This window comes from Schistocerca serialis, chromosome 3, assembly GCF_023864345.2.
Source record: "Schistocerca serialis cubense isolate TAMUIC-IGC-003099 chromosome 3, iqSchSeri2.2, whole genome shotgun sequence".
Lineage (NCBI taxonomy): Eukaryota > Metazoa > Arthropoda > Insecta > Orthoptera > Acrididae > Schistocerca > Schistocerca serialis.
Genome location: NC_064640.1, coordinates 546,932,385 through 547,509,100, shown reverse-complemented (window position 1 = coordinate 547,509,100; position 576,716 = coordinate 546,932,385).

Here is a 576,716-nt window from a genome sequence, read left to right as displayed (position 1 = left end):
TGTGTTCTAAGGATGTGTAAATATGAACGTCATTTTTAACTATTATCAATGATCGTATCTCATTGTGTGGAAGTGTATAAAGTGTTAACTATGCGTAGCTTTTTACGACGGGAATATGAGTTTCGTCGAGAAGTCTGACTAATGTGGCAGTTTTCGCCATTTTGAATGAGCAATGGATTTCATTTTGAGCAACATATGTGGCTCACTGCGTTTAAGCACGTAAAGTAGTAGACATGAGTAGCCGCTCAAGCGGAGAAGTTAAGTTATTGTGTTAGGTTAGAATCAGATTAAGTGTTCTTGTCGTTGTACTATTTTGGTCTCCTCGTTTGTTGTTTGCATAATTAGTGGGGGACAACCCGGCGGAAAAGTTGCAAATTTCTGCAGCCTGGACCAGATGTGGAGGGAAGTGCATGTGCCTATGATTTTTGTGTCTTGCAGAGAGCAACTGCCGACAGTAATTTTGTTGTAGACACTTATGAGGTGACACAGAGAGCTATGTTTTGGTCACTGAAATGGTACAAACACATTTTGAATTTTCGAAGGCCGCAGATTCGGCACCATCTCTGACGGCACTGCCTCCTCAGAACGTGGGAGGAGAAGAAACAGGAAATGTGTTTGTAAGGTTTATGTTCGGGCAGACAAGGCTTGTGCCAGTGGATCTGGAGATTGACAGAAGTGACAACACTTGCAGTGTATTTTGTGTTGCAGACGAAGGCTGCTGTGCAATCCCAGGGCTAGACTTTGTCATCAACCATCATCCCGAAGCTGACTTCCGATGACGAGCGGTGGAACGCAGGGGGATCATGTTCAAGCTGGGGCATACTGACACCTGTGAAATACTGTTGTAAGGTTCGTTTATCATGATAGGACCAATGTGGGAATACCACTAAGCCTTAATTTACATGATATAGTGCCACAAGGCACTGGGAAGTTGCCTTATGTGACCGAAGGTGTTGCCAACTTATACGATTCTTGACTTCGCCTCTGGGTAGGAAATCGTCGTTGAGTACGCAGCGCTCAGTGATTGAGAGCACTTCTCCTGTCAATACTCACGTTGAGACGTTATCTGAATTCCGTCCTTGTGGCTGGGAGTTCGCATTTCTTATCTGTAGAATACAGAGAGAGGAAGGTAGTACTAGATTGTACTAGAAAGAGGACCGCCTTCTGCCGTCCTAGCGTTCAATGAGTTTTTTTATTTTGTGGCTGGAGATCTTTTATCGTCGCAGACGTGTACGAGAACCGTCACTCCGACGCACCGGACGCAGTACATTCGGAGCTATTGGTAATTGCTTCGGGTTATTAGAATAATAAAGCTGAACAACTGTGATAATGTAAGTTTCATTTCCACTGAGGTTCCACACCACTGTAGATCATCTTTGAAAGTATTGTCTTCTAGTGTTTGGGACGTAGATGATTTCAGTCATCTCGCTTTATTTATTTTAGATCGCGTAGCCATAAAAAGGGGCAGATTTGGGCAGTTGATCAATAATATTAGTCCGTAAATTCATTTTTATATCTTTATGTCCATTGCACATCGACATATAAACATTTGTAATATATAAAGGGGTTTTAATCTACAATAAACGTATAAGCAGAGAAAACATTAATATTTAGTAATTACCAGTTCCCTTAATCATTCATCATTTGTATGTTGTAATTTATATCTTAAAGAGCGAGAAGGAGAAAATAATATCACCGTTAAGATATCTTAAGATCTGCTTCAGGTGGTATTCAGACAGGGCCAAATCTTTACTTTCGCTATCGATTTTTTCCCTAGTGCACATTCGTTTTTACACCCGCCTTTAGCAGCATCTCGGAAACTATACAAATACTTTCCAGTAATACTTCCTAACATATAAATTTATATTCGAAATCCCTCATTCTCATTAATACTTTCTTGCTATAGTCAGTCTTCATTTTATATCCTGTTGTGCGTAAAAGACAACAAAAATGAACGAAATAAGTCTATCTTTGTGTTGGTCGTATATTACGCCCCTCTTTGTAGTACAAGTTATTTAAAATCCGTTGGTACTGCTAGGTAAAATTCGAATACGTTCCATTACCTTTGATTTAGTTCCATTGGAGGATATCTTATAATTCCTTTCCAGGGCACTATCTGTTCCATTCAACTGTTATTCCAAGTTCTTTGCTGCCTCTGATTGAATTGCAGTGCACCGGTAAACTTAAAAATGTTTATTGCTTCTCCCTAATATTTAATTCTGTTTACAAATTTATCCTTGTATCCTGCTTGTTCGGTGTAGATGTCGAATAACATCGAGTGCAGGCTTCCTGAATGTCTGACTCCCATCTTCCCATTGCACAAATAGAAATCCACTGGATGGAGTAGCAGATTGTATGTGCTTCAACAAGATTAGTTTTTTGATGAAGTTGGGCAGTGAAATACAAGCCCAATCTCATTACTCCTCTCTTCTTACCTGTGGACAGCAAAATTCATATTACAGTACATACACGGCAAAAATTCAAGCTTTAATTTAGGACAACATGGATTCCCAAGGATCCACATGTTACCAGTCGAGGAGGAACATGTAGAAATGAGCGTGTCGCCTATTTCAGAACATTAAATGTTATTTTTGTAACTTACAGAAGAGCAGAGTACAACGAGATAGCTATTTCTAGATCGAAAGGTAAGCCACTTCCGTTCGAACATACTAGTGAGAACAAATAGAAAGATAGTTGGAGATGCAGTAAAGGAAAATGACGATAGAGTGTATTCTGGGATTGGAGAAGTATGAGGAAGGAAAAGTATTGTATCCTGTCATGACTTTACGCCTCTTATCTTCAGATATCATCTTTAAACGACAAATGGTCGCCAGAGGAAGGCTGCTACATCACAGTATCTCTGGACAAATAGCTTTACATCTAAGAATAATTTGAGGCGTTAATGTAAAAGTCCGATTTCAGAAACTTCTCTGTACTAGAAGGCCTGACTCAAATGCTTTAACATTGTCATTGTCCATGTCAACAGGAGGTGCAGTGTAGGTGACTCCCCCAGTTCTAATTCCTTGGACGCCGGTTTGAAGACCTACAAAAACCCTTATGTTTTAAAAGGTATAAAAGAAACGATAGCGTATAAGAATTACAGTAATCCAATAGCATACATAACGTAAAAAGTTTTTTCATGAGCGTATTATCAGTGCCTTCATTTTGGGCTATTTCCCCCTTCTCAGAGAGCTTCTTGCACAATGACATTCTAACATTTTCAGCTGCTTATTCGATGGAGTATCGATAGACTGGCTCAGTGATCTACCAAGAGCGGGAAGGTTGAAGGAAGATAGAGAATGTAAAGAAAATTGTCGTGATCACCTACCACCTACCAGCAGATAGTCAGCACAGTATTGTCAATTGAAATGAACTGAGCATTGCTTGTTGATTCCTGTTGTGATTTCCTGTTACTCCAGGTTTCTGTTCGAGAGAAACGCAAACTTACAGATGTGGCTTCAATGTTATTTTCATAAGGCAAGTCCATAACGCGGCGGTCTATCAAATTATGCTGTATAGTTAATTGAGTATCGGACTTCGTTTGATAATGACTGTATGTTCTTTGGTGCACCATAAAAGATATGATAAATTACTAATCAGTATTTGGATCACACCAATGGCGGACGGGTTCCACGTCAGCAGTTTTAAATTGGTTCAAATGGTTCTGAGCACTATGGGACTTAACATTTGATGTTATCAGTCCCCTAGAACTTAGAACTACTGAAACCTAACTAACCTAAGGACATCACACACATCCATGCCCGAGGTAGGATTCGAACTAGCGTCCATAGCAGTCGCGCGGTCCCGGACTTAAGCGCCTAGAACCGCTCGGCCACCACGGTCGGCCTCAGCAGTTTTGCATTTCTTTCACAAATAGCTGTATACAAAGCTGATAAAGACATTAACACAAACAGATATGTTTAGTTTGGTAAATTAATACATCTGAAAGGTATTAATTTAAATATACTTGAATACAAGGGGCGTTTGAAAAGTCTGTGCAAAGTCCGAAGATGCCACCACCGGCGCCTATTGAGGTCGTGTTTAACTAGTAGCATCTTTGGAAAGAACGCACACCAAGTTTCAGTCATATTGGTCTATTTCTATGTGTATGGCATTCCTGTTAATGAAGGAAGTTGAGTGATTGTCAAAAAATGGGCGAAAAAGAATTCCGTTTGGTGACTAAACATTACTTTATGAATGGCAGAACGCCCCAGGGGACTAAAGAGAAGCTTGATAAACATTATAGTGACTCTGAGCCTTCGCTTAGAACAGTTTATAAGTGATTTCACAATTTTAGGAGTGGCCACATGGGCACTAGAGATACTGAACTTTCTGGACACCCTGTGGAGGTTACGACTCCAGAAATCATTCATAAAATGCCTGATATGATTATGGAAGACAGAAGAGTTAAGGTGCGAGAGATTGCTAGTTCTGTGGGCATCTCTAATGAACGGGTACATAATATTTTGCATAAACATTTGGACACGAGAAAGCTATCCGCAAGTTGCGTTAGGCGATTGCTCACGCTTGACCAAAAACGGAATTGTGCGAAGTGTTGCAAGGATGGTTTGCAGCTGTTCAGAAGAATCCGCAGGAGTTTGAGCGTCGTTTCGCCACTGTGGATGAAACATGGATACATTACTATACTCCTGAGACCAAACAACAATCTAATCAATGGGGTACCAAGGGAGAATCTGTACCAAAAAAGGCGAAGACCATTCCTTCGGCCAGAAAGGTTATGACGGCTATCTTTTGGGGGATCGCAAGGGATAATCCTCATCGACTATCTAAAAAAGGGTAAAACTATTACACGTGAATATTATTCATTGTTATAGGACCGTCCTTTTCCATCATGACAATGACCAGCACAAACCTAAGCAGTTCTGTTGGCAAAATTAGTGGAAATAGGATTCCAGCTCGTTTCCCATACCCCATTATTCTCCAGACTTGGCTCCCTCGAACTACTATTTGTTCCTCAATTTGAAGAAATGTCTGACGAGACAAAGATTTTATTCTAATGGGGACGTGATTGCAGCAACAATTAGCAATATTGCAGACTTAGACAGTTCCTATTATTCGGAAGGGATCAACAAATTAGAACAGCGTTGGACGAAGTGTATAAATCTAAAAAGTGACTACCTTGAAAAATAAAAAAGTTTACCCAAAATATCTATGCAGTTTTTATTTTTGCACGGACTTTTCAAACGCCCCTCGTATATTCTGGTACTTAAGAGCTAACAAGATGGATGCATACATAGCGAAAGCTGAAGAACAAAGGACGATACGAAACAGGAAGGCATCTCCTAGCCAATCGCAGAACAAATGTGGAGGCTTGTCTGTTCTTAATTGTTGTAGAATGTATTACATGTACTTATTAACATTTGTGGACTTTCTGGTACACAGATATTTCATAAACATAAGGAAAGAAAAATTTTCTTGGTGTCATACATTTTCCTGCGATATATTTGACTACAATACTGGCTGTAACATGAGTAGTCATTCAAGTCATGTACAACATGGTTAAGTCAGTTCAGGGATGTGTCTGCCTGTAGGAATTGATGCAGCCACTGCTGGAGTGACGTCGTAGTTGAATTGTATGAAGTCAATCGGACGGTGACAACCGGCTGAGAGTGACCTCTGGTTGTGCAGTTTCCAACAGAGGTGGGCATCGAATCGCAGCCCGTCCACGATTGTAGCCATCACAGCCGTGCTAGCCTTGCCTAGTGCAGCCGGTTCATCTGGGGCAGTCGCATGGAGGTCCGACGCGCCGCACGGTGCAGAGTCATGTGGCCGCACTGGGCTACAGCAGTCTCCGGCCGAGCGAGTCCCTGACGTCACCCCAAGGGCCGAGCAGTGCTGTTGCGAAACAACTTGTATGCCACGGGCTAAGCAGTGTCGCATATGGAGACGCAGCCCACGGGCCATGGCCTCACTGCTCCGCACTGAACGAGGCTGTGGCGTCACTGCATCACTGACGTGCGCAAGCAATGGCGTGGTGTGGCCTACGTGTTGTTGGTAGCACTGACCGCAGCTGAACCAGACTGAAGCGTCCAGAACTGCTCAGCCACTCCGGTCGGCATGTGCTGTATGTCTTGCAAAGTAGAAATGTGGATAGCAAGAGACATTAATCGCCTAAACAATTCTCTTAGAGTATTACCGACCGTTTGTGGTTCATCTGGAAACTGGGTTGTAAACAACACGAGATCTGAGAGGCCAGTCAATGAAACAGGAGACAGTACATGTCAGCTAATGGTTTCTTCTCTCGCTGGACGTCCACATGTCTGTAGTTGCTGAGTATTCACCTTCTGTTACATGAGCAATTACCTCAGGCATAATTGTATGTCGTAGGCTTTTAACACTTTCTGCCATGTACGACCACACAGTTGTGGGGTGAGATATAATGGCCTTTACGGTGTCAACTAGAGTCTGATCAAGATCCCTAAGACCTTTCTCATAGTTCCATACGACCTTACGTCTCGTGGACACATAGCAACGCAATTGTCGACAGTTATCTCCTGAGCTGGTTTAGGTACTCGTTTCTAGTTTACATAAGACCTTTGTTTATTAGACACGCATGGATGGCGAGAAATGTACGACGTGCCACTTGACCCTTCAGCATGAGAGTAAATTTCACAGTACGGCGAACAGCAAAGAAAATGAACGCTTTTCCTAACGCCATCCACAATAGACTTTAACAAGGTCCCAAGTGTACTTTTAAAATTTGCTCCAGGCTGAGTGGTTCCCTACTCACCAGTGATTAGTTTTTGTTTTACTTCCCTTTTTCCTCACATGTGTTCCTTGTTCTGCAAACCACGTTTAGTTTGCCGCTCTCATATTGTGTGCTACGAAAAAAATGAAGAGATCCCATCACTCCAATAAACACTTCTCTACTCACCGCTCGTAGCCCGAAACTTGCAACTGCGGTCAGTGCTACCAACAGTTCGTAGGTAGCACACCAGTGCCAGTTCACCGCACTGGTGCATTGATGTCACGGGCTCGCTCAGTGCGGAGCAGTGAGGTCGCGGCCTGTGGGCTGCGTCTCCCTGCGCAACTCTGCTGAGCCCGTGACATACAGGTGCTTTCGCAACAGCACTGATCGGCCCTTGGGGAGACGTCAGGGACTCGCTCAGCGCGATACTGCTGTAGCTCAGTGCGGCCGGGGCTCGTGGGCCCAGCCTCTACACAGGACTCTCCCGGCGGACTTCGATGCGGCTGCCCCGCCCAAACCGGCAGAGCGAGGCAAAACTCGCACTGCTGTCATGGCCACGGTGCTGGATGGGCCGCGCTTCGATGATCACCTCTGCTGCAAACTGCACAACCAGAGCCCACACTCAACCAGTTGTCACCGACCGATCGACATCATAAAAGCCGACTGCGAAGTCACTCCAGCAGTGACTGCATCGATTACCACGGGCAGACACGTCCCTGAACTGACTTAACCTCTTATCCTCAGGACATTGATACCCTTTAAATTTTAAGTCAGAGTATCTTTTACAAATATCTCACGTGCTAATCTAAATGATTCGTCAAATTGTTTATTTAAAACATATCAAATGATGTATTGCTTTTCTTGTATACACCATTCTTGTAATTTTGTTGTACACGACTTGAATGAGCACTCTTGTAACAGCCAGTATCGTAGCCAAATGTATCGTAGACAAACGTAAGACACCAAGAAAATTTTTTTTTCACTATGTTTATGAAATATGTGTCTACCAGAGAGTCCACAAGTCGTAAAAAGTACATGTATTACTCTCTATGATGATAAAGAACAGAGAAGCCTTCAAATTTTTTCTGCGATCAGCTAGAGGATGCCTTCCTGTTTCGTATCGTCCTTTGTTCTTCCGCTTCCGCTGTGTAAGCATGTACACCACAGGCCATTAAAATTATTACACCACGAACGTGCTACAGACGCGAAATTTAAACGACAGGAAGAATATGCTGTCATATGGAAACGATTACCTTTCCAGAGCTTTCATGCAAGGTTGCCGCCGGAGGCGACACCTACAAAGTGCTGACATGAGGAAAGTTTCCAACCATTTTCTCATACACAAACAGCAGCTGATCGGCGTTGCCTGGTGTAACGTTGTTGTGATGCCTCGTGTAAGGAGGAGAAATGCGTACCATCACGTTTCCGACTTCGATAAAGGTAGGATTGTAGCCTATTGCGATTGCGGTTTATCGTATCGCGACATTGCTGCTCGCGTTGGTCGAGATCCAATGACTGTAAGCAGAATATGGAATCAGTGGGTTCAGGAGGGTAATACGCAACGCCGTGCTGGATTACAACGGCCTCGACGGCCTCGTATCCCTAGCAGTCGAGATGACAGGCATCTTATCCACTTCGCTGTAACCGATCAAGCAGCCACGTCTCGATCCCTGAGTCAACAGATGGGGACGTTTGCGAGACAACAACCATCTGCACGAACAGTTCGAAGGCGTTCGCAGCAGCATGGACTATCAGCTCGGAGACCATGGCTGCAGTTTCCCTTGACGCTGCATCACAGACAGTAGCGCCTGCCATGCTGTACTCAACGACGAACCTGAGTGCACGAATGGCAAAACATCATTTTTCGGACGAATCCAGGTTCTGTTTACAGCATCGTGATGGTCGCATCTGTGTTTGGCGACATCGCAGTGAACGCACATTGGACGTGTGTATTCGTCATCGCCATACTGGCGTATCACCCGGCGTAATGGTATGGGATGCCATTGGTTACACATCTCGGTCACCACATGTTCGCACTTCGAACAATGGACTTTACATTTCAGAAGTGTTAAGACCCGTGGCTCTACCCTTCTTTCGATCTCTGCAAAACCTTACATTCCAGCAGGATAATGCACGACCGCATGTTGCAGGACCTGTATGGGCCGTTCTGGATACAGAAAATGTTCGACTGCTGCCCTGGCCAGCACATCATGCTGATCTCTCACCAACTGAAAGCGTCTGGGCAGTGGTGGCCGAGCATCAAGTGGCTCATCACAATATGCTTGTCACTACACTTGATTAACTGTGGTATCGTGTTGAAGCTGCATGGGCAGCTGTACCTGTACACGCTATCCAAGCTCTGCTTGACTCAAAACCCAGGCGTAACTTGGCCGTAATTACGGCCAGAGGTGGTTGTTCCGGGTACTGATTTCTCAGGATCTATATACCCAAATTGCCTGAATATGTGATCACATGTCAGGTCGAGTATAATATGTTTGTCCAATGAAACTCGTTTATCTTCTGCATTTCTTCTTGGTGCAGCAATATTAATGGCCAGTAGTGTATCTTGTTAGCTCTTAAGAACCATGAATATATTTAAGTGTAATTAAATTAACAACTTCCAGATGTATAAACTTAACAAACAAAACATATCTCTTTGTATAATGTCTTTATCAGCTTTGAGTTCAGAAATTCGTGAATGAAATGCAAAACTGCTGACGTGGAACCCCTACGCCATTGGTGTGATCCAAATACTGATTAGCAATTTATCAGATGTTTTATGGTGCCTCAACGAAACTGCAGTCTTTCAGAAACGAAGTCCGATAGTCCATTAACTGTACACCATAATGCAACTGACCGATCGCGTTATGCTCTTGCCTTATGAAATACACATTGGAGGCAAATCTGTAACTTTGCGTTTCTCTCGAACTCAAACCAGGAGTAATAGGTAATCACAACAGGAATCAATAAGCACTGCTCGGTTAATTTCGATTGACATTACTGAGCTGAATTCCTGCTGCTAAGTGGTAGGTGATCAGAACTATTTTCTTTACTTTCTCTATCATCCTTACACCTTCACAAGCAGGCAGGGTAACAGTTACAGTTCAAAGCTTCCACTAGCTCATACACCTACCAGAGAGGTTGTTGCTGTTGTTGGATGGGGACCACTTATAATGTGGTCACTCCGTGTGGTTGCAGATTAACATCATACCAGAGACATTTCTGTTTACAACAACAAAACATACTACAACCGCTACTTCAGTTCGCTGCATCGGCGAATAGTTAGCTTATTTCATACGCGAATTAGCAGTACCGTTAATTTAGAGTAATATAGAAACGTCTATTGCCATGTCAACAGCCGAGGGTGCTGAATCACAAGAGATCTACCTTACTCATGAGTTCTCCCAGGAAAGAACTTGGAAAGTTATGGAACAGAAACCTACCTTTCCCTCCCATCTCGTTGCCCAATGTTGTTGCTGTGGTCTTCAGTCTGATGACTGGTTTGATGCAGCTGCCCAAACTAGTCTACTCTGTGCAAACCTCTTCAGCGCTGCACAGCTAACGCAATGTGCATCAGTATGAACCTGCTAACTGTATTCAAGACTTCGTCACCCTCTACAATTTTAACACCCCCCCCCCCTCCCCAACACCCACACATACACACATCCCTCCATTACCAAGCTGACAAGTCCTTGATGCCTTAGGATTTGCTAATGAGACGAAGTTGTGCCATAAAATTCTTGTTTTTCTCAGTTCGAATCAGTATCTTCTTATCAGTTATTCGATCTGCAGTGCCACCGCTATTTTTCGGCGCTACTGAGTAAAATTGTAACATTGCCATGGCTGTTGCAAAACACCTTTAGAGTAGGCCAGCTCAGCGCCGACCAAACACCATTACGTCAGATGCAGCAATGCCACTGGCAGATTCCCACATTGTGCTCCAGGAAAATGGCTGGCACCGCCATAACGACGACACAGCAGAAAGGCGTTGGTAGGCCTGTAACTGCACATCCAATCAGCAGACGTCTTATCGTCTACATGGTTGCAAGCTGTAATTTGCAAAGCAAGAACGCTCTGTCCCAACATAAATTACCATTCTTTTCAGTCAAAGGTGTCTCAACCTGGTACCTACTATTTAAGAGGAGAGGTGTTGCAGCTGCACGAGGCGTTATGAGGCTAGAAGCTGCCACCATGGGATTTGGCATCCACTAACTATGGGCCCCTGTTGCTGGTATTAAGATCTGTGCTGTGAGTTTAGCATCTTACAGCCTGTGGGCCAACTACGAAGTGCATCCAGCCTTCGTCCATTGAAAACAGTCGTATGAGGCCATGAAAACCTATTGCGTCAGTTCATTAACACTCGCTGTCTTCAGCACACGCTATGGAGGACGTTGCACCACAGAAAGTTCTAGTTTGTTCTTCAGTAAAATGTATGACTAATAGTAAAATTTTTATGAGCAGCCATGGATCATCATCCCGCCAACAATCCACCACCTCAACTCAAACCTCCACATGTAGAGGTCATCCATACTGGACCTCCACATTTTCATGTCGGAAGTGTGTGTTATGTCTAAATTTCAGTGACAGGTGAACCTTACCAGCAACTCTCCCTGGAGACGATGACTCTCGACTACCTCAGGGTTGCAGTTTCGTCGACACACAACTGCGTCGAGTCGGTGCACCAATAAGCAGCTTTTCAGTTCTGTTTCCATGCGTGACATGTGTCAGGTAAACTCAAACTGTGTTCTGAGGATGTGTAAATATGAACGTTATTTTTGCCTATCATAAATTAGTGTGGCTCATTGACTGGAAGTGCATAAGGTGTTAACTATGCGTAGATTCTTAGAAGAGGAAGATTAGTTTTGTCGAGAAGTCGTCGTTTTTGGTTGTTTTCGCCGTTTTTAATGGGCTATCTATTTCATTTTGAGCAATAAATATGGCTCACAGTGTTTAACGGCGTAAAGTAGTAGTCATGAGCTGCTCCTGAAATGGGATGTTAAGTTACAGTAAGTGTTACGATGGAATTAGATTAAGTGTCCTTGTAGTCATACTGTTTTGTTGTCCTCGTTATTTGTTTGCATAATTAGCGGGGGATACCCTGGCGGAGAGGTTGCGAATTTTTGCAACCTTGACCAGATATGCAGGGAAGTGCATGTGCCGATGATTTTTGTGTCTTGCAGAGAGCAACTGCCGACAGTAATTTTGTTGTAGATACTTAGGGGGTGACACAGAAAGCTATCAATAAGACTGCTGTGCAATCCCAGGGCTAGACTCATCAAGCATCATGCCGAAGCTGACTTTCGATGGCGTGCCGTGAAACTCATGGGGATAATGTTCAAGCTTGCAGAAGTTGTCACCAGTGAAATATTGTGGCTAGGTTCGTATGTCATGATAGGACAAATACGGGCATAATCACTAAGCCTTAATTTGCATGATATAGTGCCACAACGCACTGGGATTTTGCTTTAGGTGCCCGAAGGTGTTGCTAACTTATACGATTCTGGACTTCGCCTCCTGGTAGAGAATCGTCGTTTAGTACGCAGCGTTCAGTGATTGAGAGCACTTCTCCTGTCTATACTCACGTTGAGACGGTATCTGAATTCCATCCTTGTGGCTGGGAGGTCGCATTTCTTGTCTGTGGAATACAGAGAGGAGAAGCTAGTATTAGATTATTCTATTCAGAGGACCGACTTCTGCCGTCCTAGTGTTTAATGAGTTGTTTATTTTGTGGCTGGAGTTCTTCCATCGTCGCAGACGTGTACTTGCTTCAGCTTATTTGGCCTATAAAGCTGAACAGCTGAGATCACGTAAGTTTCATTTCCGCTAAGGTTGCACACCACTGTAGATCATCTTTTAAAGTAGTGTCTCCTTGTGTTTTGGACGTAGATGATATCAGTCCCCTCGTGTTATTTACATTAGATCGCGTAGCCACAAAATCGGCCCATTTGTGCAGTGGATCAATAATATTAGTCAGGAAATTCATTTGTATCTCTTTATGTCCATTGCACATCGAAATATAAACATTTGTAAAATTAAAAGGGGTTTTAATCTCCAATAAATCTATAAGCAGAAACAACATTGTAATTGATATGTTAAAGAGCAAGAAGGAGGAAATAATATCACCATTAATAGATCCTAAGATCTGCTTCAGCGGGGAGTCAGACAGGGCCAAATCTTTATATTTGCGTTCAGTATTTTCCACTGCGCACATTCATTTTTACACCCGCCTGACGGAGTATCTTGGAAACGATACAAATACCTTCCAGAAATACTTCCTAACACTTAAATTAATATTAGAAGTTAGGAAATCCCTCTTATTCATTAATACTTTTCTTGCTATAGTCGCCGGCCGGAGTGGCCGTGCGGTTCTACGCGCTGCAGTCTGGAGCCGAGCGACCACTACAGTCGCAGGTTCGAATCCTGCCTCGGGCATAGATGTGTGTGATGTTCTTAGGTTAGTTAGGTTTAATTAGTTCTAAGTTCTTGGCGACTGATGACCTCAGAAGTTAAGTCGCATAGTACTCAGAGCCATTTGAACCATTTTTGCTATAGTCAGTCATCATTTTGTATCCTCTCTACTTCGGCCATCATCAGTTAATCCGCTGGTACTGCTAGGTTCAATTCGAATAGGTTACATTACCTTTCATTTAGTTCCATTGAGGGTTATCTTATAATCCCTTTCCATTCAACTGTTTTTCCAAGTTCTTTGCTGTTTCTGACAGAATTCCAGTCCCACTGGTAAACTTCAAAATGTTTATTGCATCTCCCTCATATTTAATTCTGTCTACAAATATATCCTTGTATGTTTTACTGCCTGTTCTATGTAGATGTTGAATGATATCGAGTGTAGCGTACCGGAATGTCTCACTCCCATCTTCAATTTGCACAACTGGAAATCCAGGAGATGGCGTAGCAGAATTTATGTGCTTCAAACATGATTTGTTCTTTGATGGGGTAGGGCTATGAAATACATGTCCCACCTCATTACTCCTCTCTTCTTTTTACCTGGGGATTGCAAAATTTACCTTTCAGTGCATATACGGCTAAAATTCAAACTTTTATTTAGGATAACATGGGTTCTGAAGGATTCACATGTTACCAGTTGCGGAGTAACATGTAGGATTGAGCGTCTCTCCTATTTCCGAACATTAAATGCTGTTTTTGTAACTTCCTGATGTGCAGAGTACGTCTGAACCCACTAGCGAGAACAAAGACAAAAGACTGTTGGAGATGCAGTAGTAGGAAATGTCGTTAGAGTGTATCGTGGAATTGGAGAAGTATGAAGAAAGATAACTATTGTATCCTTTTCATGACTTGACGCCTTCAGATATCATTTTTAAATGACGAATGGTGGCCAGTGGAAAGTTGATACCTCACAGCATCTCTGGACAATAGCTTTTCATCTAAGTATAATTTGAGGCGTTCATATAAAAGTTCAAATTCAGAAGCCTCTCTGTCCTGGGGCGCCTGACTCAAATCCTTTAACATTGTCATTGTCCATTTCAAAAGAAGGTGCAGTGCACGTGATTTCCCCAGTTTTAGTTCCTTGGACGCCGCTTTGAAGAGCTACAAAAATCCTTATGTTCTAAAATCTATAAAATAAACTATTGTCTATAAGAATTACAGTAATAGAATTGCATACATACCGTGAAATATTCATATATCAGCGTGATACCAGTTCCTTCATTTCGGGGTATTTCTCCCTTCTCAGAGAGGTTTTCGCACAAAAACGTTCTAACACTGTCAGCTACTTATTCCAGCGACTATCATAAGACTGGCTCATTTATCTAAGAAGACCATTAAGAAACCACATTTCTTTACGTAAGTGATGCGTTATTTCGCACCAAAAGACCATGAACTTATGGACAATTCACGCATATATACTCCGCATTAAAATTATTTCTTAGCCCTGTATTTAGCATAAGGCAGGAACAACTCAATGGCGAATATATCGCGCAGTGCAACGGAAGTGTTGGTACCTGGATCAGTCGTGTGCTGCATGTCTTTCAAAGTAGAGTGGTGGATACCAAGAGACATAAATCGTCTAAACAATTCTCTTAGACAGTTATCGCCCGCTTTCGGTTGATCTGGAAACAGAGATGTAAAAAAATGCGAAATCTGAGAGTCCAGTCAATGAAACAGGAGACAGTTGATATCAGATATTTGTTGCTTCTCGCACTGGATATCCACATGTCTGTAGCTGCTGAGTATTTACCTTCTGTTATATGAACAATTATCTCCGGCATAATTATATGTCATAGGCTTTTAGCACTTTCTGCTGTGTACTGCGATACATTTGTGGGGTGAGATATAATGGCCTTTGCAGTGTCAACTAACGTCTGAACACCTTCATCTCATATAGTTCTGTATGATCTTACGTCTCGTGCACACATAGCTACACTTTTATCGACAGTTATCTCTTGAGCAAGTTTAGGAAGTCGTTTCTCGTCCACACAAGACCCATTTTTGTTAGACACGCATGGATGGGGAGAAATGTGCGAAGTGTCACTTGACCCTTCAGCAGGAGAGTAAATTTGTCCGCACAGCGAACAGCAAACAAAACGAACATTTTTCCTAACGCCATACACAATACGCTTTAACACGGTCCAAAGTGAACTTCAAAGATTCACTTCAGGATGTGTAGTTCTCTACTCATCAGTCATTAGTTTTTCTTTTACTTCCCTCTTTTTCGACATGCGCTCCTTCTTCTGCAATCCACATTAGTTTCCTCGCTCATTTTGTCTGTTACGACAAAAATGAGGAAATGCCACCACCCGACTAAACGCTGCTCTACTCACCGCTCGGAGCCCATAGCTCGCAACTGCGGTCAGTACTACCAAGAGCGCGTAGGCCACTGCACGCCAGTGCTTGCGCATGGCACTGTTGCAGTGACGTCACGGGCTCGGTCAGTGTGGAGCAGTGAGGCCGCGGCCCGTGGGCTGGGTCTCCATGCGCAGCTCTGCTGAGGCCGTGGCATACAGGTTCTTTCGCAACAGCACTGCTCGGCCCTTGGCGTGACGTCAGGGACTCGCTCGGCTCGAGACTGCTGCAGTACAGTGCAGTCTCAGTAGGCGGGACGGGCCTCTGTGCACGACTCTACACTGTGCGTCTCGTCGGTCCTCGATGCAGCTGAACCGGCAGCGCTAGGCAAGGCTCACACAGATGTCATTATGTCATGGCTACGCTCCTGCATGGGCCACCCCTCGATGCTCACCTCTGCTGCAAGCTGCACAACCAGAGCTTGCTCTCAGCCGGTTGCCACCGACCGATTGACTTCATACAAGCCAACTGCGACCTCACTCCAGAAGTGGCTGCATCAATTCCCATGGGCACACACGTCACTGAACTGCCTTACCCTCCTATCCTCAGAGCAATGATACCTCTCAAATTTTAAGTTATTGTATCTTTTATAAATATCCCCCGTGCAACCACTTTTGTAAGTGTCGTAATCAAATGTATCATAGGCAAATATAAGACAACAAGAAAATTTTTCTTTCTTTATGTTTATGAAATGTGTGTGTACCAGAGGGTCCACAAATGATAATAAGTACATGTAATACTTTCTATGACAATAAAGAACAGAGAAGCCTTCACATTTTTTCAGTGATCTGCTAGGAGATGTCTTCCTGTTTTTTTATTGTCCATTGTTCTTCAGCTTTCGCTGTGTGAGCATCTGTCTTGTTAGCTCTTAAGAACCATGAATATATTTAAATCTATTTAAATGAATACCTTTCAGATGCAGTAATTTAATGAACTATACATATCTCTTTGTATTAATGTCTTTATCAGCTTTGTGTACAGCTAATCGTGAAAGAAATGCAAAATTGCTAACGTGGAGCCTGTCTGCCATTGGTGTGATCCAAATACTGATTAGCAATAATCAGTTATTTTATGGTGCACCAATGAACCTGCAGTCTTTCAGAAACGAAGTCCGATTGTCAATTAACTACACAGCATAATGCGATTGACCGATAACGTTATGCACTTGCCTTATGAAAAATACGTTGGAGCCACATCTGAAACTTTACGTTTCTCTCGAACACCAACCTGGAGTAATAAGAAATCACAAAACGAATCAACAAGCACTGCTCGGTAAATTTCAAATGACATTACTGAGCTGACTACCTGCTGGTAAGTGGTAGGTGATCTCGACTATTTTCTGCAGATTCTCTTTCTTCCTCCACCTTCCAAGCAGGCAAGGTAACAGTTACAGTTCAGAACTTCCACTCGCTCATCCACCTTCCAGAGGGGTTGCTGGTATTGTTGCTTATACGGTTGTCGCACCACGTGTGGTTACAGTTTAACGTCATACCAAAGACATTTCTGTTTACAGCAACAAAATAATACAAGAACCGCTACCTCAGTTCGTTGAATCGGCCAATAGCGTTAGATAAATAGCTTTTCTCATACAAAAATGAGCAGCGCCGTTAATTTAGAGCAATACAGTATCGTCTTTTGCCATGTCAACAGCCGAGGGTGCTGAATCACACGAGATCTACCTTACTCATGAGTTCTCCCAATAAAGAACTTGCAAAATTGTGGACCAGAAGCCTAGTTCCCCTCTCACCCCCTTCCTCAGTGTTGTTGTTGTGGTTTTCAGTCTGAAGACTGGTTTCAAGCTAGTGTATTCTGTGCAAACCTCTTCAGCGTTTCACAGCTAATGCAATGTGCATCAGTTTGAACGTGCTACCTGTGTTCAGGACTTTGTCTCCCTCTACAATTTTAATACCCCCCTCTCCAACACCCACATATACAGACTTCTCTTCATAACCAAATTGACAATTCCTTGGTGTTTCAGGATGTGCCCTGTGAATCGAAGTCTTGTTTTCCCCAGTTGACTCAGTATCTTCTTACCATTTATTCGATCTGCAGCGCCACCACTAATTTTCGGCGCTACTGAGTAAAATGGTGATTATGGTATCGATAGCTACGATGCCACGGCGTACGTGGAAGTTCTTAAGTTGGCACTACGAAAGACACCCACCCCACCTCCCTCTAGCCAGTGCTGTGGAGGTCTACGAGCTCCGCGACAGATTCTGCCCATTTTGAACAAGAGTAGACTGCCAGGACACCTCGCTTGCTATTGAGACAATGTACGACATACGACGGGTCTAAGGCTTCCCACCTCAGTGCAAAGTTAGGTATTCAGTTAATATTGTGATATAGTCAAACCATCTCTAAGGGCAGTGCCGAGAGATTTTCTCCTTTTTCTGCTCCTACTCACTTCCTTCATTCGACCAAACTTTCAGTTTACAGGAGCAGACCCACCCACCGCCTTACAGGCGGGATACAAAACTTGGCGACAAACTGTGATTAAAGTTTTTTTCCCCTCTCCTCTCGTTTCCTTTTTTCCTCGGTACTGCTTTAGCTTTTTTGTGATGTCCCCGTGTGGCTGAGTGACTGTTTTTACGTGTTTTCCACCATTCGCGTTAAGACTTTCATTTGCGTAAGCCATGGCTTCGCCACTGGAACAGGCTTCGCTGTCCGATCTTGTACGTTTTTAGGCTCAGCAAATGACGCAGCTGCTTGCTGCCATAAATGGACTGGTCACACTACAAACTGCAGCTACTTCGGCGCCTCCGACGCCACCGCCTGTACCGACGCCGTGGCCAACGGCGCCGCTATTCCGTGCCTTCAATCCTGACGTTGAACGCTGGCCGGAATACATCCCACAACTCGAGGCACACTGCGCAGCTTGCAACATACCAGGTACAGAGCGGCTTGCTTTTTTACTGTCATCGCGGGTGTTTTGTTGTACCATGTGCTCGTGAAATTGTTTCCCACCATTCACCCAGAAACTAAAACTTACGACGAAGTAATTGATGCTTTGAATTCCCACTTTCGTGATTGTGTAAATGTGGTAGCTGCACCCTACGACTTCTTTCGCCTGCGGCGTGGCTCTACTCAGTCGAATAAGGCTTGGTTAGCGGACATTCAGGGACTAACTTCTGATTGCGACTTTAATTACTGCTGTGGACGCTCATATGTGGATGTAATGATTAGAGGCGCTATTGCGCAGAATGTGGCGGATCACCACATCCCCGAACAAATCCTCAGATTTAAAAACCCGTCTTTGCAGGAAGTGGACTTGCTAGACAGACCAGATACTCGTACATTAGACATCGCTACTTCCGCGTTCGACGTGACCCAGGGTGTGTGTACTGTTAGCGCGGCACAACACGTGCCCTCCCGCCCGCCAGCACGGCCAGCAACGCCGCGTCGGTCGCGCGCAAGTAAACAAATTTCACACCAGGTACCCAATAAGAAACTGAAATCATGCCCGACCTGCTTTCGTGCCAACCCACGGGACGGTTGCCCATCCCGCGAAGCACTGTGTTATTTTTGTAATAAGAAAGGACATGCAAGCTGTGTGTAATAAGAGAAACTCTAATTTACCAATTGTCTCCCGTTCGCGGGACTCACGTAGGCGTCACCGCAACGGCAACCGCCATGAACATGATACACATCACCCTGTGGATGTTAATGCCATTTATTCAAAGCCTTCTGCTTCACGTACTTCGACAGCTCGTCGTGAGAATCAAGTTTTGCCAGACACTTCCTCCCGCATTCAGCGCGATGCGAGGAAACTTTTGGTGACTTTGCTCATTTGTGTTCGTTCTGTTCGCATGCAGCTGGACACTGGTGCGTCAGTTTCTTTACTGAACAAATCGACGTATGACTTGCTTTATTCACTCCCGCTTCATCGTTCACATTCCAGCTGACTGCATTTACTGGGCAGGAAATCTCAGTGCTTGGCGAGTGTAGCTTGTTAGCCACTCATGATGCCACGAGCCGTACAGTGTCTTTCCATGTGCTTTGCTGTAATGATACTACGAATATTTTTGGCATGGACGCATTTGAACTTTCTGGCCTCACAATTCAGGACAATGTACTATGCATTAACGCTATTGACCATGCAGACAGTGTTGCCACATTATGCGATGATTTTGCTGAGCTCTTTTCTGATGGCCTTGGTTGTGCCACAGACATTGTAGCGCATGTTGTAGTTGAAGACAATGCCATGCCCATTTTCCGGCGTGAACGCCCGGTACTGCACGCACTGCGTGACGCCGTAGGTTCTGAACTTAAGCATTTGCAAGACATTGGTGTCATTGAACCTGTTTTTGCTTCGCCATGGACTTCGCCTATAGTGTGTGTGAAGAAACCAAACGGTCGTCTCCGTATTTGTGCTGACTTTAAGTCTACAGTAAATCCCCAGACAGTGGTAGCTACATTTCCTTTACTGCGTCCTGAAGACATTTTTGATAAGCTTGATGCGGGAAAATTCTTTTCCACGATTGACTTGCGGGACACATACTTTCATATTCCGCTCGACGAACAGTCGTAGCCCTATTTTGTGATCAACACCCACAGTGGATTGTTCAAGTTTCGCCGCCTTCCGTTCGGTTGTGCTTCGGCTCCTGCTATTTTTCAGTCTTATTTGCAGCAGTTGTGGGCCACTGTCCTGGTTGCTCAAATTATCTGGACGATATAGTGGTATAAGGTCGCACACCTGACGAACATTTGCAGAATTTGCGTGCCTTATTTATTGTACTTTTGCAGGCAGGACTAAAGCGTAACAGAGGCAAGTGCAAATTTTTTCAAACTGAGATTCAGTATTTAGGACATATGATTAACGAACAGGGTATCCACCCGTCGCCGTCACATCTCAGTGCAATTAGAGACTTGCCAGCACAAAGGAACTTGAAAGAACTTCCGTCTGTGTTGGGCAAAATTTCATATTATATTCGGTTTATACGAAATGCAGCGGTGATTGCAGCGCCTTTGCATCGCCTTCGGCGTAAGAATGTTATTTTGTTTGGTCTTCGGAATGTGAAGCTACTTTCCACAGGCTCAAATCTGCGTTGTTGAGTGATCGCTGTTTGATTCCTTTCGATACCTCCAAACCAGTTGTTTTGGCTGTCGATGCATCTTTTCACAGCATCGTAGCAGTTCTCTTACACCGCATCAAATCTGTCGATCGCCCGATAGCTTTTGCGCCTAAGTTGCTCAATTCTGCCTAGCAAAACTATTCTCAAATCGAGAAAGAAGCTTTAGTTATTGTATATGGTGTGACAAAGTTTCATGATATTTTGTGCGGTCCCAAGTTCTATTTGGTCACCGACCATAAGCCTTTGACGTCGTTGTTCCACCTGTCAAAGCCAGTTCCGGCCCGTACTGCACAAAAGTTGCAACGTTGGTCTTTATTTTTCTCTAACTACAATTATGAAATTTTGTTTCGGCCCACAGCCGAGCATGGCGATTCTGATGCTTTGTCTCGTTTGCCTATCGGTCGTGACAAAATGTTTGATTCTTCCGAATTGTCATGCATGTTTATTGATTCACAAGATAAGGAATTAGCTGATGGTTTTGCAGTGGATTTTCGTCGCATTGCTTCATCGACAGCCGCCGATGCTTCTTTGCAGACTCTTTTGCATTATATTCGTACTCAATGGCCTCCATCTGCTACGCAGATTCGTGATCCACTTGTTCGACGTTACTTTGGATAACGTCACAATTTGTCTGTGCACCACAGTGTTATCTTGTTATGAACTGACGATGATCAGTCTTGTGTGGTTGTACCTCGTTCGTAGTAGTCGGAAATCCTCCGCTTGCTGCACGCTGGTCATTGGGGTATAGTGCGGATGAAGCAATTAGTGCGTCGTCACTGCACTTGGATCGGCATTGATAAACTTATTGAGAATTTTCTTGCTAACTGTCGCTCTTGCGTGGAGCATCAATCTGCTCGCCGCCAGCGCTTCTTTGCGTTGCCGACTTCTACTGCGCCTAGGCAGCGCGTTCCTATTGATTTTGCGGGTCCTTTCTGGGACACCCAATGGTTGGTAGTCAATGATGCATACAGCAAATTTGCTTTTGTTGTACCTATGTCTTCTACTACATCTGCCAGTACTATTCGGGCTTTGACGTCTGTTTCCTGCATTGAGGGCTTTCATGAAGTTATTGTCTCCGACAGTGGCCCCCAGTTCGTGTCCTCAGAGTTTGAAGCGTTCTGTGCTGCTAATGGCATTCGCCATTTGACCTCAGCCCCATTCCACTCCCAGTCAAACGGCGGGGCTGAACGCTTTGTGCGTGCGTTTAAGTCACTGATGAGCAAGTTGCACGCCACAGACTCTCACGAGCCCACGCTCTGGACTTTCTTGCTTCATATTGCTCGCAGCCGCTTGGCACCTGTTCCGCAGTGTAATTGCTACATGCCCGCGCCCATCGGTCGCTCCTGCAGCTATGCACCTGCCGACGCGCGCTCCCGCTGCTTCGCCTCGTTGTGGGTTGGCGCCGCATGATTTAGTTTTCTATCGCATTTTCTTTGGCAGGTAGCGCTGAGAGCAGGGACGCATTCTTCGCCAGCTTGGCGGCGCCTTGTTTGTCATTTCTGGTCCCTTCAGCACTGACAAGCGACACCGGAACCAGATCCGTTTGTGCAGTGCTCGGTTTTCTGCTGTTAGTTATTTTCCGGTAGAATTGGAGGCTACCAGGATTCCGCCGCCTCAGCCCACGACTACACCGACGGCGCCCCTGCTGGTCGCGCCCACGCTACGGGCGCGCCTGCCTTCGCCGCCGCCGCCGCATTCCTCTGCAGTGCCGGAACCGATGGACGCTGAGGCTGGCCGTCACCGCCGTCGCCCATAGAAGTCATGGCTCTGCCTCCTCATCCGAGCATACGCAGTGGCGGTGCGCGGCCTGGGCAGGTTTTCCACGGTGCGATTTCCTCTCCCCCTCGCGAGCAATTCGGGGTCGCGGGTGGACAGCACACCCCGGCAGTTTCGCTGTCTGCTGCACCCCCATGGGTCCCTCCACCCATCATCGGAAGCCATACACAGCGACGGTGTGTAGTTTCAGGGGGGCGAGATGTGGTATCGATAGCTACGATGCCACGGCGTAGGTCAAAGTTCTTAAGTTGGTACTACAGCAGACACAGGCGACAGCGCCCTCTCGCTGGTGTTGTGCAGGTCTATGAGCTCCGTGAGAGATTCTGCTAATTTTGATCAAGAGCAGACAGCCGGAAGACTTTGCTTGTTATTCAGACTATGTACTACTTATGATGGGTCTAAGGCTTCGCATCTCAGTGGAATGTTATGTATTAAGTTAATACTGTGATATAGTAAAACCATTTTTAAGAGCAGTACCGAGAGATTTTTCACCTTTTCCTGCTCCTACTCAATTCCTTCATTCGGCCAACCTTTCACCTTACAGGTGCAGACCCACATGCTGCCTTCCAGGCGGCACAAAAGTCATATTGCCATGGCTGTTGCAAAATACTTTGTTAGTGGGCCAGCTCAGAGCCGACCGAACACCATTACGTCAGATGCAGCAATGCCACTGGCAGATTCCCACATTGTGCTCCTAGAAAGATGCTGGCACTGCCATAACGAAGACACAGCAGAAAGGAGTCTGTAGGCCACTTACTTCTTATGGTCTACATGACTGCGAGCTGTGATATGCAAAGTAAGAACGCTCTCTCCCAACATAAATTACAGTTATTTTCAGTCAAAGGTGCTTCAGTCTGGTAGCTACACGAGGAGAGATGTATGCACTTCCTCGAGGCGACATGATGCTACAAGCAGCCACCATGGTGTTTGGTGTCCGCTAACTGTGGGCCCCTGCTTCTGGTTTTAAGATCAATGCTGTGGCTTAGCATCTTCCAGCCAGTGGACCACCTTCGGGCCAACTACCAGATGCAAACAGCCTTGCGCCATAGAAGGCAGTCGCTTGTGATCATGGTCATGTGTTGCATCAGTTCCTTAACACTCGCTGTCTTCAGCACACGTTATGGAGGATGTTGCACCACAGAATGTTCTAGTTTGTTCTTCAGCAAAAAGTATGACTAGTGGTGAAGTTTTTACGAGCAGCCACCTATCATCATCCCGACAACAGTCCCATCCTCAACTCAGACCTCCACATGTACATCTACATCTACATGGATACTCTGCAAATCACATTTAAGTGCCTGGCGGAGGGTTGATCGAACCACCTTCACAATTCCCCATTATTTCAATTTCGTATAGTGCACGGAAAGAATGAACACCTATATTTTTCCGTACGAGCTATGATTTACCTTATTTTATGGAGGTGATCTTTCCTCCCTATGTAGGTCGGTGTGAACAATATATTTTCTCATTCGGAGTAGAAGTTTGGTGATTGGAACTTTGTGAGAAAATTCCATCGCAACGAAAAACGCCTTTCTGTTAATAATTTCCAGCCCAAATCCTGTATCATTTCTGTGACACTCTCTCCCATATTTCGTGATAAGACAAAACTTGCGGCCTATATTTGAACTCTTTCGTGGTACTCCGTCACTCCTATCTGGTAAGGATCCAACACTGCTCAGCAGTATTCAGAAAGAGGACGGACAAGCATAGTATCCTCTTGTAGCGTTGTCCTCCTTAGTACGTTTGTTACATTTTCTAAGTGTTGTGCCAATAAAACGCAGCCTTTCTTAAGCCTTCTCCACAACATTTTCTATGTGCTCTTTCCAATTTAAGTTGTTCGTAATTGTTAATACCTAGGTATTTATTTGAATATACGCCTTGTAGATTAGACTGATTTATAGTGCAATCGAAGTTTAAAGAGTTTCTTTTAGCACTCATGTGAATGACCTAACACTTTTCGTTATTTAGCGTCAACTGCCACTTTTCGAACAGTTCAGATATTTTTTCTAAATCGTTTTGGATTTTCTTTTGATCCTCTGATTACTTTATTAGTCGATAAACGACAGCGTCATTTGCAAACAACCGAAGACGGCTGCTCGGATTGCCTCCCAAATCGTTTATATAGATAAGGAACAGCGAAGGGCTTATAACAGCAAAGGGCCTGTAACACCACCTTGGGGAACGACTGAAATCACTTCTGAATTATTCGATGACTTTCCATTAACTACTACGAACAGTGACTTCTCTGACAGGAAATCGCAAATCCAGTCACATAACTCAGACGATATTCCATAAGCACGCAATTTCGCTACGAGCAGCTTGTGTGGTACGGTGTCAAAAGCCTTCCGAAAATCCAGGAATACGGAATCGATCTGAAATCCCGTGTCTATAGCACTCAGCACTTCATGTGAATAAAGAGCTAGTTGTGTTACACAGGAACGATGTTTTCTAACCCATGTTGACTGTGTGTCAATAGACCCTTTTCCTCGAGGTAATTCATAATGTTCGAACACAATATATGTTCTAAAATCCTGCTGCATATCGACGTTAACGATATAGGCCTGTAATTTAGTGGATTACTCTTACTAACTTTCTTGAATATTGGTGTGACCTGTGCAACTTTCCAGTCTTTGGGTACGGATCTTTCGTCAAGCGAACAGTTGTATATGATTGTTAAGTATGGAGCTAATGCATCAGCATACTCGGAAAGGAACCTAATTGGTATACAGTCTGGACCAGAAGACTTGCTGTTATTAAGTGATTTGAGTTGCTTCACTACTTCGACGATATTTACATCTACGTTACCCATGTTGGCAGCTGTTCTCGATTCGAATTCTGGGATATTTACTTAGTCTTCTTTTGTGAAGGCATTTCGGAAGGCTGTGTTTAGTAACTCTGCTTCGGCAGCACTGTCTTCGATAGTATCTCCATTGTTATGGCGCAGAGAAGGCATTCTTCGTTTCTTGCCGCTAACGTACTTCACATACGACCAGAATCTTTTTGGATTTTCGGCCAGGTTTCGAGGGAAAGTTCCGTTGTGGAAACTGTTATAGGCGACTCGCATAGAACTCCACTCTATATTTCGAGCTCGTGTAAAGGATCGCCAGTCTTGGGGATTTCGCGTCTATTTAAACTTGGCATGTTTGTTTCGTTGTTCCTGCAACAGTGTTCTAACCTGTTTTGTGTACCAAGGAGGATCAGCTCTGTTGTTTGTTTGTTTGTTTATTTGGTATAAATCTCTCAATTGCTGCCGATCCTATTTCTTTGAATTTAAGCCACATTTGGTGTACACCTATATTATTAATTTGTAATGAGTGTAGACTGTCTCTCAGGAAGGCGTCAAGTGAATTTTTATCTGCTTTTTTAAATAGGTATATTTTTCGCTCAATTTTCGAGAATTTGGAGATTACAATATTCACTCTCACTACGACAACCCAGTGTTCACTAATCTCTATACCGGTTTCGGTGCTCGTTATTAACTCAGGATTATTGGTTGCTAAGAGGTAAACTGTGTTTTCACAACCGTTTACTATTCGCCTGGGCTCATGAACTGCTCGAAATAATATTCAAAGAATGCGTTTGGCAAAATTTCGGATGATATTTTATGCGTACTTCCGGAATTAAACATGTACTTTCGCCAACATATCGAGGGTAAATTAAAGTCACCACCAACTATTATCGTAAGAGTCGGGTACGTGTTTGAAATCAAACTCAAGTTTTCTTTGAACATTTCAGCAACTGTATCACCTGAACTGGGAGGGCTGTAAAAGGATCCCATTATTATTTTATTCCGGTTGCCAACAATGATCTCTGCCCATACTAACTCACAGGAAGTATCTACTTCAATTACGCGACAAGATGAACTACTTCTGACAGTAACAACGACGCCACCGCCAACTTTTCGGAACACCGTTAGTTTAAAAAATGGCTCTGAGCACTATGGGGCTTAACATCAGAAGACATCAGTCCCCTGGAACTTAAAGCTACTTAAACCTCACCAACCTAAAGACATCACACACATCAATGCCCGAGGCAGGATTCGAACCTGCGACCATAGCAGTTTCGCAGTTCCGGTCTGAAATGCCTAATACCGCTCGGCCACCGGGTCCGGCACACCGTTGGGTTCTTCTAAAAAATTTCGGCTGAGCTTATATCCGATTTTAGCCAGCTTTCATTGCCTATAACGGTTTGAGCATCAGTGCTTTCTATTAGTGGTTGGAGCTCTGGTTCGTTCCCAACACAGCTACGACATTTTACAACTGTTATACCAATGATTCCTGCATCTACGTTCTTCCTGTGTTCAGCTTGCACCCTTTGTCACTGAAGCGCTTCTTGTGTTTTCACGAGACCCTCTAACCTAAACAACCGTCTAATCCACGCCACACACCCCTTCCACCCGTGTAGCCGCCTCCTTCGTATAGTGGACACCTGACCTATTCAGTGGAGCCCGAAACCCAACCACCCGTTGGCGCAAGTCGAGGAATCTACAGCCTACACGTTCGCAGAACCGTTTGAGCCTCTGATTCAGACCCACCACTCGCCTCTGTACCAGAGGTCCGCAATCGGTCCTGTCGACGATGCTGCAAATGGTCAGCTCTGCTATCATCTTGCAAGCAAGACTCCACCCGGTATGCACACAGAGTGCACATTGGATTCCTTACCGTTCTTGTCAGCCAAGTCGCCAAGGGGCCCCATAACACGCCTAACGTTGGAACTCCCAACTACCAATAATCCCACCCTCTGCGATTGCCCGGATCTTGCAGGCTGAGTGGTTTCCTCTGAAACAGGACAGCCGACAACATCCGGCTCAGCGACAGTGTCAGCCACAGGCAGCACCTGGAACCCGTTTGTCAGACAAACCGGGGAGGACTTACGTGCGGCCGCCTGGGAAGTCTTCTGCCGCCTGCTTCACCCTGGGGCAACCTCTACATTTTGATGTCAGAAGTGTGTGTCACCACCAAATTTCAGTGACAGAGGAACGTTACCAGCCACCCTCCCTGGAGACGATGACTCTCGGCTACCTGAGAGTTGCAGTTTCGTCGACAGACAGCATCAGTATGCAGTGGGTGATTGCACTGACTGTTCTCCTTTTTCCCCTGCGAGTGTCACGTCGAGTCAGTCCACATTTTACCAGCTTTTCAGTTCTGTTTTCATGTGTGACATGTGGCATGTAAACTCAGACTGGGTTCTGAGGATGTGTAGATATGAACGCTATTTTTCTCTGTCATCAATGGATGTGGCTCATTGTCTGGAATGGTATGAGTTGTTAACCATGTGAAGCTTCTTAGGAGTGGAAGATGAGTTTTATTTAGAAGTCGGAGTTTTGTGGTAGTTTACGCCGTTTTGAATGGGGAATGTATTTGATTTCGAGCAATAGATGTGGCTTGCTACGTTTAAGAACGTAAGATAGTAGTCACGAGTAGCCGCTCAAGCGCAGAAGCTAAGTTGCGGTAAGCGTTAGGATAGAATTAGATTAAGTGTTGTAAGGTGGCATGATTTTAAGCCACATTACAACTACCACTCCGGAAAGAAGACCCTTTAATAGTATAAACATCGAGACAGGAAACCATTAACGATACTGACATCGGCTAGGGATCTTAATTTGTAGCAGAATATCTGCACGTTGGGCGATAGTGAAGCGGACAGAGAACGGGAAAGTCACAAGCGAGGCAGGCAATCCTGAGAGCTGTAGACAACATCGAAAGTAAGCTCCAGGAAACCCCAGGCGGGTGGAACGCGGCTTAGAGGGAGCCACGTGGCCGAGGACAAGGAGAAGACACAGGGGCTCGCTCACAAAACGCGTGGCGGCGTGTAGGTGGTTTTCCGAACGAACCTAGCAGAAGCATGATTGCAAATCTGAGATTGGTCGGCGCTCGGAAACGAATGCCGTCCAGCAACATGAATGGCCACACACATTAAAGAGGGGAAGAAAAGAGAACAGGAGGTACGAAAAAGCGTTGCGATTGTGAAACACTGGTTCCTGGGGCGTCGAGGAGAGAGGTTGGTCATGGCGAGGTGTGCGAACACGTTACATGGACAGAGTACTTGTAGCGAGAGCCTGAGGATCGTTTGGTGTTCCACGGCAGCCGTGGACGTGCCTACGGAAGCTTTTGGTGAGGTAGAATTTATGTTATCTCGCTGAGGCGAGAACCTTTGCAGCGATAAGCGTTGGATCACTGTAGTGGTCATGCATTCGCAACGGCGGTTAGGGAAGTAAAGTAAATTGCAGATCACGTGTCTTTTTCGTTGTATGCTGAGGCTTCACGTTGCTAGTCGTGAGTGTAGTTCTAAATGTAAATGCTAGTGCCATAGCTGATGTCAGTATTCCGCGTTGAATTAACAACAGCGAATATATCAAATGACAGACGATTACCAAATGTGAATAGGCAGAACTAAAATGTTGCTCGTACTGTGTAATCTTGTATAGGGTAAATTGCGGAAGAGTAAAGAACTTAACACTACTGAGTGTATCATTTCATAGCTAGTACTTTCGTTTGTCATTTTATTATCTCCTTATTTTGTATTTCATGTTTGCAACCACCTGGTGGAGGCAGTGTTAGTAGGTCAGCACATGTGAACATTCTAGGATATATTGAGGATATGGTTAGAAACCAACCACATTTTCATGCGACTACTTGATGTCACATGTAGAGCAAAGGAGAAGCTTACCCTTCTGGACAGCGTATAAGTTTCAGGGCGACTGATTAGCGTTATAAAATCCGCTGTGCAAAATTATTCACTTATACGTTCGGCTCGCAGGCTTACCCATCAGCAGAAAAGAGCAAAACAGAAGCGGTAGCAAAATGGTTCAAATGGCTCTGAGCACTATGGGAATTAACATCGGAGGTCATCAGCATCCTAGAACGCATGCCCATGCCCGGGGCAGGATTCGAACCTGCGACCGTAGCGGTCGCACGGATGCAGACTGAAGCGCCTAGAACCGCTCGGCCACTCTGGCCGGCAGAAGCGGTAGCATACAGTGTCCTTGTCGTTGTACTGTTTTGTTCTCCTCGTTTGTTGTTTGCGTAATTAGTGAGGTATACCCTGGCGGAGAGGTTGCGAATTCCTGCAGCCTGGAACAGATGTGGAGGGAAGTGCATGTGCCGATTATTTTTGTGTCTTGCAGAGTGCAACTGCCGACAGTAATTTTGTTGTAGATATTTAGGAGGTTGCACAGAAAGCTATCAATAACGTTGATTGTATTGCAGATGTTTTGCGTACTAAAATGGTACAGACGCATTTAGTATTTCCGAAGGACGCAGATTCTGCACCATCTGTGACGAAACTGCCTCCTCAGAACGTGGGAGGGGAACAAAGAGGAAATGTGTTTGTAAGGTTTATGATCAGGCCGACAAGGCTTGTGCGAGTGGGTCAGGAGATTGACAATAGAGACAACACTTGCAGTGTAATGCGTGATGCAGGCGAAGGCTGCTGTGCAATCCCTGGGCTAGACTACCTTATCAAGTAGCATGCCGAATCTGACTTTCGATGACGAGCCGTGGAACTCAGGGTGATAATTTTTAAGCTGGGTGGAGCTGTCACCAGTGAAATACACTCACAAGGTTCGTTTGTCATGAACGACAAATGCGGGCAAAATCAATAAGGCTTAATTTGCATGATATAGTGCCACAAGGCACTGGGAAGTTGCTTTAGGTGACAGAAGGTGTTTCTAACTTATACTATTCTGGACTTCGCCTCCGGGTAGGGAGTCATCATTGAGTACTCAGCGTTCTGTGATTGAGAGCACTTCTTGTGTTCATACTCACGTTGAGACGTTATCCGATTTCCGTCCTTGTGGAATTCGTGTTTCTTGTCTGTAAAATACAGAGAGGGGAAGATAGTATTAGATTACACTAGTCAAAGTACCGCTTTCTGCCGTCCTAGTGTTTGAACGAGTTTTGTATTTTGTGGTTGGAGTTCTTACATCGTCGCAGAGGTGTACGTGAATCATCACTCCGACGCACGGGACGCAGTACATTCGGTGATATTGGTAATTGCTTCGGCTGATGATGGCTATAAAGCTGAACAGCTCTGATCACGGGAGTTTCATTTGCACTGAGGTTGCACACCACTGTAGACCATCTTTGAAAGTAGTGTCTTCTAGTGTGTATCATTTTATGTCCATTGCACATCTACATATAAACATTTGTAATAAATAAAGGAGTTTTAATCTACAATAAATGTATAAGCAGAAACATTAATGTTTAGTAGTTACTAGTTCCCTTAAACATTCATTTATTTTTATGTTGTAATTTATATGTTAAAAAGTAAGAAGGAAGAAATAATAGCACCGTTAAGAGATCCGAAGATCTTCTTCAGAGGGTAGTCAGAGAGGGCCGAATCTTTATATTTGCGTTCAGTATTTTCCATTGCGGACATTCATATATACACCCGCCTGGAGCAGCATCTTGGAAACCATACAAATACCTTCAAGAAATACTTACTAACACTTAAATTTATATTCGATGTTAGCAAAACTCTCTTTTTCATTAATACTTTTCTTGCTGTAGTCAGTCTTCATTTTATATCCTCTCTACTTCAGCCATCATTAATAATTTTGCTGCCCAATAGTCCTTTTAGTGTCTCATTTCGTAACCTGATTCCCTTAACACTACCTGACTTAACCCTCGCAATACAAAGGTAGAGTACTACCGTTTCAGAATACTGTAATCTAGTCATGTGCATATTATTTTAAAATTTTGAAAAAAATATATTTGTAATTTTCAGTGATTTCTTCTACCAGATTCCGTAGCTGTTTTAAATTTTAGAGTAAAACTTAACGCAAAAATTAAACTATTGTCAATGGATGTGAGTTTTCAGAGCAGGTGTCATATTCATATTTCCAAGTTTAGGACCCTTGTTACTTATAAATATATCTACTGTATAAGAAGTATGTTGCGCGTAAGAGACAACGAAAAGTAACGAAATCCGTATATCTTTGTATTGGTCATATATTACGCCACACGTTATAGAAAATCCGTTGGTACTGCTAGGTTTAATTCCAATACGTTCCATTATCAATCATTTAGTTCCATTGAGGGATATCTTATAATCTGTTTTCAGGACACTATCAATTCCGTTCAACTGTTATTCCAAGTTCTTTGCTGTCTCTCACAGAATTGCAGTGTCACTGGTAAACTTCAAAATGTTTATTGCTTCTCCCTGATATTTAATTCTGTTTACAAATTTATCCTTGTGTGCTTTACTGCTTGTTCAGTGTAGATGTTGAATGAGATCGACTGGAGGCTACCCGAATGTGTCACTCCCATCTTCAAATTGCACAACTAGAAATCCAGCAGATGGAGTAGCAGAATTTATGTGCTTCAACAAGATTTGGTCTTTGATGGGGTGGGGTTGTGAAATACATGTAGAGCCTCATTACTCCTCTCTTCTTTTTACCTGAGGACAGCAGCATTCATATTTCAGTGCATATACTGCAAAAATTAAGGCTCTGATATAGGACAATATGGATTCCCAAGGATTCACATGATACCAGTTGTGGAGGAACATGTACGAATCGGCGTCTCTCCTATTTCCGAACATAAAATGTTATTTTACTAGCTTCCGCAAGGGAAAATTACATTGAGATAAGTATTTATAGATCGAAATGTAAGCCAGTTCCGTTCGAACCCACTAGCGAGAACAAAGAGAAAGGACGGTTGGAGATGCAGTAAATGGAAATGACGTTAGGGTGTGTTGTGGGATTGGAGAAGTATTAACAAGGAAAACTCTTGTATCATTTTTATGACTTTACGCCTCTTATCTTCAGATATCATTTTTAAATAACGAATGGTGGCCAAAAGAAAGTTTCCACTTCACAGTATCTCTGGACAAATAGCTTTCAATCTAAGTACAATTTGAGACGTTAATGTAAAAGTCCGATTCCAGAAGTTTCTCTGTCCTGGGGCGCCTGATTCAAATGCTTTAACATTGTCATCGTCCAAGTCAATAGAAGGTGCAGTGCAGGTCATTTCCCAACTTCTAATTCCTTGAACGCCACTTTGAAGAGCTAGAAAAACCCTTACGTTTTAAAATCTATAAAATAAACTATTGTGTATAAGAATTACAATAATAGAATAGCATACATACCGTGAAATGTTCTTACATGAGCGTGATATCAGTTCCTTCATTTCGGGCTATTTCTCCCTTCTCAAAGAGCTTTTCGCTCAAAGACATTCTAACATTGTCACCTGCTTATTCCTGCGAGTATCGTTAGACGGGCTCAGTTATCTATCAAGAGCATTAAGAAGACCGGGTTTCTTTACGTAAGTGACGCGTTATTTCGCCACAGTCAAACGACCATGAGCTTATGGGCAATTGACGCATATATACTCCGCATTAAATTTATTTCGTATCCCTGTATTTAGCATATGGCAGGAACAACTCAATCCTGAATTATCCTGCAGTGCAACGACAATGACAAACTTGATCAGCCGTGGGCAGCACGTTTTTCATAGTAGAGTGTTGGATACCAGGAGACATAAGTCGTCTAAACAATTTATTTTATTTATTTAATTTTATTTATTTATTGTTCCGTGGGACCAAATTAAGGAGAAGTCTCCATGGTCATGGAACGAGTCAATACATAAAATTATAACACGATATTAGAAACAGATAAAATGAAATATAAAAAAAAAACATATTCAGGTGACAAGTCGTAAGTTTAAATAAAGAAAATCAACAATGTAGAATTGGAATTTGCTTAATTTTTTAGCTCTTCCAGGAGCTCCACGACAGAATAGGAGTGAGCCATGAGGAAACTCTTCATTTTGCACTTAAAAGAGTTTGGGCTACTGCTAAGATTTTTGAGTTCTTGTGGTAGCTTATTGAAAATGGATGCAGCAGAATACCGCACTCCTTTCTGCACAAGAGTCAAGGATGTGCATTGCACATGCAGATTGGATTTCTGCCTAGTATTAACTGAGTGAAAGCTGCTAACTCTTGGGAATAGACTAATATTGCTAACAACAAACGACATTAAAGAAAATATATACTGTGAGGGCAATGTCAGAATTCCCAGACTATTGAATGGGGGTCGACAAGAGGTTCTCGAACTTCCACCACATCTAGCTCGAGAAGCCCGGTTTCGAGCCAAAAATACCCTTTTGGAATCTGAAGAATTACCCCAAAAAATAATACCATACGACATAAGCGTATGAAAATATGCGAAGTAGACTACTTTTCGTGTTGAACTGTCACTTATTTCAGATACTGTTCTAATGGTAAATAAAGCAAAATTTAGTTTCTGAACATTATCCTGGACATGGGCTTTCCACAACAGCTTACTATCTATCCGAACGCCTAGGAACTTGAACTGTTCCGTCTCGCTTATAATATGCCCATTCTGTCTGATCAAAATATCGGTTCTTGTTGAATGGTGAGTTATAAACTGTAAAAACCGAGTCTTACTATGATTTAGTATCAAATTATTTTCCAAAAGCCACGAACTAATTTCACGAACTACATTATTTGATACTGTTTCAATATTACGCACAAGATCCTTCACTATCAAGCTGGTGTCATCACCAAACAGAAATATTTTTGAATCACCTGTAATACTAGAAGGCATATCATTTATATAAATAAGAAACAGCAGTGGGGAATGCCCCACTTAACAGTGCCCCATTGGGACTGAACATCACTGCCACTCTCAATATTGCGGAGAATTACCTTCTGCTTTCTGTTCTTAAAGTAAGAGGCGAACCAATTGTAAGCTACTCCCCTTACTCCATAATGGTCCAACTTCTTCAGTAATATTTTGTGGTCAACACAGTCAAAAGCCTTCGTTAAATCAAAGAAAACACCTAACGTTCGCAACCTTTTATTTAATCCGTCCAAAACCTCACAGAGAAAAGAGAATATAGCATTTTCAGTTGTTAAACCATTTCTAAAACCAAACTGTACATTTGACAGCAAATTATGTGAATTTAAATGCTCCAGTAACCTTGTATATACAACCTTCTCGATAACTTTAGCAAACACCGATGGCACAGAAATAGGTCTAAAATTGTCAACATTATCAATGTCTCCCTTTTTATAAAGTGGCTTCACTACCGAGTACTTTAATCGGTCAGGAAACCCACCACTCCTAAAGGAAAAGTTGCAGATATGGCTAAGTATTGGGCTAACGTACACACAACAATACTTCAGTATTCTGCTAGATACCCCGTCATATCCATGAGAGTTCTTGGTCTTTAGTGATTTAAATATTAACTCAATCTCCCTCTTGTCAGTATCATGGAGGAGCATTTCAGGTGACAGTCACAGAACACATTTTTCTAAGAGCGCTATATGATTCGCTGTTGGGACTAGGTTTCTATTTAGTTCACCTGCTATATTCAGAAACGGATTATTAAATACTGTACATATATGTGACTTATCAGTAACACGGACATTCCCACTACGCACTGATTCTATATCCTCGACCTGTCTCTGCAGACCAGCCACTTCCTTTATGACTGACCATATGGTTTTAATTTTATCCTGAGACTTAGCTATTCTATCTGCATACCACATACTTTTTGCCTTCCTAATAACATTTTTAAGCACCTTACAATACTGTTTGAAATGGGCTACTGCATTTAGATTTTGACTGATTCTAACGTTTTGATGTAATTGCCACTTTGTTCTACAAGAAATTCTTATCCCTCTAGTCAGCCACCCAGGATGCCTGTTTGTGCTAGTACCCTGTTTTGAACGTTCTAACGGAAAGCAACTTTCAAAGAGCACGAGAAAAGTCTTGAGAAAAGCATTATATTCATCATCTACTGTATCATCGCTATAAACATCTTGCCACTCTTGTTCCTCGATAAGGTTTACAAAGGTCTCTACAGCAACTGGATCAGCTTTCCTAAACAGATGATGACTATATTTAACACGTATTGGAGCACAAAAATCTTTTAGAGTTAAAATTTGTGCATCATGATCTGAAAGGCCATTCACCTTTTTGCTAACAGAATGCCCTTCTAGTAATGAGGAATGAACAAAAATGTTGTCAATGGTTGTTCCACTGTTCCCTTGCGCTCTCGTTGGAAAGAATACGGTTTGCATAATATTATATGAATTAAGGAGGTCTACCAGCATCCTCTTCATTGCACAGTCACTTATACAATTAATACTGAAGTCAAATTCTCTTAGAATGTTACCGCCCATTTTTGCTTCATCTGCAAACTGAGTTATAAATAAAATGCGAGATCTGAGAGTCAAGTCAATGAAACAGGAGACAGTACATGTCAGATAATTGCTTTTTGTCGAGCTGATTGTCCAGATATCTGTAGTTGCTGAGTATTCACCTTCTGTTATATGAGCAATTACCTCAGGCATAAATATATGTCGTAGGCTTTAAGCACTTTCTGCCATGTACCGCGTTCCAGTTGTGGGGTGAGACATAATGCCTTTGCAGTGTCGATTAACGTCTGACCAAGATCCATAAGACCTTCACATCTCATAGCTACGTATGACCTCACGTCTCGTGCACACTTAGGCACGCATTTATCAAGTTGTCTCGTCAGCTGGTTGAGAAAGTCGTTTCTCGTCCACATAAGACCCTTATTTATTAGACATGCATGGATGACGAGAAATGTACAAAGTGCCACTTGACCCTTCAGCATGAGAGTTAATTTGACAGTACAGCGAACAGCAAAGAAAATGAACACTCTTCCTAATGCTATCCACAATACACTACAACAAGGTCCAAAGTGTACTTTTAAAATTTGCTCCATGCTGTGTGGTTCTCTACTCACCACTGATTTGTTTTTCTTTTGCTTCCATTTTCCTTGACATGTGCTCCTTCGTCCGCAAACCACGTTTAGCTTCCCGCTCTCATTTTGCGTGTTCGGAAAGAAACGAAGAAATCCCATCACACCACTAAACACTGCTCTACTCACCGCTCGTAGCCCGTAGCTCGCAACTGCAGTCAGTGCTACCAACAGCCCATAGGCAGCAGCACACCAGTGCTTGCGCAAGGCACTGGTGCAGTGACGTAATGGGCTCGCTCGGTGTGGAGCAGTGAGGCCGCGGCCCGTGGCCTGCGTCCCCATGCGCAACTCTGCTGAGACCATGGCATACAGGTTCTTTCGCAACAGCAGTGCTTGGCCCTTGGGATGAAGTCAGGGACTCGCTCGGCCCGAGACTGCTGCAGTCCAGTGCGGCCGCAGCTCGCGGGCCGAGCCTCTTCGCACGACTCTCCCAGGGGACATCGATGCGCCTGCCCCGCCTGAACCGGCAGCGCTAGGCAAGGCACGCACGGCTGTCATGGCCACGGGACTGGACGGGCCGCATTTCGATGATCACCTCTGCTGCAAACTGCACAACCAGACCTCACACTCAGGTGGTTGTCACCGACCGATTGACATCATACAAGCCAACTGCGAAGTTACTCCAGCAGTGGCTGCATCAATTACCACGGGCAGACACGTCCCTGAACTGACTTAAACCATTATCCTCAGAACATTGATACCTCTCAAATTTAAGTTAGTGTATGTTGTTCAAATATCTCACGTGCCATTCTAAATGATTTGTCAAACTGTTTATGTAAAACATGTCAAATAGTGTATTGTTTTTCTTGTATACACCAACCTTGTAATTTTGTTGTACACGACTTGAATGAGTACTCATGTATCAGCCAGTATCGTAGTCAAATGTATCGTAGACAAACGTAAGACACCAAGAAGTTTTGCTTTCTTTATGTTTATAATATATTTGTTTACCAGAGAGTCCATAAGTGTTAAAAAGTACATGTAATACTTTCTGTGATGATAAAGAACAGAGAAGCCTTCACATTTTTTCTGCGTTCAGCTAGGGGATGCCTTCCTGTTTCGTATCGTCCTTTGTTCTTCCGCTTCCGCTCTGTAAGCATCTACACCACAGGCCATTAAAATTATTACACCACGAACGTGCTACAGTCGCGAAATTTAAACGACAGGAAGAATATGCTGTCATATGCAAATGATTACCTTTCCAGAGCATTCACGCAAGGTTGCCGCAGGTGGCGACACCTACAACGTGCTGACATGAGGAAAGTTTCCAACCGTTTTCTCATACACAAACAGCAGTTGACCGGCGTTGCCGGGTGAAACGTGGTTGTGATGTCTCGTGTAAGGAGGAGAAATGCGTACCATCACGTTTCCGGCTTCGATAAAGGTAGGATTGTAGCCTACTGCGATTGCGGTTTATCGTATCGCGACATTGCTGCTCGCGTTGGTCGAGAACCCATGATTGTTAGCATAATATGGAATCGGTGGGTTCAGGAGGGTAATACGGAACGCCGTGCTGGATCCCAACGGCCTTGTATCACTAGCAGTCGAGATGAGAGACATCTTATCCTCTTGGCTGTAACAGATCGTGCAGCCACGTCTCGATCCCTGAGTCAACAGATGGGGACGTCTGCAAGACAACAACCTTCTTCACGAACAGTTGGACGACGTTTGCAACAGCATGGACCATCAGCTCGGAGATAATGGCTGCAGTTACCCTTGACGCTGGATCACAGACAGGAGCGCCTGCGGTGGTGTACTCAACGACGAACCTGGGTGCACGAATGGCAGAACGTCATTTTTTCGGATGAATCCAGGTTCTGCTTACAGCGTCATAATGGTCGCATCTGTGTTTGGCGACATCGTGGTGAACGCACATTGGAAGCGTGTATTCGTCATCTCCATACTGGCGTATCACCCGGCGTGATGGTATGGGGTGCCATTGGTTACACGTCTCGATCACCTCTTGTTCGCACTTCGAACAGTGGACTTTACATTTCAGATCCGTTACGACCCGTGGCTCTACCCTTCATTCGATCCCTGCGAAACCCTACATTTCAGCAGGATAATGCACGACTGCATGTTGCAGGACCTGTACGGGCCGTTCTAGATACAGAAAAATTTCGATTTGCTGCCCTGGCCAGCACATCATACAGATCTCTGACCAACTGAATGGTCAATGGTGGCTGAGCAACTGGCTCGTCACAATACGCTGTCACTACCCTTGATTAACTGTGGTATCGTGTTGAAGCTGCATGGGCAGCTGTACCTGTACATGCCGTTCAAGCTCTGTTTGACTCAATGCTGAGGCGTATCAAGGCCGTAATTTCGGCCAAAAGTGGTCGTTCTGGGTACTGATTTCTCAGGATATATATACCCAAATTGCCTGAAAATGTAATCGCATGTCAGTTCTAGTATAATATAATTGTCCAATGAAACACGTTTATCACCCGCATTTCTTCTTGGTGCAGCTCTTAAGAACCATGAATATATTTAAGTTAGTTTATATTATTAACTTCCCGATGTATTAACTTAACCCACTAAACATATCTCTTTGTATAATGTCTTTATCAGCTTTTTCAGCTATTCGTGAAAGAAATGCAAAACTGCTGACGAGGAGCCCGTCCACCATTGGTGTGATCCAAATACTGATTAGCAATTTATCAGATCTTTTATGGTGCACCAAAGAACCTACAGTCTTTCAGAAACTAAGTCCAATACTCAATTAACTATATAGCATAATTCGATGACCGATCACGTTGCGCTCTTGACTTATGAAAATTAGATCAAGCCACATATGCAACTTTGCGTTTCTCTCGAACACCAACCTGGAGTGATAGGAAATCACAACAGGAATCAACAAACACTGCTCGGTTAATTTCGATTGACATTACTGAGCTGACTACCTGGTGGTAAGTGGTAGTTGATTATGACTATTTCCTTTACATTGTCTATCATCCTTCCACCTACGCAAGCAGGTAACGTAACAGTTACAGCTCAGAACTTCCAGTCGCTCATCCACCTACCAGAGGGGTTGTTGCTGTTGGTGGATCGGGACCACTTATACTGTGGTCACTCCATGTGTGGTTGCTGATTAACGTCATACCAGAGACATTTCTGTTCACAACAACAAAATATACAAGAACCGCTAATTCTGTTCGCAGCACCGCCGAATAGTGTGAGCTAAATAGCTTTCCTCATACGGGAATGAGCAGCACCATTAATTTAAAGTAATTTAGAAACGTCTTTTGCCATGTCTCAGCCGAGGGTGCTGAATCACACGAGATCTGCCTTGCTCATGAGTTCTCCCACGAAACAACTTGCAAATAATGGACCAGAAACCTACCTTTCCCTCCCATCTTTCCCATGTTGTTGGGGTCTTCAGTCTGAAGACTGGTTTGATGCAGCTGCCCAAGCTAGTCTATTCTGTGCAAGCCTCTCCAACACTGCACAGCTAACGCAATGTACATCAGTTGGAACCTGCTAACTGTATTCAAGACTTTGTCTCCCTCTACCATTGTAACACCCCCCCCCCCCCCGCTCTCCAACACCCACATATACACATATGTCTCCATTACCAAACTGACAAGTCCGTGATGCCTTAGGATATACTCTATGAAACGAAGTTGTGCCAAAAAATTTCTTGTTTTCCTCAGTTTGATTCAGTATCTTCTTATCAATTATTCGATCTGCAGCGCCACCACTGTTTTTCGGCGCTACTGAGTAAAATTGTGGCATTGCCATGGCGGTTGCAAAAGATCAGCGCTGACCAAACACCATTACGTCAGATGCAGCAATGCCACTGGCAGATTCCCACATTGTGCCCCAGGAATATGGCTGGCACCGCCATAAGGACGACACAGCAGAAAGGTGTTGGTAGGCCAGTAACGACACATGCAATCAGCAGACGTCATATCCTCTACATGGTTGCAAGCTGTGATTTGCAAAGCAACTGCGCTCTGTCCCAACATAAATTACCATTATTTTCAGTCAAAGGTGTCTCAGTCTGGTAGGTACTATTTAGGAGGAGAGGTATTGCCGCTCTACGAGGTGACATGAGGCTAGAAGCAGCCACCATGTTACTTGGCATCCACAAACCGTGAGCCCCTGCTGCTGGTTTTAAGATCAGTGCTGTGAGCTTAGCATCTTCCAGCCTGTGGGCCAACTATCATCTGCAACCAGCCTTCGGCCATAGAAGGCAGTCTTTTGAGGCCATGCCCACCTGTTGAGTCCGTCCTTAAAACTCACTGTCTTCAGCACACACTATGGAGGACGTTGCACCACAAAATGTTCTAGTTTGTTCTTCAGTAAAATGTATGACTATTAGTGAAGTTTTAATGAGCAGCCACCGAACATCATCCCGACAACAATCCACCACCTCAACTCAGAAATGCACGTGAAGAGGTCGTCCATCCTGAACCTCCACATTTCGATGTCAGAAGTGTGTGTCACGTCTAAATTTCAATGACAGAGGAACCTTACCAGCCACTCTCCCTGGTGACGATTACTTTTAACTACCTCAGGGTTGCAGTTTCGTCGACACACAGCATCAGTGTGCAGTGGGTGAGTGGACTGACTGTTCTATTTTTTCCCCTGCGACTATCACGTCGAGTCATTGCACCTTTTAGCAGCTTTTCAGTTCTGTTTTCATGTGTGACATGTGGCGAGTAAATTGAGACTGTGTTCTGAGGATGTGTAAATATGAACGTTGTTTCTGACTATCATCCATGATTGTGGCTCTTTGTCTTTAAGTGTATAGGGTGTTAACCATGGGTAACTTCTTAGGAGGGGAAGATGAGTTTTGTCGAGAAGTCGGATTTTTGTGGTAGATTTCGCCGTTTTTAATATGCAATGTATTTCATTTTAAGCAATAAATGTGGCTCACTACGTGTAATCACGTAAAGTAGTAGTCATGAGTAGCTGCTCAATGGAAGAAGTTAAGTTACAGTAAGTGTTAGGGTAGAATTAGATTAAGTGTCCTTGTCGTCATACTGTTTTGTTCTCCTTGTTCTTTGTTTGCATAATTAGTAAGGTATACCCATGCGCAGAGGTTGCGAATTTCGGCAGCCTGAACCAGATGAGGAGATAAGTGCATGTGCCGATGATCTTTGTGTCTTGCAGAGTGCAACTGCAGACAGTAATTTTGTTGTAGATACTTAGGAGGTGACACAGAAAGCTATGAATATCGCTGATTGTATAGCAGATGTTTTGGGTACTGAAATGGTACAGACGCCTTTAGTATTTAAGAAAGCGGCAGATTTGGCACCATCAGTGACGGCACCGCGTCCTCAGAACGAGAGAGGAGAAGAAAGAGGAAATGTGTTTGTAAGGTTTATGATCTGGCCGACAAGGCTTCTGCCAGTGGATCAGGAGATTGACGAAAGTGAGAACACTTGTAGTGTAATGCGTGATGCAGGCTAAGGCTGCTGTGCAATCCCAAGGCTAGGTTATCCCATCAAGCATCATGCCGAAATTGACTTTCGATGACGCGCGGTGGAACTCACGGGGATAATGTTCTAGCTGGGGGAAGCTGTCACCAGTGAAATACTGTCACAAGGTTTGTTTATCATGATAGGACAAATACGGGCAAAATCATTAAGCCTTAATTTGCATGATATAGTGCCACAAGACACTAGGAAGTTGCTTTAGGTAACCGAAGGTGTTGCTAACTTATACTATTCTGGACTTCGCCTCCGTGTGGGGAATTGTCGTTAAGTACGCAGCGTTCAGTGATTGAGAGCACTTCTCCTGTCTGTACTCACGCTGAGTTTTTTTATTTTGTGGTTAGAGTTCTTCCATCGTCGCAGCCGTGTACGAGGAACATCACTCCGATGCATGGGACGCAGTACATTCTCTGATATTGCTAATTCCTTCGGCTTATTGGGGCTATAAAGCTGAACAGCTGTGATAGTGTAAGTTTCATTTCCACTGAGGTGTCACACCACTGTAGATCATCTTTGAAAGTAGTGTCTTCTAGTGTTTGGGACGTAGATGATATCAGTCATCTCGTGTTATTTATATTAGATCACGTGGCCATAGAAAGCGGCACATTTGGGCAGTTTATTAATAATGTTAGTCAGGAAATTCATTTGTATCTCTTTATGTCCATTGCACATCGACATATAAACGTTTTTAATATATAAAGGGGTTTTAATCAACAATAAATGTATAAGCAAAAACAAAATCAATATTTAGTAGTTACTAATTCCCTAAATTGATTTCTATGTTGCAATTTATATGTTAAAGAGAATGACGGAGGAAATAATATCAGCATTAAGAAATCCTAAGATCTGATTCAGGGGGTAGTCAGACAGAGCCGAATCTTTATATTTGCGTTCAGTATTTTCCATTGCTCACATTCGTTTTAACACCAGCCAGGATCAGCATCTTGGAAACCATACAAATACCTTCCAGTAACAGTTCCTAACACTGAAATTTATATTCGATGTTAGTAAATCCCTCTTTTTCATTAATAATATTTTTGCTATGATCCGTCTTCATTGTATATCCTCTCTACTTCGGTCATCATCAGTTATTTTGCTGCCCAATAATCATTTTACTGTCTTATTTCGTAATCTGATTCCCTAAACAGTACCTGATTTAACCCTCGCCGTACCAAGGGTCAGGGAAGGATTTCTTTATGCCTACCTTCTCAGAATACTGTAATCTACCCATTTACATTATATTTTAAAATTTTAAAAAGAATATATTTGTGATTTTTAATGATTTATTCTACCAGACTACGTAGTTGTTTTTAATTTTTCACTAAGACTTAACGTAAAATTTAGGTCTTGTCAGTGGATATGAATTTTCAGAACAGGTGTCATATTCATATTTCCAGGTTTAGGACTCTTCTTAAATACAAATATATCTTTAAAAATTATGTTGTGCGTAAAAGACCACGAAATTTAACGAAATCCGTATTTCTCTGTGTTGGTCATATATTACGTCCGCTTCTATAGTACACGTTATGGAAAATCCGTTGGTACTGCTAGGTTTAATTCAAATAGGTTACATTACCTTTCATTTAGTTCCATTGAGTGTTATGTTATAATCCCTTTAAAGGGCACAATCTGTTCCATTCAACTGTTATTCCTAGTGCTTTGCTGTCTCTGAAAGAATTGCGGTGTCACCAGTAAACTTCATAATGTTTATTGCTTCTCCCTCATATTTAATTCTGTTTACAAATTTATCCTTGTGTGCTTTACTGCTTGTTCGGTGTAGATGTTGAATGACATCGAGTGTAGGCTACCTGTATGTCTCACTCCCATCTTCAAGTTGCACAGCTAGAAATCCAGCAGATGGAGTGCAGAATTTATTTGCTTCCACACGTTTTGGTCTTTGATGGGATGAGGCTGTAAAATACATGTAGAGCCTCATTACTCCTCTCTTCTTTCTAACTGACGACAGCAAAATTCATATTTCAGTGCATATACGGCAAAAATTCAAACTTTCACTTAGGACAACAAGGATTGCTAACTCCCCAACTCCCCACCTGTGGAGGAACATGTAGGAATGTGTGTCCCTCCTATTTCCGAACATTCAATCTGTTTTGTAAGTTCCAGAAGAGTAAGGTACATTGAGATAACTATTTCTACATCGAAAGGTAAGCCAGTTCCGTTCTAACCCACTAGCGAGAACAAATACAAAAGACGGTTGGAGGTGCAGTAATGAGGAAATGTCGTTAGATTGTATTGTGGGATTGGAGAAGTATGAACAAGGGAAACTCTTGTATCATTTTTATGACTTTACGCCTCTTATCTTCAGATATTATTTTTAAATGACGAATGGTGGCCAAGGGAAAGTTGCTACCTCACAGTATCTCTGAACAAATAGCATTTCATCTAAGTATAATCTGAGGCGTAAATGTAAAAGTCCGATATCAGAAACTTCTCTGTCCGGGGGCGCCTGACTCAAATTCTTTAACATTGTCATTGTCCAAGTCCACAGAAGGTGCAGTGCTGGTGATTTCTTTAGTTCTAATTGGTTGGACGCCGCTTTCTAGAGCTACAAATACCTTTATTTTTTTTAAAGCTATAAAACAAACGGTTGCGTATAAGAATTACAGTAATGGAATAGCAAACGTACCGTGAAAAGGTTTTTCAACAGCGTGTTATCAGTTCGTGCATTTCGAGCTATTTCTCCCTTCTCAGAGAGCTACTCGCACAAAGACATTCTAACACTGTCAGCTGCTTACTCCAGCGACTATCGTTAGACTGGCTCATATACCTAACAAGAGCAGTAAGAAGACCCCTTTTCTTTACGTAGGGGAAGCATTCTTTCGCCGCAATCAAAAGACCATGAACTTAAGAACAATTGACGCATGTATACTCCGCTTTAAAATTATTTCGTATCCATGTATTTGAAATATGGCACGAACAATTCAATCGTGAATATATCGCGCGTTGCTACGACAATGTTGGTAACTTGATCAATCGTGTGCTGCATATCTTTGAAAGTAATGTGGTGCATACTAATTGACATAAATCGTCTAAATAATTCTTTTAGAATGTTACCGCCCGTTTTTGGTTCATCTGGAAATTGAGTTGCAAACAAAATGCGAGATCTGAGAGACTAGTCAATGAAACAGGAGACAGTACATGTCAGATAATTGTTGCTTCTCGCAGTGGATGTCGATATGTCTGTAGTTGCTGAGTGTTCACCTTCTGTTATATGAGCAATTACCTCAGTCATAATTATATGTCGTAGGCATTTAGCACTTTTTGCCATGTACCTCTACACAGTTTTGGGGTGAGATATAATGGCCTTTGCAGTATCAACTAACGTCTGAACAAGATCCCTAAAACCTTCATCTCTCATAGTTTCATACGTGCACACATAGCCACGCATTTATCGACAGTTATCAGTTACCTCCTGGGCAGGTTTAGGAAGTCGTTTCTGCTCCACTTAAGACCCTTGTTTATTATACACGCATGAATGGCGAGAAATGTGCGAAGTGCCACTTGGGCCTTCAGCATGAGAGTAAATTCCATCTAACACTGAACAGCAAACAAAATGAACGCTTTTCCTAACGCCATCCACAATAGGCCTTAACACGGTCCCAACTGAACTTTTAAGGTTCGCTTTACTGTGTGTGGTTCTCTGCTCACCACTTATTAGTCTTTCTTTTCCATCCCTTTTTCTTGACATGTGCTTCTTCTTCTGCAAACCACCCTCATTTTTGCATTACGAAAAAAATGAAGAAATCACACCACTCCACTAGACACTGCTTTACCCTCCACTCGTAGCCCGTAGCTGACCACTGCGGTCAGTGCTACCAACAGCCCGTAGGCGGCAGCACAGCAGTGCATTGGCAAGGCACTTGTGCAGTGACGTCACGGTATCGCTCAGTGCGGGACAGTGAGGCCGCGGCCCGTGGGCTGCATCACCACGCGCAACTCTTCTGAGCCCGTTGTGTACAAGTGCTCTCGCAACAGTACTGCTCGGCCCTTGGGGTGACGTCAGGAACTCACTCAGCCCGATACTGCTGTTGTGGAGTGTGGTCGCACGACTCTGCACTGTGCGGACCGTCGGTCCTCTATGCGGCTGCCCCGGCTGAACCGGCAGCGCGAGGCAAGGCTCGCACGGCTGTCATCGCTACGGTCCTGGACGGGCTGTGCCTCGATGCCCACTTCTGATACAAAGTGCACAACCAGAGCTCACACTCGGCCTGTTGTCACCAACCGACTGACATCATACAAACCAACTCCAGCAGTGGCATCATTAATTCCCACGGGCAGACACGTCACTGAACTGTCTTAAACACTTATCCCCAGAACATTGAAACCCTTTAAATTTTTAGTTAGTGTATCTTGTACAAATATCTCCCATGCCAATAAAAATGATTTGTCAAACTGTTTATTTAAAACATGTCAAATAGCGTATTGTTTTATCTTGTAAACATCATTCTTATAAATTTGTTGTACACAACTTGAATGACTACTCATGTAACAGCGAGTATCATAGTCAAATGATCCGTAGGCACATGTAAGACACCAAGAAAATTTTTCTTTCTTTATATTTATGAAATATGTGAGTACCAGTGAGACCAAAAATGGTAATAAGTACATGTAATACTTTCCATGAAGATAAAGAACAGAGAAGCCTTCACATTTTTTCTGTGATTAGCTAGGAGATGCCTTCCTGTTTCGTATCGTCCCTTCTTCTTCAGATTTCGCTTTGTAAGCATCTACCTTGTTAGCTCATAAGAACCATGAATATATTTAAATTTATTTAAATTAATACCTTTCATATGTATTGATTTAATAAACTAAACATATCTCATTGTATTAACGTCTTTATCAGCTTTGTGTCGGCTATTCGCGAAACAAGTGCAAAACTGCTGACATGGAGCCTGTCAGCCATGGGTGTGATCCAAATATTGATTAGCAATTTGCCAGATCTTTTATGGTGCACCAACGAAACTGCAGTCTTTCAGAAACGAAGTCCGATACTCAATTAACGATACAGCATTATTCGATTGACCGATCGCGTTATGCACTTGCCTTAGGAAAATTACATTGGAGCAACACCAGTAACTTCGTGTTTCTCTCGAACACCAACATGGAGTAATAGGAAATCACAACAGGAATCAACAAGCACTGCTCGGTTAATTTCAATTGACATTACTGAGCTGATTACCTGATGGTAAGAGGTAGGTGAAGACGACTATTTCTTTACATTCTCTATCTTCCTTCCACCTTCGCAAGCAGGCAAGGTAACAGTTACAACTAACAACTTCCACTCTCTCATCGACCCACCAGAGAGATTATTGCTATTGTTAGATAGGGACAACTTATACTGTAGTCACTCTATGTGTGGTTGCAGTTTAACGTAATACCAGAGACACTTCTGTTTACAGCAACAAAATAATAACAGAACCGCTACATCAGTTTGTTGCATCAGCCAGTAGTGTGTGATAAATAGCTTTTCTCATAGGAGAATGGGCAGCGCCGTTAATTTAGAACAATTTAGAAACGTGAGCACGCTGAATCGCACGAGATCTGCCTTTCTCAGGAGTTCTCCCAGTAAAGAACTTGCAAAACTGTGATCCAGAAGCCTACCTCTCCCTCCCGCCCCTTCCCCAATTTTGTTGTTGTGGTCTTCAGTCAGAAGATTGGTTTGATGCAGCTGCCCAAGATAGTCTATTCACTGCAAATCTCTTCAGGCTGCTCAGTTAATGCAATTTACATCAGCTTGAACCTGCTACCTGTATTCAAGACTTTGTCTCCCTCTACAACTTTAACACCCTCCCCCACACTCACATATACACACATCTCTCCATTACTCCATTACCAAACTGAAAACTCCTTGATGCCTCAGGACATGACCTTTGAAACTAAGTTGTGCCATAAATTTATGATTTTTCCCAGTTCGACTTAGTATCTTCTTATCAGTTATTCGATGTGCAGTGCCACCACCATTTTTCGGCGCTACTGAGTGAAATTGTGATGTTGCCATGGCTGTTGTAAAAGACCTTGGGAATGAGCCAGCTCAGAGCCGACCAAACACCATTATGTTAGCTGCAGAAATGCCACAGGCAGATTCCCACATTGTGCTCCAGGAAACGGGCTGTCAACGCCATAACGACGACACAGCAGAAAGGCGTTGGTAGGCCAGTTGCTACACATCCAATCAACAGACGTCTTATGGTCTACATGGTTACAAGCTGTGATTTGCGAAGCAAGAATGCTCTGTCCGATCATAAATTGCCATTATTTTCAGTCTAAGGTGTCTCAGTCTGGTACCTACTATCGTCGAGGAGAGGTGTATGACAGTCCTCGAAGCGACATGATGCCTCAAGTAAGCACCACGATATTTGGCCTCCACTACCTGTGGGCCCCTGCTTCTGGTTTTAAGATCAGTGCTGTGGACTATGCATCTTCCAGCCAGTGCACCAACTACCATGTGCATTGTAAGGTTTATGATCGGGCCGAGAAGGCTTGTGCCAGTGGATCAGGAGACTGACAAATGTGACAACACTTGCAGTGTAATGCGTGATGCAGGCGATGGCTGCTGCGCAGTCCAAGGACTAGACTTTCTGATCAAGCATCATGACGAAACTGAGTTTCGATAACGAGCGCTGGAACTCAGGGGGATAACTTTCAAGCTGGTGGAAGGTGTCACCGTTGAAATACTGTTGTAAGGTTCGTTTATCATGATATAGTGCCACAATGCATTGGGAAGTTGGTTTGGGTGACTGAAGGTGTTGCTAACCTATACGATTCTGGACTTCCCCTTCGGGTAGGGAATCGTCGTTGAGTACGCAATGTTCCCTGATTGTGAGCGCTTCTCCTGTCAATACTCACGTTGAGACGTTATCTGAATTCCGTCCTTGTTGCTGGGAGTTCACATTTCTTGTCTGTAGCATACAGAGAGGAGAAGATAGTGTTAGATTATAGTAGTCAGAGGACCGCCTTCTGCCGTCCATGTGTTTAATGAGTTTTTTTTATTTTGTGGCTGGAGTTCATCAATCGTCGCAGACGTGTACGAGAACCATCACAACGACGCACCGGATGCAGTACATTCGGTGATATTACCAATAGCTTCGGCTATTAGGGCTATAAAGCTAAATAGCTGTGATCACGTACGTTTCAGTTCCACTGAGGTTGCACACCTCTGTAGATCATCTTTGTAACTAGTGTCTTCTAAAGTTTGGGATGTATACGATATCAGTCACCTCGTGTTATTTATATTAGATCGCGTAGCCAGAAAAAGGGGCACATTTGGCCAGTTGATCAATAATATTACTCAGGAAATTCATTTGTATCTCTTTATGTCCATGGCACATCGACATATAAATATTTGTAATCTATAAAATAGTTTGTATCTACAATAAATGTATATGGAGGAACAACATTTATTATTTAGTAGTTACTAGTTCCCTTAGTCATTCATTTATTTTTATGTTGTAATTTATATGTCGAAGAGCAAGAAGGAGGAAATAATATTACCGATAAGAGATGCTAAGATCTGCTTCAAGTGTTAGACAGACAGGGCCAAATCTTCACTTTCGCGTTCAGTATTTTCCATTGCGTACATTCATTTGCGCACCCGCCTGGAGTAGCATCTTGGAAACCATACAAATACCTTCAAGAAATACTTCCTAACACTTAAATTTATATTCTATGTTAGCAAAACTACCTTTTTCATTAATACTTTTCTTGCTGTAGTCAGTCTTCATTTTATATCCTCTCTACTTCGGCGATCATCAGTTATTTTGCTGCCCAATAGTCCTTTTAATGTCTCATTTCGAAATCAGATTCCCTTAACACCACCTGATTTAACCCTCGCAATACCAAGGAAGAGAGAAGGGGTTCTTTATGACTACCTTTTCAGAATACTGTAACCTAGTCATATACATTATATCTTAAATTTAAAAAAAATATATATTTGTGATTTTTAATGGTTTCTTCTTCCAGATTCCGTACTTGTTTTAAATATTTCAGTAAAACTTAACGCCAAATTTAGGTCTTGTCAGTGGTATAGCACTTTCAAAACAGGTATTATATTCATATTTTCATGTTTAGGACCCTGCTTACACATAAATATATCTTTAAAAGGTATGTTGTGCGTAAAAGACAACGAAAATTAACGAAATCCGTATATCTTTGTCTTGTTCTTATATTACGCTTCCCTTTTGCAGTACACGTTATGGAAAATCCGTTGGTACTGCTAGGTTCATTTGGATTACGTTCCAAGATTTCAAACTTTCATTTAGAGCAACATGGATTCCCAAAAATTCACGTGTTACTAGTTGTGGAGGAAAATGTAGGACTGAGCGTCTCTCCTATTTCAGAACATTAACTGTCATTGTTGTAACTTCCAGAAGAGCAGAGTACAGTGAGATAACTATTTCTAGATCGAAAGGTAAGCCAGTTCCTTTCGAGCCCACTAGCGAGAACAAAGAGAAAAGACGGTTGGGGATACAGTAATGGGTAATGTCTTTAGAGTGTATTGTGAGATTGGAGAAGTATGAGGAAGGAAAACTATTGTCTCCTTTTCATGACTTTACGCCTCTTATCTTCAGATGTCATTTTTAAATGACGAATGGTGGCCAGAGGAAAGTTGCTACCTCACAGCATCTCTGGACAATAGCTTTTCAACTAAGTATAATTTGAGTCCTATTTCAGAAGCTTCTCTGTCGTGGGACGCTGACTCAAATGCTTTAAGATTGTCATTGTCCATGACAACATAAGGTGCAGTGCAGGTGTTTTCTCCAGTTCTAATTCCTTGGACGCCGTTTTGTAGAGCTACAAAAACCCTTGTATTTTTAAAGCTATAAAATAAACGATTGCGTATAAGACTACAGTAATCGAATAGTATACATAGCGTAAAAAGTTCTTTCATCAGCGTATTATGTGTTCCTTCATTGTGGGCTATTTCTCCCTTCTCAGAGAGGTTCTCGCACGAAGACATTCTAACATTGTCAGCTGCTTATTCCAGCGACTATCCGGTATCTATCAAGAGCATTAAGAAGATTACTTTTCTTTACGTAAGTGACGCCTTCTTTCGCCACAGTCAAAAGACCGTAAGGTTATGGACAATTGACGCATATATACTCCGCATTAAATTAACGTCATAGCCCTGTATTTAGCAGGAACAATTCAATCGTGAATACACCGCGCAGTGCAACGACAATGTTGGTACCTTGATCAGTTGTGTGCTGTATGGTTCAAATGACTCTGAGCACAATGGGACTTAACTTCTGAGGTCATCAGCCCTTAGAACTTAGAACTACTTAAACCTAACTAACCTAAGGACATCACACACACCCATGTCCGAGGCAGGATTCGAACCTTCCAGACTGAAGCTCATAGAACCGCTCGGCCAATCTGGCCGGCGTTTGCTGTATGACTTTCAAAGTAGAGTCGTCGATACATTAATCGTCTAAATAATTCTCTTAGGATATTACAGACCGTTAATGGTTCATCTGGAAACTGGGCTGTAAACAAAATGCAAGATCTAAGAGTCAAGTCAATAAAACAGGTGACAGAACGCGTCACCTAATGATTTCTTGTCGTGCTAGATGTCCACAAGTCCATAGTTGCTGAGTATTCACCTTCTGTTATATGAGCAATTACATTAGGCATAATTATATGTCGTAGGCTTTTAACACGTCCTGCCATGGGCCGCGACACAGCTGTCGGGTGAGATATACTGGCCTTTGCAGTGTTGATTAACGTCTGAATAAGATGCATAAGACCTTCACATCTTATAGCTCTGTATGATCTTACGTCTCGTGCACATATAGCCACACGTATATCGACAGTTATGTCCTGAGTAGGTTTAGGAAGTCGTTTCTGGTCAACACAAGACCCTTTTTTATTAGACATGCATAGATGGCGAGAAATGTGCGAAGTGCCACTAGACCCTTCTGCATAACAGCAAATTTCACTGCACAGCGAACAGCAAACAAAACGCCATCAACAATAGGGTTTCCGCGCTGGATTAGCCGAGCGATCTAGGGCGCTGCAGTCCTGGACTGTGCGGCTGGTCCTGGTGGAGATTCGAGTCCTCCCTCGGGCATGGGTGTGTGTGCGTTTGTCCTTAGCATAATTTAGGTTAAGTAGTGTGTAAGCTTAGGGACTGATGACCTTAGCAGTTAAGTCCCATAAGATTTCACACACATTTGAACATTTTTTTTGAACAATAGGGTTTAACATTCTCCAAACTGAACATTTAAGATGGGCTCCAGGATGTGTGGTTCCTCACTCAACACTGATTAGTATTTCTTTCACTTCCCATTTTAACTGACATGCGCTCCTTCTTCTGCTGACCACATTAGTTTCCTCGCTCATTTTGTGTGTTACGACAAAAATTAAGAAATCCCACCATCCCACTAAACACTGCTCTACTCACCGCTCGTAGTCCGTAGCTTGCAACTGTGGTCAGTACTATCAACAGCCCGTAGGCTGCAGCACGCCAGTGTTTGCGCACGCACTGGTGCAGTGACGTCACGGGCTCACTCAGTGGAGCATTGAGGCCGTGGCCCGTGGGCTGCGTCTCCATGCGCAGCTCTGCTGAGCCCGTGGCATACAGGTTCTTTCGCAACTGCACTGCTCGGCCCTTGAGGTGACGTCAGGGACTCGCTCGGCCCGAGAATACTGGAGTCCAGTGCGGCCGCAGCTCCCGGGCCGGGCCTCTGCGCACGACCCAGCACCGTGCAGCCTGTCGGATCACGATGCAGCTGCCCCAGCTGAACCTGCACTGCGAGGCAAGGCTCGCACCTCTGTCATGGCTACGTTCCTGGACGGGTCGCGCCTCGATGCCCATTTCTGCTACAAAGTGCACAACCAGAGCTAACACTCATCCGGTCGTCACCAACCGCTTCACATCATATAAGCTAACTGCGACGTCAGTCCAGCAGTGGCTACATCAATTCGCACGGGCAGTCACGTACCTGAACTGACTTAACCTCTCAAATTTTAATTTAATCTATCCTGTACACTTATCTCCCGTGCCAATGAAAATGATTTCTGAAACTGTTTATTTAAAACATGTCAAACTGTGCATTGTTTTTTCTTGTATACACCAATCTTGTAATTTCATTGTACTAACGACGTGAATGACTACTCATGTAACAACCAGTATCGTTGTCAAATGTATTGTAGGAAAATGTAAGACACCAAGAAAATTTTTCTTTCTTTATGTTTATGAAATATGTGTGTACCAGAAAGTACACAAATATTAATAAGTACATGTAATACTTTCTACGATAATGAGGAACAGAGAAGCCTTCACATTTTTTCTGTTATCAGCTAGGAGCTGGCTTCCTGTTTTGTATCGTCTTTTGTTCTTCAGCTTTCGGTATGTATGCATCCATCTTGTTAGCTCTTGTTTTTGTTGTTGTGGTCTTCAGTCCAGAGACTGGTTTGATGCTACTCTATCCTGTGCAAACTTCTTCATCTCCCAGTACATACTGCAACCTACATCCTTCTGAATCATTTTCGTGTATTCATCTCTTGCTCTCCATCTACGATTTTTACCCTCCACACTGCCCTCGAATACTTATTTGGTGATCCCTTGATGCCTCAGAATATGCCCTACTGCCTCTTGCAGTCAAGTTGTGCCACAAATTTTTCTTCTCTCTAATTCTGTTTAATACCTCTTCATTAGTTATGTGATGTACCCATCTAATCTTCAGCATTCTTCTGTAGCACCACATTTGGAAAGCTTCTATTCTCATATTGTCCAAATTATTTATCGTGCACTTTCACTTCCTTACATGGCTACACTCCATACAAATACTTTCAGAAACGACTTTCTGACACTTAAATCGATACTCGATGTTAACAAATTTCTCTTCTTCAGAAACGCTTTCCTTGCCATTGCCAGTCTACATTTTATATCCTCTCTACTTTGACCATCATCACTTATTTTGCTCCCCAAATATCAAAACTCATTTACTACTTTAAACCTCTCATTTCCTAATCTAACTCTCACAGCACCTCCCGTTCCCTATTTAATTCGACTACATTCCATTATCCTCGTTTTGCTTCTGTTGATGTTCATCTTATGTCCTCCTTTCAAGACACTTTCCATTCCGTTCAGCTGCTCTTCCAGGTCCTTTGCTGTCTCTGACAGAATTACAATGGCATTGGCGAACCTTAAATTTTTTATTTCTTCTCCATGGACTTTAATTCCTACTCTGTATTTTTCGTTTGTTTCCTTTACTGCTTGCTCTATATACAGATTGAATAACATCTGGGCTAGGCTACAACCCTGTCTCACTCCCTTCCCAACCACTGCTTCCCTTTCATGCCCATCGACTCTTATAACTGCCATCTGGTTTCTGTACAAACTGTAAATAGCCTTTCGCTCCCTGTGTTTTATCCCTGCCACATTCAGAATTTGAAAGAGAGTATTCCAGTCAACATTATCGAAAGCTTTCTCTAAGTCTACAAATGCTAGAAACGTAGGTTTGCCTTTCCTAAATCTATTTTGTAAGATAAGTCGTAGGGTCAGAGTTGTCTCACGTGTTCCAACATTTCTATGGAATCCAAACTGCCCTTCCCCGAGGTCGGCTCTACCAGTTTTTCCATTCGTCTGTAAAGAATTTGTGTTAGTATTTTGCAGCTGTGTCTTATTAAACTAATAGTTCGGTAATTTTCACATTTGTCAACACCTGCTTTCTTTGGGATTGGAATTATTATATTCTTCTTGAGGTCTGAGGGTATTTCGCTTGTCTCATACATCTTGCTCACTAGATGGTAGAGTTTTTTTAGCCCTGGCCCTCCCAAGGCTGTCATTAGTTCTAATGTGATGTTGTCTACTCCTGGGGCCTTGTTTCGACATAGGTCTTTCAGTGCTCTGTCTAATTCTTCACGCAGTATCATATCTCGTATTTCATCTTCATCTACATTCTCTTCCATTTCTATAATATTGTCCTCAAGATCGTCGCCCTTGTATAGACCCTCTATATCAGGCTCATCCAAGAATTGCGCCCGGCGGGAGCAGCGGGTGCAAGACAGTATAGTTCAGCGCCCCGTACACGACCATGTGTCGCTAGTGTCAGCATAAAGAGAGAGAGAGAGAGAGAGAGATAGCTGCGGAGCGAGTGAGACCGCTTAGCACTGCTCTGCGTTGGACTTTCATGCGGTCTGATCCAACGTAAACAAAACATTCTATTTTAGAAATAGTTTTTACAAGTAAATATTTTTTTATACTTCGTGCTACAGCTTTTTGTATCACTTTTCAGAGTTTAGAAATCGGATCTTTAGTTTGGTGTTTTGTACATAATAATTCTAACTGACCAAGTTTGAAAACTAATTAAAAATTGATTTAAGGTTATAAAGCTCTTAATTCTTACAGTCAACATTGTTAAAAACGACAATTAACATTTTACACGTTTTCTTTTTCGAGGAAACGATTTTGTCTAGGTTTGGTACAATATTCCGTGAGACTGCTAACCTCAAAGACTTCGTCAAATTTTTATCGCCAAGTAATGAACGGTTCTTAGTTTTAGCGAGCTTTAAAAGAGAGAAAAAGCACTCACAAATATACGTAGAACCAAACATTGAGAGAAATTTGGCCACGTGCTTGTGCAAAAGAGGATATTTCTCTCGTGGAAGACATCTGTAAAAGTCATCCTAAGTTTTACACATAACAAAGGGGCTCATCAAGCCGATATCGCACTGCAGGTCAATCAGCTCTCGTTGAAGCACTTGTGAGACGTTCTCTGCCAGAAGGAAAAACGGGCGAACAAATATATGTATATAAGGCCGGTTGAAGCTCACTTATCTCCAAAAATTTGTTTTCAAACTTTTCTTGTAATTCGCAAATGATTTGAAAATAATCTGAAAAATCCACATCTTCTTTAACACTGTCTAGTGCAGAAAAGTGTCCACAATTCTTCTCGCGCAACTGTTTTCCCCACAAAATAACTTTTTTTTTTTTTTAGTGCTTGAATCGTCTGCACTAAATCAGCAACAGAGCATTTTCGCCTTGGAGTGAAATGTTCAAAGTATTTAAATGACCATTAAGGTCACTCAAAAAAGCCAAATTCGCCACCCACTTACAATCACAAAGTAATTCTACTGGCGTCCTTTCATTTGAAAAAGATATTTATTTCACCCCTCAAGGAGAAAAACCGATGAAGCACCTTTCCTCTGCTCAGCCATCTTACTTCGGTGTGGTAGGGGATGTCCGGGAATTCCGCTTCGATATCAGCCAGAAATTCTTTAAATTGGAGATGTGTGAGTCCATGCAATCCAAGATAACTAGTCGTTCGAAGAACTGTGTCCATAACATTTTTTATGTTGACAACCTCCGCACAGAGTGCCTCCTGGTATATCAGACAATGGACTGCCGCGAATAAGGGACAGCCGACTTCAGCCATTTTTGACCTGACGTAACCCAGGAATCCAGTGCGTATCCCTCGTAGCGCAGAGGCTCAATCCGTTGTTACACTGGTCAGGCGTTCCCGTTTTAAACCCATTGACTCTAATACGTTTTCCACGGCTAGAAAAATATCCAAACCCGTGGTCGTGTCTTATAATGGTGTAAGGTCGAGTGGCGCGGTCGGGCGGTCCGCACGGCCAGCTAAGCGACACGACTCGGCCACTGTAGCAACATACGAATTTTCCTTAGGCGATGGCCTCGGGCGATCGCGGGCGCTAGAGCCCCAGGGGCACAGTTTGGATGAGACTCCGTCCACCTTTCTGCTTTCCCTTCTTTGCTTATTACTGGATTTCCATCTGACCTCTTGATATTCATGCAAGTCGTTCTCTTTTCTCCAAAGACCTCTTCAATTTTCCTGTAGGCAGCATCTATCTTACCCCTAGTGATATGCTCCTCTACATCCTTAGATTTGTCCTCTAACCATTCCTGCTTAGCCATTTTGTGCTTCCTGTCGATCTCATTTTTGACCCGTTTGTATTCTTTTTCGCCTGCTTCATTGACTGCATTTTTGTATTTTCTCCATTCATCAATTAAATAATATACGAGGTGCGTTTGAAAAGTCTGTGCAAAAAAAAAAAAAAAAAAAAAAAAAAAAAAAAAAAAAAAAAAAAAGATAAAAGAAAAAACCGCTTACATGTTTGGGGTAATTTCTTTTATTTTTCAGCATAGTCTCCTTTTAAATTTATACTCTTTGTCCAATGCTGTTCGAATTTGTTGAACCCTTCCGAATAATAGGAATTGTCTAAGTCTGCAAAATAGCTAATAGTTGCTGAAATCACCTCCTCGTTTGAATAAAATCTTTGTCCCACCAACAATTTCTTCAAATTGGGGAACATATAGTAGTTCGAAGGAGCCAAGTCTGGAGAATAGGGGAGGGGTGGATGTGAAATGAGTTGGATTCCTTTTTCCATAAATTTTGCGACCACAAATGCTGATGTGTGTGATGGTGCATTGTCATGATCGAAAAGGACGGTCCAATAAAGATGAATAATATTCACCTGTAATAGTTTTACCCTTTTCCAGATAGTCGATGGGGATTATTCCTTGCGAATCCCAAAAGACAGCCGCCATATCCGTTCCGGCCAAAGGAATGGTCTTCGCCTTTTTTGGTGAAGATTCTCCCTTGGTAACCCATTGTTCAGAATGTTCTTTGCTCTCAGGAGTATAGTAATGTATCCATGTTTCATCCACAGTGACGAAACGACGCTTAATGTACTCTTAAAGTCCTGCGGATTCTGCCTGAACAGCAGCAAACCATCTTTGCAACACTTCACACGATTCCGTTTTTGTTCATGCATGAGCAAACGCGGAACGAATCTTGCGGATGGCTTTCTCAAGTCCAAATGTTCATGCAAAATATTATGTACCTGTTAATTCGAGATGCCCACAGCACTAGCAATCTCACACACTTCAACTCTTCTGTCATCCATCACCATATTATGGATTTTATCAATGATTTCTGGAGTGGTAACCTCAACAGGGCGTCCAGAAAGTTCAGCAACACTTGTGCCCAAATGGTCACTCCTAAAATATAAAATCGCTTATAAACTGTTCTAATCGAAGACGCAGAACAACATGACTGAAACTTCGTGTGCGTTCTTTCCAAAGATGCTACTAACTAAACATTACCTCGATCGGCGCCGGCGGTGGCATCTCTCGGACTTTGCACGGTCTTTTCATACACCTCTCGTATTTGAGTATATTTAAATTAATACCTTCGAGATATATTAATTTAGCAAAATAAACATATCTCTTTGTGTTAATGTCTCTAACAGGTTTGTGTACAGCTATTCGTGAAAGAAATGCAAAACTCCCTACGTGGAGCCCGTCCGCCATTGGTGTGATCCAAATACTGATTAGCAATTTATCAGATCTTTTATGGTGCACCAAAGAACCTACAGTCTTTCAGAAACGAAGCCCGGAACTCAATTAACTGTATAGCATAATTCGATGACCGATCACGTTAAGCACTTAACTTATGAAAATTACCTTAAGCCACATCTGTAACTTTGCGTTTCTCTCTTACACCAACTTGGAGTAATAGGAAATCGCAAACAGGAATCAACAAGCACTGGTCGGTTAATTTTAGCTGACATTACTGAGCTGACTATCTGCTGGTAAGTGGTAGGTGATCACGACTATTTTCTTTATCTTCTCTATCTTCCTTCCATCTTCCCAAGCAGGCGAGGTAACACTTACAGCTCACAGCTTCCACTCGCCCATCCACCTTCGAGAGAGGATGTTGCTATTGCTGGCTGGGGAGTAATTATACTGTGGTCACTCCATGTATGGTTGCAGTTTAATGTCATACCAGAGACACTTATGTTTACAACAACAAAATAATAACAGAACCGCTGCATCAGTTGGTAGCATCGGCCAACAGTGTGAGATAAATAGCTTTTCTCATACGAGAAGGAGCAACGCCGTTAATTTAGACCAATATAGAAACGTCTTTTGCCATGTCTACATCCGAGAGCGCTGAATCACACGAGATCTACCTTAGTCATGAGTTCTCCTGGTAAATAACTTGGAAATTTGTGGACCAAGAACCTACCTCTCCCTCCGGTTACCCCCCCCCTCCCCCATCAATGTTGTTGTTGTCGTCTTCAATCTGAAGACTGGTTTGATGCAGCTGCCCGAGCTAGTCTATTCTGTGCAAGCCCCTTCAGCGCCGCATAGCTAATGCAATGTGCATCAGTTTGAACCTGCTCACTGTATTCAAGACTTTGTCTCCCTCTACATTTTTAACATCCCCCCCCTCCCGGCGAACAACACCCACATATACAGACTTTTCTCCATTACCAAACTGAGAAGTCCTTGACGTCATAGGATATGCTCTATGAAAAGAACTTGTGCCATATATTTGTTTTCCCCAGTTCGACTCAGTATCTTCTTATCAGTTATACGATCTGCAGCGCCACCACTATTTTTCGGCGCTGCTGAGTAAAATTGTGATGTTGCCATAGCTGATGCAAAAGATCTTGGGAGTGAGGCAGCTCAGAGCCGACCAAACATCATTACGTCAGATGCAGCAATGCCACTGGCAGATTCCCACATTATGCACCAGGAAAGGGGCTGGCACCACCATTACGACGATACAGCACGAAGCCGTTGTCAGGCCGATTACTACACATCCAATCAACAGACTTCATATAGTCCACATGGTTGCAAGCTGTGATTTGCGAAGCAATAACGCTCTGTCCCAACATAAATTTCCATTATTTTCAGTCAAAGGTGTCTCGGTCTGGTAGCTACTATTTACGAAAAGAAGTGTATGCTACTCCTCGAGGCGACATAATACTTCAAGCAATTACCACGAGATTTGCCCTCCACTACCTGTGGGCCCCTGCTGCTGGTTTTAAGATCACTGCTGAGGGCTTAGCATCTTCCAGTCTGGGGGCCAACTACCTGGTGCAACCAGCCTTCCCCCATAGAGTGCAGTCGATTGAGACCATGGCCACCTGTTGCCTCAGTTACTATACACTCGCTGTCTTCAGCACACGCTATGGAGGATGTTGCACCATAGAATGTTCTAGTTTGTTCTTCAATAAAATGTATAACCAATAGTGAAGTTCTTATGAACAGCCATCGATCATCATCCCGACAATAATCCACCACCTCAACTCAGATCTCTGTGTGTTTAGGTCATCCATCCTGAATCTCTACATTTCGATGTCAAAAGAGTGTGTCACCACTAAATTACAGTGACAGAGGAAAATTGGCAGCCACCCTACCTGGAGACGATGACTCTCGACTTCCTCAGGGTTGCAGTTTCGTCGACACACAGCATCAATATGCAGTGAGGAGTGCACTCCCCTGCGTGTATCACGTCGAGTCAGTGCACCAATAAGCAGCCTTTCAGTTCTGTTTCGATGTGTGACGTGTGTCAAGTAAACTGTCTGTGTCAGCCGGAGTGGCCGAGCGGTTCTAGGTGCTTCAGTCTGGAACCGCGCGACAGCAACGGCCGCAGGTTCGAATCCCGCTTCGGGCATGGATGTGTGTGATGTCCTTAGGTTAGTTAGGTTTAAGTAGTTCTAAGTTCTAGGGGACTGATGACCTAAGAAGTTAAGTCCCATAGTGCTCAGAGCCAGCCAAACTCAGTCTGTAATCTGAGGATGTGTAAACATGAACTTTATTTATGTCAATGATGAATGGGTGTGGCTCATCATCTGGAAGTGTATAAGATGTTAACCATGCGTAGCTTCTTAGGAGGGAAGATGAGTTTTGTCGAGAAGCTGGAGTTTTGTGGTTGTTTTCGCCGCTTTTAATGGGCAGTGTGTACCATTTTGAGCAATAAATGTGGCTCACTGCGTTTAAGCGCATAGAGTAGTAGTCATGAGTAGCCGCTCAAATGGAGAAGTTAAGTTACAGTAACTGTTGGGATCGAATTAGATTAAGTGTCCTTGTTGCCGTACTGTTTTGTTCTCCTCGTTTGTTGTTTGCATAATTTGTGAGGTATACCCTGGCTGAGAGGTTGCGAATTTCTGCAGCCTGGACCAGATGTGGAGGGAAGTGCATGTGCCGATAATTTTGGTGTCTTGCAGAATGCAACTGCTGACCATAATTTTGTTGTAGACACTTAGGAAGTGACACAGAAAGCTATCAATAAGGTTGATTGAATTGCAGATGTTTTGGGTACTGAGACGGTACAGACGCCTATCGTATTTCCGAAGGCCGCAGATTCAGCACCATCTGTGACGGCACTGCCTCCTCAGAACGTGGGATGAAGAAAGGGGAAATGTGTTTTTAAGGTTTATGATCGAGCCGACAAGGCTTGTGCCAGTGGATCAGGAGATTGACGAAAGTGACAACACTTGCAGTGTAATGCGTGATGCAGGCTAAGGCTGCTGTGCAATCCCAGGGTTAGACTTTCTCATCAAGCATCACGCCTAAACTGACGTTCGATGAAGCGCAATGGAACTCAGGGTGATAATTTTCAAGCTGGGGGAAGCTGCCACCAGTGAAATACACTCACAAGGTTCGTTTGTCAAGAGGGACAAAAGCAGGCAAAATCACTAAGGCTTAGTTGGCATGATAAAGTGCTACACTGGGAAATTGCTTTAGATGACCGAAGTGTTCCTAACTTATAGTATTCTAGACTTCGCCTCCGGGGAGGGAGCCATCGTTTAGTACGCAGTGTTCAGTGATTGAGAGCACTTCTCCCGTCTATACTCACGTTGTGAAGTAATCTGCATTCCGTTCTTGTGGCTGGGAGTTGGGCGTTTCTTGTTTGTAGAATAAAGAGAGGAGATGATAGTATTAGATTATACTAGTCAGAGGACCGCCTCCTGCCGTCCTAGTGTTTAATTAGTTTTTTATTTTGTGGCTGGAGTTCTTCCATCGGCACAGAAGTGTACGAGAACCATCACTTCGACTTACGGGACGCAGTAAAATTGGTGATATTGCTAATTGCTTCGGCTTATTAGGGCTATACAGCTGAACTGCTGTGATAACGTAAGCTTCAATTCCACTGAGGTTGCACACCACTGTAGATCATCTTTGAAACCAGTGTCTTCTAGTGTTCTAGTGTATGGGACGTACATGATAACAGTCATCTCTTGTTATTAATATTATATCACGTTTCTATAAAAAGGAGCAGATGTGGGCAGTTGATCAGTAATATTAGACAGGAAATTCATTTGTATCTCTTTATGTCCATTGCACATGGACATATAAGCATTTGTAATGTATAAAGAAATTTTAATCTACAATAAATGTATAAGCAGAAACAACATTAATATTAAGTAGTTCCTAGTTCCCTTAATCATTCATTAATTTTTATGTTGTAATTTATATGGTAAAGTGCAAGAAGGATGAAGTAATATCACCGTTAAGAGAATTTAGGGTCTACTTCAGGGTTTAGTCAGACTGGGCAAAATCTTCATTTTCGCATTCAGTATTTTCCATTGCGCACATTCATTTTTGCACCCGTCTAGAGTAGCATTTAGGAAACCATACAAATCCCTTCGAGAAATACTTCATAATATTTAAATATACATTCTATGTTAGAAAATCCGTCTTTTTGTTAATACTTTTCATACTATAGTCAGTCTTCATTTGATATCCTTTCTACTTTGGCCATCATCATTTATTCTGCTGCCCAATAGTCCTTTTAGTGTCTCATTTCGTAACCTGATTCCCTTAACACTACCTGATTTAACCCCCGCACCACCAAGGGAAAGGGAAGGGGTACTTTATGCCTATCTTTTCAGAATACTGTAATCTAGTCATGTTCATTATATTTTAAAATTTTGAAATACACATATTTGTGATTTTTAATGGTTTCTTCTTCCACATGCCGTAATTGTTTTAAATATTCCTGTAAAACTTAACGCAAAAATTTAGTGTTCTCAGTGGTATAGAATTTTCAGAACAGGTGTTACATTAATATTTTCAGGTTTAGCACCCTTCTTACACATAAATATATCTTTAAAAGGTATGTTGTGCGTAAAAGACAACGAAAATTAACGAAATCCGTATATCTTTGTCTTGGTCATATATTACGCCCCCCTTTTGTAGTACACGTTATGGGAAACTCGTTGGTACTGCTACGTTTATTTCGAATACGTTCCAAAATTTCAAACTTTCATTGAGGACAACATGGATTCCCATGGATTCACGTGTTACTAGTTGTGGAGGAAAATGTAGGACTGAGCGTCTCTCCTATTTCCGAACTTCTTATGGTCCACATGGTTGGAAGCTGTGATCTGCTAAGCGATAACGCTCTGTCCCAACGTAAATTACCATTATTTTCAGTCAAAGGTGAAATTTGCCCCTGCTTCTGGTTTTAAGATCAGTGCTGTGGCCTAGCATCTTCCATCCAGTGGGCCACCTTCAGGCCAACTACCAGCTGCGAAGAGCCCTCTGCCATAGAAGGGAGTCGCTTGAGACCATGGCCACCTGTTGCATCAGTTCCTTAATACTCACTGTCTTCAGCACACGTTATGGAGGATGTTGCACGACAGACTGTTCTAGTTTGTTCTTCAGTAAAATGTATGACTAATAGTGAAGTTTTTATGAGCAGCTATCTATCATCACCCCGACAACATTGCACCACCTCAACTCAGACCTCCACATGTTCATCTGCATCTACATGGATACTCTGCAAATCACATTTAAGTGCCTGGCAGAGGGTGCATCGAACCACCTTCACAATTCTCTATTATTCCAATGTCGTATAGCGCGCGGAAAGAATGGACACCTATATCTTTCCGTACTAGCTCTGATTTCTTTATTTTATCGTGATGATCGTTCCTCCCTATGTAGGTCGGTGTCTACAAAATATTTTCGCATCGCAACGAAAAACGCCTTTCTTTTAATGATTTCCAGCCCAAATCCTGTATCATTTCTGTGATACTTTCTCCCATATTTCGTAACAATACAAAACGTGCTGCCTTTCCTTGAACTTTTTCGATGTACTCCGTCAGTCCTATCTGGTAAGGATCCCACACTGCGCAGCAGTATTCTAAAAGGGGAAAGACAAGCCTAGTATCTTCTTGTAGCGTAGTGTCCTCCTTAGTAGGTTTGTTACATTTTCTAAGTGTCCTGCCAATAAAACGCAGCCTTTCTTTAGCCTTCCTCACAACTGTTTCTATGTGCTCTTTCCTATTTAAGTTGTTCGTAATTGTAATACCTAGGTATTTAGGTGAATTGGCGGCTTTTAAATTAGACTGATTTAACGTGTAACCGAAGTTTATCCAGTACATTTTAGCACTCGTGTGGATGACCTCCCACTTTTTGCTATTTAGGGTCAACTGCCACTTTTCGCACCAGTCAGATAATTTTTCTTAATCGTTTGGATTTTGTTTTGATCTTCTGATGACTTTATTAGTCGATAAACGACAGTGTCATCTGCAAAAACCGAAGACGGCTGCTCAAATTGTCTTCCAAATCGTTTATATAGATAAGGAACAGCAAAGGGCCTATAACACTACCTTGGGGAACGCCTCATACCACTTCTGTATTACTCGATCAACTCTCCGTCAGTTACTACGAACTGTGACCTCTCTGACAAGAAATCGCAAATCCAGTCACATAACTGAGGCGATATTCCACAAGCACGAAACTTCCTTACGAGCAGGTTGTGTGGTACGGTGTCAAAAGCTTTCCGGATATCCAGGAATACGGAATCGATCTGAAATCCCTTGTCAATAGCACTCAGAGTTCGTGTGAATAAAGAGCTAGTTGCGATTCACAGGAACGATGTTTTCAAAACCCGTGTTGACTGTGTGGCAATAGACCGTTTCCTTCGAGGTAACTCACAACTTTCGAACACTATATATTTTCTAAAATCCTACCGCATATCGACGTTAGAGATATGGGCCTGTAATTTAGTGGATTACTCCTACTAACTTTCTTGAATATTGGTGTGACCTGTGCAACTTTCCAGTCTTTGGGTACGGATATTTCTTGGAGCGAACGGTTGTATATGATTGTTAAGTGTGGAACCAAGGCATCAGCATACTCGGAAAGGAATCTAATTGGGATACAGTCTGGACCAAAAGACTTGTTTTTAGTAAGTGATTTGAATTGCTGCACTACTTCCAGGATATTTACTTCTACGTTACTCATGTTGGCAGCTGTTCTCCATTCGAATTCTGGGATATTTACTTCGTCTTCTTTTGTGAAGGCATTTCGGAAGGCTGTGTTTAGTAACTCTGCTTTGGCAGCACTGTCTTTGATAGTAACTCCATTGTTATCGCGCAGAGAAGGCATTGATTGTTTCTTGCCGCTAACGTACTTCACATACGACCAGAATCTATTTGAATTTTCTGCCAGGTTTCGAGACAAAGTTTCGTTATGGAAACTGTTATAGGCGTCTCGCATTGAACTCCGCGGTAAATATCGAGCTCCTGTAAAGGATCGCCAATCTTGGGGAATTTGCGTCCTTTAAATTTGGTACGTTTGTTTCGTTGTTTCTGCAACAGTGTTCAAGTCCGTTCTGTGTACCAAAGAGGATCCACTGCGTTGTTTGTTTGTTTATTTGGTGTAAATCTCTGAATTGCTGCCGATACTATTTCTTTGAATTTAAGCCACGTCTGGTCTACACTTTATATTATTAATTTGTAATGAGTGGAGATAGTCTCTCACGTAGGCGTCAAGTGAATTTTTATTTGCTTTTTTGAATAGGTATATTTTTCGCTCGTTTTTCGAGAATTTGGTGATTACAATATTCACTCTCACTACGACAACCCTGTGTTCACTAATCCATATATCGGGTTTGCTGCTCGTTATTAACTCAGGATTATTTGTTGCTAAGAGGTAAACTGTGTTTTCACAACCGTTTACTATTCGTGTGGGGTCATGATCTAACTGCTCGAAATAATTTTCAGAGAATGCGTTTGACAAAATTTCGGCTGATATTTTATGCGTACTTCCGGAATTAAACATGTATTTTCGCCAACGTATCGAGGGTAAATTAAAGTCACCACCAACTATTATCGTATGAGTCAGGTACGTGTTTGAAATCAAACTCAAGTTTTCTTTGAACATTTCAGCAACTGTATCACCTAAACTGGGAGGGCAGTTAAAGGGTCCCATTATTATTTTATTCCGTTTGCCAACAATGACCTCTGCCCATACTAACTCACAGGAAGTGTCTACTTCAATTTCGCGACAAGTTAAACTACTTCTGACAGCAACAAACACGCCACCGGCAACGGTGTTCAGCCTATCTTCTCGGAACACCGTTAGTTTAAAAAACGGCCCTGAGCACTTTGGGACTTAACATCAGAGGTCATCAGTCCCCTAGAACTACTTAAACCTAACCAACGTAAGGATATCACACACATCCATGCCCGAGGCAGGGTTCGACCCTGCGCCCGTAGCAGTCTCGTAGCTCGGGACTGAAATACCTAAAACCGTCGGCCACCGGGGCCGGCACACCGTTAGGTTCTTCACAAAAATTTCGGCTCAGCTTATATCCTACTTTAGCCAGCTTTCAGTGCCTATAAAGATTTGAGCATCAGTGCTTTCTATTAGCGCTTGGAGCTCTGGTAGATTCCCAACACAGCTACAACAATTTACGACTGTTATACCAATGGTTCCTGTATCTACGTTCTTCCTGTATTCAGCTTACACCCTTTGTGACTGCAGCCCTTCTTGTGTTTTCTCGAGACCCTCTAACCTAAACAACCGTCCAATCGACGCCACACATCCCTTCCACCCGTGTAGCCGCCTCCTGCGTATAGTGGACACCAGACCTATTCAGTGGAACCCGAATCCCAACCACCTGTTGGCGCGAGTTGAGGAATCTGCATCCTACACGCTCGCAGAACCGTCTGAGCCTTTGATTCAGACCCACCACTCTGCTCTGTACCAGGGGTCCGCATTCGGTCCTGTCGACTATGCTGCAAATGGTCAGCTCTGCTTTCATCTTGCAAGCAAGACTGGCAGCCTTCACCACATCTGTTAGCCGCTCGAAACCAGAGAGAATCTCTTCTGATCGAAAGTGACACATATCACTGGTACCGACATGAGCAACCACCTGCTGTTAGCTGCACCCTGTGCTCTTCATGGCATCGGGGAGTATCCTTTCCACATCTGGAATGACTCCACCCGGTATGCACACGGAATGCACATTGGTTTTCTTACCCTTCTTGTCAGTAAGGCCCTAAGGGGCCCCATAACGCGCCCAACGTTGGAGCTCCCAACTACCAATAATCCCACCCTCTGCGATTCTCCAGATCTAGCACGCTGAGTGGTTTCCTCTGAAACAGGACAGGCGACAGCATCTGGCTCAGCGACAGCGTCAGCCGCAGACAGTGCCTGGAACCTGTTTGTCAGACAAACCGGCGAGGCCTTGTGTGCTCACGCTTGGGAAGTCATTTGCCGCCAGGTTCGCCCTGGGGCGACCTCTACATTTTGATGCCAGAAGTGTGTGTCACCACTAAATTTCAGTGACAGAGGAACCTTACCAGCCACCCTCCCTGGAGACGATGTCTCTCGGCTACATGAGAGTTGCAGTTTCGTCGACAAAAAAGGTTCAAATGGCTCTGAGCACTATGGGACTCAACTTCTGAGGTCATTAGTCCACTAGAACTTAGAACTACTTAAACCTAACTAACCTAAGGACATCATACACATTCATGCCAGAGGCAGGATTCGAACCTGCAACCGTGGCGGTTTCGCAGTTCCAGACTGCAGCGCCTAGCACTCCACGGCCACTTCGGCCTGCGTTCGTCGACAGACAGCATCATTATGCAGTGGGTGATTGCACTGACTATTCTTTCTTTTCCCCTGTGAGTGTCACGTCGAGTCAGTCCACCTTTTAGCAGCGATTCAGTTCTGTTTTCATGTGTGACATGTGGCACGTAAACGCAGACTGGGTTCTGAGGATGTGTAAATATGAACGTAATTTTTCTCTGTCATCAATGGGAGTGGCTCATTGTCTGGAATGGTATAAGGTGCTAAACATGTGAAGCTTCTTGGGAGGAGAAGATGAGTTTTGTTTAGAAATCGCAGTTATGTGGTAGTTTACGCAGTTTTCGCCGTTCTGAATGGGGAATGTATTTCATTTCGAGTAATAAATGTCGCTCACTAGTTTAAGAACGTAAAGTAGTAGACATGAGTAGCCGCTCAAGCGGAGAAGTTAAGTTACAGTAAGTGTTAGGATAGGATTAGATTAAGTGTTGTAAGGTGGCATGATTTTGAGCCATATTACAACCACCACTCCGGAAAGAAGGACCTTTAATAGTATAAACATCGAGACAGGAAACCATTAACGATACTGACATCGGCTAGGGATCTTAATTTGTAGCAGAAAATCTGCACGTTGGGCGATAGTGAAGCGGACGGAGACGGGAGGCTGGCAGGAGAACGGAAAAGACACAAGCGGGGCAGGCAGGCCTGAGAGCTGTAGACAGCATCGAACGTAAGCTCCTGGAAACCCCTGGCGGGTGGACCGCGGCTTAGCGGGAGCCACGTGGCCGAGGACAAGGAGAAGACACAGGGGCTCGATCACAACACGCGTTGCGGCGTGTAGGTGGTTTTCCGAACGGCCGGAGCGGAAGCTTCTGGAACAGTCTGGAACCTTCTAGAAGCTTCGGTCGATTGCAAAACTGAGATTGGACGGCGCTCGGAAACGAAAGCCATCCAGTAACATGATTGGCCACACACTTTAAAGGGGGGAAGGAAAAAGAACAGGAGCTACGAAAAAGCGTTGCGCCTGTGAAACACTTGTTCCTGGGGCGTCGAGGAGAGAGGTTGGTTCTGGCAATGTGTGTGACCTCGTTACTGGGACAGAGTACTTGTAGCGAGAGCCTGAGGATCGTTTGGTGTTCCACGGCAGCCGTGGAGGTGCCTACGGAAGCTTTTGGGAGGCAGAATTTATGTTATCTTGCTGAGGCGTGAACCTCTGCAGCGATAAGCATTGATCACTGTACTGGTCGTGCATTCGCAACGGTGGTTAGGGAAGTAAATTAAATTGCTGAGCTGGCCGATGGGGCCAAGCGGTTCTTGGAGCTTTAGGCTGGATCCGATCGACCGCTACGGTCGCAGGTTTGAATCATGCCTCGGGCATTGATGCGTGTGCTGTCCTTAGGTTAGTTAGGTTTAAGTAGTTCTAAGTTCTAGGGGACTGATGGCTTCAGATGTTAAGTCACATAGTGCTCTGAGCCATTTGAACCATAAATTGCTGATTACGTGTCATTTTCGTTCTATCCTGAGGCTTCACGTTGCTAGTCGCGAGTGTAGTTCTAAATGTATTTGCAATTGCCATAGCTGATGTCAGTATTCCACGTTGAATTAACAACCGCGAATATATCACAGGACAGACGATTACCAAATGTGAATAGGCAGAACTAAAATGTTGCTCGTACTGTGTAATCTTGTATAGGGTAAATTGCAGAAGAGTAAAGAATTTAACACTACTAAGTGTATAATTTCACACTTTCGTTTGTCATGTTATTGTCTCCTTATTTGTGTATCTCATGTTTGCAACCAGCTGGTGGAGGCAGTGTTAGTAGGTCAGCACATCTGAACATTCTGGGATATATTGAGGATATGGTTAGAAACCAACCAGATTTTCATACGACTAGTTGATGTCACATGTATAGCAAAGGTAAGCTTACCCTTCTGGAGAGCGTATAAGTGTCAAGGCGACTAATTAACGTCATAAAATTTTTCACTTATACGTTCGCAGGCTTACTCATCAGCAGAAAAGAGCAAAACAGAAGCGGCAGCCAAATGGTTCAAATGGCTCTGAGCACTATGGGACTTAATATCAGAGGTCATCAGTCCCCTAGAACTGAGAACTACTTAAACCTAACTAACCTAAAGACAGCACACACATCCATGCCCGAGGCAGGATTCGAACCGGCGACCGTAGTGGTCGCTCGGTTCCGGACTGAAGTGCCTAGATCCGCTCGGCCACTCCGGCCGGCAGAAGCGGTAGCATACAGTTTCCTTGTTGTCGTAGCGTTTTGATATCCTCGTTTGTTGTTTGCGTAATTGGTGAGGCATACCCTGGCGGAAAGGTTGCGAATTTCTGCAGCCTGAACCAGATGTGAAGGGAAGTTCATGTGCCGATGATTTTTGTGTCTTGCAGAGTGCAACTGCCGACAGTAATTTTCTTGTAGATACTTAGGAGGTTGCACAGAAAGCTATCAAAAAGGCTGATTGAATTGCAGATGTTTTGGGTACTGAAATGGTACAGACGAAATTAGTATTTCTGAAGGACGAAGATTCTGCACCATCTGTGATGGCACTGCCTCCTCAGAACGTTTGTAAGGTCAATGATCGGGCCGACAAGGTTTGTACCAATGGATCAGGAGACTGACAAAACTGACAACACTTGCAGTGTAATGCGTGATGCAGGCGAAGGCTGCTGTGCAATCTCAGGGCTAGACTTCCTCTTCAAGCATCATGCCGAAACTGACTTTCGATGACGTGCGGTGGAACTCAGGGGGATAATGTTCAAGCTGGGTGGAGCTGTCACCAGTGAAATACACTCGCAAGCTTCGTTTGTCATGAAGAACAAATGCGGGCAAAATCTCTAAGGCCTAATTTGTATGATATAGTGCCACAAGGCACTGGGAACCCACTTTAGGTGACAGAAGGTGTTGCTAACTTATAAGATTCTGGATTTTGCCTCCGGGTAGGGAGTCATCGTTGAGTACGCAGCGTTGAGTGATTGAGAGCACTTCTTCTGTTCATACCCACGTTGAGCCTACTAAATTCTGTCCTTGTGACTAGGAGTTCGCAGTTCTTGCCTGTAGAATACAGAGAGGAGAAGCTAGTATTAGATTATACTAGTTAGAGATCCGCCATCTGCCGTCCTTGTGTTTGAATGAGTTTTTTATTTTGTGGCTGAAGTTCTTCCATCGTCGCAGACGTGTACGAGAACCATCACTCCGACGCACCGGATGAAGTACATTCGGTGATATTACCAAAAGCTTCGGCTTTTAGAGCTATAAGGCTAAACAGCAGTGATCAAGTATGTTTCATATCTACTGAGGTTGCCCACCACTGTTGATCATCTTTGAAAATACTGCCTTCTAGTGTTTGGGACGTAGATGATATCAGACATCTGGCGTTATTTATATTAGACCGCGTAGCCATAAAAAGGTGCCGAATTGGGCAGTTGATCAATAATATTAGTCAGGAAATTCATTTCAATCTCTTTATGTCCGTTTCAAATCGACATATAAACATTTGTAATGTATGAAGAAGTTTTAATCTACAGTAAATGTATAAACAGAAAAAACCTTAATACACTCCTGGAAATGGAAAAAAGAACACATTGACACCGGTGTGTCAGACCCACCATACTTGCTCCGGACACTGCGAGAGGGCTGTACAAGCAATGATCACACGCACGGCACAGCGGACACACCAGGAACCGCGGTGTTGGCCGTCGAATGGCGCTAGCTGCGCAGCATTTGTGCACCGCCGCCGTCAGTGTCAGCCAGTTTGCCGTGGCATACGGAGCTCCAGCGCAGTCTTTAACACTGGTAGCATGCCGCGACAGCGTGGACGTGAACCGTATGTGCAGTTGACGGACTTTGAGCGAGGGCGTATAGTGGGCATGCGGGAGGCCGGGTGGACGTACCGCCGAATTGCTCAACACGTGGGGCGTGAGGTCTCCACAGTACATCGATGTAGTCGCCAGTGGTCGGCGGAAGGTGCACGTGCCCGTCGACCTGGGACCGGACCGCAGCGACGCACGGATGCACGCCAAGACCGTAGGATCCTACGCAGTGCCGTAGGGGACCGCACCGCCACTTCCCAGCAGATTAGGGACACTGTTGCTCCTGGGGTATCGGCGAGAACCATTCTCAACCGTCTCCATGAAGCTGGGCTACGGTCCCGCACACCGTTAGGCCGTCTTCCGCTCACGCCCCAACATCGTGCAGCCCGCCTCCAGTGGTGTCGCGACAGGCGTGAATGGAGGGACGAATGGAGACGTGTCGTCTTCAGCGATGAGAGTCGCTTCTGCCTTGGTGCCAATGATGGTCGTATGCGTGTTTGGCGCCGTGCAGGTGAGCGCCACAATCAGGACTGCATACGACCGAGGCGCACAGGGCCAACACCCGGCATCATGGTGTGGGGAGCGATCTCCTACACTGGCCGTACACCACTGGTGATCGTCGAGGGGACACTGAATAGTGCACGGTACATCCAAACCGTCATCGAACCCATCGTTCTCCCATTCCTAGACCGGCAAGGGAACTTGCTGTTCCAACAGGACAATGCACGTCCGCATGTATCCCGTGCCACCCAACGTGCTCTAGAAGGTGTAAGTCAACTACCCTGGCCAGCAAGATCTCCGGATCTGTCCCCCATTGAGCATGTTTGGGACTGGATGAAGCGTCGTCTCACGCGGTCTGCACGTCCAGCACGAACGCTGGTCCAGCTGAGGCGCCAGGTGGAAATGGCATGGCAAGCCGTTCCACAGGACTACATCCAGCATCTCTACGATCGTCTCCATGGGAGAATAGCAGCCTGCATTGCTGCGAAAGGTGGATATACACTGTACTAGTGCCGACATTGTGCATGCTCTGTTGCCTGTGTCTATGTGCCTGTGGTTCTGTCAGTGTGATCATGTGATGTATCTGACCCCAGGAATGTGTCAATAAAGTTTCCCCTTCCGGGGACAATGAATTCACGGTGTTCTTATTTCAATTTCCAGGAGTGTATTTAATAGTTACTAGTTCCCTTAATCATTCATTTATATTTATGTTGAAATTTATATGTTAAGGAGCAAGAAGGAGGAAATAATATCACCGTTGAGAGATCCTAAGATCTGCTTCAACGGGTAGGCAGACAGGGTCAAATCTTTAATTTCACGTTCTGTATTTTCCATTGCGGACATTCGTTTTCGCACCCGCCTGGAGCAGCAGCTTGGAAACCATACAAATAACTTCAAGAAATACCTCCTAACACTGAAATTTATATTCGATGTTAGCAAATACCTCTTTTTCATTAATACTCTTGTTGCTATAGTCAGTCTTCATTTCATATCCTCCCTACTTCTGCCATCGTCAGTTATTTTGCTGCCCAATAGTTCTTTTAGTGTCTCATTTCGTAATCAGATTCCCTTAACACTACCTGATTTAACCCTCGCAATACCAAGGAAGAGGGAAGGGGTATTTTATGCCTACCTTTTCATAATACTGTAATATAGTCATGTGCATATTATTTTAAAATTTTGAAAAATATATAGTTGTGATTTTTAATGATTTCTTCTACCAGATTCAGTAGTTGTTTTAAATTTTTAAGTAAAACTTAACGCAAAAACTTAGGTCTTGTCAGTGGATGTGAATTTTCATAACAGGTGTCATATTCATATTTTCAGTTTTAGGGCCCTTATTACACATAAATACATCTTAAAAACGTATGTTGTGCGTTAAAGACCACGAAAATTAACGAAATCCGTATATCATTGTGTTGGTCACATATTACGCCTCCCTTTTGTAGTACATGTTATGGAAAGTCGGTTGGTACTGCTAGGTTTCATTCGAATACGTTCCATAACCTTTCATTTTGTTCCATTGAGGGTTATCTCATAATCCCTTTCCTGGGCACTGTCTATTCCATTCAAGTGTTATTCCAAGTTCTCTACTGTCTCTGACAGAATTGTAGTGTCACCGGTAAACTTCAAAATCTTTATCACTTCTCCCTAATATTTAATTCTGTTTAAAAAATTATCCTTGTATGCTTTACTGCTTGTTCGGTGTAGATGTTGAATGACATCGAGTGTAGGGTACCCAAATGTCTCACTCCCATCTTCCCATTGCACAACTAGAAATCCAGCAGATGGAGTAGCAGAAGTTATGTGCTTCATCAAGATTTGTTCTTTGATGTGGTGGGGCTGTGAAGTACATGTCCAGCTCCTATGCTCCTCATTTCTTTTTACCGGAGGACTGCAGAATTCATATTTCAGTGCATATACGGCAAAAATTAAAGGTTCATTTAGGACAACATGGATTCCCAAGGATCCACATGTTACCAGTCGTGGAGGAACATGTAGGGATTAGCGTGTCGTCTATTTCAGGACATTAAATGTCATTTTTCTAACTTACAGACGAGCAGAGTACAACGAGATAGCTGTTTCTAGATCGAAAGGTAAGCCAGTTCCGTTCGAACCCACTAGCGAGAACAAATATACAGACGGTTGGAGATGCAGTAATGGGAAATGTCGCGAGTGTATTGCAGAATTGGAGAAGTATGAAGAAGGAAAACAATTGTATCCATTTCATGACTTTACGCCTCTTACCTTCAGAAATCATTATTAAATGACCAATGGTGGCCAGTGGAAAGTTGCTACCTCACATTATCTCTGGACAAATAGCTTTTCATCTAATTAAAATTCGAGGCGTTTATGTAAAAGTTCGATTACAGAAACTAATCTGTTCTGGGGCGCCTGACTCAAATGCTTTAACATTGTCATCGTCCATGTCAACAGAAGGTGCAGTGTAGGTGATGTCTGCCGGCCGCGGTGGCCGTGCGGTTCTAAGCGCTCCAGTCCGGAGCCGCGCTGCTGCTACGGTCGCAGGTTCGAATCCTGCCTCGGGCATGGATGTGTGTGATGTCCTTAGGTTAGGTAGGTTTAATTAGTTCTAAGTTCTAGGGGACTGATGACCACAGCAGTTGAGTCCCATAGTGCTCAGAGCCATTTGAACCATTTTGTAGGTGATGTCTCCAGTTATAATTCCTTGGACGCCACTTTGAAGAGCTACAAAACCCCTTATGTTTTAAAAGCTACAAAATAAACGATTGCGTATAAGAATTACAGTAATAGAATAGCAAACATACCGTGCAAAGATCTTTCATCAGCGTGATATCAGTTCCTTCATTTCGGGCTATTTCTCCCTTCTCAGAGAGCGTCTCGCACATAGACGTTCTAACATTATCAGTTGCTTATTCCAGCGACTATCGTTAGACTGGCTCAATTATCTAACAAGATCATTAAGAAGACCACTTTTCTTTACGTAAGTGACGCGTGCTTTCGCCGCAATCGAAAGACCATGAACGTATGGACAATTGACGCATATATACTCTGCATTAAAATTATTTCGTACCCCTGTATTTGACAAATGGCAGGAACAATTCAATCGTTAATATATCGCGCAGTGCAGCGACAATCTTGGTACCTTTATCAGTCATGTGCTGCATGTCTTTCAAAGTACTGTGGTGGATACCAGGAGACATAAATCGTCCAAACAATTCTCTTAGAATGTTGCCGTCCGTTTTTGGTTCATCTGAAAACTGAGTTGTAAACAAAATGCGAGATCTGAGAGTGCAGTTAATAAAACAGGTGACAGTACATGTCAAATAATTGTTTCTTCTCGCGCTGGATGTCCACATTTCTGTAGTTGCTGAGTATTTACCTTCTGTTATATCAGCAATTACCTCAGGCATAATTATATGTCCTAGGCTTTTAGCACTTTTTGCCATGTACCTCAACACAGTTGTGGGGTGAGATATAATGGCCTTTGCAGTGTCAACTAACGTCTGAACGAGATCCCTAAGACCTTCATCTCTCGTAGTTCCATACGACCTTACATCTCTTGCACACATAGCCATGCATTATCGACATTTATCTCCAGGGCAGGTTTAGGAAGTCGTTCCTCCTCCACATAAGACCCTTGTTTATTATACACAAATGGATTGGGAGAAATGTACGAAGTTCCATTTAGCCCTTCAGCATGAGAGTAAATTCCATCGAACTGCGAATAGCAAACAAAATGAACGCTTTTCCTAACGCCATCCACAATAGGCTTTAAATCGGTCCAAACTGAAATGTTAAGATTGGCTTCAGGCTGTGTGGTTCTCTGCTCACCACTTGTTAGTTTTCCTTTTACATCCCTTTTGCTTGATGTACTCCTTCTTCTGGAAACCATATTAGTTTCCTCGCTCATTTTGTGCGTTAAGGCAAAAATGAAGAAACCCCACCACTCCTCTAAACACTGCTCTACTCAGCGCTCCTTGTCCATAGATTGCAACTGTGGTCAGTACTACCAACAGCCCGTAGGCCGCAGCACGCCAGTGCTTGCTCACGTCACTGGTGCAGTGACCTCACGGGCTCGTTCATTGTGGAGCAGTGAGGCCGCGGCGCGTGGGCTGTGTCTCCATGCACAAGTCTGCTGAGCCCATGGCATACAGGTGCTTTCGCAACAGCACTGCTCACCCTTGGGGTGACGTCAGAGACTCGCTGGGCCGAGACTGCTGCAGTCCAGTGCGTCTCGCGAACCAGGCCTCTGTGCACGACTCTACATCCTGTGGCCCGTCGGACTTCGATACCGCTCCCCCGGTTAAACCGCCAGCGCGAGGCAAGGCACGCACGACTGACATGGCTGCGCTCCTGGACGGGCCGCGCCTCGATGCCCACCTTCGGTGCAACTTGCACAACCAGAGCTCGCTCTCAGTCTGTTGTCAACGACCGACTGACACCATACAAGCCAACTGCGATGTCACTGTAGCAATGGCTGCATCAATTCCCACTGGCAGACCCTTTCCTTAACTGACTTACCCTCTTATCCACCGAACAATGATACCTCTCAATTTTAATGTTACTGTATTTTGTACAAATATCTCCAGTGCCAATGAAAATGATTTGTCAAACTGTTTATTTAAAACATGTCAAATTGTGTATTGTATTTTCTTGTGAGCACTAATCTTTTTAGTTTTATTGTATTTACGATTTGAATGACTACTTTTGTAACGGCCAGTGTCGTAATCTATTGAATCGTAGGCAAGTGTAAAACAATAAAGAACAGAGTAGCCTTCACATTTTTTCTGCAGTCATCTCAGAGATGCCTTCCTGTTTCGTATCGTCCTTTCTTCTCCAGCTTTCGCTATGTAAGCATCTATCTTGTTAGCTCGTAAGATCCATGGATATATTTAATTCTATTTAAATTAATACCTTTCAGATGTATTAATTTAAAAACTAACGATATCTCTTTGTATTAATGTCTTTATCAGCTTTGTGTACAGCTATTCGTGAAAGAAATGCAAAACTGCTGACGTGGAGTCAGTCTGCCATTGGTGTGATCCAAATACTGATTAACGATTTATCAGATCTTTTATGGTGCACCTACGAACCTGCAGTTTTTCAGAAACGATGTCCGATACTCAATTAACTATACAGCATAATGCGAGTGACCAATCGCGTTATGCAATTGCCTTATGAAAGTTACATTGGAGCCAAATCTGTAACTTTGCGTTCCCCTCGAACACCAACCTAGAGTAATAAGAAATCACAACAGGAATCAAAAAGCACTGCTCGGTTAATTTCAATTGACATTACTGAGCTGACTACCTGCTGGTAAGTGGTAGGTGATCACGACTATTTTCTTTACCTTCTCTATCTTCCTTTCACTTTCGCAAGCAGGCAAGTTAAGTTACAGCTCACAACTTCCACTCGCTCATCCACCTTCCAGAGAGGTTGCTGCTATTGTTGCTTATACAGTGGTCACTCCACGTGTGGTTACAGTTTAACTTCATACCAGAGACATTTCTGTTTACAACAACAAAAGAATACAAGAACTGCTACCTCAGTTCGTTACATTGGCCAATAGTGTGAGATAAATGGCTTTTCACATAGGAGAATGAGCAGCGCCGTTAATTTAGAGCAATATAGAAACGTCTTTTGTCATGTCAACAGCCGAAGGTGCTGAATCACACGAGACCAACCTTTCTCATGAGTTTTCGCAGGAAAGAAATTGAAAATTGTGGACCAGAAGTCTACTTCTCCCTCCCGTCGCCTTCCCCAGTGTTGTTATTGTGGTGTTCAGTCTGAAGACTGATGCCCCTGTCCAAGCTAGTCTATTCTGTAAAAGCCTCTTGAGCACTGCACAGCTAATGCAATGTGCATCAGTTTGTACCTGCTGCCTGTATTCGAGACTTTGTCTCCCTCTACAATTTTAACACCCCCCTCCCTCTCCAATATCCACATATTCACATCTCTCTCACATTTTCCTCTGTTCGACTCAATATCTTCTAATCAGTTATTCGATCTGCATCGCCACCACTAATTTTCGGCGCTACTGACTAAAATTGTGATTGTGGTATCAATAGCTGCGATGCCACGGAGTAGGTGGAACTTAGGTTTAAGTAGTTCTAAGTTCTAGGGGACTGATGACCACAGCAGTTAAGTCCCATAGTGCTCAGAGCCATTTGAGCCACAACACATAACTCCGTCGCAAGAACACCTAAGGGGTGAGTACGACAGATGAATCAGCAGTATAAGTGGAACGAATGCATTCATTACAAACGAGCATGACGTCTGGACGTCGCTCGTGCTTCCTTTAAATTCGCCAGCTTTGATAGCAACAAGGCACTCGCAGTTAGACTTGCAGTTAGATGTTACTGGGTCATTGCTTAGTGCTCAGCTCAGTGATCGACATGTTAATATTTATTAAGGAGATGTTGCAGTAAGGGCGGCCCATCCAGCAGCAGACGTGAGGGGACTGTACCAGCTCTGGTCCTCTCTGCTGCCACTGTCAATCATTTACCCAGGATTAGCAGACATCGCGGTAGACTTGCTCGCTGCCAATGCTGACCACATCAGTGAGCCATCGTCGAAATCGTGCGGTGTCTAGGCCCTGTGCATCTGCTGTCACAACTGCGTGAGCCGACGATGCTGGGGGACTGCAGCCGGTTCTGCCCGTCCACAGCAGACGAGCCACCAGGTGGAGCAGGGAAGATGACGTGGTGGGAGAGAGTACACTCTGCACTACGAGGACGCCTCTCGTGCCGACAGCGCCAGGACTCCAACCCGGAGCCCCCTACGTGCAGCATGTTGCTGTCCACAGCCGAGTCGGTCAGCCAGCTGGGCGCCACCAGCCACGCGTGGCCGAAGTACGAAGTAGGTACATTCCTTCGCAACGTCGCAGCATGCGGCGCTGTGCTAGCAAGACTGTGCGGCCCGGAGCTGGTGACATTGCTACGAGTCAGCGAGGACTCGGGAAGGTCGTTGATATCACCAAGCCACATTGTACTCGGCAGGAATAAAGGTGTTATAAATTAATAATGTTTCTTTGGCGTTTCTGACGCGTCCACAGTCATTTCCTAGTATCCTGACAACTGGAGGGGTCACCACTCGGCCATCCACTCCAACGTTGGCGACCGGGACCACTGGGGCACCTACAGATTTGGTGTCAGGAGTGGTGTCGGAAGTCCTCGCGTCCACTGCCTACAGATTTGGTGTCAAAAATCCTTGCACCCACCGCCTACAGATTTGGTGTAGTGGTATGTGCACAAGGCGATTTTTGTTAATAACTATGGATGCACGTTCTTTGTTGGCAGTACACTTTGTGAGACCTGCGGAAACAGCAGATTTATCTGAGTTTAAGGGCCACAGTTGGGAAACGTACTTGGTACCAGTCAGATGTACTGTGTGTAATTTAACGGGGCATGTGGAGCCATGCACGAAGTTTGTACCAGTAGAATGTTCAATTTGTAAACGGTTTGGTCACACAGCGCACAAATGTAGACAGTGTTGCTGGGCAATAACAAGGTGGAAGGATTAATTTTGTTTAGTTGTGCATTGTGAGTCTTGTTTGTATTCTTGTGTGTAGTGCTCAACTGTGACAAAGGAGGTGAGTAGCTGGTGTTGTTATTGTTCTGAGGAGTAAATTCAGTATAGAGTAAGTTGTTGGTAATTTGCACAAATCATGCCGGAAACAAGATCCGTTAGTACTGATGGGAGTATAGCTGCTGTGACGGAGCAAGTCTCAAAATTCTTAGAAGAGAATGAGCAGCATAAGTTACGTCATGTAGAATTAATGACGCAAATGGAGACCTTGCGTTCGGCGCAAGAGTCGCAAACGGGTTCAAGTGAGTGCAAGTCAGTAGCTATGTCCAACCTTGCAATATATCCTTCAGTAGCTAACCTGATCACGCCTTTCTCGGGTAAAACAACAGAGGATGTCACAGCGTTCATTCATGATGTTTTGGCAACAGCTGCAATGAACAAGTGGTCGGACGTAACTACGTTACGTATATCAAATTTGCGACTTGCATGGGAAGCCAAGACGTTCGTTATGTACCATGAGACGCAGACGCTTAGTAAGGCGAGCGCGTTTGAAGAATTGGCAGATGGGTTACGACAAAGATATCGTAAGCAGAATAGTGCAAGATTTTTTAGGGAGACGTTAGGTAATTTGACACAGAAGATCAATGAGACAGTGGAGTCTTTTTCAGATAGGATACGGAAAATTAATTCGCAGACCTATGAATTATCGGGTAATCCTGATGCGGATCATGTATTACTATGAGAGGCAGATAACAGAGCCCTCGATGTATTCCTCAGGGGAATTCCTGCAGGATTTTCTTGTAGGGTTAGCATGGAGAATCCTGGGGATTTAGCTGCAGCACTGCGTATTGCAACGCATCTACAGGAGAGAGACATTGCAACAAGGGTTCGCAATGATAAACGCATCTTTGCGTCGGAGAGGAATTGTTACCGTTGTGGGATGAAAGGTCACATGAGGGCTCAATGCACACAGCCGCAGTGCTATGTTTGTAAACGCTACTGTCAGAAGGCGAATGAGTGTCGTAGTAAGCAGAATGGTAACGGAATAAACAGGAAAAAGCGTTAAACGGGAATGGGAATGTTTCTAAGCGTTAAACGGGAACGGGAATGTTTCGTCCGTCGGAAGACATTCCCGGTAAGCAGAAGTACGGTGAAAACTAGTACAAAAAATGGCTCTGAGCACTATGGGACTCAACTGCTGAGGTCATTAGTCCCCTAGGACTTAGAACTAATTAAACCTAACTAACTTAAGGACATCACAAACATCCATGCCCGAGGCAGGATTAGAACCTGCGACCATAGCGGTCTTGCGGTTCCAGACAGCAGCGCCTTTAACAGCACGGCCACTTCGGTCGGCCCGAAAACTAGTACAGAGACGGATTGTTGCTTGGTGGTTGTTGTAAGGAATAAAAGATGTAAGTTTTTGATTGATACAGGGGCACATGTATCTGTTGCTAGTCTAGACCTCGTGGGTAGTAGAAGACTAGATACTCCTAGGTATAGATTACGTGGAGTAGGGAATAATGAGTTGCAATCGTTGGGTACAACACAGCTCGTCTCTAAGATTGGAACTGTAGAGTTCGGAGAGCAAATCGAAGTGTTGCCAACTGTGGGACAAGGGTATTCTGTGATTCTCGGACTGGACTTCCTCGATAAACACTATGCCTAATTTAATCTTTCACAGCGTACAGTTGAACGTAGTGGAAACTTGATTTCAATGGGTACAACAGCTGTAAATGTTTCTACGTCGCGAGGTGCATCCGTTGATAAGATATCACCAATTGAACCGCGTACAAGGGCATTAAAGAAGATAGCGCATGTCAAAGTGCCTTCGGGAACAGGGAAGTTAGTTTGGTTGTCAGTAGGTACCGATGTACCACAGGAGAGACTATGTGTGGTGGAGTCACTGCAGAGCAATGAAGCATTGGATAAAATGCATTGTTTTATTAGGAGGAGCGTTGCGCACGTAACGGATATAAATGAGGAACTGATGATTCCGGTCAGTGTAGATAATTTTGGGGCAGATGAAGTGGATCTCCCAAAGGGTTTAGTGGTAGCAAGTTTGGAAATACTCGACGATGAGGATATAGGTGAATCCCAAGGTGATTATAACGTCAAGCAAACCGTCAAGGCATCTGTACTACGTGATAAGATTCGTCATTTGGAGAATGGTGATCGGAAAGCTATGGAAGCTTTGTTATTAGAGTATTTAGATTTGTTTAATTCAGAAGGTCCATTACCAGCAACTCCTATTACACAGCAGCATACACCGACTGGCGATAGTCCGCCGGTCTATAGAAAACCATACAGGTTTTACCCCTGGTTTGTGAATTAACTCGTAGTCAAATTTACTTAGTTTCAGTGCCCTTCTCGTTAAACGACTTGAAGAATCCTTCAACCCCAACAACCACTTCAACTCTTAGGTTAGTTAGGTTTAATTAGTTCTAAGTCCAAGGGGACTAATGACCTCAGTGGAAGAATTAATTAATCAACAGCTAAGGGACGGTATTATAGAGAACAGTGAAAGCCCGTGGTCTGCCAACATAGTGGTAGTTCCAAAAAAGTCACTGGACGGTACTAAGAAGTATAGGTCTTGTTGTGACTATCGTTTTTTGAACGCATGAACTGTAACAGATGCGTATCCAATACCGAACATCACGGAAACATTGGACAACCTAGGTCGGCGTAAATACTTTTCGACGCTAGATCTAAAGAGTGGGTACCCTCAGATAGAAGTAAGTCCCGAGGATTGACCGAAGACGACCTTTACAACAAGCCTTGGTTACTTTCAGTGTCACATAATGCCATTTGGGTTGAAAAACGCTCCTGCTACATTCCAGCGTCTGTTAGATGGTGTGCTTCGGGGACTGAAACCGAAGATTGCTATGGTATACCTCGATGATATTGTTACTTTTTCGCGTAATATAGAAGAGCATGTGGAACGACTGAACGAAGTATTTAGTAGGCTAAGAGAGGCAAATCTTACGCTTAATGTAAAGAAATGTCAGTTTTTTCCAGACGCAAGTGACTTATCTTGGGCATATTATCAGTCAGGATGGGGTAAGAACGGATCCTCGTCTAACGCCGGCTGCGCGTGGTTTCCCAGTACCACAGACCATTAGACAAGTTCAGCAATATGTCGGTTTATGTAATTACTACAGACGATATGTAAATGGGTTCGCGGAAATTGCACATCCATTAACGAGATTGTTAAAGAAAGGTGTTAAGTTTAATTGGAGAGCACAGTGTCAGGAGGCATACGAAAAACTCAAATACTAATGGCAGACCCAGTGCTGATACTTCCTGATTTCGAACAAGAGTTCATACTATCTTGTGATGCCAGTAATATTCCTGTAGGTTTTATTCTTTCTCAGAAGGTTAATGGACAGGATCATCCAGTGGCTTATGCTTCCAGGCAACTGAATAAGGCAGAGAAGAATTATTCAACTACAGAGAAAGAAATGTTAGCAGTTATTTACGTTATCTCGTATTTTCGCTGTTATTTATATGGGTGTAAGTTCAAGGCGATTACAGATCACGCAGCATTGAAATGGTTGTTGGGGCTGAAGGATTCTTCAAGTCGTTTAACGAGATGGGCACTGAAACTAAGTAAATTTGACTACGAGTTAATTCACAAACCAGGGGTAAAACATACGAATGCAGATGCACTTAGTAGAAAAACAGCAGCTGTAAAAGTTGTGGGCAAGAGTGAGAAGGAGTGGATAAAGGCGCAAGCCACTGACAGAGAGTGTCAATTGTTCGAACGCAACCGCAGTTTGAAATGCAGGATGGGTTGCTTTGCAGGAAGACAAAGTGCGGACTACGCGTCGTAGTACCGGAGTCGCTGGGGAAAGAAGTGTTGAAACAAGGGTACGACCATGTATTATCGGGTCATGGTGGTAAAAGAGCGACTGATAGACGGGTAGCTGAAAGGTTTTGGTGGAAGACACGTCGCAATGATGTAGAGCAGTGTGTGCAAAATTGTATACCGTTTGCGCAGAGAGCAGATTTAAGTCATCGGAAAATTCAGTCACAGAGACTACCTGAAGCGGATCGTCCGTTAGCAGTCATTGGATTAAACGTAATCGGAGCATTTAACAAGACCCAAGCGGGTAATCGATACGTATTAACAATATTAGGTCATTTTTACCGATACCTGGTAATGGTAGCTATTCCAGATCAGAAGGCAAGCACTGTTGCGGAAGCCTTAGTATATAACTGGTTGGTGAAGTATGGTGTGCCTGATACTGTAATTACAGATCAGGGTAGTAACTTTATGTCGGAGCTGATGAAGCAGTTATGCCGTTTATTGAAAGTTAAAGAATTTCTGTCAAGCCCATTTCATCCTCAGTCGAATGGACAAACAGAATGGGTTCATAGGACGTTAGTTAAGATGATTAGTCATTACGTAAATTCAGAACACACGGATTGGGACGTGTATTTAAATCTGTTGACAGGCGCATACAACGCGAAAGTTCATACAGGAACGGGGCTCTCTCCGTATGAGGTAATTTATAGTCGGAAAATGCCATCACCATTTGATGTGCTCAAACCTTAGGTAGGTTCACAGGAGAGTCAGTGAAGAATTTCGCCAAGAAATGGAGAAAGATTTGGCAAAGAGTACGGCGTGCTAATACTAAAGCTTTGGAGAGAGAGTATTGGACAAAGAGCACGTAAACTGCCGCAATACAGAATTGGTCAATGGGTATTGTTGGCTAATCCTTACGTTCCGAAGGGTAAAACGAAGAAGTTTTTGAGGAAATATTCTGGACCCTATCAGGTATATGAAATAGTGTCTCCCATGAACGTAAATTTGCAGTTACCAACCAAGTCGTCAGTAGTTCATGTGAGTAGGATTAAGCCGTTTAAGGGCGCAGTGGATGCGTTACCGCAGATTCCTCCAGCAGTAACAAAGGCTGTGAGGGTACCGAAGCTAAAAGAACAGCAGAGGAACGTTCCTTACGCACTTAGGTCTAGTGATAAGTAGATTAAGTGTCCTCCAGCAGGAACATGTCGAATATATTGTTATTAGGTAATAGGGTATGTGTAGTTTTTACTTGTCATTTGTGCGTTTTAGACGTGGTAAGGAAGGGAGCGATTGGTTCAAATGGTTCAAATGGCTCTGAGCACTATGGGACTTAACATCTGTGGTCATCAGTCCCCTAGAACTTAGAACTACTTAAACCTAACTAACCTAAGGACATCACACACATCCATGCCCGAGGCAGGATTCGAACCTGCGACCGTAGCAGTTGCGCGGTTCCGGACTGCGCGCCTAGAACCGCTGGGCCACTGCGGCTGGCGGGAGCGATTGACATGGCCTCCTTTTCCTTCAGGTGCCGTGCCAGGATGTGGCCCGGGAAACTTTTCGTCAGTCTGGTACTGCGACACTGTTGCAGAGGAGAGGTGGTGCAGGTGCAACCACTGGACAAGGGAATTTTGTTTGCAAGACAATTAGATGTGGTATTGTCAAGCCGCAGGTGGACAATTGTGTTCACGTATAATATATGGGGAGTGAGAAATGATGTATGGACACTACAGGAGAGGTTTACGGCACTACAGGTGGCCACGGAGAAAGAGGGGTTGTTTCAAGACATACGGAACGAGTATCAGGAATTGAAGCTCTTATACGAAAAGCTGAGAAGGCAGTTGCAACAAGTAACAGAAGTGGTCCCACAAACGCTCGTTCGCCGGAAACGAGCGTGGTTGGATGCAGGGGGAAAATTGCTGAAAACAGTGTTTGGAACCACGGAAGATGAAGATATAAGGAGCTTAAATAGTATGGTGGGGAGGTGCAGGAGTTGGCGGAGGAGACAAATTCGAAAGTGGATTGGCACACGACACGTATAGGTAACATGCAGCAGGGGATATTGAATGTCACTAGAACAGTGCGGGAGTTGACGTCAGACCTGGAACGGTATGCAGCAAATACCAGGAAAGTGTTGAATGGGGATATAGAGGCTATACAGACGAGATTGATCCGAATAGACGGGAAAATACAAGTAGCACCTTTATTGAGGGCATTGGCAGACAGGGTGGATGATGCACGTGTCGAATTGGAAGCGTTATATGAAACTATGTATCACGCAGTGCATGGCAATTGAGTGCCACTTTGTTAGGTCCAGATCACATGCTGAAGGTGTTGCTGAAAGTGCAGAAAGAATTCTCGGAAGGAGTGCGTCACGTCGTGCCTCCGGCGAAGCGGAATTTACCGTTACTCTATCGCATGTCTAAACTGAGAGTAATTACAGATCAGACGAGTATACACGTAGAAGTGGAAATACCAGGGATGGGTATCAATTCGCAGTACCAGTGTTATACAGTACACCCGTATCCAATTAGATGGGGTGCATTCGGGAAGTGGGTGCAAGTGCAAACTCGGGAAGTATTGTTAGTATCAAGACGGAGGAGTGCTCATGTGGTAATGTCTACGGAAGATTTGACAGACTGTTTCAGGGGAAGTGTTTTTATTTGTCCAGCAAAGGAAGTGGCAACCCACAATCATTCGTGTGAGATGCAGTTGTTCTTGGGGAATATGGGAACCTTAGAATGCGAAAAGAAGGTGATACTTCCGAGACCGAAATTTCAGAAAGTTGGGGAACATTGGATTTACTCTGTGTTCGAACTAGAGACCGTAATTGCCACTTGTTACAGAAATGGTAGATTTATAGATATATCAAAGCTTGAATTGCAGGGTAGAGGGTTTTTGATTAATGGCACTGGATGTAAAATAGTGGGGAAGCATTTTCACCTACCAGCTACTTTCATGGGTACAACAATGATTAACGTGACACAGCCTATCTTGAAATATCCAGAGGAACCGCCACACATATTGCCTCGCCAGAATCTAACGTTTATTAAGAGTCCTTGAATCCAACATTACTACAATCTTTAGATAGCCTGATTATCTCAGAAAAAGAGCAGATCTCAGTTAATCAACTACTGCAGCACGTGCAGCAATATCGGGAGAAACGTAAGCAAAACACAATCATATTTGGTGTCTCAATGACTAGCATAATATTAGTTCTAGCGCTTATTTGTGCAACTTACTTTTGTATACGGAAAAAGATGTCTCGTTCTGCAATAACAACTGTACATCAAATACCAATGGGATGGATTGGGAATAGTGGAACGTAATATAAACAGATAAGCAATGATAAGATTGGAATCAGTATTACGTGTAAATAGATTATTAGCGGGTAAGAAAAGTTTGACAGTGTTGAAGGTGTAGTTGTAAGATACCTGTAGTGTATAAGGAGGTATGGCGTGCACAACCAGTAAGTCCACAATTATAAAATTTGGGACGAATTTTCTTAAAAGAGGGGGATGTGTAGTGTCACGGAATAGTAAAGAGTTGGAAACGTGGAATATTGTCAAAGTTTCGTTGCCTATGCCGAGAGCCAGAGGCAGTAAGTTAGCCAAGAGGTAAGAGGATTGCACATATATCGGAATGTGTCGTCACTCAGGGGCAGTGGCCGGTTACACACAAGAGGCGAGAGAGAATGCGGGTTTGTGTAAGACGGAGACTATTGTAGAGTGCCAGACAGAGGTATAGCGTCAGCTGTACTGTATTTCACAACGTCGTGTAAGTCTGCCGTAACAACGTGTAACTCTGTCGCAAGAAAACCTAAGGGGCGAGTGCGACAGATGAATCAGCACCATAAGTGGAAAAAATGTGTTCATTACAAACGAGCATGACGTCAGGACGTCGCTTGTGCTTCCTTTAAATACGCCAGCTTATATAACAACAAGGCACTCGCAGTTGCTTCCCACGCCCGGGTTCCCGGGTTCGATTCCCGGCGGGGTCAGGGATTTTCTCTGCCTCGTGATGGCTGGGTGTTGTGTGCTGTCCTTAGGTTAGTTAGGTTTAAGTAGTTCTAAGTTCTAGGGGACTGATGACCATAGATGTTAAGTCCCATAGTGCTCAGAGCCATTTGAACCATTTTTGAGCCACTCGAAGTTAGGCTTGCATTTAGATGTGTACTGGGTCGCTGCGTAGCGCTCAGCTCGGTGATCGACATGTATTAAGGAGATGTTGCAGTAAGGGTGGCCCAACCAGCAGCAGACGTGAGGGGACAGTACCGGCTCTGGTCCTCTCTGCGGCCGCTGTCAATCATCAACCCAGGATTAGCAGACATCACGGCAGACTGGCTCGCAGCCAATGCTGACCACGTCAGTGAGCCGTCGTCGAGATCGTGCGGGGCGTAGACCCTGGGGATCCACCTTCACAACCGGGTGAGCGAAGACGCTGGGGGACTGCAGCCCGTTCCGCCTGTCCACCGTGGACGAACCACCAGGAGGAGCAGGGAGGAAGACGGGGTGGGATAGAGTACACTCTGCACTACGAGAACGCCTCTCGTGCGAACAGTGCCGGGACTCCAACCCAGAGCCTCCTATGTGCAGCAGCTTGATGTCCGCAGCCGAGCCGGCCGGCCAGCCGGGTGCCACCAGCCACGCCTGGCCAAAGTACGAAATAAGGACATTCCTTCGCAACATCACAGCACGCGGCGCTGCGCTAGCAAGACTGTGCGGCCCAAGCTGGTGTCATTGCTATGAATCGGTGAGGACTCGGGAAGGTCGTTGATATCACCAAGCTACATTGTACTTGGCAGGAATAGAGGTGTTATGAACTAATAATGTTTCTTTGGCGTTTCTGACGCGTCCACAGTCATTTCCCAGCATTATGACTGTGGTGTCACCGCAAGACACCACACTTGCTAGGTGGTAGCCTTTAAATCGGCCGCGGTCCGTTAGTATACGTCGGACCCGCGTGTCGCCACAATCAATGATTGCAGACTGAGCGCCGCCACACGGCAGGTCTAGAGAGACTTCCTAGCACTCGCCCCAGTTGTACAACCGACTTTGCTAGCGATGGTTCACTGACAAAACACACACTCATTTGCCGAGACGATAGTTTAGCATAGCCTTCAGCTACGTCATTTGCTACGACCTAGCAAGGCGCCATTGTCATTTACTATTAGTATTGTGAATCATGTACTGTCCAGACCGACGTTCCCCATTAATGGATTAAACTGAAGTATTCCACCAGCTACGTCCTTTTTTCTAAATTCTAATTTCTTTGTCCTGTTCCAGACCTCACGCCAGCCTGCGTGAGCTAAAACGCGTGCCTTTCGGTCTCCTCTAGTAACCCGGTGATGGCTCTCCTGCCAACCAAAACACTGACAACTGGAGGGGTCACCGCTCGGCCATCCAGTGCACAATAGGGGACTTGGACCACCGGGGCGCCTACAGTATTCAGTTAATATTGTGATATAGTAAAACCATTTCGAAGAGCAATACCGAGAGATTTTCAACTTTTCCTGCTCCTACTCACTTCCTTCATTCGGCCAACCTTTCACTTCACAGGAGCAGACCCACTTGCCGCCTTCAGGGCGGGATACAAAACTTGGCGACGAACTGCGATTAAAAATTTTTTTTTCCTCTCCTCTCATTTCGTTTCTTCCTCGGTATTGCTTTAGCCTTTTTGTGATATCCCCGTCTGGCAGAGTGACTGTATGTAAGTGTTCCCACCATTCGCTATAAGAATTTCATTTGTGTAAACCACGGCTTCGCAACAGGAACAGGCTTCACTATCCCATCTTGTACGTTTTCAGGCTCAGCAAATTATGCAGCTGCTAGCTGCCATAAATGGCCTGATCACACCACAAACTGCAGCTACTTCGGTGCCTCTGACGCCACCGCCTGTACCGACGCCATCACCGACGGCGCCGCTTTTTCGTGCCTTCAACCCTGTCGTTGAAAGTGGGCCAGAATACATCACACAACTCGAGGCACATTTCGCAGCTTACAACAAACCAGGTACAGAGCGGCTTAGTTTTTTCAATGTCAACGCGGGTTTTGTATTGTGCTGTGTGCTCGTGAAATTGTTTCCCACCACCCCCCCACTTTCGTGATAGTGTAAATGTGGTAGCTGCACGCTACTAATTCTTTCGCCTCCAGCGTGGCTCTACTCGGTCGAATAAAGCTTGGATAGCGGGCCTTCAGAGACTAACTTCTGATTGTGTCTTCCATGCCTCATGTGGACGCTCATATGCGGATGAAATTAATAGAGGCGCTATTGCACAGAATGTAGCGGATCACATTGCAGGAAGTAGACTTATATACAGACAAGATACATTAGACATGGCTACTTCCACGTTCCCCCGGGTGTGTGTACTCTTAGCGCGGCACAACACGTGCCCTCCCACCCGCCAGCACGGCCAGCCACGCCGCGTCACTCGCGCGTTAAGTAAACAAATTTCAAACCAGGCACCCACTAAGAAACTGAAATCATGTCCGAACTGCTTTCGTGCCCACCCACGGGACAGTTGCCAATCCCGCCAAGCACTGTGTTACTTTTGTAATAAGAAAGGACATGTGCAAGCTGTGTGTAGTAAGAGAAACTCTAATTCACCAACTGTCTCCCGTTCGCGTGACTCACGTGGGCGTCACCGCAACGGCAACCGCCATAATCATGATTCACATCAGCCTATGGATGTTAATGCCATTTATTCAAAGCCTTCTGCTTCACATGCTTCGACAGATCGTCGTGTGAATCTAGTTTTGCCAGACACTTCCTCTCGCATTCAGCGCGATGAGAGGAAACTTTTTGTTGCTGCTCATTAGTGTTCGTTCTGTTCGCATGCAACTGGACACTGGTGCGTCAGTTTCTCCACTGAACAAATCGACGTATGAGATACATTACTCACTCCCGCTTCATCGTTCATATTCCACGGTGGCGGCACTTACTGGACAGGAAATCTCAGTGCTTGGCGTGTGTAGTTTGCTAGTCACATATGGTGCCACGACTCGTACAGTGTCTTTCCGTGTGCTCTGCTCTAGTGATGCTACGAACATTTTTGGCATGCACGCATTTGAACTTTGAGGCCTCGCTATTCAGGAAAATGTACTTTGCATCAACGCTATTGACCATGCAGACAATGTTGCCGCACTATACGATGATTTTGCTGAACTCTTTTCTGATGGTCTACGTTTTGCCACAGATTTTTCAGCCCATGTTGCAGTTAAAGGCAATGAAATGCCTGTTTTCCGGGATGGACGCCCGGTACTGCACGCCCTGCGCGACGCCGTAGCTTCTGAACTTAAGCATTTGCAAGACATTGGTCTCATTGAACCTGTTTCTGCTTCGCCATGGGCTACGCCTATAGTGTGTCTGAAGAAACCAAACGGTCGTCTCCGTATTTGTGCTGTCTTTAAGTCTACAGTAAACCTCCAGACAGTGGTATCTACGTTTCCCTTACTGTGTGCTGAAGACATTTTTGATAAGCTTGATGCGGGAAAATTCTTTCCCACGAATGACTTGCGGGACACAAACTTTCATATTCCGCTCGACGAACAGTCGCAGCGCTATTTTGAGAACAACACCCACAGTGGATTGTTCAAGTTTCGCCGCCATACGTTCGGTTGTGCTTCAGCTCCAGCTATTTTTCGGTCTTATTTGCAGCAGTTGTGGACCACTGTCCCTGGTTGCTCAAATTATCTGGACCATATAGTGGTATGAGGTCGCATCCCTGACGAACATTTGCAGAATTTGCGTGCCTTATTTATTGTACTTTTTCAGGCTGGACTAAAGTGTAACAGGGGTAAGTGCAGTTGTTTTCAAGCTCAGATTCAGTATTTAAAACATACGATTAACGAACAGGGTATCCATCCCTCGCCCTCACATCTCAGTGCAATTAGAGACTTGCCAGCACCCAGGAACTTGAAAGAACTTCAGTCTGTGCTGGGCAAAATTTCATATTATATTCGGTTTATACCAAATGCAGCGGAGATTGCAGTGCCTTTGCATCGCCTTCGGCGTAGGAACGTTCCTTTTGTTTGGTCTTCGGAATGTGACGCTGTTTTCCACAAGCTCAAATCTGCTTTGTTGAGTGACCGCTATTTGATTCCTTTCGATCCCTCCAAACCAGTTGTTTTGGCTGTCGATGCATCTTGTCACACCATCAGAGCAGTTCTCACACACCGCATTAAATTTGTCGAACGCCCGATAGCTTTTGCGTCTAAGTTTCTCAATTGTGCCAAGCAAAACTATTCTCAAATCGAGAAAGAAGCTTTAGCTATTGTCTATGGTGTGAGAAAGTTTCATGATTTTTTTGTACGGTCCCAAGTTCTATTTGGTCACCGACCATAAGCCTTTGACGTTGTTGCTCCACCCGTCAAAGCCAGTTCTGGCCCGTACTGCACAAAAGTTGCTACGTAGGTCTTTGTTTTTCTCTAACTACAATTACGAAATTTTGTTTCAGCCCACAGCCCAGCATGGCAATGCTGATGCTTTGTCTCATCTGCCTATCGGTCTTGACGAAGTGTTTGATTCTTCCGAATTGTCATGCATGTTTATTGATTCACAAGATAAGGAATTAGCTGATGGTTTTGCAGTGGATTTTCGTCGCATTGCTTCCGCGCCAGCCACCTATGCTTCTTTGCAGATTCTTCTGCAGTATGTTCATACTCAATGGCCTCCATCTGCTATGCAGGTTCGTGATCCACTTTGTAAGTAGGCTGTTTAGGTTTTCTTATTGGTAACGCCACGTAGCGCTCTGTATGAAAAATCACTGGCTGTGCTGTGTGCAGTCTGTGGCTAGTTTGCATTGTTGTCTGCCATTGTAGTGTTGGGCAGATGGATGTGAACAGCGCGTAGCGTTGAGCAGTTGGAGGTGAACTGCCAGCAGTGGTGGATGTGGGGAGAGAGATGGCGGAGTTTTGAAATTTGCAAGACTGAATGTCATGAACTATAGTTTGCAGTTCCTTTATGGCTGCTTCGTGATTCTGTAATGCATTTTCATGACGCGAAAAAATAGGTTGGAAATGCTCCCAAATTTGTGTTTTTACGTCGTTAAAGACTTTTTGACATTTCGATTCAATGTTATGTAACTCAGTAGTTAAATCTTCACGTGTTTGTTCAAGTGTGGTGTCTAACTTCCGAAGATTTTGTTCCATTGTGTCTAAATGTTGCTGTGTTTGTCTCTGGTGTTGTTCAATTGTGTCTAACTTTTGAAGATTTTGTCCCATTTGTTTCTCATTTTGTTCAAGCGTTGTGTCTAACCTTTGTAGCCTTTGTCCCATTTGTTGCATTAACTGTAATAACAGTGCACTGGTGTCTGAAACATGTTCCTCAGTGCTATTCGGCAGTACATTTGAACCGGCAATATTCGCGTTTTTTAAAGCAGAAAATGTGTCTTGATTTATTTGAGAAAACGGTGAGGACGCAAAACCTGAATCTACAGTATTTGCAAGATTGTGTCCTGTCATTTCGGAATCCTGAAGCGAGCTGTTGCCGACCGATCGATCGATAATGCTTTCCTGTTCACTAATTGTTTCACTGCCTACACCATTATTTGCAGCCCGCTCCATTTCCCTATGCACAATTACCAAATTACTACTTTGAACATTAGTTAATTCATTACATTGTGGCGCAAACACACTGCTTTCGTCTTCACTGTCATTTCTCAGTTTACTTTGGAGCCTAGTATTACGTTTTTCACACGCCATTATTGTCACAATATTTCACACGACAACACAGAAAAACACAATTTGAAGAGCAAAAATAAGAGAACACATTAACATAGCACTGAAAATAATATCTAGTTAATTGCAAGCGCAGCTGCGAAATACTTGGTGCAAATTTACATCCGTGCCACACCTGTTTTACTGTACAACAATGAAAGACTGCAATTACAAAGGAGATTCTCTCTACAATTACGCGCTAGCAATAAACAAAATCTACACTAAGAACACAAACTACAAGAAAAAATCAGAAGGTTCCAGTGAGGTATCCTCGGCTAAGGGTCGACATATGAAACGTCCCCTAAAAAAAATTATACATGACTTTGATTAAACTGACACACAATATTTTTAGCGCAACGCAATCTGACTTTCAAAAATCCCTACAAAAGAATGGCCCTGACTAACATTAACCTATACCTTTCACAAATCACTTGCCTCACCAAAAATCTTCGTTACTCGAACTACTGCAATACAGCGAGCGCCACTACTGCCAGTTAATAAAAGATTCGAACTACTGAAGGCACTAACTACTAATAGGCATAGTTAGCAAATGAAAGATTCTGATGGAGAACAAACAATGTATTTACCTTACTAGTGTTCAAAAGTCATAATATATATAGCAGTTCGTGACATCCAGTCTTACAAATTTCAAAACTCCGCCATCTCTCTCCCCACATCCACCACTGCTGGTGGCTCACCTGCAACTGCTCAACGCTACGCGCTGTTCACATCCATCTGCCCAACACTACAATGGCAGACAACAATGCAAACTAGCCACAAACCGCCCACAGCACAGCCAGTGATTTTTCATACAGAGCGCTACGTGGCGTTACCAATAAGAAAACCTAAACAGCCTACTTACAACTTGTTCGACGTTACTTTGCGCAAAGTCACAAATTGTCTATACGCCACGGCATTATCTTGTTACGAACTGACAATGATCTGTCTTGTGTAGTTGTACCTCATTCGTTGCAGTCGGAAATTCTCCACTTGCTGCACGCTGGTCATTGAGGTATAGTGCGGATGAGGCAATTAGCGCGTCGTCACTGCACTTGGGTTGGGATTGATAAACATATTGAGAATTTGATTGCTAACTATCGCTCTTGCGTGGATCATCAATCTGCTCACCGCCAGCGCTTCTTTGAGTGGCCGACTCCTACTGCGCCTAGGCAGCGCGTTCATATTGGTTTTGCGGTGTCATTTCTGGGACACCGGCTGGTTGATAGTTATTGATGCGTACAGCAAGTTTCCTTTTGTTGTACCTGTATCGTCTACTACATCTGCCAGTAGTATTCGGGCTTTGACGTCTATTTTCTGCACTGAGGGCTTTCCTGAAGTTATTGTCTCCGTCGTCAGAGTTTGAAGCGTCCTGGGCTGCTAATGGCATTCGCCATCTGACCTCAGCCCTGTTCCACCCCCAGTCAAATGGCAAGGCTGATCGCTTAGTGCGTATGTTTAGGTCGCAGATAAGCAAGTTGCGCGCCACACACTGTCACAAGCGCACGCTCTGGACTTTCCTTGCTTCATATTGCTCGCAGCCGCTCGGCACCCGTTCCGCAGCGGAATTGCTACACGGCCACGCCCATCAGTCGCTCCTGCAGCTATTGCACCCGCTGCCGCGCGCTCCCGCTGCTTCTCCTCGTTGTGGCTTGGCGTCGCATGGATCAGTGTTCTATCGCATTTTCTCTGGCAGGCAGCGCTGGGAGCAGGGACGCATCCTTCGAAAGTTTGGCGGCGCCTTATTTGTCATTTCTGGTCCCTACAGCACAGACAAGCGACACCGCAATCAGATCCGTTTGTGCCGTCCTCGGTTTTCTGCTGTTGGTTGTTTTCTGGCAGAATTGGAGGCTTCACGGATTCCGCCGCCTCAGCCCACTACTCCACCGACGGCGCCTCCACTGCTCGCGCCGCCGCCGCGTTCGCACCTGCCGTCGTCGCCGTCGCCGCTGTCTGTCCAGTCACCTGCACCGGACGGACGCCTCTCGCCGTCGCCACGTCAACACCCCCGGCCGTCTCTGTCGCCACCGCCGCCGCCGCCGCCGCCGCGTACCTCCACCCTGTCGGAACCGATGGACACTGAGGCTGCTGACACGCCGCCGCCGTGGCCCATTAAGGTCGTTGCTCTTCCTCCTCATCCGAGCATACCCTGTGGTGGTGCGCGGTCTAGGCAGGTTTTCCACGGGACGTTTTCCTCGCCCCCTCGTGAGCAATTCGGGGTCACGGGTGGACAGCACGCCCCCGCAGTTCCGCTGTCTGCTGCGCCCCCCTGTTTCCCTCCACCCGTCGTCGGAAGACCTACTCAACGACGAAGTGTCGTTTCAGGGGGGAGGGATGTAGCGTCGATAGCTACGATACCACGGCGTAGGTGAAAGTTCTGAAGTTGGTATTACAACAGGCACCGACGACAGCGCCCTCTAGCTAGTTCTGTAGAGGTCTATAAGCTCCGTGACAGATTCTGCCCGTTTTGATCAAGAGCAGACGGCCAGAAAACTTTGATTGCTATTGAGACTATGTACAACTTACGATGGGTCTAAGGCATCACATCTCAGTGAAAAGTTATGTAATAAGTTAATATTGTGATATACAAAAATCATTTGTAAGAACAGTACCGAGAGATTTTCATCTTTCCCAGCTCCTACTCACTTCCTTCATCTGACATATCACTTTACAGGAGCATACCCACGTGCTGCCTTCCAGGTGGGACACAAAAGTGATATTGGCATAGCTGTTGCAAAAGACTTTGTTAGTGAGCCAGCTCGGAACCGATCAAACACCTTTACGTCAGATGCAGCAATGCCACTGGCAGATTGTGCCCCAGGAAAGGGGCTGGCACTGCCATAACGAAGACAAAAATGGTTCAAATGGCACTGAGCACTATAGCACTAATCTTCTGAGGTCATCAGTCCCCTAGAACTTAGAACTACTTAAACCTAACTGACCTAAGGACATCACACACATCCATGCCCGAGACATGATTCGAACCTGTGACCGTAGCGGTCGCGCGGTTCTAGACTGAAGCGCCTAGAACCGCTCGGCCATTCTGGCCAGCCATAACGAAGACACAGCAGAAAGGCGTTTGTAGGCCAATTACTACACATCCTATCAACAGACTTCTTATGGTCTACATGGCTCCGAGATGTGATTTGCAGAGCAAGAACGCTCTGTCCCAACATTAATTACAATTATATTCAGTCAAAGGTGTCTCAGTCTGGTAGCTACTATTTACGAGGAGAGGTGTAAACCGCTCCTCGAGGCGACATGATGCTACAAGCAGCCACCACGAGATTTGGCCTCCACCAACTGTGGGCCCCTGCTTCTGGTTTTAAGATCAGTGCTGTGGCTTAGCGTCTTCCAGCCAGTGGACCACCTTCAGGCAGACTACCAGGTGCAAAGAGCCCTCTGCCATAGAAGGCAGTCGCTTGAGACCATGGCCACCTGTTGCGGCAGTTCCTTAACACTCCTGTCTTCAGCACACGTTATGGAGGATGTTGCACCACAGAATGTTCGAGTTTGTTCTTCAGTAAAATGTATGACTAATAGTGAAGTATTTATGAGCAGCCATCTATTATCATCCTGACAACAGTCCACCACCTCAGCTCAGACCTCCACACGTACATCTACATCTACATGGATACTCTGCAAATCACATTTAAGTGCCTGGCAGAGGGTTCATCGAATCACCTTCACAATCCTCTATTATTCCAATCTCGTATAGCGCGTGGAAAGAATGAACACCTATATCTTTCCGTACGAGCTCTGATTTCCCTTATATTATCGTGGTGTCTTTTTTCCCTATGTTGGTTGGTGTCAAGAAAATGTTGGTAATTGAAATTTCGTGAGAAGATTGCATCACAACGAAAAACGCCTTTCTTTTAATGATTTCCAGCCCAAACCCTGTATCATTTCTGTGACACTCTCCCCCATATTTCTTGATAATTCAAAACGTGCTGCTTTCTTTGAACTTTTTCAATGTACTCCGTCAGTCCTATCTGGTAAGGCTCCCACACTGTGGAGCGGTATTCTAAAAGTGGACAGACAAGCGTAGTATCCTCTCGTAGGGTAGTGTCCTCCTTAGTAGCTTTGTTACATTTTTTAAGTGTCCTGCCAATAAAACGCAGCCTTTCCTTAGCCTTCCCCACAACAATTTCTATGTGGTCTTTCCGATTAAAGTTGTTCGTAATTGTAATACCTAGGTATTTATTTCAATATACGGCTTTTAGATTAGACTGATTTATAGTGTAACCGAAGTTTAAAAGAGTTCCTTTTAGCACTCATGTGAATGACCTCACACTTTTCGTTGTTTAGGGTCAACTGCCACAATTCGCACCATTCAGATATTTTTTCTAAATCGTTTTGGATTTTGTTTTGATGTTCTGATAGCTTTATTAGTCTATAAACTACAGTGTCATCTGCAAAAAACCGAGGACGGCTGCTCCGATTGTCTCCCAAATCGTTTATATAGATAAGGAACAGCAAAGGGCCTATAACACTACATTGGGGAACGCCTCAAATCACTTCTGTATTACTCGATGACTCTCCGTCAGTTACTACGAACTGCGACCTCTCTGACAGGAAATCGCCAACCCAGTCACATAAGTGGCGATATTCCACAAGCACACAACTTCCTTAAGAGCAGCTTATGTGGTACGGTGTCAAAAGCTTTCCGGATATCCAGGAATGCGGAATCGATCTGAAATCCCTTGTCAATATCACTCAGCACTTCGTGTGAATAAAGAGCTAGTTGTGTTTCACAGGAACTATGTTTCCAAAACCAGTGTTGACGGTGTGTCAATAAACCGTTTCCTTCGAGGTAATTCACAATTTTCTAACACAATATATATTCTAAAATCATGCTGCATATCGACGTTAACGATATGGGCCTGTAGTTTAGTGCATTACTCATACTACCTTTCTTGAATATTGGTTGCTTTTATTAAGTGATTTGAGTTGCTTCACTACTTAGAGGATATTTTCTTCTACGTTACTCATGATGGCAGCTGTTCTTGATTCGAAATTTGGGATATTTACTTCGTCTTCTTTTGTGAAGGCATTTCGGAAGGCTGTGTTTAGTAACTCTGCTTTGGCAGCACTGTCTTCGATAGTAACTCCATTCTTATCGCGCAGAGAAGGCATTGATTGTTTCTTGCCGCTAACTTACTTCACATACGACCAGAATCTTTTTGGATTTTCTGCCAGGTTTCGAGACAAAGTTTCGTGGTCGAAACTGTTATAGGCTTCTCGCACTGAACTCCGCGCTTAATATCGAGCTCCTGTTAAGGATCGCCAATTGTGGGGATTTTGCGTCTGTTTAAATTTGGCATGTTTGTTTGGTTGTTCGTGCAACAGTGTTCTAACCCGTTTTGTATACCAAGGAGGATCAGCTCCGTTGTTTGTTTGTTTATTTGGTATAAATCTCTCAATTACTGACGATACTATTTCTTTGAATTTAAGCCACATCTGGCCTTCACTTATATTATTAATTTAGAATGCGTGGAGATTGCCTCTCAGGTAGGCATCAAGTGAATTTCAATCTGCTTTTTTGAATAGGTATATTTTTCGATCTTTTTCCACGATTTGGGGATTACAATATTCAGTCTCACTACGACCACCCTGTGTTCAGTAATCCTTATATCGGTATTGATGCTCGTTATTAACTCAATATTATTTGTTGCTAAGTGGTAAAGTGTGTTTTCACAACCGTTTACTATTCGCGTGGGCTCATGAACTAACTGCTCCAAATAATTTTCGAGAATGCGTTTAGCAAAATTTCGGATGATATTTAATGCGTACTTCCGGAATTAAACATGTATTTTCGCCAACATATCGAGGGTAAATTAGTCACCACCAACTATTATCGTATTAATCGGGTACGTGTTTGAAATCAAACTCAAGTTTTCTTTGAACCTTTCAGCAACTGTGTCATCTGAACTGGGAGGCCAGTAAAAGGATCCCATTACTATTTTATTCCGGTTGCCAACAATGACCTCTGCCCAGACTAACTCACAGGAAGTATCTACTTCAATTTCGCGACAAGTTAAACTACTTCTGAGAATCTTTTCGGAACACCGTTAGGTTCAAAAACGGCTCTGAGATCTATGGGACTTAACATCAGAGGTTATCAGTCCCCTAGAACTTAGAACTACATAAACCTAACTAACCTTAGGACATCACACACACACACATGCCCGAGGCAGAATTTGAACCTGCGACAGTAGTGATCTCACAGTTCCAGACTGATATGCCTAGAACGACTCGGCCACCGCGGGCAGCACACCGTTAGGTCCTTCGCAAAAATTTCGGCTGAGCTTATATACGACTTTAGCCAGATTTTAGTGCTATAACGATTTGAGAATCAGTGCTTTCTATTAGCGCTTGAAGCTGTGGTACTTTCCCAACACAGCTACGACAATTTACAACTGTTATACCAATGGTTCCTGTATAATGTTCTTCCAATGTTCAGCTCTGTACCAGAGGTCCGCAATCGGTCCTGTCGACTATACTGCAAGTGGTGAGCTCTGCTTTCATCTTGCAAGCAAGACTGGCAGCCTTTACCACTTCTGTTAGCTGCTAGAAACCAGAGAGAATCTCTTCTGATCGCAAGTGACACGCATCATTGGTACCGACGTGAGCAACCACCTGCAGTTGGCTCCACCCTGTGCTCTTCGTGGCATCCGGGACGACATTTTTCATATCTGGAATGACTCCACCCGGTATGCACACGGAATGCACATTGGTTTTCTTACCCTCCTTGTCAGCAAGGCCTTAAGGGGCCCTTTAATGCGCCCAACGTTGGAGTTTCCAACTACCAATAATCCCACTTACTGCGATTTCCCGGATCTTGCAGGCTGAGTGGTATCCTCTGAAACAGGATAGGCGACAGCATCCGGCTCAGCAACAGCGTCAGCCACAGACAGCACCTGGAACCTGTTAGCCAGACAAACCGGGGAGGCCTTACGTGTGGCCTCTTTGGAAGTCTTCTGCCGCATGCTTCGCCCTGGGGCGACCTCTACATTTTAATGTTAGAAGTGTGTGTCACCACTAAATTTCAGTGACAGAGGAACATTACCAGCCACCCTACCTGGAGACGATGACTCTCGACTACCTCAGGGTTGCAGTTTCGTCGACACACAGCATCAGTATGCAGTGGGCCGGCCGAGTGGCCGAGCGCTCTAGGCGCTTCAGTCTGGAGCCGCGCGACCGCTATGGTCGCAGTTTCGAATCCTGCCTCGGGCGTGGGTGTGTGTGATGTCCGTAGGTTAGTTAGGTTTAAGTAGTTCTAAGTTCTAGGGGACTGATGACCTCAGAAGTTAAGTCCCACAGTGCTCAGAGCCATTTGAACCATTTTTTTCTTGCAGAGTGCAACTGCCAACAGTAATTGTAGATACTTTGGAGGTTGCACAGAAAGCTATCAGTAAGGCTGATTGTAACGCAGATGTTGCGGGTATTGAAATGGTATAGACGCATTTAGTATTTCCGAAGGCAGCAGATTCGGCGACATCTGTGACGGCCCTGCCTCCTCAGAACGTGGGAGGAGAAGAAAGAGGAATTGTGTTTGTAAGCTTAATGATCGGACCGACAAGGCTTGTGCCAGTGGAACATTAGATTGACGAAAGTGACAACACTTGCAGTGTAATGCGTGATGCAGTCGAAGGCTGCTGAGGAATCCAAGGGCTAGACTTTCTCATAATGCATCATGCCGAAACTGACTTTCGATGACACGCGGTGGAACTCAGGGGTATAATGTTCAAGCTGGGGGAAGCTGTCACCAGTGAAATACTGCTGCAAGGTCCGTTTATCATGATAGGACAAATGAGGGCTAAATCACTAATGCTTAATTTGCATGATATAGTGCGGCAAAGCACTGGGAAGCTGCTTTAGGTGACCGAAGGTGCTGCTAACTTATATGATTCTGGACTTCGCCTATGGGTAGGGAATCGTTGTTGGCTACGCAGTGTTCAGTGATTGAGAGCACTTCTCCTGTCAATACTCACGTTGAGACGTTATCTGAATTCCGTCCTTGTGGCTGGGAGTTTGCGTTTCTTGTCTGTAGAATACAGAGAGGGGAAGATAGTATTAGATTATACTAGTCAGAGGTCCACATTCTGTCGTTCTAGAGTTTGAATAAGTTTTTTATTTTGTGGCTAGAGTTCTTCCATCGTCGCAGACGTATACGAGAACCATCACTCCGACGTACGGGACGCAGTTTATTCGGTGATATTGCTAATTGCTTCGGCTTATTACGGCTATAAAGCTGAACAGCTGTTATCACATAAGTTTCATTTCTACTGAGGCACACAACTGTCGATCATCTTTGAAAGTTGTGTCTTCTCGTGTTTGGGACGTAGATGATATCAGTCATCCCGCGTTAGTTATTTTAGATCGCGTAGCCATAAAAAGGGGCAGATTTGGGCAGTTGATCAATAATATTAGTCAGAAATACTTCATTTGTATATTTTTATATCCATTGCACGTCGGCACAAAAATATTTGTAATATATAAAGGGGTTTTAATCTACAATAATTTTGTAAGCAGAAAAAACATTAATAATTAGGAGTTACCAGTTCCCTTAATTATTCATTTATTTTTATGTTGTAATTTATATGTTAATGAGAAAGAAGCAGAAGATAATATCACCGTTAACACATCCTAAGATCTGCTTCAGGTGGTAGTCAGACAGGGCCAAATCTTTACTTTCGCGATCAGTATTTTCCATTGTGCACATTCGGTTTTACATCTGCCTGGAGCAGCATCTCGGAAACCATACAAATACCTTCCAGTAATACTTCCTAACACTTAAGTTTATATTCGATATTACGAAATCCCTCTTTCTCATTAACACTTTTCTTGCTATAGTCATTCTTCATTTTATATCCTGTTGGGCGTAAAAGACAACGAAAATAAACGAAATAAGTATATTTTTGTGTTGGTCATATATTACACCCCTCTTTGTAGTACACGTTATTTAAAACCCGTTGGTACTGCTAGGTTTAATTCGAATACGTTCCATTGCCTTTCATTTAGTTCCATTGGGGGTTATCTTATAATTCCTTTCCAGGGCACTATCTATTCTATTCAACTGTTATTCCAAGTTCTTTGCTGTCTCTGACAGAATTGCAGTGGCACCGGTAAACTTCAAAATGTCTATTGCTTCTCCATAATAATTAATTCTGTTTACAAACTTATCCTTGTATACTTTACTGCTTGTTCGGTGTAGATGTTGAATTACATCGAGTGTAGGCTACCTGAATGTCTCACTCCCATCTTCCCATTGCACAACTAGAAATCCACCGGATGTAGTGGCAGAATTTATGTGCTTCAAAAAGATATTTTTTTTTTTTGATGGGGTGGGGCTCTGAAATACATGTCCAGTCTGTTCATTTTATCGCAGGACAGAAAAATTTATAGTTCAGCACATTTACGGTAAAAATTCAAACTTTAATTTAGGATAACTTGGATTTCCAAGAATTTACAAGTTACCAGTTGTGGAGGAACATGTAGGAATAAGCATCTCTCCTACTTCAGAAAATTTAATGTAACTTTTTAACTTCCAGAACAGCAGAGTACATTGAGATAACTATTTCTAGATCGAAAGGTTAGCCACCTCCATTCGAACCCACTAGCGAGAACAAAGAGAAAAGACGGTTGGAGACGCAGTAAAGAGAAATGTCGTTAGAGTGTATTCTGGGATTGGAGAAGTATGAGGAAACAAAACTGTTGTATCCTATTCATGACTTTACGCCTCTTATCTTCAGATATCATTTTTAAATGACGAATGGTCGCCAGAGGAAAGTTGCTACCTCATAGCATCTCTGAGCAAATAGCTTTACATCTAAGAACAATTTGAGGCGTTAATGTAAAAGTCCGATTTCAGAAACTTCTCTCTCCTGGGGGCCTGACTCAAACGCTTTAACATTGTCATTGTCCATGTCAACAGAAGGTGCAGTGTATGTGATTTCCCTAGTTTTAATTCCTTGGACGCCGCTTTGAAGAGCTACAAAAACCCTTATGTTTTAAGAGCTATAAAAGAAACGATTGCGTATAAGAATTACAGTAATCGAATAGCATACATACCGTGAAAAGTTCATTCATCAGCGTGATATCAGTACCTTCATTTCGAGCTATTTCTCCCTTCTCAGACAGCTTTTTCCACAAAGACATTCTAACATTGTCAGCTGCTTATTCCAGGGAGTATCGTTAGAGTGGCTCAGTGATGTATCAAGAGCAGGAAGGTTGAAGGAAGGTAGAGAGTGTAAAGAAAATAGTGATCACCTACCACATACCAGCAGGTAGTCAGCTCAGTATTGTCAATTGAAATAAGCTGAGCAATGCTTGTTGATTGCTGTTGTGATTTCCTGTTACTCCAGGTTTGTGTTCGAGAGAAACGCAAAGTTATAGATGTGGCACCAATGTTATTTTCATAAGGCAAGTGCATAACGACGTCGGTCTATCGAATTATGCTGCATAGTCGGACTTCGTTTCATAAAGACTGTAGGTTCTTTGGTGCACCATAAAAGATCTGATAAATTACTAATCAGTATTTGGATCACACCAATGTCGGACGGGCTACACGTCAGCAGTTTTAAATTGGTTCAAATGGCTCTGAGCACTATGGGACTTAACATCTGAGATCATCAGGCCCCTAGAACTCAGAACTAATTAAACCTAACAAATCTAAGGACATCACACATACATGCCCGAGGCAGGATTCGAACTTGCGACCGTAGCAATCGCGCGGTCCGGGACTGAAGCGCCTAGAACCGCTCGGCCACCGCGGCCGGCCTTAGCATTTCTTTCACGAATAGGTATATACAAAGCTGATAAAGACATTAATACAAAGAGATATGTTTAGTTACTTAAATTAATACATCTGAAAGGTATTAATTTAAATATACTAAAATAGGAGGGGCGTTTGAAAAGTCTGTGCAAAGTCCGAGAGATGCCACCACTGTCGCCTATCGAGGTCACGTTTAGTTAGTAGCATCTTTGGAAAGATCGCACAACACGTTTCGGTCATATTGGTCTATATCTTTGTGTTTGGCATTCGTGTCAGTCAAGGAAGTCGAGTGACTGTCAAAAAATGGACGAAAAAGAATTTCGTGTGGTGATTAAACATTAATTTATGATAGGCAAAACGCCTTATGAGACTAATGAGAGGCTTGATAAACATTATATTGTTTCTGTACCTTCTCTTAGAACAGTTTATAAGTGATTTCACAATTTTAGGAGTGGCCATTTTGGCACAAGTGATACTGATCGTTCTGGATGCTCTGTGGAGTTTACGACTCCACAAGTTATTGATAAAATCCATGATATATTGATGTATGACCGAAGACTTAAGGTGCGTGAGATTGCTAGTGCCATGGGCGTCTCGAATGTACGGGTATAAAATATTTTGCATGGACATTTGCACAGGACAAAGCTATCTGCAAGATGCGTTCCGCGATTGCTAACGCTTGACCAAAAACGGAATTGTGTGTAGTGTTGCAAGGATGGTTTGCAGCTGTTCAGAAGGATCCGCAGGACTTTGAGCGTCGTTTCGTTACTGTGGATGAAACATGGATACGTTACTATACTCCTGAGACCAAACAACTATGTAAACAATAGGTTACCAAGGGAGAATCTGCACGAAAAAAGGCGAAGACCATTCCTTCGCTCTGAAAGGTTATGGCGACTGTTTTTCGGGATTCGCAAGGGATAATCCTCATCGACTATTTGGAAAAGGGGAAACTATTACAGGTGCATATTATTCATTTTTATAGGACCGTCCTTTCCCATCATGACAATGCACCAGGACAAACCTAAGCAGTTCTGGTGGAAAAATTAATGGGAATATGATTCCAGCTCGTTTCCCATACCACACTATTCTCCAGACATGGCTCCCTTGGACTACTATTTGTTCCCCAATTTGAAGAAATTTCTGGCGAGACAAAGATTTTATTCAAACGAGGAGGTGATTGCAGCAACGATTAGCTATATTGCAGACTTAGACAATTCCTATTATTCGGAAGGGATCAACAAATAAGAACAGCTCTGGGCGAAGTGCATAAGTCTAAAAGGAGACTATGTTGAAAAATAAAAGGTTTGCCCCAAATATGTAAGCAGTTTTTATTTTTTCACGAACTTTTCAAACGCCCCTCGTATATTCATGGTACTTAAGAGCTAACAAGATGGATGCATACACAGCGAAAGCTGAAGAACATAGGACGATACAAAACAGAAAGGCATCTCCTAGCCGATCGCAGATACAATGAGAAGGGTTCTCTGTTCTTCATTGTCGTAGAAAGTATTACATGTACTTATTAACATTTGTGGACTTTCTGGGACACAAATATTTCATAAATGTAAAGAAAGAAAAATTGTCTTGGTGTCTTACATTTTCCTGCGATATATTTGACTACGATACTGGCTGTTACATGAGTAGTTATTCATGTCGTGCACAACAAGGTTAAGTCAGTTCAGGGATGTGTCTGTCTGTGGGAATTGATAAAGCCACTGCTGGAGTGACGTCGTAGTTGGCTTGTATGATGTCAATCGGACGGTGAAAACCGGCAGAGAATGAGCTCTGGTTGTGCACTTTGCAGCAGATACGGGCATCGAAGCGCGTCCCGTCCAGGAGTGTAGCCATCACAGCCGTGCGAGCCTTGCCTGGCGCAGCTGCTTCAGCTGGGGCAGTCGCATGGAGGTCCAACGGGTCGAGCGGCCGCACTGGGCTACAGCAGTCTCTCGGCGGGCGAGTCCCTGACGTCACCACACGGGCCGAGCAGTGCTGTTCCGAAACAATTTGTATGTCACGGGCTATGCAGAGACGTGTATGGAGACGCAGCCCACGGGCCGCGACCTCACTGCTCCGCACTGAGCGAGGCTGTGACGTCACTGCATCAGTGACGTGCGCAAGCGCTGGCGTGTTGCGGCCTTAGTGCTGTTGGTAGCGCTGACGGCAGCTATGAGCTAGAGCTGTGAGCTGTGGGTAGAGCAGAGTTTAGTTCAAATGTTCAAATGTGTGTGAAATCTTATGGGGCCTAACTACTAAGGTCATCAGTCCAAACACCATTTCGTCCGATGCAGATTCCCACATTGTGCTCCAGGAAAGTGGGTGACACCGCCATAACGACGACACAGCAGAACGGCGTTATTAAGCCAATTACCACACATCCAATCAACAGACTTCTTTTGGTCTACATGGTCGCAAGCTGTGATTTGCGAAGCAAGAGCGCTCTGTCTAAACATGAATTACCATTACTTTCAGTCACAGGTGTCTCAGTCTGGTAGCTACTATTTACGAGAAGACGTGTATTCCACTCCTCGAGGCGACGTGATGCTCAAGAAACCACCACGAGATTGGGTCTCTACGACCTGTGGGCCGCTGCTGCTGGTTTTAAGATTAGTTGTGGGGGCCTAGCATCTTCCAGCCAGTGGGGCAACTACCAGGTGCAACCAGCTTTCCGCTATAGAGGGCAGTCGTTTGAGACCACGGCCACCTGTTGCGTCAGTTCCTTAACACTCACTGTCTTCAGCACACACTATGGAGGACGTTGCACCACAAAATGTTCTAGTTTGTTCATCAGCAAAATGTATGACCAACAGTGAAGTTTTTATGAACAGCCACAGATCATCACCCCGACAACAATCCACCACCTCAACTCAGACCTCCACATGTAGAGGTCACCCATCCTGACCTCTACATTTTGATGTCAGAAGTATGTGTCACCTGTAAATTTCAGTGAAAGAGGAACCTTACCAGCCAACCTACGTGGAGACGATAACTCCCGATTTCCTCATAGTTGCAGTTTCATCGACACACAGCATCAGTGTGCAGCGGGTGACTGCACTGACTGTTTTATTTATTTATTTATTTTTTTTTCCTGCGAGTATCACGTCACGTCATTGCACCTTTTAGCAACTTTTCAGATCTGTTTTCATGTGTGACATGTGTCAAGTAAACTCAGACTATGTTTTGAGGATGTGTAAATATGAGCGTTATTTTTGCCTATCTCATAGTCTTCAAGTGTATAATGTGTTAACCATGCATAGCTTCTTAGGAGGGGAAGGTGATTTTTGTCGAGAAGTTGGAGTTTTCGTCGTTTTTAATGGACAATGTATTTCATTTTGAGCAATAAATGTGGCTCACTACGATTAAGCACATGATGTAGTAGTCATGAGTAGCCGCTCAAGAGGAGAAGTTATGTAACTGTAAGTGTTAGGATAGAAATAGATTAAGTGTCCTTGTAGTCATACTGTTTTGCTCTCCTCGTTTGCTGTTTGCATGATTGGTGGCGGGATCCCCTGGTGGAGAAGTTTCGAATTTCTGCAGCCTGGACCAGATGTGCAGGGAAGTGCATGTGCCGATGATTTTGGTGTCATGCAGAGGGCAACTGCCGACAGTAATTTTGTTGTAGATATTTAGGAGGTGACAAAGAAAGCTATCAATAAGGCTGATAGTATTGAAGATGTTTTTGGTACTGAAATGTGAGTGTAGAAATGAATGTGCGCAATGGAAAATACTGAAAGCTAATATAAAGATTTTGCCCTGTCTGGCTACCCTGTGAAGCTGATCTAAGGATCTCTTAACGGTGATATTATTTCCTCCTTCTTGCTCTTCAACGTATCAATTACAACATAAAAATAAATGAATGATTAAGGGAACTAGTAACTACTAAATTATAAATGTGGTTTCTGCTTATACATTTATTGTAGATTAAAACACCTTTATTTATTACAAATATTTATATGTCGATGTGCAATTGACATTAAGGGATACAAACTCCAGCCACAAAATAAATACTCATTAAACACTAGGACGGCAAAAGGCGGTCCTTTGACTAGTATAATCCAATACTACCTTCTTCTTTCTGTATTCTACAGACAAGAAATGCGAACTCCCACCCACAAGGACGGAATTCAGATAACGACTCAGCATTAGTACAGACAGGAGAAGTGCTCTCAATCACTGAACGCTGCGTACTCAACGACGATTTCCTATCCGGAGACGAAGTCCAGAGTCGTATAAGTTAGCAACACCTTCGGTCACCTAAAGCAACTTTCCAGTGCCTTCTGCACTGTATCATGCAAATTAAGCATTAGTGATTTTGCCCGCATTTGTCCTATCATGATAAACGAACCCTGCGACAGTATATCACTGCTGACAGCTTCCCCCAGCTTCAATATTATCCTCCTGGGTTCCACCGCTCGTCATCGAAAGTCAGTTTTGGCATGGTGCTTGATGAAAAAGTCTAGCCCTGGGATTGCGCAGCAGCCTTCGCCTGCATCACGCATTACACTGCAAGTGTTGTCACTTTTGTAAATCTCCTGATCCACTGGCACAAGCCTTGTTGGCCCGATCATAAACCTCACAAACACATTTCTTCCTACATTCTGAGGAGGTAGTGCCGTCAAATATGGTGCCGAATCTGCGGACTTCGTAAATACTAATTGCGTGTGTACCATTTCAGTACCCAAAACATCTGCAATAAAATCAGCCTTATTGATAGCTTTCTGTGACACCTCCTAAGTATCTACAACTATATTACTGTCGGCAGTTGCACTCTGCAAGACACAAAGATCATCGGCACATGCACCTTTCTCTACATCTGGTCCAGGCTTCAGAAATTCGCAACCTCTCCGCCAGGGTATACCTCACTAATTATGCAAACAACAGACGAGGAGAACAAAACAGTACGACTATAACACTACCGTCTGCTACTGCTATACCATAACCTTCAAGTAGGAGGCAGGTCGTGAAATATAACTATCTAGTTAAAACAATTATGGTATAAAGCAACAGAGCAGTGTTACCCTCTGAGAGGAATTTTGTTGTGTTGACCGAGTTGCACCTAACGGGGGTGGCTTATCGGAAATGAAAGTCAGAATTACGTAAATATTTGAACAGCAGCAAACAAAATTTTTGTTTATCTGCACTGTTTAACGGATAGAGAAAACGGTTGCCAGCCTAATTAGGCAAGCGAATGATTAACAGTCTTGTTCAAGAAAACAGTTATTGGTAACTTTAACGGATAAACACAACCTATACTTTGTCACACGTGAGTGCAATGAACTCTGACCCATACATATGTTTACGGTAAGAATGAAGCTAACAGCTAGAGCAGCACAAACTATAACAGATACCGAAACACACTATTACTTTCAGGGCTTGTTCAAACTGAATAGTCTTTATAACATTACTATTAACATTCACTGCAGCATCATAAATTGGACATAGGTTAAGTCTCTCTCAGTTAAATACTTTACTATTTAAAATTAAAGTTAATTGGAATCCACTAACAGGTTGCTTCTCCACTATCTTTTGATTAAAGAAATTATGGTTTTGATAAATAGTGGTCTTACCGTTACTTGTTACCTAGCATTAGCACAATAGACAAACTGTGGATCCTGTTATACTATTAATATGCACATTTAATACACAAGAGAGACTAACACTTAGCAATCATGAACAAATAATTTTCTACTATTGCAGTTTTCCACTTTTACTACAGTGAAACACAATGTTGACAAATTTGCAAGAAACTGACTCACCTTTTATAATTTGCTACATGTAGCACTATGATAATTAACTAAGCAAAATTTTATAAGCCTTAATTCTGAGAACTTTAACTTATAAAAGAAACAGCAAATTGTCTTTATTGCCACAGTTTTCTACTTTCAAGTAAACGATTAAATAGGTGACTTTGAAACTTCAGAAAACTACATTTACTGCCTACCACAATTTCACTAAATCCACAATAAATCTGAATATTCCCTTTTCATCAAAGACCAAAGAACATTATGTAATTAACTGTCTAACTTTGTGGCTTTCATTTTTTCCACAAAATAGGACAATCGGTAGTCATAGTTCAAATGGAGAGGAACCTGAGAGGTGTTGTGATAGGGAAAAAATCAAGGTAGGTACATAAATTCAGTTATATTTGTGCACACTAAATCACCCAATAAGCTGATCCTTCATTGTACATTATTATAGCATTCCGTTACAGTGATTGCGCAATGTGGTGTGGATTGCAGGCAGAACTGCTGGACTCTGTCCCTTCTTGGTGGCGATGATGGATACCAATTCCAGAATCGTTCCAGCTATTTATCCATCCATCCGAGGCATTGGTAAGCGGCCGGAAAAGCCTCTCTCGGAACCAGCACAATATACAACTCTTACACAGGCAGTGAGCAGTTTGGTACCTCGCCCCCGACTGACTCTTGGCTCCACCTTTTCTACCTAGGCAAACAACATTTTGCGCGCGCTACACAGTTCCGTTCCCGAAGGGAACCACAAGACGTTTTACATACAAAATGACTAAGAACCCTAAGTGAGGATCAGCAGTTTACATAGCAGTAACCAAACATATTAATTAAAACAGGACATTTGCACATATAGGTAGTTCTAAACAATATTATTTAAACAAATTCCAATTATATACAGTAAGTTTTATTCCCTCCAAATGAAACAAAGAATTTAAATGACAGATAAACTACATTGCACAGAATCAAACCATGACATCAAAGTTTTTACAAAGAAAGGAGTATACAGTTTTGTGTTATCTATTCAATGAAACACATTTACAGATACTCAATGTTATAACATTAAACCAAAGCAAAAGGCAAAATAAATCCATACAGATTAAGAACTATGATGTTACACGACGACAAGGACACTTAATCTAATTCTATCCTAACACTTACTGTAACTTCTCCACCTGAGCGGCTAGTCATGCTTAAACGGAGTGAGCCACACTTCTTGCTCAAAATGAAATACACTGCCCATTAAAAACGACGAAAACTACCACAAAACTCCGACTTCTCGACAAAACTCATCTTCCCCTCTTAAGAAGTTACGCATGGTTAACACCTTATACACTTCCAGACAAGGAGCCACACTCATTGACAATAGGATGAATTAACGCTCATATTTACACATACTCAGAACACAATCTGAGTATACTTGACAGATGAAACAAATTAAAACAGAACTGAAAATCTGCTGAAAGGTGCACTGACTCGGCGTGATACTCGCAGGGGAAAAAAATAGAACAGACAGTGCACTCACCTACACCACACTGATGCTGTGTGTCGACGAAACTGCAACCCTGAGGTAGTTGAGAGTTATCGTCTCCAGGAAGAGTGGCTGGTAAGGTTCTCCTGTCACTGAAATTTAGACGTGACACACACTTCTGACATCAAAATGTGGAGGTCCAGGATGGAAGGCCTCTACACGTGGAGGTCTGAGTTGAGGTGGTGGATTGTTGTCGGGGTGCTGATCGATGGCTGCTTATGAAAACTTCACTGTTAGTCATACATTCTACTGAAGAACAAACCAGAACATTCTGTGGTGTTAAGGAACTGATGCAAAAGGTGATCATGATCTCAAACGACTTCCTTCTATGGCTGAAGGCTGGTTGCACCTCGTAGTTGGCCCACAGTCTGGAAGATGCTAAACTCACAGAACTGATCTTAAAACCAGCAGCAGGGGCCCACAGTTAGTGGAGGCCAAATCCCATGGTGGCTGCTTGTAGCCTCATGTCGCCTTCTGGAGCGGCATACTCCTCTCCTCTTAAATAGTAGCTACCAGACTGAGACACCTTTGACTGAAAATAATGGTGATTTATGTTGGGACAGAGCGTTCTTGCTTTGCAAATCATAGCTTGTAACCATGTAGACCATAAATAGTCTGTTTATTGGATGTGTATTTACTGGCTTACCAACGCCTTTCTGCTGCGTCGTCGTTATGGCCTTTCATTTAACACATTGTGGGAATCTGCCAGTGGCATTGCTGCATCTGACGTAATGGTGTTTGGTCGGCTCTGAGCTGGCCCACTCCCAAGATGTTTTGCAACAGCGATGACAACATCACAATTTTACTCAGTAGCGCCGAAAAGTAGTGGTGGCACTGCAGATCGCATAACAGATAAGAAGATACTGAGTCGAACTGTGGAAGACAAGAAATTTGTGGCACAACTTCGTTTAATAGGGCACATACTGAGGCATCAAGGACTCCTCAGTTTGGTATATGATTTAATTGATGACAGGAGAAAATAAAGAAACGCATTACAGGAAGCAGGCAAAAAAGAATTCATACGTCTAAAGAATGAGATCGACTGGTAGTGCAAAATGACTAAGCAGAGATGGCTAGAGGGCGAATGTAATTAGTAGAGGCGCATATCACTAGGGGTAAGTTAGATACTGCCGACAGGAAAATTAAAGGGATCTTTGGAGAAAAGAGAACGACTTGCATGAATATCAAAACCTCAGATGGAAATCCAGTAATAAGCAAAGAAGGGAAAGCAGAAAGGTGGAAGGAGTATATAGAGGATCTATATAAGGGCGATGTTCTTGAGGACAATATTATAGAAATGGAAGAGGATGTACATGAAGATGAAATAATAGATATGATACAGCGTGAAGAGTGTAACAGAGCACTGAAAGACCAAAGTCGAAACAAGGTCCCAGGAGTAGACAACATCCCATTAGAACTAATGTTAGCCTTGGGAGAACCAAGCCTAACAAAACTCTACCATCTAGTGAGCAAGATGTATGAGACAGCCGAAATACCCTCAGACTTCCAGAAAAATATAATAATTCCAATCCCAAAAGAAAGCAGGTGTTGACAGATGTGAAAATTAACGAGCTATCAGTTTAATAAACCACGGCTGCAAAATACTATCACGAATACTTTACAGACGAATGGAAAAACTGTTAGAAGCCGACCTCGGGGAAGTTCAGTTTGGATTCCGTAGAATTGTTGCAACACGTGAGGTAATACTGACCCTACGACTTACCTTAGAATAAAAATTAAGCAAAGGCAAACTTACGTTTCTAGCATTTGTAGACTTAGAGAAAGCTATTAACAGTGTTGACTGGAATAGTCTCTTTCAAATTCTGAAGGTAACAGAGGAAAAATACAGGGAGCGAAAGGCTATTTACAATTTGTACAAAAACCAGATAGCAGTTATAAGAGTCGAGGGGCATGAAAGGGAAGCAGTGGTTGGGAAGGAGTGAGACAGGGTTTTAGCCTATCCCCGATGTTATTCAATCTGTATATGGAGAAGAAATAAAAACTTTGAGGTTCGCCGATGACATTGTAATTCTGTCAGAGACAGAAAAGTACCTGGAACAGCAGCTGAACGGAATGGACAGTTACTTGAAAGGAAGATACACTCCTGGAAATGGAAAAAAGAACACATTGACACCGGTGTGTCAGACCCACAATACTTGCTCCGGACACTGCGAGAGGGCTGTACAAGCAATGATCACACGCACGGCACAGCGGACACACCAGGAACCGCGGTGTTGGCCGTCGAATGGCGCTAGCTGCGCAGCATTTGTGCACCGCCGCCGTCAGTGTCAGCCAGTTTGCCGTGGCATACGGAGCTCCATCGCAGTCTTTAACACTGGTAGCATGCCGCGACAGCGTGGACGTGAACCGTATGTGCAGTTGACGGACTTTGAGCGAGGGCGTATAGTGGGCATGCGGGAGGCCGGGTGAACGTACCGCCGAATTGCTCAACACGTGGGCGTGAGGTCTCCACAGTACATCGATGTTGTCGCCAGTGGTCGGCGGAAGGTGCACGTGCCCGTCGACCTGGGACCGGACCGCAGCGACGCACGGATGCACGCCAAGACCGTAGGATCCTACGCAGTGCCGTAGGGGACCACACCGCCACTTACCAGCAAATTAGGGACACTGTTGCTCCTGGGGTATCGGCGAGGACCATTCGCAACCGTCTCCATGAAGCTGGGCTACGGTCCCGCACACCGTTAGGCCGTCTTCCGCTCACGCCCCAACATCGTGCAGCCCGCCTCCAGTGGTGTCGCGACAGGCGTGAATGGAGGGACGAATGGAGACGTGTCGTCTTCAGCGATGAGAGTCGCTTCTGCCTTGGTGCCAATGATGGTCGTATGCGTGTTTGGCGCCGTGCAGGTGAGCGCCACAATCAGGACTGCATACGACCGAGGCACACAGGGCCAACACCCGGCATCATGGTGTGGGGAGCGATCTCCTACACTGGCCGTACACCACAGGTGATCGTCGAGGGGACACTGAATAGTGCACGGTACATCCAAACCGTCATCGAACCCATCGTTCTACCATTCCTAGACCGGCAAGGGAACTTGCTGTTCCAACAGGACAATGCACGTCCGCATGTATCCCGTGCCACCCAGCGTGCTCTAGAAGGTGTAAGTCAACTACCCTGGCCAGCAAGATCTCCGGATCTGTCCCCCATTGAGCATGTTTGGGACTGGATGAAGCGTCGTCTCACGCGGTCTGCACGTCCAGCACGAACGCTGGTCCAACTGAGGCGCCAGGTGGAAATGGCATGGCAAGCCGTTTCACAGGACTACATCCAGCATCTCTGCGATCGTTTCCATGGGAGAATAGCAGCCTGCATTGCTGCGAAAGGTAGATATACACTGTACTAGTGCCGACATTGTGCATGCTCTGTTGCCTGTGTCTATGTGCCTATGGTTCTGTCAGTGTGATCATGTGATGTATCTGACCCCAGGAATGTGTCAATAAAGTTTCCCCTTCCTGGGACAATGAATTCACGGTGTTCTTATTTCAATTTCCAGGAGTGTATAAGATGAACATCAACAGAAGCAAAACGAGGATAACGGAATGCAGTCCAATTAAATCGGGTGATTTTGCGGGAATTAGATTAGGAAATGAGAGACTTAAAGTTGTAAAGGAGTTTTGCTATTCGGGGAGCAAAATAACTGATGATGGTCGAAGTAGAGAGGATATAAAACGCAGACTGTCTGTGGTAAGGAAAGCGTTTATGAAGAAGAGAAATTTGTTAACATCGAGTATAGATTTAAGTGTCAGGAAGTCGTTTTTGAAAGTATTTGTATGGAGTGTAGTCATGAATGGAAGTGAAACGTGGACGATAAATAGTTTAGACAAGAAGAGAATAGAAGCTTTCGAAATGTGGTGCTAAAGAATAATGCTGAAGATTAGATGGGTAGATCACATAACTAACGAGGAGGAACTGAATAGAATGTAAGAGGAGAGAAAATTTGTGGCACAACTTGACTAGAGGAAGGGATCGGTTGGTAGGGCATATTCTGAGGCATCAAGGGATCGCCAATTTAGTTTTGGAGGGCAGCGTGGAGGATAAATATCGTAGAGGGAGACCAAGAGATGAATACACCAAACAGATTCAGAAGGATGTAGCTTGCAATAGGTGCTGGGAGATGAGGAAGCCTGCACAGGATGGAGTAGCATGAAGAGCTGCAGCAAACCAGTTTCTGGACTGAAGGGCAAAACAACGACAAAAGAGCTAACAAAATAGGTCCATACATAGCGAAAGCTGAAGAACAAAGGGCAATACGAAACAGGAAGGCATCTCCTAGCTGATCGCAGAAAAAATGTGAAGGCTTCTCTGTTCTTCATTACTGTAGAAAGTATTACATGTACTTATTAACATTTTTGAACTTTCTGGTACGCACATATTTCATAAACATAAAGAAAGATAAATTTTCTTGGTGTCTTACATTTTCCTACGACACATTTGACTACAATACTGGCTGTTACATGTGTAGTCATTCAAATAGTCTGTACAACAAAATTACAAGTTTGGTGTATACAAGAAAAAAACAGTACACAATTTGACATGTTTTAAATAAACAGTTTACAAATCATTTACATTGACATGGGAGAAATTTCTAAAAGATACACTAACTTAGTGTTTGAGACGTATCAATGTTCTGAGGATAAGAGGTTAAGTCATTTCAGTGACATGTCTGCCCGTGGGAATTGATGCAGCCACTGGTGGAGTGACTTCGCAGTTGGCATGTATGATGTCAATCGGTCGGTGACGACTGGCTAAGTGCGAGATCTGGTTGTGCACTTCGTAGCAGAGATGGGCATTGACACGATGCCTGTCCAGGACCGTATTCATGTGAGCCGTGCAAGACTTGCCTTGCGCTGCCGGTTCAACCGGGGCAGCCACTTCGAGGTCCGACGCGCCGCACGGTGCAGAGTAGTGCGCCTGCACTGGACTACAGCAGTCTCGGACCGAGCGAGTCCCTAACGTCACACCAAGGGCCGAGCAGTGCTGTTGCGAAAGCACCTGTATGCCAGCGGCTCATCAGAGTTCCGCATAGGAACTGATATTATCTACGTCCCAAACACTAGAAGACACTACTTTCAAAGATGATATACAGTGGTGTGCAACCTCAGTGGAAGTGAAACTTACGTGATCACAGCTGCTCAGCTTTATAGCCTTAATATGCCGAAACAATCTCTATCAACGAATGTGATAGTCAACGTCGGCGTAATGGCTCACGTACATGTCTGTGACGATGTTCGCGTTTCTTGTCTGTAGAACACAGAGAGGAGAACATATTATTAGATTATACTAGTCAGAGGACAGCCCTCTGCCGTCCTAGCGTTCCAATGAGTTTTTCATTTTGTGGCTGGAGTTCCTCCATCGTTGCAGACGTGAACGCGAACCATCAATCCGACGCACCGGACGCAGTACATTCGGTGATATTGATTGCTTCAGCATATTAGGGCTATAAAGCTGAACACCTGTGATCACTTAAGTTTCACTTCCACTGAGGTTGCACACCACTGTAGATCATCTTTGTAAATAGTGTCTTCTAGTGTCATCTTAGATGATGTCAGTCATCTCGCGTTATTTGTATTAGATCGAGTATCCATAAAAAGGGGCAGATTTGGTCAGTTGATCAATAACATTAGTCAGGAAATTCATTTGTATCTCTTTATGGCCATTGAAAATCGACATATAAACATTTGTAATAAGTAAAGATGTTTTAATCTACAGTAAATGTATAAGGAGAAACATTAATATTTAGTAGTTACTAGTTCCCTTACGCATTCATTTATTTTTATGTTGTAATTAATATGTTAAAGAGCAAGAAGGAGGTAATAATATCACCGTTAAGAGATCCTATGATCTGCTTCAGGGGGTAGTCAGACAGGGCCAAATCTTCATTTGCTTGTTCAGTATTTTCCAGTCCGCACATTCTTTTTTACTTCCGCCTGGAGCAGCATCTTGGAAACCATACAAATACCTTCCAGAAATACTTCCTAACACTTAAATTCATATTCGATGTTAGAAAATCCCTCTTCTTCATTAATAATTTTCTAGCTATAATCAGTCTTCATTTTGTATCCTCTCTACTTCGGCCATCATCAGTTATTTTGCTGCCCAATAGTCCTTTTAGGGTCTCATTTTGTAATCAGATTCCCTTAACACTACCTGGGTTAAACCTCGCAATACCAAGGGAGAGGGAAGGGGTACTTTATGCCTACCTTTCCAGAAAACAGTAATCTAGTCAGGTACATTATATTTTAAAATTCTGAAAAAAAATATATTTGTGCTTTTTAATGAATTCTTCTACCAGATTCAGTAATTGTTTAAAATTTTTCAGTAAAACTTAACGAAAAATTTAGGTCTTGTCAGTGAATTTTCAGAACATGTGTCATATTCATATTTTCAGGTTTACGACACTTCTTACACATAAATATATCATTAAAATAGAGGGTTATCTTATAATCCCTTTTCAGGGCTCTATCTATTCCATTCAGCTGTTATTCCAAGTTCTTTGCTGCCACTGACAGAACTGCAGTGTCACCGGTTAACTTTAAAATTTTTATTGCTTCTCCCTGATATTTAGTTTTGTTCACAAATTTGTCCTTGCATGCTTTAAAGCTTGTAAAGTGCTGATGTTGAATAACTTCCCTCGGGCATGGATGTGTGTGCTGTCCTCTTCGGTTAGTTAGGTTTAAGTAGTTCTAAGTTCTAGGGGACTGATGACCTCAGAAGTTAAGTCCCATAGTGCTCAGAGCCATTTGAACAATTTTTGAATAACTTCGAGAGTAGGCTACCAAAATGTCTCACACCCATCATTCCATTGCACAACTAGAAATCCGGGAGATGGATTAGCACAATTTATGTGTTTCAGCTAGATTTGTTCTTTGATGCGGTGGGGCTATGAATTCCATGTTCAGTCTCTTTACTCCTCTCTTCTTTTTACCGGTCAACAGCAAAATTCATATTTCAGTGTATATACGGCCAAAATTCAAACTCTGATTTAGGACAACATGAATTCCCAAGGATTGACATGTTACCAGTAATGGAGAAACATTTACGAATGAGCGTCTTTTCAATCTCAGAACATTAAATGTTATTTATGTAACTCCAAGAAGAGCAGAGTACATTGAGACAACTATTTCTAGATCGAAAGGTTAGCCACTTCCGTTCGAACCCACTAGCGAGAAAAAACAGAAAAGACGGTTGGAGTTGCAGTAAAGAGAAATGTCGTTAGAGTGTATTGTGGGATAGCAGAAGTATGAGGAAAAGAAACTACTGTATCCTTTTCATGACTTTACGCCTCTTATCTTCAGATATCATTTTTAAATGACGAATGGTGGCCAGACGGAAAGTTGCTACCTCACAGTATCTCTGGATTAATACCTTTTCATATAAGGCGTTTATTTAAAAGTCCAATTTCAGAAGTTTCGCTGTACTGGGGCGCCTGACTCAAATGCTTTAACATTGTCAACGTCCATGTCAAGAGAAGGTGCAGTGTAGGTGATTTCTTCAGTTCTGATTGCTTGGACGCCGTTTTGAAGTGCTACAAAACTTATTATGTTTTAAAAACTATAAAATAAACGATTGCGTATAAGAATTACAGCAGTAGAATATCACACATACCGTAAAAAGTTCTTTCGTCAGTGTGATATCAGTTCCTTTAGTTCGGGCTATTTCTCCCTTCTCAGAGAGCTTTTCGCTACAAGACATTGTAACATTGCCAGCTGCTTATTCCAGCGACTATCTTAAGACTGGCTCAGTGATCGATCAGGAGCATCAGGAAGACCAACTTTCTTTAAGTAAATGATGTGTTCTTTCGCCGCAATCAAAAGACCATGAACGTATAGACAGTTAACGCATATATACTCCGTATCGAAATTATTTCGTAGACCTATATTTAGCATATGGCAGGAACAATTCAGTCGTGAATAATCGCGCAGTGCAACGACAATGTTGCTACGTTGATCAGTCGTGTGCTGTATGGTTCAAATGGCTCTGAGGACTATGGGACTTAATTTGTGAGGTCATCAGTCCCCTAGAACTTAAAACTACTTAAACCTAACTAACCTAAGGACGTCACACACATCCATGTCTGAGGCAGGATTCGAACCTGCGACCATAGCGGTAGCGCGGTTCCAGACTGAAGCATCCAGAACCGCTCGGCCACTACGTCCGGCATGTGCTGTATGTCTTTCAAAGTAGAATCGTCTATACCAAGAGACATTAATCGTCTAAACAATTCTCTTAGAATATTGCTGACCGTTTGTGGTTAATTTGGAAACTGGGTTGTAAACAAAATGCGAGATCTGAGAGTCCAGTCAATGAAACAGGAGACAGTACATGGCAGCTAACGGTTTCATCTCGCGCTGGACGTGCCCATATCTGTAATTGCTGTGTATTCACCTTCTGTTACATGAGCAATTACCTCAGACATAATTATATGTCGTAGGCTTTTAACACTTCCTGCCATGTACTGCAACACAGTTGTGGGGTGAGATATATATGGCCTTTGCGGTGACAACTAAAGTCTGAAAAAGATCCATAAGACCTTCACCTCTTATAGTTCCGTAGACCTTACGTCTCGTGCACACATAGCAACGCAGTTATCGACAGTTATCTCCTGGGCTGGTTTAGGAAGTCGTTTCTCGTCCACATGAGACTTTTGTTTATTAGATACGCATGGATATCGAGAAACGTAAGAAGTGCCACTTGACCCTTCAGCATGAGAGTAAATTTCACAGCACAACGAACAGCAAAGAAAAAGAACGCTTTTCCTAACGCCATCCACAATAGACTTTAACAAGGCCAAAACTGAACTCCAGGCTGTGTGGTTCTCTACTCACCACTGACTAGTTTTTCTTTTACTTCCCTTTTTCTTGATATGTGCTCCTTCTTCTGCAAACCACGTTTACTTTCCCGCTCTCATTTTGTTTGTTACGAAAAAAGTGAAGGAATCTCATCACTCCACTAAACACTTCTCCTCTCACCGCTCGTAGCCCGTAGCTCGCAACTGCGGTCAGTGCTACCAACAGTTCGTATGTGCAGCACACCAGTGCTTGCGCACGGCACTGGTGCAGTGACGTCACGGACTCGCTCAGTGCGGAGCAGTGAGGTCTCAACGCCAACTCTGCTGACGCCGTGGCATACAGGTGCTTTCGCAGCAGCACTGCTCGGCTTGTGGGATGACGTCAGGGTCTCGCTCAGCCAGTTACTGCTGTAGTCCAGTGCGGCCGCAGCTCGCGGGCCGATCCTCTTCGCACGACTCTGCAGGCGGACCTCAATGCGGCTGCCCTGCCCGAAACGGAAGCGCGAGGCAAGGCTCGGACGGCTGTCATGGCTACGGTCTTGCACGGGCCGCGCATCGATGACCACCTCTGCTGCAAACTGCACAACCAGAGCTCACACTCAGCTGGTTGTCACCGACCGATTGACATCATAAAAGCCAACTGCAAAGTCACTCCAGCAGTGGCTGCATCAGTTACCATGGGCAGACACGTCCCTGAACTGAATTAACCTCATATCCTCAGAACATTGATACCTTTCAAATTTTAAGTTGGTGTATCTTGTACAAATATCTCACGTGCCAATATAATTGATTTGTCAAACTGTTTATTTAAAACATGTGAAATTGTCTATTGTTTTTCCTTGTATGTACCAATCTTGTGGTTCTGTTGTACTTACGACTTGTATGACTACTTTTGTAACGGCCAGTGTCGTAGTCAAATATATCGTAGACAAACGAAAGACACCAAGAAAATTTATCTTTCTTTATGTTTATGAAATATATGTTTACCAAAGAGTGCACAAGTGTTAAATAGTACATGTAATACTTTCTATGAGGATAAAGAAAAGAGAAGCGTTCACATTTTTTCTGCGATCAGCTAGGGGAAGCCTTCATGTTTCGTATCGTCCTTTGTTCTTCCGCTTTCGCTGTGTAAGCATCTACATTACAGGCCATAAAAATTATTACACTACAAAGATGATGTGCTACAGATTTAAATGACAGGAAGAAGGCGCTGTGAAATGCAAATGATTACCTTTTCAGGGCATTCACGCAAGATCCGCCGGTGGCGACACCATAACATTCTGACATAAGGAAAGTTTCCAACCGAATTCTCATACACAAACAGCAGTTGACCGGCGTTGCCTGGTGGAACGTTGTTGTGATGCCTCGTGTAAGGAGGAGAAATGCGTACCATTACGTATCCGACTTTGATAAAGGTAGTATTGTAGCCTATTGCAATTGCGGTTTATCGTATCGCGACATTGCTTCTCGCGTTGGTCGAGATTCAATGACTGTAGGCAGAATATGGGATCGGTGGTTTCGGGAGGGTAATACGGAAGGCCGTGCTGGGTCCCAACGGCCTCGTATCACTAGCAGTCGAGATGACAGGCATCTTATCCAGTTGGCTGTAACGGATCGTGCAGCCATGTCCCGATCCCTGAGTCAGCAGATGGGGACGTTTTTAAGTCAACAACCATCTGCATGAACAGTTCGACAACGTTTGCAGCAGCATGGACCATCAGCTCGGAGACCATGGCTGCAGTTACACTTGACGCTGAATCACAGACAGTAGCTCCTGCTATGGTGTACTCAACGACGAACCTGGGTACACGAATGGCAACACGTCATTTTTTCGGATGAATCCTGGTTCTGTTTACATCATCAAGATGGTCGCATCTGTGGTTGGCGACATAGCGGTGAACGCACATTGAAGGCGTGTATTCGTCATCACCATACTGGCGTATCACTGGGCGTGATGGTATGGGGTACCATTGGTTACACGTCTCGGTCAACTCTTGTTCGCACAGTGGACGTTCCATTTCAGATGCGTTACGACCTGTGGCTCTACCCACCATTTGATCCTTGCGAAACCTTACATTTCAGCAGGATAATGCACGACTGCATGTTGCACGACCTGTATGGGCCGTTCTGGATACAGAAAATGTTCGACTGCTGCCCTGGCCAGCATATTCTACAGATCTCTCACCAATTGAAAACGTCTGGTTAATGGTGGCCGAGCAACTGGCTCGTCACAATACGCTAGTCACCACTCTTGATTAACTGTGGTATCGTGTTGAAGCTGCAAGGCCAGTTGTACCTGTATACGTCAACCAAGCTCAGTTTGACACAATGCCAAGCCGTATCAAGGCCGTCATTACGGCTAGAGGTGGTTGTTCTGGGTACTGATTTCTGAAGATCCATATACACAAATTGCCTGAAAATGTAATCACATGTCAGTTCTAGTATAATATATTTGTCCAATGAAACACGTTTATCATCTGCATTTCTTCTTGGTGCAGCAATTTTAATGGCCAGTAGTGTATCTTGTTAGCTCTTAAGAACCATGAATATATTTAAGTGCATTTAAATTAATAACTTTCAGATGTATTAACTTAACAAACTAAACTCTTTGTATAATGTCTTTATCAGCTCTGTGTTCAGCTTTCGTGAAAGATATGCAAAACTGCTGACTTGGAGTCCGTCCGCCATTGGTGTGATCCAAATACTGATTAGCAAATTTATCAGATGTTTTATGGTGCCCCAACGAAACTGCAGTCTTTCAGAAACGAAGTCCGATACTCAACTAACAATACAGCATGATGCGATTGACCGATCGCGTTATGGACTTGCCTAATGAAATTAACATTGGAGGCACATCTGTAACATTGTGTTTCTCTCGAACACCAACCTGGAGTAATAGGAAATCACAACACGAATCAAGAAGCACTGCTCTGTTAATTTGTATAACCATTACTGAGCTGTCTACCTGCTTGTAAGTGGTAGGCGAACATGACTATTATCTTTACATTCTCTATCATCCTTCCACCTTCGCAAGCAGCCAAGGTAACAGTTACAGCTCAGAACTTCCACTCGCTCATACACCTACCAGAGAGGTGCTTGCTGTTGTTGGATGGGGACCACTTATATTGTAGTCACACCATGGTAGTTACTAGTTTTCTTAATCATTCATTTATTTTTATGTTGTAATTTATATGTTAAAGAGCAAGAAGGAGGAAATTATATCTCCGTTAAGACATCCTAAGATATGCATCTGGGGTTTAGTCAGACAGGACCAAATATTCACTTTTGCGTTCAGTATTTTCCATTGCGTACATTCATCTTTACACTTGCCAGGAGCAGCATCTTGGAAACCATACAAATACCTTCCAGAAATGCTTCCTAACAGTTAAATTTATATTCGAATTTTGCAAATCCCTCGTTTTCATTAATACTTTTCTTGCTATAGTCAGCCCATATTTTGTATCCTCTTTACTTCGGCCATCATTAGTTATTTCGCTGTCCAATGGCCCTTTTAGTGTCTCATTTCGTAATCAGATTCCCTTAACACTACCTGATTTTACCGTCGCAATACCATGGGATAGGGAAGGGGTACTTTATCCCTACCTTTTCAGAATACTGCTATCTAGTTATGTATATTATATTTTAAAATTTTGAAAAAAATATATTTCTGATGTTTTGATTACTTCTACCAGATTCCTTAATTATTTCAAATTTTTCAGTAAAACTTAACGCCAAAATTTAGGTCTTGTCAGTTGATGTGAATTTTTAGAACATGTGTCATATTCATATTTTCCGGTTTACGACGATTCTTACACATAAATATGTCATTAAAATGTATGCTGTGCGTAAAAGGCAATGAAAATTTACGAAATCCGTATATATTTGTGTTGGTCATAAATTACAACCCCCTTTTGTAGTGCACGTGATGGAAAATCCGTTGGTACTGCTAGGTTCAATTCGAATAGATTACATTACCTTTCATTTAGTTGCACTGATTGTTATCTTATAATCCCTTTCCAGGGCCCTATCTATGCCATTGAACTGTTATTCTAAGGTCTTTGCTGTCTCTGACAGAATTGCAGTGTCACCACAAAACTTCAAAATGTTTATTGCATCTCCCTGATATTTAATTCTGTTTACAAATTCATCCTTGCATGATTTACTGCTTGTATGATGCAGACGTTGAATGACATCGAGTGTAGGCTACCAGAATGTGTCACTCCCATCTACAAATTGCACAACTAGAAATCCAGGAGATGGAGTAGCAGTATTCATGTGCTTCAACAAGATTTGTTCTTTGGTGTGGTGGGGCTGTGAAATACATGTCCAGCCTCATTACTCCTCTCTTCTTTGTACCTGAGGGCAGCAAAATTCATATTTCAGTGCATAAACGACAAAAATTCAAACTTTCATTTAGAACAACATGGATTCCCAAGGATTCACATTTTACCAGTTGTGGAGGAACATATAGGACTGAGCGTCTCTCCTATTTCCGAACATTAATTGTTATTTTTTTAACTTCCAGAAGAGCAGAGTACATTGAGTTAGCTATTTTTAGATCGAAAGGTAAGCCAGTTCCGTTCGAACCCACTAGCGAGAACAAATGGGAACATGGATGGAGTTGCAGTAATGGGAAATGTCGTTAGAGTGTATTGTGGGAATGGAGAAATATAAAGAAGGAAAGCTATTGTATCCATTTCATGACTTTACGCCTCTTATCTTCAGATATGGTTTGTAAATGACGAATGGCGACCAGAGGAAAGTTGCTACCTCACAGTATCTCTGGAAAAATAGCTTTTCATCTAAGTGTAATTTGAGGCATATATGTAAAAGTCCGATTTCAGAAACTTCTCTGTCCTTGGGGGGCCTGACTCAAATGCTTTAACATTGTCATCGTCCATGTCAACAGAAGGTGTAGTGCAGGTGATTTCTGCAATTCGAATTTCTTGGACGCCGCTTTGAAGAGCTACGAAGACCCTTATATTTTAAAAGCTATAAAATAATCGATTGCATATAAGAATTCCAGTAATAGAATAGTAAACATACCGTGAAATGTTCTTTCATCAGCGTGATATCAGTTCCTTCATTTCGGGCTATTTCTCAGTTCTCAGAGAGCTCCTCGCACAAAGACATTCTAACATTGTCAGCTGCTTATTCCAGCGAGTATCGTTAGACTGGTTCAGTGATATATCAAGATCATCAAGAAGACCACTTTTCTTTACGGAAATAACGCGTTCTTTCGCCGCAATCAAATGACCATGAACTTATAGACAATTGACGCATATATACTCAGCATTAAAATAAATTTGTAGCCCTGTATTTAGCATTCGACAGGAACAAGTCAATCGTGAATATATCCCGCAGTGCAACTACAATGTTGGTATCTGCATCAGTGGTGGATACCAAGAGAAACAAATAATCTAAACAGTTCTCTTAGAATGTTACCGCCCGTTTTTGGTTCATATGGAAACTGAGTTGTAAACAAAAGGCAAAATCTGAGAGTCGAGTCAATGAAACAGGGACAGTACAAGTCAGGTAATTGTTTCTTCTCGCACTGGATGTCTACATATCTGTAGTTGCTGACCATTCACCTTCTGTTATATGAGCGATTACCTCAGGTCTAATTATATGTTGTAGGGTTTTAGCTCTTTGTGCCTTTGCAGTGTCAATTAACATCTGAACAGGATCCATAAGACCTTTACCTTTTATAGTTCCGTTCGACCTCACGTCTCGTGCACACATAGTCACGCATTTATCGACAGTTATCTCCTGGGGAGGTTTACGAAGTCATCTCTCGTCCCCATAAGACTCTTGTTTATTAAACGCGCATGGATGGCGAGAAATGTGTAAAGTGCCACTTGACCCTTCAGCATGAGAGTAAATTTCACAGCACAGGAACAGCAAACAAAATGAACGTTTTTCCTAACGCCATCCAATATAGGCTTTAACACGGTCTGAACTGAACTTTTTAGATTCGCTTCAAGCTGTGCAGTTCTCTACTCATCACCGATTAATTTTTATTTTACTACCCTTTTTCTTGAAATGTGCTCCTACCTCTGCAGACCACGTTTATTTTCCGAGCTCATTTTTGGCGTTACGACAAAAATGAAGAATTCCCACCACTCCACTGTACACTGCTCTACTCACCGCTCGTAGCCCGTAGCTCTCAACAGTGGTCAGTACTACCAACAGCACGTAGTGCGCAACACGCCATTGCTTGCGCATGGCACTGGCGCAGTAACGTCCGGGTCTCGCTCAGTGCGGAGCAGTGAGAGCGCGGCCCGTGGGCTGCGTCTAAATGCGCAACTCTGCTGAGAATGTGGCATACGGGTTCTTACGCAACAGCACTGTTCGGCCCTTGGGGTGACGTCAGGGACACGGTCGACAAGAGACTGCTGCAGTCCAGTGCGGCCGCAGCACGTGGGCCGGGCCTCCATTCACGACTCTGCACTGGGCTACTTGTCGGACCTCGATGCGGCTGTCCCAGCTGAACCGGCAGCGTGAGGCAAGGCTCACACGGCTGACATGGGTGCGTTCCTGGACGGACCGCGCCTTGATGCCCACCTCTGCTACAAAGTGCACAACCAGAGCTCGCGCTCAGCCGGTCGTCACCGACCGATTGACATCATACAAGCCAATTGCGACGTCACTTCAGCAGTGGCTGCATCAATTCCCTCAGGCAGACACGTCCCTGAACTGACTTAACCTCTTATCCTCAGAACAATAATTCCTCTGAAATTTTAAGTTACTCTAATATTTACAAATATCTTCTGTGCCAATCAAAATGATTTGTCAAACTGTTTGCTTAAAACATGTCAAATTGTGTATTGTTTTTTCTTGTATACACCAATCTTGTAGTTTTGTTGTACAGACGACTTAAATGACTAAGTATGTAACAGCCAGTATCGTAGTCAAATATATCGTAGGAAATTGTAAGACAACAAGAAAATTTTTTTTTATTGATGTTTATGAAATATGTGTGTACCAGAATGTCCACAAATGTTAATAAGTACATGAAATACTTTCTACGACAATGAAGAACAGAGATGCCGTCACGTTTTTTCTGCGATCAGCTAGGAGATGACCCCCTATTACGTATCATCCTTTGTTCTTCAGTTCTCGCTATGTATGCATCTATCTTGTTAGCACTTAAGAACTTTGAATATATGACGGGCGTTTGAAAAGTCCGTTCAAAAATAGAAATTGCTTACATGTTTGCGGTAAATATTTTTGTTTTTCAGCATAGTCTCCTTTTAGAATTATACACTTCGTCCAATGCTGTTCTAATTTGTTGATCTCTTCAGAATAATAGGAATTGTCTAAGCCTGCAAAATAGCTAATAATTGCTGAAATAACATCATCGTTTGAATAAAATCTTTGTCCCGCCAGCCATTTCTTCAAATTGGGAAACAAATAGTACTTCGAGCGGGCCAAGTCTGGAGAATTGTTGAAGGTGGGAGGGATGTGAAACGAGTTGGACTCAAATTTCCATTAACTTTGCGACCACAATTGCTGAGGTGAATGCTCCTGCATTGTCGTGATAGAAAAGGACGGTCCAATAACGATGAATAATATTCACCTGTAATAGTTTTACCCTTTCCCAGATAGTCGATGAGGATTGTCCCTTGCGAATCCCAAAAGACAGTCGCCATAACCTTTCCTTCCAAAGGAATTGTCTTCGCCTGTTTTCGTGCAGATTCTCCCTTGGTAGCCCATTGTTTAGAATGTTGTGTGGACTGAGGAATATAGTAATGTATCCATGTTTCATCTATAGTGACGAAACGAAGCTTAAAGTGGTGCGGATACTTCTGAACAGCTGCAGATCATCCTTGTAACACTTCACACGATTCCATTTTTGGTCAAGCGTGAGCAATCGCGGAACACATCTTGTGGATAGCTTTCTCATGTCCAAACCTTCACGCAAAATATTATGTATCCGCTCATTCGAGATGCCCACAGAACTAGCAGTCTCACGCACGTCAACTCTTCTGTCATCCATTACCATATTATGGATTTTATCAATGATTTCTAGAGTGGTAGCCTCCTCAGGGCGTCCAGAAGATTCAGCATCACTGGTGCCCATATGGCCACGCCTAAAATTTTTAAATCACTTGTAACCTATTTTAATCGAAGGCGCAGAGTCACCGTAAACTTTATGAAGCTTCTCTTTAGTATCCTGACGTGTTTTGCCTATCATAAAGTAATGTTTAATCACCACACGAAATTCTTTTTCGTCCATTTTTTGACAATCAGTCTACTTCCTTGATTTACACGAATGCCAAACACAAACAAATAGACCAAATTGACTGAAACTTGGTGTGCGTCCTTTCCAAAGATGCTACAAAATAAACACGACCTCTAAAGGCGCCGGTGGTGGCATCTGTCAGACTTGGCATGGAATTATCAAATGTCTCTCGTATTTGAGTATATTTAACTTAACGTCTTTCAGTTGTATTAATTTAACAAACTAAACATATTTCTTTGTATTAATGTCTTTATCAGCTTTGTATACAGCTATTCGTGAAAGAAATGCAAAACTGCTGACGTGCTGCCCGTCCGCCATTGGGGTGACCCAAATACTGATTAGCAATTTATCAGATCTTTTATGGTGCACCAAAGAACGTACTGTCTTTCAGAAACGAAATCTGATACTCAATTAACTCCAAAGCGTAATTCGATTGACCGATTGCGTTATGAACTTGACTTATGAAAATTACATTGAAGCCAAATCTGTATCTATGCGTTTCTCTCGAACACCACGCTGGAGAAATGGGAAATCATAACAGGAATCAGCAAGCACTGATCGGTTATTTTCAATTGACATTACTGAACTGACTACCTGCTGGTAAGTGATAGGTGATCACGACAATTTTCTTTGCGTTCTCTGTCTTCCGTCCACCTTCGCAAGCAGGCGAGGTAACAGTTACAGCTCACAACTTCCACTGGCTCATCTACCTTCGAGAGCGGTTGTTGCTATTGTTGGATAGGGAACATCAGTGTGAGATAAATAGCTTTCCTCGTACAAGAATGAGCGGCGCCGTTAATTTAAAGCGATATGGAAACGTCTTTTGCTGTGTCAACAGTCGAGGGCGCTGAATCACAAGAGATCTACCTTACTCATGAGTTCTCCCAGTAAAGAATTTGCAAAATTGTGGACCACAAGTCTACCTCTCCCTCCCGCCCCCTTCCTCAATGTTGTTGTTGTGGTCTTCAGTCTGAAAACTGGTTTGATGCAGCTGCCCAAGCTAGTCTATTCTGTGCAAGCCTCTTCAGCGCTACACAGCTAATGCAATGTGCGTCAGTTTGAACCTGCTCACTGTATTCAAGACTCTGTCTCCCTCTACAATTTTAACACCCCCCCCCCAAATCCCTCCCCAATACCCACATATACACACTTATCTCCATTACCAAACTGACAAGTCCTTGGTGCCTTAGGATATGCCATAGGAAACGAAGTTGTGCCATAAATTTCTTGTTTTCCCCAGTTCGACTCAACAATATTTTCTTATCAGTTATTTTATCTGCAGTGCCACCACTACTTTTCGGCGCTACTGAGTAAAATTGTGAAGTTGCCATCGCTGTTGCAAAAGATCTTGGGAGTGGGCCAGCTCAGAGGCGACCAAACACCATTATGTCAGATGCAGCTATGCCACAGGCAGATTCCCACATTTTGCTCCAGGAAAGGGGCTGGCACCGCCATAACGACTACACAGCACGAAAGCGTTGGTAGGCCAGTTACTACACATCCAATCAACAGACTTCTTATGGTTTACATGGTTACAAGCTGTGATTTTCAAAGTAAGAACGCTCTGACGTAACATAAATTACCATTATTTTCAGTCAAAGCTGTCACAGTCTGATAGCTACTGGAGGAGAGGTGTATGCTGCTTGACGAGGCGACATGAGACTACAATCAACCATCATGGAATTTGGTCTGCACTAAATGTGAGCCACTGCTGCTGGTTTAAAGATCAGCGATGTGAGCTTAGCATGTTGCTGCCTGTGGGCCAACTATCAGGTGCAAGCAGCCTTCTGCCATAGAAGGCAGTCGTTTGAGACCATGTCCACCTGTTGCATCAGTTCCTTAACACTCGCTGTCTTCAGCACACACTGTGGAGGTCGATGCACCACAGAACGTTCTAGTTTGTTCTTCAGTAAAATGTATGACTAACAGTGAAGGTTTTATGGGCAGCCATGGATCATCATCCCAACAACAATCCACCACCTCAACTCAGACCTCCACGTGTAGAGGTCATCCATCCAGGACCTCCACATTTTGATGTCACAAATGTATGTCACCTCTAAGTGTCAGTGACAGGGGAACCTTACAAGCCACCCTGCCTGGAGACGATGTCTCTCGACTACCTCAGGGTTGCATTTTCGTTGACACACAGCATCAGTGTGCAGTGGGTGAGTGCACTGCCTGTTTTTTTTTTTTCACCTGCGAGTATCACGTCGAGTCATTGCACCTTTTAGCAGCTTTTCAGTTCTGTTTTCATGTGTGACATGTGTCAAGTAAACTCAGACTGAGATCTGAGGATGTGTAAATATGAGTAGTAGAGCTAAGTTCATTCCACCCCACTTTCTTCTGTTGCCAAATTTATTAAAGATGGCGGGGATGACGTCATCCAAGATGGCGGCATGAAGACTTGGCAACAGCGCATGACGTAATTCAGGATGGCCGATTTTGGGGGGAAAATAGGCCAATTGTGCAATGTCCAGTAACCTAACCTCCAGAAGAAATGGCGGGAATTTTGCATTTTGACGGAAAAATGGCCTATTGGGCAACATCCACTAACCTAATTGTCCAGATGAAATTGGCGTCAAATCCAAATTCCAACATGACAATGCATGCAAAACCTTACTTTTCTCTATTATTATTCCATATCATTTATTAACATTGATTATCATTTATTATAATTCATTATCAATCATTATCATTTATTATAATTTATTATTACTCTCCTACATCTACGAAAAAATTCATGCCAAATGCAAATTCCAAAACGATATTGGCTGCAAATCAATATTTGTCTGTATTATTATTCATTATCATTCATCATTTATTACAATTTATTATTTATTATTATTTATTATCATTTTTTATTATTTGATGTTGTAGGCCTACCTCCACTACCATAGAAAATCGCGCAATGTTCAAATTCAAACTCCATAATCTCTTCACATCCGTACTTCTATTTATTATTATTATTATCATTTACTATTATTTATTAGCATTTAAATTGATTTATTATAATTTATTCAAGATGGTTTATATTTGCAGCAAGAAAGTGTATTCCCTTACATAAAAAAAAATCTCTCACACATTCAATTTCAAACACGATAATCTGTCACACCTACGTAAAAAAAAGAGACCAATTGGGCTATGTGCACTAACCTAAGTTCACCTCATCCTACGAAGTTTGAATTTTTCGCCCTCACTTATTGTTTCACTCCTAAGCTATCAAAATCGCGGCAAATAGTAATAAAGTGCACTTTTACTAACGTAAGTCACCTCCTTTGAATTCGTGGGAAAAGGACTGAAGTCTTTATTTCAAACAGTACCGTCGTCACTTGTTCTCCAACAGAGTTAGCACACATCTTATAGATCGCCGTCCAGTCGCCACAAGGCCTCCAGTCCAACTGAATTAGTTCATATTGTCGCCACTGACCCGATCCAGACCGCGCGCCACCGGCAAGCGAGCGATTGCCTCACGTGACGGCCGTCGGATACGTCCGCGTCTGCTACCCGTCCAGCGGCCGTTCGCGTCACAGCCCATTGGCGCCGACTCGCGTCGCAGGCCTGCGCTGGTCCAGCGATGTAAACATGTTTTCGTGAACAGTGGATTTCGCCCCCACCGACCAGTTGGCGCCATATCTATTCGCTGGACAGGTTGGAACCAGCAGACTTCATAACGATAGGTCAGTTGATCCAGCATCTGGTTGAGAAAGAACGCCCTGCCACACGTTTGGCGTCAAAGTTCGCTCCAGAGTGGATCCCGCAATGACGTCACAAAAGGTTGCCCAGCACATGTGCTCGCCACGACGTCCCTCGCTAAGTTAATTGATCACCCAACTCTCATATTCAATCCACATTCTGCGTTTACCTAATTCAAGATCGTAGCGAAAACACACGTCCTTACACATGAGCCATCGCTCGCGCCTAAATTAGTACCTCTGCAAGTGAATGTAACAAAGTTCGCATTACTACTAAATTAAATTGATCAATTAATTATCCTCTCTGATGCAGAAAAGTGCCACGTCCACCTAGAAATGGAATCAATTTTCGCCATTGCCACGCCCACCTGGGCTTGAAGTGAAAACACAAGAAAATTGTGGCAAACGAAGCCCCTAACCTAAGTCATCTGTGATGACTCAAAATCGTCTGCTTTGCCTCTCTCACACACCACGAGCGCGAGTCCGCCCATGTCGCAACCTGGACAACCTGGACCTTTATACTCGCGTCGGACATACTCTTCTGTAAATATTCAAGCTGAACTATGTCCCGAATACTATTGTTCAATCCACACGGTCTAGGACACGGCCACAGCACACCACCAGTACCTAAGCGGAGAACACCGCTCACCCCACCTGTATTTAACCGCTGAGAGACGGAGATATGCTGCAATCACATCCCTCGCGCTCTCGTAGCTACTTGCCTCAGCAATTCCATCTAACAAAACCTCCAAGTAGAAGAAATAAGAACCAACTCGAACTCTCTCATATTCTATATCGTCCCACAAATAATTAACGTACATTTTCTTTAGACATCGAGTACATCTATCACTCTCATACAAAAAAACACTCGCCCTGATGTTCCTGGTGTCATGTTGCACAGTCGGCAGACACGCAAACAGCTCCTAACTTCAGTGCACAATATCAGACTGCTCCTAAAAAATGCAGTACACTTAACTGTAAATACCATCAGTACTCGTAATCTGTCCAAATAACACATAGCAAAATAACTCAACAGATGCGTTCAATCAACCTGTCCCACTCTAAGTCACACGTCCGACAGCTCTCAATTTGCTCAAAGGTCTCTGTTCGCCCCCTCAAACATGACTTGATGACAGCCGCATTCACACCTAACACCTGAGATATTCATATCACCTACACGGCGAACATGAGTATCCAAGACAGAAAAAAAAGAGCCCAGTCAACATCTCCGAAATTGTATAGTGCCCCCAGAAATAGTTAACGCTCACTTTCGTGTTTTCTCAGCTTATTTGTAAATTCAAATTCTTACCCAGACGGAACTTGCTCACGAAAATAATACTGAATGCGCTCCTAATCTCCTACCTTTCCAGCTCTTAACATACACAAATGTTCTCAATCCTCCTATATCCCAGCACAACGGATTAATCATTCTTATTTCTTATCCAATTTTATTGGCCTAATTTCCTAAGCACCCGTTATCGAAGTACCATCCTGATTTTCTTTCTGAGGCTTTCTGTGCTTACTTTTACAGAGATCGCTAAATTACCTCCACAGTCCCGTTAATCTACACACACACACACACACACACACACACGGTCATCCTCTCGTCATCCCATAACATAAGCAATAGTAACTTTACACTCCTTTATATACAAACCCTACACAATGTAAGCCACAGTAACTTTACAATAACGACTACATGCCCCAATTGTCTCCAATCCTAAGGAAGCACTGTGAACCTGCTCTTTCTTTGTACACACACGACACTCAGCGGTAATCAGTCCTTCTACATCAATGGACGGAAGTCCCTCTCAGAACTGTACCGCAAATTCAGCGATCGCTTCCCCCCAACACAAATGCGTTACTTTCTCTTCTTATTCCTTGCCTGCTAGCTTTTTTGCTACAAACATCTCCAGACTAATAGACTACAAGAATACACTAAAATTTTTCTAAGTACAGCTTCCTGTAAACCACTGAGTAACTAGAAACAAAGAGATCAAAAATTGATATTTGCACTCTCGAATACCGAAATCGTTGATGTCATTATACCTACAGTTAATTCTTACGATCGCGGTCTCAATTGATTGGCATTCCACAATGAGCTAAGTATCGGAAATACACTCTCTTGACCGCTGTTACTCTGGAAATATCTCTACCATCTTTACGGCTTCCTCTCTACTCATCACATAACATCAACAATATTAACTTTACAATGCAATATATACAAACGCTACACAATGTAAGCCACAGTAACTTTACAATACAGTATATACACATTTGACACAAAACAGTGCACTTATCCAGTATATCTCTACAGCATGCGAAAAAAATACCCTATTCCTACAGCCTCTATATACCGCAATGCTCCCCAATCCTAGGAAAGCACCGTCAACCTACTCTTACTCTCTACAGACCTGACCTCTGAGCTAATCTTCCCTCTTACATGAGTGGACCTAAGTCACCCTCAGAACTCTTTTTACAAATTCGGTATCGTCCCTCCTCACCACAAACGCCTTACTGTCTCTCCCTCCGTATCTGTTTGCCTCAGACTCATAGACTGCAAGAACACATGTACTTTCTCCATAATATTACACCATTTTAGATGTACTTCTCAATATCATGCACTAGGCTACACTCTACCGATCAATAGTTCATCATAATTCCCAAGATAAATACTTCAGATTAATTCTCTATAAACGCCAAAATTATCTATGTGCAACGTGCTGTAAACCACTATCTAACTAGAAACAGACATATGCAAAATGGTATTTCCACTCTCGAATATCGCTCTCAGTCATGTAACATATTCGAGATCTTGGCTATAATTTACACGTCAACTAACATCTGTCCCAAGTCTAGAGAACAGACAAACGTGTATCCAACACACCACAATCAATCTTCACTCAACTAAATAAAGGAAGCAAATGTGCAGAAGTAGTGAACCGAACAATCTTCATCCCATCGAACACTCCGACACAAATCAATCATCTTCTCAAATTCTGACTTGATCACCAAAGCCGCCCAACACATATTATTACTTCGCTATTCGGTCGTCTAGAGGACATCAAAGTTAACTCTTACAGATCGATACACTCCAACAGGTCTCTGCAATCGTACAGCTGCTCCAGTTATTTATTATTATTTATTATCATTTCTGATCATTTAATATTATTTATTGTAATTTTTTATTTATGTAATGCTTGTGAGTTCGCTACGAGGTCCGGAGTCCAACTGGGTTTTTACACTTCGCCACCAGCAGGGGGCCTCATTCAAGATGTCCGATTTTGGTAGGGAGTTTGAATTTTGGCAGAAGATCATACAATTCGTTTACCTAACAAAAATGGGTCCAAGTTCAACTGGTTTAGATTCTATCACAGCCATCAGAGCACTCTGTCATCACGTCAGTTGATTATGCAATTACCATTATTCAAGATGGCTGCACCCAGTGCGATACGTGTCACCTTTAACGAACCTGCATGCTACAGTCTAATTCCAACTTGGCTTTATTCACACACTACACATCGTTCAACTGATCCCATTTCCAGATCTTTGGGTATATGATATCTACAATTTAAGTCGGAGAAAGACATATCCATTACCTTCTGCAGCCTGTCTAGAAACAAAACGACCTCAATTAGTGCAACAGGACCTTGTCTTGACCATTCGCCGGAAATGCGAGCGCCGCCGGCGGCATGTCAAAGTCACATATCTGTCCATCTAAACAGTCGTCTTCTCAGCCCCAGGACGAGGGTGCCGAAGTGGGCTCTCTCTATACCTGCTCTCCAGCTATTGTCTAATGACATACAATGCACAAATGGATTCCTGAATAGCGCAAATCTCTATCCTCCCCTGCATCTCCAACTCGACATGTAAACATTGTCTCCCCCAGCCAGCAAACCCGACGTCATTCATGCCACGCTGACAATTTCCACTCACAAATCTAAATTACTCAAATATATAATAGCCTATTCACCCCTATCAAAACTTACTTAATAATAAAAAAGCATTCTCCCTTTCCAAACATAGATGAGTATGCATTTAGAACAAATAGACAGACATAATTCCAAGCAGAAGTCATACATATGATTAAAAAGAAAAAAAAGACCTCAATTTAGATTAACCGACATTTATTTACATGTCCTATTGATACTGTCGTAGATGAGTTATGTCATCCACTCGCTCGCTCCTTCAACACACACTTTCACAGAACTTGTTCTACTTACATGCCACCGACCCTGTTATAATAATAATTTTCTACAAGCATTTACGCCCCCACATACAACCCAGCTCAATAGAACATAATAATTCCTTTTTCCACAGATAGTCATATTCGATGAACAATTAAACGTACTAAATTACGCATACATGTAGTCAAATAAGCAAATACTTTTACCGTCATAGACACTCCTCTGAATGAGGATAGGGTAGTTAACATTATATACTTAAGCAAAGACGAATGATAACAATATTCCGATGCGCACCTTGTCATTTTAATAAAAATAGAATTCATTTACCTATAGCATACAAAATCACCATTGTACATCAGGGCACTCTCAGTCGACCAAAGTCGCTCTCAGAACAGTTCAGCTAATTCGAGAGCCGTTTCCCCTTCGCAGACACCCGTCAGACTTTCTGATCAGAGCCTGTTCCTGTTTCTACAGACATCTCCAGACTCACATATTAGGAGACCAAAAATATTTTTAATATAATATTATAAAATTCACCTCATACTCGTCTATATTAAGCACAGTCCTAGTACTTTAGCGTGTCATAGACCTCTGACTAACTAGAATACTATGGGCGAGGTCTTAGAAATATGTATATCGTTGTCTGGTATGCTTTGATCGTTTTTATGTGTTCGAGAATTAAGTGAGAATGGACGAACTGAGCAGTCATCTACCAATGCTCACAACGATACTTGCAAAGTAGAGGAGGTATGGTTTAGCTATGATACTGAAAGTAGGAAAACATGCTGTCACATGATTGGCCAGTGTTGGACTTACTGTAAAATTTTTCGCGATATCAGCTGTGATGGATAATATTACAGTAGATCGGTGGTGTCTTATCCATCGCATCCAAGCATTGGGTACCACGTAATGACTGAGTGACAAGGCTTGTCGAGTTGGGGGAGACATTTTGGTTGATGGACCGCTAGTTGGGTTGCTAGCACCGAAAATTGTGATCTCGTGCTTGTGTGCAAAATGAACAATCACTAGAAATGGAACGCAGAGTTAACAACTATTGCGTCATTGTGACATATGAGTGTAAATGTAGAGGCCGTCAATCACTTTTGGGGGGTAGTTTGGAAAGTCGTCACAACACCACCAGGCACTTCTAGTTTTCTTATGTTGTGGCTGTCCTTCATTTAAAATCATTCAATGTTTTGCTATCGACTGTAAGAATATGATTTTCAAGGTGCAAGCTATAGTTTCCTGTGAGAGGCCGTACATCAGTCTGTGTTAATATCTGTGCAAGGCAGGAATTAGTCAGAGGCCTATGACACGCTAAAGTACTAGGACTGTGCATGATATAGACGAGTATGAGGTGAATTTTATAATATTATATTAAAAATTTTTTGGTCTTCTAATATGTAAGTCTGGAGATGTCTGTAGAAACAGTCTGTGTTAATGTCTGTGCAAGGCAGGAATTCTAGTTAGTCAGAGGCTATGACACGCTAAAGTACTAGGACTGTGCTTAATATAGACGAGAATGAGGTGAATTTTATAATATTATATTAAAAATATTTTTGGTTTTCTAATATGTGAGTCTGGAGATGTCTGTAGAAACTGGAACAGGCTCTGATCAGAAAGACTGACGGGTCTCTGCGAAGGGCAAACGGCTCTCGAATTAGCTGAACTGTTCTGAGAGCGACTTTGGTCGACTGAGGGTGCTCTGATGTATAATGGTGATTTTGTAAGCTTTAGGTAAATGAAGTCTATCTTTATTAAAACGAAAAGCTGCGCATCGGAATATTGTTATCATTCGTCTTTGCTTAAGTTTATAATGTTAACTACCCCATCCTCATTGAGAGGAGTGTCTATGTCGGTAAAAGTATTTGCTTATTTGACTACATGTATGCGTAATTTAGTAGTTTAATTGTTCATCGAATATGACTATCTGTGGAAAAAGGAATTATTATGTTCTATTGAGCTGGATTATATGTGGGGGCGTAAATGCCTGTACAAAATTATTATTATAACGGGGTCGGTGGCATATATGTAGCACAAGTTCTGTGAAAGCGTGTGTTGAAGAAGCGAGCGAGTGGATGACATAACTCATCTACGACAGTATCAATAGGACATGTAAATAAATGTCGGTTAATCTAAATTGAGGTCTTTTTTTTCTTTTTAATCATATGTATGACTTCTGCTTGGAATTATGTCTGTCTATTTGTTCTAAATGCATACTCATCTATGTTTGGAAAGGGAGAATGCTTTTTTATTATTAAGTAAGTTTTGATAGGGGTGAATAGGCTTTTATATACTTGAGTAATTAAGATTTGTGAATGGAAATTGTCAGCGCAGCATGAATGACGTAGGGTTCGCTGGCTGGGGGAGACAATGTTTACATGTCGAGTAGGAGATGCAGGGGAGGATAGAGATTTGCACTATTCAGGAATCCATTTGTGCAGTGTATGTCATTAGACAATAGCTGGAGAGCAGGTATAGAGAGAGCCCGCTTCGGCATGCTCGTCCTGGGGCTGAGCAGACGGCTGTTTAGATGGACAGATATGTGGCTTTGACATGCCACTAGCGGTGCTCGCATTTCCGGCGAATGGTCAAAACAAATTCCTGTTGCACTAACTGCGGCCGTTCTGTTTCTAGACAGGCAGCAGAAGGTAATGGATATGTCTTTCTCCGACTTAAATTGCAGATTTCGAGTGCGCAAATAGCTGGAAATGGGCTAAGCTCTACAACTTATTGAAAGAAGTTTTGACAAAGAGATTTCAGCTTTATTTAAACTTGTTCTGACATCCACAAATTTCTTATTTAACAACGAATTTTTTGAACAGACGGACGGAGTCCGCATGGGTAGTCCCTTATTCCCTCTGGTGGCCAATTTATTTATGGAGGACTTCGAGGAGAAGGCGCTTGAATCTGCTGACTTGAAACCCACAGTAAAAAATGGCTCTGAGCACTATGGGACTCAACTGCTGAGGTCATTAGTCCCTTAGAACTTAGAACTAGTTAAACCTAACTAACCTAAGGACATCACAAACATCCATGCCCGAGGCAGGATTCGAACCTGCGACCGTAGCGGTCTTGCGGTTCCAGACTGCAGCGCCTTTAACCGCACGGCCACTTCGGCCGGCTAAAAACCCACAGTATTCTAGTGGTATGTTAATGACACCTTTGTAGTTTGGCCCCATGGTGAAGACAACTTGCAAGACTTCTTAAGACATCGGAACTCCCTCCACGATCAAATAAAGTTCACAATGGAAATTGAAAAGGAGGGATGCCTTCCATTCTTGGATGTTTTAGTTCGGCGCAGGGAGGATGGCACTTTGGAACATGAAGTGTATAGGAAGCCGACGCACACCGATCTATATTTACGTGCCAATAGCTGCCACCATCCTGCCCAGACAATGAGTGTTCTCCGAACTTTGACTCACAGAGCGCATATTATTTCTGACGGAAGCAGTCTGCAAGATGAAGTTTTTCACTTACAAAGAGTGTTTGAAGAGAATGGGTACTCTCCACAACAAACACAGAGGGCACAGAAAATGAAACCGAAAGAGGCCACAAAGAAAGCAGAAGAAGATGAAGAAACCTTTAAATCTATGGCCTTCCTGCCATATGTGGGTAGCCTCTCATCAAATATAGAACGCGTTCTCAGCAGACACAAAGTAAAAGTGATTTTTCGTCCTCCACCCAAGACAGCTGCACTCGTGGTCTCCGTCAAAGATGATTTGCTGCTCCGAAAATCTGGAGTTTACAAAATTCCATGTGAATGTGGACTTTCTTAGATCGGACAAACAACTCGTACTGTCCAAAAAAGATGTACAGAACACCGGAGGTACACACGACATTTACAACCTAACAAGTCGCCAGTGGCACAGCACTGTATTAATAATGGTCACAGTATGTTGTATGACAACGTCGAAATTTTGGCTACTACATCTTCCTTTTGTGACCCGATAGTGAAGGAGGCAATTGAAATTCGCTTGACGACGAATTTAATTAATAGAGATAGTGGTTTAAATCTTGATAAATCATGGAATCCAGCACTTGCTGTAATAAACACGCAAATACGTCGTCAAAGTGCAGGTCACAATGCTATATCGATTTGCCAACACAGACCAACTGCGGAGTCATAGATACAACTCGCGCATTATGCACGTCTCTGCCGCCGACCAACGTCTCTGGCGCATTTGCATCCTTGGCCGCATGCGCAATCGCGAGGTACGACAGTATAAAGGGACGAAGCGAGCACTGGAGCGGCAGTCTTGCGGCTCACTCTGAAGATGGCTGAACGTTATACAGCCGAAATATTAAAAGAAGAAGGAGATTTCTTGCGGCTGCACACCCGAAACTTAATGGAACAGTCTTTGCGCCGACAAAACCTGAAGATTCACATTAAACGTTATTTTTGTAACTTCCAGAAGAGCAGAGTACATTGAGATAACTATTTCTAGATCGAAAGGTAAGTCAGTTCCGTTCGAACCCACTAGCGAGAACAAAGAGAAAAGACCATTGGAGATGCAGTAACAGGAAATGTGATTAGAGTGTATTCTGGGATTGAAGAAGGGAAACTATTGTATCCTTTTCATGACTTTACGCCTCTTATCTTCAGATATAATTTTTAAATGACGAATGGTGGCCAGAGAAAAGTTGCTACCTCACAGCATCTCTGGACAATAGCTTTTCCTCTCAGTATAATTTGATGCATTCATGTAAAATTCCAATTTCAGAAGCTTCTCTGTCCCATGGCGCCTGACTCAAATCCTTTAACATTGTCATTGTCCATGTCAAAAGAAGGTGCAGAGCACGTGATTTCTCCAGTTCTAATTCCTTGGACGCCGCTTTGGAGAGCTACAAAAATCCTTATGTTTTAAAAGCTATAAAATAAACGATTGCGTATAAGAATTACAGAAATAGAATAGCAAACATACCGTGAAAAGTACTTTCATCGGCGTGATATCATTTCCTTCATTTCGGGATATTTCTCCCTTCTCAGAGAGCGTCTCGCACAAAGACATTCTAACATTGTCAGCTGCTTATTTCATCGACTATCGTTAGACTGGCTCATTTATGTAACAAGAGCATTAAGAAGACCACTTTTCTTTACGTAAGTGAAATGTCCTTTCGCCGCATCAAAAGACCATTAACTTATGGACAATTGACGCATATATACTCCGCATTAAAATTATTTCCTAGCCTTGTATTTAGCATACGGCAGGAACAAATCAATCGCGAATATATCGCGCAGTGCCACGGCAATGTTGGTACTTGGATCAGTCGTGTACTGCATGTCGTTCAAAGTAGAGTGGTGGATACCAAGGGACATAAATCGTCTAAATAATGCTCTTAGAATGTTGCCGCCCGTTTTTGGTTCTTCTGAAAACTGAGTTGTAAACAAAATGCGAGATCTGAGAGTGCAGTTAATAAAACAGGTGACAGTACATGTCAGATAATTGTTTCTTCTCGCGCTGGATGTCCACATTTCTGTAGTTGCTGAGTATTCACCTTCTGTTATATCAGGAATTACCTCAGGCATAATTATATGTCCTCGGCTTTTAGCACTTTTTCCATGTACCTCAACACAGTTGTGGGGTGAGATATAATGGCCTTTGCAGTGTCAACTAACATCTGCACAAGATCTGTAACACCTTCATCTCTTATAGTTCTGTACGACCTTATGTCTCGTGCCCACATAGCCACACTTTTATCGACAGTTATCTCCTGAGCAGATTTAGGAAGTCGTTTCTCGTCCACACAAGACCCTTGTTTATTAGACATGCATGTATGGCGAGAAATGTGTGTAGTGATACTTGACCCTTCAGCATGAGAGTAAATTTCACCGCACAGCGAACAGCAAACAAAATGAACGTTTTTCCTAACGCCATACACAATAGGCTCTAACACGGTCCAATTTGAACTTTTAAGATTCGCTTCAGGATGTGTGGTTCTCTACTCACCACTCATTAGTTTTTCTTGTAGTTCCCTTTTTATTGACATGCGTTCCTTCTTCTGCAATCCATATTAGTTTCCTCACTCATTTTGTGCTTTACGGCAAAAATGAGGAAATGACACCACTCCACTAAACACTGCTCCACTCACCGCTCTTAGGCCGTAGCTAGCAACTGTGGTCAGTACTACCAACAGCCCGTGGGCTGCGTATCCATGCGCAGCTCTGCTGAGCCTGTCGCATACAGGTTCTTTCGCAACAACACTGCTCGGCCCTTGGGGTGACGTCAGGGACTCGCTCGGCCCGAGACTGCTGCAGTCCATTGCGGCCGCAGCACGCGGGCCGGGCCTCTCTGCACGACTCTACACCGTGCGCCCCGTCGGACGTCTATGCGGCTGAACTGGCAGCGCTAGGCAAGGCTCACACGGATGTCGTGGCTACGCTCCTGCATGGGCTGTGCCGCGATGTCCATCTCTACTGCAAACTGCACAACCAAAGCTCACTCTCAGCCTGTTCTCACCGACCGATTGACACCATACAAGCCAACTGCGACGTCTCTCCAGCAGTGGCAGCATCAATACCCACGGGCAGACATGTCACTGAACTGACTTACCCTCCTATCCTCAGAATAATGATACCTCTCAAATTTTAAGTTAGTGTATCTTGTACAAATATCTACCGAGCGAATGAAAATGATTTGTCAAACTGTTCATTTAAAACATTTCAATTTGTTGATTGTTTTTCCTTGTATGTACCACTCTAGTAGTTTTGTTGTGCTTACTACTTGAATGACCTTTTTTGTAATGGCGAGTGTCATAATCAAATGTATCATAGGCCAATATAAGACACCAAGAAAATTTTTCTTTCTTTATGTTTATGAAATGTGTTAATGTTTATCAAATGTGTTTGTGTAGCAGAGAGTCCACAAATGTTAATAAGTACTTGTAATACTTACTATGATGATAAAGAACAGAAAAGCCTTCACATTTTTTCTGCGATCTGCTAGGAAATATCTTCCTGTTTCTTATCGTCCATTGTTCTTCAGCTTTCGCTATGTAAACATCTATCTTATTAGCTCGTAAGAACCATGAATATATTTAAGTCTATTTAAATTAATACCTTTCAGATGTATTAATTTAACAAACTAAACATATCGCTTTGTATTAACGTCTTTATCAGCTTTGTGTGCATCTATTCATGACAGAAATGCAAAATTGCTGACTTGGAGCCAGTCTGCCATTGGTGTGATGCAAAAATTGATTAACAATTATCAGTTATTTTATGGTGCACCGCTTAACCTGCAGTCTTTCACAAACAAAGTCCGATAGTCAATTAACTACTCAGCATAATTCGATTGGCCGATCACGTTATGCACTTGCGGTATGAAAATCACATTAGATCCACATCTGTAACTTTACTTTTCTCTCGAGCACAAACCTGGAGTAATAAGAAATTACAACAGGAATCAACAAGCACTGCTCGGTTAATTTCAGTTGACAGTACTGATCTGACTACCTACTGGTAAGTGGTAGGTGATCGCAACTACTTTCTTTACATTCTCTATCTTCCTTCCACCTTAGCAAGCAGGCAAGGTAACAGTTACAGCTCACAACTTCCACTGGCTCATCCACCTTCCAGAGAGGTTGCTGCTACTGTTGCTTGTACAGTGGTCACTCCACGTGTGTATACGATTTAACGTCATATCAGAGACATTTCCGTTTACAACATCAAAAGAATACAAGAACCGCCACCTCAGTTCGTTGCATCGGGCAATAGTATGAGATAAATAGCTTTTCTCATAAGAGAATCAGCAGCGCCGTTAGTTTAGAGCAATACAGAAACGTCTTTTGCCATGTGAACATCTGAGGGTGCTGAATCACACGAGACCTACCTTTCTCATGAGTTTTCCCAGTTAAGAACTTGCAAAATTGTGGACCAGAAGCCTACTTCTCCCTCCCGCCCCCTTTTCCAGTGTTGTTGTTGTGGTGTTCAGTTTGAAGACTGGTTTGATGCAGCTGCCCAAGCTAGTCTATTCTGTGCAAGCTTCTTCAGCGCTGCACAGCTAATGCAATGTGTATCAGTTTGAACCTGCTACCTGTATTCAAGGCTTTGTCTTCCTCTACAATTTTAATACCCCACCCCCACCCCAACACCCACATATACACACTTCTCTCCATTACCAAATTGGCAATTCCTTTGTGCCTCAGGATATGCCCTATGAAACGAAGTCATGCTATACGTTTCTTGTTTTCCCCAGTTCGACTCAGTATCTTCATATCAGTTATTCGATCTGCAGTACCACCACTAATTTTCTGGGCTACTGATTAAAATTGTGATTGTGGTATCGATAGCTACGATGACACGGCGTAGGTGGAAGTTCTTAAGTTGGCACTACGACTGACACCGACGACAGCTCCCTCTAGCCGGTGCTGTGGAGGTGTACACGCTCCGCGTCAGATTCTTCCCATTTTGATCAAGAGCAGGCGGCCAGGACATTTCGCTTGCTATTGAGACTATGTACTACTTACGACTGGTCTAAGGTTTCCCACTTCAGTGCGAAGATATATATTCAGTTAATACTGTGATAAAGTGAAACCAATTCTAAAAGCAGTACCGAGAGACTTTCAGCTGATCCTGCTCCTTCTCACTTCCTTCATTCGGCCATCTTTTCAGTTTGCAGGAGCCGACCTACTCGCCGCTTTCCAGGCGGGGTACAATACTTAGAGACGAACAAGGATTACAATTTTTTTCCTCTCCTCTCATTTCCATTTTTATTCGGCACTCGTTTAGCTTTTTGTGATATGCCCGGCTTCGCTGTCCAATGTTGCACGTATTTAGGCTTAGCAACTGACGCAGCTGCTTGCTGCCATAAATGGACTGGTCACACTACAAACTGCAGCTACTTCGGCGCCTCCGACGCCACCGCCTGTACCGACGCCGTCGCCGACGGCACCGCCATTTCGTGCCTTCAATCCTGACGTTGAACGCTGGCCAGAATACATCCCACAGCTCGAGGCACACTGCGCAGCTTACAACATGCCAGGTACAGAGCGGCTTGCGTTTTTCATTGTCAACGCGGGTGTTGTGTTGTACCGTGTGCTCGTGAAATTGTTTCCCACCACCCACCCAGAAACTAAAACTTACGATGAAGTAATTGATGCTTTGAACTCCCACTTTCGTGATAGTGTAAATGTGGTAGCTGCACGCTACAAATTCTTTCGCCTGCAGCGTGGCTCTGCTTGGTCGAATAAAGCTTGGTTATCGGGCCTTCAGGGATTAACTTCTGATTGTGACTTTAAGTACCCGTGTGGACGCTCATATGCGGATGTAATTATTAGAGGCACAGTTGAGCAGAACGTGGTGTATCACTGCATCCGCGAACAAATCCTCAGATTTAAAAACCCGTCTTTGCAGGAAGTGGACTTGCTAGACAGACAAGATACATTAGACATGGCTACTTCTACGTTCCCCCGGGTGTGTGTACTGTTAGCGCGGCACAACACGTGCCCTCCCACCCGCCAGCACGGCCAGCCTCGCCGCGTCGCTCGCGCGCAAGTAAACAAATTTCACACCGGGCACCCACTAAGAAACTGAAATCATGTCCGAACTGCTTTCGTGCCCACCCACGGGACAGTTGCCCATCCCGCCAAGCACTGTGTTATTTTTGTAATAAGAAAGTACATGTGAAAGCTGTGTGTAGTAAGAGAAACTCTAATTCACGAATTGTCTCGCGTGGCCGTCTCCGCAACGGCAACCGCCATGATCATGATTCACATCACCCTTTGGATGTTAATGCCATTTATTCAAAGCCTTCAGCTTCACGTACTTAGACCGCTCGTCGTGAGAATCAAGTTTTGCCAGTCACTTCCTCTCGCATTCAGCGTGTTGCGAGGAAACTTTTTGTGACTTTGCTCATTTGTGTTCGCTCTGTTCGCATGCAGCTGGACATTGGTGCGTCAGTTTCTTTACTGAAGAAATCGACGTAAGACTTGCTTTATTCACTCCCGCTTCATCCTTCACATTCCACGCTGACTACACTTACTGGACAGGAAATCTCAGTGCTTGGCGTGTGTAGTTTGCTAGCAACGTATGGTGCCACGACACGTACAGTGTCTTTCCATGTGCTCTGCTCTAGTGATGGTACGAATATTTTTGCCATGGACAAATTTGAACTTTTTGGCCTCGCAATTCAGGACAATGTACTTTGCATCAACGCTACTGACCATGCAGGCAGAGTTACGGCACTATGCGATGATTTTGCTGAACTTTTTTCTGATGGCCTTGGTTGTGCCACAGACTGTGCTGCCCATGTTGTAATTAAAGACAATGCCATGCCAATTTTCCATCTTGCGCGCCCAGTAGTGCACGCACTGCCCGACGCCGTAGCTTTTAAACTTAAGCATTTGCTAGACATTGGTGTCATTGAACCTGTTTCTGCTTCGCCATAGGCTTCGCCTATGCGTGTGAAGAAACCAAACGGTCGTCTCCGTATATGTGATGACTTTAAGTCTACAGTAAATCCCCAGACAGTGGTAGGTACATTTCCCTTACTGTGTCCTGATAATATTTTTGATAAGCTTGATGCGAGAAAATTCTTTTCCACTATTGACTTGTGGGACGCATACTTTCAGATTCCGCTCGATGAACAGTCGCAGCGCTATTTTGTGATCAACACCCACCTTGGATTGTTCAAGTTTCGCCGCCTTCCGTTCGGTTGTGCTTCGGCTCCTGCTATTTTTCAGTCTTATTTGCAGCAGTTGTGGGCCACTGTCCCTGGTTGCTCAAATTGTCTGGACGATATAGTGGTATCAGGTCGCACCCTTGACGAACATTTGCAGAATTTGCGTGAGTTATTTATTGCACTTTTGCAGGCAGGACTAATGCGTAACAGAGGCAAGTGCAAATTTTTTCAAACTGAGATTCAGTATTTACGACATATGATTAACGAACAGGGTATCCATCCATCGCTCTCACATCTCAGTGCAATTAGAGACCTGCTAGCACCCAGGAACTTGAAAGGACTTCAGTCTGTGTTGGGCAAAATATCATATTATATTCGGTGTATACCAAATGCAGCGGAGATTGCAGCGCCTTTGCATCGCCTTCGGCATACTAACGTTCCTTTTGTTTGGTCTTCGGAATGTGACGATGCTTTCCACAAGCTCAAATCTTCTTTGTTGAGTGATCGCTGTTTCATTCCTTTCGATCCCTCCAAACCAGTTGTTTTGGCTGTCGATGCATCTTCTGACGGCATCGGAGCGGTTCTCTCACTCCGCGTTAAGTCTGTCGATAGCTCGATAGCTTTTGCCTCTAAGTTTTCAATTCTGCCCAGCAAAACTATTCTCAAATCGAGAAAGAAGCTTTAGCTATTGTATATGGTCTGACAAAGTTCAATGATTTTTTGTACGGTCGCAAGTTCTACTTGGTCACCGACCATAAGCCTTTGACGTCGTTTTTCCACCCGTCAAAGCCAGTTCCGGACGATACTGCACAAAAGTTGCAACGTTGGTTTTTGTTTTTCTCTAACAGCACTTACAAAATTTAGTTTCGGTCCACAGTCTAGCACGGCGATGCTGATGCTTTGTCTCGTCTGCCTATCGGTCCTGACGAAGTGTTTGATTCTTCCGAATTGTCATGCATGTTTATTGATTCACAAGATAAGGAATTAGCTGATGGTTTTCCAGTGGATTTTCGTCGCATTGCTTCCGTGACAGCCACCGATACTTCTTTGCAGATTCTTTTTCAGTATATTCGCACTCAGTGGCCTCCATATGCTACGCAGATTTGTGATCCACATGTTCGACCTTACTTTGCGCAATGTCACAACTTGTCTATACACCACGGTGTTATTTGTTACGAACTGACAATGATCAGCCTTGTGTGGTTTTACCTCGTTCGTTGCGGTCGGAAATTCTCCGCTTGCTGCACGCTGCTCATTGGTTTATAGTGCGGATGAAGCAATTAGCGCGTCGTCACTGCACTTGGGTCGGCATTGATAAACGTATTGAGAATTTGCTTGCCAACTGTCGCTCTTGCGTGGAGCATCAATCTGCTCACTGGCAGCGCTTCTTTGAGTGTCCGACTCCTACTGTGCCTTGGCAGCGCGTTCATATTGATTTTGCGAGTCGTTTCTGCGACAGCCGTTTGACAGACATTGACGCGTACAGCAACTTTCCGTTTGTTCTACCTATGTCTTCTACTACATCTGCCAGTACTATTCGAGGTTTGACGACTATTTTCTGCATTGAGGGCTTTCCTGAAGTTATTGTCTCTGACAATGGCCCCCAATTTGTGTCCTCAGAGTTTGAAGCGTTCTGTGCTGCTAATGGCATTCGCCATCTGACCTCAGCCCCGTTCCACCCCTAGTCAAAAGGCGAGGCTGAATGCTTTGTGCATACGTTTAAGTTGCACACACTCTCACAGACACGCGCTCTGGGTTTTCCTTGCTTCATATAGCTCGCAGCCAATCAGAATCCGATCCCCAGTGGAACTGCTACATGTCCGCACCCATCTGTCGCTCCTGCAGCTATTGCGCCCGCCGCCTTGGGTTCCCACTGCTTCGCCTCGTTTTGGCTTGGCGCCGCATGATTTCGTGTTCTCTCGCGTTTTCTCTGGCAGGCAGCGCTGGGAGCAGGGTCGCATTCTTCGCCAGCTCGGCGGCGCCTTATTTGTTATTTCAGGTCCCTCCAGCACTGACAAGCGACACCGGAACCTGAACCGTTCGTGCCGTCCTCGGTTTTCTGCCGTTGGTTGTTTTCCGGCAGGATTGGAGGCTTCACGGATTCCGCCGCCTCAGCCCACGACTGCACTGACGGCGCCTCCGCTGCTCGCGCCCCCGCCGCGGGCGCGCCTGCCGTTGTCTCCGTCGCCACTGCCGGTCAAGTCACCTGCACGGGACGGGCGCCTCTCGCCGTCGCCACGTCCCCACCTCCGGCCGTCGCCGTCGCCGCCGCCGCCGCGTCCCTCCACGGTGCCGGAACCGATGGACGCTGAGGCTGCCGTCACGCCGCTGCCGCCGTGGCCCATAGAGATCGTTGCTCTGCCTCGTCATCCGAGCATACCCTGTGGTGGTGCGCGGCCTGGGCTGGCTTCGCACGGGGCGTTTTCCTCGCCCCCTCGCGAGCAATTCGGGGTCGCGGGTGGACAGCACGCCACGGCAGTTCCGCTGTCCACTGCGCGGAAATCCTGGAATACGGAATCGATCTGAAATCCCTTGTCAATAGCATTCAGCACTCCGTGTGAATAAAGAGCTAGTTGTGTTTCCCAAGAACGATGTTTTCTAAATCCAAGTTCACTGTGTGTTAATAGATCGTTTCCTTCGAGGTAATTCATAATGTTCGAACACAATACATGTTCTTAAATCCTGCTGCATAATGACGTTAGCGATATGGGCCTGTAATTTAGTGGATTACTCCTACTACCTTTCTTGAATATTGGTGTGACCTGTGCAACTTTCCAGTCTTTGGGTACGGATCTTTCGTCGAGTGAACGGTTGTATTTGATTGTTAAGCATGGAGCTAATGCATCAGCATGCTCGGAAAGGAATCTAATTTGTATACAGTCTGGACCAGAAGACTTGCTTTTATTAAGTGATTTGAGTTGCTTCACTACTTCGAGGATATTTACTCCTATGTTACTCATGTTGGCAGCTGTTCTCGATTCGAATTCTGGGATATCTACTTAGTCTTCTCTTGTGAAGGCACTTCAGAAGGCTGTGTTGAGTAACTCTGCTTTGGCTGCACTGTTTTCGATAGTATCTCCATTGTTATGGCGCAGAGAAGGCATTTTTCGTTTCTTGCCGCTAACGTACTTCACATACGACCAGAATCTTTTTGGATTTTCTGCCAGGTTTCGAGGGAAAGTTCCGTTGTGGAAACTGTTATAGGCGACTCGCATTGAACTCCACTCTATATTTCGAGCTCGTGTAAAGGATCGCCAATCTTGGGGATTTTGCGTCTGTTTAAATTTGCCGTGTTTGTATCGTTGTTCTTGCAACAATGTTTTAACCCGTTTTGTGTACCAAGGAGGATCAGCTCCATCGATTGTTTGTTTATTTGGTATACTGGCTCTGAGCACTGTGGGAATTAACATCTGTGGTCATCAGCCCCCTAGAACTTAGGACTACTTAAACCTAACTAACCTAAGGACATCACACACATCCATGCCCGAGGCAGGATTCGAACCTGCGACCGTAGCGGTCACGCGGTTCCAGACTGACGCGCCTAGAACCGCACGGCCACACCGGCCGGAGTTTATTTGGTATACATCTCTCAATTGTTGCCGATACTGTTTCTTCGAATTTAAGCCACATCTGTTGTACACTTACATTATTAATTTGAAATGAGTGGATATTGTCTCAGGAAGGCGTGAAGTCAATGTTTTTCTGATTTTTTGAATAGGTGTATTTTTCGCTCATTTTTCGAGAATTAGGGGATTACAATATTCAGTCTCGCTACGACAACCCTGTGTTCACTAATCAGTATATCGGTTTTGATGCTCATTATTAACTCAGGATTATTTGTTGCTAAGAGGTCAAGTGTGTTTTCACAACCGTTTACTATTCGTGTGGGCTCATGAAGTAACCGCTGGAAATATTTTTCAGAGAATGCGTTTAGCAAAATTTCGGACGATATTTTATGTCGAAAGGACTCTGTTGGATTCCTTTCATGTTAATTTCTTAAATCTGTTATCATTTACATCATAAATTCCACTTCTAATTTTACTGTGGTGTTTCTGACTCTATCTGGGAGGAGACTGAGCAGTGGAACATGTTACTTTTACACGTAATCAAGAACGATGTGTCACACTACTACAATTTAAAACACAGTTTATATGTAATTCATGTCACACAGTCTCATACGGAACCCCTATCCGCTTTCTTTTATATATTGTATATGATGAGATCCTGTCATTCCCCTTCCCTTCTGTGTGAAAGAATGAATGAGCAAATGTATTTCTAGTTGCGTGTTTGATGGTAGCAGACAAGCCTCTCTGCTAGATAAGAGTAGGACCAATGTCAGAACAGGTAGCTACGCTTTCTAAAAGCAAAGCGGTTTCTATTCTTAGTATAGTCCTGTCCGTCCCTCGTCATGTTGGTATACGAAGCTGCCTCTCTGGTTACTTCCGTTTGTATCTGTGAAGCACCCTCGGTAGGGGCCCACGGCAGTCTGTCTGCGGCGAGTGTCTGAAGTGGTAAGATCTCCGGGTAAGTGCGTCTCTGCTAAGTCTGTAGGACAATGAATTTCCTAAGTTCAGCTGAATATTTAATCACCTTTATTTCAGGTTTAGGTCTAAAATATTTTATTTTACCTTAAATTGCAATGTAGCGTAATTCTAGTGTGAAGTTCAGAATATCTTCCAGTAGCTGCTTTGTCACTATTTTGTCAGTAAAGTGGAACCACATGTTGATGAGCCATAAGTCTAACTAAGATCATCAATCATAAATGCGAATGTGCGTGAGATTACAACGTCTCGTCTTGACAATATTTTTCAATATAGCAACGTTTCTTTATGTTCAACCCACGTGAGGTGTAATTTGTGAGACCAGTACCAAGTGATTATACACTTGTTTGACACATCAAGTTAATGGTAAGAAGATAGCAACCAGTTCGAGGTTTTTCTGTTGTAAATTGCGTTTCGATGTAATTTAGCTTAATTATCTAAATTATTATGGAGTTACACTCTTCGTGTAGACCAAGTTGACCACGTGAAGCATGTGGTGTAATCATCAAAGTAGCCCTCAGCTATTCTTTTCGGGAAGATTTCACAGAGAGTTAGTATGGATGTAGTATACCAGTGCGTGGATTGCGCTACTAACGTAACTTCTTTGGGTGAAAATTGAATAGGTTGGTTGTGGTTAATTTCCTCTTGCGTATGTTTCAACGATCTTCGTGTGTTCTTTTATGAATGCAGTGTTGTATGCAGTCTCCCAATCTTGGCTCCATATTTGATGTGTTCCGTAAGATTACAAACCCACAACTTCACAATCCTAAATAAGGTACCAGTTCAGTTATGAATCAAATTTAATATGCTGAAATTTTAATGGAACAAAGATTAATGTTGAAATAAATGTCCAAATATAAACTGGTTGTCGTAAGATGACTATTAAAAGATTATAATTAATGCTGGTCTGATTGGGAATTTGGTAAGCTAGACTGAATACTTGGTGAAACAGTTGCTCAGTAATGCTAGGTTAACTTCCCCAGATAGCTCGCAGCTTTTAACCCGCTTTTATTGTCATGAATATCAGCACAGCTTTCAGAACAACTTAATGCATCAACATTACAATGTGCACTTCCGGAACTAAACATGTATTTTCGCCAACATATCGACGGTAAATTAAAGTCACCACCAACTGTTATGGTATAAGTTTGGTACGTGTTTGAAATCAAACTCAAGTTTTCTTTGAACCTTTCAGCAACTGTTTCATGTGAACTGGAAGATCAGTAAAAGGATCCAATTATTATTTTATTCCGGTTACCAACAATGGCTTCTGCCCATACTAACTCACAGGAAGTATCTACTTCAATTTCGCGACAAGTTAAACTACTTCTGAGAGCTACAAACACGCCTTAGCCAACCGTGTTTAGCCTATCCTTTGGGAACACCGTTAGGTTCAAAAATGGCTCTGAGCACTATTGGACTTAACATCAGAGTTTATCAGTCCCCTAGATCTTAGAACTACTTAAACCTAACTAACCTAAGGACATCACACACAACCATGCTCGAGGCAAGATTTGAACCTGTGACCGTAGCAGTCTCGCAGTTCCAGACTGAAATACCTGGAACCACTCGGCCACCGCGGCCGTCACACCGTTCGGTTCTTCACAAAAATTTCAACTGAGCTTATATCCAAAATTAGCCTATAACGATTTGAGCATCAGTGCTTTCTATTAGCGCTTGGAGCTCTGGTACTTCCCCAACACAACTACGATATTTTACAACTGTTATAACGCTGGTTCCTGTATCTACGTTCTTCCTGTGGTCAGCTTGCACGTTTTTTGACTGAAGACCTTGTGTTTTCCCGAGGCCCTCTAACCTAAAAAACCGCCCAATCCACGCCACACAGCCCCTGCTACCCGTGTAGCCGCCTCCTGCGTCTAGTGGACACCTGTTCTATTCAGCGGAACTCGAAACCCAACCACTCGTTGGCTCAATTCTAGGAATCAGCAGCCTACACGGTCACAGAACAGTCTGAGCCTCTGATTCAGACCCACCACTCGGCTCTGTACCAGAGGTCCGCAATCGGTCCTGTCGACTATCCTGCAAATGGTCAGCTCTGCATTCATCTTGGCAGCAAGACTGGCAGCCTTTACCACTTCTGTTAACCGCTAGAAACAAGAGAGAATCCCTTCTGATCGAAAGTGACACTCATAATTGATACCGACGTGAGCAACCACCTGCAGTTTGCTGCACCCTGTGCTCTTCGTGGCATCCGGGAGGACCCTTTCCATATCTGGAATGACGCCACCAGGTATGCACACGGCATGCACATTGATTTTCTTACCCTCCTTGTCAGCAAGGCCCTAAGGGGCCCCATAACGCGCCTAACGTTGGAGCTCCCAACTGCCAATAATCCCACCCACTGCGATTGTCCGGATCTTGCAGTCTGAGTGGTTTCCTTTGAAACAGGACAGGCGACAGCATCCGCCTCAGCGACAGTGTCAGCCACAGACAGCACCTGGAACCTGATTGTCAGAAAAACCGGAGAGGCCTTATGTGCGACCGCTTGGGAAGTCTTTTGCTGCCTGCTGCGCCATGAGGTGACCTGTGCATTTTGATGTCAGAAGTGTGTGGCACCACGTAATTTCAGTGAAAGGAGGAACCTTACCACCAACCCTCCCTGCAGACGATGACTCTCGACTACCTCAGGGTTGCAGTTTTGTCGACAGACAGCATCACTATGGAGTGGGTGATTGAATTGACTGTTCGTTTTTCTACCCCTGAGAGTATCATTGGAGTCAGTCCACCTATTACCAGCGTTTCTGTTCTGTTTTCATATATGACATGTAGCAAGTAAACTCCGACTCTGTTCTGAGGATGTGTAAATATGAACGTTATTTTTACCTATCATCAATGGGTGTGGCTCATTGCCTGGAAGGATATAAGGTGTTAATCATGTGTAGCTTCTTAGGAGGGGAAGATGAGTTTTGTTTAGAAGTCGGAGTTTTGTGGTACTTACGCCGTTTTGAATGGGGGATGTATTTCATTTCGAGTAATAAATGTGGATCATTACGTTTAAGCACGTAAAGTAGTAGTCATGAGTACATGCTCAAGCGGAAAACTTAAGTTACAGTAAGTGTTACAATGGAATTAGATTAAGTGTCCTTGTCGTTGTACTGTTTTGTTCTCCTCGTTTGTTGTTTGCATAATTAGTAGGTAGACCCTACTGCAGAGGTTGCGAATTTCAGTAGCCTGGACCACATGTTCAGGGAAGCGCATGTGCCGATGATTTTTTTGTTTTGCAGAGTGCAACTGCCGACAGTAATTTTATTGTAGATACTTAGGAGGTGACACAGAAGGCTATCAATAAGGCTGATTGTATTGCAGATGTTTTGGGTACTGAAATGGTACAGACGCATTTAGTATTTCCGAAGAACGCAGATTCGGCACCATCTGTGACGTCACTGCCTCCTCAGAAGGTGGGAGGAGAAGAAACAGGAAATTTGTTTGCAAGGTTTATGATTGTGCCGACAAGGCTTGTGCCAGTGGGTTAGGAGATTGACAAAAGTGACAACACTTGCAGTGTAATGGGTGATGCAGGCGAAGCCTGCTGTGCAATCCCAGGGCTAGACTTTCTCATCAAGCATCATACCAATACTGACTTGTGATGACGAGCGGTGGAACTCAGGTGGATAATGTCTAAGCTGGGGGAAGCTGTCACCACTGAAATACTATCGCAAAGTTCGATTATCATGATAGGACAAATGCGGGCAAAATCACTAAGGCTTAATCTGCATGATATAGTGCCACAAGGCACTGGGAAGTTGCTTTAGGTGGCCGGAGGTGTTGCTAACTTATACGTCTCTGAACTTCGCCTTCGGGTAGGGAATCGTCGTTAAGTACGCAGCGTTCAGTGCCTGAGAGCACTTCTCCTGTCTATACTCACGTTGCGACGTTATCTGAATTCCGTCCTTGTGGCTGGGAATTCACGTTTCTTGTCTGTAGAATACAGAGAAAAAAATTGGCTCTGAGCACTATGGGACTCAACATCTTAGGTCATAAGTCCCCTAGAACTTAGAACTACTTAAGCCAAACTAACCTAAGGACATCACACACACCCATGCCCGAGGCAGGATTCGAACCTGCGACCGTAGCAGTCCCGCGGTTCCGGACTGCAGCGCCAGAACCGCACGGCCACCGCGGCCGGCTAGAATACAGAGAGGAGAAGATAATATTATATTATACCAGTCAAAGGACCGCCTTCTGCTGTCCTAGTGTTTAATGAGTTTATCACGTGGTCGTGCGATAGCGTTCTCGCTTCCCACGCCCGGGTTCCCGGGTTCGATTCCCGGCGGGGTCAGAGATTTTCTCTGCCTCGTGATGGCTGGGTGTTGTGTGCTGTCCTTAGGTTAGTTGGGTTTAAGTAGTTCTAAGTTCTAGGGGACTGATGACCATAGATGTTAAGTCCCATAGTGCTCAGAGCCATTTTTGTTTAATGAGTTTTTTATTTTGTGGCTGGAGTTCTTCCATCGTCGCAGCCGTGTACGAGAACCATCACTCCGACGCAAGGGACGCAGTACATTCGGTGATATTGCTAACTGATTCGGCTTATTAGGGCTATAAAGGTGAACAACTGTGATAATGTAAGTTTCATTTCTACTGAGGTTGCACACCACTGTAGATCATCTTTGATAGTAGTGTCTTCTAGTGTTTGGGACGTAGATGATGCCAGTCATCTCACATTATTTATATTAGATAGCGTAGCCATAAAAAGGGGCAGATTGGAGCAACTGACCGATAATGTTAGTCAGGAAATTAATTTGTATCTCTTTATGTCCATTGCACATCGACATATAAACATTTGTAATATATAAAGGGATTTCAATCTACAATAAATGTATAAGCAGAAACAACATTAATATTTAGCCGTTACTAGTTCCCTTAAACATTTATTTATTTTTATGTGGCAATTTATACGTTAAAGAGCAGAAAGGTGGAAAAAAATCACCGTTGAGAGATCCTAAGATCTGCTTCAGGGGGTAGTCAGACAAGACCAAATCTTTATATTTGCGTTCAGTATTTTATACTGCGCACATTCATTTTTACATCCGCGTCGAGCAGCATCTTGGAAACCATACAAATACCTTCAAGAAATGCAGGGCTATTACAAATGATTGAAGCGATTTCATAAATTCACTGTAGCTCCATTAACTGACATATGGCTTCGACACACTACAGATACGTAGAAAAACTCATAAAGCTTTGTTCGGCTGAAGCCGCACTTCAGGTTTCTGCCACCAGAGTGCTCGAGAGCGCAGTGAGACAAAATGGCGACAGGAGCCGAGAAAGCGTATGTCGTGCTTGAAATGCACTCACATCAGTCAGTCATAACAGTGTTACGACACTTCAGGACGAAGTTCAACAAAGATCCACCAACTGCTAACTCCATTCGGCGATGGTATACGCAGTTGAAAGCTTCTGGATGCCTCTGTAAGGGGAAATCAACGGGTCGGCCTGCAGTGGGCAAAGAAACGGTTGAACGCGTGCGGGCAAGTTTCACGCGTAGCCCGCGGAAGTCGACGAATAAAGCAAGCAGGGGGCTAAACGTACCTCAGCCGAAGGTTTGGTAAATCTTACGGAAAAAGCTAAAGCAGAAACCTTACCGTTTACAATTGCTACAAGCCCTGACACCCGATGACATTGTCAGCGCTTTGAATTTTCGGCGCGGTTGCAACAGCTCATGGAAGAGGATGCGTTCAGTGCGAAACTTGTTTTCAGTGATGAAGCAACATTTTTTCTTAATGGTGAAGTCAACAGGCACAATGTGCGAATCTGGGCGGTAGAGAATCCTCACGCATTCGTGCAGCAAATTCGCAATTCACCAAAAGTTAACGTGTTTTGTGCAATCTCACGGTTTAAACTTTACGGCTCCTTTTTCTTCTGCGAAAAAAACGTTACAGGACACGTGTATCTGGACATTCTGGAAAATTGGCTCATGCCACAACTGGAGACCGACAGCGCCGACTTCATCTTTCAACAGGATGGTGCTCCATCGCACTTCCATCATGATGTTCGGCATTTCTTAAACAGGAGATTGGAATACCGATGGTTCGGTCGTGGGTGGAGATCGTGATCAGCAATTCGTGTCATGGCCTCCACGCTCTCCCGACTTAACCCCATGCGATTTCTTTCTGTGGGGTTATGTGAAAGAGTCAGTGTTTAAACCTCCTCTACCAAGAATCGTGCCAGAACTGCGAGCTCGCATCAACGATGCTTTCGAACTTATTGATGGGGAAATGCTGCGCCGAGTGTGGGAGGAACTTGATTATCGGCTTGATGTCTGCCAAATCACTAAAGGGGCACATATCGAACATTTGTGAATGCCTAAAAAAACTTTTTGAGTTTTTCTATGTGTGTGCAAAGCATTGTGAAAATATCTCAAATAATAAAGATATTGTAGAGCTGTGAAATCGCTTCAATCATTTGTAATAACCCTGTACTTCCTAACACTTAAATTTATGTTAGATGTTAGCAAACCCCTCTTTTCGTTAATACTTTTCTTGCTATAGTCAGTCTTCATTTTATATCCTCTCTACTTTGGTCATCATCAGTTATTTTGCTGCCCTATAGTCCGTTTAGTGTCTCATTTCGTAATCAGATTCCTTAACACTACCTGATTTAACCCCCGCAATACCAATGGAGATGGAAGGGGTACTTTATGCCTACATTTTTAGAATACTGTAATCTACTCATGTACATTATATTTTAAAATTTTGAAAGAATATATTTGTGATTTTTAGTGATTTCTTGTACCAGATTCTGTAATTGTTTTAAAATTTTCAGTAAAACGTAGCGTTAAAATTTAGGTCTTGTCAGTGGATGTGAATTTTCAGAACGGGTGTTATATTCGTATTTTCAGGTTTAGGACCCTTCTTACAGATAAATATATCTATTAAAAGTACGTTGTGCTTAAAAGAGAACGAAAATTAACGAAAGCAGTATATCTTAGTGTTGGTCGTATATTACGACCCCCTTTTGTTGTACACATTATGGAAAATCCGTTGGTACTGCTATGTTTAATTCGAATACGTTCCATTACCTTTCATTTAGTTCCATTGAGTGGTATCTTACAATCCCTTTCCAGGACACTATCTATTCTGTTCAGCTGTAATTCCAAGTTCTTTGCTGACTCTGACAGAACTGCAGTGTCACCGGTAAACTTCAGAATGTTTATTGCACCTCCCAAGTATTTAATTCTGTTTACAAATTTATCCTTGTATGCTTTATTGCCTGTTCGGTGTAGATGTCGAATGGCATCGAGTGTAAGCTACCCAAATTTCCAGCCACATTACAACTCTCTTCTTTTTACCTGAGGGCGGCAAAATTCATATTTCAGTGCATATACGGAAAAAATTCAAACTTTCATTTAGGACAACATGGATTCACAAGGATTCACGTGTTACCAGTTGTGGAGGAACATTTAGGAATGAGCGTCTCTCCTATTTCCGAACATTAAATGTTTTTCTTGTAACTTCCAGAAGAGCAGAGGACATTGAAATATCTATTTCTAGATCGAAAGGTAATCCACTTCCGTTCGAACCCATTAGCGAGAACAAAGAGAAAAGACGGTTGGAGATGCAGTAAAGGGAAATCCTTTTCATGATTTCACGCCTCTTATCTTCAGATATCATTTTTAAATGACGAATAGTGGCCAGAGGAAAGTTGCTACCTCACAGTATCTCTGGACAAATAGCTTTTCATCTAAGTATAATTTGAGGCGTTTATGTAAAAGTCCGATCTCAGAAGCTCCTCTCCCCTGGGGCGCCCCACTCAAATACATTAACATTTGTCATTTTGCATGCCAACAGAAGGAGCAGTGAAGGTGATTCTCCAGTTCTAATTCCTTCAAGGCCGCTTTGAAGAGCTACAAAAACCATTATGTTTTAAAAGCTATAAAATAAACTATTGCGTATAAGAAATACAGTAATAGTATAGCATACATACCGTAAACAGTTCTTTCATCAGCGTGATATCAGTTCCTTCAATTTGTGCTATTTCTCCATTCTCAGATAGCTTTTCGCACAAAGACATTCTAACATTGTCAGCTGCTTATTCCAGCAAGTATCGTTAGACTGGCTCAGTGATCTATCAAGAGCATTAAGAAGACCACTTCTCTTTACGTAAGTGACGCGTTCTTTCGCCACAGCCAAAAGTCCATGAACTTATGGACAATTGACGCATATATACTACGCATCAAAATTATTTCGTAGCCCTGTATTTAGCATATGGCAGGAACAATTCAATCTTGAATAATCCCCCAGTGCGAAGACAATTTTGGTATCTTGATCATTTGTGTGCTGCATGTTTTTCAAAGTAGTGTCGTTTATACCAACAGACATGAATCGTCTACACGCAGTTCCTGCTACCCGTGTAGCCGCCTCCTGCGTATAGTGGACACCTGACCTATTCAGCGGAACCCGAAACCCAAACACCAGTTGGCGCAAGTCTAGGAATCATCAGCCTACACAGTCACAGAACTGTGTGAGCCTCTGATTCAGACCCACCACTCGGCTCTGTACCACAGGTCTGCAATCGGTCTTGTCGACTATGCGGCAAATGGTCATCTCTGCTTTCATCCTGCGAGTGTCTCGTCGAGTCAGTCCACCTTTTAATAGCTTTTCAGTTCTGTTTTCATGTGTGACATGTGGCAAGTAAGTTCACACTGGGTTCTGAGGATGTGTAAATATGAACGTTATTTTTCTCTGTCATCAATGGGTTTGGCTCATTATCTGGAATGGTATAAGGTTTTAATCATGTGAAGCTTCTTAGGAGGGGAAGATGAGTTTGTTTAGAAGTCGGAGTTTTGTGGTAGTTTACGCCGTTTTGAATGGGGAATGTATTTCATTTCGAGCAAAAGATGTGGCTCACTACGTTTAAGCACATAAAGTAGTAGTCATGAGTAGCCGCTCAAGCGGAGAAGTTATGTTACAGTAAGTGTTAGGATAGAATTACATTAAGTGTTGTAAGGTGACATGATTTTGAGCCACATTGCAACTACCACTCCGGAAAGAAGACCATTTAATAGTATGAACATCGAGACAGGAAACCATTAACGATACTGACATCGGCTAGGGATCTTAGTTTGTAGCAGAATACCTGCACGTTGGGCGGTAGTGAAGCGGACGGAGACGGGAGGCTGGCAGGAGAACGGTAAAGACACAAGCGACGCAGGCAGGCCTGAGTGATGTAGACAACATCGAACGTAAGCTCCTGGAAAACCCAGGCTGGTGGTCCGCGGCTTAGCGGGAGCCACGTGTCCGAGGACAAGGAGAAGACACAATGGCTCGCTCACAAAACGCGTGGCGGCGTGTAGGTGGTTTTCCGAACGGCCGGAGCAGAAGCTTCTGGAATAGTCTGACACTTCTAGAAGCTTTGGTCGATTGCAAAACTGAGATTGGTCGGCGATCGGAAACGATCGCCTTCCAGCAACATGATTGGCCATACCCATTAAAGGGGGGAAGGAAAAAGAACAGGAGCTACGAAAAAGCGTTGCGACTGTGAAACACTTGTTCCTGTGGTGTCGATGAGAGAGGTTGGTCCTGGCGACGTGTGCGACCTCGTTACTGGGACAGAGTACTTGTAGCGAGTGCCTGAGGATCGTTTGGTGTTCCACGGCTGCCGCAGGGGTGCCTACGTAAGCTTTTGGTGAGGTAGAATTTATGTTATCTCGCTGAGGCGAGAACCTTTGCAGCGATAAGCGTTAGATCACTGTAGCGGTCGTGCATTCGCAACGGCGGTTAGGGAAGGAAAGTAAATTGCTGATCACGTGTCTTTTCGTTCTATGCTGAGGTTTCACGTTGCTAGTTGTGAGTGTAGTTCTAAATTTAATTCCAATTGCCATAGCTGATGTCAGTATTCCGCGCTTGGATTAACAACCGCGAATATATCACAGGACCGACGATTACCAAATGTGAATAGGCAGACCTAAAATGTTGCTCGTACTGTGTAATCTTCTATAGGGTAAATTGCAGAAGAGTGAAGATTTTAACACGACTGAGAGTGCCATTTCATAGTTAGTACTTCCCTTTGTCATTTTATTATCTCCTTATTAGTGTATTTCATGTTTGCAACCACCTGGTGGAGGTAGTGTTTGTAGGTCAGCACATCTCTACATTCTAGCATATACTGAAGATATTGTTAGAAATGAACCAGATTTGCATACGACTAGTTGATGTCACATGTAGAGCAAAGGATAAGCTTACCATTCTGGAGAGCGTATGAGTGTCAGGGCAACTTATTAGCGTTATAAAATCCGTTACGCTAAATTTTTCGCTAATACGTTCGGCTCCCAGGCTTACCCATCAGCAGAAAAGAGCAAAACATAAGCGGTAGCAAAATGGTTCAAATGGCTCTGAGCACTATGGGACTTAACATCGGAGGTCATCAGTCCCCTAGAACTTAGAACTACTTAAACCTAACTTACCTAAGGACAGCTCACACATCCATGCCCGAGGCAGGATTCGAACCTGCGACCGTAGCGGTCGCGCGGTTCCAGACTGAAGCGCCTAGAACCGCTCGACCACTCCGGCCGGCAGAAGCGGTAGCATTCAGTGTCCTTGTCGTCGTACTTTTTTGTTCTCCTCGTTTATTGTTTGTGTAATTAGTGATGTATACCCTTTCAGAGATGTTGCGAATTTCTGCAGCCTGGACCAGATGTGGAGGGAAGTGCATGTGCCGATGATTTTTGGGTCTTGCAGAGTGCAACTGCCGACAGTAATTTTCTTGTAGATACTTAGGTGGTTGCACAGAAAGCTATCAATAAGGCTGATTGTATTGCAGATGTTTTGGGTACTGAAATGGTACAGACGCATTTAGTATTTCCGAAGGACGCTGTTTCTGCACCATCTGTGACGGCACTGCCTCCGCAAAACGTCGGAGGGGAAGAATGACGAAATGGGTTGAAATGTTAATGATCGGACCGACAAGGATTGTGCCAGTGGACCAGGAGATTGACAAAACAGACAACACTTGCAGTGTAATGCGTGATGCAGGCGAAGGCTGCTGTGCAATCCTAGGGCTAGATTTTCTCATACGCATCATGCCGAAACTGACTTTCGAAGACGTGCGATGGAACTCAGGGGGATAATGTTAAAGCTGGGGAAAGCTGTCACCAGTGAAATACCATCGCAATGTTCGTTTATCGTGCTAGGACAAATACGGGCAAAATCACTAATGCTTAATGTGCATGATATAGTGGCGCAAAGCACTGGGAAGTTGCTTTAGGTGACCGAAGTTGTTGCTAACTTATACGATTCTGGACTTCGCCTGTGGGTAGGGAATCGTCGTTGACTACGCAGCGCTCAGTGATTGAGAGCACTTCTCCTGTCAATACTCACATTGAGACGTTATCTAAATTCCGTCCTTGTGGGTGGGAGTTCGCGTTTCTTGTCTGTAGAATACAGAGAGGTAAAGATAGTTTTAGATTATACTTGACAGAGGACCGCCTTCTGCCGTCCTAGTGTTTAATCAGTTTTTTATTTTGTGGCTGGAGATCTTACATCGTCGCAGACGTGTACGACAACCATCACTCCAATGCACCGGACGCAGTGCATTCGATGATATTGCTAATTGCTTCGGCTTATTAGGGCTATAAAGCTGAACGGTTGTGATCACGTGAGTTTCATTTCCACTGAGGTCGCACATTACTGTATATCATCTTCGAAATCAGTGTCTTCTAGTGTTTGGGACGTAGATGATGTCAGTCATCTCTCGTTATTTATCGCGTAGCCATAAACTGGTGCAGATTTGGGGCATTTCATCAATAATATTAGTCAGGAAATTCATTTGTATCTTTTTATGTCCGTTGCACACTGAAATATAAACATTTGTAATAAATAAAGGGGTTTTAATCTACAGTAAATGTATAAGAAGAAACATTAATATTTAGTAGTTACTAGTTCCCTTAATCATTCCGTTACTTCTATGTTGTGATTTATACGTTAAAGAGCAAGATGGAGGAAATAATAACACCGTTAAGAGATCCTAAGACCTGCTTCAAAAAATGGTTCAAATGGCTCTGAGCACTATGGGACTCAACTGCTGAGGTCATTAGTCCCCTAGAACTTAGAACTAGTTAAACCTAACTAATCTAAGGACATCACAAACATCCATGCCCGAGGCAGGATTCGAACCTGCGACCGTAGCGGTCTTGCGGTTCCAGACTGCAGCGCCTTTAACTGCACGGCCACTTCGGCCGGCAGAGCTGTTTCAGGGGGTAGTCAGACAAGGCCAAATCTTTATTTTTGCGTTCTGTATTTTCCATTGCGCACATTCATTTTTACACCCGCCTGGAGTAGCATCTAGGAAACCACACAAATACCTTCAGGAAATACTTCCTAGCACTGAAATTTATATTCGATGTTAGCAAATCCCTCATTTTATTAACAGTTATTTTGGTATAGACAGTCCTTATTTTATATCCTCTCTACTTCCGCCATCATCAGTTATTTTGCTCCCCAATAGTCCTAGTGTTTCATTTCGTAGTCTGGTTCTCTCAACACTACCTCGCATTACCAAGAGGGAGGGAAGGGGTACTATATTCCTACGTTTCCAGAACACTGTAATCTAGTCATGTGCATTATATTTTAAAATTTTGAAAATAATACATCTTTATGATTTTTAATGATTCCTTCTAGACGGACGGTGTGGCCATACGGTTCTAGGCGTTTCAGTTTGGAACCGCGTGACCGCTACGGTCGCAGGTTCGAATCCTGCCTCGGGCATGGATGTGTGTGATGTCCGTAGGTTAGCTAGGTTTAAGTAGTTCTAATATCTAGGGGATTGATGACCACAGATGTTAAGTCCCATAGCGCTCAGAGCCATTTGCACCAACCATTTCATTTCTTCTGCCAGATGCCGTAATTGTTTTAAATTTTTCAGTAAAACTTAACGCAAAAATTTAAGTCTTGTCAGTGGATGTGAATTTTCAGAACAGGTGTCAAATTCATATTTTCAGGTTTAGGATCTTTCTTACACATAAATATATCTTAAAAAGTATGTTGTGTGTAAAAGACAACGAAAATTAACGAAATCCGTATGTCTATGGATTGGTCATTCACTACGCCCCCATTTTGTAGTACACGTTATGGGAAACACATTGGTACTGCTAGGTTTAATTCAAATACGTTTCATTACCTTTCATTTAGTTCCATTGAGGGTTATCTTATAATCCCTTTTCAGGGCACTATCTATTCCAATCAACTGTTATTCCAATTTCTTTGCCGTCTCTCACAGAACTTGAGTGTCACCAGTAAACTTCAAAACGTTTATTGTTTCTCCCTCATATTTAATTCTGTTCACAAATTTATAATTGTTTTCTTTACTGCTTGTTCAGTGTAGATGTTGAGTAACATTGAGTGTAGGCTACCCGAATGTCTAACTCCCATCTTCAAATTGCACAACTAGAAATCCAGCGGTTGGAGTAGCAGAATTTATGTGCTTCAACATGATTTGTTTTTTTTTTTCTTTTGGGGCGGATAGGGTGGGGGGGCGGAGTCTGAAATACATGTCCAGCCTCATTATACATCTCTTCTTTTTACCCGAGGACAGCAAAATTCATATATCAGTGCAAATATGGCAAAAATTCAAACTTTCATTTAGGACAGCATGGATTCCCAAGAATTCACGTGTTACCAGTTATGGGGGAACATGTAGGAATGAGCGTCTCTCCTATTTCAATGCATTAAATGTTATTTTTGTAACTTCCAGAGGAGCAGAGTACGTTGAGATAACTATTTCGAGATCGAAAGGTAAGCCAGATCCTTTCGAACCCACAAGCGAGAACAAAGATAAAGACGTTTGGAGATGCAGTAAAGGGAAATGTCGTTACAGTGTATTGTGGGATTGGAGAAGTATGAGGAAGGAAAAAGAATGTATCCTTTTCATGACTTTACGCCTCTTATTTTCAGATATCATTTCTAAATGACGAATGGTGGCCAGAGGAAAGTTGCTACCACACAGTATATCTGAACAAATAGCTTTTTATCTAAGTATAATTTGAGGTGTTTATGTAAAAGTCCGATTTCAGAAGCTACTATGTCCTGGGGCGTTTGACTCAAATGCTTTAACATTGTCATTGTCATTGTCCATGTCAACAGAAGGTCCAGTGTAGGTGATTCCTCCAGTTGTAATTCCTTGGACGCCGCTTTGAAGAGCTACAAAAACCCTCATGTTTTAAAAGCTTTAAAATAAACGATTGCGTATACGAATAACAGCAATAGAATAGCATAAATACCGTGAAAAGTTCCTTCATCAGCGTTATATCAGTTCCTTCATTTCGGGCTATTCTTCCCTTCTCAGAGAGTTTTTAGCACATTCTCACATTATCAGCTGCTTATTCCAGCGAGTATCGTTAGACTGGCTCAGTGATCTATCAAGAGCAACTTTTGTTTACATCCACATAAGACCCATATTTATTAGACGCGCATGGATGGCGAGTAGTGTGCGAAGTGCCACTTGATCCATTAGCATGAGAGTAAATTTCACAGCACAGCGAACTGCAAACAAAATGAACGCTTTTCCTAACGCCATCCAAAATAGGCTTTAACACGGTAAAAACTGAACTTTTGAGATACGCTTCAAGCTGTGTGGTTCTCCACTCATCACTGATTAATTTTTCTTATACTACCCTTCTTCTTGACATGCGCTCCTTCCTCTCCAGACCACGGTTAGTTTCCAACATCATTTTGTGCGTTACGACAAAAATGAAGAAATCCCACCATCCCACTAAACACTGCTCTACTCAAGGCTCGCAGTCCGTAGCTCACAGCTGCGGTCAGTGCTACCAACAGCACGTAGGCAACAGCACCCCAGCGCTTGCGCAAGGCACTAATGCAGTGACGTCACAGCCTCGCTCAGTGCGGAGCAGTGAGGCCGCGGCCCGTGGGCTGTGTCTCCATACGTGACTCTGCTTAGCCCATGGCATACAAGTTGTTTCGCAACAGCACTGCTCGGCCCTTGGGGTGACGTCAGGGACTCGCTCGGCTCGATACTGCTGTAGCCCAGTGTCGCCGCATGACTCTGCACCATGCGGTCCGTCGGACCTCGATGCGGCTTCCGCGCCTGTACAGGCAGCGCGAGGCAAGGCTCGCACGGCTGTCATTGCTACGGTCCTGGATGGGGACGCGCCTCGATGCCCACCTCCGCTACGAAGAGCTCAACCAAACTCACACTCATCCTGTTGTCACCGACCGATTGACATCATACAAGCCAACTGCAATGTCACTCCAGCAGTGGCTGCATCAATTCCCATGAGCAGAAACATCCCTGAACTGACTTAACCTCTTATCCTCAGAACAATGATTTCTCTGAAATTTTAAGTTACTCTATCTTGTAAAAATATCTCCTGTGCCAATGAAAATGATTTGTTTATTTACAACATGTGAAAATGTGTATTGTTTTTTCCTTGTATACACCAATCTTGTAATTTTGTTGTACAGATGGCTTAAATGACTACTCATGTAACAGCCATTATCGTAGTAAAATATATTGAAGGAAAATGTAAGACACCAAAAAAATTTTGTTTCTTTATGTTTATGAAATATTTGTGTACCAGAAGGACCACAGATGTTAATAAGTACATGTAATACTTTCTACGATAATGAACAACAGTGAAGCTTACACATTTTTTTCTGCCATCAGCTTCCAGTTTCGTATCGTCCTTTGTTCTTCAGTTTTCGCTATAAACGCATCTATCTTGTTAGCTCTTAAGAACAATGAATATACGAGGGGCGTTTGAAAAGGCCCTGCAAGGGTCCAACGCTGTTGTAATTTGTTGATCCCTTCCAAATAATAGGAATTGTCCAACGCTGCAGAATAGCTAATAGTTGCTGCATTCACCACCTCGTTTGAATAAAATATTTGTTACGCCAGCCATTTCTTCAAATTGGGGAACAAATAGTAGTCTGACGGAGCCAAGTCTGGAGAATAAAGGAGTATGTTAAACGAGCTGGAATCATATTCCCATTAATTTTGCCACCAGAATTGCTTAGGTTTGTCCTGGTGCACTGTCACGTTGGGAAAGGACGGTCCTATAACAATGAATGATATTCACCTGTAATACTTTTACCCTTTTCCAAATAGTCGATGAGGATTATCCCTTGCGAATCCCAAAAGACAGTCGCCATAACCTTTCCGGCCTAAGGAATGGCCTTCGCCTATTTTGGTGCAGATTCTCCCTTAGTAACCAATTGTTTAGATTGTTGTTTGGTCTCAGGAGCATAGTAAGGTATCCATGTTTCATCCACAGTGATGAAACGACGCTCAAAGTCCTGCGGATTCTTCTGAACAGCTGCAACCATCCTTGCAACACTTCGCAAAATTCCGTTTTTGGTCAAGCGGGAGCATTCGCGGAACGCATCTTGCGGATAGCTTTCTCATATCCAAATGTTCACGCAAAATATTATGTAACCGTTCCTTCGAGATGATCGTAACACTAGCAATCTAACGCACCTTAACTCTTCTGTAATCCATCACCTTATCATGGATTTTATCAATGATTTCTGAAGTCGTAACCTCCACAAGGTATCCAGAAATTTCAGCATCAAATGGCTCTGAGTACTATGCGACTTAACATCTGAGGTCAACAGTCCCCTAGAACTTAGAACTACTTAAACATAACTAACCTAAGGACATAACACACATCCATGCCCGAAGCAGGATGCTAACCTTCGACTGCAGTGGTCGCGCGGTTCAAGACTGTAGCCCTTAGAACCACTCGGCCACTCCGGCCGGCTCGTACAGCATTACTTGTGTCCATATGGCCACTCCTAAAATTTTGAAATCACTTATAAACTGTTCTAATCGAAGGCGCAGAGTCACCGTAATGTTTATCAAGCTTCTGTTTAGTCTCCTGAGGCGTTTTGCCTTTCATAAAGGAAAGTTTGATCACCACACGAGATTCTTTTTCGTCCATTTTTTGACAATCACTCTTCTTCCTTGACTCACACGAATGCATAACACAAAGAAATAGACCGACATTACTGAAACTTGGTGTGCGTTCTTTCCAAACATGCTACTAACTAAACATGACCTCGTTAGGCGCCGGTGGTGGCATCTCTCAGACTTTGCACAGACTTTTCAAATGACCCTCGTATTTACGTATATTTAAATTAATACCTTTCAGATGTATTAATTTAACAAACTATACTTATCTCTTTGTATTAATGTCTTTATCAGCTTTGTATACAGGCATTCGTTAAAGAAATGCAAAATTGCTGACTTGGAGCCCGTCCTCCGTTGGTGTGATCCAAATACTGATCAGTATTTTATCAGATCTTTTATGGTGCACCAAAGAACCTACAGTCTTTCGGAAACGAAGTTCGATACTGAATTTACTATACCGCATAATGCGATTGGCAGATCAAGTTATGCACTTCCCTTACGAAAATTACATTGGAGCCACATCTGTAACTTTGCGTTTCTCTCGAACACCAACCTGGAGTAACAGGAAATCACAAGAGAAATTAACAACCACAGCTCGGTTAATCTCAATTGACATTACTGAGCTGACTACCTGCTGGAAAGTGGTAGGTGACCACGACTATTTTCTTTACATTCTCTATCTTCCTTCCACCTTCGCAAGCAGGCAAGGCAACAGTTACAGCTCACAACTTCCACTCCTCCATCCCCCATGATGCTATTGTTGGGTAGGGACCACTTATACTGTGTTCACTCCATGTGTGGTTGCAGTTTAACGTCATACCAGACATACTTCTGTTTACAACAACAAAATTATACAAGAACCGTTACATCAGTTGGTCGCATCGGCCAACAGTGTGAGATAAATATCTATTCTCATTCGAGAATGGGCAGCGCCGTTAATTTAAAACAATTTAAATACGTATTTTGCCATTTCAACAGCCGAGGGCGCTGTATCACATTAGTTCTAACTTACTCGCTACTTGTCCCAGTAAAGAGCTCGCTAAATTGTGGACCAGAAGCCTACCTCTCTCTGCTGCCCCCTTCCGCAATGTTTTTATTGTGGTCTTCAGTCTGAAGACTGGTTTGATGCAGCTGCCCAAGCTAGTCTATTCTGTGCAAGCCTCTTCAGCGCTGCACAGCTAATGCGACGTGCATCAGTTTGAACCTGCTAACTGTATTAAAGACTTGGTCTCCCTCTACAATTTTAACACCCCCACCCCCTCCCCAACACCCACATATACACACTTCTCTCCATTACCAAACTGACATGTCCTTGAGGCCTCTGTGAAACGAAGTGGTGCCATAAATATCTTGTTTTCCCCGGTTCGACTCAGTATCTTCTTATCAGTTATTCGATCTGCAGTGCCCCAACTATTTTTCGGCGCTACTGAGTAAAATTGTGATGTTGCCATGGCTGTTGCAAAAGATCTTGGGAATGGGCCAGCTGAGCGCCAACGTAACACCATTACGTCAGATGCAGCAATGCCACTGGCAGATTCCCACATTGTGCTCCCGGAAAAATAGCTGGCACCGCCATAACGACGACACAGCAGAAACTCGTTGGTAAGCCAGTAACTACACATCCAATCAGCAAACTTCTTATCGTCTACATGTTTGCAATCTGTGATTTGCAAAGCATGTGCGCTCCATCCCAAAAGAAATTACCATTATTTTCAGTAAAAGGTAACTACTATTTAAGAGGAGAGGTGTTGCCGCTCCACGAGGCGAGATGAGGCTACCAGCAGCCATCACGGGATTTGGCCTCCACTAACTGTGGGCCAATGCTGCTGGTTTTAAGATCAGTGCTGTGAATTTGGCATCTTCCAGCCTGTCGGCCAACTACCAGGTGCAATTAGCCTTCGGCCATAAAAGGTAGTCGTTTGAGGCCATGGCCACCTGTTGCGTCAGTTCCATAACACTCGGACACAGCACGCACTAAGGAGGACGTTGCACCACGGAATGTTCTAGTTTGTTCTTCAGTAAAATGTATGACTAATAGTGAAGTTTTTATGAGCAGCCATCGATCATAATCCCAACAACAATTCACCTCCTCAACTCAGACCTCCACGTGTAGAGGCAATCCATCGCGGACCTCCAAATTATGATGTCATAAGTGTGTGTAACGTCTAAATATCAGTGACAAGGGAACCTTACCAGCCACCCTCCCTGGAGACAATGACTTTCGACTACCTCAGGGTTGCAGTTTCGTCGACACACAGCATCAGTATGCAGCGGGTGAGTACACTGCCTGTTCTAATTTTCCCCCTTTGCGAGTATCACATCGAGTCAGTGCACCTCTTAGCAGCTTTTTAGTTCTGTTTTCATGTTTGACATGTGGCAAGTAAACTCTGACTGTGTTCTGAGTATGTGTACATGTGAACATTATTTTTGCCTTTCATCAATGAGTGTAGCTCATTGTCTGGAAGTGTATAAGGTGTTAAACATGCATAGCTATGGAACCCAGGGGGATAATGTCCAAGCTCGGGGACGCTGTCACCAGTGAAATACTGTCGCAGATTTCGTTTATCATGATGGGACAAATGTGGGCAAAATCACTACAGCTTAATTTTCATGGTATATGGGCACAAGGCACTGGGAAGTTGCTTTAGGTGACCGAAGGAGTTGCTAACTTATACGATTCTGGACTTCACCTCCGGGTAGGGAATCTTCGTTGAGTACGCAGCGTTCAGTGATTGAGAGCACCTCTCCTGTCTATAGTCACGTTGAAACGTTATCTGAATTCCGTCCTTGCGGCTGGGAGTTCGCGTTTCTTGTCAGTAGAATACAGAGAGGAGAAGACAGTAATAGATTATACTAGTCAGAGGGCCGCCTTCTCCCATCCTAGTGTTAATGAGTTTTTTATTTTGTGGCTGGAGTTCTTCCATCGTCGCACACGTGCACGAGATCCATCACTGCACTACATTCGGTTATATTGCTTAGGCTTATTAGGGCTATAAAGCTGATCAGCTGTGACAGTGTAAGTTTCATTTCCACTGAGGTTGCACACCACTGTAGACCATCTTTGAAAGTAGTGTCTTCTAGTGTTTGGGACGTAGATGATATCAGTCATCTCGCGTTATTTATATTAGATCATGTAGCCATAAATAGGTGCAGATTTGTTGCAGTTTATCAATAATATTAGTCAGGAAATTCATTTGTATCTCTTTATGCCCATTGCACATCCACACATAAACATTTGTAATATATAAAGGTGTTTTAATCAAAAGTAATTGTATAAGCTGAAACAACATTTATACTTTAGTAGTTGCTAGTTCCCTTAATCATTCATTTATTTTTATGTTGTAATTTATATGTTAAGGGCAAGGAGGAGGAAATAATATCACCGTTAAGAGATCCTAAGACCTGCTTCAGGGGGTAGTCAGACAGGGCCAAATCTTTATTTTCGCGTTCAGTATTTTCCATTGCGCACATTCAATTTTACATCCGCCTGGAGTAGCATCTTGGAAACCATATAAATACCTTCAGTAAATACTTCCTAACATTAAAATTTATATTCGATGTTAGCAGATCCCTTTTTTTCAATAATACTTTTCTTGCTAGAGTCAGTCTTCATTTTATATCCTCTCTACTTCGGTCAACATCAGTTATTTTGCTGCCCAGTAGTCCGTTTAGTGTCTCATTTCGTAATCAGATTCCATAACACTTCCTGATTTAACCCACGTGATACCAAGGGAGTGGGAAGGGGTACTATTTGCCTACCTTCTCAGAATACTGTAATCTAGTCATGTACATTATATTTTAAAATAAAAAAATATATTTGTTATATTTAATTATTTCTTCTACCAGATATCGTAACTGTTTTAAATATTTCAGTAAAAATTAAAGGAAAAATTTAGGTCTTGTCAGAGGATGAGAATTTTCAGAACAGGTGTCATATTCATATTTTCAGGTTTTGGACCCTTCTTACGCATAAATACATCTTTAAAATGTACGTTGTGCGTAGAAGACAACGAAAATTAACGAAACCCGTATATCTTTGTCTTCATCATATACTACGCCCCCCGTTTGGTGAACACGTTATGGACAATCCGATGGTACTGCTAGGTTTAAGTCGAATACGTTCGATTACCTTTCATTTAGTTCCATTGAGGGTTATCTCATAATCCCTTTCCAGGGCACTGTCTATTCCACTCAAGTGTTATTCCAAGTTCTTTGCTGTCTATGACAGAATTGCAGTGTCACCCGTACACTGCAATATGTTTATTGCTTTGAGAGGCACCCATATGCCTTGCTCATACTGTGGCATCAAGCAGTCTGGCCTGCAAGGTGAGTGGTCTGCCAAGTGCGTGGATTTATTCTTATTTATCGCAAAACACCAGTGACTGATTGTGAGCTCTAGTAACCACAATTAAGCTACAAATTAATCTCCGGATAACGTACATCTGACTATTAAAAATGTATACACCTCTGATTGTTCACTTCGCATTGGCAATACCACATTTTCTTTCTCAACAAACGGATTTGATCAACACGTAGCCATCACACTGAATATGAATGGCGCACACGTTATAAATTCTGGATATCATGACTACACACTATTCGAAGAACAAGGCCACCAATCTTTTTCTTTTAACTATCTTTTTTATTCAGATAAATTCTATTATGGTTCACAGATAACCTAAACACACCATTACATTTTATACTACAATTACACATGAAAATTTCCGCCCAGAGGGCATGGCTATACATTGGTGATCCTCTGTCTTATGGTTTTGTAATTATCTAACGCTACAGTGCACTTTCCTTACAGTACCCACCACGTGGAAGTGCCCATCTCTAATTTCAAGTCCCGCACACGCCATTTCTTAAATATTTCCAAATTATAGTACACACGCCAGTAATTCAGCTTAACTTTAGCACTCGAAAGTATTTTTACTTAGTACTAGCACTCGCAAGTATTTCAACTTATTGCTACACGTGTTTTCATTGTGACCGTTCGTCACTTCCGAAGAGTACTACAATCCTCTTAATATTATCTGCCTGACATTTAACTCTCCCCACAAAAGTTCCTGAAATAGAGAAATAATTATTCCACACTAATCTTAAGTGTTTCACATGCATACCATCTCTCCACTCTTTTGTCTTTTACGGAGCACACCTAAGACAGTTCTTACCAACACAAGATCCAGCGCCAGAGTGCTGAAACATGGCCGTTCTTCAGGTCAGCTCGCACCTCCTTCAAGGTGGGGAAGCACCATGTTACCGTATTGGTCAGCCACATTTCAGGCGCTCAAATCTCTGGTAAATTTCACCTCTTTGGTGTCACCATAGGTGACCAAAGAACCGTCTCAAAGATGATCATATATTGCACATTCACTATCTGCGGTTAGCAGACGACCATACATTCATTCATTTCACAGGTCTCACCTAATTGGATGTAATGATTTATTTTGTAGGAGTGCACATGTGACCAATTAAATAAATAATTTGTCATTCTTTCCTACAGCGGTATCCGGCTTCGGTGTATTAAGTGAAATTGAGTTATTACCCACAAAAAAATGTTGTTCTGACAAGAATAACGATGAATGTTGTACCTACGAGGTGTGGCTAGAAAAAAACCGGACTGATGCTGGAAAAAACATTTATTTACAATTATTTACAATTTCATGTTATCTCCTTCAATGTACTCTCCTCCTCGGTCTCTACACCGCTCCATACGAATTTTCCACTGTTCATAGCAATGCTGCAGATCATTTTCGGTAAGTCCATACATTACTTCCGTCGCTTTTTCTTTTACTGCTTCAACAGTCTCAAATCTAGTTCCTTTCAAAGCTGACTTGACTTTAGGGAAAAGAAAAAAGTCACAGGGGGCCAAATCAGGTGAGTAGGGTGGATGATCTAAGATGGGAATGTTGTGTTTTGCCAAAAACGTCTTCACTGACAACGCACTGTGAGCTGGGGCATTGTGTTGGTGAAGGATCCATGACTTTTTTCTCCACAAATCGTTCCGTTTTCTCCGTACTCGTTCATGTAGGGTAGCCAGGACGCTAATGTAGTAATGCTGATTCACTGTTTGTCCCTCTGGTACCCAATCAATGTGCACAATCCCTTTGATGTAAAAAAAAACAATCATCATTGCCTTGAATTTCGATTTTGACATTGGCGCTTTTTTTGTCGTGGAGAACCAGGAGTTTTCCAATGCATCGATTTTGTAAGAAGGTTGTATCACTTTCAATGTTTTCCAGGATGTCAGAACAAATCATTCTTCGGCGTTCATTCTGTTCTATTGTGAGACGCTTTGAAACCATTTTTGAACACACTTTGTTCATGTTGAAACTTTCATGAAGAATCTGCCTAACACTTTCCTTGTCAACTCCTGTTAACTCAGACGCTGCTCTGATTGTTAAACGGCGATCTTGTCGAACAAGTTTACCGATTTTTTCAATGTTTGCATCAGTTTTTGCTGACAATGGTCTGCCAGTGCGAGTGTCATCACTGGTGTCTTCGCGGCCATCTTTAAATCGTTTAAACCACTCAAACACTTGTGTTCGCGATAAACAATCATCGCCGTACACTTGTTGTAACATTACAAACGTTTCACTTGCAGATTTTCCTAGTTTGAAACAAAATTTGATGTTAACACGCTGTTCTTTCTGTACACTCAACATTTTCGGACGCACAGACAAAACGTCAACTACTTAAAACAGACGCCACGGGCAGACTGAGTGCAGGAGGCAGATGAAACTCGAGCAGTAGGCGGAGCGAGAGTCACGTGACAGACCACACGACTTTCAGCCTTATTGCATTCGTTTTATTGTTTCACCAGTACTAGTCCGGTTTTTTTCTAGCGACACCTCGTATTTTCAATGTTCGGCGGTACTTTGCCCTTTCAGCTTCTCCCTAATATTCTCCCTAATATTCTGTTTACAAATTTATCCTTGTATGCATTACTGCTTGTTCGGTGTAGATGCTGAATGACATCAAGTGTACGGTACCCGAATGTCTCACCCCCATTTTCAAATTGCACAACTAGAAATCTAACAGATGGAATAGCAGAATTTATGTGCTACAACAAGATTTGTTCTTTGATCAGTGGGGCTGTGAAATACATGTCCAGCCTTATTATACCTCTCTTCTTTTTACCTGAGGACAGCAAAATTCATATTTCAGTGCATATATGGCAAAAATTCAAATTTTCATTTAGGACAACATGGAGTCCCAAGGATTCACGTGCTACCAGTTGTGGAGAAACATGTAGGAAAGAGCATCTCTCCTATTTCAGAACAATAAATGTTGTTTTTGTAACTTCCAGAAGAGCGGAGTACATTGAGATAACTATTTCTAGATCGAAAGGTAAGGCAGTTCCGTTCGAACCCACTAGCGAGAACAAAGAGAAAAGACGGTTGGAGATTCAGTAAAGGGAAATGTCGTTAGAGTGTATTGTGGTTGGTTGGTTGTTTTGGGGAAGGAGACCAGACAGCGAGGTCATCGGTCTCATCGGATTAGGGACGGATGGGGAAGGAAGTCGGCCATGCCCTTTCAAAAGAACCGTCCCGGCATTTGCCTGGAGCGATTTAGGGAAATCACGGAAAACCTAAATCAGGATGGCCGGACGCGGGATTGAACCGTCGTCCTTCCGAATGCGAGTCCAGTGTCTAACCACTACGCCACCTCGCTCGGTTCGAGTGTATTGTGGGATTGGAGAATTGTGAGGGTATCATATTGATGACTTTACGCCTCTTATCTTCAGATATCACTTTTAAATGACGAATGGAGGCCAGAGGAAAGTTGCTAACTCACAGTATGTCTGGATAAATAGTTTTTCTTCTAAGTATAATTTGAGGCGTAAATGTAAAAGTCCAATTTGAGAAGTTTCTCTGTCCTGGGGCGCCTGACGCAAATGCTTTAACATTGTCATTGCCCATGTCAAGAGCAGGTGCAGTGCAGCTGATTTCTGCAGTTCTAATTCCTTGGACGCAGCTTTGAAGCGCTACAAAAACCCATATGTTTTAAAACTATAAGATAAACGACTGCGTATAAGAATTACAGTAATAGAATAGCATAAAGATCGTGAAAAGTTCTTTCATCAGCGTGATATCAGTTCCTTTATTACGGGCTATTTCTCCCTTCTCAGAGAACTTTTCTCACAAAGACATTCTAACATTGTCAGGTGCTTATTCCAACGACTATCCTTAGAATGGCTCAGTTATCTATCAAGAGCATTAGGAAGACCTCTTTTCTTTACGTAGGGGAAGCGTTCTTTCACCGCAATCAAAAGACCATGAACTTATGGACAACTGACGCATATATACTCCGCATTAAAATTATTGGATACCAAGGGACTTAAATCGTGTAAACAATTCTCTTAGAATATTACCGCCCGTTTTTGGTTTATCTGGAAACTGTGTTGTAAAGAAAACGCGAGATCTGATAGTTCAGTCAATGAAACAGCAGACAGTGCATGTCAGATAATGGTGTCTTCTCACGCTCGCGCTGAACGTGCACATGTGCGTAGTTGCTGAGTATTCGCCTTTGGTTATATGAGCAATTACCTCAGGCATAATTATACGTCGTCGGCTTTTAACACTTTCTGCCACGTACCGCGACACAGTTGTGGTGTGAGATATAATGGCCTTTGCAGTGTCGATTAACATCTGAACTAGATCCATAAGACGCTCATCTCTTATAGTTCCATACGACCTTACGTCTCGTGCACACATAGGAACGCAATTATCGACAGTTAGCTCCTGAGCTGGTTTAGGAAGTCGATTCACTTCCACATAAGACCTTTGTTTATTAGACACGCATGGATGGCGAGAAATGAACGAAGTGCCACTTGACCCTTCAGCATGAGAGTAAATTTCACAGTACTGCGAACTGCAAAGAATAAGAACGCTTTTCCTAAATCCATCCACAATAGACTTTACCAGGGTCCAAAGTGTACTTTTAAACTGCTCCAGGCTGTGTGGTTCTCTACTCACCACTGATTAGTTTTTCTTTTACTTCCATTTTTCTTGACATGTGCTCCTTCTTCTCCAAACCACGTTTAGTTTCCCGCTCTCATTTTGTGTTTTACGAAAAAAATGAAGAAATCCCATCACTCCACTAAAAACTGCTCTCCTCACCGCTCGTAGCCCGTAGCTCGCAACTGCGGTCAGTGCTACCAACAGGTCGTAGGTGCAGCACACCAGTGCTTGCGCAAGGCACTGTTGCAGTGACGTCATGGGCTCGCTCAGTGTGGAGCAGTTGAGCCGCGGCCCGTGGGCTGCGTATCCAGGCGCAACTCTTCTGAGCCCGTGGCATACAGGTGATTTCGCAACAGCACTGCTCGGCCCTTAGGATGACGTTAGGGTCTCGCTCAGCCCGATACTGCTGTAGCCCAGTGCGGCCGCAGCTCATAGGCCGAGCCTCTTCGCACGACTCTCCCAGCGGACCTCGATGCGGATGCCCCGCCTGAAACGGCAGCGTGAGGCAAGGAACGCACGGCTGTCATGACCTCTGTCCTGGACGGGCCACACCACGATGCCCACCTCTGCTGCGAAGTGCACAACCAAAGCTCGCACTCAGCCTGTTGTCACCGACCGATTGACGTCATACAAGCCAACTGCGAACTCACTCCAGCAGTGGCTGCATCAGTTCGATCACACAGACTCGTCACTGAACTGACTTATCCTCTTATACTCAGAACATTGATACCTCTCAAATTTTAAGTTAGTGTATCTTGTACAAATATCTCACTTGCCTATGTAAACTATTTGTCAAACGGTTTATTTCAAACATGTCAAATAATGTATGGTTTTTGTTGTATACACCAATCTCGTAACTTTGTTGTACACGACTTGAATGAGTACTCATGTATCAGCCAGTATCGTAGTCAAATGTATCGTAGACAAACGTAAGACACCAAGAACATTTTTCTTTCAATATGATTATGAAATATGTGTTTACCAGAGAGCCCACAAGTGTTAAAAAGTACATGTAATACTTTCTATGATGATAAAGAACAGAGAAGCCTTCACATTTTTTCTGCAATCAGTTAGGGGAAGACTTCATGTTTCGTATCGTCCTTTGTTCTTCCGCTTTTGCAGTGTAAGCATCTACACTACAGGCCATTAAAAGTAGTACAACACGAAGACGACGTGCTACAGACACCAAATTTAAACGACAGGAAGAAGATGCTGTGATATGCAAATGATTAGCTTTTCAGAGCATTCACGCAACGTTGCCGCCGGTGGCGACACCGACAACTTTCTGACATGAGGAAAGTTTCCAACCGATTTCTCATAGACAAACAACTGTTGACCGGCGTTGCCTGGTGAAACGTTGGTGTAATGCCTCGTGTAAGGAGGAGAAATGCGTATCATCACGTTTCCGACTTTGATAAAGGTAGGATTGTAGCCTATCGCGATTGCGGTTTATCATATCGCGACGTTGCTGCTCGCGTTGTTCGAGATCTAATGACTGTTAGCAGAATATGGAATCATTGGGTTCAGGAGGGTAATACGGAACGCCGTGCTGCATCCCAACGGCCTCGTATCACTAGCAGTCGAGATGAGAGGCCTCTTATCCGCTTGGCTGTAACGGATTGTGCAGCCGCGTCTCGATCCCTGAGTCAACAGATGGGGACGTTTGCAAGACAACAACCATCTTCACGAACAGTTCGACGACGTTTGTAGCAGCAAGGACCATCAGCTCGGAGACCATGGCTGCAGTTACCCTCGACGCTGCATCACAGACCAGAGAGCCCGCAATGGTAAACTCAACGACGAATTTGGGTGCACGAATTTTTTCCGATGAATCCAGATTCTGTTTACAGCATCGTGATGGTCGCATCTGTGTTTGGCGACATCGCGGTGAACGCACATTGGAAGCATGTATTCGTCATCGCCATACTGGCGTATCACCTGGCGGGATGGTATGGGGTGTCATTGGTTACACGTCTCAGTCACCTGTTGTTCGCACTTTAAACAGTGACGTTACATGTCAGATGTGTTACGACCCGCGGCTCTACACTTCATTCGATCCCATGCATTTCAGCAGGATAATGCACGACCCCATGGTGCAGGACCCGTACAGGCCGTTCTGGATACAGAAAATGTTCGACTGCTGCCCTGGCCACCACATCATGCAGATGACTCACCAACTGAAAACGTCTGGTCAATGGTGGCCGAGCAACAGGCTCGTCACAATACGCTAGTCACTACTCTTGATTAACTGTGGTATCGCATTGAAGCTGCATGGCCAGCTGTACCTGTACACGCCGTGCAAGCTCTGTTTGACTCAATGCCCAGGCGTATCAAGGCCATAATTACAGACAGAGGTGGTTGTTCTGGGTACTGATTTCTCACGATCCATATACCCAAATTACCTGAAAATATAATCACATGTCAGTTCTAGTAGACTATAATTGTCCAGTGAAACACGTTTATCATCTGCATTTATTCTTGGGGCAGCAATTTTAATGGTCAGTAGTGTATGTTATTAGCTTTTAAGAACCATGAATATATTTAAGTGTATTTAAATTAATAACTTCCAGATGTATTAACTTAACAAACTAAACATATCTCTTAGGCTAGGCGCAAATTGAGACGCGCATAGCACGTGTGACGTGACACGACACTACAGCGCGACACGCACGTGCCGCACGAGTCGCGCGGCTGTAGCGCATATTGCGACGCGTACACCATACTTCACACGCGCCGACTGACGGCGCTCTGAGCAGACAGAACCGAAGCGCGCACAACCTGTTACCTTCCTCAAACGATTTTTCAGAAACTATTCACTGAAAATAATTAATTTTTGCCTTACTTGTAACGTTATACGTCAGCTTCGTGGCGAAGTGCCCATCATCTCGCTAATAACAATTCTTATTGCGATGTACACATTTTAGTAAGACACTACGCAAAACTCAAAAAGTTTGCTACGAAAATTAGGGGTCGCTATGATTTTGCGTTTGGTGCGTATTACATCATATGTTGCTGCGTATGAAATTTAGCTAACATGTCGAATTTTTGTTTGGACTTGGGAGGAGGTCTCTATCTGCCTCCGATCTCGAGAAAATGGATCCTATGAAGCGCTCTCACTTCCGATCTCACGCCCGCGAGAATGAAGTACTCGCAACATTTCTCATATCTCCTAAACCACTAGAGACATCGAAAAGAAAGTTTGGCGAATGATAGCACACAAGGAGGAAAGTGTTTTGTCAATTCTTTAACACAATGAACATCCTGTCTATGGCGATATATCAGTACTTAACTTACTTTTTATTTATTTCACTCCAGTGACTGTAATTTTTTAAGAGTTATCGACAGCTAGCGAAACAAGAGCTTCCTAGTATGAAAATAAACATGAAATTTCTTCTCGTACGTTACTGCAAACCGACACTATAAGGTTTTTTGTAAGCTATTGAGCTCTGTGACTGCCAATTACTTGTTTAATGAGACATTCCGTTTCAGAATTCTGTCGGAATAGCTGCTGTGAGGTGAGTTTGGCAAATTACACTGTGACAAAGGAAGTACAATTAAACCTGTACCAACAGAAATGTGGCCGTTACTCGTAAATGGTGATGCTTCCTCGAATGAGAAAAGGTTAACTGACACAAAAATAGATTGCCAATTCTGCTGGAATTTTGGTGGAATCCCCGTAACCCATCGTACTTTTAAAAGTGAGTGACTGGAATGGAAACTTACCAAAGGATTTCATTCCGTCTCCTGATCTGAGCTGTATTAAAATAATGACTAGCGTTCCTTTGGGCAGAATGATAGGCACATGCCAGATACTGGTTACTCACCTACGGTTTGCCAAACTGACAATGTGTGATCGCGAATAAATTACTTGTTATTGAGAAAAATAAACATTTGATCTGTCACACAACTCAATGGCCAGTGTAGTGTCAGCAGCGGAGGAAAATGCGCGCGACAAGAATGCAGAAGCTAGCCATGTGTGCCTTGTGAGCTGAAGTTCGAAAAGCATTGTGATGAAAGTAGGTCTGCCTTTCTCAGCAGTACATTTCAACAAATTAAATCTATCTAGTCATGATACTCCTTTAGGATATTCCTACTTTCGTTATAATACCGACCATTTTCTTCATTTGTGTAGCCTGTTGTGTAATTAGTTTATTAATGCTAATAATATGCATGCAACAATTAAAATGTTTTTTCTCATCACGGTGAACCAATTAAAACATTATTTGTGACTGTTTTTCGACTGTTTCTGGCTTGTAGCGGAAATGTGATATTCACATGCATGTAGTACAGTGTGTCGCATTACATTATTAGACCCATATCCAAGTATTCACAGTGAGACTTCTATACTTCAGATCTTCGACACTTTTTACCATATTACCCCTTTCCAAATTTTTGTAACAGATCGTACAGATACGCCAGCATACGAGGCAGCGAGAAGATAACCTTGTTTTACTTTCCTGCCTTGCTTCTTAATCACATGATTTTATATTATTCCTTGCTTCCTTATTCACTACCCTCTGTCCCTTCTACATCCACATCTACATGATTACTCTGCAATTCACATTTAAGTGCTTGGCAGAGGGTTCATGGAACCACAATCATACTATCTCTGTATCATTCCACTCCCGAACAGCGAGCAGGAAAAACGAACGCCTAAACTTCTTTGTTCGAGCTCTGATTTCTCTTATTTTATTTTGATGATCATTCCTACCTATGTCGGTTGGGCTCAACAAAATATTTTCGCATTCGGAAGAGAAAGTTGGTGACTGAAACTCTGTAAATAGTTCTCGCCGCGACGAAAAACGTCTTTGCTTTAAAGACTTCCATCCCAACTCGTGTATCATATCTGCCACACTCTCTCCCCTATTACGTGATGATACAAAACGAGCTGCCCTTTTTTGCACCCTTCGATGTCTCCTCTGTCAATCCCACCTGGTAAGGATCCCACACCGTGCAGCAATATTCTAACAGAGGACGAACGTGTGTAGTGTAAGCTGTCTCTTTAGTGGACTTGTTTCATCTTCTAAATGTCCTGCCAGTGAAACGCAACCTTTGGCTCGCCTTCCCACAATATTATCTGTGTGGTCTTTCCAACTGAAGTTAACACCCATGTAGTTAGTTGAATTGACAGCCTTGAGAATTGTACTTTTTGTCGAGTAATCGAATTCCAACGGATATCTTTTGGAACTCATGTGGATCACGTCACACTTTTCGTTATTTAGCGTCAACTGCCACCTGCCACACCATACAGCAATCTTTTCTAAATCGCTTTGCAACTGATACTGGTCTTCGGATGACCTTACTAGACGGTAAATTACAGCATCATCTGCGAACAACCTAAGAGAACTGCTCAGATTGTCACCCAGGTCATATATATAGATCAGGACCAGCAGAGGTCCCAGGGCGCTTCCCTGTTGAACACCTGATATCACTTCAGCTTTACTCGATGATTTGCCGTGTATTACTACGAACTGCGACCTTCCTGATAGGAAATCACGAATCCATTCGCACAACTGAGACGATACCACATAGGCCCGCAGCTTGATTAGAAGTCGCTTGTGAGGAACGGTGTCAAAAGCGTTCCGGAAATCTAGAAATACGGAATCAACTGGAGATCTCCTGTCGATAGCGGCCATTACTTCGTGCGAATAAAGAGCTAGCTGCGTTGCACAAGAACGATGTTTTCTGCTGATTACGTATCAATAGATCGTTCCCTTCGAGGTGATTCATAATGTTCGAATACAGTATATGCTCCAAAACCCTACTGCAAACCGACGTCAATGATATAGGTCTGTAGTTCGATGGATTACTCCTACTACCCTTCCTAAACACTGGTGCGACATGCACAGTTTTCCAATCTGTAGGTACAGATCTATCGGTGAGCGAGCGGTTGTATATGATTGCTAAGTAGGGAGCTATTGTATGACCGTAATCTGAAAGGAACCTAATTGGTATATAATCTGAACCTGAAGACTTGCCCGCATCAAGCGATTTGAGTTGCTTCGCAACCCCTAAGGTATCTACTTCTAAGAAACTCATGCTAACAGCTATTCATGTATCAAATTCGGGAATATTCCATTCGTCTTCCCTGGTGAAGGAATTTCGGAAAACGTCTTGCAAACTGAAAACATCGCGCAGGTATATGATACAATTCCAGCGGCCAATAGCTCACCAGTTACTGAAGTATGCATATTTCTTGACAGAAGAAAAAAAACTATACAGAAATAAATAACAGAAAGGCATAATGTAATAACGAAGAAAGCTGGAGCATTTAATTGGCGAAAAATGAAACACAACCCAAAGGCAATAAAATTTAGTATACAGTAAGGCAATATTTATCGTATGGGCAATACTACCACAGCTCATATGCGCCGTGCCGATGTGAGCATATGGCCGGAGTACTTTTCCGCTCCCGCCTCAAATATCCCAGGGTGCTAGTGAGGCACGCACGACGCGCGGCGCGAGAAACTGTGCCACAACCACAACGCCGCGCCACCTGGCGCAGGCGCGTATCGCGTCCCAGTCGCGTCGCGTCACAATTTGCGCGGTCCCATTTGAACCTCTGATGTTACAAAAACACGTGCTGAGCTGCGCTGCGCCACACGCGCTTTACGCGTCTCAATTTGCGCCTAGCCTTAGTATAATGTCTTTATCAGATCTGTGTTCAGCTATTCGTGAAAGAAATGCAAAACTGCTGACTTGGAGCCCGTCCACCTATGGTGTGATCCAAATACTGATTAGCAGTTTATCAGACATTTATGGTGCAGCAACGAAACTGCAGTCTTTCTGAAACGAAGTACGATACTCAATTAATTATGCAGCATAATGCGATTGAGCGATCGTGTTATGCAATTGCCTTATGAAAATTACATTGGAGCCACATCTGTAACTTTGCGTTTCTCTCGAACACCAACCTGGAGTAATACGAAGTTACAACAGGAATCAAGAAGCTATGCTCGGTTAATTTCAATTCACATTACTCAGCTGACTACCTGGTGGTAAGTGGTAGGAGATCATGACTATTTTTTTACATTCTCTATCATCCTTCCACCTACGCAAGCAGGCAAGGTAACAGTTACAGCTCAGAACTTCGACTCGCTCATCCACCTACCAGAGTGGTTGTTGCTGTCGTTGGATGGATACCACTTATACTGTGGTCACTCCATGTATGGTTGCAGATTAACGCCATAACAGAGACAATTCTGTTTACAACAACAAAATATACTACAACCGCTAATTCAGTTCGCTGCATCGGCGAATAGTGTGAGCTAAATAGTTTTCCACATACGGGAATGAGCGGCACCATTATTTTAGAGTAATATAGAGAAGTCTTTTGCCATGTCAACAGCCGAAGGTGGTGAATCACACGAGATTTACCTCACTCAGTAGTTCTCCCAGGAAAGAACTTGCAAATTTATGGACCAGAAACCTAGCTTTCCCTCCCATCTCCTTCCCCAATGTTGTTGTTGTGGTCTTCAGTCTGAAGACTGGTTTGATGCAGCTGCCCAAGCTAGTCTATTCTGTGAAAGCCTCTTCAGCACTGCACAGCTAACGCAATGTACCTCAGTTTGAACCTGCTAACTGTATTAAAGACTTCGTCTCCCTCTACAACACCCCCCCCCCCCCACCCGGCAACAACACCCACATATACACACTTTTCTCCATTACCAAACTGAAAAGTCCTTGATGCCTTAGGATATGCCAATGAAACGAAGTTGTGCCATAAATTTCTTGTTTTCCCCAGTTTGACTCAGTATCTTCTGATCAGTTATTCGATCTGCAGTGCCACCACTATTTTTTGGCGCTACTGAGTAAAATTGTGACATTGCCATGGCTGTTGCAAGAGATCAGCGCCGACCAAACACCATTACGTCAGATGCAGCAATAGCACTAGCTGATTCCCACATTGTGCTCCAGGAAAATGTCTGGCACCGCCATAACGACGACACAGCAGAAAGGAGTTGGTAGGCCAGTAACTACACATCCAATCAGCAGACTTCTTATCGTCTACATGGTTGAAAGCTGTGATTTGCAAAGCGAGTGCGCTCTGTCCCAACATGAATTACCATAATTATCAGTCAAAGATGTATCAGTCAGGTAGCTAATATTAAGAGGAGAGGTGGCGCTCTACGAGGCGACATGAGGCTACACGCAGCCACCATGTTACTTGGCCTCTACTAACTGTGGGCCCCTGCTGCTGGTTTTAAGATCAGTGCTGTCAGCTTAGCATCTTATACCCTGTGGACCAACTACCAGGTGCAACCAGCAATCGGCCACAGGAGGCAGTCGTTTGAGGCCATGCCCACCTGTTGAGTCAGTTCCTTAACACTCGCAGTCTTCAGCACAAACTATGAAGTACGTTCCACCACAGAATGTTCTGGTTTGTTCTTCAGTAAAATTAATGACTAATAGTGAAGTTTTTATAAGCAGCTATCGACCATCATCCCTACAACAATCCACCACCTCAACTCAGACCTCCACATGTAGACGTCGTCCATCCCGGACCTCCACATTTTGATGTCAGAAGTGTGTGTCACGTGTAAATTTCAGGCCGACAAGCCTTGTGCTAGTGGATCAGGAGACTGACAAAAGTGACAACATTTGTAGGGTAATGGGTGATACAGGCGAAGGCTGCTGTGCAATCCCAGGGTTAGACTTTCTCTGCAAGCATCATGCCGAAACTGACTTTCGATGACGTGCAGTGGAACTCAGGGGGATAATGTTCAATCCATGGGAAGCTGCCAACAGTGAAATACTGTCGCAAGGTTCGTGTATCATGATAGAACAAATGCGGGCAAAATCACTAAGCATTAATCAGTGTAATATCTTGCCACGAGGCACTGGGAATTTGCCTTAGGTTGTAAGTAGGCTGTTTATGTTTTCTCTATGTAAGTAGGCTGTTTATGTTTTCTTATTGGCAACGTTACGTAGCGCTCAATATGAAAATCACTGGCTGTGCTGTGTGCAGTCTGTGGCTGCTTTGCATTGTTGTAATAGTCGCCATTGTAGTGTTAGGCAGCTGGCTGTGAACAGCGCGTAGCGTTGCGCAGATGGAGGTGAGCCGCCAGCAGTGGTGGATGTGGGGAGTGAGATGGCGGAGTTTTGTAATTTTTCATGAACGGCTATATTTATATATGATGATATCAAGGTAAATACATTGTTTGTTCTCTATTAATATCTTTCATTTGCTAACTATCCCTATCAGTAGTTAGTGCCTTCCGTAGTTTGAATCTTTTATTTAGCTGGCAGTAGTGGCGCTCGCTGTGCTGCAGTAGTTCGAGTAATGAAGGTTTTTGTGAGGTAAGTCGTTCAAAGGGAACGTTTCATGTAATCTTCTGATTTTTTGTTGTAGTTTGTGTAATTAGTGTAGATTTTGTTTATTGCTAGCGCATAATTGTAGAGAAAATCTCCTTTGTAGTTGCAGACTTTCATTGTTGTACAGTAAAACAGTTGTGGCATGCATGTAGATTTGCACCAAGTATTTCGCAGCTGCAATTAACTAGATATTATTTTCAGTGCTATGTTAATGTGTTCTCTTATTTTTGATCTTCAAATTGTGTTTTTCTGTGTTGTCGTGTGAAATACTGTGACAATAATGGCGTGTGAAAAACGTAATACTAGGCTCCAAAGTAAACTGAGAAATGACAGTGAAAATGAAAGCAGTGTGTTAGCGCCACCGAGTAATGAATTAACTAATGTTCAAAGTAGTAATTGGGTAACTGTGCATAGGGAAATTGAGCGGGCTGCAAACAATGGCGTACACAGTGAAACAGGTAGTGAACAGGGAAGCATTATCGATCGATCGGTCAGCAACAGCTCGCCTCAGGAATCCGAAATGACAGGACACAATTTTGCAAATACTGTAGATTCAGGTTTTGCGTCCTCACCGTTTTCGCAAATGAGTCAAGACACATTTTCCGCTTGTCAAAATGTGAATGTTACCAGTGCAACTTCACTGCCGAAAAGCACTGAGGAACATGTTTCAGACACCAGTGCATTGTTATTACAGTTAATGCAACAAATGGGACAAAAGCTTCAAAAGTTAGACACAATGGAACAAAATCAGAGACAAACACAGCAAAAGTTAGACACAATGGAACAAAATCTTCAAAAGTTAGACACGATGGAACAGAATCAGAGACAAACACAGCATAATCTTCAAAAGTTAGACACAGTGGAACAAAATCTTAAAAAATTAGACGCAATAGAAAAAATCTTCACACCACGCTTGAACAAACACGTGAAGATTTGACTACTGAGTTACATAAAATCGAATCGAAATGTCAAAAAGTCTGTAACGACGTAAAAACACAAATTTGTGAGCATTTTCAACCTATTTTTTCGCGGCATGAAAATGCATTACAGAATCACGAAGCAGCTATAAAAGAACTGCAAATTATTGTTCATGAAAATCATGAGACCTTGCAATCTAAAATTGACTCAGTTGCATCTACCGATTCGGTTACGCAACTTGCAAAAACTCAGGAAAACATAAAGGACACAGTAGAATGACACATGGAGGAAATTAGTACATTATCAGAGAAAGTAGATGAACTTTCGGATCAGGTCACTAACTTATCTACAAAGGTAGATGATGATCTGAATGACACAAGACCCGTAGCCTTCACTGACACAGAAGAGTATGAACAAATTAGAAAATTCAAACAAAATCAAAATCAAATCAATACACAGTACAAAAGGGAAATCCGGGAAGTGCAAGATCAGCTGACACAGGTAATACAAGAATTACGTATTTCAGAGGACACTCGCGCTCCAACACGGGAAGAGGGACTTAGAAATACGGAAAAGCCGCAAAATAATAACACAGGGCATTTCGGAAGTAATGAAAGAAATTGACAATGTGCACCGAATTTTGAGATGGAACGGCCGACACGACCTAACAATGACCGACATGCGACTCGCCGACATGATGATTTTGACTATAAGCTGTTCATTACTACACGTAAATTCAAAACATTTAAGAATTCTGGCAACGACATTCATCCACAAGCGTGGCTCCATCAATTCTCTCATTGTTTTCCTCCCAACTGGTCATTGGAGCACAGGTTAGAATTTATGTGTGGCTACTTAGAGAATGAACCAGCTGAAAGAATGCGATCGGTCATTCACGATTGTCACAGTGAAGGAGATTTTTATCATGCCTTCCTCTCAGCATATTGGTCTCAAGCTACACAAGACCGAGTAAAACATAGCATCATAATGATGAAACATTTCGAACAATCTGATTTTCCAGTCTTGTGAAACATTTTGAAGACATGTTGCACAAGAATCAGTACCTCTCAAACCCATACAGCCCCTCAGAACTCATCCGCATTTGCTTCATCAAATTACCTGAACATTTACGACATATTATTTTGGGAGGACGTTGCAAAGACGACATTGAAGCTTTTCAGGGACTGTTACAAGAACTAGAAATTGACACAGACAGTCGCAGGATGCGAAACCAGGAAAACAATCACTACAGGTCACATCCGTCACAATTCCGTGACGACAGAAACAATAACTGGACACGACAAGTCTATTCTTACATCGCAAATCGTGACCAAAACAGACACCACCCGTATGACAACCGTTGGCAGAGTAGTAATAACTACCGGGAAAGATCACCTCTCCATGGTAATGACTATCACAGAGACAATAAGAGAAACAGACAATATGGGAACCAAAATAATTATTATCAAGGGAGACAGAATAACTTTAGACGCAACGGTCCAGCGCGCATTACGACTCAGGGAGAAATTCTCCACCACGTGACCGACAACGAAGAAACTACGGAATCTACCGACATGACGACAGACGATATAATCATAACGATAGACGTCAATTTCATCAGAACTGGCGGCATTCTAACGCGGCTGGGCCCTCTCGGCAAGGCGAATTTGTAGAAGTTAGGTCTCCTAATCCCAATAACGACGTGCGCCAACAAAGAGACAGACAATGACTCGCACAGCAGGCAGCCGCGTGCGCCAGGCGGCTCAGAGAAAAATAACATAGACGCTAACCTTGAGAAAAATTCCAGTATCCTATACCGACGTATACCACATGATAATTGCGTAAAGTTGAAACTCTGCATACTAGGAAGAGTAAAGGTTTACACCACATTTCACATGTAAAACCGTTTATTGAAAGATAATCTGCTTTTTAACTTTGTCATTGCCATAAAACTTTTCACTTTACATTACTAGTATGCTTGTCAGACTTAGAATCTGCTAATATGCAACAATGTTTGAAGTTAAATATCCAGTCAAGAACCAAGAGAACTTATTTAAACAGGAATTACGAATGCATTGTTATTGTGAACAGACGACACAGTGTTATTGTGTGTGTACATTCTTACTTGTTAGTTGCACGTTTACATAACAACTATAAGGCTCACATACTTAAAACATTTACCAGTACTGCTAATGAGATTTTAATGCAACATTTTGGTTTACTTGAAAATACATTCTGGATTTAAAGTACTTTCTGTGGAATTAATGATGACTTAGCATTTGGTTTCTTTGACAGCTACATGATTATATCACGACGCTACTAATGAGTGACAATTTACAATGTTGTTTTTGCGGTTTATTTGTTTTATATCCGCACAGTTTTTCTGAATTCTTCTGGAAAGCAAAACATGTTTTAGTAGTAAGCTACAATGTGAGAGCCTTTTTCGTAGCACAACAATACTTTACAGTATAGTACTTTCTTGATCACAGTAATGTACGTAATAATTACGATATCTATACACAAAGCATTTAACTTTCGTTTATGATGGGGTAAGTACATTGACTTCTGCGGAACTTAGCTTTCGGAGGACGATAATTACGACACTTCCACAGAATTATCTTACAGCAAGACGCACATTTAGCGCTACAGGACACGCATTTGAGTGATTAATTTTGTACTTAAAACATTTATTTTTAAAGATATTTGAAGTACAATGATACGAAGTTTTTCCGTGATACATTTCATTCCTTTGCTGTAATCTGTAGCACCTGAGGGTATAATTACATTAATCCTCAGGGGGGTACACGCTTACTTTGTGTACCATGTGTGTGGCAACCACAAGGAACCCTAGCTAATATGGTATTTGCTTATACAACTTTACACATCGGTACCATATTTCTCTAACACACAAATTACACAGCTATCTGATCATTTAACTGAGAGATAAACATTTTTTTACTACATCAGTGACACATATTTATGCAATACACAGTTGGGTAACTTCACACTTATGAAACTGTATTTTGTCTGTACTTTGTAAACTGTTCATATTTTTTTTGGAATCATTGTTATACTATGAGAGCTTTGGATGATGTATTTCCTAAGGGAGCATGATTTTAAAGTGCGTTTGAGGCAGATGACACTATTGAAATGAGCAGAGAATATTTTTTATGGTTTGAAATTATTGCAGAAAGCTATGACCTTTTTGAGATTTGACTGAGGTGTTATGATGTTATTATTACGACGACGATGTGTACTATGCTGTTGAGATATGTTTATGATCAATAAGATGATGCTACTATATATGAGGAATAAGAAGTATGTTGGAAACCAAGAATCGTACTTTAAGAGTTATGAAATGTGCGTAAATGCGTGACTGTATCACAATGCTGATGAATATTTTATTTGGACACTTATATTTATAGGATTTTCTTTCTACAGATTTGCAACGCTAATTCTTGACCTGTGAAATATTTTTATGTGAGACTGTCACTGTAGCGGAAACTGCTGTCGTAAATATTTCCGTAAGAAAGTTAAGTGACCACCTGCACGTGCGTCGTCGGCACACCGCTGTGTCAGACACCTGGAGAACAAGCCATTAGGGTGTGCCTTTCCGGAAGCACAGGTAGAGAAAAAAAAGGGGGAGGCCATTATCCTCGCTATTGACATTTCCTTGTTGAAAGCATATTGTGGAGCTCGTAATTTATGATATTTACTGAAATGCCTAATGAAATGACGAGAAATATTTTCACATCTGCACACCTGATTACGACAAGCGTCTTTCTACAAGAGTTGAGAGAATTTCTACTAACTTATGAAATGTCACATGACTATTGAATGATATTTGTATGCTTTGGTTTGCGTAATTGCTTGTTTCATTTGATACCTGTTTTCCAGCTGTGTTACAGCATTAGTTTTTTAAAATAAACTTAGATGCATTTCCTAATGTGAACACTTTCTGTCAACAGATCTATTAAATGATAATTTTGTAATCCACATTCTTTAAAAAAAGGAGCACTTGGAAAGGAAAGAACAATAAGAAGGGGCTAGTAACAGTAACTGGACACATAATTTTCTTTTCAAGTACATGGTAATATTTTTTTTACAATAAGTTGTTGTGGTGCACCACTTTAATTACATAGACATTAAGATGTGAATATACATTTCCCTGCATTGTTGTTTTTACTGTAATATTTTTTCTGCTTGAGCTATGTCATGTTTAGGTATAAGTTGCTGCTGTTTGCCAGGCATAGTGTTATTGAATTTGACTTTACATTATTCTGTTAAGCCAGTTTTACTAATGATTTATTTTTATTGTTTGCTGCACATTGCCTTAGATTAGTTGTAATATTACAATTGCTTTGCTAATTTCTTAATGCTGCTTGCTTCGCAAATCTGTGTTTTTTTTCATTGCTGTTTATATTAATTGTTTTATGTGCTGCTGCATTGCCTTGTCCCTTAGTTTAGCATCTGAGCTCAGTAGATTTAAGTTAGCTTAAGAGGGGCAGACTATATAAAAAAACTGACTATGGAGAATAGGTAAAGAATGCATTGCGAAGTTATATGAAAAAGATTTGGGCCCAAATGAGTATTGTACAATCAGAAATAATTATTTTGAAAGAAATATGAACAGAATACAGAAAGCAGGCTTAGACAGGACTTTTTGGGAATAATGATGAACAAAGGGAGATCTCGATGCAAAATACTGCAGTAAAACAAACCCTGTCCTTTCCCTTTTGTGTTATCCCACTATATGTTTGTGTACCCTTGTGTATTTGTTTTCTTCCTGTCTCTGTCTACTGTTTCATAGAACTTTTTTCTCTTCTAATACTAAGTTACATTCACTATGATGAGGAATACTGTTATCCTCGAATATAATTGGCATTAATAATATGTTATTTACTTTGTAAAGATGTTAGACATTATTAATTCTGTTCTATTTAATGCTCATGTGTGAAATTGATGTTTTGAAAGTTATTCTGATCTTTTATGTATGTACTTATGTCATAATTCCTGTAACTCTGATGGTTATGTTATTTCGATTATTTTGTAAAGCCTGTACTACAAATGTTATCTGTATTGTTATGTTCTTTAATGATGTATTTTGTACCTTTGTAATTTTATTTTCATGTTGTAAATTTATAATTGTATATACACCAGTTCTTCAAATTAAGTTACATTTCACTGCACACGTTTCTGTTGGTCATAGTATATGGACAATATGTGAGAAGTAGGGACTGATAGTGTTTGCACGTGTGTTAATGATTCAGCAAGGGACTGGATAACAGCATTGCTGGATCTAAGGACAATTCCAGAAACTTTGTGAGTGCACAAGTGGTGGTTTATGGACTTTCTATATTGTCCGCAAGACTCTTCTATGGTGATTGTGCACCTGCACAGTCGCAACAGATGGTTGCTGGCGTCTCTACAAGGACTACAGTGGGTCTGCATCTATGATGACCGACAAACGCCATTATTTCTACAAGGACTACAGTGGGTCTGCATCTTTGATGACCCACCAATACCATTATTTCCACAAGGACTGCAGTGGGTCTGCACCTCTGGTGGCCCACCAATACCACAATCTCTACCAGGACTCCAGTGGGTCTGCTCTGTGATGACCTACCTACCAATATTCTTCAAAACTTCGAATGACTCTGCTGTGGGTTTGCTCTGTTGTGGCCCATTACCTGTATGCATGTCAAGAGTCAGCACTGTCTTTCTGTTGGAAGGACAACACTACTTCTTCAAGACTGCATGGACATCCATCACTTCTGTGTGCATTTTCTTTTACTGCTCAGACTTTGAGAAAAACTCTGCATTTTTACTGTGATGAACAATCTGGACTGTCTTTATGGACTGTGAGAAATTTTTAGCTTTTGACCAACATTGTATGAATAAGTGTGTGCATTTGATTTCTTTGTTATTGTAATTATGAAAATTTTTTTTTCAAATCTGTATTGGCCACTGCCCAATCGAATTTGTAAAATTTTTTGTGGGGAGCATGGGGGCTATGTAAGTAGGCTGTTTATATTTTCTTATTGGCCACGTTATGTAGCGCTCTGGCTGTGCTGTGTGCAGTCTGTGGCTAGTTAGCATTGTTGTCTGCTATTGTAGTGTTGGGCAGCGGCAGCTGGATGTGAACAGCACGTAGCGTTGCGCAGTTGGAGGTGAGCCACCAGCAGTGGTGGATTTTTTAACTAACCATTATTTTCAGTGCTATGTTAATGTGTTCTCTTATTTTTGATCTTCAAATTGTGTTTTTCTGTGTTGTCGTGTGAAATACTGTGACAATAATGGCGTGTGAAAAACGTAATACTAGGCTCCAAAGTAAACTGAGAAATGGCAGTGAAAATGAAAGCAGTGTGTTAGCGCCACCGAGTAATGAATTAACTGATGTTCAAAGTAGTAATTTGGTAATTGTGCATAGGGAAATGGAGTGGGCGGAAAACAATGGCGTGGACAGTGAAACAATTAGTGAAGAGGGAAGCATTATCGATCGATCGGTCGGCAACAGCTCGCCTCAGGAATCCGAAATGACAGGACACAATTTTGCAAATACTGTAGATTCAGGTTTTGCGTCCTCACCGTTTTCTCAAATGAGTCAAGACACATTTTCCGCTTGTCAAAATGTGAATGTTGCCGGTGCAACTTCACTGCCGAAAAGCACTGAGGAACATGTTTCAGACAACAGTGCATTGTTATTACAATTAATGCAACAAATGGGACAAAAGCTTGAAAAGTTAGACACAATGGAACAACACCAGAGACAAACACAGCAACAGTTAGACACAGTGGAACAAAATCTCAAAAAGTTAGACACAGTGGAACAAAATCTCAAAAAGTTAGACACAATGGAACAAAATCTTCAAAAGTTAGACACTACACTTGAACAAACACGTGAAGATTTAACCACTGAGTTACATAACATCGAATCGAAATGTCAAAAGGTCTGTAATGACGTAAAAACACAAATTTGTGAGCATTTCCAACCTATTTTTTCGCGGCATGAAAATGTATTACAGAATCACGAAGCAGCCATAAAAGCACTGCAAACCATTGTTCATGAAAATCACGACACCTTGCAAGATAAAATTGACTCAGTTGCATCTACCGATCCGGTTACGCAACTTGCAAGAACTCAGGAAAACTTAAAGGACACAGTAGATACCCTGAAAATTGGTTCAGAAAGACACATGGAGGAAATAAGTACACAATCGGAGAAAGTAGCCGAACTTTCGGATCAGGTCACTAACATATCTACAAAGGTAGATGATGATCTGAATGACACAAGACCCGTAGCCTTCACTGACACAGAAGAGTATGAACAAATAAGAAAATTCAAACAAAATCAAAATCAAATCAATACACAGTACAAAAGAGAAATCCGGGAAGTACAAGATCAGTTGAGGCAGGTAATACAAGAATTACGTATTTCAGAGGACACTCGCGCTCCAATACGGGAAGAGGGACATAGAAATACGGAACAACCACAAAATAATAACACAGGACAATTCGGAAATTATGAAAGAAATTGGCAAGGCACATTGGATTTTGAGATGGAACCGCCGAAACGAAGTAACAATGACCGACATGCGACTCGCCGACATGACGATTTTGACTATAAGCTGTTCATTACTACACGTAAATTCAAAACATTTAAGAATTCTGGCAACGACATTCATCCACAAGCATGGCTCCATCAATTCTCTCATTGTTTTCCTAACAACTGGTCGTTAGAACACAGATTAGAATTTATGTGTGGCTACTTAGAGAAGGAACCAGCTGTAAGAATGCGATCGGTCATTCACGATTGCCACAGTGAAGGAGAATTTTACCATGCCTTCCTCCCAGCATATTGGTCTCAAGCCACACTAGACCGAGTAAAACATGGCATCATAATGATGAAACATTTCGAACAATCTGAATTTTCCAGTCTTGTGAAATAGTTTGAAGACATGATGCATAAGAATCAGTATCTTTCAAACCCATACAGCCCCTCAGAACTCATCCGCATTTGCTTACTCAAATTGCCTGAACATTTACGACATATTATTTTAGCAGGACGTTGCAAAGAAGACATTGAGGCTTTTCAGGGACTGTTACAAGAACTGGAAATTGACACAGACAGTCGCGGGATGCGAAAACAGGAAAACAATCACTACAGGTCACTTCCGTCACAATTCCGTGACGACAGAAGCAATAACTGGATACGACAAGCCTATTCTTACAACGCAAATCGTGACCAAAACAGACACCACCCATATGACTACCACTGGCAGAGTAATAATAGTTACAGAGAAAGATCGCATTTCCGTAGTAATGACTATCACAGAGACAGTCAGAGAAACAGACAATATGGGAACCAGAACAATTATTATCAAGGGAGGCAGAATAACTTCAGACGCAACAGTTCAGCGCGGAGTTACGATTCAGGGAGAAATTCTCCACCACGTGACCGACAACGAAGAAACTACGGAATCTACCGACATGACGACAGACGATATAATCATAACGACAGACGTCAATTTCATCAGAACTGGCGGGATTCTAACACGGCTGGGCCCTCTCGGCAAGGTGAATTTGTAGAAGGTAGGTCTCCTAATCCCAATAACGGCGCGCGCCAACAAAGAGACAGACAATGACTCGCACAGCAGGCAGCCGCGTGCGCCAGGTGGCTCAGAGAAAAATAACATAGACTCTAACCTTGAGAAAAATTCCAGCATCCTTTACCGACGTATACCACATGATAATTGCGTTAAAGTTGAAACTCTGCGTACTAGGAAGAGTAAAGGTTTACACCACATTTCACATGTAAAACCGTTTATTGAAAGATAATCTGCTTTTTAACATTGTCATTGCCATAAAACTTTTCACTTTACATTACTAGTATGCTTGTCAGACTTAGAATCTGCAAATATGCAACAATGTTTGAAGTTAAATATCCAGTCATGAACCAAGAGAACTTATTTAAACAGAAATTAAGAATGCATTATTATAGTGAACTGACGACACATCATTATTGTGTGTATACATTCTTGCTTGTTAGTGGCACGATTATGTAATGACCATAAGGCTCACATACTTAAAACATATACTGGTACTGCTAATGAGATTTTAAAGCAACATTTTGGTTTACTTGAAAATACATTCTGGATTTAAAGTACTTTCAGTGAGATACCAGATGACACAGTGGTTAGTTTATGTGACAGCTACACGATTTTATCACGACGCTACTAATGAGTGACAATTTACAATGTTGCTTTTGCGGTGTATCTGTTTTATATCTGCACAGTTTTTCTGAATTCTTCTGGAGAGTAAAACAGGTTTTAGTAGTAACTTTTGTAGTACAGCTACAATGAGACAGGGTTTTCCGTAGCACAACAATACGTTACAGTACAGTACTTTCTTCATCACAACAATAAGCGTAATAACTACGATATCTATACACAAAGCATTTCACTTTTGTTTATCATGAGGTAAGTACATTGACTTCTGCAGAACTTAGCTTTCAGAGGACAATAACTACGACACTTTCACAGAGATTATCTTAAAGCAAGACGCACATTTAGCGCTACAGGACATGTGTTTGAGTGATTAATTTTGTACTTAAATCATTTATTTTTAAAGATATTTGAAGGACAATGATACAATGGTTTTCCGTAATACATTTCATTCAATTGTTGTAATCTGTAACACCTGAGGGTATAATTACATTAATCCTCAGGGGGGTACACGCTTACTTTGTGTACCATGTGTGTGGCAACCACAAGGAACCCTAGCTAATATGGTATTTGCTTATACAACCTTACACATCGGTACCATATTTCTCTAACATACAAATTACACAGCTATCTGATCATTTAACTGAGAGATAAACATTTTTTTTTACTACATCAGTGACACATGTTTACGCAATACACAGTTGGGTAACTTCACACTTATGAAACTGTATTTTGTCTGTACTGTGTGAACTGTTCATATTTTTTTGGACCCATTGTGATACTATGAGAGCTTTGAATGATGTATTTGGTATGAGATCATGATTAAGTACGTTTGAGGTAGATGACACTATTTAAATGAGCAGAGAATTCTTTTTAGGTTTTGAAATTATTGGAGGAAGCTACGACGATTTTGGGATTTGACTGAGGTGTTATGATGTTATTATTATGACGACAATGTGTATTATGCTGCTGAGGTATGTTTATGATTAATAGGCTGATGCTATATGAGTTATTTGATTAAGCCACGTAGCTGTTATGATGAAATATTGAAGAAGTGTCGACGAATAAGGTAAGGAATAATGAGTAGTGTTTAGGGAGTCTGGTTTGTGAAAAAGGTTGTTGGAAACCAAGATTCGTACTTTAAGAGTTATGAAATGTGTGTAAATGCGTGAACATATCACAATGCCGGCGAAAATTTTTTGGACACTGTTATATTTATAAGGTTTTGTTTCTACACATTTGCAACGCAAATTCTCGACCCGTGAAATTTTATATATGAGACTGTCACAGTAGCGGAAACTGCTGTCGTAAATATTTCCGTAAGAAAGTTACGTGACCACCTGCACGTAATGCGTTGTGGGCACGCAGCTGTGTCAGACGCCGGGAGAACAAGTCATTAGTGAGTGCCTCGTCAGAAGCACAGGTATAAAGAAAGAAAGGGGAGGCCATTGTCCTCGCTATTGACATTTCCTTGTTGAAAGCATACTGTGGAGCTCGTAATTTATGATATTTACTAAAATGCCAAATGAAATGATTAGAAACATTTTACATCTATTGTCTTTGTAGTTAAGAGATTGCTCATTTTGTTTAATATCTGGTTTCCAGCTGTGTTGCAGCACTGGTTTTATAAAATAAACTTAAATGCATCTGCTAATGTGAACACTTTCTGTCAACAGATTTATTAAATAATTATTTTCTGATCCACATTCTTCAAAAAAGGAGCTCTTGGAATGGAGAGAACAATAAGAAGGGACTAATAACAGTAACTGCATCTATAATTTTCTTTTCAAGTACTTGGTAATTTCTTTTGTAGAATAATTTGTGGTGCACCACTTTAATTACATAGACATTAAGATGTGAATATACATTTCCCTTATCTGCATTGTTGTTTTTACTGTAATATTTTTTCTGCTTGAGCTATGTCATATTTAGATATAAGCTGCTGTTTGCCAGGCATAGTGCTACTGAGTTTTAATTTGTGTTACTCTGCTAAGCCAGATTTATTTTTCTTGTTTGCTGCGCATTGCCTCATATTAGTTGTAATGTTGCATTGCTTGGTAATTTAGATTTACTGTAGCTTGCTTTGCAATTTTCAATTTTTTTGGTCACTGCTGTTTGTGTTACTTATTTTGTGCTGCTGCATTGCCTCGTCCCTTAGTTTAGCATCTGAGCTCAGTAGATTTAAGTTAGCTTAAGAGGGGGTAGACTATATATGAGAATGAGTTGCAATGAATTGGAAGAAATGCGTTGAGAAGTTAAACGAAAAAAGTACAGAAAGCAGGTATAGATAGTACTTTTGGGAATAATGATGAACAAAGGGAGATCTCCATGCAAAATACTGCAGTAAAACAAACCCTGTCCTATCCTTTTGTATTATTCCGCTATATGTGTGTGTACTCTTGTGTATTTGTGTTTTTCCCGTCTTTATGTGTTTAGCTAATACGATTTATGTTGTAGAATTTTTCTAGTACTAAGCTATATTCACTATGAGGAGGAATACTGTTATCCTCAAATATAAGTTGCATTAATAATATGTTATATTATTTGTAATGTTGTTTACAATTCTGTTCTGTTTCAATGTTCATGTGTGAAATTAATGTTTCCAAAACTATTCTCATTATTTTATATATTTACTTATGTCACAATTCCTGTAACTCTGATGGATATGTTATTTCGATTCTTTTGTAAAGCCTGTACTACAAATGTTATCTGTATTTTTATGTTCTTTAATGATGTATTTTGTACCTTTGTAATTGTATTTTAATGTTGTAAATTTATAATTGTATAGACACCAGTTCTTCAAATTAAGTTATATTTCACTGCACACATTTCTGTTGGTCATAGTATATGGACAATATGTGAGAAGTAGGGACTGATAGTGTTTGCACGTGTGTTAATGATTCAGCAAGGGACTGGATAACAGCATTGCTGGTTCTAAGGACAATTAGAAAAAAAACTTTCTGAGTTCACGAGTGGTGGTTTATGGACTTGCTACCTTCTCTGCAAGACTCTTCGATGGTGATTGTGCACCTGCACAGTCGCAATAGATGGCTGCTGGCCGTCTATACAAGGACTATAATGGGTCTGCATCTTTGAAGGCCCACCAATACCACAATCTCTACCAGGACTACAGTGGGTCTGCTCTGTGATGACCTACCTACCAATATTCTTCAAAACTTCGAATGACTCTGTTGTGGGTTTGCTCTGTTGTGACCCATTACCTGTCTGCATGTCGAGAGTCAGCCATGTCTTTCCGTTGGAAGGACAATACTACTTCTTCAAGACTGCATGGAAATCCACCACTTCTGTGTGCAATTTCTTTTACTAATGAGACTTTGTGAAAAAAAACTGTAATTACTATTATGATGAATGATCAGGACTATCTTTATGGACTGTGAGAAAATTTGAGGTTTTGACCAACATAGTATCAATAAGTGTGTGCATTTGATATCTTTGTTATTGTAATTATGAAAAATTTTTTCAAATCTGTATTGGGCACTGCCCAAACCAATTTGTAAAATTTTTTGTGGGGAGCATGGGGGCTATGTAAGTAGGCTGTTTATGTTTTCTCTATGTAAGTAGGCTGTTTATGTTTTCTTATTGGCAACGTTATGTAGCGCTCAATATGAAAATCACTGGCTGTGCTGTGTGCAGTCTGTGGCTGCTTTGCATTGTTGTAATAGTCGCCATTGTAGTGTTAGGCAGCTGGCTGTGAACAGCGCGTAGCGTTGCGCAGTTGGAGGTGAGCCGCCAGCAGTGGTGGATGTGGGGAGAGAGATGGCAGGGTTTTGTAATTTTTCATGAACTGCTATATTTATATATGATGATATCAAGGTAAATACATAGTTTGTTCTCTATTAATATCTTTCATTTGCTAACTATCCCTATCAGTAGTTAGTGCCTTCCGTAGTTTGAATCTTTTATTTAGCTGGCAGTAGTGGCGCTCGCTGTACTGCAGTAGTTCGAGTATTGAAGGTTTTTGTGAGATAAGTGATTTCTGAAAGGTATAGGTTAATGTTAGTCAGGGCCATTCCTTTGTAGGGATTATTGAAAGTCAGATTGCGTTGCGCTAAAAAAAATATTGTATGTCAGTTTAAGGACAGTCTTGTATAAATTGTTCTAAGGGGACGTTTCAAGGTGACCGAAGGTGTTGCTAACTTACACGATTCTGGACTTCGCCTCCGGGTAGCGAATCGTCGTTGAGTACGCAGCGTTCAGTGATAGAGAGCACTTGTCCTGCCTATACTCACATTGAGACGTTATCAGAATTCCGTCCTTCCGGCTGGGAGTTCGCGTTTTTTGTCTGTAGAATACAGAGAGGAGAAGATAGTATTAGATTATACTAGTCTGAGGATCGCCTTCTGCCGTCCTAGCGTTTAAAGAGTTTTTTATTTTGTGGCTGGAGTTCTTCCATCGTCGCAGCCGTGCACGAGGAGCATCACTCCGACACACTAATGCAGTACATTCTCTGATATTGCTAATTGCTTCGGCGTATTAGGGTTATAAAGCTGAACAGCTGTGATCACGTAAGTTTCATTTCCACTGAGGTTGCAAACCGCTATAGATCATCTTTGAAAGTAGTGTCTTTTAGTGTTTGGACGTAGGTTATATCAGTCATCTCGTGTTATTTATATTAGATTGCGTAGCCGTAGGAAGGGCAGATTTGGGTAGTTTATGAATAATATTAGTCAGGAAATTCATTTGTATCTCTTTATGTCCATTGCACATCGACATATAGACATTTGTAACATATAAAGAGGTTTAAATCTACAATAAATGTAGAAACAACATTAATATTTAGTAATTACTAGTTCCCTTAATCATTCATTTATTTTTATTTTGTAATGTATATCTTAAAGAGCAAGAAGCAGGAAATAATATCAGCGTTAAGAGTTACTAAGATCTTCTTCAGGGGGTAGTCAGACAGGGCCAAATCTGTATATTTGCGTCCAGTATTTTCCACTGCGCACATTCATTTTCACACCCGCCTGGAGCAGCATCTTGGAAACCATACAAATACCTTCCAGAAATACTTCCTAACACTTAAATTTATATTCGACGTTAGCAAATCCCTCGTTTTCATTAATGCTTTTCGTGCTGTAGTCACTATTCATTTTGTAGTCTCTCTACTTCGGCCATCATCAGTTATTTTGCTGCACAATAGTGCTCTTAGTGTCTCATTCCGTAATCAGATTCCCTTAACACTACCTTATTGAACTCTCAGAATACCAAGGGAGAGGGAAGGGGTACTTTTTGCCTACCTTTTCAGAATGCTGCAATCTAGTCATGTAGATTATATTTTAAAATTTTGAAAAAAATGTATTTGTGATTTTTAATGATTGCTTCTGCCAGATTACGTTTTAAGTTTCTGAGTAAAAATTAACGCAAAAATTTAGGTCTTGTCAGTGCATGTGAATTTTCAGAACATGTGTCAAATTCATATTTTCAGGTTTATTACTCTTCTTACACATAAATATATCTTTCAAAAGTATGCTGTGCCTAAAAGACAACGAAAGTTAACTAAATCCGTATATCTTTGTGTTGGTCATATATTACACCCCCCTTTTGTAGTACACGTAATGGTAAATCCGTTGGTACTCCTAGATTCAGTTCGAATAAGTTACATTGCCTTTCATTAAGTTGCATTGAGGGTTATCTTATAATCCCTTTCCCAGCCACTGTCTATTCCATTCTACTGTTATTCCAAGTTCTTTGCTGTCTCTGACAGAATTGCAGTGTCACCGGTAAACTTCAATATGTTTATCGCTTCTCCTTGATATTTAAGTCTGTTTACAAATGCATCGTTGTATGCTTTACTGCTCGTTCCGAGTAGATGTTGAATGAGATCGATTGTTGTTATTGTTGTTGTGGTCTTCAGTCCTGAGACTGGTTTGATGCAGCTCCCCATGCTACCCTATCCTGTGCAAGCTTCTTCATCTCCCAGTACTTACTGGAACCTACATCCTTCTGAATCTGATTAGTGTATTAATATCTTAGTCTCCCTCTACGATTTTCACCCTCCACACTGCTCCCCAATGTTACATTTGTGATTTCTTGATGCCTCAGAACATGTTCTACCAACTGGTCCATTCTTGTTGTCATGTCGTGCCGCAGACTTCTCTTTTCCACAATTCTATTCAATACCTCCTCATTAGTTATGTGATCTATCCATCTAATCTTCAGCATTCTTCTGTAGCACAACATTTCGAAAGCTTCTATTCTCTTCTTGTCCAAACTATTTATCGTCCATGTTTCACTTCCATACATTCCATTATCTTCGTTTTGCTTTTGTTGATGTTCATCTTACATCCACCTTTCAAGGCATTGCCCATTCCGTTCAACTGCTCTTCCAGGTCCTTTGCTGTCTCTGACAGAATTAAAATCTCATCGGCGAACCTGAAAGTTTTTGTTTCTTCTCCATGGATTTTAATACCTACTCCGTAATTTTCTTTTGTTTCCTTTACCGCTTGCTCAATATACAGATTGAATAACATCGGGGAGAGGCTACAACCCTGTCTCACTCCCCTCCCAACCACTGCTTCAATTTCATGTCCCTCGACTCCTATAACTGCCATCTGGTTTCTGTACAAATTGTAAATAGCCTTTCGCTCCCTGCATTTAACCTCTGCCACCTTTAGAATTTGAAAGAGAGTATTCCAGTCAACATCGTCAAAAGCTTTCTCTAAGTCTTCACATGCTAGAAACGTAGATTTGCCTTTCCATAATCTTTCTTCTAAGATAAATCGTAAGGTCAGTATTGCCTCACATGTTCCAATATTTCTACGCAATCTAATCTGATCTTCCCCGAGGTCGGCTTCTACCAGTTTTTCCATTCGTCTGTAAAGATCTCGTGTTAGTATTTTGCAGCCGTGACTTATTAAACTGATAGTTCGGTAATTTGCACATCTGTCAACACCTGCTTTCTTTGGGATTGGAATTATTATATTCTTCTTGAAGTCTGAGGGTATTTTGCCTGTCTCATACATCTTACTCACCAGATGGTAGAGTTTCGTCAGGACTGGCTCTCCCAAGGCCGTCAGTAGTTCTGATAGAATTTTGTTTACTCCCAGGGCCCTGTTTCGAGTCAGGTGTATCAGTGCTCTGTCAAACTCTTCAAGCAGTATCATATACGTATTTCATCTACATCTACATTCTCTTCCATTTCCATAAAATTGTCCCCAAACACTTCGCCCTTGTATAGACCCTCTATGTACTCATTCCACCGTTCTGCTTTCCCTTCTTTGCTTAGAACTTGGTTTCCATCTGATATTCATACAAGTGGCTCTCTTTTCTCCAAAGGTCTCTTTAATTTTCTTGTAGGCAGTATCTGTCTTACCTCTAGTGAGATAAGCCTCTACATCCTTGCATTTGTCCTCTAGCCATCCCTGCTTAGTCATTTTGAACTTCCTGTAGATCTCATTTTTGAGATGTTTGTATTCCTTTTTGCCTGCTTCATTTATTGCGTTTTTATATTTTCTCCTTTCATCAAATAAATTCAATCTTTATTCTGTTACCCAAGGATTTCTACTAGCCCTCGTCTTTTTACCTACCTGATCCTCTTCTGCCTACACTACTTCATCCCTCAGAGTTACCCATTCTTCTTCTACTGTATTTCTTTCCCCCTTTCCTGTCAATTATTCTCTTATGCTCTATCTGAATCTCTGTACAACCTCTGGTTTAGTCAGTTTATCCAGGTCCAATCTCCTTACATTCCCACCTTTTTGCAGTTTCTTCAGTTTTAATCTACAGTTCATAACCAATAGATAGTGGTCAGAGTCCACATCTGCCCCTGGAAATGTATTACAGTTTAAAACCTGGTTCCAAAATCTCTGTATTACCATTATATAATCTATCTGATACCTTCTAGTACCTCCAGGATTCTTCCATGTTTACAACCTTCTATTATGATTCTTGAACCAAGTGTTAGCTATGATTAAGTTATGATCTGCGCAAAATTCTACCAGACGGATTCCTCTTTCATTTCTTACCCCAATCCATATTCAACTACTAGTTTCCTTCTCTTTCTTTTCCTACTCTCGAATTCCAGTCACCCTATGACTATTAAATTTTCGTCTCCCTTCACTACCTGAATAATTTCTTTCATCTCATCATACATTTCATCAATTTTTTCATCAACTGCACAGCTAGCTGGCATATAAACTTGTACTACTGTAGTAGGCGTGGGCTTTGTGTCTATCTTGGCCACAATAATGCGTCCACTATGCTGTTTGTAGTAGCTAACCCGCACTCCTATGTTTATGTTCATTATTAAACCGACTCCTGCATTACCTCTATTTGATTTTGTATTTAAAACCCTGTATTCACCTGACCAAAAGTCTTGTTCTTCCTGCCTCCGAACTTCACTAATTCCCACTACATCTAACTTTAACCTATCCATTTCCCTTTTCAAATGTTCTAACGTACCTGCCCGATTAAGGGATACGACATTCCACACTCAGATCCGTGGAACGCCAGTTTCCTTTCTCCTGATAACGACGTCCTCTTGAGTAGTCCCCGCATGGAGACCCGAATGGGGAACTATTTTATCTCTGGAATATTTTACCCTAGAGGACGCCATCATCATTTAACCATACAGTAAAGCTGCATGCCTTTGGGAAAAATTACGACTGTAGTTTCCCTTGCTTTCAGCAGTTCGCAGTACCAGCACAGCAAGGCCGTTTTGGTTAGGGTTACAAGGCCAAATCAGTCAATCATCCAGACTGTTGCCCCTGCAAATAATGAAAAAGCTGTTGCCCCTCTTCAGGAACCACACGTTTGTCTGGTCTCTCAACAGATACCCCTCCGTCGTGGTTGGTCCTACGGTACAGCAATCTGCATCGCTGTGGCACACAAGCCTCCCCACCAACGGTGAGGTCGATGGTTAATGAGGGGAGGACAACGAGTGTAGGTTACCCGAATGTCTCACTCCCATCTTCAATTGCACAACCAGAAATCCAGCAGATGGAGTAGCAAAATTTATATGCTTCAACATGATTTGTTCTTTGGTGGGGTGGTGCTGTGAAATACATGCCCAGCCTAATTACTCCTCTCTCCTTTTTACCTGAGGACTGCAGAATTCAAATTTCTGTGCATTACAGCAAAAATTCAAACTTTCATTCAGGACAACATGGATTCCCAAGGATTCACATGTAACCAGTTGTGGAGGAACATGTAGGAATGAGCATCTCTCCTATTTCCGAACATTAAATGTTGTTTTTGTAACTTCCACAAGAGCAGCGTACATTGAGATAACTATTTCTAGATCGAAAGGTAAGCCACTTCCGTTCGAACCCACTAGCAAGAACAAATAGAAAATACAGTTGGAGATGCAGTAATGGGAAATGTCGTTAGAGTGTATTGTGGGATTGGAGATGTATGAAGTAGGAAAACTATTGTATCCATTTCATGATTTTACGCATCTTATCTTCAGATATCATTATTAAATGACGAATGGTGACCAGAGGAAAGTTGCTACCTCACAGTACCTCTGGACAAATAGCTTTTCATCTAATTAAAATTTGAGTCGTTTATGTAGAAGTACGATTTCAGAAACTTCTCTGTTCTGGGGCGCCTGACTCAAATGCTTTAACATTGTCATTGTTCATGTACACAGATGGTGCAGTGTAGGTGATTTCCCCAGTTGTAATTCCTTGGACGCCGCATGGAAGAGCTACAAATCCCTAGTGTTTTTGAAGCTGTAAAATAAACGATTGCGTATAAGAATAACAGCAATCAAATAGCATACATAACGTAAAAAGTTCTTTCATCAGCGTATTATCAGTTACTTCATTTTGGGCTATTTCTCCCGTCCCAGAGAGCTTCTTGCACGAAGACATTCTAACATTGTCAGCTGCTTATTCCAGCGAGCATCGTTAGACTGGCTCAGTTATCTACCAAGAGCATTAATTAGAACACTTATCTTTACGTAGGTGACGTGTTCTTACGCCACAGTCAAAAGACCATGAAGTTATGGACAATTGACGCATATGCACTCCGCTTTTAAATTTCTTTCGTAGTCCCATATTTAGCATATGGCAGGAACAATTCAATCATGAATAATCATGCAGTGCAGCGACAATGTTGGTACCTTGATCAGTAGTGTGCTGCATGTCTTTTAAAATGGAGTGGTGGATACCAAGAGACATAAATCGTCTAAACAATTCTCTTAGAATGTTACCGTACGTTTTTGGTTTATGTGGACCTGGGTTGTAAATAAAATGCGAGATCTGAGAGTGCAGTAAATGATACAGGAGTTAGTATATGTCAGACAATTGTTTCTTCTCACACTGGATGTCCACAAGTCTGAAGTTGCTCAGTATTCACCTTCTCTTATATGAGCAATTACCTCAGGCATAATGATAAGTCATAGGCTTTTAGCACTTCATGCCATGTATCGCGACACATTTGGGGGTGAGACACAATGGCCTTTGCAGTGTCAACTAAAGTGTGAACAGCATCCATAGGACCTTCACCTTATATAGTTCCATAAGACCTTACATCTCGTGCACACATAGCTACGCATTTATCGGCACTTATGTCCTGACCAGGTTTAGGAAGTCGTTTCTCATCTACACAAGACCCTTGTTTATTAGACCTGCCTGGATGGGGAGAAATGTGCGAAGATCCACTTGACCCTTCAGCATGAGAGCAAAATTCACTGCACAACGAACAGCAAATAAAATGAACGGTTTTCCTAACACCATCCACGAGAGTCTTCACCACGGTCCAAACTGAACCTTTAAAATTCGCTTCAGGCTGTGTGGTTCTCCACTCACCACTCATTAGTTTTTCTTTTACTTCCCTTTTTATTGACATGTGCACCTTATTCTGCATACCAAGCTTAGTTTCCGCGCTCATTTTGCCTAATGACCTAAGCAGTTAAGTCCCATAAGATTTCACACACATTTAAACATTTGAAATAACTCTGCTCTACTCACCTCTCGCAGTCCGTAGCTCACAACTGCGGTCAGTGCTACGAACAACCGTAGGCCGCAGCGCGCCAGCACTTGCGCAAGGCACTGGCGCAGTGACGTCACGGGCTCGCTCAGTGTGTAGCAGTGAGGTCGCGTCCCGTGGGCTGCGTCTCCATAAGCGACCCTGCTGAGCCCGTGGTATACAAGTTCGTTTCGCAACAACACTGCTCGGCCCTTGGGGTGACGTCAGGGACTCGCTCGACCCGCGACTCCTGTAGCCTATTGCGGCCACACGACTCTGCACTGTGCGCCCCGTCTGACGACCATGCGGCTGCCCCGGCTGGACGGGCAGCACTACGCGGGGCTCGCACGGCTGTTATGGTTACGCTCCTGGATGCGCCGCGCCTCGATGCCCACCTCTGCTGCAAACTGCAAAATCAGTTGCCACCGACCAATTGACATCATACAAGCCAATGGCGGCGTGACTCCATCAATGGTTGCATCAATTCCCTCGGGCAGACATGTCCCTAAACTAAATTAACCTTGTTGTACATGACTTGAATGACTACTCATGTAACAGCCAGTATCGTAGGCAAATATATCGTAGGTAACTATAAGACACGAAGAAAATTTTTCTTTCTTTATGTTTATGAAATATGTGTGTACTAGAATGTCCACAAATGTTAATAAGTACATGTAATACAGGCCGATAATCAAGAACGGAGAAGCCTTCACATTTTTTCTGCGATCAGCTAGGAGATGCTTTTCTGTTTCGTATCGTCCTTTGTTCTTCAGTTTCGCTATGTAAGCATCTATGCATCTGTCCTGATAGCTCTTAAGAACCATGAATGTACGAGGTGTCATTGAAAAATCCGTGCAAAAATAAATACTGCTTACAAGTTTGGGGTAAACAATTTCTATTTTCAACATTGTCTCCAATTAGACTTACACGCTTCGTCCAACGCTGTTCTAATTTGTTGATCCCTTCCGAATAATAGGAATTGTCCAATTTTGCAAAATATCTAATAGTTGCTGCAATCATCTCCTTGTTTGAATAAAATCTTTGTCCCGCCAGCCATTTCTACAATTTGGGGAACAAATAGTAGTCCGAACGAGCCAGGTCTGGAGTACATGGGGGGTGGGGGATGTGAAACGAGTTAAAATCCTATTTCCATTAGTTTTGCGACCGCAACTGCTGAGGTGTGAGCTGGTGCATTTTCTTGATCGAAAATGACGGTCCAATAACGATGAATAATATTCACCTGTAATAGTTTTACCCTTTTCCACATACTCGATGAGGATTATCCCTTGAGATTCCCCAAAGACAGTCTCAATAACCTTTCCAGCCAAAGCAATGGTCTTCGCCCTTTTTGGTGCAGGTTCTCCCTCGGTACTCATTGTTTGGATTCTTGTTTGGTCTCAGGAGTATAGTAATGTATCCATGTCTCATCCACAGTGACGAAACGACGCACAAAGTCCTGCGGATTCTTCAGAACAGCTGTAAACCATCCTTGCAACACTTCGCACAGTTCCGTTTTGGTCAAACGTGAGAAATCGCGGAACACATCTAACGGATAGCTTTCTGATGTCCAAATGTTCATGCAAAATATTACGTACCCGTTCATTCGAGATGCCCACAGCACTAGCAATCCCACTCACCTTAACTCTTCTGTCATCCATAACCATCTCATGGATTTTATCAACGATTTCTGGAGTGGTAATCTCCACAGGGCGTCCAGAACATTCAGCATCACTTGTGCCCATATGGCCACTACTCAAATTTTGAAATCACTTATAAACTGTTCTAAGCGAAGGCGCAGAGTCACCGTTGTGTTTATCAAGCTTCTCTTTAGTCTCCTGAGGCGTTCTGCCATCCATCAAGTAATGTTTAATCACCACACGAAATTCTTTTTCGCCCAGTTTTTGACAATCACACGACTTCCTTGATTCACACGAATGCCTAACACAAAAAAATATACCAATATGACTGACACTTGGTGTGCGTTCTTTCCAAAGATGCTAATAACTAAACATGACCTAAATAGGTGCCGGTGGTGGCATCTCTCAGACTTCGCACAGACTCTTCAAACGCACCGCGTATTTAAGTATATTTAAATTAACACCTTTGAGATGTATTAATTTAACAAACTAAACATATCTCTTTGTGTTAGTGTCTTTATCAGATTTGTATACAGCTATTTGTGAAAGAAATGAGACCGTCCGTTCGAACCCACTAGCGAGAACAAAGAGAAAATACGGTTGGAGATGCAGTAAAGGGGAATATCGTTAGAGTGTATTCTGGGGTTGTAGAAGTATGAGGAAGGAAAAGTATTGCATCCTTTTCATGACTTTACTTTTCTTATCTTCAGATACCATTTTTAAATGACGAATTGTCGCTAGAGGAATGTTGCTACCTCACAGCATCTCTGGACAAATAGCTTTACATCTAAGTATAATTTGAGGAGTTTATGTAAAAGCCCAATTTCACAAACCTCTCTGTCCTGGGGGGCCTGACTCAAATGCTTTAACATAGTCATTGTCCATGCCAACAGAAGGTGCAGTGCAGGAGATTTCCCCAGTTTTGATACCCTGGACACCGCTTGGAAGAGCTACGAAAACCCTTATGTCTTGAAAGCTATAAAAGAAACGATATGGTATAAGAATTACAGTAATCGAATAGCATACATACGTAAAAAGTTCTTTCATCAGCGTATTATCAGTTTCTTCATTTTGTGCTATTTTTCCCTTCTCAGAGAGCTTGTTGCACAAAGACATTCTGAAATTGTCAACTGCTTATTCCAGGCAGTATCGTTAGACTGGCTCAGTGATCTATCAAGAGCTGGAAGGTTGAAGGAAGATAGAGAATGTAAAGAAAATTGTCGTTATTCCTACCACTTACGAGCAGGTAGTGAGCTCAGTATTGTCAATTGAAATTAACTGAGCAGTGCTTGTTGATTGCTGTTGTGATTTACTGTTACTTCAGGTTTGCTTTCGTGAGAAACGCAAACTTACAGATGTGGCTCCAATGTTATTTTCATAAGGCAAGTGCGTAACGCGGTCGGTCTATTGAATTATACTGTATAGTTAAATGAGTATCGGACTTCGTTTCATAAGGACTGTAGGTAGTTTGGTGCACCATAAAAGATCCGATAAATTACTAATCAGTATGTGGATCACTCCAATGGCTGACGGGCTCCACGTCAGCAGTTTTAAATTGGTTCAAATGGCTCTCAGCACTGTGGGACTTAACATCTGAGGTCATCAGTCCTCTAGAACTGAGAACTACTTAAACATAACTACCCTAAGGTCATCACACACATCCATGCCCGGGGCAGGATTCCAACTTGCGACCGTAGCAGTCGCGCAGTCCCGGACTAAAGCGCCTAGAACCGCTCGGCCACCACGGACGGCCTCAGCAGTTTTGCATTTCTTTCACGAATAGCTGTATACAAAGCTGATAAAGACATTAATACAAAGAGATATGTTTAGTTTGTTAAATTATTACATCTGAAAGGTATTAATTGAAATATACTTGAATACGAGGGGCGTTTGAAAAGTCTGTGCGAAGTCTGAGAGATGCCACCACCAGCACCTATTTAGGTCATGTTTAGTTAGTAGCATCTTTGGAAAGAACGCACACCAAGTTTCCATCATATTGGTCTATTTCTTTGTGTTTGGCATCCGTGTGACTCAAGGAAGTCGAGTGATTGTCAAAAAATGGACCAAAAATAATATCGTATGTTGATTAAACATTACTTTATGAAAGGTAAAACGCCTCAGGAAACTACAGAGAAGCTTAATAAAGTTTGCGGTTACTCTGCGCCTTCGATTAGAACAGTTTGTAAGTGATTTCAAACTTTTAGGTGCGGCCATATAGACACAAGTGTTGTTCAACGTTCTGGACGCCCTGTGGAGATTACCACTCTAGAAATCATTGATAAAATCCATAATATGGTAATGGATGACAGAAGGGTTGAGGTGCGTGAGACTGCTAGTTCTGTGAGCATCTCGAATGAATGGGTACATAATATATTGCGTGAACATTTGGACATGAGAAAGCTATCCACAAGATGCGTTCCGCTATTGCTCGCGCTTGACCAAAAACGGAATCGTGAGAAGTGTTGCAAAGACGGTTTGCAGCTGTCCAGAAGAATCTGCAGGACTTTGAACGTCGTTTCATCACTGTGGATGAAACATGGATGAATTACTATACTCCTGAGACCAAACAATAACCTAATCAATAGGTTACCAAGGGAGAATCTGCACCAAAAAAGGCGAAGACCATTCCTTCGGCCAGAAAGGTTATGACGACTGTCTTTAAGGATTCGCAAGGGATAATCCTCATCGACAATCTGGAAAAGAGTAAGACTATTACATGTGAATATTACTCATTATAATAGGACCGCCCTTTTCAATCATGACAATGCACCAGCACAAACCTAAGCAGTTCTGGTGGCAAAATTAATGGAAATAGGATTCCAGCTCGTTTCCCATAGCCCCCTATTCTCCAGACTTGGCTCCCTCGGACTACCATTTGTTCCCCAATTTGAAGAAATTTCTGGCGAGACAAAGATTTTATTCAAACAGGGAGGTGATTGCAGCAACTATTAGCTATATTGAAGACTTGGTCAATTCCTATTATTCGGAAGGTATCTACAAATTAGAACTGCGTTGGACGAAGTGTATAAGTCTAAATGGAGACTATGTTGAAAAAAAAAGGTTTACCACTAACATGTAAGCACTTTCTATTTTTGCACGTATTTTTCAAACGCCCCTCGTATATTCGTGGTACATAAGAGATAACAAGATGGATGCATACATAGCGAAAGCTGAAGAACATAGGACGATACGAAACAGGAAGGCATCTCCTAGCTGATTGCAGAAAAAATGTGAAGGCTTCTCTTTTCTTTATTGTCGTAGAAAGTATTACATGTACTTATTAACATTTGTGCACTTTCTGGTACACAAATATTTCATAAACATAAAGGAACAAAAATTTTCTTGGTGTCTTACCTTTTCCTGTGATATATATGACTTTGATACTGGCTGTTACCTGAGTAGTCATTCAAGTCGTGTACAACAAGGTTATGTCAGTTCAGGGATGTGTGTGCCTGTGGGAATTGATGCAGCCACTGCTTGAGTGACGTCGTTGTTGGCTTGTATGATGTCAATCGGACGGTTACAACCGGCTGAGAGTGAGCTCTTGTTGTGCTGTTTGCAACAGAGGTTGGCATCGAATCGCGGCCCGTCCAGGATTGTAGCCATCAAAGCTATGCTAGCCTTGCCTAGCGCAGCCGGTGCAGCTGCGGCTATCGCATGGAGGTCCGACGCGCCGCACGGTGCAGAGTCATGCAGCCGCACTGGGCTACAGCAGTCTCCGGCCGAGCGAGTCCCTAAAGTCACCCCCGAGCAGTGCTGTTGTGAAACAACTTGTATGCCACGGGCTAAGCAGAGTTGCGTATGGAGATGTAGCCCACGGGCTGCGGACTCACTGCTCTGCACTGCGCGAGGCTGTGACGTCACTGCATCAGTGCCTTGCGCAAGCGGTGGCGTACTGCGGCCTATGTGCTGTTGGTAGCACTGAGCTACAGGCTGCGAGTGGTGAGTTGAGTAGAATTTAGTTCAATGTTCAAATGGTTGTGAAATCTTTTGGGACTTAACTGCTAAGGTCATCAGACCAAACACCATTTCGTACAATGCAGATTCCCGCATTGTGCTCCAGGAAAGGGGGTGGCACCAATGTAACGACGACACAGCAGAAAGGCAATGTAAGGCCAGTTACTACACATCCAATCAACAGACTTCTTCTGGTCTACATTGTTGGATGCTGTGATTTGCAAAGCAAGAGCATTCTGTCCCAACATAAATTACCATTACTTTCAGAGGTGTATGCCACTCCTTGAGGCGACATGATGCTTCAAGCAACTAAGACAAGATATGGCCTCCACTACCTGTGGGCCCCTGATACTGGTTTTAAGATCAGTTGTGTGGGCTTAGCATCTTCCAGCAAGTGGGCCAACTACCAGGTGCTACCAGCCTTCCGCTATAGAGGGCCGCCGTTTCCGACCATGGCCACCTGTTGCATCAGCTCCTTAAAACCCGCTGTCTTCAGCACACACCATGGAGGACATTGCACCACAGAATGCTATAGTTCGTTCTTCAGTAAAATGTATGACAAACAGTGAAGTTTTTATGAAAAGCCATGGGTCATCATTGCGACAACAATCCACCACCTGAACTCAGACCTCCAAGTGTAGAGGTCATCTATCCTAAACCTCTACGTTTTGATGCCAGAAATGTGTGTCACGTGTATATTTCAGTGAGAGAGGAACCTTACCAGTCAACCTATGTGGAGACGATGGCTCCCGATTTCCTCATGGTTGCAGTTTCTTCGACGCATAGCATCATTGCGCAGTGGGTGAGTGCACTGACTGTTTTATTTATTTTTTTCCCTTCGAGTATCACATCGCGTCGGTGCACCTTTTATCTGCTTTTCTGTTCTGTTTTCATGTGTGACATGTGTCAAGTAAACTCAGACTGTGTTCTAAGGAAGTGTAAATATGCACGTTATTTTTGCCTATCGTCAATGAGTGGGGCTCATTGTGTGGAAGTGTATAAGTTGTTAACCATGCATAGCTTCTTAGAAGCGGAAGGTGATTTTTGTCCGGAAGTCGGAGTTTTGTGGTAGTTTTCGCCGTTTTTAATGGGCAATGTATTTCATTTGGAGCAATAAATGTGGCTCACTACATTTAAACACGTAAAGTTGTAGTCATGAGTAACCGCTCAAGTGGAGAAGTTAAGAAACAGTAAGTGTTAGGATAGAATTAGATGAAGTGTCCTTGTCGTCGTACTGTTTTGTTCTCCTCGTTTGTTGTTTGCATGATTGGCGGAGTGATTCCCTGGCAGAGAAGTCTCGAATTTCTGCAGCCTGGACCAGATGTGGAGGGAAGTGCATGTGCTGATGATTTTGGTGTCTAGCAGAGTGCAACTGCCGACTGTAATTTTGTTGTAGATACTTAGGAGGTGACGAAGAAAGCTTTCAATAAGGCTGATTGTATTGAAGATGTTTTGAGTGCTGAAATGCGGGTGTGGAAATGAATGTGCGCAATGGAAAATACTGAAAGTGAAAATAAAGATTTTGCCCTGTCTGACTACCCTGGGAAGCAGATCTTTGGATCTCTTGACGGTGAAATTGTTTCCTCCTTCTTGCTTTTTAACATGTAAATAACAACATAAAAAAATGATTGATTAAGGGAGCTAGTGACTACTAAATACTAATCTCGTTTCTGCTTATACATTTATTGTAGATTTAAACCCCTTTATATATTACAAATCTTTATATGTCGATGTGCAATGGACATAAAGAGATACAAACTCCAGCCAAAAAATAAAAAACTCATTAAACACTAGGACGGCAGAAGGCGGTCCTCTGACTAGTAAAATCTAATACTATCTTCTTCTCTCTGTATTCTACAGACAAAAAATGCGAACCTCCACACACGCTGCGTACTCAACGACGATTCCCTCACGCTGCGTACTCATCGACGATTCCCTTCTCGGACACGAAGTCAAGAATCCTGTAAGTTAGCAACACCTTCGGTCACCTAAAGCACCTTCCCAGTGCCTTGTGCCTTATAACATGATAATTAGGCATTAGTGATTTTGCCCGCATTTGTTCCATCATGATAAACGAACCCTGCGACAGTATTTCACTGGTGACAGCTTCCGCCAGCTTGAACATTATCCCCCTGGGTTCCACCGCTCGTCATCTAAAGTCAGTTTCGGCATGATGCTTGATGAAAAAGTGTAGCCCTGGGATCGCACGGCAGAGTTTGCCTGTATCACGCAGTACACTGCAAGTGTTGTCACTTTTGTAAATCTCCAGATCCACAGGCACAAGCCTTGTCAGCCCGATCATAACCCTCATAAACACATTTCCTGTTGTTCTCCTCCTTCATTCTGAGGAGGCAGTGCTGTCAAATATGGTGCCGAAACTGCGGCCTTCGGAAACACTAAATGCGTCTGTACCATTTCAGTATCCATCTGCAATACAATCAGCCTTATTGATAGCTTTCTGCGTCACCTCTCAAATATCTACAACAAAATTACTGTCCTCATTTGCACTCTCCATTACACAAAGATCATCGGCACATGCACTTCCCTCCAAATGTGGCCCAGGCTGCAGAAATTCGCAACCTCTCCGCCAGGGTATGCGTCACTAATTATGCAAACAACAAACGAGGAGAACAAAACAGTACGACGACAAGGACACATAATCTAATTCCACCCTAACGCTTACTGTAACTTAACTTCTTCACATGAGCGGCTAGTCATGCTTAAACGTACTGAGCCACACTTATTGCTCAAAATGAAATACGTTGCCCACTAAAAACTACCACAATACTCCGACCTCTCGACAAAAATTATCTTCCCTTCCTAAGAAGTTAAGCATGCTTAACACCTTACACACTTCCAGACAATGAGCCACACTCATTGATAATAGGATAAAATAGCACTCATCCTTACACATCCTCAGAACATAGTCTGAGTTTACTTGACACATGTCACACATGGAAACAGAACTGAAAAGATGCTAGAATTGCACTGACTCGGCGTGATACTCGCAGGAGAAAAAAAGAGAACAGACATTGCACTCACATACAGCACACTGATGCTGAGTGTCGACCAAACTGCAACCCTGAGGTAGTGGAGAGTTATCGTCTACAGGGAGGGTGGCTGGTAAGGCTGACATCAAAATGTGGAGGTCCAGGATTTATGACCTGTACACGTGGAGGTCTGAGTTGAGCTGGTGGAGTGTTGCCAGGATGATGATCCGTGGCTGCTCATAAAAACTTCACTGTTAGTAATACATTTTACTGAAGAACAAACTAGAACATTCTGTCGTGCAACATCCTCCATAACGTGTGCTGAAGGCAGCGAGTGTTACGGAACTGACGCAACTGGTGGCCATGGCCTCAAACGACTGCCTTCTATGGCGGAAGGCTGGTTGCACCTGGTAGTTGGCCCACACGATGGAAGATGCTAAACTCACAGCACAGACCTTAAAACCAGCAGCAGGGGCCCACAGTTAGTGGAGGCCAAATCTCGTGGTGGCTGATTGTAGCCTCATGTCGCCTCGTGGAGCGGCATACTCCTCTCCTTTTAAATAGTAACTACGAGACTGAGATACCTTTGACTGAAAATAATGGTAATTTATGTTGGGACAGAGCGTTCTTGCTTTGCAAATCATAGCTTGTAACCATGTAGACCATAAGAAGTCTGTTGATTGTTTGTGTAGTTACTAGCTTACCAACGCCTTACTGCTGCGTCGTTATTATGGCCTTTCCTTTAGCACAATGTGGGAATCTGCCAGTGGCATTGCTGCATCTGACGTAATGGTGTATGGTCGGCTCTGAGCTGGTCCACTACCAAGATTTTTTGCAACAGGGATGGAAACATCACAATTTTACTCAGTAGCGCCGAAAATTAGTGGTGGCACTGCAGATCGAATACCTGATAACAAAATACTGAGTCGAACTGGGGAAGACAAGAAATTTGTGGCACAACTTCATTTAATAGGGTATATCCTGATTCATCAAGGACTCGTCTGTTTTGTATATAATTTAATTGATGAAAGGTGAAAATACAAAAACGCATTACATGAAGCAGGCAAAAAAGTATACATACGTCTAAAGAATGAGATCGACGGGAAGTGCAAAATGGCTAAGCAGGGATCGCTAGAGGACAAATGTAAGGATGTAGAAGCGCATATCACTAGGGGTAAGTTAGATACTGCCTACTGGAAAATTAAAGAGATCTTTGGAGAAAAGAGAACGACTTGCATGAATATCGAAAGCTCAGATGGAATTCCAGTAATAAGCAAAGAAGGGAAAGCAGAAAGGTGGAAGGAGTATACAGAGGGTCCATATAAGTGCGATGTTCTTGAGGACAAAATTATAGAAATGGAAGAGAATGTACATGAAGATGAAATAGCAGATACGATACTGCGTGAAGAGTTTAACAGAGCACTGAAAGACCTAAGTGGAAACCAGGTCCCAGAAGTAGAAAACATCAAATTGGAACTAATGACAGCCTTGGGAGAGCCAGACCTACGAAAACTCTACCACCTAGAGAGCAAGATGTATGAGACAGGTGAAATGCTCTCAGACTTCAAGAAGAATATAATAACTCCAATCCCAAAGAAAGCAGGTGTTGACAGATGTGAAAATAACCGAACTATCAGTTTAATAAACCACGGCTGCAAAATACTAACACAAATTGTTTACAGACGAGTGGGTGAACTGTTTGAAGCTGACCTCGGGGAAGTTCAGTTTGGATTCCGTAGAAATATTGGAACACGTGAGCCAATACTGACCCTACGACTTATGTTAGAATAAAGATTACGGAAAGGCAAACTTACGTTTCTAGCTTTTGTTGGCTTAGAGAAAGCTTTTGACAATGTTGACTGGAATACTCTCTTTCAAATTCTAAAGGTGACAGGGGAAAAATACAGGGAGCGAATTGCTATTTACAATTTGTACAGAAACCAGATAGCAGTTATAAGAGTAGAGGGGCGCGAAATTGAAGCAGTGGTTGGGAAGGGAGTGAGACAGGGTTGCAAGCCAATCCACAATGTTATTCAATCTGTATATCGAGCAAGCAGTAAAGGAAACAAAAGAAAAATTCGGAGCAGCAATTAAAATCCATGGAGAAGAAATAAAAACTTTGAGGTTCGCCGATGACATTGTAATTCTGTCCGAGACACCAAAGGACCTGGAAGAGCAGCTGAACGGAATGGACAGTGCCAGGATGCTGCGGGAATTAGATTAGGAAATGAGACGCTTAAAGTAGTAAATGAGTTTGGCTATTAGGGGAGCAAAATGACAGATGATGGTTAAAGTAGCGGGGATATAAAATGTAGGCTGGCAATGGCAAGGAAAGCCTTTCTGAAGAAGAGAAATTTGTTAACATCGAGTATAGATTTAAGTGTCAGGAAGTCGTTTCTGAAAGTATTTGTATGGAGTGTAGTCATGTATGGAAGTGAAACGTGGACGATAAATAGTTTAGACAAGAAGAGAATAGAAGCTTTCTAAATGTGGTGCTACAGAAGAATGCCAAAGATTAGATGGGTAGACCACATAACTAATAAGGAGATGCTGAATAGAATTAAGGAGAAGAGAAATTTGTGGCACAACTTGACTAGAAGAAGGGATCGGTTGCTAGGGCATATTCTGAGGCATCAAGAGGTCGCCAATTTAGTATTGGAGGGCAGCGTGGAGGGTAGAAATCGTAGAGGGAGACCAAGAGATGAATACACTAAACTGATTTAGATGGATGTAGGTTGCAGTAGGTACTGGGAGATGAGGAAGCTTGCACAGGATAGAGTAGCATGGAGAGCTGCAGCAAACCAGTCTCTGGACTGAAGAGCACAACAACGACAACAAGAGCTAACAAGAGAGGTGCATACATAGCCTAAGCTGAAGCACAAAGGACGATACGAAACAGGAAGACATCTCCTAGCTGATCCAGAAAAAATGTGAAGGCTTCTCTGTTCTTCAATGTCATAGGAAGTATTACATATACTTATTAACATTTGTGAACTTTCTGGTACTCACATATTTCAAAAACATATAGAAAGAAAAATTTTCTTCATGTCTTACTTTTTCCTATGACACATTTGACTACAATACTGGCTGTTACATGAGGCGTCATTCAAATAGTCAGTACAACAAAATTACAAGATTGGTGTATACAAGAAAAAACAATACACAATTTGACATGTTTTAAGTAAACAGTTTGACAAATCATTTACATTGGAGTGGGAGAAATTTGTAAAAGATACACTAACTTTAGAGGTATCAGTGTTCTGAGGATAAGATGTTAAGTCATTTCAGTGACGTTTCTGCCCATGGGAATTGAAGCAGGCACTGCTGGAGTGACTTCGCAGTTGGCTTCTATGATGTCAGTCGGTCGGTGACGACTGGCTGAGTGCGAGCTCTGGATGTGCACTTCGCAGCAGACGTGGGCATCGAGGCGATGCCCGTCCAGGACTGTAGCCATGTGAGCTGTAGGAAACTTGCCTCGCGCTACCGGTTCAGCAGGGGCAGCCACATGGAGGTCTGACGCGCCGCACGGTGCAGAGACATGCTCCCGCACTGGACTACAGCAGTCTCGGGCCGAGCGAGTCCCTGACGTCACACCAAGGGCCGAGCAGTGCTGTTGCGAAAGCACCTCTATGCCAGGGTCTCAGCAGAGTTCTGCATAGAGACTCAGCCCACGGGCCGCGGCCTCGCTGCTTCACACTGAGCAAACACGTGACATCACTGCACCAGTGCCGTGTGCAAACAGTGCTGTGGAGGGGCTTAGAGGCTGTTGGTAGCGAGTTACGGGCGACGATCGGTGAGTAGAGCAGTGTTTGATGGAGTGGTGGGATTTCTACTGTTTTTTGGTCGCGCACTAAATGAGCGCGGAAAGTAAAGGTGGTTTGCAGAAGGAGTGCATGTCAAGGAAAAGGAAGGTACGTGAACCATCACTCCGACGCACTGGACGCAGTACATTCGTTGACATTGATTACTTTGGCATATTAGGGCTATAAAACTGAACAGCTGTGATCACATATGTTTCACTTCCGCTGAGGTTGCACTGTAGATCATCTTTGAAAATAGTGTCTTCAAGAGTTTGGGACTTACATGATATTAGTCATTTCACGTAATGTATATTACATCACGTATCCATAAAAAAGGACAGATTTTGGCAGTTGATCAATAATATTAGTCAGGAGCCGGCCGTTGTGGCCATGCGGTTCTAGGCGCTTCAGTCTGGAACCGGGCGACCGCTACGGTCGCAGGTTCGAATCCTGCATTGGGCATGGGGTGTCCTTAGGTTAGTTAGGTTTAAGTAGTTCTAAGTTCTAGGGGACTGATGACCTCAGATATTAAGTCCCGTAGTGCTCAGAGCCATTTGAACCATTAGTCAGGAAATTCATTTGTGTCTCTTTATGGCCCTTGCACATCGACATATAAACATTTGTAATATATTGCGAGGCATCCACATGTCTTGCTCATACTGTGGCATCAAGCAGTCAGGTCTGCAAGATGAGTGGTCTGACAACCGAGTGGACTCATCCTTATTTATCGAGTAACATGAACTCTAGTACTCACTATTAAGTTACAAGTTATTCTCCTGTTTGAGTATTATGCAACGCAAACGGATACGCACATCTGACTATTAGTAATTTACACAACTCTGACTGTTTACTACGCACTGGCAATACCACATTTTCTTTCTTAGTTAACGGCTTTGATCAACACGTGGCCATCGCACTGAATATGAATGGCACACACGTTATAAACCCTGGGTATCATGACAACATACTATTCGAAGGAAAAGGCCACCAATCTTTTTCTTTTCACTATCTTATTTATTCTGACAAATTCTATAACCTAAACACACCAATTCTATAACCTACAACAATAACACATGAGAAACTCTACCCAGTGGGCATGACTTTACATTGGTGATTCTCTATCCTATGGTGTCGTAATTATTTAACGCTACAGTGCCCTTTCTGGATAGGATGGTGTATCTTTTGCTGTATCTCACACTTCGACTCTCACACCCATCATCACGAAAATTTCCTCCAGACCGAGTGGTATAAAAAGGAACACGCAAAACCCACTGCCTCTGAAACTATCTTGTTACTCTCCCATGCCACCCACACATGCTTAAATTTCATGAAATACATCAGACATAACAACATACAATACAAAGAATAGTCACAACGTTATAATCATATCACTTTCAGCTCTCCCACTTCAATTAGTTTTTATCCCAGTTTCACACGACACTGCCTCACTTCATAACTTTTCTTTCCTACTATGAACTCTGGAGGATACCTGACATTTAATTCTCCCCACGAAAGTTCCTGAACCAGAGAAATAATTATTCCAAGCTATTCTTAAGTATTCCACATGCATACCATTCTATCCACTCTTTTATCTTTACGAAGCACACCTAAGACAGGTCCTACCAACACAAGATCCAGCGCCAGAATGCCCAAAACATGGCCGTTTTTCAGGTCAGCTCGCACCTCCGTCGATGTCGGGAAGACCATGCTACCCATTGGTCAGCCACATTTCAGGCGCTCAAAGCTCAGGTAAATTTCATCTCTTTGGTTCCACCAAAGGTGACCAATGGACCATCTCAAAGATGATCATATATTCACATTCACTATCTGCGGTTAGCAGATGACCATACATTCATTCATTTCACAGATCTCACAAAATCGGATGTAGGGATTTATTTTGTGGGAGTGCACATGTAATCAATTAAATAAATAAATTGTCATTCTTTCCTACACTGGTAACCGGCTTCACTGTCTTAATTGAAATTGAGTTGTTATTAGAAAAAAATGTTGTTATGACAGGAATAACGAAGAATGTTGTACCTATTTTCAATGTCGGGCAGTACTGTACCCTTTCACCACCGGCTACCCATGCAGAAAAATATGGCACAGTACTATCCTTGCAATGCGAGGGTAGTTCTGAACATTTTTTTAAGAAAACTGTATTCAAACAAACGTAGCAAGTCATCATAATAACCAGGAGGATACGTTAGCCCCAGGTGACCTCAAATAGACGATCAAATACTGTTACTTTACCAAATTATTGACACAGTTATTGCATTATTGTACTCTCCACAATCTGGAGTAACGTACACATCCAATTTTACAACAATTCACATGTCAAATGGAACATTTCATCATACAAATAAAAAATAATGTTGAGATAAAAATTTGCTTAGTTACCGGGATCTTTGTTATTTTTAAGAGTAATCCAAACTTCACTAATTCTATAACAAATAAAAAATAATTGTACTCATGAAAATTTAAATAGCTCACCGTCCAAACCCAGAGCAAGTAATCTGACATTCATAAATTGCAGGGTAATAATTTATACACAGCAATGTCTAAATACAAACAAGATCAACAAATGAAAAAAATTGCGTACACTAGTGACACGTAGAATGTCAGGCTCCATACCATTACTCTAAAATGTGCATCAAACCTACAGAGATATTAAACTGAGAAAAATAAACAATGAAATATACCACAAGATACATACTGCTAACGTAATATAGTCAATCTAAGACATCAAGTCATACCTCATTAACTATCATCACTTAAGCAATTGCCACCACTACTCGACTGTGAGTTAAACCTTATCCTTGTCCACCAGTAGAAATACGTGCTGCTGAGTTAGTCAGTCCATCAACTTTGATCAAAACATACAGTAAATAGTTAGCAATAAGTGCTTGGATCCACCAGTAGCTTTCGTATTTTACTCTACTGCTTATTTCTCTGTTGTTACATATTTAGACGACAGGAACTTGCATTTCGACTAGCCTCTGTTACACTTCAATGTGAAATATCACCACTGTGATAATGAAAATAAGTGGCTTCAGTCAACACAACAACAAGATTATTACTGTCCACGACATCAAAATGCACCAGGTAAATCCAATAATTGTTGTGCAATGCAAACTCTTGTCCCCTGTGAGAACCTTACTGACCAATGCAACAAGAGCCGCTACGTTAGTATTACGCCACTGGCTAATAATTAAAGCATCCTTGTACCAAATATTCTAATAAACATGCTACATGAACTTGATAACCCAGAACCAACAGAAAAACACACTAACTATTCTAAAAACATATGTTAATGAAATACAATTACACTTGCTGTCCCTTCAGGAATAAAACATTTAAAAAAATTACACATTTACAAATACAAACACATTATTCTCTATCTTGCGAGTCACATGGAATCGTTTCATTCTGTGATTTTCTTGGGGTCAAAAAGTTGCTGATAGTTTTCCTAGAAACACTGTCTCAGTGTCAAAGCTCTCCCATGGTTACCCGGACGAAAGTCTTTAGGTCACTCAAATCGGCATTTTGAACAAGCACTGAACAGTAAAGTGTATCTCACATTAAACACAAATGTCATAGTCACTCTCAGAGTATCATCCACATGAATCTGGTCGCCCAGAAATGGCCCTACAACTACTATTACCCACGGTCCTGTCCATTCAGTTCATGGTGTAATTAAAAGTCGTAAGTTCCAACAAACAGCACTTATTCCCACACCAATTAAAGAAATATCTCCTACTACAAATGCAACTGTCAATGTCCAACTTTAGTTTCTTGCGTTCATACAATAATTAGTCACCAAATGACAACTGTCCTCTTTAAGTATAACAAGCGTCCCACTTGCAATTTACAAAGCACACTTAACAATTCACTGCCAAAAGTTTATGGATCCCACCATTCAGTGGTCAAGACAAAACAAAACAATCGTCCTGTCTGCTAAAGACAAAATTTTTTCACCACTCACAACGTGGAAACACGAGTCCATCACTTTCCACCTTATTGAGACATACGAGCAGTCATCTTGTTTCACAGCTCCACAGCCCAATACTAGTTAATAGTTGCTGTTGAAAAATGCATGCCGGACTCTGCTGCGCATCGTTCATTCTGTCATTCCAGCGCCACCGCACGAGCCGTTCAGCAGAAAAAAACCACCCGCTGTTTCCTCCGTGGGATACTGTCTCCAGCCGGAAGGGTGGCGCAACTTATGAACGGCCAAGTGGTAGGTGTGTGTCGCCCCAGGCCGTTGACCTGTTGTAGCGGGAGCGTGGAGTGTACCCTGACCAACAGTGGAGTGTGGAGTGCCGTGGCTCTGTCGCCTCTCCCATGGCGATGTCAGCTTGGCCTCCTTCATTTTTATGTGGGTTCGGGCGCATTCTGCGTGGGCACCTCAGCACTACGACACTCAATCAGTCAGACCCTTCCGTGCATCTCGCAACATTACAGACAAAAGGATATTCTTAGATTATTTAAATATTCATTGATTACATGTATGAACTATTAGATACATTGGCAATAAAAGAATCTTTGTTCTAAAAACATAAAGTCATACACCCTAGTTTTCTACACATACAACATCAACATTTATCCCTTTTCTAGACAGGGTGTTACAAAAACGTACGGCCAAACTTTCAGGAAACATTCCTCACACACAAAGAAAGAAAATATGTTATGTCGACATGTGTCCGGAAACGCTTACTTGCCATGTTAGAGCTCATTTTATTGCTTCTCTTCAAATCAAATTAATCATGGAATAGAAACACACAGCAACAGATCGTACCAGCGTGACTTCAAACACTTTGTTACAGGAAATGTTCAAAATGTCCTCCATTAGCGAGGATACGTGCATTCACCCTCCGTCCCATGGAATCACTGATACGCTGATACAGCCCTGGATAATGGTGTATTGTATCAGAGCCGTCCTCAATACGAGCACGAAGAGTCTCTACATTTGCTTCCGGGCTTTCGTAGACAAGAGCTTTCAAATGACCCCATACACGAAAGTCAAGAGGGTTGAGGTCAGGAGAGCATGGAGGGCATGGAATTGGTCCGCCTCTACCAATCCATCGGTCACCGAATCTGTTGTTGAGAAGCATTCGAACACTTCGACTGAAATGTGCAGGAGCTCCATCATGCATAAACCACATGTTGTGTCGTACTTGTAAAGAGAAATGTTCTAGCAGCACAGGTAGAGTATCCCATATGAAATCATGAAAACGTGCTCCATTGAGTGTAGGTGGGAGAACATGGGGCCCAATCAAGACATCACCAATGCTGCCCAAACGTTCACAGAAAATCTGTCTTGATGACGTGATTGCACAATTGCGTGCGGATTCACGTCAGCACACACATGTTGATTGTGAAAATTTACAATTTGATGACACTGGAATGAAGCCTCATCCGTAAAGAGAACATTTGCACTGAAATGAGGATTGACACATTGTTGGATGAACCATTTGCAGAAGTGTACCCGTGGAGGCCAATCAGATGCTGATAGTGCCTGCACACACTGTACATGGCACGGAAGCAATTGGTTCTCCCGTAGTGCTCTCCATACAGTGACGTGATCAACGTTACCTTGTAAAGCAGCAACTTCTCTGACACTGGCATTAGGGTTATCGTCAACTGCACGAAGAATTGCCTCGTCCATTGCAGGTGTCATCATCGTTCTAGGTCTTCCTCAGTCGCGAGTCATAGGCTGAAATGTTCAGTGCTCCCTAAGACGCCGATCAATTGCTTCGAACGTCTTCCTGTCTGGACACCTTCGTTTTGGAAATCTGTCTCGATACAAACGCACCGCGCCACGGCTATTGCCCCGTGCTAATCCATACATCAAATGTGCGTCTGCCAACTCCGCGTTTGTAAACATTGCACTGACTGCAAAACCACATTTGTGATGAACACTAACCTTTTGATGCTACGTACTGATGTGCTTGATGCTAGCAGTGTAGGGCAATGAGTCGCATGTCAACACAAGCACCGAAGTCAACATTACCCTCCTTCAATTGGCCAACTGGCGGTGAATCGCGGAAGTACAGTACATACCGACGAAACTAAAATGAGCTCTAACATGGAAATTAAGCGTTTCTGGACACATGTCCACATAACATCTTTTCTTTATTTGTGTGTGAGGAATGTTTCCTGAAAGTCTGACTGTATCTTTTTCTAACACCCTGTATACAGCCCACACTTATGCTACTGATTGCACCTGTCGTCCCTCATACAAAACATAAAAGTGTTTAAAAAAAAGGGATAAGAAACAATCTATATAGATCATAATTACAATATCAAATAGGAGACTACTTTAACATCCTATCACAATGAATATATTGGAAACTATTGATTCTAAAAGTACAATATACAACGCACGTTTGTGCTTGTGACAGACTGAAATTAATACCCCTTGAAAGTATTCTAACAAAAAAATAAGAAACAATCTATACAGCTCACGATTACCTACCACACAATGTTAAATAGTAAACTACTTTAACATCCTAACACAATAAACATTTTAGAAACTGATGACTCTAAATCTACGACATACAATGCACCTTTATGCTTGTGACAGACAGAAATTAGTATCTCTTTACTTATTTTACCTTTTATTATATATTACAACATTTCTAGGAAATGTATGTACCATCCACATGACGTCATATCCTGACCTGCCATCGTGGTTCGTCCAAATCAAACGATAAAGGACAATAATGTTTTAGTTATGGATCGGTAGCATCCCCTTTACAGGAGTGTGCGCATTGATCACACTTCTCTACGACTCTCACTCACCAGACATCACATTTTCCTTGTCATTCATACCATTAATACACCAACAGAATAGGTCTAGAAGTCAGCTAACCTTAACACCACCACACTCACGACAACATACCATACCTTTGCTCCCTTATACTCAACCACATAACACATGGAGTTGTTTTGGAGATATCATTACAGTCTCCGAATTCGTCCTTTCACTCTGGCACCTCTCTCCATCGGCTTACCTCTGTATTCACTTTACCGATTATTCATCATGCTAAATATCAACTTAGAATTGCGACATTTCATCTAAGAACAAAAAATACACAAATTATTCATCCTGCAAAATTACTGTACACATTCTTGGTGTCGTTTTGATTAGTTATACTGGTACCAGGCTCAACAACAACACCAAAAATTGTTTTTCTCCTATAGCAAATGTCATGGTAAGAATTAGATTTACAATTATATTTCATCTTACGTCAGTATTCCACAACGTTCACTATCTGGATCTCATACTCCCTACATGTCCCTTCACGTTGTGCAGTTGTCCTCATCTCTTCATTCGTATTTCGGCTCTCCGTCCGTCCATTACTCATCATTTCCTGGTCTTCCTTCGCCATTCGCATCAATCTCGATTGCAGCATACCCAAGATTCTCTGTAACATACATCTAAGACATCTCCACATTATTAATTCTACTCACCCTCATTTACCACTGTTTCATCACGTCGAGTCTCTCTTTATTAATCACACTGCTTCACGTCGCTTCTCTCCTTAAATATCACCTTTATCCACTACTATTTATCACGTCGCTTCTCTCTCCATCTACCGTCTTTATCCACTCAAAATCATCACGTCATTTCTGCTTGATCCTTATTCATATGACAAAAAATACGTACATACACCACTCTGTCGACTCCTGTTCATGACTCATTCGACCAGTCTATTCCGTCATACTTCCTGACATCCCGCCTGAAAATTCGTATGTTCGATTTGACCCTGCACAACGTAACACACCACAGATAAATACACTGACTATCTACCATAGCTTGCCTACTTTCGATCTATCCTTAACTATTCCATAATTTGATGTTAGAAATGTGATGAAGCCCACGCGATTGTTTTCCCTTGATCGTCTCAATCAGTACAGCAATTTCATGGACAATCCGCCTCACTCTGAATGGTCCACTACACACAGTAAATAATTTGCTAGTTAGGAATCTGTGCTTACATGAAAATTAAATGTGTGCAGAGAATATTCAAGCTGGGGAAAGGTACAGCACAAGTGGTAGAAACTTTGGTGCTAGTGGCCTCTTTCCCTAACACCAGATTCCGAACAACCATATGCAGCACTTCATTATAACTGTCACCACGACAATGACATACTAGAGATCAGATGGCATCTAAATTAAAAACTTCGATCACAATACTGATGTTACCTGTAACAGCAGCATAAATGTACCCCATTCCATACAGATCACAATGTTGACTTTTTACATTACGTGTTAAGTACCTGCAATAGTCAAATCGCACTAATTAAACTGGACTCATTGGCATTATTACATAACATTTTTAGCAGCTGTTTTTTTTTTTTTTTTTTTTTTTGAGGAAACAGATCTTTTACTTTAGTGTTCTAAATCAAAATTTGCAAATTTTGCTCTGAGAGACCAGCCTAACCGATGCTATTACTGGTGTTTTTATTCTATGATCAGAAGTATGGTATTTGCGTTGCTACATATCAGTAGAGTATGTCTGCTACATAGACAAAAAAATGGTTCAAATGGCTCTGAGCACTATGGGACTTAACATCTTAGGTCATCAGTCCCCTAGAACTTAGAACTACTTAAACCTAACTAACCTAAGGACATCACACACATCCATGCCCGAGGCAGGATTCGAACCTGCGACCGTAGCAGTCCCGCCGTTCCGGACTGCAGCGCCTAGAACCGCACGGCCACCGCGGCCGGCGCTACATAGACAATTTTCAGTGCCAGCGGCATGTGTCTTAAGGCAATATGCTAAGGGCTGATATGTTGGATTAGTTTCTCCTATCCATCAATCCATTATGACAAGAATGAAATGCCAGAATTCCATGCTCTCCTGTCATTCTGATAGTTTCTGCCGTTCCTATCCTCGACTCTGGCTGACCTATGAGTCATGTCTCCATTTACTATGTTGCTCTCATTACCCAGTTCCTGTAACAAGTGCTGAAGTGACGCAGAATCGTCTAAGCCTCCTCTGCGCAATTTCACTGGCAACTTCGTTTTACAGATCCTAATGAGTTCCCCAGGTTCGTATGGCACATCCAAATAACAATTTCGTCTCAACATTTCCTGATAGCACGCCACTGGATCTCTTATACCACCTTCGTTACAATTTGGCATCATCAATATGCTTTACTTAACTTGGTCCTGCTTACTTTTCGACCAGAATTCATTTAAAAACTTGTCACAAAATATCTTGTAGCTACTACAGTCTTTAGTAACATCCTGCATTTTTGTTCTAGCCTCGTCCCTCATATGGTTAGCCACAAACTTCATTTTGAGGAGCGGTCCCCACGATGAAGGTAATGAATCTTGAAATTGAGACAGCCTTGGACTATACCCAGTTGGGTTTGCCACCTGTTTTATCCGACACAACCGTTCTTCTGAGTCTCCGAATTCGTCTTCCTCTTTCTGCCTATTTTCCTTTTTTGAATTTATCTCACTCTCCATCTGGAATCTACCTGGTGGTGTGTCACCTTCGCTACTGCACGTTATTTGCAACTGTGCTAGTTCTTCCCTATGTTTCCTATTTATTTCTAATTGTGGCTCTTTAAACTGTAATAGTGATTGTATCTCCTCCTGGTCGGCATAAACCTCTCGCTGCGTCTGTCAGAACCTGTCTCACCTCTTATACTGATCTTTTCTACATCTGTGCTAATCGTATTCATTCTGACCACCACCTCCGCAACTTCATCCCTGTGTTTATTTAGCGCCACTTCCTACCGGGTGGCTTGAGCTTCCACGCTGTCTAATGCCCTTTGTTTATCTGCAAGTAAGTCCTCCACTACCTCTTTGATTCACTCATCTGGCAACACATCCCTAGGTTTTGTAATATCACTCTCTATCGCAATTATTCGTACCTCCTAATTATTGGCTTTTTCTTTCACGGCGTCACATACTTGCTTTAACGCACCCAGATTCTCCCCCTAATCTAACCGATTATTAACTGTGGACAGACCCTCATCGATAACTGAGTGTAGCTTCTTCATTGCCTCTTTATTTCCCTTATCCATTGCCTCCAATCTTTCCTTAGTATCTTTATCCATTGCTTACAATCTTTCCTTATTATCTTTATCCATCACTTCCAATCTTTCCGTATACGCTTCCAATCTTTCCGTATACGTTTCCAATCTTTCCTTATTCTCCCTATCTCTCTCATTATCTCTATTCATCGCTTCCAATCTTTCCTTATTGTCTCTGTCCATCCTCTGTAAAAACTGCAGTAGCACATTGTCATTTGCTACGTTCGGTGGTCTCACTTCGTATGCCTGAGAAACCGTAGCTTCGCTAAGGGTAGCTATACTTTCACTGCATACCTGACCTAGTCCCGGTTCGCCCGTCGGGAAAAACCCCCGTTTGTGGACAAAGCCCGCCGCCTAACGGAACACCAAGGCGCGGGCCGCCGACCCATTCAGCCTCTTCTGAATGTTTGCCAATCTCGCTAATTAACCGAAGGTCGACATCTATTTCCTGCTCCACTATGCCACCTGCTATGTTCACCTCAGAATCACTCTCCTCCATGGTGACTACACTTTTCGAATGCGACCTAGTTACTACGGACATTGCGCGAAAAAAATTTATACAACGATCTTCCAGCCTTGGACGACGTAGCAATGAATTACATGAAACAATAAAAGATCCTCATCAATCCAGAAAGAAATTGCAAACAAAAAATTTTACTTCTCAGCGCTATCACAATGTATGTAAAAATCTTAACAAATCCCACAAATAAAAATCTTAACAGCAAACCTTAACAGCCCAATCCTGGCAGGGTCGAAATTATGAGAGGCATCCACATGCCTTGCTCATACTGTGGCATAAAGCAGTCAGGCCTGCAAGATGAGTGGTCTGACAACCGAGTGGACTCATTCTTATTTATCGAGTAACACTAGTACTCAATTAAGTTACAAGTTATTCTCCTGTTTGAATATTACGCAACGGAAACGGAAATGCACTTCTGACTATTAGTAATTTACACAACTCTGACTGTTCACTATGCACTGGCAATACCACATTTTCTTTCTTATTTAACGGATTTGATCAACACGTGGCCATCGCACTGAATATGAATGGCGCACACATTATAAATCCTGGGTATCATGACAACATACTATTCGAAGGAAAAGGCCACCAATCTTTTTCTTTTCACTATCTTATTTATTCCAATAAATTCTATAACCTAAACACACAAATTCTATAACCTACATCAATAACACATGAGACATTCCGCCCAGTGGGCATGGTTTTACATTGGTGATTCTCTATCCTATGGCGTCGTAATTATTTAACGCTACAGTGCACTTTCTGGATAGGATGGTGTATCTTTTGCTGTATCTCACACTTCGACTCTCACACCCATCATCACGAAAATTTCCTCCCGACCGAGTGGTACAAAAAGGAACATGCATAACCCACTGCCTCTGAAACTATCTTGTTAGTCTCCCATGCCAACCACACATACTTAAATTTCATGAAATACATCAGACATAACAACATACAATACAAAGAATAGTCACAACGTTATAATCATATCACTTTCAGCTTTCCCACTTCAATTAGTATTTATCCCAGTTTCACACGACACTGCCCCACTATGTAACTTTTCTTTCCCACTATGAACTCTGGAGGATATGTGCACGTCTTCCTGTGCAAAGCAAGCCAAGTGGCGTTGCTGGATAGACAGCTGACTCACCTTGCTTCTCTCTCAGAGGATTATAGTTTGAATAAAGCGTCACACGGAAACTTAACACGCAAAGTAATATTAAGAACATATTCATGACACACGCGAGTCCTAAACTGATACCATGGACGAGTACTTTTCTTTATTCTTTGTCTCACACACAGATTGAGACTCACACAGTACTCACCACATAGACCTACTCGTCTCTAATTTGAAGTCCTGCACGCACCATTTCTTAAATATTTGCAACTTATAGTACACACACTAGTAATTAAGCTTAACTTACACACTTGGAAGTATTTCATCTTATTGCTACACATGGTTTCATTGTGACCGTTGGTCACTTCCGAAGACAGGTCCTACCAACACAGGATCCAGCGCCAGAATGCCCAAAACATGGCCGTTCTTCAGGTCAGCTCGCACCTCCGTCGAGGTGGGGAAGATCATGCTACCCATTGGTCAGCCGCATTTCAGGCGCTCAAAGCTCAGGTAAATTTCATCTCTTTGGTTCCACCAAAGGTGACCAATGGACCATCTCAAAGATGATCATATATTCACATTCACTATCTGCGATTAGCAGACGACCATACATTCATTCAATTCACAGATCTCACAAAATCGGATGTAGGGATTTATTTTGTGGGAGTGCACATGTAATCAATTAAATAAATAAGTTGTCATTCTTTCCTACACTGGTATCCGGCTTCACTGTATTAATTGAAATTGAGTTATTATTAGAAAAAATATGTTGTTATGACAGGATTAACGACGACTGTTGTACCTATTTTCAATGTCGGGCGGTACTGTACCCTTTCAGTATATAGGGCGTTTAATCTACAATAAATGTATAAGCAGAAACAACATTTATTATTTAGTAATTACTAGTTCCATTAATCATTCATTTATTTTTATGTTGTAATTTATATGTTAAAGAGCGAGAAGGAGGAAATAATAACACCGTTAAGAGATTCTATGATCTGCTTTAGGGGGTAGTCAGACAAGGCCAAATCTTCATTTTCGCGTTCAGTACTTTCCAGTGCGCACATTAATTTTTCACTCGCCTGGAGCAGCAGCTTGGAAACCATATAAATACCTTCAAGAAATGCTTCTTAACACTTAAATTTATATTCGATGTTAGCAAATCCCCCTTTTTCATTAATACTTTTCTATCTATAGTCAGTCTTCATTTTGTATCCTGTCTACTTCGGCCATCATCAGTTATTTTGCTGCCCAATAGTCGTTTTAGTGTCTCATTTCGTAATCAGATGTCCTTAACGCTACCTAGTTTAACCCTCGCAATACCAAGGGAGAGGGAAGCCGTACTTTATGCCTACCTTTTCAGAATACTGTAATCTAGTCATGTACATTATATTTAAAATTTCTCAGAACAATATATTTGTGATTTTTAATGAATTCTTCTACCAGATTCCGTAATTGCTTTAAATTTTTCAGTAAAGCTTAACGCAAAAATTTAGGTTTTGTCAGTGGATGTGAATTTTCAGTATATGTGTCATATTCATATTTTCAGGTTTGGGACACTTCTTATGCATAAATATATCTCTAAAAAGTATGTTGTGCGTAAATGACAACGTAAAATAACGAAATCCGTATTTTTTTATTTTGGTCATATATTACACCCCTTTCTGTAGTGCACGTTATGGAAAATCCGTTGATACTGCTAGGTTTCAATCAAAAACGTTCCATTTCCTTTCATTTATTTCCATAGGGGGTTATCTTATAATCCCTTTTCAGGGCTCTATCTGTTCCAGTCAACCGTTATTCCAAGTTCTTTGCTGTCTCTGACAGAACTGCAGTGTCACCGTTAAACTTCAAAATGTTTATTGCTTCTCCCCGATATTTAATTCTGTTTACAAATTTATCCTTGCCTGCTTCACTGCTTGTTCAGTGCTGATGTTGAATAACATCAAATGTAGGCTACCCGAATGTCTCACTCCCTTCATTCCATTGCACAACTAGAAATCCAGGAAATGGAGCAGCAGAATTTATGTGCTTCAACAATATTTATTCTTTAATGGGGTGGGGCTATGAAATCCTTGTCCAGTCTCATTACTCCTCACTTCTTTTTACCGGAGGACAGCAAAATTCATATTTCAGTGCATATACGGTCAAAATTCAAACTCTGGTTTAGGATAACATAGATTCCCAAGGATTCACATGTTACCAGTTGTGGAGGAACATTTAGGAACGAGCCTCTCCCCTATTTCAGAACATTAAATGTTAATTTTGTAACTCCCAGATGAGCAGAGTACATTGAGAAATCTATTTCTAGATCGGAAGGTAAGTCACTTCCGTTCGAACCCACTCGCGAGAACAAACAGAAAAGACGGTTGGAGATGCAGTAAAGGGAAATGTCGTTAGAGTGTATTGTGGGATCGCAGAAGTATGAGAAAGGGAAACTATTGTATCCTTTTCATGACTTTATTCCTCTTATCTTCAGATATAATTTTTAAATGACGAATGGTGGCCAGAGGAAAGTTGCCACCTCACAGTATCTCTGGACAAATAGCTTTCATATAACTACAATTTGAGACAATTATGTAAAAGTCCAATTTCAGAAGTTTCTCTGTCCTGGGGCGCCTGAGTCAAATGCTTTAATATTGCCATCGTCCATGTCAAGAGAAGGTGCAGTGTAGGTAATTTCTCCAGTTCTAATTGCTTGGACGCCGCGTTGAAGTGCTACAAAAACCATTATGTTTTAAAAGCTATAAAATAAATGATTGCGTATAAGAATTACAGTAATAGAATAGCATACATACCGTAAAAAGTTCTTTCATCTGCATGGTATCAGGTCTTTTAGTTCGGGATATTTCTCCCTTCTCAGAGAGCTTTTCGCACAAAGTGTTTTTGAAGCTGTAAAATAAACGATTGCGTATAAGAATTACAGTAATCGAATAGCATACATAACGTAAAAATTTCTTTCATCAGCGTATTATCAGTTCCTTCATTTTGGGCTATTTCTCCCTTCTCATAGAGCTTCTTGCACGAAGACATTCTAACATTGTCAGCTTCTTATTCCAGCGAGTATCGTAAGCCTGGCTCAGAGATCTATTAAGAGCATTAAGAAGACCACTTTTCTTTTCGTAAGTGATGTGTTCTTTCGCCGCAGACAAAAGACCATGAACGTATGGACAATTAACGCACATATACTCGGCATCAAAATTATTTCATAGCCCTGTATTTAGCGTATGACAGGATCAATACAATCGTGAGTAATCGTGCAGTGCCACGACAACATTGGTACCTTGATCACTCGTGTGCTGCATGGTTCAATTGGCTCTAAGCACAATGGGACTAAACTTCTGAGGACATCAGTCCCCTAGAACTTGGAACTACTTAAACCTAACTAACCTAAGGACATCTCACACTTCCATGTCTCAGGTGGGATTCGAACCTGGGACCGTAGCGGTAGCGTGGTTCCAGAGTGAAGCGTCCAGAACCGCTCGGCCACACTGGCCGGCATGTGCTATATGTCTTTCAAAGTTGAATCGTGGATACCAAGAGACATTAATCGTCTAAGCAATTCTCTTAGAATATTAGCGACGTTTGTGGTTCATCTGGAAACTGGGTTGTAAACAAAATGCGAAATCTGAGAGTCCAGTCAATGAAACAGGAGACAGTACATGTCATCTAATGGCTTCTTCTTGCACTGGACGTGCACATGTCCGTATTTGCTGAGCATTCACCTTCTGTTACATGAGCAATTACCTCATGCATGATTATGTTTTAGCTCTTTCTGCCATGTACCGCGACACAGTTGTGTGGTGAGACATATTGGCGTTTGCGATGTCAACTAATCTCTGAAAAAGATCCATAAGTCCGCACCTCTTACAGTTCCGTATGACCTTATGTCCTGTGCACACATAGCAATGCAGTTATCGACAGATAGATCCTGAGCTGGTTTAGGAAGTCGTTTCTCGTCCACATAAGACCTTTGTTTATTAGACACGCAAGGATGGCGAGAATTGTTCGATGTGCCACTTGACCCTTCAGCATGAGAGTAAATTGGTCTGCACAGCGAACAGCAAACAAAATGAACGCTTTTCCTAACACCATTCCCGACAGGCTTCACCAGGGTTGTAACTGAACCTTTAAAATTCGCTTCAGGCTATGTGGCTCTCCACTCACCACTCATTAGTATTTGTTTTGCTTCCCTTTATATTCCCAAGAGCACCTTCTTCTGCATACCACGTTTAGTTTACGCGCTCATTTTGTGCGTTACGAAAAAATGAAGAAATCCCACCACTCCACTAAACTCTGGCGGTCTAAGGCGCACCAGTCATGGACTGTGCGGCTAGTCCCGGTGGAGGTTTGAGTCCTCACTCGGACAAAGGTTCTGTGTGTTTCTCCTTACGATAATTTAGGTCAAGCAGTGTGTACGTTTAGGGTCTGATGACCTCAGCAGTCAGTGCTACCAACAGCCTGTAGGCCACAGCACGCCAGCGCTTGCGCACGGCACTGGTGCAGTAATGTCACATGCTCGCTCAGTGCAGAGCAGTGAGGCCGCGGCGCGTGGGCTGCGTCTCCACGCGCGACTCTGCTGAGCCAATGGAATACAAGCTGTTTCGCAACAGCACTGCTCGGCCTTTGAGGTGACGTCAGGGACTCGCTCGGCCTGAGAGTGCTGTAGCCCAGTGCAGCCATACGACTCTGCACTGTGCGGCCAGTCAGACCTCCATGTGGCTGCCCTGGCTGACTCGGCAGCGCTAGGCAAGGCTCACACAGCTGCCATGGCTATGCTCCTAGACAGGCCACACCACCATGCTCACCTCTGCTGCGTACTGCACAACCAGAGCTCGCTCTCAGCCGGTTGTCACCGTCCAATTGACATCATACAAGCCAACTGCGGCATCACTCCAGCAGTGGCTGCATCAATTCCCACAGGCAGACACGTCCCTGAACTGTCTTCACCTTGTTGTAGACGACTTGCATGACTACTCATGTAACAGCCAGTATTGTAGTGAAATATATGCCTTCCTGTTTCGTATCGTCCTTTGTTCTTCAGCTTTCGCTATCTATATCCATCTATGCATCTATCCCTTTAACTCTGAAGAACCATGAATATACGAGGGGCGTTTTAAAAGTCCGTGTTTGGGGTGAACCTTTTTTATTTTTCAACATAGTGTCCTTTTACACTTATAGACTTAGTCCAACGCTGTTCTAATTTGTTGATCCCTTCCAAATAATAGGAATTGTCCAAGTCTGCAATATAGCTAATACGTGCTGCAATCATCTCCTCGTTTAAATAAAATCTTTGTCCCACCAGCCATTTCTTCAAATTGGGGAAGAAATGGTAGTCCGAGGGAACCAGGTCTGGAGAATATTGGTGCGTGGGGGATGTGAAACGAGATGGAAACCTATTTCCATTACTTTCGCGATCACTACTGCTGAGATGTGTGCTGGTGCATTGTCGTGATCGAAAACGATGGTCCCATGACGATGAATAATATTCACATAGTTTTGCCCTTTTGCTGATAGTTGATGAGAATTATCCATTGCGGATCCCAAAAGACAGTCGCCATAACCTTTCTGGCCGAAGGAATGCTCTTCGCTTTTTTGGCGCACATTGTCCCTCGGTAACCCATTGTTTGGATTGTTGTTTGGTCTAATGAGTATAGTAATTTATCCTTGTTTCATAAACAGTGGCGAAACGACGCTCAAAGTCCTGCGGATTCTTCTGAGCAGCTGCAAACCATTCTTGCAACACTTCGCACAATTCCGTTTTTGGTCAAGCATGAGCACCCGCGGAAAGCATCTTTCGGCTAGTTTTCTCATGTCCAAATGTTCATGCAAAATATTATGTACCCGTTCATTCGAGATGCCCACAGCACTAGCAATCTCACGTACCTTAACTCTTCTGTCATCCATGACCATATCATGGATTTTATCAGTGATGTCTGGAGTGGCATCCTCCACAAGGCGTCCAGAAAGTTCAGCATTACTTGTGCCCATATGGCCACTCCTAAAATTTTGAAATCACTTATAAACTGTTGTACGCGAAGGCGAAGAGTCACCGTAACTTTTATCAAGGTTCTCTTTAGTCTCCTGACGCGTTTTTCCTTTCATAAAGTAATGTTAAATCCCCACACGAAATGCTTTTTCGTCCATTTTTTGACAATCACTCGACTTCCTTGATTCCTATGAATGCCAAACACAAAGAAATAAACCAGTATGACTGAAACTTGGTGTGCGCTCTTTCCAAAGATGCTACTAACTAAACTCGATAGGCGCCAGTGGTGGCATCTTCGGACATTGCACAGACTTTTCAAACGCCCCTCGTATTTAAGTGTATTTAAATTAATGCCTTTCAGATGTATTAATTTAACAATTTAAACATATCTCTTTGTATTAATGTCTTTATCAGCTTTGTATACAGCTGTTCGTGAAAGAAATGCAAAACTGCTAACACGGAGCCTCTCTGCCTTTGCTCTGATCCAAATACTGATTAGCAATTTATCAGATCTCTTATGGTGTACCAAAGAACCTACAGCCTTTCAGAAACGAAGTACGATACTCAATTAACTGCACAGCATAATTCGATTCACTGATCACGTTATGCTCTTGCATTATGAAAACTACATTGGAGCCACATCTGTAACTTTGCGTTACTCTCGAACACAAACCTGGAGTAACATGACGTCACATCAGGAATCAGCAAGCACTGCTCAGTTAATTTCAATTGACAATACTGAGCTCACTACCTGCTATAAGTGGTAGGTGATCACGACTGTTTCCTTCACATTCTCTATCGGCCTTCCTCCTTTGGAGGCAGACAAGGTAACAGTGACACCTCACAAGTTCCACCGGCTCATCCACCTTCGAGAGAGGTTGTTGCTATTGTCGGATAGGGACCGCTTATACTGTATGGCTGCAGTTTAACGTCATAGCAGAGACACTTCTGTTTACAACAACAAAACAATACAAGAACCGCTACATCAGTCGGTTGCATCGGCCAACAGCGTGAGATAAATACCTTTTCGTAAACGAGAATGAGAAACACCGTTAATTTAGAGCAATATAGAAACGTCTTTTGCCATGTCAACTGCCGAGGGCGCTGAATCACACGTGATCTACCTTACTAATGAGTTCTCCCAGTAAACAACTTGCAAAGTTGTGACCAGAAGCCTACCTCTCCCTCCCACCCCCTTCCATAATGTTGTTGTTGTGGTCTGCAGTCTGAAGACTGGTTTGATACAGCTGCCCAAGCTAGTCTATTCTGTATTCAAGATATTGTCTCCCTCTACAATTTTAACACCCCCCGTCTCTCAACACCCACATATACAAACTGCTCCCCATTACCAAACTGACAAGTCCTTAATGCGTCAGGATATGCACTATGAAACGAAGTTATGCCATAAATCTCTTGATTTCCACAGTTCGACTCAGTATCATCTTATTAGTTATTTTATTTGCAGTGTCACCACTATTTTTCGGCGCTACTGAGTAAAATTGTGATGTTGCCATGGCTGTTGCAAAAGATCTTGGGATTGGGCCATCTCAGAGCCGACAAAACACCATTTCGTCAGATGCAGCAATGCCACTGGCAGAATCCCACATTGTGCTCCAGAGAAGGGGCTGGCACCGCCATAATAACGACGCAGCAGAAAGGCGTTGGTAGCCGAGTAACTATACATCCAATCAACAGACTTCTTATGCTCTACATGCGTACAAGCTGTGATTTGCAAAGCTCCGTCCCAACATAAATTACCATTATTATTAGTCAAAGGTGCCTCAGTCTGGTAGCTACTATTTAAGAGGAGAGGTATTTCCGCTCTACCAGGCGACATTACGCTACAAGCAGTCGCCATGGGATTTGGCCTCCACTAACTGTGGGACCCCGCTGCTGGTTATGAGATCAGTGCTGTGAACTTATCATCTTCCAGCCTGTTGGCCAACTACCAGGTGCAACAAGGCAGTCGTTTGAGATCATGGCCATCTGTTGCGTCAGTTCCTTAACACACGCTGTCTTCAGCACACACTATGGAGGACGTTGCACCACAGAATGTCCTAGTCTGTTTTTCAGTAAAATGTACGACTAACAGTGAAGTTTTTCTGAGCAACCATGTGTCATTATCCCGGCAACAATCCACCACCTCAACTCAGACATCCACGTGTAGAGGTCATCCATCCTGGACCTTCACATTTTGATGTCAGAAGTGTGGGTCACGTCTAAATTTTAGTGACTGGGGAACCTTACCAGCCACCCTCCCTGGGACGATGACTCTCTACTACCTCAGGGTTGCTGGTTCGTGGACGCACAGCATCAGTGCACAGTGACTGAGTGCACTGACTGTTCTATTGTTTCCCCTGCGAGTATCACGTCGAATCATTGCACCTTTTAGCAGCTTTTGAGTTCTGTTTCCATGTGTGACATGTGTCAATTAAACGCTGACTGTGTTCTGAGGATGTGTAAATATGAGCCCGCATCTCGTGGTCGTGCGGTAGCATTCTCGCTTCCCACGCCCGGGTACCCGGGTTCAGTTCCCGGCGGGGTCAGGGATTTTCTCTGCCTCGTGATGGCTGGGTGTTGTGTGCTGTCCTTAGGTTAGTTAGGTTTAAGTAGTTCTAAGATCTAGGGGACTGATGACCATAGATGTTAAGTCCCATAGTGCTCAGAGCTCTTTGAACTATTTTTTTTGTAAATATGAGCGTTATTTTTGCCTATCATCAATGGGTGCGGCTCACTGTCTGGAAGTGTATAAGGATTTAACCATGCACAGCTTCTTAGGAGGGAAAGATGAGTTTAGTCGAGAAGTTGGAGTTTTGTGGTAGTTTTCGCCGTTTTTATTATGCAATGTATGTCATTTTGAGCAATACATGTGGCTCACAACGTTTAATGACGTAAAGTAGTAGTCATGAGTAGCCGCTGAATGAGAGAAGTTAAGTTACGGTAAGTGTTAGGATAGAATTAGATTAAGTGTCATTGTCGTCGTACTGTTTCGTTCTCCTCGCGTGTTGTATGCATAATTAGGCAGGAGAGGTTGCGAATTTCTGCAGCCTGGACCAGATGTGGAGGGAAGTGCATGTGCCGATGATTTTTGTGTCTTGCAGAGTGAAACTGCCGACAGCAATTTTATTGTAGATACTTAGGAGGTGACGCAGAAATCTATCAATAAGGATGATTGTATCGCAGATGTTTTGGGTACTGAAATGGTACAGACGCATTTAGTATTTCTGAAGGCCGCAGATTCGGCACCATCTGTGACGGCACTGCCTCCTCAGAAGGTGGGATTACAACAAAGAGGAAATGTGTTTCTAAGGTTTATGATGGGGCCGACAAGGCTTGTGCCAGTGGATCAGGAGACTGAATAAAGTGACAACACTTGCAGTGTAATGCGTGATGCAGGTGAAGGCTGCTGTGCAACCCTAGGGCTATACTTCCTCATCAAGCATCATGCCGAAACTGACTTTCGATGACGCGCGGTGGAACCCAGGGAGATAATGTTCAAACTTGGGGAAGCTGTCACCAATGAAATACTGTCGCAGGGTTCGTTTATCATGTTAGGACAAATGTGGGCAAAATAACTAAAGCTTAATTTGCGTGATATATGGACACAAGGCACTGGGAAGTTGCTTTATGTGAGCGAAGGTGTTGCTAATTTATACGATTCTGGACTTCGCCTCCGGGTAGGGAATCGTCGTTGGGTACCCAGCGTTCAGTGATTGAGAGCACTTCTCCTGTCTATATTCACGTTGAAACGTTATCTGAATTCCGTCTTTGCGGCTGGGATTACGTGTTTCTTGTCTGTAGAATACAGAGAGGAGAAGATAGTAATAGATTGTACTAGTCAGAGGACCACTTTCTGCCATCCTAGTGTTTAATGAGTTTTTTATTTTGTGGCTGGAATTCTTCCATCGTCGCAGACGTGCACGAGAACCATCACTGCGACACACGGAACGCAGTACATTCGGTGATGTTGCTAATGGCTTCGGCTATTCAAAAATGAGGGTGGAAACTAAAAATGACTTGCAGAAGAAGGAGCACATTTCAAGAAAGAGGGATGTAAAAGAAAAACTAATCAGTGGTGAGCAGACACCCACACAGCGTAAATCGAATCTTAAAAGATAAGTTGGGACTCTGTTAAAGCCTATTGTGGATGGCGTTAGAATAAGCGTTCATTTTGTTTGCTGTTCGCTGTTCTATGGAATTTACTCTCTTACTGAAAGCCCAAGTGGCACTACGCACTTTTGTCGCCATCCATGCGTGTATAATAAACAAGGGTCTTATGTGGAGCAGAAACGACTTCCTAAACTTGCTCAGGAGATAACTGTCGATAAAAGTGTGGCTTTGTGTGCAGGAGACGTAGGTTCATATGGAACTATGAGAGATGAAGGTCTTAGGGATCTTGTTTATACGTCACTTGACATTGTAAAGGCCATTATATCTAACCCCACAACTGTGTCGCGGTACATGGCAAAAAGTGCTAAAACCCTACGACCTATATATATGCCTGAGGTAATTGCTCATATAACAGAAGGTGAATACTCAGCAACTACAGAAATGTGGACATACAGCGCGAGCAGAAACAATTATCTGACATGTACTGTCTCCTGTTTCATTGACTGGACTGTCAGACCTCGCATTTTGTTTACAACTCAGTTTCCAGATGAACCAAAAACGGGCGGTAACATTCTAAGAGAAATGTTTCGACGATTTATGTCTCTTGGTATCCACCACAGTACTTTGAAAGACATGCAGCACACGACTGATCAAGATAGCAACATTGTCGTTGCAATGCGCCATATATTGAATTGTTCCTGCCGTAAGTCAAATACAGGGCTACGAAATAATTTTAATTCGGAGTATATATGCGTCAATTGTCCATAGGTTCATGGTCTTTTGACTGCTGCGAAAGAACACGGTGCTTACGTAATGAAAAGTGGTCTTCTTAATGTTCTTGTTTGATAAATGAGCAAGTCTAACGATAGTCGCTGGAATAAGCAGCTGACAATGTTGGAATGTCTTTGTGCGAGAATCTCTCTGAGAAGGGAGAAATAACTCGAAATGAAGGAACTAATGTCACGCTGATGAAAGAACTTTTCACGGTATGTTTGCTATTCTGTTACTGTAATTCTTATACGTAATCGTTTATTTTATGCTTTAAATAAGGTAAGTGTTTTTGTAGCTCTTGCAAGCGGCGTCCAAGCAATTAGAACTGGAGAAATCAGCTACACTGCTCATTCTGTTGACATGGACAATGACAATGTTAACGCATTTGAGTCAGGCGCCCTAGGACAGAGAAGCTAATTGCTTCGGCTATTCAAAAATGAGGGTGGAAACTAAAAATGGCTTGCAGAAGAAGAAGCACATTTCAAGAAAAAGGGATGTAAAAGAAAAACTAATCAGTGGTGAGCAGACACCCACACAGTGTAAATCGAATCTTAAAAGATCAGTTCGGACTCTGTTAAAGCGTATTGTTGATGGCGTTAGGATAAGCGTTCATTTTGTTTGCTGTTCGCTGTTCAATGGAATTTACTCTCATGCTGAAGGCCCAAGTGGTACTACGCACATTTGTCGCCATCCATGCGTGTATAATAAACCAGGGTCTTATGTGGAGCAGAAACGACTTCCTAAACTTGCTCAGGAGATAACTGTCGATAAAAGTGTGGCTATGTGTGCACGAGACATAAGGTCGTATGGAACTATGAGAGATGAAGGTCTTAGGGATCTTGTTCATACGTTAGTGGACATTTTAAAGGCCATAATATCTAACCCCACAACTGTGTCGAGGTACATGGCAAAAAGTGCCAAAAGCCTACGACCTATATTTATGCCTGAGGTAATTGCTCATATAACAGAAGGTGAATACTCAGCAACTACAGAAATGTAGACATCCAGCGCGAGAAGAAACAATTATCTGACATGTACTGTCTCCTGTTTCATTGACTGGACTCTCAGATCTCGCATTTTGTTCACAACTCAGTTTCCAGATGAACCTAAAGGGGCGGTAACATTCTAAGAGAAATGTATCGACGATTTATGTCTCTTGGTATCCTCACAGTACTTTGAAAGACATGCAGCACACGACTGATCAAGATACAAACATTGTCGTTGCAATGCGCGATATATTGAATTGTTCCTGCCATAAGTCAAATACAGGGCTACGAAATAATTATAATGCGAAGTATATATGCGTCAATTGTCCATACGTTCATGGTCTTTTGATTGCGGCGAAACAACGCGGTACTTACGTAAAGAAAAGTGGTCTTCTCAATGCTCTTGTTAGATAAATGAGCAAGTCTGACGATAGTCGGTGGAATAAGCAGCTGACAATGCTAGAATATCTTTGTGCGAGAAGCTCTCTGAGAAGGGAGAAATACTTCGATATGAAGGAACTGATATCACGCTGATGAAAGAACTTTTCACGGTATGTTTGCTATTCCATTACTGTAATTCTTATACGTAATCGTTTATTTTATGCTTTAAATAAGATAAGGGTTTTTGTAGCTCTTGCAAGCGGCGTCCAAGCAATTAGAACTGGAGAAATCAGCTACACTGCTCATTCTGTTGACATGGACAATGACAATGTTAACGCATTTGAGTCAGGCGCCCTAGGACAGAGAAGCTTCTGAAATTTGACTTTTACGTGAACGCTTCAAATTATACTAAGATTAAAAGCTAATTGCCCGGAGATACTGTGAGGTAGCGACTTTCCTCTGCCCACCATTCGTCATTTAAAAATGATATCTGAAGATAAGAGGCGTAAAGTCACGAAAAGGATACAATAGTTTTCCTTCCTCATACTTCTCCAATCCCACAAAGCACTCTAACGACATTTCCCATTACTGCATCTCCAACCGTCTTTTCTATTTGTACTCGCTAGTGGGTTAGAACGGAACTCGCTTACCTTTCGATCTAGAAATAGTTAACTCAATGTACTCTACTCTTCTGGAACTTACAAAAATAACATTTAATAATCAGAAATATTAGAGACGCTCATTCCTACATATTTCTCCAATACTGGTAACGTGTGGATCCTTGGGGGTTCATGTTGTCCTAAATCAAAGTCTGAATTTTTGCCGTATATGCACTGAGGTATAAATGTTTCTTTCCTGTGGTAGATAGAAGAGAGGAGTAATGAGGCTGGACATGTATTTCACAGTCCCACTCCATTAAAGAACAAAACTTGTTGAAGCACATAATTTCTACTACTCCATCTGCTGGATTTCTAGTTGTGCAATTGGAAGATGGGAGTAACACATTCCGGTAGCCTACACTCGATATCATTCAACATCTACACCGAACAAGCAGTAAAGTATAGAAGGATAAATTTGTAAACAGGATTAAATATCTGGGAGAAGTAATAAACGTTTTGAAGTTTACCGATGACAATGCTATTCTGTCAGAAACGGAAAAGAACTTGGAATAACAGTTGAATGGAATAGATAGTGCCCTGGAAAGGGATTATAAGATAACCCTCAATGGAACTAAATGAAAAGTAATGGAACGTTTTCGAATTAAACATAGCAGTACCAACGGATTTTCCATAACGTGTACTACAAAAGGAGGGTGTAATATATGACCAACACAAAGATATAAGGATTTCGTTAATTTTCGTTGTCTTTTACGCACAACATACCTTTTAAAGATATATTTGTGTGTAAGAAGGGTCCTATACCTGGAAATATGAATATGACACCTGTTCTGAAAACTCACATCCACTGACAAGACCTAAATTTTTGCGCTAAAAATTAGTGAAAAATTAAAAACAACAACGTTATCTGGTAGAAGAAATCATTAAAAATCACAAATATATTTTTATAAAAATTTTAAAAATATTTCATTTATTTATTTAGCGTATGGCTCATAACATTACAGTAAAAATTACAGAAACAACATGATTTAAAAAAATCACATATGTATAAACAGAGCAATAAATAACAGTTTGTATATAAGGACACCGCCAATTGTAAATTTACACTCACGGAAGAGCAATCACAAAAGGACGATTTATGTCTTTTCGTATTCACCACAGTATCCACACCGTCGGATCTCGATGCAACTGCCCCGCCTGAACTGCCAGTGCGAGCAAGGCTCGCACGGCTGTCATGCTTACGGTCCTGGATGGGGCCGCGCCTCGGTGCCCATCTCTGTTGCGAAGTGCTCAACCAGAACCCACACTCAGCCTATTGTCACCGACCGACTGACATCATAGAAGCCAACTGCTACTTCACTCCAGCAGTGGCTGCATCAATTCCCACAGGCAGACACATCACTGAACTGACTTAACCTCTTATCCGCAGAACATTGATACCTCGCAAACTTTTACTTAGTCTATCTTCTACACATATCTCCCGTGCCATTGCAAATGATATGTCAAACTCTTTACTTAAAACATGTCCAATAATTTATAGTTTTTTCTTGTTTACACCAATCTTGTAATTTTGTTGTACATTAACTCATATTACAGCCATTATTGTAGTCAAATGTATCGTAGACAAACGTAAGACATCAGGAAATTTTTCTTTCTTTATGTTTATGAAATGTGTGTGTAGCAGAGAGTCCACAAATGTTAATAACTACATGTAATACCTTCTATGATGATAAAGAACAGAGAAGCCTTCACATTTTTTTCTGCCATCAACTAGGAGAAGCCTTCCTGTTTAGTATCGTTCTTTGTTCTTCAGCTTTTGCTATGTTGGAATCTATCTTGTTATCTCTTATGAATAATGAATATATTTAAGTATATTTAAAATAACACCTTTCAGTTTTGTGATCAGCTATTCATGAAAGAAATGCAAAACTGCTTACATGGTGCCCATCTGACTTTGGTGTGATCCAAATATTGATTGGCAATTTATCAGATCTTTTATTCTGGCCGGTGTGGCTATGCGATTGTAGGCGCTTCAGTCTGGAACCGCGTGACCGCTACGGTTTGAGGCCATGCCCACCTGTTGAGTCAGTTCCTTAACCTAGATGTCTTCAGCACACACTATGGAGGACTTGCACCACAGAATGTTCTAGTTGGTTCTTCTGTAAAATGTATGACTAATAGTGAAGTTTTTGTGAGCAGCCATCGTTCATCATCCCGACAACAATCCACCACCTCAACTCAGACCTCCGCGTGTAGAGGTCATCAATCCTGGGCCTCTCCATTTTGATGTCAGAAGTGTGTGTTATGTCTAAATTTCAGTGACAGGGGAACCTTACCAGCCACTCTCCCTGGAGGCGATGACTCTCGACTACCTCAGTGTTGCAGTTTCGTCGACACACAACATCAGTGTGCAGTGGGTGAGTGGAATGACTGTTCTTTTTTTTCCCATGCGACTATCTCGTCGAGTCATTGCACCTTTCAGCAGCTTTTCAGTTCTGCTTCCATGTGTGACATGTGGCAAGTAAACTCAGACTGTGTTCTAAGGATGTGTAAATATGAATGTTATTTTTGTCTATCATGAATGGGTGTGGCTCATTGTCTGGAAGTGTGTAAGGTGTTAACCATGCGTAGCTTTTCAGGAGGGGACAATGAGTTTTGTCGAGGAGTCGGAGTTTTGTGGTAGTTTTCGCAGTTTTCAATGGGCAATGCATTTCATTTTGAGCAATAAATGTGGCTCACTGCGTTTAAGCGCTTAAAGTAGCAGTAATGAGTAGCCGCTTAAGTGGAAAAGTTTAGATACAGTAAGTGTTAGGAGAGAATTAGATTAAGTATCCTTTTCGTCGTACTGTTTTGTTCTACTCGTCTGTTGTTCGCATAATTAGTGAGGTATACCCTGGCGGAGAGGTTGCGAATTTCTGCAGCCTGGTCCAGATGTTCAGGGAAGTGCGTGTGACGATGATTTTTGTATCTTGCAGAGTGCAACTGCCGGCAGTAATTTTATTGTAGATACTTAGGAGGTGACACAGAAAGATATCAATAACGCTGGTTGTATTGAAGATGTTTTCGGTACTAAAATGTTACAGACACATTTAGTATTTCCTAAGGACGCAGATTCACCACCATTGTGACAGCCCTGCCTCCACAGAAGGTAGGAGGAGAAGAAAGAGGAAATGTGTTTGTAAGGTTTATGATCAGTCCGACAAGGCTTGTGCCAGTGCATCAGGAGAGTGACAAAGGTGTAATGCGTGATGCAGGCGAAGGATGCTGTGCAATCCCAGGGCTAGACTTTCTCATCAAGCATCATGCCGAAACCGACATCCGATGACGCGCGGTGGGTTCAAATGGCTCAAATGGCTCTGAGCACTATGGGACTTAACATCTGTGGTCATCAGTCCCCTAGAACTTAGAACTATTTAAACCTAACTAACCTAAGGACATCACACACATCCATTCCCGAGGCAGGATTCGAACCTGCGACCGTAGCAGTCGCGCGGTTCCGGACTGAGTGCCTGAACCGCTCGACCACCGCGGCCGGCCGCGCGGTGGGACTCAGGGGATAATGTTCAAGCTCGGGGAAGGTGTCACCAGTGAAATACTGTCGCATGGTTCGTTTAACATGATAGGACAAATGCGGCAAAATCACTAAGCTTTAATTTGCATGATATAGTGCCGCAAGGCACTGGGAAGTTGTTTTAGTTGACCGAAGGCGTAGCTAACTTACACTATTCTGGACTTCGCCTCCGGGTACGGAGTCGTCGTTGAGTACGCAACGTTCAGTAATTGAGAGCACTTCTTCTGCCTATACTCACGTTGAGACATCTAAATTCCGTTTGTGAATGGGAGTTCGCGTTTCTTATCAGTAGAATACAGAGATGAGAAGATAGTATTAGATTAAACTAGTCAGAGGACCGCCTTCTGCCGTCCTAGTGTTTGAACGAGTTTTTTTATTATGTGGCTGGAGTTCTTCGATCATCGCAGACGTGCACGAGAACCATCACTCCGACGCACTGGAAGAAGTACATACGGTGATATTGCTAATTCCTTCGGCGTATTAGGGCTATAAAGCTAAACAGCTGTGATCATGTAAGTTTCATTTCCACTGACGTTTCACACCACTGGAGGTCATCATTGAAAGTAGTGTCTTCTAGTGTTTGGGATGTAGATGATATCAGTCATCTCGTGTTATTTATATTAGAACACGTAGCCACCAAAAGGGGCACATTTGAGCAGTTGATCAACAATATTAGTCAGGTAATTCATTTGTATCTCTTTATGTCCATTGCACATCGACATATAAACATTTGCAATGTATAAAGAACTTTTAATCTACAATAAATGTATAATCAGAAACCACATTAATATTTAGTAGTTACTAGTTCCCTTAATCTTTCATTTATTTTTATGTTGTAATTTATACGTTAAAGAGCAACAAGGGGGAAACAATATGACCGTTAAGAGATCCTAAGATCAGATTCAGCAGCCAAATCTTCATTTTCGTGTTCAGTTCTTTCCATCGCGCACATTCATTTTGATACCCTATAGCGTCCCCAGTGAAATAATATTAAAAGACTTAAAAACAGTATTTATTAAGGAGAGACATTTAAAAATTGAATAATATACATTTTATCAAAAATCCGGATTATAATAATTTCTCTGTGTATGTTTTGATGGCAAAGAAATGATCTAAGGAGACGACAAGATACGCTCTTTTGTTATCTTTTGTTAACTTTTTTGTCATCTTCACTTCTTCTCTTGTTTTGGTTGCGTGTAGATGGACATCTTGCAAGTGCTGGCAAATGTAAGCATATTAGTACTAATTAAGCAAATAACATATTGATTTAATATTATTGTTCGCTTTTAATTTGTAAGAGGTGATCCCCATTTCATGTCCATCTTCCTTAAATTAGCCTGCATTCGAGTAATTTACAGTGCAACAATTGCAGCGGCCGATGCAGCCAACGACGTCATTACGTGTCGATATTAACTAATAAAATTTTTGCGGAAGCGAAAAACTCGCCCGCTATTGAAATAATATACATTATTCTCCACAACCGACCGACGCTGCAGAAAATACGCAGCTTTAAGATTCTTATCTTCAGTACAACAGCCGAGGGCCAGAGCCAGGACTCCGACTACAATGCAATGGTTAACGGAGGCAAGAAAAAATACTGTCGTGCATGTGTGTGCCGCAATTGTGATTAATAACTAAAGATTTTGTGCTTTAAAGTGAACTGAGTAGCTGAGGAAATTAATATGAAAAGTTTATTCCACTGTTCAACTTACTTGCTCATGTTTTAAGACTCAGTGAGTTTAACGTTCATTAACGTAACAAATAATTTACACTGAAGATCAATATTGTTAAAAAAAAGAACTTCACAAAAGTATTTTATTGTAAATCAAAACAAAAAGAAATATCCTTTCTATTAACGCCCACCACGTAAGTCAACAACAATAAAATCACCAATAAATTTATGTGGTAAATAACATATTAAATTACGACGGCCGACGGACGCGAGAACCCGCCTAGAGTAGCATCTTGGAAACCATACAAATACCATCACGAAATACTTCCGAAAGTTAAATTTATATTCTATTCTAGCAAATCCCTCTTTTTCATTAATACTTTTCTTGCTATAGTCAGTCTTCATTTTATATCCTCTCTACTTCAGCTATCATCAGATATTTTGCTGCCCAATAGTCCTTTTAGTGTCTTGTTTCGTAATTAGATTCCCTTAACACTACCTGATTTAACCCTCACAATACAAAGGGGGAGGGAAGGGGAGCTGTATGCCTACCTTTTCAGAACACTGTAATCTAGTCATGTACATTATATTTTAAAATTTTTGAAAAAAAATATATTTGTGATTTTTAATGATTTCTCCTACCAGATTCCCTAATTGTTTCAAATTTTTTAGTAAAGCAGAACGTTGGGTCTTCTAAGAGATGTTAATATTCAGAACATGTGTCATATTCATATTTTCAGGTTTAGGACTCTTCTTACACATAAATATATCTTTAAACAGCATGTTGTGCGATAAAGACAACGAAAATTAGCGAAATCCGTATATCTTTGTGTTCGTCATATATTACGCCCTCATTTTGTAGTACACGTTAGTCACAATCCGTTGGTAGTGCTAGGTTTAATCTGAATACGTTTCATTACTTTTTATTTAGTTCCATTGAGGGTTATTTTATAATCCCTTTCCAAGGCATTATCTATTCCATTCAACTGTTATTCCAAGTTCTTTACTGCCTCTGACAGAATTACAGTGTCACCGGTAAACTTCAAAATGTTTATTGCTTCTCCGCGATATTTGCTTCTATTTACAAATTTATCTTCGTATGCTTTACTGCTTTTTCAGTGTAAATGTTGAACAACAAAGAGTGTAGGCTGCCCCAATGTCTCACTCTCATCTTCAAATTGCACAACTAGGAATCCAGCAGATGGAGTAGTAGAATTTATGTACTTCTACATGATCTGTTCTTTTATGGGGTGGGCCTCTGAAATACATGTCCAGTCTCCTTACTCCTCTCTTCTTTTTACGGGAGAACAGCAAAATTCGTATTTCAGTACATGTACAGCAAATATACAAACTTTCATTTAGTACAACATGAATTCCCAAGGATCCACGTGTTACCAGTTGTAGAGGAACATGTAGGAATGAGCGTTTCTTCTATTTCCGAACATAAAATGTTATTTTTGTAACTTGCAGAAGAGCAGAGTACATCGAGATAACTATTTCTAGATCGAATGGTAAGTCAGTTCCGTTCGAACCCACTAGCGAGAACAAAGAGAAAAGACGGTTGGAGATGCAGTAAAGGGAAATGTCGTTGGAGTGTATTGTGGGATTGGAGAAGTATGAGGAAGGAAAACTAATGTATCCTTTTCATGACTTTACGCCTCTTATCTGCGGCTATCATTATTAAATGACGAACGGTGGCCAGAGGAAAGTTGCTACCTCACAGCATCACTGGACAAATACCTTTTTCATCTAAGTATAATTTGAGGCGTTTATGTATAAGTCCGATTTCAGAAGCTTCTCTGTCCTGGGACGCCTCAAATGCTTTTAATACCGTCATTTTGCATGTCTAAAGAAGGTGCAGTGTAGGTGATTTCCCCAGTTCTAATTCCTGAGACCCGGCTTTGGAGAGCTACAAAAGCACTTATGTTTTAAAAGCTATAAAATAAACGATTGCGGAAAAGAGCTACGGTAATCGAATAGCATACATTACGTAAAAAGTTCCTTCATCAGCGTTTATCAGTTCCTTCATTTTGGGCTATTTCTCCCTTGTCAGAGAGCGTCTTGCACAAAGACATTCTAACGTAGTCAGCTGCTTATTCCAGCGACTATCTATTAAGAGAATTAAAAAGATGACTTTTCTTTTCGTAGGTGACGCGTTCTTTCGCCACAATCAAAAGACCATGAACTTATGGACAATTGACGCATAAATAGTCCGCATTAAATTTTCTTCGTAGCACTGTGTTTAGCATATGGCTGGAGCAATTCAATCGTGAATAATCATGCAGTGCAACGACTCAGTTGGTACCTTGATCAGTCGTATGCTGCATTTCATTCAAAGTAGAGTGGTGGATACCAAGAGACTTATATCGTCTAAACAATTCTCTTAGAATGTTACCGCCCGTTTTTGGCTCATCTGGAAACTGAGTTGTAAATAAAATGCAAGATCTGAGAGTCAAGTCAATGAAACAGGAGACAGTACATGTCAGATAATTGTTTCTTCTCGCGTTGGATGCGCACATGTCTGTAGTTCCTGAGTATTCACCTTCTGTTATATGAGCAATTACCTCAGGCATAAATATATGTCGTGGCTTTTAGCACCTTCTGCCATGTATCGCGACTCATTTGTGGGGTGAGACATAATGGCCGTTGCAGTGTCGATTAACGTCTGAATAAGAACCATAAGACCTTCACCTCTTATAGTCCCGTACGACCTTACGTCTCTTGCACACATAGCCACGCATTTATCGACAGTCATCTCCTCAGTTGGTTTAGAAAGTCCTTTCTCGTCCACATCAGACACATTTAGTAGACACGCATGGATGGCGAGAAATGTGCGAAGTGCCACTTGACCCTTCAGCAAGAGAGTAAATTTCACCGCACGCCGAACAGCAAACAAAATGAACGCATTTCGTAACGTCATCCACGACAGGCTTTAACACAGTCCAAAGTGAACCTTTAAAGTTCGCTTCAGGCTCCACTCACCACTGATTAGTTTTCCTTTTACTTCCCTTTTTATTGGTATGCGCACCTTCTTCTGCAAACCACGTTTAGTGTCCGCGCTCATTTTGTTCGTTACGAAAAAAAATGAAGAAATCCCACTACTCCAGTAAACTCTGGCGGTCTAAGTCGCTGGAGTCATGGACTGTGCGGCTGATCCCAGTGGAGGTTCGAGTCCTCCCTCAGGCATGGGTGTGTGTTTGTCCTTAGGATAATTTAGGTAAAGTAGTGCATAAGCTTAGGGTCTGATGTCCTTAGCAGTTAAGTCTCATAACATTTCACACACATGTGAACTAAGCTCTGCTCTACTCAGACTGTAACTCACAACTGCGATCAGTGCTACCAACAGCCCATAGGCTGCAGCACACCAGCCCTTGCACACGGCCTCGGTGCAGTGACGTCATGAGCTCACTCAGTGTGGAGCAGTGAGGCATCGGCGTGTGGGCTGCGTCTCCATGCGTGACTCTGCTGAGCCTCTGGCATACAAGTTGTTTCGCAACAGCACTGCTCGGCCCTTGGGGTGATGTCAGGGACACGCTCGGCCCGCGACTGCTGTAGCCCAGTGTGGCCGCACGACTCTGCACCGTGCAGCCCGTCGGACCTCCATGCGGCTGCCCCGGCTGAACCGACAGTGCTACGCAAGGTTCGCACGGCTGTAATGATTACGCTCCAGTAGTGGCTACATCAGTTCCCTCAGGCGGATACGTCCCTGAACTGACTTAACCTTGTTGTACACAACTTAAACGCCTGATCATGTAACTGCCAGTATCGTATTCAAATATATCGTAGGCAAACGTTAGGCACCAAGAAAAATTTTTTATCTTTATGTTTACGAAATATGTGTGTACCAGGAAGTCCACAAATGTTAATAAGTACACGTAATATGGACCGATAATGAAGAATAGAAAAGCCTTCACATTTTTTCTGCGATCAGCTAGAAGATGACTTCCTGTTTCGTATCGTCTTTTGTTCTTCAGCTTTCGCTATGTATACATCTACTTGTTAGCTCTTAAGAACGATGAATATACGAGGGGCGTTTGAAAAGTCCATGCAAAAATAAAACCTGCTTACATATTAGGGGTAAACCTTTTTTATTTTTCAACATAGTCTCCTTTTAGACTTATACACTTCGTCCGACGCTGTTCTAATTTATTAAACGCGTCCGAATTATAGAAATTGTCCAAGTCTGCAAAATAGCTAATACATGCTGCAATCACTTCCTCGTTTGAATAAAATCATTGTCCCAACAGCCATTTCTTCAAATTGAGGAACAAAAAGGAGTCTGAGGGAGCCTGGACTCGAGAAAATGGCGGGTGGGGGATGTGAATCGAGTTGGAATACTATTTCCAATAATTTTGTGACCACAACTGCTGAGATGTGTACTGGTGCATTTTCATGATGGAAAAGGACGGTCCAATATCGATGAATAATATTCACCTGTAATAGTTTTACCCTTTTCCGGACAGTAGATAAGGATTATCCCTTGCAAATCCCATAACCTTTCCGACCGAAGGAATGGTCATCTCCTTTTTTGGTGCAGATTCTCCCTTGATAACCTATTGTTTAGATTGTTGTTTGGTCTCAGGAGTATACTAATGTATCCATGTTTCATCCACAGTGACGAAACGACGCTCAAAGTCCTGTGGATTCTGCTGAACAGCTTCAAATCATCCTTACAACACTTCGTACAATTCCGTTTTTGGTCAAGCGTGAGCAATCGCGGAACGCAACTTGCGGATAGCTTTCTCGTGTCCAAATGTTGATGCAAAATATTATGTACCCGTTCATTCGAGATGCCCACAGCACCAGCAATCCCACACACCTTAACTCTACTGTCATCCATCACCATATCATGGATTTTATCAATGATTTCTGGAGTCGTAACCTTCACAGGGTGTCCAGAACGTTCAGCATCACTTGTGCCCATATGGCCACTCACTAATTTTGAAATCACTTATAAACTGTTCTAAGCGAAGGCGCAGAGTTACTGTAATGTTTATCAAGCTTCTCTTTAGTCTCCTGAGGCGTTTTTCTGTTCATAGAGTAGTGTTTAATCACCAAAGGAATTTTTTTCGTCAATTTTTTGACAATCACTTGTTTTCCTTGATTCACACAAATGCCTGACGCAATGAAATAGACCAATATGACTGAAACTTGGTGTGCGCTCTATCCAAAGATGCTACTAACTAAACTCGATAGGCGCCGGTGGTGGCATGTCTCGGACTTTGCACGAATTTTTCAAACGCCCCTCGTATTTAAGTATATTTAAATTAATACCTTTCAGATGAATCAGTTTAACAAATTAAACATATCCCTTTGTGATAATGTCTTTATCAGCATTTATATACTGCTATTCGTGAAAGAAATGCAAAACTGCTGACGTGGAGCCCGTACGCCATTGGTGTGATCCAAATACTGATTAACAATTTATCAGATCTTTTATGGTGCACCAAGGAACCTACAGTCTTTCAGAAACAATGTCTGATACTCAATTAACCATGCAGCATAATTCGATTGACCGATCGCGTTATGCACTTGCCTCATGAAAATTACATCGGAGCCACATCTGTAACTTTGCGATTCTCTCGAGCACAAACCTGGAGTAACAGGAAATCCCATCGGGAATCAACAAGCACTGCGCAGTTAATTTCAATTGCCAATACGTAGCTGACTACATGCTGGTAAGTGGTAGGTGATCAGGACAATTTTCATTACATTGTTTATCATCCTTCCACCTTCGCCAGCAGGCAAAGTAACGGTTACAGCTCACAACATCGACTGGCTCATCCACCTTCGAGAGAGCTTGTTGCAATTGTAGGATAGGGACCACTTATACCGTATGGTTGCAGTTTAACGTCATACCACAGACACTTTTGTTTACAACAACCGCTACATCAGTTGGTTGCATCGACCAACCTTTTCACATACGAGAATGAGCAACGCCTTTAATTTAGGGCAATATAGAAACTCTTTTGCCATGTCAAGAGCAAAGGGCACTGAATCACACGAGATCTACCTTACTCATGAGTTGTCCTAGTAAAGAACTTGCAAAATTGTGCACCAGAAGTCTACCTCTACCTCCCACCCCCTTCCTCAATGTTGTTGATGTGGTCTTCAGCCTGAAGTCTGGTTTGATGCAGTTGCCCAAGCTAGTCTATTCTGTGCAAGCCTCTTCAGCGCTGCAAAGCTAATGCCATGTGCTTCAGTTTAATCCTGCTAACTGTATTCAAGACTTTGTTCTCCCTTTACAACTTTCACACCCTCCCCTCCCCAATACCCACAGATACACACTTCTCCCCATTACCAAACAAACAAGTCCTTCATGCCTAAGGATATGCCCTATGAAACGAAGTTGTGCCATAAATTTCTAGTTTTCCCTAGTTCGACACCGTATCGTCTTATCAGTTATTCGATCTGCAGTGCCACCACTATTTTTTGCGCTATTGAGAAAATATGTGATGTTGCCATGGATGTTGCAAAAGATGTTGCTAGTGGGCCATCTCAGAGCCGACCAAACATCGTTTCGTCCGATGCAGCAATGTCACTGGCAGATTCCCACATTGAGCTCCATGAAAGGGGCTGGAAGCCCCATAACGCCAACACAGCAGAAAGGCGTTGGTACGCCAGTAACTACACATCCAAGCAACAGACTTCTTATGGTCTACATGGATACAAGCTGAGATTTGCAAAGCAAGAATGCTCACTCGCAACATAAATTACCATTATTTTCAGTCAAAGGTGTCTCAGTCTGGTAGCTACTATTCAAGGGAAGTGGTGTTGCCACTCCACGAGGCGACATGAGGCTACAAGCAGCTACCATGGAATTTGGCTCCACAAACTGTGGGCCCCTGCTGCTGGTTTTAAGATGAGTGTTGTGAGCTTAGCATCTTCCAGCCTGTGGGCCAACTACCAGTTGCATCCAGCCTTTGTCCATAGAAGGCAGTCGTTTGAGACCGCAGAATGATCTAGTTTGTAGTACAGTAAAAAGTATGACAAATAGTGAAGAGTCTATGAGCAGCCATCGATCATCATCCCACCACCCCACTAAACACAGCTCTACCCATCGCTCGCAGCCAGTATCTTGCAACTGCTGTCAATACTACCAACAGGCCGTAGGCCCCAGCACTGGTACAGTGACGTCATGGGCTCGTTCAGTGTGGAGCATTGAGGCCGCGGTCCGTGGGCTGCGTCTCCATTTGCAACTCTGCTGAGCCTGTGACATAGAGGTGCTTTAGAAACAGCACTGCTCGGCCCTTGGGGTGACGTCAGGGACTCGCTCGGGCCGACAGTGTTGGTATCCAGTGCGGCCGCAGCTCGCAGGCCAGGCCTCTGTGCACGACTCTTCACCTTGCGGCCCGTCGGACCTCAATACGGCTGTCCCGGTTGAACCGGTAGCGCGAGGCAAGGCACGCACGTCTAACATGGCTGCGCTCCTGGACGGGCCGCACCTCGATGCCCACCTGTGCTACAAAGTGCGTAACTAGAGCTCGCTCTCAGCCTGTGGTCGCCCTCTGATTGACATAATACAAGCCAACTGCGATGCCACTGCGGCAGTGGCTGCTTCAATTCCCATGGGCAGACACGTCTCGGAACTGACTTACCCTCTTATACTCAGAACAATGATAACTCTCAAATTTTAAGTAAGTGTATCTTGTACAAATATCTCCCATGCCAATGAAAATAATTTGTGAAACTGTTCATTTAAAACATGTGAAATTGTGTATTCTTTTTCCTTGTATGCCCCAATCAAATGGTTCAAATGGCTCTGAGCACTATGGGACTTAACATCTATGGTCATCAGTCCCCTAGAACTTAAAACTGCTTAAACCTAACTAACCTAAGGACAGCAAACAACATCCAGTCATCACGAGGCAGAGAAAATCCCTGACCCCGCCGGGAATCGAACCCGGGAACCCGGACGTGAGTAGCGAGAACGCTACCGCGCGACCACGAGCTGCGGACTATGCCCCAATCTTGTGGTTTTGCTGTACTTACGACTTGAATGACTACTTTTGTAACGGCCAGTGTCGTAGTCAAATGTATCGTAGAGAAATGTAAGACACCAAGAAAATTTTTCTTTCTTTATGTTTATGAAATATGTGTTTACCAGAGAGTCCACAAAAGGTTAATAAGTACATGTAATACTTTCTATGGTAATAAAGAACAGAGAAGCCTTAACATTTTGTCTGCGACAAGCTAGGAGATGCCTTTCTGTTTCGTATCGTCCTTTGTTCTTCACCTTTCGCTATGTAAGCATCTATTTAGTTTGGTCTTCAGAGCCATGAATATATTTAAGTATATTTTAATTAATACTTTTCACATGCATTAATTTAACAAACTAAACATATCTCTTTGTATTAATGTCTTTATCAGCTTTGTGTACAGCTATTTGTGAAAGAAATGCAAATGTGATGACGTGTAGCCCGTCCGCTATTAGTGTGATCCAAATTCAGATTAGCAATTTATCATATCTTTTATGGTGCTCCAACGAACCTGCAGTCTTTCAGAAACGAAGTCCGATACTCAATTAACTATACAGCATAATGCGACTGACCGATCATGTTATGCACTTCCCTTATGAAAATTACATTCGAGCAATACTTGTAACTTTGCGTTTCTCTCGATCACCAACCTGGGTTAATAGGAGATGACGTTACTGAGCTGATTACCTGCTGGAAAGTGGTTGGTGATCACGACTATTTTCTTTGCAGTCTCTATCTTCCTTCCACCTTCGCAAGCAGGCAAGGTAACAGTTACAGGTCACAACTACCATTCGCTCATCCACCTTCCCGAGACGTTGTTGCTATTGTTGGGCGGGGACCACTTATACTCTGGTAACTCCACGTGTGGTTGCAGTTAACCGTCATACCAGAGACACTTCTGTTTACAACAACAAAATAATACAAGAACCGCTACATCGGTTGGTTGTATCGGCCAACAGTGTGAGATAAGTAGCTTTTCTCATACCAGGATAAGCAGCGCCGTTAATTTAGAGAAATATGGAAACGTCTTTTGCCATGTCTACAGCCGAGGACGCTGAATCACACGAGATCTACCTTACTCGTGAGTTCTCCCAGTAAAGAACTTGCAAAATTGTGAAACAGAAGCGTACATCCCTCTCCCCTCCCTTCCCAAATGTTGTTGTGGGCTTCAGTATGAAGATTGGTTTGATGCAGCTGCCCAAGCCAGTCTATTCTGTTCAAGCCTCTTCAGCACTGCACAGCTAATGCAGTGTACATCATTGTGGACCTGCTAACTGTATTCACGACTTTGCCTCCCTCTACAATTTTAACACCCCCCCCCTTTCCCAACACCCTCATATACACACTTTTCTTCATTACCAAACTGACAATTCTTTGATGCCTCAGGATATGCCCTATGAAACGAAGTTGTGCCATAAATACCTTGTTTTCCCCAGTTCGACACAGTATCTTCTTATCAGTTATTCGATCTGCAGTGTCACCAATATTTTTCAGCGCTACTGAGTAAAATTGTGATTTTGCCTTGGCTGTTGCAAAAGATCTTAGGAGTGGGCCAGCTCAGAGCCGATCAAACACCATTCCGTCAGATGCAGCAATGCCACTGGCAGATTTCCACTTTGTGTTCCAGGAAAGAGGCTGGCACCGCCATAATGGCGACGCAGTAGAAAGGCGTTGGTAGGCCAGTGTTGTGTACATAGTTCCGCGTAGTCAGCTCGTACACAACTTTCCCACTAGAGCGCGCCTCACTAAGCACAACAGTGCAGGCGCTGCGCTCGTCCGTCTCTGCACTACGATTTGGCGCTGCCTTTGTTGCGGACCAAATTCTGGTTCCGCCAATCCGCGTATTAATGTGTAACGCAGCCAATGAGATTGCTGCTAACGTAGAAACTTTTCTCCTCGCGGATCACAGTCTCGCAGTGATACTTGATTGCATGAGGTATTATAACGAGTGTACAGACCTCCCATTAGTCAGTCTGCATTAGTCTGTACGAGTTTGCATTAGTCTGTACCAGTCTATAGCAAGTTTCAGTCTGCGCCTAATAAGATTATCATATTCCTTTACATAGCCATGAAGATAAATGTGTAGACGCTTTGTCAAGTATCAGAGATATGTGAGAATAAGATTAACGTACCAAGACCAAAGGAACTTCAGACTGTTAGTTGTAAACAGCATCCAGAATCAAGTTACATAATGTATAATCTTTTTATTATTTTAATAAATGTGTGTGAAAATTAATCAAGTTCGGTTTAAAGTTTGTTACTGTCAATCTGCTACTCTAAGTTTGCAAGTGGCATTTCTATCGTCTGACTTAACGGCAGAAGATAAACACGCCACGATAAGACCACGAGACACATTGCTGACACTCGCCTACTTCGCTAGAGCGACAAGTCAATTATTCTGATGGTGTGTGTACCGAAAGTCTTACAGTACGCACACCACAATGGCGACAAGGTGACCGTTTAGAAAGCAATGGTATTATCGAACCTGTCACATGTAGCGCCTAGGCAACACCAATCGTTGTAATAGAAAGGCCCAATAGATCCTTACGTATCTGTGGAGATTTCAAGAATACTTTCAATTCACAGTGCATTATAGATACATACCTGATTCCGAAACCGGAAGAACTGATGTATGAATTAGCATGGGGGTGTGTATTTCGCCAAACTGGATTTAAAGGAAGCATATCTGCAGATCCCTTTAGACAAAGATACACAAAAGTTTATGGTAATAAATACTCCGTTTGGATTGTACAGATACAAGCCCTTACCATTTGGTATCGCTTGCACACCAAGCGTCTTTCGACGTTACTTGGAACAATTAATTAGAAACTGTCCTAACGCAGTTAACTATCTCGATGACATAATCGTCTCGGGAAAATCTCCTCAAGATTTACTAGATAACCTGGATGAACTGTTCAAGGTTCTCAGAAAGGCCAATCTCAGGTGCAACAAGGACAAATGTATATTTTTTTGTCAAGAAAATTCAGTATTTACGACGTATATTGTCAAATAACGGAATCAGTCCGACACCACAGCATAAAGAAGAAATACAGAAATTGCCAGCTCCGAAAGACTTAAAGCAACTAATAGCTTTATTAGGCCAAATTAATTATTACCGGAAATTCATACCGAAAGCAGCTGCAATTTCCGAACCGTTGCACAGATTGCTTCGCAAAGGAGTCACGCGGAATTGGTTCAAAGAATGCCAGCACGCATTCGAGAAACTAAACCAAAGTTTAGTAGACGCCAAATGTCTTACGACATATGACCCACAAAAGTTGATCACTATTGCGGCGGACTCGTCAGATTACTGGATCGGTGCAGTCATGTCCCATAAACATCAAGTAATTGAACAACCGATTGCATACGCGTCGAAAACTTTAAACTCAAGTCAACGAAACTATAGCCAAGTAGAAAAAGAGGCTCTAGCCATTATCTTTGCTGTGAAGAAGTTTCATGACTACATACACGGAAGAATATTTATTCTGCTCACAGACCATAAGCCATTGATGACAATATTCGGACTACATAATAGTGTATCCACTAAGACAGCAAAGCGTTTACGACGTTGGGCATTGCTACTGTGTAATTACAACTACGAGATCTTATATAGATCGACGGCAAAACATTCCAACGCCGATGTACTTTCACGTCTACCGGCGGGTCAAGATTAACATTTTGACAAATCAGAGGACGTATGTTTTCAGATAGACGTAATCAGTGAGGACGTAGTGGTAAATTTCCCCGTCAATGCCACCTTAATAGCTAAGTTAGTGACCAAAGATCCATTGTTATCAAAGATAAAGCGGTATATTCATAAAGAATGGCCAACCGATAAGAACATGTTCGCTCAGCCAGAAGTGAAATCTTATTGGAACATGAGACATGCTCTCACAGTGCACAAAGGCGTCATATTAGTTCACAGTGAAACGGGAAAAACAAGAGCAGTTATACGCAAAGCTCTCAGGACTAAAGTGCTGGGTGTTGTGTGCTGTCCTTAGGTTAGTTAGGTTTAAGTAGTTCTAAGTTCTAGGGGACTGATGACTATAGATGTTAAGTCCCATAGTGCTCAGAGCCATTTGAACTAAAGTGCTAGCAATGTTACACCAATGTCATTGGGGAATAGTCCACACAAAACGCATGGCCAGAGAACATTGCTACTGGAAGAACATTGATAAAGATATTGAAATAATGCTTTCTAACTGTAAATTATGTCAGACGCATCAATCAGCTCCGCCAAGACAATATTTTCCGTGGCCAAAGGCAATAGACCCTTGGTGCAGATTGCATATTGACTATGCAGGTCCTTTTTTTGGAACTTCTTGGTTAATTGTCATTGATGCATTTTCAAAATTCCTTTTTGTACTACTAATGCGTACAGCTTCTTCAGTGACAACAATTCAAGCGTTGTCAAAGATCTTTTCCATTGAAGGATTGCCTCAAATCATAGTGACCGAGGCCGGCCTTAGTGGCCGTGCGGTTCTAGGCGCTTCAGTCCGGAACCGCAGGACTGCAACGGTCGCTGGTTCGAATCCTGCATCGGGCGTGGTTGTGTGTGATGACCTTAGGTTAGTTAGGTTTAAGTAGTTCTAAGTTCTAGGGGACTGATGACCTAAGATGTTAAGTCCCATTGTGCTCAGAGCCTTTTGAACCATTTGAACCATAGTACTGATAGCGGCACACAATTTACCTCGCAAGAATTCCAGTCATTCTGTCAGATGAACGGAATTGCACATTACAGGACAGCACCATTTCACCCTGAGGCTAATGGACTCGCCAAACGATTTGTACGAACGTTCAAGGCACACATGACAAAGTTGGTGCAACAGTACGACAATGAGACTTCCTTATTAATTTTTCTGTCACAATACAGAGCTACTCCGCACGAGGCACAGTCACCAGCAGAAAAACTGCATGGGCGACAACACAGGACTTTGATGTCCATCCTAAAACCCACAATGCATCCAGAAAATGATCAACGAACGTCGAAAGGACGACGATTCCACGTAAACGACAAAGTCCTCGTAACTGTCTACCGTCGCGGAAAGCGTACTTGGACACAAGGAATCATTGTAGAATGCAATGGAAATGTCATGTATAGAATAAAAACGAAAAGCGGCATAGTTATTCGCCATACTAATCAATTACGGCAGCAAAGACAGGAGTCACATATAGGCTCAACCCCTAGGCTGTTTAATTTTGCAGACTCAGAAGCAGATGTCAAGCCCTAGCAGCTCGCGGGTTTCCAGACGCCGTTACCTGCTACCGCCGCCGACGCCGACGCAGCACCTTCATGGGCAGCCGACTACACCAGCCGTCCACAGCCGACATCCCCAGAGAAGATGGACGTCGAAGAAGAATTAGATTTACTCTATGACCAATGTACTGATGTTGAAATGCAATTATGTAACAAAATTTCTGCGTCTCCGGTTCCCTGTTCCGCAGGGTACGAGTGGGTTTTCCTAGCGGACCGCGGGCGAATGCCACGAGGAACAACATGTGTGCACCCACAGATATACGCACGCCAGAAAGCAAGGAAGCAGAAAAGAAAGGATTTTCAAGCAAACTCCAAAGCATTTTGTCTTCTCTGGAAGGGAGGGATACTGTGTACATAGTTCCGTGTTGTCAGCGCGTACACAACTTTCCCACAAGAGCGCACCCCGCTAAGCAAAACAGCACAGGGGCAGCGCTCGACCGTCTCCGCACTATGAGATGGCGCTGCCTTAGAGACGGATCAAATTCTGCTTCCGCCGATCTGCGTATTAATATGTACCGCAGCCAATGAGATTGCTGCTAACGTAGAACCTTTTCTCCTCACGGATCACACTCGCACAGTGATACCTGAACGGGTGAGGTATTGTAACTAGTGTACAGACCTCCGATTAGTAAGTCTGCATTAGTCTGTACCAGTCTATAGTCAAGTTTCAGTCTGCACCTAATAAGATTATCATATTCCTGTAGATAGCCATGAAGATAAATGTATAGACACTTTGTTAAGTATCAGAGATATGTGAGAATAAGATTAACGTACCAAGATCAAAGGAACTTCAGACTGTCAGTTGTAAATAGCATCCAGAATCAAGTTACGTAATGTCTATGCTTTTTATTATTTTAATAAATGTGTGTGAAAATTAATCAAATTCTGTTTAAAGTTGGTCACCGTCAATCTGCTACTCTAAGCGTGCAAGTGGCATTTCTATCGTCTGACCTAACAACAGAAGATAAATATACCACGATAAAACCATGAGACATATTGCTGACACTCGCCTACTTTGTTAGAGTGACAAGTCAAATAATCTGATGGTGAGTGTACCGAAGGTCTTCAAGTACGCACACCACAGCCAGTTACTACACATCCAACCAACAGATGTCTTATGGTCTACATGGATTACATGCTGTGATTTGCAAAGCAAGAACGCTCTGTCCCAACATAAATTACTATTATTTTCAGTAAAAGGTGTCTCAGTCTGGTAGCTACGACTTAAGAGGAGAGGTGTATGCCGCTCCACGAGGCGACATGAGGCTACAGGCAGCCACCATGGGATTTGTCCTGCCCTAACTGTGGGCCCCTGCTACTGGTTTTAAGATCAGTGCTGTGAGCTTAGCATCTTCCAGCCGGTGGTATGACTACCAGGTACAGCCAGGCTTCAGCCATAGAAAACAGTCGTTTGAGACCATGGCCACCTGTTGCATCAGTTCCTTAACACTCGCTGTCTTCAGCACACACTATGGAGGAAGTTGCACCACAAAATGTTCTAGTTTGTTCATCAGTAAAACGTATCACTAACAGTGAAGTTTTTATGAGCAGCCATCGATCATGATCGCGACAACAACCCACCACCTCAACTCAGACCTCCACGTGTACAGGTGATCCATCCTGGACCTCCACATTTTGATGTCAGAACTGTGTGTCACCTTTAAATTTCAGTGACAGGGGAACCTGACCAGCCACCCTCCCTGGAGACAATGACTCTCGACTAACTCAGGGTTGCAGTTTCATCGACACGCAGCATTAGTATTCAGTGGGCCGGCCGGAGTGGTCGAGCGGTTCTAGGCGCTTCAATCTGGAGCTGCGCAATCGCTACGGTCGCAGGTTCGAATCCTGCCTCGGGCATGGATGTGTGTGATGTCCGTAGGTTAGTTAGGATTAAGTAGTTCTAAGTTCTAGGGGACTGATGACCTCAGAAGTTAAGTCCAATAGTACTCAGAGCCTTTTGAAGGAAGTGTGCAGTTAGTGAGTGCACAAACAGTTCTATTTTAGCCCCTCCGAGTACCACTTCGAGGTAGTGCACCTTGTAGCAGCTTATCAGTTCTGTTTTCATGTGTGACATGTCTCAAGTAAACTCAAACTGTGTTCTAAAGATGTGTAAATATGAACGTCATTTTTAAGTATTATCAATGATCGTATCTCATTGTCTGGAAGTGTATAAGGTGTTAACTATGCGTAGCTTCTTAGGAGGGGAATATGAGTTTCGTCGAGAAGTCTGACTAATGTGGCAGTTTTCGCTATTTTGAATGAGCAATGGATTTCATTTTCAGCAACAAATGTAGCTCACTGCGTTTAAGCACGTAAAGTAGTACACATGAGTAGCCGCTCAAGCGGAGAAGTTAAGTTATTGTAAGTGTTAGGCTAGAATTAGATTAAGTGTTCTTGTCGTTGTACTGTTTTGTTCTCCTCGTTTGTTGTTTGCATAATCAGGGGGGGGGCACCACGGCGGAAAAGTTGCAAATTTCTGCAGCCTGGACCAGATGTGGAGGGAAGTGCATGTGCCTATGATTTTTGTGTCTTGCAGAGAGCAACTGCCAACAGTAATTTTGTTGTAGACACTTAAGAGGTGACACAGAAAGCTATGTTTTGGGTACTGAAATGGTACAAACGCATTTTGAATTTCCGACGGCCGCAGATTCGGCACTGCCTCCTCAGAACGTGGGAGGAGAAGGAACAGGAAATGTGTTTGTAAGGTTTATGTTCGGGCAGACAAGGCTTGTGCCAGTGGATCTGGAGATTGACAGAAGTGACAACACTTGCAGTGTATTTTGTGATGCAGGCGAAGGCGGTTGTGCATCCCAGGGATAGACTTTGTCATCAACCATCATCCAGAAGCTGACTTCCGATGACGAGCGGTGGAACCCAGGGGAATCATGTTCAAGGTGGGGGAAACTGACACCTGTGAAATACTGCTGTAAGGTTCGTTTATCATGATAGGACAAATGTGGGAAAACCACTAAGCCTTAATTTACGTGATATAGTGCCACAAGGCACTGGGAAGTTGCTTTATGTGACCGAAGGTGTTGCTACGATTCATGACTTCGCCTCTGGGTAGGGAATCGTCGTTGAGTACGCAGCGCTCAGTGATTGAGAGCACTTCTCCTGTCAATACTCACGTCGAGACGTTATCTGAATTCCGTCCTTGTGGCTGGGAGTTCACATTTCTTATCTGTAGAATACAGAGAGAAGAAGGTATTACTAGATTATACTAGACAGAGGACCGCCTTCTACTGTCCGAGCGTTTAATGAGTTTTTTATTTTGTGACTGGAGATCTTTTATCGTCGCAGACGTGTACGACAACCATCACTCCGACGCACCGGACGCAGTACATTCGGATCTATTGGTAATTGGTTCAGGTTATTAGAATTATAAAGCTGAACAACTGTGATAATGTAAGTTTCATTTCCACTGAGGTTCCACACCACTGTAGATCATCTTTGAAAGTATTGTCTTCTAGTGTTTGGGACGTATATGATTTCAGTTATCTCGCTTTATTTATTTTAGACCGCGTAGCCATAAAAAGGGGCAGATTTGGGCAGTTGATCAATAATATTAGTCAGTAAATTCATTTGTATATCTTTATGTCCATTGCACATAGACATATAAACATTTGTAATATATGAAGGGGTTTTAATCTACAATAAACGTATAAGCAGAGAAAACATTAATATTTAGTAATTACTAGTTCCCTTAATCATTCATTATTTTTATGTTGTAATTTATATGTTAAAGAGCAAGAAGGAGAAAATAATATCACCGTTAAGATATCTTAAGACCTGCTTCAGGTGGTATTCAGACAGGGCCAAATCTTTACTTTCGCGATCGGTATTTTCCATAGAGCACATTCGTTTTTACACCCGCCTGGAGCAGCATCTCGGAAACTATACAAATATATTCCAGTAATGCTTCCTAACACTTAAATTTAAATTCGAATTCCCTCTCTCTCATCAATAATTTCTTGCAATAGTCAGTCTTCATTTTATATCCTGTTGTGCGTAAAAGACAACGAAAATGAACGAATTAAGTCTATCTTTGTGTCGGTCATATATTACGCCCCTTTTTGTAGTACACATTATTTAAAATCCGTTGGTACTGCTAGGTAAAATTCGAATACGTTCCATTACCTTTGATTTAGTTCCATTGGAGGTTATCTTATAATTCCTTTCCAGGGCACTATCTATTCCATTCAAATGTTATTCCAAGTTCTTTGCTGCCTCTGAGTGAATTGCAGTGCACCGGTAAACTTAAGAATGTTTATTGCTTCTCCCTAATATTTAATTCTGTTTACAAATTTATCCTTGTATGCTTTACTGCTTGTTCGGTGTAGATGTCGAATAACATCGAGTGCAGGCTACCTGAATGTCTGACTCCCATCTTCCCATTGCACAAATAGAAATCCACTGGATGGAGTAGCAGATTTTATGTGCTTCACCAAGATAAGTTTTTTGATGGAGTGGGGCTGTGAAATACAAGCCCAATCTCATTACTCCGCTCTTCTTACCTGTGGACGGCAAAAATTCATATTACAGTACATACACGGAAAAAATTCAAACTTTAGTTTAGGACAACATGGATTCCCAAGGATCCACATGTTACCAGTCGTGGAGGAACATGTAGGAATGATCGTGTCGCCTATTTCAGAACATTAAATGTTATTTTTGCAACTTACAGAAGAGCAGAGTACAACGAGATAGCTATTTCTAGATCGAAAGGTAAGCCACTTCCGTTCGAACATACTAGTGAGAACAAATAGAAAGATGGTTGGAGATGCAGTAAAGGGAGATGACGATAGGATGTATTCTCGTACTGGAGAAGTATGAGGAAGGAAAAGTATTGTATCCTGTTATGACTTTACGCCTCTTATCTTCAGATATCATCTTTAAATGACATATGGTCGCCAGAGGAAGGCTGCTACATCACAGTATCTCTGGACAAATAGCTTTACATCTAAGAATAATTTGAGGCGTTAATGTAAAAGTCCGATTTCAGAAACTTCTCTGTACTAGAAGGCCTGACTCAAATGCTTTAACATTGCCATTGTCCATGTCAACAGGAGGTGCAGTGTAGGTGACTCCCCCAGTTCTAATTCCTTGGACGCCGCTTTGAAGACCTACAAAAACCCTTATGTTTTAAAAGGTATAAAAGAAACGATAGCGTATAAGAATTACAGTAATCGAATAGCATACATAACGTAAAAAGTTTTTTCATGAGCGTATTATCAGTTCCATCATTTTGGGCTATTTCCCCCTTCTCGGAGAGCTTCTTGCACAATGACATTCTAACATTGTCAGCTGCTTATTCTATGGAGTATCGATAGACTGGCTCAGTGATCTACCAAGAGCGGAAAGGTTGAAGGAAGATAGTGAATGTAAAGAAAATTGTCGTGATCACCTACCACCTACCAGCAGATAGTCAGCACAGTATTGTCAATTGAAATTAACTGAGCATTGCTTGTTGATTCCTGTTGTGATTTCCTGTTACTCCAGGTTTGTGTTCGAGAGAAACGCAAACTTACAGATGTGGCTTCAATGTTATTTTCATAAGGCAAGTCCATAACGAGGCGGTCTATCAAATTATGCTGTATAGTTAATTGAGTATCGGACTTCGTTTGATAAAGACTGTATGTTCTTTGGTGCACCATAAAAGATGTGATAAATTACTAATCAATATTTGGATCACACCAATGGCGGACGGGCTCCACGTCAGCAGTTTTAAATAGGTTCAAATGGTTCTGAGCACTATGGAACTTAACATTTGATGTTATCAGTCCCCTAGAACTTAGAACTACTGAAACCTAACTAACCTAAGGACATCACACACATCCATTCCCGAGGCAGGATTCGAACTTGCGACCATAGCAGTCGCGCGGTCCCGGACTTAAGCGCCTAGAACCGCTCGGCCACCTCGGTCGGCCTCAGCAGTTTTGCATTTCTTTCACGAATAGCTGTATACAAAGCTGATAAAGACATTAACACAAAGAGATATGTTTAGTTTGGTAGATTAATACATCTGAAAGGTATTAATTTAAATATACTTGAATACGAGGGGCGTTTGAAAAGTCTGTGCAAAGCCCGAAGATGCCACCACCGGCGCCTATTGAGGTCGTGTTTAGCTAGTAGCATCTTTGGAAAGAACGCACACCAAGTTTCAGTCATATTGGTCTATTTCTATGTGTATGGCATTCGTGTGAATGAAGGAAGTCGAGTGATTGTCAAAAAATGGGCGAAAAAGAATTTCGTTTGGTGATTAAACATTACTTTATGAATGGCAGAACGCCTCAGGGGACTAAAGAGAAGCTTGATAAACATTATAGTGACTCTGCGCCTTCTCTTAGAACAGTTTATAAGTGATTTCACAATTTTAGGAGTGGCCACATGGGCACTAGAGATACTGAACTTTCTGACGCCCTGTGGAGGTTACGACTCCAGAAATCATTCATAACATCCCTGATATGATTATGGAAGACAGAAGAGTTAAGGTGCGAGAGATTGCTAGATCTGTGGGCATCTCGAATGAACGGGTACATAATATTTTGCATAAACATTTGGACACGAGAAAGCTATCCGCAAGTTGCGTTAGGCGATTGCTCACGCTTGACCAAAAACGGAATTGTGCGAAGTGTTGCAAGGATGGTTTGCAGCTGTTCAGAAGAATCCGCAGGAGTTTGAGCGTCGTTTCGCCACTGTGGATGAAACATGGATAAATTACTATACTCCTGAGACCAAACAACAATCTAATCAATGAAGTACCAAGGGAGAATCTGCACCAAAAAAGGCGAAGACCATTCCTTCGTCCAGAAAGGTTATGACGGCAATCTTTTGGGGGTTCACAAGGGATAATAATCATCGACTATCTAAAAAAGGGTTTAACTATTACAGGTGAATATTATTCATTGTTATAGGACCGTCCTTTTCCATCATGACAATGCACCAGCACAAACCTAAGCAGTTCTGGTAGCAAAATTAATGGAAATAGGATTCCAGCTCGTTTCCCATACCCCATTATTCTCCAGACTTGGCTCCCTCGAACTACTATTTGTTGCCCAATTTGAAGAAATGTCTGGCGAGACAAAGATTTTATTCAAACTGGGACATGATTGCAGCAACTATTAGCTATATTGCAGACTTAGACAGTTCCTATTATTCGGAAGGGATCAACAAATTAGAACAGCGTTGGACGAAGTGTATAAATCTAAAAAGGGACTACCTTGAAAAATGAAAAAGTTTACCTAAAATATGTATGCAGTTTTTATTTTTTCACGGACTTTTCAAACGCCTCCTGTATATTCTGGTACTTAAGAGCTAACAAGATGGATGCAAACATAGTGAAAGCTGAAGAACAAAGGATGATACGAAACAGGAAGGCATCTCCTAGGCGATCGCAGAACAAATGTGGAGGCCTGTCTGTTCTTCATTGTTGTAGAATGTATTACATGTACTTATTAACATGTGTGGACTTTCTGGTACACAGATACTTCATAAGTAAAGAAAAATTTTCTTGGTGTCTTACATTTTCCTGCAATATATTTGACTACAATACTGGCTGTAACATGAGTAGTCATTCAAGTCATGTACAACAAGGTTAAGTCAGTTCAGGGATGTGTCTGCCTGTGGGAATTGATGCAGCCACTGCTGGAGTGACGTCGTAGTTGGCTTGTATGAAGTCAATCGGACGGTGACAACCGGCTGAGAGTGATCTCTGGTTGTGCAGTTTGCAACAGAGGTGGGCATCAAATCGCAGCCCGTCCAGGATTGTAGCCGTCACAGCCGTGCTAGCCTTGCCTAGCGCAGCCGGTTCATCTGGGGCAGTCGCATGGAGGTCCGACGCGCCGCACGGTGCAGAGTCATATGGCCGCACTGGGCTACAGCAGTCTCCGGCCGAGCGAGTCCCTGACGTCACCCCAAGGGCCGAGCAGTGCTGTTGCGAAACAACTTGTATGCCACGGGCTAAGCAGAGTCGCATAAGGAGACGCAGCCCACGGGCCAAGGCCTCACTGCTCCGCACTGAACGAGGCTGTGGCGTCACTGCATCACTGACGTGCGCAAGCAATGGCGTGGTGTGGCCTACGTGCTGTTGGTAGTACTGACCGCAGCTGTGAGCTACGGGCTTTGAGTGGTGATTAGAGCAGAGTTTAGTTCAAATGTTCAAATGTGTATGAAATCTTATGGGAAATAAATCCTAAGGTCATCAGACCAAACACCATTTCGTCCGATGCCGATTCCAACATTGTGCTCCACTTAAGGGTGTGGCACCGCCGTAACGACGACACAGCAGAAAGGCGTTTGTAGGCCAGTTACTACACATCTAATCAACAGACCTCTTCTGGTATACATGGCTGCAAGCTGTGATTTGCGAAGCAAGAACGCTCTGTTCCGACATAAATTACCATTACTTTCAGTTAAAGGTGTCTCAGTCAGGTAGCTGCTATTTACGAGAAGAGGTGTACGCCACTCCTCGAGGCGAAATGATGCTTCAAGCGACCAGGGCGAGATATGGCCTCCAACACGTTTGGACCCCTGCTGCCGGTTTTTAGATCAGTTGTGTGATACTCGCAGGGGAAAAAAATACATCAGACAGTGCACTCACCTACTGCACACTGATGCTGTGTGTCGACGAAACTGGTACCCTGAGGTAGTGGAGAGTTATCGTCTCTAGGGGGGGGTGGCTGGTAAGGTTCTCCTGTCAATGAAATTTAGACGTGACGCACACTTCTGACATCAAAATGTGGAGGTCCAGGATGGGTGACAACTACACGTGGGGGTCTGAGTTGAGGTCGTGGATTGTTGTCGGGATGATGATCCATGGCTGCTCATAAAAACTTCACTGTTAGTCATATATTTTACTGAAGAACAAACTAAAACATTCTGTGGTGCAACGTCCTCCATAGTGCGTGCTGAAGACAGCGAGTGTTAAGGACCTGATGCAACAGGTGGCCATGAGCTCAAACGACTGCCTTCTTTGGCTGAAGGCTGATTTCACCTGGTAGTTGGTCCACAGGCTGGAAGATGCTAAACTCACAGCACTGACCTTAAAACCAGCATCAGGGGCCCACACTTAGTGCAGGCCAAATCCCAAGGTGGCAGCTTGTAGCCTCATGTAGCATTGTGGAGCGGCATAAACCTCTCCTCTTAAATAATAGCTGCCGACATCTCGTGGTCGTGCGGTAGCGTTCTCGCTTCCCACGCACGTGTTCCCGGGTTCGATTCCCGGCAAGGTCAGGGATTTTCTCTGCCTCGTGATGGCTGGGTGTTGTGTGCAGTCCTTAGGTTCGTTCGGTTTAAGTAGTTCTAAGTTCTAGGGGACTGATGACCGTAGATGTTAAGTCCCATAGTGCTCAGAGCCATTTTTTTTAAATAGTAGCTACCAGACTGAGACAGCTTTTACTGAAAATAATGGTAATTTATGTTGTGACAGATCGTTCTTGCTTTGCAAATCATAGCTTGTAACCATGTAGACCATAAGAAGTCTGTTGATTGGATGTGTAGTTACTGGCTTACCAAGCCTCCCTGCTGCGTCGTCATTATGGCCTTTCCTTTAGCACAATGTGGGAATCTGCCAGTAGAATTGCTGCATCTGAAATAATGGTGTTTGGTCGGCTCTGAGTTGGCCCATTCCCAAGATCTTTTGCAACAGCGATGGCATCATCACAATTTTACTCAGTAGCGCCGAAAAGTAGTGGTGGCACTGCAGATCGAATAACTGATAAGAAGATACTGATGGGAACTGGGGAAGACAAGAAACTTGTGGCACAACTTCATTTAATAGGGCATCTACTGAAGCATCAAGGACTCGTCAGTTTGGTATATCATTTAATTGATGACAGGAAAAAATACAAAAACGCATTACATGAAGCAGGCAGAAAAGAATACATACGTCTAAAGAATGAGATCGACTGGAAGAGCAAAATGGCTAAGCAGGAATGGCTAGAGGACAAATGTAAGGATGGAGAGGCGCATATCACTAGGGGGAAAGTTAGATACTGCATACAGGAAAATTAAAGAAATCTTTGGAGAAAAGAGAACGACTTGAATATCAAGAGCTCAGATGGAAATCCAATAATAAGCAAAGAAGGGAAAGCAGAAAGATGGAAGGAGTATACAGAGGGTCAATACAAGGGCGATGTTCTTGAGAACAATATTATAGAAATGGGAGAGAATGTACATGAAAATGAAATAGGAGATGTGATACTGCGTGAAGAGTTTAACAGAGCACTGAAAGACCTAAGTCGAAACAAGGTCCCAGGAGTAGACAACATCCCATTAGAACTAATGACAGCCTTGGGAGAGCCAGGCCTATCAAAACTCTATCATCTAGTGAGCAAGTTGTATGAGACTGGCGAAATACCCTTAGACTTCAAGAAGAATATAATAATTCCAATCCCAAAGAAATCAGGTGTTGGCAGATGTGAAAATTACCGAACTATCAGTTTAATAAACCACGGTTGCAAAATACTTACACGAATTTTTTAGAGACAAATGGAAAAACTGTTAGAAGCCGACCTCGTGGAAGTTCAGTTTGGATTCCGTAGAAATGTTGCATGACGTGAGGCAATACTGATCCTACCACTTATCTTAGAATAAAGATTGAGGAAAGGCAATCATACGTTTCTAGCATTTGTAGACTTAGAGAAAGCTATTGACAATATTGACTGGAATATTCTCTTTCAAATTCTGAAGGTGACAGAGGAAAAATACAGGGAGCGAAAGGCTATTTACAATTTGTACAGTAACCATATACCACTTATAAAAGTCGAGGGGCATGAAAGGGAAGCAGTGGTTGGGAAGGAAGTGAGTCAGGGTTGTAGCCCATCCTCGATGTTATCCAATCTGTATATCGAGCATGCAGTAGAGGAAACAAAAGGAAAATTCGGAGCAGGAATTAAAAATCATGGAGAAGAAAAAAAAGTCTGAGGTTCGCCGATGACATTGTAATTCTGTCAGAGACAGCAAAGGACCTGGAGAAACAGCTGAACGGAATGGACAGTGCCTTGAAGAGAAGATATAAGATGAACATCAAAAGAAGCAAAACGAGGATAATGGAATGCAGTCGAAATAAATCGGGTGATGCTGCAGAAATTAGATTAGGAAATGAGAGGCTTAAAGTAGTAAATGAGTTTTGCTATCTAGGGAGCAAAATAACTGATGATGGTCGAAGTAGAGAGGATATAAAATGTAGACTGGCAATGGCAAGGAAATCGTTTCTGAAGAAGAGAAATTTGTTAACGTCGAGTATAGATTTAAGTGTCAGGAAGTCGTTTCTGAAAGTATTTGTATGGAGTGTAGTCATGTATGGAAGTGAAACGTGGACGATAAATAGTTTAGACAAGAAGAGAATAGAAGCTTTTTAAATGTGGTACTACAGAAGAATGCCGAAGATTAGATGGGTAGACCACAAAACTAATGAGGAGGTACTGAATAGAATTAAGGAGAAGAGAAATTTGTGGCACAACTTGACTGGAAGAAGGGATCGGTTGGTAGGGCATATTCTAAGGCTTCAAGGGATCGCTAATTTAGTATTGGTGGGCAGCGTGGAGGGTGAAAATCGTAGAGGGAGACCAAGAGATGAATACACTAAACAGATTCAGAAGGATGTAGGTTGCAGTAGGTACTGGGAAATGAGGATGCTTGAACAGGATAGAGTAGCATGGAGAGCTGCAGCAAAAAAGACTCTGGAGTGAAGAGCACACCAATGACAACAAAAGCTAACAATATAGGTGCATACATAGTCAAAGCTGAAGAACAAAGGAGGATACGAAACAGGGAGGCATCTCCTAGCTGATCGCAGAAAAAATGTGAAGGCTCTTTGTTCTTCATTATCGTAGAAAATATAAGGAAATTAAAATTTTCTCGGTGTCTTACATTTTCCTACGACACATTTGACTACGATACTGGCTGTTACATGAGTCAAATAGTCAGTACAACAAAATTACAGGATTGGTGTATACAAGAGAAACAATACACAACTTGACATGTTTTAAATAAACAGTTTGACAAATCATTTTCATTGGCACAGGAGATATTTGTACAACAGTAACTTAAAATGTCAGAGGTAACATTGTTCTGAGGATAAGAGGTTAAGTCATTTCAGGGACGTGTCTGCCCATGGGAACTATGCAGCCACTGCTGAAGTGACGTCGCAGTTGGCTTGTATGATGTGAATCGGTCGGTGACGACCGGCTGATCTCGAGCTCTGGTTGTGCACTTTGTAGCAGAGGACGAGCATCGAGGTGCAGTCCGTCCAGGACCGTAGCCATGAGAGACGTGCGAGCCTTGCCTCGCGCTGCTGGTTCTGCCGGGACAGCCGCATCGAGGTGGCTGGCTCTGAGCACTATGGGACTTAACATCTATGGTCATCAGTCCCCGCATCGAGGTCTAATGGACCACAAGGTGCAGAGTCATGCACAGATGCCCCGCCCCCGAGCTTCAGCGACACTGGGCAGTTTGACCGTTTGACAAATCATTTACATTGGCAAGGGAGAAATTTGTAAAAGATACACTAACTTAAAGTAAGAGACGTACTAATATTCTGAAGATGCCCGTGGGAATTGATGCAGCCACTGCTGGAGTGACTTTGAGGTTGGCTTGTATGATGTCAATAGGTCGGTGACGACTGGCTAAGTGCGAGTTCTGGTTGTGCACTTCGCAGTTGAGGTGGGCATCGAGGCGACGCCCGTCCAGGACCGTAGCCATGTCAGCCGTGCGAGACTTGCCTCGCCCTGCCGGTTCAACCGGGGCTGCTGTACCGAGTTCCGCCGCGCCGCACGGTGCAGAGTCGAGTGCCCGCACTGGACTACAGCAGTCTCGGGCCGAGTGAGTGCCTGACGTCACACCAACACCAAGGGCCGAGAAGTGCTGTTGTGAAATCACCTGTATGCCAGGGGCTCAGCAGAGTTTCGCATAGAGACACAGCCCACGGGCCGGGGCCTCGCTGCTTCACACTGAGCGAACCCGTGACTTCACTGCACCAGTGCCGTGCGCAAACACTGCTGTGCAGCAGCCTACGGACTGTTGGTAACGAGTTACGGGGAACGAGCGGTGAGTAGAGCAGTGTTTAGTGGAGTGGTGGGATTTCTTCATTTTTTTCGTCACGCGCAAAATGATCGCCGAAAGTAAACGTGGTTTCCAGAAGAAGGAGTGCAAGTCAAGAAAAAGGAAGGTAAAAGAAAAACTAATCAGTGGTGAGTAAAGAACCACACAGCCTGAAGCGAATATCAAAATTTTGGTTTGGACCGTGTTAAGGCCTATTGTGGAGTGCGTTAGGAAAAGCGTTCATTTTGTTTGCTGTTCGCTATTCAGTGGAATTTACTCTCACACTGAAGGGTCAAGTGGCACTTCACACATCCTCGCCACCCATGCGCGCCTAATAAACAAAGGTCTTATGTGGACGAGAAACGACTTACTAAACCTGCTCAGGACGTAACTGTCGATAAATGCGGGGGTACGTGTGCACCAGACGTAAGGTCGTACGGAACTATAAGAGATGAAAGTCTTATGAATCTTGTTCAAACGTTAGTTGACACAGCAAATCCCATTACATCTCACCCCACAACTGTGTCGTCGTACATGACAGGAAGTACTAAAAGCCTACGACATATAATTATGCCTGATATAATGTGGACAAACCAGTGAGAGAAGAAACAATTATCTGACATGTACTGTCTCCTGTTTCACTGACGGCACTCTCAGATCTCGCATGTTGTTTACAACTCAGTTTCCAGATGAACCAAAAACGGGCGGTAACATTCTAAGAGAATCGTTTAGATGTTTTATGTCTCTTGATATCCACGACTGTACTTTGAAAGACATGCAGCCCAAGACTGATCAAGGTACCAACATTGTCGCTGCACAGAGCGATATATTCATGACTGAATTTTTCCCGCCATATGCTAATTACAGGAAAATGAAATAATTTTAATGCGGAGTATACATGCGTCAATTGTCTGTAAGTTCATGGTCTTTTGATTGCTGCGATAGAACGTTTCACTTACGTAAAGAAAAGTGGTCTTCTTATTGCTCTTGATAGATAAATGAGCTAGTGTAACGACACTCCCTGGAATAAGCAGCTGACAATGTTAGAACGTCTTTGTGCGAAAAGCTCTCTGAGAAGGGAAATTTAAGTGTTAGGAAGTATATCTTGAACGTATTTGTATGGTTCCCAAGATGCTGCTATAGGCGGGTGTAAAAATGAATGTGCGCAATGGAAAATACTGAACACGAAAATAAAGATTTGGCCCTGTCTGACTACCCCATGAAGCAGATCTTAGTATCTCTTAACGATGATATTATTTCCTCCTTCTTGCTCTTTAACATATAAATCACAACATATAAATAAATGAATGATTAAGGGAACTAGTAACTACTAAATATTAAAGTTTCTGATAATATATTTATTGTAGATTAAAACATGTAGACTAAAACAAATGTTTATATGTCAGTGTGCAATGGACATAAAGAGATACAAATGAATTTCCTGACTAATATAATTGATCAACTGCCCAAATCTGTAACTTTTTATGGCTACGCGATCTAATGTAAATAACACGAGATGACTGATATCATCTACCTCCGAAACACTACAAGACACTACTTTTAAAGATGATCTACAGTGCTGTGCAACCTCAGTGGAAATGAAACTTACGTGATCACAGGCTGTTCAGCTTTATAGCCCTAATAAGTCGAAGGAATCAATACCACCCAATGTACAGCGTCCCGTGCGTCGGAGTGATGGTTCACGTGCATTACTGCGATGATCTTATAATCCCTTTCCAGGCCACTATCTATTTCTTTAAACTGTTATTCCAAGTTCTTTGTTGTCTCTGAGAGAATTGCAGTGTCACTGGTAAACTTCAAAATGTTTATTGCTTCTCCCTGATATTTAATTCGGTTTACAAATTTATCCTTGCGTGCTTTCCTGCTTTTTCAGTGTAGATGTTGAATGACATCAAGTGTAGGCTACCCAAATGCCTCACTCCCATCATCCCATTGCTCAACTAGAAATCCAGGAGATGGAGTATCAGAATTTATGTGCTTCAACAAGAATTCTTCTTTGATGGGATGGGGCTATGAAATCCATGTCCAGTCTCATTACTCCTGACGTCTTTTTACCGGAGGACAGCGAAATTCATATTTCAGGGCATATACGGCAAAAATTCAAACTCTGATTTAGGACAACATGGATTCCCAAAGATTCACAAGTTACCAGTTATGGTGGAACATTTAGGAATGAGCGTCTTTCTATTTCAGAACATTAAATGTTATTTTTGTAACTCCCAGAAGAGCAGAGTTCATCGAGACAACTATTTTTAGATCGAATGGTAAGCCACTTCCGTTCGAACCCACTAGCGAGAACAATGAGAAAAGACAGTTGGAGATGCAATAAGGGGAAATGTCGTTAGAGTGTATTGTGGGATTGCAGAAGTATGAGGAAGGAAAACTACTGTATCCTTTTCATGACTTTGCGCCTTTTATCTTCAGATATCATTTTTAAAAGACGAATGGTGGCCAGAGGAATGTTGCTACCTCATAGTATCTCTGGATAAATAGCTTTCCATATAAGTACAATTTGAGGCGTTTATGTAAGTGACCGATTTCAGAAGTTTCTCTGTCCTGGTGCGCCTGATTCAAAAGCCTTAACACTGTCGTCGTCCATGTCAAGAGAAGGTGCAGTGTAGGTTATTTCTGCGGCTGTAATTGCTCGGACGCCGCTTTGAAGTGCTACAAAACCCGTTATGTTTTAAAAGCTATGAAATAAACGATTGCGTATAAGAAATACAGTAATAGAATAGCATACATACCGTAAAAAGTTCTCTCATCAGTATGATATCAGTTCCTTTAGTTCGGGCAATTTCTCCCTTCTTAGAGAGCTTTTCACACAAAGACATTCTAACATTCCAGAGAGTAATGTAAGACTGGCTCAGTCATCTATCAAGAGCATTACGAAGACCACTTCTCTTTACGTAAGTGATATGTTCTTTCGCCGCAGTCAAAAGACCATGAAAGTATGGACAATTAACCCATATATGCTCGGCATCAAAATTATTTCATAGCCCTGTATTTAGCATATGGCAGGAACAATTCAGTTGTGAATACTAGCTCAGTGCAACGACAATGTTGGTACTTTGATCAGTCGTGTGCTGTATGGTTCAAGTGGCTCTGAGTACTATGGGACTTAACTTCTGAGGTCATCAGTCCCCTAGAACTTAGAACTACATAAAACTTACTAACCTAAGGACATCACACACATCCATGTCCGAGGCAGGATTTGAACCTGCGACCGAAGCGGTAGCGCGGTTCCAGACTGAAGCGTCCAGAACTGCTCGGCCACTCCGGTCGGCATGTGCTGTATGTCTTGCAAAGTAGAAATGTGGATACCAAGAGACATTAATCGCCTAAACAATTCTCTTAGAATATTACCGAACGTTTGTGGTTCATCTGGAAACTGGGTTGTAAACAACGTGAGATCTGAGAGGCCAGTCAATGAAACAGGAGACAGTACATGTCAGCTAATGGTTTCCTCTCTCGCTGGACGTCCATATGTCCGTAGTTGCTCAGTATTCACCTTCTGTTACATGAGCAATTACCTCAGGCATAATTGTATGTCGTAGGCTTTTAACACTTTCTGCCATGTACGAACACACAGTTGTGGGGTGAGATATAATGGCCTTTGCGGTGTCAACTAAAGTCTGATCAAGATCCCTAAGACCTTTCTCATAGTTCCATACGACCTTACGTCTCGTGCACACGTAGCAACACAATTATCGACAGTTATCTCCTGAGCTGATTTAGGAACTCGTTTCTAGTTTACATAAGACCTTTGTTTATTAGATACGCATGGATGGCGAGAAATGTACGACGTGCCACTTGACCCTTCAGCATGAGAGTAAATTTCACAGTACGGCGAACAGCAAAGAAAATGAACGCTTTTCCTAACGCCATCCACAATAGACTTTAACAATGTCCAAAGTGTACTTTTAAAATTTGCTCCAGGCTGTTTGGTTCTCTACTCACCAGTGATTAGTTTTTCTTTTACTTCCCTTTTTCTTCACATGTGTTCCTTGTTCTGCAAACCACGTTTAGTTTGCCGCTCTCATATTGTGTGCTTCCTAAAAAATTAAGAGATCCCATCACTCCAATAAACACTTCTCTACTCACCGCTCGTAGCCCAAAGTTTGCAACTGCGGTCAGTGCTACCAACAGTTCGTAGGTAGCACACCAGTGCCTGCTCACCGCACTGGTGCAGTGACGCCACGGGCTCGCTCTGTGCGGAGCAGTGAGGTCGCGACCCGTGGGCTGCGTCTCCACGCGAAACTGTGCTGGGCCCGTGACATACAGGTGCTTTCGCAACAGCACTGATCGGCCCTTGGGAAGACGTCTGGGACTCGCTCAGCGCGATACTGCTGTAGTCCAGTGCGGCCGGGGCTCGCGGGCCCAGCCTCTACACAGGACTCTCCCGGCGGACCTCGATGCGGCTACCCCGCCCAAACCGGCAGAGCGAGGCAAAGCTCGCACTGCTGTCATGGCCACGGTGCTGGATGGGCCGCGCTTCGATGATCACCTCTGCTGCAAACTGCACAACCAGAGCCCACACTCAACCGGTTGTCACCGACCGACCGACATCATAAAAGCCGACTGCGAAGTCACTCCAGCAGTGACTGCATCGATTACCACTGGCAGACACGTCCCTGAACTGACTTAACCTCTTATCCTCAGGACATTGATACCTTTTAAATTTTAAGTCAGAGTATCTTTTACAAATATCTCACGTGCTAATCTAAATGATTTGTAAAATTGTTTATTTAAAACATGTCAAATGATGTATTGCTTTTCTTGTATACACCAATCTTGTAATTTTGTTGTAAACGACTTGAATGAGTACTCATGTAACAGCCAGTATCGTAGTCAAATGTATCGTAGACAATCGTAAGACACCAAGAAAATTTTTTTTCATTATGTTTATGAAATATGTGTCTACCGAAGAGTCCACAAGTGGTAAAAAGTACATGTATTACTTTCTATGATGATAAAGAACAGAGAAGCCTTCACATTGTTTCTGCGATCAGCTAGGGAATGCCTTCCTGTTTCGTATTGTCCTTTGTTCTTCCGCTTCCGTTGTGTAAGCATCTACACCACAGGCCGTTAAAATTATTACACCACGAACGTGCTACAGACGCGAAATTTAAACGACAGGAAGAATATGCTGTCATATGGAAACGATTACCTTTCCAGAGCTTTCACGCAAGGTTGCCGCAGGAGGCGACACCTACAACGTGCTGACATGAGGAAAGTTTCCAACCGTTTTCCCATACACAAACAGCAGTTGACCGGCGTTGCCTGGTGTAACGTTGTTGTGATGCCTCGTGTAAGGAGGAGAAATGCGTACCATCACGTTTCCGACTTCGATAAAGGTAGGATTGTAGCCTATTGCGATTGCGGTTTATCGTATCGCGACATTGCTGCTCGCGTTGGTCGAGATCCAATGACTGTAAGCAGAATATGGAATCAGCAGGGTTCAGGAGGGTAATACGCAACGCCGGGCTGGATCCCAACGGCCTCGTATCCCCAGCAGTCGAGATGACAGGCATCTTATCCACTTCGCTGTAACCGATCGAGCAGCCACGTCTCGCTCCCTGAGTCAACAGATGGGGACGTTTGCAAGACAACAACCATCTGCACGAACAGTTCGAAGGCGTTTGCAGCAGCATGGACTATCAGCTCGGAGACCATGGCTGCAGTTTCCCTTGACGCTGCATCACAGACAGTAGCGCCTGCCATGGTGTACTCAACGACGAACCTGATTGCACGAATGGCAAAACATCATTTTTTCGGACGAATCCAGGTTCTGTTTACAGCATCGTGATGGTCGCATCTGTGTTTGGCGACATCGCAGTGAACGCACATTGGAGGTGTGTATTCGTCATCGGTATACTGGCGTACCACCCGGCGTGATGTTATGGGATGCCATTGGTTACACATCTCGGTCACCACATGTTCGCACTTCGAACAATGGACTTTACATTTCAGAAGTGTTAAGACCCGTGGCTCTACCCTTCTTTCGATCTCTGCAAAACCTTCCATTCCAGCAGGATAATGCACGACCGCATGTTGCAGGACCTGTACGGGCCGTTCTGGATACAGAAAATGTTCGACTGCTGCCCTGGCCAGCTCATCATGCAGATGTCTCACCAACTGAAAGCGTCTGGTCAGTGGTGGCCGAGCAACAAGTGGCTCATCACAATACGCTAGTCACTACCCTCGATTAACTGTGGTATAGTGTTGAAGCTGCATAGGCAGCTGTACCTGTACATGCTATCCAAGCTCTGCTTGACTCAAAACCCAGGCGTATCAAGGCCGTAATTACGGCCAGAGGTGGTTGTTCCGGGTACTGATTTCTCAGGATCTATATACCCAAATTGCCTGAATATGTAATCACATGTCAGGTCTAGTACAATATGTTTGTCCAATGAAACACGTTTATCATCTGCATTTCTTCTTGGTGCAGCAATTTTAATGGCCAGTAGTGTATCTTGTTAGCTCTTAAGAACCATGAATATATTTAAGTGTAATTAAATTAACAACTTCCAGATGTATAAACTTAACAAACAAAACATATCTCTTTGTATAATGTCTTTATCAGCTTTGAGTTCAGAAAATCCTGAATGAAATGCAAAACTGCTGACGTGGAACCCCTACGCCATAGGTGTGATCCAAATACAGATTAGCAATTTATCAGATGTTTTATGGTGCCTCAACGAAACTGCAGTCTTTCAGAAACGAAGTCCGATACTCCATAAACTGTACACCATAATGCAACTGACCGATCGCGTTATGCACTTGCCTTATGAAATATACATTGGAGGCAAATCTGTAACTTTGCGTTTCTCTCGAACACAAACCTGGAGTAATAGGTAATCACAACAGGAATCAACAAGCACTTCGCGGTTAATTTCGATTGACATTACTGAGCTGAATCCCTGCTGGTAAGTGGTAGGTGATCAGAACTATTTTCTTTACATTCTCTATCATCCTTACACCTTCACAAGCAGGCAGGGTAACAGTTACAGTTCAAAGCTTCCACTCGCTCATACACCTACCACAGAGGTTGTTGCTGTTGTTGGATGGGGACCACTTATAATGTGGTCACTCCATATGTGTTTGCAGATTAACATCATACCAGAGACATTTCTGTTTACAACAACAAAACATACTACAACCGCTACTTCAGTTCGCTGCATCGGCGAATAGTGTGAGCTAGTTAGCTTTTCTCATGCGCGAATTAGCAGCACTGTTAATTTACAGTAATATAGAAACGTCTATTGCCATGTCAACGGCCGAGGGTGCTGAATCACACGAGCTCTACCTTACCCATGATTTCTCCCAGGAAAGAACTTGGAAAGTTATGGAACAGAAACCTACCTTTCCTTCCCATCTCCTTCCCCAATGTTGTTGCTGTGGTCTTCAGTCTGATGACTGGTTTGATGCAGCTGCCCAAACTAGTCTATTCTGTGCAAGCCTCTTCAGCGCTGCACAGCTAACGCAATGTGCATCAGTATGAACCTGCTAACTGTATTCAAGACTTCGTCACCCTCTACAATTTTAACAGCCCCCCCCTCCCCAACACCCACATATACACACATCTCTCCACTACCAAACTGACAAGTCCTTGATGCCTTAGGATTTGCCAATGAGACGAAGTTGTGCCATAAAATTCTTGTTTTTCTCAGTTCGAATCAGTATCTTCTTATCAGTTATTCGATCTGCAGTGCCACCGCTATTTTTCGGCGCTACTGATTAAAATTGTAACATTGCCATGGCTGTTGCAAAACATCTTTAGAGTAAACCAGCTCAGCGCCGACCAAACACCATTACGTAAGATGCAGCAATGCCACTGGCAGATTCCCACATTGTGCTCCAGGAAAATGGCTGGCACCGCCATAACGACGACACAGCAGAAAGGCGTTGGTAGGCCTGTAACTGCACATCCAATCAGCAGACGTCTTATCGTCTACATGGTTGCAAGCTGTAATTTGGAAAGCAAGAACGCTCTGTCCCAACATAAATTACCATTCTTTTCAGTCAAAGTTGTCTCAACCTGGTACCTACTATTTAAGAGGTGAGGTGTTGCAGTGTTGCAGCTCCACGAGGCGTTAAGTGGCTAGAAGCTGCCACCATGGGATTTGGCATCCACTAACTATGGGCCCCTGTCGCTGGTATTAAGATCTGTGCTGTGAGTTTAGCATCTTACAGCCTGTGGGCCAACTACCAGGTGCATCCAGCCTTCGTCCATTGAAAACAGTCGTATGAGGCCATGAAAACCTGTTGCGTCAGTTCATTAACACTCGCTGTCTTCAGCACACGCTATGGAGGACGTTGCACCACAGAAAGTTCTAGTTTGTTCTTCAGTAAAATGTATGACTAATAGTAAAATTTTTATGAGCAGCCATGGATCATCATCCCAACAACAATCCACCACCTCAACTCAAACCTCCACATGTAGAGGTCATCCATACTGGACCTCCACATTTTGATGTCAGAAGTGTGTGTTATGTCTAAATTTCAGTGACAGGTGAACCTTACCAGCAACTCTCCCTGGAGACGATGACTCTGGACTACCTCAGGGTTGCAGTTTCGTCGACACACAACAGCGTCGAGTCAGTGCACCAATAAGCAGCTTTTCAGTTCTGTTTCCATGTGTGACATGTGTCAGGTAAACTAAAACTGTGTTCTGAGGATGTGTAAATATGTACGTCATTTTTGACTATCATAAATGAGTGTGGCTCATTGACTGGTAGTGTATAAGGTGTTAACTATGCGTAGATTCTTAGAGGTGGAAGATTAGTTTTGTCGAGAAGTCGTCGTTTTTGGTAGTTTTCGCCGTTTTTAATGGGCAATCTATTTCATTTTGAGCAATAAATATGGCTCACTGTGTTTAACAGCGTAAAGTAGTAGTCATGAGCTGCCCCTAAAATGGGAAGTTAAGTTACAGTAAATGTTACGATAGAATTAGATTAAGTGTCCTTGTAGTACATACTGTTTTGTTGTCCTCGTTATTTGTTTGCATAATTGGCGGGGGATACCCTGGCGGAGAGGTTGCGAATTTTTGCAGCCTTGACCAGATATGCACGGAAGTGCATGTGCCGATGATTTTTGTGTCTTGCAGAGTACAACTGGCGACATTAGTTTTGTTGTAGATACTTAGGGGGTGACACAGAATTCTATCAATAAGACTGCTGTGCAGTCCCAGGACTACACTCATCAAGCATCATGCCGAAGCTGACTTTCGATGACGTCTCGTGAAACTCATGGGGATAATGTTCAAGCTGACAGAAGCTGTCACCAGTGAAATATTGTCGCTAGGTACGTATGTCATGATAGGACAAATCCGGGCATAATCACTAAGCCTTAATCTGCATGATATAGTGCCACAAGGCACTGGGATTTTGCTTTAGGTGACCGAAGATGTTGCTAACTTATACGATTCTGGACTTCGCCTCCTGGTAGAGAATCGTCGTTTAGTACGCAGCGTTAAGTGATTGAGAGCACTTCTCCTGTCTATACTCACGTTGAGAAGGTATCTGAATTCCATCCTTGTGGCTGGGAGTTCACTTTTCTTGTCTGTAGAATACAGAGAGGAGAAGCTAGTATTAGATTATTCTAGTCAGAGGACCGCCTTCTGCCGTCCTAGTGTTTAATGAGTTTTTTATTTTGTGGCTGGAGTTCTTCCATCGTCGCAGACGTGTACGAGATCCATAAATCCGACGCACGGGACGCAGTACATTCGGTGATATAGGTAATTTCTTATGCTTATTTGGGCTATAAAGCTGAACAGCTGAGATCACGTAAGCTTCGTTTCCGCTAAGGTTGCACACCACTGTAGATCATCTTTTATACTAGTGTCTTCTAGTGTTTGGGACGTAGATGATATCAGTCACCTCGTGTTATTTACATTACATCGCGTAGCCACAAAATCGGCCCATTTGTGCAGTGGAACAATAATATTAGTCAGGAAATTCATTTGTATCTCTTTATGTCCATGGCACATCGACATATAAACATTTGTAATATTTAAAGGGGTTTTAATCACCAATAAATCTATAAGCAGAATCAACATTGTAATTGATATGTTAAAGAGCAAGAAGGAGGAAATAATATCACCATTAATAGATCCTAAGAGCTGCTTCAAGGGGGAGTCAGACAGGGCCAAATCTTTATATTTGCGTTCAGTATTTTCCACTGCGCACATTAATTTTTACACCCGCCTGACGGAGTATGTTGGAAACGATACAAATACCTTCCAGAAATACTTCCTAACACTTAAATGTATATTCGAAGTTAGGAAATCCCTCTTATTCATTAATAGTTTTCTTGCTATAGTCGCCTCCCGGAGTGGCCGTGCGGTACTAGGCGCTGCAGTCTGCAGCCGAGCGACCACTACAGTCGAAGGTTCGAATCCTGCCTCGGGCATAGATGTGAGTGATGTCCTTAGGTTAGTTAGGTTTAATTAGTTCTAAGTTCTAGGCGACTGATGACCTCAGAAGTTAAGTCGCATAGTACTCACAGCCATTTGAACTATTTTTGCTATTTAGTCATCATTTTGTATCCTCTCTACTTCGGCCATCATCAGTTAATCCGCTGGTACTGCTAGGTTCAATTCGAATTGGTTACATTACCTTTCATTTAGTTCCATTGAGGGTTAACTTTTAATCCCTTTCCATTCACCTGTTTTTCCAAGTTCTTTGCTGTCTCTGACAGAATTACAGTGTCACTGGTAAACTACAAAATGTTAATTGCATCTCCCTCATATTTAATTCTGTCTACAAATTGATCCTTGTATGTTTTACTGCCTGTTCTATGTAGATGTTGAATGATATCGAGTGTAGGGTACCGGAATGTCACACTCCCATCTTCAATTTGCACAACTGGAAAACCAGGAGATGGCGTAGCAGAATTTATGTGCTTCAAACATGATTTGTTCTTTGATGGGGTAGGGCTATGAAATACATGTCCAGCCTCATTACTCCTCTCTTCTTTTTACCTGGGGATTGCAAAATTTACCTTTCAGTGCATATACGGCAAAAATTCAAACTTTTATTTTAGATAACTTGGGTTCCGAAGGATTCACATGTTACCAGCTGTGGAGGAACATGTAGGATTGAGCGTCTCTCCTATTTCCGAACATTAATTGCTGTTTTTGTAACCTCCTGATGTGCAGAGTACGTCTGAACCCACTAGCGAGAACAAAGTGAAAAGACTGTGGGAGATGCAGTAGTAGGAAATGTCGTTAGAGTGTATCGTGGAATTGGAGAAGTATGAAGAAAGAAAACTATTGTATCCTTTTCATGACTTGACGCCTCTTATTCTCACACATCATTTTTAAATGACAAATGGTGGGCAGAGAAAAGTTGATACCTCACAGCATCTCTGGACAATAGCTTTTCAGCTAAGTATAATTTGAGGCGTTCATGTAAAAGTTCAAATTCAGAAGCTTCTCTGTCCTGGGGTGCCTGACTCAAATCCTTTAATATTGTCATTGTCCATGTCAAAAGTAGGTGCAGTGCACGTGATTTGCTCAGTTTTAGTTCCTTGGACTCCGCTTTGAAGAGCTACAAAAGTCCTTATGATTTAAAATTTATAAAATAAACTATTGTGTATAAGAATTACAGTAATAGAATAGCATACATACCGTGAAATGTTCATACATCAGCGTGATACCAGATCCTTCATTTCGGGGTATTTCTCCCTTCTCAGAGAGCTTTTCGCACAAAGACATTCTAACACTGTCAGCTACTTATTCCAGCGACATCATAAGACTGGCTCATTTATCTAAGAGGAGCATTAAGAAACCACATTTCTTTACGTAAGTGATGCGTTATTTCGCACCAAAAGACCATGAACTTATGGACAATTGACGCATATATACTCCGCATTAAAATTATTTCTTAGCCCTGTATTTAGCATAAGGCAGGAACAACTCAATGGCAAATATATCACGCAGTGCAACGGAAGTGTTGGTACCTGGATCAGTCGTGTGCTGCATGTCTTTCAAAGTAGAGTGTTGGATACCATGAGACATAAATCGTCTAAACAGTTCTCTTAGACTGTTATCGCCCGTTTTCGGTTGATCTGGAAACAGAGTTGTAAAAAATTCCGAAGTCTGAGAGTCCAGTCAATGAAACAGGAGACAGTTGATGTAAGATATTTGTTGCTTCTCGCACTGGATGTCCACATGTCTGTAGTTACTGAGTATTCATCACTGTTATATGAGCAATTACCTCCAGCATAATTATATGTCGTAGGTTTTTAGCACTTTCTGCCGTGTACCACGATACATTTGTGGGGTGAGATATAATGGCCTTTGCAGTGCCAACTAACGTCTGAACAAGATCCATAACACCTTCATCTCATATAGTTCTGTACGACCTTACGTCCCGTGCACACATAGCTACACTTTTATCGACAGTTATCTCCTGAGCAAGTTTAGGAAGTCGTTTTTCGTCCACATATGACCCTTGTTTGCCAGACACCCATGGATGGGGAGAAATATGCCAAGTGTCACTTGACCCTTCAGCAGGAGAGTAAATTTGACTGCACAGCGAACAGCAAACAAAACGAACGTTTTTCCTAACGCCATACACAATACGCTATCACATGGTCCTAACTGAACTTTTGAGATTCGCATTAGGATGTGTAATTCTCTACTCATCAGTCACTAGTTATTCTTTTACTTCCCTCTTTATTGACATACGCTCCTTCTTCTGCAATCCATTTTAGTTTCCTCGCTCATTTTGTGCGTTACGACAAAAATGAGGAAATCCCACCACCCGACTAAACGCTGCTCTACTCACCACTTGGAGCCCATAGCTCGCAACTGCGGTCAGTACTACCAAGAGCCCGTAGGCCACAGCACGCCAGTGCTTGCGCATGGCACTGTTGCAGTGACGTCACGGGCTCGGTCAGTGTGGAGCAGTGAGGCCGCAGCCCGTGGGCTGCGTCTCCATGCGCAGCTCTGCTGAGGCCGTGGCATACAGGTTCTTCTGCAACAGCACTGCTCGGCCCATGGCGTGACGTCAGGGACTCGCTCGGCTCGAGACTGCTGCAGTACAGTGCGGCATCAGTAGGCGGGCCGGGCCTCTGTGCACGACTCTACACAGTGCGTCTCGTCGGTCCTAGATGCAGATGAACTGGCAGCGCTAGGCAAGGCTCTCACAGATGTCATTATGTCATGGCTTCGCTCCTGCATGGGCCACCCCTCGATGCCCACCTCTGCTGCAAGCTGCACAACGAGAGCTTGCTCTCAGCCGGTTGCCACCGACCGATTGACATCATACAAGCCAACTGCGACCTCACTCCAGAAGTGGCTGCATCAATTCCCATGGGCACACATGTCACTGAACTGCCTTCCCTCCTATCCTCAGAACAATGATACCTCTCAAATTTTAAGTTATTGTATCATTTATAAATATCCCCTGTGCGACCACTTTTGTAAGTGTCGTAATTAAATGTATCATAGGCAAATATAAGACAACAAGAAAATTTTTCTTTCTTAATTTTTATGAAATGTGTGTGTACCAGAGGGTCCACAAATGTTAATAAGTACTTGTAATACTTTCTATGATAATAAAGAACAGGGAAGCCTTCACATTTTTTCTGTGATAAGCTAGGAGATGTCTTCCTGTTTTTTATTGTCCAATGTTCTTCAGCTTTCGCTATGTAAGCATCTGTCTTGTTAGCTCTTAAGAACCATGAATATATTTAAATCTATTTAAATTAATACCTTTCAGATGTAGTAATTTAATAAACTATACATATCTCTTTGTATTAATGTCTTTATCAGCTTTGTGTACAGCTAATCATGAAAGAAATTCAAAATTGCTAATGTGGACCCTGTCTGCCGTTGGTGTGATCCAAATACTGATTATCAATTATCAGTTATTTTATGGTGCACCAATGAACCTGCAGTCTTTCAGAAACGAAGTCCGATAGTCAATTAACTACACAGCATAATGCGATTGACCGATAACGTTATGCACTTGCCTTATGAAAATTACGTTGGATCCACATCTGAAACTTTACATTTCTCTCGAACACCAACCTGGAGTAATAAGAAATCACAAAAGGAATCAACAAGCACTGCTCGGTTAATTTCAAATGACATTACTGAGCTGACTACCTGCTGGTAAGTGGTAGGTGAACACGACTATTTTCTGCAGATTCTCTTTCTTCCTTCCACCTTCACAAGCAGGCAAGGTAACAGTTACAGTTCAGAACTTCTACTCGCTCATCCACCTCCCAGAGGGGTTGCTGCTGTTGTTGCAAATACAGTTGTCGCACCATGTGTGGTTACAGTTTAACGTCATACCAGAGACATTTCTGTTTACAGCAACAAAATATTACAAGAACCGCTACCTCAGTTCGTTGAATCGGCCAATAGCGTTAGAGTTTCTCATACAAGAATGAGCAGCGCCGTTAATTTAGAGCAATACAGTAACGTCTTTTGCCATGTCAACAGCCGAGGGTGCTGAATCACACGAGATCTACCTTACTCATGAGTTCTCCCAATAAAGAACTTGCAAAATTGTGGACGAGAAGCCTAGTTCCCCCTCTCGCCCCCTTCCTCAGTGTTGTTGTTGGGGTTTTCAGTCTAAAGACTGGTTTCAAGCTAGTCTATTCTGTGCAAGCCTCTTCAGCGTTTCACAGCTAGTGCAATGTGCATCAGTTTTAACCTGCTACCTGTGTTCAGGACTTTGTCACCCTCTACAATTTTAATACCCCCCTCCCCAACACCCACATGTACACACTTCTTTCATAACCAAATTGACAATTCCTTGGTGCTTCAGAATGTGCCCTGTGAAACGAAGTCGTGTCTCAAGTTTCTTGTTTTCCCCAGTTGACTCAGTATCTTCTTACCAGTTATTCGATCAGCAGCGCCACCACTAATTTTCGGCGCTACTGAGTAAAATGCTGATTATGGTATCGATAGCTACGATGCCACGGCGTACGTGGGAATTCTTAAGTTGGCACTACGAAAGACACCGACGCCAGCTCCCTCTAGCCAGTGCTGTGGAGGTCTACGAGCTCTGCGACAGATTCTGCCCATTTTGAACAAGAGTAGACTGCCAGGACACCTAGCTTGCTATTGAGACTATGTACGACATACGACGGGTCTAAGGCTTCCCACCTCAGTGCAAAGTTATGTATTCAGTTAATATTGTGATATAGTCAAACCATTTCTAAGGGCAGTGCCGAGAGATTTTCACCTTTTTCTGCTCCTACTCACTTCCTTCATTCGACCAAATTTCCAGTTTACAGGAGCAGACCCACCCACCGCCTTACAGTTGGAATAAAAAACTTGGCGACAAACTGGCTGCTTGCTGCCATAAATGGACTGGTCACACTACAAACTGCAGCTACTTCGGCGCCTCCGACGCCACCGCCTGTACCGACGCCGTGGCCAACGGCGCCGCTATTTCGTGCCTTCAATACCTGACGTTGACCGCTGGCCGGAATACATCCCACAGCTCGAGGCACACTGCGCAGCTTACAACATACCAGGTACAGAGCGGCTTGCTTTTTTTATTGTCATCGCGGGTGCTGTGTTGTACCATGTGCTCGTGAAATTGTTTCCCACCAATCGCCCAGAAACTAAAACTTGCGACGAAGTAATTGATGCTTTGAATTCCCACTTTCGTGATTGTGTAAATGTAGTAGCTGCACCCTACGACTTCTTTCGCCTCCGGCGTGGCTCTACTCAGTCGAATAAAGCTTGGTTAACGGACCTTCAGGGACAAACTTCTGATTGTGACTTTAATTACTCGTGTGGACGCTCATGTGTGGATGTAATGATTAGAGGCACTATTGCGCAGAATGTGGCGGATCACCACATCCCCGAACAAATCCTCAGATTTAAAAACCCGTCTTTGCAGGAAGTGGACTTGCTAGACAGACAAGATACATTAGACATCGCTACTTCCGCGTTCGACGTGAGCCAGGGTGTGTGTGCTGTTAGCGCGGCACAACATGTGGCCTCCCGCCCGCCAGCACGGCCAGCAACGCCGCGTCGCTCGCGCGCAAGTAAACAAATTTCACACCAGGTACCCAATAAGACACTGAAATCATGTCCGAACTGCTTTCGTGCCAACCCACGGGACGGTTGCCCATCCCGCCAAGCACTGTGTTATTTTTGTAATAAGAAAGGACATGCAAGCTGTGTGTAATAAGAGAAACTCTAATTTACCAATTGTCTCCCGTTCGCGTGACTCACGTAGGCGTCACCGCAACGGCAACCGCCATGAACATGATACACATCACCCTGTGAATGTTAATGCCGTTTATTCAAAGCCTTCTGCTTCACGTACTTCGACAGCTCGTCGTGAGAATCAAGTTTTGCCAGACACTTCCTCTCGCATTCAGCGCGATGCGAGGAAACCTTTTGTGACTTTGCTCATTTGTGTTCGTTCTGTTCGCATGCAGCTGGACACTGGTGCGTCAGTTTCTTTACTGAACAAATCGACGTATGACTTGCTTTATTCACTCCCGCTTCATCGTTCACATTCCAGCTGACTGCATTTATTGGGCAGGAAATTTCAGTGCTTGGCGAGTGTAGCTTGTTAGCCACTCATGGTGCCACGAGCCGTCAGTGTCTTTCCATGTGCTTTGCTGTAATGATACTACGAATATTTTTGGCATGGACGCATTTGAATTTTCTGGCCTCACAATTTAGAACAATGTACTTTGCATTAACGCTATTGACCATGCAGAGAGTGTTGCCACATTATGCGATGATTTTGTCGAGCTCTTTTCTGATGGCCTTGGTTGTGCCACAGACATTGCAGCGCATGTTGTTGTTGAAGACAATGCCATGCCCATTTTCCGGCGTGAACGCCCGTTACTGCACGCACTGCGTCACGCCGTAGGTTCTGAACTTAAGCATTTGCAAGACATTGGTGTCATTGAACCTGTTTTTGCTTTGCCCTGGGCTTCGCCTATAGTGTGTGTGAAGAAACCAAACGGTCGTCTCCGTATTTGTGCTGACTTTAAGTCTACAGTGAATCCCCAGACAGTGGTAGCTACATTTCCCTTACTGCGTCCTGAAGACATTTTTGATAAGCTTGATGCGGGAAAATTCGTTTCCACGATTGACTTGCGGGACGCATACTTTCATATTCCGCTCGACGAACAGTCGTAGCCCTATTTTGTGATCAACACCCACAGTGGATTGTTCAAGTTTCGCCGCCTTCCGTTCGGTTGTGCTTCGGCTCCTGCTATTTATCAGTCTTATTTGCAGCAGTTGTGGACCACTGTCCCTGGTTGCTCAAATTATCTGCACGATATAGTGGTATAAGGTCGCACACCTGACGAACATTTGCAGAATTTTCGTGCCTTAATTATTGTACTTTTGCAGGCAGGACTAAAGCGTAACAGAGGCAAGTGCAAATTTTTTCAAACTGAGATTCAGTATTTAGGACATATGATTAACGAACAGGGTATCCTCCCGTCGCCGTCACATCTCAGTGCAATTACAGACTTGCCAGCACAAAGGAACTTGAAAGAACTTCAGTCTGTGTTGGACAAAATTTCATATTATATTCGGTTTATACCAAATGCAGCGGTGATTGCAGCGCCTTTGCATCGCCTTCGGCGTAAGAATGTTCTTTTGTTTGGTCTTCAGAATGTGAAGCTACTTTCCACAAGCTCAAATATGCTTTGTTGAGTGATTGCTGTTTGGTCCCTTTCGATCCCTCCAAACCAGTTGTTTTGGCTGTCGATGCATCTTTTCACAGCATCGTAGCAGTTCTCTTACACCGCATTAAATCTGTCGATCGACCGATAGCTTTTGCGTCTAAGTTGCTCAATTCTGCCCAGCAAAACTATTCTCAAATCGAGAAAGAAGCATTAGTTATTGTATATGGTGTGACAAAGTTTCATGATTTTTTGTACGGTCCCAAGTTCTATTTGGTCACCGACCATAAGCCTTTGACGTCGTTGTTCCACCTGTCAAAGCCAGTTCCGGCCCGTACTGCACAAAAGTTGCAACGTTGGTCTTTATTTTTCTCTAACTACAATTATGAAATTTTGTTTCGGCCCATAGCCGAGCATGGCAATGCTGATTCTTTGTCTCGTCTGCCTATCGGTCGTGACAAAATGTCATGCATGTTTATTGATTCACAAGATAAGGAATTAGCTGATGGTTTTGCAGTGAATTTTCGTCGCATTGTTTCATCGACAGCCGCCGATGCTTCTTTGCAGACTCTTTTGCAATATATTCGTACTCAATGGCCTCCATCTGCTACGCAGATTCGTGATCCACTTGTTCGACGTTACTTTGCACAACGTCACAATTTGTCTGTGCACCACAGTGTTATCTTGTTATGAACTGACGATGATCAGTCTTGTGTGGTTGTACCTCGTTCGTAGTAGTCGGAAATTCTCCGCTTGCTGCACGCTGGTCATTGGGGTATAGTGCAGATGAAGCAATTAGTGCGTCGTCACTGCACTTGGATCGGCATTGATAAACTTATTGAGAATTTTCTTGCTAACTGTCGCTCTTGCGTGGAGCATCAATCTGCTCGCCGCCAGCGCTTCTTTGCGTGGCCGACTCCTACTGCGCCTAGGCAGCGCGTTCATATTGATTTTGCGGGTCCTTTCTGGGACACCCGCTGGTTGGTAGTCATTGATGCATACAGAAACTTTGCTTTTGTTGTACCTACGTCTTCTACTACATCTGCCAGTACTATTCGGGCCTTGACGTCTGTTTCCTGCATTGAGGGCTTTCATGAAGTTATTGTCTCCGACAGTTACCCCCAGTTCGTGTCCTCAGAGTTTGAAGCGTTCTGTGCTGCTAATGGCATTCGCCATTTGACCTCAGCCCCATTCCACCCCCACTCAAACGGCGAGGCTGAACGCTTTGTGCGTGCGTTTAAGTTACTGATGAGCAAGTTGCACGCCACAGACTCTCACAAGCACACGCTCTGTACTTTCCTTGCTTCAGATTGCTCGCAGCCGCTTGGCACCTGTTCCCCAGTGGAATTGCTACATGCCCGCGCCCATCGGTCGCTCCTGCAGCTATGCACCTGCCGACGCGCGCTCCCGCTGCTTCGCCTCGTTGTGGGTTGGCGTCGCATGATTTAGTGTTCTATCGCATTTTCTTTGGCAGGTAGCGCTGAGAGCAGGGACGCATTCTTCGCCAGCTTGGCGGCGCCTTGTTTGTCATTTCTTGTCCCTTCAGCACTGACAAGCGACACCGGAACCAGATCCGTTTGTGCAGTGCTCGGTTTTCTGCTGTTAGTTATTTTCCGGTAGAATTGGAGGCTACCAGGATTCCGCCGCCTCAGCCCACGACTACACCGACGGCGCCCCCGCTGCTCGCGCCCACGCCACGGGCGCGCCTGCCGTCGCCGCCGCCGCCGCGTTCCTCCGCGGTGCCGGAACCGATGGACGCTGAAGCTGCCGTCATGCCGTCACCGCTGTCGCCCATAGAAGTCATGGCTCTGCCTCCTCATCCGAGCATACGCAGTGGCGGTGCGCGGCCTGGGCAGGTTTTCCACGGTCCGATTTCCTCTCCCCCTCGCGAGCAATTCGGGGTCGTGGGTGGACAGCACACCCCGGCAGTTTCGCTTTCTGCTGCACCCCCATGGGTCCCTCCACCCATCATCGGAAGCCATACACAGCGACGGTGTGTAGTTTCAGGGGGGAGGGATGTGGTATCGATAGCTACGATGCCACGGCGTAGGTGATAGTTCTTAAGTTGGTACTACAGCAGACACAGACGACAGCGCCCTCTCGCTGGTGTTGTGGAGGTCTATGAGCTCCGTGAGAGATTCCGCTCATTTTGATCAAGAGCAGACAGCCGGAAGACTTTGCTTGTTATTCAGACTATGTACTACTTATGATGGGTCTAAGGCTTCGCATCTCAGTGGAATGTTATGTATTAAGTTAATACTGTGATATAGTAAAACCATTTCTAAGAGCAGTACCGAGAGATTTTTCACCTTTTCCTGCTCCTACTTAATTCCTTCATTCGGCCAACCTTTCACTTTACAGGAGCAGACCCACATGCTGCCTTCCAGGCGACACAGAAGTCATATTGCCATGGCTGTTGCAAAATACTTTGTTAGTGGGCCAGCTCGGAGCCGACCGAACACCATTACGTCAGATGCAGCAATGCCACTGGCAGATTTCCACATTGTGCTCCAAGACAGGTGCTGGCACTGCCATAACGAAGACACAGCAGAAAGGAGTTTGTAGGCCACTTACTTCTTATGGTCTACATGACTGCGAGCTGTGATATGCAAAGTAAGAACGCTCTCTCCCAACATAAATTACAGTTATTTTCAGTCAAAGGTGTTTCAGTCTGGTAGCTACACGAGGAGAGATGTATACCCTTCCTCGAGGCGACATGATGCTACAAGCAGCCACCATGGGGTTTGGTCTCCGCTAACTGTGGGCCCCTGCTTCTGGTTTTAAGATCAATGCTGTGGCTTAGCATCTTCCAGCCATTGGACCACCTTCGGGCCAACTACCAGATGCAAACAGCCTTGCGCCATAGAAGGCAGTCGCTTGTGATCATGGCCATGTGTTGCATCAGTTCCTTAACACTCGCTGTCTTCAGCACACGTTATGGAGGATGTTGCACCACAGAATGTTGTAGTTTGTTCTTCAGCAAAAAGTATGACTAGTGGTGAAGTTTTTACGAGCAGCCACTTATCATCATCCCGACAACAGTCCCATCCCCCCCAACTCAAACCTCCACATGTACATCTACATCTAGAAGGATACTCAGCAAATCACATTTAAGTGCCTGGCAGAGGGTTGATCGAACCACCTTCACAATTCCCCATTATTCCAATTTCGTATAGCGCACGAAAAGAATGAACACCTATATCTTTCCGTACGAGCTATGATTTCCCTTATTTTATGGAGGTGATCTTTCCTCCCTATGTAGGTCAGTGTGAACAATATATTTTCGCATTGGGAGGAGAAATTTGGTGATTGGAACTGTGTGTGAAGATTCCATCGCAACGAAAAACGCCTTTCTTTTAATAATTTCCAGCCCAAATCCTGTATCATTTCTGTGACACTCTCTCCCATATTTTGTGATAAGACAAAACTTGCGGCCTATATTTGAACTTTTTCGTTGTACTCCGTCACTCCTATCTGGTAAGGATCCAACACTGCTCAGCAGTATTCAGAAAGAGGACGGACAAGCATAGTGTCGTCTTGTAGCGTTGTCCTCCTTAGTACGTATGTTACTTTTTCTAAGTGTCGTGCCAATAAAACGCAGCCTTTCTTTAGCCTTCTCCACAACATTTTCTATGTGTTCTTTCCAATTCAAGTTGTTCGTAATTGTTAATAACTAGGTATTTATTTGAATATACGACTTGTACATTAGACTGATTTATCGTGCAATCGAAGTTTAAAGAGTTCCTTTTAGCACTCATGTGGATGACCTAACACTTTTCGTTTTTTAGCGTCAACTGCCACTTTTCGCACAGTTCAGATATTTTTTCTAAATCGTTTTGGATTTGACACAGAAAGCTATCAATAAGGCTGATTGAATTGCAGATGTTTTGGGTACTGAAATGGTACCTGACGCATTTAGTATTTCCGAAGGCCGAACATTCGGCACCATCTGTGACGGCACTGCCTCCTCAGAAGGTGGGAGAAGAAGAAAGTGGAATGTGTTTGTAAGGTTTATGATGGGGCCGACAAGGCTTGTGCCAGTGGATCAGGAGATTGACTAAAGTGACAACACTTGCAGTGCAATGCGTGATGCAGGCGAAGGCTGCTGTGCAATCCTAGGGCTAGATTTTCTCATCAAGCATCATGCCGAAACTGACTTTCGTTGACTCGCTGTGGAACCCAGGGGGATAATGTTCAAGCTCGGGGAAGCTGTCTCCAATGAAATACTGTCGCAGGGTTCGTTTATCATGATACGACAAATGTGGGCAAAATCACTAAAGCTTAATTTGCGTGATATATGGGCACAAGGCACTGGGAAATTCCTTTATGTGACCGAAGGTGTTGCTAATTTATACGATTCTGGACCTCGCCTCCGGGTAGGGAATCGTCGTTAGGTACTCAGCGTTCTGTGATTGAGAGCACTTCTCCTGTCTATGTTCACGTTGAAACGTTATCTGAATTCCGTCTTTGCGGCTGGGAGTTCGCGTTTCTTGTCTGTAGAATACAGAGGGGAGAAGATAGTAATAGATTGTACTAATCAGAGGACCACCTTCCGCCATCCTAGTGTTTAATGAGTTTTTTATTTTGGGGCTGGAGTTCTTCCATCGTCGCAGACGTGCACGAGAACCATCACTGCGACACACGGGACGCAGTACATTCGGTGATATTGCTAATTGCTTCGGCTATTCAAAAATGAGGGTGGAAACTAAAAATGGCTTGCAGAAGAAGAAGCACATTTCAAGAAAAAGGGATGTAAAAGAAAAACTAATCAGTGGTGAGCAGACACCCACACAGTGTAAATCGAATCTTAAAAGATCAGTTCGGACTCTGTTAAAGCATATTGTGGATGGCGTTAGGATAAGCGTTCATTTTGTTTGCTGTTCGCTGTTCAATGGAATTTACTCTCATGCTGAAGGCCCAAGTGGTACTACGCACATTTGTCGCCATCCATGCGTGTATAATAAACAAGGGTCTTATGTGGAGCAGAAACGACTTCCTAAACTTGCTCAGGAGATAACTGTCGATAAAAGTGTGGCTATGTGTGCACGAGACATAAAGTCGTATGGAACTATGAGAGATGAAGGTCTTAGGGATCTTGTTCATACGTTAGTGGACATTTTAAAGGCCATAATATCTAACCCCACAACTGTGTCGAGGTACATGGCAAAAAGTGCCAAAAGCCTACGACCTATATTTATGCCTGAGGTAATTGCTCATATAACAGAAGGTGAATACTCAGCAACTACAGAAATGTAGACATCCAGCGCGAGAAGAAACAATTATCTGACATGTACTGTCTCCTGTTTCATTGACTGGACTCTCAGATCTCGCATTTTGTTCACAACTCAGTTTCCAGATGAACCTAAAGGGGCGGTAACATTCTAAGAGAAATGTATCGACGATTTATGTCTCTTGGTATCCTCACAGTACTTTGAAAGACATGCAGCACACGACTGATCAAGATACAAACATTGTCGTTGCAATGCGCGATATATTGAATTGTTCCTGCCATAAGTCAAATACAGGGCTACGAAATAATTATAATGCGAAGTATATATGCGTCAATTGTCCATACGTTCATGGTCTTTTGATTGCGGCGAAACAACGCGGTACTTACGTAAAGAAAAGTGGTCTTCTCAATGCTCTTGTTAGATAAATGAGCAAGTCTGACGATAGTCGGTGGAATAAGCAGCTGACAATGCTAGAATATCTTTGTGCGAGAAGCTCTCTGAGAAGGGAGAAATACTTCGATATGAAGGAACTGATATCACGCTGATGAAAGAACTTTTCACGGTATGTTTGCTATTCCATTACTGTAATTCTTATACGCAATCGTTTATTTTATGCTTTAAATAAGATAAGGGTTTTTGTAGCTCTTGCAAGCGGCGTCCAAGCAATTAGAACTGGAGAAATCAGCCACACTGCTCATTCTGTTGACATGGACAATGACAATGTTAACGCATTTGAGTCAGGCGCCCTAGGACAGAGAAGCTTCTGAAATTTGACTTTTACGTGAACGCTTCAAATTATACTAAGATTAAAAGCTAATTGCCCGGAGATACTGTGAGGTAGCGACTTTCCTCTGCCCACCATTCGTCATTTAAAAATGATATCTGAAGATAAGAGGCGTAAAGTCACGAAAAGGATACAATAGTTTTCCTTCCTCATACTTCTCCAATCCCACAAAGCACTCTAACGACATTTCCCATTACTGCATCTCCAACCGTCTTTTCTATTTGTACTCGCTAGTGGGTTAGAACGGAACTCGCTTACCTTTCGATCTAGAAATAGTTAACTCAATGTACTCTACTCTTCTGGAACTTACAAAAATAACATTGAATAATCAGAAATATTAGAGACGCTCATTCCTACATGTTTCTGAAATACTGGTAACATTTGGATCCTTGGGAGTTCATGTTGTCCTAAATCAAAGTCTGAAATTTTGCCGTGTACGCAATGAAGTATGAATTTTGCTTTCGTTTGGTAGATAGAAGTGAGGAGTAATGAGACTGGACATGTATTTCACAGTCCCACCCCATCAAAGAACAAAACTTGTTGAAGCACATAATTTCTACTACTCCATCTGTTGGATTTCTAGTTATGCAATTTGGAGATGAGAGTGACACAGTCCGGTAGCTGACACTCGGTGGCATTCAACATCTACACTGAAAAAGCAGTAAAGTATAGATGGATAAATTTGTAAACAGGATTAAATATAAGGGAGACGTAATAAACATTTTGAAGTTTACCCATGACAATGCTATTCTGTCCGAAACAGTAAAGAACTTGGAATAACAGTTGAATGGAATAGATAGTGCCCAGGAAAGGGGATTATAAGATAACCCTCAATGGAACTAAATGAAAAGTAATGGAATATTTTAGAATTAAACATAGCAGTACCAACGGATTTTCCATAACGTGTACTACAAAAGGAGGGCGTAATATATGACCAACACAAAGATATAAGGATATCGATAATTTTCGTTGTCTTTTACGCACAACATAACTTTTAAAGATATATTTGTGTGTAAGAAGGGTCCTATACCTGGAACCATGAATATGACACCCGTCCTGAAAACTCACATCCACTGACTAGACCTAAATTTTTGAGCTAAGTATTAGTGAAAAATTAAAAACAACAACGTAATCTGGTAGAAGAAATCATTAAAAATCACAAATATATTTTTATCAAAATTTTAAAATATAATGTACATGACTAGATTAAGTATTCTGAGAGGGTAGGCACAAAGAACCCCTTCCCTCTCCCTTGGCATTGTGAGGGTTAAATCAGGTAGTATTAAGGGAATCTGATTACAATATAAGACACTAAAAGGATTATAGGGCAGCAAGCTAAGTGATGATGACCGAAATGGAGAGGATATAAAATGAAGACTGACTATAGCACGAAATGTATTAATAAAAAGAGGTATTTGCTAACATCGAATATAAATTTAAGTGTTAGGAAGTAATACTGGATGGTATTTGTATGGTTTCCAAGATGCTGCTCTAGGTGGGTGTAAAAATGAATGTGCGCAATGGAAAATACTGAACGCAAATCTAAAGATTTGGCTCAGTCTTACTACCCTCTGAAGGAGATCTTAGGATTTCTTAATGGTGATATTATTTCCTCCTTCTTGCTCTTTAACATATAAATTGAAACATAAAAATGAATGATTGATTAAGGGAACTAGTAACAACTAAATATTAATGTTGTTTCTGCTTATACATTTATTGTAGATTAAAACCCCTTTATATATTATAAAATGTTTATATGTCGATGTGCAATGGACACAAAGAGATACAAAGGAATTTCCTGACTAATATTATTGATAAAGTGCCCAAATGTGCGGCTTTTTATGGCTACGTGATCTCATATGAATAACGCGAGATGACTATTATCATCTACGTCCCAAACACTAGAAGACACTACTTTCAAAGATGATCTATAGTGGTGTGCAACCTCAGTGGAAATGAAACTTAGACTATCACAGCATATCAGTTTCATAGCTCTACCCACCACTTGTAGCCCATAGCTCACAACTGCAGTCAGTGCTACCAACAGCCCGTAGGCGACAGCACACCAGTGATTGCGCAAGGGACTGTTGCAGTGACGTCACGGTCTCGCTCAGTGCGGAGCAGTGAGATCGCGGCCCGTGGGCTTCATCTCCATGCCCAACTCTGCTGAGCCCGTGACATACAGGTGCTTTCGCTACAGCTCTGCTCGGCTCTAGGGGTGACATCAAGGACTCGCTCGGCCCAAGACTACTGTGGTCGAGTGCGGCCGCACCACTCTGCACTGTGCGGCCCGTCGGATCTCGATGCGACTGCTCCACCTGAACTGGCAGTGCGAGGCAACGCTCGCATGGCTGTCATGCCTATGGTCCTGGATGGGGCCGCGCCTCAGTGCCCACCTCTGCTGCGAAGTGCTCAACCAGAGCCAATACTCAGCCTATTGTCAACGACCGATTGACATCATAGAAGAAAACTGCGACGTCACTCCAGCAGTGGCTGCATCAATTCCCACAGGCAGACACATCACTGAACTGACTTAACCTCTTATCCGCAGAACATTGATACCTCCCAAACTTTTAGTTAGTGTATCTTCTACACATATCTCCCGTGCCATTGCAAATGATTTGTCAAACTCTTTACTTAAAACATGTCCAATAATTTATTGTTTTTTCTTGTTTGCACCAATCTTGCAATTTTGTTGTACAGGACATGAATAAGTACTCATTTAACAGCCAGTATCGTAGTCAAATGTACCTTAGACAAACGTAAGACACCAGGATATTTTTATTTCGTTATGTTAATGAAATGTGTGTGTAGCATAGAGTGCACAAATGTTAATAACTACATGTAATACTTTCTATGATGATATAGGACAGAGAAGCCTTCACATTTTTTTCTGCCATCAACTAGGAGAAGCTTCCTGTTTCGTATCGTCCTTTGTTCTTCAGCTTTTGCTATCTTTGAATTTATCTTGTTAGCTCTTAAGAATAATGAATATATTTAAGTATATTTAAAATAACACCTTTCAGTTTTGTGATCAGCTATTCGTGAAAGAAATGCAAAACTGCTTACATGGTGCCCGCCTGACACTGGTGTGATCCAAATATTGATTAGTAATTTATCAGATCTTTTATGCTGGCCGGTGTGGCTGTGCGGTTCAAAGGGCTTCAGTCTGGAACTGCGTGACCGCTACGGTTTGAGGTCATGCCCACCTGTTGAGTCAGTTCCTTAACACTCGATGTCTTCAGCACACACTATGGAGGACTTGCACCACAGAATGTTCTCGTTTGTTCTTCAGTAAAATGTATGACTAATAGTGAAGTTTTTGTGAGCAGCCATCGTTCATCATCCCGACAAAAATCCACCACCTCAACTCAGACCTCCGCGTGTAGAGGTTATCCGTAGTGGACCTCTACATTTTGATGTCAGAAGTGTGTGTTATGTCTAAATTTCAGTGACAGGGGAACCTTACCGGCCACTCTCCCTGGAGACGATGACTCTTGACTACCTCAGTGTTGCAGTTTCGTCGACACACATCAGCGTGCAGTGGGTGAGTGGGAGTTTTTTTTCTCATGCGACCATCTCGTCGAGCCATTTCACCGCTTAGCAGCTTTTCAATTCTGCTTCCATGTGTGACATGTGGCAAGTAAACTCAGACTGTGTTCTAAGGATGTGTAAATATGAATATTATTTTTGGCTGTCATGAATGGGTGTGGCTCATTGTCTGGAAGTGTGTAAGGTGTTAACCATGCGTAGCTTTTCAGGAGGGGAAGATGAGTTTTGTCGAGAAGTCGGAGTTTTGTGGTAGTTTTCGCAGTTTTCAACGGGCAATGTATTTCATTTTGAGCAATAAATGTGGCTCACTGCGTTTAAGCGCTTAAAGTAGTAGTCATGAGTAGCCGCTTAAGTGGAGAAGTTAAGATACAGTAAGTGTTAGGAGAGAATTAGATTAAGTATCCTTTTCGTCGTACTGTTTTGTTCTCCTCGTTTGTTGTTTGCATAATTAGTGAGGTATACCGTGGTGGAGAGGTTGCGAATTTCTGCGGCCTGGACCAGATGTGCTGGGATGTGCATGTGACGATGATTTTTGTGTCTTGCAGAGTGCAACTGCCGGCAGTAATTTTATTGTAGATACTTAGGAGGTGACACAGAATGCTATCAATAACGCTGGTTGTATTGAAGATGTTTTGGGCACTAAAAAGTTGCAGACACATTTAATGTTTCCTAAGGACGGAGATTCGCCACCATTGTGACAGCCCTGCCTCCTCAGAAGGTGGGAGGAGAAGAAAGAGGAAATGTGTTTGTAAGGTTTATGATCAGTCCGACAAGGCTTGTGCCAGTGGATAAGGAGACTGACAAAAGTGTAATGCGTGATGCAAGCGAAGGATGCTGTGCAATCCCAGGGCTAGACTTTCTCATCAAGCATCATGCCGAAACCGGCATCCGATGACGCGCGGAGGGACTCAGGGGATGATGTTCAAGCTCGGGGAAGGTGTCACCAGCGAAATACTGTCGCATGGTTCGTTTAACATGATACGACAAATGCGGCAAAATCACTAAGCTTTAATTTGCATGATATAGTGCCGCAAGGCACTGGGAAGGTGCTTTAGGTGAGCGAAGGCGTTGCTAACTTACACTTTTCTGGACTTCGCCTCCGGGTACGGAGTCGTCGTTGAGTACGCAACGTTCTGTGATTGAAAGCACTTCTTCTGTCTATACTCACGTTGAGACATCTAAATTCCGTTTGTGAATGGGAGTTCGCGTTTCTTATCAGTAGAATACAGAGATGAGAAGATAGTATTAGATTAAACTAGTCAGAAGACCGCCTTCTGCCATCCTAGTGTTTGAACGAGTTTTTTATTTTGTGGCTGCAGTTCTTCCATCGTCGTAGACGTGCACGAGAACCATCACTCCGACGCACTGGAAGAAGTACATACGGTGATATTGCTAATTCCTTCGAATTATTAAGGCTATAAAGCTAAACAGCTGTGATCATGTAAGTTTCATTTCCACTGACGTTTCACACCACTGGAGGTCATCTTTGAAAGTAGTGTCTTCTAGTGTTTGGGATGTAGATGATATCAGTCATCTCGTGTTATTTATATTAGAACACGTTGCCACCAGAAGGGGCACATTTGAGCAGTTGATCAATAATATTAGTCAGGAAATTCATTTGTATCTCTTTACGTTCATTGCACATCGACATTTAAACATTTGAAATGTATAAAGAACTTTTAATGTACAATAAATGTACAAGCAGAAACAACATTAATATTTAATAGTTACTAGTTCCCTTACGCAATCATTTATTTTATGTTGTAATTTATATGTTAAAGAGCAACAAGGAGGAAACAATATCACCGTTAAGAGATCCTAAGATCTGATTCAGGAGCCCAATCTTCATTTTCGCGTTCAGTATTTTCCACTGCGCACATTCATTTTTATACCCTATAGCGTCCCCAGTGAAATAATATGAAAAGACTTAAAAACAGTATTTATAAGGAGAGACATTTAAAAATTAAATAATATACATTTTTATCATGAACCCAAATTATAATCATTTCTCTGTGTATGTTTTGATGGCAAGGAAATGATCTAAGGAGACGACAAGATACGCTCTTTTGTTATCTTTTGTTAATTTTTTGTGGTCTTCACTTCTTCTCTAGTTTTGGTTGCGTGTTGATGGACATCTTGCAAGTGCTGGCAAATGTAAGCATATTTGTACTAATTAAGCAAATAATATATTGATTTCATATTATTGTTCGCTTTTAATTAGTAAGAGGTGATCCCGATTTCATGTCCGCCTTCCTTAAATTAGCCTGCATTCGAGTAATTTACAGTGCAACAATCGCAGCGACCGATGAAGCCATCGACGTCATTACGTGGCGATAGTAACTAATAACATTTTTGCGGAAGCGAAAAACTCGCCCGCTATTGACAAAATATACATTATTGTCCACAGCCGACCGACGCTGCAGAAAATACGAAGCTTTAAGATTCTTATTTTCAGTACAACAGCCGAGGGCCAGAGCCAGGACTCCGACTAAAATGCAATGGTTAACGGACGTAAGAAAAAATACTGTCGTGCGTGTGTGAGCCGCAATTGTGATTATTAACTAAAGATTTTTTGCTTTAAAGTGAACTGAGTAGCGGAGGAAATTAATATGAAAAGTTTATTCGATTGTTCATCTTACATGCTCATGTTTTAAGACTCAGCGAGTCTAACGTTCATTAACGTAACAAATGATTTATACTGAAGATTAATATTGTTAAAAAAGATAACTTCACAGAAGTATTTTATTGTAAATCAAAACCAAAGGAAATATCCTTTCCATTAAAGCCCACCACGTAAGTCAACAACAATAAAATCACCAACAAATTTTTGTGGTAAATAACATATTAATTTACGACGGCCGACGGACGCGAGGACCCGCCTAGAGTAGCATCTTGGAACTGATGTGTCGACAGAAGTGCCGACACAGTGTGATTTGAGGGGACCACAATGCACGCTATAAACACACGAAGGATGGCGTGAGGTCTGAAACAGGATACGTAATGAATGCTATAAAGAAAAGTATGTAGCTTTTGGAATACTTAACTTTAATCCATCCTTGTTGTATACATCGTTCTTGATGAGACATGCTTTATACGATAAGTATCAAGTGCTATGTAAGGCTAATGGCGCCTTGCTAGGTCGTAGCCATGGACTTAGCTGAAGGCTGTTCTAACTATCTGCTCGGCAAAGGAGCGAGGCTTCGTCAGTGTAGTTACTAGCAAAGTCGTCCGTACAACTGGGGCGAGTGCTATTCCGTATCTCGAGACCTGCCTTGTGGTGGCGCTCGGTCTGCGATCACACAGTGGCGACACGCGGGTCCGACATGTACTAATGGACCGCGGCCGATTTAAAACTACCACCTAGCAAGTGTGGTGTCTGGCGGTGACACAACAGAAACCATACAAATACCATCAATAAATATTTCCGAAACTTAAATTTATATTCTATTCTCGCAAATCCCTCTTTTTCATTAATACTTTTCTTGTTATAGTCAGTGTTCATTTTATATCCTCTCTCCTTCGGCCATCATCAGATATTTTGCTGCAAAATAGTCCTTTTAATGTGTCATTTCGTAATCAGATTCCCTTAACACTACCAGATTTAACCCTCACAATGCAAAGGGGATGGGGAGCTGTATGCCTACCTTTTCAGAACACTGTAATCTAGTCATGTACATTATAAAACTTCCTGACAGATTAAAACTGTGTGCCCGACCGAGACTCGCACTCGGGACCTTTGCCTTTCGCGGGCAAGTGCTCTACCATCTGAGCAACCGAAGCACGACTCATGTCCGCTTTACTTCTGCCAGTATCTTGTCTCCTACCTTCCAAACTTAACAGAAGCTCTCCTGTGAAACTTGCAGAACTAGCACTCCTGAAAGAAAGGATATTGCGGAGACATGGCATAGCCACAGCCTGGGGGATGTTTCCAGATCGAGATTTCACTCTGCAGCGGAGTGATTCGTGCTTCGGTAGCTCAGATGGTAGAGCACTTACCCGCGAAAGGCAAAGGTCCCGTGTTCGAGTCTCGGTCGGGCACACAGTTTTAATCTGCCAGGAAGTTTCATATCTGCGCACACACCGCTGCAGGGTAAAAATCTCATTCTGGAATCATGTACATTATATTTTAAAATTTAGAAAAAAATATATTTGTGATTTTTAATGATTTCTTCTACCAGATGCCTTAATTGTTTCAAATTTTTTGTAAAGCAAAAAGTTGGGTCTTATATGAGATGTGAATATTCAGAACATGTGTCATATTCATATTTTCAGATTTAGGGCTCTTCTTACATATAAATATATCTTTAAACAGCATGTTGTGCGATAAAGACAACGAAAATTAACGAAATCCGTATATCTTTGTGTTTGTCATATATTACGCCCCCTCCTTTTGTAGTACACGTTAGTGAAAATCCGTTGGTACTACTAGGTTTAATCTGAAAACGTTCCATTACGTTTTATTTAGTTCCATTGAGGGTTATCTTATAATCCCTGTCCAAGGCACTATCTATTCCATTCAACTGTTATTCCAAGTTCTTTACTGTCTTTGACAGAATTGCAGTGTCACCGGTAAACTTCAAAATGTTTATTGCTTCTCCCTGATATTTACAACTTTATCTTTGTATGCTTTACTACTTGCTCAGTGTAAATGTTGAACAACAAAGAGTGTAGGCTGCCCCAATGTCTCACTCTCATCTTCAAATTGCACAACTAGGAATCCAGCAGCTGGAATTGCAGAACTTATGTACTTCTACAAGATTTGTTCTTTAATGGGGTGGGCCTCTGAAATACATGTCCAGTCTCCTTTCATTTATGACAACATGGATTCCCAAGGATCCACATGTTACCAATTGTAGAGGAGCATGTAGGAATGAGCGTTTCTTCTATTTCCGAACATAAAATGTAATATTTGTAACTTGCAGAAGAGCAGAGTACATTGAGACAACTATTTCTAGATCGAAAGGTAAGTCAGTTCCGTTCGAATCTCACTAGTGAGAACAAAGAAAAAAGACGGTTGGAGACGCAGTAAAGGGAAATATCGTTAGAGAGTATTGTGGGATTCACGTCCCCGTTTGAATAAAATCTTTGTCTCGCCAGACATTTCTTCAAATTGGGCAACAAATAGTAGTTCGAGGGAGCCAAGTCTGGAGAATAATGGGGTATGGGAAACGAGCTGGAATCCTATTTCCATTAATTTTGCCACCAGAACTGCTTAGGTTGGTGCTGGTGCATTGTAATGATGGAAAAGGATGGTCCTATAACAATGAATAATATTCACCTGTAATAGTTTTACCCTTTTTTACATAGTCGATGAGGATTATCCCTTGCGAACCCCCAAAAGATAGCCGTCATAAACTTTCTGGCCGAAGGAATGGTCTTCGCCTTTTTTGGTGCAAATTCTCCCTTGGTACCCTATTGATTAGATTGTTGTTTGGTCTCAGGAGTATAGTAATGTATTCATATTTCATCCACAGTGGCGAAACGACGCTCAAACTTCTGCGGATTCTTCTGAACAGCTGCAAACCATCCTTGCAACACTTCGCACAATTCCGTTTTTGGTGAAGCGTGAGCAATTGCGGAACGCAACATACGGATAGCTTTCTCGTGTCCAAATATTGATACAAAATATTATGTACCCATTCATTCGAGATGCCCACAGCACTAGCAATCCCACGCACATTAACTCTTCTGTCATCCATCACCATATCATGGATTTCATCAATAATTTCTGGAGTCGTAACCTTCATAGGGCGTCCAGAACGTTCAGCATCACTTGTGCCTATATGGCCACTCAAAAATTTTGAAATCGCGTATAAACTGTTTTAAGCGAAGGTGCAGGGTTACTGTAATGTTTATCAAGCTTCTCTTTAGTCTCCTGAGGCGTTTTGCTTTTCATAAAGTAGTGTTTATTCACCAAAGGAATTTTTTTCGGCCATTTTTTGACAATCACTTGTTTTCCTTGATTGACACGAATGCCTAACGTAAAGAAATAGACCAATATTACTGAAACTTGGTGTGCGCTCTTTCCAAAGATGCTACTAACTAAACTCGATAGGCGCCGTTGGTGGCTTCTCTCGGACTTTGCACGAATTTTTCATACGCCCCTCGTATTTAAGTATATAGAAATTAATACCTTTCAGATGAATCAATTCAACAAATTAAACAGATCTCTTTGTGATAATGTCTTTATCAGCAATTATATACTGCTATTCGTAAAAGAAATGCAAAACTGCTGACGTGGAGCCCGTACGCCATTGGTGTGATCCAAATACTGATTAACAATTTATCACATCTTTTATGGTGTACCAAAGAACCTACAGTCTTTCAGAAACAATGTCCGATACTCAATTAACTATGCAGCATAATTCGATTGACCGAACGCATTACGCACTTTCCTTATGAAAATTACATTGAAGCCACATCTGTAACTTGGCGATTCTCTCGAACACAAACCTGGAGTAACAGTAAATCAGATCAGGAATCAACAAGCACTGCTCAGTTAATTTCAGTTGCCAATACTGAGCTGACTACAGGCTGGTAAGTGGTAGATGATCACGACTATTTTCGTTACATTCTCTATCATCCTTCCATCTTCGCAAGCAGGCAAGGTAACAGTTACAGCTCACAACATCCACTGGCTCATCCACCTTCGAGAGAGGTTGTTACTATTGTGGGATACGGACCACTTATACCGTACGGTTGCAGTTTAACGCCATACCACAGACACTTCTGTTTACAACAACCAAATATACAAGAACAGCTACATCAGTACGTTGCACCGGCAAACAGTGTGGGATAAATACCTTTTCACATACGAGAATGAGCAACGCCTTTAATTTAGGGCAATATAGAAACGTCTTTTGCCATGTCAAGAGCCAAGGGCGCTGATTTACACGAGATCTACCTTACTCATGAGTTGTCCCAGTAAAGAACTCGCAAAATTGTGCACCAGAAGCCTACCTCTACCACCCGCCCCCTTCCTCAATGTTGTTGATGTGGACTTCAGCCTGAAGTCTGGTTTGATGCAGTTGCCCAAGCTAGTCTATTCTGTGCAAGCCTCTTCAGCGCTGCACAGCTAATGCCATGTGCATCAGTTTAATCCTGCTAACTGTATTCAAGACTTTGTTCTCCCTCTGCAACTTTAACACCCTCCCCTCCCCAATACCCACATATACACACTTCTCTCCATTACCAAACAAACAAGTCCTTCATGCCTAAGGATATACCCTATGAAACGAAGTTGTGCCATAAATTTCTAGTATTCCCTAGTTCGACACAGTATCGTCTTATCAGTTATTCGATCTGCAGTGCCACCACTATTTTTTGCGCTATTGAGTAAATATGTGATGTTGCCATGGATGTTGCAAAAGATGTTACTAGTGGGCCAGCTCAGAGCTGACCAAACATCATTTCGTCCGATGCAGCAGAAAGGCGTTGGTACGCCAGTAACTACACATCCAAGCAACAGACTTCTTATGGTCTACATGGATACAAGCTGAGATTTGCAAAGCAAGAATGCTCAGTCGCAACATAAATTACCATTATTTTTCAGTCAAAGGTGTCTCAGTCTGGTAGCTACTATTTGAGGGGAGCGGTGTTGCCACTCCACGAGGCGACATGAGGCTACAAGCAGCTACCATGGGATTTGGCTCCACAAACTGTAGGCCCCTGCTGCTGGTTTTAAGATGAGTGCTGTGAGCTTAGCATCTTCCGGCCTGTGGGCCACCTACCAGTTGCAACCAGCCTTTGGCCATAGAAGGCTGTTGTTTGAGACCACAGAGTGTTCTGGTTTCTAGTACAGTAAAATGTATAACAAATAGTGAAGTTCCTATGAGCAGCCATCGATCATCATCCCACCACCCCACTAAACACTGCTCTACTCACCACTCGTAGCCAGTATCATGCAACTGCGGTCGATGCTACCAACAGGCCGTAGGCCCCAGCACTGATACAGTGACGTCACGGGCTCGCTCAACGTGGAGCATTGAGTGCGCGGTCAGTGGGCTGCGTCTCCATTTGTCACTCTGCTGAGGCTGTGACATACAGGTGCTTTCGAAACAGCGCTGCTCGGCCCTTGGGGTGACGTCAGGGACTCGCTCGGCCCGAGAGTTTTGGTATCCAGTGCGGCCGCAGCTCGCGGGCCGGGCCTCTGTGCACGACTCTGCACCTTACGGCCCGGCGAACCTCAAAACGGCTGTCCCGGTTGAACCGGCAGCGCGAGGCAAGGCACGCTCGTCTGACATGGCTGCGCTCCTGGACGGGCCGCACCTCGATGCCCACCTCTGCTACAAAGTGCGCAACCAGGGCCCGCTCTCAGCCTTTTATCACCGACCGATTGACATAATACAAGCCAACTGCGATGCCACTGTGGCAGTGGCTGCATCAATTCCCATGGGCAGACACTTCTCTGAACTGACTTATCCTGTTATACTCAGAACAAAATTAACTCTCAAATTTTCAGTTGGTGTATCTTGTACAAATATCTCCCATGCCAATGAAAATGATTTGTCAAACTGTTCATTTAAAACATGTGAAATTCCGTATTCTTTTTCCTTGTATGCCCCAATCTTGTGGTTTTGTTGTACTTACGACTCGAATGACTACTTTTGTAATGGCCAGTGTCGTAGTCAAATGTATCGTAGACAAACGTAAGACACCAAGAAAATTTTTCTTTCTTTATGTTTATGAAATATGTGTTTACCAGATAGTCCACAAATGTTAATAAGTACATGTAATACTATCAATGATAATAAAGAACAGAGAAGCATTAACATTTAGTCTGCGACAATCTAGGAGATGCCTTTCTGTTTCGTATCGTCTTTTGTTCTTCAGCTTTCGCTATGTAAGCATCTATCTTGTTTGCTCTTAAGAGCCATGAATATATTTAAGTATTTTTTAATTAATACTTTTCAGATGCATTAATTTAATAAACTAAACATATATCTCTATATTAACGTCTTTATCAGCTTTGTGTACAGCTAGTCGTGAAAGAAATGCAAATGTGATGACGTGGAGTCCGTCCGCCATTAGTATGATCCAAATTCAGATTAGCAATTTATCAGATCTTTTATGGTGCTCCAACGAACCTGTAGTCTTTCAGAAACGAAGTCCGATATTCAATTAACTATACAGCATAATGCGACTGACCGATCATGTTATGCACTTCCCTTATGAAAATTAGATTCGAGCCATACTTGTAACTTTGCGTTTCTCTCGAACACCAACCTGGGTTAATAGGAATTTACGTTACTGAGCTGATTACCTGCTGGAAAGTGGTTGGTGATCACGACTATTTTCTTTGCAGTCTCTATCTTCCTTCCACCTTCGCAAGCAGGCAAGGTAACAGTTACAGGTCACAACTTCCATTCGCTCATCCACCTTCCCGAGACGTTGTTGCTATTGTTGGACGGGGACCACTTATACTCTGATCACTCCACATGTGGTTGCAGTTTAACGTCATGCCAGAGACACTTTTGTTTACAACAACAAAATAATACAAGAACCGCTACATCGGTTGGTTGTTTTAGCCAACAGTGTGAGATAAATAGCTTTTCTCATACCAGAATGAGCAGCGCCGTTAATTTAGAGCAATATAGAAACGTCTTTTGCCATGTCTACAACCGAGGGCGCTGAATCACACGAGATCTACCCTACTCGTGAGTTCTCCCAGTCATGAACGTGCAAAGTTGTGAAACAGAAGCGTACATCTCTCTCCCCTCCCTTCTCAAATTTTGTTATTGTGGTGTTCAGTCTGAAGACTGGTTTGATATAGCTGCCCAAGCTAGCCTATGATATGCAAGCCTCTTCAGCACTGCACAGCTAATGCAATGTACATCATTGTGGACCTACTAACTGTATTCACGATTTTGCCTCCTTCTACAATTTTAACACCCCCCCCCCTCCCCAACACCCATATATACACACTTTTCTCCATTACCAAACTGACAATTCTTTGATGCCTCAGGATATGCCCTATGAAACGAAGTTGTGTCATAAATCCCTTGTTTTCCCCAGTTCAACACAGTATCTTCTTATCAGTTATTCGATATGCAGAGCCACCACTATTTTTCAGCGCTACTTGGTAAAATTGTGATTTTGCCATGGCTGTTGCAAAAGATCTTGCCTGTATGGAGCTGTTGCACAACGCTGCACAAGGCGGGTGACCTTGAAACGAGTTCCACTCGCTACCACCAGAGCTCGGAGGATCGCGCTTTAGTTTTAACTAAGCGCGATCCGCTACAAAAAACATTACATCCGGTGCGGCAACGCCCTTCCGGCGTGCGCTGATTGGCTGGGGCACTCTTATCAGTAGCCACATCCGTTGCCGGCCCAGTCTCGCTCGTGAGGCAACAGCATGTTCAGTCGACTCGAGGCAGCCGCACGTTACACACAGCCATGCCTTACAGGAGGAGAAGATACAGCAGGAGGCCCAGAATGCCAGTATATAAAACGGTTGACAGCTTTAGTTTCGTACCAAATGAGATTGTTCAAGAGGAGCTCCTGAGTGGTCCAATGACTTTTGTAGGATGCAAGGTTAATTTCTCTTGCACTACTACCAAGGTTGTAATACCATTCCCTCAGATGCAGCAATGCCACTGGCAGATTTCCACATTGTGCTCCAGGAAAGGGGATGGAACCGCCATAATGACGACGCAGCAGAAAGGCGTTGGTAGGCCAGTGTTGTGTACATAGTTCCGCATAGTCAGCTCGTACACAACTTTCCCACTAGAGAGCGCCCCACTAAGCACAACAGCGCAGGCGCAGTGCTCGTCTGTCTCTGCACTACGATTTGGTGCTGCCTTAGAGATGGACCAAATTCTGCATCCGCCGATCCGTTTAGTAATGTGTAACGCAGCCAATGAGATTGCTGCTAACATAGAACCATTTCTCCTCACGGATCACACTCGCGCAATGATACTTGAATGCATGAGGTATTATAACGAGTGTACAGACCTCCAATTAGTCAGTCTGCATTAGTCTGTACGAGTCTGCATTTGTCTGTGCCAATCTATAGCAAGTTTCAGTTCGCACCTAATAAGATTATCATATTCCTGTACATAGCCATGAAGATAAGTGTGTAGACACTTTGTCAAGTATCAGAGATATGTGAGAATAAGATTAACGTACCAAGACCAAAGGACCTTCAGATTGTCAGTTGTAAACAGCATCGAGAATCAAAGTTACGTAATGTATAATCTTTTTATTATTTTAATAAATGTGTATGAAAATTAAGCAAGTTCTGTTTAAAGTTGGTCACCGTCAATCTGCTACTCTAAGCGTGCAAGTGGCATTTCTAGCGTCTGACTTAACGGCAGAAGATAAACACGCCACGGTAAGACCATGAGACACATTGCTGACACTCGCCTACTTCGTTAGAGCGATAAGTCAAATAATCTGATGGTGTGCGTACCGAAGGTCTTACAGTACGTGGACTCGCATTCGGGAGGACGATGGTTCAATCCCGCGTCCAGCCATCCTGATTTAGGTTTTCCGTGATTTCCCTAAATCGCTCCAGGCAAATGCCGGGATGGTTCCTTTCAAAGGGCACGGCCGACTCCCTTCCCCATCCTTCCCTAATCCGATGAGACCGATGACCTCGCTGTCTGGTCTCCTTCCCGAAACCAACCAACCAATCTTACAATACGGGGACTGATGACCCAAGATGTTAAGTCCCATAGTGCTCAGAGCCATTTCTTACAGTACGCACACCACATTGGCGACGAGGTGACTGTTTAGAAGGCAATGGCATTATCGAACCTGACACATGTAGCGCCTGGGCAACACCAATCGTTGTAATAGAAAAGCCCAATGGATCATTACGTATCTGTGGAGATTTCAAGAATACTTTCAATTCACAGTGCATTATAGATACATACCTGATTCCGAAACCGGAAGAACTGATGTATAAATTAGCAGGGGGGTGTGTATTTCTCCAAACTGGATTTAAAGGAAGCATATCTGCAGATCCCTTTAGACAAAGATACACAAAAGTTTATGGTAATAAATACTCCGTTTGGATTGTACAGATACAAGCGCTTACCATTTGGTATCGCTTGCACACCAAGCATCTTTCAACGTTACTTGGAACAATTAATTAGAAACTGTCCTAACGCAGTTAACTATCTCGATGATATAATCGTCTCAGGAAAATCTCCACAAGATTTACTAGATAACCTGGATGAACAGTTCAAGGTTCTCAGAAAGGCCAATCTCAGGTGCAACAAAGACAAATGTATATTTTTTGTCAAGAAAATTCAGTATTTACGACGTATATTGTCAAATAACGGAATCAGTCCGACACCACAGCATAAAGAAGCAATACAGAAATTGCCAGCTCCGAAAGACTTAAAGCAACTAATAGCTTTATTAGGCCAAATTAATTATTACCGGAAATTCATACCGAAAGCAGCTGCAATTTCCGAACCGTTGCACAGATTGCTTCGCAAAGGAGTCACGCGGAATTGGTTCAAAGAATGCCAGCACGCATTCGAAAAACTGAAACAAAGTTTAGTAGACGCAAAATGTCTTACGACATATGACCCACAAAAGTTGATCACTATTGCGGCGGACTCGTCAGAGTACTGGATCGGTGCAGACATGTCCCATAAACATCAAGTAATTGAACAACCGATTGCATACGCGTCGAAAACTTTAAACTCAAGTCAACGAAACTATAGCCAAGAAGAAAAAGAGGCTCTAGCAATTATCTTTGCAGTGAAGAAGTTTCATGACTACATATACGGAAGAAAATTTACTCTTCTCACAGACCATAAGCCATTGATGACAATATTCGGACCACATAATAGTGTATCCACTAAGACAGCAAAGCGTTTACGACGTTGGGCATTGCTACTGTGTAATTACAACTACGAGATCTTATAAAGATCGACGGCAAAACATTCCAACGCCGATGTACTTTCACGTCTACCGGCGGGTCAAGATGAACATTTTGACAAATCAGAGGACGTATGTTTTCAGATAGACATAATCAGTCAGGACGTAGTGGTAAATTTCCCCGTCAATGCCACCTTAATAGCTAAGTTAGTGACCAAAGATCCAGTGTTACCAAAGATAAAGCAGTATATTCTTAAGGAATGGTCAACCGATAAGAACATGTTCGCTCAGTCAGAAGTGAAATCTTATTGGAACATGAGACGTGATCTCACAGTGCACAAAGGCGTCATATTAGTTCACAGTGAAACGGGAAAAACAAGAGTAGTTATACCCAAAGCTCTCAGGACTAAAGTGCTAACAATGTTACACCAATGTCATTGGGGCATAGTACGCACAAAACGCATGGCCAGAGGACATTGCTACTGGAAGAACATTGATAAAGATATTGAAACAATGCTTTCTAACTGTAAATTATGTCAGACGCATCAATCAGCTCCGCCAAGACAATATTTTCTGTGGCCACAGGCAACAGAACCTTGGTCAAGATTGCATATTGACTATGCAGGTCCTTTTCTTGGAACTTCTTGGTTAATCGTCATTGATGCATTTTCAAAATGTCCTTTTGTACTACAAATGCGTACAACTTCAACAGCGACAACAAATCAAGCATTGTCAAAGACCTTTTCCATTGAAGGATTACCTCAAATCATAGTGACCGATAACGGAACACAATTTACGTCGCAAGAATTCCAGTCATTCTGTCAGATGAACGGAATTGCACATTACAGGACAGCACCATTTCACCCTGAGGCTAATGGACTCGCCAAACGATTTGTACGAACGTTCAAGGCACACATGACAAAGTTGGTGCAACAGTACAACAAAGAGACTTCCTTATTAATTTTTCTGTCACAATACAGAGCTACTCCGCACGAGGCACAGTCACCAGCAGAAAAACTGCATGGGCGACAACACAGGACTTTGATGTCTATCCTAAAACCCAAAATGCATCCAGAAAATGATCAACGAACGTTCAAAGGACAACGATTCCACGTAAACGACAAAGTCCTCGTAACTGTCTACCGTCGAGGAAAGCGTACTTGGACACAAGGAATCATTGAAGAATGCAATGGAAATGTCATACATAGAATAAGAACGAAAAGCGGCATAGTTATTCCCCATACTAATCAATTACGGCAGCAAAGATAGCAGTCACATATAGGCAGAACTCCTAGGCTGTTTCATTTTGCAGACTCAGAAGCAGATGTCAACTCCGAGCAGATCGAGTGATTCCAGACCCCGTCACCGGCTGCCGCCACCGCCGCCGCAGCCAACGTAGATACCGCCGCCGACGCCGGTGCAGCACCTTCATGGGCAGCCGACTACGCCAGCCGGTCCACAGCCGACATCCCCAGAGAAGATGGACGTCGAAGAAGAATTAGATTTACGCTATGACCAATGTACCGATATTTTTTTTTTTTTCTTTATTGTTATTTTCAAACCCGTACAAACAGGCAGGCTGTCAGCAGCATGGTACGCCGCTCTTCAGCCGTAGAGGAGATAAAGATAGAACAGAAAGAATACACAAATGCGACATAACGGTGGGTAATAAAACAGTAGACACATAAAGACAAACACGGAGCCGTTCACACTTGACGAAAAGTCACTACAAACTGTTGTCACGACGCACTAACACAGAAGATGGCGATGGCACAGGTGAACGATGGAGTATGACGGAAACACTGAACACGAAACACGACGGCACTCACGAGACACTGATGGCGATGATCTCCGGCGCGCGAATGTCCACTCAGCGTGTACGAGTCCGGGGACCTGCCAAGAGAGGAGGTGGAGGAGGAGGAAGGGGAAATGGGAGAGGGGAGAGCAGAGATACCATGGGCAAAGGAGTGAGGGGGAGGGAGGAAGAGGGAGTGGGGCCCGGAGGAGAGGGTAGGAGGGAGGGGGGAAAGGAAAGAGAAGGGAAGGGAAAAGGGGGGGGAGGGAGGGTGCCTGAAGGAAAGGACACAGGAGGGGGGGAGGATCAAAGTTGATAGGAGGGGTAGATGCAGGGGAGGAGGACATCATCAGGGAGGGGGAGCTGGCGGAAGCCACCTTGGGAGAGGGTAAGGAGGGTGGAGAGATGGAGACCGGGTGGGACATGGGAGTACAGGCGCGGCAGCGGGCGGGGGTGGGAGAGGACCGGGGAGACGAGCGGGTGAGGTGGATCGAGTTTACGGGAGGTGTAGAGGATTCGTATCCTTTCGAGGAAGAGGAGGAGGTGGGGGAAGGGGATAAGGTCATACAGGATCCGCGTGGGGGAAGGGAGACGGATGCGATAGGCAAGGCGGAGAGCATGGCGTTCAAGGATTTGGAGGGATTTATAAAAGGAAGGGGGGGCGGAGATCCAGGCTGGATGGGCGTAACAGAGGATAGGGCGGATAAGGGACTTATAGGTGTGGAGGATGGTGGAGGGGTCCAGACCCCACGTTCGGCCGGAAAGGAGTTTGAGGAGACGGAGTCGGGAACGTGCCTTGGCTTGGATTGTCTGGAGATGGGGAGTCCAGGAGAGGCGACGGTCGAGGGTGACGCCAAGGTACTTAAGGGTGGGGGTGAGAGCGATGGGACGGCCATAAACGGTGAGATAGAAATCAAGGAGGCGGAAGGAGGGAGTGGTTTTGCCTACAATGATCGCCTGGGTTTTGGAAGGATTGACCTTGAGCAACCACTGGTTGCACCAAGCGGTGAACCGGTCAAGATGGGATTGGAGAAGGCGTTGAGAGCGTTGCAGGGTGGGGGCAAGGGCAAGGAAGGCGGTGTCATCGGCAAACTGGAGAAGGTGGACGGGGGGTGACGGCGGCGGCATATCCGCCGTGTACAAAAGGTACAGAAGGGGGGAGAGGACGGAGCCTTGGGGCACACCGGCGGAGGGGAAAAAGGTGTAGGAATCGGTATTAAGGATGGTGACATGGGATGGACGGCGGGAGAGAAAGGAACCGATCAGACGAACGTAGTTAATGGGAAGGGCGAAGGTTTGGAGCTTGAAGAGGAGACCGGAATGCCATACGCGGTCATATGCGCGTTCGAGGTCAAGAGAGAGGAAGATTGCGGAGCGACGGGAATTGAGCTGTTCGGAAAGGAGATGAGTGAGGTGAAGGAGAAGATCGTCGGAAGAGAAGGACGGCCGAAAGCCACACTGGGTAATGGGGAGGAGGCGGTGCTGGCGGAGATGCTGGTGGATGCGGCGGGTGAGGATAGATTCCAGGACTTTGCTGAAGACCGAGGTAAGGCTGATGGGACGGTAGGAGGAGACGGCGGACGGCGGTTTGCCAGGTTTGAGGAACATGAGGATATGGGAGGTTTTCCACAGGTCGGGGTAGTAACCGGTGGACAGGACTACATTGTAGAGCCTGGCCAGGGTGGAGAGAAAAGAGACAGGAGCTTCACGAAGGTGACGGTAGGTAACACGATCGTGACCAGGAGCGGTGTTGCGTTTGGTGCGGAGTGTATTGATGAGATCCTGTGTGGTGATGGGGGCATTAAGGTCCGTGTGTGGAATGTTGTCCAAGTACTGGAAACCAGGAGCGAGGGGAGGGACAGAGGTGTCAGTTCGATCGCGGATATCTGGGAAGAGGGAGTAATCGAACTGGGGATCATCAGGGATGGAAAACACATCGGACAGGTAGGAGGCAAAGTGATTGGCCTTACTAAGGGCGTCAGGGAAGGGGTGATCATCGTGGAGAAGAGGATAGAAGGGGGAGGGTTTAGTTCCGGTAAGGCGACGGAAGGCGGTCCAGAACTTGGACGAGTTTATAGGGAGGGTAGTATTTAAACGGGTGCATGTCTGTCGCCAGTCCCGGCGTTTCTTGGCCGCGAGCAAATTTCGAATGTGTCGCTGTAGTTGCCGGTGGCGTCGTAGGGTGTCCGAGTCACGCGTGCGGAGGAAGGCACGGTAGAGACGACGGGATTCACGGAGGAGGAGGACGGCCTGTGGTGGTAAGGTAGGACGGTGGGGGTGGATGGCAACAGTAGGGACGTGGGCCTCCACGGCCTCAGACAAGGTCTGCTGGAGAAAGGAGGCGGCATGGGTGACATCATCGGGACGGCGGTAGGCGAGAGGGTGGCTATCGACCTGAGTGGAGAGGGTATCCCGGTAGGCATTCCAGTTGGCACGGGAATAGTCATGGATGTACTTAGGGGGAGGGTCATGACGAGGGTCGGGGCGGGGGCGACGGCCGTCTGAAACGGTGAGGAGGACAGGGAGATGGTCGCTACCAATAGGCTCCAGGACATCCACCGTAATGCGACCAAGGAGGTTGGGGGAGGAGAGGATAACATCGGGAGTGGAGTTGGATTCGGGACGGGTGTGCTGGGGGATGGGGATGAGGTCGCCTTGAAGGGAGGAGAGGAACCGATGCCACCGCCGTAACGGGCAGCGGAGCGACTATGGATGTTGAGGTCGGCAGCGATCACATAGGAGGAGAAGGTACGGTCGATGTGGGAGAGGAAGTCGAAAGGAAGAGGGGCGTTGGGGCGGACATAGATGGTGGCACAGGTAATGGTAAGGCCGGGGAAGAAGAGACTAAGGATCAGGTGTTCGGTGGGGTCGGGAAGGAGAGGCTGGAGCCGAACGGGGATCTGGCGGTGGTGGCCAATGGCAACTCCGCCACGCGCAACTGGGAGGGGATTATCGGAGCGGTGGAGGAGATAGGGGGAGGTGTGGATGGAGTGGTGGGGTTGGAGGAAGGTTTCATTGAGGAGGAAGGCATCCACACGGTGGGTAGCAAGGGTGTGCAGGAAGAGGTTCTTGTTGGCGGGAAGGGAGCGGATATTGTTGAAAAGGATACGATGCTGTCGCGCCATGATAAGGACTTATACGAGGGTGTCAAGGCGGGAGAAGGTGAAATGGGCCTGGTTATTGGAAAAGGTGGCGTACATTTTAAGGTGGAATATGGGACGGGCGGCGAGGGAGATCTGTTGTAAGGTGTGGGGGCGCTGAAAGGGATGGACGTTTTGGAGGACAATGGTGAGGAACCTGATGATGTCCTCAGCAGTGGGGGGGGACGAAGGGAATTGCCAGGAGGGGTGGGGGCGTCCAGGGGACGGACAGGTACGGTGAGTTCAGGAGTGGTGGGAGGGGGTCGGGCTTTACACTTTTGGGAGTAGGTGGGGTGGGGGAGGCTGCAGGTATTACAGGAGGGAGGGGATTGGAGGTTGGGGCACTGCCGGAGGAAGTGCGCTTGCCGACAATGCGGGCAGGTGGGGTCCTCGCGGCACTCTGCTGTTGGATGTGCATTGTAGCGCAGACATCTCTGGCAGCGCAGGGATTGAGGGGGGGAACGGGAGGGGTCGACCTTGAACCGCTGATTGAAGAGGAGGGTACCCTCCTTCAGGAGACGGTCAATGGAGGGGGCGTCCTCAGAGAAAACCCGCATAAGGCGGGTGGGGCCGGTCGCGTTGAAAATGCGGCGGACTGCCCGCACCTCCAGGGTGGGATGGGCGTTCAGCTCCACCAGCACCTCCTCCTCCGTGATCGACGGGCTAAGCCGAGTGATCACGGCGGTGAGGGTCGGCGGGCGACGCGGGGGTTGGGGTTGGCGGGTAGGAGATGGGGAGGGAGCAGGGGTGAGGGTGGCGTGAGGACCAAAACGGGTGATGGGGAGGCGGGAGAGGATGTCAGTAAGGAGGGTTGGGCTGGGGGAGGAGATAAGAACAGAATCCCGTCTGGGAGTAAGGAGAGAGATGGGGGCGCCAGGGAAATGTTGGCGGAGGAGGAGGGAGAGATTCCGGGCCTCGAGGAAGGAAGGATCGGGACGGGACAGGAGATATTTGTAGAGACCGGGTGGGGAGGAGGAGGAGGAGGGAGCGGGGCCTGGTGGGGAGACGTCCATGGCATTTTGGGGTGGGGATGGGGGGCGGGGTGGAGCCTTTTTAGGAGCAGAGGAAGTGGAGGCGCCACTAGGGCGTTTGACAGCGGCAGACGGGCGGGTGGTGACATGAGGGGCGGGAACGATGGGGAGGTGGCGGGAAGGGACAGGTCCCGGCACGGACGCAGCAGTCGGCGCCGGAGATAGTGACTGTGACGGTGCAAGCGAATGTGGCAGTGATGGTGATGGTGACGATGATGACGGTGGTGGCGGTGATGGCGATGGCGATGGCGACGGGGAGAGCTGGGCGTGGGCAGTGGCCCGACGGGCCACCACCCTAGCCGGAGCTGCAGTGACAGGCTGGGGGAGGGGGGGGAAGGGATCAGAACGAGAGGAAGAGGCGGGAGAGGGGGCGACAAAGAGCGAGGGCGAAGGGAGGGATGGAAGGAGGGGGGTGGGACTGGGCACACCAAGTGATAGTGGTGGAGGCGGCGGAGGGGGACGTATACACGATGGCGGTGGTGGTAGTAGTGACGGTGGTGGTGGGGGCGGACATGACGACAAGAAGAAGAAAGAAAAACACAGCACTAAAAGGACAGGACACACACTGGGAGACGACGGACGGCGACGGCGACGGCGACGGCGACTGCGACGGCGACGGCGACGGCGACGGCGACGGCGAGAGGCAGGGACGCTGCTGCCGCGGACGGGGCCGGGGCGGCGGCGGCTGCTGCTGCTGCTGCTGCTGCTGGCTGGACTGCTGCTGGCTGGACTGCTGCTGCCACCGGAGGGCTGGCTGGCTGGCTGGCTGGCTGGCTGGCTGGCTGCGGGACCACTGCTGCAGGCCGGGACCGGGAACTGCTGCTGCTGCTGCTGCTGCTGGCTGGCCGGCTGGCTGGCTGGCTGGCACCTGTAACCCCTAGCACTTCGATTAGCGCGAAAATGGCACTATCGAAGGGCGGTAACCTTGCGGTGTACCGCCGGAGATGAATGTACCGATGTTGAAATGCAATTATGTAACAAAATTTTTGCTTCTCCAGTTCCCTGTTCCGCAGGTTTTGAGTGGTTTTTCCTAGCAGACAGCGGGCGATTGCCATGGGAGCAACATGTGTGCACCCACAGACATGCTCACGCCGGAAAGCAAGGAAGCAGATAAAAAAGGATTTTCAAGCAATCTTCAAAAGCTTTCTTTCTTCCCCCAGAAGGGAGGGATGTTGTGTACGTAGTTCCGCGTAGTCAGCCCGTACACAGCTTTCCCACTAGAGCGCGCCCCGCTAAGCACAACAGCGCAGGCGCAGCGCTCGTCCGTCTCCGCGCTATGAGATGGCTCTGCCTTAGAGACGGCTCAAAGTCTGCTTCCACCGATCTGCGTATTAATATGTTCGCAGCCAATGAGATTGCTGCTAACGTAGAACCTTTTCTCCTTGCGGATCACACTCGCACAGTGATACCTGAGCGTGTGAGGTATTATAACGAGTGTACAGACCTCCGATTAGTCAGTCTGCATTAGTCTGTACGAGTCTGCATTAGTCTGTACCAGTCTATAGTCAAGTTTCAGTCTGCGCCTAATAAGATTATCATATTCCTGTACATAGCCATGAAGATAAATGTATAGACACTTTGTCAAGTATCACAGATATCTGAGAATAAGATTGACCTACCAAGACCAAAGGAATTTCAGATTGTCAATTGTAAACAGCATCCCGAATTAAGTTACCTAATGTCTATGCTTTCTATTATTTTAATAAATGTATTTGAAAATTCATCAAGTTCTGTTTAAAGTTGGTCACCGTGAATCTGCTACTCTAAGTGTGCAGGTGGCATTTCTATCGTCTGACCTAACGGCAGAAGATAAACACGCCACGATGAGACCACGAGACACTTTGCTGACACTCGTCTACTTCGTTAGAGTGACAACTCAAATAATCTGATGGTGAGTGTACCGAAGGTCTTAAAGTACACACACCATAGCCAGTTACTACACATCCAACCAACAGACGACTTATGGTCTACATGGATTACACGCTGTGATTTGCAAAGCAAGAACGCTCTGTCCCAACATAAATTACCATTGTTTACAGTCAAAGGCGTCTCAGTCTGGTAGCTACTACTTAGGAGGAGAGGTGTATAGCGCTCCACGAGGCGACATGAGGCTACAAGCAGCCACCATGGGATTTGTCCTCCACTAACTGTGGGCCCCTGCTACTGATTTTAAGATCAGTGATGTGAGCTTAGCATCTTCCAGCCTTTGGTCCGACTACCAGGTGCAACCAGCCTTCAGCCATAGAAAGCAGTCGTTTGAGACCATGGCCACCTGTTGCCTCAGTTCCTTAACACTCACTGTCTTCAGCACACACTATGGAGGAATTTGCACCACAGAATGTTCTAGTTTGTTCTTCAATAAAATGTATGGCTAAGAGTGAAGTTTTTATGAGCAGCCATCGATCATGATCGCGACAACAATCCACCACCTCAACTCAGACCTCCACGTGTACAGGTGATCCATCCTAGACCTCCACATTTTGATGTCAGAACTGTGTGTCACCTTTAAATTTCAGTGACAGGGTTACCTCACCAGCCACCCTCCCTGGAGCCGATGACTCTCGGCTAACTCAGGGTTGCAGTTTCATCGACACACAGCATCAGTATGCAGTGGGTCGGCTGGAGTGGCAGAGAGGTTCTAGGCGCTTCAGTCTGGAGCTGCACAACCGCTACGGTCGCAGGTTCGAATCCTGTATTGGACATGGATGTTTGTGATGTCCGTAGGTTAGTTAGGTTTAAGTGGTTCTAAGTTCTAGGGGACTGATGACCTCAGAAGTTAAGTCCCATAGTGCTCAGAGCCTTTTGAAGCCAAGTATGAAGTGGGTGAGTGCACGAGTATCACGTCGAGTTAGTGCACCTTTTAGCAGCTTATCAGGTCTGTTTTCATGTGTGACATGTCTCAAGTAAACTCAGACTGTGTTCTAAGGATGTGTAAATATGAACGTCATTTTTAACTATCATCAGTGATTGTATCTCTTTGTCTGGAAGTGTATAAGGTCTTAACTATGCGTGGCTTCTTAAGAGGGGAATATGAGTTTCGTCGAGAAGTCTGGATTTTGTGGTAGTTTTCACCATTTTGAATGAGCAATGTATTTCATTTTGAGCAATAAATGTGGCTCACTGCGGTTAGAACGTCAAGTAGTAGACATGAGTAGCCGCTCAAGTGCAGAAGTTAAGTTATTGTGAGTGTTAGGTTTGAATTAGATTAAGTGTTCTTGTCGTTGTACTGTTTTGTTCTCCTCGTTTGTTGTTTGCATAATTTGTGGGGGATACCCTGGCGGAAAAGTTGCAAATTTCTGCAGCCTGGACCAGGTGTGGAGGGAAGTGCATGCGCCGATGATTTTTGTGTCTTAAAGAGTGCAACTGCCGACAGTAATTTTGTTGTAGATACTTAAGAGGTGACACAGAAAGGTATCATTAAGGCTGATTGTATTGCAGATGTTTTGGGTACTGAAATGGTACAGACACATTACGAATTTCCGAAGGCCGCAGATTCGGCCTCAGCTTTGACGGCACTGCCTCCTAAGAACATGGGAGGAGAAGAAAGAGGAAATGTGTTTGTAAGGTTTATGATCGGGCCGACAAGGATTGTGCCAGTGGATCAGGAGATTAACAAAAGTGACAACACTTGCAGCGTATTGCGTGATGCAGGCGAAGGCTGCTGTGCAATACCAGTGCTAGAATTTCTCATCAAGCATCATGCCGAAACTGACTTCCAATGACGAGGGGTGGAACCCAGGGGGATAATGTTCAAGCTGGTGGAAACTGACACCAGTGAAATACTGCTGCAAGGCTTGTTTATCATGATAGGACAAATGTGGGAAAATCACTAAGCCTTAATTGACATGATATAGTGCCGCAAGGCACTGGCAAGTTGCTTTATGTGACCGAAGGTGTTGCTGACCTATACGATTCTTGACTTCACCTCTGGGTAGGGAATCGTCGTTGAGTACGCAGCGCTCAGTGATTGAGAGCACTTCTCGTGTCAATACTCACTTTGAGACGTTATCTGAATTCCGTCCTTGTGGCTGGGAATTCGCATTTCTTGTCTGTAGAATACAGAGAGAAGAAGGTAGTATTAGATTACACTAGACAGAGGACCGCCTTCTGCCGTCCTAGTGTTTAATGAGTTTATTTATTTTGTGGCTGGAGATCTTCCATCGTCGCAGACGTGTACGAGAACCATCACTCCGACGCACCGGACGCAGTACATTCGGAGATATTGATAATTGCTTCGGCTTATTAGAGATATAAAGCTAAACAGCTGTGATTATCTAAGTTTCATTTCCACTGAGGTTCCACACCACTGTACATCACCTTTGATAGTAGTGTCTTCTAGTGCTTGGGACGTAAATGATTTCAGTCATCTCGCGTTATTTATTTTAAATCGCGTGGCCATAAAAAGGGGAAGAATTGGCCAGTTGATCAATAATATCAGTCAGGAAATTCATTTGTATATCTTTACGTCCATTGCACATCGACATCTAAACATTTGTAATATATAAAGGGGTTTTAATCTGCAATAAATGTATAAGCAGAGAAAACATTAATATTTAGTAATTACCAGTTCCCTTAATCATTCATTATTTTTATGGTGTAATTTATATGTTAAAGAGCAAGAAGGAGAAAATAATATCACCGTTAAGAGATCCTAAGATCTGTTTCATATGGTATTCATACAGGTCCAAATCTTTACTTTCGCTATCAGTATTTTCCATAGTGCACATTCGTTATTACACCCACCTGGAGTAGCATCTCGGAAACCATACAAATACCTTCCAGTAATACTTCCTAACACTTAAATTGATATTCGATATTACGAAATCCCTCTTTCTCATCAATACTTTCTTGCCATAGTCAGTCTTCATTTTATATCCTGTTGGGCGTAAAAGACAACGAAAATGAACGAAATAAGTCTATCTTTGTGTTGGTCATATATTACGCCCCTTTTTGTAGTACACATTATTTAAAATCGGTTGGTACTGCTAGGTAAAATTCGAATACGTTCCATTACCTTTGATTTAGTTCCATTGGAGGTTATCTTATAATTCCTTTCCAGGGCACAATCTATTCCATTCAACTGTTATTCCAAGATCTTTGCTGTCTCTGACTGAATTTCAGTGCCACCGGTAAACTTCAAAATGTTTATTGCTTCTCCCTGATATTTAATTCTGTTTACAAATTTATCCTTGTATGCTTTACTGCTTGTTCGGTGTAGATGTTGAATAACATCGAGTGTAAGCTACCTGAATGTCTGACTCCCATCTTCCCATTGCACAACTAGAAATCCACTGGATGGAGTAACAGAATGTATGTGCTTCAACAAGATTAGTCCAATCTCATTACTCCTCTCTTTTTACCTGAGGACAGCAAAATTCATATTACAGTACATATACGGCAAAAATTCAAACTTTAATTTAGGAAAACGTGGATTCCCAAGGATCCACATGTTACCAGTCGTAGAGGAACATGTAGGAATGAGCGTGTCTCCTATTTCAGAATATTAAATGTTATTTTTGTAACTTCCAGAAGAGCAGAGTACATTGAGATAACTATTTCTAGATCGAAAGGTAAGCCACTTCCGTTCTAACATACTAGTGAGAACAAATAGAAAAGACGGTTGCAGATGCAGTAAAGGGAATTGACGTTAGAGTTTATTCTGGGATTGGAGAAGTATAAGGAAGGAAAAGTATTGTATCCTGTCATGATTTTATATTATCTTCAGATATCATTTTTAAATGACAAATGGTCGCCAGTGGAAAGCTGCTACCTCACAGCATCTCTGGACAAATAGCTTTACATATAAGAATACTTAGAGACGTTAATGTAAAGGTCCGATTTCAGAAACATTTCTGCCCTGGAAGGCCTGACTCAAATGGCTTAACATTGTCATTGTCCATGTCAACAGAAGGTGCAGTGTAGGTTATTTCTCCAGTTCTAATTCCTTTGACGCCGCTTAGAAGACCTACAAAAAACCTTATGTCTTAAAAAGGTTTCTCTGTCCTGGTGCGCCTGACTCAAAAGCTTTAACATTGTCGTCGTCCATCTCAAGAGAAGATGCAGTGTATGTGATTTCTCTGGCCGTAATTGCTTGGACGCCGCTTTGAAGTGCTACAAAAACCATTATGTTTTAAAAGCTATGAAATAAACGATTACGTATAAGAAATACAGTAATAGAATAGCATACATACCGTAAAAAGTTCTCTCATCAGCATGATATCAGTTCCTTTAGTTCGGGCTATTTCTCCCTTCTCAGAGAGCTTTAACACAAATACATCTAACATTGTTAACTGCTTATTCCAGCGAGTAATGTAAGACTGGCTCAGTCATCTATCAAGAGCATTAAGAAGAACACTTTTCTTTACGTAAGTAATATGTTCTTTCGCCGCAGTGAAAAGACCATGAAAGTATGGACAATTAACGCATATATGCTCGGCATCAAAATTATTTCATAGCCCTGTATTTAGCATATGGCAGGAACAATTCAGTCGTGAATAATCGCGCAGTGCAACGACAATGTTGGTACCTTGATCAGTCGTGTGCTGTATGGTTCATATGGCTCTCAGTACTATGGGACTTAACTTCTGAGGTCATCAGTCCCCTAGAACTTAGAACCACATAAAACTTACTAACCTAAGGACATCACACACATCCATGTACGAGGCAGGATTTGAACCTGCGACCGCAGCGGTAGCGTGGTTCCAGACTGAAACGTGCAGAACCGCTCCGCCAACCCGGTCGGCATGTGCTGTATGAAAGTAGAATCGTGGATACCAAGAGACATTAATCGCCTAAACAATTCTCTTAGAATATTACCGAACGTTTGTGGTTCATCTGTAAACTGAGTTGTAAACAAACCGAGATCTGAGAGGCCAGTCAATCAAACAGGAGACAGTTCATGTCAGCTAATGGTTTCTTCTCTTGCTGGACGTCCACATGTCCGTAGTTGCTGATTAGTCACCTTCTGTTACATGAGCAATTACTTCAGACATATTTATATGTCGTAGGCATTTAACACTTTCTGCCATGTACGACCACACAGTTGTGTGGTGAGATATAATGGCCATTGCGGTGTCAACTAACGTCTAAACAAGATCCCTAAGACCTTTCTCACAGTTCCATACGACCTTACGTCTCGTGCACACATAGCAACGCAATTATCGACAGTTATCTCCTGAGCTGGTTTAGGAAGTCGTTTCTCGTCCACATAAGACCTTTGTTTATTAGACACAGATGGATGGCGAGAAATGTACGACGTGCCACTTGACCCTTCAGCATGAGAGTAAATTTCACAGTACGGCGAACAGCAAAGAAAATGAACGCTTATCATAATGCCATCCACAATAGACTTTAACAATGTCCGAAGTGTACTTTTAAAATTTGCTCCAGGCTGTGTTGTTCTCTACTTACCACTGATTAGTTTTTCTTTTACTTCCCTTTTTCTTCACATGTGCTCCTTGTTCTGCAAACCACGTTTAGTTTGCCTTAGGTGGCAGCACACCAGTGCTTTTGCAAGGCACTGGTGCAGTGACGTCACGGCCTCGCTCTGTGCGGAGCAGTGAGGTCGCGACCCGTGGGCTGCGACTCCACGCGCAACTCTACTGGGCCCGTGGCATACAAGTGCTTTCGCAACAGCACTGATCTGCCCTTGGGATGACGTCAGGGACTCGCTCAGCCCGATACTGCTGTAGTCCAGTGCGGCCGCAGCTCGCGGGCCCAGCCTCTACACAGGACTCTCCCGGCGGACCTCGATGCGGCTTCCCCGCCCGAACCGGCAGCACGAGGCAATGCTCGCACTGCTGTCATGGCCACGGTGCTGGATGGGCCACGCTTCGATGATCACCTCTGCTGCAAACTGCACAACCAGAGCTCACACTCAGCCGGTTGTCACCGACCGATCGACATCATAAGAGCCAACTGCGAAGTCACTCCAGCAGTGGCTGTATGAATTACCATGAACGGACACGTCCCTGAACTGACTTAATCTCTTATCCTCAGGACATCGATACCTTTCAAATTTTAAGTCAGAGTATCTTATACAAATATCTCACGTGCTAATCTAAATGATTTATCAAACTGTTTATTTAAGGCCGGCCGAAGTGGCCGTGCGGTTAAAGGCGTTGCAGTCTGGAACCGCAAGACCGCTACGGTCGCAGGTTCGAATCCTGTCTCGTGCATGGATGTTTGTGATGTCCTTAGGTTAGTTAGGTTTAACTAGTACCCAGTTCTATGGGACTAATGACCCCATCAGTTGAGTCCCATAGTGGTCAGAGCCATTTGAACCATTTTTGTTTATTTAAAACATGTCAAATAATGTATTGCTCTTCTTGTATACACCAATCTCGTAATTTTGATGTACACGAGTTGAATGAGTACTCATGTAACAGCCAGTATCGCAGTCAAATGTATCGTAAATAAACGTACGACACCAAGAAAATTTTTTTTCATTATGTTTATGAAATATGTGTCTACCAGAGAGTCCACAGGTGTTAAAAAGTACTTTTAATACTTTCTGTGATGATAAAGAACAGACAAGCCTTTACATTTTTTTCTGCGATCAGCTATGGGATTCCTTCCTGTTTCGTATCGTCCTTTGTTCTTCCGCTTTCGCTGTGCAAGTATCTACACTACAGGCCATTAAAATTATTGCACCACGAACGAGCTACAGACGCGAAATTTAAACGACAGGAAGAAGATGCTGTGATATGCAAATGATTACCTTTTCAGAGCATTCACGCAAGGTTGCCGCCGGTGGCGACACCTTCAACGTGCTGACATGGGGAAGTTTCCAACCGATTTCTCATACACAAACAACAGTTGACCGGCGTTGCCTGGTGAAACGTTGTTGTGATGCCTCGTGTAAGGAGGAGAAATGCGTACCATCACGTTTCCGACTTCGATAAAGGTAGGATTGTAGCCTATTGCGATTGCGGTTTATCGTATCGCGACATTGCTGCTCGCGTTGGTCGAGATCCAATGACTGTAAGCTGAATATGGAATCAGTGGGTTCTGGAGGGTAATACGGAACGCCGTGCTGGATCCCAACGGCCTCGTATCACTAGTAGTCGAGATGACAGGCATCTTATCCACTTCGCTGTAATCGATCGAGCAGCCACGTCTCGATCCCTGAGCCAACAGATGGGGACGTTTGCAAGACAACAACCATCTGCACGAACAGTTCGAAGGCGTTTGCAGCAGCATCGACAATCAGCTCAGAGACCATGGCTGCAGTTACACTTGACGCTGCATCACAGGCAGTAGAGCCTGCGATGGTGTACTCAACGACGAACCTGTGTGCACGAATGGTATAACGTCATTTTTTCGGACGAATCCAGGTTCTGTTTACAGCATCGTGATGGTCGCATCTGTGTTTGGCGACATCACAGTGAACGCACATTGGAGGCGTGTATTCGTCATCGCCATACTGACGTAACACCCAGCGTGATGGTATGGGGTGCCATTGGTTACACGTCTCGGTCACCACTTGTTCGCACTTCGAAAAGTGGACTTTACATTTCAGAAGTGTTACGACCAGTGGCTCTACCCTTTATTCGATCTCTGCGAAACCTTCCATTCCAGCAAGATAATGCACGACCGCATGTTGCAGGACCTGTACAGGCCGTTCTGTATACAGAAAATGTTCGACTGCTGCCCTGGCCAGCATATACTCCAGATCTCTCACCAACTGAAAGCGTCTGGTCAGTGGTGGCCGAGCAACAAGTGGCTCATCGCAATAGGCTAGTCACTACTCTTGATTAACTGTGGTATAGTGTTGAAGCAGCATAGGCAGCTGTACCTGTACACGCTATCCAAGCTCTGTTTGACTCAAACCCCAGGCGTATCAAGGCCGTAATTACGGCCAGAGGTGGTTATTCTGTGTACTGATTTCTCAGGATCTATATACCCAAATTGCCTGAAAATGTAATCACATGTCACGTCTAGTATAATATGTTTGTCCAATGAAACACGTTTATCATCTGCATTTCTTCTTGGTGCAGCAATTTTAATGGCCAGTAGTGTATCTTGTTATCTCTTAAGAACCGTGAATATATTTAAGTGTAATTAACTTAATACCTTTCAGATGTATTAACTTAACAAACTAAACATATCTCTTTGTATAATGCCTTTACCAGCTTTGTGTTCAGAAATTCGTGAAAGAAATGCAAAACTGATGACGTGGAGCCCCTCCGCCATTGGTGTGATCCAAATACTAATTAACAACTTATCAGATGATTTATGGTGCCTCAACGAAACTGCAGTCTTTCAGAAACGAATTCCGATACTCAATTAACTATACACCATAATGCGACTGACCGATCGCGTTATGAACTTGCCTTATGAAATATACAGGGTGATTCAAAAAGAATACCACAACTTTAAAAATGTGTATTTAATGAAAGAAACATAATATAACCTTCTAATATACATCATTACAAAGAATATTTAAAAAGGTATTTTTTCACTCAAAAACAAGTTCAGAGATGTTCAATATGGCCCCTCCAGACACTCGAGCATTATCAACCCGATACTCCAACTCGTTCCACACTCTCTGTAGCATATCAGGCGTAATAGTTTGGATAGCTGCTGTTATTTCTCGTTTCAAATCATCAATGGTGGCTGGGAGAGGTGGCCGAAACACCATATCCTTAACATACCTCCATAAGAAAAAATCGCAGGGGGTAAGATCAGGGCTTCTTGGAGGCCAGTGATGAAGTGCTCTGTCACGGGCTGCCTGGCGGCCGATCCATCGCCTCGGGTAGTTGACGTTCAGGTAGTTACAGACAGATAAGTGCCATGTGGTGGCGCTCCATCCTGCTGAAATATGAATTGTTGTGCTTCTTGTTCGAGCTGAGGGAACAGCCAATCCCTGGGCTGCGAACAAATGCTTGCTGGATGCGTGCTACATTTTCATCACTCGTTCTCGGCCGTCCAGAACTTTTCCCTTTGCACAAACACCCATTCTCTGTAAACTGTTTATACCAACGTTTAATACACCACCTATCAGGAGGTTTAACACCATACTTCGTTCGAAATGCACGCTGTCAACTGTCGTCGATTCACTTTTGCCGTACTCAATAACACAAAAAGCTTTCTGTTGAGCGGTCGCCATCTTAGCATCAACTGACGCTGACGCCTAGTCAACAGCGCCTCAAGCGAACAAATGTACAACTACATGAAACTTTACAGCTCCCTTAATTCGCCGACAGATAGTGCTTAGCTCTGCCTTTTGTCGTGGTATTCTTTTTAAATCACCCTGTACATTGGAGGCACATATGTAAATTTGCATTTCTCTCGAACACAAACCTGGAGTAATAGGAAATCACAACAGGAATCAACAAGCACTGCTCGGTTAATTTCAATTGACATTACTGAGCTGACTACCTGCTCGTAAGTGGTAGGTGATGACGACTATTTTCTTTACATTCTCTATCATCCTTACACCTTCACAAGCAGGCAAGGTAACAGTTACAGCTCAGAACATCCACTCGCTCATCCACCTACCAGAAAGGTTGTTGCTGTTGTTGGATGGGGACCACTTATAATGTGGTCACTCCATGTGTTGTTGCAGATTAACACCATACCAGAGACATTTCTGTTTACAACAACAAAATATACTACAACCCCTACTTCAGTTCGCTGCATCGGCGAATAGTGTGAGCTAGTTAGGTTTTCCCATACGCGAATTCGGAGAACCGTTAATTTAGAGTAATACAGAAACGTCTTTTGCCATGTCAACAGCCGAGGGTGCTGAATGACACGAGATCTACTTTACTCATGAGTTCTCCCAGAAAAGAACTTGCAAAGTTATGGAACAGAAACCTACCTTTCCCTCCCATCTCGTTCCCCAATGTTGTTGTTGTGGTCTTCAGTCTGAAGACTGGTTTGATGCAGCTGCCCAAGCTAGTCTATTCTGTGCAAGCCTCTTCAGCGATGCACAGCTAACGCAATGTGCATCAGTTTGAACCTGCTAACTGTATTCAAGACTTTTGTCTCCCTCTACAATTTTAACACCTCCCGCCTTTTCAGTAGTTGCAGGGGCAACAGTCTGGATGATTGACTGATCTGACCTTGTAGCCCTAACCAAAACGGCCTTGCTGTTCTGGTACTGCGAACGACTGAAAGCAAGGGGAAACTACAGCCGTAACTTTTCCCGAGGGCATGCAGCTTTACTGTATGGTTAAATGATGATGGCGTCCTCTTGGGTAAAATATTCCGGAGGTAAAATAGTCCCCCATTCGGATCTCCGGGCGGGGACTACTCAAGAGGACGTCGTTATCAGGAGGAAGAAAACTGGCGTTCTGAGGATCGGAGCGTGGAATGTCAGATCCCTTAATCGGGCAGGTAGGCTAGAAAACTTAAAAAGGGAAATGGATAGGTTAAAGTTAGATATAGTGGGAATTAGTGAAGTTTGGTGGCAGGAGGAACAGGACTTTTGATCAGGTTAATACAGGGTTATAAATACAAAATCAAATAGGGGTAATGCAGGAGTAGGTTTAAGATTGAATAAAAAATATAGGAGTGCGGGTAAGCTACTACAAACTGCATAGTGAACGCATTATTGTGGCCATGATAGACACGAAGCCCACACCTACTACAATAGTACAAGTTTATGTGCCAACTAGCTCTGCAGATGATGAAGAAATTGATGAAATGTGTGATGAGTTAAAAGAAATTATTCAGGTAGTGAAGGGAGACAAAAATTTAATAGTCATGGATGACTGGAATTCGAGAGTAGCAAAAGGGAGAGAAGGAAACATAGTAGGTGAATATGGATTGGGGGAAAGAAATGAAAGAGGAATCCGTCTGGTAGAACTTTACACAGAGCATAACTTAATCATAGCTAACACATTGTTCAAGATTCATAAAAGAAGGGTATACACATGGAAGAATCCTGGAAATACTAGAAGGTATCAGATAGATTATATGATGGTAAGACAGAGATTTAGGAACCAGGTATTAAATTGTAAAACTGGGCTAGATGTGGACTCTGACCACAATCTATTGGTTATGAGCTGTAGATTAAAACTGAAGAAACTGCAAAAAGGTGGGAATTTAAGGAGATGGGATCTGGACAAACTGATTAAACCAGAAGTTGTACAGAGTTTCAGACAGAGCATAAGGGAACAACTATCACAAATGGGGGAAAGAAATACAGTACAAGAAGAATGGATAGCTCTGAGGGATGAAGTAGTGACGGCAGCAGAGGATCAAGTAGGTAAAAAGACGAGGGCTAGTAGAAATCCTTGGGTAACACAAGAAATATTGAACTTAATTGATGAAAGGAGAAAATATAAAAATGCAGTAAATGAAGCAGGCAAAAAGGAATACAAACGTCTTAAAAATGAGATCGACAGGAAGTGCAAAATGGCTAAGCAGCAATGGCTAGAGGACAAATGTAAGGATGTAGAGGCTTATCTCACTAGGGCTAAGATAGATACTGCCTACAGGAAAATTAAAGAGACCTTTGGAGAACAGAGAACCACTCGTATGAATATCAAGAGCTCAGATGGAAACCAAGATCTAAGCAAAGAAGAGAAAGCAGAAAGGTGTAAGGAGTATATAGAGGGTTTATACAAGGGCGACGTACTTGAGGACAATATTCCGGAAATGGAAGAGAATGTAGATGAAGACGAAAAGGGGGATATGATACTGCGTGAAGAGTTTGACAGAGCACTGAAAGACCTGAGTCGAAACAAGGACCCGGGAGAATACAACATTCCATTAGAACTACTGACGGCCTTGGGAGAGCCAGTCCTGACAAACCTCTACCATCTGGTGAGCAAGATAAATGAGATAGGTGAAATACCCTCACACTTCAAGAAGAATAAAATAATTCCAATCCCAAAGAAAGCAGGTGTTGACAGATGTGAAAATTACCGAATAAGTAACAGCTACATAATACTAACGCGAATTCTTTACAGACGAATGGAAAAACTAGTAGAAGCCGACTTCGGGGAAGATCAGTTTGGATTCCGTAGAAATACTGGAACACGTGAGGCAATACTGACCCTCCGACTTATCTTAGAAAATAGATTAATGAAAGGCAAACCTACGTTTCTAGCAATTGTAGACTTAGAGAAAGCTTTTGACAATGTTGACTGGAATACTCTCTTTCAAATTCTAAAGGTGACAGGGGTATATTCAGGGAGCGAAAGGTTATTTAAAAATTTGTACAGAAACCAGATGGCAGTTATAAGAGTCGAGGTATATGAAAGGGAAACAGCGGTTTGGAAGGGAGAGAGACAGGGTTGTAGCGTATCCCCGATGTTATTCAATCTGTATATTGAGCAAGCAGTAAAGGAAACAAAAGAAAAATTCAGAGTAGGTATTAAAATCCATGGAGAAGAAATGAAAACTTTGAGGTTCGCCGATGACATTGTAATTCTGTCAGAGACAGCAAACGACTTGGAAGAGCAGTTGAATGGAATGGACAGTGTCTTGAAAGGAGGATTTAAGATGAACATCAACAAAAGCAAAACGAGGATAGTGGAATGTAGTCTAATTAAGTCGGGTGATGCTGAGGGAATTACATTAGGAAATGAGAAACTTAAAGTAGTAAAGGAGTTTTGCTATTTGGGGAGCAAAATAAATGATGATGGTCGAAGTAGAGAGGATATAAAACGCAGACTGGCTGTGGCAAGGAAAGCTTTTATGAAGAAGAGAAATTTGTTAACATCGAGTATAGATTTAAGTGTCAGGAAGTCGTTTCCGAAAGTATTTGTATGGAGTGTAGCCATGTATGGAAGTGAAACATGGACAATAAATAGTTTGGACAGGAAAAGAATAGAAGATTTCGAAATGTGGTGCTACAGAAGAATGCTGAAGATTAGATGGGTACATCACATAACTAATGAGGAGGTATTGAATAGAATTGTGGAGAAGAGCAGTTTGTGGCACAACTTGACAAGGAGAGACAGGTTGGTAGGACATGTTCTGAGGCATCAAGAGATCACAAAGTTAGCATTGGAGGGCAGTGTGGAGGGTAAAACTCGTAGAGGGACACGAAGAGATGAATACACTAAGCAGATTCAGAAGGACGTAGGTTGAAGTAAGTACTGGGAGATGAAGAAGCTTGCACAGGATAGAGTAGCATGAAGAGCTGCATCAAACCAGTATCAGGACTGAAGACCACAACAACAACGACACCACCTCCCCAAAACCCACATATACACACATCTCTCCATTACCAAACTGACAAGTCCTTGATGCCTTAGGATATGCCAATGAAACGAAGTTGTGCCATAAAATTCTTGTTTTTTCCAGATCGAATCAGTATCTTCTAATCAGTTATTCGATCTGCAGTGCCACCACTATCTTTCGGCGCTACTGAGTAAAATTGTACATTGCCATGGCTGTTGCAAAAGATCTTTAGAGTAGGCCAGCTCGGCGCCGACCAAACACCATTACGTCAGATGCAGGAATGCCACTGGCAGGTTCCCACGTTGTGCTCCAGGAAAATTGCTGGCCCCGCCATAACGACGACACAGCAGAAAGGCGTTGGTAGGCCTGTAACTGCACATCCAATCAGCAGATGTCATATCGTCTACATGGTTGCAAGCTGTGATTTGCAAAGCTTGAACGCTCTGTCCCAACATAAATTACCATTCTTTTCAGTCAATGGTGTCTCAGTCTGGTAGCTACTATTTAAAAGGAGAGGTGTTGCAGCTCCACGAGGCGTCATGAGGCTAGAAGCAGCAACCGTGGAATCCACTAACTACGGGCCCCTGTTGCTGGTATTAAGATCTGTGCTGTGAGCTTAGCATCTTACTGCATGTGGTCCACTACCGGGTGCAGCCAGCCTTCGGCCATTGAAAACAGTCGTATGAGGCCATGAAAACCTATTGCGTCAGATCATTATCGTATGAGGCCATGAAAACCTGTTGCGTCAGATCATTAACACTCGTTGTCTTCAGCACACGCTATGGAGGACGTTGCACCACAAAAAGTTCTAGTTTGTTCTTCAGTAAAAAGTATGACTAATAGTAAAATTTATATGAGCAGCCATGGATCATCATTCCGACAACAATCCACCACCTCAACTCAGACCTCTACATGTAGAGGTCATCCATACTGGACCTCCACATTTTGATGTCAGAAGTGTGTGTTATGTCTAAATTTCAGTGACAGGGGAACCTTACCATCAAATCTCCCTGGAGACGATGACTCTCGACTGCCTCAGGGTTGCAGTTTCGTCGACACACAACAGCGTCGAGTCAGTGCACCAATAAGCAGCTTTTCAGTTCTGTTTCCATGTGTGACATGTGTCAGGTAAACTAAAACTGTGTTCTGAGGATGTGTAAATATGAACCTTATTTTTATCATAAATGAGTGTGGCTCATTGACTGGAAGTGTATAAGGTGTTAACTATGCGTAGAGTCTTAGAAGAGGAAGATTAGTTTTGTCGAGAAGTCGTCGTTTTTGGTAGTTTTCTCCGTTTTTAATGGGCTATCTACTTCATTTTGTGCAATAAATATCGCTCACTGCGTTTAACGGCGTAAAGTAGTAGTCATGAGCAGCCCCTAAAATGGGAAGTTAAGTTACAGTAAGTGTTACGATAGAATTAGATTAAGTGTCCTTGTAGTCATACTGTTTTGTTCTCCTCGTTCTTTGTTTGCATAATTAGTGCGGGATACCCTGGCGGGGAGGTTGCGAATTTCTGCAGCCTGGACCAGATGTGCAGGGAAGTGCATGTGCCGATGATTTTTGTGTCTTGCAGAGTGCAACTGCCGACAGTAATTTTGTTGTAGATACTTAGGAGGGGACACAGAAAGTTATCAATAAGACTGATTGTATTGCAGGTGTTTTGGGTACTGAAATGGTACAGTCGCATTTAGTACTTCAGGTGGACGCATATTCGGCACCATCTGTGACGGCACTGCCTCCTCAGTTCGTGGGAGGAGAAGAAAGAGGAAATGTGTTTGTAAGGTTTTTTTCGGCTCGACAAGGCTTGTGCCAGTGGATCAGGAGACTGACAAAAGTGACAACACTTCCAGTGTAATGGGTGTTGGAGGCGAAGGCTGCTGTGCAATCCCAGGGCTAGACTCATCAAGCATTATGCCGAAGCTGACTTTCGATGACGTGCCGTGAAACTCATGGGGATAATGTTCAAGCTGGGGGAAACTGTTACCATTGAAATACCGTTGCAAGGTTCGTTTATCATGAGAGAACAAATGCAGGCAAAATCACTAATGCTTAATTTGCATGTTATGGGGGCACAAGGCACGGGGAAGTTGCTTTAGGTGACCGAAGGTGTTGCTAACTTATACGATTCTGGACTTCGCCTCCTGGTAGAGAATCGTCGTTTAGTACGCAGCGTTCAGTGACTGAGAGCACTTCTCGTGTCTACCCTCACGTTGAGACGGTATCTGAATTCCATCCTTGTGGCTGGGAGTTCGCATTTCTTGTCTGTAGAATACAGAGAGGAGAAGCTAGTATTAGATTATACTAGTCAGAGGACCGCCTTCTGCCGTCCTAGTGTTTAATGAGTTTTTTAAATATTAGTCAGGAAATTCCTTTGTATCTCTTTATGTCCATGGAACTTCGCCATATAAACATTTGTAATATTTAAAGGGGTTTTAATCTACAATAAATCTATAAGCAGAAACTACATTAATATTTGGTAGTTACTAGTATCCTTTATCATTCATTTATTTTTATGTTGTAATTAACATGTTAATGAGCAAGAAGGAGAAAATAATATCACCATTAAGAGATCCTAAGAGATCCTATGTCAGACAGGGCCAAATCTTTACATTTGGGTTCAGTATTTTCCATTGCGCACATTCATTTTTACACCCACCTGGAGCAGCACCTTGGAAACGATACAAATACCTTCCAGAAATACTTCCTAACACTTAAATTTATATTAGATGTTAGCAAATCCCTCTTATTCATTAATACTTTTCTTGCTATAGTCAGTCATCATTTTGTATCCACTCTACTTCTGCCATCATCAGTTATTTTGCTGCCCAATAGTGTGGCATTTCGTAATCAGATTCCCTTAACACTACCTGATTTAACCCTCGCAATACCATGGGATAGGGAAGGGGTACGTTATCCCTTCCTTTTCAGAACACTGCAATCTAGTCATGTACATTATATTTTAAAATTTTGAAAAAAAGATAGTTGTCATTTTTAATGAATTCTTCTACGAGATTCCGTAATTGTTTTCAATTTTTCAGTAAAACTTAACACAAAAATTTAGGTCTTGTCAGTGGATGTGAGTTTTCACAACATGTGTCACATTCATCTTTTAAGGTTTAGGTCCCTTCTTACGCATAAATATGTCTTTAAAATGTATGCTGTCAGTAAAAGAATACGAAAATTAACGAAATACGTATATCTTTGTGGTTGTAATATATTACACCCCCCTTTTGTAGTGCACGTTATGGAAAATCCGTTGGTACTGCTAGGTTCAATTCGAATATGTTACATTACCTTTCATTTAGTTCCATTGAGGGTTATCTTATAATCCCTTTCCGGGGAATTATCTATTCCATTCAACTGTTTTTCCAAGTTCTTTGCTGTCTCTGCCAGAATTGCAGTGTCACTGGTAAACTTCAAAATGTTAATTGCATCTCCCTCATATTTAATTCTGTTTACATATTTATCCTTGTATGTTTTACTGCTTGTTCGATGTAGATGTTGAATGATATCGAGTGTAGGCTACCCGAATGTCTCACTCCCATCTTCAATTTGCACAACTCGAAATCCAGGAGACGACGTAGCAGAATTTATGTGCTTCAACATGATTTGTTCTTTGATGGGGTGGGGCTATGAAATACATGTCTAGCCTCATTACACCTCTCTTCTTTTTACCTGGGGATTGCAAAATTCATATTTCATTGCATATACGGCAAAAATTCAAACTTTCATTTAGGATAACATAGATCCGAAGGATTCAGATGTTACCAGTTGTGTAGGAACATGTAGGATTGAGCGTTTCTCCTATTTCCGAACATTAATTGCTGTTTTTGTAACTTCGTGATGTGCAGAGTACGTCTGAACCCACTAGCGAGAACAAAGAGAAAAGACTGTTGGAGATGTAAGAGTAGGAAATGTCGTTAGAGTGTATCGTGGAATTGGAGAATTATGAACAAAGAAAACTATTGTATCCTTTTCATGACTTGACGCCTCTTATCTTCACACATCATTTTTAAATGACAAATGGTGGGCAGAGGAAAGTTGATACCTCACAGCATCTCTGGACAATAGCTTTTCATCTAAGTATAATTTGAGGCGTTCATGTAAAAGTTCAAATTCAGAAGCTTCTCTGTCCTGGGGCGCCTGACTCAAATCCTTTAACATTGTCATTGTCCATGTCAAAAGAAGGTGCAGTGCACGTGATTTCTCCAGTTCTAAATCCTTGGACGCCGCTTTGAAGAGCGACAAAAATCCTTATGTTTTAAAAGCTATAAAATAAACGATTGCGTGGAAAAATTGCAGCAGTAGAATAGCAAACATACCGTGAATAGTTCTTTCATCAGCGTGATATCAGTTCCTTCATTTCGGGGTATTTCTCCCTTCTCAGAGAGCTTTTCGCACAAAGACATTCTAACATTGTAAGCTGCTCATTCCTGCGACTATCATAAGACTGGCTCATTTATCTAACAAGAGCATTAAGAAACCACATTTCTTTACGTAAGTGAAGCGTTATTCCGCCGCACCAAAACACCATTAACTTATGGACAATTGACGCATACATACTCCGCATTAAAATTATTTCCTAGATCTGTATTTAGCATAAGGCAGGAACAACTCAATCGCGAATATATCGCGCAGTGCAAGGAGAGTGTTGGTAATAGGATCAGTCATGTGGTGCATGTCTTCCAAAGTAGAGTGATGGATACCAAGAGACATAAATCGTCCAAACAATTCTCTTAGAATGTTAGCGCCCGTTTTTGGTTGATCTGGAAACAGTGTTGTACAAAATTGCGAAATCTGAGAGTCCAGTCAATCAAACAGGAGAGAGTAGATGTCCGGTGTTTGTTGCTTCTCGCACTGGATGTCCTCATGCCTGTAGTTGCTGAGTGTTCACCTTCTGTTATATGAGCAATTACCTCCGGCATAATTATATGTCGTAGGCTTTTAGCACTTTCTGCCATGTACGGCGACACATTTGTGGGGTGAGATATATTGGCCTTTGCAGTGTCAACTAACGTCTGAACAAGATCCATAACACCTTCATCTCATATAGTTCTGTACGACCTTATGTCTCGTGCACACATAGCTACACTTTTATCGACAGTTATCTCCTGAGCAAGTTTAGGAAGTCGTTTTTCGTCCACATAAGACCCTTGTTTGCCAGACACTCATGGATGGAGAGAAATGTGCCAAGTGTCGCTTGACGCTTCAGCATGAGAGTAAATTTTACCGCACAGCGAACAGCAAACAAGACGAACGTTTTTCCTAACACCATACACAATACGCTTTAACATGGTCCAAACTGAACTTTGAAGATTCGCTTCAGGATGTGTAGTTCTCTACTCATCTGTCTTTAGTTTCTCTTTTACTTCCCTCTTTATTGACATGCGCCCCTTCTTGTGCAATCCACATTGGTTTCCTCACTCATTTTGTGCATTACGACAAAAGTGAGGAAATCCCACAACCCGACTAAACGCTGCTCTACTCAATGCTCGGAGCCCATAGCTCGCAACTGCGGTCAGTACTACCAAGAGCCCGTAGGCCACAGCATGCCAGTGCTTGCGCATGGCACTGTTGCAGTGACGTCACGGGCTCGCTGAGTGTGGACCAGTGGGGCCGCGGCCCACGGGCTACGTCTCCATGCACAGCTCTGCTGAGGCCTTGGCATACAGGTTCTTTCGCAACAGCACTGCTCGGCCCCTGGGGTGACGTCAGGGACTCGCTCGGCTCGAGACTGCTGCAGTACAGTGCGGCCGCAGCAGGCGTGCCGGGCCTCTGTGCACGACTCTACACCATGCGTCCCGTCGGACGTCGATGCGGCTGAACCGGCAGCGCTAGGCAAGGCTCACACGGATGCTACGCTCCTGCATGGGCTGCCTCTCGATGTCCACCTCTGCTGCAAGCTGCACAACCAGAACTCGCTCTCAGCCCACGGATGTCATGGCTACGCTCCTGCATGGGCTGCCCCTCGATGTCCACCTCTGCTGCAAGCTGCACAACTAGAGCTCGCTCTCAGCCGGTTGCCACTGACCGATTGACATCATACAAGCCAACTGTGACATCGCTCCAGCAGTGGCTGCATCAATTCCCACGGGCACACACGTCACTGAACTGCCTTCCCCTCCTATCCTCAGAACAATGATACCTCTCAAATTTTAAGTTATTGTATCTTTTATAAATATCCCTAGTGTGACCACTTTTGCAATGGCGAGTGTCGTAATCAGATGTATCATAGGCAAGTATAAGACAACAAGAAAATTTTTCTTTCTTTATGTTTATGAAATGTGTGTGTACCAGAGAGTCCACAAATGTTAATAAGTACATGTAATACTTACTATGATGATAAAGAACAGAGAAGCCTTCACATGTTTTCTGCGATCAGCTAGAAGATGTCTTCCTGTTGTTTTATCGTCCATTGTTCTTCAGCTTTCGCTATGTAAGCATCTATCTTGTTAACTCTTATGAACCATGAATATATTTAAATCTATTTAAATTAATTAGTTTTAGATGTAGTAATATAATAAACTATACATAACTCTTTGTATTAATATCTTTATCAGCTTTGTGTACAGCTAACCATGAAAGAAATGCAAACTGCTAACGTGGAGCCTGTCTGCTGTTGGTGTGATCCAAATACTGATTAGCAATTATCAGTTATTTTATGGTGCACCAATGAACCTGCAGTCTTTCAGAAACGAAGTCCGATAGTCAGTTAACTACACAGCATAATACGATTGACCGATAACGTTATGCACCTGCCTTATGAAAATTACGTTGGAGCAACATCTGTAACTTTAGGTTTCTCTCGAACACCAACCTGGAGTAATAAAAAATCACAAAAGGAATCAACAAGCACTGCTCGGTTAATTTCAAATGACATTACTGAGCTGACTACCTGCTGGTAAGTGGTAGGTGATCACGACTATTTTCTGCAGATTCTCTTTCTTCCTTCCACCTTCACAAGCAGGCAAGGTAACAGTTACAGCTCAGAACTTCCACTCGCTCATCCACCTTCCAGAGGGGTTGCTGCTGTTGTTGCTTATACAGTGGTCACTCCATCTGTGGTTACAGTTTAACGTCATACCAGAGACGTTTCTGTTTACAGCAACAAAATAATACAAGAACCGCTACCTCAGTTCGTTGAATCGGCCAATAGCGTTAGATAAATAGCTTTTCTGATACAAGAATGAGCAGCGCCGTTAGTTTAGAGCAATACAGTAACGTCTTTTGCCATGTCAACAGGCGAGGGCGCTGAATCACACGAGATCTACCTTACTCATGAGTTCTCCCAATAAAGAACTTGCAAAATTGTTGACCACAAGCCTAACTCTCCCTCCCGCTCCCTTCCACAATTTTGTTGTAGTGGTCTTCAGTCTGAAGACTGGTTTCAAGCTAGTCTATTCTGTGCAAGCCTCTTCAGCGTTTCACAGCTAATGCAATGTGCATCAGTTAGAACCTGCCACCTGTGTTCAAGACTTTGTCTCCCTCTACAATTTTAATATCCCCCCTCCCCAACATGCACATATGCACACTTCTCTCCATAACCAAATTGACAATTCCTTGGTGCTTCAGGATGTGCCCTATGAAACGAAGTCGTGTCTTAAGTTTCTTGTTTTACCCAGTTCAACTCAGTTTCTTCTTATCAGTACTTCGATCTGCAGCGAAACCACTAATTTTCGGCGTGACTGAGTAAAATTGTGATTGTGGTATCGATAGCTACGATGCCACGGCGTACGTGGAAGTCCTTCAGTTGGCACTACGAAAGACACCGACGCCAGCTCCCTCTAGCCAGTGCTGTGGAGGTCTACGTGCTCCGCGACAGATTCTGCCCATTTTGAACAAGAGTAGACGGCCAGGACACCTCGCTTGCTATTGAGACTATATACGACGTACGACGGGTCTAAGGCTTCCCACCTCAGTGCGAAGTTATGTATTCAGTTAAATTGTGATATAGTAAAAACATTTCTAAGAGCAGTGCCGAGAGATTTTCACCTTTTCCTGCTCCTACTCACTTCCTTCATTCGGCCAAACTTTCAGTTTACAGGAGCAAACCCACCCACCGCCTTACAGGCGGGATACAATACTTGACGACAAACTGCGATTAGAGTTTTTTTCCCTCTCCTCTCGCTTCCTTTTTTCCTCGGTTCTGCTTTAGCTTTTTTGTGATGTCCCCGTGTGGCTGAGTGACTGTCTTTAAGTGTTTTCCACCATTCGCGGTAAGACTTTCATTTGCGTAAGCCATGGCTTCGCCACAGAAACAAGCTTCGCTGTCCGATCTTGTACGTTTTCAGGCTCAGCAAATGACGCAGCTGCTTGCTGCCATAAATGGTCTGGTCACACTACAAACTGCAGCTACTTCGGCGCCTCCGACGCCACCGCCTGTACCGACGCCGTGGCCAACGGCGCCGCTGTTTCGTGCCTTCAGTCCTGACGTTGAACGCTGGCCAGAATACATCCCACAGCTCGAGGCACACTGCGCAGCTTACAACATACCAGGTACACAGTGGCTTGCTTTTTTCATTGTCATCGCGGGTGTTGTGTTGTACCATGTGCTCTTGAAATTGTTTCCCGCCACTCGCCCAGAAACTAAAACTTACGACGAAGTAATTGATGCTTTGAATTCCCACTTTCGTGATTGTGAAAATGTGGTAGCTGCACCCTACGAATTCTTTCGCCTCCGGCGTGGCTCTATTCAGTCGAATAAAGCTTGGTTAGCGGGTCTTCAGGGACTAACTTCTGATTGTGACTTAAATTGCTCGTGCGGACGCTCATATGTATATGTAATGATTAGAGGCACTATTGCGCAGAATGTGGCGGATCACCGCATCCGCGAAAGAATCCTAAGATTTAAAAACCCGTCTTTGCAGGAAGTGGACTTGCTAGACAGACAAGATACATTAGACACGGCTACTTCCACGTTCCCCCGGGTGTGTGTACTATTAGCGCGGCACAACACGTGCCCTCCCACCCGCCAGCACGGCGAGCCACGCCGCGCCGCTCGCTCGCAAGTAAACAAATTTCACCCTAGGCACCCACTAAGAAACTGAAATCATGTCCGAACTGCTTTCGTGCACACCCACGGGACAGTTGCTAATCCCGCCAAGCACTGTATTATTTTTGTAATAAGAAAGGACATGTGCAAGCTGTGTGTAGTAAGAGAAACTCTAAATCAACAATTGTCTCGCGTTCGCTTGACTCGCCTGGGCGTCTCCGCAACGGCAACCGCCATGATCATGATTTACATCAGCCTATGAATGTTAATGCCATTTATTCAAAGCCTTCTGCTTCACGTGCTTCGACGGCTCGTCGTGTGAATCAAGTTTTGCCAGACACTTCTTCTCGCATTCAAAGCGATGCGAGGAAACTTTTTGTGACTTTGCTCATTTGTGTTCGTTCTGTTCGCATGCAGCCTGAGACTGGTGCGTCAGTTTCTTTACTGAACAAATCGACGTATGACTTGCTTGGTTCACTCCCGCTTCATCGTTCACATTCCACACTGGCTACACTTACTGGACAGGAAATCTCAGCGCTCGGCGTGTTTAGCTTGCTAGCCACATATGTTGCCACGACCCGTACAGTGTCTTTCCATGTACTCTGCTCTAGTAATGCAACGAACATATTTGGCATGGACGCATTTGAACTTTGTGGTCTCGCAGTTCAGGACAACGTACTTTGCATCAACGCTATTGACCATGCAGACAGTGTTGCCGCACTATGCGATGATTTTTCTGAACTCCTTTCTGATGGCCTTGGTTTTGCCACAGACTTTGTTGCGCATGTTGTAGTTAAAGACAATGCCATGCCTATTTTCCGGCGTGCACGCCCGGTACTGCACGCACTGCGCGACGCCGTAGGTTCTGAACTTAAGCATTTGCAAGACATTGGTGTCATTGAACCTGTTTCCGCTTCGCCATGGGATTCGCCTATAGTGTGTCTGAAGAAACAAACGGTCGTCTCCGTATATGTGCTGACTAAGGCTACAGTAAATCGCCAGACAGTGGAAGCTACATTTCCCTTACTGCGTCCTGAAGACAGTTTTGATAAGCTTGATGCGGGTAAATTCGTTTCCACGATTGAATTGCGGGACACATACTTTCAGATTCCGCTCGACAAACAGTCGCAGCACTATTTTGCGATCAACACCCACCTTGGATTGTTCAAGTTTCGCCGCCTTCCGTGCGGTTGTGCTTCGGCTCCTGCTATTTTTCAGTCTTATTTGCAGCAGTTGTGGGCCACTGTCCCTGGTTGCTCAAATTATCTGGACGATATAGTGGTATCAGTTCGCACCCCTGACGAACATTTGCAGAATTTGCGTGCCATAATTATTGTACTTTTGCAGGCAGAACTGAACGGTAACAGGGACAAGTGCAATTTTTTTCAAACTGAGATCCAGTTTTTAGGACATATGATTAACGAACAGGGTATTCACCCGTCGCCGTCACATCTCAATGCAATTAGAGACTTGCCAGCACACAGGAACTTGAAAGAACTTCAGTCTGTGTTGGGCAAAATTTCCTATTATATTTGGTTTATACCAAATGCAGCGGTGATTGCAGCGCCTTTGCATCGCCTTCGGCGTAAGAATGTTCCTTTTGTTTGGTCTTCGGAATGTGAAGCTGCATTCCACAAGCTCAAATCTGCTTTGTTGAGCGATCGCTGTTTGATTCCTTTCGATCCCTCCAAACCAGTTGTTTTGGCTGTCGATGCATCTTTTCACAGCATCGGAGCGGCTCTCTCACACCGCATTAAATCTGTCGATCGGCCGCTAGCTTTTGCGCCTAAGTTGCCCAATTGTGCCCAGCAAAACTATTCTCAAATCGAGAAGGAAGCTTTAGTTATTGTATACGGTGTGACAAAGTTTCATGATTTTTTGTACAGTCGCAAGTTCTATTTGGTCACCGACCATAACCCTTTGAGGTCGTCATTCCACCTGTCAAAGCCAGTTCCGGCCCGTACTGCACAAAAGTTGCAATGTTGGTCTTTATTTTTCTCTAACTACAACTATGAAATTTTGTTTCGGCCCACAGCCTGGCATGGCGATGCTGATGCTTTGTCTCGTCTGCCTATCGGTCCTGACGAAGTGTTTGATTCTTCCGAATTGTCATGCATGTTTATTGATTCACAAGATAAGGAGTTAGCTGATAGTTTTCCAGTGGATTCTCGTCGCATTGCTTCATCGACAGCCGCCGATGCTTCTTTGCAGACTCTTTTGCAGTATATTCGTACTCAATGGCCTCCATCTGCTACGCAGATTCGTGATCCACTTGTTCGACGTTACTTTGCACAACGTCACAATTTGTCTGTGCACCACAGTGTTATCTTGTTATGAACTGACGACGATCAGTCTTGTGTGGTTGTACCTCGTTCGTAGTAGTCGGAAATTCTCCGCTTGCTGCACGCTGGTCATTGGGATATAGTGCGGATGAAGCAATTAGTGCGTCGTCACTGCACTTGGATCGGCATTGATAAACATATTGAGAATTAGCTTGCTAACTGTCGCTCTTGCGTGGAGCATCAATCTGCTCGCCGCCAGCGCTTCTTGGCGTGGCCGACTCCTACTGCGCCTAGGCAGCGGGTTAATATTGATTTTGCGGGTCCTTTCTGGGACACCCGCTGGTTGGTAGTCATTGATGCACACAGCAACTTTGCTTTTGCTGTACCTATGTCTTCTACTACATCTGCCAGTGCTATTCGGGCTTTGATGTCTGTTTCCTGTATTGAGGGCTTTCCTGAAGTTATTGTCTCCGACAGTTGCCCCCAGTTCGTGTCCCCATAGTTTGAAGCGTTCTGTGCTGCTAATGGCATTCGCCATCTGACCGCAGCCCCATTCCACCCCCAGTCAAACGGCGAGGTTGAACGCTTTGTGCGTACGTTTAAGTCACAGATGAGCAAGTTGCACGCCACACACTCTCACGAGCACACGCTCTGGACATTCCTTGCTTCATATTGCCCGCAGCCGCTTGGCACCTGTTCCCCAGTGGAATTGCTACATGCCCGCGCCCATCGGTCGCTCCTGCAGCTATGTACCTGCCGGCGCGCGCTCCCGCTGCTTCGCCTCGTTGTGGGTTGGCGCCGCATGATTTAGTGTTCTATCGCGTTTTCTTTGGCAGGCAGCGCTGAGAGCAGGGACGCATTCTTCGCCAGCTTGGCGGCGCCTTATTTGTAATTTGTGGTCCCTCCAGCACTGACAAGCTACACCGGAACCAGATCCGTTTGTGCAGTGCTCGGTTTTCTGCTGTTAGTTATTTTCCGGCAGAATTGGAGGCTTCACGGATTCCGCCGCCTCAGCCCACGACTCCACCGACGGCGCCTCCGCTGCTCGCGCCCCCGCCGCTTTTACGCCTGCCATCGTCGCCGTCGCCGCTGCCGGTCCAGTCACCTGCACCGGACGGGCGCCTCTCGCCGTCGCCACGTCAACACCCCCGGCCGTCTCCGTCGTCGCCGCCACCGCCGCCGCCGCGTACCTCTGTGGTGCCGGAATCGATGGACGCTGAGGCTGCTGAAACGCCGCCGCCACGGTCGCCCATTGAGGTCGTTGCTCTGCCTCCTCATCCGAGCATACATAGTGGCGGTGCGCGGCCTTATTCACGGGGCGTTTTCCTCGCCCCCTCGCGAGCAATTCGGGGCCACGGGTGGACAGCACGCCCCGGCAGTTCCACTGTCTGCTGCGCCCCCTTGGGTCCCTCCAACCGTCGTCGGAAGCCTTACTCAACGACGGTGTGTCGTTTCAGGGGGGAGGGATGTGGTATCTATATCTACGATACCACGACGTAGATGAAAGTTCTGAAGTTGGTATTACAACAGACACCGAAGACAGCGCCCTCTAGTTAGTGCTGTGGAGGTCTACGAGCTCCGTGACAGATTCTGCCCATTTTGATTAAGAGCAGACGGCCGGAAGACTTTGCTTGCTATAGAGACTATGTACTACTTATGATGGGTCTAAGGTTTCACATCTCAGTGAAAAGTTACGTATTAAGTTGATATTGTGATATACAAAAACCATTTCTAAGAACAGTACCGTGAGATTTTCATCTTTTCCTGCTCCTACTCACTTCCTTCATTTGGCCAATGTTTCACTTTACAGGAGCATACCCACGTGCTGCCTTCCAGGTGGAACACAAAGTGATATTGTCATAGCTGTTGCAAAAGACTTTGTTAGTGGGCCAGTGCCACTGGCAGATTCCCATATTGTGCTCCAGGAAAGGGGCTGGCACTGCCATAACGAAGACAAAAATGGATCAAATGGCTCTGAGCACTATAGGACTAAACTTATGAGGTCATCAGTCCCCTAGAACTTAGAACTACTTAAACCTAACTAACCTAAGGACGTCACACACATCCACGGCCGGATTCGAACCTGTGACCGTAGCGGTCGCGCGGTTCCAGACACAGTATCTTCTTATCAGATATTGTATCTGCAGTGCCACCACTATTTTTCGGCGCTACTGAGTAAAATTGTGATATTGCCATGGATATTGCAAAATATCTTGAGAGTGGGCCAACTCAGAGCCGACCATACACCATTTCGTCCGATGCAGCAGTGCCACTGGCAAATTTCCACATTGTGCTACAGGAAAGGGGCTGGTACCGCCATAACGACGAGACAGCAGAAAGGCGTTGATAGGACAGTTACTACACATTTAATTAACAGACTTCTTATGGTCTACATGGTTACAAGCTTTGATTTTCAAAGAAAGAACGCTCGTTCCCAAAATAAATTGCCATTATTTTCAGTCAAAGGTGTCTCAGTCTGGTACCTAGTATTTAAGAGGAGAGGTGTTGCCGCTCCACGAGGCGACATGAGGCTACAAGCAACCACCATGGGATTTACAACATCGCTGCGAGCTGTGATTTTCAAAGCAAGATCACTCTGTCCCAACATAAATTACAATTATATTCAGTCAAAGGTGTCTCAGTCTGGTAGCTACTATTTACGAGGAGAGGTGTATACCGCTCCTCGAGGCGACATGATGCTACAAGCAGCCACCACGAGATTTGGCCTCCACCAACTGTGGGCCCCTACTTCTGGTTTTAAGATCAGTGCTGTGGCTTAGCGTCTTCCAGCTAGTGGACCATCTTTAGTCCAACTACCAGGTGCAAAGAGCCCTCTGCCATACAAGGCAGTCGCTTGAGACCATGGCCACCTGTTGCGTCAGTTCCTTAACACTCCTGTCTTCAGCACACGTTATGGGGGATGTTGCACCAGAGAATGTTCGAGTTTGTTCTTCAGTAAAATGTATGACTAATAGTGAATTTTTTATGACCAGCCATCTACCATCATCCTGACAACAGTCCACCACCTCAACTCAGACATCCACACGTACATCTACATCTACATGGATACTCTGCAAATCACATTTAAGTGCCTGGCAGAGGGTTCATCGAACCACCTTCACAATTCTCTATTATTCCAATCTCGTATAGCGCATTGAAAGAATGAACACCTGTATCTTTCCGTACGAGCTCTGATTTCCCTTATATTTTCGTGGTGTCTTTCTTCCCTATGTTGGTTGGTGTCAACAAAATGTTTTCGCATTCGGAGGAGCGAGTTGGTGATTGGAATTTCGTGAGAAGATTGCATCACAACGAAAAACGCCTTTATTTTAATTATTTCCAGACCAAACCCTGTGTCATTTCTGTGACACTCTCACCCATATCTCGTGATAATACAAAACGTGCTGCCTTTCATTTAACTTTTTCGATGTACTCCGTCAGTCCTATCTGGTAAGGATCCCACACTGTGCAGCGGTATTCTAAAAGAGGACAGACAAGCGTAATATCCTCTTGTAGCGTAGTGTCCTCCGTAGGAGGTTTGTTACATTTTTTATGTGTCCTGTCAATAAAACGCAGCCTTTCTTTAGCCTTCCCCACAACATTTTCTATGTGCACTTTCCAATTAAAGTTGTTCGTAATTGTAATACCTAGGTATTTATATCAATATACGGCATTTAGATTAGTCTGATTTATCGTGTAACCGAAGTTTAAAGAGTTCGTTTTAGCACTCATGTGGATGGCCTCACACTTTTCGTTGTTTAGGGTCAACTGCCACATTTCGCATCATTCAGATATTTTTTCTAAATCGTTTTGGATATTATTTTGATATTCTGATGACTTTATTAGTCGATAAACAATAGTGTCATCTTCAAACAACTGAAGACGGCTGCTCAGATTGTCTCCCAAACCGTTTATATAGGTAAGGAACAGCAAAGGGCCTATAACACTACCTTGGAGAACACCTGAAATCACTTCTGTATTACTCGATGGCTCTCCGTCAGTTACTACGAACTGAGACCTCTCTGACAGGAAATCGCAAATCCAGTCACATAACTGAGGTGATATTCCATAAGCACGCAATTTCCCTACGAGCAGCTTGTGTGGTACGGTGTCAAAAGCTTTCCGGATATCCAGCAATATGGAATCGATCTGAAATCCCTTAACAATATCACTCAGCACTTCGTGTGAATAAAGAGCTAGTTATATTTCACAGGAACGATGTTTTCAAAACCAGTGTTCACTGTGTGTCAATAGACCGTTTCCTTCGAGGTAATTCACAATTTTCGAACACAATATATTTTCTAAAATCTTGCTGCATAATGACGTTAACGATATGGGCCTGTAATTTAGTGGATTACTCCTACTACCTTTCTTGAATATTGGTGTGACCTGTGCAACTTTCCGGTCTTTGGGTACGGATCTTTCTTTCAAGCGAATGGTTGTATATGATTGTTAAGTATGGAGCTAAGGCATCAGCATACTCGGAAAAGAATCTAATTGGTATACAGTCTGGACCAAAAGACTTGCTTTCATTAAGTGATTTGAGTTCTTTCACTTCTTAGAGATTATTTACTTATTTTGGCAGTTGTTCTCGATTCGAATTTTGGGATATTTACTTCGTCTCCTGTTGTGAAGGCATTTCAGAAGGCTGTGTTTAGTAACTCTGCTTTGGCAGCACTGTCTTCGATATTAACTCCATTGTTATCGCGCAGAGAAGGCATTGATTGTTTCTTGCCGCTAACGTACTTCACATACGACCAGAATCTTTTTGAATTTTCTGCCAGGTTTCGAGACAAAGTTTCGTTGTTTGAACTGTTATGGGCTTCTCGCATTGAACTCCGCGTTAAATTTCGAGCTCCTGTAAGGGATCGCCAATCTTGGGGATTTTGCGACTGTTTAAATTTGGCATGTTTGTTTCGTTGTTCGTGCAACAGTATTCTAACCCGTTTTCTGTACCAATGAGGATCAGCTCCGTTGTTTGTTTGTTTATTTGGTATAAATCTCTCAACTGCTGCCGATACTATTTCTTTGAATTTAAGCCACATCTGGTCTATACTTACATTATTAATTTGGAATGAGCGGATATTGTCTCTCAGGTAGGCGTCAAGTGAATTTTAATCCGCTTTTTTGAATAGGTATATTTTTTGCTCATTTTTCCACGATTTGGGGATTACAATATTCAGTCTCACTACGACCGCCTTGTGTTCACTAATCCTTATTTCGGTATTGATGCTTGTAATTAACTCAGGATTATATGTTGCTAAGAGGTACAGTGTGTTTTCCCAAACGTTTACTATTTGCGTGGGGTCATGAACTAACTGCTCCAAATAATTTTCAGAGAATGCGTTTAGCAAAATTTCGGCTGATATTTTATGCGTACTTCCGGAATTAAACATGTATTTTCGCCAACATATCGAGGGTAAATTAAAGTCACCACAAACTATTATCGTATGAGTCAGGTACGTGTTTGATATCAAACTCAAGTTTTCTCTGAACCTTTCAGCAACTGTACCATCTGAAGTGGGAGGCCAGTAAAAGGATCCCATTATTATTTTATTCCGGTCGTCAACAATGACCTCTGCCCATACCATCTCACAGGAAGTATCTACTTCAATTTCGCGACAAGTTAACTACTTCTGAGAATCTTTTCGGAACACCGCTAGATTCAAAAAAGGTTCTGAGATCTATGGGACTTAACATCAGAGGATATCAGTCCCATAGAACTTAGAACTACTTAAACCTAACTAGCCTAAGGACGTCACATGCCCGAGGCAGGATTTGAACCTGCGACCGTAGTGGTCCCTCAGTTCCAGACTGAAATGCCTAGAACGACTCGGCCACCGCGGGCAGCACACAGTTAGGTTCTTCGTAAATATTTCTGCTGAGCTTATATACGACTTTAGCCAGATTTTAGTGCCTATAACGATTTGAGAATCAGTGCTTCCTATGAGCGCTTGGTGCTGTGGTACTTTCCCAACACAGCTACGACAATTTACAACTGTTATACCAATGGTTCCTGTATCTACGTTCTTCCTGTGTTCAGCTCTGTACCAGAGGTCCGCAATCGGTCCTATCGACTATACTGCAAATGGTGAGCTCTGCTTTCATCTTGCAAGCTAGACTGGCAGCCTTTACCACTTCTGTAAGGCGCTAGAAACCAGAGAGAATCTCTTCTGATCGAAAGTGACACACATCATTGGTACCGACGTGTGCAACCACACGCAGTTGGCTCCACCCTGTGCTCTTCGTGGCATCCTGGACGACCTTTTCCACATCTGGAATGACTCCACCCGGTATGCACACGGAATGCACATTGGTTTTCTTACCCTCCTTGTCAGCAAGGCCTTAAGGGGCCCCTTACCGCGCCTAACGTTGGAGTTTCCAACTACCAATAATCCCACTTACTGCGATTATCCGGATCTTGCAGGCTGAGTGGCATCCTCTGAAACAGGACAGCGGACAGCATCCGGCTCAGTGACAGCGTCAGCCACAGACAGCACCTGGAACCTGTTAGCCAGACAAACCGGGGAGGCCTCTTGGGAAGTCTCTTGCCACCTGCTTCGCCCTGGGACGACCTCTACATTTTGATGTCAGAAGTGTGTGGCACCTCTAAATATCAGTGACAGGGGAACCTTACCAGCCACTATCCCTGGAGACGATGACTCTCGACTACCTCAGGGTTGCAGTTTCGTCGACACACAGCATCAGTATGCAGTGGGCCGGCCGAGTGGCCAAGCGGTTCTAGGCGCTTTAGTCTGGAGCCGCGCGACCGCTATGGTCGCAGTTTCGAATCCTGCCTCGCGTATGGATGTGTGTGATGTCCGTAGGTTAGTTAGGTTTAAGTAGTTCTAAGTTCTAGTGGACTGATTACCTCAGAAGTTAAGTGCCATAGTGCTCAGAGCCTTTTGAAGCCAAGTATGCAGTGGGTAAGTGCACTAACTGTTCTATTTTACCTCCTGCGAGTATCATGTCGAGTCAATGCACCTTTTAGCAGCTTTTCAGGTCTGTTTTCATGTGTGACATGTGTCAAGTAAACCCAGACTGTGTTCTGAGTTTGTGTAAATATGAACGATATTTTTCCCTATCATCAATGTGTGTGGCTCATTGTCTGGAAGGATATAAGGTGTTCACCAAGTGTAGCTTCTTCGGAGGGGAAGATGAGTTTTGCTTGGAAGTCGGAATTTTGTGGTAGCTTACGCTGTTTTGATTGGGGAATGTATTTCATTTCATTAATAAATGTGGCTCACTACGATTAAACACGTAACGCAGTGGTCATGTGTAGATGCTCAAGCGGAAAATTAAGTTACAGTAATGGAATTAGATTAAGTGTCCTTGTCGTCGTACTGTTTTGTTCCCCTCGTTTGTTGTTTGCATAATTAGTGAGGTGTACCCTGGCGGAGAGGTTGCGAATACCACCAGCCTGGACTAGATGTGGAGGGAAGTGCATGTGCCGATGATCATTGTGTCTGGCAGAGTGTAACTGCTTAACTCGTATTTAAGTATTTAAGTATATTTACATTAATACCTTTCAGATGTATTAATTTAAAAAAATGGTTCAAATGGCTCTGAGCACTATGGGAGTCCAACTGCTGAGGTCATTAGTCCCCTAGAACTTAGAACTAGTTAAACCTAACTAACCTAAGGACATCACAAACATCCATGCCCGAGGCAGGATTCGAACCTGCGACCGTAGCGGTCTTGCGGTTCCAGACTGCAGCGCCTTTAACCGCACGGCCACTTCGGCCGGCTGTATTAATTTAACAAACTAAACATACCTCTTTGTAGTAATGTCTTTATCAGCTTTTTAGACAGCTGTTCGTGAAAGAAATACTGATCAGCAATTACTCAGACCTTTTATGGTGCACCAACGAACCTGCAGTCTATCAGAAACGAAGTCCGAACCTCAATTAACTATACAGCATAATGCGACTGACAGATCATTTTATGCACTTGCCTTATGAAAATTACATTGGAGCCATATTTGTAACTTTACGCTTCACTCGCACACCCACCCGGGGGTAATAGAAATTAACAACAGGGATCAACAAGCAACGCTTGGTTAATTCAATTGACGTTACTCAGCTGACTACCTGCTGGAATGTGGTTGTTGATCACGACTATTTTTTCATTCTCTGTCTTCCATCCACCTTCGCAATCAGGCAAAGGTAACAGTTACAGGTCACAACTTCCATTCGCTCATCCACTTTCCCGAGACGTTGTTGCTATTGTTGGATGGGGACCACTTACACTCTGGTCACTCCACGTGTGGTTGCAGTTTAACGTCAAACCAGAGACATTTCTGTTTACAACACCAAAATATACAAGAAACGCCACGTCAGTTCGTCCATCGGCCAATAGTGTGAGATAAATAGCTTTTCTCATACGAGAATGAGCAGCACCGTTAATTTAGAGCAATACAGAAGCGAAGTTGACATGTCAACAGCAGAGGGTGGTGAGTCACACCAGATCGACCTTACTCATTTATTCTCCCATTAAAGAAATTCAAAACTTATGAACCAGAAGAGTACAACTCTCTCCCTCCCTTCCCTATTGTTGTTTTTGTGGTCTTCATGCAACTGCCCAAGCTAGTCTATTATGTGCAAGCCTCTTCAGCAGTGCAAAGCTAATGCAATGTACATCATGGACCTGCTAACTGGATTCACGAATTTGTCTCCCACTACAATTTTTACACCCCTCCCCTCTCCCCAACACCCACATATGCACACACCTCTCTCCATTACCAAACTGACAATTCCTTGATGCCTCAGGATATATCCTATGAAACGAAGATGTGCCATAAATTTCTTGTTTTCCGCAGTTCGACTCAGTATCTTCTTATCATTTATTCGATCTGCAGCGCCACCACTATTTTTCAGCGCTACTGAGTAAAACTGTGACGTTACCATGGCAGTTGCAAAAGATCTGGGCAGTGGGCCAGCTGAGAGCGCACCAAACACCGTTACGTCAGAGGCAGCAATGCCACTGGCAGATTTCCACATTGTGCTCCAGGATAGGGGCTGGCACCAACATAACGACGACGCAACCGAAAGGCGTTGGTATGCCAGTTACGATCACGCACGGAACGTAGTAGTCATGTGTAGATGCTCAAGCGGAGAAGTTAAGTTACAGTAAGTGTTAGAATGGAATTAGATTATGTGTCCGTGTCGTCGAACTGTTTTGTTCTCCTCGTCTGTTGTTTGCGTAATTATGGAGCTATACCCTGGGGGAGAGGTTACGAATATCAGCAGCCTGGACCAGATGTGCAGGGAACTGCATGTGTCGATGACCTATGTGTCTTGCAGAGTGCAACTGCCAACAGTAATTTTGTTGTAGAACCTTGGAGGTTGCACAGAAAGCTATCAATAAGGCTGATTCTATCGCAGATGTTGCGGGTACTGAAATGCTACAGACGCATTTAGTATTTCCGAAGGCCGCAGATTCGGCAACTTCAGTGACGGCCCTGCCTCCTCAGAACGTGGGAGGAGAAGAAAGAGGAAATGTGTTTGTACGGTTAATGATCGGACCGACAAGGATTGTGCCGGTGGATCAGGAGATTGACGAAAGTGGCAACACTTGCAGTGTAATGCGTGATGCAGTCGAAGGCTGCTGAGCAATCCCAGGGCTTGATTTTCTCATCAAGCATCATGCCGAAACTGACTTTCGAAGACGTGCGATGTAGTGGTATAATGTTCAAGCTCGGGCAAGCTGTCACCAGTGAAATACTGCTGCAAGGTTCGTTTATCATGATAGGACAAATCAGGGCAAAACCACTAATGCTTATTTTGCATGATATAGTGCCGCAAAGCACTGGGAAGTTGCTTTAGGTGACCGAAGGTGCTGCTAACTTATACGATTGTGGACTTCGGCTATGGGTAGGGAATCGTCGTTGGCTACGCAGCGCTCAGTGATAGAGAGAACTTCTCCTGTCAATACAAAAGAGCGGCGCGTTTCGTCACAGGGTTATTTGGTAACCGTGATAGTGTTACGGAGATGTTTAATAAACTCAAGTGGCAGACTCTGCAAGAGTGGCGCTCTGCATCGCGGCGTTGCTTGCTCGCCAGGTTTCGAGAGGGTGCGTTTGTGGATGAGGTATCGAATATATTGCTTCCCCTACTTATACCTCCAGAGGAGATCACGAATGTAAAATTAGAGAGATTAGAGCGCCCACGGAGGCTTTCAGACAGTCTTTCTTCCTGCGAACCATACGCGACTGGAACAGGAAAGGGAGGTAACGACAGTGGCACGTAATGTGCCCTCCGCCACACACCGTTGGGTGGCTTGCGGAGTATAAATGTAGATGTAGATGTAGAATACTCACGTTGAAACGTTATGTGAATTCCGTCCTTGTGGCTGAGAGTTTGCGTTTCTCGTCTGTAAAATACAGAGAGGAGATGATACTACTCAGAGGTCCGCCTTCTGTCGTTCTAGTGTTTGAATAAGTTTTTATTTTGTGGCTAGAGTTCTTTCATCGTCGCAGATGTATATGAGAACCATAACTCCGACGCAGGGGACGTAGTACATTCAGTGATATTGCTAATTGCTTCGGCTTATTACGACTATGAAGCTGAACAGCTGTTATCACGTAAGTTTCATTTCCACTGAGGCACACAACTGTCGATCATCTTTTAAAGTTGTATCTTCTCGTGTTTACGACGTAGATGATATCAATCACCTCGCGTTATTTATTGTAGATCGCGTAGCCATAAAAAGGGGCAGATATGGGCACTTGATCAATACTATTAGTCAGGAAATTCATTAGTATATCTTTATATCCATTGCACATCGGCATAAGAACATTTGTGATATATAAAGGGGATTTTAATCTACAATAAATGTATAAGCTAAAAAAACGGTAATATTTAGTAGTTACCAGTTCCCTTAATCATTCATTTATTTTCATGTTGTAATTTATATATAAAAGAGCAAGAAGGACAAAATAATATCACCGTTAAGACATCCTAAGATCTCCTTCAGGTGGTAGTTAGACAGGGCCAAATCTTTAGAGTCGCGATCAGTATATTCCATTGTGCACGTTCATTTGTACACCCGCTTGGAGCGGCATCTCGGAAACCACACAAATACCTTCCAGTAATTCTTCCTAATACTTAAATTTATATTCGATATTACGAAATCCCTCTTTCTCATTAACACTTTTCTTGCTATAGTCAGTCTTCATTTTATATCCTGTTGTTCGTAAAAGACAACTAAAATAAACGAAATAATTATATTTTGGTGTTGGTCATATATTACGCCCCTTTTTGTTCAAAAATAGTTCAAATGGCTCTGAGCACTATGGGACTCAACATCTTAGGTCATAAGTCCCCTAGAACACTTAGAACTACTTAAACCTAACTAACCTAAGGACATCACACACACCCATGCCCGAGGCAGGATTCGAAGCTGCGACCGTAGCTGTCCCGCGGTTCCCTTTTTGTAGTACACGTTATTTAAAATCCGTTGGTACTGCTAGGTTTAATTCGAATACGTTCCATTGCCTTTCGTTTAGTCCCATTGGGAGTTGTCTTATAATTCCTTTCCAGGGCACTATCTATTCCATTAAACTGTTATTCCAAGTTCTTTGCTGTCTGTGACAGAATTGCAGTGTCACTGGTAAACTTCAAAATGTTTATTGCTTCTCCCTAATATTTAATTCTGTTTACAAATTTATCCTTGTATGCTTTACTGCTTGTTCGGTATAGATGTTGAATAGAATCGTGTGTAGTCTACCTGAATGTCTCGCTCCCATCTTCCCATTGATCAACTAGAAATCCACCGGACGGAGAGCAGAATTTATGTGCTTCAACAAGATTTGTTTTTTGATGGGGTGTGTTGTGGGTTGGCAAGAGAGCCAACCCGGTACTACTAGAGGAAGCCGAAAGGCACGCGTTTTAGCTCACGCAGGCTGGCGTGAGGTCTGGAACAGTTAAAGGAGTTGAGTCTAGTAAAATAAGTACGTAGCTGCTGGAATACTTAACTTTAATCCATAATTGGTGAACATCGTCCTGACGGTACATGCATCACAAGATAAATAGCAAATGATAATGGCGCCTTGCTAGATCGTAGCAAATGACGTAGCTGAAGGCTATGCTAACTATCGTCTCGGCAAATGAGAGCGTATTTTGTCAGTGAACCATCGTTAGCAAAGTCGGTTGTACCACTGGGGCGAGTGCTAGGAAGTCTCTCTAGACCCGCCGTGTGGCGGTGCTCGGTCTGCAATCACTGATAGTGGCGAGACGCGGGTCCGACGTATACTAACGCACCGCGGCCGATTTAAAGGCTACCGCCAAGCACGTGTAGTGTCTGAATGTGACACCACAGGGTGGGGCTCTGAAATACATGTCCAGTCTCATTACTCATCTCTTCATTTTACTGCAGGACAGCAAAATTGATATTTCAGTACATATACGGTATTATTTCAAACTTTAATTTAGGACAACATGGATTCCCAAGGATTCACAAGTTACCAGTTGTGGAGGAACATGTAGGAATGAGCGTCTCTCCTACTTCAGAAAATTAAATGTAATTTTTGTAACTTTCAGAAGAACAGAGTACATTGAGATAACTATTTCTAGATCGAAAGGTAAGCCACTTCCATTCGAACCCACTAGCGAGAACAAAGAGAAAAGACGGTTGGAGACGCAGTAAAGGGAAATGTCATTCGACTGTATTGTGGGATTGGAGAAGTATGAGGAAGGAAAACTATTGTATCCTGTCGTGACTTTACGCCTCTTATCTTCAGATATCATTTTTAAATGACGAATGGTCCACAGAGAGAAGTTGCTACCTCACAGCATCTCTGGACAAATTGCTTTACATCTACGTATAATTTGAGTCGTTTATGTAAACGTCCGATTTCAGAAACTTCTCTGTCCTGGGGGGCCTGACTCAAATGGTTTAACATTGTCATTGTCCATGTCAACAGACGGTGCAGTGTATGTGATTTTCCCAGTTCTAAATACTTGGACGCCGCTTTGAAGAGCTACAAATACCCATACGTTTTAAGAGCTATAAAAGAAACGATTGCGTATAAGAAATACAGTAATCTAATAGAATGCACTACGTAAAAAGTTCTTTCATCAGCGTATTATCAGTTCCTTCATTTTGGGCTATTTCTCCCTTCTCAGAGTGCTTCTTCCACAAAGGTATTCTAACATTGTCAGCTGCTTATTCTAGGCAGTATCTTTAGAGTGGCTCAGTGATCTATCAAGAGCAGGAAGGTTGAAGGAAGATAGAGAGTGAATGGTTCAAATGGCTCTGAGCACTATGGAACTTAACATCTGTGGTCGTCAGTCCCCTAGAACTTAGAACTACTTAAACCTAACTAACCTAAGGACATCACACACATCCATGCCCGAGGCAAGATTCGAACCTGCGACCGTAGCAGTCGCGCGGTTCCTGACTGCGCGCCTAGAACCGCTAGACCACCGCGGCCGGCGATAGAGAGTGTAAAGAAAATAGTTGTGATCACCTACCACTTACCAGCAGTAGTCAGCACAGTATTGTCAACTGAAATTAACTGAGCAGTGCTTATTGATTCCTGTTGTGACTTCCTGTTACTCCAGGTTTGTGTTCGAGAGAAACGCAAAGTTAGAGATGTGGCACCAATGTTATCTTCATAAGGAAAGTGCATAACGAGGTCGGTCTATCGAATTACGCTGCATAGTTAATAGAGTCGGACTTCGTTGCATAAAGACTGTAGGGTCTTTGGTGCACCATAAAAGATCGAATAAATTGCTAATCAGTATTTGGACCACACCAATGGCCGTCGGGCTCCACGTCAGCAGTTTTAAATTGGTTCAAATGGCTCTGAGCACTCTGGTACTCAACATCTGAGGTCATCAGTCCCCTAGAACTCAGAACTACTTAAAGCTAACTAACCTAAGGACATCGCACACATCCATGCCCGAGGCAGGATTCCAACTTGCGACCGTAGCATTTGCGCGGCCCCGGACTGAAGCGCCTAGAACCGCTCGGCCAACCCGGCCAGCCTCAGCAGTTTTGCATTTCTTACACGAATAGTTGTATACAAAGCTGATAAAGACATTAATACAAAGAGATATGTTTAGTTTGTTAAATTAATACATCTGAAAGATATTAATTTAAATATACCAAAATAGGAGGGGCGTTTGAAAAGTCTGTGCAAAGTCCGAGAGATGCCACCACCGGCGCCTATCGAGGTCATGTTTAGTTAGTAGCATGTTTGGAAAGATCGCACACCAAGTTTCAGTCATATTGGTCTATTTATTTGTGTTTGGCATTCGTGTGAGTCAAGGAAGTTGAGTATCTGTCAAAAAACGGACGAAAAAGAATTTCGTGTGGTGATTAAACATTACTTTATGAAAGACAAAACGCCTCAGGAGACTAATGAGGAGCTTGATAAACATTATGTTGATTCTGCGCCTTCGATTAGAACAGTTTATAAGTGATTTCACAATTTTAGGAATGGTCATATAGGCACAAGTGATACTGAACGTTCTGGACGCCCTGTGGAGTTTACGACTCCCGAAATCATTGATAAAATCCATGATATGTTGATGGATGACAGAAGAGTTAATGTGCGTGAGATTGCTAGTGCCGTGGGCGTCTCGAATGAAAGGGTATAAAATATTTTGCATGATATTTTGGACACGAGAAAGCTATCCGCAAGATGCGTTCCGCGATTGCTAACGCTTGACCAAAAACGGAATCGTGTGTAGTGTTGCAAGGTTGGTTTGCAGCTGTTCAGAAGGATCCGCAGGACTTTGTGCGTCGTTTCGTTACTGTGGATGAAACATCGATACGTTACTATACTCCTGAGACCAAAAAACAATCTAAACATTGGGTTACCAAGGGAGAATGTGCACCAAAAAAGGCGAAGACCATTCCTTCGGCCAGAAAGGTTATGACGACTGTCTTTCGGAATTCGCAAGGGATAATCTTCATCGACTATCTGGAAAAGGGGAGAACTATTACAGGTGAATATTATTCATTGTTATAGGACCGTCCTGTCCTATCATGATAATGCACCAGAACAAACCCAAGCATTTCTGGTGGCAAAATTAATGGGAATAGGTTCCCAGCTCGTTTCCCATATCCCATTACTCTCCAGACGTGGATACCTCAGACTACTATTTGTTCCCCAATTTGAAGAAATGTCTGGCGAGACAAAGATTTTATTCAAACTAGGGGGTGATTGCAGTAACAATTAGCTATATTGCAGACTTAGACAATTCCTATTATTCGGAAGTGATCAACAAATTAGAACAGCTTTGGACGAAGTGCATAAGTCTAAAAGGAGACTATGTTGAAAAAAAAAGGTTTACCCCGAAGATGTAAGCAGATTTTATTTTTGCACGGACTGTTCAAACGCCCCTCGTTATTCAAGGTACTTACGAGCTGACAAGATGGATGCATACACAGCGGAAGTTGAAGAACATAGGACGATACGAAACAGAAAGGCATCTCTTAGCCGATCTGTTCTTCATTGTCGTAGAAAGTATTACATGTACTTATTAATATTTGTGGACTTTCTGGGACACACATATTTCATAAATATAAAGAGAGAAAAATTTTCTTGGTGTCTTACATTTTCCTGCAATATATTTGACTGCGATACTGGCTGTTACATGAGTAGTCATTCAAGTCGTGTACAACAAGGTTAAGTCAGTTCAGGGATGTGTCTGTCAGTGGGAATTCATGCAGCCACTGCTGGAGTGACGTCGTAGTTGGCTTGTATGATGTCAATGGGACGGTGACAATTGGCTGAGAATGAGCTCTGGTTTTGCACTTTGCAGCAGAGGTGGGCATCGAAGCGCGGCCCCTTCAGGAGTGTAGCCATCGCAGCCGTGCTAGCCTTGCCTAGAGCAGCCGGTTCAGCTGGGGCAGTCGCATGGAGGTCCGACGGGCCGCACTGTGCAGAGTCATGCGGCCGCACTGGGCTACAGCAGTCTCTTGCTGACCGAGTCCCTGACGTCACCCCAAGGGCCAAGGAGTGCTATTGCGAAACAACTTGTATGCCACGGGCTAAGCACAGTCGCGTATGGAGATGCAGCCCACGGGCCGCGGCCTCCGCTCCGCACTGAGCGAGGCTGTGACGTCACTGCATCAGTGACGTGCGCAAGCGCTGGCGTGCTGCGGCCTACGTGCTGTTGGTAGCTCTGACGGCAGCTGTGAACTACGGGCTGTGAGCGGTGAATAGGACAAAGTTTAGTTCAAATGTTCAAATGTGTGTGAAATCTTATGGGACTTAACTTCAAATGGTTCAAATGACTCTGAGCACTATGGGACTTAACTTCTGACGTCATCAGTCCCCTACAACTTAGTACTACTTAAACCTAACTAACCTAAGGACATCACACACACCCATGCCCGAGGCAGGATTCGAACCTGCGACCATAGCGGGTGCGGTTCCAGACTGTAGCGCCTAGAACCGCTCGGCCACCACGAGCCGGCGGGACTTAACTACTAAAGTCATCAGACTAAACACCATTTCGTCCGATGCAGATTCCCACATTGTGCTCCAGGAAAGTGGGTGTCACCGCCGTAACCACGACACAGCAGAAAGGCGTTGTTAGGCCAGTTACTACACATCCAATCAACTGACTTCTTTTGGACTACATGGTTGCAAGCTGTGATTTGCGAAGCAGGAGCGCTCTGTCTCAACATGAATTACCATTACTTTCAGTCAAAGGTGACTCAGTCTGGTAGATACCATTTACGAGAAGACGTGAATGCCACTCGTCGAGGCGACATGATGCTTCAAGCAACCACCACGAGGTGTGGCCGCTACTACCTCTGGGCCCCTGCTGCTGTTTTAAGATTAGTTGTGTGGGCCTAGCATCTTCCAGCCAGTGGGCCAACTACCAGGTGCAACCAGCTTTCCGCTATACAGGGCAGTCGTTTGAGACCACGGCCACCTGTTGCGTCAGTTCCTTAACACCCGCTGTCTTCAGCACACACTATGGAGGACGTAGCACCACAGAATGTTCTAGTTCGTTCTTCAGTAAAATGTATGACCAACAGTGAAGTTTTTATGAACAGCCACAGATCATCACCACGACAACAATCCAGCACCTCAACTCAGACCTCCACATGTAGAGGTCACTCATCCTGAACCCCTACATTTTGATGTCAGAAGTGTCTGTCACCTGTAAATTACAGCGAAAGAGGAACCTTACCAGCCAACCTACGTGGAGACGATAACTCCCGATTTCGTCATGGTTGCAGTTTCATCGACACACAGCATCAGTATGCAGTGGGTGACTGGACTGACTGTTTTATTTTTTTTTTCCCTGCGAGTATCACATCACGTCAGTGCCCCTTTTAGCAGCTTTTCACTTCTGTTTTCATGTGTGACATGTGTCAAGCAAACTCAGACTGTGTTTTGAAGATGTGTAAATATGAACGATATTTTTGCCTATCATCCATGAATAGGAAAATAGGAATGCGGGTAAACTACTACAAATAGCATAGTGAACGCATTATTGTGGCCAAGATAGACACAAAGCCCATGCCTACTACAGTAGTACAAGTTTATATGCCAACTACCTCTGCAGATGATGAAGAAATTGATGAAATGTATGACGAGATAAAAGAAATTATTCAGGTGGTGAAGGGAGACGAAAATTTAATAGTCATGGGTGACTGGAATTCGTCAGTAGGAAAAGGGAGAGAAGAAAACATAGTAGGTGAATATGGATTGGGGGAAGAAATGAAAGAGGAAGCCGCCTTGTAGAATTTTGCACAGAGCATAACTTAATCATAGCTAACACTTAGTTCAATAATCATGAAAGAAGGTTGTATACCTGGAAGAATCTTGGAGATACTAAAAGGTATCAGATAGATTACATAATGGTAAGACAGAGATTTAGGAACCAGGTTTTAAATTGTAAGACATTTCCAGGGGCAGATGTGGATTCTGACCACAATCTATTGGTTATGAACTGCAGATTGAAACGGAAGAAACTGCAAAAAGGCGGGATTTTAAGGAGATGGGACCTGGATAAACTGAAAGAACCAGAGGTTGTACAGAGTTTCAGGGAGAGCATAAGGGAACAATTGACAGGAATGGGGGAAAGAAATACAGTAGAAGAAGAATGGGTAGCTCTGAGGGATGAAGTAGAGAAGGAAGCAGAGGATCAAGTAGGTAAAAAGACGAGGGCTAATAGAAATCCTTGGGTAACAGAAGAAATATTGAATTTAATTGATGAAAGGAGAAAATATAAAAATGCAGTAAATGAAGCAGGCAAAAAGGAATACAAACGTCTCAAAAAGGAGATCGACAGAAAGTGCAATATGGCTAAGCAGGGATGGCTGGAGGACAAATGTAAGGATGTAGAGGCTTGTCTCACTAGGGGTAAGCTAATACTGCCTACAGGAAAATTAAAGAGACCTTTGGAGAGAAGGTAACCACTTGTATGATTATCAAGAGCTCAGATGGCAACCCAGTTCTAAGCAAAGAAGGGAAGGCAGAAAGGTGGAATGAGTATATACAGGGTTTATACAAGGGCAAAGTACTTGAGGACAATATTATGGAAATGGAAGAGGATGTAGATGAAGATGAAATGGGAGATAAGATACTGCGTGAAGAGTTTGACAGAGCACTGAAAGACCTGAGTCGAAACAAGGCCCCGGGAGTAGACAACATTCCATTAGAACTACTGATGGCCTTGGGAAAGCCAGTCATGACAAAACTCTACCATCTGGTGAGCAAGATGTATGAGACAGGCGAAATACCCACAGACTTCAAGAAGAATATAATAATTCCATTCCCAAAGAAAGCAGGTGTTGACAGGTGTGAAAATTACCGAACTATCGGTTTAATAAGTCACAGCTGCAAAATACTAAAGCGAATTCTTTACATACGAATGGAAAAACTGGTCGAGGCGGACCTCGGGGAAGATCAGTTTAGATTCCGTAGAAATGTTGGAACACGTGAGGCAATACTAACCTTACGACTTATCTTAGAAGAAAGATTAAGAAACGGCAATCCTACGTTTCTAGCATTTGTAGACTTAGAGAAAGCTTTTGACAACGTTAACGGGAATACTCTCTTTCAAATTCTGAAGGTGGCAGGGGTAAAATACAGGGAGCGAAAGGCTATTTACAATTTTTTCAGAAACCACATGGCAGTTATAAGAGTCGAGGGGCATGAAAGGGAAGCAGTGGTTGGGAAAGGAGTGAGACAGGGTTGCAGCCTCTCCCCGATGTTATTCAATCTGTATATTGAGCAAACAGTAAAGGAAACAAAAGAAAAATTTGTAGTAGGTAATAAAATTCATGGAGAAGAAATAAAAACTTTGAGGTTCGCCGATGACATTGTAATTCTGTCAGAGACAGCGAAGGACTTGGAAGAGCAGTTGAACGGAATGTACAGTGTCTTGAAAGGAGGATATAAGATGAACATCAACAAAAGCAAAACGGGGATAATGGAATGTAGTCAAATTAAATCGGTTGATGCTGAGGGGATTAGATTAGGAAATGACACACTTAAAGTAGTAAAGGAGTTTTGCTATTTAGGGAGTAAAATAACTGATGATGGTCGAAGTAGAGAGGATGTAAAATGTAGACTGGCAATGGCAAGGAAATCGTTTCTGAAGAAGAGAAATTTGTTAACATCGAGTATAGATTTAAGTGTCAGGAAGTCGTTTCTGAAAGTATTTGTATGGAGTGTAGCCATGTATGGAAGTGAAACATGGCCGATAACCAGTTTGGACAAGAAGAGAATAGAAGCTTTCGAAATGTGGTGCTACAGAAGAATGCTGAAGATAAGGTGGGTAGATCACGTAACTAATGAGGAGGTATTGAATAGGATTGGGGAGAAGAGAAGTTTGTGGCACAACTTGACCAGAAGAAGGGATCGGTTGGTAGACCATGTTTTGAGGCATCAAGGGATCACAAATTTAGCATTGGAGGGCAGCGTGGAGGGTACAAATCGTAGAGGGAGACCAAGAGACGAATACACTAAGCAGATTCCGAAGGATGTAGGTTCCAGTAGGTACTGGGAGATGAAGAAGCTTGCACAGGATACAGTAGCATGGAGAGCTGCATCAAACCAGTCTCAGGACTGGAGATCACATCAACAACAACATCATCCATGAATGGGGCTCATTGTCTGGAAGTGTATAATGTGTTAACCATGCATAGCTTCTTAGGAGGGGAAGGTGATTTTTGTCGAGAAGTTGGAGTTTTGTTGTCGTTTTCGTGGTTTTTAATGAGCAATGTTTTTCATTTTGAGCAATAAATGTGGCTCACTACGTTTAAGCAAATGATGTAGTGCTCATGAGTAGCCGCTCAAGTGGAGAAGTTATGTAACTGTACGTGTTAGGATAGAATTAGATTAAGTGTCATACTGTTTTGTTCTCCACGTTTGTTGTTTGCGTGATTGGTGGCGGGATCCCCTGGCGGAGAAGTTGCGAATTTTTGCAGCCTGGACCAGTTGTGCAGGGAAGTGCATGTGCCGATGATTTTGGTGTCTTGTACAGTGCAACTACCGACAGTAGTTTTGTTGTAGATACTTAGGAGGTGACAAAGAAAGCTATCAATAAGGCTGATTGTATTGAAGATGTTTTGGGTACTGAAATGCGGGTGTAGAAATGAATGTGCGCAATGCAAAATACTGAAAGCAAAAATAAACATTTTACCCTGTCTGGCTACCCCGTGAAGCAGATCTTAGGATCTCTTAACGGCGATATTAATTCCTCCTTCTCTCTCTTTAACATATAAATTACAACATAAAAGTAAATGAATGATGAAGGGAACTAGTAACTACTAAATAATAAATTTTGTTTCTGCTTATACATTTATTGTAGATTAAAACACCTTTATATGTTACAAACGTTTATATGTCGATGTGCAGAGGACGTTAAGAGATACAAACTCAAGCCACAAAAAAAAAAAAAACCTCACTAAACACTGGGACGGCAGAAGGCGGTCCTCTGACTAGTATAATCTAATACTATCTTCCTCTTTCTGTATTCTACAGACGAGAAATGCGAACTCCCACCCACAAGGACGGAATTCAGATAACGACTCAACATGAGTATAGACAGGAGAAGTGCTCTCAATCACTGACCGCTGCGTACTCAACGACGATTTCCTACCCGGAGACGAAGTCCAAAGTCGTATAAGTTAGCAACACCTTCGGTCACCTAAAGCAACTTGCTAGTGCCTTGTGGTACTACATCATGCAAATTAAGCATTAGTGATTTTTCCCGCATTTGTCCTATCATGATAAACGAACCCTGCGACAGTATATCACTGGTGACAGCTTCCCCCAGCTTGAACATTATCCCCCTGAGTTCCACCGCTCGTCATCGAAAGTCAGTTTCGGCATGATGCTTGATGAAAAAGTCTAGCCCTGGGATTGCACAGCAGCCTTCGCCAGAATCACGCATTACACTGCAAGGGTTGTCACTTTTGTCAATCTCCTGATCCACTGGCACAAGCCTTGTCGGCCCGATCATAAACCTTACAAACACATTTCCCCCTACAACCTGAGGAGGCAGTGCCGTCGAATCTGCGGACTTCGTAAATACTAAATGCATCTGTACCATTTCAGTACCCGAAACATCTACAGTACAATCAGCGTTACTGATAGCTTTCTGTGTCACCTCCTAAGTATCTACAACAATATTACTGGCGGCAGTTTCATCCTGCAAGACACAAAGATCATTGGCACATGCACCTCCCTCTACATCTGGTCCAGGCTTCAGAAATTCGCAACCTCTCCGCCAGGGTATACCTCACTAATTATGCAAACAACAAACGAGGAGAACAAAACAGTACGACTATAGCACTACCGTCTGCTACTGCTATTCCATAAACTTAAAGTAGGAGGCAGGTCGTGAAATATAACTATCTAGTTAAAACAATTATGGTATAAAGCAACAGAGCTGTGTTACCCTCTGAGAGGAATTTTTTGTGTTGACCGAGTTGTACCTGATGGGGGTGGCTTATGGGAAATGAATGTCAGAATTAAGTAAATATTTGAACAGTAACAAACAAAGTTTTTCTTTATCTGCACTGTTTAACGGATAAAGAAAACGGTCACCAGCCTAATTAGGCAAGAGAATGATCAACATTCTTGTTCAAGAAAATAGTTATTAGTAACTTTAACGGATAAACACAACCTATACTTTGTCACACGTGAGTGCAATGAACTCTGACACATACATATGTTTACGGTAGGATTGAAGCTAACAGCTAGAGCAGCACAAACAGTTTGCAAAAATATAACAGATACCGAAATACACTATTACTTTCAGGGCTTGTTCAAACTGAATAGTCTTTATAACATTACTATTAACATTCACTGCAGGATCATAAATTGGACATAGCTTAAGTCTCTCTCAGTTAAATACTTTACTATTTAAAATGAAATTTAATTGGAATCCACCAACAGGTTGCTTCTCACTATCTTTTGAATAAAGAAATTATGGTTTTGATAAATAGTGGTCTTCCCATTACTTGCTACCTAGCATTAGCACAATAGACAAACTGTGGATCCTGTTATACTATTAATATGTACTTCCAACACACAAGAGAGACAAACACTTAGCAATCATGAACAAATAATTTTCTACTATTGCAGTTTTCCACTTTTACTACAGTGAAACATAATGTTGACAAATTTGAAAGAAACTGACTCACCTTTTAAAATTTGCTACAGGTAGCACTATGATCATTAACTAAGCAAGACTTTATAAGCCTCAATTTTAAGAATTTTAATTTATAAAAGTAACAGCAAATTGTCTTTATTACCACAGTCTTCTACTTTCAAGTAAATGGTTAAATAGGTGACTTTGAAACTTCACAATACTACATTTACTGCCTACCACAATTTCAATAAATCCACAATAAATCTGAATATTCCCTTCTCATCAAAGATCAAACAACATTATGTAATTAACTGTCTAACTTTGAGGCTTTCATTTCTTCCACAAAATAGGACACTCGGTAATCATAGTTCAAATGGAGAGGAACCTGAGAGGTTTTGTGATAAGGAAAAAAATCAAGGTAGGTACATAAATTCAGTTATAAGTTACCTTATCTTTGTGCACACTAAATCACCCAATAAGCTGATCCTTCACTGTACATTATTATAGCAATCCGTTACAGTGACTGCGCAATGTGGTGGCAACAGCATGTTGGTAGGTGGATTTGCATTCAGAATTGCTGGACTCTGTCCCTTCTTGGTGGCGATGATGGATACCAATTCCAGAATCGTTCCAGCTATTTATCCATCCATCCGAGGCATTGCTAAGCGGCAGGAAAAGCCTCTCTCGGAAGCAGCACAATATACAACTCTTACACAGGCATGCACAGTTTGGTAACCCCCGACTGACTCTTGGCTCCACCTTTTCTACCTGGGCCAACCACATTTTGCGCGGGCTACACAGTTCCGTTCCCGAGGAGAACCACAAGACGTTTTACATACGAAATGACTAAGAACCCTAAGTGAGGATCAGCAGTTTACATAAAACTAACCAAACATATTAATTAAAAGAGGACATTAGCATATATAGGTAGTTCTAAACAAAATTATATAAACAAATTCCAATTATGTACAGCAAGTTTTATTCCCTCCAAATGGGACAAAGAATTTAAATGACAGATACACCACATTGCATAGAATCAAACCATGACATCAAAATTTGTACAAAGAAAGGAGTATACAATTTTGTTTTATCCATTCAATGAAACACATTTACAGATACTCAATGTTATAACATTAAACCAAAGCAAAAGGCAACATAAATCCATACAGCATTAGAGCTATGGCGTTACACGACGACATGAACACGTAATCTAATTCTATCCTACCACTTACTGTAACTTAACTTCTCCATCTGAGCAGCTAGTCATGCTTAAACGTAGTGAGCCACACTTATTGCTCAAAATGAAATACATTGCCCTTAAAAAATGACGAAAACTACCACAAAACTCCAACTTCTCGACAAAACTCATCTTCCCCTCTTAAGAAGTTACGCATGGTTAACACCTTATACACTTCCAGACAATGAGCCACACTCATTGATAATAGGATAAAATAACGCTCATGTTTACACGTCCTCAGAACACAGTCTGAGTTTGCTTGACATATGTCACAAATTAAAACAGAACTGAAAGGCTGCTAAAGGGTGTACTGACTCGGCGTGATACTCGCAGGGGAAAAAATAGAACAGACAGTGCACTCACCTACTGCACACTGATGCCGTGTGTCGATGAAACTGCAACCCAGAGGTAGTTGAGAGATATCGGCTCCAGGAAGGGTGGCTGCTAAGGTTCTCCTGTCACTGAAATTTAGACGTGACACACACTTACGACATCAAAATGTGGAGGTCCAGGATGGATGACCTCTACACGTGAAGGTCTGAGTTGAGGTGGTGGATTGTTGTTGGGATGCTGATCGATGGCTGCTCATAAAAACTTCACTGTTAGTCATACATTTTACTGAAGAACAAACCAGAACATTCTGTGGTGCAACGTCCTCCATAGTGTGTGCTGAAGACAGCGGGTGTTAAGGAACTGATGCAACAGATGGCCATGATCTCCAACGACTGCTATGGCTGATGACTGATTGCACTGGTAGTTGGCCCACAGGCTTGAAGATGCTAAACTCACAGCTCTGACATTAAAACTAGCAGCAGGGTCCCACAGTTAGTGGAGGCAAAATCCCATGGTGGATGCTTGTAGCCTCATGTCGCCTTCTGGAGCGGCATACTTCTCTCCTCTGAAATAGTAGCTACCAGACTGTGACACCTTTGACTGAAAATAATGGTAATTTATGTTGGGACAGAGCGTTCTTGCTTTGCAAATCAAAGCTTGTAACCATGTAGACCATAAGAAGTCAGTTGATTGGATGTGTAGTTACTGGATTACCAACGCCTTTCTGCTGCGTCGTCGTTATGACCTTTCCTTTAGCACATTGTGGGAGTCTGCCAGTGGCAATGCTGCTTCTGACGTAATGGTGTTTGGTCGGCTCTGAGCTGGCCCACTCCCAAGATCTTTTGCAACAGCGATGACAACATCACAATTTTACTCAGAAGCGCCGAAATGTAGTCGTGGCCCTGCAGATCGAATAACTGATAAGAAGATACTGAGTCGAACAGGGGAAGACAAGATATTTGTGGGACAACTTTGTTTAATAGGGCATATACTGAGGCATCAAGGACTCGTCAGTTTGGCATATCATTTAATTGATGACAGGAGAAAATACAAAAACGCATTACATGAAGCAGGCAAAAAAGAATACATACGTCTAAAGAATGAGATCGACTGGAAGTGCAAAATAGCTAACCAGGGATGGCTAGAGGGCAAATGTTGGTTGGTTGGTTGTTTTGGGGAAGGAGACCAGACAGCGTGGTCATCGGTCTCATCGGATTAGGGAAGGATGGCGAAGGAAGTCGGCCGTGCCCTTTCAGAGGAACCATCCCGGCATTTGCCTGGAGTGATTTAGGGAAATCACGGAAAACCTAAATCAGGATGGCCGGACGCGGGATTGAACCGTCGTCCTCCCGAATGCGAGTCCAGTGTCTAACCACTGCGCCACCAGAGGGCAAATGTAATTATGTAAAGGCGCATATCACTAGGGGTAAGTTAGATACTGCCTACAGGAAAATTATAGAGATCTTTGGAGAAAAGAGAACGATTGCAGGAATATCAAAAGCTCAGATGGAAATCCAGTAATAAGCAAAGAAGGGAAAGCAGAAAGGTGGAAGGAGAATATAGAGGATCTATATAAGGGCGATGTTCTTGAGGACAATATTATAGAAATGGAAGAGAATACACAAGAAAATGGAATAGGGGATATGATACTGCGTGAAGAGTTTAACAGAGCAGTGAAAGACCTACGTAGAAACAAGGTCCCAGGAGTAGACAACATCCCATTAGAACTAATTGCAGCCTTGGGAGAGCCAGGCCTAACAAAACTCTACCATCTAGTGAGCAAGATGTATGAGACAGGCGAAATACCCTCAGACTTCAAGAAGAATATAATAATTCCAATCCCAAAGAAGACAGGTGTTGACAGATGTGAAAATTACCGAACTATCAGTTTAATAAACCACGGCTGCAAAATACTAACACGAATTCGTTACAGACGAATGGAGAAACTTTTAGAAGCTGACCCCGGGGAAGTTCAGTTTGGATTCCGTAGAAATGTTGCAACACGTGAGGCAATACTGACCTTACGACTTACCTTAGAATAAAGATTAAGCAATGGCAAACTTACGATTCTAGCATTTGTAGACTTAGAGAAAGCTATTGACAATGTTGACTGGAATACTCCCTTTCAAATTCTGAAGGTGACAGGCGAAAAATACAGGGAGCGAAAGGCTATTTACTATTTATACAGAAACCAGATAGCAGTTATAAGAGTCGAAGGGCATGAAAGGGAAGCAGTGGTTGGGAAGGAGTGAGACAGGGTTGTAGCCAATCCCCGATGATATTCAATCTGTATATGGAGAAGAAATAAAAACTTTGATGTTCGCCGATGACATTGTTATTCTGTCAGAGACAGCAAAGTACCTGGAAGAGCAGCTGAACGGAATGGACAGTACCTTGAAAGGAAGCTATAAGATGAACATCAACAGAAGCAAAACGAGGATAACAGAATGTAGTCGAATTAAATCGGGTGATGCTGCGGGAGTTAGATTAGGAACTGAGAGGCTTAAAGTAGTAAATGAGGTGTGCTATTTGGGGAGCAAAATAACTGATGATGGTCGAAGTAGAGAGGATATAAAATGTAGACTGGCTATGGCAAGGAAAGCGTTTCTGAAGAAGAGAAATCTGTTAACATCGAGTATAGATTTAAGTGTCAGGAAGTCTTTTCTGAAAGTATTTGTATGTAGTGTAGTCATATATGGAAATGAAACGTGGACGATAAATAGTTTAGACAAGAAGAGTAAAGAAGCTTTCAAAATGTTGTGCTACAGAATAATGCCGAAGATTAGATGGGTAGATCTCATAACTAACGGGCAGGTACTGAATATAATTAAAGAGGAGAGAAAATTTGTGGCACAACTTCACTAGAAGAAAGGATCGGTTCGTAGGGCATACTCTGAGGCATCAAGGGATCGCCAATTTAGTATTGGAGGGCAGCGTGGAGGATAAAAATCGTAGAGGGAGACCAAGAGATGAATACACCAAACAGATTCAGAAGGATGTAGGTTGCAGTAGGTGCTGGGAGATGAGGAAGCTTGCACGGGATGGAGTAGCATGGAGAGCTGCAGCAAACCAGTCTCGGGACCGAAGAGCACAATAACGACAACAAGTGCTAACAAAATAGGTCCATACATAGTGAAAGCTCAAGAACAAAGGACGATACGAAACAGGAAGGCGTCTCCTAGCTGATCGCAGAAAAAATGTGTAGGCTTCTCTGTTCTTCATTACTGTAGAAAGTATTACATGTACTTATTAAGATTTTTGAACTTTCTGGTACGCACATATTTCATAAACATAAAGAAAGAAAAATTTTCTTGGTGTCTTACATTTTCCTACGACACATTTGACTACGATACTGGCTGTTACATGAGTAGTCATTCAAATTGTCAGGACAACAAAATTACAAGATTGGTGTGTGGTGTCACCACCAGACACCACACTTGCTAGGTGATAGCCTTTAAATCGGCCGCGGTCAGTTAGTATACGTCGCCACTATCAGTGATTGCAGACCGAGCGCCGCCACTGACAAAATACGCTCTCATTTATCGAGACGATAGTTAGCATAGCCTTCAGCTACGTCATTTGCTACAACCTAGCAAGGGGCGATTACCAGTTACTATTGATACTGAGTCATGTACAGTCAAGAGCGACGCTCATCATTAATAGATTAAAGTTAAGTATTCCACCAGCAACGTCCGTTTTTCTGAAGTCTGATTTCCTTTTCCTGTTCCAGACCTCACGCCAGCCTGCGTGAGCTAAAACGCGTGCCTTTCGGCTTCCTCTAGTACCCGGTGTTGGCTCTCCTGCCAACCCACAACATTGGCGACGAGGCAACACCGCGTTCGTAACTATACTGCCCTGATTTACTTGTGTAATGGCTTCGCCACCATCTCCAGATGTACTGTCCGAATTTTGTCGCTTACAGAATCAGCAGACATAGGCCTTACTGGATGCCCTTGGACAGCTCGTCCAGGGTGAACGTGCAATGCAAAACGATGCGGCAGCCGCCTCTCCACCGCTAACGCAGCCACAAAACGCAAAAAAATTGTTCAAATGGCTCTGAGCACTATGGGACTCAACTGCTGAGGTCATTAGTCCCCTAGAACTTAGAACTAGTTAAACCTAACTAACCTATGGACACCACAAACATCCATGCCCGAGGCAGGACTCGAACCTGCGACCGTAGCGGTCTTGCGGTTCCAGACTGCAGCGCCTTTAACCGCACGGCCACTTCGGCCTGCCACAAAACGCAGTTGCACCAACTTTTCGTCCTTTTGATGCTGCACTGGAAAGCTGGATGGAGTGGTCACGCCAATTTGGATTCCATCTCGCCACCTACAGAATTCAAGGTAACGAGCGGCAGCCTTTTTTATTGTCCTCCGTCGGGGTGCACACGTACCGTGTGATAGTCAAATTATTTCCCCGAAGCAACGTAGCAACTCTGTTCTACGACGAAATTTTGTCTGCATTAGATGCATATTTCAAAGAATCAGTCAATGTAGTTGCCAAACGGTATACCTTCTTTCGTACAAAACGTGTGGCAGGTCAGAGTAATCGGAAGTGGGTTGCAACCCTGCAAGCCATTACGTTCAAGCTGGGGGAAACTGACACCTGTGAAATTCTGCTGTAAGGTTCGTTTATCATGATAGGACATATGTGGGAAAACCATTAAGCCTTAATTTACATGATATAGTGCCACAAGGCACTGGGAAGTTGCTTTATGTGACCGAAGGTGTTGCTAACTTATACGATTCTTGACTTCGCCTCTGGGTAGGGAATCGTCGTTGAGTACGCAGCGCTCAGTGATTGAGAGCACTTCTCCTGTCAATACTCACGTTGAGACGTGTCAGTATTGTAATTTATATGTTAAAGAGCAAGAAGGAGAAAATAATATCACCGTTAAGATATCTTAAGATCTGCTTCAGGTGGTATTCAGACAGGGCCAAATCTTTACTTTCGCGATCGATATTTTCCATAGTGCACTTTCGTTTTTACACCCGCCTGGAGCAGCATATCGGAAACTATACAAATACCTTCCAATAATACTTCCTAACACTTAAATTTATATTCGAAATCCCTCATTCTCATTAATACTTTCTTGCTATAGTCAGTCTTCATTTTACATCCTGCTGTGCGTAAAAGACAACGAAAATGAACGAAATAAGTCTATCTTTTTGTTGGTCGTATATTACGCCCCTCTTTGTACTACACGTTATTTAAAATCCGTAGATACTGCTAGGTAAAATTCGAATACGTTCCATTACCTTTGATTTAGTTCCATTGGAGGTTACCTTATAATTACTTTCCAGGGCACTATCTATTCCATTCAACTGTTATTCCAAGTTCTTTGCTGCCTCTGATTGAATTGCAGTGCACCGGTAAACTTAAAAATGTTTATTGCTTCTCCCTAATATTTAATTCTGTTTACTAATTTATCCTTGTTTGCTTTACTGTTTGTTGGGTGTAGATGTCGAATAACATCGAGTGCAGGCTACCTGAATGTCTGACTCCCATCTTCCCATTGCACAAATAGAAATCCAGTCGATGGAGTAGCAGATTTTATGTGCTTCAACAAGATTAGTTTTTTGATGGAGTGGGGCTGTGAAATACAAGCCCAATCTCATTAATCCTCTCTTCTTACCTGTGGACAGCAAAATTCATATTACAGTACATACACGGCAAAAATTCAAACTTTAATTTAGGACAACATGGATTCCCAAGGATCCACATGTTACCAGTCGAGGAGGAACATGTAGAAATGAGCGTGTCGCCTATTTCAGAACATTAAATGTTATTTTTGTAACTTACAGAAGAGCAGAGTACAACGAGATAGCTATTTCTAGATCGAAAGGAAGGCCACTTCCGTTCGAACATACTAGTGAGAACACATAGAAAGATGGTTGGAGATGCAGTAAAGGGAAATGATGATAGAGTGTATTCTGCGATTGGAGAAGTATGAGAAGGAAAGGTATTGTCTCCTGTCATGACTTTACGCCTCTTACCTTCAGATATCATCTTTAAATGGCAAATGGTCGCCAGAAGAAGGCTGCTACATCACAGTATCTCTGGACAAATATCTTTACATCTAAGAATAATTTGAGGTATTAATGTAAAAGTCCGATTTCAGAAGCTTCTCTGTAATAGAAGACCTGACTCAAATGCTTTAACATTGTCATTGTCCATGTCAACAGGAGGTGCACTGTAGGTGACTCCCCCAGTTCTAATTCCTTGGACGCCGCTTTGAAGACCTACAAAAACCCTTATGTTTTAAATGGTATAAAAGAAACGATAGCGAATAAGAATTACAGTAATCGAATAGCATACATAACGTAAAAAGTTTTTTCATGAGCGTATTATCAGTGCCTTCATTTTGGGCTATTTCCCCCTTCTCAAAGAGCTTATTGCACAATGACATTCTAACATTGTCAGCTGCTTATTCCATGGAGTATCGATAGACTGGCTCAGTGATCTACCAAGAGCGGGAAGGTTGAAGGAAGATAGAGAATGTAAAGAAAATTGTCGTGATCACCTACCACCTACCAGCAGATAGTCAGCACAGTATTGTCAATTGAAATTAACTGAGCATTGCTTGTTGATTTCTGCTGTGATTTCCTGTTACTCCAGGTTTGTGTTCGAGAGAAACGCAATCTTACAGATGTGGCTTCAATGTTATTTTCATAAGGCAAGTCCATAACGCGGCGGTCTATCAAATTATGCTGTATAGTTAATTGAGTATCGGACTTGGTTTGATAAAGACTGTATGTTCTTTGGTGCACCATAAAAGATATGATAAATTGCTAATCAGTATCTGGATCACACCAATGGCGGACGGGTTCCACGTCAGCAGTTTTAAATTGGTTCAAATGGTTCTGAGAACTATGGGACTTAACATTTGATGTTATCAGTCCCCTAGAACTTAGAGCTACTTAAACATAACTAACCTAAGGACATCACACACATCCATGCCCGAGGCAGGATTCGAACTTGCGACCATAGCAGTCGCGCGGTCCCGGACTTAAGCGCCTAGAACCGCTCGGCCACCTCGGTCGGCCTCAGCAGTTTTGCATTTCTTTCACGAATAGCTGTATACAAAGCTGATAAAGACATTAACACAAAGAGATATGTTTAGTTTGGTAGATTAATACATCTGAAAGGTATTAATTTAAATTTACTTGAATACGAGGGGCGTTTGAAAAGTCTGTGCAAAGTCCGAAGATGCCACCACCGGTGCCTATTGAGGTCGTGTTTAGCTAGTAGCATCTTTGGAAAGAACGCACACCAAGTTTCAGTCATATTGGTCTATTTCTATGTGAATGGCATTCGTGTGAATGAAGGAAGTCAAGTGATTGTCAAAAAATGGGCGAATTTCGTTTGGTGATTAAACATTACTTTATGAATGGCAGAACGCCTCAGGGGACTAAAGAGAAGCTTGATAAACATTATAGTGACTCTGCGCCTTCGCTTAGCACACTTTATGAGTGATTTCACAATTTTAGGAGTGGACACATGGGCACTAGAGATACTGAACTTTCTGGACGCCCTGTGGAGGTTACGACTCCAGAAGTCATTCATAAAATCCCTGATATGATTATGGAAGACAGAAGAGTTAAGGTGCGAGAGATTGCTAGATCTGTGGGCATCTCGAATGAATGGGTACATAATATTTTGCATAAACATTTGGGCACGAGAAAGCTATCCGCAAGTTGCGTTAGGCGATTGCTCACGCTTGACCAAAAACGGAATTGTGCGAAGTGTTGCAAGGATGGTTTGCAGCTGTTCAGAAGAATCCGCAGGAGTTTGAGCGTCGTTTCGCCCCTGTAGATGAAACATGGATAAATTGCTATACTCCTGAGACCAAACAACAATCTTATCAATGGGGTGCCAAGGGAGAATCTGCACCAAAAAAGGCGAAGACCATTCCTTCGGCCAGAAAGGTTATGACGGTTATCTTTTGGGGGTTCGCAAGGGATAATCCTCATCGACTATCTAAACAAGGGTAAAACTATTATAGGTGAATATTATTCATTGTTATAGGACCGTCCTTTTCCATCATGACAATGCACCAGCACAAACCTAAGCAGTTCTGGTAGCAAAATTAATGGAAATAGGATTCCAGCTCGTTTCCCATACCCCATTATTCTCCAGACTTGGCTCCCTCGAACTACTATTTGTTCCCCATTTTGAAGAAATGTCTGGCACGACAAAGATTTTAATCAAACGGAGACGTGATTGCAGCAACTATTAGCTATATCGCAGACTTAGACAGTTCCTATTATTCGGAAGGGATCAACAAATTAGAACAGCGTTGGACGAAGTGTATAAATCTAAAAAGTGACTACCTTGAAAAATAAAAAAGTTTACCCAAAATATGTATGCAGTTTTTATTTTTGCACAGACTTTTCAAACGCCCCTCGTATATTCTGGTACTTAAGAGCTAACAAGATGGATGCATACATACCGAAAGCTGAAGAACAAAGGACGATACGAAACAGGAAGGCATCTCCTAGCCGATCGCAGAACAAATGTGGAGGCTTGTCAGTTCTTCATTGTTGTAGAATGTATTATATGTACTTATTAACATTTGTGGACTTTCTAGTACACAGATATTTCATAAACATCAGGAAAGAAAAATTTTCTTGGTGTCTTACATTTTCCTGCGATATATTTGACTACAATACTGGCTGTAACATGAGAAGTCATTCAAGTCATGTACAACTAGGTTAAGTCAGTTCAGGGATGTGTCTGCCTATGGGAATTGATGCAGCCACTGCTGGAGTGACGTCGTAGTTGGCTTGTATGAAGTCAATCGGACGGTGACAACCGGCTGAGAGTGATCTCTGGTTGTGCAGTTTGCAACAGAGGTGGGCACCGAATCGCAGCCCGTCCACGTTTGTAGCCATCACAGCCGTGCTAGCCTTGCCTAGCGCAGCCGGTTCATCTGGGGCAGTCGCATAGAGGTCCGACGCGCCGCACGGTGCAGAGTCATGTGGCCGCACTGGGCTACAGCAGTCTCCGGCCGAGCGAGTCCCTGACGTCACCGCAAGGGCCGAGCAGTGCTGTTGCGAAACAACTTGTATGCCACGGGCTAAGCAGTGTAGCATATAGAGATGCAGCCCACGGGCCATGGCCTCACTGCTCCGCACTGAACGAGGCTGTGGCGTCACTGCATCACTGACGTGCGCAAGCAATAGCGTGGTGTGGCCTACGTGCTGTTGGTAGCACTGACCGCAGCTGTGAGCTACGGGCTGTGAGCGGTGATTAGAGCAGAGTTTAGTTCAGATGTTCAAATGTGTATGAAATCTTATGGGAAATAACTCCTAAGGTCATCAGACCAAACACCATTTCGTCCGATGCCGATTCCCACATTGTGCTCCACTAAAGGGTGTGGCACCGCCGTAACGACGACACAGCAGAAAGGCGTTTGTAGGCCAGTTACTACACATCTAATCAACAGACCTCTTATGGTCTACATGGCTGCAAGCTGTGATTTGCGAAGCAAGAACGCTCTGTCCCAACATAAATTACCATTACTTTCAGTTAATGGTGTCTCAGTCTGGTAGCTGCTATTTACGAGAAGAGGTGTACGCCACTCCTCGAGGCGACATGATGCTTCAAGCAACCAGGGCGAGATATGGCCTCCAAACCTTTGGGCCCCTGCTGCCGTTTTTTAGATCAGTTGTGTGATACTCGCAGGGGAAAAAAATACACCAGACAGTGCGCTCACCTAATGCACACTGATGCTGTGTGTCAACGAAACTGGTACCCAGAGGTTGTGGAGAGTTATCGTCCTTAGGAAGGTGGCTGGCAAGGTACTCCTGTCAATGAAATTTAGACGTGACACACACCTCTGACATCAAAATGTGGAGGTCCAGGATGAGTGACATCTACACGTGGGGGTCTGAGTTGAGGTGGTGGATTGTTGTCGGGATGATGATCCATGGCTGCTCATAAAAACTTCACTGTCAGTCATATATTTTACTGAAGAACAAACTAAAACTTTGTGTGTTGCAACGTCCTCCATAGTGTGTGCTGAAGACAGCGAGTGTTAAGGACCTGATGCAACAGATGGCCATGATCTCACACGACTGCCTTCCTTGGCTGAAGGCTGATTTCACCTGGTAGTTGGTCCACAGGCTGGAAGATGCTAAACTCAATACACTGACCTTAACACCAGCAGCAGGGGCCCACACTTAGTGCAGGCCAAATCCCAAGGTATCTGCTTGTAGCCTCATGTCGCATTGTGGAGCGATATACACCTCTCCTCTTAAATAGTAGCTACCAGACTGAGACACCTTTTACTGAAAATAATGGTAATTTATGTTGTGACAGAGCGTTCTTGCTTTGAAAATCATAGCTTGTAACCATGTAGACCATAAGAAGTCTGTTGATTCGATGTGTAGTTACTGGCTTACCAAGCCTCTCTGCTGCGTCGTCATTATGGCCTTTCCTTTAGCACAATGTAGGAATCTGCCAGTAGAATTGCTGCATCTGACATAATGGTGTTTGGTCGGCTCTGAGTTGGCCCATAACCAAGATCTTTTGCAACAGCGATGGCATCATCACAATTTTACTCAGTAGCGCCGAAAAGTAGTGGTGGTACGGCAGATCGAATAACTGATATGAAGATACTGATGGGAACTGGGGAAGACAAGAAATTTGTGGCACAACTTCATTTAATAGGGTATATACTGAGGCATCAAGGACTCGTCAATTTGGTTTATCATTTAATTGATGACAGGAGAAAATACAAAAACGCATTACATGAAGCAGGCAGAAAAGAATACATACGTCTAAAGAATGAGATCGACTGGAAGCGCAGAATGGCTAAGCAGGAATGGCTAGAGGACTAATGTAAGGATGGAGAGGCACATACCACTAGGGGAAAGTTAGATACTGCCTACAGGAAAATTAAAGAAATCTTTGGAGAAAAGAGAACGACTTGAATATCAAAAGCTCAGATGGAAATCCAGTAATAAGCAAAGAAGGGAAAGCAGAAAGATGGAAGGAGTATACAGAGGGTCTATACAAGGGCGATGTTCTTGAGGACAATATTATAGAAATGGGAGAGAATGTACATGGAAATGAAATAGGAGACGTGATACTGCGTGAAGAGTTTAACAGAGCACTGAAACACCTAAGTCGAAACAAGGTCCCAGGAGTAGACAACATCCCATTAGAACTAATGACAGCCTTGGGAGAGCCAGGCCGGTCAAAACTCTACCATCTAGTGAGCAAGTTGTATGAGACAGGCGAAATATACTTAGACTTCAAGAAGAATATAATAATTCCAATCCCAAAGAAAGCAGGTGTTGGCAGATGTCAAAATTACCGAACTATCAGTTTAATAAACCACGGTTGCAAAATACTTACACGAATTTATAGATACTAATGGAAAAACTGTTAGAAGCGTGCCTCGGGGAAGTTCAGTTTGGATTCCGTAGAAATGTTGCGTTCCTCCGCGGTGCCGGAACCGATGGACGCTGAGGCTGCCGTCACGCCGTCACCGCCGTCGCCCATAGAAGTCATGGCTCTGCCTCCTCATCCGAGCATACGCTGTAGCGGTGCGCGGACTGGGCAGGTTTTCCACGGTGTGATTTCCTCTCCCCCTCGCGAGCAATTCGGGGTCGCGGGTGGACAGCACACCCCGGCAGTTTCGCTGTCCGCTGCACCTCCCTGGGTCCCTCCACCCATCATCGGAAGCCATACACAGCGACGGTGTGTAGTTTCAGGGGGCAGGGATGTGGTATCGATAGCTACGATGCCACGGCGTAGGTGAAAGTTCTTAAGTTGGTACTACAGCAGACACAGACGACAGCGCCCTCTCGCTGGTGTTGTTGAGGTCTATGAGCTCCATGAGAGATTCTGCTAATTTTGATCAAGAGCAGACAGCCGGAAGACTTTGATTGTTATTCAGACTATGTACTACTTATAATGGGTCTAAGTCTTCGCATCTCAGTGGAATGTTACGTATTAAGTTAATACTGTGATATAGTAAAACCATTTCTAAGAGCAGTACCAAGAGAATTTTCACCTTTTCCTGCTCCTACTCAATTCCTTCATTCGGCCAACCTTTCACTTTACAGGAGCAGACCCACATGCTGCCTTTCAGGCGACACAAAAGTCATATTGCCACGGCTGTTGCGAAATACTTTGTTAGTGGGCCAGCTCAGAGCCAACCGAACACCATTACGTCAGATGCAGCAATGCCACTGGCAGATTCCCACATTGTGCACCAAGAAAGGTGCTGGCACTGCCATTACGAATACACAGCAGAAAGGAGTTTGTAGGCCACTTACTTCTTATGGTCTACATGACTGCGCACTGTGATATGCAAAGTAAGAACGCCCTCTCCCAACATTAATTACAGTTATTTTCAGTCAAAGGTGTTTCAGTCTGGTAGCTACACGAGGAGAGATGTATGCCGATCCTCGAGGCGACGTGATGCTACAAGCAGCCACCATGGGGTTTGGTCTCCGCTAACTGTGGGCCCCTGCTTCTTGTTTTAAGATCAATGCTGTGGCTTAGCATCTTCCTGCCAGTGGACCACCTTCGGACCAACTACCAGATGCAAACAGCCTTGCGCCATAGAAGGCAGTCGCTTGTGATCATGGCCATGTGTTGCATCAGTTCCTTAACACTCGCTGCCTTCAGCACACGCTATGGAGGATGTTGCACCACAGAATGTTGTAATTTGTTCTTCAGCAAAAAGTATGACTAGTGGTGAAGTTTTTACGAGCAGCCACCTATCATCATCCCGACAACAGTCCCATCCTCAACTCAGATCTCCACATGTACATCTACATCTACATGGATACTCTGCAAATCACATTTAAGTGCCTGGCGGAGGGTTGATCAAACCACCTTTACAATTCCCTATTATTCCAATTTCGTATAGCGCACGGAAAAAATGAACACCTATATCTTTCCGTACGAGCTATGATTTCCCTTATTTTATGGAGGTGATCTTTCCTCCCTATGTAGGTCTATGTGAACAATATACACTCCTGGAAATGGAAAAAAGAACACATTGACACCGGTGTGTCAGACCCACCATACTTGCTCCGGACACTGCGAGAGGTCTGTACAAGCAATGATCACACGCACGGCACAGCGGACACACCAGGAACCGCGGTGTTGGCCGTCGAATGGCGCTAGCTGCGCAGCATTTGTGCACCGCCGCCGTCAGTGTCAGCCAGTTTGCCGTGGCATACGGAGCTCCATCGCAGTCTTTAACACTGGTAGCATGCCGCGACAGCGTGGACGTGAACCGTTTGTGCAGTTGACGGACTTTGAGCGAGGGCGTATAGTGGGCATGCGGGAGGCCGGGTGGACGTACCGCCGAATTGCTCAACACGTGGGGCGTGAGGTCTCCACTGTACATCGATGTTGTCGCCAGTGGTCCGCGGAAGGTGCACGTGCCCGTCGACCTGGGACCGGACCGCAGCGACGCACGGATGCACGCCAAGACCGTAGGATCCTACGCAGTGCCGTAGGGGACCGCACCGCCACTTCCCAGCAAATTAGGGACACTGTTGCTCCTGGGGTATCGGCGAGGACCATTCGCAACCGTCTCCATGAAGCTGGGCTACGGTCCCGCACACCGTTAGGCCGTCTTCCGCTCACGCTCCAACATCGTGCAGCCCGCCTCCAGTGGTGTCGCGACAGGCGTGAATGGAGGGACGAATGGAGACGTGTCGTCTTCAGCGATGAGAGTCGCTTCTGCCTTGGTGCCAATGATGGTCGTATGCGTGTTTGGCGCCATGCAGGTGAGCGCCACAATCAGGACTGCATACGACCGAGGCACACAGGGCCAACACCCGGCATCATGGTGTGGGGAGCGATCTCCTACACTGGCCGTACACCACTGGTGATCGTCGAGAGGACACTGAATAGTGCACGGTACATCCAAACCGTCATCGAACCCATCGTTCTACCATTCCTAGACCGGCAAGGGAACTTGCTGTTCCAACAGGACAATGCACGTCCGCATGTATCCCGTGCCACCCAACGTGCTCTAGAAGGTGTAAGTCAACTACCCTGGCCAGCAAGATTTCCGGATCTGTCCCCCATTGAGCATGTTTGGGACTGGATGAAGCGTCGTCTCACGCGGTCTGCACGTCCAGCACGAACGCTGGTCCAACTGAGGTGCCAGGTGGAAATGGCATGGCAAGCCGTTCCACAGGACTACATCCAGCATCTCTACGATCGTCTCCATGGGAGAATAGCAGCCTGCATTGCTGCGAAAGGTGGATATACACTGTACTAGTGCCGACATTGTGCATGCTCTGTTGCCTGTGTCTATGTGCCTGTGGTTCTGTCAGTGTGATCATGTGATGTATCTGACCCCAGGAATGTGTCAATAAAGTTTCCCCTTCCTGGGACAATGAATTCACGGTGTTCTTATTTCAATTTCCAGGAGTGTATTTTCGCATTGGGAGGAGAAATTTGGTGATTGGAACTTTGTGAGAAGATTCCATCGCAACGAAAAACGCCGTTCTTTTAATAATTTCCAGCCCAAATCCTGTAGCATTTCTGTGACACTCTCTCCCATATTTCGTGATAAGACAAAACTTGCGGCCTATATTTGAACTCTTTCGTTGTACTCCGTCACTCCTATCTGGTAAGGATCCAACACTGCTCAGCAGTATTCAGAAAGAGGACGGACAAGCATAGTATCCTCTTGTAGCGTTGTCCTCCTTAGTACGTTTGTCACATTTTCTAAGTATCGTGCCAATAAAACGCAGCCTTTCTTTAGCCTTCTCCACAACATTTTCTATGTGCTCTTTCCAATTTAAGTTGTTCGTAATTGTTAATACCTAGGTATTTATTTGAATATACGCCTTGTAGATTAGACTGATTTATCGTGCAATCGAAGTTTAAAGAGTTCCTTTTAGCACTCATGTGGATGACCTAACACTTTTCGTTATTTAGCGTTAACTGCCACTTTTCGCACAGTTCAGATATATTTTCTAAATCGTTTTGGATTTTGTTTTGATCTTCTGATTACTTTATTAGTCGATAAACGACAGCGTCATCTGCAAACAACCGAAGACGGCTGCTCAGATTGTCTCCCAAATCGTTTATATAGATACGGAACAGCGAAGGACTTATAACAGCAAAGGGCCTGTAACACCACCTTGGGGAACGACTGAAATCACTTCTGAATTACTCGATGACTTTCCGTTAATTACTATGATCTATGACCTCTCTGACAGGAAATCGCAAATCTAGTCACATAACTCAGACGATATTCCATAAGCACGCAATTTCACTACGAGCAGCTTGTGTGGCACAGTGTCAAAAGCCTTCCGGAAATCCAGGAATACGGAATCGATCTGAAATCCCGTGTCTATAGCACTCTGCACTTCGTGTGAATAAAGAGCTGGTTGTGTTACACAGGAACGATGTTTTCTAACCCATGTTGACTGTGTGTCAATGGACCCTTTTCTTCGAGGTAATTCATAATGTTCGAACACAATATATGTTCTAAAATCCTGCTGCATATCGACGTTAACGATATGGGCCTGTAATTTAGTGGGTTACTCCTACTAAGTTTCTTGAATATTGGTGTGACCTGTGCAACTTTCGAGTCTTTGGGTACGGATCTTTCGTTAAGCGAACAGTTGTATATGATTGTTAAGTATGGAGCTAATGCATCAGCATACTCGGAAAGGAATCTAATTGGTATACAGTCTGGACCAGAAGACTTGCTTCTATTAAGTGATTTGAGTTGCTTCACTACTTCGAGGATATTTACTCCTATGTTACTCATGTTGGCAGCTGTTCTCGAATCGAATTCTGGGATATTTACTTAGTCTCCTTTTGTGAAGGCATTTCGGAAGGCTGTGTTTAGTAACTCTGCTTCGGCAGCACTGTCTTCGATAGTATCTGCAATGTTATCGCACAGATAAGGCATTGATTGTTTCTTGCCGCTGACGTACTTCACATACGACCAGAATCTTTTTGGATTTTCTGGCAGGTTTAGAGACAAAGTTTCGTTGTGGAAACTGTTGTAGGCATCTCGCATTGAACTCCGCGCTAAATTACGAGCTCCTGTAAAGTATCGCCAGTCTTGGGGATTTAGCGTCTATTTAAACTTGGCATGTTTGTTTCGTTGTTCCTGCAACAGTGTTCTATCCTGTTTTGTGTACCAAGGAGGATCAGCTCTGTTGTTTGTTTGTTTGTTTATTTGGTATAAATCTCTCAATTGCTGCCGATCCTATTTCTTTGAAGTCAAGCCACATTTGGTGTACACCTATATTATTAATTTGGAATGAGTGTAGACTGTCTCTCAGGAAGGCGTCGAGTGAATTTTTATCTACTTTTTTAAATAGGTATATTTTTCACTCAATTTTCGAGGATTTGGAGATTACAATATTCAATCTCACTACGACAACCCAGTGTTCACTAATCTCTATACCGGTTTCGGTGCTCGTTATTAACTCAGGATTATTTGTTGCTAAGAGGTAAACTGTGTTTTCACAACCGTTTACTATTCGCCTGGGCTCATGAACTGCTCGAAATAATATTCAAAGAATGCGTTTGGCAAAATTTCGGATGATATTTTATGCGTACTTCCGGAATTAAACATGTACTTTCGCCAACATATCGAGGGTAAATTAAAGTCACCACCAACTATTATCGTATGAGTCGGGTACGTGCTTGAAATCAAACTCAAGTTTTCTTTGAACATTTCAGCAACTGTATCACCTTAACTGGGAGGGCTGTAAAAGGATCCCATTATTATTTTACTCCGGTTGCCAACAATGCCCTCTGCCCATACTAACTCACAGGAAGTATCTACTTCAATTACGCGACAAAATGAACTACTTCTGACAGTAACAAACACGCCACCGCCAACTTTTCGGAACACCGTTAGTTTAAAAAATGGCTCTGAGCACTATGGGACTTAACATCAGAAGTCATCAGTCCCCTGGAACTTAAAGCTACTTAAACCTAACAAACCTAAAGACATCACACACATCAATGCCCGATGCAGGATTCGAACCTGCGACCATAGCAGTCTCGCAGTTCCGGACTGAATTGCCTGAAACCGCTCGACCACCGGGTCCGGCACACCGTTGGATTCTTCGCAAAAATTTCGGCTTAGCTTATATCCGATTTTAGGCAGCTTTCATTGCCTATAACGGTTTGAGCATCAGTGCTTTCTATTACTGGTTGGAGCTCTGGTTCGTTCCCAACACAGCTACGACAATTTACAACTGTTATACCAATGATTCCTGCATCTACGTTCTTCCTGTGTTCAGCTTGCCCCCTTTGTCACTGAAGCGCTTCTTGTGTTTTCACGAGACCCTCTAACCTAAACAACCGTCTAACCCACGCCACACACGCCTTCCACCTGTGTAGCCGCCTCCTTCGTATAGTGGACACCTGGCCTATTCAGTGGAGGCCAAAACCCGACCACCCGTTGGCGGAAGTCGAGGAATCTACAGCCTACACGCTTGCATAACCGTTTGAGCCTCTGATTTAGACCCACCACTCGGCTCTGTACCAGAGGTCCGCAATCGGTCCTGTCGACTATGCTGCAAATGGTCAGCTCTGCTATCATCTTGCTAGCAAGACTCCACCCGGTATGCACACGGAGTGCACATTGGATTTCTTACGCTTCTTGTCAGCCAAGTCGCTAAGGGGCCCCATAACACGCCTAACGTTGGAGCTCCCAACTACCAATAATCCCACCCTCTGCGATTGCCCGGATCTTGCAGGCTGAGTGGTTTCCTCTGAAACAGGACAGCCGACAACATCCGGCTCAGCGACAGTGTCAGCCACAGACAGCACCTGGAACCCGTTTGTCAGACAAACCGGGGAGGCCTTACGTGCGGCCGCCTGGGAAGCCTTCTGCCGCCTGCTTCGCCCTGGGGCGACCTCTACATTTTGATGTCAGAAGTGTGTGTCACCACCAAATTTCAGTGACAGAGGAACGTTACCAGCCACCCTCCCTGGAGGCGATGACTCTCGGCTACCTGAGAGTTGCAGTATCGTCGACAGACAGCATCAGTATGTAGTGGGTGATTGCACTGACTGTTCTTTTTTTTCCCCTGCGAGTCACGTCGAGTCAGTCCACATTTTACCAGCTTTTCAGTTATGTTTTCATGTGTGACATGTGGCTTGTAAACTCAGACTGGGTTCTGAGGATGTGTAGATATGAACGCTATTTTTCTCTGTCATCAATGGATGTGGCTCATTGTCTGGAATGGTATGAGGCGTTAACCATGTGAAGCTTCTTAGGAGTGGAAGATGAGTTTTGTTTAGAAGTCGGAGTTTTGTGGTAGTTTACGCCGTTTTGAATGGGGAATGTATTTGATTTCGAGCAATAGATGTGGCTCGCTACGTTTAAGAACGTAAAGTAGTAGTCACGAGTAGCCGCTCAAGCGGAGAAGTCAAGTTACGGTAAGTGTTAGGATAGAATTAGATTAAGTGTTGTAAGGTGGCATGATTTTGAGCCACATTACAACTACCACTCCGGAAAGAAGACCCTTTAATAGTATAAACATCGAGACAGGAAACAATTAACGATACTGAAATCGGCTAGGGATCTCAATTTGTAGCAAAATATCTACACGTTGGGCAATAGTGAAGCGGACAGAGAACGGGAACGTCACAAGCGAGGCAGGCAATCCTGAGAGCTGTAGACAACATCGAAAGTAAGCTCCTGGAAACCCCAGGAGGGTGGATCGCGGCTTAGAGGGAGCCACGTGGGCGAGGACAAGGAGAAGACACAGGAGCTCGCTCACAAAACGCGTGGCGGCGTGTAGGTGGTTTTCCGGACGGCCGTAGCAGAAGCATTTGCAACAGTCTGGAAACTTCTAGAAGCTTCGGTCGATTGCAGATCTGAGATTGGTCGGCGCTCGGAAACGAATGCCTTCCAGTAACATGATTGGCCACACACATTAAAGAGGGGAAGAAAAGAGAACAGGAGCCACGAAAAAGCGTTGCGACTGTGAAACACATGTTCCTGGGGCGTCGAGGAGAGAGGTTGGTCATGGCGAGGTGTGCGACCGCGATACATGGACAGAGTACTTGTAGCGAGAGCCTGAGGATCGTTTGGTGTTCCACGGCAGTCGTGGAGGTGCTTACGGAAGCTTTTGGTGAGGTAGAATTTATGTCATCTCGCTGAGGCGAGAACCTTTGCAGCGATAAGCGTTGGATCACTGTAGTGGTCATGCATTCGCAACGGCGGTTAGGGAAGTAAAGTAAATTGCAGATCACGTGTCTTTTTCGTTCTATGCTGAGGCTTCACGTTGCTAGTCGTGAGTGTAGTTCTAAATGTAAATGCTAGTGCCATAGCTGATGTCAGTATTCCACGTTGAATTAACAACAGCGAATTTATCAAAGGACAGACGATTACCAAATGTTAATAGGCAGAACTAAAATGTTGCTCGTACTGTGTAATCTTGTATACGGTAAATTGCAGAAGAGTAAAGAACTTAACACTACTGAGTGCATCATTTCATAGCTAGTACTTTCCTTTGTCATTTTATTACCTCCTTATTTTGTATTTCATGTTTGCAACCACCTGGTGGAGGCAGTGTTAGTAGGTCAGCACATCTGAACATTCTAGGATATATTGAGGATATGGTTAGAAACCAACCACATTTGTATACGACTACTTGATGTCACATGTAGAGCAAAGGAGAAGCTTACTCTTCTGGACAGCGTATAAGTGTCAGGGCGACTGCGACTGATTAGTGTTATAAAATTCGCTGTGCAAAATTATTCACTTATACGTTCGGCTCGCAGGCTAACCCATCAGCAGAAAAGAGCAAAACAGAAGCGGTAGCAAAATGGTTCAAATGGCTCTGAGCACTATGGGACTTAACATTGGAGGTCATCAGCACCCTAGAACGTAGAACTACTTAAACCTAACTAACCTAAGGACAGCACACACACCCATGCCCGGGGCAGGATTCGAATCTGCGACCGTAGCGGTCGCGCGGATGCAGACTGAAGCGCCTAGAACCGCTCGGCCACTCCGGCCGGCAGAAGCGTTAGCATACAGTGTCCTTGTCGTCGTACTGTTTTGTTCTCCTCGTTTGTTGTTTGCGTAATTAGTGAGGTATACCCTGGCGGAGAGGTTGCGAATTCCTGCATCCTGGAACAGATGTGGAGGGAAGTGCATGTGCCGATGATTTTTGTGTCTTGCAGAGTGCAACTGCCGACAGTAATTTTGTTGTAGATATTTAGGAGGTTGTACAGAAAGCTATCAATAAGGTTGATTGTATTGCAGATGTTTTGCGTACTGAAATGGTACAGACACATTTAGTATTTCCGAAGGACGCAGATTCTGCACCATCTGTGACGGCACTGCCTCCTCAGAGCGTGGGAGGGGAAGAAAGAGGAAATGTGTTTGTAAGGTTTATGATCAGGCCAACAAGGCTTGTGCCAGTGGGTCAGGAGATTGACAACAGAGACAACACTTGCAGTGTAATGCGTGATGCAGGCGTAGGCTGCTGTGCAATCCCTGGGCTAGACTACCTTATCAAGTAGCATGCCGAAACTGACTTTCGATGACGAGCCGTGGAACTCAGGGGGATAATGTTCAATTTTGGGGGAACTGTCACCAGTGAAGTACACTCGCAAACTTCGTTTGTCATGAACGACAAATGCGGGCAAAATCAATAAGGCTTCATTTGCATGATATAGTGCCACAAGGCACTGGGAAGTTGCTTTAGGTGACAGAAGGTGTTTCTAACTTATACTATTCTGGAATTCGCCACCGGGTAGGGAGTCATCATTGAGTACGCAGCGTTCTGTGATTGAGAGCACTTCTTGTGTTCATACTCACGTTGAGACGTCATCTTATTTCCGTCCTTGTGGAATTCGTGTTTCTTGTCTATAAAATACAGAGAGGAGAAGATAGTATTAGATTACACTAGTCAAAGTACAGCCTTCTGCCGTCCTAGTGTTTGAACGAGTTTTGTATTTTGTGGTTGGTGTTCTTACATCGTCGCAGACGTGTACGTGAATCATCACTCCGACGCACGGGACGCAGTACATTCGGTGATATTGGTAATTGCTTCGGCCTATTATGGCTATGAAGCTGAACAGCTGTGATCACGTGAGTTTCATTTCCACTGAGATTGCACACCACTGTAGACCATCTTTGAAAGTAGTGTCTTCTAGTGTTTGGGACGTAGATGATATCAATCATCTCGCGTTATTTATATTAGATCGCGTAGTCATAAATAGGGGCAGATTTGGGGCAGTTGATCAATGATATTAGTCAGCAGATTCAATTGTATCATTTTATGTCCATTGCACATCTACATATAAACATTTGTAATAAATAAAGGGGTTTTAATCTAAAATAAATGTATAAGCAGAAACATTAATGTTTAGTAGTTACTAGTTCCCTTAAACATTCATTTATTTTTATGTTGTAATTTATATGTTAAAGAGTAAGAAGGAAGAAATAGTAGCACCGTTAAGAGATCCGAAGAACTTCTTCAGAGGGTAGTCACAGAGGGCCGAATCCTTATATTTGCGTTCAGTATTTTCCATTGCGGACATTCATATATATACACCCGCCTGGAGCAGCATCTTGGAAACCATACAAATACCTTCAAGAAATACTTACTAACACTTAAATTTATATTCGATGTTAGCAAAACTCTCTTTTTCATTAATACTTTTCTTGCTGTAGTCAGTCTTCATTTTATATCCTCTCTACTTCAGCCATCATTAGTAATTTTGCTGAACAATAGTCCTTTTAGTGTCTTATTTCGTAATCAGATTTCTTAACACTTGCTGATTTAACCCTCGCAATACAAAGATAGAGTACTACCGTTTCAGAATACTCTAATCTAGTCATGTGCATATTATTTTAAAAGTTTGAAAAAAATATATTTGTAATTTTCAGTGATTTCTTCTACCGGATTCCGTAGCTGTTTTAAATTTTTGAGTAAAACTTAACGCAAAAATTAAACTCTTGTCAGTGGATGTGAGTTTTCAGAGCAGGTGTCATATTCATATTTCCAAGTTTAGGACCCTTGTTACTTATAACTATATCTATAAGAAGTATGTTGCGCGTAAAAGACAACGAAAATTAACGAAATCCGTATATCTTTGTATTGGTCATATATTACGCCACCCTATTGTAGTACACGTTATAGAAAATCCCTTGGTACTGCTAGGTTTAATTCGAATACGTTCCATTACCAATCATTTAGTTCCATTGAGGGATATGTTATAATCTGTTTTCAGGACACTATCAATTCCGTTCAACTGTTATTCCAAGTTCTTCGCTGTCTCTGACAGAATTGCAGTGTCACTGGTAAACTTCAAAATGTTTATTGCTTCTCCCTGATATTTAATTCTGTCTACAAATTTATCCTTGTGTGCTTTACTGCTTGTTCAGTGTAGATGTTGAATGAGATCGACTGGAGGCTACTCGAATGTGTCACTCCCATCTTCAAATTGCCCAACTAGAAATCCAGCAGATGGAGTACAGAATTTATGTGCTTCAACAAGATTTGGTCTTTGATGGGGTGGGGTTGTGAAATACATGTAGAGCCTCGTTACTCCTCTCTTATTTTTACCTGAGGACAGCAACATTCATATTTCAGTGCATATACGGCAAAAATTCAGGCTTTGATATAGGACAATATGGATTCCCAAGGATTCACATGATACCAGTTGTGGAGGAACATGTAGGAATCGGCGTCTCTCCTATTTCCGAACATTAAATGTTATTTTTCTAGCTTCCGCAAGGGAAAATTACATTGAGTTAAGTATTTCTAGATCGAAATGTAAGCCAGTTCCGTTCGAACACACTAGCGAGAACAAAGAGAAAGGACGGTTGGAGATGCAGTAAATAGAAATGACGTTAGGGTGTATTGTGGGAATGGAGAAGTATGAACAAGGAAAACTCTTGTATCATTTTTATGACTTTACGCCTCTTATCTTCAGATATTATTTTTAAATGACGAATGGTGGCCAAAAGAAAGTTGCCACTTCATAGTATCTCTGGACAAATAGCTTTTAATCTACGTACAATTTGAGACGTTAATGTAAAAGTCCGATTTCAGAAGTGTCTCTGTCCTGGGGCGCCTGATTCAAATGCCTTAACATTGTCACCGTCCAAGTCAATAGAAGGTGCAGTGCAGGTCATTTCCCAAGTTCTAATTCCTTGAACGCCACTTTGAAGAGCTACAAAAACCCTTACGTTTTAAAATCTATAAAATAAACTATTGTGTATAAGAATTACAGTAATAGAATAGCATACATACCGTGAAATGTTCTTACATGAGCGTGATATCAGTTCCTTCATTTCGGGCTATTTCTCCCTTCTCAAAGAGCTTTTCGCACAAAGACATTCTAACATTGTCACCTGCTTATTCCAGCGAGTATCGTTAGACGGGCTCAGTTATCTATCAAGAACATTAAGAAGACCGGGTTTCTTTACGTAAGTGACGCGTTGTTTCGCCACAATCAAAAGACCATGAGCTTATGGGCCATTGACGCATATATACTCCGCATTAAATTTATTTCGTATCCCTGTATTTAGCATATGGCAGGAACAATTCAATCCTGAATTATCATGCAGTGCAACGACAATGACAAACTTGATCAGTCGTGGGCTGCATGTCTTTCATAGTAGAGTGTTGGATACCAGGAGACATAAGTCGTCTAAACAATTTATTTTATTTATTTATTTTTATTTATTTATTTCTTGTTCCGTGGGACCAAATTAAGTAGAAGTCTCCATCGTCATGGAACGAGTCAATACATGAAATTATAACACGATATTAGAAACAGATAAAATGAAATATAAAAATAAAAACAATTTGAGGTGACAAGTCGTTAGTTTAAATAAAGAAAATCAACAATGTAGAATTGGAATTTGCTTAATTTTTTAGCTCTTCCAGGAGCTCCTCGACAGAATAGGAGTTAGCCATGAGGAAACTCCTCAGTTTACACTTAAAAGAGTTTGGGCTACTGGTAAGATTTTTGAGTGCTTGTGGTAGCTTATTGAAAATGGATGCAGCAGAATATTGCACTCCTTTCTGCACAAGAGTCAAGGATGTGCATTGCACATGCAGATTGCATTTCAGCCTAGTATTAAATGAGTGAAAGCTGCTAACTCTTGGGAATAGGCTAATATTGCTAACAAAAAACGACATTAAAGAAAATATATACTGTGAGGGCAATGTCAGAATTCCCACACTATTGAATGGGGGTCAACAAGAGGTTCTCGAACTTACACCACATCTAGCTCGAGAAGCCCGTTTTCGAGCCAAAAATACCCTTTTTGAATCTGAAGAATTACCCCAAAAAATAATACCATACGACATAAGTGTATGAAAATATGGGAAGTAGACTACTTTTCGTGTTGAACTGTCACTTATTTCAGATACTGTTCTAATGGTAAATAAAGCAGCATTTAGTTTCTGAACATTATCCTGGACATGGGCTTTCCACAACAGCCTACTATCTATCCGAACGCCTAGGAACTTGAATTGTTCCGTCTCGCTTATAATATGCCCATTCTGTCTGATCCAAATATCGGTTCTTGTTGAATTGTGAGTTAGAAACTGTAAAAACCGAGTCTTACTATGATTTAGCATCAAATTATTTTCCACAAGCCACGAACTTATTTCACGAACTACATTATTTGATACTGTTTCAATATTATGCACAAGATCCTTCACTATTAAGCTGGTGTCATCAGCAAACAGAAATATTTTTGAATCACCTGTAATACTAGAAGGCATATCATTTATATAAATAAGAAACAGCAGTGGCCCCAGCACTGATCCTTGGGGAACGCCCCACTTAACAGTGCCCCATAGGGACTAAACATCACTGCCACTCTCAATATTGCGGAGAATTACCTTCTGCTTTCTGTTCTTAAAGTAAGAGGCGAAACAATTGGAAGCTACTCCCCTTACTCCATAATGGTCCAACTTCTTCAGTAATATTTTGTGGTCAACACAGTCAAAAGCATTCGTTAAATCAAAGAAAACACCTAGCGTTCGCAACCTTTTATTTAATCCGTCCAAAACCTCACAGAGAAAAGAGAATATAGCATTTTCAGTTGTTAAACCATTTCTAAAACCAAACTGTACATTTGACAGCAAATTATGTGAATTTAAATGCTCCAGTAACCTTGTATATGCAACCTTCTCGATAACTTTAGCAAACACCGATGGCATAGAAATAGGTCTAAAATTGTCAACGTTATCAATGTCTCCCTTTTTATAAAGTGGCTTCACTACCGAGTACTTTAATCGGTCAGGAAACCGACCACTCCTAAAGGAAAAGTTACAGATATGGCTAAGTATTGGGCTAACATACATAGAACAATACTGCAGTATTCTGCTAGATACCCCGTCATATCCATGAGAGTTCTTGGTCTTTAGTGATTTAATTATTAACTCAATCTCCCTCTTGTCAGTATCATGGAGGAGCATTTCAGGTAACAGTCACGGAACACATTTTTCTAAGAGCTCTATATGATTCCCTGTTGGGACTAGGTTTCTATTTAGTTCACCTGCTATATTCAGAAAGTGATTATTAAATACTGTACATATATGCGACTTATCAGTAACACGGACATTCCCACTACGCACTGATTCTATATCCTCGACCTGTCTCTGCAGACCAGCCACTTCCTTTATGACTGACCATATGGTTTTAATTTTATCCTGAGACTTAGATATTCTATCTGCATACCACATACTTTTTGCCTTCCTAATAACATTTTGAAGCACCTTACAATACTGTTTGAAATAGGCTACTGCATTTAGATTTTGACTGTTTCTAACGTTTTGATATAATTGCCACTTTGTTCTACAAGAAATTCTTATCCCTCTAGTCAGCCACCCAGGCTGCCTGTTTGTGCTAGTACCCTGTTTTGAGCGTTCTAACGGAAAGCAACTTTCAAAGAGCACGAGAAAAGTCTTGAGAAAAGCATTATATTCATCGTCTACTGTATCAGCGCTATAAACATCTTGCCACTCTTGTTCCTTGATAAGGTTTACAAAGGTCTCTACAGCAACTGGATCTGCTTTCCTAAACAGCTGATGACTATATTTAACACGTATTGGAGCACAAAAATCTTTTAGAGTTAAAATTTGTGCATCATGATCTGAAAGGCCATTCACCTTTTTGCTAACAGAATGCCCTTCTAGTAATGAGGAATGAACAAAAATGTTGTCTATGGTTGTTCTACTGTTCCCTTGCGCTCTCGTTGGAAAAGAATACGGTTTGCATAAGATTATATGAATTAAGGAGGTCTACCAGCATCCTTTTCATTGCACAATCACTTATACAATTAATACTGAAGTCAAATTCTCTTAGAATGTTGCCGCCCATTTTTGCTTCATCTAGAAACTGAGTTGTAAATAAAATGCGAGATCTGAGAGTCAAGTCAAAGGTGTCTCAGTCTGGTAGGTACTATCTAAGAGGAGAGGTATTGCCGCTCCACGAGGTGACATGAGGCTAGAAGCAGCCACCATGTTACTTGGCATCCACAAACCGTGAGCCCCTGCTGCTGGTTTTAAGATCAGTGCTGTGAGCTTAGCATCTTGCAGCCTGTGGGCCAACTACCATCTGCAACCAGCTTCGGCCATAGAAGGCAGTCGTTTGAGGCCATGCCCACCGGTTGAGTCCGTCCTTAAAACTCACTGTCTTCAGCACACACTACGGAGGACGTTGCACCACAAAATGTTCTAGTTTGTTCTTCGGTAAAATGTATGACTTATAGTGAAGTTTAAATGAGCAGCCACCGAACATCATCCCAACAACAATCCACCACCTCAACTCAGAAATGCACGTGTAGAGGTCGTCCTCCACATTTCGAGGTCAGAAGTGTGTGTCACGTCTAAACTTCAATGACAGAGGAACCTTACCAGCCACTCTCCCTGGTCACGATTACTCTTAACTACCTCAGGGTTGCAGTTTCGTCGACACACAGCATCAGTGTGCAGTGAGTGAGTGGACTGACTGTTCTATTTTTTCCCCTGCGACTATCACGTAGAGTCATTGCACCTTTTAGCAGCTTTTCAGTTCTGTTTTCATGTGTGTCATGTGGCGAGTAAATTGAGACTGTGTTCTGACGATGTGTAAATATGAACGTTGTTTCTGACTATCATCCATGATTGTGGCTCATTGTCTGGAAGTGTATAAGGTGTTAACCATGCGTAACTTCTTAGGAGGGGAAGATGAGTTTTGTCGAGAAGTCGGAGTTTTGTGGTAGATTTCGCCGTTTTTAATATGCAATGTAATTCATTTTAAGCAATAAATGTGGCTCACTACGTGTAATCACGCAAAGTAGTAGTCATGAGTAGCTGCTCAATGGAAGAAGTTATGTTACAGTAAGTGTTAGGGTAAAATTAGATTAAGTGTCCTTGTCGTCATACTGTTTTGTTGTCCTTGTTCTTTGTTCGCATAATTACTAAGGTATACCCATGCGCAGAGGTTGCGAATTTCGGCAGCCTGAACCAGATGAGGAGATAAGTGCATGTGCCGATGATCCTTGTGTCTTGCAGAGTGCGACTGCAGACAGTAATTTTGTTGCAGATACTTAAGAGGTGACACAGAAAGCTATGAATATCGCTGATTGTATAGCAGATGTTTTGCGTACTGAAATGGTACTGACGCCTTTAGTATTTAAGAAGGCCGCAGATTTGGCACCATCAGTGACGGCACTGCGTCCTCAGAACGTGAGAGGAGAAGAAAGAGGAAATGGGTTTGTAAGGTTTATGATCTGGCCGACAAGGCTTCTGCCAGTGGATCAGGAGATTGACGAAAGTGACAACACTTGCAGTGTAATGCGTGATGCAGGCTAAGGCTGCTGTGCAATCCCAAGGCCAGGTTATCCCATCAAGCATCATGCCGAAACTGACTTTCGATGACGCGCGGTGGAACTCACGGGGATAATGTTCAAGCTGGGGGAAGCTGTCACCAGTGAAATACTGTCGCAAGGTTCGTTTATCATGATAGGACAAATACGGGCAAAATCATTAAGCCTTAATTTGCATGATATAGTGCCACAAGACACTAGGAAGTTGCTTTAGGTAACCGAAGGTGTTGCTAACTTATACAATTCTGGACTTCGCCTCCGGGTGGGGAATTGTCGTTAAGTACGCAGCGTTCAGTGATTGAGAGAACTTCTCCTGTCTGTACTCACGCTGAGTTTTTTTATTTTGTGGCTAGAGTTCTTCCATCGTCGCAGCCGTGTACGAGGAACATCACTCCGTTGCATGGGACGCAGTACATTCTCTGATATTGCTAATTACTTCGGCTTATTGGGGCTATAAAACTGAACAGCTGTGATAGTGTAAGTTTCATTTCCACTGAGGTGTCACACCACTGTAGATCATCTTTGAAAGTAGTGTCTTCTAGTGTTTGGGACGTAGATGATATCAGCTATCTCGCGTTATTTATATTAGATCACGTGGCCATAAAAAGCGGCACATTTGGGAAGTTTATTAATAATGTTAGTCAGGAAATTCATTTGTATCTCTTTATGTCCATTGCACATCGACATGTAAACGTTTTTAATATATAAAGGGCTTTTAATCAACAATAAATGTATAAGCAAAAACAAAATCAATATTTAGTAGTTACTAATCCCCTAAATTTATTTATATGTAGCAATTTATATGTTAAAGAGGATGACGGACGAAATAATATCAGGATTAAGAAATCCTAAGGTCTGATTCAGGGGGTAGTCAGACAGAGCCGCATCTTTATATTTGCGTTCAGTATTTTCCATTGCTCACATTCGTTTTAACACCAGCCAGGATCAGCATCTTGGAAACCATACAAATACCTTCCAGTAACAGTTCCAAACACTGAACTTTATATTCGATGTTAGTAAATCCCTCTTTTTCTTTAATCATTTTTTTGCTATGGTCAGTCTTCATTATATATCCTCTCTACTTCGGTCATCATCAGTTATTTTGCTGCCCAATAATCATTTTACTGTCTTATTTCGTAATCTGATTCCCTAAACAGTACCTGATTTAACCCTCGCCGTACCAAGGGACAGGGAAGGGTTTCTTTATGCCTACCTTCTCAGAATACTCTAATCTACCCATTTACATTATATTTTAAAATTTTAAAAAGAATATATTTGTGATTTTTAATGATTTATTCTACCAGATTACGTAGTTGTTTTTAATTTTTCACTAAGACTTGACGAAAAATGTAGGTCTTGTCAGTGGATATGAATTTTCAGAACAGGTGTCATAGTCATATTTCCGGGTTTAGCATTCTTCTTAAATACAAATATATCTTTAAAAATTATGTTGTGCGTAAAAGACAACGAAATTTAACGAAATCCGTATTTCTCTGTGTTGGTCATATATTACGCCCGCTTCTATAGTACACGTTATGGAAAATCCGTTGGTACTGTTAGGTTTAATTCAAATAGGTTACATTACCTTTCATTTAGTTCCAGTTAGGGTTATTTTATAATGCCATTAAAGGGCACAATCTATTCCATTCAACTGTTATTCCAAGTGCTTTGCTGTCTCTGAAAGAATTGCAGTGTCACCAGTAAACTTCATAATGTTTATTGCTTCTCCCTGATATTTAATTCTGTTTACAAATTTAGCCTTGTGTGCTTTACTGCTTGTTCGGTGTAGATGTTGAATGACATCGAGTGTAGGCTACCTGTATGTCTCACTCCCATCTTCAAGTTGCACAGCTAGAAATCCAGCAGATGGAGTGCAGAATTTATTTGCTTCAACAAGTTTTGTTCTTTGATGGGGTGAGGCTGTAAAATACATGTAGAGCCTCATTACTCCTCTCTTCTTTTTAACTGACGACAGCAAAATACATATTTCAGTGCATATACGGCAAAAATTCAAACTTTCACTTAGGACAACAAGGATTCCCAACTCCCCAACTCCCCACTTGTGGAGGAACATGTAGGAATGAGCGTCCCTCCTATTTCCAAACATTAAATGTGTTTTGTAAGTTCCAGAAGAGTAAGGTACATTGAGATAACTATTTCTACATCGAAAGGTAAGCCAGTTCCGTTCTAACCCACTAACGAGAACAAATACAAAAGACGGTTGGAGGTGCAGTAATGGGGAAATGTCGTTAGATTGTATTGTGGGATTGGAGAAGTATGAACAAGGGAAACTCTTGTATCATTTTTATGACTTTACGCCTCTTATCTTCAGATATTATTTTTAAATGACGAATGGTGGCCAAGGGAAAATTGCTACCTCACTGTGTCTCTGGACAAATAGCTTTTCATCTAAGTATAATCTGAGGCGTAAATGTAAAAGTCCGATATCAGAAACATCTCTGTCCGGGGGCGGCTGACTCAAATTCTTTAACATTGTCATTGTCCAAGTCAACAGAAGGTGCAGTGCTGGTGATTTCTCTAGTTCTAATTGGTTGGACGCCGCTTTCTAGAGCTACAAATCCCTTTATTTTATAAAAGCTATAAAAGAAACGGTTGCGTATAAGAATTACAGTAATGGAATAGTAAACGTACCGTGAAAAGGTTTTTCAACAGCGTGATATCAGTTCCTACATTTCGAGCTATTTCTCCCTTCTCAGAGAGCTTCTCGTACAAAGACATTCTAACACTGTCAGCTGCTTATTCCAGCGACTATCGTTAGACTGGCTCATTTATCTAACAAGAGCATTAAGAAGACCCCTTTTCTTTACGTAGGGGAAGCATTCTTTCGCCGCAATCAAAAGACCATGAACTTAAGAGCAAATGACGCATATATACTCCGCTTTAAAATTATTTCGTAACCCTGTATTTGAAATATGGCACGAACAATTCAATCGTGAATATATCGCGCGTTGCTACGACAACGTTGGTACCTTGATCAGTCGTGTGCTGCATACCTTTTGACATAAATCGTCTAAATAATTCTCTTAGAATGTTACCGCCCGTTTTTGGTTCATCTGGAAATTGAGTTGCAAACAAAATGCGAGATCTGAGAGACTAGTCAATGAAACAGGAGACAGTACATGTCAGATAATTGTTGCTTCCTGCAGTGGATGTCCATATGTCTGTAGTTGCTGAGTATACACCTTCTGTTATATGATCAATTACCTCAGTCATAATTATATGTCGTAGGCTTTAAGCACTTTCTCCCATGTTCCGCGTCCCAGTTGTGGGGTGAGACATGATGGCCTTTGCGGTGTCGATTAACGTCTGAACAAGATCCATAAGACCTTACGTCTCGTGCACACTTAGGCACGCATTTATCGAGTTATCTCGTCAGCTGGTTGAGAAAGTCGTTTCTCGTCCACATAAGACCTTTATTTACTAGACATGCATGGATGGCGAGAAATGTACGAAGTGCCACTTGACCCTTCAGCATGAGAGTTAATTTGACAGTACAGCGAACAGCAAAGAAAATGAACACTCTTCCTAATGCTATCCACAATAGACTACAACAAGGTCCAAAGTGTACTTTTAAAATTTGCTCCATGCTGTGTGGTTCTCTGCTCACCACTTATTAGTCTTTCTTTTCCATCCCTTTTTCTTGACATGTGCTTCTTCTTCTGCAAACCACCCTCATTTTTGCATTACGAAAAAAATGAAGAAATCACACCACTCCACTAGACACTGCATTACCCTCCACTCGTAGCCCGTAGCTGACAACTGCGGTCAGTGCTACCAACAGCCCGTAGGCGGCAGCACAGCAGTGCATTGGCAGTGCACTTGTGCAGTGACGTCACGGTCTCGCTCAGTGCGGGACAGTGAGGCCACGGCCCGTGGGCTGCATCACCACGCGGAACTCTTCTGAGCGCGTTATGTACAAGTGCTTTCGCAACAGTACTGCTCGGCCCTTGGGGTGACGTCAAGAACTCGCTCAGCCCGAGATTGCTGTAGTCGAGTGTGGTCGCACGACTCTGCACTGTGCGGACCGTCGGTCCTCGATGCGGCTGCCCCGGCTGAACCGGCAGCGCGAGGCAAGGCTCGCACGGCTGTCATCGCTACGGTCCTGGACGGGCTGTGCCTCGATGCCCACTTCTGATACAAAGTGCACGAACAGAGCTCACACTCGGTCTGTTGTCACCAACCGACTGACATCATACAAACCAACTGCGACGTCACTCCAGCAGTGGCATCATTAATTCCCACGGGCAGACACGTCACTGAACTGGCTTAAACACTTATCCCCAGAACATTGAAACCTTTCAAATTTTTAGTTAGTGTATCTTGTACAAATATCTCCCATGCCAATAAAAATGATTTGGCAAACTGTTTATTTAAAACATGTCAAATAGCGTATTGTTTTTTCTTGTAAACATCATTCTTGTAAATTTGTTGTACACAACTTGAATGACTACTCATGTAACAGCCAGTATCATTGTCAAATGATCGGTAGGCACATGTAAGACACTAGGAAAATTTTTCTTTCTTTATGTTTATGAAATATGTGAGTACCAGTGAGACCAAATATGGTAATAAGTACATGTAATACTTTCCATGAAGATAAAGAACAGAGAAGCCTTCACATTTTTGCTGTGATTAGCTAGGAGATGCCTTCCTGTTTCGTATCGTCCCTTCTTCTTCAGATTTCGCTTTGTAAGCATCTAACTTGTTAGCTCATAAGAACCATGAATATATTTAAATATATTTAAATTAATACCTCTCATATGTATTGATTTAATAAACTAAACATATCTCTTTGTATTAGTGTCTTTATCAGCTTTGTGTCGGCTATTCGCGAAACAAGTGCACAACTGCTGACATGGAGCCTGTCAGCCATTGGTATGATCCAAATATTGATTAGCAATTTGCCAGATCTTTTATGGTGCTCAAACGAAACTGCAGTCTTTCAGAAACGAAGTCCGTTACTCAATTAACGATACAGCATAATTCGAATGACCGATCGCGCTATGCACTTGCCTTAGGAAAATTACATTGGAGCAACATCAGTAACTTGGTGTTTCTCTCGACCACCAACATGGAGTAATAGGAAATCACAACAGGAATCAACAAGCACTGCTCGGTTAATTTCAATTGACATTACTGAGCTGACTACCTGATGGTAAGTGGTAGGTGAAGACGACTATTTTCTTTACATTGTCTATCTTCCTTCCAACTTCGCAAGCAGGCATGGTAACAGTTACAACTAACAACTTCCACTCTCTCATCGACCCACCAGAGAGATTATTGCTATTGTTGGATAGGGACGACTTATACTGTGGCCACTCTATGTGTGGTTGCAGTTTAACGTAATACCAGACACACTTCTGTTTACAACAACAAAATAATAACAGAACCGCTACATCAGTTTGTTGCATCAGCCAGCAGTGTGAGATAAATAGCTTTTCTCATACGAGAATGGGCAGCGCCGTTAATTTAGAACAATTTAGAAACGTGAGTACGCGGGATCGCACGAGATCTGCCTTTCTCATGAGTTCTCCCAGTAAAGAACTTGCAAAACTGTGAACCAGAAGCCTACCTCTCCCTCCCGCCCTTTCCCCAATTATGTTGTTGTGGTCTTCAGTCAGTAGATTGGTTTGATGCAGCTGCCCAAGATAGTCTATTCACTGCAAATCTCTTCAGGCTGCACAGTTAATGCAATGTACATCAGCTTGAACCTGCTAACTGTATTCAAGACTTCGTCTCCCTCTACAACTTTAACACCCTCCCCCATACTCACATATACACAGTTCTATCCATTACTCCATTACCAAACTGAAAATTCCTTGATGCCTCAGGACATGACCTTTGAAATTAAGTTGTACCATAAATTTATTGTTTTTCCCAGTTCGACTCAGTATCTTCTTATCAGTTATTCGATGTGCAGTGCCACCACTATTTTTCGGCGCTACTGACTAAAATTGTGATGTTGCCATGGCTGTTGCAAAAGACCTTGGGAATGAGCCAGCTCAGAGCCGACCAAACACCATTATGTTTGCTGCAGAAATGCCACAGACAGATTCCCACATTGTGCTCCAGGAAACGGGCTGGCAACGCCATAACGACGACACAGCAGAAAGGCGTTGGTAGGCCAGTTGCTACACATCCAATCAACAGACGTCTTATGGTCTACATGGTTACAAGCTGTGATTTGCGAAGCAAGAATGCTCTGTCCGATCATAAATTGCCACTATTTTCAGTCAAAGGTGTCTCAGTCTGGTACCTACTATCGTCGAGGAGAGGTGTATGTCACTCCTCGAAGCGACATGATGCCTCAAGTAACCACCACGATATTTGGCCTCCACTACCTGTGGGCCCCTGCTTCTGGTTTTAAGATCAGTGCTGTGGACTACGCATCTTCCAGCCAGTGCACCAACTACCATTTGCATTGTAAGGTTTATGATCGGGCCGACAAGGCTTGTGCCAGTGGATCATTAGACTGACAAATGTGACAACACTTGCAGTGTAATGCGTGATGCAGGCGATGGCTGCTGCGCAGTCCAAGTACTAGACTTTCTGATCAAGCATCATGACGAAACTGAGTTTCGATAACGAGCGCTGAAACTCAAGGGGATAACTTTCAAGCTGGGGGAAGGTGTCACCATTGAAATAGTGTTGTAAGGTTCGTTTATCATGATATAGTGCTACAATGCATTGGGAAGTTGGTTTGGGTGACCGAAGGTGTTGCTAACCTATACGATTCTGGAATCGTCGTTGAGTACGCAATGTTCCCTGATTGTGAGCACTTCTCCTGTCAATACTCACATTGGGACGTTATCTGAATTCCGTCCTTGTTGCTGGGAGTTCACATTTCTTGTCTGTAGCATACAGAGAGGAGAAGATAGTGTTCGATTATAGTAGTCAGAGGACCGCCTTCTGCCGTCCATGTGTTTAATGAGTTTTTTTTATTTTGTGGCTGGAGTTCATCAATCGTCGCAGACGTGTACGAGAACCATCACAACGACACACCGGATGCAGTACATTCGGTGATATTACCAATAGCTTCGGCTATTAGGGCTATAAAGCTAAACAGCTGTGATCACGTACGTTTCAATTCCACTGAGGTTGCACACCTCTGTAGATCATCTTTGTAACTAGTGTCTTCTAAAGTTTGGGATGTATACGATATCAGTCACCTCGTGTTATTTATATTAGATCGTGTAGCCAGAAAAAGGGGCACGTTTGGCCAGTTGATCAATAATATTACTCAGGAAATTCATTTGTATCTCTTTATGTCCATGGCACATCGACATATAAATATTTGTAATGTATAAAACAGTTTGTATCTACAATAAATGTATATGGAGAAACAACATTTATTATTTAGTAGTTACTAGTTCCCTTAGTCATTCATTTATTTTTATGTTGTAATTTATATGTCGAAGAGCAAGAAGGAGGAAATAATATTACCGATAAGAGATGCTAAGATCTGCTTCAAGTGTTAGACAGACAGGGCCAAATCTTCACTTTCGCGTTCAGTATTTTCCATTGCGTACATTCATTTGCGCACCCGCCTGGAGTAGAATCTTGGAAACCATACAAATACCTTCAAGAAATACTTCCTAACACTTAAATTTATATTCTGTGTTAGCAAAACTATCTTTTTCATTAATACTTTTCTTCCTGTAGTCAGTCTTCACTTTATATCCTCTCTACTTCGGCCATCATCAGTTATTTTGCTGCCCAATAGTCCTTTTAGTGTCTCATTTCGAAATCAGATCTCCTTAACACCACCTGATTTAACCCTCGCAATACCAAGGAAGAGGGAAGGGATACTTTATGACTACCTTTTCAGAATACTGTAATATAGTCATATACATTATATCTTAAATCTGAAAAAAAATATATTTGTGATTTTTAATGGTTTCTTCTTCCAGATTCCGTACTTGTTTTAAATATTTCAGTAAAACTTAACGCTAAATTTAGGTCTTGTCAGTGGTATAGCACTTTCAAAACAGATATTATATTCATGTTTTCATGTTTAGGACCCTTCTTACACATAAATATATCTTTAAAAGGTATGTTGTGCGTGAAAGACAACGAAAATTAACGAAATCCGTATATCTTTGTCTTGGTCTTATATTACGCTTCCCTTTTGCAGTACACGTTATGGAAAATCCGCTGGTACTGCTAGGTTCATTTGGAATACGTTCCAAGATTTCAAACTTTCATTTAGAGCAACATGGATTCCCAAAAATTCCCGTGTTACTAGTTGTGGAGGAAAATGTAGGACTGATCGTCTCTCCTATTTCAGAACATTAACTGTTATTACTGTAACTTCCAGAAGAGCAGAGTACATTGAGATAACTATTTCTAGATCGGAAGGTAAGCCAGTTCCTTTCGAGCCCACTAGCGAGAACAAAGAGAAAAGACGGTTGGGGATACAGTAATGGGTAATGTCTTTAGAGTGTATTGTGAGATTGGAGAAGTATGAGGAAGCAAAACTATTGCCTCCTTTTAATGACTTTACGCCTCTTATCTTCAGATATCATTTTTAAATGACGAATGATGGCCAGAGGAAAGTTGCTACCTCAAAGTATCTCAGGACAAATAGCTTTTCATCTAAGTATAATTTGAGTCCGATTTCAGAAGCTTCTCTGTCGTGGGACGCCTGACTCAAATGCTTTAAGATTGTCCTTGTCCATGACAACAGAAGGTGCAATGCAGGTGTGTTCTCCAGTTCTAATTCCTTGGACGCCGTTTTGAAGAGCTACAAAAACCCTTGTGTTTTTAAAGCTATAAAATAAACGATTGCGTATAAGATTACAGTAATCGAATAGTATACATAACGTAAAAAGTTCTTTCATCAGCGTATTATGTGTTCCTTCATTTTGGGCTATTTCTCTCCTCTCAGAGAGGTTCTCGCACGAAGACATTCTAACATTGTCAGCTGCTTATTCCAGCGACTATCCGGTATCTATCAAGAGCATTAAGAAGATTGCTTTTCTTTACGTAAGTGACGCCTTCTTTCGCCACAGTCAAAAGACCGTAAGGTTATGGACAATTGACGCATATATACTCCGCATTAAATTAACTTCATAGCCCTGTATTTAGCAGGAACAATTCAATCGTGAATACACCGCGCAGTGCCACGACAATGTTGGTACCTTGATCAGTTGTGTGCTGTATGGTTCAAATGACTCTGAGCACAATGGGACTTAACTTCTGAGGTCATCAGCCCTTAGAACTTAGAACTACTTGAACCTAACTAACCTAAGGACATCACACACACCCATGCCCGAGGCAGGATTCGAACCTTCCAGACTGAAGCTCATAGAACCGCTCGGCCACTCTGGCCGGCGTTTGCTGAATGGACTTTCAAAGTAGAGTCGTCGATACATTAATCATCGCCGTTTTGAAGAGCTACAAAAACCCTTGTGAACTACAGACCGTTAATGGTTCATCTGGAAACTGGGCTGTAAACAAAATGCAAGATCTAAGTGTCAAGTCAATAAAACAGGTGACAGGACGCGTCAGCTAATGATTTCTTGTCGTGCTAGACGTCCACAAGTCCATAGTTGCTGTGTATTCATCTTCTGTTATATGAGCAATTACATTAGGCATAATTATAAGTTGTAGGCTTTTCACACGTCCTGCCATGTACCGCGACACAGCTGTGGGGTGATATATAATGGCCTTAGCAGTGTTGATTAACGTCTGAATAAGATGCATAAGACCTTCACATCTTATAGCTCTGTATGATCTTACGTCTCGTGCACATATAGCCACACATATATCGACAGTTATGTCCTGAGTAGGTTTAGGAAGTCGTTTCTGGTCAACACAAGACCCTTTTTTATTAGACATGCATAGATGGCGAGAAATGTGCGAAGTGTCACTAGACCCTTCTGCATAACAGCAAATTTCACTGCACAGCGAACAGCAAACAAAACGCCATCAACAATAGGGTTTTCCGCGCTGGATTAGCCGAGCGATCTAGGGCGCTGCAGTCCTGGACTGTGCGGCTGGTCCTGGTGGAAGTTTGAGTCCCCCCTCGGGCATGGGTGTGTGTGCGTTTGTCCTTAGGATAATTTAGGTTAAGTAGTGTGTAAGCTTAGGGACTGATGACCTTAGCAGTTAAGTCCCATAAAACTTCACACTCATTTGAACATTTTTTTTGAACAATAGGGTTAAACATGCTCCAAACTGAGCATTTAAGATTCGCTTCAGGATGTGTGGTTCTTCACTCAACACTGATTAGTATTTCTTTCACTTCCCATTTTAATTGACATGCGCTCCTTCTTCTGCTGACCACATTAGTTTCCTCGCTCATTTTGTGTGTTACGACAAAAATGAAGAAATCCCACCACTCCACTAAACACTGCTCTACTCACCGCTCTTAGTCCGTAGCTTACAACTGTGGTCAGTACTATCAACAGCCCGTAGGCCGCAGCACGCCAGTGTTTGCGCACGCACTGGTGCAGTGACGTCACGGGCTCGCTCAGTGTGGAGCATTGAGGCCACGGCCCGTGGGCTGCGTCTTCATGCGCAGCTCTGCTGAGCCCCCGTGGCATACAGGTTCTTTCGCAACTGCACTGCTCGGCCCTTGAGGTGACGTCAGGGACTCGCTCGGCCCGAGAATGCTGGAGTCCAGTGCGGCCGCAGCTCGCGGGCCGGGCCTCTGCGCACGACCCAGCACCGTGCAGCCCGTCGGATCACGATGCAGCTGCCCCAGCTGAACCTGCACTGCGAGGCAAGGCTCGCACCTCTGTCTTGGCTACGGGCTTGTACGGGCCGCACCTCGATGCCCATTTCTGCTACAAAGTGCACAACCAGAGCTAACACTCATCCCGTCATCACCAACTGTTTGACATCATATTAGCTAACTGCGACGTCAGTCCAGCAGTGGCTACATCAATTCGCACGGGCAGTCACGTACCTGAATTGACTTAACCTCTCAAATTTTAATTTAATCTATCTTGTACACTTATCTCCCGTGCCAATGAAAATGATTTCTCAAACTGTTTATTTAAAACACGTCAAACTGTGCATTGTTTTTTCTTGTATACACCAATCTTGTAATTTCATTGTAGTTACTCATGTAACAACCAGTATCGTTGTCAAATGTATCGTAGGAAAATGTAAGACACCAAAAAAATTTTTCTTTCTTTATGTTTATGAAATATGTGCGTACCACAAAGTACACAAATGTTAATAAGTACATGTAATACTTTCTACGATAATGAGGAACAGAGAAGCCTTCACATTTTTTCTGTTATCAGCTAGGAGCTGGCTTCCTGTTTCGTATCGTCTTTTGTTCTTCAGCTTTCGGTATGTATGCATCCATCTTGTTAGCTCTTGTTGTTGTTGTTGTGGTCTTCAGTCCAGAGACTGGTTTGATGCAGCTCTCCATGCTACTCTATCCTGTGCAAGCTTCTTCATCTCTCAGTACCTACTGCAACCTACATCCTTCTGAATCATTTTCGTGTATTCATCTCTTGCTCTCCGGCTACGATTTTTACCCTCCACACTGCCCTCGAATACTTATTTGGTGATCCCTTGATGCCTCAGAATATGCCCTACTAGATGATCCCTTCTTGTTGTCAAGTTGTGCCACAAATTTCTCTTCTCTCTAATTCTGTTCAATACCTCTTCATTAGTTATGTGATGTACCCATCTAATCTTCAGCATTCTTCTGTAGCACCACTTTTTGAAAGCTTCTATTCTCATCTTGTCCAAATTATTTATCGTGCACTTTCACTTCCTTACATGGCTACACTCCATACAAATACTTTGAGAAACGACTTTCTGACACTTAAATCGATACTCGATGTTAACAAATTTCTCTTCTTCAGAAACGCCTTCCATGCCATTGCCAGTCTACATTTTATATCCTCTCTACTTTGACCATCATCACTTATTTTCCTCCCCAAATAGCAAAACTCATTTACTACTTTAAGCCTCTCATTTCCTAATCTAACTCTCGCAGCACCCCCCGTGCCCTGTTTAATTCGACTACATTCCATTATCCTCGTTTTGCTTCTGTTGATGTTCATCTTATGTCCTCCTTTCAAGACACTTTCCATTCCGTTCAGCTGCTCTTCCAGGTCCTTTGCTGTCTCTGACAGAATTACAATGGCATTGGCGAAACTTAAATATTTTATTTCTTCTCCATGGACTTTAATTCCTACTCTGTATTTTTCGTTTCTTTCCTTTACTGCTTGCTCAATATACAAATTGAATAACATCTGGAATAGGCTACAACCCTGTCTCACTCCCTTCCCAACCACTGCTTCCCTTTCATGCCCATCGACTCTTGTAACTGCCATCTGGTTTCTGTAGGAACTGTAAATAGCCTTTCGCTCCCTGTGTTTTATCCCTGCCACATTCAGAATTTAAAAGAGAGTATTCCAGTCAACATTATCGAAAGCTTTCTCTAACTCTACAAATGCTAGAAACGTAGGTTTGCCTTTCCTAAATCTATTTTATAAGATAAGTCGTAGGGTCAGAGTTGTCTCACGTGTTCCAACATTTCTACGGAATCCAAAATGCCCTTCCCGAGGTCGGCTCTCCCAGTTTTTCCATTCGTCTGTAATGAATTCGTGTTAGTATTTTGCAGCTGTGTCTTATTAAACTTATAGTTCGGTAATTTCCACATTTGTCAACACCTGCTTTCTTTGGGATTGGAATTATTATATTCTTCTTGAAGTCTGAGGGTATTCCGCCTGTCTCATACATCTTGCTCACTAGATGGTAGAGTTTTCTTATCCCTGGCCCTCCCAAGGCTGTCATTAGTTCTAATGTGATGTTGTCTACTCCTGGGGCCTTGTTTCGACATAGGTCTTTCAGTGCTCTGTCTAATTCTTCACGCAGTATCATATCTCGTATTTCATCCTCATCTACATTCTCTTCCATTTCTATAACATTGTCCTCAAGATCGTCGCCCTTGTGTAGACCCTCTATATCAGGCTCATCCAAGAATTGCGCCCGGCGGGAGCAGCGGGTGCAAGACAGTGTAGTTCAGCGCCCCGTACACGACCGTGTGTCGCTAGTGTCAGCATAGGGATAGAGAGAGAGAGAGAGAGAGAGAGAGAGAGAGAGAGAGAGATAGCTGCGGAGCGAGTGAGACCGCTTAGCACTGCTCTGCGTTGGACTTTCATGCGGTCTGATCCAACGTAAGCAAAACATTCTACACTCCTGGAAATTGAAATAAGAACACCGTGATTTCATTGTCCCAGGAAGGGGAAACTTTATTGACACATTCCTGGGGTCAGATACATCACATGATCACACTGACAGAACCATAGGCACATAGACACAGGCAACAGAGCATGCACAATGTCGGCACTAGTACAGTGTATAACCACCTTTCGCAGCAATGCAGGCTGCTATTCTCCCATGGAGACGATCGTAGAGATGCTGGATGTAGTCCTGTGGAACGGCTTGCCATGCCATTTCCACCTGGCGCCTCAGTTGGACCAGCGTTCGTGCTGGGCGTGCAGACCGCGTGAGACGACGCTTCATCCAGTCCCAAACATGCTCAATGGGGGACAGATCCGGAGATCTTGCTGGCCAGGGTAGTTGACTTACACCTTCTAGAGCACGTTGGGTGGCACGGGATACATGCGGACGTGCATTGTCCTGTTGGAACAGCAAGTTCCCTTGCCGGTCTGGGAATGGTAGAACGATGAGTTCGATGACGGTTTGGATGTACCGTGCACTATTCAGTGTCCCCTCGACGATCACCAGTGGTGTACGGCCAGTGTAGGAGATCACTCCCCACACCATGATGCCGGGTGTTGGCCTTGTGTGCCTCGGTCATATGCAGTCCTGATTGTGGCGCTGACCTGCACGGCGCCAAACACGCATACGACCATCGTTGGCACCAAGGCAGAAGCGACTCTCATCGCTGAAGACGACACGTCTCCATTCGTCCCTCCATTCACGCCTGTCGCGACACCATTGGAGGCGGGCTGCACGATGTTGGGGCGTGAGCGGAAGACGGCCTAACGGTGTGCGGGACCGTAGCCCAGCTGCATGGAGACGGTTGCGAATGGTCCTCGCCGATACCCCAGGAGCAACAGTGTCCCTAATTTGCTGGGAAGTGGCGGTGCGGTCCCCTACGGCACTGCGTAGGATCCTACGGTCTTGGCGTGCATCCGTGCGTCGCTGCGGTCCGGTCCCAGATCGACGGGCACGTGCACCTTCCGCCGACCACTGGCGACAACATCGATGTACTGTGGCGACCTCACGCCCCACGTGTTGAGCAATTCGGCGGTACGTCCACCCGGCCTCCCGCATGCCCACTATACGCCCTCTCTCAAAGTCCGTCAACTGCACATACGGTTCACGTCCACGCTGTCGCGGCATGCTACCAGTGCTAAAGACTGCGATGGAGCTCCGTATGCCACGGCAAACTGGCTGACACTGACGGCGGCGGTGCACAAATGCTGCGCAGCTAGCGCCATTCGACGGCCAACACCGCGGTTCCTGGTGTGTCCGCTGTGCCGTGCGTGTGATCATTGCTTGTACAGCCCTCTCGCAGTGTCCGGAGCAAGTATGGTGGGTGTGACACACCGGTGTCAATGTGTTCTTTTTTCCATTTCCAGGAGTGTATTTTAGAAATAGTTTTTACAAGTAAATTTTTTTTTTTTATACTTCGTGCTACAGCTTATTGTATCACTTTTCAGAGTTTAGAAATCGGATCCTTAGTTTGGTGTTTTGTACATAACAGTTTTAACTGACCATGTTTGAAAACTAATTAAAAGTTGATTTAAGGTTATAAAGCTCTTTAATTCTTACAGTCAACATTGTTAAAGACGACAATTAACATTTTACACGTTTTTCTTTTTCGAGAAAACGATTTTGTCTAGGTTTGGTACAATATTCCGTGAGACTGCTTACCTCAAAGACTTTGTCAAATTTTTATCGCCAAGTAATGAACGGTTCTTAGTTTTAGCAAGCTTTAAAAGAGAGAAAAAGCACTCACAAATATACGTAGAACCAAACATTGAGACAAATTTGGCCGCGTGCTTGTGCAAAAGAGGATATTTCTCTCGTGGAAGATATCTGTAAAAGTCATCCAAAGTTTTACACTTAACAAAGTGGCTGTTCAGGCCGATATCGCACTGCAGGTCAATCAGCTCTAGTTGAAGCACTTGTGAGACGTCCTCTGCCCGAAGGGAAAACTAGCGAACAAATATATATAAGGCCGGTTGAAGCTCACTTATCTCCAAAAATTTGTTTTCAAACTGTTCTTGTAATTCGCAAATGATTTGAAAATAATCTGAAAAATCTACATCTTCTTTAACACTGTCTAGTGCAGAGAAGTGTCCACAATTCTTCTCGCGCAACTGTTTTCCCCACAAAATAACTTTTTTTTTAAATGCTTGAATCGTCTGCACTAAATCAGCAACAGAGTGATTTTCGCCTTGGAGTGAAATGTTCAAAGTACTTAAGTGACCATTAAGGTCACTCAAAAAAGCCAAATTCGCCACCCACTTAGAATCACAAAGTAATTCTTCTGGCGTCCATTCATTTGAAAAAGATATTTATTTCACCCCTCAAGGAGAAAAACCGATGAAGCATCTTTCCTCTGCTCAGCCATCTTACTTCGGTGTGGTAGGGGATGTCCGGGTATTCCGCTTCGATATCAGCCAGAAATTCTTTAAATTGGAGATGTGTGAGTCCATGCAATCGAAGATAACTCACCGTTCGAAGAACTGTGTCCATAACATTTTTTATGTTGACAACCTCCGCACAAAGTGCCTCCTGGTATATCAGGCAATGGATTGCCGCGAATGAGGGACAGCCGACTTCAGCCATTTTTGACCTGACGTAACCCAGGAATCCAGTGCGTATCCCTCGTAGCGCAGAGGCTCAATCCGTTGTTACTCTGGTCAGGCGTTCCCGTTTTAAACCCATTGACTCTAACACGTTTTCCACGGCTAGAAAAATATCCAAACCCGTGGTCGTGTCTTATAATGGTATAAGGTCGAGTGGCGCGGCGGACGGTCGGGCGGTCCGCACGGCCAGCTAAGCGACACGACTCGGCCACTGTGGCAACATACGAATTCTCCCGGGGCGATGGCCGCGGGCGATCGCGGGCGCTAGCGCCCCAGGGGCACAGTTTGGATGAGACTCCTTCCACCTTTCTGCTTTCCCTTCTTTGCTTATTACTGGATTTCCATCTGACCACTTGATATTAATGCAAGTCGTTCTCTTTTCTCCAAAGACCTCTTCAATTTTCCTGTAGGCAGTATCCATCTTACTCCTAGTGATATGCTCCTCTACATTCTCAGATTTGTCCTCTAACCATCCCTGCTTAGCTATTTCGTGCTTCCTGTCGATCTCATTTTTTACACGTTAGTATTCTTTTTTGCCTGCTCCATTGACTGCATTTTTGTATTTTCTCCATTCATCAGTTAAATAATATACGAGGTGCGTTTGAAAAGTCTGTGCAAAAAAAAAAAAAAAAACAAAAAACAAAAAAAAATTACTTACATGTTTGGGGTAATTTCTTTTATTTTTCAGCATAGTCTCCTTTTAAATTTATACTCTTTGTCCAATGCTGTTCTAATTTATTGAACCCTTCCGAATAATAGGAATTGTCTAAGTCTACAAAATAGCTAATAGTTGCTGAAATCACCTCCTCGTTTGAATAAAATCTTTGGCCCACCAACAATTTCTTCAAATAGGGGAACAAATAGTAGTTCGAAGGAGCCAAGTCTGGAGAATAGGGGAGGGGTGGATGTGAATTGAGTTGGATTCCTATTTCCATAAATTTTGCGACCACAAATGCTGATGTGTGTGATGGTGCATTGTCATGATCGAAAAGGACGGTCCAATAAAGATGAATAATATTCACCTGTAATAGTTTTACCCTTTTCCAGATAGTCGATGGGGATTGTTCCTTGCGAATCCCAAAAGACAGCCGCCAAAAACCGTTCCGGCCAAAGGAATGGTCTTCGCCCTTTTTGGTGCAGATTCTGCCTTGGTAACCCATTGTTTAGAATGTTCTTTGCTCTCAGGAGTATAGTAATGTATCTATGTTTCATCCACAGTGACGAGACGACGTTTAATGTACTCTTAAAGTCCTGCGGATTCTGCCTGAACAGCAGCAAACCATCCTTGCAACACTTCACACGATTCCGTTTTTGCTCAAGCGTGAGCAAACGCGGAACGAATCTTGCGGATAGCTTTCTCATGTTCAAATGTTCATGCAAAATATTATGTACCCGTTAATTCGAGATGCCCACAGTACTAACAATCTCACACACTTCAACTCTTCTGTCATCCATCACCATATTATGGATTTTATCAATGATTTCTGGAGTGGTAACCTCAACAGGGCGTCCAGAAAGTTCAGCAACACTTGTGCCCATATGGCCACTCCTAAAATTTAAAATCGCTTATAAACGGTTCTAATCGAAGGCGCAGAACAACATGACTGAAACTTCGTGTGCGTTCTTTCCAAAGATGCTACTAACTAAACATTACCTCGATCGGCGCCGGCGGTGGCATCTCTCGGACTTTGCACGGTCTTTTCATACACCTCTCGTATTTGAGTATATTTAAATTAATACCTTTCAGATATATTAATTTAGCAAAATAAACATATCTCTTTGTGTTAATGTCTCTATCAGCTTTGTGTACAGCTATTCGTGAAAGAAATGCAAAACTGCCTACGTGGAGCCCGTCCTCCATTGGTGTGATCCAAATACTGATTAGCAATTTATCAGATCTTTTATGGTGCACCAAAGAACCTACAGTCTTTCAGAAACGAAGTCCGGAACTCAATTAATTATATAGCATAATTCTATGACCAATCACGTTAAGCACTTGACTTATGAAAATTACCTTAAGCCACATCTGTAACTTTGCGTTTCTCTCTTACACCAACTTGGAGTAATAGGAAATCGCAAACAGGAATCAACAAGAACTGGTCGGTTAATTTTAGTTGACATTACTGAGCTGACCATCTGCTGGTAAGTGGTAGGTGATCACGACTATTTTCTTTACCTTCTCTATCTTCCTTCCATCTTCCCAAGCAGGCGAGGTAACACTTACAGCTCACAGTTTCCACTCGCCCATCCACCTTCGAGAGAGGATGTTGCTATTGCTGGCTGGAGAGTAATTATACTGTGGTCACTCCATGTATGGTTGCAGTTTAATATCATATCAGAGACACTTGTGTTTACAACAACAAAATAATAACAGAACGGCTGCATCAGTTGGTTGCATCGGCCAACAGTGTGAGATAAATAGCTTTTCTCATACGAGAAGGAGCAACGCCGTTCATTTGGACCAATATAGAAACGTCCTTTGCCATGTCTACAGCCGAGAACGCTGAATCACACGAGATCTACCTTAGTCATGAGTTCTCCCGGTAAATAACTTGGAAATTTGTGGACCAAGAGCCTACCTCTCCCTCCGGCTACCCCCCCCCCCCCCCCCCAATGTTGTTGTTGTGGTCTTCAATCTGAAGACTGGTTTGATGCAGCTGCCCGAGCTAGTCTATTCTGTGCAAGCCTCTTCAGCGCCGCATAGCTAATGCAATGTGCATCGGTTTGAACCTGCTCACCGTATTCAAGACTTTGTCTCTCTCTACATTTTTAACACCCCCCCCCCCCCCCCGCCCCCCAGCGAACAACACCCACATATACACACTTTTCTCCATTACCTAACTGAGAAGTCCTTGACGTCATAGGATATGCCCTATGAAAAGAACTTGTGCCATATATTTGTTTTCCCCAGTTCGACTCAGTATCTTCTTATCAGTTATACGATCTGCAGCGCCACCACTATTTTTCGGCGCTACTGAGTAAAATTGTGATGTTGTCATAGCTGTTGCAAAAGATCTTGGGATTGAGGCAGCTCAGAGCCGACCAAACATCATTACGTCAGATGTAGCAATGCCACTGGCAGATTCCCACATTATGCTCCAGGAAAGGGGCTGGCACTACCATTACGACGACACAGCACGAAGCCGTTGTCAGGCCGATTACTACACATCCAATCAACAGACTTCATATAGTCCACATGGTTGCAAGCTGTGATTTGCGAAGCAAGAACGCTCTGTCTCAACACAAATTGCCATTATTTTCAGTCAAAGGTGTCTCGGTCTGGTAGCTACTATTTACGAAAAGAAGTGTATGCCACTCCTCGAGGCGACATAATACTTCAAGCAATTACCACGAGATTTGACCTCCGTTACCTGTGGGCCCCTGCTGCTGGTTTTAAGATCACTGCTGAGGGCTTAGCATCTTCCAGTCTGTGGGCCAACTACCAGGTGCAACCAGCCTTCCGCCATAGAGTGCAGTCGTTTGAGACCATGGCCACCTGTTGCCTCAGTTTCTATACACTCGCTGTCTTCAGCACACGCTATGGAGGATGTTGCACCATTGAATGTTCTAGTTTGTTCTTCAGTAAAATGTATGACTAATAGTGAAGTTTTTACGAGCAGCTATCTATCATCACCCCGACAACATTCCACCACCTCAACTCAGACCTCCACATGTTCATCTACATCTACATGGATACTCTGCAAATCACATTTAAGTGCCTGGCAGAGGGTTCATCGAACCACCTTCACAATTCTCTATTATTCCAATGTCGTGTAGCGCGTGGAAAGAATGGACACCTATATCTTTCCGTACTAGCTCTGATTGCTTTTATTTTATCCTGGTGATCGTTCCTCCCTATGTAGGTCGGTGTCTACAAAATATTTTCGCATTCAGAGGAGAAAGTTGGTGATTGGAATTTGGTGTGAAGTTTCCATCGCAACGAAAAACGCCTTTCTTTTAATGATTTCCAGCCCAAATCCTGTATCATTTCTGTGATACTTTCTCCCATATTTCGTAATAATACAAAACGTGCTGCCTTTCCTTGAACTTTTTCGATGTACTCCGTCAGTCCTATCTGGTAAGGATCCCACACTGCGCAGCAGTATTCTAAAAGAGGAAAGACAAGCCTATTATCCTCTTGTAGCGTAGTGTCCTCCATAGAAGGTTTGTTACATTTTCTAAGTGTCCTGCCAATAAAACGCAGCCTTTCTTTAGCCTTCCTCACAACTGTTTCTATGTGCTCTTTCCTATTTAAGTTGTTCGTAATTGTAATACCTAGGTATTTAGGTGAATTTGCGGCTTTTAAATTAGACTGATTTATCGTGTAACCGAAGTTTATCCAGTACATTTTAGCACTCATGTGGATGACCTCCCAATTTTTGCTATTTAGGGTCAACTGCCACTTTTCGCACCAGTCAGATATTTTTTCTTAATCGTTTGGATTTTGTTTTGATCTTCTGATGACTTTATTAGTCGATAAACGACAGTGTCATCTGCCAATAACCGAAGACGGCTGCTCAAATTGTCTTCCTAATCGTTTATATAGATAAGGAACAGAAAAGGGCCTATAACACTACCTTGGGGAACGCCTCAAATCACTTCTGTATTACTCGATCACTCTCCGTCAGTTACTACGAACTGTGACCTCTCTGACAAGAGATCGCGAATCCAGTCACATAACTGAGGCAATATTCGAAAGGCACGCCATTTCCCTACGAGCAGCTTGTGTGTATATGATGCTACAAGCAGCCACCACGAGATTTGGCCTATACCAACTGTGGGCCCCTGCTTCTGGTTTTAAGATCAGTGCTGTGGCTTAGCGTCTTCCAGCCAGTGGACCACCTTCAGGCCAACTACCAGGTGCAAAGAGCCCTCTGCCATAGAAGGCAGTCGCTTGAGTCCATGGCCACATGTTGCGTCAGTTCTGTAACACTCCTGTCTTCAGCACACGTTATGGAGGATGTTGCACCACAGAATGTTCGAGTTTGTTCTTCAGTAAAATGTATGACTAATAGCGAAGTATTTATGAGCAGCCATCTATCATCATCCTGACAATAGTCCACCACCTCAACTCAGACCTCCACACGTACATCTACATCTACATGGATACTCTGCAAATCACATTTAAGTGCCTGGCAGAGGGTTCATCGAATCACCTTCACAATTCTCTATTACTCCAATCTCGTGTAGCGCGTGGAAAGAATGAACACCTGTATCTTTCCGTACGAGCTCTGATTTCCCTTATATTATCGTGGTGTCTTTTTTTCCTATGTTGGTTGGTGTCAAGAAAATGTTTTCCCATTCGGAGGAGAGAGTGGGTAATTGAAATTTCGTGAGAAGATTGCATCACAACGAAAAACGCCTTTCTTTTAATGATTTCCAGCCCAAACCCTGTATCATTTCTGTGACACTCTCTCCCATATTTCGTGATAATTTAAAACATGCATCTTTCTTTGAACTTTTTCAATGTACTCCGTCAGACCTATCTGGTAAGGATACCACACTGTGCAGCGGTATTCTAAAAGAGGACAGACAAGCGTAGTATCCTCTTGCAGCGTAGTGTCCTCCTTAGTAGCTTTGTTACATTTTTTAAGTGTCCTGCCAATAAAACGCAGCCTTTCCTTAGCCTTCCCCACAAGATTTTCTATGTGCTCTTTCCGATTAAAGTTGTTCGTAATTGTAATACCTAGGTATTTATTTCAATATACGGCTTTTAGATTAGACTGATTTATCGTGTAACCGAAGTTTAAAGAGATCCTTTTGGCACTCATGTGAATGACCTCACACTTTTCGTTGTTTAGGGTCAACTGCCACAATTCGCACCATTCAGATATTTTTTCTAAATCGTTTTGGATTTGGTTTGGATGTTCTGATGGCTTTATTAGTCGATAAACTACAGTGTCATCTGCAAACAACCGAAGACGGCTGCTCAGATTGTCTCCCAAATCGTTTATATAGATAAGGAACAGAAAAGGGCCTATAACACTACCTTGGGGAACGCCTCAAATCAGTTCTGTATTACTCGATGACTCTCCGTCAGTTACCACGAACTGCGACCTCTCTGACAGGAAATCGCAAATCCAGTCACATAACTGAGGCGATATTCCACAAGCACGCAACTTCCTTACGAGCAGTTTGTGTGGTACGGTGTCAAAAGCTTTCCGGATATCCAGGAATACGGAATCGATCTGAGATCCCTTGTCAATAGCACTCAGAGTTCGTGTGAATAAAGAGCTAGTTGCGTTTCACAGGAACGATGTTTTCAAAACCCGTGTTGACTGTGTGGCAATAGACCGTTTCTTCGAGGTAACTCACAACTTTCGAACACTATATATTTTCTAAAATCCTGCCGCATATCGACGTTAGCGATATGGGCCTGTAATTTAGTGGATTACTCCTTCTTCCTTTCTTTAATATTGGTGTTACCTGTGCAACTTTCCAGTCTTTGGGTACGGATATTTCGTGGAGCGAACTGTTGTATATGATTGTTAAGTATGGAGCTAAGGCATCAGCAAACTCGGAAAGGAATCTAATTGGGATACGGTCTGGACCAAAAGACTTGTTTTTATTAAGTGATTTGAATTGCTGCACTATTTCCAGGATATTTACTTCTACGTTACTCATGTTGGCAGCTGTTCTCCATTCGAATTCTGGAATATTTACTTCTTCTTATTTTGTGAAGGCATTTCGGAAGGCTGTGTGTAGTAACTCTGCTTTGGCAGCACTGTCTTCGATAGTAACTCCATTGTTATCGCGCGGAGAAGGCATTGATTGTTTCTTGCCGCTAACGTACTTCACATACGACCAGAATCTATTTGAATTTTCTGCCAGGTTTCGAGACAAAGTTTCGTTATGGAAACTGTTATAGGCGTCTCGTACTGAACTCCGCGCTAAATTTCGAGCTCCTGTGAAGGATCGCCAATCGTGGGGATTTTGCGTCGTTTAAATTTGGTACGTTTGTTTCGTTGTTTCTGCAACAGTATTCTAGTCCGTTCTGTGTACCAAGGAGGATCCACTGCGTTGTTTGTTTGTTTATTTGGTGTAAATCTCTGAATTGCTGCCGATTCTATTTCTTTGAATTTAAGCCACGTCTGGTCTACACTTTATATTATTAATTTGGAATGAGTGGAGGTAGTCTCTCAGGTACGCGTCAAGGGAATTTTTATTTGCTTTTTTGAGTAGGTATATTTTTCCCTCGTTTTTCGAGAATTTGGCGATTACAATATTCACTATCACTACGACAGCCCTTTGTTCACTAATCCCTATATCGGTTTTGCTGCTCGTAATTAACTCAGGATTATTTGTTGCTAAGAGGTAAACTGTGTTTTCACAACCGTTTACTATTCGTGTGGGGTCATGATCTAACTGCTCGAAATAATTTTCAGAGAATGCGTTTGACAAAATTTCGGCTGATATTTTATGCGTACTTCCGGAATTAAACATGTATTTTCGCCAACTTATCGAGGGTAAATTAAAGTCACCACCAACTATTATCGTATGAGTCAGGTACGTGTTTGAAATCAAACTCAAGTTTTCTTTGAACATTTCAGCAACTGTATCACCTGAACTGGGAAGGCAGTTAAAGGGTCCCATTATAATTTTTTTCCGTTTGCCAACAAGACCTCTCCCCATACTAACACACAGGAAGTATCTACTTCAATTTCGCGACAAGTTAAACTACTTCTGACAGCAACAAACACGCCACCGGCAACGGTGTTCAGCCTACCTTCTCGGAACACCGTTACTTTAAAAAATGGTCCTGAGCACTATGGGACTTAACATCAGAGGTCATCAGTCCCCTAGAACCTAGAACTACTTAAACCTAACCAACGTAAGGATATCACACACATCCATGCCCGAGGCAGGGTTCGACCCTGCGCCCGTAGCAGTCTCGTAGCTCGGGACTGAAATACCTAAAACCGTCGGCCACCGGGGCCGGCACACCGTTAGGTTCTTCACAAAAATTTCGGCTCAGCTTATATCCTATTTTAGCCAGCTTTCAGTGCCTATAGAGATTTGAGCATCAGTGCTTTCTATTAGCGCTTGGAGCTCTGGTAGATTCCCAACACAGCTACAACAATTTACGACTGTTATACCAATGGTTCCTGTATCTACGTTCTTCCTGTGTTCAGCTTACACCCTTTGTGACTGCAGCCATTCTTGTGTTTTCCCGAGACCCTCTAACCTAAACAACCGTCCAATCCACGCCACACATCCCTTCCACCCGTGTAGCCGCCTCCTGCGTATAGTGGACACCTGACCTATTCAGTGGAACCCGAATCCCAACCCCCCGTTGGGGCAAGTTGAGGAATCTGCATCCTACACACTCGCAGAACCGTCTGAGCCTCTGATTCAGACCCACCACTCGGCTCTGTACCAGGGGTCCGCAATCGGTCCTGTCGACTATGCTGCAAATGGTCTGCTCTGCTTTCATCTTGCAACAAGACTGGCAGCCTTTACCACTTCTGTTACCCACTCGAAACCAGAGAGAATCTCTTCTGATCGAAAGTGACACACATCACTGGTACCGACATGGGCAACCACCTGCTGTTAGCTGCACACTGTGCTCTTCATGGCATTGGGGAGTATCCTTTCCACATCTGGAATGACTCCACCCGGTATGCACACAGAATGCACATTGGTTTTCATACCCTTCTTGTCAGCAAAGCCCTAAGGGGCTCCATAACACGCCCAACGTTGGAGCTCCCAACTACCAATAATCCCACCCTCTGCGATTCCCCAGATCTTGCAGGCTGAGTGGTTTCCTCTGAAACAGGACAGGCGCCAGCATCTGGCTCAGCGACAGCGTCAGCGACAGCCAGTGCCTCGAACCTGTTTGTCAGACAAACCGGCGAGGCCTTGTGTGCTCACGCTTGGGAAGTCATTTGCCGCCAGCTTCGCCCTGGGGCGACCTCTACATTTTGATGTCAGAACTGTGTGTCACCACTAAATTTCAGTGACAGGGGAACCTTACCAGCCATCCTCCCTGGAGACGATGTCTCTCGGCTACATGAGAGTTGCAGTTTCGTCGACAAAAATGGTTCAAATGGCACTGAGCACTATGGGACTCAACTTCTGAGGTCATTAGTCCACTAGAACTTAGAACTACTTAAACCTAACTAACCTAAGGACATCATACACATTCATGCCCGAGGCAGGATTCGAACCTGCGACCGTAGCGGTCTCGCGGTTCCAGACTGCAGCGCCTAGCACACCACGACCACTTCGGCCTGCTTTCGTCGACAGACAACATCAGTATGCAGTGGGTGATTGCGCTAACTGTTCTTTCTTTTCCCCTGCGAGTGTCACGTTGAGTCAGTCCACCTTTTACCAGCGATTCAGTTCTATTTTCATGTGTGACATGTGGCAAGTAAACGCAGACTGGGTTCTGAGGATGTGTAGATATGAACGCTATTTTTCTCTGTCATCAATGGATGTGGCTCATTGTCTGGAATGGTATGAGGCGTTAACCATGTGAAGCTTCTTAGGAGTGGAAGATGAGTTTTGTTTAGAAGTCGGAGTTTTGTGGTAGTTTACGCCGTTTTGAATGGGGAATGTATTTGATTTCGAACAATAGATGTGGCTCGCTACGTTTAAGAACGTAAAGTAGTAGTCACGAGTAGCCGCTCAAGCGGAGAAGTCAAGTTACGGTAAGTGTTAGGATAGAATTAGATTAAGTGTTGTAAGGTGGCATGATTTTGAGCCACATTACAACTACCACTCCGGAAAGAAGACCCTTTAATAGTATAAACATCGAGACAGGAAACCATTAACGATACTGAAATCGGCTAGGGATCTTAATTTGTAGCAGAATATCTGCACGTTGGGCGATAGTGAAGCGGACGGAGACGGGAGACTGGCAGGAGAACGGAAAAGACACAAGCGAGGCAGGCAGGCCTGAGAGCTGTAGACAGCATCGAACCTAAGCTCGAGGAAACCCCTGGCGGGTGGACCGCGGCTTAGCGGGAGCCACGTGGCCGAGGACAAGGAGAAGACACAGGGGCTCGCTCACAAAACGCGTGGCGGCGTGTAGGTGGTTTTCCGAACGGCCGGAGCGGAAGCTTCTGGAACAGTCTGGAAACTTCTAGAAGCTTCGGTCGATTGCAAAACTGAGATTGGACGGCGCTCGGAAACGAAAGCCTTCCAGTAACATGATTGGCCACACACTTTAAAGGGGGGAAGGAAAAAGAACAGGAGCTACGAAAAAGCGTTGCGCCTGTGAAACACTTGTTCCTGGGGCGTCGAGGAGAGAGGTTGGTTCTGGCAATGTATGCGACCTCGTTACTGGGACAGAGCACTTGTAGCGAGAGCCTGAGGATCGTTTGGTGTTCCACGGCAGCCGTGGAGGTGCCTACGGAAGCTTTTGGGAGGCAGAATTTATGTTATCTTGCTGAGGCGTGAACGTCTGCAGCGATAAGCATTGATCACTGTAGTGGTCGTGCATTCGCAACGGCGGTTAGGGAAGTAAATGAAATTGCTGAGCTGGCCGGTGTGGCCAAGCGGTTCTTGGCGCCTTAGGCTAGATCTGAGCGACCGCTACGGTCGCAGGTTTAAATCCTGCCTCGGGCATTGATGTGTGTGCTGTCCTTAGGTTAGTTAGGTTTAAGTAGTTCTAAGTTCTAGGGGACTGATGGCTTCAGATGTTAAGTCACATAGTGCTCTGAGCCATTTGAACCATAAATTGCTGATCACGTGTCATTTTCGTTCAATCCTGAGGCTTCACGTTGCTAGTCGCGAGTGTAGTTCTGAATGTATTTGCAATTGCCATAGCTGATGTCAGTATTCCACGTTGAATTAACAACCGCGAATATATCACAGGACAGACGATTACCAAATGTGAATAGGCAGAACTAAAATGTTGCTCGTACTGTGTAATCTTGTATAGGGTAAATTGCAGAAGAGTAAAGAATTTAACACTACTAAGTGTATCATTTCACACTTTCGTTTGTCATGTTATTGTCTGCTTATTTGTGTATCTCATGTTTGCAACCAGTTGGTGGAGGCAGTGTTAGTAGGTCAGCACATCTGAACATTCTAGGATATATTGAGGATATGGTTAGAAACCAACCAGATTTTCATACGACTAGTTGATGTCACATGTATAGCAAAGGATAGGCTTACCCTTCTGGAGAGCGTATAAGTGTCAAGGCGACTAATTAACGTTATAAAATTTTTCACTTATACGTTCGCAGGCTTACTCATCAGTAGAAAAGAGCAAAAGAGAAGCGCAGCCAAATGGTTCAAATGGCTCTGAGCACTATGGGACTTAATATCAGAGGTCATCAGTCCCCTAGAACTGAGAACTACTTAAACCTAACTAACCTAAAGACAGCACACACATCCATGCCCGAGGCAGGATTCTAACCTGCGACCGTAGTGGTCGCTCGGTTCCAGACTGAAGTGCCTAGATCCGCTTGGCCACTCCGGCCGGCAGAAGCGGTAGCATACAGTTTCCTTGTTGTCGTAGCGTTTTGATCTCCTCGTTTGTTGTTTGCGTAATTGGTGAAGCATACCCTGGCGGAGAGGTTGCAAATTCCTGCAGCCTGGACCAGATGTGAAGGGAAGTGCATGTGCCGATGATTTTTGTGTCTTGCAGAGTGCAACTGCCGACAGTAATTTTCTTGTAGATACTTAAGAGGTTGCACAGAAAAGTATCAAAAAGGCTGATTGAATTGCGGATCTTTTGGGTACTGAAATGGTACAGACGAATTTAGTATTTCTGAAGGACCGAGATTCTACACCATCTGTGGTGGCACTGCCTCCTCAGAACGTTCGGAAGGTTAATGATCGGGCCGACAAGGCATGTGCCAGTGGAAGAGGAGATTGACAAAACTGACAACACTTGCAGTGTAATGCGTGATGCAGGCGAAGCCTGCTGTGCAATCACAGGGCTAGGCTTCCTCTTCAAGCATCATGCCGAAACTGACTTTCGATGACGAGCGGTGGAACTCAGGGGGATAATGTTCAAGCTGGGTCGAGCTGTCACCAGTGAAATACACTCGCAAGCTTCGTTTGTCATGATGGACAAATGCGGGCAAAATCTCTAAGGCCTAATTTGTATGATATAGTGCCACAAGGCACTGGGAACCTGCTTTAGGTGACAGGAGGTGTTGCTAACTTATACGATTCTGGATTTCGCCTCCGGGTAGGGAGTCTTCGTTGAGTACGCAGCGTTCAGTGATTGAGAGCACTTCTTCTGTTCATACCCACGTTGAGCCTACTAAATTCTGTCCTTGTGACTGGGAGTTCGCAGTTCTTGTCTGTAGAATACAGAGAGGAGAAGCTAGTATTAGATTTTACTAGTTAGAGAACCGCCATCTGCCGTCCTAGTGTTTGAATGAGTTTTTTATTTTGTGGCTGGAGTTCTTCCATCGTCGCGGACGTGTACGAGAACCATCACTCCGACGCACCGGATGCAGTGCATTCGTTGATATTACCAAAGCTTCGGCTTTTAGGGCTATGAAGCTAAACAGCTGTGATCAAGTATGTTTCACTTCCACTGAAGTTGCCCACCACTGTAGATCATCTTTGAAAATACTGTCTTCTAGTGTTTGGGACGTAGATGATATCAGACATCTGGCGTTATTTATATTAGATCGCGTAGCCATAAAAAGGTGCCGATTTGGACAGTTGATCAATAATATTAGTAAGGAAATTCATTTGTATCTCTTTATGTCCGTTTCAAATCGACATATAAACATTTGTAATGTATAAAGAAGTTTTAATCTACAGTAAATGTATAAGCAGAAAAAACATATTTAATAGTTACTAATTCCCTTAATCATTCATTTATTTTTATGTTATAATTTATATGTTAAGGAGCAAGAAGGAGGAAATAATATCACCGTTGAGAGATCCTAAGATCTGCTTCAGCGGGTAGGCAGACAGGGTCAAATCTTTAATTTCACGTTCTGTATTTTCCATTGCGGACATTCGTTTTTGCACCCACCTGGAGCAGCATCTTGGAAACCATACAAATAACTTCAAGAAATACCTCCTAACACTGAAATTTATATTCGATGTTAGCAAATACCTCTTTTTCATTAACACTCTTGTTGCTATAGTCAGTCTACATTTCATATCCTCCCTACTTCTGCCATCGTCAGTTATTTTGCTGCCCAGTAGTTCTTTTAGTGTCTCATTTCGTAATCAGATTCCCTTAACACTACCTGATTTAACCCTCGCAATACCAAGGAAGAGGGAAGGGGTATTTTATGCCTACCTTTTCACAATACTGTAATATAGTCATGTGCATATTATTTTAAAATTTTGAAAAATATATAGTTGTGATTTTTAATGATTTCTTCTACCAGATTCAGTAGTTGTTTTAAATTTTTAAGTAAAACTTAACGCAAAAATTTAGGTCTTGTCAGTGGATGTGAATTTTCATAACAGGTGTCATATTGATATTTTCAGTTTTAGGGCCATTATTACACATAAATACATCTTTAAAAAGTATGTTGTGCGTAAAAGACAACGAAAATTAACAAACTCCGTATATCATTGTGTTGGTCATATATTACATCTCCCTTTTGTAGTACATGTTATAGAAAATCGGTTGGTACTGCTAGGTTTAATTCGAATACGTTCCATTACCTTTCATTTCGTTCCATTGAGGGTTATCTCATAATCCCTTTCCAGGTCACTGTCTATTCCATTCAAGTGTTACTCCAAGTTAATTACTGTCTCTGACAGAATTGTGGTGTCACCGGTAAACTTCAAATTCTTTATTACTTCTCCCTAATATTTAATTCTGTTTAAAAACTTATCCTTGTATGCTTTACTGCTTGTTCGGTGTAGATGTTGAATGACATCGAGTGTAGGGTACCCAAATGTCTCACTCCCATCTTCCCATTGCACAACTAGAAATCCAGCAGATGGAGTAGCAGAAGTTATGTGCTTCATCAAGATTTGTTCTTTCATGTGGTGCGGCTGTGAAGTACATGTCCAGCTCCTATGCTCCTCTCTTCTTTTTATCGGAGGACTGCAGAATTCATATTTCAGTGCATATACGGCAAAAATTAAAAGTTCATTTAGGACAACATGGATTCCCAAGGATCCACATGTTACCAGTCGTGGAGGAACATGTAGGGATGAGCGTGTCGCCTATTTCAGAACATTAAATGTTATTTTTGTAACTTCCAGAAGAGCAGAGTACAACGAGATAGCTATTTCTAGATCGAAAGGTAAGCCAGTTCCGTTCGAACCCACTAGCGAGTACAAATATACAGACGGTTGGAGAGGCAGTAATGGGAAATGTCGTTAGAGTGTATTGTAGAATTCGAGAAGTATGAAGAAGGAAAACTATTGTATACATTTCATGACTTTACTCCTCTTACCTTCAGAAATCGTTATTAAATGACCTATGGTGGCCAGAGGAAAGTTGCTACCTCACATTATCTCTGGACAAATAGCTTTCCATCTAATTAAAATTTGAGGCGTTTATGTAAAAGTTCGATTACAGAAACTAATCTGTTCTGGGGCGCCTGACTCAAATGCTTTAACATTGTCATCGTCCACGTCAACGGAAGGTGCAGTGTAGGTGATGTCTCCAGTTATAATTCCTTGGACGCCACTTTGAAGAGCTACAAAACCCCTTATGTTTTAAAAACTACAAAATAAACGATTGCGTATAAAAATTACAGTAATAGAATAGCAAACATACCGTGCAAAGAACTTTCATCAGCGTGATATCAGTTCCTTCATTTCGGGCTATTTCTCCCTTCTCAGAGAGCTTCTCGCACATAGACATTCTAACATTATCAGTTGCTTATTCCAGCGTATCGTTAAACTGGCTCATTTATCTAACAAGATCATTAAGAAGACCGCTTTTCTTTACGTAAGTGACGCGTGCTTTCGCCGCAATCAAAAGACCATGAACTTATGGACAATTGACGCATATATACTCCGCATTAAAATTATTTCGTAGCCCTGTATTTGACAAATGGCAGGAACAATTCAATCGTAAATATATCGCGCAGTGCAACGACAATCTTGTTACCTTTATCAGTCATGTGCTGCATGTCTTTCAAAGTACTGTGGTGGATACCAGGAGACATAAATCGTCCAAACAATTCTCTTGGAATGTTACCGCCCGTTTTTGGTTCATCTGAAAACTGAGTTGTAAACAAAATGCGAGATCTGAGAGTGCAGTTAATAAAACAGGTGACAGTACATGTCAGATAATTGTTTCTTCTCGCGCTGGATGTCCACATTTCTGTAGTTGCTGAGTATTCACCTTCAGTTATATCAACAATTAACTCAGGCATAATTATATGTCCTAGGCTTTTAGCACTATTTGCCATGTACCTCAACACAGTTGTAGGGTGAGATATAATGGCCTTTGCAGTGTCAACTAACGTCCGAACGAGATCCATAAGACCTTCATCTCTCATTGTTCCATACGACCTTACATCTCGTGCACACATAGCCATGCATTATCGACAGTTATCTCCTGGGCAGGTTTAGGAAGTCGTTTCTCCTCCGACATAAGACCCTTGTTTATTATACACAAATGGATTGGGAGAAATGTACGAAGTGCCATTTAGCCCTTCAGCATGAGAGTAAATTCCATCGAACTGCGAATAGCAAACAAAATGAACGCTTTTCCTAACACCATCCACAATAGGCTTTAACTCGGTCCAAAATGAACTTTTAAGATTGGCTTCAGGCTGTGTGGTTCTCTGCTTACCACTTGTTAGTTTTCCTTTTACATCCCTTTTGCTTGATGTACTCCTTCTCCTGGAAACCATATTAGTTTCCTCGCTCATTTTGTGCGTTACGACAAAAATGAAGAAATCCCACCAATCCTCTAAACACTGCTGTACTCAGCGCTCGTTGTCCGTAGATTGCAAATGTGGTCAGTACTACCAACAGCCCGTAGGCCGCAGCACGCCAGTGCTTGCTCACGTCACTGGTGGAGTGACCTCACGGGCTCGTTCATTGTGGAGCAGTGAGGCCGCGGCGCGTGGGCTGTGTCTCCATGCACAAGTCTGCTGAGCCCATGGCATACATGTGCTTTCGCAACAGCACTGCTCGCCCTTGGGGTGACGTCAGAGACTCGCTCGGCCGAGACTGCTGCAGTCCAGTGCGTCTCGCGAACCAGGCCTCTGTGCACGACTCTACATCTTGTGGCCCGTCGGACTTCGATACGGCTCCCCCGGTTGAACCGCCAGCGCGAGGCAAGGCACGCACGGCTGACATGGCTGCGCTCCTAGACGGGCCGCGCCTCGATGCCCACCTCTGGTGCAACTTACACAACCAGAGCTCGCTCTCAGTCTGTTGTCAACGACCGACTGACACCATACAAGCCAACTGCGATGTCACTCCAGCAATGGCTGCATCACTTCCCACTGGCAGACCCGTCCCTTTACTGACTTACCCTCTTATCCACAGAACAATGATACCTCTGAAGTTTAAAGGTACTGTATTTTGTACAAATATCTCCGGTGCCAATGAAAATGATTTGTCAAACTGTTTGTTTAAAACATGTCAAATTGTGTATTGTTTTTTCTTGTGAGCACTAATCTTTTTAGTTTTGTTGTACTTACGATTTGAATGATTACTTTTGTAACGTCCAGTGTCGTAATCTATTGAATCGTAGGCAAGTGTAAGACAACAAGAAAATTTTTCTTTCTTTATGTTTATGAAATGTGTGTGTAGTAAAGAGTCCACAAATGTTAATCAGTACATGTAATACTTTCTATAACAATAAAGAACAGAGTAGCCTTCACATTTTTTCTGCAATCATCTCAGAGATGCCTTCCTGTTTCGTATCGTCCTTTCTTCTTCAACTTTCGCTATGTAGGCATCTATCTTGTTAGCTCGTAAGATCCATGGATATATTTAAGTCTATTTAAATTAAGACCTTTCAGATGTATTAATTTAAAAACTAACCATATCTCTTTGTATTAATGTCTTTATCAGCTTTGTGTACAGCTATTCGTGAAAGAAATGCAAAACTGCTGACGTGTAGTCAGTCTGCCATTGGTGTGATCCAAATACTGATTAACGATTTATCAGATCTTTTATGGTGCACCTACGAACCTGCAGTTTTTCAGAAACGATGTCCGATACTCAATTAACTATACAGCATAATGCGAGGGACCAATCGCGTTATGCAATTGCCTTATGAAAGTTACATTGGAGCCAAATCAGTAACTTTGCGTTTCTCTCGAACACCAACCTGGAGTAATAAGAAATCACAACAGGAATCAAAAAGCACTGCTCGGTTAATTTCAATTGACATTACTGAGCTGACTACCTGTTGGTAAGTGGTAGGTGATCACGACTATTTTCTTTACATTCTCTATCTTCCTTTCACTTTCGCAAGCAGGCAAGTTAAGTTACAGCTCACAACTCCACTCGCTCATCCACCTTCCAGAGAGGTTGCTGCTATTGTTGCTTATACAGTGGTCACTCCACGTGTGGTTACAGTTTAACGTCATACCAGAGACATTTCTGTTTACAACAACAAAAGAATACGAGAACTGCTACCTCAGTTCGTTACATTGGCCAATAGTGTGAGATAAATGGCTTTTCACATAGGAGAATGAGCAGCGCCGTTAATTTAGAGCAATATAGAAACGTCTTTTGTCATGTCAAAAGCCGAGGGTGCTGAATCACACGAGACCAACCTTTCTCATGAGTTTTCACAGTAAAGAACTTGAAAATTGTGGACCAGAAGTCTACTTCTCCCTCCCGTCCCCTTCCCCAGTGCTGTTATTGTGGTGTTCAGTCTGAAGACTGATGCCGCTGCACAAGCTAGTCTATCCTGTAAAAGCCTCTTGAGCGCTGCACAGCGAATGCAATGAGCACCAGTTTGAACCTGCTACCTGTATTCGAGACTTCGTATCCCTCTACAATTTTAACACCCCCCTCCCTCTCCAACATCCACATATTCACATCTCTCTCACATTTTCCCCAGTTCGACTCAATATCTTCTTATCAGTTATTCAATCTGCATCGCCACCACTAATTTTCGGCGCTACTGATTAAATTTGTGATTGTGGTATCAATAGCTACGATGCCACGGAGTAGGTGGAAGTTCCTAAGTGGGCACTACGACAGACACAGACGACAGCACCCTCTAGCCGGTGCTGTGGAGGTCTACTTGCTCCACGACAGATTCTGCCTATTTTGATCAAGAACAGATGGCCAGGAAGCTTCGCTTGCTATTGAGATATGTACTTCTTATGATGGGTCTAAGGCTTCCCACCTCTGTACAAAGTTATGTATTGTAGTGTCGCGGAATAGTAAAGAGTTGGAAACGTGGAATATGGTCAAAGTTTCGTTGCCTATGCCAAGAGGCAGAGGCAGTAAGTTAACCAAGAGGTAAGAAGATTGCACATATATCGGAATGTGTTGTCACTCAGGGGCAGTGGCCAGTTACACACAACAGGCGAGAGAGAATGGCTTAGCATGCGGGTTTGTGTTAGACGGAGATTTTTGTAGAGTGCAAGACAGAGGTATAGTGTCAGGTGTACTGTACTTCACAACTTTGCGTATGTCTGCCGTAACAACACATAACGCCAGCCAGAGTATCAGAGTGGTCCTAGGCGCTACAGTCTGGAACCGCGCGACCGCTATGGTCGCGGTTCGAATCCTGCCTCGGGCATGGATGTGTGTGGTGCCCTTAGGTTAGTTAGGTTTAAGTAGTTCTAAGTTCTAGGGGACTGATGACCACAGCAGTTAAGTGCTATAGTGCTCAGAGCCATTTGAGCCACAACACGTAACTCCGTCGCAAGAACACCTAAGGAGCGAGTACGACAGATGAATCAGCAGTATAAGTGGAATGAATGCATTCACTACAAACGAGCATGACGTCCGGACGTCGCTCGTGCTTCCTAAGGGGATACGGAATCACCTATCCCCGCAATGTTAATATATGCCTACTATAGGGAACATTTTCTCACAAACTACTGGAGACAGAGAGGTAAAAATTTTACTGTATGTGCATTCATATGTTACAACAATACTGAAACAACAGTTTATTGTCAAAGTATTTTCTTACAGAGATATTGTACATTTATTTTTAAGTAAATTTTTTCCATCGCTTTTTACTAGACTATCACCCCTAAGTCTTTTGTAAATCAAGTAATTAAAAAATCGTTGTTTCAGTATGTAATAGGGACCTATGTCACTACGTCATAAAAATTTCAGACTTCTAGGTTGACCAGTACCTGAGATAATGTTCCTAGATGAAGTAAAAAGTAAACTTACGGGAAACGGAGAAAGAAGATTAAAACATTCCTGATCCGTAGCTAATACCCCCTTCACAGTCTTCATAATCATCTTCAAGTCTTCTTTTGGCACCCCTCTGCACCTGTCTTGCTTTTTTCACTAATGTCTTGATTATATTATCAGCATGCCTTAGTCTGTGCTGATCTAAAAAGAACATAGCACGTACCGTACGGGAACCAACACACATACCCAACTTTTGAAGGACCTGGCATTTAGTTATATTTCCAAGATTGAAGGTTGCCACAGCATCATACACACCAAAATGTAGTGTATTAATTCCGACAAACACTGTTTTTGGGAGACGATGCCATATCACACTATTCAAGCACTCGTTGGGGTTCTGCGTTTTTCCGTGAAGACATTTCATCAGAAGACTTCTGTCAGCCAGATCTCTGAAAATGGGCTTTATTTCTGCCATGATGGCTGATGGTAGACTGTGGTGGTGAATGTATTTCTCTCCTGTTGTTAGTCCCCTATTGTATTTACACCAGCTGTTTTCACCTTTGGGGCACAAACCATGTTGTGGATGCTCATCCGTGGATGCGGTGTGGAAATATAAAGCCCATATAGCTCTCCTCATTTCTTCAAGATTGCCTGTATTTTGCCTGATTGCAAGGCCATAGCAGTTCTGAATGTGGTCTATTATGGAATCAGTCAATCTTCCTCTGCCATCCAAGGTTTTCCCATCATCTAGTTTTTTCCCTTTCATAACTGATTTTAACCTTCTCAGCCTGGCACCCATTCTCTTCTGCACATGTCCTATACATTCAAGTTTGCTTATATTTACACTGTTCCCATATGGTTTGCTTTCCAAAACTTCTTTGAATGCTTTAGAGTCACCATCTCCCAGATATTTGACATAGCGAACATTATACCACTGTGAAGAGCGATGAAAAATTTTCTTCACCCCAGCAACCTCCATGCCACCACTACTACCATAATAATTAGCAATACAGTCATCACTGTGTTCATTTTTCAGCCTGCCTGTGCACCTACAGTATTTAGACATTATTGCAACATCAATAACCTTGCCAGTATCAACACTAGTTGCTGTTACAACACCATTGTTGGAGGTGTGGCCCCTTTTCTGCCACGTGCCATCAAACGCCACTGTGAGGTCACGACTGCCGTCATTTTCTTCCACTGCTTCTTCCACAGCAACCTGCATTGACTTCTGTGCTACATCTTCAACTGCAGATCCTAGTACATAATTGTAAGCTTCAAACTTTGAAGGTGCACTTGGAAGATTTAGAACACCACATAGCATATCACCAGCTGCTTTGCCCTTACCAATTGCTCGCAATCCATAAACTAACCTAATATTTACACTATAAAGTTCAGTTTTCTTGTATCCATTATTTACAGTTACTGAAACCGAACTTGGAAACTTACAGCTGTATTTACAAACACTGCATATTAAATTAAACTGGGCAGCCAGGCCAACATGGGATTCTACTTTCAGAGAAACGTTTCCATGACATTTTTTGCAGCACAAACTGTTTTCAAGAGCTTCACACAATATATTCGTATCAATGAGTTCAAAAACTTCATTCCCTCTATCAAGTAAATTATATTTCTCTTCCAAATCTCTTAGTTTTTTATGAGAAGCACTGTTTTCATTTGGTGTAAGTTCGTTCGGCAAATCAGTAATAAGTGGATTCACATTTTCCAACAGTGATGATGATGAACTGCTTTGCTTTGCTAATGAATCATTATTTCTTTTCTTTTGCCAGTTCACACGCTTTTTAAATACTTTTGCTTTAGCTCTAGGCATTTTCACTGCGAAAAATGAAGCACTAAATACGAAATAACTCAACAACAACTACTTTCTTATATCACACTGTTTACAAAACAGTCCCGCCACAAAGTCAAAGAGTAACTTGAGGAAACCAGAGAGAAACATTTTCGGGCAACTAGTGTATAAATAGTCGCTGGAAACCGGGATATTTGAATTCATGTCACTTTAAAGGTACTGCCAAAAAGTTCATGGTCAGCCACGAGAGACGTGTATAACTAAAGCGCAATACCCGATCTCACAAATATATAAAAATAAAATAGTTATAATTGTAGTAGAGCTATGTATGATACGTCATTTTAAAGAGGAAACATGGCAGAATATAATACGCCAATAAAAAAAAATTCGATTTTTTAACCCAAAATCCGATTCCGTATCCCCTTAAATTCGCCAGCTTTGATACCAACAAGGCACTCGCAGTTAGACTTGCAGTTAGATGTTACTGGGTCATTGCTTAGTGCTCAGCTCAGTGAGCGACATGTTAACATTTATTAAGGAGATGTTGCAGTAAGGGCGGCCAATCCAGCAGCAGACGTGAGGGGACAGTACCAGCTCTGGTCCTCTCTGCTGCCACTGTCGATCATTTACCCAGGATTAGCAGACATCGCGGTAGACTTGCTCGCCGCCAATGCTGACCCCATCAGTGAGCCATCGTCGAAATCGTGCGGGGTCTAGGCCCTGTGCATCTTCTGTCACAACTACGTGAGCCGACGATGCTGGGGGACTGCACCCGGTTCTGCCCGTCCACAGCAGCCGAGCCACCAGGTGGAGCAGGAAGAAGACGGGGTGGGAGAGAGTACACTCTGCACTACGAGGACGCCTCTCGTGCCGACAGCGCCAGGACTCCAACCCGGAGCCCCCTACGTGCAGCATGTTGCTCTCAACAGCCGAGTCGGTCAGCCAGCTGGGCGCCACTAGCCACGCGCGGCCGAAGTACGAAGTAGGGACATTCCTTCGCAACGTCGCAGCATGCGGCGCTGTGCTAGCAAGACTTTGCGGCCCGGAGCTGATGACATTGCTACGAGTCAGCGAGGACTCGGGAAGGTCGTTGATATCACCAAGCCACATTGTACTCGGCAGGAATAAAGGTGTTATAAATTAATAATGTTTCTTTGGCGTTTCTGACGCGTCCACAGTCATTTCCTAGTATCCTGACAACTGGAGGGGTCACCGCTCGGCCATCCACTCCAACGTAGGCGACCGGGACCACTGGGGCACCTACAGATTTGGTGTCAGGAGTGGTGTCGGAAGTCCTCGCGTCCACTGCCTACAGATTTGGTGTCAAAAGTCCTTGCACCCACCGCTTACAGATTTGGTGTAGTGGTAAGTGCACAAGGCGATTTTTGTTAATAACTATGGATGCACGTTCTTTGTTGGGAGTACACTTTGTGAGACCTGCGGAAACAGCAGATTTATCTGAGTTTAAGGGCAACAGTTGGGAAACGTACTTGGTACCAGTCGATTTGTACTGTGTGTAATTTAACGGGGGCATGTGGAGCCATGCACGAAGTTTGTACCAGTAGAATGTTCAATTTGTAAACGGTTTGGTCACACAGCGCACAATTGTAGACAGTGTTGCTGGGCAATAACAAGGCGGAAGGATTAATTTTGTTTAGTTGTGCATTGTGAGTCTTGTTTGTCTTCTTGTGTGTAGTGCGCAACTGTGACAAAGGAGGTGAGTACCTGGTGTTGCTATTGTTCTGAGGACTAAATTCAGTATAGAGTAAGTTGTTGGTAATTTGCACAAATCATGCCGGAAACAAGATCCGTTAGTACTGATGGGAGTATAGCTGCTGTGACGGAGCAAGTCTCAAAATTCTTAGAAGAGAATGCGCAGCATACGTTACGTCATGTAGAATTAATGACGCAAATGGAGACCTTGCGTTCGGCGCAAGAGTCGCAAACGGTTTCAAGTGAGTGCAAGTCAGTAGCTATGTCCAAACTTGCAATATATCCTTCAGTAGCTAACCTGATCACGCCTTTCCCGGGTAAAACAACAGAGGTTGTCACAGCGTTCATTAATGATGTTTTGGCAGCAGCTGCAATGAACAATTGGTCGGACGTAACTACGTTACGTATATCAAATTTGCGACATGCATGGGAAGCCAAGACGTTCGTGATGTACCATGAGACGCAGACGCTTAGTAAGGCGAGCGCGTTTGAAGAATTGGCAGATGGGTTACGACAAAGATATCGTAAGCAGAATAGTGCAAGATTTTTTAGGGAGACGTTAGGTAATTTGACACAGAAGGTCAATGAGACAGTGGAGTCTTTTTCAGATAGGATACGGAAAATTAATTCGCAGACCTATGAATTATCGGGTAATCCTGATGCGGATCATGTATTACTATGAGAGGCAGAAAACAGAGCCCTCGATGTTTCCTCAGGGGAATTCCTGCAGGATTTTCTTGTAGGGTTAGCATGGAGAATCCTGGGGATTTAACTGCAGCACTGCGTATTGCAACGCATCTGCAGGAGAGAGACATTGCAACAAGGGTTCGCAATGATAAACGCATCTTTGCGTCGGAGAGGAATTGTTACCGTTGTGGGAGGAAAGGTCACATGAGGGCTCAATGCAGACAGCCGCAGTGCTATGTTTGTAAACGCTACTGTCACAGGGCGAATGAGTGTCGTAGTAAGCAAAATGGTAACGGAATAAACAGGAAAAAGTGTTAAACGGGAACGGGAATGTTTCGTCCGTCGGAAGACTTTCCCGGTAAGCAGAAGTACGGTGAAAACTAGTACAATAAATGGCTCTGAGCACTATGGGACTCAACTGCTGAGGTCATTAGTCCCCTAGGACTTAGAACTAGTTAAACCTAACTAACCTAAGGACATCACAAACATCCATGCCCGAGGCAGGATTAGAAACTGCGACCGTAGCGGTCTTGCGGTTCCAGACTGCAGCGCCTTTAACCGCACGGCCATTTCGGCCGGCCCGAAAACTGGTACAGAGACGGATTGTTACTTGATGGTTGTTGTAAGGAATAACAGATGTAAGTTTTTGATTGATACAGGGGCACATGTATGTGTTGCTAGTCTAGACCTCGTGGGTAGTAGAAGACTAGATACTCCTAGGTATAGATTACGTGGAGTAGGGAATAATGAGTTGCAATCATTGGGTACAACACAGCTCGTTTTTAAGTTTGGAACTGTAGAGTTCGGAGAGAAAATGGAAGTGTTGCCAACTGTGGGACAAGGGTATTCTGTGATTCTCTGACTGGACTTCCTCGATAAACACTATGCCAAAATTAATCTTTCACAGCGTACAGTTGATCGTAGTGGAAACTTGTTTTGAATGGGTACAACAGCTGTAAATATTTCTACGTCGCGAGGTGCATCTGTTGCTAAGATATCACCAATTGAACCGCGTACAAGGGCATTAAAGATGATTACGCATGTCAAAGTGCCTTCGGGAACAGGGAAGTTAGTTTGGTTGTCAGTAGGTACCGATGTACCACAGCAGAGACTATGTGTGGTGGAGCCACTGCAGAGCTATGAAGCATTGGATAAAATGCATTGTTTTATTAGGAGGAGCGTTGCGCACGTAACGGATATAAATGAGGAACTGATGATTCCGGTCAGTGTAGATAATTTTGGGGCAGATGAAGTGGATCTCCCAAAGGGTTTAGTGGTAGCAAGTTTGGAAATACTCGACGATGAGGATATAGACGAATCCCAAGGTGATTATAACGTCAAGCAAACCGTCAAGGCATCTGTACTACGTGATAAGATTCGTCATTTGGAGAATGGTGATCGGAAAGCTATGGAAGCTTTGTTATTAGAGTATTTAGATTTGTTTAATTCAGAAGGTCCATTACCAGCAACTCCTATTACACAGCACCATACACCGACTGGCGATAGTCCGCCGGTCTATAGAAAACCATACAGGATAGCGAAACACCTACAACCACTAGTGGAAGAATTTATTAATCAACAGCTAAGGGACGGTATTATAGAGAACAGTGAAAGCCCGTGGTCTGCCAAGATAGTGGTAGTTCCTAAGAAGTCATTGGACGGTACTAAGAAGTATTGGTTTTGTTGTGACTATCGTTTTTTGAACGCACGAACTGTAACAGATGCGTAACCAATACCGAACATCACGGAAACATTGGACAACCTAGGTCGGTGCAAATATTTTTCGACGCTAGATCTAAAGAGTGGGTACCCTCAGATAGAAGTAAGTCCCGAGGATTGACCGAAGACGACCTTTACAACAAGCCTTGGTTACTTTCAGTGTCACATAATGCCATTTGGGTTGAAAAACGCTCCTGCTACTTTCCAGCGTCTGTTAGATGGTGTGCTTCGGGGACTGAAGCCGAAGATTGCTATGGTATACCTCGATGATATTGTTACTTTTTCACGTACTATAGAAGAGCATGTGGAACGACTGAACGAAGTATTTAGTAGGCTAAGAGAGGCAAATCTTACGCTTCATATCAAGAAATGTCAGTTTTTTCCAGACGCAAGTGACTTATCTTGGGCATATTATCAGTCAGGATGGGGTAAGAATGGATCCTCGTCTAACGTCGACTGTGCGTGGTTTTCCAGTGCCACAGGCCATTAAACAAGTTCGGCAATATGTCGGTTTATGTAATTACTACAGACGATATGTAAAGGGGTTCGCGGAAATAGCACATCCATTAACGAGATTGTTAAAGAAAGGTGTTAAGTTTAAATGGAGAGCACAGTGTCAGGAGGCATTCGAGAAACTCAGATACTAATGGCAGACCCAGTGTTGATACTTCCTGATTTCGAACAAGAGTTCATACTATCTTGTGATGCCAGTAATATTGCTGTAGGTTTTATTCTTTCTCATAGGGTTAATGGACAGGAACATCCAGTGGCTCATGTTTCTAGGCAACTGAATAAGGCAGAGAAGAATTATTCAACTACAGAGAAAGAAATGTCAGCAGTGATTTACGGTATCTCGTATTTTCGATGTTATTTATATGGGCGTAAGTTCAAGGTGATTACAGATCACGCAGCATTGAAGTGGTTGTTGGGGTTGAAGGATTCTTCAAGTCATTCAACGAGATGGGCACTGAAACTAAGTAAATTTGACTACGAGTTAATTCACAAACCAGGGGTAAAACATACGAATGCAGATGCACTTAGTAGAAAAACAGCAGCTGTACAAGTTGTGGGCAAAAGTGAGAAGGAGTGGATAAGGGCGGAAGCCACTGACAGAGAGTGTCAATTGTTCGAACGCAACCGCAGTTTGAAATGCAGGATGGGTTGCTTTGCAGGAAGACAAAGTGCGAACTACGCGTCGTAGTACCGGAGTCGCTGAGGAAAGAAGTGTTGAAACAAGGGTACGACCATGTATTGTCGGGTCATGGTGGTAAAAGAACGACTGACAGACGGGTAGCTGAAAGGTTTTGCTGGAAGACACGTCGCTATGATGTAGAGCAGTATGTGCAAAATTGTATACCATGTGCGCAGAGAGCAGATTTAAGTCATCAGAAAATTCAGTCACAGAGACTACCTGAAGCGGATCGTCCGTTCGCATTCATTGGATTAGACGTAATCGGAGCATTTAACAAGACCCAAGAGGGTAATCGATACGTATTAACAATATTAGATCATTTTTAACGATACCTGGTAATGGTAGCTATTCCAGATCAGAAGGCAAGCACTGTTGCGGAAGCCTTAGTATATAACTGGTTGCTGAAGTATGGTGTGCCTGATACTGTAAATACAGATCAGGGTAGTAACTTTATGTCGGAGCTGATGAAGCAGTTATGCCGTTTATTGAAAGTTAAGAAATTGCTGTCAAGCCCATCTCATCCTCAGTCGAATGGACAAACAGAATGGGTTCATAGGACGTTAGTTAAGTTGATTAGTCATTACGTAAATTCAGAACACACGGATTGGGACGTGTATTTAAATCTGTTGACAGGCGCATACAACGCGGAAGTTCATACAGGAACGGGGCTCTCTCCATATGAGGTAATTTATAGTCGGAAAATGCCATCACCAATTGATGTGCTCAAACCTCAGGTAGGTTCACAGGATGAGTCAGTGAAAAGAATTTCGCCAAGAAATGGAGAAAGATTTGGCAAAGAGTACGGCGTGCTAATACTAAAGCTTTGGAGAGAGAGAATTGGACAAAGAGCAGGTAAACTGCCGCAATACAGAATTGGTCAATGGGTATTGTTGGCTAATCCTTACGTTCCGAAGGGTAAAACGAAGAAGTTTTTAAGGAAATATTCTGGACCGTATCAGGTAAATGAAATAGTGTCTCCCATGAACGTAAATTTGCAGTTACCAACCAAGTCGTCAGTAGTTCATGTGAGTAGGATTAAGCCGTTTAAGGGCGCAGTGGATGCGTTACCGCAGATTCCTCAAGCAGTAACCAAGGGTGTGAGGGTACCGAAGCTAAAAGAACAGCAGAGGAACGTTCCTTGCGAACTTAGGTCTAGTGATAAGTAGATTAAGTGTCCTCCAGGAGGAACATGTCGTATATATTGTTATTAGGTAATAGAGTATGTGTAGTTTTTACTTGTCATTTGTGTGTTTTAGACGTGGTAAGGAAGGGAGCGATTGACATGGCCTCCTTTTCCTTCAGGTGCCGTGCCTGGATGTTGCCCGGGAAACTTTTCGTCAGTCTGGTATTGCGACACTGTTGCAGAGGAGAGGTGGTGCAGGTGCAACCACTGGACGAGGGAATTTTGTTTGCAAGACAATTAGATGTGGTATTGTCAAGCCGCAGGTGGACAATTGTGTTCACGTATAATATATGGGGAGTGAGGAATGATGTATGGACACTACAGGATAGGTTTACGGCACTACAGGTGGCCACGGAGGAGGAGGGGTTGTTTCAAGACATACGGAACCTGTATCAGGAATTGAAGCTCTTATACGAAAAGCTGAGAAGGCAGCTGCAACAAGTAACAGAAGTGGTCCCGCAAACGCTCGTTCGCAGGAAACGAGCGTGGTTGGATGCAGGGGGAAAATTGCTGAAAACGGTGTTTGGAACCACGGACGAGGAAGATATAAGGAGCTTAAATAGTATGGTAGGGAGGTGCAGGATTTGGCGGAGGAGACAAAATCGAAAGTGGATTGGCACACGACAGGTATAGGTAACATGCAGCAGGGGATATTGAATGTCACTAGAACAGTACGGGAGTTGACGTCAGACCTGGAACGGTATGCAGCAAATACCAGGAAAGTGTTGAATGTGAATATAGAGGCTGTACAGGCGAGATTGATCCGAATAGACGGGAAAATACAAGTAGCACCTTTATTGAGGGCATTGGCAGACAGGGTGGATGATGCACGTGTCGAATTGGAAGCGTTATATGAAGCTATGTATCACGCAGTGCATGGCCAATTGGGTGCCACTTTGTTAGCTCCAGATCAGATGCTGAAGGCGTTGCTGAAAGTGCAGAAAGAATTCTCGGAAGGAGTGCGTCATTTCGTGCCTCCGGCGAAGCGGAATTTACCGTTACTCTATCGCATGTCTAAACTGAGAGTAATTACAGATCAGACGAGTATACACGTAGAAGTGCAAACACCAGTGATGGGTATCAATTCACAGTACCAGTGTTATACAGTACACCCGTATCCAATTAGATGGGGTGCCTTTGGAAAGTGGGTGCAAGTGCAAACTCGGGAAATATTGTTAGTGTCAAGACGGAGGAGTGCTCATGTGGTAATGTCTACGGAAGATTTGACAGACTGTTTCAGGGGAAGTGTTTTTATTTGTCCAGCAAAGGAAGTGGCAACCCACAATCATTCGTGTGAGATGCAGTTGTTCTTGGGGAATATGGGAACCTTAGAATGCGAAAAGAAGGTGATACTTCCGAGACCGAAATTTCAGAAAGTTGGGCAACATTTGATTTAATCTGTGTTCGGACTAGAGACCGTAGTTGCCACTTGTTACAGAAATGGTAGATTTATAGATATATCAAAGCTTGAATTACAGGGTAGTGGGTTTTTGATTAATGGCACTGGATGTAAAATAGTGGGGAAGCATTTTCACCTACCAGCTACTTTCATGGGTACAACAATGATTAACGTGACACAGCCTATCTTGAAATATCCAGAGGAACCGCCACACATATTGCCTCGCCAGAATCTAACGTTTATTAAGAGTCCTTGAATCCTACATTACTACAATCTTTAGATAGCCTGATTATCTCAGAAAAAGAGCAGATCTCAGTTAATCAACTACTGCAGCACGTGCAGCAATATCGGGAGAAACGTAAGCAAAACACAATTATATTTGGTGTCTCAATGACTAGCATAATATTAGGTCTAGCGCTTATTTGTGCAACTTACTTTTGTATACGGAAAAAGATGTCTCGTTCTGAAATAACAACCGTACATCAAATAACGATGGGATGGATTGAGAATAGTGGAACGTAATATAAACAGATAAGCAATGATAAGATTGGAATCAGTATTAAGTGTAAATAGATTATTAGCGGGTAAGAAAAGTTTGACAGTGTTGAAGGAGTAGTTGTAAGATACCTGTAGTGTATAAGGAAGTATGGCGTGCACAACCAGTATGTCCACAATTATAAAATTTGGGACGAATTTTCTTAAAAGAGGGGGATGTATAGTGTCACGGAATAGTAAAGAGACGGAAACGTGGAATATTGTCAAAGTTTCGTTGCCTATGCCGAGAGCAAGAGGCAGTAAGTTAGCCAAGAGGTAAGAGGAATTCACTTATATCGGAATGTGTCGTCACTCAGTGGCAGTGTCCGGTTACACACAAGAGGCGAGAGAGACTGCGGGTTTGTGTAAGACGGAGACTTTTGTAGAGTGCCAGACAGAGGTATAGCGTCAGCTGTACTGTATTTCACAACTTCTTGTAAGTCTGCCGTAACAACATGTAACTCTGTCGCAAGAAAACCTAAGGGGCGAGTACGACAAATGAATCAGCAGTATAAGTGGAAAGAATGTGTTCATTCCAAACGAGCATGACGTCAGGACGTCGCTTGTGCTTCCTTTAAATACGCCAGCTTATATAACAACAAGGCACTCGCAGTTGCTTCCGACGCTCGGGTTCCCGGGTTCGATTCCCGGCGGGTTCAGGGATGGCTGGGTGTTGTGTGCTGTCCTTAGGTTAGTTACGTTTAAGTAGTTCTAAGTTATAGGGGACTGATGACCATAGATGTTAAGTCCCATAGTGCTCAGAGCCATTTGAATAATTTTTGAGCCACTCGCAGTTAGACTTGCAGTTAGATGTGTACTGGGTCGCTGCGTAGCGCTCAGCTCGGTGATCGACATGTATTAAGGAGATGTTGCAGTAAGGGTGGCCCAACCAGCAGCAGACGTGAGGGGACAGTACCGGCTCTGGTCCTCTCTGCTGCCGCTGTCAATCATCAACCCAGGATTAGCAGACATCACGGCAGACTGGCTCGCAGCCAATGCTGACCACGTCAGTGAGCCGTCGTCGACATCGTGCGGGGCCTAGACCCTTTGCATCCACCTTCACAACCGGGTGAGCGATGACGCTGGGGGACTGCAGCCCGTTCCGGCTGTCCACCGTGGACGAGCCACCAGGAGGAGCAGGGAAGAAGACTGGGTGGGATAGAGTACACTCTGCACTACGAGAACGCCTCTCGTGCGAACAGTGCCGGGACTCCATCCCAGAGCCTCCTATGCGCAGCAGCTTGATGTCCGCAGCCGAGCCGGCCGGCCAGCCGGGTGCCACCAGCCACGCGTGGCCAAAGTACGAAATAAGGACATTCCTTCGCAACATCACAGCACGCTGCGCTGCGCTAGCAGGACTGTGCGGCCCAAGCTGGTGTCATTGCTATGAATCGGTGAGGACTCGGGAAGGTCGTTGATATCACCAAGCCACATTATACTTGGCAGGAATAAAGGTGTTATGAACTAATAATGTTTCTTTGGCGTTTCTGACGCGTCCAGAGTCATTTCCCAGCATCCTGACTGTGGTGTCACCGCCAGACACCACACTTGCTAGGTGGTAGCCTTTAAATCGGCCGCGGTCCGTTAGTATACGTCGGACCCGCGTGTCGCCACTCTCAATGATTGCAGACTGAGCGCCGCCACACGGCAGGTCTAGAGAGACTTCCTAGCATTCGCCCCAGTTGTACAACCGACTTTGCTAGCGATGGTTCACTGACAAAACACACACTCATTTGCCGAGACGATAGTTTAGCATAGCCTTCAACTACGTCATTTGCTACGACCTAGCTGGGCGCCATTGTCATTTACTATTGGTATTGTGAATCATGTACCGTCCAGGCCGACGTTCCCCATTAATGGATTACACTTATGTATTCCACCAGCTACGTCCTTTTTTCTAAATTCTAATTTCTTTGTCCTGCTCCAGACCTCACGCCAGCCTGCGTGAGCTAAAACGCGTGCCTTTTGGCCTCCTCTAGTAACCCGGTGATGGCTCTCCTGCCAACCAAAACACTGACAACTGGAGGGGTCACCGCTCGGCCATCCAGTGCACCATAGGGGTCTTGGACCACCGGGGCGCCTACAGTATTCAGTTAATATTGTGATATAGTAGAACCATTTCAAAGAGGAGTACCGAGAGATTTTCACCTTTTCCTGCTCCTACTCACTTCCTTCATTCGGCCAGCCTTTCACTTCACAGGAGCATACCCTCCTGCCGCCTTCAGGGCGGGATACAAAACTTGGCGAGGAACTGCGATTAAAATTTCTTTTTCCTCTCCTCTCATTTCGTTTTTTCCTCGGTACTGCTTTAGCCTTTTTGTGATATCCCCGTCTGGCAGAGTGACTGTATGTAGGTGTTCCCACCATTCGCTGTAAGAATTTCATTTGTGTAAATCACGGCTTCGCCACAGGAACAGGCTTCACTATCCCATCTTGTACGTTTTCAGGCTCAGCAAATGATGCAGCTGCTAGCTGCCATAAATGGACTGGTCACACCACAAACTGCAGCTACTTCGGTGTCTCTGACGCCACCGCTTGTACCGACGCCATCTTCGACGGCGCCGCTTTTTCGTGCCTTCAACCCTGACGTTGAAAGTGGGCCAGAATACATCACACAACTCGAGGCACACTTCGCAGCTTACAACATACCAGGTACAGAGCGGCTTACTTTTTTCAATGTCAACGCGGGTTTTGTGTTGTACTGTGTGCTCGTGAAATTGTTTCCCACCACCTCCCACTTTAGTGATAGTGTAAATGTGGTAGCTGCACGCTACAAATTCTTTCGCCTCCAGCGTGGCTCTACTCGGTCGAATAAAGCTTGGATAGCGGGCCTTCAGAGACTAACTTCTGATTGTGTCTTCCATGCCTCATGTGGACGCTCATATGCGGATGAAATTATTAGAGGCGCTATTGCGCAGAATGTAGCGGATCACATTGCAGGAAGTAGACTTCTAGACAGACAAGATACATTAGACATGGCTACTTCCACGTTCCCCCGAGTGTGTGTACTCTTAGCGCTGCACAACACGTTCCCTCCCACCCGCCAGCACGGCCAGCCACGCCGCGCCACTCGCGCGTAAGTATACAAATTTCAAACCAGGCACCCACTAAGAAACTGAAATCATGGCCGAACTGCTTTCGTGCCCACCCACGGGACAGTTGCCAATCCCGTCAAGCACTGTGTTACTTTTGTAATAAGAAAGGACATGTGCAAGCTGTGTGTTGTAAGAGAAACTATAATTCACCAATTGTCTCGCGTTCGCCTGACTCACGTGGGCGTCACCGCAACGGCAACCGCCATAATCATGATTCACATCAGCCTATGGATGTTAATGCCATTTATTCAAAGCCTTCTGCTTCACATGCTTCGACAGATCGTCGTGTGAATCTAGTTTTGCCAGACACTTCCTCTCGCATTCAGCGCGATGCGAGGAAACTTTTTGTTGCTGCTCATTAGTGTTCGTTCTGTTCGCATGCAGCTGGACACTGGTGCGTCAGTTTCTCTACTGAACAAATCGACGTATGAGATACATTACTCACTCCCGCTTCATCGTTCACATTCCACGGTGGCTGCACTTACTGGACAGGAAATCTCAGTGCTTGGCGTGTGTAGTTTGCTAGTCACATATGGTGCCACGACTCGTACTGTGTCTTTCCGTGTGCTCTGCTCTAGTGATGCTACGAACATTTTCGGCATGCACGCATTTGAACTTTTAGGCCTCGCTGTTCAGGAAAATGTACTTTGCATCAACGCTATTGACCATGCAGACAATGTTGCCGCACTATTCGATGATTTTGCTGAACTCTTTTCTGATGGTCTAGGTTTTGCCACAGATTTTTCAGCCCATGTTGCAGTTAAAGGCAATGAAATGCCTATTTTCCGGCGTGGACGCCCGGTACTGCACGCCCTGCGCGACGCTGTAGCTTCTGAACTTAAGCATTTGCAAGACATTTGTGTCATTGAACCTGTTTCTGCTTCGCCATGGGCTACGCCTATAGTGTGCCTGAAGAAACGAAACGGTCGTCTCCGTATTTGTGCTGTCTTTAAGTCTACAGTAAACCTCCAGACAGTGGTAGCTACGTTTCCCTTACTGCGTGCTGAAGACATTTTTGATAAGCTTGATGCGGGAAAATTCTTTTCCACGATTGACTTGCGGGACACATACTTTCAGATTCCGCTCGACGAACAGTCGCAGCGCTATTTTGTGATCAACACCCACAGTGGATTGTTCAAATTTCGCCGCCTTCCGTTCGGTTGTGCTTCAGCTCCAGCTGTTTTTCGGTCTTATTTGCAGCAGTTGTGGACCACTGTCCCTGGTTGCTCAAATTATCTGGACGATATTGTGGTATGAGGTCGCATCCCTGACGAACATTTGCGGAATTTGCGTGCCTTATTTATTGTACTTTTGCAGGCAGGACTAAAGTGTATTAGGGGTAAGTGCAGTTGTTTTCAAACTCAGATTCAGTATTTAGAACATATGATTAACGAACAGGGTATCCACCCCTCGCCCTCACCTCTCAGTGCAATTAGAGACTTGCCAGCAGCAAGGAACTTGAAAGAACTTCAGTCTGTGCTGGGCAAAATTTCATATTATATTCGGTTTATACCAAATGCAGCGGAGATTGCAGCGCCTTTGCATCGCCTTCGGCGTAAGAACGTTCCTTTTGTTTGGTCTGCGGAATGTGACGCTGTTTTCCACAAGCTCAAATCTGCTTTGTTGAGCGACCGCTATTTGATTCCTTTCGATCCCTCCAAACCAGTTGTTTTGGCTGTCGATGCATCTTGTCACAGCATCACAGCAGTTCTCACACACCGCATTAAATTTGTCGAACGCCCGATAGCTTTTGCGTCTAAGTTGCTCAGTTGTGCCAAGCAAAACTATTCTCAAATCGAGAAAGAAGCTTTAGCTATTGTCTATGGTGTGAGAAAGTTTCATGACTTTTTGTACGGTCCCAAGGTCTATTTGGTCACCGACAATAAGCCTTTGACGTTGTTGCTCCACCCGTCAAAGCCAGTTCTGGCCTGTACTGCACAAAAGTTGCTACGTAGGTCTTTGTTTTTCTCTAACTACAATTACGAAATTTTGTTTCGGCCCACAGCCCAGAATGGCATTGCTGATGCTTTGTCTCGTCTGCCTATCGGTCCTGACGAAGTGTTTGATTCTTCCGAATTGTCATGAATGTTTATTGATTCACAAGATAAGGAATTAGCTGATGGTTTTGCAGTGGATTTTCGTCGCATTGCTTCTGCGCCAGCCACCTATGCTTCTTTGCAGATTCTTTTGCAGTATATTCATACTCAATGGCCCCCATCTGCTATGCAGGTTCGTGATCCACTTTGTAAGTAGGCTGTTTAGGTTTTCTTATTGGTAACGCCACATAGCGCTCTGTATGAAAAATCACTGGCTGTGCTGTGTGCAGTCTGTGGCTAGTTTGCATTGTTGCCTGCCATTGTAGTGTTGGGCAGATGGATGTGAACAGCGCGTAGCGTTGAGCAGTTGGAGGTGAACTGCCAGCACTGGTGGATGTGGGGAGAGAGATGGCGGAGTTTTGAAATTTGCAAGACTGGATGTCATGAACTATAGTTTGCAGTTCCTTTATGGCTGCTTCGTGATTCTGTAATGCATTTTCATGACGCGAAAAAATAGGTTGGAAATGCTCACAAATTAGTGTTTTTACGTCATTAAAGACTTTTTGACATTTCGATTCAATGTTATGTAACTCAGTAGTTAAATCTTCACGTGTTTGTTCAAGTGTGGTGTCTAACTTCCGAAGATTTTGTTCCATTGTGTCTAAATGTTGCTGTGTTTGTCTCTGGTGTTGTTCAATTGTGTCTAACTTTTGAAGATTTTGTCCCATTTGTTTCTCATTTTGTTCAAGCGTTGTGTCTAACCTTTGTAGCCTTTGTCCCATTTGTTGCATTAACTGTAATAACAGTACACTGGTGTCTGAAACATGTTCCTCAGTGCTATTCGGCAGTACATTTGAACCGGCAATATTCGCGTTTTTAAAAGCAGAAAATGTGTCTCGATTTATTTGAGAAAACGGTGAGGACGCGAAACCTGAATCTACAGTATTTGTAAGATTGTGTCCTGTCATTTCGGAATCCTGAAGCGAGCTGTTGCCGACCGATCGATCGATAATGCTTTCCTGTTCACTAATTGTTTCACTGCCTACACCATTATTTGCAGCCCGCTCCATTTCCCTATGCACAATTACCAATTTACTACTTTGAACATTAGTTAATTCATTACATTGTGGCGCTAACACACTGCTTTCGTCTTCACTGTCATTTCTCAGTTTACTTTGGAGCCTAGTATTACGTTTTTCACACGCCGTTATTGTCACAATATTTCACACGACAACACAGAAAAACACAATTTGAAGAGCAAAAATAAGAGAACACATTAACATAGCACTGAAAATAATATCTAGTTAACTGCAAGCGCAGCTGCGAGATACTTGGTGCAAATTTACATGCGTGCCACATCTGTTTTACTGTACGACAATGAAAGACTGCTACTACAAAGGAGATTCTCTCTACAATTATGCGCTAGCAATAAACAAAATCTACACTAATTACACAAACTACAAGAAAAAATCATAAGATTCCAGTGAGGTATCCTCGGCTAAGGGTCGACATGTGAAAGGTTCCCTTCGAAAAATTATACATGACTGTGTTTAAACTGACACACAATATTTTTAGCGCAACGCAATCTGACTTTCAAAAATCCCTACAAAAGAATGGCCCTGACTAACATTAACCTATACCTTTCACAAATCACTTACCTCGCCAAAAATCTTCGTTACTCGAACTACTGCAATACAGCGAGCGCCACTACTGCCAGCTAAATAAAAGATTCGAACTACTGAAGGCACTAACTACTAATAGGCATAGTTAGCAAATGAAAGACTTTGATGGAGAACAAACAATGTATTTACCTTACTAGTGTTCAAAAGTCATAATATACACTCCTGGAAATGGAAAAAAGAACACATTGACACCGGTGTGTCAGACCCACCATACTTGCTCCGGACACTGCGAGAGGGCTGTACAAGCAATGATCACACGCACGGCACAGCGGACATACCAGGAACCGCAGTGTTGGCCGTCGAATGGCGCTAGCTGCGCAGCATTTGTGCACCGCCGCCGTCAGTGTCAGCCAGTTTGCCGTGGCATACGGAGCTCCATCGCAGCCTTTAACACTGGTAGCATGCCGCGACAGCGTGGACGTGAACCGTATGTGCAGTTGACGGACTTTGAGCAAGGGCGTATAGTGGGCATGCGGGAGGCCGGGTGGACGTACCGCCGAATTGCTCAACACATGGGGCGTGAGGTCTCCACAGTACATCGATGTTGTCGCCAGTGGTCGGCGGAAGGTGCACATGTCCGTCGACCTGGGACCGGACCGCAGCGACGCACGGATGCACGCCAAGACCGTAGGATCCTACGCAGTGAGACAGGGGACCGCACCGCCACTTCCCAGCAAATTAGGGACACTGTTGCTCCTGGGGTATCGGCGAGGACCATTCGCAACCGTCTCCATGAAGCTGGGCTATGGTCCCGCACACCGTTAGGCCGTCTTCCGCTCACGCCCCAACATCGTGCAGCCCGCCTCCAGTGGTGTCGCGACAGGCGTGAATGGAGGGACGAATGGAGACGTGTCGTCTTCACCGATGAGAGTCGCTTCTGCCTTGGTGCCAATGATGGTCGTATGCGTGTTTGGCGCCGTGCAAGTGAGCGCCACAATCAGGACTGCATACGACCGAGGCACACAGGGCCAACACCCGGCATCATGATGTGGGGAGTGATCTCCTACACTGGCCGTACACCTCTGGTGATCGTCGAGGTGACACTGAATAGTGCACGGTACATCCAAACCGTCATCGAACCCATCGTTCTACCATTCCTATACCGGCAAGGGAACTTGCTGCTCCAACAGGACAATGCACGTCCGCGTGTATCCCGTGCCACCCAACGTGCTCTAGAAGGTGTAAGTCAACTACCCTGGCCAGCAAGATCTCCGGATCTGTCCCCCATTGAGCATGTTTGGGACTGGATGAAGCGTCGTCTCATGCGGTCTGCACGTCCAGCACGAACGCTGGTCCAACTGAGGCGCCAGGTGGAAATGGCATGGCAAGCCGTTCCACAGGACTACATCCAGCATCTCTACGATCGTCTCCATGGGAGAATAGCAGCCTGCATTGCTGCGAAAGGTGGATATACACTGTCCTAGTGCCGACATTGTGCATGCTCTGTTGCCTGTGTCTATGTGCCTGTGGTTCTGTCAGTGTGATCATGTGATGTATCTGACCCCAGGAATGTGTCAATAAAGTTTCCCCTTCCTGGGACAATGAATTCACGGTGTTCTTATTTCAATTTCCAGGAGTGTATATAGCAGTTCATGACATCCAGTCTTACAAATTTCAAAACTCCGCCATCTCTCTCCCCACATCCACCACTGCTGGCGGCTCACCTCCAACTGCTCAACGCTACGCGCTGTTCACATCCATCTGCCCAACACTGTAATGGCAGACCACAATGCAAACTAGCCACAGACCGCACACAGCACAGCCAGTGATTTTTCATACAGAGCGCTACGAGGCGTTACCAATAAGAAAACCTAAACAGCCTACTTACAACTTGTTCGACGTTACTTTGCGCAAAGTCACAAATTGTCTATACACCACAGCGTTATCTTGTTACGAACTGACAATGATCAGTCTTGTGTGGTTGTACCTCATTCGTTGCAGTTGGAAATTCTCCACTTGCTGCACGCTGGTCATTGAGGGAAAGTGCGGATGAAGCAATTAGCGCGTCGTCACTGCACTTGGGTTAGGATTGATAAACATATTGAGAATTTGCTTGCTAACTGTCGCTCTTGCGTGGAGCATCAATCTGCTCACCGCCAGCGCTTCTTTGAGTGGCCGACTCCTACTGCGCCTCGGCAGCACGTTCATATTGGTTTTGCGGGTCATTTCTGGGACACCCGCTGGTTGATAGTCATTGATGCGTACAGCAACTTTCCTTTTTTTGTGCCTGTATCGTCTACTACATCTGCCAGTAGTATTCGGGCTTTGACGTCTATTTTCTGCACTGAGGGCTTTCCTGAAGTTATTGTCTCCGTCAAAGGCCCCCAATTCGTATCGTCAGAGTTTGAAGCGTCCTGGGCTGCTAATGGCATTCGCCATCTGACCTCAGCCCTGTTCCACCCCCAGTCAAATGGCAAGGCTGATCGCTTAGTGCGTATGTTTAAGTCGCAGATAAGCAAGTTGCGCGCCACACACTGTCACAAGCACACGCTCTGGACTTTCCTTGCTTCATATTGCTCGCAGCCGCTCGGCACCCGTTCCGCAGCGGAATTGCTACACGGCCACGCCCATCGGTCGCTCCTGCAGCTATTGCACCCGCTGCCGCGCGCTCCCGCTGCTTCGCCTCGTTGTGTCTTGGCGTCGCATGGTTTAGTGTTCTATCGCATTTTCTCTGGCAGGCAGCGCTGGGAGCAGGGACGCATCCTTCGAAAGTTTGGCGGCGCCTTATTTGTCATTTCTGGTCCCTACAGCACTGACAAGCGACACCGCAATCAGAACCGTTTGTGCCGTCCTCGGTTTTCTGCTGTTGGTGGTTTTCTGGCAGAATTGGAGGCTTCACGGATTCCGCCGCCTCAGCCCACTACTCCACCGACGGCGCCTCCGCTGCTCGCGCCCCCGCCGCGTTCACACCTGCCGTCGTTGCCGTCGCCGCTGTCGGTCCAGTCACCTGCACCGGACGGACGCCTCTCGCTGTCGCCACATCAACACCCCCGGCCGTCTCTGTCGCCGCCGCCGCCGCCGCCGCCGCCGCGTACCTCCTCGCTGTCGGAACCGATGGACGTTGAGGCTGCTGTCACGCCGCCGCCGCCGTGGTCCATTGAGGTCGTTGCTCCGCCTCCTCATCCGAGCATACCCTGTGGTGGTGCGCGGTCTAGGCAGGTTTTCCACGGGGCGTTTTCCTCGCCCCCTCGCGAGCAATTCGGGGTCACGGGTGGACAGCACGCCCCGGCAGTTCCCCTGTCTGCTGCGCCCCCCTGTTTCCCTCCACCCGTCGTCGGAAGCCCTACTCAACGACGGTGTGTCGTTTCTCGGTGGAGGGATGTAGTGTCGATTGCTACGATACCATGGCGTAGGTGAAACTTCTTAAGTTGGTATTACAACAGACACCGACGACAGCGCCCTCTAGCTAGTGCTGTAGAGGTCTACGAGCTCCGTGACAGATTCTGCCCATTTTGATCAAGAGCAGACGGCCAGAAGACTTTGATTGCTATTGAGACTATGTACAACTTATGATGGGTCTAAGGCATCACATCTCAGTGAAAAGTTATGTATTAAGTTAACATTGTGGTATACAAAAACCATTTGTAAGAACAGTACCGAGAGATTTTCATCTTTCCCTGCTCCTACTCACTTCCTTCATCTGGCCAACATATCACTTTACAGGAGCATACCCACGAGCTGCCTTCCAGGTGGGACACAAAAGTGATATTGGCATAGCTGTTGCAAAAGACTTTGTTAGTGAGCCAGCTCGGAACCGATCAAACACCATTACGTCAGATGCAGCAATGCCACTGGCAGATTCCCATATTGTGCTCCAGGAATGGGGCTGGCACTGCCATAACGAAGACAAAAATGGTTAAAATGGCACTGAGCACTATAGGACTAAACTTCTGAGGTCATCAGTCCCTAGAACTTAGAACTACTTAAACCTAACTAACCTAAGGACATCACACACATCCATGCCCGAGACATGATTCGAACCTGTGACCGTAGCGGTCGCGCGGTTCCAGACTGAAGCGCCTAGAACCGCTCGGCCATTCTGGCCGGCCATAACGAAGACACAGCAGAAAGGCATGTGTAGGCCATTTACTACACATCCAATCAAAAGAGTTCTTATGGTCTACATGGCTTCGAGCTGTGATTTGCAGAGCAAGAACGCTCTGTCCCAACATAAATTACAATTATATTCAGTGAAAGGTGTCTCAGTCTGGTAGCTACTATTTACGAGGAGAGGTGTAAACCGCTCCTCGAGGCGACATGATGCTACAAGCAGCCACCACAAGATTTGGCCTCCACCAACTGTGGGCCCCTGCTTCTGGTTTTAAGATCAGTGCTGTGGCTTAGCGTCTTCCAGCCAGTGGACCTCCTTCAGGCCAACTACCAGGTGCAAAGAGCCCTCTGCCATAGAAGGCAGTCGCTTGAGACCATGGCCACCTGTTGCGGCAGTTCCTTAACACTCCTGTCTTCAGCACACGTTATGGAGGATATTGCACCACAGAATGTTCGAGTTTGTTCTTCAGTAAAATGTATGACTAATAGTGAAGTATTTATGAGCAGCCATCTATCAACATTCTGACAACAGTCCACCACCTCAACTCAGACCTCTACACGTACATCTACATCTACATGGATACCCTTCAAATCACATTTAAGTGCCGGGCAGAGGGTTCATCGAATCACCTTCACAATTCTCTATTATTCCAATCTCGTATAACGCGTGGAAAGAATGAACACCTATATCTTTGCGTACGAGCTCTGATTTCCCTTATATTATCGTGGTATCTTTTTTCCCTATGTTGGTTGGTGTCAAGAAAATGTTTTCGCATTCGGAGGAGAGAGTTGGTAATTGAAATTTCGTGAGAAGATTGCATCACAACGAAAAACGCCTTTCTTTTTATGATTTCCAGCCCAAACCCTGTATCATATCTGTGACACTCTCTCCCATATTTCTTGATCATTCAGAACGTGCTGCTTTCTTTGAACTTTTTCATTGTACTCCGTCAGTCCTATCTGGTAAGGATCCCACACTGTGCAGCGGTATTCTAAAAGAGGACAGACACGCGTAGTATCCTCTCGTAGCGTAGTGTCCTCCTTAGTAGCTTCGTTACACTTTCTAAGTGTCCTGCCAATAAAACGCAGCCTTTCCTTAGCCTTCCCCACAACATTTTCTATGTGCTCTTTCCGATTAAAGTTGTTCGTAATTGTAATACCTAGGTATTTATTTCAATATACGGCATTTAGATTAGACTGATTTATCGTGTAACCGAAGTTTAAAGACTTCCTTTTAGCACTCATGTGAATGACCTCACACTTTTCGTTGTTTAGGGTCAACTGCCACAATTCGCACCATTCAGATATTTTTTCTAAATCGTTTTGGATTTTGTTTTGGTGTTCTGATGGCTTTATTAGTCGATAAACTACAGTGTCATCTGCAAAGAACCGAAGACGGCTGCTCCGATTGTCTCCCAAATCGTTTATATAGATAAGGAACAGCAAAGGGCCTATAACACTACATTGGGGAACGGCTCAAATCACTTCTGTATTACTCGATTACTCTCCGTCAGTTGCTACGAACTGCGACCTCTCTGACAGGAAATCGCAAATCCAGTCACATAACTGAGGCGATATTCCACAAGCACGCAATTTCCTTACGAGCAGCTTATGTGGTACGGTGTCAAAAGCTTTCCGGATATCCAGGAATACGGAATCGATCTGAAATCCCTTGTCAATATCACTCAGCACTTTGTGTGAATTAAGAGCTAGTTGTGTTTCACAGGAACGATGTTTCCAAAACCAGTGTTGACTGTGTGTCAATAGACCGTTTCCTTCGAGGTTATTCACAATTTTCTAACACAATATATATTCTAAAATCATGCTGCATATCGACGTTAACGATATGGGCCTGTAATTTAGTGCATTACTCCTACTACCTTTCTTGAATATTAGTTGCTTTTATTAAGTGATTTGAGTTGCTTCACTACTTAGAGGATATTTACTTCTACGTTACTCATGATGGCAGCTGTTCTCGATTCGAATTTTGGGATATTTACTTCGTCTTCTTTTGTGAAGGCATTTCGGAAGGCTGTGTTTAGTAACTCTGCTTTGGCAGCACTGTCACCGATAGTAACTCCATTCTTATCACCCAGAGAAGGCATTGATTGTTTCTTGCCGCTAACTTACTTCACACACGACCAGAATCTTTTTGGATTTTCTGCCAGGTTTCGAGACAAAGTTTCGTTGTCGAAACTGTTATAGGCTTCTCGCACTGAACTCCGCGCTAAATTTCGAGCTCCTGTGAAGGATCGCCAATCGTGGGGATTTTGCGTCTGTTTAAATTTGGCATGTTTGTTTGGTTGTTCGTGCAACAGTGTTCTAACCCGTTTTGTATACCAAGGAGAATCAGCTCCGTTGTTTGTTTGTTTATTTGGTATAAATCTCTCAATTGCTGACGATACTATTTCTTTGACTTTAAGCCACATCTGGCCTACCCTTATATTATTAATTTAGAATGCGTGGAGATTGTCCCTCAGGTAGCCGTCAAGTGAATTTCCATCTGCTTTTTTGAATATGTATATTTTTCGGTCTTTTTCCACGATTTGGGGATTACAATATTCGGTCTCAGTAATCCTTATATCGGTATTGATACTCGTTATTAACTCAATATTATTTGTTGCTAAGAGGTAAAGTGTGTTTTCGCAACGGTTTACTTTTCGCGTGGGCTCATGAACTAACTGTTCCAAATAATTTTCGAGAATGCGTTTAGCAAAATTTCGGATGATATTTTATGCGTACTTCCGGTATTAAACATGTATTTTCGCCAACATATCGAGGGTAAATTAGTCACCACCAACTATTATCGTATGAATCGGGTACGTGTTGGAAATCAAACTGAAGTTTTCTTTGAACCTTTCAGCAACTGTGTCATCTGAACTGGGAGGCCAGTAAAAGGATCCCATTACTATTTTATTCCGGTTGCCAACTATGACCTCTGCCCTGACAAACTCACAGAAAGTATCTACTTCAATTTCGCGACAAGTTAAACTACTTCTGAGAATCTTTTCGGAACACCGTTAGGTTCAAAAACGGCTCTGAGGTCTATGGGACTTAACATCAGAGGATATCAGTCCCCTAGAATTTAGAACTACATAAACCTAACTAACCTTAGATCATCACACACACACATGCCCGAGGCAGAATTTGAACCTGCGACAGTAGTGGTCTCACAGTTCCAGACTGAAATGCCTAGAACGACTCGGCCACTGCGGGCAGCACACCGTTAGGTCCTTCGCAAAAATTTCGGCTAAGCTTATATACGACTTTAGCCAGATTTTAGTGCCTATAACGATTTGAGAATCAGTGCTTTCTATTAGCGCTTGAAGCTGTGGTACTTTCCCAACACAGCTACGACAATTTATACCAATGGTTCCTGTATCTATGTTCTTCCTATGTTCAGCTCTGTACCAGAGGTCCGCAATCGGTCCTGTCGACTATACTGCAAATGATGAGCTCTGCTTTCATCTTGCAAGCAAGACTGGCAGCCTTTACCACTTCTGTTAGCTGCTAGAAACCAGAGAGAATCTCTTCTGATCGCAAGTGACACGCATCATTGGTACCGACGTGAGCAACCAACTGCAGTTGGCTCCACCCTGTGCTCTTCGTGGCATCCGGGACGACCTTTTCCACATCTGGAATGACTCCACCCGGTATGCACACGGAATGCACATTGGTTTTCTAACCCTCCTTGTCAGCAAGGCCTTAAGGGTCCCCTTACCGCGCCTAACGTTGGAGTTTCCAACTACCAATAATCCCACTTACTGCGATTTCCCGGATCTTGCAGGCTGAGTGGCATCCTCTGAAACAGGATAGGCGACAGCATCCGACTCAGCAACAGCGTCAGCCACAGACAGCACCTGGAACCTGTTAGCCAGACAAACCGGGGAGGCCTTACGTGCGGCCTCTTTGGAAGTCTTCTGCCGCCTGCTTCGCCCTGGGGCGACCTCTACATTTTGATGTTAGAAGTGTGTGTCCCCACTAAATTTCAGTGACAGAGGAACATTACCAGCCACCCTACCTGGAGACGATGACTCTCGACTACCTCAGGGTTGCAGTTTCGTCGACACACAGCATCAGTATGCAGTGTGCCGGCCGAGTTGGTCGAGCGGCTCCAGGCGCTTCAGTCTGGAGCCACGCGACCGCTATGTTCGCAGTTTCGAATCCTGCCTCGGGCGTGGATGTGTGTGATGTCCGTAGGTTAGTCAGGTTTAAGTAGTTCTAAGTTCTAGGGGACTGATGACCTGAGAAGTTAAGTGACATAGTACTCGGAGCCTTCTGAAGCCAAGTATGCAGTGGGTAAGTGCACTAACTGTTCTATTTGACCGCCTGCGAGTATCGTGTCGAGTCAGTGCACCTTTTAGCAGCTTTTCATGTCTGTTTTCATGTGTGACATGTGTCAAGTTAACCCAGACTGTGTTCTGAGGTTGTATAAATATGAACGTTATTTTTCCCTATCATCAATGTGTGTGGCTCATTGTCTGGAAAGATATAAGATGTTAACCGTGTGTTGCCTCTTAGGAGGGGAAGATAAGTTTTGAATGGGGAATGTATTTCATTTCGTTAATAAATGTGGCTCACTACGTTTAAGCAAGTAACGTAGTGGTCATGTGTAGATGCTCAAGCGGAGAAGTTGCAGTAAGTGTTAGAATGGAATTAGAATAAGTATCCTTGTGGTCGTACTGTTTTGTTCTCTTCGTTTGTTGTTTGCGTAATTAGTGGGTTATACCCTGGCGTAGAGGTTGCGAATTTCTGCAGCCTGGACCAGTTGTGCAGGGAAGTGCATGTGCCGATGACCTTTGTGTCTTGCAGAGTGCGTGCGGTTCTATGCGCTTCAGTTTGGAACCGCGTGTCCACTACGGTCGCAGGTTCGAATCCTGCCTCGGGCATGGATGTGTGTGATGTCCTTAGGTTAGTTAGGTTTAAGTAGTTCTAAGTTCTAGGGGACTGATGATCTCAGAAGTTAAGTCCCATAGTGCTCAGAGCCATTTGAACCATTTTTTTCTTGCAGAGTCCAACTGCCAACAGTAATTGTAGATACTTCGGAGGTTGCACAGAAAGCTATCAGTAAGGCTGATTGTAACGCAGATGTTGCGTGTATTGAAATGGTACAGACGCATTTAGTATTTCCGAAGGCAACAGATTCGGCGACATCTGTGACGGCCCTGCCTCCTCAGAACGTGGGAGGAGAACAAAGAGGAAATGTGTTTGTAAGCTTAATGATCGGGCCGACAAGGCTTGTGCCAGTGGGACATTAGATTGACGAAAGTGACAACACTTGCAGTGTAATGCGTGATGCAGTCGAAGGCTGCTGAGAAATCCAAGGGCTAGACTTTCTCATAAGGCATCATGCCGAAACTGACTTTCGATTACACGCGGTAGAACTCAGGGGTATAATGTTCAAGCTGGGGGAACCTGTCACCAGTGAAATACTGCTGCAAGTTTCGTTTATCATGATAGGAACAAATTAGGGCAAAATCACTAATGCTTAATTTGCATGATATAGTGCGGCAAAGCACTGGGAAGCTGCTTTAGGTGACCGAAGGTGCTGCTAACTTATACGATTTTGCACGTCGCCTATGGGAAGGGAATCGTTGTTGGCTACGCAGTGTTCAGTGATTGAGAGCACTTCTCCAGTCAATACTCACGTTGAGACGTTATCTGAATTCCGTCCTTGTGGCTGGGAGTTTGCGTTTCTTGTCCGTAGAATACAGAGAGGGGAAGATAGTATTAGATTATACTAGTCAGAGGTCCACATTCTGTCGTTCTATAGTTTTATTCAGTTTTTTATTTTGTGGCTAGAGTTCTTCCATCGTCGCAGACGTATACGAGAACCATCACTCCGACGTACGGGACGCAGTTTATTCGGTGATATTGCTAATTGCTTCGGCTTATTGGGGCTATGAAGCTGAACTGCTGTTATCACATAAGTTTCATTTCTACTGAGGCACACAACTGTCGATCATCTTTGAAAGTTGTGTCTTCTCGTGTTTGGGACGTAGATAATATCAGTCATCTCGCGTTATTTATTTTAGATTGCGTAGCCATAAAAAGGGGCAGATTTGGGCAGTTGATCAATAATATTAGTCAGAAATACTTCATTTGTATGTCTTTATATCCATTGCACGTCGGCATAAAAGCATTTGTAATATATAAAGGGGTTTTAATCTACAATAATTTTGTAAGCAGAAAAAACATTAATAATTAGTAGTTACCAGTTCCCTTAATCATTCATTTATTTTTATGTTGTAATTTATATGTTCAAGAGAAAGAAGCAGAAAATAATATCACCGTTAACGCATCCTAAGATCTGCTTCAGTTGGTAGTCAGACAGGGCCAAATATTTACTTTCGCGATCATTATTTTCCATTGTGCACATTCGGTTTTACACCCGCCTGGAGCAGCATCTCGGAAACCATACAAATACCTTCCAGTAATACTTCCTAACACTTAAATTTATATTCGATATTACGAAATCCCTCTTTCTCATTAACAATTTTCTTGCTATAGTCATTCTTCATTTTATATCCTGTTGGGCGTAAAAGACAACGAAAATAAACGAAATAAGTATATTTTTGTGTTGGTCATATATTACGCCCCTCTTTGTAGTACACGTTATTTAAAACCCGTTGGTACTGCTAGGTTTAATTCGAATACGTTCCATTGCCTTTCATTTAGTTCCATTGGGGGTTATCTTATAATTCCTTTCCAGGGCACTATCTATTCCATGCAACTGTTATTCCAAGTTCTTTGCTGTCTCTGACAGAATTGCAGTGGCACCGGTAAACTTAAAAATGTCAATTGCTTCTCCCAAATAATTAATTCTGTTTACAAACTTATCCTTGTATACTTTACTGCTTGTTCGGTGTAGATGTTGAATTACATTGAGTGTAGGCTACCTGAATGTCTCACTCCCATCTTCCCATTGCACAACTAGAAATCCACCGGATTTAGTGGCAGAATTTATGTGCTCCAAAAAGATTTTTTTTTCTTTTGATGGGGTGGGGCTCTGAAATACATGTCCAGTCTGTTCTTTTTATCGCAGGACTGAAATATTGATAGTTCAGCACATTTACGGTAAAAATTCAAACTTTAATTTAGGACAACTTGGATTTCCAAGAATTTACAAGTTACCAGTTGTGGAGGAACATGTAGGAATAAGCATCTCTCCTACTTCAGAAAATTAAATGTAATTTTTGTAACTTCCAGAACAGCAGAGTACATTGAGATAACTATTTCTAGATCGAAAGGTAAGCCACCTCCATTCGAACCCACTAGCGAGAACAAGGAGGAAAGACAGTTGGAGCCGCAGTAAAGAGAAATGTCGTTAGAGTGTATTCTGGGATTGGAGAAGTATGAGGAAGCAAAACTGTTGTATCCTATTCATGACTTTACGCCTCTTATCTTCAGATATCATTTTTAAATGACGAATGGTCGCCAGAGGAAAGTTGCTACCTCACAGCATCTCTGAGCAAATAGTATTACATCTAAGAACAATTTGAGGCGTTAATGTAAAAGTCCGATTTCAGAAACTTCTCTCTCCTGGGGGCCTGACTCAAATGCTTTAACATTGTCATTGTCCATGTCAACAGAAGGTGCAATGTATGTGATTTCCCTAGTTTTAATTCCTTGGACGCCGCTTTGAAGAGCTACAAAAACCCTTATGTTTTAAGAGCTATAAAAGAAACGATTGCGTATAAGAACTACAGTAATCGAATAGCATACATACCGTGAAAAGTTCATTCATCAGCGTGATATCAGTACCTTCATTTCGAGCTATTTCTCCCTTCTCAGACAGCTTCTTCCACAAAGACATTCTAACATTGCCAGCTGTTTATTCCAGGGAGTATCGTTAGAGTGGCTCAGTGATCTATCAAGAGCAAGAAGGTTGATAAAGATAGAGAGTGTAAAGAAAATAGTGATCACCTACCACTTACCAGCAGGTAGTCAGCTCAGTATTGTCAACTGAAATTAGCTGAGCAGTGCTTGTTGATTGCCGTTGTAATTTCCTGTTACTCCAGGTTTGTGTTCGAGAGAAACGCAAAGTTAGAGATGCGGCACCAATGTTATTTTCATAAGGCAAGTGCATATCGCGGTCGGTCTATCGAATTATGCTGCATAGTCTGACTTCGTTTCATAAAGACTGTAGGTTCTTTGGTGCACCATAAAAGATCTGATAAATGACTAATCAGTATTTGGATCACACCAATGGCGGACGGGCTCCACGTCAGCAGTTTTAAATTGGTTCAAATGGCTCTGAACACTATGGGACTTAACATCTGAGGTCATCAGTCCCCTAGAACTCAGAACTACTTAAACCTAACTAACCTAAGGACATCACACACATCCATGCCCGAGGCAGGATTTGAACTTGCGACCGTAGCAATCGCGCGGTCCGGGACTGAAGCGCCTAGAAGCGCTCGGCCACCACGGCCGGCCTTAGCAGTTTTGCATTTCTTTCACGAATAGGTATATACAAAGCTGATAAAGACAATAATACAAAGAGATATGTTTAGTTTGTTAAATTAATACATCTGAAACGTATTAATTTAAATATACTTAAATAGGAGGGGCGTTTGAAAAGTCTGTGCAAAGTACGAGAGATGCCACCACTGGCGCCTATCGAGGTCACGTTTAGTTAGTAGCATCTTTGAAAAGATCGCACACCACGTTTCGGTCTTATTGGTCTATTTCTTTGTGTTTGGCATTCGTGTGAGTCAAGGAAGTCGAATGACTGTCAAAAAATGGACGAAAAAGAATTTCGTGTGGTGATTAAACATTAATTTATGATAGGCAAAACGCCTCAGGAGACTAATGAGAAGCTTGATAAACATAATATTGTTTCTGTGCCTTCGCTTAGAACAGTTTATAAGTGATTTCACAATTTTAGGAGTGGCCATATGGACACAAGTGATACTGAACGTTCTGGATGCCCTGTGGAGTTTACGACTCCAGAAGTTAATGATAAAATCCATGATATATTGATGTGTGACAGAAGACTTAAGGTGCGTGGGATTGCTAGTGCCATGGGCGTCTCGAATGTACGGGTATAAAATATTTTGCATGGACATTTGCACAGGACAAAGCTATCTGCAGGATGCGTTCCACGATTGCTAACGCTTGACCAAAAACGGAATCGTGTGTAGTGTTGCAAGGATGGTTTGCAGCTGTTCAGAAGGATCCGCAGGACTTTCAGCGTCGTTTCGTTACTGTGGATGAAACATGGATACGTTACTATACTCCTGAGACCAAACAACAATGTAAACAATGGGTTACCAACGGCGAATCTGCACGAAAGAAGGCGAAGACCATTCCTTCGGCCAGAAAGGTTATGACGACTGTTTTTCGGGATTCGCAAAGGATAATCCTCATCGACTATTTAGAAAGGGGGAAACTATTACAGGTGCATATTATTCATTTTTATAGGACCGTCCTTTCCCATCATGACAATGCACCACGACAAACCTAAGCAGTTCTGGTGGAAAAATTAATGGGAATATGATTCCAGCTCGTTTCCCATACCTCACTATTCTGCAGACATGGCTCCTGTTCCCCAATTTGAAGAAATGTCTGGCGAGACAAAGATTTTATTCAAACGAGGAGGTGATTGCAGCAACGATTAGCTATATTGCAGACTTAGACAATTCCTATTATTCGGAAGGGATCAACAAATTAGAACAGCTCTGGACGAAGTGCATAAGTCTAAAAGGAGACTATGTTGAAAAATAAAAGGTTTACCCCAAAGATGTAAGCAGTTTTTATTTTTTCACGGACTTTTCAAACGCCCCTCGTATATGCATGGTACTTAAGAGCTAACAAGGTGGATGCATACACAGCGAAAGCTGAAGAACATAGGACGATACGAAAGAGCAAGGCATCTCCTAGCCGATCGCAGATACAATATGAAGGCTTCTCTGTTCTTCATTGTCGTAGAAAGTATTACATGTACTTATTAACATTTGTGGACTTTCTGGGACACAAATATTTCATAAATATAAAGAAAGAAAAATAGTCTTGGTGTCTTCCATTTTCCTGAGATATATTTGACTACGATACTGGCTGTTACATGAGTAGTTATTCATGTCGTGTACAACAAGGTTAAGTCAGTTCAGGGATGTGTCTGTCTGTGGGAATTGATAAAGCCACTGCTGGAGTGAAGTCGTAGTTGGCTTGTATGATGTCAATCGGACGATGAAAACCGGCTGAGAATGAGCTCTGGTTGTGCACTTTGCAGCAGATACGGGCATCGAAGCGCGTCCCTTCCAGGAGCGTAGCCATCACAGCCGTGCGAGCCTTGCCTAGCGCAGCCGGTACAGCTGGGGCAGTCGCATGGAGGTCCAACGGGCCGCACGGTGCAGAGTCGAGCGGCCGCACTGGGCTACAGCAGTCTCTCGCCGAGCGAGTCCCTGACGTCACCCCAAGGGCCGAGCAGTGCTGTTCCGAAACAATTTGTATGCCACGGGCTAAGCAGAGTCGTGTATGGAGACGCAGCCCACGGGCCGCGACCTCACTGCTCCGCACTGAGCGAGGCTGTGACGTCACTGCATCAGTGACGTGCGCAAGCGCTGGCGTGCTGCGGCCTACGTGCTGTTGGTAGCGCTGACGACAGCTGTGAGCTAGGGCTGTGAGCTGTGGGTAGAGCAGAGTTTAGTTCAAATGTTCAAAAGTGTGTGAAACCTTATGGTGCTTAACTACTAAGGTCATCAGTCCAAACACCATTTCGTGCGATGCAGATTCCCACATTGTGCTCCAGGAAAGTGGGTGACACCGCCGTAGCGACGACACAGCAGAAAGGCGTTATTAAGCCAGTTACTACACATCCAATCAACAGACTTCTTTTGGTCTACATGGTTGCAAGCTGTGATTTGCGAAGCAAGAGCGCTCTGTCTAAACATGAATTACCATTACTTTGAGTCACAGGTGTCTCAGTCTGGTAGCTACTATTTACGAGAAGACGTGTATTCCACTCCTCGAGGCGACGTGATTCTCAAGCAACAACCACGAGATTGGGCCTCTACTACCTGTGGGCCGCTGCTGCTGGTTTTAAGATTAGTTGTGTGGGCCTAGCATCTTCCAGCCAGTGGGGCAACTACCAGGTGCAACCAGCTTTCCGCTACAGAGGGCAGTCGTTTGAGACCATGGCCACCTGTTGCGTCAGTTCCTTAACACTCACTGTCTTCAGCACCCACTATGGAGGACGTTGCACCACAAAATGTTCTAGTTTGTTCATCAGTAAAATGTATGAACAACAGTGAAGTTTTTATGAACAGCCACAGATCGTCACCCCGACAACAATCCACCACCTCAACTCAGACCTCCACATGTAGAGGTCACCCATCCTGACCTCTACATTTTGATGTCAGAAGTATGTGTCACCTGTAAAAATCAGTGAAAGAGGAACCTTACCAGCTAACCTACGTGGAGACGATGACTCCCGATTTCCTCATAGTTGCAGTTTCATCTACACACAGCATCAGTGTGCAGCGGGTGACTGCACTCACTGTTTTATTTATTTTTTTCCCTGCGAGTATCACGTCACGTCATTGCACCTTCTAGCAACTTTTCAGGTCTGTTTTCCTGTGTGACATGTGTCAAGTAAACTCAGACTGTGTTTTGAGGATGTGTAAATATGAGCGTTATTGTTGCCTATCATCAATGAATGGGACTCATAATATTGAAGTGTATAATGTGTTAATCATGCATAGCTTCCTAGGAGGGGAAGCTGATTTTTGTCGAGAAGTTGGAGATTTTTTGTAGTTTTCGTCGTTTTTAATGGGCAATGTATTTCATTTTGAGCAATAAATGTGGCTCACTACGTTTAAGCACATGATGTAGTAGTCATGAGTAGCCGCTCAAGTGGAGAAGTTATGTAACTGTAAGTGTTAGGATAGAATTAGGTTAAGTGTCCTTGTAGTCATACTGTTTTTTTCTTCTCGTTTGTTGTTTGCATGATTGGTGACGGGATCCCCTGGCGGAGAAGTTGCAAATTTCTGCAGCCTGGACCAGATGTGCGGGGAAGTGCATGTGCCGATGATTTTGGTGTCTTGCAGAGTGCAACTGCCGACAGTACTTTTGTTGAAGATAATTAGGAGGTGACAAAGAAAGCTATCAATAAGACTGATAGTATTGAAGATGTTTTTGGTACTGAAATGTGAGTGTAGAAATGAATGTGCGCAATGGAAAATACTGAAAGCTAATATAAAGATTTTGCCCTGTCTGGCTACCCTGTGAAGCTGATCTTAGGATCTCTTAACGGTGATATTATTTCCTCTTTCTTGCTCTTCAAATTATAAAATACAACATAAAAAGAAATGAATGATTAAGGGAACTAGTAACTACTAAATTATAAATGTTGTTTCTGCTTATACATTTATTGTAGATTAAAACACCTTTATTTATTACAAATATTTATATGTCGATGTGCAATTGACATTAAGAGATACAAACTCCAGCCACAATATAAAAACTTATTAAACACTAGGACGGCAGAAGGCGGTCCTTTGACTAGTATAATCTAATTCTACCTTCTTCTTTCTGTATTCTACAGACAAGAAATGCGAACTCTCACCCACAAGGACGGAATTCAGATAACGACTCAGCATTAGTACAGACAGGAGAAGTGCTCTCAATCACTGAACGCTGCGTACCCAACGACGATTTCCTATCCGGAGACGAAGTCCAGAGTCGTATAAGTTAGCAACACCTTCGGTCACCTAAAGCAACTTTCCAGTGCCTTGTGCACTATATCATGCAAATTAAGCATTAGTGATTTTGCCCGCATTTGTCCTATCATGATAAACGAACCCTGCGACAGTATATCACTGGTGACAGCTTCCCCCAGCTTCAAGATTATCCTCCCAGGTTCCACCGCTCGTCATCGAAAGTCAGTTTTGGCATGGTGCTTGATGAAAAAGTCTAGCCCTGGGATTGCGCAGCAGCCTTCGCCTGCATCATGCATTACACTGCAAGTGTTGTAACTTTTGTAAATCTCCTGATCCACTGGCACAAGCCTTGTCAGCCTGATCATAAACCTTACAAACACATTTCCTCCTACATTCTGAGGAGGCAGTGCTGTCAAATATGGTGCCGAATTGCGGACTTCGTAAATACTAGTAACGACTGTAATATTTCAGTACCCAAAACATCTGCGATACAATCACCCTTATTGATAGCTTTCTGTGTCACCCCCTAAGTATCTACAACAATATTACTGTCGGCAGTTGCACTCTGCAAGACACAAAGATCATCGGCACAAGCACCTTTATCTACATCTGGTCCAGGCTTCAGAAATTCGCAACCTCTCCGCCAGCGTATACCTCACTAATTATGCAAACAACAGACGAGGAGAACAAAACAGTACGACTATAACACTACCGTCTGCTACTGCTATACCATAACTTTAAAATAGGAGGCCGGTCGTGAAATATAACTATCTAGTTAAAACAATTATGGTATAAAGCAACAGAGCAGTGTTACCCTCTGAGAGGAATTTTGTTGTGTTGACCGAGTTGTACCTAACGGGGGTGGCTTATCGGAAATAAAAGTCCGAATTACGTAAATATTTGAACTGTAGCACACAAAATTTTTGTTTATCTGCACTGTTTAACGGATAGAGGAAACGGTTGCCAGTCTAATTAGGCAAGAGAATAATTAACAGACTTCTTCAAGAAAATAGTTATTGGTAACTTTAACGGATAAACACAACCTATACTTTGTCACACGTGAGTGCAATGAACTCTGACACATACATACGTTTACGGTAAGAATGAAGCTAACAGCTAGAGCAGCACAAACTACGTATTTGCAAAAATATAACAGATACCGAAACACACTATTAATTTCAGGGCTTGTTCAAACTGAATAGTCATTATAACATTACTATTAACATTCACTGCAGCATCATAAATTGGACGTAGGTTAAGTCTCTCTCAGTTAAATACTTTACTATTTAAAATGAAAGTTAATTGGAATCCACTAACAGGTTGCTTCTCCACTATCTTTTGAATAAAGAAATTATGGTTTTGATAAATAGTGGTCTTCCCATTACTTGTTACCTAGCATTAGCACAATAGACAAACTGTGGATCCTGTTATACTATTAATAAGCACTTCCAATACACAAGAGAGACTAACACTTAGCAATCATGAACAAATAATTTTCTACTATTGCAGTTTTCCACTTTTACTACAGTGAAACACAATGTTGACAAATTTGCAAGAAACTGACTCACCTTTAAAAATTTACTACATGTAGCACTATGATCATTAACTAAGCAAATCTTTATAAGCCTTAATTTTGAGAACTTTAATTTATAAAAGAAACAGCAAATTGTCTTTATTGCCACAGTCTTCTACTTTCAAGTAAAAGATTAAATAGGTGACTTTGAAACTTCACAAAACTACATTTACTGCCTACCACAATTTCACTAAATCCACAATAAATCTGAATATTCCCTTCTCATCAAAGATCAAACAACATTATGTAATTAACTGTCTAACTTTGAGGCTTAATTTTTTCCACAAAATAGGACACTCTGTAGTCATAGTTCAAATGGAGAGGAACCTGAGAGGTGTTGTGATAGGGAAAAAATCAAGATAGGTACATAAATTCAGTTATAAGTTACCTTATATTTGTGCACACTAAATCACCCAATAAGCTGATCCTTCACTGTACATTATTATAGCATTCCGTTACAGTGATTGCGCAATGTGGTGTGGATTTGCAGGCAGAATTGCTGGACTCTGTCCCTTCTTGATGGTGATGGTGGATACCAATTCCAGAATCGTTCCAGCTATTTATCCATCCATCCGAGGCATTGGTAAGCTTCAGGAAAAGCCTCTCTCGGAACCAGCACTATATACAACTCTTACACAGGCAGTGAACAGTTTGGTACCTCACCCCCGACTGACTCTTGGCTCCACCTTTTCTACCTAGGCCAACCACATTTTGCACGCGACACAGTTCCATTCCCGAGGGGAACTACAAGACGTTTTACATACAAAATGACTAATAACCCTAAGTGAGGATCAGCAATTTACATAACAGTAACCAAACATATTAATTATAAAAGGACATTTGCACATATAGGTAGTTCTAAACAATATTACTTAAACAAATTCCAATTATATACAGTAAGTTTTATTCCCTTCAAATGAAACAAAGGATTTAAATGACAGATACACTACATTGCACAGAATCAAACCATGATATCAAAGTTTTTACAAAGAAAGGAGTATACAATTTTGTGTTATCTATTCAATGAAACACATTTACAGATACTCAATGTTATAACATTAAACCAAAGCAAAAGGCAAATTACATCCATACAGCTTTAGAACTATGGTGTTACACGACGACAAGGACACTTAATCTAATTCTATCCTAACACTTACTGTAACTTCTCCACCTGAGCGGCTAGTCATGCTTAAACGTAGTGAGCCACACTTCTTCCTCAAAATGAAATACATTGCCCATTAAAAACGACGAAAACTACCACAAAACTCCGATTTCTCGACAAAACTCATCTTCCCCTCTTAAGAAGTTACGCATGGTTAACACCTTATACACCTCAAGACAAGGAGCCACACTCTTTGATAATAGGATAAAATAACGCTCATATTTACACATACTCAGAACACAGTCTGAGTTTACTTGACAGATGAAACAAATTAAAACAGAACTGAAAATCTGCTGAACGGTGCACTGACTCGGCGTGATTCTCAAAGGGGAAGAAAATAGAACAGACAGTGCACTCACCTACAGCACATTAATGCTGTGTGTCGACGAAACTGCAACCCAGAGATAGTTGAGAGTTATCGTCTGCAGGAAGGGTGGCTGGTAAGGTTCTCCTGTCACTGAAATTTAGACGTGACACACACTTCTGACACCAAAATGTGGAGGTCCAGGATGGATGACCTCTACACGTGGAGGTCTGAGTTGAGGTGGTGGATTGTTGTCGGGATGTTGATCGATGGCTGCTTATAAAAACTTCACTGTTAGTCATACACTTTTACTGAAGAACAAACCAGAACATTCTGTGGTGCAGCGTCCTCCATAGTGTGTGCTGAAGACAGCGGGTGTTAAGGAACTGATGCAAAAGGTGACCATGATGTCAAACAGCTTCCTTCTATGGCTGAAGGCTGATTGCACCTCGTAGTTGGCCCACAGGCTGGAAGATGCTAAACTCACAGCACTGATCTTAAAACCAGCAGCAGGGGCACACAGTTAGTGGAGGCCAAATCCCATGGTGGCTGCTTGTTGCCTCATGTCGCCTTCTGGAGCGGCATACTCCTCTCCTCTTAAATAGTAGCTACCAGACTGAGACACCTTTGACTGAAAATAATGGTGATTTATGTTGGGACAGAGTGTTCTTGCTTTACAAATCATAGCTTGTAACCATGTAGACCATAAGAAGTCTGTTTAATGGATGTGTAGTTACTGGCTTACCAACGCCTTTCTGCTGCGTCGTCGTTATGGCCTTTCATTTAGCACATTGTGGGAATCTGCCAGTGGCATTGCTGCATCTGACGTAATGGTGTTTGGTCGGCTCTGAGCAGGCCCACTCCCAAGATGTTTTGCAACAGCGATGACAACATCACAATTATACTTAGTAGCGCCGAAAAGTAGTGGTGGCACTGCAGATCGAATAACTGATAAGAAGATACTGAGTCGAACTGTGGAAGACAAGAAATTTGTGGCACCAATTCGTTTAATAGGGCATATACTGAGGCATCAAGGACTCGTCAGTTTGGTATATCATTTGATTCATGACAGGAGAAAATACAAAAACGCATTACATGAAGCAGGCAAAAAAGAATACATAAGTCTAAAGAATGAGATCGACTGGTAGTGCAAAATGACTAAGCAGAGATGGCTAGAGGGCAAATGTAATTATGTAAAGGCGCATATCACTAGGGGTAAGTTAGAGACTGCCTACAGGAAAATTAAAGAGATCTTTGGAGAAAAGAGAACGACTTGCATGAATATCAAACCCTCAGATGGAAATCCAGTAATAAGCAAAGAAGGGAAAGCAGAAAGGTGGAAGGTGTATATAGAGGATCTATATAAGGGCGATGTTCTTAAGGACAATATTATAGAAATGGAAGAGGATGTACATGAAGATGAAATAGGATATATGATACTGCGTGAAGAGTTTAACAGAGCACTGAAAGACCTAAGTCGAAACAAGGTCCCAGGAGTAGACAACATCCCATTAGAACTAATGACAGCCTTGGGAGAACCAAGCCTAACAAAACTCTACCATCCAGTGAGCAAGATGTATGAGACAGCCGAAATACCCTCAGACTTCCAGAAAAATATAATAATTCCAATCCCAAAAGAAAGCAGGTGTTGACAGATGTGAAAATTACCGGACTATCAGTTTAATAAACCACGGCTGCAAAATACTATCACGAATTCTTTACAGACGAATGGAAAAACTGTTAGAAGCCGACCTCGGGGAAGTTCAGTTTGGATTCCGTAGAATTGTTGCAACACGTGAGGTAATACTGACCCTACGACTTACCTTAGAATAAAGATTAAGCAAAGGCAAACTTACGTTTCTAGCATTTGTAGACTTTGAGAAAGCTATTGACAATGTTGACTGGAATAATCTCTTTCAATTTCTGAAGGTGACAGGCGAAAAATACAGGGAGCGAAAGGCTATTTACAATTTGTACAGAAACCAGATAGCAGTTATAAGAGTCGAGGGGATGAAAGGAAAGTAGTGGTTGAGAAGGAATGAGACAGGGTTGTAGCCTATCCCCGATGTTATTCAATCTGTATATGAAGAAGAAATTAAAATTTTTGAGGTTCGCCAATGACATTGTAATTCTGTCAGAGACAGCAAAGTACCTGGAACAGCAGAACGGAATGGACAGTGCCTTGAAAGGAAGATATAAGATGAACATCAACAGAAGCGAAACGAGGATAACAGAATGCAGTGGAATTAAATCGGGTGATGCTGCGGGAATTAGATTAGGAAATGAGACGCTTAAAGTGGTAAATGGGTTTTGCTATTCGGGGAGCAAAATAACTGATGATGGTCGAAGTAGAGAGGATATAAAATGCAGACTGGCTGTGGCAATGAAAGCGTTTATGAAGAAGAGAAATTTGTTAACATCGAGTATAGATTTAAGTGTCAGGAAGTCGTTTCTGAAAGTATTTGTATGGAGTGTAGTCATGAATGGAAGTGAAACGTGGACGATAAATAGTTTAGACAAGAAGAGAATAGAAGCTTTCGAAATGTGGTGCTACAGAATAATGCTGAAAATTAGATGGGTAGATCACATAACTAACGAGGAGGTACTGAATAGTATGAAAGAGGAGAGAAAATTTGTGGCACAACTTGACTAGAAGAAGGGATCGGTTGGTAGGGCATATTCTGAGGCATCAAGGGATCGCCAATTTAGTATTGGAGGGCAGCGTGGAGGATAAATATCGTAGAGGGAGACCAAGAGATGAATACACCAAACAATTTCAGAAGGATGTAGGTTGCAATGGGTGCTGGGAGATGAGGAAGCCTGCACAGGATGGAGTAGCATGAAGAGCTGCAGCAAACCAGTTTCTGGACTGAAGAGCAAAACAACGACAACAAGAGCTAACAAAATAGGTCCATACATAGCGAAAGCTGAAGAACAAAGGACAATACTAAACAGGAAGGCATCTCCTAGCTGATCGCAGAAAAAATGTGAAGGCTTCTCTGTTCTTCATTATTGTAGAAAGTATTACATGTACTTATTAACATTTTTGAACTTTCTGGTACGCACATATTTCATAAACATAAAGAAAGATAAATTTTCGTGGTGTCTTAAATTTTCCTACGACACATTTGACTACAATACTGGCTGTTACATGAGTAGTCATTCAAATAGTCTGTACAACAAAATTACAAGTTTGGTGTATACAAGAAAGAAACAGTACACAATTTGACATGTTTTAAATAAACAGTTTGCAAATCATTTACATTGGCATAGGAGAAATTTCTGAAAGATACACTAACTTAATGTTTGAGACGTATCAATGTTCTGAGGATAAGAGGTTAAGTCATTTCAGTGACGTGTCTGCCCGTGGGAATTGATGCAGGCACTGGTGGAGTGACTTCGCAGTTGGCATGTATGATGTCAATCGGTCGGTGACGACTGGCTAAGTGCGAGATCTGGTTGTGCACTTCGTAGCAGAGATGGGCATTGACACGATGCCTGTCCAGGACCGTATTCATGTGAGCCGTGCAAGACTTGCCTTGCGCTGCCGGTTCAACCGGGGCAGCCACTTCGAGGTCCGACGCGCCGCACGGTGCAGAGTAGTGCGCCTGCACTGGACTACAGCAGTCTCGGACCGAGCGAGTCCCTAACGTCACACCAAGGGCCGAGCAGTGCTGTTGCGAAAGCACCTGTATGCCAGCGGCTCATCAGAGTTCCGCATAGGAACTGATATTATCTACGTCCCAAACACTAGAAGACACTACTTTCAAAGATGATATACAGTGGTGTGCAACCTCAGTGGAAGTGAAACTTACGTGATCACAGCTGCTCAGCTTTATAGCCTTAATATGCCGAAACAATCACTATCACCGAATGTGATAGTCGGCGTCGTCGTAATGGCTCATGTACATGTCTGCGACGATGGTAGAACACTGGGAGTTCGCGTTTCTTGTATGTAGAACACGGAGAGGAGAACATATTATTAGATTATACTAGTCAGAGGACAGCCCTCTGCCGTCCTAGCGTTATAATGAGTTTTTTATTTTGTGGCTGGAGTTCCTCCATCGTTGCAGACGTGAACGCGAACCATCAATCCGACTCACCGGACGCAGTACATTCGGTGATATTAATTGCTTTGGCATATTAGGGCTATAAAGCTGAACCCCTGTGATCACGTAACTTTCACTTCCACTGAGGTTGCACACCACTGTAGATCATCTTTGTAAATAGTGTCTTCTAGTGTCATCTTAGATGATGTCAGTCATCTCGCGTAATTTGTATTAGATCGAGTATCCATAAAAAGGGGCGGATTTGGTCAGTTGATCAATAATATTAGTCAGGAAATCCATTTGTATCTCTTTATGTCCATTGATAATCGACATATAAACATTTGTAATAGGTGAAGATGTTTTAATCTACAATAAATGTATAAGCAGAAACATTAATATTTAGTAGTTACTAGTTCCCTTAATCATTCTCCTATTTTTATGGTGTAATTTACATGTTAAAGAACAAGAAGGAGGAAATAATATCACCTTTAAGAGATCCTAAGATCTGCTTCAGGTGGTAGTCAGACAGGGCCTAATCTTTACTTTCGCGTTCAGTATTTTCGATTGTGCACATTCATTTTATACCCGCCTGGTGCAGCATCATGGAAACCATACAAATACCTTCAAGATATACTTCCTAACACTTAAATTCCTATTCGATATTAGAAAATCCCTCTTTTTCATTAATACTTTTCTTGCTATAATCAGTCTTCATTTTGTATCCTCTCTACTTCGGCCATCATCAGTTATTTTGTAGCCCAATAGTCCTTTTAGGGTCTCATTTTGTAATCAGATTCCCTTAACACTACCTGCTTTAACCCTCGCAATACCAAGGGAGAGGGAAGGGGTACTTTATGCCTACCTTTCCAGAATACAGTAATCTAGTCAGGTACATTATATTTTAAAATTCTGAAAGAAACATATTTGTGCTTTTTAGTGACTTCTTCTACCAGATTCCGTAATTGTTTAAAATTTTTCACTAAAACTTAACGAAAAATTTAGGTCTTGTCATATTTTCAGGTTTAGGACACTTCTTACGCATAAATATATCTTTAAAATAGAGGATTATCTTATAATCCTTTTTCAGGACTCTATCTATTCCATTCAACTGTTATTCCAAGTTCTTTGCTGCCACTGACAGAACTGCAGTGTCACCGGTTAACTTTAAAATGTTTGTTGCTTCTCCCTGATATTTAGTTATGTTTACAAATTTATCCTTGCATGCTTTACTGCTTATGAAGTGGAGATGTTGAATAACTTCCCTCGGGCATGGATGTGTGTGCTGTCCTCTTAGGTTAGTTAGGTTTAAGTAGTTCTAAGGTCTAGGGGACTGATGACCTCAGAAGTTAAGTCCCATAGTGCTCAGAGCCATTTGAACCATTTTTGAATAACGTCTAGTGTAGGCTACCAGAATGTCTCACACCCATCATTCCATTGCACAACTAGAAATCCAGGAGATGGGGTAGTAGAATATATGTGTTTCAGCAAGATTTATTCTTTGATGCGGTGGGGCTATGAATTCCATGTCCAGTCTCATTACTCCTCTCTTCTTTTTACCGGTCGACGGCAAAATTCGTATTTCAGTGTATATACGGCCAAAATTCAAACTCTGATTTAGGACAACATGAATTCCCAAGGATTGACATGTTACCAGTAATGGAGAAACATTTAGGAATGAGCGTCTTTTTAATCTCAGAACATTAAATGTTATGTATGTAACTCCAAGAAGAGCAGAGTACATTGAGACAACTATATCTAGATCGGAAGGTAAGCCACTTCCGTTCGAACCCACTAGCGAGAAAAAACAGAATAGACGGTTGGAGTTGCAGTAAAGGGAAATGTCGTTAGAGTGTAATGTGGGATAGCAGAAGTATGAGGAAAAGAAACTACTGTATCCTTTTCATGACTTTACGCCTCTTATCTTCATATACCATTTTTAAATGACGAATGGTGGCCAGATGGAAAGTTGCTACCTCACAGTATCTCTGGATTAATAGCTTTTCATATAAGGCGTTTATTTAAAAGTCCAATTTCAGAAGTTTCTCTGTACTGGGGCGCCTGACTCAAGTGCTCTAACATTGTCATCGTCCATGTCAAGAGAAGGTGCAGTGTAGGTGATATCTCCAGTTCTAATTGCTTGGACGCCGTTTTGAAGTGCTACAAAACCTATTATGTTTTAAAAGCTACAAAATAAGCGATTGCGTATAAGAATTACAGCAGTAGAATAGCACACATACCATAAAAAGTTCTTTCGTCAGTAAGATATCAGTTCCTTTAGTTCGGGTATTTCTCCCTTCTCAGAGAGCTTTTCGCTACAACACATTGTAACATTGCCTGCTGCTTATTCCAACGACTATCTTCAGACTGGCTCAGTGATCTATCAGGAGCATCAGGAAGACCAACTTTCATTAAGTAAATGATGTGTTCTTTCGCGGCAATCAAAAGACCATGAACGTATAGACAATTAACGCATATATACTCCGTATCGAAATTATTTCATAGCCCTATATTTAGCATATGGCAGGAACAATTCAGTCGTGAATAATCGCGCAGTGCAACGACAATGTTGCTACCTTCATCAGTCGTGTGCTGTATGGTTCAAATGGCTCTGAGGACTATGGGACTTAATTTGTGAGGTCATCAGTCCCCTAGAACTTAATACTACTTAAACCTAACTAACCTAAGGACATCACACACATCCATGTCTGAGGCAGGATTCGAACCTGCGACCATAGCGGTAGCGCGGTTCCAGACTGAAGCATCCAGAACCGCTTGGCCACTACGTCCGGCATGTGCTGTATGTCTTTCAAAGTAGAATCGTTTATACCAAGAGGCATTAATCGTCTAAACAATTCTCTTAGAATATTGCTGACCGTTTGTGGTTCACTTGGAAACTGGGTTGTAAACAAAATGCGAGATCTGAGAGTCCAGTCAATGAAACAGGAGACAGTACATGGCAGCTAACGGTTTCTTCTTGCGTTGGACGTGCCCATATCTCTAATTGATGAGTATTCACCTTCTGTTACATGAGCAATTACCTCAAGCATAATTATATGTCGTAGGCTTTTAACGCTTCCTGCCATGTACTGCAACACAGTTGGGGGGTGAGATGTAAGGGCCTTTGCGGTGTCAACTAAAGTCTGAAACAGATCCATAAGACCTTCACCTCTTTTAGTTCCGTAAGACCTTACGTCTCGTGCACACGTAGCAACGCAATTATCGACAGTTATCTCCTGAGCTGGTTTCGGAAGTAGTTTCTCGTCCACATGAGACCTTTGTTTATTAAATACGCATGGATATCGAGAAATGTACGAAGTGCCACGTGACCCTTCAGCATGAGAGTAAATTTCACAGCACAGCGAACAGCAAAGAAAAAGAACGCTTTTCCTAACGCCACCCTCAACAGACTTTAACAAGGCCCAAACTGAACTGCAGGCTGTGTGGTTCTCTACTCACCACTGACTAGTTTTTCTTTTACTTCCCTTTTTCTTGATATGTGCTCCTTTTTCTGCAAACCACGTTTAGTTTCCCGCTCTCATTTTGTGTGTTACGAAAAAAGTGAAGGAATCTTATCACTCCACTAAACACTTCTCCACTCACCGCTCGTAGCCCGTAGCTCGCAACTGCGGTCAGTGCTACCTACAGTTCGTATGTGCAGCACACCAGTGCTTGCGCACGGCACTGGTGCAGTGACGTCACGGACTCGCTCAGTGCGGAGCAGTGAGGTCTCAACGCCAGCTCTGCTGAGGCCGTGGCATACAGGTGCTTTCGCAACAGCACTGCTCGGCTTGTGGGATGACGACAGGGTCTCGCTCAGCCAGTTACTGCTGTAGTCCAGTGCGGCCGCAGGTCGCGGGCTGATCCTCTTCGCACGACTCTGCCGGCGGACCTCAATGCGGCTGCCCTGCCCGAACCGGCAGCGCGAGGAAAGGCTCGCACGGCTGTCATGGCCACGGTCTTGGACGCGCCGCGCTGCGATGATCACCTCTGCTGCAAACTGCACAACCAGAGCTCACACTCAGCTGGTTGTCACCGACCGATTGACATCATAAAAGCCAACTGCGAAGTCACTCCAGCAGTGGCTGCATCAGTTACCATGGGCAGACACGTCCCTGAACTGAATTAACGTCATATCCTCAGAACATTGATACCTTTCAAATTTTAAGTTGGTGTATCTTGTACAAATATCTCACGTGCCACTGTAATTGATTTGTCAAACTGTTTATTTAAAACATGTGAAATTGTCTATTGTTTTTCCTTGTATGTAACAAACTTGTGGTTTTGCTGTACTTACGAGTTGTATGACTACTTTTGTAACGGCCAGTGTCGTAGTCAAATATATCGTAGACAAACGTAAGACACCAAGAAAATTTTTCTTTCTTTATGTTTATGAGATATGTGTTTACCAAAGAGTGCACAAGTGTTAAATAGTACATGTAATACTTTATATGATGATAAAGAAAAGAGAAGCGTCCACATTTTTTCTGCGATCAGCTAGGGAAAGCCTTCATGTTTCGTATCGTCCTTTGTTCTTCCGCTTTCGCTGTGTAAGCATCTACATTACAGGCCATAGAAATTACTACTCTACAAAGATGACGTGCTACAGATTTAAACTACTGGAAGAAGGTGCTGTGAAATGCAAATGATTACCTTTTCAGGGCATTCACGCAAGGTGCGCCGGTGGCGACACCATAACGTTCTGCCATGAGGAGAGTTTCCAACCGATTTCTCATACACAAACAGCAGTTGACCGGCGTTGCCTGGTGGAACGTTGTTGTGATGCCTCGTGTAAGGAGGAGAAATGCGTACCATTACGTATCCGACTTTGATAAAGGTAGGATTGTAGCCTATTGCAATTGCGGTTTATCGTATCGCGACATTGGTGCTCGCATTGGTCGAGATCCAATGACTGCAGACAGAATATGGGATCGGTGGTTTCGGGAGGGTAATACGGAAAACCGTGCTGGGTCCCAACGGCCTCGTATCACTAGCAGTCGAGATGACAGGCATCTTATCCACTTGGCTGTAACGGATAGTGCAGCCATGTCTCGATCCCTGAGTCAGCAGATGGGGACGTTCTCAAGACAACAACCATCTGCACGAACTGTTCGATGACGTTTGCAGCAGCATGGACCATCAGCTCGGAGACCATGGCTGCAGTTACACTTGACACTGAATCACAGACAGTAGCTCCTGCAATGGTGTACTCAACGACGAACCTGGGTACACGAATGGCAAAACGTCATTTTTTCGGATGAATCCAGGTTCTGTTTACATCACCAAGATGGTCGCATCTGTGTTTGGCGACATAGCGGTGAACGCACATTGGAGGCGTGTATTCGTCATCGCCATATTGGCGTATCACTGGGCGTGATGGTATGGGGTACCATTGGTTACACGTCTCGGTCAACTCTTGTTCGCACAGTGGACGTTCCATTTCAGATGCCTTACAACCCGTGGCTCTACCCACCATTCGATCCTTGCGAAACCTTACATTTCAGCAGGATAATGCACGACTGCATGTTGCAGGACCTGTATGGGCCGTTCTGGATACAGAAAATGTTCGACTGCTGCCCTGGCCAGCATATTCTACAGATCTCTCTCCAATTGAAAAGGTCTGGTCAATGGTGGCCGAGCAACTGGTCCGTCACAATACACTAGTCACTACTCTTGATTAACTGTGGTATCGTGTTGAAGCTGCAAGGCCAGTTGTACCTGTATACGTCAACCAAGCTCAGTTTGACAGAGTGCCAAGGCGTATCAAGGCCATCATTACGGCTAGAGGTGGTTGTTCTGGGTACTGATTTCTCAAGATCCATATACACAAATTGCCTAAAAATGTAATCACATGTCAGTTCTAGTATAATATATTTGTCCAATAAAACACGTTTATTTTCTGCATTTCTTCTTGGCGCAGCAATTTTAATGGCCAGTAGTGTATCTTGTTAGCTCTTAAGAACCATTAATATATTTAAGTGCATTTAAATTAATAACTTTCAGATGTATTAACTTAACAAACTAAACTCTTTGTATAATGTCTTTATCAGCTCTGTGTTCAGCTTTCGTGAAAGATATGCAAAACTGCTGACTTGGAGTCCGTCCGCCATTTGTGTGATCCAAATACTGATTAGCAAATTTATCAGATGTTTTATGGTGCCCCAACGAAACTGCAGTCTTTCAGAAACGAAGTCCGATACTCAATTAACAATACAGCATGCTGCGATTGACCGATCGCGTTATGCACTTGCCTAATGAAATTAACATTGGAGGCACATCTGTAACATTGTGTTTCTCTCGAACACCAACCAGGAGTAATAGGAAATCACAACAAGAATCAAGAAGCACTGCTCGGTTAATTTGTATAGACATTACTGAGCCGTTTACCTGCTTGTAAGTGGTAGGTGATCATGACTATTTTCTTTACATTCTCTATCATCCTTCCACCTTCGCAAGCAGGCAAGGTAACAGTTACAGCTCAGAACTTCCACTCGCTCATACACCTACCAGAGAGGTGGTTGCTGTTGTTGGATGGGGACCACTTAAACTGTAGTCATTCCATGGTAGTTACTAGTTTCCTTAATCATTCATTTATTTTTATGTTGTAATTGATATGTTAAAGAGCAAGAAGGAGGAAATAATATCTCCGTTAAGACATCCTAAGATATGCATCTGGGGGTAGTCAGACAGGACCAAATATTCATTTTTGCGTTCAGTATTTTCCATTGCGTACATTCATCTTTACACTCGCCTGGAGCAGCATCTTGGAAACCATATAAATACCTTCCAGAAATGCTTCCTAAGACTGAAATTTATATTCGATGTTTGCAAATCCCTCTTTTTCATTAATACTTTTCTTGCTATAGTCAGCCTATATTTTGTATCCTCTTTACTTCGGCCATCATCAGTTATTTCGCTGTCCAATGGCGCTTTTAGTGTCTCATTTCGTAATCAGATTCACTCAACACTACCTGATTTTACCGTCGCAATACCATGGGATAGGCAAGGGGTACTTTATCCCTACCTTTTCAGAATACTGCAATCTAGTTATGTACATTATATTTTAAAATTTTGAAAAAAATATATTTCTGATTATTTGATTACTTCTACCAGATTCCTTAATTGTTTAAAATTTTTCTGTAAAATTTAACGCCAAAATTTAGGTCTTGTCAGTTGATGTGAATTTTTAGAGCATGTGTCATATTCATATTTTCAGGTTTACGACGCTTCTTACACTAAAATATGTCATTAAAATGTATGATGTGCGTAAAAGGCAACGAAAATTTACGAAATCCGTATATATTTGTGTTGATCATATATTACAACATCCTTTTGTAGTGCACATGATGGAAAATCCGTTGGTACTGCTAGGTTCAATTCGAGTAGGTTACATTACCTTTCATTTAGTTGCATTGATTGTTATCTTATAATCCCTTTCCAGGGCACTATCTATGCCATTCAACTGTTATTCTAAGGTCTTTGCTGTCTCTGACAGAATTGCAGTGTCACCAGAAAACTTCAAAATGTTTATTGCATCTCCTTGATATTTAATTCTGTCTACAAATTCATCCTTGCATGATTTACTGCTTGTACGATGCAGACGTTGAATGACATCGAGTGTAGGCTACCAGAATGTGTCACTCCCATCTTCAAATTGCACAACTAGAAATCCAGCAGATGGAGTAGCAGTATTTATGTGCTTCAACAAGATTTGTTCTTTGATGGGGTGGGGCTGTGAAATACATGTCCAGCCTCATTACTTATCTCTTCTTTGTACCTGAGGGCATCAAAATTCTTATTTCAGTGCATATACGGCAAAAATTTAAACTTTCATTTAGGACAACATGGATTCCCAAGGATTCACATTTTACCAGTTTTGGAGGAACATATAGGACTGAGCGCCTCTCCTATTTCCGAACATTAATTGTTGTTTTTTTAACTTCCAGAAGACCTGAGTACATTGAGTTAACTATTTTTAGATCGAAAGGTAAGCCAGTTCCGTTCGAACCCACTAGCAAGAACAAATGGGAACATGGTTGGAGTTGCAGTAATGGGAAATGTCGTTAGAGTGTATTGTGGGAATGGAGAAATATGAAGAAGGAAAGCTATTGTATCCATTTCACGACTTTACGCCTCTTATCTTCAGATATGGTTTGTAAATGACGAATGGTGGCCAAAGGAAAGTTGCTACCTCACAGTATCTCTGGACAAATAGCTTTTCATCTAAGTATAATTTGAGGCGTAAATGTAAAAGTCCGATTTCAGAAACGTGTCTGTCCTGGGGGGGCCTGACTCAAATGCTTTAACATTGTCATCGTCCATGTCAACAGAAGGTGTAGTGCAGGTGATTTCTGCAAGTCTAATTTCTTGGACGCCGCTTTGAAGAGCTACGAAAACCCGAATATTTTAAAAGCTATAAAATAATCGATTGCGTATAAGAATTCCAGTAATAGAATAGTAAACATACGGTGAAATGTTCTTTCATCAGCGTGATATCAGTTCCTACATTTCGGGCTATATCTCACTTCTCAGAGAGCTTCTCGCACAAAGACATTCTAACATTGTCAGCTGCTTATTCCAGCGAGTATCGTTAGACTGGCTCAGTGATATATCAAGATCATCAAGAAGACCACTTTTCTTTACGGAAATAACGCGTTCTTTCGCCGCAATCAAATGACCATGAACTTATGGACAATTGACGCATATATACTCAGCATTAAAATAAATTTGTAGCCCTGTATTTAGCATTCGACAGGTACAAGTCAATCGTGAATATACCCCGCAGTGCAACTACAATGTTGGTATCTGCATCAGTGGTGGATACCAAGAGAAACAAATCATCTAAACAATTCTCTTAGAATGTTACCGCCCGTTTTTGGTTCATATGGACACTGAGTTGTAAACAAAATGCGAAATCTGAGAGTCGAGTCAATGAAACAGGGACAGTACATGTCAGATAATAGTTTCTTCTCGCACTGCATGTCTACATATCTGTAGTTGCTGAGCATTCACCTTCTGTTATATGAGCAATTACCTCAGGCCTAATTATATGTTGTAGGGTTTTATCTCTATGTGCCATGTTCCACGACACAGTTGTGGGTTGAGAGATAATGGCCTTTGCAGTGTCAATTAACATTTGAACAGGATCCATAAGACCTTCACTTTTTATAGTTCCGTTCGACCTCACGTCTCGTGCACACATAGCCACGCATTTATCGACAGTTATCTCCTGGAGAGGTTTAGGAAGTCGTTTCTCGTCCCCATAAGACTCTTGTTTATTAGATGCACATGGATGGCGAGAAATGTGTAAAGTGCCACTTGACCCTTCAGCATGAGAGTAAATTTCACAGCACAGGAACAGCAAACAAAATGAACGTTTTTCCTAACGCCATCCAATATAGGCTTTAACACGGTCCAAACTGAACTTTTTAGATTCGCTTCAAGCTGTGCAGTTCTCTACTCATCAGCGATTAATTTTTATTTTACTACCCTTTTTCTTGAAATGTGCTCCTTCCTCTGCAGACCACGTTTATTTTCCGAGCTCATTTTGTGCGTTACGACAAAAATGAAGAATTCCCACCACTCCACTGTACACTGCTCTACTCACCGCTCGTAGCCCGTAGCTCTCAACAGTGGTCAGTACTACCAACAGCACGTAGTGCGCAGCACGCCATTGCTTGCGTATGGCACTGGCGCAGTAACGTCAGGGTCTCGCTCAGTGCGGAGCAGTGAGAGCGCGGCCCGTGGGCTGCGCCTAAATGCGCAACTCTGCTAAGGATGTGGCATACGGGTTCTTTCGCAACAGCACTTTTCGGCCCTTGGGGTGACGTCAGGGACACGGTCGGCAAGAGACTGCTGCAGTCCAGTGCGGCCACAGCACGTGGGCCGGGCCTCCATGCACGACTCTGCACTGTGCTACCTGTCGGACCTCGATGCGGCTGTCCCAGCTGAACCGGCAGCGTGAGGCAAGGCTCACACGGCTGACATGGGTGCGCTCCTGGACGGACCGCGCCTTGATGCCCACCTCTGCTGCAAAGTGCACAACCAGAGCTCGCGCTCAACCGGTCGTCACCGACCGATTGACATCATATAAGCCAACTGCGACGTCACTTCAGCAGTGGCTGCTTCAATTCCCTCGGGCAGACACACCCCTGAACTGACTTAACCTCTTATCCTCAGAACAATAATTCCTCTGAAATTTTAAGTTACTCTAATTTGTACAAATATCTTCTGTGCCAATGAAAATGATTTGTCAAACTGTTTACTTAAAACATGTCAAATTGTGTATTGTTTTTTCTTGTATACACCAATCTTGTAGTTTTGTTGTACAGACGACTTAAATGACTAAGTACGTAACAGCCAGTATCGTAGTCAAATATATCGTAGGAAATTGTAAGACACGATGAAAAATTTTCTTTATTTATGTTTATGGAATATATGTGTACCAGAAAGTCCAGAAATGTTAATAAGTACATGTAATACTTTCTACTACAATGAAGAACAGAGATGCCGTCACGTTTTTTCTGCGATCAGCTAGGAGATGACCCCCTATTACGTATCATCCTTTGTTCTTCAGTTTTCGCTATGTATGTATCTATCTTGTTAGCACTTAAGAACTATGAATATACGACGGGCGTTTGAAAAGTCTGTTCAAAAATAGAAACTGCTTACATGTTTGGGGTAAATATTTTTGTTTTTGAGCATAGTCTCCTTTTAGAATTATACACTTCGTCCAATGCTGTTCTAATTTTTAGATCTCTTCAGAATAATAGGAATTGTCTAAGCCTGCAAAATAGCTAATAATTGCTGAAATCACATCATCGTTTGAATAAAATCTTTGTCCCGCCAGCCATTTCTTCAAATTGGGAAACAAATAGTACTTCTAGCGAGCCAAGTCTGCAGAATAAATGAGGGTGGGAGGGATGTGAAACGAGTTGGAATCAAATTTCCATTAACTTTGCGACCACAATTGCTGAGGTGAATGCTCCTGCATTGTCGTGATGGAAACGGACGGTCCAATAACGATGAATAATATTCACCTGTAATAGTTTTACCCTTTCCCAGATAGTCGATGAGGATTGTCCCTTGCGAATCCCAAAAGACAGTCGCCATAACCTTTCCGGCCAAAGGAATTGTCTTCGCCTGTTTTCGTGCAGATTCTATATTGGTAGCCCATTGTTTAGAATGTTGTTTGGACTGAGGAGTATAGTAATGTATCCATGTTTCATCTATAGTGACGAAACGACGCTTAAAGTGCTGCGGATACTTCTGAACAGCTGCAGACCATCCTTGTAACACTTCACACGATTCCATTTTTTATCAAGCGTGAGCAATCGCGGAACACATCTTGTGGATAGCTTTCTCATGTCCAAATCTTCACGCAAAATATTATGTACCCGTTCATTCGCGATGCCCACAGAACTAGCAGTCTCACGCACCTCAATTCTTCTGTCATCCATTACCATATTATGGATTTTATCAATGATTTCTAGAGTGGTAACCTCCTCAGGGTGTCCAGAACGTTCAGCATCACTTGTGCCCATATGGCCACTCCTAAAATTTTTAAATCACTTATAAACTATTTTAATCGAAGGCGCAGAGTCACCGTAAACTTTATTAAGCTTCTCTTTAGTATCCTGACGTGTTTTGCCTATCATAAAGTAATGTTTAATCACCACACGAAATTCTTTTTCGTCCATTTTTTGACAATCACTCTACTTCCTTGATTTACACGAATGCCAAACACAAACAAATAGACCAAATTGACTGAAACTTGGTGTGCGTCCTTTCCAAAGATGCTACTAATTAACACCACCTCTAAAGGCGCCGGTGGTGGCATCTGTCAGACTTTGCATGGAATTTTCAAATGCCTCTCGTATTTGAGTATATTTAGCTTAATATCTTTCAGTTGTGTTAATTTAACAAACTAAACATATTTCTTGGTATTAATGTCTTTATCAGCTTTGTATACAGCTATTCGTGAAAGAAATGCAAAACTGCTGACGTGCTGCCCGTGCGCCATTGGTGTGACTCAAATACTGATTAGCAATTTATCAGATCTTTTATGGTCCACCAAAGAACGTACAGTTTTTCTGAAACGAAATCTGATACTCAATTAACTCCAAAGCGTAATTCGATTGACCGATCGCGTTATGAATTTGACTTATGAAAATTACATTGAAGCCAAATCTGTATCTATGCCTTTCTCTCGAACACCACGCTGGAGAAATAGGAAATCATAACAGGAATCAGCAAGCACTGATCGGTTATTTTCAATTGACATTACTGAGCTGACTACCTGCTGGTAAGTTATAGATGATCACGACAATTTTCTTTACGTTCTCTATCTTCCGTCCACCTTCACAAGCAGGCGAGGTAAGAGTTACAGCTCACAACTTCCACCCACTCATCTACCTTCGAGAGCGGTTGTTGCTATTGTTGGATAGGGAACATCAGTGTGAGATAAATAGCTTTCCTCTTACAAGAATGAGCGGCGCCGTTAATTTAAAGCGATATAGAAACGTCTTTTGCTGTGTCAACAGCCGAGGGCGCTGAATAACAAGAGATCTACCTTACTCATGAGTTCTCCCAGTAAAGAATTTGCAAAATTGTGGACCAGAAGTCTACCTCTCCCTCCCGCCCCCTTCCTCAATGTTGTTGTTGTGGTCTTCAGTCTGAAAACTGGTTTGATGCAGCTGCCCAAGCTAGTCTATTCTGTGCAAGCCTCTTCAGCGCTACACAGCTAATGCAATGCGCATCAGTTTGAACCTGCTCACTGTATTCAAGACTCTGTCTCCCTCTACAATTGTAACACCCCCCCCCCCAATCCCTCTACAACACCCACATATACACACTTATCTCCATTACCAAACTGACAAGTCCTTGGTGCCTTAGGATATGCCCTAGGAAACGAAGTTATGCCATAAATTTCTTGTTTTCCCCAGTTCGACTCAACAATATCTTCTTATCAGTTATTTTATCTGCAGTGCCACCACTACTTTTCGGTGCTACTGAGTAAAATTGTGAAGTTGCCATCGCTGTTGCAAAAGATCTTGGGAGTGGGCCAGCTCAGAGGCGACCAAACACCATTACGTCAGATGCAGCAATGCCACAGTCAGATTCCCACACTGTGCTCCAGGAAAGGGGCTGGCACCGCCATAACGGCGACGCAGCACGAAGGCGTAGGTAGGCCAGTTACTACACATCAAATTAACAGACTTCTTATGGTTTAGATGGTTACAAGCTGTGATTTGCAAAGCAAGAACGCTGTGTCGCAACATAAATTACCATTATTTTCAGTCAAAGCTGTCACAGTCTGATAGCTACTGGAGGAGATGTGTATGCTGCTTGACGAGGCGACATGAGACTACAAGCAACCATCATGGGATTTGGCCTCCACTAATTGTGAGCCACTGCTGCTGGTTTAAATATCAGCGATGTGAGCTTAGCATGTTGCTGCCTGTGGGCCAACTATCAGGTGCAAGCAGCCTTCAGCCATAGAAGGCAGTCGTTTGAGACCATGTCCACCTGTTGCATCAGTTCCTTAACACTCGCTGTCTTCAGCACACACTGTGGAGGTCGTTGCACCACAGAACGTTCTAGTTTGTTCTTCAGTAAAATGTATGACTTACAGTGAAGGTTTTATGGGCAGCCATGGATCATCATCCCGACAACAATCCCCCACCTCAACTCACACCTCCACTTGTAGAGGTCATCCATCCTGGATTTTGACATTTTGATGTCAGAAATGTATGTCACCTCTAAGTGTCAGTGACAGGGGAACCTTACAAGGTACCCTGCCTGGAAACGATGGCTCTCGACTACCTCAGGGTTGCATTTTCGTCGACACACAGCATCAGTGTGCAGTGGGTGAGTTCACTGCCTGTTTTTTTTTTTTCACCTGCGAGTATCACGTCGAGTCATTGCACCTTTTAGCAGCTTTTCGGTTCTGTTTTCATGTGTGACATGTGTCAAGTAAACTCAGACTGTGATCTGAGGATGTGTAAATATGAGTAGTAGAGCTAAGTTCATTGCACCCCACTTTCTTCTTTTGCCAAATTTATTAAAGATGGCGGGGATGACGTCATCCAAGATGGCGGCATGTAGACTTGGCAACAATGCATGCCATAGTTCAGGATGGCCGATTTTGGCGGGAAAATAGGCCAATTGTGCTATGTCCAGTAACCTAACCTCCAGAAGAAATGGCGGGAATTTTGAATTTTGACGGAAAAATGGCCTATTGGGCAACGTCCACTAACCTAACTGTCCAGAAGAAATTGGCGTCATATCCAAATTCCAACATGACAATGCATGCAAAACCTTACTTTTCTTTATTATTATTCCTTATCATTTATTAACATTGATTATCATTTATTATAATTCATTATCAATCATTATTATTTATTATCATTTATTATAATTTATTATTACCTGCCTACATCCACGAAAAAATTCACGCCAAATGCAAATTCCAAAACGATATTGGCTGCAAAACAATATTTATCTGTATTATTATTCATTATCTTTCATCATTTATTACAATTTATTATTTATTATTTTTTATTATCATTTATTAATATTTGATGTTGTAGGCCTACCTCCACTATCATAGAAAATTGCGCCATGTTCAAATTCACACTCCATAATCTCTTGACATCCGTACTTCTATTTATTATTATTATCATTTACTATTATTTATTAGCATTTAAAATGATTTATTATAATTTATTCAAGATCGTTTATTTTTGCAGCAAGAAAGTGTATTCCCTTACTTCAAAAAAAAAAAAAAAAAAAAGAATCTCTCACAAATTCAATTTCAAACACGATAATCTGTCACACCTACGTAGAAAAACAGACCAATCGGACTATGTGCACTAACCTAAGTTCACCTCATCCTACGAAGTTTGAATTTTTCGCCCTCACTTATTGTTTCACTCCTAAGCTATGAAAATCGTGATAAATAGTAATAAAGTGCACTTTTACTAACGTAAGTCACCTCCTTTGAATTGGTGGGAAAAGGACTGAAGTCTTTATTTCAAACAGTACCGTCGTCACTTGTTCTCCAACAGAGTTAGCACACATCTTATAGATCGCAGTCCAGTCTCCACAAGGCCTCCAGTCCAACTGAATTAGTTCATGTGGTCGCCGCCGACCCGATCCAGACCGCGCGCCACCGGCAAGCGAGCGATCGCCTCACGTGACGGCCGTCGGATACGTCCGCGTCTGCTAATCGTCCAGCGGCCGTTCGCGTCACAGCCCATTGGCGCCGACTCGCGTCGCAGGCCTGTGCTGGTCCAGCGATGTAAACATGTTTTCGTGGACAGTGGAGTTCGCACCCACCGACCAGTTGGCGCCAAATCTATTCGCTGGACCGGTTGGAACCTGCAGACTTCATAACGATAGGTCGGTTGATCCAGCATCTGGTTGACAAAGAACGCCCTGCCACACGTTTGGCGTCAAAGTTCGCTCGAGAGTGGATCCCGCAATGACGTCACAAAAGGTTGTCCAGCACATGTGCTCGCCACGACGTCCCTCGCTAAGTTAATTGATCACCCAACTCTCATATTCAATCCACATTCTGCGTTTACCTAATTCAAGATCGTCGCGAAAACACACGTCCTTACACATGAGCCATCGCTCGCGCCTAAATTAGTACCTCCGCAAGTGAATGTAACGAAGTTCGCATGACTACTAAATTAAATTGATCAATTACTTAACCTCTCCGATGCAGAAAAGTGCCACGTCCACCTAGAAATGGAATCAATTTTCGCCATTGCCACGCCCACCTGGTCTTGAAGTGAAAACACAAGAAAATTGTGGCAAACGAAGCCCCTAACCTAAGTCATCTGTGATGACTCAAAATCGTCTGCTTTGCCTCTCTCACACACTACGAGCGCGAGTCCGCCCACGTCGCAACCTGGCCAACCGGGACCTTTATACTCGCGTCGGACATACTCTTCTGTAAATATTCAAGCTGAACTATGTCCCGAATACTATTGTTCAATCCACACGGTCTAGGACACGGCCACAGCACACCACCAGTACCTAAGCGGAGAACACCGCTCACCCCACCTGTAGTTAACCGCTGAGAGACGGAGATATGCTGCAATCACATCCCTGGCGCTGTCGTAGCTACTTGCCTCAGCAATTCCAACTAACAAAACCTCCAAGTAGAAGAAATAAGAACCAATTCGAACTCTCTCATATTCTATATCGTCCCACAAATAATTTTCTGTAGACATCGAGTATATCCATCACTCTCATACAAAAAACACTCGCCCTGATGTACCTGGTGTCATGTTGCACAGCCGGCAGACACGCAAACAGCTCCTAACTTCAGTGCACAATATCAGACTGCTCCTAAAAAATGCAGTACACTTAACTGTAAATACCATCAGTACTCGTAATCTGTCCAAAAAACACATAGCAAAATAACTCAACAGATGCGTTCAATCAACCTGTCCCACACTAAGTCACACGTCCGACAGCTCTCAATTTGCTCAAAGGTCTCTGTTCGACCACTCAAACATGACTTGATGATAGCCGCATTCACACCTAACACCTGAGAAATTCATATCACCTACACGGCGAACATGAGTATCCAAGCCAGAAAAAAAAAGAGCCCAGTCAAAATCTCCGAAATTTTATAGTGCCCCCAGAAATAGTTAACGCTCACTTTCGTGTTTTCTCAGCTTATTTGTAAATTCAAATTCTTACCCTGACAGAACTTGCTCACGAAAATAATACTGAATGCGCTCCTAACCTCCTACCTTTCCAGCTCTCAACATACACAAATGTTCTCAATCCTCCTATATCCCAGCACAACCGATTAATTATTCTTATTTCTTATCGAATTTACTGGCCTAATTTCCTAAGCACCCGTTATCGAAGTACCATCCTGATTTTCTTTCTGAGGCTCTCTGTGCTTACTTTTACAGAGATCGCTAAATTACCTCCACAGCCCCCTCAATCTACACACACACACACACACACACACACACACACACACACACACGGTCATCCTCTCGTCATCCCATAACATAAGCAATAGTAACTTTACACTCCTTTATATACAAACCCTACACAATGTAAGCCACAGTAACTTTACAATAACGACTGCATGCCCCAATTGTCTCCAATCCTAAGGAAGCACTGTGAACCTGCTCTTTCTTTCTACTCACATGACACTCAGCGGTAATCAGCCCTTCTACATCAATGGACGGAAGTCCCTCTCAGAACTTTTCCGCAAATTCGGCGATCGCTTCCCCTCAACACAAATGCGTTTCTTTCTCTTCATATTCCTTGCCTCCTAGCTTTTTTGCTACAAACATCTCCAGACTCATAGACTACAAGAATACACCAAAATTTTTCTAAGTACAGCTTCCTGTAAACCACTGAGTAACTAGAAACAAAGTGATCAAAAATTGATATTTGCACTCTCGAATACCGAAGTCGTTGATGTCATTATTCCTACAGTTAATTCTTACGATCGCGGTCTCAATTGATTGGCATTCCACAATGAGCTAAGAATCGGAAATACACTCTCTTGACCGCTGTTACTCTGGAAATATCTCTACCATCTTTACGACTTCCTCTCTACTCATCACATAACATCAACAATATTAACTTTACTGTGCAATATATACAAACGCTACACAATGTAAACCACAGTAACTTTACAATACAGTATATACACATTTGACACAAAACAGTGCATTTATCCAGTATATCTCTACAGCATGCGAAAAAAATACCCTATTCCTACAGCCTCTATATACCGCAATGCTCCCCAATCCTAGGAAAGTACCGTCAACTTGCTCTTACTCTCTACAGACCTGACCTCTGAGCTAATCTTCCCTCTTACATGAGTGGACCTAAGTCACCCTCAGAACTCTTTTTACAAATTCGGTATCGTCCCCCCTCACCAGAAACGCCTTACTGTCTCTCCCTCCCTATCTGTTTGCCTCAGACTCATAGACTGCAGGAACACATGTACTTTCTCCATAATATTACACCATTTTAGCTGTACTTCTCAATATCATGCACTAGGCTACACCCTACCGATCAATAGTTCATCATAATTCCCAAGATGAATACTTCAGATTAATTCTCTATAAACGCGAAACATTATCTACGTGCAACGTGCTGTAAACCAAGTCTTGGAGCTTAGCACACCATATCGATCTATAGTAACGGATCTCAAAGTGCCTTAATTTATTAGCATACAGTTAAAAAGAACAAGAACGGAGTGATACATATACGCTACGTAGTTCAACCCTTTTTTGCATAAATCAACCAACCTATCATGTGTAAAGTACTGTCGCTGCATACGACTAAAATGCTGGCTATATCACGTGACTAAAGCATCCAGATAGCACACTGGAAAAAAAATTGACCTTCAGCAACTTGTCCTTCTCTAGAATAAATGAAACAACGTTTAAATCGTGCCTTGTTACAGCTGTATCTCATTCGATCATCCCGTACATTCTCTGTTATCATTTAACACAGATGTGGGTAAGTTTAGACGTGAATGATTCTCTGTCCTCTTGAAAAGCATCAAATACAGTATTCAACTCGTGAATATCACTGCTACCGCAGTAGACATACACTATGATACGAACTCAACGAGAAAAAAATTGACTACCTTCCTGATTCCACTCTCTTCAAGGTCATCGTTTACCTACATTCCTCTTGCTGCCGCATACTTGACTCCATGTACAAATTGCCCCCCTGCGAACCAGAAGCAAGCACGTCATCATTTTAACTGCATTTTGGTGTATATAAGGTTAGTTTATACGTATGTGCTAATCAGTTTTCGCATTTCTGTCGATTTTCTGTCAGATCCAATCATGTGACCGCCACACAACATATCGTTCTGTGTTATAAAATTGCCTGTAAATATAACCCAGCCGCATCTAGTCACCTCCACATTCGGAGAGCGCTTGCTCTGTTTTCTGTATGTCTGTGTACATGCACGCCTCGCGGAAGGCTCCCAGGACCGGTGATAGACTCGAGTTAACGTTCGAATGTGGATCTGTAGCGAGTTATATCCGGAGCGGTGTTCAGATGTGGATCCACAATATGCAGCGCACGGGGTAGTGTTTGAAGGTGAATCCTCCTCGCGCAAGGTAGGAAGCTGTATTCGAATGCAGATCCACAGTATACATTACCCGAGTTAGCGTTTGAGTGTGAATCTGCTGCGTACTGAATATCCGGAGCTGTGTCTGGGGGCAGATCCACCACGCACAGTATCCGCGATAGGGTTCGCAGGTGGACCAAGCACGCATTTCGTCCTGACAAGTAATCGATGCTCGAAGTTTGGTCCACCAGCCGATGCGACTGGGTCCTCGGAGCCGTCCGCGAGGCGTGCGTGTACACAGACATACAGAAAACACTGCAAGCGCTCTCCGAATCTGCAGGTGACTGGATATGCCTAGGTTACATTTAAGTCAATTTTAGAAAACAGAACGATATGTTATGTCACGGTCGCATGGATGGATCTGACATAAAATCGAAAGAAATGCGAAAACTGATTAGCACATACGTATAAACAAACCTAATATACACCGAAATGTGGTGAAAATGAGGACGTGCTTGCTTATCTTCTGGTTCGCAGGGGGCAAATTGTACATGGAGTCAAGTATGCGGCAACAAGAGGAATGTAGGAAAACGATGACATCAAAGCGAGCAGAATCACGAAGATAGTCAATTTTTTTCTCGTTGAGTTCGTATTATAGTGTATGTCTACTGAGGTAGCAGTGATATTCGCGAGTTGAATTCTGTATTTGATGCTTTTCAAGAGGACAGAGAATCATTCACGTCTAAACTTACCCACATCTGTGTTAAATGATAACAGAGAATGTACGGGATAATCGATTGAGATAGATAACAAGGCACGATTTAAACGTTGTCTCATTTATTCTAGAGAAGGACAAGTTGCTGAAGGTCAATTTTTTCCAGTGTTCTATCTGGATGCTTTAGTCACGTGATATAGCCTGCATTTTAATCGTATGCAGCTACAGTACTTTATACATTATAGGTTGGATGATTTATGTAAAAATGTGTTGAACTACGTAGCGTATAAATATCACTCCGTTCTTGATCTTCTTAACTGTATGCTATTAAATTAAGGCATTTTGAGATCTGTTACTATAAATCGATATGGTGTGCTAAGCCCCAAGACTTGGTTACATCTCGAGAAATGTGGTGCACTTGGAGGGGTTAGGACTAGGAAAGCTCTATTCAGTCCAGAGAGGTGAAGTGTAGCTATATTTGTCTGCACGGTTGAGGATTAATTGGGTAGCGATGTTGCGGGGTAGGCTGGTGAATGGCGAGTAAGGTTGCTCTTTCAACGTAAGAGGGTGAGATTGCTCTGTGACTGCATATGCAGAGAGATAGATCGAGTACTATGCGTGAGGTCTTAGAAATATGTATATCGTTGTCTGGTATGCTTTGATCGTTTCTATGTGTTCGAGAATTAAGTGTGAATGGACGTACTGAGCAGTCACCTATCAATGATCGCAATGATACTTGCCAAGTGGAGGGAGTATGGTTTAGCTATGATACTGAAATTAGGAAAACATGCTGTCACATGATTGGCCAGTGTTGGCCTTATTGTAAAATTTTTCGCGATATCAGCTGTGATGGATAATCTTACAGTAGATCGGTGGTGTCTTATCCATCGCATCCGAGCATTGGGTACCACGTAATGATTGAGTGACAAGGCTTGTTTCAGTTGGGGGAGACATTTTGGTTGATGGACCGCTAGTTGGGTTGCTTGCACCGAAAATGGTGATCTCGTACTTGTGTGCAAAATGAACAATCAATAGAAATGGAACGCAGAGTTATCAACTATTGCGTTATTGTGACATATGAGTTTAAATGTAGAGGCCGTCAATCACTTTTGGGGGGTAGTTTGGAAAGTCGTCACAACACCACCAGGCACTTCTAGTTTCCTTATGTTGTGGCTGTCCTTTATTTAAATCATTCAATGTTTTGCTACCGGCTGTAAGAATGTGATTTTCAAGGCGCCAGTTATAGTTTCCTGTGAGAGGCCGTGCATCAGGCTGTATTAATGTCTGTGCAAGGCAGGAATTCTAGTTAGTCAGTGGTCTATGACACGCTAAAGTACTAGGACTGTGCTTAATATAGACGAGTATGAGGTGAATTTTATAATATTATATTTAAAATATTTTTGGTCTTCTAATATGTGAGTCTGGAGATGTCTGTAGAAACAGGAACAGGCTCTGATCAGAAAGACTGACGGGTGTCTGCAAGGGGAAACGGCTTTCGAATTAGCTGAACTGTTCTGAGAGCGACTTTGGTCGACTGAGGGTGCTCTGATGTATAATGGTGATTTTATAAGCTTTAGGTAAATGAAGTCTATCTTTATTAAAACGACAAGGTGCGCATCGGAATATTGTTATAATTCGTCTTTGCTAAAGTATATAATTTTAACTACCCTATCCTCATTGAGAGGAGTGTGTATGCCGGTAAAAGTATTAGATTATTTGACTACATGTATGCGTAATGTAGTACGTTTAACTGTTCATCGAATATGACTATCTGTGGAAAAAGGAATTATTATGTTCTATTGAGCTGGGTTGTATGTGGGGGCGTAAATGCCTGTACAAAATTATTATTATAACGGGGTCGGTGGCATATATGTAGAACAAGTTCTGTGAAAGCGTGTGTTGAAGAAGCGAGCGAGTGGATGACATAACACATCTACGACAGTATCAATAGGACATGTAAATAAATGTCGGATAATCCAAATTGAGGTCTTCTTTTTCTTTTTAATCATATGTATGACTTCTGCTTGGAATTATGTCTGTCTATTTGTTCTAAATGCATACTCATCTATGTTTGGAAAGGGAGAATGGTTTTTTATTATTAAGTAAGTTTTGATAGGGGTGAATAGGCTTTTATATATGAGTGTAATTAAGATTTGTGAGTGGAAATTGTCAGCGCAGCATGAATGACGTCGGGTTCGCTGGCTGGGGGAGACAATGTTTACGTGTCGAGTAGGAGATGGAGTGGAGGATAGAGATTTGCGCTATTCAGGAATCCATTTGTGCAGTGTATGTCTTTAGACAATAGCTGGAGAGCAGGTATAGAGAGAGCCCACTTCGGCATGCTCGTCCTGGGGCTCAGCAGACGGCTGTTTAGATGGACAGATATGTGGCTTTGACATGCCACTGGCGGTGCTCGCATTTCCGTCGAATGGTCAAGACAAGGTCCGGTTGCACTAACTAAGGTCGTTCTGTTTCTAGACAGGCTGCAGAAGGTAATGGATATGTCTTTCTCCGACTTAAATAGCAGATTTCAGATGCGCAAAGAGCTGTAAATGGGCTAAGCTCTACTACTTATTGAAAGAAGTTTTGACAAAGAGATTTCAGCTTTATTTAAACATATTCTGACATCCACATATTTCTTATTTAACAACGAATTTTTTTAACAGACGGACGGAGTCCGCATGGGTAGTCCCTTATTCCCTCTGGTGGCCAATTTATTTATGGAGGACTTCGAGGAGAAGGCGCTTGAATCCGCTGACTTGAAACCCACCGTATTCTAGAGGTATGTTGATGACACCTTTGTAGTTTGGCCCCATGGTGAAGACAACTTGCAAGACTTCTTAAGACATCGGAACACCCTCCACGATCAAATAAAGTTCACAATGGAAATTGAAAAGGAGGGATGCCTTCCATTCTTGGATGTTTTAGTTCGGCGCAGGGAGGATGGCACTTTGGAACATGAAGTGTACAGGAAGCCGACGCACACCGATCTATATTTACGTGCAAATAGCTGCCACCATCCTGCCCAAACAATGAGTGTTCTCCGAACTTTGACTCACAGAGCGCATATTATTTCTGACGGAAGCAGTCTGCAAGATGAAGTTTTTCACTTACAAAGAGTGTTTGAAGACAATGGGTACTCTCCACAACAAATACAGAGGGCACAGAAAATGAAACCGAAAGAGGCCACAAAGAAAGCAGAAGAAGATGAAGAAACCTTTAAATCTATGCCCTTCCTGCCATATGTGGGTAGCCTCTCATCAAAAATAGGACACGTTCACAGCAGACACAAAGTAAAAGTGATTTTTCGTCCTCCACCCAAGACAGCTGCGCTCGTGGTCTCCGTCAAAGATGATTTGCTGCTCCGAAAATCTGGAGTTTACAAAATTCCATGTGAATGTGGACTTTCATACATCGGACAAACAACTCATACTGTCCAAGAAAGATGTACAGAACACCGGAGGTACACACGACTTTTACAACCTAACAAGTCGGCAGTGGCAGAGCACTGTATTCATAATGTTCACAGTATGTTGTATGACAACGTCGAAATTTTGGCAACTACATCATCCTTCTGTGACCCGATAGTGAAGGAGGCAATTGAAATTCGCTTGACGACGAATTTAATTAATAGAGATAGTGGTTTAAATCTTGATAAATCATGGAATCCAGCACTTCCTGTAATAAACTTGCAAAGACGTCGTCAAAGTGCAGGTCACAATGCTATATCGATTTGCCAACACAGATCAACTGCGGAGTCATAGATACAACTCGTGCATTATGCACGTCTCTGCCGCCGACCAACGTCTCTGGCGCATATGCATCTGTGGCCGCATGCGCAGTCGCGAGGTACGACAGTATAAAGGGACGAAGCGAGCACTGGAGCGGCAGTCTTGCGGCTCACTCTGAAGACGGCTGAACGTTATACAGCCGAAACATTAAAAGAAGAAGGAGATTTCTTGCGGCTGCACACCCGAAACTTAATGGAACAGTCTTTGCGCCGCCAAAACCTGAAGATTCACATTAAACGTTATTTTTGTAACTTCCAGAAGAGCAGAGTACATTGAGATAACTATTTCTAGATCGAAAGGTAAGTCAGTTCCGTTCGAACCCACTAGCGAGAACAAAGAGAAAAGACCATTGGATATGCAGTAACAGGAAATGTCATTAGAGTGTATTCTGGGATTGAAGAAGGGAAACTATTGTATCCTTTTCATGACATTACGCCTCTTATCTTCAGATATCATTTTTAAATGACGAATGGTGGCCAGAGAAAAGTTGCTACCTCACAGCATCTCTGGACAATAGCTTTTCCTCTCAGTATAATTTGATGCGTTCATGTAAAAGTCCAATTTCAGAAGCTTCTCTGTCCTAGGGCGCCTGACGCAAATCCTTTAACATTGTCATTGTCCATGTCAAAAGAAGGTGCAGAACACATGATTTCTTCAGTTCTAATTTTTTGGACGCCGCTTTGGAGAGCTACAAAAATCCTTATGTTTTAAAAGCTATAAAATAAACGATTGCGTATAAGAATTACAGTAATAGAATAGCAAACATACCGTGAAAAGTACTTTCATCATCGTGATACCACTTCCTTCATTTCGGGATATGTCTCCCTTCTCATAGAGCTTTTCACACAAAGACATTGTAACATTGTCAGCTGCTTATTTCATCGACTATTGTTAGACTGGCTCATTTATCTAACAAGAGCATTAAGAAGACCACTTTTCTTTACGTAAGTGAAATGTTCTTTCGCCGCATCAAAAGACCACGTACGTATGGACAATTGACGCATATATACTCCGCATTAAAATTATTTCCTAGCCCTGTATTTAGCATACGGCAGGAACAAATCAATCGCGAATATATCGCGCAGTGCCACGGCAATGTTGGTACCTGGATCAGTCGTGTGCTGCATGTCTTTCAAAGTACAGTGGTGGATACCAAGAGACATAAATCGTCTAAATAATGCTCTTAGAATGTTGCCGCCCGTTTTTGGTTCATCTGAAAACTGAGTTGTAGACAAAATGCGAGATCTGAGAGTGCAGTTAATAAAACAGGTGACAGTACATGTCAGATAATTGTTTCTTCTCGCGCTGGATGTCCACATTTCTGTAGTTGCTGAGTATTCACCTTCTGTTATATCAGCAATTACCTCAGGCATAACTATATGTCCTCGGCTTTTAGCACTTTTTGCCATGTACCTCAACACAGTTGTGGGGTGAGATATAATGGCCATTGCAGTGTCAACTAACATCTGCACAAGATCCGTAACACCTTCATCTCTTATAGTTCTGTACGACCTTATGTCTTGTGCCCACATAGCCACACTTTTATCGACAGTTACCTCCTGAGCAGATTTGGGAAGTCGTTTCACATCCACACAAGACCATTGTTTATTAGACATGCATGTATGGCGAGAAATGTGTGAAGTGATACTTGACCCTTCAGCATGAGAGTAAATTTCACCGCACAGCGAACAGCAAACAAAATGAACGTTTTTCCTAACGCCATACACAATAGGCTTTAACACGGTCCAATTTGAACTTTTAAGATTCGCTTCAGGATGCGTGGTTCTCTACTCACCACTCATTAGTTTTTCTTGTAGTTCCCTTTTTATTCTCATGTGCTCCTTCTTCTGCAACCCATATTAGTTTCCTCACTCATATTGTGCGTTACGACAAAAATGAGGAAGTGACACCACTGCTCCACTCACCGCTCTTAGGCCGTAGCTCGCAACTGTGGTCAGTACTACCAACAGCCCGTGGACTGCGTCTCCATGCGCAGCTCTGCTGAGCCCGTCGCATACAGGTTCTTTCGCATCAACACTGCTCGGCCCTTGGAGTGACGTCAGGGACTCGCTCGGCCCGAGACTGCTGCAGTCCATTGCGGCCGCAGCACGCGAGCCGGGCCTCTGTGCACGACTCTACACCGTGCGCCCTGTCGGACGTCGATGCGGCTGAACCGGCCGCGCTAGGCAAGGCTCACATGGATGTCATGGCTACGCTCCTGCATGGGCTGTGCCGCGATGTCCATCTCTACTGCAAACTGCACAACCAAAGCTCACTCTCAGCCTGTTGTCACCGACCGATTGACACCATACAAGCCAACTGCGACGTCTCTCCAGCAGTGGCAGCATCAATACCCATGGGCAGACACGTCACTGAACTGACTTACCCTCCTACCCTCAGAATAATGATACCTCTCAAATTTTAAGTTAGTGTATCTTGTACAAATATCTCCCGAGTGAATGAAAATGATTTGTCAAACTGTTCATTTAAAACATGTCAATTTGTGTATTGTTTTTCCTTGTATGCACCAATCTAGTAGTTTTGTTGTACTTGCTACTTGAATGACCATTTTTGTAATGGCGAGTGTCATAATCAAATGTATCATAGGCCAATATAAGACACCAAGAAAATTTTTCTTTCTTTATGTTTATGAAATGTGTGTGTAGCAGAGAGTCCACAAATGTTAATAAGTACTTGTAATACTTACTATGATGATAAAGAACAGAGAAGCCTTCACATTTTTACTGCGATCAGCTAGGAAATATCTTCCTGTTTCTTATCGTCCATTGTTCTTCAGCTTTCGCTATGTAAGCATCTATCTTATTAGCTCGTAAGAACCATGAATATATTTAAGTCTATTTAAATTAATACCTTTCAGACGTATTAATTTAACAAACGAAACATATCGCTTTGTATTAACGTCTTTATCAGCTTTGGGTGCATCTATTCATGACAGAAATGCAAAATTGCTGACGTGGAGCCAGTCTGCCATTGGTGTGATGCAAAAATTGTTTACCAATTATCAGTTATTTTATGATGCACCGCTTAACCTGCAGTCTTTCACAAACAAAGTCCGATAGTCAATTAACTACACAGCATAAAGCGATTGGCCGATCACGTTATGCACTTGCGGTATGAAAATCACATTAGATCCACATCTGTAACTTTACGTTTCTCTCGAACACCAACCTGGAGTAATAAGAAATTACAAGAAGAATCAACAAGCACTGCTCGGTTATTTTCAGTTGACAGTACTGATCTGACTACCTACTGGTAAGTGGTAGGTGATCGCAACTATTTTCTTTACATTCTCTATCTTCCTTCCACCTTAGCAAGCAGGGAAGGTAACAGTTACAGCTCACAACTTCCACTGGCTCATGCACCTTCCAGAGAGGTTGCTGCTATTGTTGCTTTCACAGTGGTCACTCCACATGTGTATACGATTTAACGTCATCCCAGAGACATTTCCGTTTACAAGAACAAAAGAATACAAGAACCGCTACCTCAGTTCGTTGCATCGGCCAATAGTATGAGATAAATAGCTTTTCTCTTAAGAGAATCAGCAGCGCCGTTAGTTTAGAGCAATACAGAAACGTCTTTTGCCATGTCAACATCTGAGGGTGCTGAATCACACGAGACCTACCTTTCTCATGAGTTTTCCCAGTTAAGAACTTGCAAAATTGTGGACCAGAAGCCTACTTCTCCCTCCCGCCCCCTTTTCCAGTGTTGTTGTTGTGGTGTTCAGTCTGAAGACTGGTTTGATGCAGCTGCCCAAGCTAGTCTATTCTGTGCAAGCTTCTTCAGCGCTGCACAGCTAATACAATGTGTATCAGTTTGAACCTGCTACCTGTATTCAAGGCTTTGTCTCCCTCTACAATTTTAATACCTCACCCCCTCCCCAACACCCACATACACACACCTCTCTCCATTACCAAATTGGCAATTCCTTTGTGCCTCAGGATATGCCCTATGAAACGAAGTCGTGCTATACGTTTCTTGTTTTCCCTAGTTCGACAAAGTATCTTCATATCAGTTATTCGATCTGCAGTGCCACCACTAATTTCCTGGGCTACTGATTAAAATTGTGATTGTGGTATCGATAGCTACGATGAAACGGCGTAGGTGGAAGTTCTTAAGTTGGCACTACGACAGACACCGACGACAGCTCCCTCTAGCCGGTGCTGTGGAGGTCTATGAGCCCCGCGTCAGCTTCTTCCCATTTTGATCAAGAGCAGACGGCCAGGACATTTCGCTTGCTATTAGGACTATGTACTACTTACGACTGGTCTAAGGTTTCCCACTTCAGTGCGAAGATATGTATTCAGTTAATACTGTGATAAAGTAATACCATTTCTAAAAGCAGTACCGAGAGATTTTCACCTTATCCTGCTCCTACCCACTTCCTTCATTCGGCCAACCTTTCAGTTTGCAGGAGCCGACCTACTCGCCGCCTTCCAGGCGGGGTACAATACTTAGAGACGAACAAGGATTACAATTTTTTTGCTCTCCTCTCATTTCCATTTTTACTCGGTACTCGTTTAGCTTTTTGTGATATGCCCGGCTTCGCTGTCCAATGTTGCACGTATTTAGGCTTAGCAACTGACGCAGCTGCTTGCTGCCATAAATGGAATGGTCACACTACAAACTGTAGCTACTTCGGCACCTCCGACGCCACCACCTGTACCGACGCCGTCGGCGACGGCACCGCCATTTCGTGCCTTCAATCCTGACGTTGAACGCTGGCCAGAATACATCGTACAGCTCGAGGCACACTGCGCAGCTTACAACATGCCAGGTACAGAGCGGCTTGCGTTTTTCATTGTCAACGCGGGTGTTGTATTGTAGCGTGTGCTCGTGACATCGTTTCCCACCGCCCGCCCAGAAACTAAAACTTACGATGAAGTAATTGATGCTCTGAACTCCCACTTTCGTGATAGTGTAATTGCGGTAGCGGCACGCTACAAATTCTTTCGCCTCCGGCGTGGCTCTACTCGGTCGAATAAAGCTTGGTTAGCGGGCCTTCGGGGACTAACTTCTGATTGTGACTTTAATTACTCGTGTGGACGCTCATATGCTGATGTAATTATTAGAGGCACTGTTGAGCAGAACGTGGCGTATCACTGCATCCGCGAACAAATCCTCAGATTTAAAAACCCGTCTTTGCTGGAAGTGGACTTGCTAGACAGACAAGATACATTAGACATGGCTACTTCTACGTTCCCCCGGGTGTGTGTACTGTTAGCGTGGCACAAGACGTGCCCTCCCACCCGCCAGCACGGCCAGCAACGCCGCGTCGCTCGCGCGCAAGTAAACAAATTTCACACCAGGCACCCACTAAGAAACTGAAATCATGTCCGAACTGCTTTCGTGCCCACCCACGGGACGGTTGCCCATCCCGCCAAGCACTGTGTTATTTTTGTAATAAAAAAGAACATGTGAAAGCTGTGTGTAGTAAGAGAAACCCTAATTCACGAATTGTTTCGCGTGGCCGTCTCCGCAACGGCAACCGCCATGATCATGATTCACATCAGCCTATGGATGTTATGCCATTTATTCAAAGCCTTCTGCTTCACTTGCTTCGACAGCTCGTCGTGTGAATCAAGTTTGGCCATTCACTTTCTCTCGCATTCAGCGCGTTGCGAGGAAACTTTTTGTCACTTTGCTCATTTGTGTTCGCTCTGTTCGCATGCAGCTGGACATTGGTGCGTCAGTTTCTTTACTGAAGAAATCGATGTAAGACTTGCTTTACTCACTCCCGCTTCATCCTTCACATTCCACCCTGACTACACTAACTGGACAGGAAATCTCAGTGCTTGGCGTGTGTAGTTTGCTAGCAACGTATGGTGCCACGACACGTACAGTGTCTTTCCATGTGCTCTGCTCTAGTGATGGTACGAATATTTTTGGCATGGACGCATTTGAACTTTTTGGCCTCGCAATTCAGAACAATGTACTTTGCATCAACGCTATTGACCATGCAGGCAGTGTTGCCGCACTATGCGATGATTTTTCTGAACTCTTTTCTGATGGCCTTGGTTGTGCCACAGACTTTGCAGCTCATGTTGTAACTAAAGACAATGCCATGTCTATATTCCATCGTGAGCGCCCAGTAGTGCACGCACTGCCCGACGCCGTAGCTTTTAAACTTAAGCATTTGCAAGACATTGATGTCATTGAACCTGTTTCTGCTTCGCCATAGGCTTCGCCTATGTGTGTGAAGAACCAAACGGTCGTCTCCGTATATGTGATGACTTTAAGTCTACAGTAAATCCCCAGACAGTGGTAGCTACATTTCCCTTACTGCGTCCTGAAGATATCTTTGATAAGCTTGATGCAGGAATATTCTTTTCCACGATTGACTTGCGGGACGCATACTTTCAGATTCCTCTCGACGAACAGTCGCAGCGCTATTTTGTGATCAACACCCACCTTGGATTGTTCAAGTTTCACCGCCTTCCGTTCGGTTGTGCTTCGGCACCTGCTATTTTTCAGTCTTATTTGCAGCAGTTGTGGGCCACTGTCCCTGGTTGCTCAAATTGTCTGGACGATATAGTGGTATCAGGTCGCACCCCTGACCAACATTTGCAGAATTTGCGTGAGTTATTTATTGTATTTTAGCAGGCAGGACTAAAGTGTAACAGGGGTAAGTGCAACTTTTTTGAAACTCAGATTCAGTATTTAGCACATATGATTAACGAACAGTTTATCCACCCCTCGCCCTCACATCTTCTGACGGAATCGGAGCGGTTCTCTCACTCCGCGTTAAGTCTGTCGATAGCCCGATACCTTTTGCCTCTAAGTTTTCAATTCTGCCCAGTAAAATTATTCTAAAATCGAGAAAGAGGCTTTAGCTCTTGTATATGGTGTGACAAAGTTTCATGATTTTTTGTACGGTCGCAAGTTCTATTTTGTCACTGACCATAAGCCTTTGACGTCGTTGTTCCACCCGTCAAAGCCAGTTCCGGACCATACTGCACAAAAGTTGCAACGTTGGTCTTTGTTTTTCTCAAACTTCACTTACGAAATTTTGTTTCGATCCACAGTCTAGCATGGCAATGCTGATGCTTTGTCTCGTCTGCCTATCGGTCCTGACGAAGTGTTTGATTCTTCCGAATTGTCATGCATGTTTATTGATTCACAAGATAAGGAATTAGCTGATGGTTTTGCAGTGGATTTTCCTCACATTGCTCCCGTGACAGCCGCCGTTGCTTCTTTGCAGATTCTTTTACAGTATATTCGTGGTCAATGGCCTCCATATGCTACGCAGATCCGTGATCCACATGTTCGACATTACTTTGCGTAATGTCACAACTTGTCTGTACACCACGGTGTTATTTGTTAGGAACTGACAATGATCAGCCTTTTGTGGTTTTACCTCGTTCGTTGCAGTCGGAGATTCTCCGTCAGCTGCACGCTGGTCAACGGTTTATAGTGCGGATGAAGCAATTAGCGCATCGTCACTGCACTTGGGTCGGTATTGATAAACGTTTTGAGAATTTGCTTGCTAACTGTCGCTCTTGCGTGGAGCATCAATCTGCTCGCCGACAGCGCTTCTTTGCGTGGCCGACTCCTACTGCGCCTTGGCACCGAGTTCATATTGATTTTGCGGGTCGTTTCTGCGACAGCCGTTTGATAGACAATGACGCGTACAGATTTCCGTTTGTTCTACCTATCTCATCTACTACATCTGCCAGTACTACACTCCTGGAAATTGAAATAAGAACACCGTGAATTCATTGTCCCAGGAAGGGGAAACTTTATTGACACATTCCTGGGGTCAGATACATCACATGATCACACTGACAGAACCACAGGCACATAGACACAGGCAACAGAGCATGCACAATGTCGGCACTAGTACAGTGTATATCCACCTTTCGCAGCAATGCAGGCTGCTATTCTCCCATGGAGACGATCGTAGAGATGCTGGATGTAGTCCTGTGGAACGGCTTGCCATGCCATTTCCACCTGGCGCCTCAGTTGGACCAGCCTTCGTGCTGGACGTGCAAACCGCGTGAGACGACGCTTCATCCAGTCCCAAACATGCTCAATGGGGGACAGATCCGGGGATCTTGCTGGCCAGGGTAGTTGACTTACACCTTCTAGAGCACGTTGGGTGGCACGGGATACATGCGGACGTGCATTGTCCTGTTGAAACAGCAAGTTCCCTTGCCGGTCTAGGAATGGTAGAACGATGGGTTCGATGACGGTTTGGATGTACCGTGCACTATTCAGTGTCCCCTCGACGATCACCAGTGGTGTACGGCCAGTGTAAGAGATCGCTCCCCACACCATGATGCCGGGTGTTGGCCCTGTGTGCCTCGGTCGTATGCAGTCCTGATTGTGGCGCTCACCTGCACGGCGCCAAACACGCATACGACCATCATTGGCACCAAGGCAGAAGCGACTCTCATCGCTGAAGACGACACGTCTCCATTCGTCCCTCCATTCACGCCTGTCGCGACACCACTGGAGGCTGGCTGCACGATGTTGGGGCGTGAGCGGAAGACGGCCTAACGGTGTGCGGGACCGTAGCCCAGCTGCATGGAGACGGTTGCGAATGGTCCTCGCCGATACCCCAGGAGCAACAGTGTCCCTAATTTGCTGGGAAGTGGCGGTGCGGTCCCCTACGGCACTGCGTAGGATCCTACGGTCTTGGCGTGCATCCGTGCGTCGCTGCGGTCCGGTCCCAGATCGACGGGCACGTGCACCTTCCGCCGACCACTGGCGACAACATCGATGTACTGTGGCGACCTCACGCCCCACGTGTTGAGCAATTCGGTGGTACGTCCACCCGGCCTCCCGCATGCCCACTATACGCCCTCTCTCAAAGTCCGTCAACTGCACATACGGTTCACGTCCACGCTGTCGCGGCATGCTACCAGTGTTAAAGACTGCGATGGAGCTCCGTATGCCACGGCAAACTGGCTGACACTGACGGCGGCGGTGCACAAATGCTGCGCAGCTAGCGCCATTCGACGGCCAACACCGCGGTTCCTGGTGTGTCCGCTGTGCCGTGCGTGTGATCATTGCTTGTACAGCCCTCTCGCAGTGTCCGGAGCAAGTATGGTGGGTCTGACACACCGGTGTCAATGTGTTCTTTTTTCCATTTCCAGGAGTGTATTTGGGGTTTGACGACTATTTTCTGCATTGAGGACTTTCCTGAAGTTCTTGTCTCCGACAATGGCCCCCAATTTGTGTCCTCAGAGTTTGAAGCGTTCTGTATTGCTAATGGCATTCGCCATTTGACCTCAGCCCCGTTCCACCCCTAGTCAAATGGCGAGGCTGAATGCTTTGTGCGTATGTTTAAGTCGCAGATGAGCAAGTAGCGCGCCACACACTCTCACAAACACGCGCTCTGGTCTTTCCTTGCTTCATATCGCTCGCAGCCGCTCAGCATCCGCTCCCCAGTGGAACTGCTACATGTCCGCACCCATCTGTCGCTCCTGCAGCTATTGCGCCCGCCGGCTTGCGCTCCCGCTGCTTCGCCGCGTTTTGGCTTGGCGCGAATGATTTAGTGTTCTATCGCGTGACACAAATCATTGGTACCGACGTGAGCAGCCACCTGCAGTTTGCTGCACCCTGTGCTCTTCGTGGCATCCGGGAGGACCCTTTCCACATCTGGAATGACTCCACCAGGTATGCACACGGCATGCACATTGATTTTCTTACCCTCCTTGTCAGCAAGGCCCTAAGGGGCCCCATAACGCGCATAACGTTGGAGCTCCCAACTGCCAATAATCCCACCCACTGCGATTGTCCGGATCTTGCAGTCCGAGTGGTTTCCTCTGAAACAGGACAGGCGAGAGCATCCGGTTCAGCGACATTGTCAGCCACAGACAGCACCTCGAACCTGATTGTCAGACAAACCGGGGAGGCCTTACGGGGGGCCGCTTGCGAAGTCTTTTGCTGCCTCCTTCGCCATGAGGTAACCTGTGCATTTTGATGTCAGAAGTGTGTGTCACCACGAAATTTCAGTGAAAGGAGGAACCTTACCACCCACCCTCCCTGGAGACGATGACTCTCGACTACCTGCCGTTATGTCGACAGACAGCATCACTATGGAGTGGGTGATTGCATTGACTGTTCTTTTTTTTCCCCCTGCGAGTATCACGTATAGTCAGTCCACTTATTACCAGCTTTTCTGTTCTGTTTTCATGTATGACATGTGACAAGTAAACTCAGACTCTATTCTGAGGATGTGTAAATATGAACATTATTTTTACCTATCATCAATGAGTGTGGCTCATTGTCTGGGAGGATATAAGGTGTTAACCATGTGCAGCTTCTTAGGAGGGGAAGATGAGTTTTGTTTAGTAGTCGGAATTTTGTGGTACTTTACGCAGATTTGAATGGGGGATGTATTTCATTTCGAGTCATAAATGTGAATCATTACGTTTAAGCACGTAAAGTAGTAGTCATGAGTACATTCCCAAGCGGAAAAGTTACAGTAAGTGTTACAATGGAATTAGATTAAGTGTCTTTGTCGTTGTACTGTATTATTCTCCTCGTTTGTTGTTTGCATAATTAGTAGGGATACCCTAGTGCAGAGGTTGCGAATATCAGCAGTCTGGACCAGATGTGCAGGGAAGCGCATGTGCCGATGGTTTTTGTCTCTTGCAGAGTGCAACTGCCGACAGTAATTTTACTGTAGATACTTAGGAGGTGACACAGAAAGCTATCAATAAGGCTGATTGTATTGCAGATGTTTTGGGTACTGAAATGGTACAGACGCATTTAGTATTTCCGAAGAACGCAGATTCGGCACCATCTGTGACGGCACTGCCTCCTCAGAAGGTGGGAGGAGAAGAAAGAGGAAATGTGTTTGTAAGGTTTATGACTGGGCCGACAAGGCTTGTGCCAGTGGGTTAGGATATTGACAAAAGTGACAACACTTGCAGTGTAATGGGTGATGCAGGTGAAGGCTCTGTGCAATCCCAGGGCTAGACTTTCTCATCAAGCATCATACCAAAACTGACTTGTGATGACGCGCGGTTGAACTCAGGGGGATAATTTCTAAGCTGGGGGGAGCTGTCACCAGTGAAATACTGTCGCAAGGTTTGTTTATCATGATAGTACAAATGTGGGCAAAATCACAAAGGCTTAATTTGCATGATATAGTGCCACAAGGCGTTGGGAAGCTGCTTTAGGTGACCGAAGGTGTTGCTAACTTATACGTCTCTGAAATTCGCCTTCGGGTAGGGAATCGTCGTTACGTACGCAGCGTTCAGTGATTGAGAGCACTTCTCCTGTCTACACTCACGTTGAGACGTTATCTGAATTCCGTCCTTGTGGCTGGGAGTTCACGTTTCTCGTCTGTAGAATACAGAGAGGAGAAGATAATATTAGATTATACCAGTCAAAGGACCGCCTTCTGCCATCCTAGTGTTTAATGAGATTTTTATTTTGTGGCTGGAGTTCTTCCATCGTCGCAGCCGTGTACGAGAACCATCACTCCGACGCAAGGGACGCAGTACATTCGGTGATATTGCTAATTGATTCGGCTTATTAGGGCTACAAAGGTGAACAACTGTGATAATGTAAGTTTCATTTCCACTGAGATTGCACACCACTGTAAATCATCTTTGATAGTAGTGTCTTCTAGTGTTTGGGACGTAGATGATGCCAGTCATCTCACGTTACTTATATTAGATAGCGTAGCCATAAATGGGGCAGATTTGAGCAATTCGCCGATAATGTTAGTCAGGAAATTCATTTGTATCTCTTTATGTCCATTGCACATCGACATATAAACATTTGTAATATATAAAGGGATTTCAATCTACAATAAATGTATAAGCAGAGAAAACATTAATATTTAGTCGTTACTAGTTCCCTTAAACTTATATTTATTTTTATGTTGCAATTTATATGTTAAAGAGCAAGAAGGAGGAAAAATATCAGCGTTAAGAGATCTTAAGATCTGCTTCTGGGGGTAGTCAGACAAGACCAAATCTTTATATTTGCGTTCAGTATTTTATACTGCGCACATTCATTTTTACATCCGCCTCGAGCAGCATCTTGGAAACCATACAAATACCTTCAAGAAATACTTCCAAACACTTAAATTTATGGTTGATGTTAGCAAACCCCTCTTTTCGTTAATACTTTTCTTGCTATAGTCAGTCTTCAATTTATATCCTCTCTACTTCGGTCATCATCAGTTATTCTTCTGCCCAATAGTGCTTTTAGTGTCTCATTTCGTAATCAGATTCCTTAACACTACCTGATTTAACCCTCGCAATACCAAGGGAGGTGGAAGGGGTACTTTATGCCTACCATTTTAGAATACTGTAATCTAGTCATATACATTATATTTTAAAATTTTGAAATAATATATTTGTGATTTTTAGAGATTTCTTCTACCAGATTCTGTAATTGTTTTAAAATTTTCAGTAAAACGTTAGGTCTTGTCAGTGGATGTGAATTTTCAGAACGGGTGTTATATTCGTATGTTCAGGTTTAGGACCCTTCTTACAGATAAATATATCTTTTAAAAGTATGTTGTGCTTAAAAGAGAACGAAAATTAACGAAAGCAGTATATCTTGGGGTTGGTCGTATATTACGACCCCCATTTGTTGTACACGTTATGGAAAATCCGTTGGTACTGCTATGTTTAATTCGAATACGTTCCATTACCTTTCATTTAGTTCCATTGAGCGGTATCTTACAACCCCTTTCCAGGGCACTATCTATTCTGTTCAGCTGTAATTCCAAGTTCTTTGCTGACTCTGACAGAACTGCAGTGTCACCGGTAAACTTCAGAATGTTTATTGCATCTCCCAAGTATTTAATTCTGTTTACAAATTTATCCTTGTATGCTTTACTGCTTATTCGGTGTAGATGTCGAATGACATCGAGTGTAGACTACCCAAATGTCTCACTTCCATCTTCAAACTGTACAACTAGAAATCCAGCGGATGGAGTAGTAGAATTTATGTGCTTCAACATGATTTTTGTTTCTTTTGGGGCGGAGAGGGGTGGGGGGAATCTGAAATACATGTCCAGCCTCTTTATACATCTCTTCTTTTTACCTGAGGATAGCAAAATTCATATATCAGTGCAAATATGGCCAAAATTCAAACTTTCATTTAGGACAGTATGGATTCCCAAGAATTCACGTGTTACCAGTTGTGGAGGAACATGTAGGAATGAACATCTCTCCTATTTCAGTGCATTGAATGATATTTTTGTAACTTCCAGAAGAGCAGAGTACATTGAGATAACTATTTCTAGATCGAAAGGTAAGCCAGATCCTTTCGAACCCACAAGCGAGAACAAAGAGAAAGACGATTGGAGATGCAGTAAATGGAAATGTCGTTAGAGTGTATTGTGGGATTGGAGAAGTACGAAGAAGGAAAAAGATTGTATCCTTTTCATGACTTTACGCCTCTTATTTTCAGATATCATTTTTAAATGACAAATGGTGGCCATTGGAAAGTTGCTACCACACAGTATATCTGAACAAATAGCTTTTTATCTACGTATAATTTGAGGCGTTTATGTAAAAGTCCGATTTCAGAAGCTACTCTGTCCTGGGGCGTTTGACTCAAATGCTTTAACAATGTCATTGTCCACGTCAACAGAAGGTTCAGTGTAGGTGATTCCTCCAGTTGTAATTCCTTGGACACCGCTTTGAAGAGCTACAAAAACCCTCATGTTTCAAAAGCTTTAAAATAAACGATTGCGTTTACAAATAACAGCAATAGAATAGCATAAATACCGTGAAAAGTTCTTTCATCTGCGTGATATCAGTTCCTTCATTTCGGGCTTTTCTTCCCTTCTCAGAGACTTTTTAGCACAAAGACATTCTAACATTGTCAGCTGCTTATTCCAGCGAGTATCGTTAGACTGGCTCAGTGATCTATCAAGAGCATTAAGAAGACCACTTTTGTTTACGTCCACATAAGACCCTTGTTTATTAGACGCGCATGGATGGCGAGTAATGTGCGAAGTGCCACTTGATCCTTTAGCATGAGAGTAAATTTCACAGCACAGCGAACTGCAAACAAAATGAACGCATTTCCTAACCCCATCCAAAATAGGCTTTAACACGGTCCAAACTGAACTTTTGAGATTCGCTTCAGGCTGTGTGGTTCTCCACTCATCAATGATTAATTTTTCTTTTACTACCCTTTTTCCTGACATGCGCTCCTTCCTCTCCAGACCACGGTTAGTTTCGAATCTCATTTTGTGCGTTACAACAAAAATGAAGAAATCCCACCATCCCACTAAACACTGCTCTACTGAAGGATCGCAGCCCGTCGCTCACAGCTGCGGTCAGTGCTACCAACAGCACGTAGGCAGCAGCACGCCAGTGCTTGCGCAAGCCACTGATGCAGTGACGTTACAGCCTCGCTCAGTGCGGAGCAGTGAGGCCGCGGCCCGCAGGCTGTACGTGACTCTGCTTAGCCCGTGGCATACAAGTTGTTTCGCAACAGCACTGATCGGCCCTTGGGGTGACGTCAGGGACTCGCTCGGCCCGAGACTGCTGTAGCCCAGTGTCGCCGCATGACTCGGCACCGTGCGGCCCGTCGGACCTCGGTGCGGCTGTCACGCCTGTACAGTCAGCGCGAGGCAAGGCTCGAACGGCTGTCAAAACTACGGTCCTGGATGGGGCCACGCCTCGATGCCCACCTCTGCTACAAAGAGCTCAACCAAACTCACACTCATCCTGTTGTCACCGACCGATTGACATCACACAAGCCAACTGCGATGTCACTCCAGCAGTGGCTGCATCAATTCCCATGGGCAGAAACGTCCCTGAACTGACTTAGCTCTTATCCTGAGAACAATGATTCCTCTGAAATTTTAAGTTACTTTATCTTGTAAAAATATCTCTTGTGCCAATGAAAATTATTTGTTTTTTTACATGTCAAATTGTGTATTGTTTTTTCTTGTATACACCAATCATGTAATTTTGTTGTACTGACGACTTAAATGACAACTCATGTAACAGCCATTATCGTAGTAAAGTATATCGAAGGAAAATGTAAGACACCAAAAAAATTTTCTTTCTTTATGTTTATGAAATATTTGTGTACCAGAAGGACCACAAATGTTAATAAGTACATGTGATACTTTCTGCAATAATGAAAAACAGAGAAGCTTTCACATTTTTTCTGCCATCAGCTTCCAGTTTCGTATCGTCCTTTGTTCTTCAGCTTTCGCTATGAATGCATCTATCTTGTTAGCTCTTAATAACAATGAATATACGAGGGGCGTTCGAAAAGTTCCTTCAAGGGTCCAACGCTGTTCTAATTTGTTGATCCCTTCTAAATAGTAGGACTTGTCCAACGCTGCAAAATAGCTAATATTTGCTGCAATCACCTCCTCGTTTGAATAAATTATTTGTTCCGCCAGCCATTTCTTCAAATTGGGGAACAAATATTAGTCTGAGGGGGCCAAGTCTGGAGAATAGTGGGTATGCTAAACGAGCTGGAATCATATTCCCATTAATTTTGCCACCAGAATTGCTTAGGTTTGTCCTGGTGCATTGTCACGATGGGAAGGGACGGTCCTATAACAATGAATGATGTTCACCTGTAATACTTTTATCCTTTTCCAAATAGTCGATGAGGATTATCCCTTCCGAAGCCCAACACACAGTCGCCATAACCTTTCCGGCCTAAGGAATGGTCTTCGCCTATTTTGGTGCAGATTCTCCCTTGGTAACCAATTGTTTAGATTGTTGTTTGGTCTCAGGAGCATAGTAAGGTATCCATGTTTCATCCACAGTGACGAAACGACGCTCAAAGTCCTGCGGATTCTTCTGAACAGCTGCAATCATATTTGCAACACTTCGCAAAATTCTGTTTTTGGTCAAGCGGGAGCAATCGCGGTACGCATCTTGCGGATAGCTTTCTCATGTCCATATGTTCACGCAAAATATTATGTAACCGTTCCTTCGAGATGCTCGCAGCACTAGCAATCTAACGCACCTTAACTCTTCTGTCATCCATCACCTTATCATGGACTTTATCAATGATTTCTGAAGTCGTAACTTCCACAAGGTATCCAGAAATTTCAGCATCAAATGGCTCTGAGCACAATGCGACTTAACATCTGAGGTCATCTGTCCCCTAGAACTTAGAACTACTTAAACGTAACTAACCTAAGGACATCACACACATCCATGCCCGAAGCAGGATTCGAACCTGCGACTGCAGTGGTCGCGCGGTTCCAGACTGTAGCGCCTAGAAGCACTCGGCCACTCCGGCCGGCTCGTTCTGCATCACTTGTGTCCATATGGCCATTCCTAAAATTTAGAAATCACTTACAAACTGTTCTAATCGAAGGCGCAGAGTCACCGTAATGTTTATCAAGCTTCTGTTTAGTCTCCTGAGGCGTTTTGCCTTTCGTAAAGTAAAGTTTGATCACCACATGAGATTCTTTTTCGTCCATTGTTTGACAATCACTCTACTTCCTTGACTCACACGAATGCATAACACAAAGAAATAGACCAATATTTCTGAAACTTGGTATGCGTTCTTTCCAAAGATGCTACTAACTAAACATGACCTCGTTAGGCGCCGGTGGTGGCATCTCTCGGACTTTGCACAGACTTTTCAAATGACCTTCGTATTTACGTATATTTAAATTAATACCTTTCAGATGTATTAATTTAACAAACTAAACATATCTCTTTGTATTAATGTCTTTATCAGCTTTGTATACAGGTATTCGTGATAGAAATGCAAAACTGCTGACTTGGAGCCCGTCCGCCGTTGGTGTGATCCAAGTACTGATTAGCAATTTATCAGATCTTTTATGGTGCACCAAAGAACCTACAGTCATTCGGAAACGAAGTTCGATGCTCAATTTACTATACCGCATAATGCGATTGGCCGATCACGTTGTGCACTTCCCTTATGAAAATTAAATTGGAGCCACATCTGTAACTTTGCGTTCCTCTCGAACACCAACCCGGAGTGATAGGAAATCACAAGAGGAATTAACAACCACAGCTCGGTTAATCTCAATTGACATTACTGAGCTGACTACCTGCTGGTAAGTGGTAGGTGATCACGATTGTTTCCTTTACATTCTCTATCTTCCTTCCACCTTCGCAAGCAGGCAAGGTAACAGTTACAGCTCACAACTTCCACTCCCCTATCCACCTTGATGCTATTGTTGGACAGGGACCACTTATACTGTGGTCACTCCATGTGTGGTTGCAGTTTAACGTCATACCAGAGATACTTCTGTTTACAACACCCAAATTATACAAGAACCGCTACATCAGATGGTTTCATCGGCCAACAGTGTGAGATAAATATCTATTCTCATTCGAGGATGGGCAGCGCCGTTAATTTAGAACATTATAAATACATATTTTGCCATTTCAACAGCCGAGAACGCTGAATCACATTAGTTCTAACTTACTCGCAACTTGTCCCAGTAAAGTACTCGCAAAATTGTGGACCAGAAGCCTACCTCTCCCTGCTGCCCCCTTCCACAATGTTGTTATTGTGGTCTTCAGTCTGAAGACTGGTTTGATGCAGCTGCCCAAGCTAGTCTATTCTGTGCAAGCCTCTTCAGCGCTGCACAGCTAATGCGACGTGCATTAGTTTGAACCTGCTAACTGCATTAAAGACTTTGTCTCCCTCTACAATTTTAACACCCCCACCCTCTCCCCAACGCCCACATCTACACATTTCTCTCCATTACCGACCAACCTGAAAAGTCCTTGATGCCTCAGGATATGCACCATGAAAGGAAGTTGTGCCGTAAATTTCTTGTTTTCCCCGGTTCGACTCAGTATCGTCTTATCAGTTATTCGATCTGCAGTGCCCCCACTATTTTTCGGCGCTACTGAGTAAAATTGTGATGTTGCCATGGCTGTTGCAAAAGATATTGGGAATGGGCAAGCTGAGCGCCGACGTAACACAATTATGTCAGATGCAGCAATGCCACTGGCAGATTCCCACATTGTGCTCCAGGAAACTAGCTGGCACACAGGAGAAATTCGTTGGTAAGCCAGTAACTACACATCCAATCAGCAAACTTCTTATCGTCTACATATTTGCAATCTGTGATTTGCAAAGCATGTGCGCTCCATCCCAAAATAAATTACCATTATTTTCAGTAAAAGGTAGCTACTATTTAAGAGGAGAGGTGTTGCCGCTCCACGAGGCGAGATGAGGCTACCAGCAGGCATCACGAGATTTGGCCTCCACTAACTGTGGGCTAATGCTGCTGGTTTCAAGATCAGTGCTGTGAACTTGGCATATTCCAGCCTGTCGGCCAACTACCAGGTGCAATTAGCCTTCGGCCATGGAAGGTAGTCGTTTGAGACCATGGCGACCTGTGGCGTCAGTTCCTTAACACTCGCTGTCTCCAGCACACGCTGTGGAGGACGTTGCACCACGGAATGTTCTAGTTTGTTCATCAGTAAAATGTATGACTAATAGTGAAGTTTTTATGAGCAGCCATCGATAATAATCCCAACAACAATTCATATCCTCAACTCAGACCTCCACGTGTAGAGGCAATCCATCGTGGACCTCCTCATTATGATGTCATAAGTGTGTTTTATTTAGATTAAAGTTCAGTCTTGATCACGTTATGTCTGTTTTAATGAGTAACCGGTTTCGGTTTTTTTCTATAAAACCATCATCAGACCCATTGGCTCCCTTGGGTTGGTAGGTGGAGCTCTCCTTGCTGCTGTGCAGTCAAGTTGACTGCACAGCAGCAAGGAGAGCTCCACCTACCAACCCAAGGGAGCCAATGGGTCTGATGATGGTTTTATAGAAAAAAACCGAAACCGGTTACTCATTAAAACAGACATAACGTGATCAAGACTGAACTTTAAATATAACAATTAATTGATCACTGTATTCCGAAAATGTTTACCAAAATTGTCATAAGTGTGTGTCACGTCTAAATTTCAATGACAGGGGAACCTTACCTGCCACCCTCCCTGGAGACAATGACTCTCGACTACCTCAGGGTTGCAGTTTCGTCGACACACAGCATCAGTATGCAGTGGGTGAGTACACTGCATGTTCTGTTTTTCCCCCTTTGCAAGTACCACGTCGAGTCAGTGCACCTTTTAGCAGCTTTTTATTTCTGTTTTCAAGTGTGACATGTGGCAAATAAACTCTGACTGTGTTCTGAGTTTGTGTTAATATGAACAATATTTTTGCCTACCATCAATGAGTGTAGCTCATTGTCTGGAAGTCTATAAGGTGTTAACCATGCGTAGCTATGGAACCCAGGGGGATAATGTTCAAGCTCGGGGAAGCTGTCACCAGTGAAATCCTGTCGCCGATTTCGTTTATCATGCTAGGACAAATGTGGGCAAAATCACTAAAGCTTGATTTTCATGGTATATTGGCACAAGGCACTGGGAAGTTGCTCTAGGTGACCGAAGGTGTTGCTAACTTATACGATTCTGGACTTCACCTCCGGGTAGGGAATCGTCGTTGAGTACGCAGCGTTCAGTGACTGAGAGCACTTCTCCTGTCTATAGTCACGTTGAAACGTTATCTGAATTCCGTCCCTGCGGCTGGGTGTTCGCGTTTATTGTCTGTAGAATACAGAGAGGAGAAGATAGTAATAGATTATACTAGTCAGAGGACCGCCTTCTCCCATCCTAGTGTTAATGAGTTTTTTATTTTGTGCCGGGAGTTCTTCCATCGTCGCACACGTGCACGAGATCCATCACTGCACTACATTCGGTGATATTGCTAATTGCTTCGGCTTATTAGGACTATAAAGCTGATCAGCTGTAATAGTGTAAGTTTCATTTCCACTGAGGTAGCACACCACTGTAGATCATCTTTGAAAGTAGTGTCTTCTAATGTTTGGGACGTAAATGATATCAGTCATCTCGCGTTTTTTATATTAGATCACGTAGCCATAAAAAGCGGCAGATTTGGGCAGTTTATCAATAATATTAGTCAGGAAATTCATTTGTATCTCTTTATGTCCATTGCACATCCACACATAAACATTTGTAATATATAAAGGTGTTTTAATCAACAATAAATGTATATGCAGAAACAACATTTATACTTTAGTAGTTGCTAGTTCCCTTAATCATTCATTTATTTTTATGTTGTAATTTATATGTTAAGGGCATGGAGGAGGAAATAATATCACCGTTAAGAGATCGTAAGACCTGCTTCAGGGGGTAGTCAGACAGGGCCAAATCTTTATTTTCGTGTTCAGTAGTTTCCATTGCGCACTTTCATTTTTACATCCGCCAGGAGTAGCATCTAGGAAACCACACAAATACCTTCAGTAAATACTTCCTAACATTAAAATTTATATTCGATGTTAGCAGATCCCTTTTTTTCAATAATACTTTTCTTGCTATAGTCAGTCTTCATTTTATATCCTCTCTACTTCGGTCATCATCAGTTATTTTGCTGCCCAATAGTCCTTTTAGTGTCTCATTTCGTAATCAGATTCGATAACACTTCCTGATTTAACCCACGTGATACCAAGGGAGAGGGGAGGGGTTACTATTTGCCTACCTTCTCAGAATACTGTAATCTAGTCATGTACATTATATTTTAAAATTAAAAATAAATATATATTTGTTATATTTAATGATTTCTTCTGCCAGATATGAAATTGTTTTCAATATTTCAGTAAAAATTAAAGGAAAAATTTAGGTCTTGTCAGTGGATGTGAATTTTCAGAACAGGTGTCATATTCACATTTTCAGGTTTAGGACACTTCTTACGCATAAATACATCTTTAAAATATACGTTGTGCGTAGAAGACAACGAAAATTAACGAAACCTGTATATCTTTGTCTTCGTCATACATTACGCCCCCCGTTTGGTGAACAGGTTACGGAAAATCCGATGGTACTGCTAGGTTTAATTCGATTACGTTCCATTACCTTTCATTTAGTTCCATTGAGGGTTATCTCATAATCCCTTTCCAGGGCACTGTCTATTCCATTCAAGTGTTGTTCCAAGTTTTTTGATGTCTATAATAGAATTGCAGTGTCACTCGTACACTGCAAAATGTTTATTGCTTTGAGAGGCACCCATATGCCTTGCTCATACTGTGGCATCAAGCAGTCAGGCCTGCAAGATCAGTGGTCTGCCAAGCGAGTGGATTTATTCTTATTTATCGCAATACATCAGTGACTGATTGTGAGCTCTAGTAACCACAATTAAGCTACAAATTAATCTCCTGTTTGAATATTACGCAACGGATACTGATAACGCACATCTGACTATTAAAAATGTAAACAACTCTGATTGTTCACTACGCACTGGCAATACCACATTTTCTTTCTCACCCAACGGCTTTGATCAACACGTAGCCATCGCACTGAATATGAATGGCGCACACGTTATAAATTCTGGATACCATGACTACACACTATTCGAAGAACAAGGACACCAATCTTTTTCTGTTAACTATCTTTATTATTCAGATAAATTCTATGATGGTTCACAGATAACCTAAACACACCATTACATTTTATACTACAATTACACAAGAGAAACTCCGCCCAGAGGGCATGGCTTTACATTGGTGATTCTCTATCTTATGGTTTTGTAATTATCTAACGCTACAGTGCACTTTCCTTACAGTACCCATCACGTCGAAGTGCCCGTCTCTAATTTCAAGTCCCGCACACGCCATTTCTTAAATATTTCCAACTTAATAGCAATTCAGCTTAACTTTAGCACTCGGAAGTATTTCTACATAGTACAAGCACTCGCAAGTATTTCAACTTAATGCTACACGTGTTTTCATTGTGAGCGTTCGTCACTTCCGAAGAGTACTACAATCCCCTTAATATTATCTGACTGACATTTAATTCTCCCCACAAAACTTCCTGAAATAGAGAAATAATTATTCCACACTAATCTTAAGTATTTCACATGCATACCATCTCTCCGCTCTTTTGTCTTTTACAGAGCACACCTAAGACAGGTCTTACCAACACAAGATCCAGCGCCAGAGTGCTGAAACATGGCCGTTCTTCAGGTCAGCTCGCACCTCCGGCAAGGTGGGGGAGCACCATGTTACCGTATTGGTCAGCCACATTTCTGGCGCTCAAATTTCTGGTAAATTTCACCACTTTGGTTCCACCAAAGGTGACCAAAGGACCATCTCAAAGATGTTCATATATTGCACATTCACTATCTGCGGTTAGCAGACGACCATACATTTATTCATTTCACAGATCTCACCAAATGGGATGTAATGATTTATTTTGTGGGAGTGCACATGTGATCAATTAAATAAATAATTTGTCATTCTTTCCTACAGTGATATCCAGCTTCGGTGTATTAAGTGAAATTGAGTTATTACCCACAATAAAATATGTTGTTCTGACAAGAATAACGAAGAATGTTGTACCTATTTTCGATGTTGGGCGGTACTGTACCCTTTCACCACCGGCTACCCATGCAAAAAGGAAAAAAAATGATAATAATTCACGATACTATCCTTGCAATGTGAGGGTAGTTCCGAACATTTTTTTAAGAAAGCTGTTTTCGAAGAAACGCTGTAAGTCACGATAATAATCAGAAGAAGACCTTAGCCCCTCGTGACCTTAAGTAGACGACCAAATGCTGTTACTTTACCAACATATTGACACAGTTGTCACATTATTGTACTCTGTACAATCCGGAGTAGTGTACACATACAAATTTACAACAATCTGAATGACAAATAAAACATTACATCATAAAAATAAAAAAATGGCGAGATAAAAATTTGCTTGGTTACCTGTATCACCGTTGTTCTTAGGAGTAATTCAATCTTTACTAATTTTATAAAAAATAAAAAAAATACTAATTGTACTCATGAAATTTTAAATAGCTCACCATCCACAAAGAGGAAGTAATCTGACATACATAAATTTTGGGGTAATAAACTTTACACAGCAATGGTTCAAATTGTTCAAATGGCTCTGAGCACTATGGGACTTAACATCTATGGTCATCAGTCCCCTAGAACATAGAACTACTTAAACCTAAGTAACCTAAGGACATCACACAACACCCAGTCATCTCGAGGCAGAGAAAATCCCTGACCCCGCCGGGAATCGAACCCGACACAGCAATGTCTAAATACAAAACAAAATGAACAAAAGGAAAAAAATTGCGTACACTAGTTACATGTAGAATGTCAGGCTCTGTACCATTACTTTAAAATGTACATCAAAAATGGCTCGGAGCACTATGGGACTCAACATCTTAGGTCATAAGTCCCCTAGAACTTAGAACTACTTAAACCTAACTAACCTAAGAACATCACATACACCCATGCCCGAGGCAGGATTCGAACCTGTGACTATAGCAGTCCCGCGGTTCCGGACTGCAGCGCCAGAACCGCACGGACACCGCGGCCGGCAAAATGCACATCACCTACAGAGAAATTAAACTGAGAAAAAAACAATGAAATATAACACAAGTTACATACTGGTTATGTAATAAGTCAATGTGAGGCACAATGTCATACCTCATTAACTATCATCACTTAAGCAATTTCCACCACTACTCGACTGTGAGTTTAAAACTTATTCTTATCCAGCAGTATAAATACCTCCTGCTGAGCTAGTCAGTCCATCAACTTTGATCAATAACCACAGTAAATAGTTAACAATAAGTGCCTGAACCCACCAGTAGCTCTCGTATGTTACTCTACTGCTCATTTCTCTGTTGTTACATATTTAGACCACAAGAACTTGCATTTCGACTAGCCTCCATTACACTTCAATGTGAAATATCACCACTGTGATAATACAAATAAGTGGCTTCAGTCAACACACCAACTAGATTATTACTGTCCACGACATCAAAATGCATCAGTTAATTCCCATATTTGTTGTGCAATGCAAACTCTTGTCCCCTGTGACAACCTTACTGACCAATGCAACAAGAGCCGCTATGTTAGTATTACGACACTGGCTAATAATTAAAGCATCCTTGTACCAAATATTCCAATAAACATGCTACATGAACTTGATAACCCAGAACAAACAAAAAAAACACACTAACTATGCTAAACACATATGTTACTGAAATATGATTACACTTGCTGTCCCTTCAGGAATAAAACATATAAAAAAAGTTACACAATTACAAATACAAATACATTATTCCCTATCTTGTGAGTCACACAGAACCATTTCATTCTGAGATTTTCTTGGGGTCAAAAAGTTGCTGACAGTTTTCCCAGAAACACTGCCTCGATGTCAAAGCTCTCCCATGGTCACCCAGACTAAAGTCTTTAGGTCACTCAAATCGGCATTTTGAACACACACTGAACAGTAAACTGTATCTCACATTAAACTCAAATGTCATAGTCACTCTCAGATTACCATCCACACGAATCTGGTCGTCCAGAAATGGCCCTACAACTACTATTACCCACGGTCCTTTTTTTTCAGTTCATGGTGTAATTAAAAGTCATTATGTTCCAACAAACAAAACTTATTCTCGCACCAATTATAGAAATGTCTCCTACTACAAATGCAAATGTCAATGTCCCACTTTAGTTTCTTGTGTTCAGACGATAATTACTCAACAAACGACAACTCTCCGCTTTGAGTATAACTATCGTCCCACATGCATTTTACAAAGCACACTTAACATGTCACTCCCAAATGTTTATGGATCCCACCGTCCAGTTGTCAAGACAAAACAAACCAATCGTCCTGTCTGCTAAAGACAAAATCTTTTCCACCGCTCACAATGTGGAAACACCAGTCCTTCACTTTCCAACTTATTGAGACATACGAGCAGTCATCTTGTTTCACGGCTCCACAGTCCAGTACTAGTTAATAGCTGCTGTTAAAGAATCCCCGCCGGACTCTGCCACGCGTCGTTCATTCTACCGTCGCGCCGACGCCAGGCGAGCCGTTGAGCAGAAAAACCACCCGCTGTTGCCTTTGTGGGATACTGTCTTCATTCGTAAGGGTGGCGCAACTTATGAATGGCAGTGGTAGGTCCGCGTCGCCCCAGGCCGTTGACCTGCTGTAGCGGGCACGAGGAGTGTACCCCCACCGACAGTGGAGTGGGGAGCGCAGCGGCTCTGTCGCCTCTCCCATGCTGACGTCAGCTTGGCCTCCCGCATTTTTATGTAGGTACGGGCGCGTTCTGCGTGGGCACCTCAGTGCTACGACACCCAATCAGTCAGACCCTTCCGTGCCTCTCGCAAAATTACAGACAAAAGGTTATTCTTACAGTATTTAAATACTCGTTGATTACATGTATGATCTATTAGATACATTGGTAATAAAAGAATCTTTGTTCTAAAAAACATAAAATCATACACCCTAGTTTTCAGCACATACAACATCAACATTTATCCCTTTTCTATATACAGCCCACACTTGTGCTATTGATTGTAACTGTCGTCCCTCATACAAAACTTGAAAGTGTTACAAAAAAAGGAATAAGAAACAATCTATACAGCTCATAGTTACAATATCAAATAGTAGACTACTTTAACATCCTATCACAGTGAACATATTAGAAACTGTTGATCCTAAAACTACAATATACAACACACCTTTGCCAGCCGGAGTGGCCGAGCAGTTCTAGGCACTTCAGTCCGGAACCGCGCGACCGCTACGGTCGCAGGTTCGAATCCAGCCTTGGGCATGGATGTGTGTGACGTCCTTAAATTAGTTATGTTTAAGTAGTTCTAAGTTCTAGGGGACTGATGACCGCAGAAGTTAAGTCCCATAGTGCTCAGAGCCATTTGAACCATTTGATCACACTACTCTATGACTCTCAGTCAACTGACATCATATTTTCCTTCTCATTCGATCCATTAATACACCAACAGAATAGGTGTAGCAGTCATCTAACCTTAACACCACCACACTCACGTCAACATAACATACCTTTGCTCCCTTATACTCAACAACATAACACATGAAGTTGTTTCGGAGATAGCATTCCAGTCTCCGATTTCGTCCTTCCACTCTGGCACCTCTCTCCATCGGCTTACCTTTGCATTCACTTTCCCGATTATTCGTGCTGCTAAATATCAACTTCGAGTTGCGATATTTCATCTAAGAACAAAAAATACACAAATCATTCTTCCTGCAAAATAACTGTACACATTCTTGGGACCGTTTTGATTAGTTATACTGGTACCAGGCTTCAACAACAACAACAAAATATTATTTTTGCAATATTGCAAATGTTATGATAAGAATTAGATTTACACTTATATTACATCTTACGTCAGTATTCCACAACGTTCACCATCTAGATCTCAGACTCCCTTTGTGTCCTTTCACGTTGTGCAGTTGTCCTCATCTCTTCATTCGTATTTCGACTCTCTGTCCGTCCATTACTCCATCATTTCCTGATCTTCCTTCTCCATTCGCATCAATCTCGATTGCAGCATACACAGGCCTCTCTGTAACATACATCTAAGACATCTCCACATTATTCAATTCTACTCACCTATATTTACCACTGTTTCATCACGACGAATCTCTCTTTATTAATCACACTGCTTCACGTCGCTTCTCTCCTTAAATATCACCTTTATCCACTACTAATTATCACGTTGCTTCTCCCTCTATCTACCATCTCTATCCACTCATTAATCATCACGTCGTTTCTGCTTGATCCTTATTCATATGACAAAAAATTCGTACATACACCACTCTGTCGACTCCTGTTCATGACTCATTCGACCAGTCTATTCCGTCATACTTTCTGACACCCCACCTGTAAATTCTTATGTTCGATTTGACCCTGCACAGCGTTACACACCACAAATAAATACACTGCCTATCTACAATAACTCGCCTACTTTCGATCTATCCTTAACTATTCCATAATTTGATGTTAGAAATGTGAAGAAGCCCACACGATTATTTTCCCTTGATCGTCTCAATCAGTGCAGCATTTTCATGGACAATCCGCCTCACTCTGAATGGTTCACTATACACAGTAAAGAATTTGCTAGTTGGGAATCTGTGCTTACATGAAAATTAAATGTGTGCTGAGAATATACAAGCTGGGAGAAAGGGACAACTCAAGGGCTAGAAACTTTGGTGCCAATGGCCTCTTTCCCTAACACCCGATTCCGAACAACCATACTTCATTATAACTGTCACCACGACAATGACATACTATATATCGGATGGCAGCTAATCTAAAAACTTCGATCACGTAGCTGATGATACCTGTAACAGCATTTTAAATCTACCCCATGCCATACAGATCACAATGTTGACTTTTTTCTTTCCTACAGTGGTGTCTGGCTTCGGTGTATTAAGTGAAATTGAGTTATTACCCACAAAAATTATGTTGTTCTGATAAGAATAACGAAGAATGTTGCACCTATTTTCAATGTCAGGCGGTACTGTACCCTTTCAGCTTCTCCCTAATATTCTCCCTAGTATTCTGTTTACAAATTTATCCTTGTATGCTTTACTGATTGTTCGGTGTAGATGTTGAATGAAATCGAGTGTAGGGTACCCGAATGTCTCACTCCCATTTTCAAATTGCACAACTAGAACTTTAACAGATGGAGTAGCAGAATTTATGTGCTACAACAAGATTTGTTCTTTGATGGGGTGGGGCTGTGAAATACATGTCCAGCAACATTATACCTCTCTTCTTTTTACCTGAGGACAGCAAAATTCATATTTCAGTGCATATATGGCAAAAATTAAAATTTTCATTTAGGACAACATGGATTCCCAAGGATTCACGTGCTACCAGTTGCGGAGGAACATGTAGGAAAGAGCATCTCTCCTATTTCAGAACAATAAATGTTATTTTTGTAACTTCCAGAAGAGCAGAGTACATTGGGATAACTATTTCTAGATCGAGAGGTAAGCCAGTTCCATTCGAACCCACTAGCGAGAACAAAGAAGAAAGACGGTTGGAAATGCAGTAAAGGGAAATGTCGTTAGAGTGTATTGTGGGATTGGAGAATTGTGAGGGTGTCGTATTCATGACTTTACGTCTCTTATCTTCAGATATCATTTTTAAATGACGAATGGAGGCCAGAGGAAAGTTGCTACCTCACAGTATGTCTGGACAAGTAGTTTTTCATCTAAGTATAATTTGAGGCGTAAATGCAAAAGGCCAATTTGAGAAGTTTCTCTGTCCTGGGGCGCTTGACTCAAATGCTTTATCATTGTCATTGCCCATGTCAAGAGCAGGTGCAATGCAGCTGATTTCTGCAGTTCTAATTCCTTGGACGCCGTTTTTGAAGCGCTACCAAAACCCATATGTTATAAAACAATGAAGTAAACGATTCCGTATAAGAATTACAGTAATAGAGTAGCATAAATATCGTGAAAAGTTCTTTCATCAGCGTGATATCAGTTCCTTCATCTCGGACTATTTCTCCCTTCTCAGAGAACTTTCCACACAAAGACAGTGTAACATTGTCAACTGCCTATTCCAGCTACTATACTTAGAATGGCTCAGTTATCTATCAAGAGCATTAGGAAAACCTCTTTTCTTTACGTAGGGGAAGCGTTCTTTCGCCGCAATCAAAAGACCAAGGACAACTGACGCATATATACTCTGCATTAAAATTATTGGATACCAAGGGACTTAAATCGTGTAAACAATTCTCTTAGAATATTACCGCCCGTTTTTGGTTCATCTGGAAACTGGGTTATAAAGAAAACGCGAGATCTGATAGTTCAGTCAATGAAACAGGAGACAGTGCATGTCAGATAATGGTGTCTTCTCGCGCTCGCGCTGGACGTGCACACGTCCGTAGTTGCTGAGTATTCACCTTTTGTTATATGAGCAATTACCTCAGGCATAATTATATGTCGTCGGCTTTTAACACTTTCTGCCACGTCCGGCGACACAGTTGTGGTGTGAGATAGAATGGCCTTTGCAGTGTCGATTAACATCTGAACTAGATCCATAAGACCCTCACCTCTTATAGTTCCGTACGACCTTACGTCTCGTGCACACATAGGAACGCAATTATCGACAGTTAGCTCCTGAGCTGGTTTAGGAAGTCGATTCTCCTCCACATAAGACCTTTGTTTATTAGACACGCACGGATGACGAGAAATGAACCAAGTGCCTCTTGACCCTTCAGCATTAGAGTAAATTTGACAGTACAGCGAACAGCAAAGAATAAGAACGCTTTTCCTAAATCCATCCACAATAGACTTTACCAGGGTCCAAAGTGTACTTTTAAACTGCTCCAGGCAGTGTGGTTCTCTACTCACCACTGATTAGTTTTTCTTTTACTTCCATTTTTCTTGGCATGTGCTCCTCCTTCTCCAAACCATGTTTAGTTTCCCGGTCTCATTTTGTGTGCTACAAAAAAAATGAAGAAATCCCGTCACTCCACTAAACACTGCTCTACTCACCGCTTGTAGCCCGTAGCTCGCAACTGGGGTCAGTGCTACCAACAGGTCGTAGGTGCAGCACACCAGTGCTTGCGCAAGGCACTGTTGCAGTGACGTCATGGGCTCGCTCAGTGCGGAGCAGCTGGGCCGCGGCCCGTGGGCTGCGTCTCCAGGCACCACTCTTCTGAGCCCATGGCATACAGGTGATTTCGCAACTGCACTGCTCGGCCTTTAGGATGACGTCAGGGTCTCGCTCAGCCCGATGCTGCTGTAGCCCAGTGCGGCCGCAGCTCATGGGCCGAGCCTCTTCGCATGACTCTCCCAGTGGACCAAGATGCGGGTGCCCCTCCTGAACCAGCAGTGCGAGGCAAGGCTCGCACTGCTGTCATGGCTACGTTCCTGGACGGGCCGCGCTTCGATGATCACCTTTGCTGCGAACTGCACAACCAGAGCTCACACTCAGCCGGTTGTCACGGACCGATTGACGACATAAAAGCCAACTGCCAAGTCATTCCTGCAGTGCCTGCATCAATTCCCACGGGCAGACACGTCACTGAACTGACTTAACCTCTTATACTCAGAACATTGATACGTCTCAAATTTTAAGTTAGTGTATCTTGTACAAATATCTCACGTGCCTATGTAAATGATTTGTCAAACGGTTTATCTAAAACATGTCAAATAGTGTATTGTTTTTGTTGCATACACCAATCTCGTAATTTTGTTGTACACGACTTGAATGAGTACTCATGTATCAGCCAGTATCGTAGTCAAATGTATCGTAGACACTAAGAAAATTTTTTTTTCCTTATGTTTATGAAATATGTGTTTACCAGAGAGTCCACAAGTGTTAAAAAGTACATGTAATGCTTTCTATGTTGATAAGGAACAGAGAAGCCTCCCCATTTTTTCTGCGATCAGTTAGGGGATGCCTGCCTGTTTGGTACCGTCCTTTGTTCTTCCGCTTTCGCAGTGTAAGCATCTACACTACAGACCATTAAAATTGGGACACCACGAAGACGACGTGCTACAGACGCGAAATTTAAACGACAGGAAGAAGATGCTGTGATATGCAAATGATTAGCTTTTCAGAGCATTCACGCAAGGTTGCCGCCGGTGGCGACACCTACAACGTTCTGACATGAGGAAAGTTTCCAACCGATTTCTCATACACAAACAACTGTTGACCGGCGTTGCCTGGTGAAACGTTGTTGTGATGCCTCGTGTAAGGAGGAGAAATGCGTATCATCACGTTTCCGACTTTGATAAAGGTAGGATTGTAGCCTATCGCGATTGCGGTTTATCATATCGCGACATTGCTGCTCGCGATGTTCGAGATCTAATGACTGTTAGCAGAATATGGAAACCTTGGGTTCAGGAGGGTAATACGGAACGCCGTGCTGCATCGCAACGGCCTCGTATCACTAGCAGCCGAGATGAGAGGCCTCTTATCCGCTTGGCTGTAAGGGATCGTGCAGCCACGTCTCGATCCCTGAGTCAACAGATGGGGACGTTTGCAAGACAACAACCATCTTCACGAACAGTTCGACGACGTTTGCAGCAGCAAGGACCATCAGCTCGGAGACCATGGCTGCAGTTACCCTTGACGCTGCATCACAGACAGGAGCGCCTGCGATGGTAAACTCAACGACGAATTTGAGTGCACGAATTTTTTCCAATGAATCCAGATTCTGTTTACAGCATCGTGATGGTCGCATCTGTGTTTGGCGACATCGCGGTGAACGCACATTGGAAGCATGTATTCGTCATCGCCATAATGGCGTATCACTGGGCGTGATGGTATGGAGTGTCATTGGTTACACGTCTCAGTCACCTGTTGTTCGAACTTTGAACAGTGGACGTTACATGTCAGATGTGTTACGACCCATGGCTCTACACTTCATTCGATCCCATGCATTTCAGCAGGATAATGCACGCCCCCATGGTGCAGGATCTGTATGGGCCATTCTGATAAAGAAAATGTTCGACTGCTGCCCTGGCCACCACATCATGCAGATCACTCACCAACTGTACACTACGAGGTTTTTCATAAGCTATTGAGCTCTGTGACTGCCAATTACTTGTTTAATGTGATGGTGGCCGAGCAATTGGCTCGTCACAATACGCTAGTCACTACTCTTGATTAACTGTGGTATCGTGTTGAAGCTGCATGGCCAGCTGTACCTGTACACGCCGTGCAAGCTCCATTTCACTCAATGCCCAGGCGTATCAAGGCCATAATTACAGACAGCGGTGGTTGTTCTGGGTACTGATTTCTCACGATCTATATACCCAAATTACCTGAAAATATAATCACATGTCAGTTCTAGTAGACTATACTTGTCCAGTGAAACACGTTTATCATCTGTATTTATTCTTGGGGCAGCAATTTTAATGGTCAGTAGTGTATGTTATTAGCTTTTAAGAACCATGAATATATTTAAGTGTATTTAAATTAATAACTTCCAGATGTATTGACTTAACAAACTAAACATATCTCTTAGGCTAGGTGCTAACTGAGACGCGTATAGCACGTGTGACGTGACGCGACACTACAGCACGACACACACGTGCCGCACGATTCGCGCGGATGCAGCGCGTATTGCGACGCGTACACCATACTTCACACGCGCCGGCTGACGGCGCTCTACGCAGAGAGAACCGAAGCGCGCGCAACCTGTTACCTTCCTCAAACGATTTTTCAGAAACTGTTCACTGAAAATATTTGATTTTAGCCTTACTTGTAACGTTATATGTCAGCTACGTGGTGAAGGGCCCATCATCTCGCTAATATCCATTCTTATTATAATGTACACATTTTAGTAAGACACTACGCAAAACTCAAAAAGTTTGCAACGAAAATTAGAGGTCGCTATGATTTTGCGTTTGGTGCGTATTACGTCATATGTTTCTCCGTATGAAATTTAGCTAACATGTTGAAATTTAGACTTGAGAGGAGGTCTCTATCTGCCTCCTATGTAGCGCGCTCACTTCCGATCTCACGGCGGCGAGAATGAAGTACTCCCAACATTTCTCTTATCTCCTAAACCACTAGAGACATCGAAACGAAAGTCTGGCGAATGAAAGCACACAAGGAGGAAAGTGTTTTGTCAATTCATAAACACATGGAACATCCTGTCTATGGCGATATATCAGTACTTAACTTACCTTTTTATTTATTTCACTCCAGTGACTGTAATTTTTTAAGAGTTATCGACAGCTAGCGAAACAAGAGCTTCCTAGTATGAAAATAAACATGAAACTTTTGCTCTTACGTTACTGCAAACGGACACTACGAGGTTTTTCATAAGCTATTGAGCTCTGTGACTGCCAATTACTTGTTTAATGTGACATTCCGTTTCAGAATTGTGTCGGAATAGCTGCTGTGAGATGAGTTTGGCAAATTACACTTTGACAAAGGAAGTACAATTAAACCTGTACCAACAGAAATGTGGCCGTTACTCATAAATGGTGATGCTTCTTCGAATGAGAAAAGGTTAACTGACACAAAAATAGATTGCCCATTCTGTTGGAATTTTGGTGGAATCCCCGTAACCCATCGTATTTTTAAAAGTGAGTGACTGGAATGGAAACTTACCAAAGGATTTCATTCCGTCTCCTGAACTGAGCAGTATTAAAATAATGACAAGCGCTCCTTCGGGCAGAATGATAGGCACATGCCAGATACTGGTTACTCACCTACGGTTTGCCAAACTGACAATGTGTGATAGCGAATAAAATAGTTGTTATTGAGAAAAATAAACAATTGATCTGTCGCACAACTCAGTGGTCAGTGTATTGTCAGCAGCGAAGGAAAATGCGCGCGACAAGAATGCAGAAGCTAGCCATGTGTGCCTTGTGAGCTGAAGTTCGAAAAGCATTGTCATGAAAGTAAGTCTGCCTTTGTCAACAGTACATTTCAACAAATTAAATCTATCTAATCATGATACTGTTTTAGGATATTCCTACTTTCGTTATAATACCGACCATTTTCTTCATTTGTGTAGCCTGTTGTATAATTAGTTTATTAATGCTAATAATGTGCATGCAACAATTAAAATGCTTTTTCTCATCACGGCGAACCAATTAAAACATTATTTGTGACTGTTTTTCGACTGTTTCTGGCTTGTAGCGGAAATGTGATATTCACATGCATGTAGTACAGTGTGTCATATTACATTATTACATCCATATCCAAGTATTCACAGTGAGACTTCAACACTTGTGATCTTCGACGCTTTTTACCAGATTACCCCTTTCCAAATTTTTGTAACAGATCGTACAGATACGCCAGCATACGAGGCAGAGAGAAGATAACTTTGTTTTACTTTCCTGTCTTGCTTCTTAATCACATGATTTTATAATATTCCTTGCTTCCTTATTCACTACCCTCTGTCCCTTCTACATCTACATCTACATGATTACTCTGCAATTCACATTTAAGTGCTTGGCAGAGGGTTCATCAAACCACAATCATACTATCTCTGTATCATTCCACTCCCGAACAGCGGACGGGAAAAACTAACGCCTAAACCTCTCTGTTCGAGCTCTGAATTCTATTATTTTATTTTGATTATCATTCCTACCTATGTAGGTTGGGCTCAACAAAATATTTTCGCATTCGGAAGAGAAAGTTGGTGACTGATATTTCGTAAATAGATCTCGCCGCGACGATAAACGTCTTTGCTTTAATGTCTTCCATCCCAACTCGCGTATCATATCTGCCACACTCTCTCCCCTATTACGTGATGATACAAAACGAGCTGCCCTTTTTTTGCACCCTTTCGATGTCCTCCGTCAATCCCACCTGGTAAGGATCCCACACCGCGCAGCAATATTCCAACAGAGGACGAACGAGTGTAATGTAAGCTGTCTCTTTAGTAGACTTGTTGCATCTTCTAAGTGTCCTGCCAATGAAACGCAACCTTTGGCTCGCCTTCCCACAATATTATCAATGTGGTCTTTCCAACTGAAGTTGTTCGTAATTTTAACACCGAGGTCCTTAGTTGAATTGACAGCCTTGAGAATTGTACTATTTATTGAGTAATCGAATTCCAACGGATTTCTTTTGGAAATCATGTGGATCACCTCACACTTTCCGTTATTTAGCGTCAACTGCCTCCTGCCACACCATACAACAATCTTTTCCAATTCGCTTTGCAACTGATACTGGTCTTTGGATGACCTTACTAGATGATAAATTACAGCATCATCTGCGAACAACTTAAGAGAACTGCTCAGATTGTCACACAGGTCATTTATAATGACCAGGACCAGCAGAGGTCCCAGGACGCTTCCCTGTTGAACACCTGATATCACTTCAGTTTTACTCGATGATTTGCCGTCTATTATTACGAACTGCGACCTTCCTGATAGGAAATCACGAATCCAGTCGCACAACTGAGACGATACCGCATACGCCAGCAGCTTGATTAGAAGTCGCTTGTGAGGAACGGTGTCAAAAGCTTTCCGGAAATTTAGAAATACGGAATAAGCTTGAGATCTCCTGTCGATAGCGGCCATTACTTCGTGCAAATAAAGAGCTAGCTGCGTTGCACAAGAACAATGTTTTCTGAAACCACGCTGATTTCGTATCAATAGATCGTTCCCTTCGAGGTGATTCATAATGTTCGAATACAGTATATGCTCCAAAACCCTACTGCAAACCGACGTCAATGATATAGGTCTGTAGTTCCATGGATTACTCCTACCACCCTTCTTAAACACTGGTGCGACCTGCGCTATGTTCCAATCTGTAGGTACAGATCTATCAGTGAGCGAGCGGTTGTATATGATTGCTAAGTAGGGAGCTATTGTATCAGCGTAATCTGAAAGAAACCTAATCGGTATATAATCTGGACCTGAAGACTTGCCCGTATCAAGCGATTTGAGTTGCTTCACAACACCTAAGGTATATATTTCTAAGAAACTCATGCTAACAGCTGTTTGTGTTTCAAATTCGGGAACATTCCATTCATCTTCCCTGGTGAAGGAATTTCGGAAAACTTCTTGCAAACTGAAAACGTCGTGGAGGCATATGATACAATTCAAGTGGCCAATGGCTCACCAGTTACTGAAGTATGCATTTTTCTTGACAGAAGAAAAAAGTACTTTACGGATATAAATAACAGAAAAGCATAAGGTACTAACGAAGAAAGCTGGAGCGTTTAATTGGCGAAAAATGAAACACCACCCAAAGGCAGTAAAGTTTAGTATACAGTAAGGCAATATTTATCATATGGGCAATACTGCCACTGCTCATATGCGCCGTGCCGATGTGAGCATATGGCCTGAGTACTTTTCCGCTCCCCGCCTCAAATTTCCCACGGTGCTAGCGAGGCACGCACGACGCGTGGCGCGAGAAACTGTGCCACAACCACAACGCCGCGCGACACAGCGCAGGCGCGTGTCGCGTCGCAGTCGCGTCGCGTCGCAATTTGCGCGGTCCCATTTGAACCTGTGATGTTACAAAAACACGCGCTGCGCTGCGCCGCGCCACACGCGCTTTACGCGTCTCAATTTGCGCCTAGCCTTAGTATAATGTCTTTATCAGATCTGTGTTCAGCTATTCATGAAAGAAATGCAAAACTGCTGACTTTGAGCCCGTCCGCCTTTGGTGTGATCCAAATACTGATTTGCAATTTATCTGATATTTATGGTGCAGCAACGAGACTGCAGTCTTTCAGGAACTAAGGCCAATACTCAATTAATTATACAGCATAATGTGATTGACCGATCGCGTTGTGCACTTGCCTTATGAAATTTACATTGGAGGCACATCTGCAACTTTGCATTTCTCTCGAACACCAACCTGGAGTAATAGGAAGTCACAACACGAATCAAGAAGCAATGCTCGGTTAATTTCAATTGACATTACTGAGCTGACTACCTGGTGGTAAGTGGTAGGAGATCATGACTATTTTCTCTACATTCTCTATCATCCTTCCACCTTCGCAAGCAGGCAAGGTAACAGTTACAGCTCACAACTTCCACTCGCTCATCCCCCTACCTGAGAGGTTGTTGCTGTTGTTGGATGGGGACCACTTATACTGTTGTCACTCCATGTATGGTTGCAGATTAACGTCATACCAGAGACATTTCTGTTTACAACAACAAAATATACTACAACCGCTACTTCAGTTCGCTGCATTGGCGAATAGTGTGAGATATATAGCTTTCCACATACGGGAATGAGCGGCACCGTTATTTTAGAGTAATATAGAAACGTCTTTTGCCATGTCAACAACCGAAGGTGGTGAATCACTTGAGATTTACCTTACTCAGTAGTTCTCCCAGGAAAGAACTTGCAAATTTGTGGACCAGAAACCTACCTTTCCCTCCCATCTCCTTCGCCAATGTTGCTGATGTGATCTTCAGTCTGAAGACTGGTTTGATGCAGCTGCCCAAGCTAGTCTATTCTGTGAAAGCCTCTTCAGCGCTGCATAGTTAACGCAGTGTACATCACTTTGAAACTACTAACTGTATTCAAGACTTTGTCTCTCTCTACAATCTTAACACACCACCCCCCCCCTCCCCAACACACACATATACACACACATCTCTCCATTACCAAACGGATAAGTCTTTGATGCCTTAGGATATGCCAATGAAACGAAGTTGTACCATAAATTTATTGTTTTCCCCAGTTTCACTCAGTATCTTCTTATCAGTTATTCGATCTGCAGTGCCACCACTATTGTTCGGCGCTACTGAGTAAAATTGTGACATTGCCATGGCTGTTGCAAAAGATCAGCGCCGACCAAACACCATTACGTCAGATGCAGCAATACCACTGGCAGATTCCCACATTGTGCTCCAGGAAAACGTATGGCACCGCCATAACCACGACACAGCAGAAAGGCATTGGTAGGCAGTAACTACACATCCAATCAGCAGACTTCTTATCGTCTACATGGTTGAAAGCTGTGCGCAAGTGCGCTCTGTCCCAACATGAATTACCATAATTATCAGTCAAAGATGTATCAGTCAGGTAGCTAATATTTAAGAGGATAGGTGGCGCTCTACGAGGCGACATGAGGCTACAAGCAGCCACCATGTTACTTGGCCTCTACTAACTGTGGGCCCCTGCTGCTGTTTTTAAGATCAGTGTTGTCAGCTTAGCATCTTATTCCCTATGGGCCAACTACCAGGTGCAACCAGCAATCGGCCGTAGGAGGCAGCTGTTTGAGGCCATGCCCACCTGTTGAGTAGTTCCTTAATACTCGCTGTCTTCAGCACACACTATGGAGGACGTTGAACCACAGAATGTTTTGGTTTGTTCTTCAGTAAAATGTATGACTAATAGTGAAGTCTTTATAAGCAGCCACCGATCATCATCCCGACAACAATCCACCGCCTCAACTCAAACCTCCACATGTAAACGTCATCCATCCTGGACCTCCACATTTTGATGTCGGAAGTGTGTGTCAAGTGTAAATTTCAGTGACAGGGGAACCTTACCAGCCATTCTCCAGGGAGACGATGACTCTCGACGACCTCAGTGTTGCAGTTACGTCGGCACACATCAGTGTGCAGTGGGCTAGTGGACTGACTGTATTTCTTCCCCTGCGACCATCACATTGAGACATTGCAACTTTTAGCAGCTTTTCAGTTCTGTTTACATGTGTGACATGTGGCAAGTACACTCCGACTGTGTTCTGATGATGTGTAAAGATGAACGTTATTTCTGCCTATCATGAATGTGTGTTGCTCATTGACTGGAAGTGTATAAGGTGTTAACTATAAATAGAGTCTTAGAAGGAGAAGATGAGTTTTGTCGAGAAGTCGTAGTTTTGTGGTAGTTTTTGCCGTTTTTGATGGGCAATGTATTTCATTCTGAGCAAATTATTTGGCTCACTGCGTTTAAGCGCGTATAGTACTCGTCATGAGTAGCCGCTAAAGTGCAGAAGTTAAGTAACAGTAAGTGTTAGGGTAGAATGAGATTAATGGTCCTTGTAGTCATACTGTTTTGTTCCCCTCGTTTGTTGTTTACATAATTAGTGACGTATACCCTGGCGGCGAGGTTGCGAATTTCTGCAGCCTGGACCAGATGTGGAGCGAAGTAGATGTGCCTACGATTTTGGAGTCATCCAGAGTGCCACTTTTGACAGTAATTTTGTTGTAGATACTTAGGAAGTGACACGTAAAACAAATTAATAGGACTGATTGCATTGCAGGTGTTTTGGGTACTGAAATGGTACAGACGCATTTAGTATTTCCGAAAGACGCATATTCGGCACCATCTGTGATGGCACTGCCTCCTCAGAAGGTGGGAGGAGAAGAAAGAGCAAATGTGTTTGTAGGGTTTATGATCGGGCCGACAAGGCTTGTGCCAGTAGACTGACAACAGGGACAACACTTGTAGGGTAATGGGTGATACAGGCGAAGGCTGCTGTGCAATCCCAGGGTTAGGCTTTCTCATCAAGCATCATGCCGAAACTGACTTTCGATGACGTGCAGTGGAACTCAGGGTGATAATGTTCGAGCTGGGGAAGCTGCCAACAGTGAAATACTGTCACAAGGTTCGTATATCATGATAGAACAAATGCGGGCAAAATCACTAAACATTAATCTGCGTGATGTATTGTCACGAGGCACTGGGAATTTGATTTAGGTGACCGAAGGTGTTGCTAACTTACACGATTCTGGACTTCGCCTCCGTGTAGCGAATCGTCGTTGAGTACGCAGCGCTCAGTGATTGAGAGCTCTTCTCCTGCATATACTCACATTGAGACTTTATATGAATTCCGTCCTTCCGGCTGGGATTTCGCGTTTCTTGTCTGTAGAATACAGAGAGGAGAAGATAGTAGCCAGCCGAAGTGGCCGTGCAGTTAAAGGCGCTGCAGTCTGGAACCGCAAGACCACTACGGTCGCAGGTTCGAATCCTGCTGCGGGCATGGATGTTTGTGATGTCCTTAGGTTACTTAGGTTTAACTAGTTCTAAGTTCTAGGGGACAGATGACCTAAGATGTTAAGTCCCATAGTGCTCAGAGCCATTTGAACCATCTTTGAGAAGATAGTATTAGATTATACTAGTCTGAGGACCGCCTTCTGCCGTCCTAGCGTTTAATGAGTTTTTTATTTTGTGGCTGGAGTTCTTCCATCGTCGCAGCCGTGCACGAGAAGCGTCACTCCGACACACTAACGCAGTACATTCTCTGATATTGCTAATTACTTCGGCTAATTAGGGCTATAAAGCTGAACAGCTGTGATCACGTAAGCTTCATTTACACTGAGGTTGGAAACCGCTATAGATCATTTTTGAAAGTAGTGCCTTTTAGTGTTTGGGGCGTAGATGATATCAGTCATCTCGTGTTATTTATACTAGAACACGGTGCCACCAAAAGGGGCACATTTGAGCAGTTGATCAATAATATTAGTCAGGAAATTCATTTGTATCTCTTTACGTCCTTTGCACATCGACATATAAACATTTGTAACATATAAAGAGGTTTAAATCCACAATAAATGTATAATTAGAAACAACATTAATATTTAGTAATAGCTAGTTCCCTTAATCTTTCATTTATTTTTATGTTGTAATGTATATGTTAAAGAGCAAGAAGCAGGAAATATTATCACCGTCAAGAGATATTAAGATCTTTTTCAGGGGGTAGTCAGACAGGGCCAAATCTATATATTTGCGTCCAGTATTTTCCACTGCGCACACTCATTTTTAAACCCGCCTGGAGCAGCATCTTGGAAACCATACAAATACCTTCCAGAAATACTTCCTAGCACTTAAATTTGTATTCGACGTTAGCAAATCCCTCGTTTTCATTAATACTTTTCTTTCTGTAGTCACTATTCATTCTATATCCTCTCTACTTCGGCCATCATCAGTTATTTTGCTGCCCAATAGTGCTTTTAGTGTCTCATTCCGTAATCAAATTCCTTTAACACTACCTGATTTAACCCTCGTAATACCAACGGAGAAGGAAGGGTTACTTTTTGCCTACCTTTTCAGAATGCTACAATCTAGTCATATACATTATATTTTAAAATTTTGAAAAAATTTTATTTGTGATTTTTAATGATTTCTTCTACCTGATTACGTTTTAAGTTTTTGAGTAAAAATTAACGCAAAAATTTAGGTCTTGTCAGTGGATGTAAATTTTCAGAACATGTGTCATATTCATATTTTCAAGTTTATGACTCTACTTACACATAAATATATGCTGTGCCTAAAAGGCAACATAAGTTAACGAAGTCCGTGTATCTTTGTGTTGGCCGTATATTACACCCCACTTTTGTAGTACACGTTATGGTAAATCCGTTGGTACTGCTAGGTTCAGTTCGAATAGGTTACATTGCCTTTCATTGAGTTACATTGAGGGTTATCTTATAATCCCTTTCCAAACCACTGTCTATTCCATTCAACTGTCATTCCAAGTTCTTTGCTGTCTCTGACAGAATTGCAGTGTCACTGGTAAACTTCAATATGTTTATTGCTTCTCCCTGATATTTAAGTCTGTTTACAAATATATTCGTGTATGCTTTACTGCTCGGTCCGAGTAGATGTTGAATGAGATCAATTGTTGTTCTTGTTATTGTGGTCTTCAGTCCTGAGACTGGTTTGATGCAGCTCTTTATGCTACCATATCCTGTGCAAGCTTCTTCATCACCCAGTACTTACTGGAACCTACATCCTTCTGAATCTGCTTTGTGTATTAATCTCTTAGTCTCTCTCTACGATTTTCACCCTCCACGCTGCCCTCCACTGCTACATTTGTGATTTTTTGATGCCTCAGAACATGTCCTACCAACCGGTCCCTTCTTCTTGCCAAGTCGTGCCACAGACTCCTCTTCTCCCCAATTCTATTCAATACCTCCTCATTAGTTATGTGATCTATCCATATAATCTTCAGCATTCTTCTGTAGCACCACATTTCGAAAGCTTCTATTCTCTTCTTGTCCAAACTATTTATCGCCCATGTTTCACTTCCATACATTCCATTATCTTCGTTTTGCTTTTGTTGATGTTCATCTTATATTCTCCTTTCAAGACACTGTCCATTCCATACAACTGCTCTTCCAGGTCCTTTGCTGTCTCTGACAGAATTAAAATCTCATCGGCGAACCTGAAAGTTTTTATTTCTTCTCCATGGATTTTAATACCTACTCTGTATTTTTCTTTTGTTTCCTTTACTGCTTGCTCAATATACAAATTGAATAACATCGGGGCTACAACCCTGTCTCACTCCCTTCCCTACCACTGCTTCCCTTTCATGTCACTCGACTGCTATAACTGCCATCTGGTTTCTGTACAAATTGTAAATAGCCGTTCGTTCCCTGTATTTAACCTCTGCCATCTTTAGAATTTGAAAGAGATTATTCCAGTCAACATTGTCAAAAGCTTTCTCTAAGTCTTCACATGCTAGAAACGTAGATTTGCCTTTCCATAATCTTTCTTCCAAGATAAGTCGTAAGGTCAGTATTGCCTCACATGTTCCAATATTTCCACGCAATCCAAACTGATCTTCCCCGTGGTCGGCTTCTACCAGTTTTTCCATTCGTCTGTAAAGAATTCGTGTTAGTATTTTGCAGCCGTGACTTATTAAACTGATAGTTCGGTAATTTGCACATATGTCAACACCTGCTTTCTTTGGGATTGGAATTATTATATTCTTCTTGAAGTCTGAGGGTATTTTGCCTGTCTCATACATCTTACTCACCAGATGGTAGAGTTTCGTCAGGACTGGCTCTCCCAAGGCCGTCAGTAGTTCTAATAGAATTTTGTTTACTCCCAGGGCCCTGTTTCGAGTCAGGTGTTTCAGTGCTCTGTCAAACTCTTCAAGCAGTATCATATACGTATTTTATCTTCATCTACATTCTCTTCCATTTCCATAAAATTGTCCCCAAGCACATCGCCCTTGTATAGACCCTCTATATACTCATTTCACCTTTCTGCTTTCCCTTCTTTGCTTAGAACTTGGCCTCCATCTGATATTCATACAAGTGGCTCTCTTTTCTCCAATGGTCTCTTTCATTTTCTTGTAGGCAGTATCTGTCTTACCTCTAGTGAGATAAGCCTCTTCATACTTGCATTTGTCCTCTAGCCATCCCTGCTTAGTCATTTTGAACTTCCTGTAGATCTCATTTTTGAGATGTTTGTATTCCTTTTTGCCTGCTTCATTTACTGCATTTTTATATTTTCTCCTTTCATCAATTAAATTCAATCTTTATTCTGTTACCCAAGCATTTCTACTAGCCCTTGTCTTTTTACCTACTTGATCATCTTCTGCCTACACTACTTCATCCCTCAGAGTTACCCATTCTTCTTCTACTGTATTTCTTTCCCCCATTCCTGTCAATTATTCTCTTATGCTCTACCTGAATCTCTGTACAACCTCTGGTTTAGTCAGTTTATCCAGGTCCAATCTCCTTACATTCCCACCTTTTTGCAGGTCCTTCAGTTTTAATCTACAGTTCATAACCAATAGATAGCGGTCAGAGTCCACATGTGCCCCTGGTAATGTATTGCAGTTTGAAACCTGGTTCCTAAATCTCTGTCTTACCATTATATAATTTATCTGATACCTTCTAGTACCTGCAGGATTCTTCCATGTTTACAACCTTCTATTATGATTCTTGAACCAAGTGTTAGCTATGATTAAGTTATGATCCGTGCAAAATTCTACCAGACGGATTCCTCTTTCATTTGTTACCCCAATCCATATTCAACTACTATGTTTCCTTCTCTTTCTTTTCCGACTCTCGGATTCCAGTCACCCAGTCTCCCTTCACTACCTCAATAATTTATTTTATTTCATCATACATTTCATCAATTTCTTCATCATCTGCACAGCTAGCTGGCATATAAACTTGTACTACTGTAGTAGGCGTGGGCTTCGTGTCTATCTTGGCCACAATAATGCGTTCACTATGCTGTTTGTAGTAGCTAACCCGCACTCCTATGTTTATATTCATTATTAAATCTACTCCTGCATTACCTCTATTTGATTTTATATTTATAACCCTGTATTCACCTGACCAAAAGTCTTGTTCCTTCTGCCACCGAACTTCTCTAATTCCCACTACATCTAACTTTAACCTATCCATTTCCCTTTTTAAATGTTCTAACCTATCTGCCCGATTAAGGGATCTGACATTCCACACTCAGATCCGTGGAACGCCAGTTTTCTTTCCCCTGACAACGACGTCCTCTTGAGTAGTCCACGCCCAGAGATCCGAATGGCGGACTATTTTACCTCCGGAATATTTTACCCAAGAGGACGCCATCATCATTTAACCAAACAGTAATGCCGCATGCCCTCGGGAAAAATTGCGGCTGTAGTATCCGCTTGCTTTCAGCAGTTCGCAGTACCAGCACAGCGAGGCCCTTTTGGTTAGTGTTACAAGGCCAGATCAGTCAATAATCCAGACTGTTGCCCCTGCAAATACTGAAAAAGCTGCTGCCCCACTTCAGGAACCACACGTTTGTCTGGCCTCTCACCAGATACGCCTCCGTTGTGGTTGCTCCTACGGTACGGCCATTTGCATCGCTGAGGCGTGCAAGCTTCCCCACCAACGGCAAGGTCGATGGTTCATGGGGGGAGGACATCGAGTGTAGGCTACCCGAATGTCTCACTCCCATCTTCAAGTTGCACAACTAGAAATCCAGAAGATGGCGTAGCAGAATTTATGTGCTTCTACATGATTTGTTCTTTGCTGGGGTGGGGCTGTGAAATACATGTCCAGCCTTATTACTCCTCTCTTCTTTTTACCTAAGGACTGCAGAATTCATATTTCTGTGCATTACGGCAAGAATTCAAACTTTCATTTAGGACAACATGGATTCCCAAGGAATCACATGTAACCAGTTCTGGAGGACCATGTAGGAATGAGCATCTCTCCTATTTCCGAACATTAAATGTTGTTTTTGTAACTTCCAGATGAGCAGACTACATTGAGATAACTATTTCTAGATCGAAAGGTAAGCCACTTCCGTTCGAACCCACTAGCGAGAACAAATAGGAAGACGGTTGGAGATGCAGTAATAGGAAATGTCGTTTGAGTGTATTGTGGGATTGGAGAAGTATGAAGCAGGAAAACTATTGGATCCATTTCATGACTTTACGCATCTTATCTTCAGATATCATTATTAAATGAGGAATGGTGACCAGAGCAAAGTTGCTACCTCACAGTATCTCTGGACAAACAGCTTTTCATATAATTAAAATTTGAGGAGTTTATGTAAAAGTACGATTTCAGAAACTTCTCTGTTCTGGGGCGCCTGACTCAAATGCTTTAACATTGTCATTGTCCATGTACACAGATGTGTACAGTGCAGTGTAGATGATTTCCCCAATTCTAATTCCTTGGACGCTGCATTGAAGAGCTACAGAAACTCTAGTGTTTTTGAAGCTGTAAAATAAATGATTGAGTATAAGAATAACAGTAATCGAATAGCATACATAACGTAAAAAATTCTTTCATCAGCGTATTATCAGTTACTTATTTTGGGCTATTTCTCCCTTCCCAGAGAGCTTCTTGCACGAAGACATTCTAACATTGTCAGCTGCTTATTCCAGCGAGCATCGTTAGACTGCTCAATTATCTACATAAATCATTAATTAGACCACTTTTCTTTACGTATGTGACGTGTTCTTTCGTCACAGTCAAAAGACCATGAAGTTATGGACAACTGACGCATATGCACTCCGCATTAAATTTATTTCGTAGTCCCATATTTAGCATATGGCAGGAACAATTCAATCGTGAATAATCATGAAGTGCAGCGACAATGTTGGTACCTTGATCAGTTGTGTGCTGCATGTCTTTCAAAGTGGAGTGATGGATACCAAGAGACATAAATCGTCTAAACAATTCTCTTAGAATGTTAGTGTCCACATTTGGCTCATGTGGAAACTCGGTTGTAAATAAAATGCGAGATCTGAGAGTGCAGTTAATGAAACAGGAGACAGTACATGTAAGATAATTGTTTCTTCTCGCACTGGATGTCCAAAAGTCTGTAGTTGCTGAGTATTCACCTTCTCTTATATGAGCAATTACCTAAGGCATAATTATAAGTCGTAGGCTTTTAGCACTTTATGCCATGTATCGCGACACATTTGGGTGTGAGACATTATGGCCTTTGCAGTGTCAACTAAAGTGTGAACAAGATCCATAAGACCTTCACCTCTTATAGTTCCATAAGACCCTACATCTCGTGCACACATAGCTATGCATCTATCGGCACTTATGTCCTGAGCAGGTTTAGGAAGTCGTTTCTTGTCTACACAAAACCCTTGTTTATTATACGCGCCTGGATGGGGAGAAATGTGCGAAGATCCGCTTGACCCTTCAGCGTGAGAGCAAAATTCACTGCACAGCGAACAGCTAATAAAATGAACGGTTTTCCTAACACCATCCACGACAGTCTTCACCACGGTCCAAACTGAACCTTTAAAATTCGCTTTAGGCTGTGTGGTTCTCCACTCACCACTCATTAGTTTTTCTTTTACTTCCCTTTTTATTGACACGTGCACCTCCTTCTGCATGTCATGCTTAGTTTCAGTGCTCACTAAATGCGTCTGTACCATTTCAGTTTCCATCTGCAATACCATCAGTCTTATTGATAGCTTTTTGCATCACCTCTCCAATATCTACAACAAAATTACTGTCGTCATTTGTGTGGTGTCACCGCCAGACACCACACTTGCTAGGTGGCAGCCTTTAAATCGGCCGCGGACCGGTAGTATACGTCGGACCCGCGGAGCGCCGCCACACGGCAGGTCTAGAGAGACGTCCTAGCACTCGCCCCAGTTGTACAGCCGACTTTGCTAACGATGGTTCACTGACAAATTACGCTCTCTTTTGCCGAGACGATAGTTAGCATAGCCTTCAGCTACGTCATTTGCTACGATCTAGCAAGGCGCCATTATCATTTGCTATTTATCTTGTGATGCATGTACCGTCAGGACGATGTTCACCAATTATAGATTAAAGTTAAGTATTCCAGCAGCTACGTACTTATTTTACTAGACTCAACTCCTTTAACTGTTCCAGACCTCACGCCAGCCTGCGTGAGCTTAAACGCGTGCCTTTTGGCCATCTCTTAGTGGCTTGACTGTCTTGCCAAGTCACAACAATTTGCACTCCGCATGACACAAAGTCCACTGGCACATGCACTTCCCTCCAAATCTGGCCCAGGCTGCAGAAATTCGCAACCTCTCCGCCAGGGTATACCTCACTAATTATGCAAACAACAAACGAGGAGAACAAAACAGTACGACGACAAGGACACATAATCTAATTCTACCCTGACGCTTACTGTAACTTAGCTTCTTCACCTGAGCGGCTAGTCATGCTTAAACATAGTGAGCCACACTTATTGCTCAAAATGAAATACGTTGCCCATTAAAAACTACCACTAAACTCCAACCTCTCGACAAAACTCATCTTCCCCTCCTAAGAAGTTACGCATGCTTAACACCTTATACACTTCCAGACAATGAGCCACACTCATTGATAATAGGATAAAATAGCGCTCATCCTTACACATCCTCAGAACATAGTCTGAGATTACTTTACACATGTCACACATGGAAACAGAACTGAAAAGATGCTAGATGTGCACTGAATCGGCGTGATAATCGCAGGAAAAAAAAAATAGAACAGACAGTGCACTCAGCTACAGCACACTGATGCTGTGTGTCGACCAAACTGCAACCCTGAGGTAGTGGAGAGTTATCGTCTCCAGAGAGGGTGGCTGGTAAGGCTGACATCAAAATGTGGAGGTCCAGGATTTATGACCTGTACACGTGGAGGTCTGAGTTAAGCTGGTGGATTGCTGCCGGGATGATGATCAGTGGCTGCTCATAAAAACTTCTCTGTTAGTCATACATTTTACTGAAGAACAAACTAGAACGTTCTGTGGTGCAACATCCTCCATAACGTGTGCTGAAGACAGCGAGTGTTACGGAAGTGGCGCCACTGGTGGCCATGGCCTCAAACGACTGCCTTCTATGGCGGAAGGCTGGCTGCACCTGGTAGTTGGCCCACAGGATGGAAGATGCTAAACTCACAGCACAGACCTTAAAACCAGCAGCAGGGGCCCACAGTTAGTGGAGACCAAGTCTCGTGGTGGCTGATTGTAGGCTCATGTCGCCTCGTGGAGCGGCATTCACCTCTCCTTTTAAATAGTAACTACGAGACTGAGATACCTTTGACTGAAAATAATGGTAATTTATGTTGGGATAAAGCGTTCTTGCTTTGCAAATCATAGCTTGTAACCATGTAGACCATAAGAAGTCTGTTGTAGTTACTGGCTTACCAACGCCTTACTGCTGCGTCGTTGTCATGGCCTTACCTTTAGCACAATGTAGGAATCTGCCAGTGGCATTGGTGCATCTGTCATAATGGTGTATGGTCGGCTCTGAGCTGGTCCATTCCCAAGATTTTTTGCAACAGCGATGGAAACATCACAATTTTACTCAGTAGCGCCGAAAATTAGTGGTGGCACTGCAGATCGAATAACTGATAATAAGATACTGAGTCGAACTGTGGAACACAAGAAATTTGTGGCACAACTTCGTTTAATACGGCATATCCTGATTCATCAAGGGCTCGTCTGTTTTGTATATATTTAAATTGATGAAAGGTGAAAATACAAAAACGCATTACATGAAGCAGGCAAAAAAGTATACATACGTTTAAAGAATGAGATCGACGGGAAGTGCAAAATGGCTAAGCAGGGATGGCTAGAGGACAAATGTAAGGATGTAGAGGCGCATATCACTAGAGGTAAGTTAGATAATGCCTACTGGAAAATTAAAGAGATCTTTGGAGAAAGGAGAACGATTTACATGAATATCAAAAGCTCAGATGGAATTCCAGTAATAAGCAAAGAAGGGAAAGCAGAAAGGTGAAGGAGTATATAGATGGTCTTTACAGGGGCGATGTTCTTGAGGACAATATTATAGAAATGGAAGAGAATGTACATGAAGATGAAATAGCAGATATGATACTGCTTGAAGAGTTTAACAGATCACTGAAAGACCTAAGTCGAAACAAGGTCCCAGGAGTAGAAAACATTCAATTAGAACTAATGACAGCCTTGAGAGAGCCAGGCCTAACAAAAGCAGTTGTTGACAGATGTGAAAATTACCGAACTATCAGTTTAATAAACCATGGCTGCAAAATACTAACACGAATTCTTTACTGACGAATGGGTGAACTGTTAGAAGCTGACCTCAGGGAAGTTCAGTTTGGATTCCGTAGAAATATTGGAACACGTGAGCCAATACTGACTCTACGACTTATCTTAGAATAAAGATTAAGGAAAGGCAAACTTACGTTTCTAGCATTTGTAGGCTTAGAGAAAGCATTTGTCAGTGCTGACTGGAATACTATTTATCAAATTCTAAAGGTGGCAGGGGAAAAATACAGGGAGCGAATTGCTGTTTACAATATGTACAGAAACCAGATTGCGGTTTTAAGAGTCGAGGGGCACGAATGGGGAGCAGTGGTTGGGAAGGGAGTGAGACAGGGTTGTAAGCCTATCCCCAATGTTATTCAATCTGTATATCGAGCAGGCAGTACAGGAAACAAAAGAAAAATTCGGAGCAGCAAATCCATGGAGAAGAAATAAAAACTTTGAGGTTCGCCGATGACATTGTAATTCTGTACGAGACACCAAAGGACCTGCAAGAGCAGCTGAACGGAATGGACAGTGCCTTGAAAGGAAGATATAAGATGAACATCAACAGAAATAAAACGAGGATAATGGAATGCAGTCCAATTAAACTGGGTGATGCTGCGGGAATCAGATTAGGAAATGAGACGCTTAAAGTAGTAAATGAGTTTGGCTATTAGGGGAGCAAAATGACTGACGATGGTCGAAGTAGAGGGGATATAAAATGTAGGCTGGCAATGGCTAGGAAAGCGTTTCTGAAGAAGAGAAATTTGTTAGCATCGAGTGTAGATTTAAGTGTCAGGAACTCGTTTCTGAAAGTATTTGTGTGGAGTGTAGCCATGTATGGAAATGAAACGTGGACGATAAATAGTTTAGACAATAAGAGAATAGAAGCTGTCTAAATGTGTTGCTACAGAAGAATTCCGAAGATTAGATGGGTAGATCACATTACTAATGAGGAGGTACAGAATAGAATTAAAGAGAAGAGAAATTTGTGGCACAACTTGACTAGAAGAAGGGATCGGTTGGTGGGGCATATTCTGAGGCATCAAGAGGACGCCAATTTAGTATTGGAGGGCAGCGTGGAGGGTAGAAATCGTAGAGGGAGACCAAGAGATGAATACACTAAACTGATTTAGATGGATGTAGGTTGCAGTAGGTACTGGGAGATGAGGAAGCTTGCACAGGATAGAGTACCATGGAAAGATGCAGCAAACCAGTCTCTGGACTGAAGAGCACAACAACGACAACAAGAGCTAACAGGAGAGGTGCGTACATAGCCAAAGCTGAAGAACAAAGGACGATACGAAACAGGAAGACATCTCCTAGCTGATCACAGAAAAAAAGTGAAGGTTTCTCTGTTCTTGAATATCATAGGTAGTATTACATGTACTTATTAACATTTGTGAACTTTCTGGTACACACATATTTCATAAACATAAGGAAAGAAAAATTTTCTTGGTGTCTTACTTTTTCCTATGACAAATTTGACTAAAATACTGGCTGTTACATGCGGAGTCATTCAAATAGTCAGTACAACAAAATTACAAGATTGGTGTATACAAGAATAAACAAGTAAACAGTTAGACAAATCATTTACATTGGCATGGGAGAAATTTGTAAAAGATACACTTACTTTAGAGGTTATGTGCTTCAACAAGATTAGTTCTTTGATGGGGTAGGGCTGTGAAATACAAGTCCAGCCTCATTAGTCATCCCTTATTTTAACCGGAGAACATCAAAATTCATATTTCAGTGCATATACCGCAAAAATTCAGACTTTGATATAGGACAACATGGATTCCCAAGGATTCACATGTTACAAGTTGTGGAGGAACATGTAGGAATGAGCACCTCTCTTATTTCTGAACATGAAATGTTATTTTTGTAACTCCCAGAAGAGAAGATTACATTGAGATAACTGTTTCTAGATCGAAAGGTAAGCCAGTTCCGTTCGAGCCTACTAGCGCGAACAAAGAGAGAAGATGGTTGGAGATGCAGTAAAGGGAAATATCGTTAGAGTGTATGTGGGATTGAAGAAGTATGAGGAAGGAAAACTATTGTGTCCTTTTCATGACTGTAAACCTCTTATCTTCAGATATAATTTTTAAATGACGAATGGTGGGCAAAGGAAAGTTGTTACCTCACAGTATCTCTGGACAAATCGCTCTTCATCTAAGTATAATTTGAGGGATTAATGTAAAAGTCCGATTTCAGAAGCTTCTCTGTCCTGGGGCGCCTGACTCAAATGCGTTAACACTGTCATTGTCCATGTCAACAGAAGTTGAAGTGCGTAGGATTTCTCCAGTTCTAGTTCCTTAGATGCTGCTTTGAAGAGCTATAAAAACCCTAATGTTTTAAAAGCTATAAAATAACCGAGTGTGAATAAGAGTTACAGTAATAGAATAGTATACATATCAGTGTGATATCAGTTCCTGCATTTCAGGCTGTTTCTCCCTTCCCAAAGAGCTTTTCGCACAAAGACGTTCTAACATTGTCAGCTGCTTATTCCAGCGATTATCTTTAGACTGGCTCAATTGTCTCTTAAGAGCATTAAGAACACCACTTTTCTTTATGTAAGTGACGCGTTTTTCCACCGCAGTCAAAAGACCATGAACTTATAGACAACTGCCGCATATTTACTCCGCATTAACAATAAGTCTTAGCCCTGTATTTAGCATATGACAGGAACAATTGAATCCTAATATATCGCGCAGTGCAACGACAATGTTGGTAACTTGATCAGTTGTGTGCTGCAAGTCTTTTCAATTTCTTCAACGTCTTGTTTTATACATTCAATAATTTTTTTTGCCAATTTGGTCCTCTATATACAACCGGATCTTTATAATTTCCTTTTATATATTTAATATAACAAGAAAATCCACTTTGTTCATGCTTTAGCTATTTCAAAAAATGGTTCAAATGGCTCTGAAAACTATGGGACTTAACATCATAGGTCATCAGTCCCCTAGACTTAGAACTACATAAACCTAACTAACCTAAGGAAATCACACACATCCATGCCCGAGGCAGGATTCGAACCGGCAACCGTAGCAATCGCGCGGTACCAGACTGAGGTGCCTAGAATTGCTTGGCCACACCGACCGGCTATATTTCAAGGTATATGGTTTTTCTGGATGTGGTTCACAATTATCCATTTTTAAAAGTAAACTTTCAAAATCATCATAAATAACAAATGGTGCTGCAAACGTCATCAAACTGTTCATGCAGATGGTTGTTTTCCTTCAAATAACCCCATCTGTTGACTCAGGGATCGAGATGTGGCTGCACGATCCGTTACAGCCATGCGGATGAGATGCCTGTCATCTCGACTGCTAGTGAAACGAGGCCGTTGGGATCCAACACGGCGTTCCGTATTACCCTACTGAACCCGCCGATTCCATATTCTGCTAACAGTCATTGGATCTTGACCAATGCGAACAGCAATGTCGTGACACGATAAACTGCGATCGTGATAGGCTACAATCCAAACTTTATCAAATTCAGAAACATGGTGGTACGCATTTCTCTTCCTTACACAAGGCATCACAACTTTTCGCCAGACAACACTGGTCAACAGTTGTTTGTGTATGAGAAATCAGTTGGAAACTTTGCTTGTGTCAGCACGTTGTATGTGTCGCCACCGGCGCCAACCTTGTGTGAATGTTCTGAAAATCTAGTCGTTTGCATATCACAGCATCTTCTTCCTCTTGGATAAATTTCGTGTCTGTAGCACGTCATCTTCATGGTGTAGCAATTTTAATGGGCAGTAGTGTAATATCTAGTTCAAAATTATTTTTACCAGCAATTTCTTCAGTTGGAAGTTCATAAAAAATTGGAATTTTTAATATTTTCACATTGTTCAAGTTCATAATTTAATTTATATTTAACAACAGGTACACGTATTACCATAGATTCTATAATTATTTTTCCTTCTTTTGGTAGGGTATCTTCTATTTCAACACCAGCATCATTCGTGTCAAATCAACATAAAATTGCTTCTCCGGAAGATGAACTAAGTGTAAAAATTACTGTTAAGTTTCCTTCACACATAATAAAATCCACCAAGTTATGATAATGGATAAAGTAGTTAATTTTTTGTTTTCTAATATTTATCTTTCCTCTATTAAGAATATGTCCTATTAAACTTATTTTGTCAGTAACAGATGTTAACAGTAAGTTAAATGTAGTAAAACTGAAAAACAAAAAATTTATTTAAATAATTAACAATTAATTTTTTATTTGATTTTCCATAATCTGTACCATCATTTCCAATAATACTAAAATTCATGTATAATTGTGCATGATTCGATGAAGTCATTTGTCATTAATATTTATTTCAATTTCTGTATCTTTGTTAGGAAAATTTTAGTTATTTTTAGTATTATCATTAACAGGAAATGAAAAACTGAAAACTTTCCATTTTATTCATGATTGTTATAGCAATTATTTATTTATTAAGGAAAAATTTAATAAGATATTTTTTTAAAATAACTATTGGAAAAGCACCCTTTAAGTCGATTACATTATCATTATCAACGGTTATAGTAAGTTGTAAATCTTGAATTGTATCAAATACGGTAGCATTTACAGGGTAATTTTGTTCATAAATTATTGGTCCACGAAATTCTGCATTTTGTTTAAATGAAGCAATAATAATACTTTCCTTACGAAAATGATCATCATGTTTTACATACATTCCATCAGCAAGATTAAAATTCAAATTGTTTAATTCAAAAGGAATTGTCTTAGGAACATCTTTCGTTATAGCTTTATCATTAGCTTGAACAATTTAATTAATAAATCCAACTAATTTTCCTATAATATCTTCTATACACATGTATAATTTTACATCACTTTAATATCACTTCCATTCAAAATTTCATCTGCTTACATATGTTCATTGGGTTTTTGTCAAATGTATATTGTTTTAAATTTTTAAACTATATTGACCTTAAGGAAGTTGTATTGTTTCTGCATCACAGTAAAGTTCATCATTTTTTGTTGTATTATTTGGTGTTAAAGAAATTGAATAATAACCAACTAATGAAATATTAGTATAATTATCACATATTGGAACAGTTAATCTTTTTCTAAGTATAGGAGATTTATCACTAAGTTGAAATAATCTAATCATTTACTAATGAAAAATTACTGATAAATGTAAAAATTATTAATAAATGAAAAATTATACAAAATATTTAAAAATATGAATAAATGCCAAAATATAAAAAATTGAAAAATATATTTATAAATGAGCAAAACAGAATTGGAACCTAAGGTAAGAACTTCAGAAAATAATTTAAAAGACAGACATTTTAAACTTTTATCAAATTCTAAAAGATGTGTGATAATTGGACCAAGTGGTTGAAGAAAAACGAAATTAATGATTGATAATTATATTGTCTTATTAATAGTTATAGAAATAATTTTATAAATTTTAAAACTTACTATATCGTAATGTATCTACGATGGCCGTTCAGAAAGTAACCTCCGGTTGATTTAAAAAAATACACCAAGTTAAATAAAAATGTTTTAATATATACATCTTACAACTACATCATTGCACTATTTTTCTACATAGTCTCCATAGCGATTGAGGCACTTATCGTATCTCTTCACAAGCTTTGAAATTCCTTCTGTATAAAAATCACCCGCTTGTGCCTGGAGCCAGCCTGTGACCGCATCTTTGAGCTCTTCGTCGTCATCAAACCGCTGTGACCCGAGCCATTTCTTCAAATGCATGAAGAGGTGATAATCATTTGGCGCCAGGTCTGGGCTGTAAGGTGGATGGTTGGTAACGTCCCACTTGAAGGACTCAAGAAGGGCCGTTGTTCTGCGAGCAGAGTGAGGACGAGCGTTATCGTGCAAAGAAACGATACTGGAAGTCAGCATACCACGGCGTTTGTTCTGTATAGCCCTTCGTAACTTTTTTATTGTTTCACAGTACACGTCTTGATTAATGGTCGTACCACATTCCATAAATTCAACCAACAACACCCCTTTGGCATCCCAAAAACCGTTGCCATCAGTTTTCTGGCAGAAAAATTTTGCGAGGCTTTTCTTGGTTTGGTAGGCGAGTTTGAATGTGCCCACATCTTTGATTGTTCTTTTGTCTTAGGGTTTACGTACTTAATCCAGGTTTCGTCACCAGTCACGATTCTGTTTAACAATGTTTCTCCTTCATCCTCATAACGTGACAGAAAGTCTAATGCAGAGGCCATTCTTTGAGTTTTGTCTTGGTCGGTAAGAATTTTGGGCACCCATCGTGCACAGAACTTACGGTACCCAAATCTTGCTGTCACTATCTCGTACAAGAGAGTCTTAGAAATCTGTGGAAAACCAGTAGACAACTCCGACATTGAGAAACGTAGATTTTCACAAACTTTAGCATCAACTGTCTGAACGAGTTCGGCAGTCACCAATGATGGTCTACCACTCCTCTCTTCATCATGAACGTTTTCGCGTCCACTTTTAAATAAACGTACCCATTCACAGACAACTCCTTCACTCATAACTGTTGGTCCGTACACGGCACAAAGCTCACGATGAATAGCTGCTGCAGAATATCCTTTGGCTGTATAAAACCTTATGACAGCACGCACTTCACATTTGGCGGGGTTTTCTGTTGCAGCACACATTTCAAACTGCCACAAAAACTAAACTAGCGCAGGTACGACGTTCACTCGATCACGGCTTGATGCCGACTGACCTGTTGAGTGCGTGAACACACAGATGGCGTCGCTACTCTCCCCACAACACGCACTGTGACCAATTGGAAGTTACTTTCTGAACCGCCCTCGTATTTTATTTTCAAATTCATATCTTGTATTATCGTGAGGATTTAAGTCTTTTTTGTCTACTTCAATTGTACTTATTTCATGTTTTTTACTTTTAATTAAATTAATTTTTCTGAATAGTTCTATATTGTTAAACAATCTATCTTTGTAATCCGCTAATATTGTTTAGTTTTTAACAACACATTTTTTATAGTCCATCAAATTTTTTCTATATTTCATCACCAACTTTATAGGCATACATTTTTGCTCTTAAACCACTAAATTCTTCAAATACTTTTCCATTACATTCATCTTTCATTTTACCAACAACTTTTTGTTTATATGTGGATTATTATATATGTTATCAGTTGGATAATCACTGGTATCAAAATAATCAGTAATTAATTTTTTATCTTCATAGGAATGTCCAATTTTAATATTATAAATATAACTGTCTGTATCTTGATAACATAATTCAATATTCTTTATACTTAGGTATCATAGCTTGATAGTGAAAAATCATACATTAAATCGTTAGATAAATCAAGTTCACTTAATACTACGTAAATAGGTTTATCAAATGCTAAATTAGTTTTGTTCATATTAATAGCATCCAGATTTTCATTAAATATACACTCCTGGAAATTGAAATAAGAACACCGTGAATTCATTGTCCCAGGAAGGGGTAACTTTATTGACACATTCCTGGGGTCAGATACATCACATGATCACACTGACAGAACCACAGGCACATAGACACAGGCAACAGAGCATGCACAATGTCGGCACTAGTACAGTGTATATCCACCTTTCGCAGAAATGCAGGCTGCTATTCTCCCATGGAGAAGATCGTAGAGATGCTGGATGTAGTCCTGTGGAACGGCTTGCCATGCCATTTCCACCTGGCGCCTCAGTTGGACCAGCGTTCGTGCTGGACGTGCAGACCGCGTGAGAAGACGCTTCATCCAGTCCCAAACATGCTCAATGGGGGACAGATCCGGAGATCTTGCTGGCCAGGGTAGTTGACTTACACCTTCTAGAGCACGTTGGGTGGCACGGGATACATGCGGACGTGCATTGTCCTGTTGGAACAGCAAGTTCCCTTGCCGGTCTAGGAATGGTAGAACAATGGGTTCGATGACGGTTTGGATGTACCGTGCACTATTCAGTGTCCCCTCGACGATCACCAGTGGTGTACGGCCAGTGTAGGAGATCGCTCCCCACACCATGATGCCGGGTGTTGGCCCTGTGTGCCTCGGTCGTATGCAGTCCTGATTGTGGCGCTCACCTGCACGGCGCCAAACACGCATACGACCATCATTGGCACCAAGGCAGAAGCGACTCTCATCGCTGAAGACGACACGTCTCCATTCGTCCCTCCATTCACGCATGTCGCGACACCACTGGAGGCGGGCTGCACGATGTTGGGGCTTGAGCGGAAGACGGCCTAATGGTGTGCGGGACCGTAGCCCAGCTTCATGGAGACGGTTGCGAATGGTCCTCGCCGATACCCCAGGAGCAACAGTGTCCCTAATTTGCTGGGAAGTGGCGGTGCGGTCCCCTACGGCACTGCGTAGGATCCTACGGTCTTGGCGTGCATCCGTGCGTCGCTGCGGTCCGGTCCCAGGTCGACGGGCACGTGCACCTTCCGCCGACCACTGGCGACAACATCGATGTACTGTGGAGACCTGACGCCCCACGTGTTGAGCAATTCGGCGGTACGTCCACCCGGCCTCCCGCATGCCCACTATACGCCCTTGCTCAAAGTCCGTCAACTGCACATACGGCTCACGTCCACGCTGTCGCGGCATGCTACCAGTGTTAAAGACTGCGATGGAGCTCCGTATGCCACGGCAAACTGGCTGACACTGACGGCGGCGGTGCACAAATGCTGCGCAGCTAGCGCCATTCGACGGCCAACACCGCGGTTCCTGGTGTGTCCGCTGTGCCGTGCGTGTGATCATTGCTTGTACAGCCCTCTCGCAGTGTCCGGAGCATGTATGGTGGGTCTGACTCACCGGTGTCAATGTGTTCTTTTTTCCATTTCCAGGAGTGTAGTTCTACATTTAAAGTCTGGTTTAGCTATAAGTTTATAACATATTTTACTATTTGAAACTAATTTTTTATCATGTCTGTTTCCTATATTTTCCATTGTTTTACCAAATACAGCATTATTCATTAAATTGTAGAAATATTTTTGAAAATTGTTTGTGGCTTTTGTTCTTAACTGTGTTTAAATCTATATACATTTTTAACCACTGAAAACTGTATGTATTTTTTTAAGTTGCATTCCTACAGATAAATATAGAGGGTGTTACAAAAAGGTACGGCAAAACTTTCAGAAAACATTTCTCACACACAAACAAAGAAAAGATGTTATGTGGACATATGTCCAGAAACGCTTAATTTTCATGTTAGATCTCATTCTAGTTTCTTCCACCTACGCTCAATGGAACATGTTCTCATGATTTAATACGGGATACTCTACCTGTGCTGCTAGAACATGTGCCTTTACAAGTACGACACAACATGTGGTTCATGCACGATGGAGCTCCTGCACATTTCAGTCGAAGTGTTCGTACATTTCTCAACAACAGATTCGGTGACTGATGGATTGGTACAGTGGACCAATTCCATGGCGTCCACACTCTCCTGTCTTCAACCCTCTTCACTTTCATTTATGGGGGCATTGGAAAGCTCTTGTCTACGCAAATCCGGCACCAAATGTAGAGACTCTTTGTGCTCGTATTGTGGACGGCTGTGATACAATATGCCATTCTCCAGGGCTGCATCAGCGCAGCAGGGATTACATGTGACGGAGGGTGGATGCATGTATCCTCGCTAACGGAGGACATTACTACTTGAAAATAATCTTTTATCATGTCCATTCCTTATATTTTCCATTTCCTGTAACAAAGTGTTCGAAGTCATGCTGGTACGTTCTGTTGCTGTGTGTTTCCATTCTATGATAAATGTGATTTGAAGAGAAGTAATAAAATGAGCTCTAACATGGAAATTAAGCGTTTCCAGACACGTGTCCAAATAACATATTATCTTTCTTTGTGTGTGAGGAATGTTTCCTGAAAGTTTGGTCGTACCTTTTTGTAACACCCTGTATTTTAAGATTTCTATAATTTACTACATAATTAGGTATTTTACCTAGAGTACTTATTAATTTACTTTCATTTCTACCTGGAACAAGTTTTGATTCAGGAGCTAATGTTAAATCTCTATGTAAATCATGTAATTCTTTTTGATGTTCTGAATCTACTTCAAATATATATCCATTTTCACAATTGTTTGAAATATCATTTATTTTTGTACAATTAAAAGTATTTGGTTCATCCCATTTAAATGCATCATACACCAAATATTGGATCATAGCACAACCATTTAAATTATTTGCATCTAGATACATTATATAATTTGATATTTCTTTATTACTAAAATCTTTTTAATATTTACTATCTGCCTTTACATGTCTGTGACAACATTGTGAAATTCCTCCTCTTATTCCTTTTTCAGCCTTTAAAAGCATATCATAATTATTTAATAATTAAATTTCTTGTTCAGTAATTTTTAACATTGCATTCCAAGACAAACCTGGAGCTGTGTAATACCAAGAAGGATCTAGATTTTACGTATTTATGCATGTTTTTCTCAAATTTTCAAAATATTTGTTGCCAATAGGGCATCTGTTTTAATTTATAAATCATAAGATTCACCAGGTTTTTTATGTTAAATTGTTCCCAAACTAATTTTTCATGTGCATAATCTTCATGAGTTACATTACAATCATTTAATTTATTTTAAAATTTATCTTTTTTTGGTAATTGTGTTTCTTCACATTTTTTATGAGAATCCATGTAATCATTTGGATAATCACCATTTCTAATTACGAAATTAAACAGTTATGGAGAAAAATTGTTTTTATATTTTTTAACTGCTTTTACTTTAAATTTCCTGAAATTATCAAGTGAAGAAGCTATAAATTCAAATGTATCAAGAAATCTGATTTTCAAATTTTTTGTATGTTTACCAAAAATTATGTATTTATTTTCATTGTTTGGTATTATTTCTATTTCTTTATTATGATAACAAAGTTCTTATACAAACAGATGAGAATCATTACCAGATAGATTATGTACAATGATTACATTTTTTACAATTATTGCTCAATGGAGCAATATATTTTTTAGTAAGATGTTCATCATGACGAACTTTTTTACTATAATTTGTATAATTATATTTATGTAATGTACAAAATTTTGAATTATTATGTATTTTATTTTCTTCAGTTGTAAGTGGTTCCTTTTCTTCAACTTCAGAATAAATTTTTCCAATTTCTTCTACTTCTTGTTTCATCCATTCAATAAATTTTTATGGCAATTTGGTCCTCTATATACAACAGGATCCTTATAATTTCCTTTTATACATTTAATATAATAAGAAAATCCATGTTTTTGATATGTCAAAGTAATGGTTTTTCTGGATGTGGTTCACAGTTATCCATTTTTAAAAGTAAACATTCAAAGTCAGCACACTGAAAAAAGTGAACTTTTTGAGTAAATTGATAATATTAAAATATACACATTCTCCTTTATTTGGCATTTCTACTTTTAGTCGTTTTTAGTTAAACAATTTGATGTATGTTTATCTAACTTTTCTTTACTATTGAAATGTAGTGAACATAAATCAGAAATAAATTTGAATGTTTCATGTTTGGTTATTCGACTTGATACAAGTCTATATAAATTTTTTGTATAACAACAATGTGAAAATTATCTTTCTTGAAATAAAGAAAATTTACAGGTTTTTCCTTTTAACATTATGTAACTTTCAATGGATACACTAGATATTTTTCATTATCAGCAAATGAATAAACATTAATAGATACATAAATACTATTTGCTATTTATGGAATCTGATCAAGTAGTACCGGAAATTCAAAGTTTCAAGTTTTTTTACCAAATCAAGACCAACATTCTTATATTTTGTTGTTTTTTCAGCATTTTAATCTACAGGAAAGAGATCTGATTTTATATAAGATAAAAGTATTTTTCATCATTACTTTTTACATTAATACAAGCTTTTTTGTTTTTTATTACTTCAGTTAAATCAATATAAGGATTCCTTTTAGTGGAATATATATATTAATTGCTAGTTGTAAACCAATAATTGTATTTAATTTCCATCCTGATCCAAGTGCTTGAAATTTCGAGATTTTTTTATAAAATGCCTCTTTTAGCTTTTTTAAATATTTTACTATAATCTTTTTCTGTTAATGTACAACAGTCACGTGTTTGTTGCCCAAATTCTTATACTTTTTCATTTACTTCATTTGTTTGTAGTTTATATTCACAAAATAAATAACAATTTATCTTTAAATCATTATGTATTTTTAAACTTTCTTTTACAATATTTAAAATTTTTGTATTTACTTCAGATAAAAATGTTTAGGTTCATGTATATCTATACTATTTTCCTAATTTAAAGCTTATAATCTATTTTCAAATGCTTTTTCAACACAGTAATCTTTATTTGTTTCTCTATCTTTTGGTTTCGGTTTTACAATTAAATTTGTAGAAAATAGAAATATTCTTTTTGATGGTTTATCTTCTTTAGTTGTAAAAAACACATAATAAATATCATAACATGGTAACTTTTTCAAAAATTTTTCTCTTACTTCTGCAAGACCTGTAGTGCGTCTTAGAAGTGCATTCACATTTTTTATTATTTTTAACATATTTATTTGATTTTCATGTACTTCTTCAGGTATATAAATTTTAACAATATTTGTTTAATTTTATTACTTCATTTATATAATTCTCATAATTTTCACTTATTTCAGGTGTATTATTTCTAAAATTATTTCTATTATTTCTAATAATAAATTTAATTAAATATGCTTCACAAAGTTTGTTTATCCTCATAAATTAATTATTTAACAAATTTCATGTAGTATCTCGTTAGCGAATTGTTCTAGCTGACTAGCAATATATCTCTCCATTTTGCCCTTTTATTTATTACAAAAAAGGGTTTTTCTTAATAAAATGATAATTATTTAATAGATGAATAAGGATTATTATTTAGTATTTAGTTAACAAAAAGCAAACTAGTTTATTATTTAGTTTGACAAATACTTTTTAAAAGAATTAATTTACTATTTAATTTAATAATCAATTTAGTTTAACAATCAATTAGTTTTTAAAGGTTTAGTTTAATGTTTTATTTAATTAATCAGAAAGATTTCTTCTTCTTTAAAAGATAATTGTTCATAAACTCAAGATGCTTCTTCTTCTTTAGCTTTCTTATTCTTAATATATTCTAAAGTTTATTTTTTACATTTATTATTATCTTTATCAATATATGATGGATTTGAGTAAAAACAAATTAAATCATTAATTTCTTGACAACATCTAAATTTATTTGTAGATGTAGATGTTTCTTTAGTTACAACTTCTTCATTTTTCTTTGTTAAAATTATTTTTGTATGTTCTTCACTTGGATTTCGACCTAAATGTTCTTCAAAATAATATTTAGCAACACTTTTTCCACATACACAAGGAATTCGAATTTTGTTGTAAAATTTCACACGATTTTTATTTATACATTACCTACATATAGTTCCATAACCATCTTTGGTATATTTTGTAAAGTAAAATTATCAATTGATTTCTCTGTATTACAGTATTTTCAAAATTAAGTTTTCACACTATATTATTGTTGAACTTGCTCAATTTGTACATAAAAAATTTATTAGCTTTGTAAAAAATTGAATTTTAATTATTTTAACCATTTTTACAATTTTTAGAATTTTTACAACTTAAATATGTAATTAATCAGAATTATATCTATAATTATATGCTGGTTCATCAAAAGATAATGCTTCAAAGATAGCATTAATATCAATTATCTCAATTTTTTCTGGTTCTTTATAATTAATAATACTTCTAGATAGTAGACAATTTTCTTTTTCCTTTAACCACTTATCAATACATTCTTTATGAAATATATGATTACAATATATTTTAACAAACTGATAATTATTTTCATCACTTAAACAAATAGGACAATCGATATCTTTTTCATATAGCTCAATTATTTCATACGTATCTTTGTTTAGTTTGCATTTCTTTTCTGTTCTCCATTTGTAAGAAATAATTTTTTATTATATTTAAAAAATTAAAAAAAGACATTTTTCAATCAGTGATTTAGCTATAAGTTAATAAAAATATATTATTTCAAATAATTTTACTTTGCGAACATAAGTAAATAATTAAATTGTATTATTTATTAAAAGTACACTATTTTAAATAAACACATTGTGAACTCTGTATCATGAAATTCATTATTTCTATTTTTAAGATTCTTCATTCCTTTGTATGTCAATTTCATTTGTCCTTTTATAATTATTTCAAAATGAAGATCATCAATTAATTTAGAAAATCTATTTGGTAAAATAGTTTTAAAATCATTATTAAGTTCTAGACTACGTTGTTCTCCAATTTAGTATTTAAATATTCATAGTTTGCAATATTATATAAAACATTTATATCTAGCTAATTATTTTTCTAATTCCTTTAGAAATATGTAAATTATTTAGCTTCTTGATTAAAGTAATTTCCTTTGGTACAGGGAAAATTCTTATTAGTTTTACAAACATACATTTATAGTTTACATTAAACATTTTTTAAAAAGTTGTATTTTTTTAACTTATATATTTTAATTAATTTACTTATATTCACAGTGTAAAATGTTTAATAATAGTGTACTTTGTTAACTATAACAATTTAATTAATTTATTTACTGTCACAAACTTGTTTTTTTTACATAACATACTTTTTTAACTAATACATTTTAATTAATTTACTTACTTATTTATTTACTTACTTAATTAATTATTTATTTACTTCTTTATTTAGTTAACATTAATAAAATCTGTTGACTTAATTAAATATACTGAATTTTAAAAATCAGTTGCTTTATATATAAAATGCAGAATTTACTTTAACATTGAGTTAGTGTGTCAGAATCTACAAAAACAATCTGCTCATGCTCGTAAATGCCTTTCACCAATCATTCATCATACCCACAGCCTGCCATTGGATAGCCACATTGTGTACCGTGATTCGTCACTCCACACAACGTTTTTCCACTGTTCATCATCCAGTGTTTACGCTCCTCACTCTAAGCGAGGCATCGTTTGGCATTTACCGGCGTGATGTGTGGCTTATGAGCGGCAGCTCGAGCATGAAATATAAGTTTTCTCTCCTCCCACCTAACTGTCATAGTACTTCCAGCGGACCCTGATGCAGTTTGGAATTCCTGTGTGATGGTCTGGATAGATGTCTGCCTATAACACATTACGACCGTCTTCAACTGTCGGCTGTCTGTCAATTAACAGACGAAGTTAGCCTGCACACTTTTATGCTTTGTGTGTCCCTTCATGTTTCCCCTTCACTATCACATCGGAAGCAGTGGACCTAGAGGTGTTTATGGATGTGGAAATCTCGCAAACAGGTGTGTGAGACAAGTGACACCCAAACACCTGAGCACGTTCGTAGTCCGTGAGTTCGGCAGAGCGCCCCATTCTGCTCTCACGATGTCTAATAACTACTGAGGTCAGTGATATGGCGTACCTGTCAGTAGGTGGCAGCACAATGCACCTGATATGATAAACGTATGTTTTTGCGGTTGCGCGGTTACTTTTGATCACATAGTGTATATTCATGTCAACAATGCAAGAGATTTATAAGCAACTATGAGATATAACATATTCGTTCTTCATTCAGGCATGTTGTATTATATGCAGAATGTCATACAGAGAACGAAGCCTCAGCATGGACGCCTTAAAACGTGCAAAGTGTGTCTTTACACTGTGGGTGGAGGAGGAGGAAACAATCGATAAAGTTCCCATGTACCTGTTGATGGGAAAACCAGATGGGGACAGTGGGTTCTGAAATGGTGGAAGTCGAGAGGAACAACTTGTTGCAGACTGCAGCAAGTGGAAACAGAAGTTCTATGTACACCTGAGTCTAGTATCGCTAGCAAGAGGGTATTTAGTGGAGCTGAACTTTTCACTGTGGCCAAACGAAACTGAATAACCATGGAAAATGTCAATGACCTACTTTTGGCGCACTCCAATACTATTGTAAGTTTCAGATACATTTGCATAACATCCTATTTTCTTATCATAAATCTCTAACGTCTCAATTTCCTGTTTCAGGTATAACTTTAATCATAAGTTCGTTACAGCGCTACGAGATGAAGGATATTCTTCTATTTACTTGAAGCAAGAAAGTTTTCAGTTAACTACATATGTCCTTATTGTCTGAAATTTGTGTTCCTTGATTACTTTGTTGCCTCGTGATGACTGGGTGTTGTGTGCTGTCCTTAGGTTAGTTCGGTTTAAGTAGTTCTAAGTCCTAGGGGACTGATGACCATAGATGTTAACTCCCATAGTGCTTAGAGCTGTTTGAACCAATACTTTGTTTTTAATTTTAAAACTTATGTTTGCATCCAACGAACAGTTCAGTGCTGTGTCATACAAGTGTGCTGCCATGTAGATATTTTTGCACATACCAAGGAACAGTGTTTCCTAAAGCTTTCATGAAAATCTGATGTATGTGGACCCCGCCTTACAAAAGGAAAAGATACTTACTGTAACATCAAATGGTTTAATAGACATAGTGCTTTTAAATCGCTTTGCATTTCAGTTGTACCACATTAAAAGGGCTAATGAAGACTTTTCGACAATGGCTTGGTGTACTATGCAATATTTAAACATTTTACACATTTATGTTAACGTACAAGTTTTGATCATGGAGTGAACTCGTTCAATCCTTCCTTGGAATGCGGTGAGCGGGATCCGCCTGCTTTGCACGTCGCACAGAAGTTAAAGAAGGTCTCAAATTACTTTTGTTACCACTGTCTGATCCCTCCAACCCAGTTCCACTCACGAATAGTGCTTGGGAAGAATGATTGTAGGTAAGCTTTTGTATTGGCTCTAATTTCTCGAATATTCACCTCGTGGTTAATACGTGAGATGTATGTGGGAGGTAGTAATACGTTGTCCGACTCCTGAAAAGTTCTGTCCCGAAATTTCAATAGAAACTCTCTCCGTGATGCACAATGCCTGTCTCCTAACGTCTGCCAGTGAAGTTTGTTTAGCATCTCTGTAACGCTTTCTCGCCAGCAAAACGATCCCTTGACGAAACGCACCGCTCTTCGTCGGATCTTCTGTATCGCCTCTATCAGTTCAACCTGATAATGATCCCAGATGGCTGAACAATACTCAAGAATCGGGCGAACAAGCGTCTTATAAGCCACTTCTTTCGTGGATGAGTTACATTTCCTCAAGACTCTTCCAGTGAATTTGGGTCTGGTTTCTGCTTTTCCCATTATCTGTTTTATATAGTCATTCAACTTAAGGTCGCCCTGGATAGTTACACCTAGATATTTTACGGCAGACGCTGTCTCCAGCTGTTTGTCATCGATAGTGTAGCTGTACAGTAGTGGATTTTTTTCCCTATGTATGAGCAACATGTTACATTTATTTACGTTCAGGGTCAACTGACAGAGCTTGCACCAATCATCAATTTTCTGCAGGTCGTTCTACAAATTCTTACTATCTTCTGGCGTTGATACTTTGGTATAGGCAACTGCATCTTCTGCGAATAGCCTTACAGAGCATCCGACGTTTTCTACTAGATCATTTATATATACTGTAAACAGTAACGGTCCTATCACACTTCCCTCTGGTACTCCGGTTGTCGATTTTGTTCCGTTAAGAGCGACGTGTTGAGTTCTATCTGCAAGAATGTCTTGAATCCAATCGCAAGTCTGCCCCAATACTCCGTAATCTCGTATTTTTTTATTAAATTGCAATGTGGGACGGTGTCAAATGCCTTACTGAAATCAAGGACACGGCATCAACCTGAGTGCCATTGTCAACTGCGCTGTGGATTTGATGGAGGAACAGAGCGAGCTGAGTTTCGCAGGACGTCTGTTTGCGAAATCCATGTTGATTTTTATAGAGGAGTTCATTTTCCGAAAACTTCATAATTCTTGAGCATAAAACATGTTTCATAATTCTACAACAGGTCAACGTCAACGATATAGGTCTATAATTGTGAGGATCTGTCTTACGCCATTTCTTAAAAACGGAAATGACCTGCGCTTTTTTCCAGTCCTTCGGTTCCTTTCGTTGCTCAAGCGATATGCGATAACTGACTGCTGGAAGGAGAGCAAGTTATTTCGCATAATCTTTATAGAATCTTATAGGTATCCCATCTTGTCCTGACGCCTTTCCCCTATTAAGTGATTGTCGCTGCTTTTCAATTCCATTGTCGGTTATCTCAATATCTGCCATTTCGAAGTTTGCACGACGATTGAAAGGAGGGACAATGTTACGATCTTCCGCGGTGAAACAGCTTCGGGAGACCGAATTCAGTAATTCGGCCTTCTGTCTGTTATCTTCCATTTTGGTGCCGATGTGGTCGCTGAGAGAATGAACAGACGATTTTGACCCATTTATTGATTTTGCATCTTCGGGTTTTTACTCAGGTCGGTTGACAACGTCTTACTTTCAAAATCATTGAACGCTTCTGTCATTGCTCTCCTTACGCTCATTTTCGCTTCGTTCATCTTTTGTTTGTCAGCTAGTTTTTTACTTATCTTGAATCTGAGATGAAGTGCTCTTTGTTTACGTAGCGCTTTTTTAACATGGCTTTTAAACTATGGTGGATCTTTCCCATCCCTTAAAGCCTTACTCGGAACATAATTGTGTAGAGAATATTGAACTATGCCTTTGATTTTTTTTCCATTTGTTCTCCACATCTTAGTTCTCATGACCGAATACTTGATGCTGACTGCTGAGATAGTCTGAGATCTGTATCCTGTCATCCTTGCTGAGCAAATATATCTTCCTTCTTTTCTTAACATTCCTTGCAGGATCGGTCGCCATAGATGCTGCCACACCCTTATGATCACTGATACCTTCCTCTTCGTTAACTGATTCAGTAAGGTCAGGTCTGTTTGTAGCCAATAGGTCTAAGACGTTACCCTCACGAGTTGGTTCGCTAACTATCTGCTCAAAGTAATTTTCGGACAAGACATCCTGAACAATTCCACACGAATCCGCTCCTTCCTCTGGCACTAGTTTTGATATCATAACACTCCCAATTTATACCTGGTAAGTTGAAGTCACCCCCTATTACAACGGCACGATCAGGAAAGTTACGAATGACATTCTGCAAGTTTTGTCTGAAGCGCTCCACAACGACAGACCCTGACCCACGTGGTCTATAGAAGCACCCGATGACACTTTTTGACCGTTCTTTGATACTCAATTTTACCTACATTAATTCACATTAGTAATCTGTGATAACTTGCTATATTTTATCGAATTTTTTACTGCAATGAACACACCGCCGCCATTGGCGACTGACTCGTCCTTACGACAAACAGTACAATCTGAACTTAGGATTTCGTTCTCACTGACGTCTGGTTTCAAGCAGCTTGCTGTTCCCAATACTATTTGTGCATTGTAACTTTCAGTAAATAATACTAATTCTGGGACCTTTTCTTCGATGTTCCTGCAGTATATTGAAATCATATTAATATTTTCTATCTCTGATTTACGAGGACCAAGATTCTCTGAGGTGACTGTGGCTGATTTAGCCGGCACATCGTCTTTGGTCATAAGGGAGGGGTTCTCTAACCTAAAAAATCTCGATGTGCACGCCACACGTACTTCGCTACCGTAGTAGCCGCTTCCTGTGTCTAATGCACGCCTAACCTGTTACGGGTGCCCTACAATTCAGCACCATACAGCAGAGGTCGAAAAATTCGCATCCTAAACCGTCGCTGAGTCGTCTGAGCCTCTGGTTTAGATCTTCCTCTCTGCTCCAAACCAGAGGACTGCGATCAACCCTGGATACGACGCTACAAACAGACAGCTTAGCCTGCACCCCGCGTGCGTTGGTAGTTGCCTTCACCAAATCAACCATCCACCGAAAGGAGCCGTGGATGGCCTCACAACCCAAGCAGCAGGCGTCATTCGTGCCGACATTCGCCACTATATGCAGCCGGTTGCGCCCAGTGCGCTCGATAGCCGCCGGCAGGGCCTCCCCCACATCACGGATGAGACCTCCAGGCAAACATACAGAATGCACTCTGGAATTCTTTTCCGCCTCGCCTGCTGAGGGGCTCCATCACCCGCCTAACGTTGGAGCTCCCAATGACAAGCATACCTACAATCTCTACTTGTCCGGACTGGGCAGGAAAACTGACCGCTTGCCCAACGGGGCCACCAGGGGTTCAAGTGGCGCCGCGACGTCACTGCAACTTCGAGCTTTAGCTAGATGCTTGCCGACGGTAGCCAACGCAGCTTCCAGCTGTTTTTGGACAGCAGCTAACTCTCCTTGTATCCGCTCACAACAAGCACAGCCCCTAGCCGTATCGTACTGTGTATAAAACAGATATAAGGTCTCAAATGGCGCTACTGAGTTTGAATTGTATACAAAATATACCAAAGGAGAATAAAGTTACACTAAAAGTTGCTGTGCAGATTTCTCACTGTACTCTGAGACTGCAAGCTATTAAACAGAAGTAAATTTCTCTACTGAAATTGATGTTTTTACGGATACTTGTTATTAGAAATCCTGTTTACCGAAAAGTTACTGCACGATATAGATATCCATACTAGAATGCACTGATCTAAGCTGTATGCTGTCTACTAGCACAAAATAAAAACTTTGTGGCATGATGAAGTCACCCTACATTCACAAGACTCACGCTAAAACAAAAACTACGATTAATTTTCTAACCACTGGTCTACACAGTAAAATACACCCGTATAATTCACTTCTTTGCAGAAGCGCGTACAAAAAACAAAGACTAAATTAATTTTCTGTTTATCAAACAGCTGCTGCTACTACTGCGCGTCCTTTCGGCTCGGCGGCTGCCGTCCTTGAGCGCCAACCTGTTCAAAAAAGAAATGGCCAGTACCATACGGTGAGACGTTGATCATACAGAGGAACTTCATACGGAGTGACTGGAGGTGAAGATCCCCACACTCGGTCATTCTGTGTGTTCACCCCACCTGTCATGGACAAATGAGCTTCGTCTGTCCATAGGATGGTCGAGGGCCAACCCTCGTCAACTTAAATCCTTGCGTGAAAGGGGAGAGCGAAATCAACACGTCGTTGTGCGTCCTATGGTGCAAGCTGCTGTATGATGTGGATTTTGTACGGATACCACTTGAGAATGGTTCGAAGCACCTTCCACACAGAGGACCACGGGATGTTCAACTGCCGGGGCACAGCACGCGCACTGCCTGACGATCGGGAATTGCGCTCAGCGTTGTCTGCCATAGCAACAGCGATTTCATCAACCGCCTGTGGTGCAACGGTCGTCGGTCTTGTCCCGGAGTGGCACCCAGTTCCGCAGTTGATTCGGACTTCTTCATCATGCCCTGCACAGCAGGTGGAGAAAGAGGACCCTTCGGTAATCTTTTCAGCCGGCGATATTATCGAAGTGCAGCTGCAGCATTACTGTTGTTTTGATAATAGAGGTTCACCACCTTGCTCCTTTTGTCCTAGCTCATACTGACATGGTAACAATTGCACTGTGACTGGTCAGGTGTGTGAGACTGTGGAGCACGATGACTAATCATTGTACCTTGTGGCCATAGTTGGAATTGGACGGCGGTGCTGTGACTCATGGAAATCATGCACTACATACTGTGGTTATTAATCCTACCAAGTTTGGTATTCGTACGTTAGATAGAATCCGTGTTATAACGTGTTAAATATGGAATGTTTAATTATAACTACCCGGTATATTAAATGGGACAGTAAAACAAGAACGAGCAGTAATCCAGCAGCGGCCGAGTAGCGCTGCATGTTGGCAGTAGCAGTCAGCCCGAGCCAGGACAGTGCTTTCGGGAGTACTGATCTCACGACCCTTAGGAGATAGGATGGTTGGTGGATTTGGGGGAGGGGCCAAACAGCGTGATCATTGTTCCCAACGGATGTAGGGAAATATGCGGAAGGAAATCGGCCATGCCCTCTCAAACGAACCATTCCGGCATTTGCCAGTAGCGATTTAAGGTAATCACGGAAAATATAAATCAGGATGGCCGGATGCGGGATTGCACCGTCGTCCTCCCGAATGCGAGTCCAGTGTGGAAACCACTGCGCCGCCTCACTCGGCTCGTTAGGAGAAATACCCTGCATATACAGATGTGGCAGAAACCAGAAAAAAGTACTGCTACATTGTTAACTAAGTGTTCGTGTGTATTTGCTCATGTAAACTGACTCCTCTTTCAAATCAGATTTTTCACATTCTAGCAATTTGTATGTTAGGGTTGTTGTTGTTTAATATGGTTGCCATGATCTAAGTGGAACTATCATTATATCATCGGCTGTACAAATCGGCTTTTCCGCTATCGTTGCTGGCCAGAGTGGCCGAGCGGTTCTAGGCGCTACAGTCTAGAACCGCGTGACCGCTACGGTCGCAGTTTCGAATCCTGCCTCGGGCATGGATGTGTGTGATGTCCTTAGGTTAGTTAGGTTTAAGTAGCTCTGAGTTCTAGGGGACTGATGACCTCAACAGTTAAGTCCCATAGTGCTCAGTGCCAGTTTTTTGCATGTCTTTCAAAGCAGAGTGGTGGATACCAGGAGACATAAATCGTCTAAGCAATTCTCTTAGAATGTTAGCGACCGTTTTTGGTTCATCTGGAAACTGAGTTGTAAACAAAATGCGAGATCTGAGAGTCCAGTCAATGAAACAGGAGACAGTACATGTCAGATAATTGTTTCTTCTCCTGTTGGATGTCCACATGTGTGTAGTTGCTAAGTATTCACCTTCTGTTACATGAGCAGTTACATCAGGAATAATTATATGTCTTAGGCTTTTAGGCGTTTAGCACTTTCTGCCATGAACCGCGACACGGTTGTGGGGTAAGACACAATGGCCTTTGCAGTGTCGATTAACGTCTGAACAAGATCCATAGACCTACACCTCTTATAGTTCCGTACAACCTTACGTCTCGTGCACACATAGCCACGCATTTATCGACAGTTATCACCTGAGCAGGTTTAGAAAGTCGTTTCTCGTCCACATGAGACCCTTGTTTATTAGACAAGCATGGATGACGAGAAATGAAAGCTTTTCGTAACGCCATCCACGATAGGCTTTAACAAAGTCCAAAGTGAACCTTAAACATTCGCTTCAGGCTGTGTGGTTCTCTACTCACCACTGATTACTTTTCCTTTTACTTCCCTTTTTATTGACATGCGCACCATGTTCATTCTGTGCGTTACGATAAAAATGAAGAAATCCCACAACTCCACTAAACTCTGGTAGTCTAAGGCGCTTCAGTCATGGACTGTGCGGCTGGTCCCAGTGGAGGTTCGAGACCCACTTGGGCATGGGTGTGTGTGTTTGCCCTTAGGATATTTTAGGTTAAGCAGTGCGTAAGCTTAGGGTCTGATGACCTTAGCAGTTAAGTCCCATGAGATTACACACACATTTGAACATTTGAACTAAACTCTGCTCTACTCACCGCTCGCAGTCCGTAGCTCACAACTGCGGTCAGTACTACCGACAGCCCGTAGGCTGCAGCACGCCACTGCTTGCGCAAGGCACTGCTGCAGTGACGTCACAGGCTCGCTCAGTGCGGAGCAGTGAGGTCGCGGCCCGTGGGCTATGTCCCCGTGCGTGACTCTGCTGAGCCCGAGGCATACAAGTTGTGTCGCAACAGCACTGCTCGGCTCTTGGGGTGACGTCAGGGACTCGCTCTGCCCGAGACTGCTGTAGCCCATTGCGGCCGCACGACTCAGCACCGTGCAGCCCGCTGGACGTCCATGCGGCTGCCCCCGCTGAACCGGCAGCGCTAGGCAAGGCTTGCACAGCTTTCATGGCTACGGTCCTGGACGGGCCCCGCCTCGATGCCCACCTATGCTGCAAACTGCACAACCAGAGCTCTCTGTGAGCCGGTTGTCAGCGCCCGATTGACATCTTACATTCCAACTGCGACATACTCCAGCAGATGCTACATCAATTCCCATGGTCAGCCACGTCCCTGAAATGACTTAACCTTCCTGTACACGATTAGAATGACTACCCATGTAACAGCCAGTATTGTAGTCAAATATATCCTAGGAAAATGCAAGACACAAAGAAAATTTGTCTTTCTTTCTGTTTATGAAATATGTGTGTACCTGAAAGTCCACAAATGTTAATAAGTACATGTAATATGGACCGATAATGAAGAACAGAGAAGCCTTCACATTTTTTCTGCGATCAGCTAGGATATGCCTTCCTGTTTCGTATCGTCCTTTGTTCTTCAGCTTTCGCTATGTATGCATCTATGTTGTTAGCTCATAAGAACCATGAATATACGAAGGTCGTTTGAAAAGTCATTGCAAAAATTAAAACTGCTTACATGTTTGGCGAAAACCTATTTTATTTTTCAACATAGTCTCCTTTTAGACTTATACACTTCGTCCAATGCTGTTCTAATTTGTTGATCCCTTCCGAATAGTAGGAATTGTCCAAGTCTGCAAAGTAGCCAATAGTTGCTACAATCACCTCCTCGATTGAACGAAATCTTTGTCCCTCCAGCCATTTTTTCAAATTGGGGAACAAATAGTACCCCGAGGGAGCCAGGTGTGGAGAATATGGGGTGGGGGATGTGAAACCAGTTGGAATCCTATTTCCATTAATTTTGCTACCACAACTGCTGAGGTGTGTGCTGGTGCATTGTCGTGATCGAAAACGACGGTCCAATAATGATGAATAATATTCACCTGTATTAATTTTACCCTTTTCCAGATAGTTGATGAGGATTATCCCTTGCGAATGCCAAAAGACAGTCGCCATAACCTTTCGGGCCGAAGGAATGGTCTACGGGTTTTTGGTGCAGATTCTCCGTTGGTAACCCATTGTTTAGATTATGGTTGGGCCTCAGGAGTATAGTAATGTATCCATGTTTCATCCACAGTGACGAAACGACGCTCAAAGTCCTGCGGATTCTTCTGAACAGCTGCAAACCATCCTTGCAACACTTCGCTCAATTCCGTTTTTGGTCAAGCGTCAGCAATCGCGGAACGCATCTTGCGGATAGCTTTCTCATGTCCAAATGTTCATGCAAAATATTATGTACCCGTTCATTCGAGATACTCACAGCACTACCAGTCTCACGCACCTTAACTATTCTGTCATCCTTCACCATATCATGGATTTAATCAATGATTTCTGGAGTCGTAACCTCCACAGGGCGTCCTGAACGTTCAGCACCACTTGTGCCCATATGGCCTCTCCTAAAATTTTGAAATCACTCATAAACTGTTCTAATCGAAGGCGCAGAGTCAACGTAATGTTTATTAAGCTTCTCTTTAGTCTCCTGGGGCGTTTTGCCATTCATAAAGTAAAGTTTAATCACCACACGAAATTCTTTTTCGACCATATTTTGACAATCACTCGACTTCCTTGATTCACACGAATGCAAAACACAAAGAAATAGACCAATATGACTGAAACTTGGTGTGCGTTCTTTCCAAATATTCTACTAACTAAACATTACCTCGATAGGCGCCGTTGGTGGTATCTCTCGGACTTTGCACAGACTTCTCAAACGCCTCTCGTATTTAAGTATATTTAAATTAATACCTTTCAGAAGTATTAATTTAACAAATTACACATATCTCTGTGTGTTAATGTCTGTATCAGCTCTTAGTATACAGCTATCCGTAAAAGAAATGCAAAACTGCTGACGAGGAGCCCGTCCGCCATTGGTATGATCCAAATACTTATTAGCAATTTATCAGATCTTTTATGGTGCACCAGAGAACCTACAGTCTTTCAGAAACGAAGTCCGATAGTCAATTAACTATACAGCATAATTCGATTGACCGATCGCGTTATGCACTTGTCTTATGAAAATTATATTGGAGCCACATCTGTAACTTCGCGTTTCTCTCGAACACCAACCTGGAGTAATAGGAAATCACAACAGGAATCGACATGCACTGCTCGGTTAATTTGAATTGGTATTAATGAGCTGAATACCTGCTGGTAAGTGCTTGGTGATCACGACTATTTTCTTTACATTCTCTATCTTCCTTCCACCTTTGCAAGCAGACAATGTAACAGTTACAGCTCACAACTTTCACTCGCTCATCCACCTTCGAAAGAGGTTGTTCCTATTGTTGAATAGGGACCACTCATACTGTGGTCACTGTGTATAGTTGCAGTTTAACGTCATACCAGAGACACCTCTGTTTACAAGAACAAAATAACACAAGAACCGCTTCCTCAGTTCGTTGCATTGACTAATAGTGTGAGATAAATAGTTTCCTCATACGAGAATGAGCAGCGCCGTTAATTTGGAGCTATATAGAAACGTCTTTTGCCATGTCAACAGCCGAGAGCGCTGAATCACACGAGATCTACTTTACTCGTGAGTTCTCCCAGTAAATAACTTGCAAAATTGTGAACCAGAATCCAACCTCTGCCTCCCGCCCCTTTCCCAATGTTGTTGTTGTGGTCTTCAGTCTGAAGACTGGCTTGATGCAGCTGTCCAAGCTAGTCTATTCTGTGCAAACCTCTTCAGCGCTGCACAGCTAATGCAATGTACATCAGTTTGAACCTGCTAACTGTATTCAAGACTTTTTTCTCCCTCTACAACTTTAACACCCTTTCACCTGTCCAACACCTACATATACACACTTCTCTCCATTACTCCATTACAAAACTGACAACTCCTTGATGCCTCAGGACTTGCCCTATGAAACGAAGTTGCGCCATAAGTTTCTTGTTTTCCCTATTCGTAATGCTTATGTCTCTGTGTGTGTGTTTATATTTCTCTCTCTCTGTCTCTCTCTCTCTCTCTCTCTCTGTGTGTGTGTGTGTGTGTGTGTGTGTGTTTATATTTCTCTCTCTCTCTCTCTCTGTGTGTGTGTGTGTGTGTGTGTGTGTGTATGAAGGCTGTGGCCAACTGGTACATTCTATTAATTGTGTCTGTCTGTAACGTGATGTGTCTTCTTTATGGTAATTTGCAGTCTTTCTTTTCTTACATTTTTGATGAATTTGTTTTTAAAATTTAATCTAAAAGAAACTGATTTCTTCCCTCAGGCGGGTTCTTTTAATTAAAATTTTATGGTTAACTGATTATCAATCATTTCATAATCATCTAAGATTTATGATTCTTCTGATATTTTATTTATTTTATATTCGGTTAAAATTTACATTTTTAATGATACTATTTATTTTTGTTGATAAGATTCGGTTTTTTTTTTAATTTTTGCCAAAATAAAAATTCTACGCTGGAAGTTGATCTGGAACTTAGTTGATTATAGATAGAATCTACTATTTCTGTGATATATATTCCAGAAAATTAGGGCGTTTCAGAGACCTACCAATAGTCTATGCTCATGTTCCTGTCTACCTTCACAACTGGAAGAAGAAAGGAATGAAAGGATAGTGGTATCAGTGGTACCCCCCGCCACGGACCGAAATGTGATTGCAGAGTGTACATATGAATATTTTTCATAACATGGTTGGAAAGACGCTGAAACAGCAAGTCCTTCGAAAATCCATTTTCGTAAAGTGTCCACACATGCGAAACCAAAACTGAGTTGGAATATAATCCTGGATTACAGTTATACTCAGTGACAAAGTATTTACTTTCTGTGACAGAGAAAAAGAAGCTGTTGTACATTTCTACTTCTGTGCATCGTCATCCGTTAGTGGTTGAAAACTGACATTCCGTCATTCCCAGGGAATGATGCCTCCATCTCGCAGATCACAAAGTAAACAAATTTGCTCACTGGTCTGTGGAACGTGTGACCAAATCGCGTCTGCAGACAGCGTGGGGATTGCGTGCTGACCGTTAACGTTTTCACTGGCGCAGCGTTCCAGGGCATCCGCTCATTTTGCCGTAAAAACTCGGTGCTTGCGGAAGGTACTGCTATTGTCTTCCGGAGAAAAGTGTCATAAAAGCACAAAGGGATTCTGCATCCAGTACCTATACTGCGTATTTGCTTTGAAAATTAAGTGGGTTCACATCAGATGCAGGGTGGTGGCAGTTGTCGATATCAGATGCTAGCACACAAGATAAGCATGTTTTAGTCTGGCGATATCGTCTAAATATCGTCAAAATACCACAATACAGTCAAGTTTGGATCTTCTACAGGGTGTTTCGCTATGTTTTGACGATTTCAAATTTGAATACCGCACACTAAAAACAAGATTCAGCGATGGTAGCACCGTCTATTAGTTGTGTGAAGAGTCAAGTTTCATCCGAGATACAGATCAGTAATCATGTCGAAAGAGTCGAAGCACATCGTGCTTTCGCAGTGGTGTGCTATTTTCGCTAAGTCGAATCTGTCGTGCGCGTGCAACGTGCGTTTTTTCGGCATTTCAAGACTCACCCGAGGTATCTAATCCTTGATCGTAGAACAATACTGATTTAGGTAAGAAACTTCTGTACAACTGCCAGTGCATTGGGTCGAAAGTCAAATGGCCCTTGAATAACCATCGGAACTGCCGAGAACATAGAATGTTTGCTCCGGCCAGGGTGGCCGAGCGGTTCTAGGCGCTTCAGTCTGGAACCGCGTGACCAATACGGTCGCAGGTTCGAATTCTGCCTCGGGCATGGATGTGTGTCATGTCCTTAGGTTAGTTAGGTTTAAGTAGTTTTAAGTTCTAGGGGAATGATGACCTCAGATGTTAAGTCCCATAGTGCTCAGAGCCATTTGAACCATAGAATGTTTGCGTAGCAGATTACAAGCAAACCCTCGTCATTAGTTAGGGAAACTTTTTTTCAAAACGACGGTGCGACATGCCACACATTCGAGATGACCTTGCAAATTCTCTGTGAAGCGTTTGGTAATCACAAAATTTCCAAACGCGCTTGTATCGAATGGCCGTCCCGATTGCGCGATTTAACAGTGCCATGCTTGACCTACGGTGTTATTTGAAGACGAGAGCGTACTCCGACAGGCCGAGAAGCTTGCAACAGTACAAATATCGAATTCACGATGAAATTTCCAGAATTTCTCCAGCAGTTACGAAAGATGTGTTCAAAAATTGTGTGAAACGCCTCGAGTATTGTGTAGCAGCCAATGGTCGCCATTTATCCGATGTAGTATTTCATAAATAAACTTTAATAAATGTTGTAACTCGTGTAAAATGTTCAACTTTGTTTCGAGATTATTTTGTGTGTTATTTAAATTTGAGACCGTCAAAGCATTGTGAAACATCCTG